Below are 471,963 nucleotides of genomic sequence, written 5' to 3'. Positions count from 1 at the left end.
GCATTATTTTCTTATCATGTTTAACAAAAGCCCCAGGAGATTCTGATGGCCATCAGAATTTGAAAACCGCAGATCTAGTCTGTCCACATTTTCACTTTCCAGACAAGGTGGGGGTTTTTTGGACAATTTTTTCTGTTTGTTTGTTTGGTTTTTTTTAAAGATTTTTATTTATTTGACAGAGAGAGACACAGCAAGAAGAGGAACACAAGCAGGGGGAGTGCGAGAGGGAGAAGCAGGCTTCCTGCTGAGCAACGCCCTTCCCTCGCCACCTTGGGATCCCAGGACCCTGGGATAATGACCATAGGCGAAGGCAGAGGCTAGTTTTAGTCAAGTTTTAATAAAATGAAATCACTTTCCTCAAAATAATTACAACACATTAAGACCATTGTAAGCACCACACAGTAATTAAACACCTGGGCTCAGGAATCAGGTTCACCAAATACCTTTGAGCAAATTACCTAAAAGTTTCTGTGCACCAGTTTCCTCACTTGTAAGATAAGAGCGATAATAAAAGTACCTACCTTATAGGTTTATTGTGAGGATTAAATGAGATAATATGTCTAGAACACTTAGCACAACAATGTCAAAGCACACAGAGGTAATAAATGTTGGACATTATTAAATGAAGATTCCTGTCATCTCTTCATCAGAACCAGGTTGATGGTATGTTCTACGAGCCTAAGAATATTGTTCAGGGGCTCTCCAAACTCTGCAATTTTATGTTAAATTTTATGTTTATGTATTCTGCTGAGAAATATATCTATAGGTAGCTCTTCCCAGATTCTCCAAGAGGGTCTGTAACTGTCCTGAGCTCTAGAACCTAGCTTCGTAAACAGCGCCCTTAACTGGCAGTGTCTGCCTTCCCTCAGGCTTCTCAGAAAGGTGGATTCAGACCACACCCCAGAAATACTAAATCAGAATCCGCGTTTCAGTAAGATCCCAAGTGATTCCCGTGCACATTAACATTTGACAGGCACTGCTCCAGAAATTTCCCAAATTTCCGTGATAATGAGAATAACCTGTTATCTTATTAAATATGCAGATTATCTGGGATCTTCTTTAGAAATTGTGACTCATTAAATCTGGGTTATTCTTTTGCGGGTGGGGTGAGTGTTATTCTTATATTTAGGGAGGAAACACTGGTCTCAAAGATGAAGTCATCTGTAAGTGAAGAATTTGTCAGAGAATCTGTTTTTTGTTGACCTAGCCTTCCTGCCATAGCTTCTTTGTCTTTGCAGGTAAGAGTGAAGAAGAGTGTATTTAGTACTGAGGCTGCTTAAAGCCCAGATGATTTCCAGTTCCTATGCATGTGAAGCCTTGCAATCAATCCCTTTGTTTTCTCTAGTAAGCTTGCTTCTCTATAGCTAGCCACAAAAAATGCCTAATGCAATGTGTTGGTATTTTATAGAATGCAATATGTAATACATATAAAGCAATATTGCTAACGTTATACTTGAGAATTTACATTCCAGCATAAGAGCTAAAAACATCATCCCGTTGAAGTCACCCTGGGTAATCCTTCCCAATCCCATACCCTCAGCCTGCTCATTTTCCACTCCCTCCAACACAGAGTTCGTGACCACCTTCTACATTTTGCCTTTATCATTCTCTTCACTTAAAAGAAAATTATGGTGGGGTGCCTGAGTGGCTTAGTCCATTGAGAATCCTACTCTTGATTTCAGCTCAGGTTATGGTCTCAGGGTAATGAGATAGAGCCCCACCTCAGGCTCTGCACTCAATAGGGAGTCTGCCTAGGATTCTCTCCCTTTCTCTCTGCCCCGCCCACCCCCCCAACTGGTGCTTAATCTCTCTCTCAAATAAATCAATCAATCTTCAAAAGAAAATGATGGCTTTGCCACATATTTGTCCATAGTCAGTGTTTAAAATGTTTTGAATTTTATAAGAACAGTGTGCTATGTACACTAGTATGGATTTGCTTTTCTACTCATCATTATTACTAGTGTTTATGCATGTTATTTCCTGATCCTACAGAGCAGTTATTCTCACTGATGGATAAATTTCCATTTGTGTAAATATGCCCTTCTACTTATTCATTCACCTGCCAATTGACATCTGGGTGATTTACTTCAGACTTTTAAAATGCATTTCAAAAAAATACATGTAAGCAGGGGTATCTCTAGAGCACTTAATAGGAGTGGAATAGCTAGGGTACTGGGGTAGGTTGGCAATGACCCCCAAAGATATGTCCACATCCTCACCCTTCAAACCTGTGGCCATACCTCATACAGAAAAAGAGTTTTAGAAAATGTGATTAAGTTAAATATCTGGGGATTTTCTTGATTCAAGATTATCTTGAATTATTCAAGTGAGCCCTAAATGCAATCCCACCCTCCTTATAAAGCAGGAGGCAGAAGGAGATTTGAATCTAGACAGAAGAGAAGAAGGCAACGCGCCTTTTCAACACCTTGATTTCAGTCCAGGGAAACTGACATTAAACTTCTGGTCTCCAGAACTATGAGGAAATAAATTACTCTCTTTTTAAGTCATCAAGTTTGTGGTCATTTGCTGCAGCAGACATCAGAAACTAATATAAGTATGCATATATACAACTTGAGAAGATAATGTCAAACTATTTTCAACTGACGATAGGTCAACGTCATGTATCAAATATTAGTTCCAGTGGTGGTTCCAGAATTCTTGTACAGGAGGATTTAGGAAACTTGTTTTGAAGTTATATTTTCCCAATATGGGGAAAAACCCATCAAGGATCCCTATCAAAGACCGTTGGTGGCAAGAGTGGGTTGCTATTCATAGACACACTCTCAAGTTACTACTTTGCAGGCTTACTAATCACAACTGAGTTCTCTGCTTAGTTGTATCATTCTCTTGTTGTTGGAAATCACAGAGAGATAATCTTGTTGGCCTCAGGCTGGGGAGGTATAACTAGTTCTTAGATGCCTGAGCAGGTTTTTAGGATCATTGGCGTGCCGTGTGTTTATTGGAATGATTTCCCTATTTATGAAGCTACTTTTGTTGTTACACCAAGAGTAGGTTTATGTAGAAGCATTGCCCTGTTTTTTACACCTTGCAGAAACAGCATGTCTTTTCAGAACAGAGCTTCCAAGAACAGCCAAGGGGGCTGAACTGCAGATAAGCCCACCTTGCCCTTTACTCTTTGCCTGTTTGTTTGATTCAACACAGCTCACAGCTCTTGATCCTGCCAAACTTCAGACACTCTAGGATCACTGTTGCTGCTGCTGCTGTCAGTTGCAGCCCATAAGGGATAAAGGAAAGAGATCTTTTTTTTTTTAAAGACTTTTAGTTATTTATTTATTTGTTATTTTTTTGAGGGAGAGGGCAAGCGTGTGCTCAAGCAAGCATGGGCAGGGGATAAGGCAAAGGGAAAGAATCTCAAGCAAACCTCCTGCTGAGCTCAGAGCCCCACTGGGGGCTCGATTTCACAACCCTCAGATCATGACCTGAGCTGAAATCAAGAGTCAGTCACTTAAATGACTGAGCTGCCCAGGCACCGCAGGGATAAAAGCATGAGATTTTTAAAAAAATTTTATTTCCAACAATCAGAGGACAATAAATAAAAAAATAAAATAGTTAATAATAAATAATAATAAATAAATAATAATAAAATAAATAAGTTTCTGTTTCTGCTTTCACAAATTACCACAAACTTAGTGGGGTAAATCAACATGAAGTTACAGTCTGTGGGTCACGAGTCCAACATGTGTCTCACTGGGCTAAAATCAAGGTGCTGTCAATTCTGTGCCTCTTTCTGGAGGATTTAGAGGAGAATCCATTTCTTTCCCTTTTGCAGTTTCTAAAGGCTGCCTACATTCCATGGCTTCAAGTCTCTCTCCTTCCTCTTCAAAGCCAGCAAGAGTACATCTCTGACCATCTTTCCATAGGCACATCTCTTTCTAACTGCAATGGGAGAAGTTCCCCAATTTTAATTTTATTTTTTTAAACATATAATGTATTATTAGCCCCAAGGGTACAAGTCTGTGGATCTCCAGCTTTACTTACTTCACAGCACTCACCATAGCATACACCCTCCCCAATGTCTATAACCCAACCACCTTCTCCCTACCCCCTGCCCCCTGGCAACCCTCAGTTTGTTTTGTGAGATTAAGAGTCTCTTATTGTTTGTCTCCCATCTTGTTTCATTTATTCCTTTCCTACCACCCAAAACCTCCACGTTGCCTTTCAACTTCCTCATATCAGGGAGATCATGATAGTTGCCTTTCTCTGATTGACTTACTTCGCTCAGCATAATACCCTCTAGTTCCATCCACATCGTTGCAAATGGCAAGATTTCATTTCTTTTGATGGCTGCATAGTATTCCATTGTGTGTGTGTGTGTGTGTATATATATATATATATATATATATATATATATATATATATCACCTCTTCTTTATCCATTCATCTGTAGATGGACATCTAGGTTCTTTCCATAGTTTGCCTATTGTAGACATTGCTGCTCTAAACATTCGGGTGCATGTGTCCCTTCGGATCACTACATTTGTATCTTTAGGGTAAATTCCCAGTAGTGCAATTGCTGGGTCGTAGGGTAGCTCTATTTTCAACCTTTTGAGGAACCTCCATGCTGTTTTCCAGAGTGGTTGCACCAGCTTGCATTCCCACCAACAATGTAGGAGGGTTCCCCTTTCTCTGCATCCTCACCAGCATCTGTCATTTCCTGACTTGTTAATTTTAGCCATTCTGACTGGTGTGAGGTGGTATCTCATTGTGGTTTTAATTTGTATTTCCCTGGTGCCCAGTGATGTGGAACACTTTTTCATGTGTCTGTTGGCCATCTGGATGTCTTCTTTGCAGATATGCCTATACATGTCCTCTGCACATTTCTAGATTAGATTATTTGTTCTTTGGGTGTTGAGTTTGATAAGTTCTTTATAGATTTTGATACCAGCCCTTTATGTGATATGCCGTTTGCAAGTATCTTCTCCCATTCTGTGGTTTGTCTTTTGGTTTTGTTAACTGTTTCCTTTGCTGTGCAAAAGCTTTTGTTCTTGATGAAGTCCTAATAGTTCATTTTTGCCGTTGCTTCCCTTGCCTTTGGTGATGCTTCTAGGAACAATCTGCTGCGGCTGAGGTCGAAGAGGTTGCTGCCCCTGTTCTCCTCAAGGATTTTGATGTCTCACATTGAGGTCCTTCATCCATTTTGAGTCTATTTTTGTGTGTGGTGTAAGAAAATGGTCCAATTTCATTTTTCTGCATTAAGTTCCCCAATTTTAAAGACACATGTGATTTTTAGGTCCCGGGTATCTCTTGTCAAGGTCCTTAATTTAATTACACCTGCAAGTCCCTCTTGCCATATAAAGTAATATTTGCAAGTTCTAATAATTAGGACATGGGTATCTTTGGGGGAGGCATTATTCTGTTTACCATAGCAGAATTCTTTAAAGAGGGAAATACAGAACAAACACTATGCTTATTTAGCTACAAGTACTATAGACATATATGCCACATAAGCAAACTGTTGTCCTGAGGGTCCATTAGAGCATTTCATTTAAAACTTTTTGGGGCACCTGGGTGGCTCAGTCAGTTAAGGAGCTGCCTTTGGCTCAGTTCATGATCTTGAGGTCCTGAAATTGAGCCCCATGTCGGACTCCCTGCTCAGTAGGGAGCCTGTTTCTCCTCCTTCTGCCTTTGCCCTCTTCCCCAACTCCTGCTCATTCTCCCTCTCTCAAATAAATAAATAAATAAATACGTCTTAAAAAAATATATATATATATCAGGGCACCTTGGTGGCTCCATCAGTTAAACGTCTGACTTCAGCTCAGATCATGATCTCAGGGTTGTGGGATCAAGTCCCACATTGGGCTCCCTGCTCAGCAGGCAGTCAGCTTGTTCCTCTGCGCCTTCCACCCCACCCCCCACCTCGTGCTTTCTCTCTCTCAAATAAATAAAAAAGCCTTTAAAAAATAAATAAGAAATGAAAAGATTATATGTCTTAGTTATTTAGTGAGACTAATTACATGGAAATTTTATTTCATGGAACTTTAATAAATAAAAATGACATGTACCAACCTACATTGAAAGCCCACAAATCTCAATACATTTTGCTTTCTCCTAATCTTAATTGTTCTCCCAGTAATACTAGACTTTCACTTTCCTAGGAATGCAACACTTTACTACAAAACCGTAGTAGAAACCTAATGTAACAAGCATCTGGTATTACTTATCTCCTACATGCTTTTTGCCAAAGTGAGATACTGAGAGAGGTGCCTTGGTGGGTCAGTCAGTTGGGCGACTAACTCTTGATTTCAGCTCAGGTCATGATCTTGGAGTCCTGGTATGGAGCACCAAATCAGGCTCCGTGCTCAGCGGGAAGTCTTCTTCTCCTTCTGCCTCTGCCCCTCCCCCACCCTGCTTGCTTGCTCGCTCTCTCTTTCTCAAATAAATAAATCTTTTTTAAAAAGTGAGATACAGATAAATATTTATTGCCAGGTAGATAAAAATAAAGTCTTAGTTTATAGGCCTGGTTTTCTAATTTTATTTATTTTTTATTATTTTTTTAAAGATTTCATTTATTTATTTGACAGAGATCACAAGGAGGCAGAGAGACAGGCAGAGAAAGAGAGGAGGAAGCAGGCTCCCTGCTGAGCAAAGAGCCCAATGTGGGGCTCGATCCCAGGACCCCGGGAAGATAACCTGAGCCAAAGGCAGAGGCTTTAACCCACTGAGCCACCCAGGTGACCCTGGTTTTCTAATTTTAAAAAACCTGACTAATTCCCATAAAAGAGTATTCAGTTCACCAAAAAAAGAAAGTTCTAGGTGCTTAAAAATAAATAAGTTTCAGAAAAACAACCTATCACATTTTCACACCAGAAATATGTGTTGGACTATATTGAAAAGAATCTCTTTCAAATTTTCTCCTCTAATTCTGATCAGATAGTTTCCCTTGCAAACTATGCACATCCAATCATCAAATATTTATTAAGCAGCTCCTATGTATTAGATACTCTAGTCATATGGCTTCCAGAAGACATTATACCCTTATGGCCTTTTTGAAGGCCACAGGAGGCAGCCTTTCGGAAGGTACCAAGATTCATCACACATTTGGAGGAACCTCAAAGATGCCTCAAGGCCCCACCTACATGAAGGGGACCTTCCTGCCTGATTCTTGCCCACCTGGCCCAGGAGCAACTGGAGGCCTGGTTCTGAACCCTTGTTAGCCCTGTGGCTGTGGCCCTGCAGCAGCCAGGATCCAACAAGGAATTTAATAAAGGGGATGGTTACCTGGGTAATGAAATAGCTGAGATGCCAGGAGGGGACATTCCAGTATCCCAGATATTAGCAGCAGCAGAAAGAACACACACTACCACCTGAAAGCAGGATAGAGGGTAGAGAATCATATGATTAGAGCCCATGGGCAAGTGTCAGCCAGTGGAAGCCAGAACCGCAGCGGGCCTGTCTGATGGAAGTGGAAACCGTGAAGGAGACACACTGGCGGCCAGAGGAGGCTAAGACAGAAAAGCCAGGAAAAGGCCCTGCTTTCTTTCTTCAGCCCTTCAGATGGATGCCAGCATCTCTCACTGACTGATCCCCTCTGAAAGTCAGGCTGTAGGGCTCTAGGAAACAGCCCACAGGAATCAGGCACCCTGCCCTGCTGAGTAGAGCAGACAAAAAGCTGAAGAATAGATCTGAGAATGCTGACCCAGGACTAATACAGGACTAGTATGAGATGTCTTGGATTCCAGATGCCTACCTGTTTCATAGTTACCTGCAGCTGAGCCCTGCACACTAGCCAGTTAGAATTTCTATGATCTCTCACTGCAACTCCCCATCACCAGCTTCCTGTCTGAGTGCACACTGGAATCACCTGGAGACCATTTGAAAAAGGACCAATTTCTGGGCTTCTCCCCAGATACTGAATAAGAGTTTTGAAAGTAAAGTATAAAAACCTGTATTTTTAGCATCTCAACTTGATTCTGATGTAGATGGCCTTTGGATAAATTTTTTAAGTGGGTCTTAAAGGTGGGACTACTCTAATTCCAAATTTCTAGATCTTCCCAGTTTTCTTTCATCCTGATAGAATGAAACCTGTCATGCTGGACTGTAGAATGCAGGTGGTCTCCAAACAAACACACAATATTTAATATATAAAAATAGATTGAACTTCATATTATTCCTAAAATCCAAATGATAGATTAATTTCAGTATCATTCTTATAACCCAACAATGTCCAATAATATCTGTGAACATACTGTTTTTCTGGTTTAAATTGAATTAAGTGTGGCATTAAAAAGAAAACTTCCTCCATAATCTGATTTTAGTTAATACAGGGATTGGCCATTTTAGACTTTAGCCATAATTGTGTATTTTTCACATATTTGAAAAGGTACTAAACATCAGAAGCCTGCATCCGTAGACGACAGGATTCATGGGCACCTGGGTGGCTTAGTTGGTTAAGCATTTGACTTCAGCTCAAACCATGATATCAGGGTTCTGGGATCGAGTCACACATTGGGCTTCCCTCTCAGTGGCAGGTGTGTGTGTGTGTGTGGGGGGGGGGTTCTGTTTGTCCCTTTCCCTCTGCCCCTAACTGCTCATGCCCTCTCTCCCTCTCTCCCTCTCAAATAAATAAATAACATCTTTGGGGAAAAAAGAAGACAGGATTCATTTCTTACAGATTTGGTCTTTCTTGTAATTTATCAGTATCTTGTCTATTATTTTGTTTTGTTTCTTACTAAAGACCAAACGGCAATCTGAGGAGGTACCTTAATGACCACACAGTACCAGGGGAAGGAGAGAGCTGAGCAACTGGGGCTCTGAGCCTGGATCTAGCTTGGACCTGAGGACATTTTTCTTTAATGTTTTACATATTAGGTTTCTACATACAATTTCATGTGGAAAAGAAAAAAAGGTTTCCTTTACTCAGTTTTGAAAATCCTGGATTCTGGACAAAGCTTCACATAAAGCAAATGAATAAAAGTTTCCATAATTGCAGAATCTTACATGTTTGATGTTTCTGGGAAGTAGGTTCCTGATAGAGGTGTGATTTAAGGCAGCTTGGAGACATAATTCTGAACAGGCTGATTAGTCTGCTTTTAACTATAGGTTTTGTTGATGGTGATAGGATGAAACTCTCTGAAAGCTGTCAGCCAGGAACAATGTATGCATAACCCAGGGGATGAGAAACCGGGTCAACAAACATCATGTAGTCAGGAAACATTGTGGTTTCTTAAGTTAACTGCTAATGCATTATTTTAGGTAGAAACCTCCTTTTGCTCTGACAGGGCTACTTTTAAAAGAGCTTTTCCCCTGAAACCTTAGGTAGCATGGAATTGTCATCAAGAAATAATTTTTCATCTTTGAAATGTTTGCTTATTTCCTTAGTGAATTTTTGCAATGTGACTCTTGTTGTATCTTTTTCCTACCTTTACAGATATAATGGAGTTTTTAAAAATTGCTCACTTTTTTTTTTTTTTGCCTCCAGTAAGATACATTTTATACTCATTTTGAGTTCCACTTAAGATGTGGTTAAAACCAGCCAGTAGTGTTTAGTAGTTAAAAATAGTGCACATGAAAAAGTGTTCATCATCATTAGCCATCAGGGAGATTCAGATCAAAACCACATTGAGATACCATCTTACACCAGTTAGAATGGCCAAAATTAATAAGGCAAGAAACAACAAAGCTGCTTTGGAAAACAGTGTGGAGATTCCTCAAAAAATTGAAATTAGAGCTACCCTATGACCCAACAATTGCACTTCTGGCTATTTACGCCGAAGATACTCTCTACCTGCCTCTCTGCCTATTTGTGATATCTGTCTGTCAAGTAAATAAATAAAATCTTAAAAAAAAAAAAAAAGAGTCTCTTATGGTTTGTCTCCCTATTTGATTTCATCTTATTTTATTTTTTCCTATCTTCTCCTATGATCCTCTGTTTTGTTTCTTAAATTCCACATATGAATGGTTTCATATGATAACTGATCTTTCTCTGAATTGACTTGGCAGAATACCTTCTATTCCACCCACATCATTGCAAATGGAAGATTTCATATTTTTGGATGGATGCACAATGTCCTTTCATCCAACAATTCCACTTCCCAAACAGGTCTGCAAAGATGGAAGAATGGTCACTGCATTGTTTATAACAGCAAAAAGTTAGAACTAACAAATCTTCATCAGTAGGGATTATAAAAAGTGTGGTTACATACATGCAGTGGAATACTATATTGTCATTTTTAAAATGTAGTAGATACACATATCTGGACTCTGAAAGATGTTTAGATATATTATTATTAGAAAATTACTGAACAGAATATACAGTAGAAACCATTTGGTAAAAATATCAAGTCATCATATGTAATAGATAACATATTAGATATTATGTATTGACATTACATAATACATATAATACATAATATTTAATGGGTATATAAGCTAGCTATATACACTAGGTAATATTATCAAACTTTTCACAGTAATTATTTCTATGACTATTGTGAGTTACAATTATAGGAGATGTTTGTTCTCCTTTATTCATTTCTGCATGTAAATTGTTTTTAGTAAGCATGACAATTTATAATACATTATAGTATAATACATACAGTTTATGATATGAAGTACATAAAATTTTGGTATTGATGAAAGACTGGAAGGAAATACACTGACACGATTATAATGCTTGTTTCGATAGAACCGTGAAAGATTGTCACAATTTTTTTGTGCTAGACGGGTGCCTGTGTGGCTCAGTTGGTTAAGCATCTGCCTTTGGCTCAGGTTTTGATCCCAGAGTCCTGGAATAGAGCCCTGCACCAGGCTCCCTGTTCAGTGGAGAGCCTGTTTCTCCTCATGTTCTCTCTCACACCTACGCCCTTTCCCTCTCTCTCAAATAAATAAATCTTAAAAAAAAGTTTTTGTGTGCTGTAATAACTCCATGTATAATTCCAATCTCATATGTTAATGCTCTGCCTTTGTAATTAAAAAATAAAAAGGTAGAAAAAGGAGGCAGGGAGTCAGACAATGAGTTGTTAAGGATTGGATTAGGTCATTAGGTCACACCTAAACATCTTCTAGCTTCAGTTCGCTCTCTTTAGTCACTGAGAATGTTACATTTTCAGAATGCCAAAAGTGCAATTTAGTGGATCAGTTTCTTCTTTAAGAAGGCCCAATTATGGGAGAAAAGGCATTAGAGATAAATATACGAATTGTTTTTGCTGGAGGGTTCCACCAAATGTGTTCTTACCTGGTGGTAATCATATTTCCTAATTTTGCCATTTGATCATATAAACTGCTGGAGCCAGAGTCCCTCATAGCAGAGGACACTCGCTCCTGAGGCATGGCTTCTCCATTTGTTTGTAAGGATCCATCAGTGCATGTGATTACAAGCTAGAGTCGATTTTACTTCATTTATTTTATTTTTTAAAAAGATTATTTATTTATTTGAGAGAGGGATAGTGCACATAAGCTCAAGTCTGGGAGGGGCAGAGGGAGAGGGGAAGCAGGCTCCCTATTGAGCAGGGAGCCAGAAGCAGGGCTAGATCCCAGGACCCCGGGATCATGACCTGAGCTGAAGGCAGACGCTTAAGGGACTGAGCCACCCAGGTGCCTCTAGAGTCAATTTTATTTACTTTATTTTATTTATTTTATTTTTTAAAGTTTTTTCAGTGTTCCCAAGATTCATTTTTTAGAGTCAATTTTAAACAAATAGTGGCTTTGGTAAATTTCTAGAGCATCGGAGTTTTGAGGCGGTAAGTCCTTCAGCCCTGTGATGTCAGCTTACTTCTCAGAAGAACTCCCAGCTCAGATTTTCCCAGAAATCTGACCATCTGAGGCAAAGATGTAGACACCAGCTCTTTACCTTGAGGATTCCTTTTGCGGTAAACTCTCTTGTGGGCAAATTTTAATACGCCAAGAAAACTTCTGCAGCAGACTTTGGTTGTCCTAGAATTTGAATTTCATAGATCACAGTTCATAAAAGGTCCCCCTCATAGGAGGCTCCTACCAGGACCCCTGTTTTCCCTGCATATACAGTTCTTGCTGATTTTCTACTTTTCTAATAAGAGAGGGAATAGAGAAGAGGGATCAATAATTGGCAGCCAGACCAAAATCCACAAGTTACCAACAAAGACCACAGCAGGTGGGATTTGCCACAAAACCAGAAAGACAACCAGAATTATGGCATTTGAGTCAGCAAATAGCAGTATCATTTAGCAAGACGCTTGTTGCTGATGGAAAACCATTTCATAGATGGAAAATCGTCAAATTGTTTCACTCTTTTGCTGCTGTGTTTTTAATTGGCGGGCCCTAAGGCTTTGTGGCATGAGTTCCGAATACATAAATAAACTCATTTCATGTCATAAAACCTTTTCAAATGGCAAAATTAGGAAAGGAGAGTTGATTCAAATGCCACAGAGACAAAAAATGTGTTTTTCCGGGACAAAGGAAAATGAGTGATTTAAGTTTGTGGCAAATTTTAGTCTCGTTGCGCACCCACACAAATAATCTTTTTTAAAAATTATATTCAGCACTTGGGTACAAGTACATAGTGTCCCCAGGAAGTTCAAATGTCTATTATCATTATTAATACCCTTGTTTTTCTCACTCGCTCATTGCCAAATACAACAAGGAATTAAACCCAAGCTACTGCGGCAAATGGGCCAGGAGCATGAGGATCCTAGATAGAAAAGGCCTGGTCAGCTTTTCCGTTTCCTATAGGGCGGGTTCCTTCTCTCGTAAGGATGGCTTCTTGGAAAAGGTTACCACAGTGTGTCATACTGACAACTGTCTGATTTCACCAGGTAAAAGAGTTTCCTACATTTCCTTGGTTATGTTGGAAACACTCTTAAGATAGTAGTTACCTGCTTAGCAGTCAAAAGAGAAAGGGATCCAGAGGGATGCCACTATCTCAGGGGCTGTGTTTTCCCTCTGGAGATGCAGCCTCCATCTGGGGTCAGGTGTGATTTTGTGTTGTTTTCTCTGGGGGTTTTGCACAGAGTTCTCCTATCTTTGTAGACTTGTCTCAGTCTGTTCTCAGAACGGAGACTAAAGCAGTCCCCGAGGTATGCAGCTTTCAGCTCAAGTGGCCAAAGGAATGTCCCAACCAGGCATTTCTACCAGTGAGGCAAGCGAAGGGATTCTTTCTACTTTTTGGAACCTCACTGAGCTGTGGAAGGAAGAAATGAGTATGGTTTCCTTTTTTCTTCTTCTTTTTTTAAAAGCTGAAACAGGAGCAGGATTGTAGCTGTCACAAGCTGACTAAATATTTTTTTACAACACCAAAGCCTTTAAAATCCTTGGAACGCTTGTGAGAACTAATGTTTATGTTGGGACCTTTACATTAATTGGGAGGGGGTCCTGTGTGTCCAACTTACATGTGCACCGTGCCAGCCATGGCCGCTGCCGGGCCTCCACATCTGAGGAAGGTAAGGCGAGAAAATCATTCAATCCACCGTCTGGAATAACTTAAGACTGCAGAGAAGTCGACTTCAGCCCAATGGTCTGAAAATGGACGAATCAGAATGAGGTTTGCAGCAAGCCCAAGAACGTCCTTGACATTCAAACCACACACCCTAGCTTCCCTGACTACCAGACTCGTAATTCTACTCTGTCTCTCTGCCTGGGGAAGTTCTGTGCAGTGTCAGAATTCAGCCAATAGGCCTCAAAACCCTGGGAGGATTCTATTTCTTAAAGATAAATCTAAGACCTAGTTGCAGAGGGTTGATTTCAATCTTCTCCCTTAATAGAAGCCACCAAATAAAAATATATAGAAAAATGGAGACGATGTGGCTTGAAAAATTCACTTTAATCTGATTTATACCGGGGTGACTTAGCATTTATCCAGTAATCGGTTTTCAAGTTGAAACATTTTTTTTAAAAATGAATCTATGGATCAGTTCACTGGAATGTTCACCAGCTACTCGTTTGCACATATTAAATATTAGCCTTTAATAGGGTTGCTGAGCCAGTTTACATGTGAATTGACCCTGAGGAAATCTGAGTGTGACTGTAAAGGTCATGACCATAATTTAGAAAAAAGACAAAAAGGTTGTCTTCCTTTGGTTACTCTGTAGGGTTAGCTTTTGTGTGGGAAATATCCCTGGCTATTATTGTCAAAGTATAATTTTTAAACATCGAAAAATGGCATTTCATATTTATTTACCTTGGTAACTGGGGCACCATCAGGATGGTCAAACTGAAAGGAGAGGAGTGGAGAGGAGAATTCAAGGACAGGATTCAAGGGATTGAGTATATGCGGTTTAGGAAAGAAAGAATCCAGGAATCAGATTGCTAAGTTAGGTGTTGTTTTGTTTTGTTTTGCTTTAAAACTGATGGGAATGCAACATGGTACAGCCACTCTGGAAGACAGTTCAGCAGTTTCTCACAGGGCTAACCATACCCTTACCATGGGATCCAGCAATCACAAATGAACTGAAAGTTCATGTTCCCACAAAAACCTGTACACCCATATTTATAGCAGCTTTAAAAAAGAAAGATTATTTATTTATTTGAGATAGAGCATGCACACAGAGGGAGACGCAGACTCCCCGCTGAGCAGAGAGCCCTATATGAGGCTCAATCCCGGGACCTTGGGATGATGACCCAAGCTCTAGGCAGATGCTTAACTGACTGAGCCACCCAGGTGTCCTGATATAGCAGCTGAATTTATAAGGGCCCCAAAGTGGAAACCATCAAGATGGTTTCACAACAGGTGAATGGAAAAATAACCGGATATATCCATACAATGAAGTATTACCACGAAAAACAAATGACACAAAAAGACATGGGGGAACTTTAAATGTATATGACTAAGAGAAAGAAGCCAGTCTGAAAAGGCTATATATTCTAGGATTCCAACCATCTGGCGTTTGGAAGAGGCAATAAAAAAATCAGTGGTTTTGGGGCGCCTGGGTGGCTCAGTCGTTAAGCGTCTGACTTCAGCTCAAGTCATGATCCCAGGGTCTTGGGTTTGAGCCCTGCATCGGGCTCTCTGCTCAGTGGGGGGCCTGCTTCTCCCTCTGCTGTTCCCCTGCTTGTGTTCCCTCTCTTGCTGTGTCCCTCTCTGTCGAATAAATAAAATCTTTAAAAATATCAAATCAGTGGTTTGCACAAGCACACACACAAACTCACATTTTGTAAAAACAGGAAGAAAACTGTAGAAGAATGCACCCCTGAGATACATGATTATCTCTGGGAAGAGGAGTAAGACAAGAAATGAGAGATAGAGGATACAGATTAACTTTTTCCTCTTATATTTTTGCATTATTTTATTCCTTGTGTATATACATATTAATTCAATAATTGAGGAGAACAACTCACTAAATGATAAACAAAAAATTTTTTCTACTTATTATCACAGGAAAAAAAAAAGATCAGTGGTTGCCAGGGATACATGGAAAGTAGAAAGGTTGAATAGGTGAAGCATAGGACACTTTTAGGGCAGGGAAACTATTCTGTATGATATGTGAATGGTGGATACGTGACACTATGCATTTGCTAAATTCCACAGACAGTACAACACAAAGAATGATCCATAGAGTAAACTATGCACTCTAGTTAAAAATAATGGATCAATACTGGCTTGTTGCTTGTAACAAATGTTCCCACACTAAGCATGATATTACTAATATGGGAAACAGTGGAAGTCCAGACAAGGAGAGCAAGGATACACTCCACTGTCTGTACTGTCTGTTCAGTTTATCTGTAAACCTAAAACTGCCAGAAAGTAAAGTCTATTAACTTCAAAAAACCTGTTGAATGTCCTATGGGTTAACAAAACCGTAATTTTTGAGATTCCTTTTTCCACCCAACAGAGATTATTTACAACTCTCCTCTACAAAAAGTCATTTGCCACTTATCAGTCTTCTATAGTTTATGTCTGGTCCTAAGCAATAACAAATAGTAAGTTAAACAAAGGTGCATTTCCCTAGAGAACTGTGAAATATGTGGGTAGGCCTGTTATACAATGCCAGGATGACACTGAAGGGAAGAGGCATATCGTCCTTGTGCCATATTTAAAAGTGTCAAGTATTTTTTTCTTAGTATTATAACATATCCTATTTGCTAAACAATTTTGTCACACTCTTGGTCAATCTTGCAAATAAGTTTCCAAATTAAGAATTAGCTCCTTGGGACACCTGGGTGGCTCAGTTGGTTGGACGACTCTATCTTCGGCTCAGGTCATGATCCTGGAATCCTAGGATCGAGTCCCACATCCGGCTCCCGGCTCCACAGGGAGTCTACTTCTCCCTCTGACCTTCTCCTCACTCATGGTCTCTCTCACTGCCTCTCTCTCAAATAAATAAATAAAATCTTAAAAAAAAAAAAAAGAAAAAAAAGAATTAGCTCCTTATATCAGCCAGAGCCCAGTCAGGAGTCAGATACCATACCAATTATTTTAATAAATAATTAATTTATCTAATAAATAACTTAAATAATACATAATCTGCCAGTTATTTAATATAAAGACAGATGAGCAAGTGCTGGAAATCAGAAACACGGAAAGAGAACATGAAGATACCATAGAAGTAGCAACTTCAGGCAGTGATTATCACAGAAGTAGTAATTTCAGGACTGTAGGAACAAAGGGTGGAACCTGGAATATTACAATTTAGAAGCTCAGGAAGCAGAGACTAAAGATCTAAGGGTGCCTTAGGAACTCGGAGGAGGGACCCAGAATTACTAGGAGCCAGATCTCTGAAGTGGGGGTGTGATTGGATGGTATGGCATCACTGAGGGATTCAATAAAGCCAGTTGTGGGTATGTGGACCACCTGCAGACTGGAATTAACTGTGGCTACTGGAAGGGACTGACACTGCCGGGATGAAGGGCTGTTTGCAGGGTGACATTGATGACGTTGATAGGAACAGGAAACAAACAGGAAGGAGCAAGTGACTTGTTCCCCTAGCGCCTCCTATTGGCAGAACCTGCAAAGCGCAAAACGGCAAAAGAGAATTGTGCTTTGGTTCACAAAGCAGTGACTAGAAGCCGGAATTTGAGGCTGAGACAAATGCTTAACAACCAGCACTCTGCTTTAATTGGGACGCTTAGAAATTAATAAATTTGCTGTTGTGGAAAAGCGTGGGCTTGGGGGCAGTCAGATCTGGTTTTTGAACGCAATTCAAATACGTGCTTGCATGTTACTCTAGGCAAATACTGTATTGTCTTTCATTTGTCTAAGCCTCAGTTTCCTTATATGAAAACAGGGACAAGAATATCTATCCATAGGGCTTTTGTGAGGATTGAATAAGGTCAGGTATATAAATTGCCTAGAGTGGTGGCAGAGCCAGGCAAACTCAGGCCGTGGGACTTAATCTATTAATCACAATATACACTGGCTTTCCAATCTATGTGGGGCATTACTTGGTTGGTCAAAAATAATACAGTTCAGGTGGGTGGAGGACAAGTGTATGTGGTTATTAAAAAGCAACATAAGGAATCTTTATGGTGATGGCACTGTGTGTATCTTGACTGTGTGGTGAGAACACTAAACTATATAGATGGCAATGTGGTGTAAACAGTAGGGAAATAGATCATCTCTGGATTGTATCGATGTCAATATCCCAATCTGAGCTACAGTTTTAGAAATTGTTACCATTGAAGGAAACTGGGCAAAGCCTACAAGGAATCTCACTGTATTATTTCTTATAACTGCTTGTGGATCTATAATAACCCCAATTAAAGTTTCATTTAAAAATAATAATATTGCTTATTATTGATGCTGAGACTGACTTCTATGATGCCCCTACATTAACTGCAAAATGAGGAAAGTATCAACTAGGGATATATTCATGTCACACTAAACATTTTAAACCATGTTTCTAGGGACAGAAAAATGAATAGTTTGAGGTTTTGATGATAATGGATTTAACTTTATAAACATAGGTAAAAGCTATATTACCCTCAAATGATATTTTGACCTATAAAACTTAGTAAAGCAGATATTCTGAAAGATTTAGGACAATATCGCCAAAGATAAACGCAAAGCTTGAAGCAATACACACTGTTTAGTCTCTGACCCCGTTACCCCATTACTGAAAGTGAAACATGGCAGAAGTGGGCTCCAGATTACCAAAAGAGTCCTTTTTGGCCCAAATCGTCCAGAGATTTTACCTAAATTCTTCCCTTCAACTTGGGTTTAGACACGACCCATAAGTGAAGCTTTAATCATCATTCCAAATGTCAAGATAAAGTGACATCTCAAAGAAGCCATCCGGTTCCGCAGATTAAAAAAACAATGACTTTTAAAAGTATATGTTGAAAAGATCTTGCCAAACAGCTGAAGTAACAAATGAAATCTAGCTGGTTTCCGGCAGAGATTTATCATCTCTATCAGTGCATTTGTTCTTAAGCAAGCTGTAAGGTTCTTGTTTGGTTTGGTGGGTATCTGCTGTGTGACTGTGTTTGAAACAATCAGTTGTTCTGAATCAGCTCCTTGTTCTCTAAGGCTATCCTGTGATTAAAGACATATCTGAATGCATTTCTGTGCTTGTATCAGGCTTACTAGCTCAAGAAGTGACTGAGTAATAAAAACACAGGGCAGGTTTTTACAACCAAACAAAAACAGAATTATCCTGAGAACACATTACACATCTCACTGTGCCAGATGGTGTTGTTGCTCCTGCCTTTCCTTTAAGCTTGGAACATCTCTCTTGCCACTAAAACTGTCAGAAGCCGGAGGGCGGGGGGGAGAATGGACATAAATTCTTTTCTTGTTGGTTCCAGATCACCTCCCCATTTCATTTCATAGTAAACTGAAAATTTATGATAAATCATGCTATATTCTACCACATAATTCTACCATGAAATACAGTCAATCCCTCAGATAAAAAGGGCCACCACAAAGGGAAAAAAAAAACCCACTTCTTTTATTGAAGCAGTTGAATTAGCAACTTGTTTTGAACTCTAAACAATGGCATGCTATTATATTGCTCTGAACAGAGTGGGTGTTCCACATATTCTTGTTAATTATCCATGATAAGAAGTAAGAAGAAAAAAATCCACACAGGAGACTATCCCTGTTGGAATCTGATGAAGATGTGTAGCTTAAAAAAAATTCAACCCTTCTTTGAAAATGTTTCTATTATTGCTTTCATTTTAATTAAAAATCTTCTGTCTGTACAGCAAGAGCTATGAATTATAGCTCAGAATTTTCCAAGATACCTTACAATTGTCATAAGAGGTCAAACCACCAAAAAAGACAATGGAGTGAATTGAACAGGGGAGGAAATTGCATGCATGTCTGGGCTTCTTCCTCTCAGGCTCCCACAAGCTCTACGGAGCAGAAGCTGCCAATGGAGTACAAAGGTCTGCCCTTTGCTGCAAATAACTGTGCTATTCTGAGGGCATCAAGGCCTCTATAAGGCAATGAAGTCAGTGCATTTGTGAACTGAACTCAGTTATAAAGAATTTCAGATTCCAGCAAGGGAGTTTCTAGTGGACCATGCTAAATCAGGATGAATTCAGAATTAGATTAATGTCTTTATATAGCGGTTATGTCCTGAGAGGGGGCAGAAAGCAGGAATTCATAGTGGCCCTCCTTCTGATTTGGAACCCCAGAGACCAGTTAGTTTGGTCCTGATCCAAGCACATGAATATCCTTCTACTCCTAGTCAACTGTGTTAACAGGAACAGTTGTTAGGATGGGTAGAAAAGAGGCAAAAATTCATGCATACCCATCACTCCTGGAAAACCAAGTATAAGCCCTTTTCTGTAACAGAATTTTAACTAATAATCATACAATTCAGGGCAAAACTATCCAAAAATAACCTTTCTTCTGCCACTGTGATCATAGCATTCTGATGTTAAAGTTGGTGGGACCAATGTCGTTGTAGTTATTTACGTAGGCTGCTTATCCCCCAACATTCCTATTTTTGCCGATGGTACTATCACTTTCCTATCATCCAGCTTTGAAACCTTGAAGATTCACGTTAAAGTCTTCCATCCCTTGTCATATGTAACTAACCAATACAGTCAACATATTCTGTTTTATAATGTTCCAGTCACTGCCCTCTGAAAATTTATATTCTAACACTTTTTCATGTTATTCGTTTGCTCAAAAGCGTTCAGTGGCAAACACCTCTGGATTATTCAGTAAAAGTCTAAATTCAACCAAGTATCCACAGGCAATAAAAATCTGGCCTGGGGTTGTTCTTCCAAACTTATCTCCCAACATGAATTATACATTCCTCCCAAATGAGTCTATTCATTGTCCCTAAAACATGTGACCCATTCCTATTTCCTTTGCTTTTCCAAGGCTGCGTCCCATGCCCAGAATGCCCACCCTTGCGAGTATTAATCACGCGCCCTGGGGTTCTTAATTTCTCGTGTGGATAGCTTTTGCCTTCCTGGTGAATGTCCTGCTCAGTATCGGACTGCTCCTGCAACCCATGTACTTGGTTTCAAAGAGCTTCTTTATTAGGCTTAGCTTCTTTTTAAAGCTTTATTATTTGAAATGAGCAGAAAATGAGGGAATCCAGGCTGCAGTCTGTTATCGATTCTCACCCACTGATCTATGCATTGTGGAACCTGGTGAATTCTATATGATTACATGGCTTCTATATATGATAACATTTTATCCTAGGTGAAAAATACTCAAATATGGAATATTTTTGTCAGAAGGAGTGTAAGAGACTCTGTTAAACCTTCCTATTCAAAGTGAGGTCCACAAACCAGCAGCACTGTGTCATTGGAAGCCTGTTACAAATGTACAAGCTTGGATGCTGCCCATATGCATTTTAACAAGGTTCCTCAGGGAATTTGTGATTCGTGTGCACAGTGAAATCTGGGAAGCACGGGGACCTTGAGAGCCTACCTTGAGATCCAAAATGTTTGCATGACAAGATGAGAAGAAAGAGGCAGTGTGAGATAATGGAAATTATTCTGAAATAGGAACCAGAAGTTGTACATTTCGTGTCATTTACCAGTCGTAACCCTGGAAAAACCACTTAACCATTTTGGGCCTTGCTTTCTGATCTTTCCAATGGGAATAATCTCTCCCTGTTGTTTCATGGGGGTGGTTGCAAAGTTAGGGGGGAAAATGTGAAAGCGATTTAAAAAACATTTTGGGGCACCTGGCTGGCTCAGTGGGAAGAACAGGTGACTATTGATCTCAGGGTTGTGAGTTCCAGCCCCACATTGTGTGTAGAGATTACATAAAAATAAAATCTTCAAAAACCCCAAAGCATGTAAGGTTTACACACATTTAAAAAAAATTTTTTTTTTTTTTTTAAATATCCTTTCTCAGGATCACACAGCTGGTTTGTGGCAGAGTAGGGACCACAATCCAGCTCTTCTGACTTCTGTTCCAGTTCACTGTGAGAGAGGCTCCTGTCCCCACAAACTCAGGAAGGCTCTTGGCAATGATAAGAGGCAGCTGGAACAATCTTTTGAGAAAGGAATTTGATAATATGTCTCAAGAGTGTTTCAGTGTGTTAATACCCCCCAACCTAGTATTTTCTTTACTAGAAATCTAGCTTAAGGAAATAACTAAAGAATTTTAAGTAATTACATTCACTGCAGATTTACTTATAATAGAAACAAAACAAAACAAAACAAACAATGGCAAACAACTGGAAGGTCCAGTAGGGAATTGTTAAATTACAAATTATCATAGGATAGCACATGATGCATCTAGGAAAATTGGTTCTCTTCTTCCCATAGTTACTAGAGTCCAGAAGATACCAGTGAACCTATGGGAAGCCGTAAATGTCAACCAAAACAGATCTAGGTCCAAGCTGTCCCTGAGGTTAGAAAGCACCATCTACACCGTTCTGTAGATCCCTGCATATGACCTCTGGTGTTCCTCACATGACAAACTGGTCTACTTAGTTTTGTTCTCTGCCTCCAGGCCTGTCCCTAACATTTGTGAAACCCATGACAAGAATACAAATTAAAGCCCACATACCATATGTCTAAATAATTAAATCAAACCAACATACTGTAAATAACTTATTTTATCCTCCTATCCTTACAAACCTACTTTCATAGTGATCACTGGCTTATTTTCTCAGCATTACACTATCTAGCTCCAACCATGTCACTGCAAATGGCAAGATTTCATTCCTTTTCATGAATGAATAATATTTCACTGTGTATGTATGTACGTATGTGTGTGCATATGTACATATACACACCACATCTTCTTTATTTAGTCATTTATGGATGAAAATAGTTGGGCTGCTTCTATAATTTGGCTGTTATAAATAATGCTGCATTAACACAGGGGTGCATCTATCTTTTTGAATTAATGTTTTCATATTCTTTGGGTAAACACCTGGTAGCGAAATCGCTGGATCATATGGTAATTTTATTTTTAATTTTTTGAGGAGACCCCGTACTGTTTTCCACAGTGTCTGCACCAGTTTGCATTCTCACCAACAGTGTAAAGGGTTCCACTTTCTCCACATCCTCACCAACACTTGTTGTTTCTTGTGTTTTTTACTTTAGCCACTCTGACAAGTGTGAGGTGGTATCTCATTGTGGTATTTGATTGAGCATTTTGATTTGCATTTTCCTGCTGATGAGTGATACTTAGCATCTTTTCAAGTGTCTTTTGGCCATCTGGATGTCTACTTTGGAGAAATGTCTGTTCCTGTCTTCTGCCCATTTTTATTTGGGTTATTTATTTTTCAGGTGTTGAGTTGTATAAGCTCTTTATATATTTTGGATACTTAACCCTTTATCAGAGATGTCATTTGTAAATATCTTCTCCCATTCACTGGGTTTTGTTAGTTTTGTTGATTGTTTCCTTTGCTGTGCAGAAGCCTTTTATTTTGGAGTGGTCCCAATTGCTCATTTTTGCTTTTATTTCCTTTGCCTCAGGAAGACGTGTCTAGAAAAATGTTGCTACAGCCATTGTCAGAGAGAAATTACTACACATGTTCTCTTCTAGGATTTTTATGGTTTCAGGTCTCACATTTAGGTCCTTAATCCATTTTGAGAGTATTTCTACTTATGGTATAAAAAAGTGGTTCCATTTCATTCTTTTGCATGTAGCTGTCCAGTTTTCCCAGCACCATTTGTTGAAGAGACTGGCTTTTCCCCCATTGCATAATCTTGACTCCTTTGTCAAAGGTTAATTGACCATATAATTGTGAGTTTATTTTTGGGCTCTTTATTTTGTTCCATTGATCTATGTGTTTATTCTTGTGCTAGCAACCCCACTGTTTTGATTTCTATACCTCTGTAGTATATCTTGATATTTGGGATTGTGATGCCTCCAGTTTTGTTCTTTCTCAAAATTGCTTTAGGTATTTGGGGTCTTTTGTGGTTCCATACAAATATTGGGATAATTTGTTCTAGTTCTGTGAAAAATGTTCTTGGTATTGGTATTTTGATAGGGATTTCATTAAATCTGTAGACTCACAGGGACTGCATTAAGTGTATAGTTTATTTGGGATAGTATGGACATTTTAACAATATTTATTCTTCCAATCCATGAGCATGGCAAGTCTTTCCATTTATTTGTGTCAATCTTCAATTTCTTTTATCAGTATTTCATAGTTTTCAGAGAATAGGACATCCAACTCCTTGGTTAAGTTTATTCTTAGATATTTTATTATTTTTGGTGCAATTATAAATGGGATTGTTTTCTTAATTTCCCTTTCTGCTACTTCATCTTTAGTGTATAGAAATACAAGGATTTCTGCATATTGATTTTGTACCCTGTGAACTTACTGAATTCATTTATCAGTTCTAGTAGTTTTTTTTTTTTTGTGTGGCGCCTTTAGGGAGTTTCTATATATAGTATCATGCTATTGGCAAATAGTGAAGATTTTACCTCTTCCTTGCCAATATAAGTGCCTTCTATTTCTTTTTGTTGTTTGATTTCTGTGGCTAAGACTTCCAGTACTATGTTGGGTAAAAGTGGTGACAGTGGACACCCTTGCCTTATTCCCTTTTTTAAAAAAGATTTTATTTGTTTGAGAGAGAGAGAGAGAGAGAGAGAGCATGAGCAGGGCGGGGGGCAGAGGGAGAGGGAGAAGTAGATCCCTTGCAGGGAGCCAATGTATGACTCCATTCCAGGACCCTGGAATCATGACTTGAGCCAAAAGGAGACACTTAACTGACTGAAACACCCAGATTCCTCTCCTTGTTTTATTCCTGATCTTAGGGGAAGATTCTCAGCTTTTCACCATCGAGGATGATGTTAGTCATGGGTTTTTCATATATGGACTTTATTGTGTTAAGGTATATTCCATCTAAACCTACTTTGTTGAGCATTTTTATCATGAACGGAATTTGTACTTTGTCAAATGCTTTTTCTGCATCTATTGAAATGATCATATGGTTTTTATCCTTTCTCTTGTTGATATGCCTTTCCTTTTAATAATAGCTCATGGACAATTTTCTGTTTCAATGAAAGTAAATATGTATCATTTTTTTAAAAAAGATTTTATTTATTTATTTGACAGACAGAGATCACAAGTAGGCAGAGAGGCAGGCAGAGAGAGAGAGGAGGAAGCAGGTTCCCCGCTGAGCAGAGAGCCCGATGCGGGGCTCGATCCCAGGACCCTGGGATCATGACCTGAGCCGAAGGCAGAGGCTTTAACCCTCTGAGCCACCCAGGTGTCCCTGTATCATTATTCTTCATATCTGTAGAATATCCAATATATTTCTTTGTTCATTTATTCAATAAATATCCATATATGGACCTGGCACTGGAGATGCCAGGAGATGCTAGATTCTGGAGATGCAATCATAGGTAAGCAAGTCTTTGCAAAAACAAACTTACCATAATTAATTAAATTAGTTGGACAGTAAAGTTGTTTCTTCTATATAAACAAGTTATGGGGGGCCACCTGGGTGGCTCAGAGGGTTAAATTTCTGCCTTTAGCTTGGGTCATGGTCTTGGGGTCCTGGGATCAAGCCCCGCGTCAGGCTCTCTGCTTGGCTGGGAGTCTGTTTCCCCCTCTCTCTCTGCTTACTTGTGATTTCTCTCTCTGTGTCAAATAAATAAATAAAGTCTTTAAAAAAATAAAAATAAAGAGTTATGGGAGCACCTGGCTGGCTCAGTTAGTAAAACATGCAACTCTTAATCTCAGGGTCTTGAGTTTGAGCCCTGTTGGGTGTAGAGATTGCTTAAAAATAAAATCTTTTAGAAAAAGGGTTATGATAAACCCCCTGTACATAAATTCTTATGCTGCTGCTTGAATATTTTCTTAAAATAAATTCCCTGAAGCATTAATCAACCAAAAGTAAATATTTTAAAAATACTGAAACAAATGTGGATTAACTTCCAGAAATGTTCCAATGATGTTCCCATCAACAGCACTTATTGCTCCATATTCTTGCCAACACTGGGGACTAGTAAGTTTCCAAATCTTTGCCAATCTGATAGGCAAAAATTAAAATAAATGTTATCTCCCTTTCAACTGACAGCTCATATCTTTTGCCTTGGGATGGTCATCTTTTTCTTAGAGATTTGTAAAAATAATTATCTACATTAAAGAAATTGTCATGTATTTTACAAATATTTCCCAATTTTTTGTTTGTCTTTGGACATGGTTTGTATTTTGTCATAGTTTTGGTATTTTTAACCATATTGAAGTTAATTCTTTTCCCACATAAAACAATTTCTGGTGACTACTCATAACTTCTAATAGTGATGGCTAATTCATAGGCCTGTTGATTGGAAACACTTGGAAATCTCAAGATCGAGGTTTTTGTGTGGTGAAACACTAATACCAACTTGTAGATCTCTGTTGAATTCCTGGCAGGGCAAATGGGAAACCCTCAGGAGCATGCAAGAGGAAGAGTAGGTGATCTGAAAGTCTGTTCCTTCACGAGGGGAAGGAGTGGTTTCTGCTGGGTGGAAAATGCGAGCCAACTGATTTAAAGAAAAGGAGTGGAAAAGAGGTAACAACCAGTTTGGCTAAGAGAGGTCTGGAGAGGAAGATTGGGTGGAAAGAGGGAAAGAGATGTGGTGGCAGTGGTAAGGAGTGGAAATTTGGGGAAAGAGAAAGAGGTTTAAAGATAATTTTTAGGAAGTTTGTCAGTATGATAGCCAGTTTTCACAAAACCTGTGGCAACAAAAACCACATTACTCATCATACTTTGAAGCTGGACTTGGACATATTCTTGGTTCAAGGCAGGGGCTGGTAAATGCAGTGCCAGCCCAAGGCACCCACCTATATTTAAGCTCCCCATTGTGGTCACACTAAGGGTGATGCCCCAGCATTCAAACCATTGAAAACAATTAATCCAAGGCACTCATGGCGGCTACTCCCTTACCAGTGCTCTATTCAGGAATTGTGCCAATGAGATGCCAGGAAAGACTTCACTGGAGAAAAGCAAAGAAGAGTCTCTCCTGATCAAAGAGGACATGGAAGCCCGTTACCTCAGGTTGTGTGGCCTTGAGGGGAACTTGCCGTAAGAAGCTGAATGGGTGGGTAGTAGAGAGAAAGACAGAAAGAAGCTGGGTCCTTAAAAACATCAACAAACCACCGAATGCACCTTTCCTGAAAGTCTGCCCTACTTCTGCCCCATCTTAACTCTTTATTCCTGTGGAAGTCAGACTTTCTCTTACTTGCAACTAAAAACATTCTAAGTGACACATAGAGTGGAGTTTGAACAAGTTGGAACCCTGGCAAATGTACTGAATTCCTAAACATAGCAGCTGGACTTGCTCAGTCCGAATGTTTAGACTGTATCTTTTTTCAAGAGCCATTCTGAGTGGTTCCTGGAATATGCTGTGTTTTCTCCCACCTCAGGGTCTTTGCACATGCTGTTCCGTCTTTCTGGAACATTTCCTCCCTCTGCTCTTGTGACCCTGAGTCTGGCTCGACTTTAGTTCTCTATTAGACATTGAGGGCTCCAGAAAGATTTCCCTGGCCCCACAGGCCTGAGTGGGTGTTCCTCCGTGTGCCCCCACAGAGCTGTGTGCTTTCCTGGGTACAGCTTCTGTCAACTTGTAGTGACTTTTCTATAGCTCCCTGTGCAGCCAGGGACATATCTGCTTTGGTCACCATTATCTCTGCAGGGCCTGGCATATTGCCATATCATGTTTTCAACATTTGCCAGATGAATGAATCAAAGACACATTCATTCTTTCTACTTGGGCTTTAGAAAGATTTTGCCTTTCGCAAGAAAGCTGCAATTTGCTACAAACATAGATCCATATTTAACTTTTTCTTTAAAATGCAGGTTCTTCTTGAACAGAAAAAGAATGTTAGGTAGGAAATAAAGAAATCTGAAAAAAGACTGGACAGGATTTCAGTGAATAAAAAAAAAGGGCAGGCTCTTTCTGTGGTCTGTGCTTACTGTGCAGATATAATTGAGATATAATTAACATATCATAAAATTCACCCTTTTAAAGTATGTATGTAATTCAGTGCTTTCTAGTATTCACAAGGTTGTGCAGCCACTGCCACTATTCATTAGTTGATAAACATCTAGGGCGTTTTTACTTTGGGTTATGACGAATGATGTTGCTATGCATGTCAGTATGTCAGTTTTTGTGCGCACCTGTGTTTTCAATCGTCAGAGCTCGGTACCTCAGAGTGAAATTGCTGGGTCACAGGGTGACTCTTTGTATAACTATTTGAGGAGCTGCCAAACTGATTTCCTAAGTGGCTGCACCATTTTACCTTCCCACCAGCAGTGTACCAGGGTTCCAATTTCTCCTCATCCTAGTGAAGATCCATTTGAATAAGTTTATTTTAGCCAAACAGAATGTGGACTTGGAGAAAAAGGAATGATATACTTTCTACCCATGTGGCTGATGTGTATGAATCAAATGGTGGGTAATAACCTCACCAATCTGCTGTTTCACGTATAAGAGCTCATGAAGACAAAGCAAAAGAAAAGAAAATGATCCACTTAGGAATGAATGATTGATGTAACCAAAGTTGTCTGTTAAAAAAAAAAAAAGCAAAAACAAAAAAGCATACATTTTGAGTAAAGAGTCTGAAGTAAATTTGAACTTGAAAGCTATGCAGCAGTGGCCTTCGCTTAAGCCTATACATCCCCTGCTGGGGTTTAGATGTATCTGGGCCTGTTTGGTCGACTGAGCTGCCAGAAACTGATCTGCAAGAGGGACCAAGAAACTCAGGAGAGAGAATTCATGTAACAGAAAAGCTTATTAAGTCTTCTTGTGGGAGGCACGGCTCTAAACACATAGGACTCCCCAAACTCTAGTCTTCCCTCCATGTACCCAGAAAGGAGTCCTAGGTGAGAAAGTCGTGTGCATAAAATCTGAAAGCACTGTTTCTGTGCTTTGCCTGTTTTATCCACCCCCCCACCCCTACCCCCAAATTCCTCTGCTGAAATCATAATGCCTCATGTGATGGTATTAGGAGGTAGGGCCTTTGGGATGTGCTTACTGTTGTCAGGGTAGAGCCCCCTTAAATGGGATTAGTGCTATTATAAAAGAAACCCCACAGAGTCCCCTAGCCCCTTTTTCCCCCAGCTCACAGTGGGAAGGCAGCAGCCTACAACCTAGAAGAGGGCCTTTACTAGAACCCAACCATGATATGTTCTTGGACTTCCAGCCTATGGTATTTCTGTTATAACAGCCCAAAGAGACCAAGACAATTGTTCTTGATAAAAGCTCTAAGGCAAGGAATGAAAGGTAATACTGTCTCAGTAATCTGCTCACATAGGTAGGTTACACAAAAGGGAGAGAGACTTCATGACCTCCAGAATATTCACCTCTGTATTGATACACTGCAGCCCCCTATGTCCCAGGGGTGGTGAGGGTGGAAATGGGCTTGTAGGGGGGTGGTTGGCTGGTGACATTGGAGGCTGCTGTGAGACAACTTCACACAATTGTATGGGTACTGAAGATGGGAGGAGTCGACATCACTGAAGAGCAGGGCAGGAGAAGAGAGTGGTGGTAGCTCGTGAACTTTCTGGTGGGCTCATAGGCTCTCCGGAGATTCCCAGAAGGGGCAAGATGGGGACTAGAGCTGAGGAAAGATCATGACCTCTGCGGATCATCACTATCTGTATGTTGAGAGCGTAGAGCATTTTGTCTAGGAAAACAGAGTCTAAGTACTAACGAAATAAAATTAAAAAATAACCAGTAGCTCAGAAATGAGCCAAATGATTTAGAAACGAATGACTAAAAAACACATTGTTCTTTTGGGATGACTGGTAGTCGTATAAATTTTTTTCCACTTCAAAAGTCTTTGCTATTGTGATAGCTGATGTAATAACCCCGTGTAATGGCCTTTCCTGTTAGAGGTTACTGTGTTGTTTTCACATTTGGGAACTTTCCATTGCTTCAGAGGTGAACTTTCCCACAGTTTTCTATCCCATGACATTTGAGGTTATAGATGAAAAGGTAATTAGTCGTCGATGGCAGGAAAAGTAAGCAGCCAATACAATGTGTAATGATAAAAAAAAATGAAGCAAGCTCAGTGGATCCAAGATGTTGATTTAACATAAAGCCAACACAACAGAACCTGTGAGGACGGCCATGCCGTGGGGTTCTTGCATCTCATGAGGGAGCTGAAGGATGGGTCCACACACGCTACATTTTCAGCCTCATGGAAACGGAACCATGTGATCACACCTCTGTTTTTCTAGTAGGATGAAACACATTAAGTTCAGGCCAATGCCTGCTTTTGTAGATATCGTGAGTTATCATTAGACTCTTTTTCTGTCAAAGAATACTTTCCAGACTTCCAAGAAAGAAATACAACAGATCCCATCCATTCTTGGTATGTGTCGAAGCATTAAGACAGCTCAGGGAATGGTGGGGAGGTGTTTGTAAAACATGTTACAAATCTAATCCTTCATTTCAGCTCAGGTTATGATTTCTGGGTGGTGAGATCTAGCCCCGAGTTAGACTCCCCGCTCAGTGTGGAGTGTGTTTAAGATTCTCTCTCTCCCTCTCCTGCTGCTCCTCCCCCAGGTCACACTTGCTCTCTCTCTCGAAATAAATAAACAAAATCTTAAAAAAATATAAACACCTTAGAAGGTATGGTCAAAGAAGACACCATCTTCCCTCTGTGTATGGAAAAGATGGATCAAAGCAATGGTTTTAAACCATGGATTCAGTGGGGGCATTAACCACCCTGAAATTATCCTGGGGTGACTGGGGAAGGGCCACATAAATCCACAGCTCTCACAAAAATCAGGTTGCCTGAGTTTTTATCTCTTTTGTTTGTTGGCTCTTGCCAGATATTTATATTTGAACATAGGGATTTGTTGCTCAAAGGAGGAGGGGAGAGAGAGAGAGCATGAGAGAGCGAAAGAGAAAGAGATTGAGAGTGAAAACCACTGGGGTTTGCTTAACTTCACTTGTGCAAATGTTATGATTTCTCAGGAGGAGCCTTCTTCTGGCTGAATCCTGCGTGTTAATCACAGTTGTAGCAAACTCTGTTGCTGTTTTCCTTGCTCACACCGGGGAATCATCTACTCCTGGCTCCCAACAGATGGTCTTGGCAGAGCTTGTCATGCTGCTTTGTTACTGAGCTGCACGGTGGAAACGCAGAGCCCTTGGCTGGGTCTGTCCCACCAGCCCCTGGCTGACCTCTCGTGCTGTACACCTCCACATAGGGGAAGAAAACTCACGAGCCTCGGACAGGCGATGGCTGAACTGCTGGTCCTGTCCAGAACTTGCTCAGGACAGCTGAGATTAAAAGAGAATCAAGGAGAAGTCAGCCATTCCTTGAAGGGCCATAAAACTTATGGAAATATCAGAAGATGACACAGTCAGGGGGAAGGCTTGGATGCTTGGCCACTTTAGCACTTAGCTCCTGGCCCTTTGGAAACAGCATGTCAAACAAAGTGGACACTGCTGAGTCCCAAACCAGCTTTGATATTTGCTGAGGTTTTTGGATTGTTTGTTTGTTTGTTTGACATCTTTATACACAGGCACTTTAAGACACTGTAGAGAGTCTTCCAGTGTTTTCCATACATCATAATGGCATAAAACCAGGGGAGGAACAGAGACAGTCAGAAAGAATTACAAACAGAGAATAGAAGAAAAATATGCAAAAAAAGCTAGGGTGATATCTGTGAGCATAATCAGTAAGTGAATCTGGCAATGTAAAATTGACCCAGTTAAGAGCAAAGAGAACCAGTTAGGTCTCTGCCTCCTATGAGTCTCCCCGCAACCCCCACCACCACCTCAGGCAGGCTTTGGGCTCCTCAGGCCACAGGCAGACGTGTCAGTTCCTGCTGGCTTCAATCCTGTCTGGCCTCTGGAACAACGGCCAAGCACTTGATCATTCAGCATTTCCCAATTCTGCACCTCCAAAGGCCACACGTGGCACTATTGGGAGTTCTTCGCCTGTTAGCAGGCCTGGAATTTGCCTGCTGCACCCACATCTGGTCCCCAGATGGTGGGGCTGACCCAAGGCTTCCAGGTGTTCACCAAGTTGCAGGTTCCTTGCATTTGTGGCCAGTTTGCCCGCTGAGTATTTTGCCTGTTTTTTCACAGGGACTAGAATCTGGTGGAGAAGCAGTCTGGAGCTGCTGTGCCTCTCCTGGCTCCTGCCAGCCTGCTCATCTGTCTTTTCCCCTCTATGGCCCATTCACCCCACACCAGGCTACACTCAAGTTCTATGCTGGTTATTTTGAAAAATTTCCACCCTACAGCAAAGCTGAGAAAAGAGTGCAATGGATAGCTGTATAGTCCTCGCTTAGATTTACTAATTGTTAGCAGGTTACCACATTTGCTTTTCTTTCTAGCTCTTTCTACACACACACCCACACACACTACCATCATTGTCCCAATAATGTTCTTTGTGGCTATATATTCTTTAAAATTCAGAATCCAATCAAGGATCATGCATCTTTAGTTTTCTTTGATCTAAAACAGCTCCCCTGCCTTTCAAATCATCTCTTTTGACGTCAGTATTTTTGAAGAGTCCAGGATGACTGTTTTGAGGAATGTCCAGTTTGAATGTCTCATTATCTCCTCCAGCTTAGATGCAGTGGGGCTACAAGGATTTTTTTTCCTGCCTTTGCCTTGCTGCACACACGGTGTTTTTGGCAGGAATACCCTATGGGTATGACTGCCTCTTAGTTATGGGCTGTGACTTCCCTTACCTTCCCCTGCATATCACTGCACAGGGACTGTCTCCCCCTGCCCCAAACAGAAGGCAGAGCAGAAAGGGTGGCCAAGCAAGGGTGGCTAAGAAATTTGTGCTGGGCTCCCGACGTTGTTGCCATCAGATACTTCTCTGACAGTTCAGTCAGACTGGCGTGGTTCAGAATGGAAAAAGCTAGATGTTCCCTTTTGGATCCCATTTTCAGTAGTCACAGATGAGCTCTCAGATATGCTGGGGTCTTAGAACTCTGTCATAGTCTAATTGTGGCCAGACTGAGAGTGGACCCAAGAGGAAACAAAAGGGGAAGAAATTCCACAGAAGCTGAGAATCTGAGAGGCCTTGTAGGCCTAAAGGCTCTGGTGTATAACCTTCGGTATGTGGACAGAGCTTCTGGACTCAAGCAGAATCAGCAGGCAAAGGGACTGTTGTGCTGAGCTTCAGACAGAGACAGGAAAGCCCAGGAGGAGTCAAGACTGGATGTCTGGTTGAGCACAGGGACTTGGCAGGTATCCATGCTCTGCGTTAGCAAGGAAGCCAAGTTCCTCCTTGGAAAGGCAGCATGGGTACTGTAAGTTCAAAAAGTCAAAGTCCCAACCCAGAACCCAAAAAACCCCAAATCCTGAACCCTCATCGGTTGGAGGGGGAGCCTTTCTGTTTTGATCAAGCACTATGCTTGGTGGACAAGAGGCACCCATTCCTTGCTGTTGAATAAATATTATTTCTAAAGAAACAGGGTCAGATTTAGTATTCAAGAATTCAATTTAAATGGGAGGATCCAAGAGGATCTATAGCATCTGAAGGTATAGATGGGGAGATGGCAGAACATAGCATTTTGGGATACCTAAGTCAAGGAAAATCCAGTTGGGAAATGGGGTTGAAGCATTAAATGTATTATAATTTAAATGTATTAAATGTATTATAATTTGTCCTCAATCCACCTAACTCTGGACTTTGCTCTTATGATAAGCTCATTGGTGTCCTAGTCTTCCACATGCAGAGATCCCTTATCCAGCCCCTGCATAGTCAGAAACGTGCCTGCCCCTTCAGGGACACATTCTGCTTCCACGAAGCTGGGAACGGGGCCATGAGGATGATGATTTTTCCTTCCCTACCCTGCTGCATGTGGCGGAAACAGAGGGTAGGATGTGGACACACTCATATAATATCCAGCCATAAAGTGGCATCCAAAGCTCACTCTCTAACATGGTAAAAGCTGGGAGGAAAGTCCAGAAGTAGGAATGAAGGAATGCTGTGGAACGAAAGCTCAGGAAGCTCCTAATAAAACAGCAAAAACATAAAGTTTTGGCACTTTAAGGCAAGCAGGGTAGCGAGGGGTCAGTGATAGAGCATTCAGCATCTGGAGTGCTAGAAGCTTCCAGCAAGATCTGCTAGACTGATAAAAGTGGCTCTGGAAGATCTTTTCATGGATACAGGCACTGCACAGGGGTAAAAAAAGCCTTGTCAGGTGATTCGCAAGAAAAGTATTTTTAAGTTGAGAGGAGTGCAATTGTATTACCATCCCCACATTTAGAGATGAATAAAAAAGGCACAAAGAAAGGAAGTGGGCTGTTCCGGGGCCTCCCATAACTACAGTCCAGCTCAGCTTCCTTATATAGGTTTCTTTTTACACACATGCTCTTAGTTTAGGTTTCTAAAACTGATGGGTTTTATTTGCAGGTTAAGCAAAACCTAATTTTTCTAAATACTCACTGAAGACAATGCTGGCACGATCCTAATTTGTGTTATGACCGCGCCGAGTCCACCCTCCATCCTATCTTCCTGTCTGAGTCCCTTAAGGAAGGTGGGTGACCTCTTCATCTCTGCAAACTTCCCCAAATTTCTTCCTTTCTCTCCTTTCTCCCCTCCTTTCCTCCTTTCTTTCTCTGTCTTGTCCTTCCTCTCTCTCTTTCTCTCTCTTCCTTCTTTCCTTTCTCTCTCTCCCTCTCACTCTCCCTCCCTCTCTTTTTTTCTTTCTCTCTCTCTCTCTCTCTCTCTCTCACTCCCTCTCTCTTTCTTTCTCTTCTTCTTCTTCTTTTTTTTTTTTTTTTTTTTTCCAGCGTGTCAGTACAGCTGAGCCCTCCTGATCCCTTTTGGCTGCACAGACCCAGTTCCAGTTGTGTCCTCCTTTTACTGGGGAACTGATGTCAGCCTGGCTGGATTATAGCCCAGCAACCGTTCTGTTGCTAATGAATTGGCAGGGAGAACAAAACACTGCAGCTCTCCTGGAACTATTTTGTCATCTATGGTTGGAGCACAGAAGACCTTGGAATTTGTAAAAGAACAAATGCCATTGAGTCTGCTTGTTTGCCTTAGGATGTCAGGACCCCCAGTTCACCACACCCTGAGTGTTGATATGATTACAGAATTCATGCAACTGACAAAGGTTAAAGAAAACTCCACCCTTGCAGCACTTCCCCACTCATTTCCCGCCCTCCTGGCAGTCTTAGGTCAGGAAAGTTCTTATATTTATAGTCCTGTGAATGAGGGGCTGGGCGTGGCATGGGGGGTGTGGTGGCGTAGAGGGTGCAGTCTTGGCAGCATCATAAGGGCTGAGTGACTTGGAAAGCTGGGATTGAAAGAGCCGGTAAGAGTATTGAGAACAACATTCTCCTGCAGAGAAACAAGCCAGAGAGGCTGCCTGGTGCTATGGGTTGAATTGTATCTTCCCAAAATTCAGACCCAGGACCTTGGAATGTTACCTTATTTGGAGATAGGGTCTTTACAGAGGTATAAGTTAAAATGAGGTCATTGGGGTGGGTCCAAATCCAATATGATTGGTGTCCTCATAAGAAGAAGACACTTAGACCCACAGTCATGTGTTCAGGGAGAAGGGCATGTGAACAGGAATACGGTCATCTATAAGCCAAGGGGAGAGGTCATGAATAGATCCTTCCCTCATGGCCTCAGAAGGAAATAATCCTGCTGACACTTTGATTTCAGGCTTCTAGCTTCCAGAACTATGAGACAATAAATTTCTGTTGTTTAACCCAACCAGTTTATGTTGTTTTGTTACAGCAGCCCTGGCAAACTATCACACCTGGAATCTTTGTTCTAGAATGGTCATGCCAGTTGGGTTTCCTGATTCTCCTGCCCAAAGTTCCTTGGGTCACATTTCTCCCTAGACTGGAGATACACTATGAAATTACCATTTATAGAAAACAAGAGTACTCGAGAAAGATAGTTTGTCTAAGAATTTCAAGAGCAACATCTCTGATCTTTCATGCTGGGATCTGTGTGTTTTAATAGAGGCAAGAAGATGCTCCCTACTACTCCCATCCTATTCAGTTTTAAAAGCTGCCCCCATTTAATTCATTTCTCCAGAGTCCCTGGAAATGGTCATTTCCTTTCATACAATTGTCTCAATTTTCAGTACTTGTCTCAATCTCTTTGAAAAATTACCCACCTTTTTTTGGTAAGAACATCCTTAGTTTAGCCACTCTCCTCTTATCTCCAAAGTTGTGTTCCTTACTTTTCATTAATGGTACCTTTGGTTTCTATCAATTTAAAATTAATAATGGGCTTGAATATAATTTTTATGCAGATAACACATGGCGCTTTGTTACTGGAGGAACTTTTTTTGAAGGATGGAGTGATACAGATAATTTGTAATAACTTCTCCCAATAGGGTGAAATTCTGACCTCAAAGAGTTAAAACAGTATCATCAACAACAAATGTAGCCTTTACTACTGAGGCAGGTTCTTTTCTAAAGTGATGTCCCTCTAAAGGGGGTATTAGGAGACTGGGGATTGACTCAGAACATGGGAAGGCTCTGTTCTCTCTTACATCTAGGCGCTGAGAGAGAGGCAGTGATAGTGAAGCATTTGGACTATCTGGGGAAAGCTTAGGGACATCCCAGAGAAATCCTGGCAGACAGGTGAAAAGCGCAAGGAAAACCATTGGGCATGAGGGATTAGCCAGTTGGCTCCAGAAAAATGTTCTGTGAGAAATCTGTACCTCTGCTACCACCCCAAAATTCATTAGTTGGACTAGCCTGTGATGTCAGGGACTAGTCATTACACTGGTTTCGCAATATGGCTAGTTTGTATAAACCCCTGCATCACAGAAAAGGTATATCCATTTGGGTTTGTGATCAGTAGCTCTCAGAGTTTAGGTTTTCCTGAACCATCCCCCTCCCTGCACTAAAAGAGGGGCACTGGAAAATGGTTGGTGCTTTTAATTCTGCCAAAGGAAAATATTATACAAAAAATAGTATCTTCCATCAAAATCAGTTTCATATAAATATGAATATTTTAACAATTTTTTAACTTGAGAAGACAAAACCTAAGAACAATGACAGTCCTTCCCTTAAACAACATTTGGCAATCCTGAGTGACATTTTAAAAAAATGATATATTTATATATATTTTTTCAAATGGAGAAATCACAACATAATATTTTATTTACCACTGCTGCTTCTGGTAATGTTGCTGGTGCTTGAGCCCTGGGGAGTTCTCTGAGCAAGCCCAGTGTCCTCCCACTTCAGGCTTGATGGTAGGTTTGACAGGGATTACCTGCCCTGAAATTCACCCCTTCCACTTTGTAGCTCCCTGCTTTGTGTAAAAACAGATATCCTTCCCAGAAGTCTTTGCATCTCCAGAGTGAAGAACTAAAAGTTGTTATTACTTAATAGCAGCTCCTAAAAATGCTTTGTTAGCTAGTATCAGTTTTCAAAAGTATATGTCATACCCCTCTACAAAGGTGATGTCCCCTCCTGTCTCAGGTTGGTCATCCCAGAAGCAGGTTCTGAGATAAGGATTGGAGTTCAACTAGGTTACCTAGAAGGGGATCTTGCTAGGGGGAATGGGTTGTGAGACAGGGAAGAACAGGCCTCTCATAAAGAGGAAGCATGCATGAGCCCACTATCACTGGAGCAGCTGGGAGACATCCAAGGAAACTACAAAGAGTACCCCCTTAGAGTCTTGTACCACAATTCCCAGGTTGAGTTCTGCTCCTAAAGGCATTGCCCAGCACTTGGCTCCAGCCCTGTGCATAAGCCCCATGAGCTCTATCAGCTACAGTAAGTCTTCAGGCAGAGTCACAGAAACCACCTGTTTTTGTAATAACAAGGAGGGCTAGAGGATGTGGGTGGGCACCAAAGGCATCTGCTGTACCCCCCTCAAGTCTTGATATGAAATCGTATCACTGACCCTGCCTGTCAATATAGAAATTAGGAAGACCTATGACATACCTCAGCCACTGAAGGAAAGAGGAAGGGTCTTCTTCCCTCAAAGAGCCACATCTTCTTTTTCCATGGGCAGCCAATAGTCTTCATCTCTCACTTGCGGGCAAGGCTGCTGATAGATGTGATGGCATGAAAATTTTTATACTTAAGACTCAAATCTCCCACTACTACCATGGGACTTAAACTAATAGTGACCCAGAGACAGTAAATTGACTCCAACAGTGTATCAGATGGTAGTGGCTTCCCAGAGCACTCTACTGAGAATTCTGAAGCTTGGGAGAAGCAGCATATTGAATATGGATTAGGACAGCTAGGTTCCAATTCCTAATTGGGGGGGGGGGGGGGAATCACTGGAAAACTTCAAAACTCCAAACCTAACAAAGTGGAGAAAAATGTTTTCAAGATCCTTTCAGGAACGTACTTTATGTGTATATATGTGATTGTAAGGAATATTTTTGTAAGAGCCTCGGAGGCTGTGTGTGAGGGACAATTTTGCATGCTCTCTACACATTTTGGGTGTATCTGTTGGGTGGTGCTGGGGGTGTGGGCAGGCTAGGTTCTTTTGTTGACATGGAAGGGGAAAAAAATCACTGAAGGCAAAATTGTACTTATAGTTCTCTTAAATGGCTGAAGTTCCTAGTATGTGGGCCCTCAGAAAGTAATAAGCCTGTGTAGTTAAATCCCAAATGCATATGTGATGCAACTCTGCTGTAACAACACATGGCCCCTAACTAGCCTTCAGAAATGGCCCCAAGGGGCAGGTCCGGTAGGCCACAGGACTTTCATTTGGCTGGGTGAACTGTATAGGATGGCAGTTACCTTCAGCTGCTGTCCTTACTCTTCACATGACTAGTGCTCTGCTCCTCTTCTCACATTATTGACAAAATAAATAAGTTAGTCCTCAACCTCACATAGTATGTGAGAGCACATTTCACATAAATTAATGAGCTAAATGTAAAAGACCAAAATTATTTTAAAAACTGAAATTAAAAATTTGGTAACATCCCGTGCTGGCAAAGATGTGCATGCAGGGGTACAATTTCATAGCTATTTCTATTAAAATTTTGATGGGGTGCCTGGGCGGCTCAGGCAATTGAGTGACAGACTCTTGATTTTGCCTCTGCTCATGATCTCCTGGTCATGAGATCCAGCCCTTCGTGGAGTCCTATGTGGGCTCTGCACTGTTACAGAATCTGCTTGTCCTTCTCCTTCTGCCCCTTCCTCCACTTGTGCCTGTTCATGCATGCACAGGTGGTCTCTCTCTCTCTCTCAAATAAATAAATAAATAAATAAGATTTAAAAAAAATTTTACTTCATTTCTTGCTATCTATCTTATAAAAATACTCATTCATTGAGCTAAGATACCTATACAAGAGTATTCATTGCACCATTTTTAGTAGAGAAAAATTGGAAATAAAATATTCTTCAGAGAAAAAATATTCCTCAAAGAAAAATTGCTAGAAATTAAGGTACATCCTAATAAACAGTTACACAGTTTTTAAAAAGAATAAGTTGGATCAGGAGAGTGACAAATCATAAGTGACTCTTAATCTCACAAAACAAACTGAGGGTTGCTGGAGGGAGTAGGGTCGGGAGAGGGGAGTGGGGTTATGGACATTGGGGAGGGTATGTGCTATGGTGAGTGCTGTGAAGTGTGTAAACCGGGCAATTCACAGACCTGTACCCCTGGGGATAAAAATACATTTTACGTTTATAAAAAAAATTTTTAAAATTAAAAAAAAAAGAATAAGTTTATACATATTGACGTGGAAATAGCTCTAAGATTTACTACAACTCATTTGAATTTAATTTCTTCATCTGTAAGATAGGAAGATTGAACTAAAAATCTCTAAGATTCCTGGGCACCTGGAGGCTTAGTGGGTTAAGCCTCTGCATTTGCCCCAGGTCGTGATTTCAGGGTCTTGGGATCCAGCTCACTGGGCTCTCTGCTCAGCAGGAAGCCTGCTTCCCCGTCTCTCTCTGCCTGCCTCTCTGCCTACTTGTGACCTTTTTCTCTGTCAAATAAATACAATCTTTAAAAAAAAAAAAAAATCTCTAAGATTCCTTCAAATTTCATTCTAAAAAAAGGAAGTATGTCATATAGTTCAAGAATTTTGTGGTCTTAAAAAAATAGAATTATCCCTTTTTCATTTTTGTCCCTTGGGAAAATCTGAAATTCACAAAACCGATAACTCCCTCTCTACATTTTCTCCTTTTTCAAGGTTAAATCTACTTTATTTCTTAATCCAGAGGATCAAAAGATCTTGGAACCTAAAAGTAAATAAGGAAACTCTGAAGATAAATTCTTAGTTTTACTAAGAAAAACAAAACAAAACAAAAAAACCCAGAATGCGTGGGTTATATAGGTTTCAAAGACAATAGACTGCAGAATTAAACGAATCTCTCTCTAAGCCCTCCGTACAATATGGGTGAACACTATCAGCAATGATCTGCTCAGCCAGAAAAGGGCTGTATTTGTATCGGGGAGAAGAGACTTAAGAGTTCTTCATAATGAAGGACTGAGATGTCCTGGTTCTAATTAGAGAGGATTCCAAATTACATGAGTCAAAAAAGCAATCTCCTAGGAACTGATAAAATGTAAAGGATTTCGTTTTAAACAAATAGGAAAGATAACCTAAGGAAGCAGAAGTCTCATCTCCATTTTGACTCTATTTCCATAACCACGTGAGAACCCAGAGTTCCTTTGTTGCACAAGTAAAAAATTTGCTTAACTTTTCTGGGCCTTCAGCTTCCCCATATGGAAAACAGGTATGGAACTTTTGACTCATCTTTCAGGGTCACTTTTGAAGAAGGGTGAATATTAGAAAAAACTTCTGGAAACAGAAGAGAACACATCAATCACTGAGGGAAAACCAGGACATAGAGCATAACAATAATTTATCCACTGGCTAAGAAACTCCTGGATCCAATACAGACTATCATTTTGGTTCTTATTTACAGCCGGAGAGGCTTCTGAAGCTCATTAGAGTCTGGAATTACTTCATACGCTGGGCTGGAAATTTCAAAGGAAAATTTCAAGAAATTTTAAAGGAAACTTCCAGATACACTAGCTGGTTTGCTCTTCACTGAATGTTAACTGCAGCATTTCCTCTTTAAAATCAGGCTGAATTTTGCGCTGGCAGAGCCAAATTCTGCCTCTCTCTGGGCAACTCTTGTTGTTGTCAATGCAGCTCTGTGTGTAGACAGGAGAGGAGAATATGGCCCATTGTCCTACCAGATGCAAATTATGGTCCTGATTCAACAAAAAACATCTGTCTTCCATGCAGGGAAAATAAGAAGAGTCTCTGAAGCCAGACTGATCTTTTGTGACATGGCATCCTGGCTCCCGCAGAAATTCACGTTGTGGTTTGTGATTAGCAAGGAAAAAAGAGAAAGAGAAAAGAAAAAAAAAAGTATTCCGAAATTGAATGATTTATAATTATTCTGTTTTGAGGCCATGTTAATATTTACTCAGAGAGAATAAACTGATAGTTTTCTGAAGGACAAAAGATTTTAAAGAAGAAATTTTTATTTATATATTGCTATACATGAAAGTTGATGCTTCATTCTATCATTCTCTCTGGACCTCCAATAAAAAGGAGTATTCATAATACATCTGATCTCTTTTTTTAAAAAAATATTCTATTTATTTATTTGAGAGAGAGACAGTGAGAGAGAGCATGAGCGAGGAGAAGGTCAAAGGGAGAAGCAGACTCCCTGAGGAGCTGGGAGCCCAATGCGGGACTTGATCCCGGGACTCCAGGACCACGGCGCGAGCAGAAGGCAGTCGCTCAACCAACTGAGCCACCCAAGTGCTCCCATCTGATCTTATTATTATCTGTAGTCAATGATGACTGTTTTGTTGAAGGTATGGATGACTGAAATAAAGGGTTAGGGGGGATTACATGTGGATCATACCCTTCAAATCATAAAATATATTTGCTCTCTACTAATGTAAAATAGAATCTTTTTAAAAATTTAAATTTTTTTTAGATTTTTATTTATTTATTTATTTGACAGACAGAGATCACAAGTAGGCAGAGTGGCAGCCAGAGAGAGAGGAAGGGAAGCAGGCTTCCTGGTGAGCAGAGAGCCAGATGGCAGCCAGAGGCAGAGGCTTTAACCCACTGAGCCACCCAGGCACCCCTAGAATCTTCTTTTTAAAAGATTTCTTCTTTTTTTTTTTTTTTTTACGATTTTATTTATTTGTATATTTGAGAGAGAGAGGAGAGCAAGCAAGCACAAGCAAGGAGGAGGCACAGAGAGAGAGGGACAAGCAGACTCTCTCACTGGTGCCCAATATAGGGCTCGCTTCCAGCACTCTGGGATCAGGGCCTGTGCTGAAGGCAGACACTCAACTGACTCAGCCACCCAGGGGCCCCAGATTTATTTGTTTATCTTGGAGAGGAAGAGAGATTGAGAGAGAAAGGAGGCCTAAAGCGAGGCTCCGGGAGGGTCTCAATCCCAGGACCCTGAGATCACAACCTGAGCTGAAACCTAGAGTCCAATGTTAACCAACTGAGCCACCCAGGGGCCTCTAATAGAATATCTTAATATTAATCTATTAGAGAGCTGTCTGACTGACTTGGTCAGTGGAGCATGCAATTCTTGATCTTGGGATTCTGAGTTGAAGCCCCACGTTGAGGGTAGACATTACTTTAAAAAAGATCTTTAAAAAATCTTTAAAAAATATTAATCTATTAGAGTTTTCAACTTTTTGTGCTCCTGCCCCCCTCTCTTCAGTTGAAGAGAGCTGTGAGTAACGACAGGCAATTTCCACACAGTTGAGGAGTGCTGGGGAACGTAGTTTGGCTGTTCTGGGTGCAGTACTGAGCCGAGTAAAGTAGGTCAGGGTTGAGAACCACTGGAACCCCTCCAAAACTTAACTTGTTCTCTGAGAGAATCCTCTAGAGTTAACTTGATAAACTAAAATGATTCCTGCAGCAGACTAAATCTGATTAACCACAGAGCATTAATCATATTCTAGCTATCAGGCAAAAAGTCACAGGAAACAAAGGAACCAAGAGAGCTATATAAAAAGGACCTAGAAAAACAACAAAATATACCTTTGCCAAGATTTCAAATCAGGATTCAGAGTAGCAGGATATCTGAGATGATTTAGACTTGCATAATAAACAATTAAAGGAAACCTCAAAATGACTAGTAAACGTGAAGAGAACAATCACTTGTAATCAGAGAGGCTCTGAGTGTCCCATGAGAGAGAGGCCACCTAAACTTGACCTAACACTGCCTTTTAGGCTCATCTAAGGTCAAGGAGGTGCTGAGCCCCATGGACAGGGGTTAGAATTGCTTTGTGAGGGCTCTGTTTCCTGCTGTGCCTTGAGCAATGGCCTGACCAGAGGATCCATTCATGTACCTCAGTCTAGGTCTCAGGACTGCCTGGTCTGTGTAAGCTGTCCCAGTTGGGTCTCATGCCTAAGGGTTCCAGAGATGCTATCCGCTGATTCTGCCATTATATGATATGCTGTTTCTCTAATATGGCACATCCAATCAAGCAGCACCCTTGGATAGTCATAGTTTTAGGGAATTCCCAAAGAAGTCAGAGAAGAAGGAGAGAAAATGATTTGCTACTTGCTGCTGTGATTTGTAAGGTGGTGAGTGACATGGTTAACTGTGTCAACTTGTTTAGGACACAGTATCCAGATATTTGGTCAAACATATCTGGACATTGTTGTGAAGGTTTTTTTTGTTTTGTTTTTGTTTTTGTTTTTTGATGACATTAACACCTTTGAGTAAAGCAGATCACCCTCCATAATGTGGATGGGCCTCACCCAATACTTGAAGACCTCAAGAAAAAGAATGACACTCCCTGAGGAAGAGGGAATTCTGCCAGCACATTGCCTTTAGACCCTGAAACTGCAACATCCAGCCTGCTAGCCTCCCCTGCAGACTGTGGTCTTGTTAGTCTCTATAATCATGAGTCGATTCTTAAAATAAATACTATGCACCCCTCCACACCCCATTCTCTTCTATTGGTTCTATTTCTCTGGAGAACCCTGACTGCTATAATGAGTAAAGAGCTCAAGTTAACCCTACTTTGGGCTTAGACTGAGGCAAGAACTGGGAAGTAGGGTATCTCCATTACTTTGTATTTGCATTCAGGTATAATCACACTTTTGCCAAAAAAATAAAAAATAAAAAATAAAAAATTAATAGTGCCAATTGATTTGTTTGACATAATTAAATACACCAAAATTTTGTGCTTCTATGATACCCAGATGTTTTACCACCCACACTTACTTGAAAACCACTGATCTGATTACATAAGGAAGACAAGGTTGCTTTTGCCAACCCACTGCCATGCTTCTCTTGCCAAGCTATCAAGCCTCTCAGTAGAAGGGGTCCGGCCCAATCCACGAAGTATTTTCAGAAATGTAATCATAGAGTCCTAAAACTAAGCATTTATGTATCACCGTTTAATAAAGTGATTTCAAATACAGTGTTTAAATTCTTCTAAACAACTACGTGAGTTAGGTAACAGAGGTACTATGATAACCTTCCTATTTTGGAAAAGAGAGAACTGAGGATGACTTTAACTTCTGTATGTCATACAGCTAGTCTGTTCAGTGAGTCCAGGGCAAAGTCAGGATTAGAAACCAGTTCTTTTGTGCCTTGCCTAGTACTTTTTCTTACCACCCAAACATATATTTGGCCAGGTAAGCAAACTCTTTGTCAAATTAAAATGCCAATTTAGTTAGCATCCTAACAAGGAAATTTATTGTCCATGCTGTCAGTGGTTTTTGACAAGGAGATGAGATGAAAGTGGGGTTAGGACACTGGGAAGCAAGTCCGACTAGTGCTAGGGATAGCCGGAGACCTGGAAGTTCAGGGAGCAACTGGTGAGATATCTCCATTTTTCTACAGAATGAATTCCAAGTCTATCAAGGGGCCCAAGTCTTTTTTTTTTTCTTTTTTTTTTTTTAATTCCTCCTTTTTCCTTTCTCAACTTGGCAAAATAAGTCTAATTCAAATAGACCCTACTCTGGGAAGCAATTCCTAATCACTCAGTCAAAATTAATCACTTTCTCCTGTAAACTCAGTCATACCCTTTATTATAGGACTACTTATATATTAAGCATGGCTGTCTCTCTAACCAAGTGCTATAGAAGTTAGGGTAGCTTTCTGCCATTATTTTTATCAATCGATAAACACGGAAAGTACTATTGTGTGAAGGTCCAAGGGGTTTTTATTACTATCAAAAGAGATCCTTAAAGTTCGTTTTAAGTGATGAGAAGTTGGTGAAAGATTTTATTTTAAGAAAACACTTTCAGGGGCGCCCAGGTGGCTCAGTGGGTTAAAGCCTCTGCCTTCAGCTCAGGTCAGGATCCCAGGGTCCTGGGATGGAGCCCCGCATCGGGCTCTCTGCTCAGCAGGGAACCTGCTTCTTCCTCTCTCTGTGCCTGCCTCTCTGCCTACTTGTGATCTGTCTGTCAAATAAATAAATATTTAAAAAAAAAACCACACACTTTCATTGCTGTTTTCATAAAACATGAATACATTTTAACACTTTAGAAAATACAGATAAACAAGACAATAAAAAAATACCCAGTAGTCCTAGCACCTAATGTTCATTTTTTTAAAAAGATTTTATTTATTTTGAAACAACATGGGATCGGGAGGGAGACAAACCATAAGAGACTCTTAATCTCACAAAACAAACTGAGGGTTGCTGGGGGGAGGGGGGTAGGGAGAGGGTGGTGGGGTTATGGACATTGGGGAAGTTATGTGCTATGAAGAAGTGTGTAAACCTGGCGATTCATAGACCTGTACCCCTGGGGCTAATAATACATTATATGTTAAGAAAAAAATAAAAAATTTAAAAAAATTTTATTTATTTAACAGAGAGAGAGATCACAAGTAGGCAGAGAGGCAGGCAGAGAGAGAAGAGGAAGCAGGCTCTCTCCCGAGCAGAGAGCCGGATGCGGGGCTCGATCCCAAGACCCTGAGACCATGACCTGAGCTGAAGGCCAAGGCTTAACCCACTGAGCCACCCTGGTGTCCCTAATAGTAATATTTTTATATAAACTCCTAGCCCCTTATATATGTATAAATGGATATTTATATATGTATAAATGTTTTTAATTCTATAGCTAACTGTAATCTCTCTTCACTAATATTTAGAAACCTCTTTTGATGTGACATTTATACATCTGCATCATCATTTGAATAGCTACACAGTATTCTGTTAGATGGCTATTCCATGACTTATCTCCTGCTGTTGGACATTAAGGTTGTTTCTAACTTTTCTAATATAAAGAATAAAGAGATGAACATTTCTGTGTGTGTATGTCAACATTTGTCCAATCATTTCATTAGCATATTCCTCTGGAAATGAGTCAAAGGCCCACTTTGAAGCTTTGGTGCCTATTGCCAAATAACTCACAGGAAATCTGCACCCACGCATATGCATGTGTCTGAGTGTCCATTTTCCACATCTTTGTCAGAGTACTATAATTATTATTGTTGTTGTTGTTATTTTAGTATTTGTCAAGTAGAAAAGCATTTAAAGTTACTTTTTTTTTTTTTTTGGCTAGTAAGATTGAACCTTTTTCTTTAACAGCTTTGAGGGATAATTCATATGCTATAAAATTCAGCCAGTGTACGTATACAACCCAATGATTTTAGAAATTATGTAGTTGTATAACCATTACCACAATCCGCTTTTAGAATATTTCTGTTGAGTAAGGGATAGGAGAGGCTAGGTAGGGAGAGACATACAGGGAGTGAGGCTAGGGTCATGCAGGGGGCTACCTAAGCAGGCTCACAGAAATCCCAGATGTGGAGAAACTTTACAGACAAGATACTAACCACAGAGAAGGGAACATAACTAATCTATGTTGGGGGCGCTTGGATGGCTCAGTGGGTTAAGCCGCTGCCTTCGGCTCAGGTCATGATCTCAGGGTCCTCGGATCGGATCGAGCCCTGCATCAGACTCTCTGCTCAGCAGGGAGCCTGCTTCCTCCTCTCTCTCTCTGCCTGTCTCTCTGCCTGCTTGTGATCTCTGTCAAATAAATAAATAAAATCTTTAAAAAACAAAACAAAACAAAACAAAAAAACTAATCTACCTTGTTTGTTCTATATAGATGGGATACGTTCATATTTACAAATCCACCTTGTCTTAAATGTTATAGACAAGATATTTACCAAGTTCCCTGGTCAGTTTTCTATAAAAGACTAACCATAAAAGCCATCAGTGGCAACCCATTCAGGACCCCTTTTTCTCTAGAGAGCTTTCCTTTCTGTTCTCACCTTGCCTTAATAAACTTTCACTTGCACTTCACCCTTTTGTCCATGAGATTAATTCTTCAACTCTGTGAGACAAGAACCCTGCCAACACTGTCATCCTACAACGTTCCCCCCCAATACCTGTTAATGATTAATCCCTGCTCCTGTGCCCAGGTCCAGACAGCTATCAGTTTGCTTTCTGTTCCTATAAATTTGTCTTTCTAGACATTTCATATACATGGAACCATACAGATGTTGCATTTTGCTTCTGGCTTCTTTCACTCACATTATGTTTCTGAGGTTATCCATTAGCATGGATCACTAGTTTGACCCTGAACTTTTTTTCCTCTTCATGTTTATTCGCAGTTTTTCCTCTGAGAATTGTCTGCTGCAAAGGTCCTTGACCTTTTCTATTGGGGCACTGAACGATTTTACAGACGATGAATATAAACAGTGTCATTAAATACTGGATTCTGGCAGCACTGGGAAGAATGACTCTATGTGCCTTTCCAAAATCTGGGACAATCAGTAAAAGTTTACTGCACTGAAATAGGTTTAATCTTCATACAATAAAGGACTATGAGATGGCATTAAGGAGTAATTTATTTGAATCATTTCAGTTTCCTCTACTTAAGGAGTGTCATAAATTTTTTTTTTTTTTTTGACAGAGACACAGTGAGAGAGGGAATGCAAGCAGGGGGAGTGGGAGAGGGATAACAGGCCTCCCACAGAGCAGGGAGCCGGATTCGGGGCTCGATCTCAGAACCCTGGGATCATGACCTGAGCTGAAGGCAGACACTTAACAACTGAGCCAACCAGGCACCCCCAGAGTGTCAAAGATTTCTAATTTATTTTCTAGAAAATGTTCAAGTTAATCCTTAAGAGCTGATTTTACTTTAGTGTGGTAGAAACAGATCCTTTTTGGGACACAGCACTGTAAATAAATAAATGTTGCTCTTGGTAGTGTGTTCTTACATCAAGAGCCCTTAAAACGTTCCTCAGCTATTCTGAAATTCATTAAATAGCTATTGGACAATGAGACAGTATTCTTTATACTCTTCATCTCTGTAAAAATTAAAAGAAACAATAACAACAATAACAAAACCTACTGCAAGACCCACCTAAAAACTCTAATCTAAAAAATAAAAATATCCGATTTTGACCCCAAGTTAACCATTAATGAATTTGTACCCCATGCTACTTTGCTAAATCCTGTTTGACTCTTCCAGAAATAGAAGCTCAGATTTGGTAAAAGTTAGAGTTCTTAAAGGTAGCAGAGGAATGTAGTTTGACATATGTGAGGGCAGAAAACTTTTCATTTTATCTCCTTCAACCTCCTAAATGCCCCCACCCTCTCTAGCATTAAAGCTAGAGAGACGCTTAAGTCATGGGCTCCTCATTTGCATGGCTGCTTTCCTAATTTTGCATGTATTTCCTTAAAGGGGAACTCCAAATTATATAAGCGTCCAGCCCCACAATCCTGGGTCTGCCCTATAACAAAAGATCTCTCTCACCTGTTCCAAAGGTTGTTTGTAGGTTGCTCTTTAACTTCATGGGTTGAATATAGATTTATTTCTGCAAAACTTCTTTTCCATGATTTTTTCTAGACATCCTTTTAAGAAATATGTTATGTAAATAATTAAGTGACAATAGAAATGATATTCCTAGAATCCCATCACCTCATCAGGTCACCCATGTTTATTCACCCATGTTTATTCTCTCCCTTCCAGTTTTTGTCCACATGTCTATATTGTTTTATGTGATTACCCTAGAATTTTGAGAAATTTTCTTTAAAAAAGTGTTATCTTGATAAACGTGCAACATAAATTTGCATTTATTGCACCTGTCCCGTACTCACCTCTTCAAAAGGTGTATGATATGCCTACATCCCAGCATTCAATGGAGACAGACCAGCAGGAAAAGCTCAATGCCTGGCATTTCAGTCACAACTAGTGAAAATGACCAGCTGTTGGTACAGAGGGCAAAGGAAGCTAAACTGGGGCTCCTGGGTGGCTTCGTTGGTTAAGTGTCTGCCTTTGGCTCAGGTCATGATCCCAGGGTCCTGGAATGGAACCCCACATCGGGCTTCCTGCTCAGTGGGGACTCTGCTTCTCCCTCTCCCTCTTCCCCTGCTGGTGCTCTCAAATAAATAAATAAAATCTTAAAAAAAAAAAATGCTAAGCGTCAAGGCTACATCCACTTTGTTCATTACTATACACTCTGTGTTTAGCACAGGGTCTGGCATTCAGTAAGAACATTGATTTAAGGTCTAATTCTGAATCTGATTGAACCAGTTCTATTTTTTTGGGGGGGGGGAGGAGGGCTGATGGAATAAAATTTTAGAAAATAGCAATTAACTGATTGCTTTCCATTAAAGTCAAAATCTGTCTCATTAATTTAAGTGTGCATTAAGTGTCTGCTATGACCCAACAAAACTACATCACTTGGGATCAAGTGAGGGCGAAAGGAGGAAAAATCTAGAGTATGCTCTTTCTAGTCCCAATCCCAACTGCAATCCTTACTTTATGGCCCATGATGAATAAGGAGAATGGCGAACATTTTAATTTTTAAAAAGACAGAAGAGTAAGAAAATATGCAAAAAAATGACATTGAGGGAAAAGAAGGAAATTTTACTAAGGGAGGGCAGAAAAGTAAAGCTTTTTATTGCCCTTAAATAGCTCTAGAAGATTATGACACTTAGCTCTTTGCCAGAAACTAGGGTACACTTACCTGAAATGCCACCTTCATTTTGTAAGGTTCTTGCAGGGCGAGATCACAACAGTTTATTGTCCAAAAGGTGTGATCATTTTAGATCTTGGTGAACATAACCCAGCACATACCTTTCTCCAGGATGGAATACTAAAGGAGGGCTCCTTGTGGCCTAAGGTAATAGATGCTCCAGTCACTTGATTAACTTGATGTGACACACGTGAAGTCACTAGAGAAGTCTGACCCTCCAAAATACGTGACTTCAGCTTCTCTCTGCCCCAAGGTCAGTGCTACTAGGCAATAGCATTTCCTGGTAAAATTCAATTGAACAAAATCCTGGAGTTGTTTTTCTTCAAAATAATTCTGATTTAATTTTTCCTTTTATATAAAAAGACAAGTTACATTTCAGAGAATGCTGTTTAGGTTATGAGGTTCCCGTCAGAGCTGTTTTGCAATACATGTTTATGTAATCTGAAGTGAAGTCAGCAGTCAACTGTGAAACTGGGGCCAGCCAGGCTGCCTGTGCACATTTCACTTTGGAACACAAACTAATGTAACATTCTATTGTTTAAGTGTCAACTAGGTCTGGCTTTTGTTTTGGACATTCAAATTGGGATAAGAAAACAAACAGCCACCACCAGATTCTAAAAAGCAGGAAGATCAGTGCTTTGTAAAGAGAACATGCAACATCAATATTTTCTGCTTTTATCAATGAGCTCAAACATTTGACATTTTGTATCCTGGTATTTAAGTAAGTCAAGTCTTTGGAGAGAAAGTTTTATGGAATCTATTTGTATGGCCCAATATGTTATTACTTATTTCCCATATTAAGCAATTGTGCTTTGCTATCCAAGGTTCATAGAAATGAATAATGTAGTGTTAAAAATACAAAGAGAATAATAAATAATATCCAGAGGCAGTTAAATACTTCCCATAAAATTTCTTAGAAAAAAAAAATATTTATAATACTTACAATAATATATAATTGCCAAAATAAAAGCAATTATACTTTAAATGATCCCATATGACAGTGAAACTATCAAATATCTAAAAATTAGGACAGTTCTTAGGAGGAGCCTGTAAATGGGTCCTTGCTGCTTTACCCCACATTTCCTTTACCAGCCCTCCCTGGGGACCCCAGCTAGAAAGGGTTTTGTTTTCTCTAATGATCCCTTGCAATATAGTTGACTACATACATAGTTCATTACTATATTAAGGTTCTTTTATAATATGAATGAAATCTTACACATCTTTGACTCCTCCAAAACACTGATGTGGTAGTTTACTCAATCATTTATGGAAACAAATGCCAAAATAGATATTGTAAAACATAAATGAGTATTTCCCTTTAATACAGTCCCTTTTTGTGGGTGAATTTATTCTTTATTGCAATACATTTTTTGGATGTGATGACAACTCATTCTGGACAATTATCCACAGGTATCAAATGTCAGAGGACATTTCTTTGTTCTTTTTGGCCTAGTATGAGCATACCGTATTTTCATCCAGAACCTTTCTAGGGAACACTTCTCTAAACAAGCCATTTTAAATTTTATAATGTCCTCAGTTGTGTGTTAAATAAGCTAAATTCAAAGAAACTGAGGTTAACCACATCAGAGCAAAAAGTAAAATAAATTTAATTAGAAAATTCAAAAGGACAGTAGAGAAAGCCTGCAATTAATTATAATGTGATCCAAATGAATTCATATCTCATCATTCCAGTGTGTGAGCCAGGATATACACACTCACATGAAGAGCATCTGGCCAAGCTAAACAACAAGTCGAAGGTATCAGTTTCATGAAAAGAAACTTAAGAAGGCAAAATTATTCAGCATAAGCCTAATGTAGGATTTTGGAAGTTCTAAATTATCAAGACTTTTAAAGAAAACAAAAACCAAATATCCACATTGCTTTTTAATTTAGTAAATAATGCATTCATTGTCATATTCACTTTGATCATTACATGGACAAAAATATTACCAAGTCATTTTCCATGTGTTAAAACATTCAAGTATATTACTGAAAAGAGGCAATGAAAATTCTGTCTCTCGGGGTGCCTGGGTGGCTCATTTGTTAAGTGTCTGTCTTCAGCTCAGGTCATGGTCCCAGGGTCCTGGGATGGAGCCTGCTTCTCCCTCTGCTCATGCTCTCTCTCTCTCTGTCAAATAAATAAATAAAATATTAAAAAAAAAAAAAAAAAGAAAATTCTGTCTCTCAAGTTTTCCAAGATGAGGGAGGAGACTAAGGATAAACGGGGATTAAACATGGGTCTCAAGGAGCTATGTAGCTTTTGATTCCTTTGTCTCTAACTGAACAAGACTGAAGTCACAAAGATGTAGTAGATCCCAAGCACAGAGACATCTCCTCCATGCATATACTTTATTTAAGAGGTTAACATAGGGTTACAGATACTTAATGCAAAATCTTCTAATCAACCTGACTTCTACCAGCAGTTTCTGCTAACAAAAACTTTTGAGAATGGCTCCAATTACTATTAAGATGAAGTAACATAATGCCCGAGATTGGCTTTAAAGTATTACAGTGGAAAAGGAAAAAAGGATAGATGAAGCAAATACAGCTAAGTTTTATAATTATTAAATATAGGGGATAGGGATGTGGGAGGATTATCCTATTATTTTCTCTACTTTTGTGGTATGCTTTCAAATTTTCACGAGACTTTTGCAGGGAGAACTTGAAGAAATACCTATTATAAGAAATACTATGATTTTTCCATACACCTGTCTATAGAATGGATAGAAAGCTTTCCTGAAAGAAATTGTGGCTGGTCTCAAACCTTGGGCTCTTTAGCAGGCTTAAAAAAAACCACTTCACCTGTCTTTCAAAAACCATTTTTGTCTTTCTCAAAAGAAGGAAGTAACAGAAACCTAAACATTATCCTAGGATGTGGACTAACAAAATAGACCTTTAATGTAAGCCTAAAGTTAGAGAAATCTAACTTTTCAAGCTGAACATGAAGGCTGTATTACATGGTAGATACGGATTTGAATTCTGGTTCAGATTTTAGTTTCAGTGAAAAAGAGGAGAGTTAATTTCAAGAATTTAGATTCCCTAATCCTTTTCTCAGATCCAAAGAGATTTTCTTATGGGGATTTAACTTCTACCATGCCAAGAAGTAAGGCTGTGGCCAGGGGGGTGGGGCGTGGGGGGCATCCCCTTCTTGGAAGTCTAACCTCAAAAATGATTAGTCCTTTCTTGTGGTAAAGAGATACTTCAACCCCTCACATATGCTGGGAAGGAAGCCTCACTCTTCTGCCCCCTTCTCCATTTTCTTTCTTCTCTGTAGGGACTCATGTACCCAATATTCTCTTCCATGCTTCCTACATGCTTCCCCATTGGTCCTGTCATGACATCTTATGCAATGCTCAGGGATTCAAAAAGCAAAAGAGCTCTTGGGCCTATGGGGATAATTATACTGGTTCCTACACAAAATATGGCTGGGGGAGCTAGAATTTTGACCTAAGTTACTAGTACTGGCTTAGAAAAAAGAAGTCGGACGCAAAAAACTCTCCCAGTTCATTTATTTTGTGTAAGGTTCATTACCAAAGAGCCTGTACCGACATTCTTTCTTTCTCTCCTTTATATAGAGATTAAGGATGCAGTTAAGAGTTCACTCTATTAACACTGATGCCATGATGCCATGGAGATTTCTTTTTACAAATGAGGTACTCGGTTTACTGACCCAAACAGTACATGTATGGATAAACTGCAGAAATTGTCTAGCAAGTAATAAAATGAAAGTGAATACATCGAAACATAAAACAGAAATAGCATCTGGCAATAGTTGCTGTGATACCCTGAGAATCTTTACTCTAGTCAAAATAAACCCACCCACCTTATATCTGTAAAAAGCAAAAACCAGCATGATTTTTCCTAAGGGCATACACTTCTGCTCAGAAAAGACAATGAGAATGAAGGGGTGGTGCATATGAAGAGAGACAAAGATCATTCTTCTTGCCCCTTTCTCCTCTCTAGTCAAAATTACTTATCCATGGACCACTATTCCCTCCCCTCCGCTTTTTTCCAAATTATCTTAGGAAAAACACTTAGAATTACAGCAACAACAGCATTTACAAGTCAATTTATGTGGAACTGTTGTCAAAGTTCAAAATGCCATGAAAGATCTTGAGAAGACATTGAGTATTTCACATAAAAAACTGAACAATCAGGTTAGCCAGGCCCAAAATGATGATGAAAATGTGAAAGATTAACTTCGGCCATGTCAGACGGTCTTCTTGGCGGAGGGAAATCATATAGATGAGAGATGGATATATGAATACAAAGGCCAGGCCGCATGCTGCTCCTGAATACCTGCAAAATACAAACTTTTGGGGTTAATTATTCATCTTGCATTTTGCTTTTTCTGATTTACAGTTAAGGTTAATACACTACAATTTAAAACCTCTTCAGTCTGCTATTGCAACAAAGTTATTTGTGATTCAACTGTTGTTGCATAAAGCGTTTGAGTTGAAAACCTTTTACTTCCTAAGTTAATATAAAATATTATTTCCTGTTCGTATTTATAGCATCTGCCTGACAGTTTTTGATTCATCTTTCCAATCTCCATAGTTCTTCTGTGTCTCCATGTTTGTGGCTGCTTCCTCAAAAACATCTGGAGATAGGCTTCCTATCTTTGATCTTTTATAAACTAATTATGCATTCTGAGTTTCTGAAGGACTGCTAGCATCTGCTTAAGAATGAGAACAGATGAGTACCTCTGTGGTGTGCAGCATAATTATCAAAGACAGTAACAAAAATAACTCAACATAAGACTGACAGAGGAACCTGAACTTTCTTGTACCTTAATCTATCTCCAGCTTCACAGAAATTTGTAAGTCCGATTATATTCAGTAAGCATCAGGCTAATACTCTTTCCTTTTGTTTCGTGCTACATTTTAGGTAAGGGTCTTCAGAAAAGTGACTTAAGCCCTGCTTTCTAGAGGTCAAGGAAGAGAAATTAGATTACTGGAAACCCATCTTCCTTGAGAATCTGAGTTCACAATTTTATTCCCCATCTACTCCACCTACCACAATATTTTTAAAGAGAGTATATTAAGTAAAGAGCTACCTGGGATCTAAACCCCTACCTAAACTCTTACTCTTTGACTGCAACTCACAGTGAAATTATGTTCTTAAGTAGAAATGGGTTAAAAAAGTTAGAATACAGTCACACTGAGATGATCCTTACTGAAAAGAAGCAGACTGCTCCTAAACCAGAAGAAGTTGCACAGGAGAAAAAGATATCCCAGAAGAAACCGAAGAAACAAAAACTTATGGCCCATGAGTAAATTCTGCATAAAATAAATGCAAATAAAAGTAAAAACAGCACAGTGGTTGTCTTTATTATTAAACATATTTCAGGTATCCTCAAAAAAAAGTTATAATGCAGTCTTAATAAATGAGAGACCTCTAAGTACTCAGGAAATTATATACTATATATTAAAAAATTTTCTATTATGGATAAACAGAAGAAGGTACAAAGGAAAAAAGAAAAAGAGAAAGGGACAGATGTCTAAGGGTTAATGGGGCTTCTAGAATCAAGAAGAAGCAGTGTGATGTAAGAAAATAAGCATCTTAACTGATACCAGGGAACTACATTTGAATGTTAGCAGTTTTAAACACAAGAATTTCATACAATTAAATTAACAACACAATGACAGTATTGGCAGGAAAACCATACAAATAAAGAACAATACATGAAGGGGCACAGTTCCCTTATAGGGTGTACCTTATGATTCCTCCTATGTTTGGGTAGAAGCAGGCCATGATCACTCCAGCTCCCACAATAATTAGATTAAGAGTCAGCACGTGAAAAATGCTAGAAGTTGAGGAGAAAATTTGGAGGAAAAATAAAAAAAGATAAATTATAATTATTAATATGAGAATAACATTCATTATTAACATCCTTCAAAAGAGAATGTTCTTAAACTTGACAATAAAGTCACAGCAAAAATATAAGACAACAATAATACTCAATGCTGGTGATGGCACGGTGACCCTCGACCTTTTGTGCAAATATATGAATAGGTTAAGATTCACAGATCAAACTGGTAGTATGTATCAGACTTCACGCTCTTTATTCTATAATTCCATTTGGAATACCTTAAGACAATAAACAAAAATAAGAAAAGAGCTATTAACATAAAGATATTTGTGGCAAAACAGAAGTATCCTATATATACAGCAAGGTAACAACTTCCTTGATGGAATATATTAAAGATTACTCAAAATAACTTATCATTGTTACCTAGATGGTAAAAATTCATCTGGGCAACCTGGAAAAAAGCTAGCTAGATTTTTACTACAAGAAAATCTGAAAACATTAGAAAAATTATCACAAAGAAAGAAATACACTGAAAAGGCAGTAGTGACTATGTTATGATTTGGAATTTGGAGCAATTTTTCCTCTTTTCTGTATTGAATAAACTTTCTATATCTTATAATATTTTTTGTATTTATTTTTATAATTAGGAAAATAAATTATACTAAAGGAAATGGGTAGGTTTTCATTTTTCAGATTCAGCCACTTAAAGATACTCAGTGTTTATCATGAATAGAAAAATAACGTAGATAAAATTTGATGCTCAAGAAACAACTCCATTTCCCAAAAAGATGATTCTTAAAAGTCAAATTTATGCATCAAAGCAACTTTGTGAGCCCATGTTATCAGAGGGTAATTAATCCCAGATAAAGATTACAGAGAGAATTAAAATGAGGAAAATTATTTACACAAATAGTTAGTCATACATCTTGATGAATTACAAAGATACTCAGGCTTTCAGATCTTGCTATTTAGCCATAAACTCCAACTTTAAAATTGTTCCAGAGCTTTGAGACAATGGCTGGGCCTCTGTTATTTCTGTATTGTAAAAGGAAATAATTCTGTGTATTTTCCAAAGAAGTGGTTCTCATAGTATAACCACGAACCCCAGGGAAGTTCCCATTACCCTTTCAGGAAGTCACTGAGATAAATACTAATTTCAAATCATAAAAGACATTTGCAAAAGCAATTGTGGGTAAAACTGCTGGCCTCTTAGCACAGTTATACACAGTTATACACAGTTGCACCAATGTGTATTTTATACTGTGTGCCTTACTGCCAAATGCTGCCAAAAAACAGATCTTCATAAAAAAGTAAAAATTATTAGTTTTATTAAATCTCATGCTTTGAACATGCATCATTTTTATTATTCTGTGTGATCAATTAGGAAGTACATAATACAGAGTATCTGCTACACAGTGAAGTACAATGGTTGTCTTGAGGAAAAGTGCTTGGGCAACTGAGCTGGTGAGCAACCTAGCCCTTTTTTCCAAGGAATGCTATTTTTACTTGAAAGGCAGACAAAAACTGTGGTTCTTCAGACTTGGGTGTTTGACAGACCTTTTTTTTTTTTTTTTTTTAAATGAATGATTATGAGATTGTCACCTCAAGTAAAACAATTAGTGGTATGTGTGGCCAATGATAAAATTTCAGCTTTCGAGTAAAAATTAGAATTTTGGACAGCTTGTATTTGCCACCCTAGCTTGACAGTTTTCCAGTACTTAAGGACTTTAGAATGAAACTGGGGGCAATGTTATATATGTGGGTTTTAATATTATATAATGAAGTGTGGAAGATCTGCAGAACTCAGTGAAATGATATTTTCTAAATGATTAAACATGGTACCAAAACATGCATAGGTGAAAGGATCCAAAGTGTACAACAGACCAATGGGTTTTAATATTACTGAATTTCTGATTCAATTAACTTATTAGAAGCTACCACTTGTTAAGGTTTGGCATAGTATCAAAGAAGAATATCCACAATAATCTGAAAAGGCTATTAAAAATACTCCTTTTTCTAACATGTCTATATGAGAGTAGATTTTCTTCACATATTTAAAGGAAAACAACAGGGGCGCCTGGTTGCTCAGTCGGTTAAGGCCTCTGCTTTCGGCTTGGGTCATGATCCTAGAGTTCTGGGATCGAGCCCCGCACCAGGCTCTCTGCTCAGCGGGGAGCCTGCTTCCTCCTCTGTCTCTGCCTGCCTCTCTGCCTACTTGTGATCTTGGTCTGTCAAATAAATGAATAAATAAATCTTAAAAAAAAAAAAAAGGAAAACAACATATTGCAACAGATTGAATGCAGAAGATAAGGGAATCCAATTACCTACTAGCAAAGCAGGTCACTTAGCTGGCTTAGTTGGAAGGGCACACAACTCTTGATCTCAGAGTTGTGAGTTTGAGCCCCACATGGAGTACAGAAATTACTTAAATAAATGTAACTTAAAAAAAAAAAAGTTTTGAAAATATGAAACAAAAATTTTTTTGAAGACAATTTTTTTTTTTAAGATTTTATTTATTTGACAGACAGAAATCAAAAGTAGGCAGAGAGGTCGGCAGAGAGAGGGGGGGAGGCAGACTCCCTGCCCAGCAGAGAGCCTGATGCGGCGCTCGATCCCAGGACCCTGAGATCGTGACCTGGGCCGAAGGCAGAGGCTTTAACCCACTGAGCCACCCAGGTGCCCCTGGAGACAATTATTTTTTAAAAGTATGTTATTTTTAAACAATTAATGGCTTTATTATTGCATTTAAAATAATTCATATTTTAAAATTCTCAGTTTTGATTGATTTGATTGTTAAATATTAATAAACATAACCCAGATAAGCTAAAGTGCAGGGGGTCTTCAATAAACTTTAAGAATGTAAAGCAGGTGCCAAGCCCAAAAGAAGTATGCTCCAAAATATGCAGTCTGTAGAAGACTTGTAACTGTAGGATAAATCATAGTGTGTTGTTGGTGGTAGAGAAAGAAATGTAATGTGAACACGAAAGGGAACTTCCAGATCATTTCCAAGAAGAAAAAGCATCCTAATAGCCACCACTATGCAAAATAATGGCAGAAAACATAAATAATGCATTTACCTAGTATTTTTTTAATCTATGACTTCACTGTATTTATTTTACTTTGGTGAATGTAAATACAACACATGGCATAATATACACAACAGGAGTCTTGTATGTACTAAAATCCAAGCTTCCAGATGAGCAATGTTACAACTGTAACTGTTGCTACTGTCAATGTTAGAGAGGCAGTACCTCTTGACTTTTGCTTTTACAAGTTTTTTGTTTTTAAGCCAACATATTTATACTAATTATTTACTTAATGAGGGAACAGAGTGCATCAATTCTCTTCAAAGAAGAACTGATGAAGACGTCTTGTCTTGTTTAATTGGTTACCATAAATGTAATTTAAAAAGTTTTTATCTGAAAGCTTTCTTCATTTAAGACCATTTATTTCAGGGCGCCTGGGTGGATCAGTGGGTTAAGCCTCTGCCTTCGGTTCAGGTCATGGTCTCGGGGTTCTGGGACTGAGTCCCGCGTCGGGCTCTCTGCTCAGCAGGGTGCCTGCATCCCCTCTCTCTCTGTCTGTCTCTGCCTACTTGTGATCTCTCTTTCTCTGACAAATAAATAAATAAAATCTTTTAAAAAAATCATTTATTTCAAGTAAAATAGGTTAGGACTGGGTATTTTTTACTAGGGTGAATCTCTATTAAAACTTCATGTTAGAGCAGGAATTAACCAGGAATCCAAAATGAAGTTCCAGGGAAACCCTGAAGCAGTATATGGAAATTTCTCCTGGATGAGAGTGAGCAGCTTTGAGCAGATTTTCAGAAGGACTCAAAACTGGTCCATCACCAGTAAGAGATTAAAAATTATAGCAGTAATTAATTATTGAAGCAAATAGGAATTTAACCTTGTTGTATATGTTACCTTCAATTCTAAACAACTACAACTTTGGAAAAAATGCAAGAATGTTAATAAATATACAAGAACATATCAATAACCAATAATTAAAAGCCTTGCTTCTCATTAGCCATACATTGCTAATATAGGTACTAGGTACTCTTAACGTCTTGGCAATGTGTAGATTACTGGCAAATAAATCATAAGATAAATATAGTTGATATCAGAGCTGACATAACTATGCTAGAAGAAACAAACTTAAAATCATTCTGGACAAGGAAGTGGCTTCTAATTTTATAGCTCTTCAGGGAAAAGAACACCTGTGATCTATTCTTAGTAACCATTTTGATTAGGCAAATTTTTATAGCAAAAGGATCGGTCTCATTTTAAACTGACCTGTTTGCACAGTCATTTGTTGTTTGGCACATCTTGCTGGTCAAGAGAAGAGCCCTTACCTAGGATAAACGTCACCGAAGACATGGCCCAATAGTTGAACACGAGCCAAATAGCCTAGGAGTGGGTATACAGTCATCATCTGGAACAGCAGGAATATCCTTGCAATGAAGGACAGGATGTCACTGCTAGGGAAGTTGTCTAAAAAATTCTAATCCAAGAAAGATAATGAAGTGATGTTAAAAATCAACTTAGTACATATAAATTTATAAAACTGAATGTCTTTTGCTTACTTAGAACACAGGTGCCACTCAAGTTTTGGTTTGTGGACCAGCGCTCATCCACAAACTCTATGTGAACTATTATTTTTCAGTAAACTAAGTACAAAAATTGAAGTGTTTAGAAATTTTTATAGAAATTTGACATTGCCACATTATTATTTTATTTTACAAAAGTATCAGTCTGCAATTGATCTGACATTAAAACAACAAAGAAAACCTTGCCCTTCACAAAGCCACAGAAGCAATGTTCTGTAAGGTACAAGCATAAATCTGTTTTAGTAGATTTAAATGTCTATTTATTAATATTAATTATGAATTGTATTAATTCATATAAATATGAATTGCATATTAATTATGAATTAATTCAATGCTATTTGATCCTCACTAGTTCTCTTGCTTTTCCTTCCCTGAAACATCATAGCACTTCCAAAGTAAAGTTTATAGAATGTGAGAGTATACATATCACCTACTATCATTATCTATAGCCTATAACTAAAAAGAAAGGATTTATTTCTATTTCCTTTCATGATTTTCTCCATCTTAGTTTGGCATCTAAAAAGAAAGTTTATTACTCAGAACTTTTTGTTTCCTTTCACATACGAATACCATAGATATTCGTATTCCCAAGAGAGTGGGCTTTATACAGGATTGTTCACATCAGGGGAATTTTCAGCGAACATTTGGCTGCCAAAGAACTTCTGGAATCATGGAAATCAAGAGAAGAACATTTCAAGCTATCATAACAGTAATAATTCAAACATTTCTCTTATAAAGATGAGAACATTATTAACACTACTATGCGGAAATAACTCTTAACTCATCCATAATAAATCACACTGTATATTCCATTATACTCTTATTAGAAGAATTTCTTCTGGCTAGAAAGAAATTCATCTGTAAAATGCTATTTTTGTGAGAAATTTGTCAGTCACATTAAATTAGAAACTACACTGTTCCTAAGTTTATAATGGGTCAAATCAAAGAAAGTATTACTTATGGCAACTTTTTTGATAAAATCTTTTCTTCTAGTCTTTCCATCTCTTCCTTTCTTTTTAACAGCCAAACCTTTGTTTTACTGCCCACCATGCTGTACAAAAATGAGTGTCAGACCTATCATTGGGGACTGATAAGTGAAGACACCAGATTACCCAGGACATTTCCAGATCTGGGCTTTGGAAAATAAGGAGGTTGCATGTATTCCCAGCAGAGGTTTTATAAATCATGAATAGCATCAGTAACTGTTTTCCAAACAAAGAGAAATACTATGTATATCATAATAGTAATTACCTATTCCGAGTACCACAAGGGTCCAGCATGCAGTATACCGTCTTAAGAATCTCTTTAAAAAAAATCTATGGTGTGTGTATTATACTACTTAACGGAATAGGAAACTGAAGTTTAGAAAGGATGCGGAAGGTGCCTAAAATCTCATATGCAGATTAGGTATTCATATGCAGAGAAGGTATTCAAACCCTGGTCTGTCTGGTATTGAAACTTGCTACTGTATCACCCCGCCTGCTCTGCAGATAGGAAAGTATAAAAATCACAAAGAGGGTACACCTAGGGCCTTACCTGCTCTATGCAATCCTTGGTTAATGGCGGTGAAGGAAATGAAGCAAAAACCAGGACCCCAATATAGAGGTAAGTTAATGTCACCAGCATATAAGCAATGGACAAGTCCCTCACCTGTAAAAAGAGAACAAAATTCCCATAACATGGAATAAACCTGCAGTTAAGTCTGCAGGAAAAAGAAAACTGACCAAAATTCAAGATTTATCTTTTGGCTGTGTGTTTTTATGTATATGCCTTCGAGGTATCCAATCTGTTCACAGAAATTAGATAAAACAAAATCCACATACTTCACAATTAGTCTGAAAAAAATTTTTTTTGTACTGTTTTGGAGCATATAGATTAAGCTACCCTATCTATTGATAGATTTTAGTAAATTAACATAAATGGTGGCTTAACCAAAAATTATGACTAATTTCTAAGGTAATTTATTTTTTATTTTAAAATAAAGATTTTATTTATTTATTTGACAGAGATCACAAGTAGGCAGAGAGGCAGGCAGAGAAAGAGGGGGAAGCAGGCTCCCCGCCGAGCAGAGAGCCAGATGTGGGGCTCGATCCCAGGACCCTAAGACTATGACCTGAGCTGAAGGCAGAGGCATTAACCCACTGTGCCACCCAGGCGCCCCTCTAAGGTAATTTATTTGCCACATTACAAAACATTTGATTACAAATAATAAAGCTAAGGGACAAGAAAGCAAAAACAAGCCACCTTCAGTATGACCTACACAATTAAAAAAGTTTTTCTTGTAGTAAATTGACTTTGTTAAACCATCAAAGCATGCCTGGGCTGAAAGAAACTGGTACAGTATTAAAACATTTAATAAAGAAGAAAAGCTAGTTGAAGGGCAGATAGTAAGCAGGTATCACAAACAAGCTTAATAAACCTAAACAGTAAACAAAAGGAAATCAAAAGGCAACTGTTACAACAGCTGTACAATGTTATTCTTAGAATCAGTAAACAAATGCAGCACATTAAATAAAGTGGGTTGCTTTCTTCCACTGTTGTTCCCACCCTCCTGACCTCCTACCCCCATGCAAAGGAAAAAGCTCCAAGATACTTAATATGCAGCCAGCTGTCAGATCCAAACAACATATCCCAGGGCTCACAAATCTGGTCTCCATCATCGCTTAAGTTACAGCCAAACAATCAGCACAACTAAATTATGGCAATAAGCCTATTCATTTTTCATTTTAAACACAAATTATTTTGAAAGTTAAGAAAACAGATAAGAAAGAAATTATATACAATTTTACTTTAGTTTGATAACACAATTAGGAAAGTGGACATTTGGCATTAGGGAGCATTTGTGATTTTCTGGATAACTCTTCTTAAATGGGCTAAGCAAGAATAGAAAGTTATAAACGTGAATGTTGATAAATTCACTTAAAATGCAAGTAACAAGCTATGAGAGATCCTAAGGTTAGGTTTAAATAGACAATCAGCTTGAAAACAAACCAGGGATTCCAGACCCTGAATTAGATGCTGGATATATCTATGAAGAAGCCACAGGAATTTGGGATTATGCAGGTTGGTTCTAGCATTCTCAGAGAGCTTCTAATTGTTTAGGGTTGAGGAAGAAAGCTTCAGGGGCTTTCCAAGTCTTTACTCTTTTTTTTTTTTTAAGATTTTTATTTATTTATTTGACAGGGAGTGGAGACAGAGAAGCAGGCTCCCCACTGAGCAGGGAGCCTGATGTGGGGTTCAATCCCAGTACCCTGGGATCATAGCCTAAGCTGAAAGCAGCCACTTAACCAGCTGAGCCATCCAGGTGCCCCAAGTCTTTCCTCTTCAGTTCTTGAAGCCCAGGGCCCATTTCAGGCTAGACTTCAGTCACTCCTAAGGTTGTTTCACAGTCTTGTAGAGAATGAACAGAAATGAACAAGGCAACTCTACCTTTCATATCAAAGGGTAATAGTCTCTCATTATGATGTTTAAAAGTCATTCTACTTTCAACCTACTCAATGTAACTCAAGAACAGGTAGTCTCATAAAATGCAAAATCGTGAGAGTCCAAAACAGCTGTGTCAGAGACAGCTATACATAAAGTGGGACAGCTACCATTTCACGGACAGTTTTTAGCCTCTCTAGCACCTGATCACCCATTATTCTGGTCAGGCTTTCCGTAAAGACGTGTATCTTAGTAGCCTTTGGGAGAAAGTCTGATGAAGATGAGAAGGCTAAGGTGGAAGGGCTTCCTGATAATAAGTCAGTTTTCCCTTCTGCTTTCCTGTTCTGATAGCACTTTACTCATACCTGAAATACAACATCTACTAGAGTGTACTGTGGCTATTGTTAGTTTTTATTATTAATCTATGTTCATGAATGAAAGCTCACAAGCGGAAAAAAAACTGTCCCTCAACACCCAAAAAGTAGCCAAGGTTAATAGCTTTTGTATCATGTTGGTATTTTAATTTTTCTATGTCTAAGCTCGTTCATACGACTAGACTATGAGATCCTTGAGAGCAAGGGCTGTGTCTTTTTCATCTTTGTATCCTCAATACCAATAATACCTGGAACAGAGGTGGAAACTGGTAAATAAATGCATAGAAAAAATAATAACCATGCTGGTTATAGTTAGTAGCCGGTTATTAAACTGGGTAGGTGCTAGGCTATGCACTAAGCACTTTACACGTATAATCTCATTAAATGCAGGTGCATTTATTTTCTTCATTTTATAAATGAATAAACTAGTACAGCAAGGTCATAAAACTTGTTCATGGTTATAAGTAGCTGGTGAAGTCAGTGTTCAAAATAAAGATGTTAGGGCTCCAAATTGCATGCCCTTTAGCTATTACAGTGGAGAAATGATCAGTCTCGAATGCATCTTGTCACAGTTAATAAACAATAATAAAGAAAACAAAGATGGGGCACCTGGGTGGCTCAGTCAGTTAAGTGTGTGCCTTCAGCTCATGTCATGATCTCAGGGTCCTGGGATGGAGTCTCACATTGGGCTCCCTGTTCAGCAGAGAGCCTGCCTCTCCCTCTCCAACTCCCCCTGCTTGTGTGTACATGCTCTCTTTTCAAATGAATAAATAAAATCTTAAAAAATAAAACAAAGATAAAGAGGTAACAAGTTACAAGTAACAGAGGATACAGCAGAGTGCACACACAGATGCAAGAGAAATACTAAATTCAGAAAAGTTCTGGGGCGCCTGGGTGGCTCAGTGGGTTAAGCCGCTGCCTTCGGCTCAGGTCATGATCTCGGGGTCCTGGGATCGAGTCCCGCATCAGGCTCTCTGCTCAGCAGGGAGCCTGCTTCCCTCTCTCACTCTCTGCCTGCCTCTCTGCCTACTTGTGATCTCTGTCTGTCAAATAAATAAATAAAATCTTTAAAAAAAAAAAAAAGAAAAAAGAAAAGTTCTGTTTTGTAGTAGTCTAAATGTACATTCAATGCAACTAGGTCAAGAGTTGCATATCTGTTTTCATCTGAAACTACTCTAATGAACAGAAAAGATGTTTTAATATGAAAGCAGCTGAGGTTTAGCATGTTCCTGGGAAACGTGCCACCTACGAATACCATGAACACATGTGGGTTTTGCTATTCTCTGGCTTGAGCACAAGCTATCACTGTACTATGCCTGGAGATTTAGCCTCTTAATAGTCCACTTAATGGAAAAGGGAGAAAAAAAGCCATCTTTTAGATGAGTCTCAAAGTAAAAATATACTTAAAAAGAGGCACAAGTGACAATATGAATCCTATATATTAGGTTAGGTAATCTACTCTGCCTTATGAATAAGCAACCGCGAGCAGGGTGATGGGAAAAATGCCACCTCAGAATGAGGACTAGCTTTACCAGGGGGCACAAGTGGTGCTGAAAGCACATTCTGCTTCTCGAATATGGTTTATAATTTGTTCCACATACCATTCATAGTGAAAATACTATGCAGTAGAGCATTTACTAACAAAAATGACAGAAACTGATCACACAGACCTACCTTAGACATTTACATAAAACTTCTAATGATGTATAGTTAAATAAACTACACAGATTCATATGAAGAAGCAAAAAGTAAGTAACAAATTGAGATATAAGGAACTGCAAATAGTTTTTAAAGAACTAGCACGGTGTGAAACTAGATAAAGACAGGCGAAACAAAACAAAAAAAGCACTGTATAGGTTCTAATTCAAACATGATGAGAAAATTCCAAGAGGTTAGTCCACATATCAAGGATCATTTCCAACATGGTTATAGAGACTATATATCTGATGATAAAGAATGAGTTGGATGATCTTCAACTCTACAACATTTTTTTTCTTTTGGTAAGGTATGCCTTACTAAGGAATAGAAATTATATCCCATTTTGTGACACATGAAAAAAACTGTTTAGTGAAAAAAAAAACCACCATGAAATTAAGCTGAACTTAACAAAGCTAAAAAATCTGATCATTATACCTGTTTAGAAGCCACATTATTTTCCTCCTTCACAAATGTCTTTAGATCCAAGTCCTACCGTCGTTTATACAGAAGCAAATGAGGCCTTTTTATTCTTTTGTCTTCTGCACTTTTAAGCCTTTGTTTACTGGCTCTGAATGACTAACACAACATTAACAATTCAGAGTCCCTGACAAGTTTCACATTTAAAAAAAATTTTTTTTAACTTATATATTTGTCAGAGAGAGAGAGAGAGAGCTAGTGGCAGGCAAAAGGAGAAGCACTCTCCCAGGTGAGCAAGGAATCCAACATGGAACTAGATCTCAGGACCTGCCGATCATGATCTGAGCTAAAGGCAGACATTTAACCAACTGAGCCGCCCAAGCATTCCAGCTTCATATTTTCTGACTTAAATCTCAAGAAAATATATATTAACAGAACTTCTATGAGTAAAATTATTTACTGAAACCGGCTGAAAAGTATAATCATTAAATAAACCAAATGACAATTTTTTTTCTCAGAATATTTTTTTCTCAGAATTTTTTTCTCAGCTCCCCACTTAGCTTAATTTATGCAAATATCTAGCCAATTTCAGTGCAATCATAAAGAGTATGTATTTGCGTGTATTTAAAGTGTTTAGAATTTTGTTGGCACAAAGTGTTAGCTTTACATTACAGAATGTTAGCTTTATCATTAGTAGTTACTAATATTTTAAGAAGTTAACATAATTTTTTTTCTAAGATTTTATTTATTTATTTGACAGAAAGAGACCACAAGTAGGCAGAGAGGCAGGTGCAGGGGTGGGGGGGAGGGGACGGTGGGGGGTAGAAGCAGGCTCCCTGTCGAGCAGAGAGCCCTATGGCGGGGTTCCATCCCAGATCCCAGGACCCTGGGACCATGACCCAAACCGAAGGCAGAGGCTTTAACCCACTGAGCCACTCAGGTGCCCCAAAGTCTGATTGTTTTGAAAGCTAGACTATACCTCATACCCTAGTATCAATTAAGACAATAAGAAACCATCATCCATTTAAACTTTTAAGCTTCTTTTAAAAAAATATCCCACAAAAGACAAAAGTTGAGTCAAATTTTATCAGCTGAAGCTAACATACTAATTCTACAAAGTGCTAGTTCTAAAAGGGAGTAGAAACAGGAACCCATTTTACACTATTTCCATATAAAAAACAGATTTCAAGGCCCATTGAGTGTTCTAGTAAGAAAGGCAGAGAATCTTCCTGCAATCCTCGGGAGACCATGAACTTAAATGTCTCTATTTCCATGCAGTCCTGAGCCTCTCCCATGGAGGAATGCATATCTCCAGATACACTGGTGTAATTTTCCAGAAAAGTGATTCTACTTTGCAGTTTTAGGAAGCACAAATAGAGGCCGTCCTCTTTTTTAATAGCAGTATGACACTAAAACTGCCTGGACACCTCTTTGAGGAAGATGTGGGGCCAGGTGTAGCACAGCTGAGGTCCACCTGCTCCTGCCTCACTGCTGTTTGCTCTCGCCCAGGAACAAGCTGGTCGGAAAGCTGTGCACTGCAGCCATGGCTTACAGATATCAGAAAGACTCCCATAAAACCTGATGTAGGGATCCACTGAATGTACATATGCCTTGGAGAATCTATGCTGACTTGATCGGAGGCAAAAAGGAAAAGAATATCAAAGTAAAAGAAAGAGTTTGGATGCCCACCAAGATTCTGAGAATCACTATGAGAAAACTCCTTGGGCTGAAGCTACTAAGATTCCTAAGATTTTCCAAAGTCAGTTCTAGACAAGGATCCACAAGCAATTCATTAATTTGTACCGTCCTTCAGAGGTTATTAAACAGATTACTTCCATCAGTAATGGTTGAAGTCACTACTGTAGATACTTATACCAACTATTTCAATATATTATCAGTTGTTAAAAAAATGTGTGATGTGATAATAATAATCCATGAGAAAAAAATCAATTGTTCCATGATTTAACAATTTTTGTTGAAACATTAAAAACCTTCACTGTATATTGGGGCGCCCGGGTGGCTCGGTGGGTTAAAGCCTCTGCTTTTGGCTTGGGTCGTGATCCCAGGGTCCTGGGATCGAGCCCTATATCAGGCTCTCTGCTCAGCAGGGAGCCTGCTTCCTCCTCCCCTCTCTCTCTGCCTGCCTCTCTGCCTACTTGTGATCTCTGTCTGTCAAATAAATAGATAAAATCTTTAAAAAATAAAATAAAAAATAAAAACCTTCACTATAGGAAATAAAAAAAAGCAAAAGGACTATTTATTTAATATATTATTTTATTTTTTTAAAAGATTTTTTATTTATTCATTTGAAAGATCAAGCAAGAGCACGAGCTAGGGGAAGGGTAAGAGGGAGAGGGAGAAATAGATCCCCCTGCTGAGCAGGGAGCCGATGTGGGACTCAGTCTCAGGACCCTGTGATCATGACTTGAGCTGAAGGCAGACACTTTAACTGACTGAGCCATCCAAGAGCCCTAATACACTATTTTAAAACATCAAAAACATCAAGAATTAAACTGGCTTGTTTTTTTTAAATATCTGTAAAAATTTACCAAGAGCACTTCGAATTGTTTCCTCCTTCTCATGGTATAATTACAATATAGAGCAAGCATCTTTTCCATGCTGTAGTGACCTGTCATATTCCTTTCTTCTAAGTTTGTATCAGCTTCCATCATTTCATCCATTGTGCCTTCAAAGTTGTGAAGTATCTCTCAGAATTCTCTCAATGTGAAGTTTTCTGACAATGCTACTTCCTGGGGGACAACTTCATTCTTCTTATCACAACCACTTTCCTCATTCATGTTGGTTAAGTTTACTTTCCCCAGGTCCCCAGGTTCCTCTGGCTACACACTGAATGTCTCTTGAACGCCTACATTTCCACAAGTGGGTTTCTTTTATGATTCCATTCATGTTTCATTCAAATTTCATTTCCAGCGTTTTCACTTTTTATTTCATTATTGCACTTTCACCTTTGTCAATTTTCTCTCTTGATTTTCCATTTTTGTAAAATATTATGTGGATTTACCATCGGGTAAGAAGGAGATGACTCAACTATGCGCTTGGCAGTCTCTGTGTAAAGTGAATGACAGATGTGTAGTGACCAATCAATAACAACTTTGAAAGAAGTGATGTGATTGGTAACAGACCATGATATAGGTCTGTTACTTATGTGGTGATTTGTGAATTGAAGGGCTGGTAGCTATTATTTCATGTCAGTACTCAAATTTCAAATCCTGTGGTAACTGGAATTTGAGCCACAGTGTTCAGGGGACTGAGGTAATTTAATTAAACCACAGTAACTGAAAGTCATGCATGTAGGAACTGTGTAAAGTGAGGTTTGCCTGTTATTTAACTCATTAAGACTTTTCTACTAAGACAAAACTAATTTAGAGTACAGTAAAAATGTGCATGCATGTTTAAGGTGAAATATGAGACTTTAATGAAACTGTGCTCTTCACCTGCAGATTCCCAGATATACGAGGCATTCTCTGTTGTTAGGAGACTTTAGTGGTAAAGTCTAAGAAGCAGAGCCTTATGGATAGAATGATCCAATACATTACTTGGTCTAAGTTGGCCTAAGAAAAGAATTGATTAGTGTGGACAGGATACTTAGATGACACCATGGAATACATTAATGAGATTTACATTATTTCCTGTGAAGATGAAACAGGTATCTCCCACATAGCTTTCTAAATTTCCTAAAACTTGGAGTAGGTAGCTTTGTTCAAGTGACAATGAGTCAGGGAATTTGCGAAGGAGGAGGAAGAGATTTTTTTTTTTAAAGATTTTATTTATTTATTTGACAGAGATCACAAGTAGGCAGAGAGGCAGGCAGAGAGAGAGAGAGAGAGAGAGGGAAGCAGGCTCCCTGCCGAGCAGAGAGCCCGATGTGGGGCTCGATCTCAGGACTCTGAGATCATGACCTGAGCCGAAGGCAGAGGCTTAAGCCAGTGAGCTACCCAGGGTCCCCGAGGAGGAAGAGATTTAAAAGTACAGAGTTTTAAAAGTGTATGTTCATTTTTCCCTTACATTGCCAAGTTCCAAATGCTTAGTTAGGATAAACAAGACTTTCTTCCTATTCCCTCAGAAGATTTTAAAACTGTTTTTTGACAAAAGTATAAGTATAATAAAACTAAATATTTCCAAGATAAAAACTAAATATAGTGGCACCTGAATGGCTCAGTCTGTTAAGCGTCTGGCTTCAGCTCAGGTCATGATCTCAAGGTCCTGAGATCAAGCCCCCTGTCTTGTCCTAGGGCTCCCTGCTCAGTGGGAGCCTGCTTCTCCACCAAGCATTTCTGCCAGCTTTTCTGTCTGCCTCTGTACCTGACCCTGCTCTTGTTCTCTCTCTCAAATAAATAAAATCTATAAAAAAAAATTGAAAAATTAAATTAAAATCTAGTACACTTATGAGAAAAAAGGTAAGAAAGAATTGACATGATTCATTATGTATTTTTCTGGGGATCTACTTTAGCATTATAGGAAGAAATCTTGGAGAAGAATTGATAACATTCTCATTATAAAACAAGTTTTAAGGCACTGGAAGAATCTGAAGGGGAAAATATTTTCTCCTGTTAGGTGACAGATCCACAGTCTAAAGGTAAGGAAAGAAGGTAAGAGGGATATAGAAACAAAAAATTTCTAGCTGTTACTATACACCACAGCATGTTAAATATTTTTCTTATTTTATAATGTTTAATTGTGATTAAAACCCTGAGAGACAGGTATAAAATAATGCTATGAAAAGGTCACCAGGTTTGGAAAACCCAGATTAACTGAATTCTAACCCCATTCACAGGTAATATGCCAGATATGTTAACATCTAAGAGTAAACATGAAAATGTTAGAATTTGATTTATATTCTTGGCCTAATTTGAGAGCTAACTTCCTACTCCTTAGAAGGATTTTTGCCTTCATAACGGCTCTACCAAACATTACTTGAAGTCTTCTCAGAACCCCCAGGCTCAGTGAACCCTTTTTCCTTTGTATTTCAGTAACAATTGTACATAGCTCTATTAGAGCTTCACCATGATTTTCATTTACATGGTTAGAAGCCATCAAACTGATTTCAAAATCTGCAGACAAGGCCACAAGTAACTGGTGACTGCTAACTTAACTTCTGACTGCTTTAGGTTCAGTTCACTTCTGACTGCTTTAGGTTCAGTTCACTCTTTTTTCTCTAGCGTCGTAAGGGAGAAGTTTAGGCTATTGATTTGAGATCTTCTTTTCTAGTGTAGTTATTTATAGCTATAAAATCTCCCTTCAAGCACTGCTTTTGCTGCATCCCATAAGTTTTGCTATGGTGTGTCTTCATTTTTAGTTATCTCAGAGTATTTTCCAATTTTTCTTGTGATTTCTTCTTTGACACATTGCTTATTATATGAGGCTGCTAATTAAATAAGGTCCATGTATTTGTCAATTTTCCCAGTTTCTTTGTTAGTGATTTTTAAATTCACTTCACTGTGGTCAAAGAACATACTTGGCATGATTTTAATCCTTTTAAATTTATTGAGATTTATTCAATTTCCTAGCATATGGTTATCTTGGTATATGTTTCAAGATAGTGCATTTAAAGAATGTTCATTCTTTAAAAAAAAACCCAAAAAACCATTTTGTTCAAGGGTTAACTGTAGTCAGGTTTTTTTTTTTTTAATCAGTCTGATATCTTTTAATGAGCATTTAGACCATTTATACTTAAAGTTATTATCAACATGATTGGGTTTAAATCTATTATCTTGCTATTTGTTTTCAGTTTTCCCATCTATTCTTTGTTTCTTTTCTTCTTCTTTTTTTAATCTTTTAGATAACCTGGATATTTTAAGAAGACTGTATGACCACTGTTGGCTATTAGCAATGCCTCTTCATTTTTTTAGTGATTATTCTACAGCAGGGGTTGACAAGCTACAGTCTATGATGAAATCTGGCCCACTGTCTGTCTTTGTAAATCAAGTTTTCTTGAAACATAGCCACGCTCCAGTTGTTCAAGTATGATATACAGTTACTTAGGACACAGAGGCAGAGTTAGGCAGTTACAACAAAGACCATAAGGCCCACAGGCCTAAAATATTTACTATCTAAATCTTTACAGAAGAAGTTTGCTGACTACTGTTCCATGGTTTAAATTTAAGAATTAAGATCCAATAACAAAATTTAATTCCTCTGACAATTACTCACATTGTTTTCTTGATTCTTGTTGTTCTTCAAGAGTGTAATAATACAATTATGAATAAAGAAAGCAAGGGTAAGCACTCCAGTCAGCTGTGGAAACTGAAATCTTATCTCTAGGAGAAAAAGAGAGTGAAAAAAAAAAAAACACAAAACATTAAACTGACAGCTAGAAAAAGAATGTTAGTAGCCAAAAGTTGAGTGCCAAAAATTAGTTGTCCCTGCTTTATCCAGGGAATAAGAATATTAAAATGTCTTCACAAAGTTCCTCAAGGCTAGTATTATACTTGAGCAAAATACTTGAAAAGGGAAAGAAAAGCAATCAAGAAATGACTACTCTGTGAGGGTACTTCACATCGGTTATTGCTGTTTGAGGTCACACAACTAGTGTGTGGCAGGCACAGCAGGATTGAAACTTAGAACTCTGAAGGTCTCCCTCTTCTAATACTTGAATTTGCCAGAAAAACACCTTTAGAAAAGGAATCAGAAAAGGGAGAATTGGTCATTTAACATTTTTCAAAGGCTAATCTAAGAAGCACTGCTTACTGGGCTCTCTGCTCAGCAGGAAGCCTGCTTCTCCCTCTCCCATTCCCCCTGTTTGTGTTTCCTCTCTGGTTGCATCTCTCTCTGTAAATAAATAAGTAAGATCTTAAAAAAGAAAAGAAAAGAAAAGAAAAAAAGCACTGCTTAAAAATACTCAAAATAACAAACATCTACACAGAGGGGAATGGTTAAACTATGATATAGTTGCTCTGTGGTATACAGTACATTAAGAATTAAGTTCTAGAGAAAGATTTTATGCTATGGCAAATGTTTATGACTCAAATAGCATGTAGAGTATGATTTTTACATTTATTTTAAAAAGTTTGGGGGTATATATATGTATGAATGCTAAGAAAAAAGACTGGAGGGATAACCACAAAAAGTTTAAATAGTGGTTATCTGGCTAGTGGGATTTATTTTAAGTTAATCACTTATCTATATTCTCTAAATTTTCTAGAGTAAATTCAAAGTTAATATGAAATAAGAATAAAATAATAAATATTTCAAAAGTACTGGCAATTTCTGTCTTTGAGGTTTGCTAACACAAAAATGAAAAACTGTTTTTATGTAGAATAAGACCAAGAGTTTACATGAAAACAGTGCTGTATCTAGGCAAAGTGGGTGGCAAAAGTGAAGAACAACCTGTCTCCGGGGATTCCTTAGTATAAAAAATACAAACAAGAAAACAAAGTCCACTGACTTTTTGCCATAGATTTAGGAAAGGAAATAAGAATAACTAAGAATCAAGCACTGGCTCTGAAAGAAATCAGGATGTAAGAATTTTAAAATCAATACTATAGTTTTCCATAAATTTTGTTGTTCTGTTAGCTTTTATCTAAATTTTTATTTGCAAAAGCAATTCAGAGTCTATTTTTCTGGAGTGCCTGGGTGGCTCAGTAAATTAGATGTCTGACTCCTGGTTTCGGCTCAGCTCATGATCTCAGAGTTGTGAGACTTAGCCCTGGGGTGGGCTCTGCACTAGGCATGGGACCTGCTTAAGATTCTGTCGGTATTCCCCCTCCCACTGCACCCACCTCCCTACCCGTGCACACACACTGTTTCTAAATAAATAAATAAATTTTTCTCTGGGAAATTCTCCCCTTTTCTGTCTGTAATTTTTTAACTTTTTAACATCTGAGCAGTAAAATAAAATGTGGGGGCAACTCCCACTTCTGTTTAAAAAAAAATTTTTTTATTTCATTTTTTAAAAGATTTTATTTATTTATTTGACAGAGAGATAGTGAGAGAGGGAACACAAGCACAGGGGAGCTCGAGAAGGAGAAGCAGGATTCCTGCTGAGTAGGAAGCCCAATGTGGGGCTCGATCCCAGGACACTGGGATCATAATCTGGACTGAAGGCAGCTGCTTAACCAACCGGTGGGAGAAATAGACAGCAATATAATAATAGTAGAAGGCTTCAATATACCACTTTTAACAATTATAGATCACTCAGACAGAAGTACACCAGATGTACCTGATAGACATTTACAGAACATTCCATCCAGTAACAGAATACACATATTTCTCAAGTGCACATGGAACATCTCCAGGATACGTCACATGTTAGCCCACAAAATACGTCTCAACAAATTTAAGAGAACTGAAATCATACCAAGCATCTTTTCCAACCATGATGGTATGAAACTAGAAATCAATTACCAAAAAAAAACCCAAAAAACAAAAACCAAAAAACTGGAAAAATTCACAAATATGTGGAGATTAAGTAACACGTTACTGAACAACCAATGAGCCAAAGATGGAATCAAAAGATAAATCAGGATGTTGAGATAAATGAAAATGGAAATACAACTTACCAAAACTTAAAGGATGAAGCAAAAATAGTTCTAAGAGGTCATTTTACAGTGATAAACATTCACATTAACAAACAATAAAGATCTCAGATAAACAACCTAACTAAATGCCTGGGTGACTGAGGTGGTTGAGCATCCAAACATCAATTTTGGTTCAGGTCATGATTTCATGGTTCTGGTATTGAGCCCAGGTCAGGCTCTGCACTCAGTGAGTCTGCTTGAGGATTCTCCCTCTTCCTCTGTCCCTTCCCTAGCTTGAGCACATGCTCGCTCACTTGCTCTCTCTAAAATACATAAATAAATCTTAAAAAAAAAATCCAAACAACATTAAACCTCAAGTAATAATGAGAAAAATAAAGAACAAATTAACCTAAAGTAGAAGAAAGGAAACAAAGATGAGAGCAGAAATAGAGACTAGAAAGATAATAGAAAAGATTAATAAAACTAAGTTGGCTTTTTGAAAAGATAAACAAAATAGATAAATCAGTAGCTAGATTAAATAAGAAAAGAGAGAGGACTCAGATAAAAAAATTATAAATGAAAGAGGAGACATCACAACTGATACCATTATAAGAGATTACTGTAAACACTTATACACTAATAAAGTGGACAACCTAGAAGAAACAGATACATTGCTAGAAACATACAAACTACCAAGACTGAATCATAAATGGAAAATATAAACAGACCAATTTCTAGTGAAGAAATTCAATCAGTAATAAAAATCTCCCAATAGGGGCGCCTGGGTAGCTCAGTGGGTTAAAGCCTCTGCCTTCGGCTCAGGTCAGGATCCCGGGGTCTTAGGATCGAGCCCCACATAAGGCTCTCTGCTCAGCAGGGAGCCTGCTTCCCTTCCTCTCTCTCTGCCTGCCTCTCTGCCTACTTGTGATCTCTGTCTGTCAAATAAATAATAAATAAAAAAAAAAATCTCCCAATAAAGAAAAGTCCAGGCAGGACTAGATGTTTTCATTGGTGATTTCTAGCAAACATTTGAAGGTGAATTAATAATAATCCTTTTAAAACTCTTCCAAAAAATAAAAGAGGAGGGAACACTTCCAAACTCACTTTATGAGACCAATATTACCTTGATCTTAAATTCAGACAAGGACACTATAAAAAAAAGTATTAAATTCAGAGAAGGACACTACAAAAAAAGAAATATATAGGCCAATATCCCTAATGAGCATAAACGCAAAAATCCTCAACGAAACATTAGCAAACTTAATTCTAGACCATGATTAAGTAGGATTTATTTCAGGGATGCAAGGATAGTCCAACATCCACAAATCAATCAATGTGATACACCACATTAATAAAGCAAGGGAATGGATGTAGAAAAAGCATTTCACAAACTTCAACATCCATTTTTGATAAAAACTCTCAACAAACTGGGTATGGAGGGAATGTATATCAACATAATAAACCTCAAACTCAACAGTGAAAAGCTGAAAGCTTTTCCTCCAAGATCCGAAATGAGACAGGATGCCCACTCACCAGTGTTGTTTCTAACTTGTCAAATTAGAATGAGTAAATATCCAGCTTTTTCCAATTAACCAATAAAAACTCTTTTTGAGTAACTTTCTTAAAAACCTGAGATTCTTTTCAACAGTTTCAGTGAGATATAATTCATATGCACTTCATCCATTTAACGTATAAGACCATTTTGGAATTTGGAAATATCAACCAAAGCAGAATATACACATACCCTTTGACCTTGCAAATCCATTCTGAGGTTTATATTCAAGAGAAAGGTGTCATATTTTTACCTTAAGATATGTGTAAGAATAGAGTACAACAATAAACATAATACTAAACGACTGGAGACAAATGCCCCTGGACAGTAAAAGAAACAAATTATGGGTATAGTTACACAATGAAATACCAATGAGAATGAACTATAAACAGACACAACTACATGGATCAATGTCACAATTTAATGTTGATTGGAAGAAACCAAATACTAAAGAATGCATGTTCTATATTTCTCTTACATGACTTAAAAACAAAACAAAACACAGACAAAACCAACCTTTGGGGTTAGAAGTTAGAACAGTGGTTAACTTTGCAGGAAGATAGCAGCTGGTAGGCATAATGACAGGGACTTCTGGAGTGCTAGTTTTTGGTCTGTTCTGGGTATCTGGTACATTGTTTGTGAAAAATAATCAAACTATATACTTAAGAGTTGTGCACTTTTATATAGGTATGCTATGTCTCAATAAAAAGTTCAAAAGCGAAAACGAAAAATGGTAGAGGCTACATGTAAAAAAATATGAAAACAGAAATTTCATTATAATTGCAGGCATTTTAAGTATCAGTGAGTGCATGGTAGAACGTAGTCTGCTCCTAATGGAAAGTTAATAAAACTACGAAAGCATATATGGTTAAAAATTATTTTTTCTGGTTGTAGATGAACACAATGCTGCTAACAAATGGCAAATCACAGCATAATCCTTGCAGATCAGTGTCTGAAGTCTTTCTGAAATCAGTTTCAAAACATTTAAGTTTTTCATTTTAAAAATATAGTCCTAGATGTGTACTAATTGTTAAAAGTTAAAAGTATTATAGGGCTTCCAACAAAAACCAGCATTCTCTTGCTTCATACCTCCCAACCTCTCTTGCTTCATACCTCCCAACCTGAAGCCTGTTTCCATGAGGTAATTATACCTCTTATAACTATTCAGCAGACTTCAAATTTATAATCTTATATTTAATATGCTTATATTCCTTTTCCTTTATTTTTAAAATTTTAGACATAATCCACTGATTTTCCCCCAGAAGACTTTAGTCCTACCACCACTCATATTTTCCCATCCCTTATCCCCCTAATATCTTAATTCTAACTTTGATTTTGTAAAAATCAGTATTCAGTGTTTTAGTTTTGATGATTATTCTATATTATTCACAGTTAAGCCATGATATGTATTATCATTATATTTTCTTATATAAAAATATTTTTGTTGTTCTGTTTTTATGGAGATTTACGGAGATTTGGAGGTATTTCCTTTTCCCTTGCCTGTCTACTTAACACTAATTTTTCCCCCAAACTCTACAAAAGAATGGTAGAGCTCCATTCTATACAACACATCAAATAATCTTTTCCATTTCATTTTCCTTTTGGAAAAAATGCTTAATGGGGCCCTCTGTCTGCTGCTATAATCCAAGTGGGCTGCTGCACAGCTACTTCCTAGGATTTTGTCATTCACTGCTTCTTGGTGGAACACATTTTGCGGGGTTTTTTTTGCTGTTGTGTGTATGTGTGTATATGTGTGTGTTTCTGTGTGTGTGTGTGTATGTGTGGAAAAAGAGAGCATGGAAGGTAAAGTTTTGTGAGACTTTACCTTCTGAAAATATCTATTGTACTACACTTGATTCAGAATTTTAAGTTAAAATAACTTATCCTGAGACCTTCATGACACTTCTCTCTTCTAGTTTTAGGAGTTGTTAAGAAGTCTGAGACTATTCTGACTCCAGACCTTTTGTGTAAACCTGTTCTTCATCCCTAGAAGCTTTCAGGGTCTTCTCTTTATTCTTGGTGTTCTGAAATCTTATGATATGCTTCGGTGTGGGTTTTATTCACAATGCTGGGTACTGTGGGACCTGTACTTCTAGAAACCCATGTTCTTTGATTAGCAGGAAACTTCTTAAATTATTTCTTTGACAATTTCCTCCCCCTTCATCTTCTCTCTGTTCCTTGGAACTACTTTTAGTTTTTAGGCTACCTGGATTAACGCTTTAATTTTCGTATCTTTTCTCTCCTTCCTTCCCTCCCTCCCCCGCTCCCTATTTTCTTCCATCCATCCAGGATTCCTAAACCACTTTTTGGGAAGTGGGCTTTATCTTCCAAATTTTCTTTGCATTCTTAACTTCTATTATATTTTTGGTTTCTAAGACCAACCTCCCTCCTTCCTTGGCACCCAAATACTGTTTCATGGATGTATTACTTTCTTTTGTCACCTTGAGACGGTAATTTTTTGCAAGTTTTCTTATCCTTATTCCCTCTTATTCTCTTTTCCTTTCAAGGTCACCCCCCCAACCACCCCAGCCCCCACCGACTAAGTTTTGTTTTCATGTAAGAGGCTTTCTACAAACATCTAGTCATCTTTGCCTATTTTTTTTATATTGCAAAGTGAAGCACACAAAAATGTATACTTAGTAAACACCTAAGTGGTCTGATATAAGCAAGGTACCTGCTATTTCTTTGGTAGAACCCAAATTGCTCAAGACTCTATGTCTTTCCTCTTGGACTTGTCAGTTTCTCCAGAGGAGAACCCTCTGTTATCCTATGCTGTCAGCATTCTGGGAGCCAAAGAGTAAAGAAAAGAGAATTGGAGGGGTACAGGGAGAGAGGAGAGTCTTACCACTCAATATAAACTTTCACTTAGTCCCTGTTTTCAGACTAAAGCCTTTATCCTACCCTTTGTTGTGTGTGGAGAACCTCAGTCCTGAGGCGAACCATTTCAGTTTTTTCCATCTCTTGCTAAGTTGAGGAGGAAAAGGGATTTATAATCTAACTATCTATTCCTTATGTAAACTTTCAAAGAATACTCCCCTTTTTAAGCTCTTTTCCTTACTCTTACTTTCAGAATGACCCAAATGCCTCCAAATACTGAGGGTTTCGATGTATAGCTGAAAATGGTTTCCTCTGTGATAGAGTCACTCTCTGCAGGTACTTAAATTTCAGCTCTGTCTGCTTTGCTGTCAGTCTGACCATCTACCAGTTTTCTAGTATCTAACAATCTATTGCCGTCTCTTGCCTGCTATTGTCTCTGCTATAGTTTCTTTGTGTCTTTGTTTACATTTCTTGCTTTCTTTTTTTCTTTTTTAAAGATTTATTTATTTATTTATTTGACACAGAGAGACCCAGTGAGCGAGGGAACAGGGGAGGTAGGGGTAGTGGGAGAGGGAGAAGCAGGTTTCCCACTGAGCAGGGAGCCTGATGCGGGGCTCCATTCCAGGACTCTGGGATCATGACCTGAGCCGAAGGAAGATGCTTAATGACTAAGCCACCTAGGTGCCCATTTTTACATTTATTTCTTAACTATTGTTTTAATGAGATTCAGGAGGGAGTAGGGATAAACACCTTTATTCATTCAACATTGTTTATACACTACTTGCAATGCCCTCGGAATTATTATAGGTCTTGGGGATATAACAGTAATAGAGAAGTACAGAAAACAAAAACAAAGAACATCCCTTTTCTCAGGAGCTAGCATTCTTATTAAGGACAACAGATACACAAGTTTAAAAAAATACAGGTATTCCTTACCAACTGAACTTTCATTCTCTGAATTTAAGAAACAAATAGATTAAGAAACTTTTTTAGAAAGTCCTTTGTTATCTTAACTTCTGCTACTTTCTATCTGAAACTCAGGAACCAAGTAGATTAGAATAATAGATATCCCTTAATATTTTAATTCATTATTAGAATTAGGAACTTAATACATTTAGATAACCAGGGATACCTACATATAAGATTTGGTAGTGATGAGAGCACTAAAGAAAAACAAGCCACAAGAACTGGGAGTGGGCAGGAAGCCCAGGAAGGCCTCTCTAAAGATACTAACCATGTGGCTTCCTAAAAAAAAGACAAGGTCATTTCATATGCAGGTAAAAGTTAGTGCAAGGATTCTAAGCTAGGAGTATGCTGTGAAACAGCAGGGAAACACTGTGGCTGGAGTGGACTGAAAAAGTAGAAAGGTAGTAGGGAATGACAGCAGACAGGAAGCCAGGAGTCAGATCACATAGTATTTGTGGACTATGACAGAAGCTTGCTTGCTTCTTCTTCTTCTTCTTCTTCTTTTTTTTTTTTTTTTTTAAGATTTTTATTTATTTACTTGAGAGAGAAAGAGCGAGCATGAGCAAGGGGGAGTAGCAGGCAGAAGGAGAAGCTAACTCCCGGCTCAGCAGGGAGCCCAACACTGGGCTCCATGCCAGGACTTTGAGATCAGGACCTGAGCCAAAGGCAGAGGATTAACCAACTGAGCCACCCAGGTAACCAGATGCTTGCTGTATTCTGAATGGGATGAATGAAATGGGAAACGAGGCTTTTGAAGGTTGTGTTTTAAAAACCTCACTCTGGGGTGTGCCTGGATGGCTCAGTGGGTTAAGCTCTGCCTTTGGCTCCGGTCATGATCTCAGGGTCCTGGAATCGAGTCCCACATCGGGCTCTCTGCTCAGCGGGGAGCCTGCTTCCTCCTCTCTCTCTGCCTGCCTCTCTGCCTACCTGTGATCTCTCTCTGTCAAATAAATAAATAATAATAAAAAAATCTTTAAAAACCTCACTCTGGCTGCTAGGAATAGAACAGACTACAGAAGAGGAGGCAGACTGGAAAAGGGGAGATTAGCTAAGAGGCTACTATAATCACTCAGGTGAGAGATTAGCAGCTTGACTAATTCTTTCTGGTGCAAATGGTAAAAAGAATCTGACTAGATTCTCAATTTACTTTGAAAGTACAGCTGACATGCTTTGCAGATATGGAAGGTGGGGAAAAAAACCCAATCAAGTATGATTCTAAAGTCTGGGGCCTGAGCAAGTAGAAAATTGGAGCTACCACTTTTTGAGACAGAGAAACCTGGGAGAAGAGCAGATAAAGCAGTTTGGTAGGATGGGGAAATAAATATTTGGTTTTCATAAATATAAGTTTGAAATACCTAGTGGATGTCCAAGTGGAGATGTAGAAGGGGCAAGGAGATATATAAGGGTGGATGATAGTGGAAAGATCTGGCCTAGAGATTTAAAATTGGGACTGGTAACCATACAGACAATATATAAAGCTAGGTGACTACAAGATATTACTTAGGGAATAAAGGTAGAAAAAAAAGATGTTTGAATAAAACCCTGGATAACTCCATAACTAACTGGTCAGGAATGTGAGAAAGGAGTCATGCAGAAGAATCAAGAGAAAACGGGGTTTTAGAAGTTCAGAAAATGTGTCAAGATGGAAAGAGTGACCAAATGTTATCCTGCTGCTGATAAGCTGAGCAGGAAGAGATGTGAGAACTGGACTTGGCTAAGATGGAGTTACTGGATACAGTGGAGTGACTGGGGCAAAAGCCTAGCAAACATGAGTTTAAGGCAAAATGGAAGGAGAAGTAGAGTGAGAACAGACAACTCTTTCAAAGAGTATTTCTTTAAAGGGAAGTAACAGCAAGAGGGGAATGTGAAATTATCTGAGTTTTTGTTTTTAGACTGAGAGAAAGATTTTTATCTGGTAGAAATGGAGTAAATAAAGATTTAGTCAGAACTACAAGTTTATGTGAATTTTTCATCAGGATAGTAAAGACTTACACCCTCGAAAGTTCTTGGCTTCTTAATTAGCCTTTACTGAAAAAGATTTATGACATATTTTGATTCCTAAAAAATTCTTCACTTATAATAATGTAACTAATTTCAGAACCATAAATATAAACATAAGACTCCTTAATCCTCATGATTCTCCCTTTGTATCATTTAGAAATGAAATAAAGTAAAATAAATGGCTTAATATGTATTTAAATATGTTTTCTTTTGCATCTTCTAAATATTGACACTCTCTTTTTTTTTCATATTTCTCTCATGTCCTATTACTAGCAGAAATGTTTATCACTAAGACTCTTAATATAAATCAGTATGGACCTAATTTTAGAAAAAACATCCCAGTCTATTTTTAATCAGTGAATGGAAACACTAGCCTTAAGTGGTCATTTTCATTCATATCCAATTTTAAATACAATATGGAAGAGAAGGATGCCTTTCAGTCTCTAGTATTTCCTTTATCCTGAATTTACACTGACCTTTTAGTCTTTATGGGCTTCTTACAGAAATTAAAAAAAAAAAAAGATCAAAGCTAATGCACCCAGATGATCTACGTAAACATAGTAACAACTTCCAACAAACAACTCGATATACTCAGAAAACCCAGGCATGTTGTAACAAAAGCAACAGAAGGAATGGTAGACAATTGTAATTGCTTCAGAGAGTTGACAGTTATAATTGCTCAGAATAATACCAGACACTAAATAGACTTGAATTCTAGACTGCCCGAATTAACAGGTGAAGAATGGAAAGAAAGTTGTCTATCTAAACAAATAAGAGAATTTTGTACTGCTTTCTCTTTACGAGTTTTCAGGATACTAGTATAATATTCACTTCCAATTTCTAATGTCTTCTCACTTAGCATCGTCCATTCATTGCTTCACGGTGCCTTTATCATACCCCCAATCCACTAAATTTGGGTAAAACTTAAGATAATTGCCAAGTATAACCATGAGAGAAAAAAGGAGGGAGGGAACACTTACTAACCACCATCTTAATTAAAAGCAATTTAAAAAACCATAAGGGAACAATGACGTTAATGAATAGTATTATCCACATATGTTAATCAGTGACAAGCTTCTGAAATTCTAGGGGTATGCTTCTCCAGAAAAGTCTAGGAAATGAGTCTAGGAAATGCAACCTTTAATTGCATTATAACTTCAATGAACTTCAATTCTCAAGCAGAAATGACAAAGGGCCCTAGTTACTCCTGAGAGAAAAGTGGAATAATTTCAACTGCATTCCCGTTTTTAGCTTAATAGGATTGATAAGAAGTGCTCATCCAAAAAATGCCATTATTTGTTTTATAATAACAATACTTAATAATAGTTAACTAACAGGTCACATTTTTGTAATTTATTTATTATTTGGCCAATACAGCTTACCTGGTACAAAATACTCTGTTTGCATAAACCAGTGAAATTCCAAATGAAATCCCAAGTGTATGGCCTTAAACGTGACAAGGAAAATCAAATAAAGAACGGACACTGTGCCTGTGAGACAAAATTCAGAAACCATTTATCATCTTTGTGTATTTTACAGATTATTTTAAAGTTAAGCTTTGTTTCTAAATTTCAGCGAAGTGTGGAAAATTATTGTTCTCATTGATCATTCCCACTAAAACCCAGGTGGGATCTAAAGAATAGAAAGAAGCTACATGAGTTTTCAGAAAGCAAAACACTATGTAGTAGGCCTAAGAACTAAATGAAGGTAGCTCATATACTGAAGAACGCAAAACTGTTTATTTAAGAGCTGAGTTAAGTGGAGGATACATGCAAAAAAAAAATCCATTACAAAATTGTAAGATTACACAGGAGGAAAAAAGCAACATGAAACTGACCCTTATTCTTTGTATCGCAAATATTAGAGATGGTCAAAATGCTGGAAAAGTCTGTCACAGCACTTACTATAAGATGGTAAGAAAGTAAAGAAAGAAAAATAAGAAAGAAAAGATGTGGCTCATAAGACTATTTGAGAAAGGTGATAAGCCAAATAATCCATGAATAATATGAACTAGTACCTAGAGAAGGGTTTGACTGGATAGTACTACCTGCTAGATGATAAGATTACAGATTCCATTCATAGCTACTCATACACAGGGTGAAGTGGGTATTCAGAATTTTTAGTCATCTAGAAGTTAGAGAGTTTTCCTCTTAAGGAATTAAGTCCAGTCATTATGGAGTAGAGTCAGGAGATTCTAGTGGGTTTCTTTCTATAGGAATTACATACTAATTTCTGTAAAGAGGCTATAGTTTTAAAACAGGGAAAGTACCAAAAAAAAAAAAAAAAAAAGGCAAAAGCAAAATATTCTTAAGGAGGTAGAGAATAATCAACCTGGTTACAAGTCTAGTGATTGTTTTAGCAAATACATTTCCCAGTTTATATGCTAATATTAAAAGATCTGTTCCACAGGAAAGTCGGCAAGCAAATCAGGAAACCACAAATAAGCTATATAAGCTCTACTATGGGTTTGCAGAGTAGCTGACACAGAAACAATAAAAAAAAAAGAGGCCAAAGCTTATATTCCAATTCTTGATTTTCTGTGTATGTCTGTGGCAGTCTTGCAGAGAACCCTATTGTGAGGCAGAGAGGTATAAAGAAACTTACCTCCTCCTTTGGTTTTCTGAAAACCCCAAAAGCTAACTCCTTGATGTGATGAATAATCTAATTATTTTATACTCTACACTGCCTACCAGGAGATAAGAACTATAGGGAGGAGGTGAAACCCTATGGATTATTTGGGGTTATCAATTTTTTATGACTATTATCCTTATTTTTAGTTAACCAGATCTAAGTTTTCATTGGGGATTCCTTTTGTCATTTTAAAGTTCAGTATTGCAAATGAAGATGGGATAAAAAACATTTCTTTAATGATGCAGAAATCTGTGAAATTTCTTCAGTGATTTCAGAAATTTCTGAAAAACTGGACTCATGGTAAGAAGTCTGTACTTTTAAGGAGGCAACAGTGTTCCAGTAAAGAAAAAGCAATGAGGAGGACAGTAAAAGCAAAATAAACCTCATTAGGGTGAGTTAGAGAATGATATCCCAGGTTGAAAGCCAGGTGATAATTCTGTGCTATACTCTTAAGTAGAAACTGTAGGAAAAAATATTCCAGTAAATTCTTAAGTTTCCAATCCTTAGTATTGAGATTCCCTGTATTATCCAGTTTGGATCTCTCCTCCTGAAATCTTAATCTGTTTCCTCTAGTTGTACCCACCAAGGAAATGAGGAACAGTGGTTCAGTCAGGCTAGAATAGGACAACTAATAATTCATCTTCTAAAAAAAAGAACCTGGGCTTGAAATGGTCATCTACATTTTTCTCTGCGTCAAACTCCAAAAGAAAACCACAAAGCAGGGTCACATATAAGTGAACAAATTAAACATAGGTGAATAGGCCTGGTAGGGAACTCTCCCCAGCCAGATCATACTTCCACAGAATCCAGTGTGAACTCTATTACACAGAAGCTCCATAACACAGTGTCTCAGCTTACCTAGGATATTAAATTTTGAAAAAAATGAAGGAGATTTGAAATTGAGCAGTGGCAGAAGGAGTCCTATGAGGTAAAAGGGCACTGTCTTGGACTTATTCCACCACTTTTCAAACTGTTCGAGTCCTGTGTCATTGGCATAGAAAATCATAGAGCCATTGTTGGGATGGTCGCCACTCCCAGCACTTGGACAAATCACTGCAACAGAAAAGCATCAGGTTAGAGAAGACCACAAAGAATACAAAATGGCTACCCCAGAGACTGACACTTGCTCTACCAACCTCAACTTGTATCATGAATAAGTTTCTGCTTTCTGGAATAAAAAATAGAGGTTTATATTTGAACACATTAGGAAACTTTTACTTACAAATAATTAAAGGTGGGAGAATCTTAGAAAATTCTGAGGTATATCCTTAATTTCTATGAGAAGCTACAAAATTATCCTACCAACTATCTTTTGGTTCCATTGCCAGAGAGAAAATACTGAACGGAACGGTATTTGATCTTATTTATACAATAATGTAAGAAATATTCAGGGTGACTGTTTGCTACCTTTGTGCTAATAACCCACACAAAGTCCAAAGAACAGGTCTGTTTCCTTCTTTCTTTTTAGAGGGGGGAGGGGCAAAAGGAGAGAAGGAAAAAGACAATCTCAAGCAGGTTTCATAACCAGTGCAGAGTCCAACATGGGACTCAATCTCACAACCCCGAGATTATGACCTGAGTCAAAGTCAACAGTCAGATGCACAACTGACTGAGACACCCACCCACCTCAGAACAGATTTCCTTAACAATAAACAAAATCTATGGGTTTGGAATAAAAAGTGGACATCATTGAAACAGATGACATGTTAGTGCCAAAACCTAACTTGCTTATAGCTTACGAGTCTTGAATTCCAGCAATATGGAATAACTCTCGTGTGAGTTTATCACATTTTATAACAGCCTAATAGCTTAGATGATAGCCAGAGAACTGCTGAGTAAAATACATTTTTCCTAATGCTGATCTTGAAGTGGCTGGCAATTTCTTCTGTTAGGAGAGATGATAAAAATCATTCTATGTTTCTAATTTCACAATACTACTTTCCTTAATAATCAGCACCTTAAAAACAACTCTTAATGCTGGTGAATAATACTCCTAATAAGTAACAAGCATTCTCATCATTAGCTAAAGAGAAAATGATATATTCATTTTAAGTTCTGTTTTTAATTTTATTCTCTATCCATTATATATTTGGCATGCCACAAAGGCAAACACTTACTTTTCTTGCTTAGTCTGCTTTTTAACATGTATTTTTTTTTTTTCTATGTCTGGACAGAAGTAAATAAACTTGAATTTTTTTTTGTGCTAGTAATTACAGTGGAAAACAGCACAGGCTATGGAACTAAACTGATTAAATAATGAATCTTGACTCTTTCACTTAGTAGTTGTGTAACTCTGGGTAAGTCATTAACTTCTCTGTGCTTTGGTTTTTCCATCTAGGGAATGAAGTTAACATAATCTACCTAGCAGTGCTATAAAACTAGAAGTGCTATAAAACCATAAAATACCTACAAGTGCTATAAAACATTTAGGATAATGCCTACACACAGTAAGTATCCAATAAAGGTTAACTATAATTTTACATTAACTGAAATGGATTGTTTCATAGTATTTAACACATTATTCAAAGAGAAGAACGCAAACTAAACTGACTTTGCTGATGGTACTCTCCAAATCATCAGTGTAATCAGGAAACTTATGAACATATTTTAAAGTTAAACCAAAATATGTTAGTGTTTAAGTATTCAAAAGTGTGTGTGTGTGTGTGTATCTGTCTGTCTGTCTGTCTACAGAAATGCTGGTACTGCACCCACTCATTTGCTAGTGTTAATAAAACACAGGTTAATGAGTTTAATTAAGGAACAAAGACACTGAACAGTAAACACTGAAACATTTGCTTTAAGAGAGGAGAGACTTCCATCCGTTCATTATATCCTCAGAGCCTAGAATAGTTCCTGACACATAATAAGCTTAATAAATATATGTTGAGGGGCGCCTGGGTGGCAGAGCTGGTTGAGCTGTTGACTCCTGGTTTTGGATAGATCATGTTCTCAGGGTGGTGGGATGGAGCCCCTCATCGGGCTCGTGCTCAACATAGAGTCTGCTTAAGACTCTCTGCCCTTCTCCCTGGCAGTCTGCTCTCTCTCTCTTAAATATATAATTACATTAAAAAAAATATATATATATAGAATGAATTTTCTTCTCATTGATCAATGTGTTCCTCCATTGGAATGATATCAATTTAGTATCTCTGAAATCTAAATATATAAATCTAACATAAAGATACATTAGAAATCATAACAAAGATAAATTAGCATTTCTGAAATCTAATACTCTGAAATCTAAATCATTACTACATAAAGCTTTGGGTGATGTTAAAGATTAACAGTAAAACTGTTAAGAAGGTTACATTAACTTTTACTTTTCTTTTTTTTTTTTTTTTTTTAAGGTTTTACCTATTTATTTGAGAAAGAGAGAACAGGTGAGAGGGAGAGGCAAAGGGAGAAGCAGATGCCCCACTGAGCAGGAAGCCCTACTTGGGACTCTATCACAGGACCCTCAAATCATGACCCAAGCCAAAGGCAGATGCTTAACTGACTGAGCCACCCAGGCACCCCTACATTAGCTTTTAACATTCACTTTCCTCATGACTGCCACAGTAGATAAATCCATAAGCCACAAAGATTTATTTTTAACAAATTAATTAAAGAAAACCTTTCTAAGAAATTAAGATTTTTTTTTTAAAGTAATGCTTTCAGTTTATTTGTCTGTATTTACTAACCTTTGTTCATTATTAGGAAATTATTTTCCAGGATACAGACTTGTGTATCTTAAGCATTAGTAAATAATACAGCAAATGTCTAAAAAAGTTAACAACCTGAGAACTATGCTTCTAGACTTCCAAAACAATTAGCAAAGATACAAGCTCTTAAAAATATGTATTGACTATTTATAGGCAAACATGGATTCTATAGATGTGAGCTACCATTGTGAACTGCATAATATAAACTCAATCTTGTTTAGCTCACATTAATACAACCTTTCATGGAGTTTCTTTTTTTGAAACACATTGGTTGCCATCAATTTAATAATGGCTCAGTTAATATAATGGTAATGATGTTGCACTAATTATTTACCTAAAATAAAGCAATATGTTCCACCTTAAATTCCTTCTGAAGCAAAGTGGAAAATAAAAAAACAAGCTAAACTTTAAATTTCAAACACTTACCAGGGTTGCTATCGTTGGTACTCAGTACAGCATCCGTGTCATTGATGTGATGAATAAAATCTAAAAATTACAGAAAAAACACAGTTTAATATCAAATGAAAGATGCTAAATCAATCACCCCCTAAAATCTTTGATCTACAAAAATCGTTTAGATCTACTGTGTGGTAATATTACGTAGAACACTGAACCAAGCCTGCTTCATTATTAACCAGCTTAACCACTCTCAGCTTTCTTCTCTACTTACAGGAATGATGTCATGGGCTTCAGTTCCCACTACGGAAAATTTTTACATGATTGCAGATTAAAAAAAGAAAAAAGATCTACCTACACAGCAGAATTTAGTTAAAGCCCTGGAATCAAGATAAAGTATACAATTTTTTTCTTCTACTCATACTAGTTGATATAAGTATAGTTACTTATATAAAGTTCTGAAGCCTGCAGAAGGTGAAAACCAACACTTAAAACAGCAAAACTTATTTGGAGAATCATGTAAAGCTTTCATAAAGTATTATATATGTTTTAATAGACTGAGGATTATGTAATAATTATTGCTCACATGTACCACTAAGTTATACTAAAGGAAGTAGCAAAGTATAAAGCATATGCAGAATGGGAGAAGATATGTTCAAGTGACATATCTGATAATGGGTTAGTATCCAAAATCTATAAAGAACTCATCAAACTTGGGGCACCTGGGTGGCTCAGTGGGTTAAAGCCTCTGCCTTCGGCTCAGGTCATGGTCCCAGGGTCCTGGGATCGAGCCCTGCATCAGGCTCTCTGCTCGGCAGGGAGCCTGCTTCCCTTCCTCCCTCTCTGCCTGCCTCTCTGCCTACTTGTGATCTCTGTTTGTCAAATAAATAAATAAAATCTTAAAAAAAAAAAAAAAGAACTCATCAAACTCAATACCTAAAAAACAAATAATCCAATCAAGAAATGGGCACAAGACATGAACAAACATTTTTTTCAAAGAAGACATCCAGATGGCTAATAGATACATGAAAAGATATTCCACATAACTCATCATCTGGGAAATACAAATCAAAACCACAATGGGATACCACCTTACACTGGTCAGAATGGCTAAAATTAACAACACAGGAAACAACAGATATTGGCCAGGATGTGGAGAAAGGGGAAACCTTTTATACTGTTGGTGGGAATACAAAGTGGTACAGCCATTCTTAACAGTATGGAGGTTCCTCAAAAGTTAAAAATAGGGACACCCGGGTGTCTCAGTCTGTTAAGCGGCTGCCTTCGGCTCGGGTCATGATCCCAGGGTCCTGGGATCAAGCCCCACACTGGGCTCCCTGCTCAGCAGACAGCCTGCTTCTCCCTCTCCCTCTGCCTGCTGCTCTGCCTACTTGTGCTCTCTCTCTCTCCCTCTTTGTCAAATGAATAAATAAAATCTTAAAAAAAAAAAAAAGTTAAAAATAAGACTACCCTATGACCTAGCAAATGAATTATTAGGTATTTACCCAAAGGACACAAAAATACAAATTCTAAGGGGTACATGCACCCTAATGTTTACAGTAGCATTATCAACAATAGCCAAATTATGGAATAGCCCAAATGTCCATTAACTGATTAATGGATAAAGAAGATGTGGTGAATACATATGTGTGTGTGTGTGTGTGTGTGTGTTTGTATACATATTACTGGAATATTACTCAGCCATTAGAAAGAATGAAATCTTGCCATTTGCAATGATGAGGATGGAGCCAGACTGTATTACGCTAAGCAAATTAAGTTAGTCAGAGAAAGACAAATACCATATAATCTCATTCATATGTGGAATTAAAAAACAAAACAGATGAACAAGGGGGAAGGAAAAAAAGAGGGAAGCACTGATAAGAGGCTCTTAAGAACAGAGAACAAACTGAGGGTTGATGGAGGGAGGTGGATGGGGGATGGGCTAAATGGGGAATGGGTATTAAGGAGGGCACTTGTTATGATGATCACTGGGTGTTACATGTAAGTGAGGAATCACTAAATTCTAACCTGAAATCAATATTACACTATATGTTGACTAGAATTTAAATAAAATTTTGAAAAGAAAAACAAAGTATCTGACTGCTTGACATCTCAAAAAAAACCATATGCAGATATCTAAGCATTCAAATCACTCTATAGTTAATGAGAGAATGGATTAAGAATGTGTTTTCTTGTTAGACTGAAGTTACTTTATTCTTTTTTTTTTTTTTAAAGATTTTATTTATTTATTTGACACAGAGCGAAAGAGAGATCACAAGTAGGGAGAGCGGCAGGCAGAGAGAGAGGAGGAAGCAGGCTCCCTGCTGAGCAGAGAGCCCGATGTGGGGCCCGATCCCAGGACCTTGAGACCATGACCTGAGCCGAAGGCAGAGGCCCAACCCACTGAGCCACCCAGGCGCCCTGAAGTTACTTTATTCTGTTTGATGTTAATCTTTTATGACCTTAGTAAGCCTTAAGTGTTTAATTTGAAAGTTAAATGATATGATAAAAAATGCTGGATTAGATTTTCAGGTCATAAAGTAAGTTAAGTATGTATGAATTATTCACCTCCACTGTATGCTTGTCAAGATAAAAGAGGGAAGAGTAGTGCTCTAGGCTTTTGTACTATCTTTAAGGGTTATTAGTGATAAGATTAGAGGTGATCAGTTTTTATCTATTTCTTGATGCCAAAGACTCAAATAAGGCTTGTAAAACCTTAACACCAAGTATGGTAGGGTGAATAGTCTACCCTCAAATCCACATCCATAGGAACCTTAGACTGTGACCTTATTTGGAAATAGGGTTATTAAGTTATATAATTAAGATGAGGTCATACATGTTAGGGTAGGCCCTAAATTCAATGACTGGTATCTTTAATAAGACACACTGAGGGAAGATGGCCATGTGAAGACAGGCAGAAATTGGGTGATGCAGCCACAAGCTGAGGAATGCCAAGGACTGCCAACAATCAATCACCAGAAGCTAGGAGGAGATAAGGAAGAAGTATTCTTCCCTAAAGGCTTCAGAAGGAGTGGAGCCCTAGTGACACTTCAATTTTGGATTCCAGTCACCAGGACTGCGAGAGAATAAATTTCTCTTGTTTTAAGCTGAACAGTTTATGGTAATTTGTTATAGTAGCCAAACACATCAAGGCTCAACAAGGACAGTATGAGGAAAAAAAACAAAACAACAACAACAAAAAAAACAGACTATAGGCTAATATCTCTTCTGAAAAGACACAAAAGTTCTAAATAAAATAGTAACTCTATTCCTCTTGAAAATAAACTGAATCCAGTAAAAAATGAAAAAAATACACATTATGACTGCTAAACTAAGTTTATGTAAGAATATAAGAATGATTTAAATAATACAAAATGTATTCATTTAACTTATCATAATAACAATTTTAAGGAGAAAAGATTGGGGTGTCTTGGGTGGCTCAGTTGGTTAAGTATCTGACTCTTGGTTTCACCTCAGGTCATAATCTCAGGGTTGTGAGACAGAGCCCATGCCTGGCTCTGGGCTGGGCATGAAGTCTGCTTAGCATTCCCTCTCTCTCTCCCTGTCCCTCTGCCCTGCCCCACCCTGCTCACACTCTCTCTTTCCTCTCTCTTAAAAAATAAATAAATAAATAAAAATAAAGGAGAAAAGATTTATGATCATCTCAAGGGATATAGAGTATTAAATGTCTGATAAAATCCAGTACACATTAATAGAAATTCTTAAGAGAATAATAGGCAGGAACATCTTTAAATTGCTAAAGGGTATAACCAATATCCCACAACAAACTTAATATTTAATGGGGAAAGATATCCACAGGAACAATATAAGGATGTCTACCAGAGACATTATCTATATACCTTTATACTTTAAAAAAGATAAACATGTATAAATATGTGTACATATAAACATATATGTTGTGTGTTTGTGTGTGTATATATATATATAGGATATATGTATATAAATATAAATGTATGTATATAGGTATGAATCATTTAAAGTAATAACTGGATGGGTGGTTTTCATTACTTTTGAACGACATAACTGTCTAAACATAAAATCCAGAGTGAACCTATAAAATTAGAATCAATATGAGTTTGACATATTTGCTAGATTCAAGACAAAGTTTCCAAAATTAATTAGGTTATTTTATAATAGCAACAAATAACTTGAATTTTTATAATTAACAAATATTGCACTACTTTCTGGGACGATGGAATGGTTTCATGAAGGTAGTATGGTTACATGGATTTATTCATCAAAATTGTATGGCTAGGATTTATGTGTTTCTATGAATGTAAATTCTATCTAAAAAAAGGAACTATATCTATAACAACTGAGGTGGGGAGTGGGTATACGCATAGATCTTTTTTTTTTCCAGTGGATAAGATAATGACACCAAGGGGGGAAAAAATCTGTTCGTAGGCAGTAAAAACTTCTTTTTACATATAAAGCACAAATATACAAATACACAAAGAGTTTATAAATGGATAAAAGTATGTCTATGATATTAAAAAAAACTGAATCAATTATATCTTCCAGAATTACAAATGACTTTTTACTTTATTTATCCCAAATCCAGAATTTAAGGCTGAAACTAAAACATTGCAGTAGTTACTGTATCTGAAAGTAACTACTGTTAAAGCATATGATATGGATACTTACTAAAAATAAACCTTCCAGTATTAAAAAGAAAATTAGACATAAGCACCCAATAAACTATCATTGCTCCAATGAGAGATACCAAGGAGAAAAGGAGACTTGACCACTGTCCAAAGGAGCCAAAATAGTATCTGCAGACATCTGGATATTCCCAGGTACTGGTATCCACTGATGCTAGATAAAACAAGAGAAAGAATAAAACAGATGTTACTAATATATCCATTAATCATAATCTGTGTTCCCCCAATTAACTCAAAATATTTAGCAAAATATTAAGAATAGTCCATCACCAGATATTAGAACACAGAATGATGTAACAGAAATTAAAACATTACAGAACAAATATGTAAAAAGATACATAGGTCAACAAAATAGTAGAGATAATATAAGAAACAGATTACAGTATCATAATATTTTGCAATTAATAAAAACAAATGAAAAATCATGGCTAAGCAAAATCATGAGTAAGAGTCAAGATATTATTCAATAATATTTGGCATACTTAAATGACATATGGGGGGAAGTTTTCCTGAGTCCTAATTAATTCAAAAATTAAGTAAGTTAGAAGACAATATAAAAATAGACCTTGAAGGGTTATCCTTTTCTATCAAATGAAGAAATAGAAAAACAATGGAAAAGATCAGTAGATATAAACAAACTCATATAATACAAAAGCCATTCAAATGTTGAATGGAAAAGAAAATTGACAAGAAATAATGGTTAAAGGGCTAATGTCTACATCATACAAAAAACTTAGAGCATCAAGGTATTTGAGGATAAATGGGAAAGGGGTAAGAATAAATCATAAAATTAAGAAAAAATATACACCCCCTCAAAAAAAAAGACAAAATATACATTGCTTAATAAAGCCCTCCCCCTCAAAGACAAAGCCTGGTTTCTTGATTCAAAATTGCTAAGATTCACCTAAATAATGTAGGGATATTTAGGTCCTAAACTACTTTAAAACAATCTAAAAAGGTAATTCCCTGATCCAGAATTTACAGAGATGAGCAGAGGCAATGTATTACTAAGCTTTGTGAATTCACTAAAATGGACATGTTCATATTTTCATATTTTTCTAGTTACATTTTCTACTTTAAAGAGATTCTAACATTTAGATCTCTTGGTGGGGGATAGATCAAAAGTCACCATTAACTGCTAAGAATCACAGAATTTTGTTTTTCTTTCTTTCTTTCTTTCTTTCTTTCTTTCTTTCTTTCTTTCTTTCTTTCTTTTTTTTTTTCTTAAAGATTTATTCATTTGAGAGAGAGCGCATGCAGGGGGGAGGGTTAGAGGGAGAGGGAGAGAGACCATCCTCAAGCTGACTCCCTGCTGAACCAGGAGCCTGTCGTAGGGCTGGATCCCAGGCCGATGAGACTAAGACTTGGGCCAAAATCAAGAGTCAGACACTTAACTGACAGAGCTACCCAGGCAACCCAGAATCACAGAATTTTCAACTTAGTTCTGAAAAAGACTATTTTTAAAATAAGATCTTATCATATTTTTTTTAATCAGGAAATTAGCATCAAAGTAAAGAAACTACAAACCTCTCTGAATTTCAAAGGTAGTCACTAATTCATTGACATATCAGTTCAGCTGAATGCTATGAGTTAGAGAAGTAAATCTTTAGACACAAAATAGTTAACAAACATGTGGAATGTACACATTAACGATCTCCTTCACCAGGAAATACTTAATACTTATGAATACCCAAATGGTTACTCTATTTTCACCATGGCAAACTCTTACATATCATAGATCGTGATTTCACTACTCTGTAGCAGCAATAAAGTGTTAAAATGCCCATCAGCATGATGACACACATTCCAGTAGTAAAGCCAGCCTGTTTAAAAACACAAATATAGAAAACATATATCATCATGTTAGAATAAATTCATATGCAACCACATTATGTTACCCTACACTAAACAATTATGATAAAAACCTGACAATGTAAAGTTAAATATGATTATCTATTTTCTTCAGTAACTGTCTAGATTTATTAAAACCTTGATTGTAAATCTTACAAAATAAAGAGAAAAAAATTCAGGCAAAAAGTGTGCTGAAAAATTTTATTACCTGTTTTATGCCCCAAGGAATACTTAATATAGATGTTCCCATCATGGTATTCCAAATCATAAAACTGAAAACATAGAATAATAGTAGTAAAAATATGGAGTTTGACTCTTTAAACATTTTAATTAAGACAAAAATGAAAATAACCAGGAATTTTCATTTATAAAAAATTTAAGTTATGATCCAAAAAGAAGTTTTACTCACATGGTTACTAAACTGGTGTTTTTGCCGTATCCTTCAGTGTAACTTTGAAGTTTATAAGCAGAACCCAATGGACTATATACATAGCACTCTTCTGGAGCTGGAACTACATGATCTGGGGCAATCTAGTAAAAGAAGAAATGTTATAAGAGAAATGTTACAACCAGAAAATGTGCAGGATAGGATATTTTCTAAACATCAAAGGACCTGACTCTAGATACAATTCTTAATATCACAAACGAATAGCATGTATCCCTGATTAATGAATATAAAAAACCCTTTCCAAATGTAGTAGATCTAAAGGACCAAGAGTTTGGAGAATAAGAGCAATAAAATGTTCATGTGAAATGACAATGAATTCTTAAAATATGCAACTATAAAAATATTTTTCCCTTCATTTTCATGAGAAAGAAAGAAGAGTCAGTAAAGAGTGAGATTAAGGAATTCTAGATGGAGGAGATCGGGGGCTTAAGTGAGAGGAATTTCAAAAATCAAGTGGCCATTGAACTCCTCCTGGAATAGGTTTTAGCAAAAAGGTAGGGAACTCAAACTATAAAGAAATGACACATAAGGGGCGCCTGGGTGGCTCAATGGGTTAAGCCGCTGCCTTCGGCTCAGGTCATGATTTCAGGGTCCTGGGATAGAGTCCCGCATTGGGCTCTCTGCTCAGCAGGGAGCCTGCTTCCTTCTCTCTCTCTCTCTGCCTGCCTCTCCATCTACTTGTGATTTCTCTCTGTCAAATAAATAAATAAAATCTTAAAAAAAAAAAAAAAAGAAATGACACATAAATACAAGATAAAGAAAGGAAATATATATGAAAAGCATATAAAAAGCAGAAGTGAAAAGTGAGCTAACATAGCCTAAGGAAAAGCAAAGCAAGGATTCTTAGAGATGGAATATGCAAACAAAACACAAGGAGCTAATAGAGAGGCTGAAGACACACGGAATGACTGAATAGATATATTTTCTTATACACATAGTTCTCACCTTACCTCCCATACATATCTTCTGAATTCTACCTCCTTAGAGAGGAAAAAAAATTAGTCTCCTGGTGGAATTCTGCCCATCTCCCTGAGAACAGTCCTTTGAGAACATGAAGTCCCATATAGTAGTTAAAAATACAAGAGCTGACAGGTAAAAAATCAATGATCTTTTCTCTTTTTTAAAGATTTTAATTAACTAATGAATTTATAGCACATGCAAGCTGGGGGAGAGGCAGAGAGAGGAGGAGAATGAGACTCTCAAGCAGACTCCAGGCTGAGGACACAGCCCCACTCAGGGCTCCATTTCATGACCCTGAGTTCACAACCTGAGCCAAAAGCAAGGGTTAGATGTTTAACTGACTTAGCCACCCAGGTGCCCCTCTCCCCTTTATTCTAAGTAGGCTCCACACCCAGCATGGAGCCCAACGCAGAGCTTGAACTCATGACCCTGAGATCAAGACCTGAGCTGAGATAGAGTCAGAGGCTTAACAGACTGAACCACTCAGGCATCCCTCAACAATCTTTTACATTTAGCATCCACTATATAAATCTACAACTCTATGCTAGGTTTAGTGTTCAAGATAAAAAATACAGTCCACAACTTTAAGAAGCTTAAATTCCAGTTGGAAGACTGGAAGCAATTAGATAAGGGCAGAAGAGAGAAAAAAGTAAGGGTGGGATACTGTATTGCAAGAATGACAAAAGATTAACAGGGACTAGAATAGTTAGGGAAGACGTCAAGGAAGTGATAGAACATTGGACCTTAGTAAGTAGAAAGGATATGGACTGGTACAAAAGGAAAAAGTGCAGCGACTTTACGTATATAATTGCTGGTATCTTGCGGGTAAAACATGTCTTGAATGTTACACCTCCTGTGGCTTTGGAAACAATTATTTCTGAGAAATAAAAAGGCATATATGTAAATGGCTCTGCTGTTTTCTCTTTTACCCTTAACCATCCTGGGTCTGAGTTGTATTATCTTCTTCAAGGGTGTAAAAAGAAAAAAGGGGAAGGATCATGTCTGCATCAGGCAGGTGATAAACTATGATGGCTTGCAAAGTTCATAAAAAGTGAAAATTTAAAGTTACAGGAGGCAGGATTAGAAGCTAAAGGTTAAGAAGTTATAAATTTTTAAGAGTTACAGACAAAATGGAGAATTGGATTCCATACTCCAGCAGTAATGTAGGGCAGTGCCTTCCTTCCTTCCTTTCCTTTCTTTCTTCCCTTCTTCCTTCCCTCCTTCCTTTCTTGTTCCTTTCTCCCTCTCTCTCTTCCTTCTCTCTTTCTCTCCCTCCCTTCCTTCCTCTCTTCATTTCCTTCTTCTTTCCTTTCTTTCTTCCCTTCTCCCTTTCTTCCCTTCTTCCTTCCTTCCTTTCTTCCTTTTTCTTTTTTTTTAAAGATTTCATTTATTTATTTATTTGTCAGAGAGAGAGAGAGGGAGAGAGAGCACAAGCAGAAGGAGCAGAAAACAGAGGGAGAAGCAGGCTCCCTGCTGAGCAAGAAGCCTGATGTGGGACTCAACCAGGACCCTGGGATCATGACCTGAGCTGAAGGTAGCCCAGGTGTCCCCCTTCCTTTCTTCCTCTCTCTTGCTCCCTTCTTTCTCTCTTTCCCTCCCTCCTGTCCTCCCTTCCTTCCTTCCTTCCTTTTTCTCTCTCTTAAGATTTTATCTATTTACTTGAGATAGAGAAAGCAAGAGAGAGCGAGCACAAATTGGGGGGCAGGGGGCATCCAGAGGGAAAGGGAGAAGCTAAGCAGAGAGCCTGATGTGTGGGTTCTATCCCAGGACCCCAGAATCATGACCTGAGCTGAAGGCAGACGATCAACCAACTGAGTCACCCAGCACCCAGGCATAGGACAGTGCTTTTCAAACTTAAATTTTCCTGTGACAGACACAGGGATGTTGTTAAATACAGATTATGATCCAGTAGGTCTGGAGTAAGGACTGAGATTCTGCATTTTTAATAAGTTCTCAGTGATGCCAGTACTGCTGGCTTGTGCAGGACACACTTTTACTAATCAGGATCTAGGAGATGTTGGCAGTCAAATAATTTTCTTCTCTTCCCCATTCTAGAATTAAAATAGTAAGATAAATAAGGAAAGTTTCAGAAATAAAAAGGCACAACTCCGTAGAATCCTGAGACATGTGGTTTCACACTGTTTTTCCCTTAACCATCTCTTAATAAAGTAATTTTGGAATTCTCAGGAAATGAGCCTGTATGTATACATACATTCATTAAAAATGGTCATGTCTTACTGTTAATTCTAGATCACTATTTATTACTGTTTATACACTTTGATTTACTACAGTCAGTTAACAAAAGGTATTCAACTTGGTGTACATTGTTGACTTAATTTCCAGCCAAACAATGTCTATTCAGACTAGACTGGCCCAGCCAGTATCTTTGAAGCCTGCTTCCACAAGAAGAGCTTCTAGGTCTGAATTAGACCCAGAGACATTGGATTACTTCTACTCCACAGAGGACTTAAATAATCCCGTTGGAACTAAGTCTTTATGACAAGTACTGATATAAAGGCCTAGGGGAAGAAAAATGAAAAAATTGGGTAAAAAAATGACCAGAATATTTTAGAAATCACTACTTCAGCTATGCAAAAGGAGATGTTAATACCTCACATGGCTTTACTTGAGATATCTCAAGCCTTGTCCCTCAGTAAACACCTAAAGAATACTGGTTTCGCTCTCCTTTTTTTATTATCATCTATAAAAATATCACTTTTCCTCCCAGAATGTTTCCATTTTTTTAAGCTTTTAAGTTTCTGCATATCTCATATGTGATGATTCTTATAAGCAACCAGATTACTTCACATATATATATTTAAAGATTTTATGTATTTATTTGATAGAGAGAGACAGTGAGAGCAGGAACACAGCAGGGGGAGTGGGAAAGGGAGAAGCAGGCTTCCCGCCAAGCAGGGAGCCCAATGTGGGGCTTGATACCAGAAGCCCGGGATCATGGCCTGAGCCGAAAGCAGGTGCCCAATGATTGAGCCGCCCAGGTGCCCTCCAATATATATTTTTGATCCTAAAGTAATAATACAGATTTTAGAAGACCAAAAATCAACAACTATCGCCCATGGTCAAATCCGGCCCTCAACCTATTATTTTACAGTCTCTTTGCAAAGAGTGGTTTATATATTTGTTTTTTGTTTTTTTAAAGATTTTATTTATTTGTCAGAGAGAGAGAGGGAGAGAGAGCGAGCACGGGCAGACAGAATGGCAGGCAGAGGCAGAGGAAGAAGCAGACTCCCTGCCGAGCAAGGAGCCTGATGTGGGACTCGATCCCAGGACGCTGGGATCATGACCTGAGCCGAAGGCAGCTGCTTAACCAACTGAGCCACCCAGGCGTCTCTGGTTTATATATTTGTAATGATCATAACAGATAAGTGGAGGTGCCCCTCACTTGTGCTTGCTCTCTCTCTAGTGCTCTCTCTCTCAAATAAACAAATGAAATCTTAAACAAAAACAAAACAAAACCAAAAGTGAAGAATATGCAATAATATATGGCCCACAAAGCCTAAAACGTTTAGAATCTGCTCTTTGACTCGTTTTTTATCTATACAAGGACATTGCTAAATAGTAAAACAATATATTTGTTTATATGTATTTCAGTTTCCCACTCTAGTAGAAAAATTTAAAAAATTTTTTTCCCTTGTAGCTTCAAACTTGATAACTGAATGGACTAACTAGATCTACTATTATTTATGTTATTTATCAGTGACCTAAAGTACTTTAAAAGTAGTTTATTCTCCTCAGAGCTCTTAGGATTGGAGACTAGCAGAATTTAATCTAACAAATCTCAGGCTATTGTCAACACAGAGAGATTATTTCAAATCTCTCTGTCATGCTAGATAAGGATAAACTAGTCTGGGATGTTAAGATGTGTACTAATTACTATCCTGATTTTCCATGATGCCATCTGGAATATGGCCAGCAAAAAAAAAGATCAATCACTGGGAGTTTCCCTGGCTTATGCTGTTCACTGTTCATTTCAACTTAACTTTAGACAATTAGCAATGCTTGCCCCTTACCAGTGCCTTGTCTGCAGGAGCGGTGAGCCGGCTGTAGTAATGAATCCTCTTGTTCATGGCAGAGGCATGGTCACTAACCCTCTGAATGACATCATTCACATTGACGATGTTTGTGGGCTCTATATAGAAAGGCCTAGAGAAGGGAATATACACTTGACAAAGAACATTCAGCCAGAAATTCTGGAAGTCAGCCATTGAGGAAAATAACTTCTTGTCCTCCATTAGAAATGGGATGTACCAAGGCAAGGCATTCAGTTCTCACTTTGGGTGGGAAAAGAAAATGTCACAAAAGAAGTATTATCCAATCCAAAGACTAACGCTTTTGTCTCATAATACTATTATAAATATACTTTTTTAATTTTTAGGAATTTAGCAATAGAGACATAACAGAAAGAGCTTCAGTCAGATATGAAAAAGAAGTATATAGCAGCTGTTAGTTTTCAACAATGAAATTTAAACCTATACAGCTTTTAATATTCTCTCAAAAAGTTTCTGGCACTAAATCAAAGAAATTATTGTCATAAATGTTCCTATACTAAAGAGGAACTACTCTCTTCTGCTAAGAAGTTTCCACTCCTTCTTTATGGGCCAAAGCTATTTCTTATGACAAATAAAATATCTATTGCTTGGTTCATGTACTAAAGATTAATGATCTCAACTACCTCCCTTGTGAAATTTGTCACAAGTATTATCAAATGGAATATGAAGACACTACAGATATTTTGCCTCATTTTACTTTATTTGGACTTCATTAACAAATCCTATTATGCTATTATTTATGTATATGCTTCTTTCCCATAACTATGTCCCAATCAACTGCAGATTCTAGTTTTCAATTATTTCTAGTCATTAACGCTGCCAGTTCCTTACCAAAACTCCCTCCATTTGCTTCTAAGCTTCCAGTAAGATACTCCAAAACAGAAAGACCAGGCAGAGTAGCATGACTCTCAAATCCTTCTAAGTCACAAATGATACTGTGCCCCAAACTGAATATGCTATTTTCAGATTACAAAACGATCCAAATAATGAAGGGGGGAAAAGCTCAGATTTCTCTGGTTCCATATAACTCTTCTGCACTTAACAGTTGTGAAAGAAGCTTAAAATTTATGTTAGTCATAAGCTGTGATCATCAAGACAGTATGGTATTGGCACAAAAACAGACACATAGATCAAGGGAACAGACTAGAGAACCCAGAAATGGACTTTCAACTCTATGGTCAACTAATCTTCCACAAAGCAGGAAAGAATAACCAATGGAAAAAAGTATCTTCAACAGATGGTGTGGGGAAAATTGGACAGTCACCTGTAGAAGAATGAAACTGGACAACTTCCTTTTTTTTTTTTTTTTTTTAAAGATTTTATTTATTTATTTATTTGACAGACAGAGATCACAAGTAGGCAGAGAGGCAGGCAGAGAGAGAGAGGAGGAAGCAGGCTCCCCGCTGAGCAGAGAGCCCGATGTGGGGCTTGATCCCAGGACCCCGGGATCATGACCTGAGCTGAAGGCAGAGGCTTTAACCCACTGAGCCACCCAGGCGCCCCCCCTTTTTTTTTTAAGATTTTATTTATTCATTTGACAGGGAGAGAGATCACAAGTAGGTAGAGTGGGAAGCAGAGAGAGAGAGGGAGAAGCAGGCTTCCCGCTGAGCAGAGAGCCCGACACAGAGCTCAATCCCAGGACCCTGAGATGATGACCAGAGCGGAAAGCAGAGGCTTAACCCACTGAGCCACCCAGGTGTCCCGAAACTGGACAACTTTCTTATACCATACACACACAAAAACATTCAAAATGGATGGAAGACCTAAATGTGAGACAGGAATCCATCAAAATCCTTGAGAACATAGGCAGCAACCTCTTTGACCTTGGCCATGGCAAATTCTTGCTAGACATGTCTCCAAAGGCAAGGGAAACAAAGGCAAAAGTGAACTACTGGGACCTCATCAAGATAAAAAGCTTTTGCACAGCAAAGCAATAGTCAACCAAACTAAAAAGCAACCTACAGAATGTCTTACCAGATAAAGGTCTAATGTCCAAAATCTATAAAGAACTTCCTAAACTTAACACCCAGAAAACAAAAATTCAGTCAAGAAATGGGTAGAAGACATGAACAGACATTTCTCCAAAAGAAGACATACAAATGGCCAAGAGACACACAAAAAAATGCTCAACAACCCTTGGCCTCAGGGAAATACAAATCAAAATCATAATGAGATAATACCTCACACTAGTCAAAATGGTTAAAATTAACAACTGAAGAAACAACAGATGTTGGTGAGGATGTGGAGAAAGTGAGCCCTCTTACACTGTTGATGGGAATGCAAAGTGGTGCAGCCACTCTGGAAGACAGTATGGAGGTTCCTCAAAAAATTAAAAACAGAACTACACTATGACCCAGCAATTGCACTATTAGGTACTTATCCAAAGGATACAAACATAGAGATTTGAAGGGGCACATGCACTCCAATGTTTAAAGTAGCAATGTCCATAATAGCCAAACTCTGGAAAGAGCCCAGGTATCCACTGAAAGATAAATAGATAAAGAAGATGTGGAAGGCAGCTATGCTCACCAAAAGCATGGAGGACATGGGGAGTTAGAGAGAAGGGGGTGGGGGAAATTGGAAGGGGAGGTGAATCATGAGAGACTATGGACTCTGAAAAACAATCTGAGGGGTTTGAAGTGGCGGGGGTGGTGGGAGGTCGGGGTACCACGTGGTGGGTATTATAGAGGGCACGGATTGCATGGAGCACTGGGTGTGGTGAAAAAATAATGATACTGTTATGCTGAAAATAAATAAATGAAAAAATAAAATAAAATAAAGAAGATGTGGTGCGCATATATTTATATATATATGTATATATATATATCCTCTAGTTCCATCCACTTCCTTGCAAATGGCAAGATTTCTTTCTTTTGAATGAATATATATATAATAAAATATTACTTAATCATCAAAAGAATGAAATCTTGCCATTTGCAAGGAAGTGGATGGAACTAGAGGGTATTACTAAGCAAAATAAGTCAGTCAGAGAAAGACAAATATGATTTTACTTATATGTTGAATTTAAGAAACAAGAGACGAACAGAAGGGAAGGGAAAGAAAAATAAGACAAAAACAGAGACAGAGACAAAGCACAGAGACTCTTAACCACAGGAAACAAACTGAGGGCTGCTGGATGGGAGGAGAAGAGGGAGATGGGCTAAATGAGTGATGGGCATTAAGGAGGGCACTTGATGGAATTAGCACTGGGTGTTATCTACAACTGAGGAATCACTAAATTCTACCTCTGAAACTAATAATATACTATGTATTAAGTAAACTGAATTTAAATTAAAAACTGTGTTAGTCATTTCTGGAGACAGTTAATCTAATCTTGTGGAAATAAATACTTGAAAAACAAGTGACTAAAATTTTAGTTTGTTATTTTTCCAACTATTAGATATTAGAGAAATGATAGATAGTATAGATGTTAAATTTAATCCTGTCTCTCTAGTTAGTATACAAAATCTCTGAATCTTTCTTTTTCTATTTATTCTCCATCACAGCACCTAAATAGGATGGGTACTCTCCAGTTCAATCTTAAAGTTAAGCACTTACTAGAGCAAATATGTGGATATATAGATCAACATGACAGTCTGTCTCTACTAAGCATATCATTACTAAGTGAAGTAAGGGATGTCAATAAATCTGAAGGTGATATAAAGAAAACATGAAGGCTGGAAGCTGGGTAAACTATCCCTACTTATAAATTTGGTAGCCTTAGGTAACTACTAACCCTTCCAAAGCATTACAGTATTCTGTATAATTTGTATATCTACTGTGACAGCAGTACTAAAAAGCAGTGTAAAAATATTTACATCTAGGAGACAGTTCAGTCATACCTGGGGTCACAATCTACACAGCATTCATTTCTTTTTTTGCAAGAACAATACCCCACAAAATTCAAGAAAGAATTACAGGTTTAATGCCAACAAAAAAGACATTGCAACTGATCAAAGATTATGAAAGAGAGTAACAAGCAGGTTATTAATAGAGAGGTATAGATGTTCTACTTGTAGCTTTTTACTCTGAAAATCCAAATGTATTAATATCAACCACTAAATTGGCTTGAAGGCTTGCAGAAAAGCAGTCCAAGAAGTGCTACATTTTTTTGGCTCCTGGCCTCTAACAGAAGAGTTAACTGTACCAGATTAGTTGGCTTGGATACCTTGAGAGCAGAATGACTCTGAAAGTTTTTTTTTTCCAACAATTTTCATCGAGATGCTGAGTGCCTTTTCAAACAAATATTTTGGAATGTTTTCAAAACAGATTCTCCTAAAAAATATCCAACTCAGCATATTTTAACTAAATTATTAGAAATATACGCTTAAGGCTTCATCTGAGAGGAAAAATATAAACTACATTTCTAAATTGAACTTCAGTTGGCTCTGAAAATACTTTTAAAATTAATAGTATACAGAAAACAGTATTAAGAGTAAAATACTTTTGAAACTTGGGCTTTTTCTTTTGAACATGGTTTCATGTGATTGCTCCCTATCAGGGAGCACATTTCTTCCCAAAAGAAATGTGGCTCAAATGTGCCAAAGTAAAAATAAATTATGATATTTCATGTAGAAGTTATATTTGTTTTACCTTATAAATATGTATGGTCATGCTACAGAAGAAAATGCTTTTAACATTTAGTAGAAATTTTAAGATATTTAAAATGTGACTCAAAATCCCATATTTTCATTTAATACCCTTATAAACAGAGAAACGTTATTTCTACCTAACACCTTTTCTAGTTCCACTCCTTAAATTCCTTAAAAATTTTTGGCTTTTAAATTTGTCTCCACCCTTCTACTGACCAATTATGTTTCTCTAGAGTTTAACAACAAACCCCATGACTCTTTAGGTTCATACTCAATATGAAGACCTATGACTTAAAGCTGCTCCTTTATTCACATCTCTATGAAAGCTGAAGCACTCCACACCTGCCAGATTGGGGTAGGTTGTTAAAAAATGAAAAGGGAATCAACTATTCAAAAATCTCAAGCAAAACAGACATTCAAAATAATGAATCCACTGTACGAGTTTCTTCCTGCATGGTAAAATGCTATGTCTGACAAGAAGCATTTCAATAAAGACAGAAAAGAAGTTAATCAAGCCATTGCACCTAGAAATTCCTTGCCGCTACAATTAAAAATAATGGTGACCTGGAGCTTGCTAATATGTTTCTCACTTCCTCTGATGCTTATACAACATCATTTTTCACAAAAATCCTGTTCCACACTCCAATTTCACTCACTATTATCAAAGGCTGAGCACACAAATTTTCTCTGTGATGGTTAATTAATTTGTACTGGTTCTCAAATTTATTAAATATTATCTAAGTGCCAAGCAAGTATTAAGCATAGTTCTAAACATTTAACAATGAGTAAGACACAGAACCTGAAGGTTCATAATCTGCTGGAGAAGAGAGGTAGGTAAGCAATTCCAATCCAAAGGGAAAAATACAGTCAGAGAGTGACTACTTATAAGCAACAGTGGGAGCAAGAAAGAGTGAACAGAGTTGTGTGGTACTAGATAGGTGCAGTTTACTATGCAATCAAAAAGCAGGAGAAGCTAAACCATGTCTGGCAGAACACTGAGGAAGTTACAGCTGAGGTGGATCCTGAAAGATACAGAGTTAGTCAGAAATATATACAAGCATGTAGAAAAAAACAGGACAGTATGATGTATTTTTGGGAAACTCTAAATAGCAGGAATAAAAGGGGTAAGACACAAGGTAAACCAGGGCAAGAACATGGAGGACTTCACAAGCCAACAAAAGCTATGATCCTTTATGTTAGAACACCCAGCTGATTCCTTCTCCAATCTCAACCCTCAAATAATCAGTTATTCCGAGTTTAATCCACTGACATTTTTCTTCTCTATCTAGATTCAATCTCTTGGCGGACTCATCTAGTCACGTAAATTTAAATATCATGTATATGCTGATGGCACTCAAACTATTATCTCTAGCCTGAACTCCTGATTCATATATATCAGACTGATCTTGTCCCTCTCTCCAACCCCATCTCTTGGACTTCATTACTTACCACCATCGCACTAGCCTCCTCACAATTCCTGAAACACTACAAGCATGCACCTTTGTTACCAATTTCAGGTAAAACACAAAGCCTCCGAAGGCCTTTCCACTAAGTATCTGCATGGCTTGCTTCTTTACTTCTTTCAATTCTTTCCTCACTTGAGGAATAAGGTATTTAGCTATCCTTGACAGCACAGCTAAAATTTCAACCCATCTTCTCTACACTTGTCATTTCACATATTTTCTCTGCTTTACAATATCTCCTTAGCATTTATACTATCTAACACAGTATATACTTATATATTATTGGTTGCTTCCGGTAACAGCAAGGATTTTTGTCAATTTGGTCACTCCTATATTCTGAGGGGCTAGGATAGTACTTGGCATATCATAAAAGCTCATTAGAATATGGTGAATAAAATATCATATATCACTTTAAGAAAAAGTCCACTTTGAAATAATTTAAAAAAAATAATTCCATGCCCAACGTGGGGCTCGAACTCACAGTCCAAAGATCAAGAGTTGCATGCCCTACCAACTGAGCCAGCCAGATGCCCCAATATTTTGAAATTATTTACAGTCACAAAGAAGTTAGAAAATCAGTACAAAGAGTGGAGTACACTCCACTCAGGTTCCCCAATGTTGATATCTTATATAACCATAGTACAATCATCAAAACTTGCATAACTTTTATTTATTTATTTATTTATCTTAAAAAAGATTTTATTATTTATTTTGAGAGAGTGAGCAAGTATGAGAGGCGGAAGGTCAGAGGGAGAAGCAGAACCCACCCCCCCCACCCCCGCTGAGCAGGGAGCTAGCTGCAAGACTAGATCCTGGGACTCCAAGTATGACCTGAGCTGAAGGCAGTCACTCAACCAACTAAGCCACCCAGGTGCCTGTATTACTTTAGAATCAGGAAAAATGTTAATGAAAAGTTATAGGGATAATTCTTTCAACTTTTCTGTAGGTTTAAAATGTTTAAAATAAAGTGGGGGAGAAATGATGGAGGGAGTAATCAAAGTGTTAAGTACCGTACAAAAGAAGCAGCAACTTGTACAAATATCAATTTACTGTGTTAATTTAGTGTGTTATCTTCAAACCAATTAACCATTTTTTAAGAGGATAGAATGATTAACTGTGTGAAGTGTTACTGCTAAGTCAAATGAGATGAGAACTGATCCATGAAATGACCACTGGTGACTGTGATTTGAGTGCTTTCAGTGGAGTAGTAATGGCAAAGGCCTGTCTGAATTGGGTTCAAGAGAAAAACTGGATATGGTGAGAATAAATAATCCTTGCAAAGAGTTTTTTGTAAAAAGGAGCCAAAGAAATGGAGTGGTAGCTAACAAGTTAAGTATAAATACTTCAGAAAGCATTAAAAAAGCATAACAAATATAAAAATCACCCATAACCCCACAAAGAGTAATCATTAATAACACTTTCCCAACCTCATTCTTTTGGGCAGGAAACCTGAGATTCCATTGTATGTTCACCAGAATTGCTAAGATTTTAAAATCTGACAATACCAAGCACTAGCAGGAGGTAGAGTAATGGAAACTCTTACACACTATAGTGGGAATGTAAACTGCTTTAACTCTTATGGAAAAGAGTTTGGCATTATCTAGTTAAGTTGAATATTCACATACATATATCCTAGAAAAGTTCTTACACATGTATGCTAAGACACACATACAATATTTATAAGAACATTAATTGTAAGATCTTCACATTGGAGACAACCCAAATGTCTAACTAGAGTAGAATGTAAATATATATAAACTTCAGATAGTCACAGAATAAAATAGCAGAAAGCATGGGAAAGAAATACTGTTATATACAACTTGGATGGAAATTACACTACTGAACAAAAATTCTAAAATAATATATATAGAATGATCTCATTTACATGAAGCGCACAAAAAGGTAAAACTGAATTCAGTCTTTAGGGATACAGAGACAATAAATAAATAAAAGTAGGGAAACGGTCACACAAACATCTGGAGAGTGGTGAACCTGTAGGGAGGAAGGAGGATGTGTTTGGTAAAGGACATATGAGGAACTTCTGGGGTGCTGCTCTTTCTATACCTTGGTGTTGGCTGCATAGGTGTTGGTTTTACAATTATTTAAAAAATTGTCCATATGGGGTGCCTGGGTGGCTTACTCAGTCAGCTCAGGTTATGATCTCAGGGTCCTGGGACTGAGCCCCTGGTTCTTGCTCCTTGCTCAGCAGCAAGGCTACTTCTTCCTCTATCTCTGCCCCTCCCCATGCTTGTGGTCTCTCTCAAATAAATAAAATCTTTAAAAAAAATAAAAATGTATATACATGCTATACAGTTTTTTGTACATATATCACGTGATAAAAGACTTTAAAAATATAACTTGAATTAACCCATTCTTTCAAAATTTAGTAAGGAGATGAAAAGGGACCAAAAAAAATCTTGTGTATCATACAGAAGTTTGCTGGTTATCTTTTGGCAAACTATTAATAAAGATGTGTCAAACTCAAACACAAGTTACCTACTTTTCTATGAAAAGAAAACTGTTTAAAATATGCTAACTCCTCCTGCAATGGCAAGCCGCTATCAAAAGTATGCTATATAGGTACACAGCATGCATTAAAAACCTAAAAGCCTCCACATACTTAACTAGGCTCCACACTGGGCGGGGCTTAAACTCATTATCTGAGATTGAGACCCAAAATGAAATCAAGAGTCAGACACTGAAAGACTGAGACACCCAGGTGCCCCAAGAAAGTAGCTGCTTTTTAAAAATTCACACTGAGTAGAGAATATTCTGATAATGGATGTTTAGAAATGTTTCCACTGGGGTGCCTGGGTGGCTCAATCGTTAAGCGTCTGCCTTTGGCTCAGGTCATGATCCCACAGTCCTAGGATGGAGCCCCACATTAAGCTCCACACAGAATAGAGCCCTGCATCGGGCTCTCTGCTTGGTGGGAAACCTGTTTCTCCCTCTCCCACTCTGCCTGCATGTGTTCCCTCTCCCGCTCTGTCTCTCTTTGTCAAATAAAATCTTTAAAAAAAGAGAGAAATGTTTCCATTGTACATATTATTGCTGAAAATGATGTTTGTCACCAATAAAAACTTCTATCTGCAATTTTACATACATGGATGAAACTTTCTAACATGTAAAAACTTCTGAAGTTGTAAATGGCCTTTGAATGAATCTGTTATTAAACATAAAAATAGTCAAAATAACAACTGTAATAATGAGGCAAATGACAGCACTAGTATCTTGGTATTTATTCCATGTAATACAAACATCAATCAGTATTTTCACTATCTCTAGGTTGATATAAAATAAAACCACCACCATCACTGCATCCTATCTTCCACCTAGAAAAAGCAGATCCAAACGGGACATGATGAGTGACCTCAAAAAAGGAAGATTAGGAATGTGGGAAAAATTTCCAAGATAGCATAGTTCTCCAGCAACTCTTCCTTTTAACCGCCCTATGAAAATGTCAAAATAAATCACAAATTGTCCCAATAAACTTAAGTGCAATAAGTTAAGAATATCATTAACAATATTTTGAAATAAAGGGTATGTCTTAATTATAAATAAAGGGTAGGCTTCAGCCTGCAATGTCATGCCAATTACTACCCTCCTTCTTACACAAATCCACCAAAAGAATTTCTGGAAAAGAGGGGTGCCTGGGTGGCTCAGATGGTTAAGCGTCTGCCCTCGGCTCAGGCCCTGATTGCAGGGTCCTGGGATGGAGCCCCACATCTGACTCCTTGCTGAGCAGGGAGCCTGCTTCTCCCTCTCCCACTCCCCCTGCTTGTGTTCCGTCTCTCACTGTCTCTCTCTCTGTCAAATAAATTAAAAATCTTAAAAAAAAAAAAAAAAAGAATTTCTGGAAAAGAAAGAAAATTTCCCGTTTTGTAACCCTAAATATTCTCCATTTAAAAAAAAAATGAAGAAGAAGAAGAAAAATGCCAGGTCAGCATTTTAACTAAAATTTCCTTTCCTTTTAACTTCATGCCCCTGATACAGGCCTAAAGTCCTCTGGCAAGGTCATCCAAGGATTTTAACTGCTATAAACTCTAGGGATAGAGACTGAAGCCAGAATGATATACAAGGGGAAAGTACCAGGTTTCAAGGAGAAGTAAAAAGTTTTACAGTAAAAATTGTGCTTCAGAATCACTGAAATGCCCCCCAAATATATATTGTAAGCATTTTCTCATATTAAGAATTCATTTTTTTGGCTATTATAAAAGTTTATTTAACAAAAAAGCTCAATATGAAAATGCACACGATCTGATTTTTATATCGTAGTAAAACAGGTACTATGGAGAGGGGACATGTGGAAGCAGTTGATTCTTCTGATGAACATATCCATTGTTTAAACTCGTTCTAAGGCTTCTAACATGATGATACTATTTGCTCGTATTACCACCATTCCAATATTGTTCTGTTGCCCACTAGTTGCCATCTCCACACATTCATCTATCACAAGATTCATAAATGGATTGAACCCCCGCAATATTCCTTGAATATGTCTGCCACCATTTAATTTCAATGATAATTTCTTGTCCATAAATTTTTTCAACTCGGGTGGGTGAGCTTTGCTCATGGTGTCTACTCAGCGAGCTCAAAGATGCCTCCAAACGGCAAGAATTCCTTTTTTAAAAAGATTTTATTTACTCATTTTTAGAGAGAGGGAGAGAGTGAGGGGAGGGACAGAGGGGGAGGGAAAGGGACAGGCAGACTCTGTGCTGAGCTCAGAGCCTGATGCAGGGTTTGATCTCACGATCCTGAGATCATGACCTGAGTTCAGGGGAAGGCTAGAGACTGCTTTATTGTCCAAAGGACCATTTTGATTGGAACAATTATTATGAGAACAGTTTTATTAGAAGCAGTTGTGGGAGTAGAGTGAAATTAAGGTGAGTAGGCTTTACTTTCTAGCTTTTCCAGAAACAAGGCAAAAGGTATCCCTAGGAGTCACAGAGTCACAGTGGTAGGAACCATATATCTGAGTCCCTAAAACTCATTTTTAAAGATTAAGGATGTTAGATTATGTCAGGATAGGACAAATCCAGTCTATGGCATGTTTTATTGGATCATGGCCAAGTCCATGTAATTTTGTATTCTATGGCTATTCTCACCGCAAAATGGTGAAGTTTAATTCATAGGACCACAAAGCCTAAAATATTTACTATCTGACCCTTTACAGAAAAAACTTTGCTAACTCCTGCCAGACATTGAAAGTCTCCTTAGTGACTCAGAAGTGGAGATAAGGACTTCTATTCCCCTTCCTGGTGGGCAGAGGGGATAAGCAGGAAGGAGGCTTCATGCCTTTGTCACATCTATGTCAGGGAGCATCTGAATAGGTCTTTCCTTTAGAAATGCTTGTAACCAGATGTTAGTAAACTTCACCCAGTTCAATCCTTTAGAAGATCTACCACATATTTGTAAGACTATGTATTACAAATAAAACAAAATTCAAAGGAAAGAACTTCAACTTTAGTCCAAAAAAACTACCACAACAAATATCCTTACTCAGAGCAGTGCCTGCACAGATAAGCCCCCAAAACACCTAGCCATCAGGACTACAAATGGCTAGACTGTATTTCTAGCTGGGCTCAGCCAGACCCTACAGCATAGTTACTCACAGGAAGATAATTCCACAGGATTCTTGGTAATGCTAGCTCAGGATGGGATAAACCAGTATTTTTCCTAGTGAAAAATGAGTACTGAGTTAAAAAAAATAAAATCAAAATATTTATAACTGTTCATCATAGTGCTCCCTTTTTCTCAGCGTGTGTCTATCTCCTTCCCTGGAGGTAAGGGCTGTGTTTGAGCACTTCCTGCACACTACAAATGCTTAGTGAATGTTTGCTGACAAAAGTAAAAATATAAGAAAAAAGGACAGGAGGAGGCAAGTGGAGAGGGAGTGAAAGAGGCAGAGAGAGGAGGCAGGCAGGGAGATAGCTAGGGAGTAACAGGGAGAAGTAAAGAATTACACTGAATGAGCAGTACTTTAAATTGTATCTACTATGTGACCTCATAAAAAAAATCATAGAAAAGAGGGACAAGATGAAATGTACCAAAATATTTCAACAATGTTTACCTGTATGTGATGGAATTTATTTCCTTTGCTTCTGTTGTCAGAAACTTCCTTATACCCACCTACTAAAAAGCTCCACCAAGTAGAGAAAAAAACATGATTTGTAACATTCCACAAAAGCACAGGTGATTTAAATAATGCTTTTAAGAAAATGAGTTTTCATTTTGCATATACTACTTTTACCCTAAATTATAAGACTACTATATTTTCTTTTTTGTTTTTAAGATTTTATTTATTTGAGAGAGAGAGAACGAATGCACACGAGCAAGGGAGCAGCAGAGGGAGAAGCAGAGTCCCCACAAAGTAGAAAGCCCAATGTAGGGCTCAATCCCAGGACCCTGGGACCATGACCTAAGCAGAAGGTAGATGCTTAACTGACTAAACCACCCAGGTGTTCCTGAATGCTGTATTTTCTGAATAACTTGGTTCTCATTATAAAAGTAGTAGACCGTCTATACTGAAGATAATATGTAAGTTATAGAGGAAAATGAAAATAATCCATTAGAAAAAAATCATTTCAGATTTTGATGCATTAACAAATGCACCCAAACGCACACATATGCATGTAAGCATCTAGCAAAAAAGGGTTCCACTGTGGAAAAGTAACATGGGGATGGAAACGGGGAGAAGAATGAGAAAAGTAGACAGAAGAGGGAAGAGAATAGAAGAAAAATAAGGAAGAGATGGAGGGTATAGAAGTAGCGCTGCATCAGCAAGTGGACCATCCTTGTCACTGATATATTGTCAAGACCCTTGTCCCATCTACTTAACATGGATGGCACATTCTCAAAATATAATTTATGCAGCTCTGTAAATCAGCAGCCCTGGGAAAACTACTTTTCTATCTCTTGTTATACATCTCCATAATCCCTAACTATGGAACTACCAAGCTTCAGTAACCACTTCCAATTATTACTATTGGGCCCAGATCTACCCTTACAAATTAATAAACTCCTCACTTTGCTTTGTTATGCCTTCTCTCTCCCAGGACCACAAGTATCCAAAAGAGTCAATTCACGCTGCTATTCAGGGGTAGTATTATTGCCAAACGAAACAGAAAGAGGCCATCTGACATTATGTGCAGACTAGTAGACATTCTAAAAAAACCAGGGGCCGTGACACAGTGTGTTTGAAGGTACCAGGAATGCTGCTTATTTTCAATATCTACCTCTGGCCCACTGACTTACCAGAGTTCTTGCAATGTTGTCACTTACCAAAACAAAACAAAACCCCCTAACTTTTAGGTCAGGCTTTTACATTTCTAGGATTCTCCATATTAAAATGCAAATAGCTATGGAAAGGTAATAGACTAGGTCTCTGACACCTAAGACTGTTTACCATCAAAACACCAAATAGACAACAGATCCCACAAGAATAGGACAGATAAGAACTATGCTGAGTGAAATAAGTCAAGCAGAGAGAGCCAATTATCATAAGGTTTTACTTATTTGTGGAGCATAACAAATAGCATGGAAAACATGGGGAGATGGAGAGGAGAAAGGAGTTGAGGGAAATTGGAAGGGGAGGTGAACCATAAGAGACTATGGACACTGAAAAACAACCTGAGGGTTTTGAAGGGGCGGGGGGTATGAGGTTGGGGGAACCAGGTGGTGGGTATTGGGGAGGGCATGTATTACATGGAGCACTGGGTGTGGTACAAAAACAATGAACACTGTTACGCTGAAAAGAAATTAAAAAACAAAACAAAACAAAAACAGTTGATGAGAAAAAAAAAAAGAACTAGTGAAAAAGGGGGGACAAAAAGTATGATTTACCAAGAACTGCCTAAGAGGAAACTGCTGGGTCAATTATTGCCCTGGTGGAACACTAGGATACAAAAGGAGCATGAAAGCCCTATACCCTAGGAAAAATGAAAAAGGAAATGTTGATTGAAGAAAACTGAAAAAGGGGAGCTCAAAAACAAAATAAACACTTCATAATCTGGTTTTAGACTGGCTGGAATGTCCAACTCTCAATGGGCATAATCCCAGAGCAGCATCACAGTATGAAGCAATTCTGAATACCAGCTATATCTTTGGTTACCAGAAAGTCTGGGAAAAGCAGGAAGACAATCTCTTGGACCAGTGATTGCCAATGGAATCTATCACATACAACACAGGAGATTTCTAAACCTTCCTGTCCCTCCACGCACATTCCTAACTCCACCCCAAGCCAGGTGAAAAACTGAGAGGGAGAAGAGGTGTGTAGAGAGAAGTACACACGTATACTTTGCAGAAGTTCCTCAAAAGATCCAAATGGTTATGACATGTATTCCTACTCTACAATGACAAGCTTCATCCTCCATGAGTTTAATTAGACCCCAGTTCCACCAATGTCATAAGCAGATCCAGCACATTATCAGCTCAAAGGAGTTCTTAAAATTGTTACATTTGAATTGATAGATGATTTTGATTGCCACCTAGTGGAAGAGAGAAAATTAATCACAAGCTAAACTGAGGAAAAGCAAATTAAAATATCAAATGTTGTTCTTTATTCTCTGATGGCCAAACAAGTTTCCCAAAGTGTGGTTACATGTGAGATGATTTTTAGGTAGCACAAAGACCAATGCTATTTTAACTACTTGATATTTATCATAATGCATATTAGAAAAATGATGAAACTCATCATTTCATAAACATATGAAGATGCAGCTAAAAGCCTAATTTTAAGAAGTAAACAGATTTTAAAATATATCTACATAATAATACTACACAAGTAATATTATAATGGGATATCACCAAAGCTTTTCGGTAACTCCAAAATGATCAGAGTTAGAAATAGTTGTCTAAGCTGGTTCTTCTTCTTCTTCTTCTTCTTTTTCTTTTTTAAGATTATTTATTTATTTATTTGACACACAGAGAGATCACAAGTAGGCAGAGAGCCAGGCAGAGAGAGAGAGGGAAGCAGGCTCCCTGCTGAGCAGAGAGCCGGATGCGGGACTCGATCCCAGGACCCGGAGATCATGACCTGGGCCAAAGGCAGAGGCTTAACCCACTGAGCCACCCAGGTGCCCCTAAGCTGGTTCTTCTAATGGAAAATAACTTCCCTCACTGTGTCTGAGAGTTTTTTAATGCATATAAAGTGAAGTAACCCATATTTTAATAGAACTAACAATGTTTTTAGGTACTTCTTTTTTTTTTCATCAAATAATAGTTCCTGTTTTCTTAAGCAGAAATTATTTCACAAGCAAATTAGCATTCAATACTGCAAAGTGCCTATAAATATTTGCCTTCTTTTTTCAAAAAAGATTTTATTTATTTATTTGACAGACAGAGAGAGATCACAAGCAGGCAGAGAGGCAGGGGGAAGCAGGCTCCCCGATGAGCAGAAAGCCTGATGCGGGGCTCGATCCCAGGACCCTGAGATCATGACCTGAGCCGAAGGCAGAGGCTCAACCCACTGAGCCACCCAGGCACCCCAATATTTGCCTTCCTTAAAACATGCTTACCCAGGTAGTGATCTCATGATTGTCAATAGTTGATCCCTTCTCATTTTGACGAGTTTCGTTATAGAAAATATATTTCCATTTAATCTACCTGGTTAAACAGATTCTCAGGGAACTGTCCGAACTCCTGCCAATTGGAATGCACTTTAATGACCTATATTCTATTGTCACAGTGGTCAATTATTTATCATAGAATTTAGATGTTTCAAGAAAATCCTGAGTATTCAATCAGCATTCATAAGTTTTTGTATTCACTTGATGTTGGAATACACAAGTGAAAATTTTAAGATTCATTTCATTATCTTCTGTGGTGGCCACTATGTAAATGACAACGATACATTTCTTTATGACAAATTTCACATTGCCATCTCTAGCTTCAATCCTCCTTTATCTCTTGGATTGGAACCTACTGCCTCTGTTAACAAGATTAAGACTCTGTGGCCAAGGAACTCTAGGGTAGTTGAATGGTTGGGTATTTACCCAACAGCCTCTGTATTCAAGCACTGTTTCTCTCTGAGGAGGCAACCACTCTTAAAACTTACTACTTATTCTTCCAGAATCATTTATACATATTGTAGCATACACAGTTTTAGAATTTATTTTTACCCAAATGATAGTACACTACACTGTTCTGTACTTTTTCTGATTTAACAAAACAAGTTGAAGATTTGTTTCTTTTTGATATGTAATAAAGCCACTTCCTTCGTTTTAATGGGTGAAAAATATTCTATTATATCAATGTGCCAAAATTTATTTATCTAGTCCTCTAAGAAAAGACATTCTGGTTGTTTTAAATCTTAGACTATTTAAAAAAAAATACTGCATTAAATAACCTTGTACATGTATTATTTGATATTGTGAGTTAATGCTTAGAAGTGAAACTGCTGGGCCATACAAACTTTGGAGTTGGCTGCTGGCACTTTTGGGGGTTGAGGGAGACATTAAATTTATGGACTAAAATTTAAAGAGCATTAAGACTGTATTTTAGAGTCCTTCCACTGACTGCAAAATATGCCTTTTCATTATATGTCATATTTTACCAATTCTTATACGTTTTTAAAATATGGACATATCTCATAATCCAGAACATCTCTTAATCACTATCAGCCAGGTGGTTGTCATAAATGTAATTATTCCTGGTGGTATGACAGTTAATTGTAAATGACTGGTATATTGTAAATTACAGATAAATTATAAATGACTGGTGATTTCAGTCATCAAACCATTTAAGGACCATTTGAGAAGAAATAAGAATATTATTGTCAGAAAACCTGTGACACCTTCTGGTAAGATTAGGAAAGTGCAAGCATCCAAACTAAAGAAAGTGCCAGTGATTTGAAAGAAAATTCTCTTAACAAGTACTACATTATTACATTCTTAATGATACAAAGGACAACAGGGTGTTGGAGGGGAAACAAAAAACAATTTTGATGACACCAAGTTAGAAAACTGATTGCAAAGGATCATATTCTAAATGTGAAGTATCAGTAAGTAATATCTTAACTGAAATATTTTGTTTTCGTTTTTATAATTGCATAAGAGATATACGATAAAATACCAAATAAGTTCAAGGGTTCTTTTAGTAAATTAAAAAAAAATCTCTAAGTCCTAAGACATTACTTCACAGGTATACTGGTAGCAGTTTATCTTTGTGTTAAATTACAAAAAGAAAGAACAGTTCAACTCACAGTCAGCTTCTCATATATGGAAAAACACTCTAAATCTTATTTTGAAGTTTCTCTCATGTAGATTTTGCACACTGTTAGGCTACTCTTACTTCTTCTTTTCTCCCATTACACCTTATTACTGGAATACTACTTATTTTTGTTTATTTTATGAACAGCCACTTTACTGAATTCTCTATAATTTCTTAGTGGATTCTTTCGGGTTTTCTAGGTATGCAATGAAATAAATTTTAAACTCAAATGATCTTAAACTATTTGCTGGAATTTAAGCTCTGTGAAGGTTAGGATTATGTATTAATTCTACTGTTTTATCCCCCGTACCTAGTATATTACCTTGCAGAAAGCAGGAAATCAATATATATTTGTTAAATGAATTACATAAATGCATCTTACTTTGTAAAATTTAATCCAACCCCTTCTACAACACAAATGGTGAGCTTAAATATAAAAGATTAAAGTGTATTCATATTTTTTCCCTTCCACATACAAACATATAGATGCTGTTAAGTAACTGGATATTTTATATTCAAAGCTATATGTATTTGGCTACATAGTTCTAGTCTAATAATTTAAAACTCTAGTTATGAAATAAATGTTTTATTTTAATCACTTACCTTTTGGATCTTAGATCGGATGAATCAAACTGGATATTCATAGGTCCAGGATTTATTATTTCATGATTGACCTCCGGGATGAGAAGATGCCTAGAATCACTATCCATATCTGCCACTTTTCTTAGCCTCTAAACACTGATGAAGTCAGTCCTATATAAATAAGAAAGGATAAAAACTATAAAACTTAATTAAAATTACTTTATTACTAACAAGTAATACATTTGCATGCATAAGATATTGGGAATATATAGGAGTTTGCTAATGATATTTTAATGAGGTTTTTGCCTGAAATCTTTTATCAGAAATTAGCTAGCTGAATTGGAGTTACTGTTTATTTTTCAGCTTACTAAAAAATAAGTGGGGCAATTGCCCAAATCTGTTTCTAGTAATAAAACAGATTAGACTATTGGGGCGCCTGGTGGCTCAGTGGGTTAAAGCCTCTGCCTTCGGCTCAGGTCATGATCCCAGGGTGCTGGCATCGAGCCCCGCATCAGGCTCTCTGCTCAGCCAGAAGCCTGCTTCCTCCTCTCTCTCTGCCTGCCTCTCTGCCTGCTTGTGATCTCTGTCAAATAAATAAATAAAATCTTAAAAAAAAAAACAAAACAAAAACAGATTAGGCTATTTGGACCCATTTTCCTGTAGAAAACAACTATAAAAATATTGGGTAAAATACAGAAAACATCTTTTGAAAAGCATCAAAAATAATGATGGTAATCAGGCGATTAGTAGGTACAGTTAAGGAACCTAGTGAGGTAAACAGCTCGAGAAACTGCTTCTGCCCACAGAGTATTTGTTGTACCAGGAGAAAATGGGATTGAGGTTTTCAAGGCCTTGTGAAGTACTAGGAAAATAGGAGATAAAACCTGGGATTCAGGGACGCCTGGGTGGCTCAGTGGGTTAAGCCGCTGCTTTCGCTCGGGTCATGATCTCAGGGTCCTTGGATCGAGTCCCACATCGGGTTCTCTGCTCAGCGGGGAGCCTGCTTCCTCCTCTTTCTCTGCCTGCCTCTCTGCCTACTTGTAATCTCTGTCAAATAAATAAATAAAATCTTTAAAAAACAAACAAACAAACAAACAAAAACCTGGGATTCACCCAAAGTAAGGAATGATGTAATAAGAAATCATGCCCTTTCCCTTCTCCCAGTAACAGAGTAGAGAGTACAAAGATCTTTACCATTGCACTGGGGATTAACAAGCAGTAGAAGTGCCTCACTCCCTCACAAGGGAACTACAAACAAGATTTCTTGACCATGCCCATAGGCAGCGTGTGTGTGCACACATGTGCTTGCAGGCATGCATCTGTGGAGGAGGAAGTATTCCATACCAGAAACTGTGCTTCATGTGGATTTACAGAAGGTCAAAGAATACTTAAAGCCAGGAATTTAACTTAAGGTTAATTTGCTTGGTAGGATTTCTAGGTAACTGCTAGAAACAAACAAATATAAATCTTTTCTGTGAGGACACACCTTGATTCTATGCCTCAAAGAAGACCTGCTAACAATCTTCCAAGGACACTGAATAGTACACAGTAAAAAATAATCTAGCAGGCAAAGAAATAAAATGCTTCTAGTGAGAACCAGGAGAAACATGAGCAGAAATAGATTCATAAAGACTTCAACTATAGGAATTATCAAAATAATACTAGAAAACAATTATGCTTCCCATCTTTAAATAAAAAACAAAGTGGATATATACACAATGGAATACTATTCAGCCAAAAAAATAAGAAATCTTGCCATCTGCAGACATGGTTGGATCTAGAGAGGGTAATACTAAGCAAAGTAAGCCAGTCAGAGAAAGACCAATCTATATGGTATCATTCACAGATACAATTTGGGAACAAAACAGCAAACAAAAGAGACAAACCAAACAACAAATTCTTAACTATAGAAAATAAACAGATGGTTACTAGAGGGGAGGTTTGTGGGGTGGATGGGTGAAATAGATGATGGGGATTAAGGAGTGTGTTTATCTTAATGGGCACTGAGTAATATATGGAATTGCTGAATCACTATATCGTACGTTGAAACTAATACAACACTGAATGTTAACTATACTGAAATTAAAACAAAAAAAATAAAACAAATAAAAAAAGAAAATTTTAAGCACAATGTACTTAAAGAAGCTAAATTCATAGAAGCTAAATTGAAGAGGGTTTCGGGGCTCAGTTGGTTAAGTGTCTGCCTTTGGCTCAGGTCGTGATCTGGGGTTCCTCTAGGATTGAGCCCCACATCAGGCTCCTTGCTCAGCGGGAAGCCTGCTTCTCCCTCTCCTTCTGCTTTTGCTCCCCACTTGTGCACGTTCTCTCTCTCTCTCTCTCAAATAAATAAATAAATAAAATCTTAAACAAAAAAGAGGTTTTTTTCCTTCTATTGTCAACTTGTTATTAAGAATTTTTGATTTGGGGAGGCTGGGTGGCTCAGTCAGTTGAGCATCTGCCTTCAGCTCAGGCCATGATTCTGGGATCCTGGGACTGAGCCCTACGTCAGGCTCCCTGCTCAGCAAGGAGTCTATTTGTACCTCTCCCTCTGCCCCTCCCCACTGCTCATGCTCTCTTTCTCTCTCTCTTTCTGAAATAAATAAATATTAAAATTTTTTTTTTTTTTTTTTTTTTTTTTTTTTTTTTTTACTTAGTGGTGTGTTGGGTAGTTCAGTTGATTAAGTGACCAACTCTTGATTTGGACCCAGGTCATGATCTCAGGATCCTGGGATTGAGCCCTGCATCAGGGCTCTCAGCAGGGAGTCTACTTGAGGATTCTCTCTCCCTCTGCCCCCCACCCACAGCTCACATGTTCTCTTACTCTCTCTCAAAAATAAATAAATAAATCCTTAAAAAGATTTTATAAGATTAATTACATTAATATCTCACTTTGCATATAAAAGCTCATTCTACCAGCTTAGTTTACAACCTCAAATCTAATTCCCAGTACACATTGCAATAAATGTATTCTGTAAAACAAAGTGGATTACCAAAAAGTAACTCAGCATGTTTGACAAGAACCAGAATGAATTTTAACCCCCTCCAATAATAAAACAGCCAAAATTTAAAATGTGATGGATGGGTTTTAAAGTTCAAAACTGATGAACTAGAATGTATAGTTATATTCTAAAATATATAGAATATATAAAATACATAATAAATATATATTTAGTTATATTATAAAATATATAGATACATTCTATATATAGATATATAGAATAATACTAGAAACTATCTAGAACAGCAGAGAAAGAGAAAAAAAGTAAATGTGGAAACAAAGTTAAGAGACATGGGAGATAGAAAAAGAAGGCCTAACATGCATGTAATTGGAGAACCATAGACAGGAGATAGCAGAGGTAACATCTGGAGATAGTGGCTGAGAATTTTCCACAATTCATAAAAGATAACAATCTACAAATTCAAGAAGTTTAATTAATTCCAACCAGAATTAATAATATTATCATAGAGTAGAAAAAAGGAATTAAAATTCCAGACCAAAGGGAAAAAAAGTCAAGTGAAGGTCTTGGAATTAGTGTTCTAAGGTCCTTATATTGTCCAGATTAACATTATGTTTGAAACAATGCATGTTATGATTTTAAAGGTAACTATTAACATAACAGAAAATAGTATGTAACTTAAAATTACTATAGTAGAGTAGGAAAAGGAGAAAAACATTAAAAAGGGAGGAAAAATAGAAAGCATAAAATAGTAAGATCCTTCCATTCTTTCTTAAAACCATGCTATCTTTCCCATCACTACAAAAAAAGTGCTCATTAGATTACTAATGACCAAGAGCCAATTGTTGTTATTTTTCAGTATTTAATTTACTCGCTCCATCAGAAATAAGTGTCATATATATCTTTCCTTCTTAATAAACTAGATTCACTAGGGCTCCAAGTTTTCTCTATACCTTACTGGTCTCTCCTCTTTTGTCTCATTTACTGTTTACTTCTTGTGTCCCAGAATTCTTAAAATTGTAGTCTCAAGGTTCAGTGTTGGTTGCCTTCTCTATCTACCTTCAATTTGTGGATAATATTATCTAATCTCATGGTTTTAGTAACACACCTGCATTGTATAATACAGCAGCCACCAGTCACCCATACCTATATATATATAGATAGATAGATATAGATATAGATATAGATATATATAAATTAAAATTAAATTAAAAAAAAATTCAGCACCTGGGTCACACTAACCAAATTTGAAGTGCTCAGTAGCCATACGTGCCTACTGGTTACCATATTGCACAGTGTAAAAATAAAACATTTCCATCATAACAGAAAGTTCTATTGATCTAGACAATGACAACTTCCACAGTAACATTTTTAGCCAACATTTCTCTCCTGGATTTAACATTTGCATATCCAACTGCCTACTTAACATCTTTTTTTTTTTTTTAAGATTTTGTTTATTCATTTAGAGACAGCGTGCAAGCAGGGGGAGAGGGAGAGAGAGTGAGAGAATCCTAGGCAAAGTCCCTGCTGAGTTCAGAGCTCAATGTGGAGCTTGATCTCATGACCCTGAGATCATGACCTGAGGCGAAATCAAGAGTTGGATGCTCAACCAACTAAGCTACCCAGGTGCTCCCATCCTTTTTAAATTAATATAACTGACATAAAACATTGCATTAGTTTTAGATGAACAATATAATTATTTGATATACATATATATTCTTCTTAACATTTTTATTTGGATACAACAGGCAACCAACATATCAAAACTGAGCTTTTAATTTTTTCCCAAAAAAAGTATCCTACTGATTGTTTTCCTGATTTCAGTTGCTGGCCTCACCATCCTTCTAGTTATTAAGGCCAAAATCCTCAGAGGTATTCATGACTTCTTTTTCTCAGTGTACATTCAATCCATTAGGAAAATAGTCTTGGCTTTCTCTTCAAGTATATTCTGGGTCTGGAAACCACCATTTGTTATCAAGAGTTCTACAACAGTTTTCTTTCTATTTATTTATTTATTTATTTATTTATTTATTTATTTGACAGACAGAGATCGCAAGTAGTCAGAGAGGCAGGCAGAGAGAGAGGGGGAAGCAGGCTCCCCGCTGAGCTGAGAGCCCGATGCGGGGCTTGATCCCAGGATCCTAAGACCATGACCTGAGCCGAAGGCAGAGGCTTAACCCACTGAGTCACCCAGGTGCCCCTCAACGACAGTTTTCTGATGGAGTTCCCTGCTTCTACCCTTATGCCCTTACTGTCTACTCTGTACACAGCAGGTAGAGTTGTAGAGAGGTATAGAGAAGGATTTGATCTCACCCAATTGGTTTTTATCACGGGGGGAAGTGCTATTAGACCCAGTGGGTAGACTAGGGATGTTGCTAAATATCCTACAATGAACAAAACAGCCTCCTACAACAAAGAATTATTCAGTCCAAAATGTCAATAGTTCTGAAGTTGAGAAACCCTGCTCTACGCAGGTAAAGTAAGAGGTTATGAAAGGAACAGGCAGGAGAGGATCTTAAATGGTGATGGCAATATTGCATTTTTCAACTTGATTCTGCTTATATGGCCATTTACTTTATTATTATATATTTGTTTCATGCACTTAAAAAAAAGATTTTATTTATTTATTTGACAGAGAGAGAGCGCAAGTAGAGTGGCAGACAGAGGGAGAGGGAGAAGCAGGCTCTCTGCTGAGCAGGAAGACCGATGCGGGACTTGATCCCAGAATGACCCGAGCGGAAGGCAGCCGCTTAACCAACTGACCCATCCAGGTGCCCCTTTATGTACTTTTCTAAATGGATGTTGTATTTCAGAAGTAAGCAGACACACACAAGAAAAGCAAACTCCATAAAGTGAAATAAATAGGTTTTAACATTTAAGGCAGGTGCTTTACCTTTATTCTTCAACTCTAAGTTACTATGACTATCCTCATTTTATAAATAAGTATACAAGGTACAGAGAAGTTAACTGATTACAAAGTTCGTAAGGGGGAGAGTTAGAATTCAAACCAGGCAGTCTAAGCTCAAAGCCTGTATTCTTTGCCATTATGCTGTGCTTCTTTCCTGTTCTTTGCCCTTTGTCTCTCTTATTTTTCACCTTCTGTTTCTTATTGCCAGACTACTTAAAACAAGTATAGTTATATTGGTGCTGTATTTGTTTAACGGAGTCTTAAGTCTGCTGTTGGTATTTTTCTAAAAATAGCATTTAGAACACAGTAGAAAATACTTTGAGTCAGCAATGCTTACCTGCCACTCACTACTTATGTAATTGAAGATTAACCACTTAACCTTCATGAATCTGTTTTCCCAACTGTGAAACTGAAACAATAGCATCCACCCCACTGGTGTGGTTGAAAATTAAATGAAATGATGCATGTTATACTTAGTACTTTGTAACAGGAAAACAAATGTTGAAACCCACTATTATTCCTCTCAGAAAACAAATGAAAAGATTTGTTGTTGGTTGGTTTGTTTTTTTAAACATATGCAGCCTCTTGAGATTAACCTCTTCAAGTGAAAAATTCTGCAGTAATGAGGTAGGCAAAAGTCAAAATGCCACTATTAAGTGACATAGATGTTGGTAACATATTCTATCTCCAGAATATGTACGTTTTCTTTCCTCTGTCATTCCTTTCCATTTCCCTCTTCTGTTTTCCAGCCCAGCATTTAAGCCAAAGGTCTCATTAACTTTTTAGTCTCACTAGAGACAAATAATGTTAAAGAAGTACCTTATGTAATAGTGATTTTTCAAAAAAAGTGAAATCAAAATCCTACCATCTCCAGGCCTGAAGGGCTTTATTTCTGTGTCATTCTATAGAGCACACAAGCAAAACTGATTATCTATTTTAAGATGAGACAACTAAAATACTGAGTAATGGCAAACCCTGAACAATATATTCATTCAACGACTTCTCACCAAGCCTCTACAATGTACTGAAGTACTGAGAAAAAAATATTTTTTTAACTTATGGTTCCCAATCTTAATAAACGTAAAAAACATTATTATTTAAGAAGCCTAGAAGTCAGGTAACTTGTTCTAAATCACTTAAATAATAAAACCTAGTAGGATGTTAATTACCAATTTTTATTTTCAGTTCATCATTTTACTTTTAATTAAAGTGTACACCAATGCTAGTCCTAGCTCCTAAATTAACTTTCCAATAGAGCAGTGCAAAATTTATTTTTTTATGATAAAAAGTTTACTCAACTGTTTAAAACACAGATTCACAAAATGCATTGTATGTATTTAGATTGAAGCATCAGAAATGATCCTGAATAAAAAGCATACATTATTCAAAGGTAATTGTTATTAATCTTTCATTAAGATGGAAGAAACTGAGGCAAGGTTAAGTAATTTCACAAAAATAGAGTTAGTTGAGAAGCAGAAACACAAACTTGATCTTTCAGTTCCTTCCTCCTTCTACATAATAAAACTAATTAATAATTCAGTTGACTTGTTTGGTCTTAAATTTTAAAACTGAAAAGTAGTATGTTTCAAGATTATTTGAACCACTAATTATAAAACTAGTATTGATATTCCTATTAAACTTCCTTAATTTAAAACTGTCAATGACTACTTAACCTGAAAAAATTGCTTCCTGGGTATAAAGAGTGAAAATATTCTATATAAAATACCAACAAAAAATACATTTTAAATTAAGGTGGACATAGCACAGGAATTAAAAACTTAGAAAAAAAGATATTGTAGAGAAGTTATTCTGTGTATTGGTTTGATATGATTTCAAATCTACTTGTTTACAACCTAAGTGAATCATTTTAACCTGTTTATGACAAAGCCAAAAAAAAAAAAAAAAAGTTGTTTTAGAAGTAAAGTTGTTTAAAAAAAAAAAAAGAAGTTGTTTTGATATAAGAACAAAGTTAAGCGTGCTAGGATGTTTTCATGGATAAGAACTCAGGAGCTTATTTGCTTATCAATAAAAACACAGGAAGAAGCAACTATGGCAAGGGGGATATCTGTACTATAAACAGTGAGTTTGGGAAGACGATCAGAGTGTTGGGTATGGGCAAGGTGACGGTTGCGATCTAAAATAGCTCTCTAAAGACCTGGGGGCAATTAGATCCTGCTGAGGCAAAGGATACTTTTATCTGCAGTGGTAAAAGCCATGCAGCAGCCCAGAAGATCATCTTGCCCATCAACAGGGACAATGACCATCCCTAGCAACATGCTCTAACAACAGGAGACTTCTACTTTTGTGTAGGAAGCTGGACATTCACTCTGGTTGACTCAGCTGTCTTTCCCAAGTATCAACTCCAAAAAGTTACACCTTAAATAAATTTGGAATTTATTCCTTTCATCTCCTCTTGTCTTGAATGAGAGTATAATTAATTTATCACCGATTTGGAGTATTTCTTTATTGGCTTATCAAGAGGCATCATTCTGTATACTACTGGCTTGTGAAATTCCCACAGTGAACCTCTGTTAAATAAACCATTGGCAAATACAATCTCAATCTCAGCATTAACTTGCCTTCTGAAAAAAACCAAGTTACTAGCTTTACAGAATTTTTAAAACATTCTCTCAGTTTTAAAAGTTAAATATTTTAGGAATTAAAAAGATGATTGTCAGCCAGTATCCTTTCATCAAAAAGAATAACATTAAGAACTGCAGGGCTATTCATTCAAGAAAATCTAATGCACATAAAAACTTCTCTAAAAGACCATAAATTCAATTTGTACAAACATTAGGAAGATGCCAGGTACTGTTAAATTCTGTATAGAAGTTTGCTATCATTTCTGTACTTAATAAAACTAAACTTAATCAAGTCACAATAGAATTGCTAAGAAATACTAGAGAAGAATTTAAATTTTGACTGGGAGATACAGCCTTATTGCTCCTCAATCTCTAAAAACTGATAAAATCATCTTCAGAAAGCACTGCCAGGATATTCCTTCATTTGAATTATACACAATGCTTAATTTGGGGCATGGCCTACACTGGTTCATCAAGTAGAGTGTGGTAGTTGAAAGCTCATGTGTCAGACTGTCTGGGTTTGAATCCTGGCTCTGCTATTTTCTATGTGATTTTGATTTAAACTCCCTAAGACTCACTGGTTCAGGGAATAATAAAAGTACTAGTCTTATAGGGTTTGAGATTTGAGATAATGTACATAATGTGCCTTCACTCACAATGAGTGTTCAACAAACACAGCTATCATTTTATTATGAGTTTGGCTCTTTAAAGTAGTTAGCAAAATTATGTGTTGGCTTAACTTAGTGGTATGAATAAAATCAGCTGATGTATCTATATGCCTTTAGTATAGAGTGAGTAAACTCGGTGAGGTAAGAAAGATAAAGAAGTTGAGCTTCACAGTATTACTGAACTGTCACAAAAAGAAAAGACCTAAAGGGAAGAAATCATTTCTGAAGAAGAAAACTGGATGTCACTTTGGAGAAAAACCCAGGGAAAAAGAAAAATCAATAAATAAGTAGTGGGAGTTGGGACTAACATTTATTTACTAAACACCTATTCCTGGCCTAAGTTTTTACATGTTATTTAATTGCAACTAATCTTAGAATTTGGAAAAAAGGTACTACTTTCAAATTATAAAAAAAGGAACTGAAACTCATAAGTAACTTGTCCTATATCATTTGGCTAATAAAGCCACAGCTGAGATGGAAACCAGGTAACTTAGGTCCCAAATGTTACTTCCAGTTTACTGTGATGTCTGCCCAGACTTCGGTTTTTAACCAATACGCTCTGCAATATTGGTTCCTATACTAAAGTGAGAATGCGACTGAGTTTAGGAAGAGAGGATTCTTTTAACTTCTGGAAATCAATACTTTTGCTGAAATTAAATACTAGAAAACCCAGAATAAGAAAAATCTAGAAAGGTCCTGGGACCTCAGTCAGCCTTCCCAAAAATGATAATCAAAGTTAGGGAAAATGTGAGGGGTGTTCAGGATTTGACAAAAAGTTTCCAGTTTAATCACATATGTGTGTTTGTTCTGAGCAAATCTGAAATGTTGTGGTGTTGCCAGATTAGCTCTTTATTCCAAATAAGCAAGAACAATGATACTATCTCAGTGATCTAAATAAGCCTTAAATGAGTCCAAACCCTATAATGCCTTTCTAGGATTTAATAATATTCAAGTAAATACAAAGAATTGTAAGAAAATTGGTAATTTTCAGTTGCCTCAATTAGTCAAATAGCTTGACTTCAAATACCCCAAAAATGCTATTTCAAAGGAAATATAATGCCTTTTGGAAGTCTTGATGAGTACAACTACAAGATATTCTCAAGTTTGATGAATTTAAGAGCAAATTAGAGGTCCAGAGCTAATGCTACATAGATAATAACACAAAATAGCACCATCTATAATTAACTAAAATGTTAAATACTCCTATACCATTAATTTGCCTCAGACAACACTGATAAGGGATCTAAACATAAAAGATGACATAAACAGATAAAATCACTTCTAATGGCTCAAACCTGAGGTTTTTAAAATTTTTTTTGTATTTTAAAGATTTTATTTATTTATTTGAGAGAGAGAGAGAGAATGAGAGAGGGAACACAAGCATGGGGAGTGGAAGAGGGAGAAGCAGGCTTCCCCTTGAGCAGGGATCCTAATGTGGGACTCGATCCCAGAACCCTGAGATCATGACCTGAGACAAAGGCAGCTGCTTAATGACCGAGCCACCCAGGCACCTCAGTCCTCTGAGTTTTAAAACAAAGTCATAGAAGCAAGACTATTAATGTCAAAGCTAAGTCATTTAATAATATATCCCACTTACTTTAAAATTGGTTCAGTATGGAGTCTCAAAAGGAAAATAACAGTTTACTGAACTGCTTGCTGATATCTGCACTGAAAAATACTTTTTTTCCATAAAAAGGACATAGAAAGCCACCAAAGAAAGTTCATTTGACATAAATTCTTAAAAGGTATTGACTGTAAATTTTACTATTAGGCAAAGAAGACATCCAGATGGCCAACAGACACATGAAAAAGTGCTCCACATCACTTGTCATCAGAGAAATAAAAATCAAAACCACAAAGAGATGCCACCTAACACCAGTCAGAATGGCTAAAATTAACAAGTCAGGAAACAACAGATGTTAGTGAGGATGCGGAGAAAAGGGAACTCTCCTACACTATTGCTGGGAATGCAAGCTCGTGCAGCCACTCTGGAAAACAGCATGGAAGTTCCTCAAAAAGTTGAAAATAAAGCTACCCTATGACTCAGAAATCGCACTACTGGATATTTACCCTAAAGATACAAATGTAGTGATCCACAGGGTATATGCACCTCAATGTTTATATCAGCAATCTCCACAATAGCCAAACTGTGTAGAGAACCTAGATGTCCATCAAGAGATGAATGGATAAAGAAGATATGGTAGGAGCGCCTGGGTGGCTCAGTGGTTTAAGCCACGCCTTTGGCTCAGGTCATGATCTCAGGGTCCTGGGATCTAGCCCCACATCGGGCTCTCTTCTCAGCAGGGAGCCTGCTTCCCCCTTTCTCTCTGCCTGACTCTCTGCCTGCTTGTGATCTCTCTGTCAAATAAATAAATAAAATCTTAAAAAAAAAAAAAGAAGATATGGTATATATATATATAATGGAATACTGGGTAGCCATTAAAAGAAATGAAATTTTGCCATTTGCAACGACGTGGATGGAACTAGAGGGTATTATGCTGAGCAAAATAAGTCAATCAGAGAAAGACAATTATCATATGATCTCTCTGATATGAGGAATTTGAGAGGCAGGGCAGGGGGGTTGTGGGGGGTAGAGGAGGAAAAAATGAAACAAGATGGGATCGGGATGGAGACAAATCATTAAGAGACTCTTAATCTCATGAAACAACCTGAGGGTTGCTGGAGGGTGGAGGGGTAGGGATAGGGTGGCTGGGTTATGGACTTTGAGGAGGGTATGTGCTATGGTGAGTGCTGTGAAATGTGTAAGCCTGATGATTCACAGACCTGTACCCCTGGGGCAAATAATAGATTATATGTTAATAAAAATAATTTTTTAAAAAGGTATTGATTGTAAATATCAGTATATTTCAAAGGATGTCAGCTCTTTTCCACACTAGGCTCAGAAGTGTCCTTTCACAATTCTTTGCAAAAGCCAGTCTACGTGTCTAGCTAAGATGCTAGCATCCATCTGCAATAGGACCCATCAATTTTAGCCCAAACAAAAGTAGAGTTGACCCCCGAACAAAGCAGAGGTTAGGGGCAGCAACCTCAAACCCCCAACCCCACAGCTGAAAATGCACATGTAACTTTTGACTCTCCCAAAACTTTAGTAATAGCCTACTTTTGACTGAAAGCCTTCCTGATAGCATATGTAGTTGATTAACACATATTGCGTATATTGTACGCATTAAACACCGTATTCTTACACTAAAAGCTAGAGAAAGCAAAATGTTATTAAGAAAATCATAAGGAAAGTACATTTACAGTACTATACTGTAAAAAATTCACATATAACTGGACCTCTGAAGTTCAAACTTGTGTTAAGGGTCAATTGTATTATGGACCCAGCATACAAGTATTTATATGTTCTTTCTCAAAGACTGAAAATTAGTATTACCTAATACCTCTGCATATGGTAGAAGTTCAAATACTGTATTTACATTCAGCTTAGCAGAGCAAGAGTTCACAAATTTTTTTCTGTAAAGGACCAAATAATAAATATTTTCCACTTTGTGAGCCTTATCATTTCTGCAGCTACTCAACTCTGTATTTTATAATTTTTTAAAAGATTTTATTTATTTATTTGACAGAGATCACAAGTAGGCAGAGGCAGGCAGAGAGAGAGGAAGAAGCAGGCTCCCTGACAAGCAGAGAGCCCGATGTGGGGCTCAATCCCAGGACCCCAGGATCATGACCTGAGCCGAAGGCAGAGGCTTTAACCCATTGAGCCACCCAGGCATCCCTCAACTCTGTATTTTAGCACAGAAGACAATATATAAATGAGTGAGCATGGCAGTGTTCCAATAAAACTTTTTAAAACTTTTTCAATTTTTAAAAATACTTTCATTTATTTGACAGAGAGCACAAGCAGGGGTTAGAAGAGTGAGAGGGAGAAGCAGGCTCCCTGCTGAGCAGGAAGCCTGAGGTGGGGCTTCCTGGGATCACGACCTCAGCAGAAGGCAGACACTTAACTGACTGCCCCCCAATAAAACTTTATAAAAAATAAATGCATCTGGGGGCAATGGTCATAGCAAATCTGGTCAGTTTGGCCACTTCTGTACTACGCCAATATAAAAGCCAATGGAACCACAGCATAAAAAAGGCAGCTTGGTTCATGAAAGAAGTTATGCTATGTATACATGTTTTCATCTATAGAAATCTGCAACTGCTATAATGTCTGGTAATGAATTTATCTCAAACTCTTCCTTCTGAATCACTTAATGGTCAGCCAATAAGAGTTGTAAAGCTCCAATTCTGAGGAGACTGGTAGAACATGCTTCCAAACTGATCAATAAATGCTTCAAAAGCTGTTAAATTTCACCGTGCTGGAGGGCAATGTAGTCTAATAAAGAAATAACCAGCCAAAACAATGCAATGGGAACACTAAATGCTCTTCAGTTTTGTTATGCAGTAAGAAAGAATGCTGATGATGGACTGAAATTTAAGTGTATTATAAAATGCAGGCCCAGTAGAAGTTTTTAATCTCCTAATTGTTTTTTTAACTTTTATGCTCATATCTCCTTCTTAAAAAATACTATAAATATTATTTTATTTTATAGTTCAGGTGGGTATTCCCAACCTCGTATGCCGTTTACCCGTTACTGTAAATATGTAGGGTACTGTAAAATCAAATTAGCATGCTATTTTTATATGACTCAGATATACAGCATTTAGGATTGAGAGAAGCAATCTAAGGCTAAGTGTTCCCAGAGGTAGGAAAGAAAAGGTCACATATTAATTTGCTACCAACCTTTTATATTACTATGAAGTTTGTAGAGATTTTTCTTTAAGTTAAGGCCGGGGTTTCCTTGATCTATTGAGAAATTTAAAAACTTGCCCTTCAGCGTCTGCCTATTATTTTGTATAGGTAAGCATAAAAAAATAAAAAAAAAAAGAGTAACAGGTTAGAGTTTGCTGCTGTACTGATCTCAGCAATAGATTACGGCAGTACTTCAGAGTAATGAAAATTAGGTTTTAGTCAAGTTGGCCATTAACTGGCTGGCTGGTCATGCACGAGGCAGTTTCTCCAACTTGGTGGACCTTAGTTTCCTCATCAGTAAAGTGAAGAGAATGTGCTTTACTAGCTATTCTCAAAGGCCTCCTCCAGCTCTAGTATTCTAAGACAGCTAAGATATAAAGTCACCTACTATCAAGACAGCCGCTCTCACATTTGAGCCGGGGAAAAGAGAGGCGAGGACTTAATTCTTTCGGCCCCCCACCCATCTGTGGTCCTAGTCCCAGACACTAATGTGTTCCCTCCCAGGATCTCCTTTTTCCAGCTCTTCCTTACTCGGGACAGAGAAGGTTCTCCCGTTCTGGCAATAATTCCAGTTCTCCTCCTTCTCACCCGGGTGTTTACCCATCATCACCCCCAGGCTGAAACACGCACCGACTCCCCATAGCCCCCTGAACTCTCTGCTCCCGCGGGAGTCACCAGAGCCGAGAGGAGCGCGCGTCGCCCCTCTGGAGTGGTCTCCTCAGTCCCCGACTTTGTCCTCACGGATCCCCTAATAAGCAACTGTTCCGACGCGTTTCACTAAAGAACTTCCCCGGCAACAGCCGGCTCCACAGCAAGCTCAGCGGTTCCCGCCGCTTCCCCTCTATCCTCTCCGCCCGTACCGAGGGGTCATTTTGTAAGACCAGGGAACATGCCCTACCTGCTTCCGCCAAGGGCTCAGTCTCCGAAAAGTCGGAGACCCTTTCCCAAATCCTCTCAACTTGCTGTAGCAGGGTTTCTCCTCTCCTGAACAGGAAGAGGCAATAGCTTAAGCCGCGGGGGCCGGCGGGGGATGGAGTTCTGAGAGCGTTAAGTCGGCAGCCGCTGTCAAACCTCCCGCCCCTGGGGACTACAACTCCCAGAGGTCTCTGCGAGAGTCACCATGCCTCTCGCCGCAGAGCCGCGTTCTCCAGCTTTGGAAAGGCGGGGTGGTTCAGGTTCGCAAATCTCATCCCTGCTCAGTGATGTTTGGCGTTGTGTGAGATGCTTGCCTGACGACCAAAGTCGCCTAGAAGAAGAAATGCCATCTCCTGCAGTCCTTACACCTCCAGAGGTTACCTAGGAAAGGGTTGACGTGACATCTCCATCTAGAGCTGACCTCCCATTATCAGTCTCTTCTCCGGCTCTTTTGCCTTGTGTTCTGTACTGTCGTCACGTGCCTGAATCCCACAGACAGCGAGAGAAACTGGTTTGAAAAACGTTGAGTTGGCATTCTCACTATTTTGGCTGGACACTAATTTTTTGTTGTTGTTCTGTTTTTCTTTTCTTTTCTTTCTTTCTTTTTTTTTTTTTTTAATTATTATTCTTTTAATGCGTTGACAAATTCGTCCTTAGGCGAAAAGAAGGGCTTTGGGAGTATTTTAACCCATTCTTCGTATCCCTCGCAATTTCAACCAAAACCCCCGAAATTAACCTATAATCTAAGTAAAATTAATGTGCTTATTGTAAAAAGTCAGCTCAATCAAAGTCCCTTGGGAAGCATATAGCAACACCTACGGGCTTCTTAATTAGGAAGCCAGTAGGTTTTTTTTTTCTTTTTTCCTTAAGAAAAACAACCAGAAGAAAACAAGAAATGCAATGGGATAAGGAAACCAAATTAACGATTCCAAATTTAACAGCTAATATTGAGTGCTAAGCACTTTACATACAATACTTTAAGTCTCTACCATGATGTAGAAGTGTATATTATTCCCATTTTACAAATAAGGAAATAGTCTTACAGAATTTAAGTAACTTCCCCAAGGCCAAACAAGAAGAAAGTGGCAGAAGAGTCAGACTTCCAACTGACGTCTTATTTCAAAGCCTGAGTTCTCAAACATTATCAAACACTCCCTGTATTACTGAGGACTTGACAACAGGCAGATGATACAATGAATATTGGCTTTATGACAGGTAAAATTTATTTTGCTAATGGTGTCCTTATTCCAAACTTTTTGCAGTTACTCTTTTACCTACCTTTAAATAAACATTCTTGGGGCACCTGAGTGGCTCAGTGGGTTAAAGCCTCTGCTTTTGGCTCAGGTCATGATCCCTGGAATCGAACCCCACATTGGGCTCTCTGCTCAGTGGGGAGCCTTCGTCCCCCCAGCCCTGCCTGCCTCTCTGTCAACTTGTGATCTCTGTCAAATAAATAAATAAAACCTTTAAAAAAATAAATAAACTAACATTCTTTTGATGACTTCAATGAAAGTAAAATTTTCTTCTTTCGCTGCATTCCAGGTTGAGAAAATAATTTTAGGCAAGACCAAAAAGCACAGAATTGAATGGTATGGAGTGACATCAGTGAAAATGGTAAAGTAGGGAACTTCTGTTGCTTCCATAAAAGCAATAAATAAATTGGCAAAACTGCTGGAATCAACTTTTTTTTTTTTTTTTAACTCTGGCATGAATAATAAGATGTAAAACAACCAGGGAACACTTAAGAATGCTGAATTTTGACAGGAGAGCACCATGATCATCTCCTACTCTCCAGGTTGGTAGCGGCCTTAAAAATAGTAGCTTATGGGGGCACCTGGGTGGCTCAGTGGGTTAAGCCACTGCCTTCGGCTCGGGTCATGATCTTAGGGTCCTGGGATTGAGTCCCGCATCAGGCTCTCTGCTCAGCAGGGAGCCTGCTTCCCTCTCTTTCTCTCTGCCTGCCTCTCCGTCTGCTTGTGATTTCTCTCTGTCAAATAAATAAATAAAATCTTAAAAAAAAGAAAATAGTAGCTTATGTTCCTGATGTAGGTTGCTGGTATCGGAGGGAGCAATATGGACCTTATTCTCAAGAAATTGTAATTAAGCATTTTCTATCTGTTGGTTCCCTGAAAGTTTGGCTCCACCGCTTGCCTTTATTTTGCCTGCCTTGGAATGTCCCCAGGGCTGAGGCAGCTTTCTAGGACTTAATGTGTTTGTAAAAAGCATTTAAAATGAATGAATTAGTCACTAAGTTTACTAAGTAGTTAGGTCCAAACAAATTAATAAGCATTTATGTCCTAACAACTTCGTAACCACTTAAAATATATTGAATTGAAGTTGAATGAAAAATATTTTATTTCATTCTTAAGTAGCCCCGGTTGTTTACTAATGGGAAGTGTACATCTATTGGGCACTTCTTAACTTCTCAAACTTGAAGTCATGTGGGATACCACTGTCCTTGTTTTGTGCTTCACACTGGATTTTGCACACTTTCTTGAGACCATAGCAACCACTGAAAACTCAACTTGGTGGATATGATGTTATCCAAGAAATTAACTTGATCTAATGTTGAAATTATTAATTATCTCAATGTAGTAGTTCACATGGTATCTGACAGATGTTGCTGTGTTTTCCTCAAAAATTTAAAATACCCTGGGGCACCTGGGTGGTTTAGTAGTCTCTGAAGGATCCAGCTCTTGGTTTCTGCTCAGGTTCTGATCTCATAGCTCTTGAGATCAAGCCCCACACCTGGGCTCCATGCTTAGCAGGAGTCTGCTTGGATATTCTCTTTGCCCCTCCTCCCCCTCATGTGCACTCTCTCTGTCTAAAATAAAGAAATAAATCTTAAAAAAATACTGTACTCTGGGGGTCCCTGGGAGTTTCCTGTGGTACTCTCACTGTTTAGGGACTTCAGGTCACTAGCCATGATTTCTACAACAAGGATTGTTAAACTTTCTATAAAGGGCCCAATAGTAAGTTTTCTAGGCTTTCTGGCCATATGGTCTCTGTCATCAATTACCTGATTATGTCTTTATGGCATAAAAGGAGTCAACATAAACAATATGTGAACAAGTGGAGTGGCTGTATTCTAATTTATTTATAGAAACAGGTACTGGGCTGGGTTTATCCCTAGGACATGGTTTTCTGACCCTCAGCTTAGAAGATGCAAAATGGAGATTTTTGTGTATTAGTTGCAGTTTTCCTAAGGAGAAGAGTATTTTCTCAATGATTTGGTTACCCCAAGTTGAAATGTGTTTGAGAAATGTAGTAGAAACACTTGCATCTGGGCACCTGCATGGCTCAGTCAGTCAAGCATCTGCCTTTGGCTCAGGTTGTTATTTCGGGGCCCTGGATTGGGTTCCCTGCTCATTGGGGAGCCTGCTTTTCCCTACCCCCTCATGCTCTTTCTCACTCTCTCTCTCTCTGTCAAATAAATAATTGCTTTAAAATAAAATAGAACAGAATAATTTCAAGTTTACAAAAGAAGTTGCAAAGGTAGTGCAAAGAAATCCAATATATCCATTACTCAGTTATCAATTGTTACCATTTTGTCGTATTCATCTATTGTCTCCCTTCTTCCCTCCTTCTGTCTCCTCACTTTTTCTCTGTCTCTCTCTCTCTCTCTGCATACATTTTTCCCCCTAAACCATTTGAGATTAAATTGCACACCATATGCCTCTGCTTCTAAATTCTTTAGTGTTTATTTCCCAAGAAAAGGGTTTTCACAGTATAATGGTCAAGACTAGACCTTTTAAAAATTGGTACAATGCTCTTATTTAATTTATAAGCCTATGGCAAATTTCACCAATTGTTTCAATAATGTCCTTTATGAGATGTTTTGTTCTGGGTCTTTTTTCCTCATCCAGAACCCAACACAGGATTGATCATGTATTGCATTTAGTCTTCAAGTCTCCTTAGGCTCCTTTATTCTGGAATAGCTCCTGAAGACTTTCTTTCTTTTTCATGACACTGACATTTTTTTGTTTGGTTTTTAAAGATTTTATTTATTTATCTGAAAGACAGAGTGAGAGAGAGAAAGCATGAAATGGTGGAGGGTCAGAGGGAGAAACAGACTCCCTGCTGAGTGGGATCCCGGTGCAGAACTCCATCCTGGTACTTGATCCTGGGACTCTGGAATCATGACCTGACCGAAGATAGACGCTTAACCAACTTAGCCACCCAGACACCCATAACATTGATGTTTTTGAAGCATATAGGCCATTTAGTGAAATGTCCCACAATTTGAATTTACCTAATATTACCTTGTGATTAGATTCATTATGCATTTTTGGTAGGATTAATACATAAGTATTATAGAGTCTTTCTTATGCATTTTATCATGAGGCACATGAAACTAAGATTCTAATATTAATTGCAACATGGGAAGAGGGTTTCCCACACCATCAAATAATTCTTGACACCAACTGGTGTTCTACAATTTAACTCAATTCTAATACTATCTATCTGGAGATAGTTCCAGATCCATAGGTTAAAGGCTCAGTCCTACATGAATTCCACCCCCTACCCACCCACTCAGACACCCCTTGAAAGTCCAGATTGTCCTTGCGCTTCTGACCAACTAGCTGTATACATCTGAAATTTCCATGAACCTCTCCTTGGGTTTGACTAATTAGCTAGAGTGGTTCCCAGTATTTGGAGAAACATTTTACTTAGTAAATTACTAGTTTACTATGAAAAGCTATAACTAAGGAATAGCCAGATGGAAAAAACGCAGAGGGCAAGGTATGGAAAAAGGTATGGAGTTTCCATGTCCTTTCCAAGTGCACCATTCTCCTCAAATTGTGAGAAGAACATTCCAGGTTGTGCTCACCAACCTTGAAGTACTCTGAACGCCATCCTTTTGGGTTTTTAAGGAGGTTTCTTATTACACAGATACTATTGATTAAATCATTGGAACCTGGTGATTAAACTCAAACTCTAGCCCCTCTCCTCTTGCCAGAGATGGAGAGTGGGGTAACTGAAAGTTCCAACCCTCTGAATACCTAGTTGGCTCCACTGGCAACCAGCTCCATCCTTAAATATGGTACAAAAGTCACTTCATTAACACAGCAAAAGAAAAAAAAAATCACAGAGCCAGTAGAGATTCAAGGAGAGGGAACTATATGAAGACATGAAAACTTAGAGACATAGTTCATTGAAGAACTTGGAAACTAGCTGTCAATGATGACCAATATGCACCTGTGGTACAATGATTTATACTGAGAAATAGATATTTAATCTTTGACCCCTTTCTGGCACAGAACTAAAACTCAGAATCTCCTAAGTGATGGGAATGATAAAGATATATAGGAAAGATGAAGATAATGATAAAGACTTCACGTCTGTGTAGTGACTTTTGTACCACTGCAAAGTACTCTGAAGAGGACCAGAATATGTCATGCTAAAATATGCTACTTTGGCATATTAATTATTTTGAACTCAAGGTACTTGAGAAGCAGCTGATGCAGGAAGGACTCTCTGAGCCGCCTTTGTGTCCTTAAAAGCATGTGACAAGTTACCCCTGTCTTCATACCAGGAGGGTAGAAAGCATCCTTATCACCAGAGATAGGGAATTTAGGGTCAAGAAAGCTGTGTAAACAGAACTTATTTCTTCATCAACTTATTGCCTTAAGTCCAAATCGTTCTGTCTTGTCAACTCTTCACAGATTATCACTTGTCTAAAAGGTATAAAAGCCTTCTGCTTTGGTCATTTCTTTGAGTCTCATATTTTTATGGGGCTTCTATACATATGAAATTAACACGGTTTTTCTCCTGTTTATCAGTCTTATGTCAATTTAATCATAAGGTCAGCCAAAGAACCTAGAAGGGAAGAAGGGAAAATTTGTTCACCCTGCAACTACATGGGTGGATGTTTCACTCTGTTAATGAGGGACTTTTGAGTTTTACAGTCTTTACCTTTTAGCTCTACAATTAATAACTTTGTGTATATACCCCTTTATATTTTCTGACAGTGTGTATTTGAGATAAATTCCAGAAATAGGATTACTGGATCAAAGGGCAAGTGCACATGAAATATTGCTAGATACTGACAAATTCCCTTCGCTCAGGACTAGGCCACAGTACATCACCAGCAGCAATGTGTAAGGGTCCCTGTTACCTTGCAACCTCTCTGATAGAGTACACTATCAAACATTTGTCATTTTTTAAAGATTTCATTTATTTATTTGACAGACAGAGATCACAAGTAGGCAGAGGTAGGCAGAGAGAGAGAGGAAGGGAAGCAGGCTCCCTGCTGAGCAGAGAGCCCGATGCTGATCCCAGGACCCCGGGATCATGACCTGAACTGAAGGCAGAGGCTTTAATCCACTGAGCCACCAAGGCGCCCCAAACATTTGTCATTTTAATAGGTGAAAAATTGTATTTTAGTGTAGTTTTAATTTGCATTGTTCTTGAAAAAATCAAGCATCTCTATATATTTAAGCCATTTTGTTGGTTTTTTTTTTTTTTAAGATTTTATTTGTTTATTTGACAGAGAGAGAACACAAGCAGGTGGAGCAACAGGCAAAGGAAGAGGGAAAAGTAGACTTCCTGGTGAGCCTGGAGCCATATATTGGGCGGATGCTTAACGGACTAAGCTACCCAGGTGCCCCACCATCTCTTTGTGTTATACATATTAATCCTTTCTCTGGATTATGTTGGAAATAATTCTTCCCAGTTTGTCATGTGTCTTTTGCCTTTGCTATTTATTTTTTTGTTATATGAAATTTTATTTTTAATATTTATTTAGTCCTACTATATAAAATTATTGCTTCTGGATTTTGAATTATAGGTAGAATGTTTTTCCAAGTATAGAGGAATTCACTAATGTTTTCTTCTAGTATCCGCAAGGTTTTATTGCTTTTACATTTGAATTTCTTTTTTTAATTTACATTTGAATTTCTTATCCTGTTATGTGGCGTAAAGAGCAGATCTACTTTTATCTGTTTCCATATAGTTGTCCAGTTTTATAGAGAGTATTTTTGTAAAGAAGAAGTAGTCAATAGTGTCATCAATAAAAAATCTTTTACATTAAGAATTGAAAACTGTCAGTTTATTTTATTTTATTTATTTTTTTAAAAAGATTTCATTTATTTATTTGACAGAGATTACAAGTAGGCAGAGAGGCAGGCAGAGAGAGAGGGGGAAGCAAGCTCCCTGCTGAGCAGAGAAGCCTATGTGGGGTTTGATCCCAGGACCTTGAGATCTTGACCTGAGCTGAAGGCAGAGGCTTTAACCCACTGAGCCACCCAGGTGCCCCTGTCAGTTGATTTTAGAAACAAGGAGGTCATTGTTGCTATTGACCTTGTCAATATTGATGGAACAATGAGATAAAAGCCAGATTGCAGTGGGTTCAGGAATGAAAGATGGGAAAGTGGAAAAAACAAGTATAGGTAACTCCTTGCGAGTTTGTAAATACATAGTCTTTTTACTAACCACCACATAACAATTTTACAGTACTAGAACATAGATTTCAGAGTATTTTTCAGTAAAATCCCTTTGTTGGTCAGGGACCAAGTAGGAAAATAGAAACCACTATAGGGAATTTAACCTTTGTGAGATTAGAACATGGTAACTGATATGGACACATGCTGCTCTGCAGGTGCATGGCTTGGTAGGTGGTGTGTAGGCTGAGTTTAGGTCTTCTTGTCTCTTGGCTTGGTGCCTTTTTGCATAACTCTATCCGGTGGCCCTGGTTATCCCCATTTTAGAGACAGACAGAGTGATTAAATAACTTGCCAAGTTCATACAGTTAATAAATGGACAGCTAGAGATTATCAGTACTGACTTCTCAGTCAAATGCTAGTAGTTTCTTTCTCTCTGAAAGCTGCAACTCTTTAGTTTTAGTAAGCATAGGGAGAAAGAGGTTTGTCCCAGGTTGAGGTTCATTGATGGGACCTGCTCACTACTTCTCTTGAGGTGAAAGACTTCCGTCTTTTATACCCAGGAAGATTGACTATAATGACTTTCACAAATCACAATGCTTTTGCCATTTGGGACACAAAAAAGTCAGCTTTTTTGTTAGGTAGAGCTAACATCTAGTGGGAATGGAAAGAGCTAGATTTTGGTATACTGTGCTTTCCTTTTTACTATTTACCGTACTCTATACGTAATTCACTGATGAAACACTGTTTTACAGCAAAGGGTCAACAAGACCCCTTAGTCTTAGGAGGGATTGTTCAATGTACCCTGACACAGTATTTGACATGTATCTTTCACTTATTTTTGGCTCGCATTAAATACATTTGTAAAAGTACTTAGGGAGTACTGAATGTATTATGTCCTCTAGGAGATCTGTTTGGTTATAATCAGGATCTTTCAGGAACACTAAACAAACTGATATCTTTTTTTTTTTTTTTTTTTAGTATTCATCTGAATTTCTTTTTTTTTTCTGCTCTTTTTTTTTTTTTAATTTCATTTCAGCGTAACAGAATTCATTGTTTATGCACCACACCCAGTGCTCCATGCAATACGTGCCCTCCATAATACCGCCACCTGGCTCCCCCAACCTCCCACCCCTCACCCTTTCAAAACCCTCAGGCCGTTTTTCAGAGTCCATAGTCTCTCATGGTTCACCTCCCTTTCCAGTTTCCCTCAACTCCCTTCTCTCCATCTCCCTATGTCCTCCATGTTATTTGTTATGCTCCACAAATAAGTGAAACCATATTGACTCTCTCTGCTTGATTTATTTCACTCAGCATAATCTCTTCCAGTCCCGTCCATGTTGCTACCAAAGTTGGGTATTCATCCTTTCTGATGGAGGCATAATACTCCATAGTGTATATGGACCACATCTTCCTTATCCATTTGTCCATTGAAGGGCATCTTGGTTCTTTCCACAGTTTGGCAACCATGGCCATTGCTGCTATAAACATTGGGGTACTGATGGCCCTTCTTTTCACTACATCTGTGTCTTTGGGGTAAATACCCAGTAGTGCAATTGCAGGGTCATAGGGAAGCTCTATTTTTAATATCATAAGGAATCTCCACACTGTTCTCCAAAGTGGCTGCACCAACTTGCATTCCCACCAACAGTGTAGGAGGGTTCCCCTTTGTCCACATCCTCTCCAACACACGTTGTTTCCTGTCTTGCTAATTTTGGCCATTCTAACTGGTGTAAGGTGGTATCTCAATGTGGTTTTAATTTGAATCTCCCTGATTGCTAGTGATGATGAACATTTTTTCATGTGTCTGTTAGGCATTTGTATGTCTTCAATGGAGAAGTGTCTGTTCATATCTTCTGCCCATTTTTTGACATGATTATCTGTTTTGTGTGTGTTGAATTTGAGAAGTTTTTTATAGATCCTGGATATCAACCTTTTGTCTGTACTGTCATTTGCAAATATCTTCTCCCATTCCATGGGTTGCCTCTTTGTTTTGTTGACTGTTCCCTTTGCTGTGCAGAAGATTTTGATCTTGGTGAAGTCCCAAAAGTTCATTTTCACTTTTGTTTCCTTTGCCTTTGGGGACATATCTTGAAAGAAGTTGCTGTGGCTGATATTGAAGAGGTTACTGCCTATGTTCTCCTCTAGGATTCTGATGGATTCCTGTCTCACATTGAGGACTTTTATCCATTTTGAGTTTATCTTTGTGTATGGTGTAAGAGAATGGTCGAGTTCCATTCTTCTACATATAGCTGTCCAATTTTCCCAGCACCATTTATTGAAGAGACTGTCTTTTTTCCACTGTATATTTTTTCCTGCTTTGTCGAAGATTATTTGACCATAGAGTTGAGGGTCCATATCTGGGCTTTCTACTCTGTTCCACTGGTCTATGTGTCTGTTTTTATGCCAGTACCATGCTGTCTTGGTGATCACAGCTTTGTAGTAAAGCTTGAAATCAGGCAACGTGGTGCCCCAGTTTTGTTTTTCTTTTTCAACATTTCCTTAGCAATTCGGGATCTCTTCTGATTCCATACAAATTTTAGGATTATTTGCTCCAGCTCTTTGAAAAATACCAGTGGAATTTTGATCGGAATGGCATTAAAAGTATAGATTGCTCGGGGCACCTGGGTGGCTCAGTGGGTTAAAGCCTCTGCCTTCGGCTCAGGTCATGATCCCAGGGTCCTGGGATCGATCCCTGCATCAGGCTCTCTGCTCTGCAGAGAGCCTGCTTCCTCCTCTCTCTCTCTGCCTGCATCTCTGCCTACTTGTGATCTCTGTCTGTCAAATAAATAAATAAAATCTTTAAAAAAAAAGTATAGATTGCTCTAGGCAGTATAGATAGACATTTAAACAATGTTTATTCTTCCGATCCAAGGGCATGGAATGGTCTTCCATCTTTTTGTGTCTTCTTCAATTTCTTTCATGAGTGTTCTGTAGTTCCTTGAGTACAGATTCTTTACCTCTTTGGTTAGGTTTATTCCCAGGTATCTTATGGTTCTTGGTGCTATAGTAAATGGAATTGATTCTCTAATTTTCCTTTCTGTATTTTCATCGTTAGTGTATAAGAAAGCAACTGATTTCTGTACATTGACTTTGTATCCTGTCACATTACTAAATTGCTGTATGAGTTCTAGTAGTTTGGGAGTGGAGTCTTTTGGGTTTTCCACATAAAGTATCATGTCATCTGTGAAGAGAGAGAGTTTGAACAAGACTGATATCTTAAACCAGACTCTCAGTGTATTCATTCATAATGGGAAGCTAGTAAGGCTTATATGTCTTATCCACTGCACCTCCTTTCTTAGTATCAAAATATTTGGGGGAAGTTGAATTATTAATTAGGAAGTTGCTAAGTGAGCATAGAATCAAAATATGTGCTGATAAAATATCTTTACCTCATAATAGAGAAAATCTGTCTAGTGACCAGTTCCATATCCAAAGTCTTTTCCATTTGCACCAATGTTTCCCAAATGTTAGTCATTTGAATACACCTTCATGATTTTTGTCATTCCTGTATAACATTAATATTTACTTTTTCTTTAATTGAATACACTTTTTTTATTTATTTATTTTCAGCATAACAGTATCATTATTTTTTCACCACACCCAATACACTTTTAAAAATTTAACTATTTAGCATCATTCTAAGTAATTATATTTCTGATATCCTAGTTTGATATGATTGTTAGTTTTCTAAAACATTGAAATAAGTATTAAGTATGAACACTCAAATAACTATTAAAACGAAAATTATCCATAAATTGCTTAAAATCAGTGGTATGTGTATCACACTTTGGTAAATATTGCCTTAATCATAACTGGAAAAATAAAGAGTTTCATCTCTCTGAACCCTGCTTGGTATGCTGAAAACTCCTCTTTGATGACTTTCTTCTTTAGATGTGTTACTAGCACCATAGTATCTTGGACATTCTATAAACCTACTCCCTCTTCCATTTTGTGTTGATTTATAGGGCTCCAAACTGTTTTGTTTGTTTGTTTGTTTGTTTTAAAAATGTTTTTTATTTGAGAGAGAGAGAGAGCATGCACAAGCAGGGGGAGTGACAGAAGGAGAGGAAGAAGCAGGCGAGGGAGCCTGCTACAGGGCTTGATCCCAGGACCCTGGGATCATGACCTGAGCTGAAGGTAGATACTTAACTAACTGAGCCACCCAGGTGTCCCTGTAATATTTATTTTAAAAAAATCTTTTGTGGGGCGCCTGGGTGGCTCAGTGGGTTAAGCCGCTGCCTTCAGCTCAGGTCATGATCTCAGGGTCCTGGGATCGAGTCCCGCATCGGGCTCTTTGCTCAGCGGGGAGCCTGCTTCCTTCTCTCTCTCTCTCTGCCTGCCTCTCAGTGTACTTGTGATTTCTCTCTGTCAAATAAATAAATAAAATCTTTAAAAAAAAATCTTTTGTGTGGTTATATGCATAGTAAGATATTCTCAGATTTCTTAGTACCTAGGAATGAATATCTATGTTCCCCCATTTGAGGTGACCCATTTTTGGCCTACAGGTAGATTAAAAAAAAAATTTAACAACCTTGACATGATACTAGGCACAGTTTACACCAATTAAAAAGTCGTTATTTGAGGGGCGCCTGGGTGGCTCAGTGGGTTGAGCCTCTGCCTTCGGCTCGGGTCATGATCCCGGGGTTCTGGGATCGAGCCCCGCGTCGGGCTCTCTGCTCGGCGGGGAGCCTGCTTCCCTTCCCCCCTCTCTCTGCCGGCTTCTCTGCCTACTTGTGATCTCTGTCTGTCAAATAAATAAATAAAATCTTTAAAAAAAAAAAAGTCGTTATTTGAGTAATGTAGAGATAATACTGAAAATGTAAAAAGCCTAAAATACCAGTTCTTTGGAGAATTTAATGCTTCTTTCTAAAGTGAAAAGGATATTAACTGCAAACTTTGATTCCTAACTGTGAAACATCTTTGGGAAAAACCTTGTTACATGGGATATACAGAATTCGGATAAACTGTATGTAAGTGAATCTTCTGAGACAGAAATCTTAAGGTTTTATATTCCATTTGCCACTGCCATTCTTTTCTCTAGACTGTTCCCTGAGAAACTGGCTGATTTTACTTATAGCACTTAGCATAGTACCTGGCACACCCTCGGTGTTCATTTAAATCCTATATAATAACTAACTGAATAACTAATGAATTCCTGCATTTTCCCTGTGTTGCAATTTAATACCATCACCAGTTTAAGATCTTTTGGAGGGGACACAGAAAATAGAACATATTTGTGTCCCCCACTATCTGAAAGTAGAGTGTTCTTATGAAAGTTTTCACAGGTCCCAATAGTGTAAAGCGAAGAATCGAGCACCATGAATTTATATGAAAAAATTTTGACCCTTCTCAGACACAAAAATGACCTCTCTTAGACTGTTCTGATACCTTAGGTCACACCTTGCTAATGGATGCATAAAATAGAGTTAAAGCAAAGATGCTCACAAATACAGTTCAAAGCTACAGTGGCTTGATGCTAAGATGTTTAGTTCTTGGGGAAGGAGCTGCCTCTAGAAGGCATCACTACAGAAAAAACACTGAATGCTATTTTTGTTTTTGCTTTTTCATAAAAGCAGAAATCCTCTTTGAATGTTTCTGTTAGTGAAAACAGGCCCATATGTAGGTCTTTCATAGAAGCAAAGTGGCAGAATGTGAGTTTTCTAAACATGAGTGATACCCATACTGGCTTTAACTGTGTTTGTCTTTTTTCACTGTTTATGTTCTATTGTTGAATTATATTATTTTCATCCACCTCTTATTTATCCTTTCCTTAATATTGAACTTTAATTCTCTTTAGAATTTACTTTTTCTTAACCAGGGACAGCTCTTAAAAATGATATAGAATGTTTCATTGCAATGAGCAATGAATGCAAAGAGCTGTTTCATTGCAATATCTGAAAGCAGTAACAATCTTTTCTGAGACTGGATAGCTGAAAGTGTTTGCTAACTGTTTTCTTTAGCCAAAAGAAATGGAAAACACTAATTTATAAAGATATATGCACTGGGGCGCCTGGGTGGCTCAGTCATTAAGCATCTGCCTTCAGCTCAGGTCATGATCCTGGGGTCCTGGGATCGAGCTCTGCATTGGGCTCCCTGTTCACTAGGAAACCTGCTTCTCCCTCTCCCACTCCTCTGCTTGCGTTCCCTCTCTTGCTGTCTCTCTCTATCTCTCTTTCAAATAAATAAATAAAATCTTTTTTTAAAAAGGTATGTGCACCTTTGTGTTTATTGCAGCATTATTTATAATCATCAAGATATAGAAGCAACCAAAGTATCTATTGATAGACAAATAGATAAGGAAGATATGGTGTGTAAGTACACAATGGAATATTATACAGCCATGAAAAAGGATGAGCCTGGCATTTGAGACAACATGGATGGGCCTAGAGAGTATTATGGTAAGTGAAATAAGTCAGATTGAGAAAGACAAATATTATATGATTTCACTCATATGTAGAATCTGTAAGGGGGAAAAAAGATAACAAAAAGCAGAATCAGACCTATAAGTACAGAGAACAAACTGATGGTTGTCGGAAAGGAAGGGGTTGGGGGAATGAGCAAAGTGGTTAAAGGGGAGTGGGAGATACAGGTTTCCAGCTACAAGAATAAAAGGCACAGCATAAGGAATATAGTTAATATTATTATAGAGATGTATGGTGACAGATATAAGCTATACTTGTGGTGAACATAGTGTAATGTATAAACGTTGAATTACTGTGGTGTACATCTGAAACTAATTTTACAGTTTGTGTCAACTATACTCAAGTTTAAAAAGTTATTATCTTTAGCTCAATTCTTAAAAAAAGCTCATTTTAGAAAATATCTCCCAAGTTTTCTATACCTAAAAAAGAATCTACTAGGTTATCATTCTATCAAAGCAATTTCATATCTTACTCCTTTTGCTTTTTTCCTATGACATAAAAATTTTTGAAAGAATAACAATCAATTCAAAGTGAGTTAAAATATGTTAGAAAACTCCTTTTTACAAGCTCAGAGCTCCGGGAGTATTGATGGCTCTCCCATGAACACATAGTGATTTAAGGTACTAGCCTCCTCAAGAGTATGATGTGAAAATTTGGTTTAATAAGATAAATTATTAAAAATGACAGTTATGTTAAAATATATTCTGGTTTGATCTTTGTTAAATATAATCTTTTGAAAACAATTCACCTTGGAAATAGTGCTAACTAGATAAATATTGGCATTCTTGGTGGAAGAGAGAAACAATAATGGTGGTTCTTCTTTTTTTTTTTTTTTTTTAAGGATTTTATTTATTCATGAGAGAGAGAGAGAGGCAAGGGAGAAGCAGGCTCCCCAAGAAGTAGGGAGCCCAATGTGGGACTGGATCCCAGGACCCCAGGATCATGACCTGAGCTGAAGGCAGATGCTTAACCATATGAGTGAGCCACCCAGGCGCCCAATAATGGTGGTTCTAAAGATGAACACCACAAAGCTGAACCCATAAAGTGTGTTGTCCTCTATGTCTGAGTGTCACATTATGTTGGGATTTATATTACTGAATGAAATATTCAGCATTTCTTTAAAGATTCAGAGAACAGAAAATGATGAAAATTTAAAAATGGAAACTAGCTTTTAAAACAGCCCTCTTAGGCTTTTTTGGTGGAATGGAGATATACTGAGAAATTTACTTTTTGTGAGGCAAAACAAGAGTATCTGCTTCGTGAGAGGATTAAGCATGGAAATGAGCCTTGGTCCCTCTTAGGTTTGGCCAGTATCCCTAGGGATATAACCCTGTGGCCCCCAGGTTCAAGCCTGTGAACGACCTACACAATTTTTGCTTTCGTTCTGCATCGGAGGGCATCTCTTTCCCAAAGATGTGGATCCTTGACTCTACAGGACAGGCTTTCTTTACAAAGCAAGACAGATCCTCATCCCAGCCGTCACTGGGAGGAAAGAAAATCTGCTGGCTCTATGGGCCTATGCTATATGTTGAAGCAGCAGAAATCTCCAGATGGCAAGTAAGTGCCTCAGAAACGAAGAACCAGAGGGACCAACTGCCACAGACTGCCGTAGGAAAAAGGAAAAGAGAAAGCTCCGCAGGTTGAAGGGAGGGCATTACCCTACTTCCTTTTATTTCTGGTGTTAGAAAAAGGGAGGTGGACATTTTTGGCGTGCAGTACTTGCGTAGAGAAAATCTAGGGCATCTCCAGATTGAAGACCTCACTCAAGAATCTGAAGAGAAGTGGCTCATGGCCAGCCACATTGTACACACAAGCCCAACGGGCCACTGTGGAAACAAGATAGTGGGTCTGACCACAGCGACCTCAAATGCGAGCAAGTAGGGAACGCACGGCGGAGGTGGGGCGGGGTGACGCCGACGGTCTGAGCTCTGATTGGCTGGTGGCTCTCGTCGCCTGGTGCCATTTGTTGTTGAAGCTGCGCACCTGACGCAGTCGACGGCGTCCTGCACGTGCAGCCGTTTAAGCGGCGTCAGCGCCTGCGAGGACCCTGGGAGAGCAAGCCGCGGAGAGGTGAGTGCTCTGGCGCCTCTCTTCTCTGTGTGGGCCTCTGCCTGTCGCCTTGGACTTCCCGGTAGTGGGAGTTTGGGGTAGACAAAGAATAGATGGGACGGGTGGGGCTTGGGGCCGTCCTATGGGGCTTTTCCTTTTCCTGCCTGTGTTAGGTCTTAAAGCCCAGGGAACGCCGGAAGGGCTCAAGGCCTACAGAGGAGGCACAGGTTTTTGTGGGGCTTTTTTGTTTGTTTGTTTGTTTTTTGTTTTTGTTTTGTTTTGTTTTTGCCTAGTGCCTGTGTGGCTTTTCTCTTAACGAGAATGTCAGTGGTAACTTCTGTGTACACACGCTCCTCAGAGTACTGGTTGACCACTGTTGGAAGGATAACCCATGTCTCCTACCCCGCCAGACTTAAAGGCGTTGGCCCCAGCTCCTTCTCTTCCATTAAACTATCAAAGATTTCAAACCTTACAAAGATGTGTGAAGAGGGAATCTTTGAGGAGTAGTTGAAATTTTTCCCTTGCCCTTAATACCAATAAGCTGTTGGGGGAAGGCGAAGGTGAACAGGTTTGGGGGAAAACCCTAAGCTAGATTGCTAGAATGATTAAGTTCAACTCATTTTTAAAGGTAAAAAAATGGGTATAAGGTAAGAAACAAAACTTCCTTCTTTTTGGAAACACTTTGGAGGAAGATCAGCAGCTAGTTAAGTAGTTTCAGGAGGTGTATGTGAAATTATGGTAGTTTATGGTTTTAGATATATGATTCTGATCTAACAGGCCAAATATGCATGTGGTGTTGGTTTGTTTTTTGTTTTTGTTTTTGTTTTTAAAGATAAAAATAGAACTGGAGGCCACCATGGGAGATGAAGATTGGGAAGCAGAAATAATCAAACCTCATATGTCTTCCTATGTTCCTGTTTTCGAGAAGGTAGTAACATTGAAAGTTTGTGATTATTAAATGCTATAGATTTTATCGAAGTTGAAAAATCACTGTGGTGGGAAAGTTATAAATCACAGTCTGTTTCAGTGATGGTTATTAACTGCCTTAGGGACAGTGAGGAAGAGGCACTCTAACCCTCAAATGAAGTAAAATATGTAATTTGATAATTAAAATAAATGTAATATTATTTACAATTTAAATGTCAATGATTTAGGATGTACTGTGGGTGGAAGCAGGCTTGTACAACTGTGGTTGAGTATGTCTGAGAGACACTTGAATTGAAAATTGAAAAATAGAATTTGGTGTTGGGTGATACTTTGAATTTTGAAAACTGGTTCCATACGTTATCTCTCAAGATGAGTATGTTAGGCTGATTGAGATGGCATCAGCTCCTTGCTCTTCAAATGTGCTAATCTTCAGATCTTTTTCCTTAGTGGCATTTGGAGAGTTACATTGTAATTCACAAGAAGAGGCCTTGGAGTAGGTTTTTGGGTTTCAGTTCTGACTTGAAAATTGACTTAAAAAAATTCTATTTTAGAAGTTAATATATATGTATGTATTATATATTATGTATATATTTAGAAGTTAAAATATTTTAAGGGATTGTTTTTGCCTAAGTGTAATCTACTTGAAATGTCTCCAAAAACTGATTTTCTTTTCTTTCTTTTCGAGTTTCTAGTTTATGTTTATGCATTATGTTGATCAATTTTGACAAACACTGTATTTCAAGTGATGTCTTAGTGGAAGTTCTTATATCACACAAAAATATAAAATACATATTTTATTTGTTTTACCTGGATTTGATCTGTGTGTAAAATATATTTCAAAATACTCAAGATAATAATATGATTTTTAACATTTTTCATTTTTTGGAACTTATTTAGAAATGACATATTTTATGTGTGTTTTTTTTTTTTAATGGTCCGCTGCCTATCATAAAAATTCTATTACAGTATTGGGAAAAGAAGAAAAAAAATCACTTAACAGTCTTAGCACAGACACTTATAAATTTTTAGTAAAGTTAATTCTTTTTTCCCCCAGTGATAGTACATAGTAGTATTTTTTTTAGATTATATTCCTTTTTTCTTTTAAAGATTTTATTTATTTATTTGACAGAGATCACAAGTAGGCAGAGAGGCAGACAGAGAGAGAGGAAAGGAATCAGGCTCCCCACTGAACAGGGTGCAGATATGGGGCTTAATCCCAGGACCCTGGGATCATGACCTGAGCCGAAGGCAGAGGCTTTAACCCACTGAGCCACGCAGGCGCCCACATAGTAGTAGTTTTGATTCCAGCTTTTTCACTCTTTGGCACTAACTATTCCATATTACTACTAATTTCCTAGAAATAATTTCTTATGGTTGCATAATATTATTTCATGGAATGGCTCTACCATAATATAATTGATTTTCTGTTGGTGGGAGTTTAAGATGTTAGCTTTCCACTGTAATGTTGTCATGAATATCTACATTTTAATTTAGGAGTATTATTTTTTGTTTTAATTCAGGAGTACTTTTTTTCAGAAATGGAATTACTTGGTCAAAATGTATTTTATGGTTCTTTTTACCCCTGGTTCTCAGTAGGTTTGTTATATTACAAAGTTTAATTCACAGATACAGACTTTTTCACTTGAACTTTAATAATCACCTAATATTTATTTCTTCTTAGTCTGAGATTTTTGTCTTCATTATGTATTCTTCAAATAGTACACTAGACTGTAACATGTTGTGCATGTTTATTGCGTGGGATGTCTGAAATTGGGGATGGTTGGCTGTCAGAGCTGTCAGTTTACCTTTTTGAAGTATTTTTGCTATTTAGTAACCGACCTTGTTTCTTAATGTTAAGAATACTAAATTGAGTGTTAATGCTAATTTTACCTTATGGTTCTTAATACATTTGTGTGGGGCTAATTTGTAAATTTTTTGCATTGTCTGCAAACTTAAATCCTGGTGCTGGTTGTACAGTTAGTTATCTGGCCTAGTTGACTTGAAACAACATGATGCAGTCAGTGGCTTTGTCTGTCTGCCTTGGTTGAAAAAAAAAAAGTGCAGAAAGTGAGGATGAATACGTGGTATGTATGTGTGGGAGAGATCTGAGGTCTTCTATTCAACCTGGTTTCATTTAAAGGTACCATTTTGATTGGCTGTTCTGAATATCTATTTTAAGAGACAGCTGAGATTTTGTTTTTTTAAAAAATTTGTCTTGGCTCCTCAACTGTCTTGGATTGATATCTTAGAGAATATCTGATCAGCCTTTCCTGACTACTTTTCAGTATTTTTTTTTTTTTGAGACTTAATAGTTACCTATGCTTATGTAATTTTGAACTAATAGGCCACTGTTCTGATAGCTGTTGGAACTTCCTAAATGCAGATTTTGAAGATGGTATACCACCTGGGTGTGGAACAGTGCAAAATGTGAGATTAAAAAATATTTGCTAATCTAGTAATGATGTAGTCCATACATCTCAGTTGTTAGGCAGTTGCACACTGCAAGCAAGTTTGTTGGGATGAGTGTTGAAATGGATGAATATGGTGAATAATAGTATACTGTATTTGCTTACTAGCTGTGTAATGAATTCTTCTTGATAGATGACCATGAGAGAAAGTCTCTACAGTGATTTCTTCTGTCTCATTATCTGCCTTTTTGGTGGCACACTTCAGAAGGCAAATACTCTTGTGATTAAAGCAAACATAGCTTGAGATAACTGGTCCACCCACAATTAAAAAAAAATTTTTTTAAGTAGGCTCCATGCCCAGCGTGGAGCTCAGTGCAGAGCTTGAACTCACGACCCTGAGATCAAGACCTCAGCTGATATCAAGAATCAGACACTTAACTGACTGAGACACTCAGGTGCCCCCACAATTATAATTTTATTAAGCAGTACTAGCAACGTTTATAATAATTGTCTAGATAAGAAAAAGTTCAAGGCTTCTTTGTTCCCATTCACACTATGGTTCTGAAGTAGCAGGAAAAAATGTGGCTCTTGGACATCACTGAATTGGCAGAACTGAGGAAGCTGAAATGCTAGAGCCTGAGAGACTGTAAATGTTTCTGCTTATAATCATCACTGAGATCTGGGAGGATATTGTGTGTCCTATTAGAAAACAGGGAAATTCTTGTTTGTTGCTAAATACATGTAACTTGTGGACACCAGTCAAAGTGGTCATCCAAATAAAAGTCCAGGTGTCAAGCTTGAAGGAAAGATCTCTGACTCATCTTTAAAATCTAAATAATGGAGGGCGCTTGGGTGGCTCAGTCATCAAGCGTCTGCCTTTGGCTCAGGTCATGATCCCAGGAACCTGGAATTGAGACCCACACTGGGCTCCCTGCTCAGCAGGAAGCCTGCTTCTCCCTCTCCCACTTCTGCTGCTTGTGTCCCCCCTCTCGGTGTTTCTCTTTCTGTCAAATAAACAAAATCTTTAAAAAAATTAAATAGTGGACCTGTGGACCTGAGAATATAGTGATAGAAAGGTATGAGAAGGCTGAGGAGAATGGCAGAGATGTTGGTAAAGTAGGTCTGGAAGATAGAGGAAACTGAATCCTTTTGAAGAAGTTCAGCAGCTTACAGCCATTGGTTTCTAGTCAGCTGATCAAGATTGCCTGATTCCAGAGAGAAGGTGAAACTAGAGAGCCTTTTGTTTTCTGTGTTTCTCTGACTATACTCTGTCCTCATTTGGTCTAGGTTTCTCTCATAGTATGGGGTAGATGATTTCACTCTGCGTTTTGATTGTTAAAAGTTTTTGTTTGGGGAAATAACTTTTATTTGGAAAATGTTATCACATACAGAAATTAGGGCCTAGATTGTGAGCTCTTAGAGCAGTCACATTTGTTCCTAGCTTTGGTAGTTACCTCTAAATTTTGAGGTTCCTTGCTCTTTCTTGTGTGACGTGCTAGTTCTCTTGAACTTTGGGTATGTGTGTGATATCTGAGACTCAGGAGTTGGAGTTCTTCAGCCCTGGAAGTGCTGAAGTAGCTGCTGTAATTTTAGAAGTTGTCATATGCCAATTGCTGAAGAAAGGGAAAAAGGACCAGACTTCAGCTGGGGTTGGGTACGGGGCTGACCTAGCTAGGACTGATCAGTCAGAAGAAGGGATATAGAATAATATTTTCTGTATTTTGGGACTTTAATTTATGTGTCAGACCAAAGAAGGAGACATGCTTTGTCTGAAATTAAAATTTTTTCCCCAAGATTTCATTCATCTATTTGACAGAGAGATCACAAGTTGGCAGAGAAGCAGGCAGAATGAGAGGGAGAAGCAGGCTCCCCGCCAAGCAGAGAGCCCGATGTGGGGCTTGATCCCAGGGCCCTGAGATCATGACCTGAGCCGAAGGCAGAGTATTAACCCACTGAGCCATCCAGATGCCCCTGAAATTTAAATTTTAAAATTTTTGTGAAGCACACTATTTGACATAACCCTGTCTGATCTGTTTATTTGGACAACCTATGTCAGCTTTATTTGACATGGAACCTAGAATAGGAAATGAAATCTTGGTATTATATATAAATTGATACAATTACTCTGTTGCATTTGAGGGGATTCTGGCTATAAAATGAAAGAAATATTTGCTAAGGACTTTAGGGGTCTGGGGGAAGAAAACATGGAGCTATCTGCATTGGACCCCACATTGGAAAGGGAAGAGGCATCTTCAGGGTTCACAAACTGTCCAGCTGTGAACTTATTGATTTGGGTATTTGAACTTATTCATTTGGGTATCAGAACTGACAAGTTTTTGAGATCAAAACCTTATTGCATTAAAAAAACAAAATAAAAGCTTACCATGTTGATGGAAGTATTCATTGGCTTAAAAACATAAAAGACCTAAAAAATGTGATATTTTAGAAGTGAAAATACTGAATACATACAAAGTTAAAAGAAATGTGTTCACCAAAATGCAAATGGATTATTTGCAGCTGCATATGAGAACCCTATGTGTAAAACATTTTGAAAATTCTAAATTGGCTTATTTGAATCATCCAGTGAAATTTTATTGAGCCCTATTAGGTGTTGGGGATAGTGGTGCACCTGATAGATAAATTGCATAACAAGGTATTAGTTTCCCAAGGTCAGAAGTTAGAAATCTAGGTATCATCAGGGCTGTCTTCCTTCTGTAGGTTCTAGGAGAGAATCCATAGCCTCCTCCAGCATTCTGGTAGTAATAGGCATTTTCTGGTTTGTGGCTACATCTCTTTCTGCTCCATCTTCCATGGCTGCCTGTGTGTGTGTGTCTCTTAACTGTTTTTGTCTCTCATAAGGACATTTGTGGTGACATTTAGAGCCTACACAGACGATCCAGAGCAATCTCATTTCAAAGTCTAATGTTTAATTACATTTTAATTATGTTTAATTACCTTTACAACAGCTCTTTTTCCAAATAAAGTAACATTTACAGGTTTCAGGGTTTATTACTTAGTGTCTTTAGGTAGCCATTTTTCAGCCCACTACAGATAGTATGGCTAAAGTACAGTGAGATAAGACAAGAGTGGTAGAAAATGAACTCACAGAGGGAAAGGAGACCTAAGGTAATTGTGGACTTAAGAGTTAATAGGATTTGCTTGACTGGGTATGGGGAGTGAAAGAGCGTAATCAAGGATGATGGCTAGGTTTTTAAATTTTATTTATTTTATGGAAGTATAGTTGAAACAATGTTACATTAGCTTCAGGTGTACAATAGTGATTTGACAAATCTGTATGTTAGGATGTGCTCATACTAGAGAAGCTACCATCTGTAACCATATAATAGCATTACAAGACCATTGAGTACCATAGGTTTTAAAATTTAAGCAACTAGATGGATGATGGTGCCATTAGCCGAAATGGAGAATCTATGAAAGGTGCACAGTTTTCTTTTTTTTTTTTTGTGCCCCAGCATCTTTTATTTATTTATTTATTTATTTATTTATATTATGTTCATTTAGCCAACTGATGTACAAGCTTTGGAGGGGTCAAAACAAAGAATGTTGTGATTGTTGTGTTGACTATGAAAGTATAAGTAAAGATACCAGTCAGTAGGTTATATGAATTTGTTGCCTAGAAGAGGGATCAGAGCTATATATATAAATTTGGTAATTATCTGCATAATAGTGGGATTTAAAGCTTTGAGATTGGGTAGAGTTGCATAGTGTAAAACAGACTTAAAGGGATTTACCCTGGGTACTCCCAACTTGAGTGGCTCCAAGGAAAAATGGGATATAAGAAAGTGGACAGAGCAGCTGTAGACATTTTACTTTAAGAGAGGCAGAGAAATGGTACAGTAGCTAAAGGGAATATGAAATTAATTTATTTTTAAGGTTATGAGAAAGGTTAGGAATTTTTTTATGATGTTTTATTTCAAAATTTGCCTTGGTGGTGCCTGGGTGGCTCAGTGGGTTAAAGCCTCTGCCTTCGGCTCAGGTCATGATCCCAGGGTCCTGGGATCGAGCCCCGTATCAGGCTCTCTGTTCCTCAGAGAGCCTGCTTTCTCCTCTCTCTCTGCCTGCCTCTGCCTACTTGTGATCTCTGTCTGTTGAATAAATAAATAAATAACCCTTTAAGAAAAAAAATTTTTGCCTTGGAATTTCTGAATTCTGTGTATGTGGAATACTAAATTCCACAGCTTGAAGATCATCTAATCCTAATAGTTTTTAAGTTCTTGAATGCAGAAGTGTCTCATTACCCTTATTAGCTTTATCACACTTAAACCAGCCCTTGTTTGGATTTTCTTCATCCAATAATACTTTGACCACTAAAAAATTTTTAAAAAGTCTTCAGAATATCACTTTAAAGAGGGAAAAGTGGATCACTCTTCTTAATGTTTTATTTATTTAAAAACATTTTTTTAAAACATGCTGTGTCTTGTGTTCTGACTTTCCAGTTCATCACAGTCAGGTTCTTAAAAGCCTAATTATCTCATGGGATATTTGTTTTAATGTCTATGGTAATTATAAATTGCAACTTTTTACTGTAGTAATTACCAAAAGCCCAAGGCATTTTAACTATGGTGTATTGCCTTTCTGTTCTTAATAACTCAGAAAATAATTGGATGACTCTTGAGCTTTATAATAGTAGTTTTTAAAGTTATTCAGTGTCTTCTGTAGAGGAAATTTTAGAAAATAAGTATGACTAGCGCACTACCTCTAGCTTTTGGTTTATTTAAAGGAACTCATTTGAAGAAATGTGACTATTCTAATATAATCAGTTATTAATTAAGATATCACCTGTAAGTTTTAGGTCAACTTTCATTTTTAAATTATTGAGTTCTGCATTTCATTTGCAAGAATTTGAGAATTGCGTTCTGTAAGTTTTGTTGTAAGTAGAGAAAGCTTATGTGAGGTTAACGTAAGGAGTCAGTTAATGATGATAAGGACAGCCTAGGCGTTACAAGTGAGAAGAAAGTTACACAAGGTGTTGTTAACACAAAGATACACTGAAAATGTTGGAACATTCCCACATTAATTTGACATTTAGGTATTGAATTAATAACAGAAGTTGAATTTTCTGAGCCCAACAGAAATGCAAATATACCACTACAAATGTAATATATATGCATTAATAGCGAATACATTTTTTGGAGACTAAAGTAGGGAAAATGGGATAGCCAGTATTTGAGAGCATCAACAAAAGTCTTCAACTGTTACTGTGACAAGTTTGATTGAAATTAACTTGAATATTCTGAAGCTGACATGAACCACTTCTTTGTATTTACACTGTACTTGCAATGTATATATACAGGTGTATTGTCTTTAGTGCCTCAGTGATGTGATGTTTTCTTTATTTTAGAGTGAACTCCTTTTAAAAAACCATGAACACATAAATTTATTTCCCTTTATATAAACACAATGGAAGTTTAAAAAAAAAGATTTTATTGATTTATGTGAGACGGCGTGTGCACTCGAGGACAAGTGCAGGGAAGTGTCAGAAGGAGAGGGAGCAGCAGACTCTGCCAAGTGGGGAGCACAATGTGGGACTCAGTCGCAGGACCTTGAGACTTTGAGATGGTCTGAGCTGAAGGCAGACATTTAACTGAGCCACCTAGGTGTCCCAACACAATTGAAATGTTTTCTGTTTTTGTTTTTAAAGATTTTATTTTTACTTATTTATTTGAGAGAGAGAGACACATAGTGACAGAGATAATGAGAGAGAGCACAAGCTGAGAAGAGAGGGAGAAGCAGGTTTCTGCTGAGCGCAATATGGAGCTTGATTCCAGGACCCTAGGATCATGACCTGAGCCAAAGGTAGACACTTAACTGACTGAGCCACCCAGGTGCCCCACAGCTGAGGTTTTAGCAATAAAATCCTGTAGTACTGTGCTGTTACCTATTGCTCTCCTTCTCCACTATACTTTATTCTGTGAGGTGTTGTTGAGTAAAATGTAAAATACTGAAGCTTAAAAAATATATTGGCAGGCATTAATTTATTCATGTGTTACTTTGGTCAGATTTTATTTATATAATAATAATGATTATTATACTTTCCAAGTATATGGGTGGATAAACTTTTAAGTCAGATGTTGGCAGACTCTTCCCATAAAGGGCTAGATGGTAAATATTTTAAACTTTGCAGGCTTAATGATCTCTGTTGCAACTTGGTTATTGTGGTGGGAAAGCAGCCATAGAGATATCTAGATGAACAAGGGTGACTATGTTCCAATAAAATTTCACGAAAACTGGTGGGTGACCAGATTTGCCTCATGACTGTAGTTTGCTAATCGCTGTTTTAAGTGATAATATGCTATGCATTCAGGGCACCTGGGTGACTCAGTCATTAATCATCTGCCTTCTGCTCAGGTCAAGATCCCAGGGTCCTGGGATGGGGCAGCATTGGGCTCCCTGCTCAGCAGAAAGCCTGTTTCTCCATTTGCCACTCCCTCTGCCACTCCCCCTGCTTGTGTTCCTTTTCTCCGTGTCTTTCTCTGTCAAATAAATAAATAAATAAGTTATTCAAAAAAATATGCTATACATTCAGTGTTAAAGTGAAGTCTTGGAATAATTAATAAAGTAACAAATGACCCGGAAATCTGATACTCTGCTTTGTTTTGTTTGGAACAATGCCTGGTTATTAAAGTTTTCTAGTATTTATGGTGGTGCATTTTTATTTTCAAAATAGAAAATGAGTCTTTTCTTCCTTATTACAGGATAGGTATTCTTCTGGAGCAAATGGAGACACTTTTAACAGGACTCCAGCTTCATCATCAGGTATGTGTTAAGGCAAAAAGATGGGACCCTTTTGAAGTTAAGGGCTTCATCTAGTGAATAAAGAGCAGATTAGTAGACATCTTGTAAAGAGTGTTAAATTTCTGTGAGAATTTATTGTTTGGATGTTTTAGGATGAGGGCCACTTTTAACTGGAGGAAGGGAGAAAAGAGACCGTGTAGTGCTATGGATCATTATTTGATTTTGTGGGTGTCCTATAGAACATTGCCCAAACTGGAAGTTGCATATTTGGCTTTCAGACTGCTAGAGAATCATCAGGATTCCTGAAATAAGGGAGTAGGAGGTGGAACTACTAGGGTTTGTTTGTTTGTTCGTTCTTTCTTTCTCCAGTGTAAATATTAAACAACACACTACTGTACAAGCAATGGGCTGAATAAAAAATCCACCAGCAAATCAAAGTGTGGCTCAAAACAAAATAAAATGAAAATACAGCATTCCAAAATCCACGGGATGCAGCAAAAGCTGATGTTAGAGTGAAATTTCCACTATAAATGCTCTATTAAGAAAAAAAGTTTGGGACACCTGGATGGCTCAGTCATTTAAGTGTCTGAGGCTTGGTTTTGGCTCGGGTCATGATCTCAGGGTCATGAGATTGAGCCCTGCTGAGCATGAAGCCTGGTTGAGACCACCCCCTGTCCCCTGCCCCCAGCTCTCATGAATGTGTTCTTTAGCTGAAAAAACTACATCAAAAACTAATGATGTACTATATGTTGGCTAGTTGAATTTAAATTAAAAATAAATAAAAGGGATCATATTCATAATCATGATAAACCCTCAAAAAATAAGTAAATGAATAAAATCTAAAAATAAAAAATTCAAATAAACAACTTAACATTACACTACAAAGAACTAGAAAAAGAAGAAAGAAGAAACTAAACTGAAATTTAGTAGAAGAGGGAAATAACAAAGAAAAATTATAATAAAAAAGAGACCAGAATAAACAATAACATAACACTGAAAGTAATGACCGATTAAAAAGAAAAAAGCCCTGAAATTGGCAACGTTTTAGCTACATTAACTAAGAAAACAAAGAAGACTCAAAACCAAAATGAGGAATGAAAGAGAATACAATATAACAGATAACCACAGAAATACATAGTATGATAACAGATTACTATAAACAGTTAACTACTAACAAATCAGATAATTTAGGAAAACAAAACAGATAATTCCTAAAAAACACACAAGTTACCAGGATTGAATCATGAATCTTAAATCCAAGAAATAGGATATTTTCTTACACCAATAAGAAGAATGAAAGTTCACCGGCCCAGAAAAGCCCAAGACCAAATGGTTTCATTGGTGAATTCTAGCAAACATTGAAAAAAAATGAAGGACACTCTTTATTGAAATTTTACAAATAATATAAAGACAGTACTGCTGTACATGAAGCCAGCACTGCTCTGATGCAAAAGCAGGATGAAAATAATACAAGAACAAAAAAGTCTAGTTTGTCTGATAGAAGTTTTGCTACTCTTTCTTTTGACATCCATTTGTGTGATAAATATTCTCCATCCCTTCACTTTCAATCTGTAAGTATCTTTAGGTCTGAAATCGGTATCATGTAGGCTCTAAGGTTGTTGAAGCAAATTGCGATAGAGGGAGGTTGTTAGGATTATACCTATTTCTGCTAGTCCTGTGATAACGTCAGGGTATCGTGAATTTCTTTGGGATCTGAAAACTAATTTTAAAAATGTTGGAAAATAATAAGAGGAACAAGTTGAGATAATGGAGCCACCACTTATTTCTAGCTGGGTTGCCTAAATGTTTTATAGATTTGTTGGGGATGGGAAGGGCACAAGTGGTAGGACTTAGGTTAAGAAGTTAAACTCACAGCAGTAGTCTTCATTTTGTTGAAATCCAAAGTTGGCTGAAGTGCTATTTCTTTCTTTCTTTCTTTTTTTTTTTTAAGATTTTATTTATTTACTTAACAGACAAAAATCACAAGTAGGCCGAGAGACAGGCAGAGAGAGAGGGGGAGACAGGTTCCCTGCTGAGCAGAGAGCCTGATGCTCTCAATCCCAGGACCCTGAGATCATGACCTGAGCCGAAGGCAGAGGCTTAACCCACTGAGCCACCCAGGCGCCCCTGAAGTGTTATTTCTACTGTATCTTTTCCGGTTTTACTGTGGTAAAATATATGTAACATAAGGTTTACCACTTTCACCATTTTTAAGTGTACATTTCAGTGGCATTGCTGTGCAACCATCACCATCATCCACTTCTAGAACTTTTTCATCTTCCTAAACTGAAACTTCATTCCCATTAAACAGTAACTCCCCAGTCCCTCCTCTCCTCAGTTCCTGGCAACCACTATTCTACTTTCTGTTGCATCTCAATTACTGTGAATTTACTGAGTCTCTGGATTTGTGTAACTACCACTTTTAATTTTACTGTAGTGCAAGAGAGAGAGCCCAGTGGCACCAGGTAGTTATATCGTTTCTTTTATCAAAACTTAGTGGAAGAGGTAAAACGTTTTAGAGTCAAGGTAGCTACCAGGTCACTGAAGCCTGTCTTAAAGTGAAAAACCCTGTGAAAAGATAGATTATAAAATGTGAAAGAGAATTTGAGAGCAAGAGTTCATCAGGTTAAAGCAAATTTAATTCCCCTGTTCACCTTCAGTTCAAAATAATTATCTTGATAGCAGTTAAGTTTAGAAGAGATGATTTTGCTATTGTCAAGAAGCTTTTATCTTTCATAAACATTTAAATGTACTGGTTTAATATAGAATTCAGATTATGGAAAGTTGATGAAATTGCTGCCTGCTGAAACCCCAGCAAAAGTCTAACTTTGCATGTAGTGAAAAGAATTGCCATGAGTACCCCAATGTTCATAACAGAAGTGGCCACAATCGTCAAAATGTGGCAAGAGCCAAGATGCCCTTCAACAGGTGAATGGATAAAAAAGATATGGTCCATATATACAATGGAATATTACACCTCCTTCAGAAAGGATGAATACCCAACATCGTGTCCACATGGATGGGAGTGGGGGAGATTATGCAGAGTGAAATAAGTCAAGCAGAGAAAATCAATTATCATATGGTTTCACTTACTTGTGGAGCATAAGGTATAACATGGAGGACATTAGGAGAAAGAAAGGAAAAACGAATTGGGGGAAATCGGAGATGGAGTTGAAGCATGAGAGGCTGTGGCCTCTGAGAAGCAAACTGAGGGACTTGGAAGGGAAGTGGGTGAGATGATGGGTAAGCTTAGTGGTGCATATTAAGGAGGGCTCATATTGTATGGAGCACTGTGTGTGGTATATAAACAATGAATCTTGGAACACTGAAAAATAAAATTTTTTAAAAAGGCTAACTTTGTTTCAGTTCTCTGAACCACATGCATGCATGTGTACTTGGAATAGCCACAAAAGACAAATAGGTAAAAGTAATTGTCTATTTGCATAGATTATTGTATAATCAGGAGAAACCTTGTTCTTTGAGGTATTGAAAGCCAGTTTTTGTAAAGGAAATAAAGTTTAGGTCTATAGTATATCAAAGCACACAACATTGTTTTGTGGTGAAATCTTCAAGCAACTAGATTGAAATAGCCACCAACCGAAAGCCAGGACTTGTTTTAGCATTGGATCTCTGAATGTTTAGGCAAATGAAATTAAATTAGGTAATGAAAAATGTCCAGAAGAAGCTAATCAGGCAATTTGCAGGTTCTTTTGTAGCTCTTTTTAAATTAAAAAATTTTTTTTCATAGAAAATCCTTTGTTTTTTAAATTAGAGAAATGCATATCAGGCTAATGAATGTATCTAAGCCAATCCCTAAGTATGCATTTGGAAGAAAAAAACAACTTAAATTGCAGACTTCAAAAGAGAGAAAATGATGTGAGGTTTTGGCCCCCAGATTAAGGCGTTATTGGGAGTTTGTTGATTCTGATGTTTTAGATTTTTGCATATGTTCCTACATTAATAATTGTATTCCAGTGGCTATCATATACATGTTCTTAAAAGTTTTTTATTGAAATATAGCTGACATTCAGTGTTACATTAGTTTCATGGGTACAATATAGTGATGCCACAAGTTTATACATGATGCTGTGTTCACAAGTATAGCTACCATCTGTCACCATACAATGCTATTGCAGTACCATTGACTATATTCTCTAAGCTTCTTTTCCTGTGATTTATTCATTCTATAACTGGAAGCCTGTACACATTCCTTTGTATCGGAAGAACCTGTCTTGCTTTTCCTTTTGCTTACCTACCCTTCAACACCCTTTTCATAATCTTAAATGGAATCTTGTTATACTGCGTCTTGCTTTTACTTAATGATAGTCGTAAAACCCCTCCTAAGTCAACTGGGTACAATCTCATTCTTGCAAAATTCAGTGGAAAAAATTCATGTTACCTGGTTTTAAAATGTCACATCATAAGTTCACAGCTTACAGTTGAAAATGTTTAGTTCCCTTTCTCATTCATCATTTGACTTAGTATAGGAGTATTTAGCCTCTTCCCTTCCCCCAGCAACCTCCCTCATACTTCTTCCCTTCCTATTCTCATAGCTACACTTTTTGCTTAAAGATCCGAATTCGTATTCTATATCAGCATGGCTGTATATGTATCATTCACATTTGAGCCATGCAATATATTATGATTACATTTCTTTTATTATTCACTCTTCTGTTTTGGTTTTATTACACTTACTACCTCATTTTGTTTACTTGTTACTTGGTTTTGTGTATTGCTAATTCACTCATAGAACTCCCTGCCAGAAGCACAGATACCCAGTCATCTAGTTTCTAAAAACTATATTGATCCTTCAGCTTTATTTTTTTAAAAGCCTCATCTTTAATTCCTCTATCCATCCTTCCAGTATAGACTTGCTGCTCTTTAGGCTGTCATCCTAAAAATTAATAACTTTACCTCTTTTCTGTATCATGTTCCATTTTGCATGGATCCCATGTTTTGTTTATTTATTTATTTTTTCATCTCCTCACTTGAGTTGAGTCTGTTTTCCTTCATCTTCAGAAAGGCCAGTTAGGTAATAAATATGAGATATTACAAATGTCTTTACCGTCATGCTTAATTAATTAAGAGTAAAGTTTTAAGTTGGAAATAATTTCCCCTAAAAACTTCATACTGCTTTATTATACATGAAATTCTAATGAAGCTTGAGAAGTTTGATAATCTGAGTTCTGGTCCCTAGTATATGATTCTTTTTCTAAACTCTTCCAAAGTTCTAGGATCTTCATTTTCTGAATACTGAAAATTTAATGATTATGAACCTGGATGTGGACTTTCTAATTATCGAGCAAGATGCTTAGTGGGCCTGTTAGGTCTGAAATTCATGTTCTCTACTCCTAAGAAATTTCCTTGTTTTATTTTATTCTCTGAGGATTATTAAAATTTCATTTGAAGGTGTTTTTCTGTTGCCTTTATTGTTCCTTAGGGATTTTTCTTTGCTGTATTTGTCTTAGCCTCTTTGATTTTTTTCATTGTTTATTGCTTTAATTTTCGGAAGTTGAAGGTAGAGGAAAATTGGAGAACATGATAGCAAGTATCCTAGTATTTGCCACCATAACATTTTCTTCAGATTTCCTTTTAATGAAATATGACAGATGAAACTCAAGTGCTATGGTTTCTCTTCAATATTGTTCTTATACTCAGTCCTATTCTCTCTTCCAAGAAGCAAACATTATGACACACATAGTAACTTTTTAGTTCATGCTTTTAATTCTTAAATACACATAAGTATCTATAAGTAAGTATTTCTTTGTCTTTTATGCACAATGCTTTATTATACTATAGCTTGCATTTTTCATTCAACACTATGAGATCTTTCCATGTTGAAATACACAGAAATGATTTATTTTAATTTTGTGTCATATCCCATTTTCTAAATATGTCATTTAGTCATTCTTTTATCCATTAACCATTTGTTTTCAGTCCTCTGAACTGTCCAGATTCTTTGCTTGTATTTTTACTGGATCACTTATCTTTCATCTCTGGGATTTCTTTACAGAAAAAATTGATTAATTGATTGATCAATTGATTAATTGAAAATTGATTAATTGTTGACTATATTAGGTTACAGATACCTCCTTCTTGTGTATGTTTTGTCTATTTATGCTCATATTTTACATAAATTTTCAGTTTTAATGCAAATATATCAGTATGTCTTTTTTCCATTTTCTAATGTTTATTGCTTTTTTAAAGGTATCATATACAAAATGCATTTGGAGAAAAACTGCAAGTTCAAGAGTATAAAGAAAAAAATAAAACTTCCCTACAATCTTCCATACAATCTCAGCCCCAAATAGTGGCTGAGAGCCACTATTTTTTTAAATTAACATATAATGTATTATTTGCTTAAGGGGTACAGGTGTGTGAATCATCAGTCTTACACAATTCACAGCACTCACCATAGCATATACCTTTCCCAATGCCCGTATTCCTTGTCATTTTGCTTACTGTGTTTCAAGAAAGTTTTCTAAATCTAGGTTGCAAAAATACTCTAAATTTTCTTCAAAAGGCTTATGTTTTACTTGTCATGTTTAGATTTTAAATTTATCTGGAATGTAGTTTTGTGGTATATAGTGGTGATCTTCCTTAATGTTTTCTTCCAAATCAAAAAGTCAGTTGTCCCAACACTGCTTTTGAAGGTCTCTGTATTAGTTTATTAATGCCGCTGTAACTGGGTGATACTTATTTATTTTATTTATTTAAAGATTTTATTTATTTGTTTGACAGAGAGCAGGAGCAGGAACATAAGCAGGGGGAGTGGGAGAGGGAAAAGTAGTCTTTTCAGAGAGCAGGGAGCCTGATGTGAGGCTGGATCCCAGGACCCTGGGACCATGACCTGAGAGGAAAGCTGATGGTTAACAACTGAGACACCCAGGCACCCCCACAACTGGGTGATTTAAAACAATAAAAATTTATTCCCTTAAGTCTGAATTCAAGGTGTCAGCAGAGCCATGCTATCTCTGAAGCCTCTAGGAGAGAATCTGTTCCATGCCTTTCTCTTAGCTTTGGCAATGGCTGTTGATCCCTGGCATTTCTTGACTTAAAACTGCATAACTCCAGCATTTGTCTTCACTGTAAAAGGTGTTCACCCTTTTGTATGTCTGGGTCTCAGTGTCTCTTCTTAAAAGATACCAGTCATATTAAGATTACCCTATTCCAATGATGTCATCTTAACCAATTACATCTGCAGTAACCTTTATTTAAATAAAGTCTCATTCTGAAGTTGCAGAAAGGACATGAATTTTGAGGAGACACTATTCAACCCAGTACACTCGGCATCTGGGTTCTCGTTCAGTTTCCAGTGCTCTTTGTGTCTAACCGTGCACAAAATAGTACTGCATTAATTCTGTGGGCTTCTAATAAGTTTCATTATCTGCTAGTACAAGTCTCCTTTCATTCTTTTTGCAGAATTGTATTTTTGACCTTTATTTTTCCAAATGGAATTGAGAATCTGTTTACTTAAATTCACAAAAATCTTACTCCCATTTTCATAAAACTGCAGTAGATTTGTACATTAACGTGGATGTCTTTATAGTATCCTTACTACATTTTGTCTTTATATCTATAAGCCCAGTTATCTCCCGGGCCTATATCTCATTTATTTATAGTTTCTTCATAAAGCTGTTGAATATCTTTAGACTTTTTAATCCTAGGAATTACGTTTTCTTGGTTGAGGCTATTAATGCTATTTCAAAATTACCAACCTCATCATTTTGTTTAGTAATGAGGAAAAATGCTCAATATGAAAGTTTATAACATATGAAAAAACATAATAAATGGCCATTCCCTCTAAACCTCGATCACAACAAAACATTGGATAATTAAAGAATGTGTACTCTGCTTAGGTTTTCATATCCTATTCTATTCTTTCCAACGTGTCTTCCATCCTTCTTAAACTCAACCCAAACTATAATACTTTAGTGGCTCAATTGTCGTACTTAAGCCTCTGCCATACGTTATTTACTCAGCATCTTAAATCTTTTAAAATGCTTTTTCTGGACTCAGTAACTGTGATGTAAAATTGGCTGAGCTATAACACCCATTGTAGGCACCAGACCAGTTTCTTGCCTTTCCCTTCTCCACCCCTGCCATGCCTGGGCACCCCGGTCCAGGCTGGGCCCCCAGTGAATCAACGTGGTTCACATTTGGTTTGCTCAAGAGTGCTGTCTGTGGCTCCATCCAGGGTCCATATCTTACTCTTGGGGCCTAGCGTGACCTGTAGACATAGCTCCACCCATTCTCTGCCCCCAACAAGGGCCCTGGATGGGTGTCTGCCAGAGTGGAGTCCCAAAGATCCTGAATCTGGGCTTCTGCATGGGAAGCCTTACTTACTGGAGCCAGTTCAGGCATGGCCCTTTGCTGTCCCACCTGGCCTTGGCCTAGTCTGTGTCTTTTATATGGGTGGTTTTTTCCAAAAGTCTGGTGATACTTGTGTGTCTTTTTGTATTTAGAGTGGAACATTAAAAATGCCAATGAGAAATCAACTTTATGTGCATGGACACATCTTGTTGGCTGATTGGCTCTATTATGGAGTGTTTGGTCCAGGAAGTTTTCTTGGGCACAGAAGTTTCCGTAGAGAGGAATCAGCTAGTGTTTGTTTAGAGGATTTAAGTTTTTAAAACTGTTTTCTGTGTCATTGTGCTGTTATGTTCTTCCCTCTTCCTTAATTCATTGTATTGCACAGACCTTATGCTACCTTTGCTGATTTTTTCATTATACATTTTTGAATGATTTGAATTATTCCTAGACCCAGCTATTTATGTGAGGGAGTGTCAGGGATTTCTTATTCTGTTTTTTCCCCAGAGGAACTATTCTTTTTTATGTGTGTGTTTTAAAATGTTTTGTGTGCCTGTTTTTTCTATGCATCTATTTTTGACTTAGAAAAATGTAATAGAGCTAAGGATCTCATTCTTTTCCACCCCTGCTGCATTTAAAATCTCTTTGTAATTGATAATTGATGTCATTATTTCTTAATACTGCAAGGTATTTCATACACGTTATCATCAAGTTTTATTTACCTCCCTATTCCCGTGATGGACACTGAGAAGACCTCCTATTACCCTCCGGCACCACAGGATGAACATTTCTACACTATTCACTTATTAGGCTATAGTGAGAATGTCTTTAGGTAATGGACTCAGGAAAGGAATTACAAGGTCATGGGTGTATGTGTACTTAATTTGACTAAGTATTTAATACTTGCTTTCTGGAGTAACTATACCAGTCTATACTCCCCATCAGTTGGACATGAAGGTTTTTATGTCTCCATTGATATTTGGTATTTTAATTTTAGCCATTCTGTTGGCTATAAAGTAAAATCTCTCTTTTTTTTTTTTTTAAGATTTTGTTTATTTATTTATTTGACAGACAGAGATCACAAGTAGGCAGAGAGGCAGGCAGAGAGAGAAGAGGAAGCAGGCTCCCCGCTGAGCAGAGAGCCCGATGTGGGGCTTGATCCCAGGACTCTGGGACCATGACCTGAGCCGAAGGCAGAGGCCCCAACCCACTGAGCCACCCAGGCGCCCCTAAAATCTCATTTTTAAAATATATTTATCTTATTATTATTTATTATTAAGAGCTTAACTCTCCTTTATGTGCTTGTTCCTGTTTTAGGTTTCCATTTCTGTAAGTTGCCTCTTCATATTTTTAGTCTATTTTTGTATTTTGCATGTTCTGTTTCTCTTGTTGATTGACAGGCAGTCCTCCTATATTTTAGATATTATGCTTCTGATAGTGAATATCTCCTTCCATTCTGTATCTGTCTTTCTCCATGATGTCCCTTACTGATCAAAAATTTTATTATGAAGTACTTGAAAGAATATTTTTTTCTTTGCTTTCTGATTTGCTTTTGTAGTTTTATTTAAACTCTTCCTTACCCCTATGTCAGAAGTAACCATCTATGTTATATTTAGAGTTTTACCTTTCACATTTAGCTTTTAATCATCTAAATCTGTTTGTTTTTTTAAAAAAAAAACACATGGTATCCATAATTATTTGAGTGCCAAATCAGAACGTAGTGTACGCAATATGAGTGTACATCCAGGGCTCACAAAAAAGAATCTTTGACATTTGGGTTTTTCTGGTCACCCCAGGCCATGAGTCTTTAGCAATAACAGTGAAGTGTTCTTTTTTTTTTTTAAATTGTGGTAAAAGAATATAAAATTTACCAATTTAACCATTTTTTAAATTAAAAAATTTTTTTAAAGATTTTATTTATTTATTTGACAGACAGAGGTCACAGGTAGGCCGAGAGGCAGGCAGAGAGAGAGGAGGAAGCAGGTCCCCCACTGAGCAGAGAAGCTGATGCTGGGCTCAATCCCAGGACCCTGGAGTCATGACCTGAGCTGAAGGCAGAGGCTTTAACCCACTGAGCCACCCAGGTGCCCCTAAATCAAAAATTTTTTTAATAAGACTTCATTTTTGTAGAGCAGTTTTAGGCTCATAGCAAAATTGAGAAGACATAGAGATTTCCCATATGTCCTTATTCCATGCCTACATAGCCTCCCCCATTATCAACATTCCCAGCCAGAGTGGTACATTTGTTGGAATTGATGAATCTACAGTGACACATTATAATCACCCAAAGTCCATTGTTAGGGCTCACTCTTAACAGGTTTGGATGAGTGTATCCATCATTATGGTACCAAAAATGAATTTTCACTGCCCTAAAAATCCTCTGTGTTCTGCCTGTTCATCTCTCCTCCTCTTCTTTCCCCTAGCAACCAATAATGTTTTTATTGTCTACATTGTTTTACCTTTTCTAGAATGTCATATAGTTGGAATCTTGTAGTATGCAGGCTTTTCAAATTGGGTTCTTTCACTTAGTAATGTGCATTTAAGTTTCCTTTGTGTCTTTCCATGGCTTGATAGCTCAATTTTTTTTTTTTTTTTTAAGATGTTATTTATCCATTTGAGAGAGAGAGAGTGAGAGAAAGTATGAGAGGGGAGAAGGTCAGGGGGAGAAGCAGACTGTCCATGGAGCTGGGAGCCGAATGCAGAACTCGATCCCAGGACTCCGGGATCATGACCTGAGCTGGAGGCAGTTGTTTAACCAACTGAGCCACAGGTGCCCAGTTTTTCTTTTTCTTTTTCTTTTTCTTTTTCTTTTTTTTTAAAGCAGTGAATAATATGCTGTTGTCTGGATATAACACAGTTTTTAATTCATTTACCTATTGAAAGACATCTTGGCTGCCTCCAAGTTTTGGTGATTAGAAATAAAACTGCTAGAAACACATCTGTGTGCAGGTTTTTGTGTGAATATAAGTTTTCATCTCCTTTGGGTAAATACCAAGGAACATGCTTGCTGGATGATATGATAGGAGTAGGTTTACTTTTGTAAATGTACATGTAAATGTACATTCCCATCAGAAATAAGTAAGGATTTCTGTTGCTATACATTCTTGCTAGTATTCTGTATTGTCAAGTGTTATGAATTTTGGCCATTCAGAAAGGTGTGTAGTGGTACCTTATTGTTTTAATTTGCATTTCTCTGTTGTGTCTTTTAAAGCTTTGGACCCATTTTTAAATTAGGTTTGTTTTCTTATTGTTGAGTTTTAAGAGTTCCTTGTATGTTCAGGTTAATAGTCCTTTATAGGATGTGTCTTATGCAAATATTTTCTCCTGGGGTGTGGCTTGTTTTCTCATTCTTTTGACATTGCCTTTTGCAGAGCAGAAGCTTTTTGTTTTGTTTTGTTTTTTAAGATTCTATTTATTTACTTATTTGAGAGAGAGAGCATGCAAGAGCAATGGGAGGAGCAGAGGAAGAAGGACAGGCAGACTCCATGCTGAAAGTGGAACTTGATACTGGGCTGGATAAAACTGCCCTGAAATAATGACCTGAGCTGAAATAAAAAATCAGTTGCCTAACTGACTGAGCCACCAGGTGCTCCCCCCAACCCCGGTTTTTTTTATTATTATTTTTTAAGATTTTAGCAGAGCAGAAGTTTTTAACCAGTGAAGTTTAGCTAATCAATTATTTATTTAATAGATCATGCATTTGGTGTTCATCTAAAAAGTTATCTCCATAAGCAAAGTCACCTAGGTTTTCTACTTTGTTATCTTCTGGGAGTTTTGTAGTTTTCATGTACATTTAGATTTGTGATCCATTTTGAGCTAATTTTTGTGAAGGGTGTAAGGTTGGTTTTAGGCTCTTTAATCCCCCCTCGTGTGGATGTTTAGTTCTAACACCATTTTTTGAAAAGACTGTGTTTGCTCTGTTGTATTGCCTTTGCTACTTTGTCGAAGATCAGTTGACCATATTTATATGGGTATTTCTTGGTTCTTCAGTCTGTTTTATTGATTATTCTTTTGTTAATACTACACTGTCTTGATCACTATAGCTTTGTAATATTATTGAAGTTGCATAGTGTCAGTCATCCAACTTTGTTCTTCTCCTTCAATATTGGCTATTCTAGGTATAGAATGTAAACTCTCCACATAAACTTTAGAATCAGTTGGTCACTATCTACAGAATAACTTGCTAGGATTTTGATTGGGTTAGCATTGAATCTAGACATCAATTGGGAAAGAATTGACATCTTGACAATAGTTTTCCTGTCTATGAATGTGAAATATCTTTCCATTTATTTAATTCTTGGATTTGTTCCTGAGAGTTTTATAGTATCCTCATATAGATCGTCTATATATTTTATATATTTATATCCGCCTGTTTCATTTTTTTGAGTGTTAATATAAATGGTAATGTGTTTTTATTTTCAAAGTCAATTTATGTTACTGATATACAAGAAAGCAGTTGATTTTATATATTAATTTGGTATCCTGGATCTTTGTTATAACTGCGTATTAGTTCCAGGAGTTTTTTGTCATTATTTTGGATTTTCTACATAGACGATCAAGTCATTTATGAAACAAGACAGTTTTATTTCTTCTCTCCCAATATGTGTTCCCTTCATTTTCTTTTCTGGCCTTATTACTTTAGCTACACTTGTAGTATGATATTGAAAAGGGTGATGAAAGGGCACATCTTTGACTTGTACTTGATTTTAGTTGAAAAACTTTGAGTTTCTCACTATTAAATATGATATTAGCTGTGGGTTTTTTGTAGATTGTCTTTATCAAGTTGAATACATTTTCCCTGTTTAACCATTTTTAAAAAAGATTTATTTATTTTTAGAGCAGACTTGCATGCAAGCAGTGGGGAGGGGCAGAGGGAGAGGGAGAAAAAGAATCTGAAGCAGACTCCCAGTGGAGCTGGATACAGGGCTCGATTTTATGATCCAGTTTTCCCAGCACCATCTGTTAAATATTCTCTTTTCTTTATTGATATGTGATGAAAATTTCACCTCACAAAATTTTGTTCTCTTTTTTTTTTTTTGTCTTAAAGCAATGGGAAGTTTCTTTCCATTTCTGCTCAAATACTAGTTTTGTTTAGAAAAGGCACTTGAGGGGTGCCTGGGTGGCTCAATTGGTTAAGTGTCCCACTCTTGGTTTGGGCTAAGGTCATGATCTCAGGGTCATGAGACTGAGCCCCATGTCAGGCTTTGTGCTCAGTGGAGAGCCTGCTTGAGAGTCTCTCTCTCTCTCCCCCTGACTTCTCCCTTTGCCGCTCCTCCCCTTTGTCTCAATTAAAAAAGAAAAAAAAGGACAGTTGAATGTTAACAAATGCCTTTTTTTTTTTTTTGAAATACTGACTTTTCTTGTCTCCTTTAAATCTTTTAGTGTAGTGATATAAGTAGAATTCTTTAAACTTGAACTAACTTTGTGTTCCTAGGATAAACCCTGAATAGCTGTTTTATTGCAATATTCAATGAAATGAAATGCTTTGTTTAGCCCCCTTTTTTTAAAGGAGACAGATCTTTTTTTCTCCCTGTCTCTTTTTGTTTTTTAGAAAGGACGTGTACAAGCAGGGGTGGGATGATGAGGTGCAGAGGGAGAGGGTGAGAGAAAATCTCAAGCAGGCTTCTCACTCAGTGCTGAGCCCAGTCTCACGACCCTGAGATCATGATCTGAGCTGAAATCAAGAGTGAGATGCTTAATTGGCAGAGCCAACCAGACTCCCCTATTTAGCACTTTTATTTATTTTTTTATTTTTAAAAAAAAATTAAAAAAATTTTTTTTTTTTTAATTTGAGTATAGTTGACACACAGTGTGACAGTGTACAATGTAGTGATTCAACAACTCTACATTATGCTCTGCCCAGCACGGGTGTTATTTAGCACTTTTAAACTAAGAAAGATTGCCCTCTTTTTTTTTTTTCCTTGTGTTGTCCTAATTCAATTTTGGTTTTATGCCTTTCATCTTTTTTTAAAAAATAAGCTCTAGAACATGGAAATTACCTGCTTATTACAAGTTTAGTTGCCTTTGTCCTTATATGTGTCTAGGCCAGATTCTTCTTTTTTTAAAAAGAAAAAACTTTTTTTGCACCATAGTGTACACACACACATTCAGTATTTTTAAGTAAGATATAAATCATAAATGTATAGCTCACTGAATTTGAACAAGCTGAATACACCAAATCAGGAAACAAAACATTAGTGGAACTCTAAAAACCCCTGTATGTCTTCCTTTAAGGCACTATCACTCTGACTAGGAGTAACTGCTCTTCTAATTTCTAGAAATCTAGATTAATTTTTCCTATAAATAGGAATCATACAAAATGAAACTATACATTATATTCCCTTGTATTCAAGCTTCTCTCCATGTTATTAGAAGTAGTTATAGGTTATTTATAGATATATAGTATTCCAGCTGTACCATAAGTTGTATTAATGGGCATGTGGGTAGTTTTCCTATTTTGAACATTTCTGTTATGCATATTTTTCTGGTATGTCTTTTGGTGGATGTAAGAATCTTGTTACTTGGAATGTGGTTGACAGACAAGTAGCATCAATGTCACCTGTGAATTTCTTAGAAATGCAGAGTCTAGGGGTGCCTGGGTGGCTCATTTGGTTGAGCATGAGTTTGGCTAAGGTCATGATCTTAGAATCATGGGATAGAGCCCTTTGCCCGCCTTCCTTGATCAGTGGGGAGTCTGCTTCTCCCTCTCCCTCTGCCCTGCCCCCGGCCCACTTGTGTGGGCTTTCCCACTCTCAAATGAGGAAAAAAAAAAAAAGAACTGCAGACTCTAATGGTCTACCCAGAACTCTGCTGGATTACAGTCTACATTTTAATAAGATTCCCAGGCAATTTTTTTGCACATTACTTTCATAATTACATTATCTGTTTGGAAGACTGAACACTGATGATTTATAAATGTTTAGTCTTTGAGTTACTTGGGATAATGAAGGGGATTAGACATTAGGAAACGGGGAGCCCTAAATACTGAGAAGTAGTTTCAGAACTTTTTGCCACCAAGTCTTTATCATTCCTTACCCTTTTTACCTTGGGTTAAGCAGATCACTTTGGAGGCAAGTTGTAAGATTACAGGAGGACTAGAGCTCATAGTGAAGTCCCATAGTCCTTTGTTCTTTTGCTTGGTGATTAAATATGTGGGTTTCTTTTAAGTTATTCAAAATTTGCTCCTCCTTCCTGGATCTGGTCCAAATGTGATTATATGTGGGATGTATTCTTTGGTCATTTAGTGGGAATTGCTTTCATTAATTTCATTTTAAATGGAGTTTCATTTTATTTCTTTTGATAGGCTTCAGAGCACTAAAGAACAATATCTGTATTTTATCATTTATTAGTATCATGGACTTCTTTACCAATATTTTTCTTACTGTGTATTTATTATAATGGGGATTGAACTGATAAAACTCAGTGATGGCATATCATTAAATTCATGAAAGTGAGAGCAGCAAGCCCTATAATGAATTAAAAAAATTAAAGAAAGTAATTGCCTATTTCCTCTTAACTATATGCTAATAGCAAAGAAGAAAGGATAGGTTAATTCTTTATTAGACCCTTCTATTTTTGGACCATCATATTTAGATTCTACCTTGAGCTTTTCAAAATTTTTACATGCTATTTTCTGTAAGCCCTAAAGATATTTGTATCTGTCCTCTGTTTTACTTTTCAAATTTGAATGACTAATAGGGTGTTTTCCAAAATTATTTTCAACTTGTCCTCTAATTTACCATCTGGAGATGGCAAGGTGCCTCTCACAGTTTTACTGTACAGAATGTGTACAGGTCTTCAATACGTAGGTCTTTAAGTCTGATAATTGAGTTCAAATTGAAGTCCAGTCTTCATGCTGGCTGGATGACCTTGGTGAAGTTGGCTAGGTTCTCTAAACTATTTGTTTTCTCATTTTTAAAATGAGGATAATACTTTTTATGTTTAAGTGTTAAATAAGCTAGTTAATACATATAAAGGTCTAACATAGCATAGTGCCTGGTATTTATGGTCCTCAAGTGATAATTTTCTTGTGCACATCTGATAACAATTACCTGTCTTGAATTTGACTACTTGTTTCAGTTGTCAACTAATTTTACTTTGACAGTAATAAACTACGTGAATCTTAAGTTTTTCTTTTTGGGTGTTAGCATACTCTCTCTGTTTCTCTTTTTTTCTGTCTGCTTTTAGTTCCAGTAATTTAAATTATTTTTGGAATGGGTATAGTTGAGGACAGTTTTGAGATGGAAATCCTGCCTTCTAGACGTAGCACCTGCAGATTGTGTTATTTTGTGATTTTTACTTCATTTCATTTTTTTCTAAAAGCAATTGGCAACATCTATCCTGATTCCCAACAGGGTTGTTATAAGGATAAAGATCAAATGAGGTGATACATATAAAGTCATTTTGTAAAGAATTTGTAAAGAATGCTTTTGCAGAAGGAGACAGTACTTTGTATTGTTTGATTAGATCTGTTGCACTTTATTTTATTTTGCCAAACAAGTCCTGTAACTGTTGGGGAAAGAAAATATATATAATGAGAACTTGCTTTTCTTTCCAGACATGGTTGGAAATTTATTAAAATAGGCGAAGCCATATAGGAATATAACCATATCAGGTTTTCATTCTCAATACCAAGTGTGGTTAAGGCTTGTGTGATACAGCATCATAGGCATTTTAGTTAAGCAGTCACAGTGCTTACAAAGCTTTCATACTTTGTGACCCTTTCTTTACCAATAGGCATAATACAGTATAGCTTGTACATATTTAATTATGTTTGCTTGACTTGAGTGAGGTTTCAGAACACAAGATTCCATGTTCTTACTAGGAAATCATTTTTTTTAAGATTTAAAAAAAAATTTATTTGACAGAAAGAGATCACAAGTAGGTATAGAGGCAGGCAGAGGGAGAGGGAGAAGCAGGCTCTTCACCAAGCAGAGAGCCCAATGCAGGCTCAATCCCAGGACCCTGAGATATTGACTCGAGCTGAAGGCAGAGGCCCAACACACTGAGCCACCCAGGCTCCCCATTATTAGGAAATCATCTATCCTTTTGCCTCCCCCACACTTATTTCTACGGTAATTTAAATTTTTGGCCTTCTGTCTTAGTAATTGGGTTTTTGTCATAGAATTTGGGAGAAGTATGGATCTAGATACTATAGTAACCAAATGGACATGTATCATGTGGATGTTAAGTACAACATGGGTTAGATGAAGAGTTACTTGAAATTATAGCAGTTGAAGAGAGAGAGAAAAAAATCAGTAGTGGTGAAATAATATAAATGTTAAAAGAGAAGAAATCCTGGGAAGCATATATAGGGATTTCAATTAATTGAGTAAAGGGTATTTTAGTTTGTTACTTGAGGGTAAAACAATTCCTGTTGACTCTTAAGAGCTTGCAGTGTCTTAAATATGTTACTTTCTTATGTATTTGAGTACCACTGTACTGAAGTTGGCTTTATAAGTTGACTCAAGATGGAAGCATACTCCTTTTCCATTGATGTCTTTGTGCCACAGGTTGGGAACTACCAGTCTAAGACCAGTGCTTTCATTAGAACTCTCTGCAATGATGGAAATATTTTTTAATTGCACTGGCTAATATAGCCACAGGGTACACTTGAAATGTGACTAATGAGTACAACTGAGGAAATGAAGTTTTGATTTTGCTTATTTTAATTAACTTAATTTTGATTTTAAATGGCCACATATGAAAAAAAAAATGGCCACATATGGGTAGTATGGATGGTAGTATTATACAGCATAGCTTTAAAATTTGAGCCAGCTGAAGCATGGCTGTTCTCATCTTATATATTTGGGGAGAGCCTGGCAAACATTAGAAGTTAGTATTTAGAGAATTGCTAATTTTTCTGGCCATGTCCTTGTCCTTTTAATATCACCTTTGCTTTTCTGTTTACTGTGTGCCAAAAGCTAGCAACTTTTTAGTGCTACTGTAACTGGTACTTCCATGTGGAATCCCTCTAATGTTGAAGCAGTTAGAATTTGAGTAAATCTTTCTTGTCTTTGAACTTTGTGTGATCTGAGAGCATTTGAACTTAACTTGGTTACTACTGCCTGAAATTCAGCAACCTTTTGGTTACCTGATGAAATGTATAACCTCAGCAAGAAAGGCTACACATGTGAACTGTGAAACACATGTGAACTGTGATGCCAGAATCAGGAAAGAAGGGGAACATACAGAAGAGGGATTGTTGGTTAAATATTTTTTTGCACTTTTCTTTACTTAGTAAGTCTTCTTTTACTGTGTTAACTATGTGGGCAACTAGTTAGAGTTAAAAATTCAAAGAATACTTGTTACCTTGTGACTTTGTTGAATCTTTATTGAAGACATTTTCATAAAAATACTGTATTTAAAATGGCATATGCAAATTATAAATCTTAATAAATATTTTGAATGATCACCTGTTTAAAAACATTACTATTACTGTTATATAACTTATATACGCTTTTCCAGTTCTCTCCTGTCGAATTCCTATCCTACATTGTTTTCCTTTCTTTGTTAACGTATTACATATGTATATCTCCCCAAACACTGCGTTTAAGTTTGCTTCTTTGAGTTTTATAAAACTGGTATCTTACTATTTATAGTCTTTGCGATTTAAATTTTTCATCCAGTGTTGTTTTTAAAGTTTATCCATGTTGCCAGCCAGTTGTTTTGGTCTATTTATAATTGTACTCTCTTGTATGAATATACTACACATATGCAATATATATAATACTACATAATAAAGTATAGAGCACAATATATGTGATACTCTCTTGTGCAACTATGCCACATATTTTTATTCACTTCTTGATGTATGTTTGAGTTGTTTCCCTTTTGCTAGTATTAGCAGAGCTGCATGAATGTCACTTTGTTTGCTAAGTATATGTTTTTTTCTTTTTTTTTTTTTAAAGATTTTATTTATTTATTTGACAGAGGGAGAGCACAAATGGGCAAGTGGCAGGCAGAGGGAGAGGGAGAAGCAGGCTTCCTGCTGAGCACGGAGCCTCATGCTAAGTCCTAGAACCCTGGGATCATAACCTGAGCTAAAGGCAGACACTTAACCTACTGAGCCACCCAGGCACCCCTAAGTGTATGTTTTTAAGTCATAAATCGTGTTGGGTTATTTCATGTACTTTTTATCTATGGAGATAGTTTTTTTTTCTTTTTGATATGTTAATGTTATAAATTACCTTTTTAAGATGTTGTGATGTTAAAATACCCTTGCATTCTGGACTTAACCTCATTGGTCATAATGTTTTATCTATTTAATTTTTGATTGGGTTTGTTTTGCTAATAACTGTTATGGAGATTTTATATCCACTTTTGATTAAGAGATATTTTCTTCAATCCTCGACATGTTGAAGTCAGGTTGACTTGGTGGAATGAATTGGGTAATAATTCCTCTTTTTGTTTCCTGGGAGGATTATATGTCATCGAAATGATTCGTTCTTTGAGAGTTTGATAGAACTCATGTGTAAAACTATATCTAGGCTTGATGCAGAGATATAAGTACTGATTTAGTTTCTCTATGACAATTAATGTACTTTCAAATATATTCTTTCAAAGCTAGGATCAAGATCTAGTTTGTAGCTTCATTATAGTATATGATTTGGGCTTGTTTCCCGATGTTCTTAGCTGTTTTTGGTATTAGCAAACTTAAAACTGTTTTGCAGTTAGTCATATGGTTGAAAAAACTATCTCCTTCCTTTGATTCACATTTTGTTTTATTGAGTAAGGTTTAGTCACCCTTTATTTTTCTCTTGGAGAACTTCCTTAGGTAGGCTACTAGGCTATTTGTCTTTCTTACCAATTTATAGAATTCTTCCTTTGTCATGGGAGGTGGTATATTGAAAAGGTTAAAAGTTTGTGTACCAGCAAGGTACTTATTTTGACTTGCTTCAAATTGTTACTTGATTTAGAAATGGATGATGGACCTTCTCGAAGAGATCATTTCATGAGAAGCGGATTTGCCTCTGGGAGGAGTATGGGAAACAGAGGTAAATATCTTTGTCTTTCCTTAATCTTATCAATTTGAATGGTGGAAAGAATAGAGACTGTTATGACTGTTTAGTGCAAAGCTATATTTGTTATATTGCACTGCACAGTAGACTTTGAAATAATGAGTATCATTTTTTTCAATTAGCAATTCTCTTTTTGCTTTTTCCTTTCCTGGGATAGTAGTTTCAAATAGTTAAATTGATAAAATAGATGGGTTAAATAGATTGGTTAAAAATAGTTGCTTTACAGATTTACTTCTTAATATTGATTATTGATATTCAGTAATTGGCATAGAAGGAATGTTTGTAAAAGCTTCAGAGATCTGGGTGAGAAGGATCTCTTTTTGAAGTTTTTAGTTCTCAAGAAAAGGAAGTATGGAAGCATTTCTGTTAGTTTATTAGTATTACCAGGTTTTTTCCCCAAACTTGGAACTTCTTATTTTTAGAACAACCAGTACTTGATTTGACAGATAATGATATAGTGAAATACCTTCCTATAGTCCATTTTTTAATTTAATAATAAAATACTGAAAGTATTTTGCTTTATGTTTTACTATAGTGCCATAAAATATTAGAACCACCAGTTTATTTAAAAATACATATAGTCATTTCTTTCTTTCTTTTTTTTTTTTAAACTTTTTTTTAAAGATTTTATTTATTTATTTGACAGAGAGAGAGATCACAAATAGGCAGAGAGACAGACAGAGAGAGAGATGAGGAGAAGCAGGCTCCCTGCTGAGCAGAGAGCCCAATGCGGGACTCGATCCCAGGCCCCTGGGATCATGACCTGAGCCAAAGGCAGAGGCTTAACCCACTGAGCCACCCAGGCGCCCCAGTCATTTATTTCTTTAATAGGAAGTATAAGTTAAGGCTAATTGGTAGTTTTAAGTACATGTAACACTTAATCTTGAATTCATTAGATGTTAATTGGAAGATTTTACTTCTAGGTATTTTTATTCATTGGAGACAATAAAGGTTGATGTGTAGTATTTCCTTTGATACTTGGAAAACTTAATTTCTTGTTTAGATTCAGTTAACACAGACGTGGATCTATAGATGCATGTGTTTTTTAAGATTTTATTTATTTGAGAGAGAAGGAGCAAGAGCAAGTGGGTTCACAGGAGCAGGGCGAGTGGCAGAGACGGGGAGAAACAGACTCCCTGCTGAGCAAGGAATCTCACATGGGGCTCCATCTCAAAACCCTGAGATCATGACCTGAGCTGAAGTCAAGAGTGGGATATTTAACCTAGTGAGCCACCCAGGCCCTGAGAAATGTTTTAAATTAATTAGCAATATTTTAATTTTCAAATTCAGAGCATATATTCGTAAATCTTGTTAAAGTTTTACATGAATTGAAGATGCTTTTTTCTTCTTTTTTTTTTAAATGAAGTGTAGTTGACACACAATGTTACATTAGTTTCAGCTATATGGCATAGCTATTTCACAACTCTATAGATTATGTTGTGCTCACCACAAATGTAGCTACCATCTGTCACCATACCACATTATTAACAACACTAATGACTATATTTTCTTTACTGTATCTTTTATCTGTGTGATTTATTCATTCTGTAACTGGAAGCCTGTATCTCCGAATAAAGGGTTTTTAAAATGAAAAAATCATCACTGAAACAGATTTTACGACACATTGTTAATCCCATATGTGTTATGTTGAAAAACACATTAAATTTCTGATCAAAACTCTTGGTTGAATGTTGATACTTTAAAAAGTTATCATTGTACTATATATAATCTTGGAAATTCATAGACCCATGAATGTAACTCCCTTCCATTATTGTTAATGTAATTTTTAGTTTCAATCTGATATTTTTTCTCAGAGCTTTCATAGCTAGTAGTTTATTTTTGAAATTGACTCTTAATTCTTAAAATGTAATATTAATCACTTTTCATGTTCTGTGAACTATGATCTAAATAGTTTTAACTTCTTGAATCTCACACACATCTTTAGAATTTGATGAAAATATGAGATAATTGCTGATATACAGTTTTGCACATGGTTTTAGGAGCTTTGCAGATCATTTTACTGCCTTATACTAGGATATTATTCAGTTAGATAAGACACAATTTATGAAGACCACAAGATAATGCTTTAATTTTTTCTAGTGATAGTTTAAAGTGGCAGTTTATGTCATTTTGACTGTCTTTTGTTCCATTTTTTTGTTTTAAATAGCCATGCTTCTTGCCATACCAACTCTGCTCTCAAAATTCTTAACTCTAGTGGTAGAGAAACACATGGAAAGAAATAGAGTGTGCTGTGGGAATGTGGAAGAAGGATTGATTGTGATTGGAGGTCTGAAAGACTTCATAGAGGAGATAGCCTTTGAACTGGGGTTTTGAAGAGTGAAAAGAATTTTGATAGGAAAGTAGGGAATGCCATGCTTAAGGAACAGTGTGTAGGAATGTAGAAAATATTAGAAGTTCACAATGTGGAATATGGGAAGTTGTTTGGTGTGAATTAAAGTGTTAGGTGCTCAGTGTTGTGTAGTTGGAGGTAAAGCTCACAAGGATAACATGAGGAAAGACCCTGGAGGGGTGGAGATGTGACTAAGGGAGTGGTAATTGCAGCTTTTATTTTTTTATTATGTAGTTCCATCCTAAACTGAGTTTTAAAAGTGGAAAGATTGAGAGAACTTTAAATGCTAACAAAATGAGTAAGTAATAAGTAATTAAAAAACAGGACAAGAGTATGAAATTTTCAATAGCAGGACTTTGATACTGGCGCATTAATAGCTGGCTCTATTCAGGGTGAGGTTTCAATATACAGAACATCACAGAGTTGAATTTCCTGATAACAGGTCACTAGTAAAATAAAAACTAGTAGAAAGCTGTATTTCACCAATAGTATGTTTATGTTTTTATGTTGGTATTATAATTCAAGAATTTTTATTTTTAAAATTCAAGAATGTTTAAATAGAAGTTGCAGGAGATTTTATCTTTTTAAGTTCCTGTCCTTCTTTATCCCCCATCCTTGATGTCTCTTTATGTCAGAGATTCATTCTTTCATTTAAAATTTTTATTTTTGGGTGCCTGGGTGGCTCAGTGGGTTAAGCCGCTGCCTTCGGCTCAGGTCATGATCTCAGGGGCCTGGGATCGAGTCCCGCATCGGGCTCTCTGCTCAGCAGGGAGCCTGCTTCCTCCTCTCTCTCTCTCTCTGCCTGCCTCTCTGCCTGCTTGTGATCTCTCTCTGTCAAATAAATAAATAAAATCATTAAAAAATAAATAAATAAATAAAATTTTTATTTTTAAGTAATCTCTACACTGAGCACAGGGCTTGAATTTACCACCCTGAGATCAAGAATTGCATGCTCTGGGGCGCCTGGGTGGCTCAGTGGGTTAAGCCTCTGCCTTCGGCTCAGGTCATAGTCTCAGGGTCCTGGGATAGAGCCCTGCATCAGGCTCTCTGCTCAGCAGGAAGCCTGCTTCCTCCTCTCTCTCTGTCTGCCTCTCTGCCTACTTGTGATCTCTGTCTGTCAAATAAATAAATAAATCTTTAAAAAAAAAAAAAAGAATCGTGTGCTTTACCAGCTGAGCCAGTCAGGTGCCCTCCCCCCGACTTTTTATTTATTTATTTATTTTTAAATATTTTATTTATTTATTTGTCAGAGAGAGATCACAAGTAGGCAGAGAGGCAGACAGAGAGAGAGAGAGGAGGAGGCAGGCTCCCCACCAGGCAGGGAGCCCAGTGCGGGGCTCAATCCCAGGACCCTGGGATCACGACCTGAGCTGAAGGCAGACGCTTAACCCACCGAGCCACCAGATGCCCCATCTCCCCCGACTTTTTAAAAGATTTTATTTTTAAGTAATCCCAAAGATTTGTTTAATACCTAGATTTTGATGACACAATCAATTTTATGTTTTAAAGAGTTTTAACTCTATCTGAACATTTTCAGATGCTGGCGAATCTAATAAAAGAGAGAATACATCCACAATGGGTGGTTTTGGAGTTGGAAAGAGTTTTGGAAACAGAGGTAAACTGCTTATGGTATCTTAGAATCATAGTTTGAGTGAACCCTAGTTTATTTCTGTACTCAAGGTTCCCTTGCCCTGGGCTCTCCAACAAGAGATCCATCTTCTATACTTCCAAAGGTAAATTTGAATCTCCACCTTGTTGAGCAAAGAACCAGTAGAAGCTTTGAAGTTCTTTTTTTCTTTAAAAACTGTGTATCAGAACTGGAACAGAATTTAAGATCAAGACCAGTAATGTGTAGGTTGAAGACTTCCAAAGCATTTTGGAAACCCAGCAGTCAAGAAGGTTAGAATGGAGGGAAGGAGCAGTCGTGGAGGACAGTGGAGAGAATATAATCCTTTTCTGAACCAACTTGAAAGATTGCAAATTCTGAAATGAACTAAATAACTCAAAACTTAAGTTTCATGGTATAAAACTCTTTCTGTACAGATTGTGTTTATTTTGAAATGATATATCTTTTCAAGGAAAATCCTTTTTATCATCTAATCATATATTGAGGCTACTGGGCACTTACTTTTGTTTCATAATTGTGTATTAAATTTCTCTGCTAAAAAGGGATGTTATATTTTTTGAACCTGAGATACTAAGTGACTTTATGTATACATTCTGCATATAAATTTAACATTTCAGATACTAATTGATTAGTCTGTATTGCCAGGATTTAATATATTTAATATTTTATAATTTAGCTTAAATACTGATCGACAGCCATATTACAGTGACCTTTAATTTTAATGGATATTAATCCCTGAATATCTTTGCACTAAAGACAATTTTATTAAGATTCACTATTTTAAAATTTTGTGAATTATGATTGATGAATGCTTTTAAAATTAATTTTAGTGATGTATCTGTATGCTCTAGAGACACACAAATCTAGATATGGGTTTTTATTATATGAGAAATTTGAAAGCAAAGCTAAATGAAAAATATAAAAAATTTTATAAACAAAAAATGTTGGAATAATTTCCTTATTACTGAAATGGGAAAAATTATTGGATATTGGATTATAATTTAGTTGCATTGTCCTCTGGCAGTTGAAGAGATTGAGTTAATATATAAGGTTTTAAAAACTTGGATCTTGGGACGCCTGGGTGGCTCAGTTGGTTGGACGACTGCCTTCGGCTCAGGTCATGATCCTGGAGTTCCCGGATCGAGTCCTGCATTGGGCTCCCAGCTCAAGGGGAGTCTGCTTCTCCCTCTGACCCTCTCCTTGCTCATGCTCTCTCTCACTGTCTCTTTCTCAAATAAATAAATAAAATCTTTTTAAAAAATAAAAAAAATAAATAAAAACTTGGATCTTTTGAATAGGAAGTATATAGTGCTTATGTTGATATATACTGCTTTTCTGACCATCTATATATATGTGATATCTGAGGTAGTATAACATTGATTGGACCTTTTACCTTAGTTAATTGACACAAGGCAGAAGTCAGAATGCAACTTGTGTGAGTTTTCATTCAGTATATGTATATATAGCTCTGTGTGGTTTATTTTATTTTAAGGGGGTATCAGAGCTGGTAATCCCTTTGGTTTTTGTTTGATTTACCACAGAGGTACAGGTAATTGTTTTCATGAATTTGCAAGTTTAATTTTCTATTTCGTATAGGTTTTTCAAATAACAAGTTTGAAGAAGGTGATAGCTCTGATTTCTGGAGAGGTAAGTTCAGTGTTTTTTGTAGAGGCCTTTTAAAATTTAATGTTCGGTGTACATGCTAAAGAGAAACTAAGATTAAGTGTCATAGTCTTTTTCAGTTCTAATTTATTTGAACCCAGTTTGATAAAGCACCTGTTTCCAGAGTTGTAACCAAGAACTCAGACATCCTAGTTTGACCTTGATCTATGAGGTACAACTTTTGAATGTTTGCTACCTTGAGAAAAAATGGATAAAGGAAAGAACATGCCAAGAATCAAAACTCCCATGTCCATATATACATGCAGTTTGAGACATGCAGGTCCCTATTCAGACAAATATAATTCTTGACAGTGGAAAAAGATTCATGAGAATGTGGATGAGTGCCAAAATCAAGATATTTCTGTCCGGGTACTGACAAACTGGTTTGGAGGAATACAGAGGATGATGAGAATAGAGTAATGTTACCAGAATATAGATTACAATAATTAATAATGCTTTCCTAGAAGAAACTGATGAAGCAGATTTGGGTGAGGCCTTGGAACCTGTATTTAAAAAGCATTCCTGGTGACTCTGATGGTTTTTGTTTGATAATCACTTATTGGTGGAGTCTTTTTTATGAGAGTTAGAGGGTAGGGGCAGAGGGAAAGAGAGAGAGAGAATCTTAGGCAGGCTCCATGCCCAGTGCAGAGCCCACTCAGGGCTACGTCTCAGAACCCTGAGATCATGACCTAAGCTGAAATCAAGAATTGGATGCTTAACAAACAAAGCCACCGGGGTGCCCTTATCTGTGGAATCTTTGGAGTTGCAGACTTTGTTTCCTGTCCTTGCTCTGTGACCCCCTAGTTGAATGACTTGGAGCTAGTTGCTTAGTTTCTCATAGCCACAGTTTGCTATTCTGCAGAATGGAGGACATCCCTATTATAGGTGGTTAGGCAGACTTAATGAAAATATGCATGAAATTAAGAAATTTAATATCGGACACATTCATGGTAAACAGTAAATGCCATCTATCTTCATTAAATATTTGAGTCTTAGTTTCATTGCACTCTTAACAATGATTCTAAAAATCAAAACCAAGCCTAGACTGATCACCTTAAAACCCTTTGGAATTGTGGGTACAGGTCTCTGAATTAGATGGAGTTTTAATATATCTAATAAAACTGTTCCCTAAGTTATTTTCAGTCTCTTTCTTCCTGATTTTCTATGCTTTTTTTCATTTCATTCAAATGAAAATGTATGTAACATAGGACAAATACTTAACAGAAGAAAAAAAGACCATTTGTATTCTTTTCCATTTCTATTTTACCTAATCTCCCTTTTTAAAACCAGTTAAGGGATGCCTGTGTGGCTTAGTCAGTTGGGCCACTGCCCTCGGCTCAGGTCATGATCCCAGCGTCCTGGGATTGAGTCCTCGGGCTTCTTGCTCAGCAGGGAGCCTGCTTCTCTCTCTGCCTCTACCTGACACTCTACCTGCTTGTGTGTGCTCTCTCTGACAAATAAACAAATAAAATCTTAAAAAAAAAAAAAAAAGAATATTCAAGATCGTTTTCGCTTAGCCAAGACCTGCTTTCCCAGTTGACTCTTATCAGTGGTAGATGAGAGCACTTTTGAGCACAAGTTCTAGTTTCCATGGCACTTGCGAGAACTTCCCTCCAAAATGGTTTGCTTTATTGGCAAGCCCAGGAACAGATTTTGATACCATGATAGAAGATTTTATTCTGTACACAAATTGCATCTTTTGTGGTTGTTATTTTCCCTGCAGTCTAGTTTCCTCCATCTGGTATAGTTAGTGATAAGGACCATTCATTTTGGATTTGGACACCCTAGATTTGAGACCCAGAGTCTCCTCTTCTCAGTTGTATTACCTTGAAAAAGCATATTTAACATCTGTATTTCATTTTTTCTATTTATAAAAGAGGATAATGCCCTCTTCACAAGGTTTTTGTGAAAATTTAAAAAGTCAGTACATATTACTCCTTTAGAACAGTGCTAGACCATGCTGAATTCTATGTGTGTTACCACTATTCATTATTAATAATTTCATGTAATATATTTATATGAATATATATTATATATCTAATATATTTATTACTATATGTTTAACATATTCAATTAATATATCATATTTATGTTTTTAAATATTTATACTTCATACATGTTATATATATTTTACATACTTTCTGTAATTAATTTTTATGTAATAATATAATATGGTTGTAGCTGATCTTTGGATAATATCTCTTTTTTGTTGGTGCTTGGCTTTATTTCCTAACTCTACAGATTTTTTTCAATAACTATATTTTGAAATAAGACTCATTACAAGTTAAAAAATAGAAAAATAGTACAGAGGGTTTCCATTGCCCCTCTCCAAATGTAGCTGTCCTTATCACCCAACTTCTCCCAATATCATTAGGCCATTTTAATTCCCAGTGTGGTCAAAATATAGGTTTGTTTTAGGGGAATAACTGGACAAAGTTAATGGGAGACCTCTTTGTCCTTATCAGGTCTCAAATTAATTTATAGCTTTTTCTTACATAAGGCAGTAAATGTTAGTTGTCCTCATTATTCCAGGGCTGGCCAACTTTCTTTTCAAAATTCTTTCCTTCCTATTAAGCTCACCTGTAGTATTAAATCCTGCTTCCCGAAAAGTTGTCTTGATATTAAATGAATTGGAATATTTGGTAGTTATTGACTTCATTTCAGTAGGAGCCTGCAATAAGAGCTCTGGGTTAGTTGCTAAATAGATTAGTACTTTTGTACAGGAACTTAACTCAAAGCTTTTAAGCAGTCTAGCCCTTGATATCATTACTATGACTTAAAGTTCTCAAATTTTAAACATTTAATGACATGTACAAAGGTCTCTTGAAATCATTTCTGTATTTCCCAAATGTGGCTTTATTGGAATCTTCTAGAAAGCTTGAAGTTATTACTTCAAGTCATATTAGTAACATTTTTAAATTTTGAAAAATTATTCATTTGTTGCTCTCACTCTTTACTTTCAAGATAAAAATCTCTGGAAGTAGATTCTAGGGCTGGATTGATTGATTGATTGGTTGATGTAATTTTTTTCTAGGAATTTATTTTTAACAAACCTTCCAGCTAATTCTTAGGCAGCCTTCAGTGTAGTGATTTGCATTCCACTGTTGAGAAACTGATGATGTTACTTGATAACATCCTTAAAAATCGCTTCTCGGCCTTTTGGCTAAGATCAAGTGTAAAAACAGAAAAGCCAAGATATACCCCAATTGTTTCATTAGGATGATTGGGGGGAAATTTGCATATGTTTAAAAAACTCACTAATGTTTGAGATACAGTAAGAAAGGCAAATTACAGAAATATTGACAGTATTATAAAAAGAATAGTCATGTATTTCTAGTGGCTGATAGCCTACATTTATTTCTACTTGACTACTTTAATAGTTTAGATATTTCTGAGACCATTTTTATTCATACCAATATTGATGAAATTCTTATTGTTTGGCCTGTATGTAGCACTTGAGAAATAAGTGAATTCTCAATTATACACTTAACATTGGACATTTAGGTATGTTAAATGATTTGTATAGGGATTTGACTGAATAATGTCTTTATATTTCTGTTGCTAAAATTATTTGAAGACTTAAAATGTCCATATTTTAACTTAAAAATACTCATTTTTCTCACTACTTTATCCTGCGATAGTGCTATTCTTTAGATATTAAAACTTTAAAGTTAATTATTTAGATGCTATTCACATGTTAAATTTTTATTCAAGAATCTAATAATGACTGTGAAGATAATCAAACACGGAGCAGAGGGTTTTCCAAGAGAGGCGGTAAGGACCACATTTTAGAATGATTTGTACTTAGGCTTTCTAATGTCACTGGATTTTTTTCCCCCTGAAGATCTCCAGAATGTGTTATAAAGTACAGAATAGGGACTGTGAGTTCTGGTCAGTCACAACATCTATGAACTGGGATGTCTTTGTCTCTGAATAGAATATTTGGATATGTCAGAGAGTGAAAAAAATGTGGATGACTTTTTGTTAAGGTCTGGCAGTGCTCTAACCATACTGTGCTAATCCCGCCTCTAATAAAGTTGAGATTAGGTGGTATAAATATTACCTTACTTAATTCTTGGTAACCTGTGGGTAGACATGTTAAAATAGCAACAGTAAAACCCACAAAAAACATAGTGAACTTATAAAATTGTTAACAATGTGCAAATCTGTTTATAAGAGTTTATTCTTAGGAACTATATGATAATCAGATACATCAGTGTTTTTACTGTGATTTGGGAACATAATTTTCTTTTACCCATTAGAAAGTTAGCCCATTGAATGCCAGGCCCTTCCTAGTGCAATTAGGACTTGTGGGGACTTCACTATAGCAATGTTAAGGCTGCGAGGTGGGGAGGAATTTGGTGGTGAAGGAGGTTTTGCTATTTGTCTCATAAATTGAAGTTTTTGGTTTTTTTAACGATAATTGCAGGGGGACATGTAATGATGGGGAGGAAATTTAGCTATAAGAAAAAGCCAGACTCATCCTCTAGAATTGCTCCCCCCGCTTAATAAGCAATTTTTAACACTAATGTTCTTAAAACATTGCTCTTAGTTTTAAATTTTTGGTTGTTTTCTGCAGAACAGTGAATATCTTTCTCAGTATTTTCTTTAAATTAATCTAATTCATACTTAATTGAGGCAGTCAAAAGCCAGTTGCTGCTCTATGTGCTTGATCCTGTCTTATTTGCTATACGACTAGCAGGGAAACAGTCATTTTTGCATATCCCTGATTGCTATTCTCTTTAGTTGTATACATTTGAAGATAGGAAATTTGCACATGGTGGTCAGTAACAGACATGCATGCATAAATATAAGCATATTTAAGTTTATATTAAAATGTAACTTGATACAGCACCAGACATGTGCATATGTTGTACCTGTATAGCTCAGTGATTTTTCACTAACGGAACACACCTGGGTTTACTGTGTTCACAAGCATCCAGATCAAGAAATAGAAATTATTGGCACCTCTAGAAGTCCCTTTTATGCTCATTTTCTTTTGCTGACAGCCCTCCCATCCCATGGTTAACTTCTAATTTGATTTTTAGCAGCATCGGTTAATTTTCTTTTTGTACTTGGAAGCATGCAATATACTCTTTTGTGTCCATCTTCTGCTTAATATGTTTGTGAGATGCATTCATAATGTTGGTTGCAGTTGTAGATTATTACCTTTGCTTGTATAGACTCTTTGGTTCTACTCTTAAGCTAATGATGTTCTTTGGATGTCTTCCAGCTTTAGGCTATTTTGAAGCTGTTGCTGTGGACATTCTTTGGTGTTATCGATATATATTCTGAAGTAGAATTGATGCCTCATAGATTTTGTATATTTTTTGCTTTAATAGCTCTTGTGAAATGTTTTCAAGATAGATATACTAAGGTATAACTCCTACATCCTCACCAACATCTTGTACTTTCTTTTTATTTGAGTTTAAACATTCTGCTGAGTGTGTGGTGGTCTATCTTACTGTGGTTTTAATATGTCTTTCCTTGATGGACTAATGACATGTCCAGTGCTTCATAAGTTTACTGGATATTTGTACATCATCTTTTGTATAGTGCTGATTCCATTCTTTTGCCATCTTTTCTCTTGGGTGTCTATTTTTACCTTTTCATTGGTGAATGATTTAAAACTTATAGAAAATTTGCAAAAATAGTAAAAGTAACTCCTGGATAACATTTATATTGGGAGTCTCTTTGCTTACTTTAAAGTCATGAAGATAAACTCTTATATTTTTCCTTTAAATTTTTATCTTTTTAGTGTGCACTTTCATATTGTAATTCATCTGGGCTTTTTTTTTTTTTTTTTTTTTTTGGTATATGATGTAATGTAGGGATCATGGTACATTTTTTCCCCATAAGGGTATCCAGTTGATCCCTTATCAATTACTAAAAGACTTTTCCAGTCCTACCAGGCCTTCTTTGTCCTAAACAGATGACAATGTGTGTATGGAACTGTCCCTGGACATGGTTCCTTTCCATTGGTCAGTTTCTATATTTTTGCACCTTTGCTGTATAGCCGAATTACTGCAATTTCATAATAGATCCTAATGTCTGGTAGTGTAAGTCTTCCAAGTTTATTGTTCTTTAGTATTACCTCAGTTGTTTTTAGTTCTTTGCATTTGCATGTGATTTTTAGAATTGGTTGATCAATTTTTTGGAAAAAACCTAATGGCATATTTTGGGGATTCCATTTATTTTAAGGAGAATGATCATTTTTACAATATTGAGCCTTTCAGTCATGAATATCCCTGTTTAAGTAGGTCTTTAGTTTTTCCTAGCTATGTTTTGCAGTTTTCACTGGAGAGTCATTACACATCTTTATTTATATTAACATTTGATACTTTGGGTTTTTTGTATTTGATATTTTGTGATGCATTTTTTTAAATTTTTTGTTTTTTATAAACATGTATTTTTATCCCCAGGGGTACAGGTCTGTGAATCTCCAGGTTTACACACTTCACAGCACTCACCAAAGCACATACCCTCCCCAATGTCCATAACCCCACCCCCCTTCTCCCAACCCCCTCCCCCCAGCAACCCTCAGTTTGTTTTGTGAGATTAAGAGTCACTTATGGTTTGTCTCCCTCCCAAAACATCTTGTTTCATTGATTCTTCTCCTACCCACTTAAGCCCCCATGTTGCATCACCACTTCCTCATATCAGGGAGATCATATGATAGTTGTCTTTCTCCGCTTGACTTACTTCGCTAAGCATGATACGCTCTTAGTTCCATCCATGTTGTCGCAAATGGCAAGATTTCCTTTCTTTTGATGGCTGCATAGTATTCCATTGTGTATATATACCACATCTTCTTGATCCATTCATCTGTTGATGGACATCTAGGTTCTTTCCATAGTTTGGCTATTGTGGACATTGCTGCTATAAACATTCGGGTGCACGTGCCCCTTTGGATCACTACGTTTGTATCTTTAGGGTAAATACCCAGTAGTGCAATTGCTGGGACATAGGGCAGTTCTATTTTCAACATTTTGAGGAACCTCCATGCTGTTTTCCAGAGTGGTTGCACGAGCTTGCATTCCCACCAACAGTGTAGGAGGGTTCCCCTTTCTCCGCATCCTCGCCAGCATCTGTCATTTCCTGACTTGTTGATTTTAGCCATTCTGACTGGTGTGAGGTGATATCTCATTGTGGTTTTGATTTGTATTTCCCTGATGCCAAGTGATATGGAGCACTTTTTCATGTGTCTGTTGGCCATCTGGATGTCTTCTTTGCAGAAATGTCTGTTCATGTCCTCTGCCCATTTCTTGATTGGATTATTTGTTCTTTGGGTGTTGAGTTTGTAAAGTTCTTTATAGATTTTGGACACTAGCCCTTTATCTGATATGTCGTTTGCAAATATCTTCTCCCATTCTGTCAGTTGTCTTTTGATTTTGTTAACTGTTTCCTTTGCTGTGCAAAAGCTTTTGATCTTGATGAAATCCCAATAGTTCATTTTTGCCCTTGCTTCCCTTGCCTTTGGCGATGTTCCTAGGAAGATGTTGCTGCGGTTGAGGTCGAAGAGGTTGCTGCCTGTGTTCTCCTCAAGGATTTTGATGGATACCTTTCTCACATTGAGGTCCTTCATCCATTTTGAGTCTATTTTTGTGTGTGGTGTAAGGAAATGGTCCAATTTAATTTTTCTGCATGTGGCTGTCCAATTTTCCCAACACCATTTATTGAAGAGGCTGTCTTTTTTCCATTGGACATTCTTTCCTGCTTTGTCGAAGATTAGTTGACCATAGAGTTGAGGGTCTATTTCTGGGCTCTCTCTTCTGTTCCATTGATCTATGTGTCTGTTTTTGTGCTAGTACCATGCTGTCTTGATGATGACAGCTTTGTAATAGAGCTTGAAGTCTGGAATTGTGATGCCACCAACTTTGGCTTTCTTTTTCAATATCCCTTTGGCTATTCGAGGTCTTTTCTGGTTTCATATAAATTTTAATTATTTGTTCCATTTCTGTGATGCATTTTTAAAAGATTTTATTTACTTATTTGACACAGATCACAAATAGGCAGAGATGCAGGAAGAGGGAATGGGAGAAGCAGGCTTCCCACTGAGCAGAGAGAGCCCAATGTGGGTCTCGATCCCAGGACCCTGGGATCATGACCTGAGCTGAAGGCAGACACTTAACGACTGAGCCACCCAGGCACCCTTGCATATGTTTTTTATTTATCGAATGCTTCATACAACATAGATTTCACCATTTTTGAGTATGTACTTGAGTAGTTTTAAATATATTCACTGTATTGTATGCCCATCATCACTATTTAATTCCTGAATATTTTCTTTGTCTCTTCCCTGCCAAACCCATTTCTTTCTCATCTCCATCCTTTGGCAACCATTAATCGACCTTCTGTAGCTATGGATTTGCTGATTCTGGACACTTCATATAAATGGAATTATGTAATATGTGGTCTTTTGTGTGGTCTTTCACTTAGAATGATCTTGCAGTTTGAGCATGTTGTAGCATGTGATGGTACTTAATTATTTGTAATGGCTGAGTAATATTTCCCTGTGTAACTATATCACATTCTGTTTGTTCATCAGTTGATTGATTATTGGGTTGTTTCTACTTTGGGGATATTATGACTAATACTGCTATCAACCTTTGTGTATAAGTTTTATGTGAACATATGTTTTAATTTTTCTGGTGCATATACCTATGAGTAAAACTGCCAAATTGTTTTCCACAGCAATTGCACCAATTTATCTTCCTTCCAGCAATGAATGAGTGTCCTGGTTTCTCTGTATCTTTACCAATCTTCGTTATTGTGTGTCTTCTTGGTGGTTGTGATCCTTGAGGGTGGAAAATGGTATCTCATTGTTGTTTTGGGTTTCCTGATGGCTGTTATGTTGAACAGCTTTTCCTATGTGTGTTGGCTATTTGTGTATCTTTTTTTGGAGAAAGATCTATATAAATCATTGGCTTATTTAAAAAACTGCAGGTTTTTTTTTATTGTTTAAAGAATTCTTCATGTCTTGGTACATGGGCCATTGGATAGACAATTTGCAGATATATTTTCTTTGTATTGCCTTTTAATTTTCTTGATGGAGTCCTCTGAAGCACAGAATTTTAAAAATTTTGTTGCTGTCTGATTTATCTGTTTTTAAATTTCTTGTTTGTGCTTTTGGTGTCATATCTAGAAAATTTTTGCCTATTAAAGGCCATTCAGATGTTCACCTGTTTCCTTCTAATAATTTTATTCTGCTTTTTGATCCATTCTGAGTTCATTTTTATATATGGTGTGAGGGAAGGCCCCAATATAATTCTTTTGCATGTGAATATCTAGTCTTTGCACCATTTGTTCTTGTTTTATTATTGATAGGGTAGAGGTGTAAATCTCTTTAAATTTGTCCTGCTGGGAGTTGGTTAAGATTCTTGGATGTGCGAATTTATATTTTTCATCAAATTTGAGAAAATTTCTACTCTTTTTTTGTGACAAAATAACTATGACATAAAATTTGCCATTTTAATTACATTTAACTGTAAAATTAAGTGACATTAAGTACATTTACCGTATTATGCAATTGTCACCACTTTCCATTTCCAAAATTGAAAGCAGAAATCTATATCCATTATATAGTACTTCTCCTTATCTTCTCCCCCTGAATTCCTGGTAAACCCTATTCTATATTCTCTTTGAATTTGCCTCTATTTTAGATATTTCAATCAAGTGGAATCATACAACATTGACACTTTTGTGTCTGCCTTAATTCACTTACCATAATGGTTTCAGTGTTCATTCATGTTGTAACGTGATCTGAACAAAGTACATTTCTTTTATAGCTGAATCCATTGTATGTATAATACCACATTTTATCCATTCATCTGTTGATGAACATTTGGGTTTTTACTTACTTTGGTTATTGTGAATAATGCTTCTGTGAACATTCATATGTATTTATCTGTTTGAGTCCTTACATCTTTTGAATATATGCCTAGAAGTGGAATTGCCAGGAGATGGGACTGAAGTAAGTTGAAATATGCCACAGAGTTCACTGTTCTCTGGGTTAAAAAAAAAATTCTCTGGGTTACCACAAGTTTGATTAATTTTCATTTTAGAAAATGTTAATTCTGACAATTTTTGTGCATTTTTTTGGGAGGAGCAGAATTTGGAGTTTCTTGCTTTGCCATTTTCGCTGATGTCAGTGATCCATATCATTTAAAAATTTTCATTTTGTTTGCTAGTATATAGAAATACAATTGAATTTTATATATTGAAGGTTGAGTGACCTCGCTAAATTTATGGTAAGTACTTTTTTAAATGAAGAAAAGATGTTCGTGTTTCTTTTACACAAAGTTTAAGTGATTTATAAACTTACTCCTTTCTGAAGATCGTTAGCAGACATCTTTAAAAGGCTGCAAGAGATTGTCAGCTGTCCCTTATGAAATGCAGAATTCATGGAAGGACAAATGTCACCTTTAAAAATATATTAATGTTATTTTATGAAAAGTGACATTTAAAGTGGTAAATTCTGAAATATTTCAAGAACACAGAAAAGCACAGAATATTCTATTACAAACACTTGTATACCACTACCTGAATTTAACAGGAGCATTTTTTCATGTATACTTCAAATATAAAAAAAAAATTACATAGTTGTTAAGAGGACCCATCTTTCCTTTGTGTTTTATATATCCTTTTTCCCCAGAGGTAACTTTTTTAGACATTGGTGTGTAGCGTATACTTCTTATTCATACTTTTATAAAAGTTTATTATACCTATCTTTTTGTGATTTTTTAAAAAAATTTTATTTTTAAGTAATCTCTACACCCATTGGGGGGCTTAGACTTAAAACTCTGAGGTCAAGAGTTGCATGCTCTACTGACTCAACCAGCCAGGCACACCCATCTCCCTCCCCTTTTTTGTGACTTTTTTTTCTCCTATGTTTTTAAGATTTAGATATTGAAAGTACAGTTCTAGTTCATTCATTTTAACTTTCATAGTGTTTTACTTAGCCTTTTAACCTATTTATTTAAAAACAAATTATTTTTAACACCATGTAGGATATGTAGAGTTTCTGTAGAAAATCATTCAGACTTTTATTTCTGTATAACTTCCATGATCTTTTTACCTCCAGTTATTATGCTCCTTATATAACTAGAAATTGGCATGAGCTATGGGAAAAAAAAGAGCATGTTCATTTAAATGTTTGTGTTTCTCCTCTGTATGGAATTATTAAGCTGTAGATACTGGAGGTACTGAGTCATTTTGTAGTCATTTGCTCACTAGAGAAGCTAGTTTTGAAAAGGAACCAAACAATTTACAGAAAGCAGTAGTGATTAAAAGCATAATGAATCGATTAAACAGATTAAACAAAGATGAGTGGAATTAGTGAATCCAAAGATAGTTCTGAGGAAATTCTCTAAATTTGGGAATGGAAAACATGAAACAGTTTGATAGTTATGGAAGATAGAATTAGAAGCTCTGTTATTCCAACATATGTCTAATATCTCCTGAGTTGAGAACAGAGAAAATGGGAGGAGGAGAGGGAGGGAAAACTATTCAGAGAATAGTTGAGAAACTTTTCCAGAGTTGAGAGAGCACAAGAATCTTGAGCAGATTTAAAAAATTCAGTCTTATATGTGTACTGACATTTGCAGAATTATGAAGATTAAAAATATTTAGAGCTAAAAGAGGAAAATCTATAAAAGAACAAAAGATTGACTGCAGAACTTTTTTATTTTTCAATAAAGGTAGAGAACATAATAGAGTAGAATGTAGAATCCTGATGGAGAATAATTCTTAATCAAAACTACTATAGGATAATTTAAGTGTCATAGAGAAATAACACCATTCAGATAAAGATGGTGTTGAGTACTGTCAGGCCACTGAGGAAAGAACTACTGAATTATGTATATTAAGAAGAAGGAAACTGAATGCAACAAGAAAGATGTAGGAAGCAATGATGAGCATAACTAAATAAATACACATTTTAAAATTGGTAAACATATTGGTAAACCTAAATAAGTATTTTAGAAGATAGTAATAATATCATTAATTTAGGGGTTTTAGAAATAAGAAAGAGCTAAAATACTAGCAAATGAAAAGACTTAAGTTCTTTGTCAGCTCAGTGGGAAAGAGAACAGATTGAACCTAATTTCAGAATTTCTTAAAAATGGTAAAATTGAAGCATAAAAAGAAAAAAGCTATAGTGTATAACTTAACCAATGGAGGAAATCCAATAGGATAGAAGGCTGGGACTTGGAGGAAGGAGACAAGGTTGAAGATAAATATTTTATTTATTTATTTATTTATTTATTTATTTATTAATAAATTTTTAAATTTATTTTCAGCATAACAGTATTCGAAGATAAATATTTCCTAAATATTCATGCTGAAATTGAAGAATATCAGTAAAAGTACAAAACACAGTGTTTAGGAAATCAATAGAAGGACAGAAAGGAAAACAACAAAACATTGAAACAAATTCAGGGAAGGTAAAACACAAAATAGGATGACAGAAGTAGGAATTGATACATTAGTAATCATAATATATATTGACAGTAAACTTGTGTCAATGTGTAGTTGAAAACAAAGAGAAAAAATGTCAGTCCAATACTAACCTCAGTAGAAGTTTAAGAGACAATACAGACCCTAAAGCAGATATATTATGAATAAAAAAATAATTAATGATAAAAGTCATGTTCACTGAGAAGATATTACAGTTTGGAACATGGTTTGAAAATCTAACAATATTCTTAACTATGTAAAACAAGAGTAGATACAATTATATGGAAAAATTTACAAGTTCTAGTTAAACCATTAATCATAAGATTTTTTTTTTCAAGATTTTATTTGAGACAGAGCATGAGCAGGGGGTGGTGCAGAGGGAGAGAGAGAAGCAGGCTCTATGCTGAGCCGGGAGCCCCACATGGGGTGCTATCTATTCGGGACCCTGAGGTCCTGACCTGAGCTGAAGGCAGAAGCTTAACCACTAAGCCACTTAGATGCGCCCCCCACACAATTTCCCCTTAGAACTGATAGAATGAACAGACCAGGGGAGCCCGGGTGGCTCAGTGGGTTAGGCCTCTGCCTTTGGCTCAGGTCATGATCTCAGAGTCCTGGGATTGAGCCCTGCATTGGGCTCTCTGCTCAGCAGGGAGCCTGCTCCCCACCCACCCCCCTCCCCCTGCCTACTTGTGATCTTTCTCTGTTAAATAAATAAATAAAATCTTTAAAAAAAAATGATCAGACCAGAAATGATTAAGAATATGGTAACTATAGAAGTTTTGAATACCAGTTTCTAAGCTTGATTTGAAATTTGTTGGGAATAATATGGCCCATATTATAAATTACCCATTCTTTTACAACATATAAAAAATACAATTTTACCATCTATTAAGGCCAAAAGGAAGTCCCAAAATATACCATAGAATTTATTACAAACTCTGTCCTCTTGTTAAAGTTTCATGAAAGTAGAAATCTGTAATGAAAAGCCTAACCCTTGTGATTTGGGAACTGTGAATTTATCAATTTATGAACTAAAATTTATATGGCAATAATAAAGTATTTAGAATTGAATGGACAATAAAAACATGAAGACTTAAGGGATACAGCTAAAGCAGCCAACTTTTTGAGGAAAGTTTACAGTCTTAAATGTATAGAGTAGAAAAGAAATTAGTGAGCTCAGTGTTCAACTTAATTAAAAACTCAGTAGAAGGGAGTTAAATAATAGACATAAATGAAACATACGATGGAATATTACTCATCAGTAAAAGTGAAGTACATTTTCACACATCAACAGAAACAAAGGTGGATTAAAGAAGCAAGACAAAGAATACATTCTATATGATTGTTACATAAAGCTCAAGGACAAAACTAAATATATTGCAGAAAGTTATGTACATAGTTGGTAAAATTAAAATAAGAGCAAGGAAATGAAAAACAATCAGGATATTGGTTGGGAAAGGTGGGGGTGGAATTTACATGGCAAAAGACTGTCTAGGGGCTGGGGCTCCAGAGGTTTTGGGAACATTCCTAGTTTTAAGTTGGATATTGTGGGTCCATATGTTTTCATTTTATTGTATTTTAAACTTGTATATATGTTTTATATATTTTATTTATTCATGTGCATACATCAAAGTAACATACCTTAAAAAGAAACATACCAAAAAGATAAACCGTTTCTTGAAAAGTGAGAAACCCCAACAAGGCTTATTCCAAGATAAAGGGGAACAAATAAATAATTTGTAATTGAAATATAAGTGTGGTTATTGGTAGATTATTGCCAGATTGAGGATCTGTAAGTTTTAGATAGTAGATGTATAACTCTGAATCTACCTTGAATTAAGTCTGTCCTATTTTATAAATAGGTTTTGAAAACACATATATTCAATATCAAGAAACATACAGAGAATTTTTACCTTTATTGGTCAGTTTCTTTTGTTGTAAATAGTGGCAAGTTCATAAAGTAAATATCACTTTATTTTCTGCCCAGTTGACATTTTGGTTTTAAACTGATCTCATTCTGCTCTAGGGGGGGGTCAAATTTTACTAGTACTGTTAATACCAATTTTTGGTATTCAGTTGAATTAATATGTTATTTATAGCAGGAAATCAGACTTTATATATGCCTGTATGTCTGTGCTTTGAGTAAGATGTTCTACTGTTTTCTCTAAGGAACGAATATAACCCTAGATTTATCTAATCCTTCTCTGCATTGTAGAAATCTTGCCATTGATGCAGTTGTGGCAACTTTCATTGTTTTACAAGTGACACTTTTTTCTTTTAGTCATTTTTAGTTTTGTTTTTTTTTTTAAATAAACTGTGTTGCCAACATGGTCTTGAGCTCAAGACCCTGAAACCAAGAGTCATGTATTCTACAAGCTAAGCCAGCCAGCACCTGAAGAGTTTTGATTCTCAAAGCAAGCTATGTTTATTTTTTTAATTATAGCTGTGTTTGTTTATGTTAGTAAAGTTGAACATTTATAGGTCAAATATGGCATTTCTTTTTACTAACTGTTAATGCCTTAAAATATTTAAAGTCATTGAATTATGCAAGGCTTAAATTAAATTTGGCCACCATTTCTCCAAGATTTTTTTGTTGTTGTTTTGTATTGTTCTTGTGTGTCTGTTTTAATATTATAGGCTATCAAGATGGAAATGATTCAGAAGCTTCGGGGTCATCCAGAAGAGGTGGAAGAGGTAGTTTCCGAGGTTGCCGTGGAGGATTTGGTCTAGGAAGTCCAAGTTAGTAGTTAATTGCAAATGCTGTGCTTTATCTGTTAGGTTTTTTTTTTCATCATTTTCTTCATATATAACATATAAGGTTGTTGAGAGGATTATATGAGAATAGCTTAGCAGAGTGACTGGTACATAATCATCTACATTGTATATAACATTATTTTTGAGACACTTATCTAATTGCATACTTGTTAGTTAGAATATATGATCTTTCCAGAAATTTGTGTGACTTAGCTTTTTAATCTTATTTACTATTTCTAAGTGTTTTAGGGCCTGGCCTTGATAATGACAGCCAGCCTTAAAAAGAGGTGGCCTTCTCTAAGGTTCTACCACCCCACCCCACCCCCACCCAATATACCTTCTTTCACTAATGTGGCTTTCTACTTTAAATTACTCCAGCCATCATTTCTCGAGCTAGGGTTATTGACTTCAGAAGTCACTGTTGGATTGCATTTGCCTCTTAATGGAGGAGGATAGACTAGTGGTTTTGGAAGTTAAAATTAAATTTGTAATAATGATTTAATAAATGTGTAGGAGATCAGTGAATTGTCACATTTTAAAAAGTGTAGGGGCCTAGAGGTTTTTGTTCAGGACTTAGATGGTTTGATCTGGTAAAAGTGGGAGCAAGGGGGTGTCCTATTCTGGAGAATAATTAATGAGATTATGCGATGTGCATTTTCTGGAGCAGCAACAGTTTAGTTTTTGGAGGTTATTTAAAATACTTTTGCTTATATGATATTTTAACATAGCATTGGCCCTAACTGCTTTAATGAAATAATTTTAATAAAATAAAAACTTTGAGGAAGTAATTATAATTGAAGGAAATAATTTGTGGAGAAATCTTTTGTATGGTACTTTGAAAAAAGCTCATTGTGATTCCTTTAAAATTTAAACTATTTTGTCTCATATCTTTAACTTCTGGCACTGTGACTTTATTTTCTTCTCTATACTGTATGGTTTTAAAACTTCTTCAAAGTAACAGAATCTCATTTTATTATGTATAAATATAGATAGTGAATATGAACAAGATGAAGGAACACAGCGCACTGGTGGCCTTTTTGGTTCCAGAAGACCAGCATTAAGTGGCACAGGTGAGAAATAGAACTAATTTCTTTTTTTTTTTTTAAGATTTTATTTATTTATTTGACAGAGACCACAAGTAGACAGAGAGAGAGGAAGGGAAATAGGCTCCCCGCTGAGCAGAGAGCCCAGTGTGGGGCTCCATCCCAGAACCCTGGGATCATGACCTGAGCTGAAGGCAGAGGCTTTAACCCACTGAGCCACCCAGATGCCCCTAGAATTAATTTAATTCCTTCCTTCCTTTCTCTTTCTTTCTTTTCCTCTTCCCCACTCCGTTTCTCTTTCTTTCCCTCCCTCCCTCCCTTCCCTCTTTCCTTCCAAAGATTTATTTATGTCAGAGAGCAAGAGAGACAGTGTGAGCATGAGCTGTGGGGGGTTGTGGGGGCGGGGGCCACAGGGAGAAGCATACTCCCTACTGAGCCAAGAGCCTGTTGTGGGGCTGGATCCCAGAACCCTAGGATCATGACCTAAGAGGAAGGCAGACACTTAACCAACTAAGCCATCCAGGTGCCCCAGAAATAGAATTTCTTATTGAATGTTAACAATTCATATATGCTTTTAGCTCTACAGTTAGTAACCTAATAGATACATTTGAGTATAGTAGGTTAGCTCATGATTTTGTCTGCTTTGTAGATCTGCAGACAAAAATACATGTGCAGCTTTGCCTTCCTTAGAAAATTTGTACACTGTGAATTAATTTTTCTCTCATGTACCAGTTAATTTGAGGTGTAAATTATACCTTTAATTGGAGGAAGGAAAATGAAGTTTTAGTGGTTTCAAAGGGAACCTGAGTTAGGAGATTTGAAGAGAGAATTTTTTAAAAAGTCCAGTTGTTGCTAAAAATGTGCAAGTGTGGATAAACTGGTACATCCAGACAATAGAATATTATTGAATAACAAAAAGAAATGAGCTATCCATCTATGAAAAGATGAGGAACCCTAAATGCATATTACTAAATGAAAGAAGCCAATCTGAATAGGCTACACACTGTATAATTTCCAACTGTATGACATTCTGGAAAAGAAACAACTCTGGAAAAGGGTAAAAAGATCAGTGGTTGCCTGTGGTTGGGGGAGGAGGGATGAATAGCATGGAGCATTTTTTTTTTTTTAGGACAGTGAAAAGACTTTGTGTGATACATTAATGGTGGATACATGTCATTTTATATCTGTTCAAACACATAGAATGTACAGCACCAAGGGCATAGAATGTACATAGAATACATAGGCTGTACATAGAATGTACAGCCCTCATGTAAACTTCGATTATGCCATATCAGCTTAGGTTCATCAGTTGTAAGAAGTGTACTACACTGGTGGGGCGTATTGATAATGGGGGAGGCTGTTCAAATGTGGGGCAGGAGTTGGTATATGGGAAGTTTCTGTTCCTTCAATTTTTCTGTAAATCTAAAATTCTCTTATAGAAAGGAAAACTCTTTAAACAAAATGTTCAAATAAGGAAAAGATTTAAATTAAATGTAGAATTAAGAGATGGTTGGATGCAGGGACCAGAAATCTGTAACACTCAATATTTGAATAGAAATAGCTATTTGGTTTATGTGTTCAAAGAGGAGAGCTGTGTTTAAAAAAAAGGTGAACTATGTTTTCTCTAAATAATCTGTTAAAAAAAAAAATTCATTACAGGTAATGGTGACACTTACCAAAGCAGAAGTGGCAGTGGAAGTGGACGAGGTGAGTTCTCACTTGGTTTACCTATAAATGGGTAACGTTATAGTAATCCTAATTTTATTTTTGATGTTAAAGGTTTGGTGACTGTTACTGCTTTAACAGATTTGGAAGAGTAGACATATGCTTAGCCTGTTTTGGAGTATTATTTAATACTCCTCTGTGTAACAGTTCCATTATAGGGATTATATACCATAGATGTATTTGCTCAATGTATGCACAAGAGTGTTCACTGAAGCTTCATTTATAATAAATAAAAACTGAAAAGCAACCAAAATTCATCAATAAATAATGGTTTAATAAATCATATCACCCTAAAAGAGGATCCTGTGCAGATGTTGAAGATTGAAGTATGTTTGTATGTATGTGTTCTTATATTAAAACAATGTTTTTTTCTTATGAGATAGTTAATTTGATTTGGTATAAGGCATAAAGAAAGTTTGGTATACATGATTTTGTACTATGAAAATTTTTTTCAGAGTTATAATATTTAAATATTGTAATATAAAAGTTAAAATGCTTTCTGGACTAGGAAAATAATAAAATTTATTTGATGTCTCTGAAAAATCCAAAGTGATCATTAGTAGTCTGAGAGCATTCAAAGAGACAACTCCCTTGAACTACCTCTGTTTCCCACCTTGATTCTTAGATTCTTCATGAAGAAGTTATTAATAGTTAGTTAAACCATATCTACAAATGCTCAAATCTTGTTGGGTAAAGGATTTAAAGATCTGTGGGTGTTCAGGACAAGAAAGAGAGTTTACATGTGATAATGTATCTAGTTAGATTTTCAAATCTAATGCAGTCCTTATTCTTTTTTGTGATAATACTGGAAAGTGGCACAATAGAGGACTAGTTATTTAAAACCATGAAGGTAGTATATGGGAAATAGTTAACATGACAGGCCTGACTTCTACTCTTTGAATGTCCTTACAAGATTGTTTTTTTCCTGGCATCTGGAAAATTGGATTTGAGGAGGGTTCTCACAACCCTAACTAGTTTAAGAATGGCTTAGTGTGCCTGGAGTATTTTTTGTTGTTTTATTTATTTTCAGCATAACAGTATTCATTATTTTTGCACCACACCAAGTGCTCCATGCAATCCGTGCCCTCTCCAATACCCACCACCTGGTTCCCCCAACCTCACACCGCTTCAAACCCCTTAGATTGTTTTTCAGAGTCCATAGTCTCTCATGGCTCACCTCCCCTTCCAATTTCCCCCAACTCCCTTCTCCTCTGCCTGGAGTATTTTTACAACAATGTAGTTTTAATACCAGCTTTTCTTTCTGGAGTCTGGAATATTGGTATGTGCCAGACAGAAAGTGGTGGCTCCATTTTCAGCCTCTAATAAAAACCATGGGTACTGAGTCCCTAAAGAACTTCTCTGGTAGGCAACATTTCCAACATGTTTTCACAACTTGTTGCTAGGTAATTAAGTGTATTCTTTGTGACACCAGTGGGAGAGGACTCTTGAAAGCTCTTATCTGGTTATCTTTGGACTTTGCCCCATGCACCTTTTCCCTTTGCAGATGCTTCCTGTCCTTTCACTGTAATAAATCCTAGCTGTGAGTATGACTATATTCTGAGTCCTGCTCAATCATACAACCTGGGAATTGTAGTAGTGATTCCCCCATACGGATGGACTTTTAGTTCATTTTAGAAACTACATTCCTAAAAAAAAAAAAAGAAAAGAAAAGAAAAGAAAATACATTCCTTTGCTCAGAAATATAGGAACTATGAAAGGGACTGAGTAGCTTAAAAACTGATAACATAAATCAGTATCATCTGCATAAAATGAGCATTTTTAATATTAAACCTAAAGTTGTTAAGGATTCTATTTATCTTAATTGTCTTATTTGTTTGAAGGACTTTAAAGATGTCTGTCCACTTTTAGACCTTGTTCTCTTTGAAGACAAGCAGTGAAAATAAAGATGTGCATAACCTTGTATCTTGACTAATTATCAGTATGAATTTCTTTAATTAGGTGGTTACAAAGGTTTAAATGAAGAAGTAGTAACAGGCTCTGGAAAAAGTAAGTTTTACTTTAGATAAGGTGTTTGATTTTTACAGTGAAAGCTCTTTCACCTCTAAATTTAAAAAAAAATTATCTCTTTTTTGGGTTTGATTCCCTTTAAGATTCTTGGAAGTCAGAAGCTGAAGGAGGAGAAAGTGGTGATACTCAAGGTATAATAATTTTTATGTGAGCCATATGAACATCTGTTGGATTTTAATAAAAATGAAAAGTAAGAGCAGAGTTACATTTTTTTTAATTTGAAGTGAATTTTAATGGTAAACAGTAGGAAGTTCTTCAGTATTTAAAATTTGATTTTCAGTTTTTGTTTTCCCTCTTACTTTTCTTTTGGTCCTTGTAATGTAAGCTCTATGTTTTATTTGAATTCTAAGGACCAAAGGTGACCTACATACCACCTCCTCCACCTGAGGATGAGGACTCCATCTTTGCACATTATCAGACAGGCATAAACTTTGACAAATATGATACTATTCTTGTAGAAGTATCTGGACATGATGCACCACCAGCAATTCTGGTTAGTATAATAATTATTTCTGTATTGACTATATAACATACTTTGTTTGTAACATATATGGTACATTTCTGCAGAATACAGAAGTTTCATTTTTAGCATATAATGTTTTAGGTCAGAAATTGAGAACCTTATCTACTTTATACTACTTGTAGAATTAATGGCTATGTTGAAAGAGTATTAAATTTCATCCCCACATTCCCAAACTAGGATGAGAACTTCATTTAAACTTACTAAAAAGTATATTTTTCCTAGGGATTGAAGTTTTCTGCTGCTTAAGTATATGAGAAATCTATCTTAGGAGAATGATATTCTAAGTAGTAGGGAGGTGCCTGTAATCCCCTGTGGTTAATGAGCCATTGTTACTGATCAAGATATTTATATTTTACAGGTTTTAAGGGACCAGAAAAAAATGTCCTTAGAACCAGTGTCTATAGAGAGTAACTCTTTAATTCCATCAAGTAATAATATACAGGCTGTAGATAGTATTCTTGAGTGGGGGCATATTGGTAAAGTAACTTTAGTATATAAAGTGGAGTTAAAAGCTTGAGACTACTCAAATGAAATATGTTTATGGAATGATCTGCATATGATATATGGAATTTAATCATACCCTTTCCCCTTTCTTTTAGAATTTTGAGGAAGCTAATCTCTGTCAGACACTGAATAACAACATTGCTAAAGCTGGTTATACTAAACTTACTCCTGTGCAAAAATACAGTATTCCTATTATATTAGCAGGACGAGATTTGATGGCTTGTGCTCAGACAGGGTCTGGAAAGACTGTAAGTCCTTTTCCCCACACATAGTCTGCCCCATAATCAAATTAATAATAGTTTTTGAACTTTAGTTCTTCTCAAGTAGTTTGCCTTTTTTGTTGGATGGAAGGTTGATGATTTCAGTGAACTGTTAAAAGTACTCATTGTTTTGCTTCTGAATTCTGGTTTTATTGAGGTTCGTATACTTCTTTTGGGGGGGCAAGATTTTATTTATTTATTTATTTGACAGAGAGTGAGAGTGAGAGAACACAAGGAGGGGAAGAGCAGAAGAGAGGGAGAGAGAGAAGGAGACTCCCCACTGAGCAGGGAGCCCAATGCCAGGCTTGGACCTGAGCCAAAGGCACAGAGGCTCAACTATCTGAGCCCCAAGGGGGGTTTGTATACTTCTGAAGAAAGAATTTAGAACTATTTCTAGAGTAGTGTTGTAGTTCATAGATGTTTAATCCATTTTAAGACTGTTCAATTCCTGGAAGATGGTGGTGTCTAAAACAAAATGATTGAGGGGCACTTGTGTAGCTCAGTTGGTTAAATGTCCAGCTCAGGTCATAATCTCATGGTTGTGAGGTCGAGCCCTTCATCGAGCTCTGTGCTGGGCATGAGGCCTGCTTGGGTTTCTCTCTCCCTCTGTCTTTGCCCTACCCTCTTAAGAAATATATAACAAAATGATTGATTGTCAAAGCACCAGAGGTTATAAAACGCAGAGAAAGAGAGAAAATAAGTTGTGTAATAAACAAACAAGTTGTATAATAAATGTAATAAAAATAAGTTGTAGAATAAAGTTGTATAATAAAGATCATCAAAATGATTGATGGTCAAAGCACCAGAGGTTATAAAATGCAGAGAAAGGGAGAAAATAAGTTGTATAAATAAAGTTTTGGAGTCAAAAGAATAAGAAATAGCAATATGCATTGCGCCTGGTCTTTAATATAGAGTAACTTCAGGTTACACTATTTAAAAGAACTCTGATGAGATCAGGTTGGTCTTAGAACTTACCTTTGAGATCTGTCTGTTAAATGGAGTTCCTTGAGATTAGTCTAAAAGCCTATCCTTTCTGAATCAAAGAATTATGGTTCATGCTATTTCAACTTTTATTAGCCTCTGTAGTAGAATTGAAAGGATAATAAAGGAGTTGTATACTATAGCAGCTGATGGATGACCCACACATAGTTTTGGAAGTAGATTTTACTGTCTGATTTGCTTAATGAGAAAACTGTAGCACAAAATTTCACTTGCCACATCAATTTTACTAAGGGTGAGTAATCCAAATGAATGATTTCCCAATTTTTGTTGTTTGTGTACCACTTTTGTCATGTATTCAGTGGTAATTTTAGCTCTACTCCAAAAGGAATTCATTTAGAGTAATTGCTAAATGCACTGATTTACATCAGGTTATGTGTACATTACCCTCAATAAGCTTATGTTAATTATTTAGAATTCATGGGTATACTTTTTAAATAACTGAAATGTATCTATCAAAAACTCACTGAAATAATTGTTCTCCTCTCTCATATTAAATTTACCAGCAAGGTGGAAGAAGAATCTAGAAGCTGTAAGGGATTAAGGAATAGATTTTTTTCTACAGGGAGAAGGATGGTGTATTATAAATTTGTAAATTATGTAATTCAACTTCTAGGCAGCTTTTCTCTTGCCAATTTTGGCACATATGATGCGTGATGGAATAACAGCCAGTCGTTTTAAAGAGCTGCAGGAACCAGAGTGCATCATTGTAGCACCAACTCGAGAACTGATCAATCAGATCTATCTGGAAGCCAGAAAGTTTTCTTTTGGGTATGTACATCTGGAATGCCACTCAAAACAAGTTTTTCTTCAGAGATTTTTCTCAATTACTTTGGGAATAAGTTAGTGCAGTCACATAATTAGTGTTACTTGGTTGAAGTGTACTTTTTCATCATCTTCTTTATGGAATCCTTGTTAAATTTCTATTTTTAAAAGAAACACATTTATTTTTAAAAAAGAAACATGCATATTAAAATCAGATGATAATAGAAGTAGAAAAATAAAATAGTGAACATAATGGTGGTATATTTCCTGGTAGTTTTAAATGAATGCTTAATGCACTTAGGGTGTTCCTAATAATAATATGTTCACATGTAACTTTATAATGTAGAAAATGCTTATATCATAATCACCCCAATTTTTAATCATTTTTAAATTGTTTAATCAGTTTTAATCCCCAATTTTTAATCATTTTTAAATTGTTTAATCAGTTTTAAATTGTTTATGTGTATGGATTTTATGTCTATTTTGCGGCACTTAGGTTGTTTCTAGTTTGGGGCTAACATAAATTATAGTGAACAGCTTGCTTAAATAAAGATTTTCTATTTTTATGTTTTAAGCATTTCCTCAAAGTAGGTTTTTATAAGTTTAATGTTAAAGTTTAATGTTAAGGTATATACTTAAAGCTTTCACCAATATACACTTCTATCAGCAGTATATGAGAATGCCAGTTTCACTATACGTTTTGCTGACATTTAGTATGGATTGCTGCCTAACAAATTACCTAAAACCTAGTTACTCAAAATGTAACTATTACCTAATAGTTACTGGGGATAAGGAACTGGTGAACAGTTTAGGTGAGTGCTTCTGGCTTGAGGTCTATTATAAGACTGCAGGCAAGATACCAGCCAACAATTGTAGTCATCTGAAGACTTGACTGTACTGTTTCCATAAGGATCCTTGGTTGTTCTTAGGAAGTGACATCTGGCTTGCTTAGAGTGATGAACAAGAAAGAGCAAGGAGGCTCTTTTAAAACCTTCTCAGTCACTTCTGCCATATTGTGTTTATCACTCAGCGCTCAGTATGCCCTATACTCAGGACTAGCTATGTCATTTGCTGGAACCAGTGCAAAATGAAGACGCAGGGACCTTTGTTCAAAAATTATTGTGAATTTTAAGACTGTATATAGCATAGCATTAAATCAAGCTAAGGGCTCTTTTTACCTTAGGACCCTGTGTGACTGCACAGGTTGTACACATATGAAGGCAGCCTTATACACATTTAAGGGGAAAGAGATTTAGGATCTATATTTCAAAAAAGGGAAGGAAAATGGAAAAATTTTTATATATTGTAAAAGCACTACAGGTATCTTCATTTTTAAAAAATTTATTAAGATGTTGAACTACTTTTGGAACACTTAATAATTTTTCCTTTGTTAAACATTGTTATTTACCACTTTATCTGATAGGATCTCAGTGTTCTTTTTTGCAGGTTTTTTAAAAGAGCTTTCTATGTAGAAATTATTAACATTTTATTTTCTGTGAATTATTTTATTTTATTTTTTTGAAGTAGGCTCCATGCTGGGCATAGAGCCCAGAGTGGAGCTGAACTCATGACCTTGAGATCAAGACCTGAGCTGAGATCAAGAGTCACATGTTCAACCAATTGAGTCACCCAGGCCCCACTGAATCAGTTTATTTTAAAATGAGAAGAAAAAAACCAAAGTTATTAAAAAAATCTAATGTCAAGCTTAACAGATTTTTTAAAAAGTGGGTATATATATTGCTGAGGCCAGAGTTTTTTTTTTTAATAGTATCCATGTACTATGTTGCTTTTAGACTTTCAAGTCAAGTAAAAAATAACACATTTTCTTTGTTAAAAACAAAAACATGTGCATGGTAAATTCAGATAATGTGTGTGCACAAAATGAATATTTGTACATGGAAATTTGTTGTAACATTGTGACAGAAAACTAAATATCTAAACGTCATTCAAGGACTGGTTAAATTATGGTACACTTAGAAGAATAATGGTAATAACTAAGTTACTGAATCCTTAGCATTTGGTAAGTTATAAACAATTTTTTAATGTATTAGCTTATTTAGGTCTAGCAATGGGAGAAAACAAAGAATCTGTTTAAAGTAATGAGTTTAATTAACAAGTTTTTAAGTTCATTCAGTAGAACATGCAACCCCCCCTTTTTTTTTTAAGATTTATTTATTTACTTTAGAAAGAGAGAGAATCTCAAGGAGGTGTCATGCTCAGTATGAGCCTAATGCAGAGCTTGATTCCAAGACCCATGAGATCATGACCTGAGCCAACGTTATGAGCCACCCAGGAGACCTGAGCATGTGACTTTTGATCTCAGAGTCATGAATTTGAGCCCCATGTTGGGGGTAGAGATTAGATAAATAAATAAACTTTAAAAAGAAAACACATAAAATTGTCCTGTTGTCTTAACCTCCCCCAGTTATTTAATTCTCTTTAGAGTTACCCACTCTTAACAGTTTTGTATGAATTAGAGGAGAAATAGCTGGTGCACATATATGCACTTTAATCCTCTTCTCAGCAAATGGTAGCACACTAATCTGTTGTCACTCTATTTTTTTAATGGCAAGGTTTGGAGATAATGCCTAATCTGAAACTGTACCCCTTTCCTTTTTAAGAATGTACAGTATCCCTTTGGATGACTAGACTATAAGTTTTCAGCCTTTTGATACTAAAAATAAAGCTGGCAGTGAATATTACTATAGAGTCTTCTTTCCCCATTTGTGGGGACATATCTGAAGGGTAAATTAATACATGTGAATTTATTGGGACAAGAGAGAAGTTTTTAAATTTTAAGAGAGAGTTAAAATTGTGAAAGAGATTAAAATTGTGAAATGGTTAACATGGTATTATTAAACTTCAGGAAAAATGTGTTTGTCTTCATTTTTACAGTAATGTTGGTCTTAAAAAATGTTTAAAAGCCATTTGTAATTTTTATGAACCACTTATTCATGTTTTTAGCCATTTTTTAAAAAAGATTTTATTTGACAGATCACAGGTAGGCAGAGAGGCAGGCGGGTTGTGTGTGGGGGGAAGTAGGTGCACCACTGAGCAGACAGCCCAATGTGGGGCTTGATCCCAGGACTCTGAGATCGTGACCTGAGCCGAAGGCAGAGGCTTAACCCACTGAGCCACCCAGGCACCCAGTTTTGGGCTAATTTTTATGAGGTGGTATTGGTGTTTACTAATGTTTTTGAAGAGCCCTTTTTTTTTTTTCAAAGATTTTATTTATTTATTTGACAGACAGAGAGATCACAAGTAGGCAGGCAGAGAGAGATGGGGGAAGCAGGCTCCCTGCTGAGCAGAGAGCCTGATATGGAGCTTGATCCCAGGACCCTGAGATCATGACCTGAGCTGAAGGTAGAGGCTTAACCCATTTTGCCACCCAGGCACCCCGAAGAGCCCTTTATTGGATATATTCCAGGGTTGGTTTTTTTTTTCCCCATCATTCATCATTTGCTTTTCAATTCTTCCTAGAAAGAGTTTAATATTTTTCAGGTAGTTGAATGTATTAGGTTTTCTCTTTATGGGATTTTTAAAATATCTTATTAGAAACAAGTATATAATTTTTACATAACTAGAAAATAACATCCATTTTTCTTGTTAATAGGACCTGTGTAAGAGCTGTTGTTATATATGGGGGAACCCAGTTGGGGCATTCAATTCGACAAATAGTACAAGGTTGTAATATATTATGTGCTACTCCTGGGAGACTGATGGATATCATAGGTAAAGAAAAGGTAGGCCCTAGACCAATTGTGGATTGATATAATTTCTTTTGAATGGGAAAAGGAAAGATGATGCAAAGAGATAAGGGTTTATTAGAGTACTGTTTATGTTAGGCGCCCATCAGATTCTCTGAAGGCATTTTTTTTTTAAGATGTATATTATTTACTTTAGAGAGACAGTGAGCACGGGGTGGGAGGGTTAGAGGGAGAGGGAAAGACAGTATTTTTTTTTTTAAAGATTTTATTTATTTATTTGATAGAGATTACAAGTAGGCAGAGAGGCAGGCAGAGAGAGAGGAGGAAGCAGGCTCCCTGCTGAGCAGAGAACCCGATGCAGCGCTCGGTCCCAGGACTCTGGGATCATGACCTGAGCTGAAGGCAGAGGCTTAACCCACTGAGCCACCCAGGTGCCCCCTGAGGGAAAGACAGTCTTAAGCAGAATCTGTGCTGAGCCCGGGGCTCCATCATGACCTGAGCCAAAACCAAGAGTTGGACACTTAACTATGCCACCCAGGAGCCACTCTTTGAATGCATTCTTACACAATTATTAAAATAACTCCCAACAGTAGATAAGTAGTACTTCCTATTTTGTATTTGAGAAGACAGTGAATGAGATTATGTAATTTGTTTAAAATTCCTCACTTAGCTCTAGTGATAGGCTAGGGCTAGAAGCTGGATCTGAATCAAGTCTATATCCCATATTCCGCTACACTGGGAGGAATGGAGTAAATTCTTTTATCTAGTTTCATGTAAGTCATGATGACATCTTTTCTTCATAAAAGAAAGCCTGGTTATTAGCATTTGTCTCTTTTTAAGCATAGGATGATGTTAGCCAGGATTGTTAGAATTTCTGAGCCTTTAAAAACATATTTAGGTTTATGTACTTACTTTAGGTATTCATGTAACACTTTATCACATCTGTAAATCAGTGCTTTAAGCTCACTTTGATGAAACTCCTTTGCTTTTTTTAAGGCTCTTCTCTAAAGGGATTACTCAAAACATGTTCTTTCCTTATAAAGGTAGTTTTCTTTGGATACTTATTTAGACTATCCAGAGAAATCCACCTTGATTTCTCACTAAACAACCTACGTGGTTATGCCAAATTCATTTGTTTTCCTTGAAAATGTCTCCTCCTCCTTATAGTATAAGTATTCATGTGAAGGTGACAGAAGTTTCTCAGTTGTTCCCAAGTGATTAGAGAATGGAGAATTTATTAAGAGTTTAAAGTATTAGAGCTAAATTTACCCCTTATAAGACATTTGAATACATCATGCTGTTAGGAAATTTTTCCTTACGTTAAAGACTGATTTTATCAGATAATAAGCTGTACATCTCTACAGTAGTCCAGTCTAGTAGTCAGCAGCCACATGTGGGTTATACAAATTTAAAAATGATATAAAATAAAAAATTCTGTTCTTTACACACAGTAGCCATGGTTTAAGTACTTAATAGCTGTAGGTTAAAGTACTTAATAGCTAGTGGCTAACATGTTAGTGAAGATCAGGAATTGTTCATCAGTATTTAAACAATACTAGTGTTATCTAAGCATAACAATTCTCATTATTTTATGCATTGATTTCTGATCTTCATGCTTAACAATAAATTAGTAGTCAGAATTGTGAGGAACGTTTTAGTTTAATATGTTGATTTGTATGCATTTTCTGCTCTCTTAAAAATATTCTTAAAGATTGGTCTCAGACAAGTCAAATATTTAGTTCTGGATGAAGCTGATCGCATGCTGGATATGGGTTTTGGACCAGAAATGAAGAAGTTAATTTCTTGCCCTGGAATGCCATCAAAAGAACAGCGGCAAACCCTTATGTTTAGTGCAACTTTTCCGGAAGAAATTCAAAGGTAACATTTTTTTTCTTTTTAAAAATAGTTGTTTTGTGCATAAATGCTTTTATGAAAGGAAAAGCAATGCAAATATATTATTTTTGAGGGTTTTTTTTTAAATGTTAAGATTTTAACATAGAAATGGATGTGTTCCTAAAAAGTTTACTATATTTTTCATTGTTTCTTGCCTTTATTACCTGGCTTTGCATTAATGTCACATTTTGTTAAAATGTGTATATGTGTGTGATTACACAGCAGCTAGCTAGGATTTAATAAATGTTTACTGAATGAAGTTACTTTTATGTTTGTGTCTTCTTTTCAAATCAAAATTATATAGCTTGGGAAAATTGGGCCTTTCTTAGAAAATTCATGTACCAATTATTGACACATATTGAATATCTTACTCTATACACTATATGGCTTGGTGAATTCTGAGATTAGGATGACACATCCTTTCTAGAATTGTGACTCTTCTTTTTGCTTGCTGCTGCCTTGGCCACAAGGCACCTGAAATGACCAGAAAGCAACTTTAGCTTGTAATTCATTAAAGACTCCTCCTGTTGACTCTGACAGAACCTCTTGGTTTTGGGGAACCAAGACCTCCATATCTGCAGAATCTATAGCTTGAGGGGGAGTGGGAAGCACAGATTTCCTATGTGGGTCACTGGGAGTGATGGTAAGGGGGCCACTCTTGCTTGTACCCTTTGGCTCTCAGACTGAATGCACTATATAAAGATTTCTGATTGAAAGTTACTGGGCCGTGTTGAATGATGTGCTGTCTTTGTAAGGAAACACTTCCAAGCTGGCCCGTGAGCTATTCTTTAAGAGGATGTTCCACTTTCTGTCAGGGTGACAGATTCTGAGTGTTGTAGTGAAGCAAGAGAGTCAGGTTCTTGTCTGACAGAGTTGAAGAATGACTCTCCTGGACAAAGGAGAGTGAGTAAAACAGAGTTTTATTAAGTAAGGATACAGAGAAAGCTCTCTAGAGTGGGAGGAGTCCCAAACAGGTTGCCACTGATGGCTTTTAATGGCAGTCTTTCATTGAGAACTGACTGGGAAACTTGTGTCCTTCAGATTCTTTGGTCATCTTGGTTTGAGCAAGGACCATAGTTAATGCCCTTAATAACTTAATTCTTTGAGGCTTGGCCATTTTCTGTGATACTTGGTAGCCACCAAAGAAAAATACTCCCTAACATCCAGGGCCAGGTGGTCTGTTTCCTTATACCTTGTTCGCTCTGTCTTAGTGCTTCTGCCTACCTGGAATAGTCTCAGAGCCTAGCCAGGGGCCCCCTTTCTTTCCCTGCCTATATCTTAACCCTTTCCTTACTCAGGGGTATGATATGACATGTAGACCTAATCATAACCTTATGGTTATGGGCCTGCTCCATTACTTCTTTTGCTGTAAAGTAGGTCTCCTTGTCTGATAGAGTGTTACATGGGATCAAACACTTCAAAGTCATCAGATAGTAGGACTGGCTATTGATTTGGTTTACTTAAGAGATGATTTTGAAAGTCTCTGTGTAAGGTTAAAAAGAGCTCTTTATGGGAGAAAATGTCTAAATAAGAAAGCATTTGATCAGGATTTTTTTTCTTAGTAGTATATAAAATAATAGTTTCTTATATTAAATGGTGTCTTAAGTTTGAAAAGTGATATCTGCATTTCCATCTTCATTTTTGGCAATTAATAGTGGATAGGAAACTACCTACTTAAATACTTAAATATTCTGTTGCTTTTATTTTTTTAAGATTTTATTTATTAATTTGAGAGAGGAAGTAAGAGAGACAGCATGAGAGGGGAGAAGGTCAGAGGGAGAAGCAGACTCCCTGTGGAGCTGGAAGTACAAGGTAGGACTCAGTCCTAGGACTCCAGGATCATGACCCGAGCCAAAGGCAGTCGCTTAACAGTCTGAGCCACCCAGCTACCCTGTTGCCCATTTTTTGATTCACCCTGAAATAGGAAGGTATTTGGATATTGGTCAGTCAAAATGACTAATGCGTACTCTCATAACTAACAGTTATGATTATAAGTCCTGGGGATATATGGTAAACAAAATAGAGGCCCTGACCTTGAGTTGCTTACAGTCTTAAGTTACTGAAGTCTCCTCACTTGCTTCACTCTCTGCTTTCAAATGTTATTAGCTGCTCATTACTGTCTTGAAAATACACGTTTATCACTGCACGTCACTAAACCATTGCAGCATCCATTTCTGTGGCTTATGTTTTCTTCTGTAACTGTCCCAAATTTATTACCTGTATCCCTAATCTCTTTCCTGAGTGCCAGACTTGAGGTTTTAACTTTTTAGAATATCTTCTTTAGGGCACCTGGGTGACTCAGTCAGTTAAGTGTCTGCCTTTAGACTAGGTCATGATCTCAGGGTCCTGGGATCCAGTCCCACATCGGGCTCCCTGCTCAGCAAGGTATCTGCTTCTCCCTCTCATGCTTCACTCTCTCACCTCCAGCTCATGCTCTCTCAAATAAATAAATAAAATCTTTGAAAAAAAAAAAAAGAGTACTTCTTTTTAAAATATTTACTAGTAACCAATGTTCATTATGTCCAAAATGGAAGCTATTCTTCAGTACCCTCCTTCCTATCCAGTTTTCCTTATTGGCAGCATAGTATTTCTAAACCAAAATCCTTTGAATCCTATTGATTCTTCCCTCATACAATTTTAACTTTCTCCCTTCAAAAATACTCATTTTGGTAGTTATCTCTAGAATATTTCAAATCTGTTAGTTTCTTCTCTGTTTCCCACTGTAAGTCCTTTTCAGTTTCCTTCTTGTTGGTAGTGGCTTTCTAACATTTCTCCCGACTCTAATCTCAATTTTATGTTAGTAATTATTTCAAAATAAAGTCTGGGTTTTTTTAGACATTTATTCAAAATAAACCCTCCCAATCAGAGAGGGAGATGAACCTTGAGAGACTATGGACTTCAAGAAACAAACTGAGGGTTTTAGAGTGGAGGGGAGTGGGGGGATATGTTAACCAAGTGATGAGTATTAAGGAGGGCACATATTGCATAGAGCACTGGGTGTTATATATAAACAGTGAATCATGGAACACTGCATCAAAAACTAATGATGTGTACTGTATAGTGACTAACATAACATAATAAAAGAAAAAAAAGAAAACAAAACAAAAGTATAAATAAACCCTCTCATGTCTTCCCATCTCCACAGACTGACTAACCATCTTCCAGACTCTGCACATGATGTAATCTTTGCTTCACCTGCTACTTATTGCTTGAAATCATGTATTTCTTGTCTACTAAAACTATTTCCTATTGGCTTCAACTTGAAAGCTCTTCCAAAAACACATCATTTCATCTATTTCCTGCCATTGTACTTGTGAAACTGTTTTAGATACTTTAGACACTTTAATGCAAATATTAAAATATTAACTACCTAAAAATATAGTAATTATTTTTTATATGTTTATCTTACTGATGTGAACATCTCAGTGGCAGAGAACATTATATCCATCTTTGTACTCCCAGTACCTTGTACCATGTGTGCCTAACACTCACTAAATGTTTTAGCAAATGAAAAGGATGATGGATAATAAAGAATTTGAGGTGGTTTTGAAATTTGTGGTTGAGAGGGGCTTGATTCTGGCAGGAGGGATTCAAAATGAAGCTTTTCTTTTTCTTTTATTGTAAGGGCAGGTGAGGAGAAAGAAACAGCAATGATTTATTAAAATTCTGGAAATGCTAAGTTTGAACTATTTTCATGGTATTTTAGGAGGCAGGTAGAAAGTAAGGGACTGCTAAATGGGAGAGAGGAGGACTGATGATAGATTTGGACCTCTTCCTTAATCCCCAAAAACTCAGCTCTTTGATTGGCAGTTCCCTTTCTCTGCTCCCTATGTTTCTGGATGATCTAAAGCAGACCTTAATTGTGCCCTGTCAGTGAGTTATGTGTGTGTCAACATGCTGATACCCTCAACCTTTGGGGTGAGCATCAGCCCCTAGACCCTTCACCTCTTGTCTGATTTTTTTTTACTCAGTTGTTCTCTATAAGTGTTAACCATTTTTGGTATGTGTTTTGACATGAAAAACACTGACCTAAGATCTGGTTTGCTCATAATTTGATGAAAATATAGTAATTTAACAAATAATATTATCAGAAAATAACTCCTAGCAATAATATACAAAAAAGTATTTGTGAAGAACAGAGTTTTTGCCCTAGGCATGTATTTCAGCTTTTAACAAAAATTCCTGCTTATTGTAGTCTGATATTTAAGCATAATTTTTATTATATAACATACACATTTTACATAATTTTACATGACCTCCACATCACTTGAACTTCCTGTATCCATAATTTGACACAAACTTTTTCACTAACAGTTGTTAATAAAATCTTAACATTTTATACTGATCTTTGGAATTAGTACTTGGATGACATGGTTACTTACCTTATTAGAGTTGTTACAGTCTAATATTGAAGTAACACTTGCAGAAATTCAGTGCATATAATGAGTATTAATGAAAGAGGATAAGTTAAGGGATAATCTTTTGTCTTTGAAGGTTGGCTGGGGAGTTTTTAAAGTCGAATTATTTGTTTGTTGCTGTTGGACAAGTGGGTGGAGCATGTAGAGATGTTCAGCAGACCATTCTCCAAGTTGGCCAGTACTCCAAAAGAGAAAAACTTGTTGAAATTCTACGAAACATAGGTACCTTAAATTGATATAATTTTTTTTCATGATTTTGATTTTTTTAAATGACTAATTTTTAAAAATTACTTTAAAAATTGGTGTTAAATTTTTAAAATCTTTGTTTTTACTGCTTTGTCTTTAAAGCTTTCTTTTACAAAAGGTTTTATGATTCAATTTCCTGTGTAAATTATGTAGCAGTATAGTCCTTTTTTCATAAAGATTAAAAATAGGAAGGATTTGAGATTTAAACAGTATTTGACAAAAAACTATTCTGGTTGAAATATATATTTTTTGTTTTAAGAAGTATAAAGTCCTAATAACATATCTTTACATCAAACTGTGTTTACTCCACCAAAAATGAATTCTTTGTTTTTAGTTTTAAAAATGACTAAGGTTTAACTGACTTATTACTGTGGGAATCAGTTGCCATTTTGATTTTTCTGCTTGGTTAGTAGACCTGAGACTTAATGAAATACTTCCTCTGAGCCTTTTTTTCTTGCAGGTCTCTTAGTTAATGTTCCATTTTTCCAGTTGTTCAGATACAAAGTCTTGGAGTCATTCTTCATTTCTTTCTCTAACTGCGTATTTCTTGTCTGTTGCAAAATAATTTTGCTTCTACCATCAAAATATATTCTGCATCTTTTAGCTCCTCAGATAAAAAACAAAGATTAGATCTTGTTACTTCTTTGTTCAAAACCAGGGGCTTCCCTTCTCACAAGAATTTCTTTCAGTGTCCTTCCCGTGACTTGACCACCATTACCTCTCTGTCTTCATGTTCTGCTGCTCTCATGCTCACCCTACTCCACCCAGACGTTCATTACTGTTCCTTACATGCACAGGCATACTTCTGTTTCAAGGCCTTTGTACCTCTTTTCTGATTGTTTTTTTTCTTTTTAGCACACCAGGAACACCCATAACTCAGGAGTGTTTGAACACCCATAACTCAGGAGTGTTTGTATTTGTCCTTCCCTTTGCCTTGTACTATGCTTTCCCAGTTATCTGAGAAGTTCACTATATTGTTTTATTCTTATTTCTACTCAGATGTCATCTAATTAGGGTACATCTGAAGTAACCTTCTTGAGACTATCCTTGTGTTTTTCTTTTTTCCTTTTTAGGACTTATTGCATAATATTTGCTTATTATTTGCCTCACCACAGTGAAAGCAGGGACTTCATTTTATTGCAGTATTTCCAGCACCTAGAATAGTGACTGGCGTCTCTTAGGCACTAAATATTTGTTGAATAAATGAAGCCAACTAATAGGGAAATGGAGGAGAGGAATTATGGACAGTCATACAATCTTCTTTCCATTACTATAAATTATCCTCTTTATAATAGGTAAAAAAATCTCTGGGTTATGATTGAGTTTCTGCCACTTAAGTACTTTCAGCTAACCAATAAATATTTTTGATTCATAAGACCCTAGGATAAAGTTTATTAATTTTCTTGATATATGAAATTTTGGGAATAAAGGGGTTTGAATTAAGAGAGAATGTTGGAACATGGAATATTGTAGTATTTGTCAATATTGTGTTGGATGCCTTATAAATCCTTAGGGCAATCAAAGCAGAATGAATGATTGAATTACCTTGGGAGGTAGGGAACAAAGGCATTTATTTAACTAGAAAGGGAAATGAAGATCCTGAAATGAATTGCTAAGAGTTGGCAGGTAGATATCATTTGTCTTGCTCTAAGTGTCTACCTTGGTGTTGGCCTGGGAGGACAGTGGGTAAGCTATTTTTTTTTTTTTTTTGGTCTCTAAAATAGAAAAAATAGTCCTTAATTCTTTAACTTTGATATTAATTCATTCAGGAAATATTTGAGTTTCTATTACCTGCCAGGCCTGGTCTTGGTCTTGGGGAATACAGTGGTGGATGAGACTATTTCCTACTAATAACTCTGCCTTTTTTTCCTTGCCCTAATTTTGTAGTTTGAATGTTAATCACTGTTTCATTGTCTTATAGGTGATGAAAGAACTATGGTTTTTGTTGAGACAAAGAAAAAAGCAGATTTTATTGCTACTTTTCTTTGTCAAGAAAAAATATCAACAACAAGTATTCATGGGTGAGTAGATTAATATGATTTCATAGTAGGGAGGTGACACTTGTATTTGTCATTTGTTAAGAAACATTAATGTTTATAACTAACATCATACAATCCTAAGATTAGGATTCAGAATTCTCAAGATCTAAACTGTTATTTTTGGGTGCCTGGGTGGCTCAGTGGGTTAAGGCCTCTGCCTTTGGCTCGGGTCATGGTCTCGGGGTCCTGGGATCGAGGCCCGCGTCGGGCTCTCGGCTCAGCAGGGAGCCTGCTTCCTCTTCTCTCTCTCTGCGTGCCTCTCTGCCTACTTATGATCTCTGTCTGTCAAATAAATAAATAAAAATCTTTTAAAAAATAATAAAAAAATACAATAAACAGTTATTTTCATTTTAAGTTTTTATAACAACTGGGTGATGAGGTGGACATTAAAGGTCTTAGACTCCTCATCATGAGGAATGCTAACTCTTCAAGAGAGCTTCCTTCAGGCTCTCTGATCCTTAGATCTAAGTTTTTCTTCAGAATCCACTCTTACTCATGTTAGACGTCTTTTTATTGACTTGCATAAAAATGTCATATTAATACAACTTTATTGGTGCTTTACTAGTGTATCTTTAGATACTAATCAGTGAATATACAGAAATCTGAGATTATAATTAAAAAACTTCTTTGAGTGCTGTGAAGTGTGTAAACCTGGTGATTCATAGATCTGTACCCCTGGGGATAAAAATATATGTTTATAAAAAATAAAAAATTATAATTAAAAAAAACTTCTTTGATATTCTGAAATAGTTATATATTATTTGTCAAGACTAGAAAGAGATTGTTAATAGCTGAGATTCGATGTTCGTCATACTTAAGTTTGTGTTTTAACTCCATGTACATATTACCCATTACCTTCCGTGTGCAAATGAAGATAACTGTTCCACTTCAAAGTATTACTGTGAGAATTAAATGAAATGATGGCTTGAACAGAATTAGTGTGATACCTGGTATGTAAGAAGTAGAGAGTAATATTAAATGCTGCTATTCTTACTAGTATTAAAAATAAATATATATGTTGAACTTTAATCATTCACTGTAATAATTTTCTTAAAAACTGTCCTAACACATGTTTGCTTTTATTTTTAGTGACCGAGAACAGAGAGAGAGAGAGCAAGCTCTTGGAGATTTTCGCTGTGGAAAGTGTCCAGTTCTTGTTGCTACTTCAGTAGCTGCCAGGGGGCTGGATATTGAAAATGTTCAACATGTTATCAATTTTGATCTTCCTTCTACCATTGATGAATATGTACACCGAATTGGACGTACTGGTCGTTGTGGAAATACTGGCCAAGCTATTTCCTTTTTTGATCCTGATTCAGATAACCATTTGGCACAGCCTTTAGTGAAAGTACTGTCAGATGTAAGTTTTGAATGTGTAAACTGAATGGATAGTAATCATACCTTATCACTGAAAGTAGACATTAGATATATATGTATATTCAGGATAAGTGAACTGTTCCAATATTTAAGACTTGATGCATGTTGTATATGAAATTAATGTCTTTTTTAAAGGCCCAACAGGATGTTCCTGCATGGTTGGAAGAAATTGCCTTTAGTACATATGTTCCTGGCTTCAGTGGTAGTAGTGCAAGAGGAAATGTGTTTGCATCAGTTGACACTAGAAAGGTTGGTTGAGGGGAAAAATTCCAAACCTGGGTTCCAGTTACTCTTGTGAATGTTGTGGTTAATGATGTGAAGTAACTAACATTCAATAATTATCTAAACCATTTTTTTCATATCTAGATTAATATTTCTTGAGATTTTATGTATGTATGTATTTTTGATCCTAAAAGTGTGGAATTAACAATATTTATGCTCAAACATCCTCCTTTCCCAAATTTGCTAGCATTTAAAATTCTGATTTGGATTCTTCTAAACCTTCTATAAGAATTCTTTGTTTTTAGAATTCTGATGGTATTATTAAGTAAGACAAAATACTAGAGATAATGAATTCATGTCCTTTTTTGACGTGTCATTTTAAAGGCAGCACCACTTTTAGTCAGATGCATTGAGCATACTAATCTTTAAATATTTATGCTTTTTAAGCTTTCAGTTTTTCTACTTGCCAAATACTGGTTTAAGAAAGCTTTTTCTTGAAATATTTTGTGCAATTTAGACTTCCTAAGTTGATATGGGCCTTTTTTCCCCAAATGGATTAAATTTAGTTAAAATCAAGTCTTTTATTATATATTTGGGGAATAGATGGTGGGAGGCTTGAGTCCCCTTTCGCAGTCTGGGCAATGTAACTTTAGAAATGATAAAAAATTAAATGTTTTTTTCTTTCTTTCTTTTTAAAGAATTACCAGGGCAAGAGCACTTTGAACACAGCAGGGTTTTCTTCTTCACAAGCTCCCAACCCAGTAGACGATGAGTCATGGGATTAAAGCTAAAACATCCGTCAAGTTTGTGGTATAGTTTTGATGCAGAGAAGAAAATAGTTTTCATTTTTGAGTTTTTAACAGAAGTGTGAAACCTGACACTCTCGTATCTTCTGTCCTTCTGTTCTTACTCCCACCCTTAAAAAAAAAATTCTTACTGACTAGTTATGTGAAATGCTAAAAATTACAACGTTGCAGTTACTGATACAAATGGTGTTAACTGGAAAGATTAAAGCATTCTAAATGTCTTGCTTATTTCTAGTGTATTCTTCAGGGGTTTTAGACATGTTTCATGTCTAAATGCTTAATCTGAGTGTGGTGTTTGTTGATCCCATAATAGGCAGTAGGATTTATGATAAGCTTTTGTTTAGAAATTATTGAGTCTCATTTTTTACTTAAAAGGAGACTTTAAAGCAATAGTATGTCACTGAAACATGGTAACATGATTTTCATGTAGCAGACAGTGAAAGACATAAGCCTTTTAAGGTGATTTTGATTTCAGATCATTAGGTATGTGATGAAAATGGTTAAATGCAATGTGAGCTCTGTACTCAATGACATAACAAATGTTTGTTTTTATTCTATACAGACTTTCCTTGAAAATAAAGGATAAAACACATTTCCCCCTTAGTTTTCCAAGAGCACTTTTAATTTTTCTTTGTTGGCATATCATAGTTCTCCCATATTTTGAAATTTTGAGTCTTGTAAAACCAATGAAGTGAACAAGGTCTTACATAATTTAAATATTTATATAAAATAGACATTAATACACAGATGTAATGGTGAAAATCACTCTTCAGCTCAAACTGTCAACAAAACACAATACTGTTCACTCTTGCCATAATTAATATATATATATTTTGAGATTTTATTTTTTACTTGACAAAGATCACAAGTAGGCAGAGAGGCAGAGAGAGAGAGAGAGAGAGAGAGAGAGGGAAGTAGGCTCGCCGCTGAGCAGAGAGCTCGATGCGGGGCTCATCCCAGGACCCTCAGATCATGACCTGAGCCCAAGGCAGAGGTTTAACCCACTGAGCCACCCAGGTGCCCCCATAATTAATATTTTGATATTTTAAGACTAATGAGAGAATCCTTTTTTCATTTACCAGTATATATCTTAACATTCTAGACATACTAAGTTTAAGTAATTCTTAATAAATCATTAAATAAATGAACCAAAATATTAAGACATGAAACAAGTGAGTTGTAAATATTAGATAAAAAATGATCAATTATGAATGTTTGTTATTGTTAACCTAAGAAATGCAAAGCAGCGTGTCCCCAACATAAATCTTGTTATGTGAATTTGGTTAATAAATGAGACATCACTTAGGAAAAGAGAAGGTCTGTTCAACATATGTTGTTAGGACTAGATGTGCACCCCATGCCATATTCACAATCTATTCCACCTATATTAAAAGCTACAAAAAATACAGTTAAATATGAAACCTTTGAATTGGGGATCATAGTTGACTTATAACTCAGAGGTCAGAAATCATGAAACAATAGATTTGAGCACAAAAGGATTAGTTGCTTATATAAAGAGTAAACAACAGACAAGGAAAAATATTACTGTGACTACAATGGATTATCAATGTATAGTTCTTTATATGTGGTTATGTAGGAATACCAGTAGAAGAATGGACAAAGAACAGACAGCTGAAAAAAGGGAAGTTCAAGTAATGAAAATAGGGAAATATTTAACTTATATTCTGTAATGTCATTTCTGGGGAAGGGTAAATGAAGGAAAGTGTTTGGGTCATTACTTGCAAAATACCTGCGTGTCTTAATTTTCTCCTCCATTTTGTTTTGTTTACAAAGAGCATTTACAGACCATTTGTTCCCTCCACTCCCCAACATTCCCATTTCTTTAAAGAGTTTTTCGGTCATAGCTGGCCTAATTGCCTTTAAAAGTTTTTTGAATTTGCATGATTTGTAAAATTACCATAACAGTATTACTGACTCAAATATAAAAAGGAAAGAATATTGTACCTAATTCCACTATCATTACAAATCAAACTGTTCCTATGTTCACTTACTTTCTGCATTTCTAGGTATACATTTGAATGATTTCTTTAAAAAATATCAAAGTAACAAGTACACGTATGATTAGAAAATGCCACAGAAGAGTTTATAATAGGAAGCAGTATTCTCCTGCGTCTCCCTTTCTTAATTGCTATTTCACATCCCATATTGAACAGCCTTTCACCATTTCTAGTAATTGGTATTGTGTATTTTATTTTTGTCTCACCAAATTTAGCTTTCTCTTGGTTTTCCCTATAATAGGTAAAGATTTAACTTACGTCACTCTCACTTTCTTGGTAACTTTGAGAGACTAAGCACATACTTTATGAAGTAATGATAAAGGCTCTCTTTCTCTTCTCTTTTACGGCTTTTTACATTGTATTATCTGTAAACTATACATTTACATTTCCGGATGTAAAACATCCACTCTATTCTATAACCATAAAGTCTCTATCTTCTTTTATTTATAGGTTGATTCTGAAATTGGACATCAGTCAGGGTTTACATTACATAAATATTGTTTCCTGAATGGACCAATTAACACAGTCTGATTTCCTTTTTTTAAACTTATTTTTCCAATTATCTGTTTTTCCAGGGAAGATTATTAATGTTCCAGTGAAATGAAAATTGATCAAAATCATTCCACATGGGGCACCTGGGTGGTTCAGTGGGTTAAGCCGCTGCCTTCAGCTCAGGTCATGATCTCAGGGTCCTGAGATCGAGTCCCGCATCGGGTTCTCTGCTCAGCAGGGAGCCTGCTTCCCTCTCTCTTTCTCTGCCTGCCTCTCTGCCTACTTGTGATCTCTCTGCCAAGTAAATAAATAAAATCTTAAAAAAAAAAAAACCATTCCACATACCTGTTTGTTTTAAACTTGCATCATACTCTTTTTGAACAATTTGTTTACCCTGTAGTTTGTATTTTTTGGCCCCAGGAGAGGAAGCATGCTCTTGCCACCTTATTATTACCTTTCTAGGTTCAGTATTATTGTATCAATCCCAAAAGATGTTGGTGCTTTTAAATTTTGAGTGGGCTTTTAAATTCTGACTGGTACTTGGTATTTTAGCAGATAGTTCTTTTCTGGTCCTGGAAGTGTTTCTTTGATTAATTTTCCTAAGTTTTCTTCATTCTTTCTACATCTCATAGCTTTTTTTTTTTTCTTTTTCATCTGTTATGTTCTGGTAGAATTTTTGCTTTTTTCTTAATTCTGTGATTTTTTTTTTTTTTTTAGCAATTATTTCCAAGGGCTATCTTTATTTCTTCGGTTATTCAAAATGTTGCTTAATAGTGAATTTTTTGCTTCACTTAGGAATTTAACCTAAAAATAATTTTTCTTACATTGAGCATTTGTTTTTCTGTTGCTTGGCATCAGAAATCTTGGGTCCTTATCAATTTATAAGTTGCATTTTTTTAAGATTTTATTTGACAGAGATCACAAGTAGGCAGAGAGGCAGGCAGAGAGAGAGAGGGAAGCAGGCCCCCCACTGAGCAGAGACCCTGATGCGGGGCTCGATCCCAGGACGCTGGGATCATGACTTGAGCTGAAGGCAGAGGCTTAACCACCTTAACTAAGCCACCCAGGTGCTCCAGTTGCATGTCTTTTGAATGCTAGCTTTACTCACTTAGCATTCTGTGCCTGCACCCTGGAGCCTGGAGTCTTAAGTGCTCTTTAGTCTCTAACTGGAGGTCTGCTCTCAAGAGAAGGCATAGGTTGAAATGTGAGTAATAAAGCTTAGCTTTCCTTTCCTAGAGGCTTATGCATTTTTAATGAGCCAGAGTTTCTGGCCTAAGCCAAAGTAGGAAGCTCAAAATGTGGAATATACAGGGTCGTGTGAAGGTTTGGGAATAATGATGATGTAGTAGTAAATAAGGGTGAGGAGAGGTCCTGATTTCACTTAGGAATTCCACTAGGTACTCCATCTGTCCCTAGGTTCTTGGAGTAGAGGAGGTATGGTTTTTCTGATTTTTTTTTTTTTTTTTTTTAAAGCATGGATAACATTTTTGTGTAGAGCAGCAGCACTGGTCAGAAGTTTTCCCTTACTGCCCTTCCCATGACACTACACTTACCCAGTTTGCACAGTTGTGTTTTTGTCATTTTGTTTGGTTTCTAAGTGTGTTGAAATAGAGTACCTCTCTAGTCTTTAATTTCTGAGAGCCCTTTCTTAGTCACTTGCCAGCGTGCAGCTGCTATCTATGGTTGGCAGACGCTACTTATGCTCAGGGTCAGCTTGATTCCCCGGTCACGCGCCCCATGCCGAACTGCATGCTTACTACCTCTTTGGTAAAAATTAGTCCAGCATGGAATCGTATTGTGTCCCGAGGCCCTGGCGGTGAGGAAAGGCTCTCTTAACGAAGATCCAGCCAGGAGAAAGCCTCAGCAGTCAGGCGGCTCTGGGATGGCTGTGGCCGCTGTGAAGCCGCCAGCGCTGAAAAGCAGCTTCCGCCTGCGTGCCCCCTTGCTGAGGCTGCTCCCAGAGGCGGCTCCAATCGGTGGTCCTTCCACTCTCCTGCTTACTCCGAGGAGAAGCCGGGAAATGAAAGCGAGCAAGGGCGTGGGACGGCTGGAGCCTGCGGGGTGGAGCGGGAGTTTGGGCTGAGGCGACCCAGGCGGCTGAACAGTCGTGGAGGGGTGGGTGCCTGGGCGACGGGTGTGCTGGTGGGGCGGTGGGCTGGCCCTCCGAGGTTTCCTTGGACTCTTCATTAGCGTTCTGAAACCTTTCGATCACATAAATTACAAACCCCATTTATATATTAGATCTCAGCGATTTTACCAACCTCTCTCAAATCCATAACAGACCCAGGCAAAGGGTCCGGAACAGCAGATTAACACTCCCACGATATGGTAGTGCCATGAGGATTTCATGTCAGGAGAGGACGGGGACGACAGGGTGGTGTGCTAGGACACTACAGACGCTGGAAATTGAAGTGAGTAAATTATTTGTCCCCAAGTTTGGGGGCTGGTGATTCAATTAAATCTGTTAATCCTTTAAATGATTCATTAATTGTTTTCCTGTAATTTAGGGGATGATTGTCAAATTGTCAAAGTAGAGTATTGGAATTTGCTTTTTCTGTGGGGGAATTTTTGGTAAAAATCCCCCAAAGGATTTTTTCTTTTTTTGGTCTCCAGTAGTTAGTATTTTCTGGATTTGGAGTCTAATGTGTTTATGGGATTCTTTTTCACTATTCAGGAACAAAAAACAATTTTCTTGTTCTGAATGTATGAACTTATTAATTATCCCAAAATATTGGGTATGTCTATTTTAATTTGATTTTGTCTATTTAATTTGATTTTTGTTTTAGGAGGGGGGTTAATAATTTACCTTTAGGAGGGGGTTAGCATCAAAGAGATAAAAATATTCTCAACAGAAATCCAAACACTTTATTAAAAAATTTTTATGTATAGGAGAGGTTCCTATATAAGAAAGTTAGCATGACGCTTTATAATAAATAACTAGTTGGTTAAACATTGGCTTTATTTGTTGACTTGTCTAGCATAGATCTACTTTAGGCCTTGGTTGGCTTATATATAAAAAGAAGACAGTAACTGCATTTTTCTCTGTATTCATCTCCAGTCAATGAAGAAGTCACCTTTATGTGACTTTATGTGAAGAAGTCACATAATGCATGCAATTACAAAAAAAAATATTTTTTAAGAGAGGCAGCCTTGTATAAGAATGCAGAGTATCATAGGTAAATGTTGGTGTACTTGTATTTTAATGTTCAAGTTTTATTCTAGTATTGCATTAGTTGCCTTATCAATGTTAAATGGATAGTTGAGAAACAAGTCAAATCACATCTACAACTATATAGTTTTTCAATCTCTATTACAAATACTGCATGGGCATGAGTGATGCTTGTTAATTGACCATTTTGGCATCTTACTCTGTACCTCATCTGTTAATTTTTTCAATCATTCTTAAGATGTTCACCACTGGAGATTTATTCGTGGTCATTTGCACATGGCAATCAGCCAGTGTGTTCTTGCCAGGTAAATGCAATGCAGGTTCTGATAGTTTGTTTCATCTTAATATGTTTGTTCTGAATTATCTTACTGTGTTACCAGTCATCCGGGGTTGTAGAAAACATAGCAGAAATAATTTATTTCAATTCTGTAAACAGGAATGTTGATACAGTGCCGCAAAGTTAATACCAGCATTTGACCTAGAATGCAGTGCCAAAATAAGTATAGTTTATCATAGTGTGGATGTTAAGAGATATTATCGAGAGTGATGCTAATCACTTACTGAAACTAAGTGGTAACAGAGGCTTATAGTTTTCTCCTCTATGTATAATGTGGTAGGAAAATGAACACTACTGTAGTCAAAGACTCAAGTTGACCTAAGTTTGAATCCCAGCTCAACTTCTTACTAATAATTGTGTGCTCTGGAACAAGCTCTTTCTTTCTTTCTTTCTTTCTTTCTTTCTTTCTTTCTTTCTTTCTTTCTTTCTTTCTTTCTTTTTTTTAACAACATTTCCCTCAAAGTTAATTTTTCTAAGCTCTTCATATATTCCCCACAATTTGTTTTAAAGACTTTATTTATTTACTTGACACAGAGAGAGATCACAAGTAGGCAGAGCAGCAGGCAGAGAGAGAAGGGGAAGCAGGCTCCCGGCTGAGCAGAGAGCCCAATGCGGGGCTCGATCCTAGGACCCCGAGATCATGACCCAAGCCGAAGGCAGAGGCTCAACCTACTGAGCCACCCAGGCGCCCCAAGCTGTTTCTTTATTTGAAATAAAATATAATAATAAAATGCACAAATCTTAAGTGTATGGCTTAAATTTTTACCTGCGTATACTTCTATCACCCAAATCAAGATATGTAACACCTGTATTACCTTCTTGCCCCTTTCCAGTCAAATGCCTACCTAAAGGTAATTACTATTCTGATTTTAATTACCACAGTTCTTGAACTCTATATAAATGGAATCATAGAATATGTTCTCTTTTGTGTCTGGTTTTTGGCCTACATAAAATCTGTGAAATTTATCCATGTTGTGTTTTGTGTATCAGTAGTTTATCTTTTTATTGTGTAGTATTCTGTCATACAAATATATTACAAATAATTTTTCCAATTTCTTGTTGATGGGCACTTAGGTTTCCAGTTTTTTATGACTAAAGCTCCTTTATTCTTGTACAAGTCTTTTGGTGAACATAGCATTCAATTCTCCTAGGGGTGGAATTGCTGGGTCAAAAGTTAGGTTTAGCATAAGTGACTCTTAATCTCACAAAACAAACTGAGGGTTGCTGGGGGGAGGGGGGAGGGAGAGAGGGGTGGGGTTATGGACATTGGGGGGGTATGTGCTATGGTGAGTGCTGTGAAGTGTGTAAACCTGGCGATTCACATATATAAAAATACATTATATGTTTATAAAAAATTTTAATAAATTATTTAGAAAAAATTAGGTTAGGTTTAACTTTATTAGAAATAGCCAAAGAGTTTTCCAAAGTGGTTGAACCATTTAACTTAGCCACCAGTGTTTTGCGAATATTAAATTTGCTCAACATCCGACCTGTTACTTGGTACTTCCAGTATTATTAATTCTAGTCATTTCCTGTGGTTGTAATTTTTATTTATTTGGTGATTAGTGATGTTGAATGCCTTTATATATGCCTCTTGAGCATTTTTGTCTTTCTACACCTGTTTATGTATTTACCTAGTCAGGTTGTGCAAACTGTACACCTTTAGTGGTAAAAAAAGAAAGAAAAAATGCAACCAAAAGATGTGGTGCTATCTTGCTGCTCACGGATGACACCAAGAGCTGTGAAAATGGTTTGTCTTAAGCTAAATTACAGTCCTTCGGGTTACTGATTATGTCTGTTAGGGTAACGCTAGGTGCTGTTAAATCCCTAAGACTTCAGTGACTTAAGGTAGAATTACTTTTTTTATTTTCCCCACCTTGACTGTCCAAGGAGGGAATTCAAATTCCTGGTAGGTAGGTGGTCTTTCAAATATCTATTTAGGACTCTAGGCTTCTTCCATCATTTAGCTTTGTAATCTTTGATACATGGCTTCCAAGGTCCTTATGCTTCTCTTCATCAAGCCAAAGAAAGGAAGAGTTGGGGCAGGAGAGGGAGGACATATGCCCATATATAGAAGATTTTGATGGGTTGGCAAGGAAATGGCATATACATCTCTTTTCTTCATATTCCAGTGTTGAGAACTCAGATGACTCTAACTGTAAGGGAGGCTGCAAAAAGTAGCTTGTGTTTTGTGTGCCCAAGAATTGCCCAATTGGGAACTGGCCAGCAGTCTCTGCCAATAATGATGAAATCATATGTTCTCAGGAATAGTCAATGGATTTCTGTATTAAACTGAATCAGGACAAAGACTAACTTCTTTGTTAGCTTTAAATATCAATGAATCTATATGAACTGTTAAGCAAGACACTTCCCATTCTCTTTGTGTAGCCTGACAATGTTGTTGGAGTTGGAGAGTGACTATTAGAAGTACAGATAATGGTAACTTAATGAGTCCATTCTGTGATGGCTAAAATGCTTTGCTGAAAGCTCTTCTCCATTATAATTTTATTTATTTAATGTCTGATATTTATAAAATTAAAATAAGGTAACTACTTTGTCTTTTATTAATTTTTCAGGACTTTGTGACTTTAAAACTTAAAGTGCATAAGAAGTTTTTAGTGGCTTATTAGAAAATTACTTCTGATACTGTCCATGGGGAAATGCAAAGCTGTTTCTTTGACACCTTACCCTAAAGTTTCTAAGATACTCCTAATATGTTAGGCTTGCTAAGTCCTTCAAATTTTTTTTTAATTGTTATATTCTGAACCAGTAAGAGATGGATTGCCTTGAATTTTCTAAAACCTGGATCAGCAATTAAGAGTCCAGTGCACATCATTGTTAGAGGAAGGATGGAGAAGAAAACAAGGGAAGAAAGAAGGGACAGAAAGAAAATGAACATGAGCTGAGGTACCTGCAGTAGAGCTTCCTAAGTAGCCATGTGTTTAAGCTTTCTATGGGCAAAGCACTGCTCTAGAATAGTGCTCTACTTTAGAAATGCAATGTGAGCCATATATGAGGTCAATAATCCCAAATATTACAGCATATAATCAATATAAAAATTAAAGAGGTATTTTACTTTTTTGGGTACTAAATCTTTGAGATTGACTGTACATTTTGTAATTACCTCACATCTCATTTTGGATGTGGTTTTCATTGGAAATACTTCAACAGTATTTAGTCTTTATAAAATATGCATAATACATATTGATTCACATATTCAATATAGATTCACATACCCAAGTTGTTCCAAACCTACTTAAAAGTTTTCCAATAGCTGAAGCAACTCTCAGTTTTAAAATTTAAATTTAGGTTAATAAAATTAAAAAATTATATTCTTAGTTGCACTAGCCGTGTTTAAAGTGTTCCACAGCCACTGGCTTCTGTATCCACAGTGCAGCTCTAGAGTCTAGACTGAGTTTGAACTCTTAAGCTCTAGGAAAGCATGTGCTTCTCTCTGGCATTGAGAAAGTACTCAATATTTGTGGTTTGAAAAATATTATCAGCATATTGTCAAGAAAATAGAGTTGAAAGTGAAGCATAATAAATAAGTTAATTTAATTGAACAGCTGGAGGGAAGCCAGGTTTCTTTTCCAAAACTTAATTATTCGGAATTAGCTTTCAGAGTGCCGCTATTTAGACCAGAGTGGTTACACCTTATTGGAGGATGCTGCTTTCCAACCTAATGGCTGGTAACTGGCCAAATTGCCTATTAATTGGCACATAGTGGATTAGCTAAACAATTGTGGAGGAATATATTCAAGATGCCCTCTGTTTAGTCCACTAGTTTGGATTGGGGGTATACAAATACAATAATAATGAATGTAGTTAAAACAAGTTTGAAAATATGAAAAATGATCATATATCCCATTCCATGTCACTCTGCAGTGGAAAATACTTTGTTGTTAGAGGGGTATACACCTTTAATTTACCAAAAAAAAAAAAAATAATAATAATAATAAATGAAAAAGAAAAAGAAAATCTAACCAGGAAAATGTTCCACAGTGTTAGAACTCTTTATATTCTTTAAAAATGGGGTATTATACTCTAATATGGATTTGCTTTGTCCACTAATTACCCAAATTGTACTAGTTCGGTGTTAGCAAAGAGGAATTATAAAGCCTTCCTTGACTACCATAAGTTTAGGTGCTACCTTCTTTCCTTGAATTCCCTTCTCATGAGAATCAAATATTTTTTCATCCAAATACATAACTACAATGTTGTGAATTGTTTCCAGTTGATTAATAAATTTTGTCATGTACTTTAGTAGCAGTTGCTCAACATTTGCTTGAGTCCCCAGAAAAAGAAAAACCTGGAAATTCTAGCTAGCAAACTTCTTAGGAACCTCTGACTGTTCCCATGCTTTGTGTTACTACTTTACTGCATTCTACTCAACTTGACTAATGGCACAAACTCAGCTGAGCCACTATGTGCTGGAGTATTGGATTAAATAAGCCAAAATGAAAGTGGCAGTCAAGTTTCTAATCACTTATTGTAATTGTATAAACAGGCGTCTAAACCAGAGAAAGACTCCCCTGTTCCACTTCTTCCTGTGAAATCGCCCATTGGGTGAAGGTCAGTTGCATTAACATGAATATGGGGTTTTGTCTCACTGTAGAGTGAGCAGCAAACAAAAGCCTTCTGCAGATTTATGGACTAAGGGGGAGGGAAGAGGACAAAGGGAGGGCTAGGAGTGAAAAAGCATTAAGTCCAAATGAAGGAAATGGTCTTCCAGTTTTCCTCCATAAGGAGACCTCCATATGGAGTCACCAAGGCCTGAGTCCTTCACTGCAGCAACCTTCAGAGATTGCAATGTTCTGGCTTTACACCAAATCTGATATGGGGAGGGCAGCTTTCTCCTATAAGGCCTGCCAGGTAAAGCCTTTGTAATTGCTTGTGTCCAGTCCTGGAATTTCATAGAGGGTTTTATTTTTTTGGTGAGAAGTTGGACTCCCGAAGTATGAAATCACTTCTCTTCTAAAGACTTAAAACTAATTTCATCTGTTGCAGGGTGTACATTTTTCCTGTGTGTGAGTATATTTGATATCAGGTTATGTTGTCCAGTTGATGTCAGCCAAGTAACAGTTGTGATCTAATTGTGTGAAACCTTCCACTGACACCTTTGGGTAGAATCAAAAGCACCAGATCAAAAAGTCTTTGGTTTCAGTGTCTTTTCCCCAGTGTATATTCTTGCCTCCTATATTGGAGAGTAATTAATTATGTAATCCTGGATTTATTTCTGGGTTTTCTGTTCCATTCCATTGATCTATATGTCTGTGTGTGTGTGTGTGTGTGTGTTTGTGCGCACGCACGCACTAGTACCATCCTGTTTTGATTACCACACCCTTGCAGTATATATTGAAATGTGGGATTGTGATACCTTCAGCTTAGTTCTTCCTTCTCGTGTTTCCTTGGGCTATTCAGGGCCTTTTGTGCTTCCTTATGAATTTTAGTATTACTTGTGTGTGTGTGTGTGTGTGTGTTTGTGCGTGCGCATGCATGCACTAGTACCATCCTGTTTTGATTACCACACCCTTGCAGTATATATTGAAATGTGGGATTGTGATACCTTCAGCTTAGTTCTTCCTTCTCGTGTGTTCTTAGGCTATTCAGGGCCTTTTGTGCTTCCTTATGAATTTTAGTATTACTTGTCGTAGTTCCATGTTGGTGTTTTGATAGGGATTGCATTGAATCTGTAGATTGCTTTGGGTAATGTGGGCATTTTAACAATAGTAATCCTTCTAATCCATGAGTGTGAAGTATCTTTCCGTTTGTTCATGTCATCTTCAATTTCTTTGATCAGTGTTTTTTATGTCTCAGAATACAGGTCTTTCACCCCCTTGGTTAAGTTTATTCCTAGGCATTTTACTCTTTTTGGTATAGTTATAAATGGAATTGTTTGATGAGATGTAGTATCCTTTTGTATTATCTTCATAAACTACCTATATCACATCTTCAACATGGCATTTTATGTCTTTGGCATCTCTGTTTTAGACCTTCTTAACATATTATGATGAGCTAGATTGAAATAATAGGGTATAGAAGAAGAAGGGAATATCATAGGACATTCTTAAGCAGAGAGGTTAATGTCTAATTGATCATTCTATAATGGTTGTTACCACATTTAATTATGAGCACTTTCCATAATTAAATTATTTTAAGCCACCTGAGAAGAGTAAGTTTTCTGTTATTTTTTTCTGATGATAGGCCCTTAACCTATAAAGGTCACCATAGTTTAAAAACACCTATCAAATCTTTGTTGGTTTTTCCCCTCCTCACTAATATTTAATTACCTTATGTAGGGATTGTTTTGAACCTCTAACTATGCCAACCTTTTCTGGAAATGACATAAAATCTTGGTTAGTAACATGGTTAGTGACATGGTTGGTGACATGGCTGGAAATGAAACTTGCCCCATTTGGCTAGCCAGTGATCCTGAGGGAGTTGTAAAGACACTATACACATGAAAGGATGTTTTACTGTACTCTGTGTCAGGAATGCCATGAGCTGTTGCATAAGCTTTGCCAGAGCAGAACAAATGAATTAAACCATGGAATGTTTAATGAGCTTTTGTAGGATCACCTGGAGCCATTTCCTAAAATTTGATTGCTGAAACTGTCCTGGAATAAATTCTGGGGATAAGTTTTGTTTGTTTGTTTGTTTTTGTTTTTGTTTTTTGGCAGAGTTCAGGGGGTGGATAAGATTCTGATGATACCACATTACTGTTCCCCTTCAGTCTCATTTGTCTTCTGTGCAGTTTGGAAACCAAATCCAAATGGTAGATAAGAGCAGGAAACCAAAGAATTCTGAGAGACCACATAAGAATTCTGAGTGGTGAGCCAGGGCTCTTCTGTAACAAGGAGATCAAATCCTGGGACAGTGGCCCTGACAGCCTCACCTGCTATGGACTGAACCAGAGCTCAGGCATTGGAATCCAATTGGAACAAAATAGACTTTGCCTTCTGTCATTTTTATTACCCCTGTATATTTCCTGTATATTACTTTTCCTGTATATTTCTCTGTTCTAATACTTCCCTTAGCCCTGGCTTATTCTGATATACACCCTTTATTAAGAACTACTGGCTAGACCTACTTAGAAAGAAATATTACATATAGATAGATGTACATTAATAACTTTCTCCTCTCTCTCTTGAAATCTGTTTTAGTTACAGCTGCATAATCATTCTCAAACTGAATGGCATAAAGCCGCATTATTTCACCATTTCTGTGGGTTAGGAGTAGGTGTGTGGTTTAACAAAACTGTAGTCAAGGTCTTGGCTGGGATATAGTCATATTAGGGTTTGACTGGGCAAAAATCTGCTACAAAGTTTGCTCAAATTATTGTTCACAGGATTTAGTTCCTCTCAGGCTGTTGGACTGAAGGCCTGTTTCTCACAACCTATTGATCAAAGACTTCCCTGTGAGTTCTTTGCCATGTGTGCATCTCTGTAGCACAGTCCACAGCATGGCTGCTGGCTTCATCAGGGTAAGTGAGAGGAAAGAGAGTGTAAGAAAGAAGTTAGAATTTAAAAACCTGATCTCAAAAGTGATATCACATCACTTGTGCTGTATTCTGTTAATTAGAAGGAGTTACCAGTTCAAATCGAACTCAAGAGAGCATTACAGAGAGTGTGAATAACAAAAGGCAAGATCAGTGGGAGATCTTTTAGAAGCTGTGAACCACAGAATATACATTATTATATAATGATATAAAGTTGAAAACAAGGGTATGGATGTGAACCCTGTTCTGTATTCTTGAATATAATATCACAAATGAAAAATTCATCTTGAATCTTCCATCTGTCCAATTGGAATAGTAGGAACTTTATCTCAAATCATTATTGGGGATCACTCTCACCCAACACATAAACTTAGAGTTGGCTGAGATTCTAGGTCATGAGCACCACCAAAGTCCTGGGCAGGCCCTTAGCATCAAACTCACGGAGCCTACAAATTCTTAATCTCTCCCCATTCTGAGGTTGGGTGGGAGCTTTCTTACTCTTACTTTCTGCTGCCCTTCTCGGCACTCCCTCCCCCTACCCTGAGATAAGTTTTCCATTAATCTGGGCTCTCCTTAAAGACTGGAAGAGTCATGGACTTCATGTGGACATTTCTAGTTCATTCAGATTTCTAATAACTGTTGTCCTGGTTTCTTGCTTATAATGAAGAAGAAAGGAAAAATAGGAGTGGAATATTAACATCCCAAACTATCCTGTTGGACAATATATAAAGAGAAAAACTATTTAGACACCATTTAAATATTTTTCACCAAGTGGTTCATACAGTTATTATCTTAAAATTTCTGTTTGATAGCTCTAATATCTGAGTCATGTCTTAGTTTGGTTCTGCTGACTATATCATGACAAATATTGCTCAAATTCCGGTCATGTGTAGAGACTCAGGTAAATAGTTTTTATACCTGGAAATAGATGTATTGTTCTGGCAGGCCATCAGTGTGTGTGGGAGTGATCCAACTTAGCCAAATTTTGAGCTAGGTTTGGGCTTCAGTGTACCATAGGCTGAAAACTCCTTTAATTGTGTGCTACCATTACCTTGTGCTTCAAGTGAGGTCTGGGTTGCTCTGCACAGGTCCTCCACAGAGGGTTCTCTTTCTCTCTCTCTCTCTCTCTCCATGCTCTCCTCTCTCTCCTAGCAGAAGACCATGGTTGCTGGTTACTTGGTGCTAGGCTTGTGGCCATCTTAGCATAACCTGAGTTGTCCTATGCAAGGCTTGTACTCCTAGGCCTTGGATGTAAAGCTTTCTCAGCATTTCTGCCTTTTCTACCCTTTGTAGACACACTCGGCCTTGGATCTGCAGTTGGTCTTGGGCAAGAGATGATTTCCTACTTATTCCAGTGGTAGCAGATTTCTGGAACTTGGTGCCAGGTCCTGGGCCTGAGCTTCTTTCTTGCTCTTCCCCGATAAGTAGAGAGGTTTTGCTTTTACCTCTTTCCCCTTCTATTAGAAGGCTAATAGATCTTCTCCCGTGTCCTGGGGGAGAGGATTTCCTGCCCTCTTCCAGAGGGAATGGGTTTGTTTTTATTCCTCCTCCAGAGGCAGTGGAGTTTTGTTTGTGCCCCGGTAGTGAGAGAATTCTTTGTCCTATGATACAGGTGAGTGATTATATCTTGCCTTTTGCTTCACTGAGGAGAGGGTGAGGGTGGGTGAGATCAGTCTCCTGACCCATCTCCAGTCTTTCTTGTGAACACTCAGTGGCACCCTCTCTGATAGAGAGCTTATTTGTGACTGGCTTCTCCTAACTATTTGGAAAAGACATGCTAGCCCATACTTGGCATTAAGGATTTGTTAAAAAAAAAGTCTTGCTCACCCCTTACCTGTTGTAGGGCAACCACTTCTTTCTCCTGTTCTTGTTTAAGGTGAAACAATTTGTGTATTCTATCTCTCCTTGCAGGAACTTGTCCCTCTTTAGAATTCCTTTTGTTGGTTGCCTTAGGACCTCATTTCTTTGATGGGCTCAAGAAACATTTTTGTGTAATAAGAGCTGGTTTTGTTGTTGTTAAGGTGGAAGTTACATTTTCTTGCAGTTTTCTACATTTTAAGCAGAAGGCTAAATTCAGTTTTCTGTACATTGAATCGGCAATGATACTTTCCACAAACACAAATATAAGTAATCTCAGAGACAAAGGTTAAATTACAAAAACAGAATACTAAAGTCCCCACTTTAATGTAGAATCTCATAGAGTGCTTGTTGCAAAAACAAAAGAAGCAGCAGCAACACACAACCTGTAATAAGATGAGGAGTATACATAAATCTGCCAGGAAAGGAACTTTTATTCCAACATGGTTAGTATTTGTTTTTAGTGTCTTCAAGATACCTATTATTTGCAAAAATATTTTTCAGTTTTTTAGTTTATCCATCATACAAAATGCTATCTGTGTCAACTATTTTTCCATTTTTTTATAATTCTGTAGTAAATTGTAGTTTGAATCCTGTGCTCTCTGGCTTCAGCTCTAACTTGCTGCAAACTGATTTGCTGACATCATCAAATAAAATAGGCACACCAGTAATAATACAGGCTGTTTGGATCCTATGCTTCTCTAGTACCTAGACCTTTGTTTATTTTTATCTGCTTCTCTGGGCCCTTAAAATAAATGCATAGTGTGTGCGTATTGAAAATCAGTTTTCATTCCACATTATAACAGGCTCTTTGGGCAAAAAATTTATTCTTTCTTCCCTTTCCCCTCACATATACTACAGACTTTCAGAACATACATTCCTAGAATTGGAAGAAAAAAAATTCAGAAATTAATCTAACTTATGATAAGAATGATACTTTGATTCAGGAAATGACAGGTGTTGGCGAGGATACAGAGAAAGGAGAACCATCCTACATTGTTGGTGGGAATGCAAGCCACTCTGGAGAACAGTATGGAAGTTCCTCAGAGAGTTGAAAATAGAGCTATCCTATGACCCAGCAATCACATTATTGGTAATTTACCCTAAAAATACAAATACATGATACAAATACTAGTGATCCAAAGGGGCACGTGCACCTGAATGTTTATAGCAGCAGTGTCCACAATAGCCAAACTATGGAAAGAGCCTGGATGTCCATCAACAGATGAATGGATAAAGATGTAGTTATATATATCCAAAGGAATACTATGCAGTCATAAAGCTCCTGAAATCTTGCCATTTGCAATGACATAGATAGAACTAGAGGGTATCATGCTAAGCAAAATAAGTCAATCAGAGAAAGACAATGATCATATGATCTCTCTGATATGAGGAATTTGAGAGTCAGGGTAGGGGGTTGTGGGGGAGAAGAGAGATAAAAATGAAACAAGGTGGGACCAGGGAGGGAGACAAACCATAAGACTTTTAATCTCAAGAAACAGGGTTGCTGGAGGGCAGGGGGGGAGGATTAGGGTGGCGGGGTGATGGACACTGGGGAGGGTATGTGCTACAGTGAGCACTGTGAATGGTGCAAGACTGATGATTCACAGACCTATACCCTTGAAACAAATAATACATTATATGTTAATTTAAAAAAAGCATGGGTGAATGCAAAGCAAATTCCATACAGAGTAGGTATATAAATATATAAAGATTTAAGTGTGTAATGAATATAACCTCAAAACTGCTCAATCGATACTGTAAATAAAAAGCTATAAAAGAAAATTTGAAGAGTGAAGGGAATTAAGAGTACACTTATGATATAAACTTAGTAATGTATAGAATTGGTGAATCATTATTTTGTATACCTGAAACAAATATAACACTATGTTAATTATACTGTAATTTTAAAAAAAGAAAAATTGAAATATTTAGTAAAGGTTTCAAGTAGAAAAATCAAAATGACTTATATGATAAAATAAATATATTGTTATAAATAGCTAATATCCATAGATGGTGATTGAGGCCTCTAAGGAATAGGATTAGAGAGAGAAGAGAAGACCCAAGGTAAAACTCCCAAAGGAGTCAATATTTAATGGATGGGCGGAAGGGAGGTCTCCCAAGACTGGGAAACAATTAGAGCTTGGAGTGTTCAATTCCAAATACTATTAGAGACCAAGTAATGCCTCTCACACTTAAAAGCCATTAAGCGGTTTCTTTTATTATTCAAGTAGAACTTATTTAAGGCAATGTGAGTAGTTACGAGGTAGAATTCTTAATTCTACCTGTTTTCTAATTCTACCTTAATTCTTTTCTGTTTCTTAATATGTGTGTTTTAAAAAATTATACATGTACAAACCCTACCCCATACCTCTTGAATCAGAATTTCAGAAGGTGGGGCCCTGGCACATGTATTTGGGGAAGAATATCTTTTACTAATGATTTTTGATTACCATCCCTCATTAAGAATCAGATTTGCAGATGGGATTGGCTACATAATTTGTAGGGCTTTGTGCAAAATGAAAATGTGGGGCCCCTTGTTGAAAAATAAACCAGAATTTGAAGACAGCAGTAGTAAGCTAATAACCCAAATGAAGGGACATTTAAGTACAGGGCCCTCCGTGATGCAATTATGTAAGTGGCATGCCTTGTCTATAGAAAATGAACAAGAGATGGAAGTTTGCAAAGTGACTGACTGAAGAAAAAGATTCACTTATTTAAAACTAAAATCAGGGCACCTGGGTGGCTCAGTGGGTTAAGCCTCTGCCTTCGGCTCAGGTCATGATCTCAGGGTCCTGGGATCGAGTCCCACGTCAGGCTCTCTGCTTGGCAAGGAGCCTGCTTCCTCATCTCTCTCTGCCTGCCCATCTTCCTAGTTGTTATCTCTCTCTATCAAATAAATAAAAGCCTTAAAAAATAAAATATAAATAAAATCAAAAGAAGTCTATCACTTTTTGATACTGATTACAGAAAATAAATTTAGACCAAAGCTTCTTGGCCTTCTGGGATATACAGAGGACGGATCCTCTTCAATACGTGACATTTTTCAACTAGAGGGGTCACTGTGTGCTGTCTCTGAGAGTGAGAGTGAATAGAATTTTTGTGTTAAAAAGTGAGGGTGGATTTGTAAAGTTGGGAAACATCACTATAGAAAATACATAAGTGGATATGGAAGATAGCTGTGAGATTTCCAAGACGGCTGTATGCATTTGTTGAACTAATATCTATGCCGTACCTAATATACTGCCAAGTGCCAGTACTCCCAATATACTTTCCAAGTAAACATGGAAAACTTCATCTTTATTAGAGGAATTTATGTGGTTGCTCTACTTTGGGGCATAGCACGTTTATTGATGTCTCTGAAAGGGAGGGGTAGGAAGCAGGATTAGGCAGGGGGATAACTGGAACTGAGATGATGTAGGCTCAACAAATTCCAAGAATTTGCATTTCTTTTTTTTTTTTTTAAGATTTTATTTATTTGACAGAAATCACAAGTAGGCAGAGAGACATGCAGAGAGAGTGGAGGAAGCAGGCTTCCCACTGAGCAGAGAGCCCGATGCAGGGCTGGATCCCAGGACGCTGAGATCATGACCTGAGCTGAAGGCAGAGGCTTAACCCACTGAGCCACCCAGGCGCCCCAAGAATTTGCATTTCTAAACAAGCTCCTAGTTAGTACTCACATGGCTAATTCCTAGACTCTACTTTGAAAAGCCAAATTCTGGCACACATTGATTAGTTCTCAGCTGGTAGTAGCACAATGAGAGAAGAAAGCATGACTGTTACCTGTATACATCTTTTTTAATATTTATAATGGTTTAGATGTAATGATGTGGAAAAAACCATTTGGTATTTGTGAGACATGCTTAGTTATATGAAAATGCAAAACATGCTTTGGTCTTAAACATTTTTGAAGATTAATTAATGAGGTAAATTCTTGAAAGGCTTGTAGTATTTCCCAGAAAGTACAATACTGCATTAGCTCTTGGCATGATAATGTAATGGATCCATTTGTAAGAGTTTCCTTGGAAAGTTATGTGATTCTATTATAGATCAGAAAAATTTAAAAAAAACCACTTTATTTTTAATTTTATTTTTATTAAGTTTGCTGTTTTAATTTCTGCATAGTTAACATACAGTGTTATATTAGTTTCAGGTGTACAATGTAGTGATTTAACAATTCTGTACATTACTCAGTGCTCATATAATATGTGTTCTTAATCCCATTCACCTGTTTTACCTATCCCCCCCCCTCCCCTTTGGTATCTGTCGGTTTATTTTCTAAAGTAAGAGTCTGTTTCTTGGTTTGTCTCGGTCTCTTTCCCCCACGCCCCCCTCCTTTGCTCATTTGTTTTGTTTCTTAAATTCCACATTTGAGTGAGATCATATGGTGTTTGTCTTTCTCTGACTGGCTTATTTCACTTAGCATAATACTCTCTAGCTCCATCCATGTTGTTGCAAATGGCCAGATTTCATTTTTTTGTGGCTGAATAGTATTCCTGTGTGTGTTTGTGTGTGTGTGTGTATACCATATCTTCTTTATCCATTCATCTGTCAGTGGTTACTTAGGCTGCTTCCATAGTTTGGCTATTGTAAATAATGCTGCAATACCTACAGAAGTGTATGTATCCTTTTGAATTCATGTTTTTGTATTTTGGGGGGTAAATACCCAGTAGTATGATTACTGGATCATAGGGTAGTTCTGTTTTTAACTTTCTGAGGAACCTCCATACTCTTTTCCACAGTGGCTGCACAAGTTGCATTCCCACCAATAGTATATGAGGCTTCCTATTTCTCCACATCCACTCCAAAACTTGTTGTTTCTTGAGTTTTTTATTTTAGCTATTCTGACAGATGTGATATAATATCTAACTGTAGTTTTGATTTACATTTCCTGATGATTGATAATGTGCATCCTTTCATGTGTCTGCTGCCGTGTGGATGTATTTTTTGGAGAAGTATCTTTCATTTCTTCTTTTTTTTTTTTTTTAAAGATTTTATTTGAGAGGGAGAGAAGGAGAGAAAGCATGAGTAGGGGGAGGGGTAGAGGGCAGAGGGAGAAGCAGACTTTCCCCTGAGCAAGGAGCCCCACATGGGTCTTGATCCCACGACCCTGGGATCAGGACCTGAGCTGAAAGCAGATGCTTACTAGACTGAGCCACCATTGCTGTCCATTTTTTAATTGGATTATATTATTTTAAGGTATTGAGTTTTATAAGTTCTTTATATATTTTGGATGATAACCTTTTATCGAGTTGTCATTTGCAAGTATCTTCTCCCATTCAGTGGGTTGTCTGAGTTTTGTTGATTGTTCCTTTTGCTGTGCAGAAGCATTTTATTTTGATTAATTCCCAATAATTTATTTTTCCTTTGTTTTCCTTGCCTTAGGAGACACATGTAGTAGTAAGTTGATACAACCAATGTCAGAGAAATTACTGCCTGTGTTCTCTTCTAGGATTTTTATGGTTTCACATTTAGGTCCTTAATCCATTTTAATTTCTTTTTGTATATGGTTTAAGAAAGTGGTTCAGTTTCATTGTTTTGCATGTAGTTGTCCAGTTCTCCCAACACCATTTTTTAAAGAGGCTTTTTCCTGTTGCGAATTCTTGCCTCCTTTGTCGAAGATTAATTGACCATGTGAACATGGGTTTATTTCTGAGCTCTCTATTCTTTTTTTTTTTTTTTAAAGATTTTATTTATTTATTTGACAGACAGAGATCACAAGCAAGCAGAGAGGCAGGCAGAGAGAGAGGAGGAAGCAGGCTCCCTGCTGAGCAGAGAGCCCGATGCGGGGCCCGATCCCAGGACCCTGGGATCATGACCTGAGCCGAAGGCAGAGGCTTTAACCCACTGAGCCACCCAGGCGCCCCAACTGAGCTCTCTATTCTATTCCATTGATCTGTACACATACTTCTGTGGCAGTACCCAAATATTTTGATAACTATAGCTTTGTAGTATAACTTGAAATCTGGAATTGCAATGCCTCCAGCTTTGTTTTTCTTTTCAAGGTTGTTTTGACTATTTAGGATCTTTTGTGGTTCTACACAAATTTTATGATTGTTTGTTCTAGTTCTATGAGCAATGTGGTTGGTATTTTGATGGAGATTACATTAAGTGTGAAGATTGTTCTGGATACTATAGACTTTTTAAAAAAAGATTTTATTTATTTTTTGAGAGAGAGAAAAAGCACTAGTGGGTGCTGGGGGGAGGGAGAAGCAGGCTTCCCATTGAGCAGGGAGCCCCATGTGGGGCTCAATCCTAGGACCCCAAGATCACAGCCTGAGCTGAAGGCAGATGCTTAACTGACTGAGCCACCCAGGCACCTCTAGTATGGACATTTTAACTATTTTTTCTTCCATCATGATCATGGAATATCTTTGCACCTATTTGTGTTGTCTTCAATATCTTTCACTAATGTTTTATAGTTCTCCCAAGTACAGGTCTTTCACCTCCTTGGTTAAGCCTATTCCTAGATATTTTTTTAAAATACTAGGTAATTAAAAAAAATTTTTTTTAAATCTTTGGTGCACGTATAAGTGGGATTTCTTTCTTAGTTTCTTTTTTCATTATTAGTATATATATTAGTATATATTATTAGTATACATATTAGTATATAAAAATGTTGTGGATTTCCATGCATTGATTTGTATCCCACAACCTTACTAAATTCACTTATCAGACCTAGTAGCTTTTTGGAGGAGTCTTTAGGGTTTTCTGTATATAGTAACATATCTGCAAATGGCGAATGTTTTACTTCTTTCCAATTTGGATGCCTCTTATTTCTTTTTATTGTCTGATTGCTCTGGCTAGGACTTCCAGTACTAAGTTAAATAATGTGAAAGTGGACATCCTGGGATTGTTCTTAACCTTAGGGGAAAAGCTGTCAATTTTCCCCCATTGAATATGATATCACCTGTGGGTTTTTCATGTATGGCTTTTATTATGTTGAAGAATGTTCATTATCTATCTATCTATCCCTATTTTGTTGAGGGTTTAATCATGAATGGATGTTGTACTTTGTCAAAGACTTTTTCTGCATCTATTGAAATGATCATATGGTTTTTATCATTTCTCTTATAGGTGTCATGGATCACATTGATTTGCAGATATTGAACCACCCTTTAACCTTGGAATACATCGTTGTAAAATATTTCATTTATTTATCTGAGAGAGAACAAGAGAGAGCACAAGCAGTGGGGATGGGCAGAGGGAGAGAGAGAAGCAGATTACCTGCTGAGAACTCTGGGATCACAACCTGAGCCAAAGGCAGACACTTAACTGAGCCACCCTGGCATAAGAATTTGTCTATTTCTATTTATTTATTAATTATTGCTATATAGTTTTTCATAATATTCTCTTATAATTTTTTGCATTTTCTGTTATTTTTGCATTTCTGTTAGTTCTCCTCTTTCATTTCTGGTTTTATTTATTTGATTCCTCTTTTTTTTTTTTATAAGTCTGGCTAAAGGTTTATTGGTTTTGTTGATCTTTTCAAAGAACTAGTTCCTGGTTTCATTGATAAATTCTACTGTAATTTTAGTTTTTATTTGGTTTCTTTCTGCTCTAATCTTTATTATTTCTTTCTTTCTACTGACTGAGTTTTGTTGTTCTTTTTCTAATTCCTTTAGATGTAAGTGAAGTTGTTAACTTGGGATTTTTCTTGATTCTTGAAGTAAGCTTCTATTGCTGTAAACTTCCCTCTTAGATCTCCTTCACCATGTCCCAGAGATTTTGGACCATTGTGTTTTCATTTTCATTTGTCTCCATGAAATTTTTTATTTCTTGGTTGACCCATGCATGTGTGCTCTGTGGATTTTTTTCTTGGGGTGGTTTTGTTTCATAGTATCGTGATCCAAAAAGATGTATAGTATGACTTGAGCCTTTTTGAATTTGTTGAGACTTGGCTTGTGGCCTAATATGGGATCTCATCTAGAGAGTGTTTCATGAGCCCTTGAAAAGAAGGTGTATACTGCTGTTTTAGGATGGAATGTTCTGAATATATCTCTTAGATTCATCAGGTGCAGTATATCATTCAAAACCACTGTTTCCTTGTCAGTTTTCTGTTTGGATGATCTGTCCATTGATGTAAGTGGGGTGTGAAAGTCCCCTTCTATTATTGTGTTACTATTATTTCCTTTATGTTTGTTATTGTTTTATGTATTTGGGTGCTCCCATGTTTGGTGCATAAATATTTATGGTTGTTACATCCTGTTGGATTGTACCGTTTATGATTACATAGTGTCCTTTTTGGCCCCTTGTTACAGCCTTTGCTTTAAAGTCTGCTTTGTCCAATATAAGAATTGCTGCTAAGGGCTCTCCTTTAACATCCATTTGCATGATAAATCTTTCTCCATCCTTTCACTTTCAGTGTGCATGTTTCCTTAGGTGAAAGAGTCTCTTGTTGGCAGTATATAGTTGGGTCTTTTTTTTTTTTTTCCCCTATTATTCATTCTGTCACCCTTTGTCTTTTGATTGGAGCTTTTAGTCCATCTACATTCAAAGTAATTATTGATATATATGTATTTATACTTGTGTCATGGTATTTTTTTTTTTTGTACTTTGTTTTTTTTTCCCTGCTGTCTTCTCATGAATAGTTGATGTCCTTTAGTGAAATACTTGGATTCTTTATTCCCTACTTTTTGCATATCTATTACTTTTATGGTTACCATTTGGTTTATATATAACATCTTCTGCATAAAGCAGTCTATATTAAGCAGTTGGTCGCTTAATCTTTAACTTAATCTTTAATCTAAACTTAATCTTTAATCTTTATTCCTCTCCTCTCCACATTTCAGATATTTGATATCATATTTTATGACCTTTTGTTTTGTGTTTCTCTCGACTGGTTTTTACAGACAGACTTAATTTTTGCTTTTGTGTTTCCTATATTTATTACTTTTATGTGGTTTTTGTTTTCAGCTCACAGACTCTCCCTTAACATATGTTGTAGGGCTGGTTTAGTGTCAAAAACCCCCTTGAAAGTGTCTCAGTCACATCATTGTTCCTATAGAGGTGTGATTATATGCAATGGTTCTGGAGTTTTACTGTAGCTTTCCTTTGTTAAATCAGTGAAGTTACATCCCATTCCTTCATTAACCTATTCAAATCCCAGGCTTTGGAAGTGGGAACATTGTTTTTGCAGGTATAGAGTTAGAGTTAATAACTATAGAGTAGGGGCACCTGGGTATACAGTGTTTAAGCACCCATCTCTTGGTTTCAGCTCACATTATGATCTCAGGGTTGAAAGATCGAGTCCCATTTCAGGCTCTGTGCTCAGTGTGGCAATTACTTGATGTTCTCTCTTCCTCTCCCTCTACCTCTCCCAATTATGCTCTCTCTCTCTCTAAAACAAAGAAGTAAACTTTTTAAAAAACAACTATAAGGGACATAATTATGCAGTTTAGAAATTTATGTTTTTGGAAATCAGAATTTATTAGTCTAAAGGGGTGTTAATTCCTCAAGAGTGTCAGTTTACAAGATCACCAATATATTTTGATAATACTGTAATTGCTCAAAATTCTGTAGTAATTCTGGCTACTTTTTTGGATATCCACCTCAGTTGGCCTTTCTCAGCTGGAGTTCTGTGAGAAAATTAAGCTTAATGCCCTAAGGCGTCCACTGTATGTAATACTATATTGTGCATCTTGTAAATGAACTTCTCTTCTGTGCATCTGGATTGGTACTAATTACGTTCCATTCTTTGTGAAATAGAATAGTCATTTAAATTCTGATTTGTAGTTCAGATGAGGAGCTTAGATGAGAAAGGCTGCCAGAGATCTTACAGTTTTAATAGAGTTAATTTGCAGATTGCTGTGTAATTATCTCCTGTTATAATTATTAAAACAGGAAAAAGGAGGGAGTCAAGAGTTTAGTTAAGGAAATAATAATGAAAACAGAAATCTCCCTTTGATCTGTGCCAGGAACATATTCCTTGATTTTTATAGTATAGTCATTTTCTCTTGAAATAGTAAAGAACAGAAGTCTTCAGATGAATGTCACAGAAATCTGAGGATGTTTTTCACCAGTGCTTTCTTCAACTGTCTAGGATCCTGGGTGTCACTCAGTTATCCTTATCCTCAGCAGGATCTGGTCCCTATTGTGCTCCTATCATGAGAGAAATGAGTCCTTAGATCCTTTTCTTAGCAGATGGTTGTTTCTCCTATTTTAGATGGTGAGATTGAGGCTGTCAGGTGGAGAGGACTCCAGTCTTCAAGCCCATTCTTAATTCTGGGATCACACATAGACACACTCTCTTCTACCTTGCATCCTTCCAGTGTGTCCTTTTGTCACAGTGTTCATTTCAGAATTAAGCTTCTTTCAGGAGACTTGCTGCTTCCTCCTTCCTATGCACCCCTCCTGTTGCATCTACTTCCTGCTGCCAAAACCTCATTGTAGCTGGCTCAAAGAAGATGCTTCGGAAAGAAAATGGATTTATTTTAACAAAATGTATGATGAAGAATTTGGATGATTTTAGTATTAGATGAAGGTCTAGGCTCTTCATATCAACAAGAAAATAGAAGACAAAAACTTCAGGAAAAATGAAAAGCTCTAGTAGAAAGTCATTGTCCAAGTAGGAGGAATAAATATGGCATAATTTTGAGGGGGCGCTGGGTGGCACAGTTGGTTGGGCAACTGCCTTTGGCTCAGGTCATGATCCTGGAGTCCTGGGATGAAGTCCTGCGTTGGGGTCCCTGCTCCATGGGGAATCTGCTTCTCCCTCTGACCTTCGCCCCTCTCATGCTTTTTCACTCTCTCTCTCTCTTAAATAAATAAAATCTTTTAAAAAATGGCATAATTTTGAGGATGAGAGTTTAGGAAAGATAATCCAGTTGACTTTGATTCTTGAAGTATTCTCAATCTAACAGACAATTTGAGGGGTATAGGATTACATTTCTCTTTCTGTCTGTGCAAAACACTACTTGATGCTGCTGTAATTATCAATTATATAATCATAATATTGGAAATGCTCTTTAGTAGTGATTAAGTTTTAGAATCAAAGTATAGGAAAAGCATGCATGACCTAAGGATAATTTACAAACTTTAAGAGTATAAAAGTATAGCTGAAGATTTTCAGAAGAGGAATAAGGGTGGAGAGAGTTAGTAGAGGCAAGGCAGGTCTTGATCTCAGTGTTTTGAGTTCAAGCCCTGCGCTGGGCTCCATGCTGCAGATGGAGCCTACTGGAAAAAAAAAAAAAAAAAAAAAAAGTAAAATCGTTATATATTTAACCCAATGTATTTTAAAAGTTATTTCAACATGTAATCAATAGAAAAATTATTAAGAATATTTTTTGTATTAATCCTTCAAATCTGGTGTAGATAGTAATTACATTACTCCCCACTTCTCATTTTTCAAAAACTTACTGATGTCTTTCATTTTATGTGTTACTGTCTCTGCTCCCATTTGTTTTGTTTTGTGGCTCTATACCTTTCCTGTAATTTTTGTGGAGTTTGCTGAGAGACTATAGATAAATGTCTATGTTTCATCAACAAATAACCAGAATTTTATTTCATACCCAACAACTTCAGTCAGGTGTGACGCATATAGTAGGTGTTTACTAAGAACTGGTTGAACAGATTAAAGAGGTGCTATCTTTATACATAAGTTTAGCTCTGCTAGATGATAACTTACTATGGGGTTTTTAATATCTTATAATCTACTATTTAAGAGATACCTCTCTTTCTCCTTATTTCTGCAAAACTTTTTACTTAGTAGAACATTGCCTGAGGAAGTTTGGGAGATGGTTTAAAATGAAACATGAGTTTGGAAAACATATCTTGTTTTAAAACTTAGGTTTCTGAGGTGCTTGGGTGGCTGAGTTGGCTGGGCATCCAACTCATGGTTTCATGGTCTCAGGGTCTGGGATTCAAGTCCTGGGTTGAGCTCAGAGCTCAGAACTGACTCTCGTCCCTCTTCCTGCCCTTCTACCACTTTCCCCCACTCGCACACATTCTCTCTCAAATAAAATCTTTTAAAAAGCCAAAAAACCCTTATGTTTCTTTCCCTTTGCATCATAATCTTTTCCTTTGTCTTTATGTCCTTTATGATTTTGTTCATTGCAAAAGAATGTAGAATGATAGTGCTCACAGGAATCCTAGAAATTATGTAATTTAAACTTTTGATTTTTAGGAAACTGAGGGTCAGGCTGCCTTGGCTTCTTTCTTGGTTCCACCACTAACTTGGGACAAGTTTCTCAATCGTTTTGGCCTGAGTTTCCTCCTCTGTAAAATGGGAATAAAAATACTGTCAGTGGGAGGGTATATGCTATGGTAAGTGCCATGAATTGTGTAAGACTGATGAATCACAGACCTGTACCCCTAAAACAAATAATATATTATATATTAATAAAAAAATACTATTAGTGTTTTAGGATTGTTGTGAAGATCCAAGGAGGTAATTAAAGTTCTTAGTACTGTGCCTGACATACCATAAGAGCTCCACATGTTATTAATCATCATTATCATAATAAACTGCTAAATAAGAAGCTTAGGGAAATAAATGGCTTAGTTTGGGCTTTACACATAATTATTATAAACGTCTTTTCTGAGTTAGCTACTATTATTTTCTTCCCTTCCTCCCTTCTTCATTTAAAGCTAATCACATGATTACATATTTCTCTTTTCCAGTTAAAGATATTCTCAGCATTTCACCCATTACCACATTTGTAAGGACTTCCTGAATATAAAATTTAAAATTTAGTTTTTCCTTTAATTGTTTATGACACTTTCAGATGGCATTTTTCCTGTAAAGTTGAATAGTCTCACAGAAGCAGATTTTTTTTCCAGTTACTGTAATGCACCTCACTTCCCAGTATAAATGCGTTAAGTGCCACTCTGGCTTGGGTTTTGCTTAAAAGCAAAGAGAAAGCTCCAAGACAACCAGAGAGGAAATATTCACACATCTTTATGTAGATGAACTCCAAATTCCCCTTTCTGAGCTGACTAGTGCTGTAGGGGACAGAGCAATTTTGATGGGGAGCTTTTGAACCAGCAGGACATTTGGACACCACAGGAAGGTGAGTGCCTCATTCCTTTAGAGGATTTGGATAAAACTCAAACCCTTGCAAATAGGCTTCTTTTTCTATTATGTGAAGTTCTTTTTCTGCTTTCTTCAGTGAAATTATGGGTCGGAGCCCACCACATGAATTATTCCTTAGTAGACTGGTCTTCGCTAATTTGGGGCAAATCTAATCTTTTGGCAGTTAATACTTTAAATTGCTGCGGTAGGGGTAGGAAATGATAGGGATCAAAGTTCAGGGGCTGGTGAAAATATGTGAATATATATATAATGGATATCTTTCTGTGAATCTTCTAGGGCCCAGAGTCTTGCTACACCCCAGAATTGCTCAGGTTTAGGGAGGCTGAATTACCTCATTTGGACCTCAAGAGACTGATGATTTTTTTTGTTTTGTTTTGTTTTTTTGAACAAGGCTTTTCAAAAGATTATTATTGTGCCTAAATTCAGATAATTGTTGAAAAGGTAGTCTTAAAAAAAAAAAAAGAAATACATGAATATGTCTTCACTTAAATACATGCTCTTTAAAAGAAAAGTGGAATTAGGGTCTCCAGAGCTTTAGAGGTCCATCCTCACTATCTTTCTGGCTGGAGAAAATTAGACCTAGGAGCTTCAAAAGAAGATCCTTTTTGTGTACTGGTATTTTGTGGCAGAAGGGCTGAGGGACAGTAAATCACTGTCAAACTACTGCAAACTACTGTTTGATTTTGGTGGAAAGAGTCTGGGCTTTGGAATAAGATAGTCACGAGTTTGAATCCCAGCTACGCCAAAAATGATTTTTGGACTGGTTACATAATATTACTAAGCCTCAACTTCCATATCTGTAAGGAGGAGATAATATCAAGTCCACAGTGTTTTTTAATTTTTAATTTATTTTTTAAAAAGATTTTATTTATTTATTTGACAGAGATCCCAAGTAGGCAGAGAGGCAGGGAGAGAGAGGAGGAAGCGGGCTCCCCACCGGGCAGAGAGCCCGATGCGGGGCCCAATCCCAGGACCCCAGGACCATGACCTGAGCCGAAGGCAGAGGCTTTAACCCACTGAGCCACCCAGGTGCCCCCACAGTGATTTTTTAAAAGGGTAAGATTTGGGGCATCTGGGTGGCTCAGATGGTTAAGCACCTGCCTGCAGCTCAGGTCAGGATCCCAAGGTCCTGGGTTTGAGCCTGGGGCCCCACATTGGGCTCTCTGCTCAGTGGAGAGCCTGTTTCTCCCTCTCCCTCTGTACCCCCCGTTACTTGGGCATGTATGCATGTGCTCTCTCTTTCTCTCTCTCAAATAAATAAAAATCTATTTTAAAAAGAGGGCAAGATACACTTTTTGTAATGTAATCAGCATTTGGTAGACTCTCACTATCACATCACGGTTATGTTTTTGTCAGTCTTGCTCCTGACATCTCAGAAAGTTCTTTGTGTGAAGGCATCCTGCACCTCAAGTGGGTTTATAGCTTTAAAGCTCATTGTGGTTCTTTGCCAGTTTTTAAAATTTATATATAATTACATGTAACATTATTAATGTTTTAGGTGTACCACTTAATGGTTTGATATTTGTATATATTGTGAAATAATCACAGTAAGTCTAGTTAACTTTCATTACCCTACATACTTAAGGAATATAGAAGGAATATAGAAGGAATGAGGCTGAGCAACTTGCTGCTTGCTTCCTTCCTCCCATCCGTGGAGTTTACAGGTTCTTAATTAAATTCATGGCCAGAATGCTGTACCTATAATTTATTCCTTTTTGCCCATCCTTTAAAAACCAGATTCCATGCTGTGCACGGTTCCTGGCACAAAATGAGTACCAACATATATTTGTTAGGTGAATGTATGAATAACTGAATGACTGACTGAAAGTAGGACCAGCCCTGGGAAAAATCACATAGTGATACATTTTCATACAAGTATAGTCAGATGAAACTTTGCATCCAGGATGCAGCCTTGAGTGGGAATTGTTGTACTGCCAGAGGACAACTTGTTTGTGTTGGGGGTGGGTGGGGGTATAATGGGGGACTGCTACAGAGTAGAACACCCACACTATTATTTTTGCTTTGGTCATATGAGATAGGATGCAGGAAGGCAGGGATATTTTAACATGCTAACATTTTTTTCTTTTTTTTAATATAATTTTTTATTTTTTAATTAACATATAATGTATTATTAGTCCCAGGGGTACAGATCTGTGAATCACTAGGTTTACACACGTCATAGCACTCACCATAACACATACCTTCCCCACTGTCCCATAATCCCACCTCCCTCTCCCTACACGCCCCCCCCAGCAACCCTGTTTATTTTGTGAGATTAAGAGTCTCTTATTGTTTGTCTTCCTCCCGATCCCATCTTGTTATCTCTTTATTCTTTTCCTACCCCCCAAGCCCCCAAGTTGCCTCTCAACTTCCTCAAATCAGGGAGATCATATGATAGTTCTCTTTCTCCGATTGGCTTATTTTGCTAAGCATAATACCCTCTAGTTCCACCCACGTCGTGGCAAATGGCAACATATCATTTCTTTTGATGGCTGCATAGTATTCCATTGTATATATATACCACCTCTATTGATCCATTCATCTGCTGATGGACATCTAGGTGCTTTCCATAGTTTGGCTATTGTGGGCATTGCTGCTATAAACATTCAGGTGTATGTGCCCTTTTGGATCACTGAATTTGTATCTTTAGGGTAAATATCCAGTAGTGCAATTGCTGGGTCATAGGGTAGCTCTATTTTCAACTTTTTGAGAAACCTCCATGCTGTTTTCCAGAGTGGTTGCACCAGCTTGCATTCCCATAAACAGTGTAGGAGGATTCCCCTTTTTCCACATCCTCACCAGCATCTGTCATTTCCCGACTTGTTAATTTTAGCCATTCTGATTGGTGTGAGGTGGTATCTCATTGTGGTTTTGATTTGTATTTCCCTGATGCTGAGTGATGTGGAGCATTTTTTCATGTGTCTGTGGGCCATCAGGATGTCTTCTTTGCAGAAATGTCTGTTCATGTCCACTGCCCATTTCTTGATTGGATTATTTGTTCTTTGGGTATTAAGCTTGATAAGTTCTTTATGGATTTTGGACACTAGCCCTTTATCTGATATGTCGTTTGCAAATATCTTCTCCCATTCCCTGGATTGTCTTTTGGTTTTGTTGACTGTTTCCTTTGTTGTGCAAAAGCTTTTGCTCCTGATGAAGTCCCAATAGTTCATTTTGGCCTTGCTTCCCTTGCCTTTGGCGACGTTCCTAGGAAGAAGTTGCTGCAGCTGAGGTCGAAGAGGTTGCTGCCTGTGTTCTCCTCAAGGATTTTGATGTGTTCCTTTTTCACATTGAGGTCCTTCATCCATTTTGAGTCTATTTTCATGTGTGGTGTAAGGAAATGGTCCAGTTTCATTTTTCTGCATGTGGCTGTCCAATTTTCCAAACACCATTTGTTGAAGAGACTGTTTTTTTTCCATTGGACATTCTTTCCTGCTTTGTCAAAGATTAGTTGACCATAGAGTTGAGGGTCTATTTCTGGGCTCTCTGTTCTGTTCCATTGATCTATGTATCTGTTTTTTGCCATTGATCTATGTGTCTGTTTTTTGATGATGACAGCTTTGTAATAGAACTTGAAGTCTGGAATTGTGATGCCACCAACTTTGGCTTTCTTTTTCAACATTCCTCTGGCTATTCGAAGTCTTCTCTGGTTCCATATAAATTTTAGGATTATTTGTACCGTTTCTTTGAAAAAAATGGATGGGGTTTTGATAGGGATTGCATTAAATGTGTAGATTGCTTTAGGTAGCATATACATTTTCACAATATTTGTTCTTCCAATCCCTGAGCATGAAACATTTTTCCATGTCTTTGTGTCTTCCTCAATTTCTTTTATGAGTACTTTATAGTTTACTGAGTATAAATTCTTTGCCTCTTTGGTTAGGTTTATTCCTAGGTATCTTATGGTTTTGGGTGCAATTGTTAATGGAATTGAGTCCTTAATTTCTCTTTCTTCTGTCTTGTTGTTGGTGTAAAGAAATGCAACTGATTTCTGTGCATTGATTTTTATATCCTGACACTTTACTGAATTCCTGTACACGTTCTAGCAGATTTGGATTGAAGTCTTTTGGGTTTTCCTCATAAAGTATCATATCATCTGCAAAGAGTGATAGTTCGATGAGTTCTTTGTCAACTTGGATGCCTTTAATTTCTTATTGTTGTCTGATTGCTGAGGCTGGGACTTCTAGTACTATGTTGAATGGCAGTGGTGATAATGGATATCCCTGCCATGTTCCTGCCCTCAGTGGAAAAGCTTTCAGTTTTTCTCCACTGAGAATGATATTCACAGTGGGTTTTTCATAGATGGCTTTGATGATACTGAGGCATGTACCCTCTATCCCTACACTTTGAAGAGTTTTGATCAGGAAAGGATGCTGTACTTTGCCAAATGTTTTTTCAGCATCTATTGAGAGTATCATATAGTTCTTGTTCTTTCTTTTATTAATGTATTATATCACACTGATTTACAGATGTTGAACCAACCTTGCAGCTCTGGAATAAATCCCACTTGGTCGTGGTGAATAATCCTTTTAATGTACTGTTGGATCCTATTGGCTGGTATTTTGGTGAGAATTTTCACATCTGTGTTCATCAAGAATATTGGTCTGTAATTCTCTTTTTTATGGGATCCTTGTCTTGTTTTGGAATCAAGGTAATGCTGGACTCATAAAATGAGTTTGGAAGTTTTCCTTCCATTTCTATTTTTTGGAACAGTTTCAGGAGACTAGGAATTAGTTCTTTAAATGTTTGGTAGAACTCCCCTGGGAAGCCATCTGGCCCTGGGCTCTTGTTTGTTTGAAGATTTCTTTCTTTCTTTCTTTCTTTCTTTCTTTCTTTCTTTCTTTCTTTCTTTCTTTTTTAATGATTATCTGTTTTGTGTGTGTTGAATTTGAGGAGTTCTTAAAGATTTTATTTATTTATTTGACAGAGAGACAGAGATCACAGGGAGGCAGGGTAGCAGGCAGAGAGAGAGAGAGAGAAGGGGAAGCAGGCTTCCTGGTGAGCAGGGAGCCCGATGCGGGCCTCAGTCCCAGGACCCTGAGATCATGACCTGAGCCAAAGGCAGAGGTTTAACCCACTGAGCCACCCAGTGCCCCTGTTTGGAGATTTCTGATGACTGCTTCAATCTCCTTACTGGTTATGGGTTTGTTCAGGTTTTCTCTTTTTTCCTGGTTCAGTTGTGGTAGTTTATATGTCTCTAGGAATGCACCCATTTCTTCAAGATTGTCAAATTTGCTGGCGTATAGCTGCTCATAATTTGTTCTTATAATTGTTTGTATTTCTTTGGTTTTGGTTGTGATCTCTCCTCTTTCATTGATGATTTTATTTATTTGGGTCCTTTCTCTTTTGGAAAGTCTGGCCAGGGTTTTATCAATCTTATTAATTCTTTCAAAGAACCAGCTCCTACTTTCATTGATTTGTTCTACTGTTTTTTTTGTTGTTGTTGTTTGTTTTTTTGGTTTCTATTTCATTGATTTCTGCTCTGATCTTTATTATTTCTCTTCTCCTGCTGGGTTTAGGCTTTCTTTGTTGTTCTTTCTCCAGCTCCTTTAGGTGTAGGGTTAGGTTATGTATTTGAGACCTTTCTTATTTCTTGAGAAAGGCTTGTATTGCTATATATTTTCCTCTCGGGACTGCCTTTGCTGTGTCCCACAGATTTTGAACTGTTGTGTTTTCATTATCATTTGTTTCCATGATTTTTTTCAATACTTCTTTAATTTCCTCATTGACCCATTCATTCTTTAGAAGGATGTTCTTTAGCCTTCATGTATTTAGGTTCTTTCCAAATTTCCTCTGTGATTTAGTTCTAGTTTCAGAGCATTGTGGTCTGAAAATACTAGATTGGCAACAGACTTGGAATGTCAACAGCAGGGAATGATCCCAATCTTTTGATACTAGTTGAGATCTGATTTGTGACCCAGGATGTGATCTATTCTAAAGAATGTTCCATGTGCACTAGAGAAAAATGCGTATTCTGTTCCTTTGGGATGGAATGTTCTGAATATATCTGTGATGTCCATCTGGTCCAGTGTGTCATTTAAGGCCTTTATTTCCTTGTTGATCTTTTGCTTGGATGATCTGTCCATTTCAATAAGGGGAGTGTTAAAGTCCCCTACTAATATTGTATTATTGTTGATGTGTTTCTTTGATTTTGTTCTTAATTAGTTTATATAGTTGGCTGCTCCCACATTAGGGGCATAGATATTTAAAATTGTTAGATCTTCTTGTTGGGCAGATCCTTTGAGTATGATATAGTATCCTTCCTCATCTCTTATTATAGTCTTTGACTTAAAATCTAATTGATCTGATATAAGGATTGCCACCCCTGCTTTCTTCTGACGTCCATTAGCATGGTAAATTCTTTTCCACGCCCTCACTTTAAATCTGGAGGTGTCTTTGGGTCAAAAGTGAGTTTCTTATAGACAGTTTATTGATGGGTTTTGTTTTTTAATCCATCCTGATACCCTGTGTCTTTTGATTGGGGCATTTAGCCCATTAACATTCAGGGTATCTATTGAGAGATAGGAATTTAGTGTCATTGTATTGCCTGTAAGGTGACTATTACTGTATATTGCCTATATTCCTTTCTGGTCTACTACTTTTAGGCTCTCTCTTTGCTTAGAGGACTGCTTTCAATATTTCCTGTAGAGCTGGTTTGATGTTTACAAATTCTTTCTATTTTTGTTTGTCCTGGAAGCTTTTAATCTCTCCTTCTATTTTCAGTGATAGCCTAGCTGGATATAGTATTCTTGGCTGCATGTTTTTCTCATTTAGTGCTCTGAATATATTATGCCCGTTCTTTCTGGCCTGCCAGGTCTCTGTGGATAAGTCTGTTGCCAATCTAGTATTTTTACCATTGTACATTACAGACTTCTTGTCCCAGGCTGCTTTGAGGATATTTCTCTTTGTCACTAAGACTTGTATATTTTACTATTAGATGATGGGATGTGGACCTATTCCTGTTGATTTTGAGGGGGGTTCTCTGCACTTCCTGGATTTTGAAGCTTGTTTCCTTTGCCATATTCGGGAAATTCTCTCCAATAATTCTCTCCAGTATACCTTCTGCTCCCTTCTCTCTTTCTTCTTCTTCTGGAATCCCAATTATTCTAACGTTGTTTTGTCTTATGGTATCACTTATCTCTTGAATTCTCTCCTCGTGGCCCAGTATTTGTTTGTTTCTCTTTTGCTCAGCTTCCTTGTTCTCTGTCATTTGATCTTCTATATCACTAATTCTCTCTTCTGCCTTATTTATCCTAGCAGTAAGAGCCTCCATTTTTGATTGCACCTCATTAATAGCTTTTTTTTATTTCAACTTGGTTAGATTTTAGTTCTTTTATTTCTCCAGAAAGGGCTTTTATTTCTCCAGACAGTGTTTCTCTAATATCTTCCTTTTTCAAGCCCAGCTAGCACCTTCAGAATCGTCATTCTGAACTCTAGATCTGACATATTACTGAAGTCCGTATTGATTAGGTCTGTAGCCTTTGGTACTGCCTCTTGTTCTTTTTTTTTGTGGTGAGTTTTTCTGCCTTGTCGTTTTATCCAGATAAGAATATATGAAGGAGAGAATAAGGTACTAAAAGGATAGCAAAGGAAAATGTGCTTTAACCAAGTCAGAAGAGACCCCAAATTGTGGGGGGAAGAGAGGGAGTAAAAAGAAGTTCAGGAAAAAAAAATAATAAATATATATTAGACTGGTGAATAGAACAGAGTCACCCACTTAATTTTGAGAGTATTTTGGTCTCTTAGAAGAAACTACCTCCCCAAATTTTAAAGAATGAGGAAAAAAGAAACACACACACACACACACACACAAACACACACACACACAAAATAGGGGTAAACACGATGAAGGGATGGAATATGACTTTAAATAGAGGTAAACACGATGAAGGGATGGAATATGACTATAAAGATGAAAATATTTTTAAGAAACTTCTAAAAAAGGAGTTAATAAGATAAGTTGGGTGGTAGAATAAAGAAAAAGAAAGTGGAAAGAATTTGTTCAGGCTGGAGACTAGAACAAAGCCCTGTGCTAGATTTAGGGTATATTTTGATCTATTAGAAGAAGTTGTATCCCAAATTTTTTTTAGAAGAAAAAACCCTATGTGTATACAAAAGATAAAGTTAGATACAATGAAGGATAAAATATGACTATAATAATGAAGGTTTAAAAAGATTTTTTTAATGAAAGATATTGTTAAGATAAACTAGTTTAAAAATGCTAAAAGAGGAAAGAGTAAAAGTTAAAAAAAATTTAGCTTAAGAAAAAAATAAAATTAAAAAAAATTAATTAACTCTGTAAGACTACAGAATCATGGGGAGAAAGCCATGAATTCCATGCTTTGCTTTCTCCTCCTCTGGAATTCCGCTATTCTGCCTGGTAAGTGAACTTGGTCTTGGCTGGATTTCTTGCTGATCTTCTGGGGAAGGGGCTTGTTGTAGTGACTCTCAAGTGTTTTTGCCCAAGGCGGAATTGCACCACCCTTACTAGGGGCCTGGCTAAGTAATCCGCTAGGGTTCAATTTCCAGAGCTTTTGTTCCCTCAACACTTTCCATAGAGTTCTGGGAGACAGGAATGACAATGGTGGCCTCCCAATCTCTGGCCTAGAGGTGCTGAGAGCTTGGGACCCACTCCTCAGTGTGCCCTCAGAGAAAAGCGCTCAATCACTCCTGTCTCCCTGGCTTCTGGCCATGCTCCAAGCTCACCTAGCCTGTGACCAAGCATCTCTGTCTCTGGCATACAGCTCCGCCTAGAGTCTCCAAATCCAGAGATCCCTGCGCTCTTCCAGGGGGTGTCCCTGGATCTTGTGGTGTCTCTGCTCACAGAGCAGTGGTCTGACTGTGCCACAGTTTACGGTAACCCCAAGCTGAGAGCTCACTCCTTGGCTCCATCTCTGTAGGCAGCTTCCCTGCTCTAATACCTGCAAGCTCTGCAACACTCAGTCACCCCTGATCCTTCTGTGACCCCGTGGAACCTGGGACAATGCTGTCCCTGCATGGGTTTCACCCTGGCTTAGACTCTGGAGCAATGTCCCTCAGTGGAGCAGACTTAAAATTTCTGATTTTGTGCTCTGTTGTTCCGCTGCTTGCTGGGAGCCGGCCCCTCCCCCCATGTTCCATCTTCCTGTCTCTTTGGATTCACTTCTCCGCAGGTCTTACTTTTCAGAAAGTGGTCAATTTTCTGCTTCTAGAATTGCTGCTCTTCTTCTCTTTGATCTCCTGTTGGATTTGTAGGTGTTTGGAATGGTTTGATAATCTAGCTGATCTCTTGCTACCTGATATCATCTCCGCCTGCTACTTCTCCACCATCTTCACATGCTAACATTTTTAAGAGAAACTGGAAGATGAAGCATCTCCTCCTTTTTTTTTTTTTCCTGCTTCTTGTCTTGTCCACAGGCACTGTGCATAATCAGCAGTAATTGCTTGGATTTGTTTTCAATCCTTCTTCTCATAACAGTAACTACTATTGAGTTTACACTTTAAAGATAAGATACCACGGGTTACTTAAGTGACATCACTATGTATTCTAAGAGTCCTTTAGTCCAATGTGAAATTTTCATAGTGATGTTTGAGAATTCCTGGCATCTCCATTAAATGCTGTATTCAAATGAGGTCCCACTAATGAGAAATTATGTTTCTAGGAAGTGACTTTTTACTGAAGACAGTTGTTCAAAACTGCTACATTTAGAAGTTAGGGCTGATGACCTGGGGAATGCAGGAAATGATCTGATTTCCTCCAGAGCATGGCATAATCTTTGTGTATTTTCTAGAGCCCAGAGTCTTTCTACACCCCAGAATTGCTCAGAGTTAGGGAGGCTAAATTACTCATTTGGACTTAAAGACACTGATGGGTTTTTGTTTTTGTTTTTTTTTCTGAACATGAATTTTCAAAAGATTATTCTTGTGCCTAAATTCAGATAATTGTTGAGAAAAGGTAGCCCCCCCCAAAAAAAGTAATACATGAATATGTCTTCACTTAAATACATGCTCTTTAAAAAAAAAAAAAAGTGGAATTAGGGTCTCCAGAGCTTTAGGAGTCCATTCTAACTATAGGTAGCAGTAGGTTTGGATGAGGGTGATGTGGGATACCAATCACAACTTTTTCATGAAAGAAAATTCTCTACAGTTTTCCAGTGACTGTGCTAACACGGTAAAGCACAAAGTCCTCCCCTACACAGTATACCGTTCACCATGGAGAGGGAGGGCGCAGCAAGCAAATTCACCACCACCTCTCTCCAAGAGCTGAAGCTCCTGACGATCTGACCCTGCAAGGTCATGGTGACCACTGTTATTTCATCTAGTGCATGCCACAAAGTACTCCAGGTTTTAGGAAGCAGCATCACACTATTGACCATGGTACCTGTCCCTATAGCGCTGCCCAGGGCTTTAAAGTTATTTGAACATTCTGTAGTCTTCATATTCCACATCTTTATAGGGCAATCAGAAGATGCACAAAGTCCATCTTATGTCAAAGTAGCTTCACTAATGAAGGGGGGATGAATGCAAAATTCCTTTGGAGTTTTCCCACATTTTAAACTATGAATTCTAATTTTCTCATCAGAAGAGGCACTAAGGATATGACTACTTTCTTGAGAACAGGTGACACCTTTACTGTGCTCAAAGGGAGTGGGGAAGATTCTTTTCTTTAAATATTTATTTTAAAAAGAGAGAGCTAGAGTGAGTATGGGAGTGAACCTGAGTAGGGTGAGCGACAGAGGGAGAGAATCCTCAAGGAGATTCCCTGCTGAGCATAGAGCCTGGCTCAGGGCTCCCTTTCACAACCCTGAGATCATTACCAGAGCCAAAACCAAGAGTCAGTTGCTAACAGACTAAGCCACCCAGGCATCCTGAAGGTAGTCTTTCTAATGACTCAAGTCTCTTGTTCACGGTATCCTCCCTTAATTATCAAAGAAGGTTTCAAAGCATCACAGCCATGAAGATTTTGGTTTTGAATCTCTTTCATCAAGACTGTGGTTAGGTCTGATGAGTTTCCCTGTTTTGGAGTATATCACTCCAGTCCCAGGAAATTTCATCATTTCCTCCAGGAGATAGTACTGGATAAATTCTGCCAACTTCTCCTTTTTTTTAACCATCAACATTTGAAAGTCTGAGGGGACCTGTCCTTTGGGTTCTCAAAGTCTCCTTCCATTTAAGATACAATCAGCCAAGTAGTTTCCTGCAACTAAGTGACGATAATTATTTTCCAGATCCACCTGTCTGAGATTATGACCAGATTTCCTTGGCCAGAGTTTAGAGTGAACTCAAACTCTACAACTGCATATTTACCCCCCCCCCCATTTACTCCCACAGATAACTAGGATGGCCTTTGTGCACTGATTTTGCTAGTTGAACTCCCATTTGAACTTATTTCTAAGTTCCTTAGAGGCACCTCAGATTAGTTCCTGTTTACTACCCACAAACAGTCACATTGTAATGGTCCTCTGGTGTATGAAGGCAAGTGGAAGAAGCACTGGAGGGCCAGGGAAGTGGTAGAATGAAGGGCATCATTATTCATCACCGCTTGTTAGCTTTCCATAGTCATTGGCTCATTTCTCAGATGTTCCGCACACTTGTTGCACTTAATGTGATATTTGCTATTAGTATCCATGCTTCTGTCTCTGCAAGTAGATCGTGGTTCTCAAATCTTTTTCCTTCTCAAACCCATTTGGAGGGATAATTTATATGGAGCCATTAGTTACAGTAGCTCACTTTGGTATCCTCTCCATCTTCTGACTCCCTTCTCCTTGTTAAAAACCACTGAACTAGAGTGAGGTTGGGGACAGGATCATCTTTTATTCTAAACACCTAATGTGTGGCTGGGACACTGATGAGTGAATAAGAGAATACTTGAGATCACCAGATGAGTCAAGGGGGTGTCAGGATTAGAGCACTTGGGCAGTGTCAATTTCTAGAATGACCCTCTCTGCAACTACTGCAATTTTTTCTAGTGTTGTCTCTGAGTGTGACTTAGTACTGATGATTTTTTGAGAAGGATTTTTAAAATTCACAAATAATAGATGAGTACTCTCATTTTAAAGGAGGCAAGCAGTAATCATTAACTGTAAAATGTTTTATTCAATGGTTAATACTGATAATTTCTTTAAATTAAAACCTCTTGTCAGAATAATAATTTTAGTTTTCACATCCATAATTACTCATTTATTGAGAATTTGAGCATCATAGTTTTTATACAGTTTTCATGGTAGAACCTCCCTCCCTTTCCAGAATGATTTTAGGACTAGTATAAAGGCATGTCTTCTAGGTAAGAAATGGAGAAAATTAAGACAATGTTCTGAATAGTTAGGCACTGACAAACGCCATTAGTGTTACAACTAATTTTGAAGAACACCTTTACTCTTCATTAAAAAATTTTAAAATTTCTCTTTGTTTTGTGCTCATTTAAATAAAAATGGTAATTTCCTGAGAGTGTAACTACTGCTACTGAGTAACAGGTGGTTAGTTTTGTTGTTATGTTACCAGTCTATTATTGTTTCCTGATAGTATTTTTACCATTACAGACCCAAGTTCTCATTCTGCTTTATTGCCCTGGGCATTTTCAGTTAGTAAGATATTTCAATTGGTTTGTATATGAGAAAATTTTAACCTGGAGTTTTTCTCCAGAAATGATGCACGTGAATTTTTCTCAAATGATTTATTTTGTTGAGAAATCTTTTTCTTTTTTTCCTATAATGATCTGTCAGATGAGATGTGGAGTCCTTTATTTCTTCCAGAAATGAGTGATTACTTTTACATTTGCCTTATCCTTAGATTATCCCACCATCTCTTTGTGGGATGAGAGATAGAGTCAGCAGCCTTTTTGTTCTAATTGATTCTGTTAACAATATTGTATGCCTATCATGTACCAGTAGGTACTCAAATACTTAGACTTTAGAAAGGACTAAGAAGAGTTTCCCTAGGCAGAAGCTCTGTGTACAGAAGCCAACAAGTAAAGTGCTAAACATCATTCTGTGTGACATGTGCTACAGTGGAAGTGGCATTTGCCAAGAATGAGGGGGAAAGGACATTGTAGGCAGAAGGAACCACATGAGCAAAGCATGGGGATGTGAAATACCATGGCACTTTCGAGAAATTAGGAGTCGTTCCATCTGGCTGCAGTGCCTAAGACCTGAGGCAGACATGATGGTCTCTGATCTATACAACTCACAGTACTTTTTTTCTTGGTGGCTAGTGTACTTTTCGTGTTACATAGTGGAATGAATTTTGGGTAAATTAAATGTTGACTGGGGCTGATGAAGAAATTGTGAAGGGATCCATGTGATGAAAGACAAAAAATATAAATTAAAAAGAAAGTCAGAAAAAAAAAAACCCAAAAAACCAAAGACTCTCCCTTAAAACCCCCAGAATCTGTTTGTCACTAAGAATGGAGTTATTTAAAAGAGATAGGAAATCCTGACTGATGACGTTTTCAGTTCTCTCCTCAGCCTGCCTGCATTAACTTGGGGATGATGGGGGTGTGGGCACTGTGGCTGCTCCTTCTACTCTGCAAATCCAGCCTGGCAGGTAAGTTGACAGGTGCCCTTTTATGCATTATATGATTCTTACTAAATTCTTTGGACAAGAACTGTGAGTTGGAGTGCAAAGGGACTCCTGGACCTTGGGCATATGTGGATGAACAACAGGGGATTTGTGAACTCCCTGAATTTCTGTGGATGGGTGCATGCATGTTGATGTATACATATGTGTGTGCAAATTTGGCAAGATGGCCTGTCATAGTTTCAGAGGGAGATATGACCCCCCAAAAGGCCAAGATCCACTGTGTTAGAGTGGTAGTAAGTTCTTATCTCAATAGTTTTTATGATAGGAACAGTCGTTTCATGAAAAACACACACATAAAAACAAAAATATATAACCACAGTATTTTCAATAATTTCCAAGGATATAAAGGGAAATGATGACATAACACATTTTACAATGTTCCAACTTAAGACTATGGGACAACTTAAGACTATGGGCCTTGCAGATTTATTATCCATTACTTTGATTGCATCTTATATTTAAAAGAATTAGGACCAGAGAGGGAAATTGGGGAGTGGGTACTGGGAATGTAGAGAAGGCATCATGTCATGTACCAGTTTTCTAGGGCTCTCATTCTTACATATTGAGTGGCTTAAACAGCAGAAATATATTTTTTCATAGTCCTGGAGGCTGGAAGTCCAAGATCAAGGTGCCCATGGAGTTGATTTCCTGACACCTCTCTCCTTGGGGCATAAATAGCATTCTTCTTGTTTCCTCTTTGTATGGTCATCCCTCTGTGTGTCTTAATCTCCTTCTCTTATAAGAACACCGGTTGGATTGGATTAGGGCCTACTTTAATGGTAGGTGGTAACTAATGGTCTCAATGGTAACTAAAACCTTATGGTCTCAATGGTAACTAAAACCTTAAAAACCTTATCTCCAAATAGAGTCACTTTCTGAGGCAGTGGGGGTTGGGGCTTCAACATATGAATTTGAGCATATATAATTGAAACTGTAACATGTAGTAATTGGGGGTGACAAGAGGTAGTCGTAACTCACAGATAACATCTTCCAGACCTCTCCTCTGGCATGGACTGCCTTGCAGCCCCCTGGGATATACCGTGGTCCTTAGGAGTTTTATAAAGACCCAAGAGTACTGGCATGTACTCTAGAGTGTTAAGGTCATGAGAACACATGAAGAGAGAAAACTACTGATAAAATGAATTCTTCTCCCAAGTCTTAGAATCCTGGATATTCGGAGCAGACAATTTTTTACATTAGTCAGGGAAAGTTGTTCATGCTGCAAGAATAAGCAAGCCCCATATCTCAGTGTTTAAAACAGCAAACTCTGTATGTCCATTAGAGGTAAGCAGGAGCCCAGGGTAATGAAGGCTCTGCCACCCTAAGATGCTATCAGCTCAGCATGGATTTGCAGGGTGTGCAGGAACAGAGGAAGGAGAGAAAGGAGAAAAATGCACCACAACTTAAATGATCCTCTCACATGGCCATGCCTGATTTCAAGGAGGCAAGAAAGTAAGACCTTGCTGCATGTCCAAGAGGGGGAGATATTGATGAGCACTAGAAATACTACTGAATGTACATTTTATTTATCACAAATGTGTTCTAGAGTAAGGGATTAAAATATTTCATTCCAAAATATGCTACTTTGACATGGGGATTATTTTGTTGTAGAGGCAGAGGAGAATCAACAGATGCAAAAATGAAGCCTGCTGTCTTAGTTTCCTACACATATTTACCTTCTTGTAGTTTCCTACCCTCGGAAAGTTAAATTCCTTTTCCTTTGTCTTGTTTGGTCTGCACAAATTTATTGTATTTTTGTTAAGATGCTATGTGAGCCCAAGATCTAACCACCTCTTCTAATTACTTTTCATTGAGGTTTCTCCTGAATGATATGCACTGCATGCATTAATAAACTAGTTTTTGTTTTGTTTTGTTTTTTGTTTGTTTGTTTGATGCGGGATTTGATGTGGGGCTCTATCCCAGGACCCTGGGGTCATGACCTGAGTCAAGGCAGATTCTTAATGACTGAGCCCCCAGGCGCCCCTGGAAAATCATTTTTAAAACCATTTTCTCTTTTCCTGATACCTGGGGAACCAGATGGTTCTGATTCTGGGAGCCAGATGTTTGTGAGAAGTGACTTATGGCTCTTCTATATGTTAATTACAGCTTCTGAAGGAGTGAAGGGAGGTATTCAGGGAAGACTGGGAAAGTAAAGTCACTGAGTTTTTACCAGGGTGTGTTTGGATCCATAAGGATCTGTTTCTACATTGGTTTTTGTGGCTGGTTCTGAATCCAGCCAATGCAAGGCAAAGTAAGAATGAAAAAGAAATAAAATATGACTGTAGGAGGCCAGAATGAGAATAACACAAGACAAAAGAATATTCTGGGGATACAAGAAAAAACTTCTTGTTTCCTCGTTCTCCAACAAAGGCTTAACTTTGAAATCCTGCTAAGAGTTGGTGTGATGGGTCTAAGTGAAATGCGTGAAGTGAAGTAAGGGGCAAGGTAATATTCAATGAATATTAAAAATAAACAAACAGACTTGTCCAAAGGACTAAAGAGCAACCAATGTGTAAATAAACACACACACATGAGCCCACTGGCATCATTTCTGAGTCATGGAGGCAGAGAGTTGCTAAGTGTGAAGGTTGTTCCTCTGGGGATATTATGGGCTGACCTTTGGTTCACCACCTTGTCGGGTTTTGCATATTCCTGCTGGCAGTGTGAAGTGTGGAATTTGTTAATCTGGAATTTTTAAAAAATTATTTTAATCTAATTCCTATGTAGTTAACATACAGTGTTATATTAGTTTCAGGGGAACAGTATAGTGATTCAACACATCAATACATCACCCAGTGTTCATCATAAGTTTCTCCTTAAACCCCATCACCTATTTCACCCATCCCCTGTCTACCTCCTCTCTAGAATCATTAGTTTATTTTCTAAGAGTTTGTTTCTTGGTTTGCCTCTCTCTTTTTTCCCTTTGCTCATTTGTTTTGTTTCTTAAATTCCACATATGAGTGAAAGCATATGGTAGTTGCCTTTCTCTGACTTACTTTGCTTAACATTATACTCTCTAGCTCCATCCATGTTGTTGCAAATGACAAGATTTCATTCTTTCTTATGGTTGAATAATATTCCTGTGTGTGTGTGTGTGTGTGTGTGTGTGTGTGTGTGTGTGTGTGTATAACATATTCCTTATCCATTCATCTATCATTGAACATTTGAGCTGCTCTCATATCTTGACTATTATAAATAATGCTGCAATAAACATAGGGGTGCATGTATACTTTTGAATTAGTGTTTTGTATTTTGGGGGGTAAATGCCTCATAGTATGATTACTGGATTGTAGGGTAGTTCTATTTTTAACTTTTTGAGGAAACTCCATACTGTTTTCCATAGTGGCATTCCCAGTTTACATTTCCACCAATAGTGCAAAAGGGTTCCTTTTTCTCCAAATTCCTTACCAAAACTTAACACTTTCTTGTGGTTTTGATTTCAACCCTTCTGACAGGTGTGATGATAAGTGAAGTTGAGCATCTCTTCATGTGTTGGTTGGCCATCTGGATGTCTTCTTTGGAGACATATCTGTATGTCTTCTGTTCATTTTTAAATTGGATTATTTGGGTTTTTTGTATGAGTTATGTCAGCTCTTTTTATATTTTGGGTAATAACCCTTTATCAGAGATGTCATTTGCAAATATCTTCTCCCATCCCCTTGGTTGTCTTTTGGTTTTGTTGCTTGTTTCCTTTGCTATGCAGAAGCATTTTATTTTGGTGAAGTCCCAATAGTTTGTTTTTGCTTTTATTTCCCTTGCTTCAGGACCTTTATTTAGAAAAATGTTGCTACGGCTGATGTTGGAGAAATTACTACCTGGCTCTCTTCTAGGATTTTTATGGTTTCAGGTCTCATATGTAGGCCTTTCATCCATTTTGAATTTATTTTTGTGTATGGTGTAAGAAAGTGGTCCAGTTTATCTTTTTGCTTATTTCTGTCTAGTTTTCCCAACACCATTTGTTGAAGAGAATATCTTTGTTTCATTGAGTATTGTTCCTGCTTTGTTGAAGAATAATTGACCACATAATTGTGGATTTATCTCTAGGTTTTCTATTCTATTCTGATTTTTGTGCTAGTACTATACTGTTTGATTACTGCAACTTTGTAGTATAACTAGAAGTATGAAATTGTGATGCTTCCAGTTTTGTTTTTCTTTTTCAAACAAAACTGCTTTGACCCTTTGGGGTCTTTGTGGTTCCATACAAATTTTAGGATTGTTTGTTCTAGTTCTGTGAAAAATACTGCTGGTATTTTGATAGGGATTGCATTAATTTTATATATTGCTTTGGGTAGTATTTTTTTCTTCCAGTCTATAAGCATAGAACGTCTTTCCATTTCTTTGTGTCATCTTCAATTTCTTCCATCAATGTCTTAGAGTTTTTAGAGTATAGGTCTTTCATCTCTTTGGTTAAATTTATTCCTAGGTACTTTATTATTTTTGGTGCAATTGTAAATGGAATTGCTTGCTTTCTTGTTCTTTCTCCAGCTCCTTTAGGTGTAGGGTTAAGTTGTGTACCTGAGACCTTTCTTGTTTCTTAAGAAAGGCTTGTACCGCTATATATTTTCCTCTCAGGACTGCCTTTGTTGTGTCCCACAGATTTTGAACCGTTGTGTTTTCATTATCATTTGTTTCCATGATTTTTTTCAATTCTTCTTTAATTTCCCGGTTGACCCATTCATTCTTTAGAAGGATGCTGTTTAGTCTCCATGTATTTGGGTTCTTTCCAAACTTCCTTTTGTGGTTGAGTTCTAGCTTTAGAGCATTGTGGTCTGAAAATATGCAGGGAATGATCCCAATCTTTTGATACCGGTTGAGATCTGATTTGTGACCCAGGATGTGATCTATTCTAAAGAATGTTCCATGTGCACTAGAGAAGAATGTGTATTCTGTTGCTTTGGGATGAAATGTTCTGAATATATCTGTGATGTCCACCTGGTCCAGTGTGTCATTTAAGGCCTTTATTTCCTTGTTGATCTTTTGCTTGGATGATCTGTCCATTTCAGTGAGGGGGGTGTTAAAGTCCCCTACTATTATTGTATTATTGTTGATGTGGTTCTTTGATTTTGTTATTAATTGGTTTATATAGTTGGCTGCGCCCACGTTGGGGGCATAGATATCTAAAATTGTTAGATCTTCTTGTTGGACAGACCCTTTGAGTATGATATAGTGTCCTTCCTCATCTCTTATTATAGTCTTTGGCTTAAAATATAATTGATCTGATATAAGGATTGCCACTCCTGCTTTCTTCTGATGTCCATTAGCATGGTAAATTCTTTCCCATCCCCTCACTTTAAATCTGAAGGTGTCTTCGGGCTTAAAATGAGTTTCTTGGAGGCAACATATAGATGGGTTTTGTTTTTTTTATCCATTCTGATACCCTGTGTCTTTTGACAGGGGCATTTAGCCCATTAACATTGAGGGTAACTATTGAGAGATATGAATTTAGTGCCATTGTATTGCCTGTAAGGTGACTGTTACTGTATATGGTCTCTGTTCCTTTCTGATCTACCACTTGTAGGCTCTCTCTTTGCTTAGAGGACCCCTTTCAATATTTCCTGTAGAGCTGGTTTGGTGTTTGCAAATTCTTTCAGTTTTTCTTTGTCCTGGAAGCTTTTAATCTCTCCTCTATTTTCAATGATAGCCTAGCTGGATATAGTATTCTTGGCTGCATGTTTTTCTTGTTTAGTGCTCTGAAAATATCATGCCAGCTCTTTCTGGCCTGCCAGGTCTCTGTGGATAAGTCAGCTGCCAATCTAATATTTTTACCATTGTATGTTACAGACTTCTTTTCCCGGGCTGCTTTCAGGATTTTCTCTTTGTCACTGAGACTTGTAAATTTTACTAATAGGTGACGGGGTGTGGGCCTATTCTTATTGATTTTGAGGGGCATTCTCTGAACCTCCTGAATTTTGATGCTTGTTCCCTTTGCCATATTGGGGAAATTCTCCTCAATAATTCTCTCCAGTATACCTTCTGCTCCCCTCTCTCTTTCTTCTTCTTCTGGAATCCCAATTATTCTAATGTTGTTTCGTCTTATGGTGTCACTTATCTCTCGAATTCTCCCCTCGTGGTCCAGTAGCTGTTTGTCCCTCTTTTGCTCAGCTTCTTTATTCTCTGTCATTTGGTCTTCTATATCGCTAATTCTTTCTTCTGCCTCATTTATCCTAGCAGTGAGAGCCTCCATTTTTGATTGCACCTCATTAATAGCTTTTTTTATTTCAACTTGGTTAGATTTTAGTTCTTTTATTTCTCCAGAAAGGGCTTTTATATCTCCTGAGAGGGTTTCTCTAATATCTTCCATGCCTTTTTCAAGCCCGGCTGGAACCTTGAGAATTGTCATTCTGCACTCTAGATCTGACATATTACCAATGTCTGTATTGATTAGGTCCCTAGCCTTTGGTACTGCCTCTTGTTCTTTTTTTTTGTGGTGAATTTTTCCGCCTTGTCATTTTGTCCAGATAAGAGTATATGAAGGAGCAAGTAAAATACTAAAAGGGTGGCAACAACCCCAGGAAAATATGCTTTAACCAAATCAAAAGAGATCCCAAATCGTGAGGGGGAGAAAGGGGATAAAAAGAGGTTCAAAAAGAAAGAAAGGAAAAAGAAAAGAAAAGAAAAGAATTTAAAAAAAAAAGAAAATGAATAAAGAAAAATATAAAAAAGAAAAAATATATATATTAGATAAACTAGTTAAAAAACCGTTAAAAAAACGGGTAAAAGTTAAAAAAAAATTTTACCAGAAGGCTAGAAAAAAAAAAACAAAAAATGAAAAAGAAAAAAATTAAATTAACCGCAAGACTAAAAAAAATCACAGGGAGAAAGCCATGAGTTTCGTGCTTTGCTTTCTCATCCTCTGGAATTCTGCTGCTCTCCTTGGTATTGAAACCGCACTCCTTGGTAGGTAAACTTGGTCTCGGCTGGATTTCTTGTTGATCTTCTGGGGGAGGGGCCTGGTGTAGTGATTCTCAAGTGTCTTTGCCCCAGGCGGAATTGCACCGCCCTTACCAGGGGCCGGGCTGAGTAATCTGCTCGGGTTTGCTTTCGGGAGCTTTTGTTCCCTGAGCGCTTTCTGTAGAGTTCCAGAAGACGGGAATACAAATGGCGGCCTCCCGGTCTCCGGCCCGGAGGAGCTGAGAGCCCGGGGCCCCACTCCTCAGTGCGCCCTCAGAGAACAGTGCCCAGTTACTCCCGTCTGCCTGACCTCCGGCCGCGCTCCGAGCTCACCGAGCCTGCGACCGGTTCAAGGTCACCCCGAGCTGTGAGCTTACTGTCGGCTCTGTCTCTGTAGCCGGCTTTCACGTTCCAATACCCGCAAGCTCTGCTACACTCAGACACCCCCGATCCTTCTGTGACCCTGCTGAACCTGAGGCCACGCTGACCCCGCGTGGTCTTCGCTCCGGTTTAGCCTCTGGAGCGATGTCCCTCAGTGCAACAGACTTTTAAAAGTCCTGATTTTGTGCTCCGTTGCTCCGCTGCTTGCCGGGAGCCGGCCCCTCCCCCCCGGGGTCTATCTTCCCGTCGCTTTGGATTCACGTCTCCACCAGTCCTACCTTTCAGAAAGTGGTTGTTTTTCTGTTTCCAGAATTGCTGTTCTTCTCTTCGATCTGCCGATGGATTTGCAGGTGTTTGCAATCTTTAGATAAGCTATCTAGCTGATCTCCTGCTAGCTGAAGTAGTCTCAGCCTGCTACTTCTCCGCCATCTTGACTCCTCCCAACCTGGAATTGCTTTCTTAATTTCTCTTTCTGCTACTTCACTATTAGTAGCATTATTAAATATATTAAATGCAACAGATTTCTGTATGTTGATTTTGTATCCTGAGGCTTTAATGAATTCATTTATCAGTTCCAGTAGTTTTCTGGTGTAGTCTTAAGCATTTTCTATATATAATACCACGTCATCTGCAAATAGTGAAAGTTCTGCTTCTTCCTTACCAATTTGGATGCCTTTTATTTCTTTTTGTTGTCTGCTTGCTGTGGCTAGGACTTCCAGTACTATGTTGAATAAAAGTGGTGAGAGTGGACATCCTTGTCTTGTTCCTGATCTTGGGGGAAATAGTTTCAGTTTTTTCCCATTACTCTGATGTTGGCTGTGGGTTTGTCTTTCTTTTTTTTTTTTTTTTTTTTTTAAGATTTTTAAAATTTATTTGAGAGAGACGGAAAGCAAGCACAAGCAGGCGGAGGGGCAGAGAGAGTGGGAAAAGGAGGCTCCCTGCTGAACAGATAGCCTGACCTGGGGCTGGATCCTAGGACCCTGGGATCATGACCTGAGCAGAAGGCAGACATTTAACCAACTGAGCCACCCAGGCACCCCAGCTGTGGGTTTTTCATATAAAGCCTTTGTTATATTGAGGTATGTTCCCTCTATCCCTATTTTGTTGAGGGTTATTTTTTTTTTTTAATGAATGGGTTATACTTTGTTAAATGGTTTTTCTGCATCTATTGAAATGATCATATGGTTTTTATCATTTGTTTTATAGGTGTGATATATCACACTGATTTATTTGAGAATATTAAACTACCCTTGCAACCCTGGAATAAATCCCACTTGACCACAGTGAACAATTTCTTTTAATGTATCATTAAAACACCAGTTTCCTAGTGTTTTGCTAAGGATTTTTGGATCTATATTCCTCAGAGATATTGGCTTGTAGTTTTCTTTTTTTGGTGGAGTCTTCATCTGGTTTTGGTATCAGGATAACGCTGGCTTCATGGAATGAATTTAGAAATTTTCCTTCCTCTTTTATTTTTTGGAATAGTTTGCAAAGAATATATATTAAATCTTCTTTATATGTTTGGTAGAATTTGCCTGTGAAGCTGTCTGGTCCTGGACTTTTGTTTGTTGGGAATTTATTGAGTACTAACTCGATTTCCTTTCTAGTAATGGATCTGTTCAGATTTTCTATTTCTTCCTTTTTCAGTTTTGGTAGCTTTATATTTCTAGGAATTTATCCATTTCTTCTAGGTTGTCCATTTTGGGTCATGTAATTTTTCACAGCATTCTCTCACATTTGTTTGTCTTTCTGGTTGTTAGTTCCCCTTTTATATTTGTGATTTTATTTAGTTGGGCCCTATCTCTCTCTTTTTAATGAGTCTGGCTAGAGGTTTATCAGTTTTTTTGATCTTTTCAAAGAACCAGCTCCTGGTCATTGATCTGTTCTATTGTTTTTTAGTTTCTACATCATTTATTTCTGTTCTAATCTTTATTATTTCTTTCCTCCTGCTGGTTTGTGGTTTTGTTTGTTCTTTTCTAGCTCTTTTGGGTATAAGGTTAGGTTGTTTATTTGAGTCTTTTTTTTTTTTTTTTTTTTTTTTGTTCTTGAAGTAAGCCTGTATTACTATAAACTTCCTCTTGAACCACTTTTGCCAAGTCTCAAAGATTCGAACCATTCTCTTTTCATTTTCGTTTGTTTCCAGGGAATCTTTTTTTTTTTTTTTTTTAAGATTTCATTTATTTATTTGACAGAGAAATCACAAGTAGGCAGAGAGGTAAGCAGAGAGAGGGAAAGTAGTCTCCCTGCTGAGCAGAGAGCCCGATGCAGGGCTCAATCCCAGGACCCTGAGATCATGACCCAAGTTGAAAGCAGTGGCTTAACCCACTGAGCCACCCAGGCGCCCCACCAGGGAATCTTTTATTTCTACTTTTGATTTCTTTTTTGACTCATTCATTGTTTAGTAGCATGTTGTTTAACCTCTGTGAATTTGTGGTCTTTCCAGATTTTTTCCTGTGGTTGACTTCTGGTTTCATAGTGTTGTGGTCAGAAAAAAATGAATGCTATCTATGATTTCAATCTTTTTGAATTTCTTGAGACTTGTCTTGTGGCCTAATATGTGAATGTTCCATGTGGGTCTCTGTGCCTCTTGGATCTGCAAAGGGCACTCTGTGTCTCTTGGAAGTTTTCAGCTCTTATTTCTTCAGATAAATGTTTTACCCCCTCTCTTTTCTTCCTCTGGACTTCCTATAATGTGAGTGTTTTCATACTTGATTGAGTCACTGAGTTCCCTCAGACTGTTCTCAATTTTCATATTTTTCCCCCTCATTTGCTCAGTTTGGTTACTGTCTATTACCCTGTCTTCTAGGTCATTATTTCTCTGTTTCATCTAGCCTGCTACTTATTCTATTAAGTGTATTTTTAATTTCATCTGTTGTGGTCTTTATCTCTGATTCGTTTTTATCTCTTTGTTAAGTGTCTTACTTATGTCCTCTATCCTTTTCTCCATTCCTGTGAGTATCTTTATGATCATTCTTTAAATTCTCTATCAGGCATATTACTTATGTCTGTTTTGCTTAGGTCTCTTGCTCTGGTTTGGTCCTATTCTTTCACTTGGATATATTTCTCTATTATCTCATTTTTTGGTAACTGTCTGTGTCTGTTTCGTATGCAAGATAAGTCAGCTATGTCTCCTGCTCTTGAAGGTAATGACTTTAGGAAGACGAGGTCCTGAAGTACCCTGCATTGCAATGTCCCCTGTTCCCCAGGACCTAGCCCTTCAGGGAGTTTCTCCTCTGGAGGTTGCATGTGTCTTATGTTCTTGTCTCTTTTTGCTTCAGTTCAGTTGTCTATAGTGACTCTCTTTGCCTGTTGTGTGTAGTAGTTTGTTCCCCGTAGTTGTGGCTTGTATTTAAACAAGGTACACTCTGGTCTGCTTGCTAATTGAGACCTGGAGCTGCTGTTGGTACTGGCCAGCCTTAGTGGATCTGTAAAGGGCATGTGGGACGGTCTTGCCCTTTTAACAAAGCCTCAGAGCTTTGCAGAGCCTACCACCACCAAGACCTAGGCTTTGCAAAAGACACAGGTCAGGAGAGGCAATGCTGGTGAGGTTTGTATTGATCTTCTGTGGGAGGGCTCTGCATTGCTGGGGCTGAGGCAAGTGTGGCTGGACAAGGCAGATACATTGAAGCATGTGGTAGGGGCTCAGGGCAAGTAAGTTAAATAGGGAATGTGGGGAAAGTGCTGGTTCCTACAGATTGCTATGTGTTATGCAGGGGTGGAAAATGGTGCATACCAACTCCTTTGATCCTGGAGGAGTCTTTCTGAGATCCCTAGCTCTCCAAGACATTCCCAGTAATAAGTAAATCACTCTCCCTCTCATTTGCCACCAGTGATTTTCTGTCTTTCTTTTTTTAATAAGATTTTATTTATTGTTTGTTTGTTTGTTTGTTTATAGAGTATGCAAGTCAGGGGAGGGGCTGAGGAAAAGGAGAGAGGGAATCTGAAGCAGACTCTGTGCTGAGTGCAGAGCCAGACACAGGGCTTGATCCTACAACTCTGGGATCATGACCTAAGCTGATATTAAGAGGCAGATACCCAACCAAATGATCCACACAGAAGCCCCTGCCACCCAGTGGTTTTCAAACTGCTGGTTCTCCACTGTATCTGCTCAGGCTTCTTGTCATGCTGTCTCTTTAAGGGTGAGGACTCTGCTTCCTAAGGCCCGCAGAGCTCTTCTAGAGCCAAACACCTTATTTTAAGAATTCCAGGCATCGAGTCCTACTGTTTGTAACTCACAACATCAGGCCCCTCTTGTTTTCAAAGTCAAATGTTATGGGGGTTTGTTTTCCCCATTTTGAGTCCCCAGTGTGATTGTCTGTTTCTTGCCTTCACTATACTCTCAGCTCCCTCCTGTTTGTGGATGGCCATGATCCCCTTAGGTCTCAAATCTCATCTCTGCCTTTTCTCTACCTTTGTTTGCAGGGTTTGTTCTTTTAGTCTTCAGTTCTTTTTCTGGAATATTCAAACTGATATGAATGTTACCTAGTAGTATCTGTGGAACGAGGTGAGGTTAGGGTCTTCCTACTCTGCCGTCTTCCCGGCAGCACAAGATAGAAAATCTGACTGCACTGATGACTAATGGGTGCTTCAAGGATGGGGGCAGCTGTAGGGGCACCTGGGTGGCTCAGTCAGTTAAGCGTCTGCTCATAAGGTTGAAGTGTGGCATAGTTGAACATTTTGCGTTTTTCTCTTTTCCACATACCATCCACTGCCCAGTTACCCAGACTGGTTCAATCATTTGATGCTTTACTTAGTATTTTACTAACACTTTATATTTGCCTGGCATTTTAAAGATTTTTGCTTCTCAAATGTTGCTTTTGATTAAGAATGTAAAAAGTGTTTTTTTAAAGGTAGAAATGTAGTTCTTCAAGGGGAATAATTGAAGAAAGGGAGTTAGATTCTTTCCTTGGCCATGAATGGGAGAATCTATTGTATGTATCAACTAACCAAAAAAGACCAGCTTTTGACCTGCCTGTTTTCATGAAATGATTGTGTTGGGGGTGTGTGTGTGTGTGTGTGTGTGTGTGTACTTATATATTTATGTATGTATGTATTTGTTTGTTTGTTTATCTAGTTCTGCCTGCTAAGCCTGAAAACATTTCGTGTGTCTTTTACTATGAGGAAAATTTTACTTGCACCTGGAGTCCAGAGAAAGAAGTCAGTTATACATGGTACAAAGTAAAGAGAACTTAGTAAGTATGGGAGCTTGTGTGCTATCAGTGGGAGTAAGGGAAGGAGGCAGAGGCTCCTGGGTCACTCATGATTCGAGTCACTTATGAAATGAAAGGTTTTCTTCATTACAGCTTCTGGTTGACCCCTATTTGTGTCCAGTGTCTAGAATGACATCTTGGCTGCTATAGCCATGTGACAGTATGGTCACAGTATGGCGGTGGGAGGGGGAAGATGTAGCTTCGTGATTACCTCCTCCGAGAGGCACTGACTTGGCTGAGAGTGGTCACCAGTTATAAGCACAGTGAAAAAAATCTGTTTATTTACTGTATTCAGCTATATTTGTCCTCTTTCCAGAATGTGCCATAAAACTGTTCATTCTTCATGAACTCAGTTATAGTAAGTGGGGTTATAAACCCATAACTGGGAGACACATTTCTCTCAGTCTGCCACTAATTTGTTGTGTGACCCCTGTCAAACAATACTACACCAGGACAGTGTTTCCCAAAATTTTCACTATCTCAAGCATCCCTTTTTATTCTAACCCTATTAGAATAAAAATTTGAAAATTTTTATTATAATCTTAGCCAAAAACTAGATGTTTTAGTGACTATAGGCAGGGAATTTTTTGAAATTTTGAAAATAGCTCATGAAACACTTTATTTTCTTCATGTTCCCTAAGAATAAGGAAACCCATGTTAGGAAATATTGAAAGATGATCTTTAAACTTTTTCCATTTCAGAAAGAGAGCCTGTAATTCCAACTTTTTGTTTTGTTTTGTTTTGTTTTTAAATAAAAGATCTCATATATGTTCTTTTTTTCCCCACTCCTTGAAAATTGGTAACTAGTGTTATCAGGGAAGTCTACTTCATGCTTTGCAGTAGAAGAAAAGGAAAAAAGCAAACACTATTCTTTGCAGTACTCATGTATCTGTGTTCTATCTTGGAGATGATTTAAAACAGAGGGCAGGAAACTTTTCCTATGAAGGGACAGACAAGTAAATATTTTAGGCCTAGAGGAGACTGGATTTCTTTGAAACTACTGAAAACTACTATTGTTGCAGGAAAGCTGCCACAGACACAGTATGTAAACCAAGGGACCAGACTGTTCAATAAAACTTTATCTGTGAACACTGAAATTTGAATTTCATATAATTTTCACGCACCACAAAGTATTTTCCCCAACCACTTAAAAATGTAAAACGTGTTCTTAGTCTCTGTGCTTTACGAGAAGAAGAGATGGGCTGTATTTGGTCAGCAAGCCTAGTTTGCTAAGCCCTGGTTCTGAAGATCAGAGTGATAAAGGCCCACTAATCCATGGTCCAAGTGTCTTACCTTCTCTCAGACTTACTTGTTCGAGGCCCAGTGTTGAATAGAAAGTACCAGTAGAATGTAAATCTGAAAACCTCAATAAGTGTACTCCTATTTTTCTCTTTTAAGGAGTCATCCCCCCTCCTTCCATCACTCCCTATGATTATCATTATTCTCACTCGTTGGTCCTGTAGAAGTAGGAAATACCTGAGTGCACTTTTTTTTTCTTTCTTCTTCAGATTTTATTTATTCATTTAAGAAAGAGACAGGGAGAACATGGGCAGGGGAAGGGCAAGGTAGAGGCAGGGGTGGGAAGGAAAGGAGCAAGCACACTCCCTGTTGAGCGGGGAGCTCAACATGGGGCTCTGTCCCAGGAGCCTGAGATCTTGACCTGAGCTGAAGTCAGATGGTGCCTCACACCAGGGTGTTCTCAGGTCTGTATACAACCCCTGTAGTTGGCCCCAGGCCTGCTGGGCTCTCCAGGACTCCCAGACCGGTTTGTAGTTTTGTAAGTTTATCACTAAGAATATCTCTTCCAGGTAGAAAGGGAGCATTTCTTGTGGATGGTCAACCCTGAGAATAGATGGTGGTGGGTCGGTGGTATGAACAAAATGTACTGATGTTCAGAAATGATAGGAATGGATTTTTCCTTGAGAAAGAATAAGGAGACTTGGGATGCCTTCAGGGAGGGAGTGACTTTTGAACTGAGGTATGAAAGAGCCCTTGAGGTGCAGAAAGGGAAGAAAGGTTATTTCTTAGAGATTACAGCATTAATAAAGGCAAATATATTCAGCTACAGTGATAGTACTCATAACAACGATAGTAACATTTCATTGTTAGACCCAGTGGCTGATATTTTAAAAGAACTTTATGCATATGAGCCCATTTCATCCTCATAACAGTGCTATGTCATAGGTACAATACTACTTTCATTTTAGAGATGAGAAAACTCAGGCACAGAGAGGTTAGGAAACTTACCCAAGGCACAGAATTCAAACCTGGTTGGCTTCCAGAGTTTGTGCTTGGAACCATGACCCAACAGTACTCTGGAGACTGTTTTTGCACTGCTCAACAATAGCAGAAAGCCTTTAAAGTCTTTTCTACTTTCAAAATTCCATGCTTCTGTACATTTAAGCTTTGCTCCATTGCGCCCAGCCCCACTGAACATTGGCATCTTGCAAAGTAGGATGTTCCCTGCCAATTCATCTCTTATATCATCATCCCCCAGCCATGGGGACTAGGGCTGTACCCACCCATTGGATTCCTACCAATCTTTGTACTTATCTTCATTAAGTTATAGCTTGGTAGGATTTAAGTTATCTTTATGCCCAGGAAAAAAAATTTAATGAGTTTTCTGAAAATAATGTATGGCAGTGATAAAAATTCTATCTGAAAAATATAAAGAGTGTAAAAAAAAATCACTTGAAATTCCACCACCAGAGGTAAAATTTTAACATTTTGATGAATACTTTTCAGACATCTCTGAGAATGGTTATATAAATATATAAGTTTATATAAATGTGATTATTATGTACATAATATACATCCTTTTTTTTTTTCCTTTCACCACCAATAGGAGTATGGGCATCTTTCCATATCAGTAACTTGTATGGGCATCTTTCCATATCAGTAACTTGATTTATTAAAAACTATTTTAATTCTATTTATGTATCTATCATAGTTTATTTAACAAATCCTCTTTGATTTTATTTTTCTTTTAAGGATAATTTCTCAAGGCTAGAATTGGGTGTTTTCAGGATCCTAGTCAGTATTCCTTACCAATAGGAAATGTATTACAAGTATAGTTTTGCTGGACTTTTGCTGGAGTTCCATAGAAGTCTCTATGGCTCATAACATCTCAGGCAAGAAACGGGTAACTTTGATCTCTCCTTGGAAGAGATGAGGAAGGAATTTGGAGAAAGAAGCATCATATTTGAGATGATATAGTCCTCAAGAGAAACCCAGAGTGAAACTAATAAACACATGCTTAATATATTAAGTATGGCTTTGTTTCCAAACTACTGTACTAAACTCATGTTGAATTGGTTTTTCCTTCAAAGCTCTTATGGATACAAAAGTGATATTTGCCCAACTGATAATTCTACAAGGGGAAATCATGCTTCTTGCTCCTTTTTTCCTCCAACAATAACAAACCCAGATAATTACACCATTCAAGTGGAAGCTCAAAATGCAGATGGTATAATTAATTCTGATATAACACATTGGAACTTAGATACCATAAGTAAGTATCATTTTTTATTCCTATATGCTCTATTATTAAAAGATAACCCCTCCCCTCTTTTTCTCAGAAGAGATGTAAACATAAAAGTAAACTCAAAGCTCAAGGAGATAGTAGGTATACCAAGGGTTATGGATATGTATGAGGGTTCCTTTCTCTCCACATCCTCACTAATGCTTGATATTTCCTGTCTTTTTGATACTAGTCATTCTCACTGGTATGAGGTGATATCTCTTTGTGGTTTTGATTTGCATTTCTCCAATTATGAGTGATGTTGTGCATCTTTGCATGTATCTTTTGGTCTTCTTTTTATCTTTGGAAAATGTCTATTCAGGTCTTCTGCCCATTTTTAAATTCAAATTGTATGTGTTTTTTTGGTTTTGAGTTGTATGAGTTCTTTATATATTTTGCATATTAGTCCGTAATTGGATATATCATTTGCAAATAAATGTCTTTACCCATTCAGTAAATTGCCTTTTCATTTTGTTGATGATTTTCTTCACTGTGCAAAAGCTTTTTATTTTGATGAAGTCCAATAGTTTGTTTGTTTTTGCTTTTATTTCCCTTGCCTGAAGAGACGTATCTAGAAAAATGTTGCTAAGGCCAATGTCCAAGAGATTGCTTTGTTTTCTTTAGGAGTTTTATGGTTTCAGGTCTCACATTTAAGTCTTTAACCCATCTTGATTTTATTTTTATACACGGTGTGAGAAAATGGTCCAGTTTCATTCTTTTGCATGTAGCTATCTACTTTTCCCAGCCATTTATTGAAGATACTGTCTTTTCCCCATTGTATATTCTTGCCTTTTTTGTTATATATTAATCGATGATATAAGTTTGTGTTTCTTTCTGGATTCTCTATTCTGTTCCACTGATCTATGTATCTGTTTTTATGCCTGTGCTATATTGTTTTGATTACTATAGCGTGAAGTCTTGGATTATGATACCTTTAGCTTTATTCTTGTTTTTTCAAGATTGATTTGGTTATTTGGGGTCTTTTATGGTTCCATACATATTTTAGTATTTTTTTCTAGTTCTGTGAAAAGTGTTGTTGTTATTTTGATAAGGATTGCATTGAATCTGTATTTTGTTTTGGGTAGTATGGGCATTTAGAACATTATAAATCGTCCAATCCATGAGCATGATATATCTTTTTAGTTGTTAGTCTTGTCTTCAATTTCTTTTATCAGTGTCTTATAGTTTTCAGAATACAGGTCTTTCATTTCTTTGTTTATATGTATTCCTAGGCATTTTATTCTTTTTGATGCAATTGCAAGAGGGATTGTTTTCTTAATTTGTCTTTCTCCTACTTCATTACTAATGTATAGAAGTGCAACAGATTTCCGTATATTAATTTTATATCCTCCAATCTTGTTAAAATCATTGTTTTTAGAATTTCTAATGCAAGAGGATATATGCTGATTGAATAGTCTTATTTAAGAAGACAACGGTTTTATTTAACATAATATTAATTTTGGTTAAAAAATACACAAATACTTATATAAAAAAAAGCCTGGAAATGCACCAGAACGTTACAGTGGCTCTGGTTTATGGCATTATGGAGGATTTAAATTATTCTTTCTTTTTTTTTTTTTTAAGGGTTTATTTATTTATTTGATAGAAAGAAACACAGCAATAGAGGGAACACAAGCAGAGGGTATGGGAGAGGGAGAAGCAGGCTTCCTGCTAAGCAGGGAGTCCATTGCAGGGCTTGTTCACAGGAACCTGGGATCATGACCTGAGCTGAAGGCAGATGTTTAACGACTAAGTCACCCAGGCACCCCTAATTTAAACTTTTTCTTTTATTTTTCCATATTAAAAAAAATTTTGGTAATTTTTTGCCATGCTACTTTTAAAACCAGAAAAATATTACGTATTTTGAAAGAGAAAGATTTTGAGTGATAATGTTTGTAACATTCAAGGAAAGTGAGAGATGCTTTCTACTGGACACTTTTGGGGGTTGAGCAAAGAGAGGTTGAAGGGAGTGGAGATAAGGGAAACAGCCCATTTTCTAGTTGTGTGATCTCTTCTTTTGACCTCCTTTCTTCTTGGCATAAGATCTGAACCAATTAGTAAAAGGTGCATTTGCAGAAAAGTCATAGAAATGTATCTTCTCCTCACTGGCCATTCTTTTTTTGGTGGTGGGAGAGGGGTGGGATAAACAGGCGTGGCACCATTCCTTTTGCCCTGCCTTCCCAACGCCATCTGCATATAGCCAGTTACGAAATATGCATTATCATTTCCTTTCTAGTTTTCTTTTTTTCAGTTTTAGATGGATGTTACTAGCATTTTCTGATCTTTTTGCATATATGAGAAAATTTATGATGATTTTTATTTTCAGTGAAAATTGAACCACCTGAGATTTTCAGTGTGCAATCAGTTTTCGGCATCAAACGAATGCTTCAAATAAAATGGATAAGGCCTGTGTTGGCTCCTCTTTCATCTACTTTAAAATATACTCTTCGATTCAGAACAGTAAATAGTGTCCGCTGGGTAAGTTATGCCATTATGATGTTTCTATTAGAGGACCCAGAGAAGAATATTATTGATAGCCTTTTTTTGACCCGGAATCATTTCTCCCCCCATTTTCTACCTTAAAAATAGAAGACAGACAATAGTGGATACTTTTCATCCCAGTTTCCCTTTTCGGCCTTTTAGAATGTATAAGTGTTTCACTGTAGGCATCTTGCATTCTGAGCACACTTTAATAAGCACCACTTATTAAAAAGTGAGAAATTTACTTTTGCATTCTGCTCTGATTTATGTCTAGATGTGTTGGTGGCCAGAGATTCTATAGCTTGGCCATTTCCTGTTTTATTTTTTCAAACTTTTATAAAATTGTGATATATGACATATTTAGAAAAGTGAACAAAACCGAACTATTACATTTAATAAATTATTATTAAGTAAGCCCTTATGTTAAAAACCAGTGAGGTCTCAAAAAGCATGCCAAGGTCCCCGGCCATCCTTTCCTGAAGATAATCGCCATATGTCCCTAGAGCTTTTATTTTGATTTTTCATGGTAAATACTTCTTCACTTTTTCTTATGGATTGGCCATTTAAACCTGCATCCCCAAACAACATAGTTTGAGACATTACATAATGGGAATCCATATATTTTGTGTTTTGTAAATATTTGGCTTCTTTCAATATTGTACTTTTAAGATTCATCCATGTTATATAATCCTGGATTTTATATATTTTCATTGTTGTGTAGTACTCCATTATATAAACACAGAAGAATCATGGCTTTAATTTGCATTTACCTGACTTTTAATGAGCTCATTTACCTTCTCAGGTGTTTATTGGCTATTTGGAGTCCTTCTTTGTGAAATGTTGATTTAAGTTTTTGTACGTTTTTTTTCTTCTAGTGGGTGGTCTGAGTTTTAAATTGACTTGTAGGAGTTTCTTATATTTTTTTTCTTTTTTTAAAAATTTTTTATTTTATAAACATATATTTTTATCTCCCAGGGTACAGGTCTGTGAATCACCAGGTTTACACACTTCACAGCACTCACCATAGCACATACCCTTCCCAATGTCCATAACCCCACCCCCCTTCTCCCAACCCCCTTCCTCCCAGCAACCCTCAGTTTGTTTTGTGAGATTAAGAGTCACTTACAGTTTGTCTCCCTCCCAATCTTCTTATATATTTTATTTATGGGTTTTTTGTTTGTTATGTGTGTTGCAAACACTTCTGGCTAATGGTTTGCCTTTTAACTCTTCTAATGGTTATTTTGAAGCAGAACTTCTTAATTTTAATATTATCAAATTTTCTCAATCTTTTCTTTTATCCATAAAGTCTTATATCTTAAATCGTTTCTAACCTCAAAGTTTAGAGGGTATTCCCGTATCTCCATCAATGAAACCTGAAATTATATCAAGTTTTTTTTTGTAACCACTAAATATTATTGACTCTTAATTATCTCCTAGCCAGTTAAATCAGTTTAATCTTCAGGACTTTCCCCCCCCACACAAGATTTTCTAGGAAAACACATGTCTACTATCTTATAACTTGTTTATTAAGGTAAGTGTAGGTGTTTTATTTATTCTTGTTGTATTTCTTCATGTTGGTTATACCCATCATTTCAGTCAATTTAGAGTCTTTATTCTATCACCCAAAACATACATTTAACTTTTTACTCTCTAACTTTGTAATATCTTTGGCTTGGATCACTCTTATTTCTATATCTTTATTTGATAGTTAAGAAAAACAGATCTGTCAATCTGTGACTATGTCAGAGCCCTGTGGCAAAACATAGGACTACTATGTTTTGCCACAGGGATAGAGACTACTCAGAGATAGCAACTGCTTTTTCTTTGAGTGTGGCCATTTATCCAGGTTTCTGTGAATATACTTAATTACCACCATAATCATTCAGCCCATCTTTTTCCAACTTGTCCATGACACTATTGCTTGATTCTCCTTTGCTGAAATTCAAAGATACTTTATCTATTGCATTGTATTTTAACCTAGAACCCTTTCAGAAAAGAAAGTTGGTTAAGTTTCACTTGTCTTGTATTTAACACAAGAGAAACAATGATGTCCACTCCTTTTCTCAGCTTCCTTTCTATGCCAGCTCTGGAATCATTCTACTAGTACTTGACTACATGTAACATAAGACTTATTAATTTGTAGTTTTGGGAAACATAGAAGGGAAATCTAGACAAGGCAATTCCTGGCAGAGCATAAACTCATCTTCCTTACATTACCATAAACTCATCTTCCTTACATTACATGTTATAGTCTAAGTAAACATGAGGACTTGCTAGGGTGGTGTGCCCTTGGGTTTATTCTCTTTGAGCCCAGAGTCCTATGGCTGCTGAGATAGAATTCAACAGGAAAAATAAACCAAGATCTCTGTTCCTCTAGAAAATTACTGAGCCATGGACAACACTAAGTGATATCAGCAGGTGTAAACTACCGGAGCATACAGCATCCTCTAGGCCCCTTCTTTGGCAAACCCACCCACATCTGCACTCTTCTTTGCTTTATCCCTTCCAGTCCCTGAGATGAGAGGTCCTCTCTCCTGCTCTTGTGAAGGAAATGAGAGGGAAAGTGGAATGTGTATTTAGTATCTTTCTCCTTTCAGTTTTCAGACAAAATCAGTTCTAAATGCAATTACACCAACCCAACTTTTCCATGGAAAAAGGTCCAAATGTTTAACCCTCCAAGACCTGCTGCTTATCAATCCCTCCAACCTCATCATTATCCTGTCCTTGATTCTCTAGTAGTTCTAAATTTCTAGCTTCCCTTATGTCATGTTGTTTCACTATTCTGTCTCATTTTTGCACCTCTCACCCTCTCCCAAACTTTGCTGAATCTGTTCATGCTTCATAACTCAGTTCTGACGTATTTCCTCCTGAGAACCTGAGATAGGTGCTCCTCCTCTGTCACTGCACTTAACCCTCAGCACAGTCATTTAAAGTTATCTCTCTGTGCATTAGACTGTGATAAAAACCCCATATGGCCATATAGCAAGATTTACATTTGTATGATGCTATATGGGTTGCAAAGCACTTTCTTATACTCCAGACTATTTAATACTTACATTTATCTTGTCAATGAGGCATCACTATTTTTCCTTTTACACATTAGGAAATTGTGATGTAGAGAGCTTAAATCACCTGTCCAAGACTACAAGTTTTGTAGGTTGCAAACCTGAGCCCAGGTTATCTGACCCTAGGTTGTCACTCATTTGACCATATTTTAGCAACCTCCAGACCATCTTCCTGTTGCCTGTTCTAAGGAGCTTCTGCCCGTGTAAGTCCCAGCCATATAAACACTCTGCCGAAGATCTCAAGACTGTTTTGAGAGTTTGATTTAGGCTTAGGCTTTGTACCAATACTTTTGACTCATCTTTTAAAACATAAACACTTTGGGCAAGCTAGGATTTGGCACAAAGTACAGATTGTTAGAAACAAACCTGATGAAGTTAATTAGTGTTTTATTAGGAGCCCGTTGTCTGTGTTGAGCTGGGAAAGTTTTAGTTAAGCCCATATAAGGAGGATCAGTTTGTTCTGGACCCTGTAAGGGCCAAATGCACTTGCCCAGACAAAAAAGCCAAACTAAAAAAAGCCTTCCAGGCAGGCACACTGAAAAACTGAGAAGAATTTCTTTCTTTCTTTCTTTTTTTTTTTTTTGCTTTAGCAGTAGGGCTGAAAAGAACATTCTTACATAGTTACATTAGACAGAGCTTTCTGAGAGTGAATGCGAGGACCCCCAACACACAAGCCAAGCATGTGCTTAAGGAGGCTAGTAAAGCAGGAAGAAAACTTCAAAAGATCATTTTAAAAGAATATTATTATTTAAAAGAGCATAAAAGGAAAACAGAACTTTATTAGACTTCCTTGTACTTACTTTGTAGATGAGTATGGTTTTCATTTTGATTCATGTATGGAAGTCACCATGTGGTTGCCTTTCTCCCAAAGATCTTAATCTGGTTTCTCCTGGGCCCTATAACTAGGCTTAAGCTGCAGAGGCTACTCTCCTGGAGAGGATGGGTTGTCCCAGTGACCCTGTTCTGCCATTGCAACATTTCCAGGGGTGACTGGAGGAGGGAGCTCACGGAACTTTGGATTCAGCATGAAACGATCGTCACCTTTGGCTCCTACATCCTTTTCCCAGAACCATCTTACTAGGCTGGGAGCTCACAAGTGTCCATTTGCAGCTGGGATGCTTAGCTTTTTGCCACATATACACTTTGTCATTTTGCCCAGTGTCCTTTAGGCCTAACACCTATCATTCTATACTTATTTCACAGCTGTTATATACATATTAATTAATTAATTCATTCATTCAATATGAGTTAATGTAATCCAACAGCTGAAAGTTCTTATTGCAGCAACAGTGATCATGCTCAAAAACAAGTCTCTGAATTTTTAGTTTCGCTTGGAAAATTGGATTCAGAAGGGACTTTAGAGACTATATAAAGCAATGTGTTCGTTTTACTAGTGAAGATACTGAGGTCTAGAAAGGAGAAGTGATTTATTTACCTCTCTCTCCATACCACAAAAGAATGTCAAAATGAATGCATGCATCCAGGCTGCTGAGATCCTTGGCAGCCCTGCTGGTCACCCAAAGACCAACAATTTGCTGTGGAAGATTTAGGTAAAAGGAAAGGGGCTAGGAGGGATGAAATCTGTGTTCTGATCCCAGTTCTGCTCATAACAAACCCTGAGGTAATCCATGGTCACTTAACTTTTGAGGCCTTGTCCATGACCTGAGTTTGAACATGGTGCCACTAAGGAAGGTCTCTGTTGCCTATTGTTATGTAAGGCCTTATATGTAGGTGTTGGAGTCATCTTCTGTTTTTAAACTGAGACTGGGTTGCCTGGGTCCTAGGACTCCACCTTGTATTTTCCAGAACAACAAGACTACTCATTCACGTCCAGTCCAGGGGCAGGGATCTCTGACTTCTAAGCACAGAGAGAGGAAATGGGGAAGGTGGTGGTTTGTGGGGTGACTCACATCTGCTCAGGCACAAATGATCCCCAGGCATGCGTGGAAGTTTATTTATGAAAATTATATTTTTTAAAACTTGAGGTACAGTGCTTCTAGTTCTGAAATGATTGGGGAATGGAGAAGAAAAATGGAAAGATAAAAGAGGTCTCCCATCTAGCTCAGGGTTATCTCTGTCTTTTAGATGGAAGTCAACTTCACCAAAGAAGATATCGATAGAGATGAGACCTACAACCTCACAGGGCTGCAGGCTTTTACGGAGTATGTTGTAGCTCTGCGATGTGCCCCAGCGGAGTCCATGTTCTGGAGTGCTTGGAGCCAAGAGAAAGTGGGAACAACTGAGGAAGAAGGCAAGCTGGTCCCTTGCAATTTCTTTTCTGCCTGGTCTGGTTTCGGGTGACCTGGGCCTAGCCTTATTGGGTTTCATCAAACTCTGTACTTGGGAATCATGGACTCTGGCAGTCTGTACATTCACTCTTCACAGGGCACTCACTGTGCCCAGTTGAGCCCACATGGTAAGTCAGCCTTCCTCAGATGGCCTTTGCCCCAAAGGCAAAAGAGCACATCTTTAATACTCTTAGAAACTTCTTATACTATATGTGAAGTGCTATAATATTATTTAAAGATATCCTATGATAAATTAAAGCTGTATATTGTAAACCTTGGAGCTAGCACTTAAAGATAAATAAAGGTATAATTAATGAGGAAAAAAAAGTTAGGTTCTTAATGACAGTGAGGGAAAGATAAAGGAACCATACAATGAGTGAATGCTTGCTGTGAGTGAGGTTTGGTGTTCAGACTAATACTTTAACTCTGTGGGGTTGGCTAAAATCCCAGCTTGGCTATGGAGTGCTTTGGGCTAGATACCTATCTCTAAGCCTTACTTTTCTCATTATTTACTCCCCCTTTCCACAATAGAATACAATTTATAAAACTAAGTTAAACGTAGTACCTACTTTTTAGTGTTATTTTAAAAATTCAATGACATATAATGTATTTAGCTTACAATAAACACTCAATAAATGCCAGGCTTCCTATTATTTTTTTTTGGCTTTCTTATTTTTATTAAACCTTTTAGGAGCCCTATAATGATGTGGAATCACCACACTTGGTGGTGAAGGAGCTGAGTTTCAGAAGTATTAGCCAATTGCTCAGGTCACTCAGCATGGGTTACTGTTCTTTGTAAATCAAGTCTTGCCCAGCACCTCCCCCTCAGCAGTAATAAATGTTTGATGAATGTATCAGTTTCCCACAGCCACTGTAACAAATTATCACAAATTTAATGACTGAAAACAACACAATTTTTTTCTCTTACAGTTCTGGAAGTCAGAAGTCCAAAACAGTTTCACTGGACTAAAGTCAAAGTGTTGGCAGGGTTGTTACCTTATAGAGACTCTGAGGGTAGAATATGTTTTTTTTACTGTTTCTAGCTTCTAGTGGTTGCCTGTGTTCCTTGGGGTTTGGCCCCTTCCCCCATCTACTAAACATATCACTCTTATCTCTGCGTCCATCATCATGTCACTTTTTTCTCCTCTTCTGTGTCAAAATCTCTTTGCCTCACTCTTATAAAGGCCTTTGTGAAAACATTTAGGGCCCACCCGGATAATCCAGGATAATCTCCAGTTTATGATCCTAACTTAATCACATCTGCAAAGTCCCTTTGGCCATACAAGGCAACATTACCAATGGCAGGGATTAGGATTTAGATCTTTGGGATACATTTTTCAGCCTAACACGATGAATGAATGAATGAATGAGTAGTTGAACACTTGGTATGTCCACACATCTTTTGTAATAAGGAGAAGAAATGTAAAATGTTCATCCTTCTAACCTTCTGAAGCTTTACTCTCCCTGAATTTCCCCCAACCACACACCTGGCCATAATTTCAGTCATATTCCTTAAATCTTATTCTATTTTACAGCCAAGTACCGTACAAGTTTCAGGTAACATTTGCAATCAATTTCTGTGCTCCCTAGTCCATTTGACAATAATTTATTCCTCAAAGTTGGTACTAATAGGTGTTCAGCACATTTGCACATATGATCAGATGTCTGGAAATAATCCAGTATCTTCTGAATTTTGTAGCTCCCACTGGAGATGTTCATGTTAGTTCAGTCTACACTACCCATTGGTGGATGTGGTTATACAACATGGGTTCATACAGCACATGGGAAATTGGACTAGATGACTTCCTTTTCTTTCTTTCTTTCTTTCTTTCTTTCTTTCTTTTTTTTTTTTTTTTTTTGAAATTCATTTATTTGAGAGGGATGTAGAAAGAATGTAAGCACAGAGAGAGAGCAAAAGGGGAAGCAGACTTCCTGCTGAGCAGAGAGCCTAATGTGGGGCTCCATCCTACAATCTTGAGATCATGACCTGAGCCAAAGGTAGAGGATTAACAAACTGAGCCACCCAGGCACCCCAGCCTAGATAATTTCTAAAGGCTCTTCTCACCCATAGATTCCATTCATCTATGCCACTCAGACATCTAGTTTTCTATGCCAGGCTCTAGAAGCCCAAGAAAAAAAAAATCACAGAAAATTCCAAATCTTTATGTCTAAGTACTCAGAACAGTACCTTACAAATGGTAAGGGCTATATAAATTTTACATAAATAGAAATGCAGACATGATAAAAGAAAACTACTCAGTTTGTGGATCTCATGTATCTTTTTATTAAAATTACATACAATATTTGGGAACACATTTACATTCTATAGACATCACCTCAAAGTGTCTAATGAACACAAATATAATCATTTACAAATACTAAACAGCACATAAATTACACAGCAAAAAATAAATAAATAAATAAAATGGCCCATTGGTTATAATCTGTAGGAGTAGAGAGTTGTTGTCTGTCTTAACTGAGCCCTCCCTTTTAAAGGATCAGAAGGCAATACATGTAGTATTGTTGAGTGATGCGTCCTCTGCCTTAGCTACACCTTCTAGCAGATGGTCTAGGAGATTAGGTTCTACTTCAGGTATAACCCTGTTTTGCACTGCCCTCCTGCCACCCTATAGCTGGTGGTCTTCTCTCCAGTAGCCTCCTGGTGCCATTGTGACTCTGGATCTTCTGTTAGCTCATGACAGCCCAGCCACTTCCTCATGTCAGTTTCTGTTTCATCCATTTGTTTTGCTGCCAGAAACAAGATTTACTGTTTCATCTGATTTGTTATTTTGGCTAGTTGGGCTAGAATTCATTAGCAGCGCCCTAGATGCTGGTGTCGTCTGTGCCTGGGGCTGATGAAATCAACCACTTATTTATCAAAGGCACCGCTGTAGAACTTTTGCTTTTGTTTCTCTTCATTTTTTTCAGGATCCCAGAGAAAACTGATGAAGAAGCACCCCCTTGGCCCCCAGCAAATCCTATTTTCTAATTCATTTTCAAAATTTCAAAATCCCATTTTCTAATTCATAAACAATTTGTTTCCCTATTTCACAATGGAACGCCAGTTATTTAATATACCCCACCTCAAACCATTTCTAATTGCTTGAAATTTTCTCTTCTAAGTAAAATATGAAACATTATTTATTTTCATTTGGATTTTAATAGATTGATTATTAGGATGATTTATCCACATTTAAGCATATAAGGACACAGATGTAATTACATTCTGATATTCTGATCCTGGCTTTATTACCTAAAATCTTGTAACACTGAAACATACATCTCTGTGTTTCAGAAATGGTGATGATATTACTACCTTGCTTAATTATAAGGGTGTGGCAATTAAATGAGGCAAATCAGGTAAAATGCTTAGTATAGTGACACTTGGCTAAAAGTTAACTGTTCTTATTAAATAGTCTTCAGCAAAGCACCAGGGCATGTCTGAGGTGTCAGACTGATGGTAGTTGTGGATATTCCCAGACTGTAATGGAAGCAACATAGCATCAAATTGTTGCTAACGTGTTCAAAGAATTGATGCCTTTGAATATGTAGATATTTTGATGGATTTGGAAAAATTTAATTTTGCTCTTACAAACACACTGAATTATTACTTTTCTAACTTTGATTATACTGCAAAGCCATTACTAGCTCATGGTTAATGGAAATTTCTGTTCATTGTAGAAGATTTACATGCAACTCGGGCGATGGTTTTACTAAAAGCTGCATCTGTGGGAAGCGGAAGCTGATAATGGGAAGATGGTTTCTCTTTGGCCTTTATGTGCAGGAAATAGGGGCCTCAGTGAAAAAAGAAAACACTTGATTAAATTCATTTACCATCACCATCTATTATAACTAGATGACTGCCTATGGGATAAATCCAAGGAGAATTTCGCTTGTATTTCTAGCCAAGTCCTTGCAATGATTGATTATCTAATAATTAGTTTATTTTATCTCTGTCCTTCAGATGAATATTTGGAGCTGGATTATAATACACACTTCACCTTTAGATTTGTTTGCTTCTTACTGTCAGTGCTATTATCCCTGAGTCTGACTGAACATAACTGGAATGGAAGTGAGAGATGCAAGTGAGAGATGGAGTGATAGTCCTTCCAATTCCATGGGTCACCTGTGAAGTCTCGTGATCTTGGGCCCTTGTGCTAGAGCTTTCTGCCCGGAGGAACTCTGTATTCATATCTCATTGGCTTGTACACAGGTTGAAACCAGCTTCTTGTTCTCTGAGAAAACTGAGTACAGGTTGTCTGTCTTCTGATTTCTTATTGAAGAGTTGATTTGAAGAAATTGATATTAAAGAATATTGATTTCTTTGGGAAATCAGATAACTTCTGACAGAGCTTGTAAGACAGTAAGACAGTTATCTCAGTGGGGCACAAATGAACTCAAGTTTTTAAAGTCTAAATAGTTTTGATTTCCTGATATGCTTCTTACATAGAATTAGATCTCATCAAGATCAGGGCCTACAAATTAGACTGTTTTACTCACTCCCAGCTTCTGCAAGTAGTTGTAGAAATGTGACTCTCCATTGATGACAAAACAGGTTATTGACTTACTTGACCTTTGGCTCATTTTTCTACATTATGAAGTTGTTTTCATTTGGAGTTCAGTAATTTCATCCTAAGACACCTAGTCACCCAAAGTGTGACTGCACATACCTGAAAACAGTCTGTTAGTACTAAAGCAGTTCAGTTCTTGGCCTGAGTGGTTGACTCGATTTTCTGCAGACCTACTTACATTATCTTCAGCCATGTGATTTCCTCAAAAAAAAATATTCAGAGTTCATTAACTGCATCTTCAATTAGAGACATTTTTTTTTTTCCAAATTACAGGACACTAGCCTTCTGGACAGTTCTTTAGAATTATCTGCTTTCTTCTCCTGGTTAACATGTGTAAGTCATTCTTAAACTAGAAACTCAGGATTTTGAAATTATCCCTGTCTGATCAGATCTTCGGAAGCTAACACACTTGAACTATATTGTCTTGGATTATGTTATTCACAGAAGAACTGTGTAAATCAGGTATAACATTATGCCCTTACATTTTATAGAACAGAAATATGAAAAAAGTACATATGTCATATTTCTCTATTTTGCGCAGCTGTGATTGCAGACATTGGCCTTTATGTTTCCCATTGTCTTTTTAAGAGGATCCTCATGATAAATTCCATTAATTAATTCATTCCCCTAGTCAGCCATTTGCTCCTTCATATGACTGCTTTTTATCAGGCTATGAGAAACAAGCAATTCAATATGAACCTTTTTTGCTTTTTCTGCCACAAAGATCAGCATCAAGCTGATCTTTAAAGCTCAGGTAATGACCTATGGCCTAGCAAAGATTATTTCTCTGCTCCTTTCTTCTTTAATTCTTTGTTATATTTTATAACATCTTAACATTTTGGGGAGTAGGTCTTATTCTGTCTTTCTTCCTCTCCCTTCCCCAACCTGAAATGGTATAGATAATATCTCTATCTATGTATCTATCTCCCTATTAGTTATCTGTATCACTCCCAGCTTTAGTGTTTATAGATATTATATCTTAGAGGACATGAGATGTTACATTTCAATCCAGATTTCAGTTATAAATTATATTATGGTACTTCCTATTGTACTTTTTAAACTTACATTAAGCCATTGGATCTAAGAGCAGTTTTAATTTTTACTTTTGGTTGATGTGAATCCTTTGGTCACAAAATGAAGACACTGTGGATTGTTGTAGTACGGCCATCCCTCCACTGACCGCTTTATTCCTCTGGGCTTCCTCCAGCAAACCCTTCCCAACTGCATTTCTAATAGTCCACCCAGCTAATTTCAGCAAATTCTGTTTCAGGTCCCTTCTGTCTTATGTTGAGCACCTCACTCTGTTTCCTTACAGCTCCCTATGGCCTGGATCTGTGGAGAGTCCTGAGACCAGCCAAGGTCAATGGAAGAAGGCCAGTGCAGTTGATGTGGAAGGTGACCACCTTACAGTTTTGTTGTTGTTGTTGTTTTGTTTCTGTTTAAAACCATTGGTTTTTTACACCTCCAGTAACTGTAATTCTTGAAATTTTACCATCTGTGTTTCCTTCCCTAGAGGCTTTATAATGCCCCAAATCTCGCTGTGGTTTCACAGTTCACAAAGCCTCATAGGTCATCATATAGTTGGCCTAAATACACCTTACAGACCCTGCCCCCTCTCTTCTTTGGTCTACATTAACATTTAAGACAGGTACAAAGTGCAAGTGCATCTTGACCTTCTGGGGAACTACCCCCACACCTCCCCCCCATCCCCCACTGACCCAGGCTGGCTGTAATATTGTATAACACCTACCCCTACATGGGAGAAAAGCACTGACTTGGGGTCAGTTCACTAATGTGGCCTTGGGTCATTGAAAACATACATTGCTCATGTGTCCCTTTGAGTACTAGTATAGTGGGATATAAAGCCAGAACATGAGTCAAATGATCCTTTCTTGGATGGAGGCCTGGGATTGAGGAACAAAGGAGAAAGTGTGGGCATCATGTGGAGAGACAGAGAAAAGAGGAGAAGAGAAGGTTAGACAAAGGACAAAAAAGGAGGGGAAGAAGGAATAAACAGGAAAAGAGAAGGGCAAATATGAGGGGGGAAAAAACCCAGCCAGGAACCAGGAGAAAAAGATGGGGGAGCTGTGGAGGGGAGAAGAAGGGGAGAAGAGCAGCAAGATGTCAGAACTCTTCAGTAGTGTCCCGAGTTCTCCAGGAACACTCATATTATTTCATGCTTGCTAAAGTCCAGGCAAGTTTAAAATCCTTCTGAAAATGGAGAAATCACTTTCTTTACCGATGATATTCTAATTCCAGTTATGCCCTCTGCTTTTCTCCACTCCCTTCATACCTTAGGACTTTGGGGCCCCCCCAAGTTGTAGAGGCAGCAGGCCAGGGAGAGCACAGCCAGGTGTACTGGCCTTTGTAAATCAAGATTCTGTGACTCCCATTTTGTGGTTTCTTTCTCACTGATTAAGTATGAACAAATCACTCAGTCAGTATATTTTGGGGGAAGGAAAGCAAACAATGGCACATATCCGCATATGGTCAGCCACAGAATGTTGGGTCAAGTAGGCCAACATGTGAATGTGAAGTTCGTGAAATGGACTTGAGTTCCCTCCTCTTTCTTTCCCTCACCTGAAGACTGGTCCTTATTTTTTTTTTTTTTTTTTTTTTTTTTTTTTGCCTCAGTAGGAGAGGTTTCTAAGAATTAAGTTTGGTTTAAAAGATTGGACTAAAACTGAATAATGCACTGAATAATAATGCACTGAATAATGCACTGATTGCACAGCTCTGTGAATATACTAAAAAAAATCCCTTAATTGTATGCCTTAAAGTAGTGAATTTTATGGTATCAGAATTACATCTCAATAAAGCTGTTGTTTATAAAAGAAAATGCATTGTCCTAAGAGGTAAAAACCTCCCAGTCATTAGGAAGTTTCTGTCAAATCCTGAAATGGAAAGGCAGTGGGACAAAGTGACTTCTAAAGTTCTGTCTGACCTTACATTCAGTCATTCTACTCCATCCATGTGTGTTGTCAGTAACACAAAGTAAACAACTGGAAAGCCCTGTAACTCCTGGGAAATACTCAGCAAGGTGATCACTAGGCAAAAACATATGGTTAGTAGGTTCAGGTTCAAGGCTGAAGAGAAGAGTCTGGCTTGGAATCTCTGGGGTCCCCTGAGGCTTCTCACCACAGGTTTAGGACTGGTAGGGCAACCCTGAATGTTTTAGGCCTCTTAGCTGGGATATCCAGTATGGCTGGTCCAGGGAAGCTAGCTCTTTCTCAAAGGAGGCGACATGCTGCTTTTTATGTTGCAGCACAGGTACTTTCCAACCCTTGGAAGCTTCCAGAGAAGAGATGACCCAAGGCCAGAACAAAATAGGGATTCTTGGAGGGACTGTCTCACATTTTTAGCTTATACTGTCCTGTCCTGTTCCTGGGGGAGGGAAAGAAAGATAAGCATCAAAATGACTTGCTTACATTGGCTTGCACTTTCTCCTAGTTAAACCTCATGGAATTACACTTCTGTTAAGGGTTGATACCAAGGGACCATTTATCAAAGCTCTTTTGGCCCTTGAAGGATTCATGTTACAGCACAGGGTGTATTATTCATCCCAGAAGGGTGATGATCTAATTGCAGTTTAGCACCTAATAATTAACATTACCCCTCACCCCTCATCCTCACCATTTATTACCATCTCAGTGTCTATCTTTTCTTGTTTCTGGCAATACATTTTGTTTCCTTTGGGTTCAGAAGGCAAGTGGAGCCCCGGTCCTGGAGAAGGCCCTTGGCTACAGGATATGGTACTTTCCAGAAAGCAACACTAATCTCACAGAAACAGTGAACACCACTAACCAGACACATGAACTGCATCTGGGAGGCAAGACCCATTGGGTGTATGTGATTTCTTATAATTCTCTTGGGGAATCTCCGGTGGCCACGCTGAGGATTCCGGCTGTTGATGAAAAGTGTAAGTAGAGTGTCAACATCTTACTTCGATGCGTGGTCCCAACTAGCTGGCCAGGAAGACCCCCTCAAGGATTGCTCTTTCTGTCAGGTCCAAATGAAAATGAAGTGGGAGCTTTATAGGTTATGGTGAGGAGATCAAAATCTTGTGGTAATTGATGAGCCCCTTGAAATACACTTCCTTTGGAACAAAGCCTGTGTTGAAAAGCAGAGACTTCATAAAGTCATATGAGACAGTCATACACCTAGAAGTTCTACAAGAAGCTTGGGTTTGTTTGGTCTGAGTGAGCCATATAAAACTGTCCAAAAACCACGTTTGTCCTCAGTGAAAGAAACTTCTTTTTTGAGTTTTCCCTTTCATGGTATTGACCATGTCCCAGCCTACACTTACTCACTCTTCCATGTTCTTCCTTTTCCCCTTTCCATGTGAATCTTCAGTTAGGAAAATTTATGATGTTTATACGTATCAATAAAGTGCTCATTATACTTTCAATTAAGTAGTTTTAAACATTTTACTGTTTCCAGGCAAACTCATCTTTTATATCGCATGTTGGAATAAAATACTTTCTGTGATTCTTAGTCAAGGAATTGCAGGCAAGGGATTTCTTCTTTCCCACTTTATTTTTCTCTACAAATCTTACTGTTTCTCATTCTATCCATTTTCTCATTCCTCATTTTCTCCCTCAGTTGGTTGCAAGTTCCTTGAGCACAGAGATTTTTGTCTGTTTTTCTTTTCCTCCTCTTCCTCTTCCTCACACCAGCCCCCTTCTGTAGCACCTAGAATAGGCATAGAACAGTTGGCATAGAAAAGGTTCTCAGGGAAAAAAAAGAAAGAAAGAAAGAAAAGGTGCTCAGTAACAACTTATTGAAACACATCATAGTTAGATAATGCACTCTCTAATTTTTCACCTCTCTTTACTTAGACCTAGACTGGTTCAGACCTTTGCACTACCAGCGCTGGACACATTTGCCTCTACTCCCCTCTTTCTCTTCCCCTTAAACTGAACCCATTTCTTTCCTTGCCTCATTTTGGAACTCCTATGTACAGCTGACTTTTGGACAACATGAGTTTGAACTGGGTGGGTCCACTTATATGCAATTTTTATATGCCATTTTTTTTACTTTACAATACTATAAATGTATTTTCTCTTATGACTTTCTAAATAACATTTTCTTTTCTCTCATGTTCTTTGTTGTAAAAATATAATACATAGGGGTGCCTGGGTGGCTCAGTGGGTTAAGCCTCTGCCTTTGGCTCAGGTCATGATTCCAGGGTCCTGAGATCGAGTCCCGCATTAGGCTCTCTGCTCAGCAGGGAGCCTGCTTCCCCCTCTCTCTCTGCCTGCCTCTCTGTCTAGTTGTGATATCTTTCCGTCAAATAAATAAATAAAATTTTTTGAAAAATAAAAAAATTATAATACATAATACATGTAACATGCAAAACATGTATTAATCTACTCTGTTACCAATAAGGCTTCCAGTCAACAGTAGGCTATTAGTAATTAAGTTTTGGGGGAGTCAAAAGTTATACATATATTTTCAACTGCACGGGGGTTGGTGGTCCTCACCCCCATGTTGTTCAATGGTCAGTTGTATACATATTCTGTGTTTTGAGCTACACTTGACATTACTGTAGTATTTAATAATATTTTTCACCATCCTTAGTTCCTGGCATCCTACTTTCTGCCTATCTGATATCCCTAGTGATAAGGTTTCTGACAAATGTGTGTCATTGAATAAACATTCTTTGTTAGTAGAGGCACTGCTGCATAGTAAAGCCAGTTTCTTGATGTGGCCCTGGAGAGGGAGGCAGTAAAGAATAGTGGATAGAAACATGGGCTTTGGAGTCCAACAGCCCTGTATTCATATCTTGGCTTTTTTACTGTGGTGTCTAGATACCACAAACCTTGGGCAACTTATATAACCTTACTAAACCTCAGCTACTTGTAAAATGGAGCTGTTATATAGTAGTGCCTCCTTCATGGAGCTGTTGTGAAATGAGATTGTATCTTTAAAATGATTTTCCTAATGCTAATTATTACTATTGTCATTCTTATTTTTTAAAAATTATTTATTTATTTATTTTTTTATTTTTTTATTTATTTGAGAGACTACAGGAGGGAGAAAGGAGAGAGAGAATCTGAAGCAGACTCTGTGTTGAGTGCAGCCCAGTGGGGGACTTGATCTCACAACTGCAAGATCATGGCCTAGGCTAATCCAGAGTTGGATGCTCAGCAGACTGAGCCACCCAGCTGCCCCAACATTGCTATTCTTAATAAAATTTCTGGTTGATTAATTTTTTATTAGGCAGGGATTATCAACTTTAAAAGTACTATAAAATAATATTTTAACTAAAATTATGCTAAATTCCCATAGGGTTTTTTGTTGTTGTTGTTGTTAATTTTTCCCAATTCTGAAGGTACTTGCCTTGTGTCAGAAGCATCAGTGTGATCATCCGTTATAATAATCCCAGACCAGATGCAGGCAAGCTACAGCTGTAGACCAAACCTGGCCTGATACCTGTTTTTGTAAATAAAGTTTTATTGAAACACAGCCACACCTATTTGTTTCCATTTCCTTATGTCTCCTCTTGTGTAATAGTGACAGAAATGAATCATTGTGACAAAGACCACATGTCTTATAAAACCTAAAATTTTTACTATTTGGCTTCTTACAGAGAAAGTTTAAAGACTCCTGGTTTAGACGTATAAGAAAGTAATGCTTTACAGAATTTTGTTTAATAAGGTAGAGTCAGCTAGAGAATAGTTATAATAATAATAATTGTTATAGCAACAACCCTTTCTGCCCATGGGTCCTGTCCCTGTGCTTTAATAAAATCACCTTTTTGCACCAAGATAATAATAATAATAATAATAATAATAATAATAATTGTTATAAGTGTTAACACTTAGTAAGTTACACTTATCATATGCTGTTCATTGGTAAATGTCAGGCATTATGCCAAGATGAGATAGGTTAATTTAATGCCTTGAAATGGTCCATGAGGTAGAGGCTATTAGAATCATTTAATAGATGATGAAGTGGAAATTCAGGAAAGCTTGGGAATCTGCCCATGGTTGCTCAGGTGAAATCAAACTCAGGTCTGCATAATCCACAGTTTTACAATATACCAGAATCTTAGACTTGATGCTGCTTGACATTGAACCAGTTATTTACCTGTGTGGGCCTCCATTTTACCATCTTTTAAAAAAGGGTTTGGAATAGATACACCTTCATGTTCCTTCTGACCTAAACATCTCTGACTTTTAAAGGACCTTAGCCAGCATGTGGCTTTGGAGTGATCTGAGGTAGGACCCCGAAGAGCACAGCAACTGTGTGGTGTGGGTGAGGAGGCTGTCAGGACTCCTGAGGCAGAGCTGAAGGTAGCCTTAGACAGCTAAGGAGAGCACCACAGTTCCTGAGGGCTGTATTTGATGGCCCACAGTGACTGCCTTCATGCAGACCATGAGAACTTAAAAGTGTTAGCAGTCAAAGCCCCTTTTCCCCTCTCCCAGGATGAATATGGATTTTCTACAGCACCTGGGGGTATGTTGTATTTGGAGAAATTGTTCAAATGTTCTTGTTGAATAATGGAGGGGTCCAGGAGAGTTTACATACAGCAGAGTGATGATTTGGAAACTTCTCCTTCAGCACCCTTGACACTGCCCAGGCTCTTTCACAGTTGCCATGGCTTAATTGAACCTTTTCCACACCTCTCGTGGCCCAGGGCCTGGGCTGTTCCATTCATCCCTATAGCATGTTTGGCTCTTTCAACCTCACCTCTGCTCCTCAGACAGCCAGTGTTGGTAAAGAAAAGGACTGTGGGCTTAGGAATCAACACTCATTCCTATCAGGATTTGTGTGCAAGTAATTATTACGAAAGTGCCTCCAGGGAGACCAGAAAAAGATGTGAAGGAAACACAGCCAGGGAAAGGGAGTTGGCCAAGCCAAAGGTGCCATGTGATTTTCCCAGGGCTGCTGTAACAATGGGCCACAGACGCAGTGGCTTCTAACAACAGAAATTTACTGTCCCATTGTTCTGGAGGCCAGAAGTCTAAAATGAAGGTGTTGGCAGGGCTGTGCTCTAGGGGAGGATCCTTCCTTACCTATTCCAGCTTTTGGAAGCCCCAGGCATTCCTTGGCTTATAACAGCATAACTTCAGTCTCTGCCTGGGTCTTGACATGGCCAGCTTCCTATGTCTCTTTGTTTCTGTGTCCAAATCCGTTCATGAGGACATCAGTCATAATGGGTTAAGGATCCACTCTCTTAACTACTAATATCCACAACAATCTGATTTCCTGATAAGGTTACATTCTGGAGTACTGAGGATTTCTTTTTTGTGGGACACAGTTCCACCCATAATGGGTACAATTTGCAACAAAAACCTAAGGAAGAATGGCTCCAGCATGGCCTGCAAGGGGACTGTGGAGTAAGTTGAGGGCACAGTTCTTCCAACAAAGCAACATACACACACACACCCCCCAAATAGTAAGAAGGGATTGAGCAGATCAGGGAGCATGAACATTACCTTCTACAAGAGGCTAGGGAGGGTTCCAGAAGCTCTAGAAATGCCTTTCAGCCTGACCAGAATGGTAACTGAGGATGCTTAGAGGCTATGGGTGGGAGTGGGAGTGGTAGGAGCTCTAGAGATCACATGTTGTTGATGTCCTGGCCGCTATCCCTACTCCACGTTTACATTTCCTTCATGCCTCAGTTGCCCTTCCTGATCCTTTTAGATCGACAAATTTCCTGGCCTTTCTCTGGGACTAGCAGCTGGAGTATCTCATAAAGGCCCAGTCTGAGAAAAGGATTCATAAACTGTGGCCTTCAAGAACAGAGGCTCGTAAAGGTGCATACAGCCTGCTGGGGCTTGTTGCCTAGAAATAGCAGGATTCAGTACTCCCAGACCTCACACCAAATTCTACACTTGGCTAGGCTTCTAGCTTCGGAAGGCTTTTTGATTTTTTTTGGAAGGACACTGCCTCCTGCCTTTATCCAGGACTGTCTTTGGTGTTCATTGAAGCATACTTTGTTAATTGTAATTTTGAAGCCTCAGGCATATTGTGGGTGATAAGGGGCAGAGGAGAGTGGCACCCCATGATCTTCTGGGCCCCACCTACTTGTGCTCCCCTTCTGTGCCACATGTCCTCCAGTAGTTCTCCTTTCTTCTTATTTAAACATTTTTAATAAGATAGCTATCTGATTCTAATTAAATCTTAGGTATTGTATTGAAACTCTTAGGTATTTTATTTATTCTATTTAAAATCTTAGGTATTGCATTGTATTTAAATTTTTTTTAAGATTTTATTTATTTGACAGATTAAGAGAGAAGACAAGCAGGCAGAGTGGCTGGCAGAGGGAGAGGGGAAAAGCAGGCTCTCTCCTAAGCAGAGAGCCTGACATGGGGCTTGATCCTTAGATCCTGGGATCATGACCTGAGCTGAAGGTAGTCACTTAACCAACTGAGGCACCCAGGTGCGCCCCACCCTTTCCACCCCCCCCCCCCCGCCAAGATTTTATTTGTAACTTTTCTATTAAAGGAATCCTTGTTGCTTGTTTCAAGACAAGAGGGTTTTGTTGTTGTTGTTGTTGTTGTTTGTTTGTTTGTTTTGTTAGGGCTGCAGAAAATGTCATTTACATATCAGTCATATCTAGGTGCTTTGAAGTGTGTGTCTACATCTTTCTGGTACATACAGTTCTCACAGCCTTGTGGATAGGAATCTATAGCCAGGTTGTGTGGGACCAGCCTAGATAGTTGAAATTTGAAGTCACCTCCCAGGTATGCCTTTAGGGGCATGATCTCCCAGCTCCCAGCCATAGAATTACTGGTACCTGAAATTCTGCTTTTAGAGATTCATTCTTTGTCTAAACTTGCTTCCTTTTATTTGCACAGGCACCTATGGAAGGTAAGTCTTATGACTCAGCAACTTTCTAATGAGATTCTTTCTTGGAAATAGGTAAATTTTGGAGACATAAGGAAAGATTAAGAAGATACTTAATCAACAAACGTAGGAGGCAAGGAAAAGTGGTACAATAAAAAAGATGGAAACAGCACCATTAAGAGGAGGCCTCAGTGGAGATCTTGAATTTTGATTTTCTTTACAGTTTGGGCAGTGGATGAAGCCAGTGTGGTTGGTGCATTTGGAGAATGAGTTGGGCAGCTTTCTCTCTTTTTTTCCCCCCTCTCTTAGCATTTCAGTGCATTGAGGCCATGCAGGCCTGCCTCACTCAGGACCAGCTGATAGTGGAGTGGCAAAGCTCTGCTCCAGATGTGGACACATGGATGGTTGAATGGTTCCCAGATTTGGACTCAGAGCCCTCCACTTTTTCCTGGGAATCTGTGTCTCAGGCCAGGAACTGGACAATCCAGAAAGGTATCCATTGTGGACCCCACAAGTTCCTTCTATATAAGATTCAGTTTCATTTCCACTAGTTTTAAGATCTTTAACTTTGACTCTAAAGCTGTAGATGGAGTTTTGGACATCTTTGGTTGTCCTTTGGACAAAGCAAGTGCAGGCCCAGTGAAGTGCCATATTTCTTGGTGGTTCCCACTTAGGCTGGGCCAGGAATCTATGGATATCAGACTTGGTATATGGTCTATTTACAGGTGGAAATCACCATATTGACCTCACCATCAGAGAGCCCTTCCTGGATATCTTTGATCATGTGGGTAATGCTAGGGTTTTTCTCCCATTAGTCTTGCCCAGGCTACCCTTTTAGTTCTGGTTCCCTGTTTAAGATCTAGGTCCCCTCTCCAAGTAAGTGATATAGGGAATAGACTTCTTTTTAAGAAAGTCCCTGCTCCTTGAAAGACAGATGAATGAGGCTTTACCCTCCCAATCCTGCCAGTCTAACCATTTAATACTTAATGGCACCATATAAAGGATTATACTCATGCAGGGATTCATGGTAGAGGAGCTAGAATTCATGGAATCTGAGTTCTCAGGATGATATGGTATTGAGAGAAGGATTAAGTTTTATTCTGTAGTGCTTCCAAATCATGTAACAAAATCCATGATAGAGGAAGGACTGGATCTCTTACTTTTCCCTTCCTGGTTGGCTCTGTCATTTCATTAGAGTGGTGTAGATTTAGTTCTAATAATTAATTTTAAAAGGTTAGAGTTGGACAATGGAGATGATCCATCCTAACCTCCTTGTTTTCCAGATGTGGAAACAGTAAAGAAATGTTCTTACATTAGAGTATATGTCCATACTTACAGTATGTCCTCTAAGATGTAGATGTAACTCGATCTAACGATTCTCCTTTGCCAGCCTCTGAGCATAAGGCTTATTTTCTGTCTCTCTCCCTCTTTTTTACAGATGAATTAAAACCCTTCCAGTGCTATAACATCTCTGTTTATCCAGTGTTGGGAGACCGAGTGGGCCAGCCATATTCCATTCAGGCTTATGCTCAAGAAGGCAGTATGTATGCAAAGGCCCCGTGGGGCAAGGAAACCCTGGGGCCTGTCCAACAACCACACGAGGCTGTGAATGTCTTTAGCCCATTCACAGTTGCCTTAGCGCTTAGCTGTGCTGCACCTTCAGCTTGGAAGCTTCATACGCTTGACACAGTTGCGGTCAGGTTGTAGGTTTATTGGATTTCAAAGCTGGGATAGAAGTTAGAGATCCTCAAGTACAAGCCCCTCATTCTACAAATGGAAAATCAAGGCTCAGAGAGGTAAAATAATTTGTCCAATCTCACAAATGAATTTAGGGCCAATAGGCTTATAAGCAGAAATAACATAGACCAAGTTGGGGACCTTACAGAGTTAATCCTAAATTGGAGATGCAAAAAATTATTTTTTTGTTGCTATTGTACGGTACAACTCATGGGTTGTACTGATGAACTGCCCAGACTTTATTCTTTATCTTTTGGAGGTTAACCTTATCCAGATTCAACATTAGAAAATCTTTCCTGTCACTCAAAAGTAACCCCGGGTGCTTGTCCTGCAGCTGTATTTGATACTAGCTATTATCGATACGAATGAAAGCTGAATGCAAAATGAGAGTGGGGGCTCTGTCAGAAAGTACTTTTTTTGCAGGCCTTTAACAGTGCTTTCCTTCTGTTCAAGATGGATAATTCCATCTTTTCCCTACTCTGCTTTTCCCTACTCTGCTCCGGCCTCCCATCTCTGGCCCCGATTTGCCTTGAGTACCACCCACAGCTCTGGGGAAAAGGATCTTCCCAGCTGTGATTCAGTGCTTATTGTTTTTCTCCCTGGCCTGTAAAGTTCCATCAGTGGGTCCTGTGACTGAGGCAGACAACATTGGTGTGAAGACAGTCACAATCATGTGGAAAGAGATTCCCAAGAGTCAGAGAAATGGCTTCATCAGAAACTACACCATATATTACCAAACTGAAGATGGAAAGGAGTTCTGTAAGTGTGCTTGTAGCCGAGCTGGAAAACCCCCGAACCCCAAAGAGTTGCTGTGGGTACACCTGCTGTAGGGGTTGGTGCCCTATAATCTCACATGAATCACTTAGCCTCTTTGACAACCTCTCTGATAATGAGGCCAAGAACACCTACCTCTTGAGTTTTTTGGAGTCAAATGAGAGTGAAATGACAGTACCTAAGAATCAAAAGGAGTGTTTGTGGTCAGGCTGTGAACAAGCTGGCCTTCTGGGAGCTTCCCAATCATTAATGCAGACTCTTTAATACTCTGCATTAAAGAGTAGAGTGGTGACACCTACCTCAGTGCAGGACCCTCTACCCTGATTCCTTTTGCCCACTGTCAAGTCATACTTTTGCTTGAATCCACAATATCTACTGACATCCTCAATTCTGGGCTAGGCTTGGATTCCTATTTAGGCTAACTTTTTTTTGTTACAGTAAAATACATAAAGCATAAAATTTATCACTCAAAACATTTGAAAGTGTACCAGTTAGTGGCACTGAGTATATCAATAATGTTGTGCCACCATCATCTCTATCTGTTTCTACCCCAAATAGAAACCCTATACCCATTAATCAGTCTCTTCTCATTGTCTTTTTCCCACAGTCCCTGGAAACCTCAAAATTGCTTTCTGTCTTTTGGATTTACATATTCTGGCTATCTCATATAAATGGAATCATACAATATGAGGCTTTTTGAATCTGGCTTCTCTTACTTAGCATTGTGATTTCAAAGTTTATCCATCTTTTAGGTTGTAATAATATCTCATTCCTTTTTATAGCTGAAGAATATTCTAATCTATGGATAGTCTGCATTTTGTTTATCCATTCACCAGTTGATGGGCATTTGGGTTGTTTCCACTTTTTGGCTACTGTAATTAATACTGTAGGCAAATACTTTTTGAGTATTTACTTGCTTTTAATTCTTTGGGGCATATACCTCAGAGTGGAATTGCTGACCCATATGATAATTCTGGTTTAATATTTTGAGAAACCACCCAGCTGTTTTCCATAGTGACTGCCCCATATTACATGCCCACTAGCAATGGATGAGAGTTACAATTTCTCCATATTCTTACCAACACTTATATTATTGTTACTATCATGGGGGTATGAAATGGTTTCTCAATTCATTTTGTATTTCCTTAATAATTAATGATGTAGAACATCTTTGCATGTGCTTATCGGCCATTTGTATATCTTATTTGAGAAAGTCTGTTCAATTTCTTTGCCCATTTTTATTTTATTTATTTATTTGACAGACAGAGATCGCAAATAGGCAGAGAGGCAGGCAGAGAGAGAAGAGTAAGAGGCTCCCTGCTAAGCAGAGAGCCCAATGTGGAGCTCCATCCTAGGACCCTGGGATCATGACCTGAGCCAAAGGCAGAGGCTTTAACCCACTGAGCCACCCAGGTGCCCCACTTTGCCCATTTTTAAATTGGGTTGTTAGTCTTTCAGTTTTTGAGTCATAAGATTATGTTAGATGTTTCTTATAAAATATATGATTTGCAAACATTTTTTTCCATTTTATGGATTGTCTTTTCACTCTCTTGATAATATCTTTTGATACACAAAAGTTTTTAATTTTGGTGAAGTCCAGATTAATCTATTTTCTTTTGTTACTTATGTATTAAGTATCATATGTAAGAAACCACTGCCAAATTCAAAGCCACTATTTACCCTATGTTGTCTTCAAAGAGATTTATAGTGTTAGCTTTTATGTTTATGTCTTTGCTATATCTTTCTAGACTAATTTTAAGCAGAACATGGATAGAGGGATTGGGGTATTTGATTGGATGACTTGGAGGTACAGGTCCCAGTGCTCTTATTTCACTCTTCCTAAGGCACAGTTTTTACTTGGGATTGGCTGTTGTGTTTGACTTCTATATTTTTCCTTTAGCCAAGACAGTCAACCCCAATATCCTGCAGTATGGCCTGGAGTCCCTGACACGAAAGACCTCTTATACTCTTCAGGTCATGGCCAGCACAAGTGCTGGGGGAACCAATGGCACCAAGATAAACTTCAAGACATTATCAATTAGTGAGTATTTCCTTTATGCCTTGCGTAAGTCTCCTTGGCATTTCCCTTATGGCGGTTGGAGATGATGTTTGCTAAAGGCAGGGGGAAGCCTAATGAAAGGGAAGTACTTAAGTAAGAAGAACCATCTGCCCTCTGGCTCATTGACCTTCCTGGAAGGCTTATAGTTGAGGAGAGAAGTAGAGAGAGCAGACACATTGAGAACTGAATTTGAAAAGACTGGTCATTTTTTCCCTTCATCATGGGTAGTCCCATGTCATCTTGAGGAGAAGGGTTCAAGTTAATTACAACTTCATTTCAGTACATACCAACCTCTGCTCCAAAGCTGCCACAGGTTCATAGTCACCAGTATCTGTGTTCCAGAGGTTGCTACAGAGTGGGGCCTTGGAGAGAAAACCTTGGTTTAACTAGCACCATTGTCCACAGGAAGGAACTTAACTTCCATCATTTGTGGAGATTTTTGAGCAAAAATGTACATAATATGTTCTACTTATCAGTTTTTACATTAAAAAATAGCAAGAAAAATTTAGTAACAAAATATAAAATGTAGTGTTGATGATGGTTATGGGAAATATTCAAGAGGAAAGGAAGCTAGAATGAGAGGAGAAATGAAGAAAGAAAGAAGGAGAATGTGAGAAACAGAAATACATTAATTTTCTCAAGTCCTTGAGGAGCAGAGATTTGATTTTAAGGATATACTAGAACTGTTTTAAGAATTATTTATATTAAAAGTGAAGAGACATTGCCAGTTTTTTCAGTAAAAGGTAAACAGAGTCTGGTATAAGTTCTCTCTCCCTCTCTCTCTCTCTCACTTTTTTTTTAGAGAGAGAGAGAGAGAGAGCATATGAGCAGAGGGTGGGGAGGAGCAGAAAGAGAGAGAGAATCTTAAGCAGGCTCCAGGCTTAGAGTGGAGCGCAATGCAGGGTTCAACCTCATGACCATGGGACTGGATCTGAAATCAAGACACCCAACCCATTGAGCCACCCAGACCCCCCTGGTTTAAGTACTCTTGAAAGCCTCTTGCTTATCACATTTTCAAAAGTATAAAACTATCTTTATGGTTCTGGAAAATGTAAATACAGCATGTGTTTCCACATAGAAAACATGTTCTGTTTTTATGGGCTAACACTGCCTTTTTTGGAGTTCTTTTTGATATTGTTCTGTAGAATCTTTTAAAATCATATAGTATTTTCACAGCACTAGGCACAGATTGCATCATCTGCTAGAATTTTTCCATGGGTCAAATTTAAGGCAAGAGCCTGCCTTGGAGCCTTGATGTTTCTTACACTTGTTTGCAGATTACAGATCTCCCTGCTTCTGTCTTCGTTCCTCTGCAGTCTATTCTCCACACGGCATTCAGAGTTTAAAACCCTAGCTCCCTGCTTGAAACCCACCATTTGCTTCTGTTGTGTGTTAAATAAAATGCAAATTCCTACCCACAGCTTTCAGGATCCTTCCTGAGCTGGGGTTTACTGACCTCCTCTCCTACCGCGTTCTGCTTCTATCTATGCTCTCTAACTTCTTCCTGCTTTTGCCTCTGCTGTTCCTTCTGCCAGGAATGCTTTCTCCTTGTTTTTGCATGAGTGTTTCTTCTCATTATTTTTTTTAATTTTTAATTTTTTATAAACATATATTTTTATCCCCAGGGGTACAGATCTGTGAATCGCCAGGTTTACACACTTCACAGCACTCACCATAACACACATACCCTCCCCAATGTCCATAACCCCACCCCCCTTCTCCCAACCCCCTCCCCCCAGCAACCCTCAGTTTGTTTCGTGAGATTAAGAATCACTTATGGTTTGTCTCCCTCCCAATCCCATCTTGTTTCATTTATTCTTCTCCTACCCCCCAACCCCCCAAGTTGCATCTCCACTTCCTCATATCAGGGAAATCATATGATAGTTGTCTTTTTCCGACTGATTTATTTCGCTAAGCATGATACCCTCTAGTTCCATCCACATTGTCGCAAATGGCAAGGTTTCATTTCTTTTGATGGCTGCATGGTATCCCATTGTGTATATATACCACATCTTCTTTATCCATTCATCTGTTGATGGAAATCTAGGTGCTTTCCATTGTTTGGCTATTGTGGACATTGCTGCTATAAACATTCAGGTGCACGCGCCCTTTCGGATCACTGCATTTGTATCTTTAGGGTAAATATCCAGTAGTGCAATTGCTGGGTCATAGGGTAGCTCTATTTTCAACTTTTTGAGGAAACTCCATGCTGTTTTCCAGAGTGGTTGCACCAGCTTGCATTCCCACCAACAGTGTAGGAGGGTTCCCCTTTCTCCGCATCCTCACCAGCATCTGTCATTTCCTGACTTGTTAATTTTAGCCATTCTGACTGGTGTGAGGTGGTATCTCATTGTGGTTTTGATCTGTATTTCCCTGATGCTGAGTGATGTGGAGCATTTTTTCATGTGTCTGTGGGCCATCTGGATGTCTTCTTTGCAGAAATGTCTGTTCATGTCCACTGCCCATTTCTTGATTGGATTATTTGTTCTTTGGGTGTTAAGCTTGATAAGTTCTTTATGGATTTTGGACACTAGCCCTTTATCTGATATGTCGTTTGCAAATATCTTCTCCCATTCCCTGGATTGTCTTTTGGTTTTGTTGACTGTTTCCTTTGTTGTGTAAAAGCTTTTGCTCTTGATGAAGTCCCAATAGTTCATTTTGGCCTTGCTTCCCTTGCCTTTGGCGATGTTCCTAGGAAGAAGTTGCTGCAGCTGAGGTCGAAGAGGTTGCTGCCTGTGTTCTCCTCAAGGATTTTGATGGATTCTTTTCTCACATTGAGGTCCTTCATCCATTTTGAGTCTATTTTCGTGTGTGGTGTAAGGAAATGGTCCAATTTCATTTTTCTGCATGTGGCTGTCCAATTTTCCCAACACCATTTATTGAAGAGGCTGTCTTTTTCCATTGGACATTCTTTCCTGCTTTGTCAAAGATTAGCTGACTGTAGAGTTGAGGGTCTATTTCTGGGCTCTCTATTCTGTTCCATTGATCTATGTGTCTGTTTTTGTGCCAGTACCATGCTGTCTTGATGATGACAGCTTTGTAATAGAGCCTGAAGTCTGGAATTGGGATGCCACCAACTTTGGCTTTCTTTTTCAATATTCCTTTGGCTATTCGAGGTCTTTTCTGGTTCTATATAAATTTTAGGATTATTTGTCCCATTTCTTTGAAAAAGATGGATAGTACTTTGATAGGAATTGCATTAAATGTGTAGATTGCTTTAGGTAGCAAAGACATTTTCACAATATTTATTCTTCCAATCCAGGAGCATGGAACATTTTTCCATTTCTTTGTGTCTTCCTCAATTTCTTTCATGAGTACTTTATAGTTTTCTGAGTTTAGATTCTTTGCCTCTTTGGCTAGGTTTATTCCTAGGTATCTTATGGTTTTGGGTGTAATTGTAAATGGGATTGACTCCTTAATTTCTCTTTCTTCTGTCTTGTTGTTGGTGTAGAGAAATGCAACTGATTTCTGTGCATTGATTTTATATCCTGACACTTTACTGAATTCCTGTACAGTTCTAGCAGTTTGGGAGTGGAGTCTTTTGGGTTTTCCACATATAGTATCATATCATCTGCGAAGAGTGATAGTTTAACTTCTTCTTTGCCGATTTGGATGCCTTTAATTTCCTTTTGTTGTCTGATTGCTGAGGCTAGGACTTCTAGACTATGTTGAATAGCAGTGGTGATAATGGATATCCCTGCTGTGTTCCTGACCTTAGCGGAAAAGCTTTCAGTTTTTTTCCATTGAGAATGATATTTGTGGTGGGTTTTTCATAGATGGCTTTGATAATATTGAGGTATGTGTGCTCCATCCCTACACTTTGAAGAGTTTTGGTCAGGAAGGGATGCTGTACTTTGTCAAATGCTTTTTCAGCATCTATTGAGAGTATCATATGGTTCTTGTTCTTTCTTTTATTAATGTGTTGTATCACATTGATTGATTTGCGGATGTTGAACCAACCTTGCAGCTCTGGAATAAATCCCACTTGGTCGTGGTAAATAATCCTTTTAATGTACTGTTGGATCCTATTGGCTGGTATTTTGGTGAGAATTTTCGCATCTGTGTTCATCAAGGATATTGGTCTGTAGTTCTCTTTTTTGATGGGATCCTTGTCTGGTTTTGGGATCAAGGTGATGCTGGCCTCATAAAATGAGTTTGGAAGTTTTCCTTCCATTTCTATTTTTTGGAACAGTTTCAGGGGAATAGGAATTAGTTCTTCTTTAAATGTTTGGTAGAATTCCCCCGGGAAGCCGTCTGGCCTTGGGCTTTTGTTTGTTTGGAGATTTTTGATGAGTGTTTCAACCTCCTTATGGATTATGAGTCTGTTCAGGCTTTCTGTTTCTTCCTGGTTCAGTTGTGGTAGTTTATATGTCTCTAGGAATGCATCCATTTCTTCCAGATTGTCAAATTTGTTGGTGTAGAGTTGCTTATAGTATGTTCTTATAATTGTCTGTATTTCTTTGGTGTTAGTTGTGATCTCTCCTCTTTCATTCATGATTTTATTTATTTGTGTCCTTTCTCTTTTCTTTTTGATAAGTCTGGCCAGGGGTTTATCAATCTTATTAATTCTTTCAAAGAACCAGCTCCTAGTTTCATTGATTTGTTCTATTGTTTTTTTTTGGTTTCTATTTCATTGATTTCTGCTCTGATCTTTATGATTTCTCTTCTCCTGCTGGGTTTAGGGTTTCTTTCTTGTTCTTTCTCTAGCTCCTTTAGGTATAGGGTTAAGTTGTGTACCTGAGACCTTTCTTGTTTCTTGAGAAAGGCTTGTACTGCTATATATTTTCCTCTCCAGACTGCCTTTGTTGTGTCCCACAGATTTTGAACCTTTGTGTTTTCATTATCATTTGTTTCCATGAATTTTTTCAATTCTTCTTTAATTTCCTCGTTGACCCATTCATTCTTTAGAAGGATGCTGTTTAGTCTCCATGTATTTGGGTTCTTTCCAAATTTCCTCTTGTGATTGAGTTCTAGCTTCAGAGCATTGTGGTCTGAAAATGTGCAGGGAATGATCCCAATCTTTTGATACAGGTTGAGGCCTGATTTAGGACCGAGGATGTGATCTATTCTGGAGAATGTTCCATGTGCACTAGAGAAGAATGTGTATTTTGTTCCTTTGGGATGAAATGTTCTGAATATATCTGTGATGTCCATCTGGTCCAGTGTGTCATTTAAGGCCTTTATTTCCTTGTTGTTGATCTTTTGCTTGGATGATCTGTCCATTTCAGTGAGGGGAGTGTTAAAGTCCCTTACTATTATTGTATTATTGTTGATGTGTTTCTTTGATTTTGTTATTAATTAGTTTATATAGTTGGCTGTTCCCACATTAGGGGCATAGATATTTAAAATTGTTAGATCTTCTTGTTGGGCAGATCCTTTGAGTATGATATAGTGTCCTTCCTCATCTCTTATTATAGTCTTTGGCTTAAAATCTAATTGATCTGATATAAGGATTGCCACTCCTGCTTTCTTCTGATGTCCATTAGCATGGTAAATTCTTTTCCACGCCCTCACTTTAAATCTGGAGGTGTCTTCGGGTTTAAAATGAGTTTCTTGTAGGCAACATATAGATGGGTTTTGTTTTTTTATACATTCTGATACCCTGTGTCTTTTGATTGGGGCATTTAGCCCATTAACATTCAGGATATCTATTGAGAGATATGAATTTAGTGCCATTGTATTGCCTGTAAGGTGACTGTTACTGTATATTGTCTCTGTTCCTTTCTGATCTACTACTTTTAGGCTCTCTCTTTGCTTAGAGGACCCCTTTCAATATTTCCCATAGAGCTGGTTTGGGGTTTGCAAATTCTCTCAGTTTTTGAGAGAATACTCAGTCCTGGAAGCTTTTAATCTCTCCTCTATTTTCAATGACAGCCTAGCTGGATATAGTATTCTTGACTGCATGTTTTTCTCGCTTAGTGCTCTGAATATATCATGCCAGCTCTTTCTGGCCTGCCAGGTCTCTGTGGATAAGTCTGCTGCCAATCTAATATTTTTACCATTGTATGTTACACACTGCTTTTCCTGGGCTGCTTTCAGGATTTTCTCTTTGTCACTAAGACTTGTAAATTTTACTATTAGGTGACAGGGTGTGGGCCTATTCTTACTGATTTTGAGGGGGGTTTTCTGTGCCTCCTGGATTTTGATGCTTGTTCCCTTTGCCATATTGGGGAAATTCTCTCCAATAATTCTCTCCAATATACCTTCTGCTCCCCTCTCTCTTTCTTCTTCTTCTGGAATCCCAATTATTCTAATGTTGTTTCGTCTTATGGTGTCACTTATCTCTCGAATTCTCCCCTCGTGGTCCAGTAGCTGTTTGTCCCTCTTTTGCTCAGCTTCTTTATTCTCTGTCATTTGGTCTTCTATATCGCTAATTCTTTCTTCTGCCTCATTTATCCTAGCAGTGAGAGCCTCCATTTTTTATTGCACCTCATTAATAGCTTTTTTTTTTTTATTTCAACTTGGTCAGATTTTAGTTCTTTTGTTTCTCAAGAAAGGGCTTTTATATTTCCTGAGAGGGTTTCTCTAATATCTTCCATGCCTTTTTCAAGCCCGGCTAGAACCTTGAGAATCATCATTCTGAACTCTAGACCTGATATATTATCAATATCTGTATTCATTAGGTCCCTAGTCTTCGGTACTGCCTCTTGTTCTTTTTTTTTTTGTGGTGAATTTTTCCACCTTGTTATTTTGTCCAGATAAGAGTATATGAAGGAGCAAGTAAAATACTAAAAGAGTGGCAACAACCCCAGGAAAATATGCTTTCAGAAAGTGGTTGATTTTCTGTTTCTAGAATTTCTGTTCTTCTTCTCTTCAATCTGCCATTGGATTTGTAGGTATTTGCGATCTTTAGGTAAGCTATCTAGCTGATCTCCTGCTACCTGAATTAGTCTCAGCCTGCTACTTCTCCGCCATCTTGACTCCTACCCCTTCTCATTATTAACATTGGCTCAGATTTCTCCTTTCAGAGAAGTCTTCCTTTGCCGATGTGTAAAGTTACTATCTTCCCATCTTACCTAAATATACTCTATCATCCTGTTATATCTGTAATCATCATCTTCTTTGTCTGAATCTTTCTACCAGAATGTAGGCTCCATGCGAGTAGGGATCTTGTATATCTTCCTTACTTTTTATTACCCAGGGTAGTGCTTGGAAAGTGGTAAGCACTCACTAAATATGTGCTAAGGAATGAAGGTGGAGAATGAGCCTGGTGAACATAGTGTTTGTCACTGTTATTCAGGCAGAAGAGAACTGGATGAGGAGCCACAAATATCACTTTTCTTTTTATTAATTAATTTTAATTGAATTGAAAGAAAAATCATAAAGAACATGTTGCTGAAACTCCTGGAAGAAAAAATTAATCTTAATTTTTGTCATCAAAGTGAGGAGCTCATCCTTTTACTGACTTTTTTTTCCTATTCCCAAAGGTGTCCTTGAGATTTTCTTTATAACTTCTTTGGTTGGAAGCGGCCTTCTCATTCTCATCATGCTGACAGTGGCATATGGTCTCAAAAAACCCAAGTGAGTTTATAGGCAACAGCATGTACCCTCAAAATCAGGGACTAAAGGGGTGGAAGGCATCATGTGTGGAGAGGGCACTGTGTTATTAAGGGGATGTTTATTCATTTATCAATTTGGTACATATTTACTGAGTTTATTTATATGCCATACCCTGCTCATCAGAATTCTGACCAAACGAGGACTTCTATTCCCCACAGCCCCATGTACCAGGCTTATGCCAGGGGATTGCCAGCTGCTCCACATGCTGTTATCTTCTGTATTTGGCATCTGACTCTAAAGTCAGGGAGAAGGTCCTTCCTCTCAGTGATCTCCCAAGTAGAGAGAGAACTTACCCATGGGATTAGAGCATTGGCCAGTAGTATGCCCAGCATAGACTTGTTCCTTGCTGGTAGTGCAGTGTTGGAGGGCTGGCCACAGAGATGTTTGTCCCATGTGCTCTGGTCACTGTGGGAAAGGAAGCTTGTCTTCAGGGTCCTGTGCTTTCTCTCCCCAGAGAATCTCATGCTACCCTGTTGGTCAAGGGCTCCCTCCCCCATAGATCTCTCTCTCCCAAACTGCACAGATGAGGACCTTCTCTGCCAAGCATCTAGGCTTAGTTATAGTTAAGTGAATGTCAGCCTCATTTCCCAACCATAGGTAGAAACCAAGTCACCAGGCAAACCCTTGTACATTTTGCTTATCTATCAGGCTCCCTTGTGAGGCGGCTGCAGCTGGTTAGGACCACGCTTTGAGAATCACTCCACTAAAATGTAGATGTTGTACAGGCTTAGAGGGTTATGCTTCCTGGAGGATAAATCTCAAAAACATGGTTCTGTCATGGTGTGGTTTCTAGCATCAGGACCAGGGGTGGAGATGCAGAGGCAGGAGAGGGTAAGAAAGGTGTCTTTCCATCACAACCCATTGATGACTTATAATTTCACTCCCCAAACTATGTGTTCCCAGTTTCTGTCAGGAAGTCGACAGCTTGCCCTTATGTAATAGAGAGCAATACAATTCTCTGTAGCAAAGTTACACCCTTCTGGCAGACCCATGCAGTGTAAGTAACATATACTTCTCAAACTCAATTCCCGTTTTAAAATCATATCTCTTATTAGCAAATTGAAGCACTTATGTTGGCCTGATGTCCCCAACCCTGCTGAAAGCAGCATAGCCACATGGCATGGAGATGATTTCAAGGTAAATACTTTTGCTTTTGTTAGAGAAATCATTGAGTAGGTTGGTTGCAGAAGACAAGGAAGGGTGATAGAGATAGGGAGGAGTCCTGCACTGAGATTTGTACAGGCTTCACATCAATAGAAATTCAGGTTAAAAAGTCCCGAGGTATGGCTGGCATGACAGGTGGAATGAGCCTTTCTGGAACAACTTTGGCCTTCATCCTCTTGGATCAGTGGAAAGGACTTCACTCTGCTCAGAGGACCCAGTGTGTGCTGGACATGGAACTGGTCCTATAATGGATGCCACCTAAGGACACTGGCCCCACCCTCAAGGACCTGACTATCTAATTAGGGAGCAAGAGAGAGACTGGCTATAAGATTCAGAGCCATTAAAAAGCAGTCAAGAACAAGTTAGTCTAGAGGTTACTGGAGACCTTGAGGGGATGTTGATATACATAGCTGTCCACAGGCTGACACGGCTGCCTCGGGTTGTTTTTCTCAGATTAGGGAAGTTACAGTCAGACTTGAACTGGGAATAGGGTTTTTTAGTGACTTATCCCTAAGTAGAAAACTTCCTTTTCATAAGTTTAAATTAAAAATTGTTTTGCAATTTTTAAGATATAATTTCTTTTAGTTAAGTAAAAACAAGCCCTATCAAATATAACCTTTAAATTTTTACTGTTGAAAGACTATTTCTAATACTTCTTGATGCAGGAATTTTTAGTACTAGCTCTTGCATGTTTCAGCTCGGAAGACTTTTTTAAATGTAGACATCTTTATTTATTTATTTTAATTTTTGTTATTTGTGTTATTTCTGTTTTCTTCTCTCCTTTATCAGCTGTGTGTTACCCTATATACTTTGCTACTTATTAAAAGTTGTCAAGAGAGTAAATGAATTTATAGGCAGTATTGTCTGATGATTGTGGTTTTTCATCTTATGTAAGAGTTCTAATTTGGATGCTTCCATCTCAATTGGGGTTTAGTGAGCTTATGATTATGTGGAAAATAGCCTTGAGCTCTCAAGAAGAAAAAAAGTTGTTTGAATACCATGTGCCATTTCTCAGGAAATGGGTCAGTCTTACCAGGCTTCTCTGGAAGGGCTTGTGGAAGAGATTGGCCATCACTTCTGGTCTCTGGAAGGAATGTGGGGGGCTGGTCAAGAGGTGAGACATTGGTTATCCTAAGCCTAATGAGCTCTTGACTGCCTCATGTGTAGCTCTTAAATGATCATTGGGGGTGTCCCTTTCTCTTTTTCAGGATAAGCTAAACCTGAAGGAGTTTGATGATCCTGTGAACACGGAAGGAGACAGGGTTCTAAAATCATACTCCAGTGATTTTATTGACAAGTTGGTGGTGAACTTTGAGAATTTTTTGGAAGAGGTTTCCACAGAGGAAATTGGAAAGGATCAGGAAAGCATTTTGAGAGAGGAAAAAAATAAGTATGTGACTTTTCCATATTGGCCTTATCGTCCTCCCACATCAACTGAGATTCCACAGAGAAAACCCCAACAGCTGCGTTCTAGAATACCAGAGGAGACCAGCTTAGAAACCAAAGAACAACTTCTCTCTTCTGTTCAGAGTTTAGGGCCAGAGAATCTCTGCGAGGAAGGAGAACCAAATCCATACTTGAAAAATTCGGTGACAACCAGAGAATTTGTCACATGCGAAAAACCTCAAGATGAAGCCAAAAGAGAAGTTTAATTGTTGCTGTGGCTTGAATCCCTCTGGGTCTCAGTGTGGGTGAATCCTGCAGAGAGCATATATCATGACTTGGCCAGAAGAGCTTTCCTGGGTGTCTCCCCCAACTTGCTTGTGTTAGAGAAACTCTCACATCCCCCTGAGGGGCCTGTTGACCTTCACTGACCCAGACGTGTAACTTGCCTGAGAAGGAGGGATGGTCATATATCTGCACCCTGCCTAGGAAAAGCAATTTATGGTTTGTTTTTTTTTTTTTTTTTTTTTCAGTTTCACACTGGGGTCTGTGACATTACTTCAAGGGACAGCAGGGCCCCCAAGGTGGATATAATTGGCCTTCTGTAGGAATTAGATCATTGTCACAGCTGTTGCTGGAGTTACTTCCTCAGGGTTCCAGTAGACTCTCCCCACTGCCAGCAGACTGGGGTCTGGTAGGAGGTGAGAGTCTCTTCCTATACCTCTATACCTTGGGTTCTGGGCTCCACCTCCAAGGCAGCCCTGAAATCTCACTTTCGAGATTTTGTTTTTCCCTCTGTACAGAGGCAGGGGAGGTAGAGTGGCCTTCCTGATGCTGTGCCTGCCCAAGACTCCTTCTTACCCTCATAAATCTCAGCAAGACCTCCACCCACAATTCTTGCCCCTGGTTCACAGCACACTGGCTGCTGGGAAATCAGGGAATGTGTGTGGGGGGGTGTCTCAGCAGGGCACTGGTGAGCAGACTCTGGGCTGGGCCAGAAGGTCCACCCCAATCTTCACATTGCCCAGCCCTGGAAACAATCCCAGAGGCCTCTGCTGCCATTTTGTCTTGCCCCCAAGCCTGGGAGTAGGAAGGCACTGAACACTGCCCTGCTTTTAGGCAGAGACCCTGGCGCCTCACGTGGCCTCAGAGCCAGGGAATGCTTCCTGAGCATGACCTTCTAAGGCTTCTTCCCAGCACAACCTGAGTAGGCTGTAGAAACATGCTGCTGTGATTTTGCTGCTCTGACCCCAGGACTCCTCTTGCCTTTGCATTGGCCACACACACAGCTTATGGCAGTCAAGGGAGTCCTATGGTCAGGATTCATTTGCGGAGACCCAGCATCGTGACCACATTGATGGCAGACGACTTCCTAGTGTGTGGTTTTGACTCCTCTAGCTATTGGGGGAGGTGGCTGAGAGCCCGGAAAGATGGAGGAAGACCAGGCTGTGAGATGGAGGAAGGCGGGGCTGTGAACCTGTCTTTCCCACCTCTCTCAGCAGCCTCTCATCTTTTTAATGCTTCCTTTTTTAAAAATTTAATTTTATTTAAATTCAATTTTTTCTTCTTTGTTTTCCTTTCATTTATTCTTCCTTTCCCACTAGACTCCTTTTATCATTTTCGCACTGACTTTTGCTGCCTTGAGGGTTAAGGAAACCAGGACTCTCTCTTCTTTCTAGATGGCCCAAGGTAGGTCCTAGGAGTCAGTGTTTCCTGCCAGGAAGGGAAGCAGGACCCCTGAAGCTCTTTCAGGGGGCCACACTCTGCCCTCCAGAGCACATTCACAGGGCACAGGCCCAGCAGCTACGAGGCCTTTCTTTCCTGGGATTGGGTCTCAAACCGTTTTCACTTGCAGTGTCCTGGGTTGCCTCTGTGGCCTGAAAAAGCTGTCTGCATTTTCTCAGTTACAGCAAACAGAACACAAACAGGAGAAGTTGCGTTTTAATAAGTTCATTAAAAATGGGTAACATTCCCAATGAAGTTTTCTGGGGCTCTAGGAATCATGTAAACAGCTATGTCAGCGCCTTATTCCTGGCCCTTCTAATAATACAAGAAAATTTGAAAAGAATGGCACAAAAGCCAATCTGTGGCTGGAGAAAAAAAAAGGGGGGAAGGGATACTCTCATTGTGGCTTCTCAGGAGGCAGCAGTATACCACACCCAGGACAAACACTATGGGGGAAGTGGGAGAGGCGGCTGGGTTTTGAAAAGAGGCAGGAGATGGGAGAGGGAGATGGGAACCCAGAGGCATCCCGTGTGGGTCCCAGGTGCCCGCTGCTATTGCTCCCTTGTGTGGGAGAAGCCAGTGCTTGGCTTCCCAGTAGCCCTGAGGGGTTCTGGCAGCCTCTCCTGGCGCAGCCCTACTTACTGCCTGCAGTCTACACACTGATCCTCAGGCTACATCTGGGCCTTGTTATTTCCAAGGCCCCTGACCCAGAAATGCTGCTGATATTTTTTAAAGGCTGGATAACAAAATCAAAGGAAGATTCATGTTTAATGACATGTGAAAACTCTATGGAATTCTAATTTCAGTGTCCGTAAGCAAAGCTTAATTAGAAAAGAGGCACGCCCATTTTTTATTATATTGTCTGTGATAGCTTTCCTCCCACAAAGACAGAACTGACTAGTTGTGAGAAAGAATTTATCCCACAAAGGCTAAAATGTTCACCACCTGGCCCTGTGCAGACAAAGCTCACTCACTCTGGGCAGCCCACAGACACAAGGCTCGGACTGCACAGCGTTGGCCCATAAAGTGTTTTAACTTTGAATTAGCTGCTAAAGAAAGAAAAAGTCACATTGTGGTAGTTCTGGATTTCTGAGTGGGGACTGCTTCTGTAGGAAGGGCACACACTGGCTCCCGGCCCCAGCCCTCACAACTGCCCATATAGCTCAGGTGGTGAGTTGATTGTTTGTTATCACTTACTCCAATGTTTTGTTGTTGGTTTTTTTTTTTTTTTAAGATTTTATTTATTTATTTGAGAGAGAACACAAGCAGGGGGAACAGCAGACAGAGGGAGAGAGAAGCAGGCTCCCTGATGAGCAGGGAGCCCAAAGTGGGGCTTAATCCCAGGACCCTGGGATCATGACCTGACCAAAGGCAGCAGCTTAAAGTCTGAGCCAACCAGATGCCCCTCCAGTGGTTCTTGGTACAGGTTACTCTGACCAACATTTGACACTGCCTGGAGGTAGTTTTCAGAGGGTGCTGCTGGTATTTAGTGGGTAGAAGTCAGCAGTGCTGGTAGTGACCCTGTAATGCACCAAACCAAGCTCACAACAAATATCTGGCCCTAAACCTCAGTAGGATTGAGATTTGGAAATTCCAGCTGAGCTACCTCTGCCCACTTGTGTGGGTCCTACTCATTGTCCCCAGGCATTCTTTTCTTCTTTTTGTAAATTTAAAATTTGTTTTGGACTCCACTGTAACAACACCACCATCAACAAACAAAATCTCTAAATACGAGTTATCTGTATCATTTTTTAGTCCCTTATATGATTTGTGTGTTCTAATATACATGTTCACCTCCTTATATGCTATATATTGATTCTACTGTATTTTAGCTTCACTGTCCCTTACTATTCCATGTTTAAAATTTCATGCATGAACATAGTTCATCGTGGTAGTGTTTAGAATAAACACTCAGAACTTCATGGTGTGCCTTCATATTATGGTTTGCTAAGGCCCCTTAGTTGACAGGATTGTTTTATATGTCTTCTTTGTATAGAGAACACCATCAGTAAATGTTGATTTTGTATAGCATTTTCTTTTCCCACCTTTGTCTTAACTCCTTAGGGGTTCTTCCTAAAGGTGGAATTGCTGGGTCAAATTTTATAGTTGCTGTCACATATTGCACAACTCTGTCCCCCCAAAAAAGGCTACAATGTCACATATTGCACAACTCTGTCCCCCCAAAAAAGGCTACAATGATTTGCAGTATCACCAGGGGTATCTGGGGCCTCCTTTGTTCTTGTTAATTATGATCAACCATTTACTGGTATAAACTGAATTTTGTCAATTTATTGGCTATAGCTAAAGACACTTCATCGTTTTTTGTGTTGCTTAAGTGAAGGCAGACTTTTCCCGTGTGTAGTTTACTACCACTTGTCCACCTGTTGACACTGCAGAATGTTCTACCTCCAAGCCACTGGGGCACTGAGAGAGCAGGTGAGCTGCTAGACATTTGATGTCCTCAGCCGAACTTTACAACTACCGGTTGACTTTGTCATTTGGTTGACTGTTTAAAATATGTGGTGTTTGTAGGGCATTTAAAAAGAAATTTCGCATTGATGTGTTTTGTGTTAGTGACAAGGTCTATTTGTAATTATCATATGTGTCATTATCTGCGTCTTGGCACTTTTTGGGGAAAGGTATCTGGACTGAGTATGACACATCATTAGCAGTTCTTGTCTCTCTGCAGCTTTTACTAGACCTTGGGGTCGGCAGGGAAAGAGTTTGCTCAGAAGTACAAACAGCCCCAGTCCACATTGGCAAAAGTCTGGAGATGCTTCCCCTTTGCTACTCAGAACAATATGGGAGGAGGGCAAAGGGAGTGATTCCACAAGAGCAACGAAGCCAACAGTCACATGCCTCAGATGGTTATTCAAGGGAATGCAGGTGTCCCTACTTCTGATTACATTCTTAGGAGTGGGATTCTCTGTCCTGCCCAACTTCACTATATGTGTGGGGTAAAATGACAGGAAAGTAGCCTGAGGCCTGGACTTTGAAATGAAAGTCAAAATGTGTAAGGCAGAATGGACATGCAGAATATTCTGAATGATTGTAGTAATGCAGAAGATGGGACCTGTGTACCAAGGGCACCACTTTTTGTAGGCTCTGCATGTTGTCTTTTCCACATATTGTTCATAAGTCAATATAGTATTGTAATACATGTGCCTGGCAGTTCTGTCCTCCTACGCAGAGTATGAAAACAGGGTTTTACTATAAAGAGAACAGCCTTTAAAATGCTTTACTGTAAATGCATTTGTATTTCAGTCTTTCAGGTAATAAAGCTATAATAACGTTTTCATGTAAAGCTATACTTATTTTAAAGTTTTACCCACTCAGGCATGTGTGTGTGTTTAAGATTTTATGGATTTGAGAGAGAGAGAGAGAGAGAGCAAGGAGGGGAAGGGTAGGGCAGGGGCCGAGGGAGAAGCAGACTCTCCCCTGAGCAAGGAGTCTGTCCCAGGCTCCTGTCCCAGGATTCCAGGATCATGACTTGAGTTGAAGGCAGACGCTCAACTGACTGAGCCACCCAGGTGCCCCCACTCAGATGCTTAAAATGGGACTTCAAATATAAATATCCAACTTTGTCAGAGATTAAGGCAGTCTCTTGGTTAGAGGACACACAGAAGAGCTACAGGAGAGCAGGAACCAGCAGGAATTACTCCTGCCAGGGATTCAGCTGGCCCTCTCACCTTGGTTCTCACTCTTTCTATTTGATTCCTCATGGCAGCATTTTCAAACTCCCAGCTCCTCACGTTGCCTCAGGGTCTTCCCTCAGGGCTTCCAGCAGATGCCATGTTTTCCAATTTCTTGGAGGATGCACTAGCCCATGTCTCTTCTCCCCTTCAGGTCAGACTTCTGGGAAGGTCTCAGAGGCGGAGGTGGCCGTGCTCACGCATAACCCTCCCTCCGGCTCTCTTGAACTTTCAACATCTCCCCCTTGAGTGATTCCTTCCCATCAGCTTCTAAACTGGAACATCAGCTGGGGTCGTAAGGATGGCCATTACTTCCCATTCCTTGGCAGCCTTGCTCCTGAGGTTCCATCAGCCTCTAGTAAGCCTTCAGTGTCCCTCCCTATTCCCATGATGCTCCTTGTGTAACCCCAGTTGGCTCCCCTCAGTACACCTGGTCGTGTCACAGAAAATCATCCCATGACACATTCATTCTTTTTTTTTTTTTTTTTTTTTTAACAACAGCAACAAAATGGGCTACACTCCATCCTCTGTCTTCCCCCTCATAGCCAGTGTCCATTTTGACCTGGTTTTGCCTTTGAGCCAGCTGGGTGTGGAACCAGCGATCTCAGGGTTTACTCTGTTGCATCTCCTAGGATGACGTAGGCTCCCTGAACATCTGCTCCTCCCAACAGACCGCAGCCTGCCAAGCCTTTGGCAAAGCCTACTGTGTGCAACCTTGTTCACACTTGGAGGCTCTGACTGGCCCCCTCAGATTAGATTCATCAAGTGTCCCATCCGCTGCAACAGGAAGAAGAATAGGTTGTTCTCTGGCTGGTCTGCCAGAATTGTGGTTCAGCATTTGAGGCGTGTTGGTTGGAGATGAGAAACATGCTAAAATCTGGGCCCCCTGAGAGCTTTCATCGACCTTAGGGAGCCCACATACTGTCAAATATATTGAAGTATCCACCTTTCACATTAATTATAATATTTTTTCCATAAAAATTTTGTAAGGGTTTTTGTTTTTGAAATTTTATATATAACTTGATTTTATGATTACATTTCTTTTTAAAAAATTTTTTTTAAAATTTATTTATTTGAGAGAAAGAAAGAGAGATCACAAGTAGGCAGAGAGGAAGGCAGAGAGAGAGGGGGAAGCAGGCTCCCTGCCGAGCAGAGAGCCCAATATGGGGCTTGATCCCAGGACCCTGAGATCATGACCTGGGCCAAAGGCAGAGGCTTTCACCCACTGAGCCACCCAGGCACCCCATTTTATGATTACATTTCTTAGCAATCATCCTGTGTCTATAGGGATTCTTACGACTTGAGCAAATCTATCTATTCTAATCGAATTTGCAAATTTTTTAACAACATAACATTTTTATAACTTCTAAAATAATGAAGTTATTTTGTTTTCTAACTACTTACTTAAATATACTTCATTTCCAATTAGCAATGCTCTTTTCTTGGTTTTGGCCAGTAATTGTTTTTCAAAGGGTGTGTATGTTTTTGTGAGTCCCTGAAAATCTCCTTGGCCTTGGATAGAGCTCCTCTAGCGCTGGAAAATAGAATATTCTGTGAGAGTGTTCCAACTGAAAATACCCAATTGGCATCCAATTAGGAACTGCTGACATCTTGATTAGGAAGGTGGGTATCTTGAAAACAGAACCTGCAACAAAACAGGGCAACACTGTTTACTCCGAGGCACGGTGATTCCCAGTGGAAGGCCTTGGGGTCAGGAGTCAGCTCGTGCTGTGGGTGGGGAAGAAGGACTGTACCTGTAGGGCTGATGGGATTTCAGTGTAGCTTCTCTTCCTTTCACATTTCTAACTGCAGCCTGGCTATTAAATGGAACAAGTAATGCTGATGGGCCCTTTTTTGAGTTTGGTAAACTGGGGGCTGCTGAATGAGTCTGAGCCTTTGTGTGAGCCTGCCTTCAACAATCACCTGGGGCCTTCGTTCGCACCTGCTCACCATCACGCCAAATAAAGGCCACACCCATGTAGTTAGAGTATTGAAGACTGCATCTGCACAGATTAGGCGTTGGGATGGTATTTCAGGTTAATTCCCCAGAAGCAAACCCTAAGACATAAATTCAGGTGCAACTAATTTACAAGGAGACCATTTCCAGGAGAAATTAGTAAAGGAGTGAAGGAAGGTTTATAGGGAAGGGGAAGAAACGAGATCAAGCAGGATTTTGAACTCCTCTGGAGGCCAGTCCTAGCCTGATCCCCTGCGAGGTGGATGCTGGAGGTAAGTGACTGGGACTCCAGAGTGTGTTACCAGCTAAGGCAAGGGACCTGGGTGTTCTCACTCCTAAACCCCTCAGTCACTGCCAAGGATTTCCCCGTCGGATGTGTAACTTTTAGGCACTTTTGACTCTGCACAGAGCGGGAGAAGGCCAGCCACCCAACAGGAGTGTCAGGGGTAGGCGACAGAAAAGAGAACTCTCAGAGATTGGATGCTGGGAGGTTGGGAGGTATCCTGGTAAGGCGACCAGACTGAGCAACTAAAGATGCAGAAAACATGAAGAGACACTTCTCTAAAGAAGACATACACATGGCTAACAGATATATGGCAAAAAAACAAAACCCTCCAAATCACTTGCCATCAGTGAAATACAAATCAAAACCACAACGAGATACCACCTCATGCCAACTAGAACAGCATAATTAACAAAACAGGTAACAACAAATGTTGGTGAGGATGTGGAGAAAGGGGAACCCTCCTATAGTGTTGGTGGGAATGCAAGCTGGTGCAGACACTCGGAAAAACAGTATGGAGGTTCCTCAGGATGTTAAGAATAGAGCTGCCCTATGACTCAGCAATTACACTAGGAGGTGTTTACCCCAAAGATACAGAGGACCACAGGGAAAGGGAGGGAAATCTGGAGGGGGGTAAATCAGAGAGGGAGAAAAACCATGAGAGACTATGGACCCGGGAAAACAAACTGCGGGTTTCAGAGAGGAGGAGGGTGGGGGAGAGGTTAACAGGGTGATGGGTGGTAAGGCGGGCACGTATTGTGATGAGCACTGGGTGTTACACCTAACCAAGGAATCATTGAACACCACATCAAAAACTAATGATGGCTGGGGCGCCTGGGTGGCTCAGTGGGTTAAGCCGCTGCCTTCGGCTCAGGTCATGATCTCAGGGTCCTGGGATTGAGTCCCGCATCAGGCTCTCTGCTCAGTGGGGGGGCCTGCTTCCTCCTTTCTCTGCCTGCCTCTCTGCCTGCTTGTGATCTCTGTCAAATAAATAAATAAAATCTTAAAAAAAAAAACAAAAACTAATGATGGCTAATTGAACATAAAAAAAGAGGCAGAGCATGGGTTTTGTTTTTAAAGAGCGAGCCTGTACGTGCTGGCGAGAGGGTGGGGCAGGGGCAGAGGGCGAGAGAGACCGTCCTAAGCAGGCTCCACTCCCAGCAAGGAGCCCGAGGGGGGCTCTATCTAAAGACCCTGGGATATTGACCTGAGCCGAAATCATGAGTTGGATTCTTCACCGACCAAGCCACCCGGATGCCTCCCAGCGTGTGTGTTTTTAACACGCAGCAGGTATTCTGTGCGTGTCTGTCAGAGATTGTGTTACTATTCCCGCGGCAGCCCTGTAAGAGCAGCCCCCTCTCGTTAAGACAGCGTTTGCGGCAGAAGCGTTTGCGTTGAATTGCTTTGAGCCCTCACTTTGCTGCGGGCTGGTCTGCGGCCTGGTGCGAACCTCCTGACCTCCGTTCCTGTATCTGTAAACTGATGGGGGGAGAGTAGTAACCCTGCGAACAGTTCCGGGGAGATCCAGCGAAGGAATGAGGGGCGCTGAACGCAGGGCGTGGCACAGAGCGCGAGCCCAGTGAATAGCACACGCGGTTATTGCTGGTGATGGTCTCGTTTCTTAGAACGGTCATAGTTTTATTGAATGTGAGGCAGGGTCGTCTCGGTAAAGCAAGGATAAGAAATCGGTCTTGCAGTGATGAGAGCTGGTCAGTCACGGCGCTGGTCTGCCCCTTTCTAGCGGCCTGGGGGAGGGGCAGGCAGCGCGGTTTCTCCCGGGAAGCACGTCACGTGCCCGTGAGTGTGACCGGGTGAGACAGGCCTTGGCGGAGCTGAGGCGAGGAGGGAAGTAGACAAAGCTGACGGAGAAAGTGGGGCGGTGTCCGTGATCAAACGGAGACACAGACGAGGGCGAGGAGGTCCTCCTGTGGTAGGCGGAGGGGGAAGTGGTCACTCGTGGTTGGGGGAGTTCAGGGTGTAATCTGGGGCTCTGGGGAAGAAGAGGAGACGAACTCTGGAGATGTTGAGGTTCGGGGACTCAGGCCAGATGGGTTCCTTGCTGCAAGCTTGTGGTCCTTGCCTCAACAGGCGTTAGTGGTTGTCCTCTCCTTTGGTAGTGTTCAGGTCTTAGAAGACGATTCCTGATGTGTTCTTGGTAGGAATATTGAAAACACTGTCCCACCTTTGCTTAGGATTCTCCAGCCTTTGCCTGTAGGCCAGCTCTCTGCTGTTCTAGACTCTTTACACGTGCTGCATGGGCATTTTTGAATCCAATGTGTATTGGGGAGGTCCCCATCTCCTCCTCTTGCCCCTTCACCTTCCTTTCCTGTACCCTGGTAAAGCAGCTGTTGTGGCCCCCTTCTGTTCCCCACTTGATCACACACGATGATCCTACCTCCTCAATACCCTTTCTTCTCCATCCCTTCCTCCTGTCCTTCTGACACATTGATCACTGTTGGAGCCTTTCCTGCCTCTCCTGGAATTAGAGCAGCAGCGTCCCCACTGCCCTCCCCTTTCCTGTTTGCACACCCTACCTCTTATCAAGCATTTCTCTCCCTGCACGATGTGGTCTTTTCACTGTTCTTTTCTTGCTTAGTGGACCTAAGGGGCACTGGCATTGCTGCTGGCCTCTCCAACCCAAGGCCTTGCCACTGCCCCCCAGGTGCCTCTAGCTGTGACTTTAAGGCATGCCAGGAGGTTTGTCCTTGTGCGGGGAGTGAGTACTTGCTTTTCCTTCTCTGTTCAACTCCTTTAACATTATGTTTGGAACAACAGTGGTGGGACTTGTTCTCCCCTCTTGATAAGTTAATACTCCCATTCATTGTGTGTTCTTTCATGTTCAGCTTCTCTGAGGGATATTAGGAAGGAAAAGGAAACTTAGAAATCCAGGTTTTATATTCTTTCTTCCTACCTTATTTATTATGTTACCAACACTGCTATTTCTTGAGCACTTACTATGGACCAGTTGCCATGCTCATATTTATGGATCCTACTTCATTTAAGCCTCTTAATAACTCCATGAGGTGAGTTCAACAATCATTTTTCATTTTATTTATTTGATAGAGAGCAAGCAGGAGCAGGGAGAAGGAGAAGCAGCCACCTCACTGAGCAGGGAGCTTGAACCCGGGACTCCAGGAATCAGGACCTGAGCCACCCAGGTGCCCCATCAGTTTCATTTTTAACATTCCCACTACTGGGATGCCTGGGTGGCTCAGTTGGTTAAGCAGCTGCCTTCGGCTCAGGTCATGATCCCAGCGTCCTGGGATCGAGTCCCACATCGGGCTCCTTGCTCCGCAGGGAGCTTGCTTCTCCCTCTGACTCTGCCTTCCACTCTGTCTGCCTGTGCTCGCTCTTGCTCGCTCTCTCTGACAAATAAATAAAATCTTTAAAAAAAAAAAACAAACATTCCCACTACTGTCAGTCCTTGTGCTTAAGATTCTTAGAACTTTCTGGGATGCCTGGGTGGCTGAGTCACTTAAATGTCTGTCTTTGGCTCAGGTCATGGTCTCAGGGTCCTGGGATGGAGCCCCTGGTCTGGCTCCCTGCTCAGCGGGAAGCCTGTTTCTCCCTCAGCCCCTCCCCTTGTTTGTGCTCTTTTGCACCCTCTCTCTGTTGAATAAATAAATAAGGTATTTAAAAGAAAAAAAAGTTTGGTTGTGGTGCAGAGTGGACTAGGAGCTTAAATGAATTCAGTTCAGGAGTTGTATGGTTTCTGGTCTTATGTTCAAGTCTTTAATCTACTTGGAGTTAATTTTTGTGTGTTGTGTAAGGCAGTATGCAGATTCATTCTTCTGCATGCTGCTGTTCAGCGTTTTCAAAACCATTGAATGAAGGGACTGTCCTCTCCCCACTGTATATTCTTGGCTTTGTTGTTATAAATTAATTGACCTTGAATGCATATGTTTATTTCTGGGCTCTTTTATGTACCATAGATGGGTGTGTCTGTCTTTATGACAATATCATACTGTTTGGATTACTGTAGCTTTATATACAGTTTGAAATCAGGAAATCACCTTTCTTTATCTAGATGGTTTTGGCTATTTTGAGGTGTTTTGCGGTTTTTTAACCATGTGAAAATTGTCCTGTTTTTGAAAAATGCCATTGGAATTTTGATAGGGATCGTATAGAATCTGACTGCTTTGGGTAGTATGAACATTTTATTATCACCAATTTAAATATTTATTTATCTATTTCAGAGAGGAGCAGAGGGAAAGAATCTTTAAGCAGACTCCCTGCTGAGGGAGAGGCCAATTGCAAGGCCCAATTCCATAATACCTTCTATGGAGAATGTCTTTTCATGTGTTCTGCTTATTTTTTAATTGGATTATTTGGTTTTGGGATGTTGAGTTGTGTCAGTTCTTTATATATTTTGGGTAATAACCCTTTATTGGATATTCATTTTGCAAATATTTTCTCCCATTCCATAGGTTGCCTTTTAGCATTATGGATTTTCTCCTTCATTGTACAGAAGCTTTTTACTTTGACAGAGTTCCACTCGTTTATTTTTGCTTTTGTTTCTCTTGCCTTAGGGGCCCTATCTAAAAAATAGTTGCTATGGCTAATATCAGAGAAATTACTGCCTGTGCTAACTTATAGGATTTTTTTTTAAAGATTTATTTATTTGAGAGAGAGTAAGAGCATGTGGATGAGAAAGAGAACATGAGTGGGAGGGACAGAGAGAGGGAAAGAGAATCTCTGACCACAGAGCCCGTTGTGGGGTTTGATCGCAGGACCCCAAGATCATAATCTAAGGTAAAACCAAGAGTTGGACGCCCAACCATATGTACCACCCAGGCACCCATCTTCTAGGATTTTTATGGTTCCAGCTCTCACATTTGGGTCTTTATCCATTTTGAATTTATTTTTGTATGGTGTAAGAAAGTGGTCTGGTTTCATTCTTCTGAATGTTGCATTCTAGAAGAAAAACTGACCATAGAATGGTGGGTTTATTTCTGAGTTTTCTGTTTTCTTCTATTGATTTATGTGTCTGTTTTTATGTTGCTGGCATATTGTTTTGATTGTGACAGCTTTGTAATACAGTTTGAAGTCTGGAATTGTGATGCCTCTAGCTTTGCTTTTTTTTTTCCCCCAAGATTGCTTTGTCTATTCAGGGTCTTTTGTGGTTGTGTATGAATTTTAGGATTGTTAGTTTTAATTCTGTGAAAGATGCCATTGGTCTTTTGATAGGGATTGAGTTAAATGTATAGATTGCTTTGGGTACTATAGATATTTTTTTAACAGAGTTCTTGCAATCCATAAGCATGGAATGTCTTTCCATTTTTTTTTTGTGTGTGTGTCACCTTCAGTTTCTTTCATCAGTGTTCTATAGTTTGCAGAGTACCTCATTGTTATGTTTTCATTTTCATTTGCTTCCATGTATTTTTATTTCTTCTTTAATTTCCTCGTTAACCCACTCATTCTTTAGTAGAATGTTTTTAAACTTCCGTGTATTTGTGGTCTTCTCAAATTTTTACTTGTGGTTGATTTCAAGTCTCATAGCATTGCAGTCTGAGAGTATTCCTGATGTGATCTTAATCTTTTTTTACTTGTCAAGACCTGATTTTAGTCCCAGTATTTGATCAATTCTGGAGAATGTTCCATGTGCCCTCAAAACCAAAACAAAACAAAAAGTGTATTCTGCTGCTTTAGGATGACATATTTTGCACTTATCTATTAAGTCCATCTGGTTCAGTGTGTCCTTCAAAGCCATTGTTTCCTTGTTGATTTTCTACTTAGATGATCTGTCCGTTGTTGTAAGTGGGGTGTTAAGTTCCCCTGCTATTATTGTGTTATTATCAGTGAGTTCTTTTATGTTGGTTATTAAGCGATTTATATATTTGGGTGCTCCAAAGTTGGGAACATACTTAAAATTGTTAAATTTTGATTGATAGATCCCTTAATTATGATATAATGCCCCTTTTCATCTCTTGCTACAGTCTTTGGTTTAAAATCTAGCTTGTCTGATACAAGTATGGCTACTCTGCCTTTCTTTCTACATCCATTAGCATGATGGATGGTTCTCCATTATCTCACTTTCAATATGCAGGTGTCTTTGGGTCTAAAATCAGCCTCTTTTTTTTTTTTATTTTTTATTTTTTATAAACATATATTTTTATCCCCAGGGGTACAGGTCTGTGAATCACCAGGTTTACACACTTCACAGCACTCACCAAAGCACATACCCTCCCCAATGTCCATAATCCCACCCCCTTCTCCCAAACCCCCTCCCCCCAGCAACCCTCAGTTTCTTTTGTGAGATTAAGAGTCACTTATGGTTTGTCTCCCTCCCAATCCCATCTTGTTTCATTTATTCTTCTCCTACCCACTTAAGCCCCCATGTTGCATCACCACTTCCTCATATCAGGGAGATCATATGATAGGTGTCTTTCTCTGCTTGACTTATTTCACTAAGCATGATACGCTCTAGTTCCATCCATGTTGTCGCAAATGGCAAGATTTCATTTCTTTTGATGGCTGCATAGTATTCCATTGTGTATATATACCACATCTTCTTGATCCATTCATCTGTTGATGGACATCTAGGTTCTTTCCATAGTTTGGCTATTGTGGACATTGCTGCTATAAACATTCGGGTGCATGTGCCCCTTTGGATCACTACGTTTGTATCTTTAGGGTAAATACCCAATAGTGCAATTGCTGGGTCATAGGGCAGTTCTATTTTCAACATTTTGAGGAACCTCCATGCTGTTTTCCAGAGTGGCTGCACCAGCTTGCATTCCCACCAACAGTGTAGGAGGGTTCCCCTTTCTCCGCATCCTCGCCAGCACCTGTCATTTCCTGACTTATTGATTTTAGCCATTCTGACTGGTGTGAGGTGATATCTCATTGTGGTTTTGATTTGTATTTCCCTGATGCCGAGTGATATGGAGCACTTTTTCATGTGTCTGTTGGCCATCTGGATGTCTTCTTTGCAGAAATGTCTGTTCATGTCCTCTGCCCATTTCTTGATTGGATTATTTGTTCTTTGGGTGTTGAGTTTGCTAAGTTCTTTATAGATTCTGGACACTAGTCCTTTATCTGATATGTCGTTTGCAAATCAAAAGACAACTGACAGAATGGGAGAAGATATTTAAAATCAGCCTCTTGTAGTCAGCATATAGATGGGTCTTGTTTTTTAACCTAGTATGATACCCTATGTCTTTGGATTGGAGCATTTAGTCCATTTACATTCAAAGTGATTATTGATAAGATTTTAGTGCCTTTGTGTTACTTATAAAGTTGGTATTTCTGGGGGTGTTCTCTGTTCCTTTGCGGTCCTTTTTGCTTTTGGTCTTTTCTTTCCCCACTCAGAGTCCCCTTTAATATTTCTCGCAGGGCTGGTTTAGTGGTAACAAACAATTTGTGAACAGTTATGCTGCAAACCTGATGTGTCTTCCATTGCAGGTTAGGATTTTTTTCCCTTGCTTTCAGGATTCTTTCCTTGTCTCTGCAAATTTTGTGATTTTGACAATAATGTATATTGGTGATGGCCTGCTTTAGTTAAATTTAATGGGAGTGTTCTGTGCTTCGTGGATTTTGGTATCTGTTTTCTTTCCCAGATTAGGGAGTTTTCAGCTATAATTTACTCAAATAAGTCTTTTGCTTCTTTTTCTCTTTTTTTTATGGGACTCCTATGATATGAATGTTACTACTTTTTAAGGAATCGCTGAGTTTCTTAGGTATACATTCATGATCCAAAGTGTTTTTTGCCCTCTTTTTTTTTTTTAGCTTTATTATTTTCCATAATTTTACCTTCTAGGTCATTGACTTGTTCTTCTGTTTCATCCGTCATCTTTGTTATTGCATCCAGTTGGCTTTGCATCCCATCTATAGCATTTTTTATCTCAGCCTGACGAGTTTTGAGTTCTTTTATCTCTGCAGTAAGGGATTCTCTATGCTTTTCTCAAGTGCAGCTAGTTTCTTTATTATTGTCATTTCAAATTCTGGTTCAGGCATTTTACTTATTGATAAAATCCCTGGCTATTACTTACTCCCTTTTTTTCTTTTGGGGTCAATTCCTCCATCTTGTTATTTTGTCTAGGTCACTGTGTTTGTGTGTGTGTGTTAGGAAAGTCTGTTATAGTTCTCCTGAGAGTAATGGCTCTATTAGGAAGAGGTCCAATGCTGTGTGGGGCCTGGTGCTTCCGGAGGTGTTTCAGGGTGTGCACTCTGCTGCTGTGTTTGCAGAGTTGCTCCTTGCCTGCTGTGGGTGGGGTGGGGGATGTGTTTGGACCTTGTCTGCTGTGTGGCAGTTTTGAATGAGATGTGTTTCAGTCTGCTTGTTAGAAGAAGCTAGATCCAAAAGGGGGAAAAAAAATGCGAGGTCCTATTTCCCCTAGAGGTGAAGCTTTGCAGCACTCTATGATCAGTAAGTGGTGTAAGTAAGGAGTTTGTGCTGATCTTCTGGGGGAGGGTCCTGCTGTGCTGATTCTCAGGCCGACTTGTCCTAGAAAAGATGGACCTGCAGGGCTCAGGGTGGCCAGACTTGGTGTAAGTGGCTCCAGCCTCCACTGGGTGGCACTTTGTTGCTCACTGAAGTTGGTCAGTGCTGATAAGTGGGGGGAAATGGCCTTGGCCTGCTCTCTCCTTCTTGGAGTAAGGAGTTCACACCTACCACTCTTCAGAGAGCCCTCACAGAAGAGCAAACAGTTACGCCTCTAGTGTCTCCAGCTTCCTTCAGATCCCTACTTTCATCCTATTTGTGTCTGAGCTATGTGCCTGGCCAGGCAGCATAGTTCTCCTGTGTTGAATGAAGCTGGTTTTCAAAACTCCCCAAGTTTGGGGGATCTGGTAGCATGGACAAGCACTGATCCTTTGTGGGAGGGTCTTGCTATGCTGTGGTGGGAGCATCTCAGAAGATGGTCACATGACCATGTAGTGGTTCATAATTTATGGTAAAGCACAGCAAAAGGCCAGCACCAAGGTGCCTAAATTCCTGTGCTATGTAATAGGTTGACACTTTGGCACCACCAGTTGTTCTGTCCCCAGAGGGGCCATTCCAGTGCTCCCAAATGCACTCCAGGAAGGGGAAATCTTTATGCCCATGTGATTCACCTGGCTGCTCACTCCTGGGTTTCTACCCATCTTCCGCACTGGAATGCCACTAAACCCACCAGGCACCACCCTGATGATGGCAGAGCTTCAGACTTTGCTCTTCACTGCTTATAAATACTTGCACGTTGGAGGCCACAATAAGGCTTGAGATGAGGACCAAACCAGGCCCTGACTTGTGTCTCCCTTTAAGTCCAAATGCCTTAATAAAGGGTTACGGACAGGAAAGGTTGAGTAGCACTGAGAAAGGGTCTGTGCTATGTGTCTTGCGCTCGCCTACGTGACTTCCCACACGCAATGTAGTCAGGGTCATAAATTCTTAGTTGGTCCTTGTTGTTCCTGTACTTCCCATCATCCACTCCCTGGTTGATTGTAACTTCTTGTATCAATAGTAGCTAATGGCATTAGCCATGACTACCCTGCATCACGAGATTTGTTTGTAGTTAATGTAAAACTTGTTACAGGAACTTGCGGTTACTCCTTCTATTGTGGTCTGCCTTATAAATGCTTGTAAGATGTGGAATAAAATCGGCACTGTTGGACATCCTCCTCAGTGTCCCTCCTGCCCCCATCTCTTTGTCTCTTAATTTCTTTTCACTATCCTCTTACCCTCATGTTCCTGGTCGATTTGTCGCGCCGGCCGCGACACTTGCAGCAGTCAGTTCCTCTCTTTTTCCCAGGCAGTAGTTTTGGGGTAGAGTTTCCCTAGTGCAATCTCCTGTACACACTTTCACACTTTCTCTATCTCTGATCAAGGCTCCCTCCCCTCTGCAGCACCCATAGCTCTTTTCTCCCGTAGGTCAACTCTCCACAGTTTCTGGCTTCGATGATGTGGCTATTGTTTCTAACTCTAGTTGTGCAGTTTGTACTGTCTTCAGAACGATTTTTTGGGTGTTCAGAATAATTTGGTATTTATCTACTGTGCTCAAGGGACAAGACGCCTGATGCTTAGGGGCTACCTGATGTTCTGCCATCTTAACTCGTCCTCTACAGTCTGTATAAAAGAGAGTTTTGGAGATGCCTAGGTGGCCCATTTTGTTAAGCATCTGTTTTTGGCTCAGGTCATAATCCCAGGGTCCTAGGTTCAAGTCCTGCGTTGGGCTCCTTGCTCAGTAGGGAACCTGCTTGTTTTTCTGCCTGCCACTTCCCTTGCCTGTGTTCTTTCTCTCCCTCTGACAAATAAGGAAATAGAATCTTTAAAAAAAAAAAAGTCGATTTTATCTAATAAAACTCTTGGTACCCCAGCTTATTTTTATTTTATTTTTTTTATTTCATTTTGAGTAAAATATCTTTATCCTTTCCTTCATTCTAGTCTGTATTTGTCTTTAGGTATAAAGTGAGTTTCTTGTAGGCAGCATATAGATGGGTCTTGTTTTTTTTTTTTAATCCATTCCATCTACCTGTGTCTTTTGACTGGAGTATTTACAACATTTACATTTGAAGTATGTTTACTTAATTATTATGTACTTACTGCCATTTTCTTAATTGTTTTTTGGTTGTTTTCATAGTTTTTCCCTCTTAATCTCCTTCTTTGTGATTAATAACTTTCTCTAGTGTTATGCTTGGCTTTATTTTTATTTTATGTATCTGTAATAGGTTTGTTGTGTGGTTACAATGTTCATATATTATGTCCTAAATACGTGGTTATTTATATTAATAGTCATTTAAATTTGAACACATTATGAAAGTAATACATTTGTAATCCTTCCCCTCCACATAATTTGCATAGAATATAAGGCTTGTTTAATGGTGATGAACTCCTTTAACTTTTGTTTGTCTGGGAAACCAACTCTCCTTCAGTTTTGAATGACTGTTTTGCCAGTTAGAGCATTTTTGATAATTGGATTTTCCTCTTCACATTTGAATGTATCTTGCTACTTCTGGTCTGCAAAATTTCTGCTGAAAAATCAGCTGATAGCCTTATGAGGCTTCCGTGTACATAACCAGTTGCTTTTCTCTTGCTGATTTTAAGATTCTCTTTTTTAAATTTGTGCCATTTTAATTACTATGTGTCTTGGTGTGGCTCTGCTTGGGTTCATATTTTTGGGGGCTCTCAGTGTTACTTGGATCTGGATATCTGTTTCCTTCCCTAGGTTAGAGAAATTTTCAACTATTAATTCTCCAATTTTTTTTTTTTTTTTTTTTTGCCCTTTAATCTTTTCTCTTCTCCTTCTGGAACCTCTATAATGTGAACATTCACATGCTTGTTATTGTCCCAGAGTTTGCTTACCCTATCATTTTTAGAAATTCTTTTTCTTTTTACCATTCAGCTTAGGTGCTTTCCACTACTCCCTATTATATAGCTGATCTCTTCTGCATCTTCTAATCTGCTTTTGATTCCCTTTGGTGTATTTTTTTGTTCCAGTTATTGTATTCTTTAACATTAACTGGTTGTCTTTTATATTTTCTCTTTTTTGAAGTTCTCACTGAGTTCATTTACTCTTCTCTCACGTTGAGTGAGCATCACTATGACCATACTTTGAACTCTTTTCAGATATATTGTTTATCTCCATTTTGTTTAGTTCTTCTTATGGAAGTTTTGTGGGTTGTTTTGTGTGTGTGTGTGTGTGTGTGTGTGTGTGTGTGACCTATTCCTCTGCCTTTTTATTCTATTTTACTTTATTTGTTCCTATGGAATAGGTGAAACCAATACCTCTGTCTTAAAGGAGTGGGCTTGTGTAGGAATTCCCTTGTGTAGACTGCATATGCCTGACAGCTTTGGCTGGTTGGTTGGATCTGGGCCTTTCCATGCTGGGGCCATCCTGCTGGGATGACTAGAGCTTCAGCAAGCATGTCCTAGGGCATTCCTCACAAGAGGGGTCATTTTGAGATGGCTGGAACTGAAGTGGATGTGGCCTTGCAGATCCGGGGCTGCTCCATGCCTGAGCCACTGTGGCAGGAAGGCTGGAACCAGGGAAGACACTGGCCAACATCCTTTTCACAGACGACATCTGGCAGAATGGATGGAGTTGTAGTGGGCAGAAGCTAAAGATTTCCCAGTGTATGCTGCACCATGGCAGCCTTGATGGGATGGCTGTAGCTCAGGTGGCCTGAGTGGGACTATTGCCTTGAGGTAATCACTGGGGCTGGTGTGGGCTAGATGACTGATGTCTACTGAGGCAGCAAGCCAGCAAAGGGTGGAGGGGGAATGCAAACAGTAGCACTCACCAGCACCGCCAACCCTGAGGAAAGTTGCAGCAGACTGTCACCATTTAGGGTGTGCTCTAGGGTTAGTGCAGGTTTCCTTCACTTACAGTCCAATAGCATTAAACAGGTGTTTTGTTTTGTTTTCTGTGTTGTTTTTTCTTGTTGCTTTGCCCCTGGTCAGGTGAATCTGTATGTGGACCCCTCAGTGATATCACTCCCTATTGGAATCTGTAGCACTGGGGTTGAGGTTCCTATTGTTATTAGTTCTCCATGTCTCCTGCTGTTCTCTTTGTGGTCCCTCTATCCTTTTTTATGCAGAAGCTTTTCAGTCAGCCACGAGTTCTACAGGAACAGTTGTTCTAAATGTAGGTAGATTTGGGGTCCATTGGAGGAGGTCAGGGTCTTGTTACATTGCCATGTTGGACCCCTCTTAGTATGGACTTGTAAGCATTCTTCTTCCAATCCATGAGCATAGAATATCTATTTATTTGTGTCTTCATTATCTTTCATCAGTGTCTTAGAGTTTTCAGAACACAGGTCTTTCACATCTTGGGTTAAATTTATTTATGACAATTGTAAATGGGATTGTTTTCTTAGTTTCTCTTCTAGTTTGTTACTGGTGTGTAGGAATTTTTTTTATACTGATTTTTGTATCCTCAAGCTTTACTAAATGTGTTCTGTTTTTTGATAGAATCTTTTGTGTTTTCTATATAGAGGACTATGTCATCTGCAAATAGTGACAGTTCTTATTCCTGTGTGATTTAGATGCCATTTCTTTCTTTTTCTTGCTTACTTGCTCTGGCTAGGACTATCAATACTTCATTGAATAAAAATGTCAAGAGTAGACATCCTTGTCTTATTCCTAAAGAAAAAAGCCTTCAGATTTTTACTGTTGAGTATAATATCTGGGGGCTTGTCATATATGGTCTTAATTATATTGAGAAGTGTGTCTTCTATTCCCACTTGGTTGAGAGTTTCTTACCAGAAGTAGATGTTGACTTTTGTCAAGATGTTGATCCTTTCTGGCATCTCTGTAATAAGTCCCACTCAATCATGGTGTATGATTTTTTAATGTGTTGTTGAATTAGATTTGGTAATATTTTATTAAGAACTTTAAAAAAATTTTTTTACTTAAATTCTAATTTCTTAATATACAGTGTAATGTTAGTTTTAAGTGTACAGTATAGTGATTCAGCACTTCTATCCAAGTACTAACTGGTCCTGCTCAGCTTCAAGATCAGACAATATTGGGCACGTTCAGGGTGGTACAGCTATAGACTTATTAAGGATTTTTGCATCTATGTTCATCAGGGTATTACCTCTAATTTTCTTGTAGTGTCATCGTCTGGTTTTGGTTTCAGGGTAATACTGGCCTTAGTGAAGTCAGTTTGGAAGTGCTCCTTCCTCTTCAATTTTTTTATGAAAGTTTCAGAAGGACTGGTATGTCTTCTTTGTATGACTGGCAGAACTTACTAGGGAAGTCATTTGGTCCTGAACTTCTCTGTTTTAGGAGGTTTGGGGTCATTGGGGTCATACAATCTTCATATTAATGATCAGTGCGTAAGATTTTTTCTATGCATGATTCAGTCTTGGTAGTTTTGTGTTCCTAGGAATTTATCCGTGTCTTAGAGGTTATCGAGTTGGTTGCTGTATGCTTTTTGTTGTTATTATAGATAAGGTAAATGAGGGTCAGTGAAGTGGTCCCAAGTTATTGTGCCTCCAAAGTCCGTGCTGATCCTAATGGGTAAATCTGTGGTGTTGGTTCATTTCTGCGGGAGTGTGTGTGTAGTTGGGGATGGCTGAACTTGGATGGGGTATGAACCTGGCTGTGACTGAAAACCTGGGGAGATGGGGCAGGAGTTCCAGTTTCCTATCCCCTTTTTTGATGCTTTCCACAAATAGAACCTCAGGTGAGGCCTGTAGTGTCAGCACAGTGTGTCAGCTCAAAGGCTAGGTGGTTGATGCTGGAACATAGGAAGGATGGGTAAAGGCAGATACTGACTGGGCAGGGATATAGACTACAATTGTGTTGAAAAAGGAAATGAGCTCTTTCTCAGCTCTTTGCCATTAGTGGTTACGCGGAGACACCCTTGTGAGATTCCTTATCTAGTCATACCCAGGATACCCTTACTTCCTGTTGGCTTCACCCTCACCAGCTAGTGGGCATAGCCAGAGACCTGGCATAAACATGAGCCCCAGAAATCAATAAAATTGCCTCCCCAAGACAGAAACCTGCCAGTACTGAGGAGGGGAGATAGGGCCTGGTGTCATAAACCTAGATCCTTAAGCTTCATTCATTATCTGCAGGGTGTATCTCCTTGGACACATTATCCCCAGCATCAAAAAGCCTTTAACCTGTCCCTTACCTCATTGGCTCATGTACCACGTATACTTCCTTTACCTCTTTCCTGATGGGTAGTGTGCTTCTGGGATGTCTGGTGAGCTGTCTTAGCCTTCTTGTTTTCCTCCAGGACTAAGCAGCCTACGTTAGTCTTCATCACCATCAATGAAACTTTTTGTAACCGTTTGTTATTTCCACTGTGCGCCGCACCCACCCCCCCCCACCCCCCCAGTTTACCCTCTCTTGTCCATTCCTCAGTCAGGAGCTAGAATAACCTTGTCATGGTTATCCCACTTGCCCATTTGAAGAGTCTGGAATACTCCGTCTCGTGTGATGACAGAAAACCCAGAGCTCTACCATCTCCAAGCAGGACAGGAACAAGGGCATCCCCAGCTTACCCCCAGAGCCATGCACATACCCCCACTATCTCCCTTACTCATGTATCCTGAGTGTCAGGATGACCGCAGGCCACAGCCTGTCCCTAAGCTCCTGTCTGTCCTGCTCACTTTATTTCTGACTACCCCATTTGTCCTATGTCCAACATCATTAAATCCCGACCCTTGGATTATCATGGATCAGCAGAGACTCTAACCTGCAGAAGTATTTGTAGAGCCTTATTGCTTTGAAATGCGGCTGGTTTGCTTTCCATGTTTCTTTTGGAGAAGAGAGAATCCCCTTCAAATGTTGACTTGAATTCAGTAAAAGGTTGCAATTGGATATTCTTTTAGCCTTCCTCAATTGAGGTCAGAGATCTAGGATTAGAAGACCTTCCTATTTTTGTTCTGGGACTAGAAAAAGTACAGGATAATCTCCCCCCTGGCATATGACTGTGGATTGCAGATCAGTCTGATGGTGGCTGGCCTGAGAGTAATGGTGTCAGGACCCCGAAGGTCCTTGCTTGCTTGAGAAAATCACACTCTTGGCTGTGAGCTGGAGGTAGGGCAGGTAATATCTGGGTGTTTCTAGACAGGTCAACAAAATTCCTTTGAAATTTTGATCTCATATTATGGTTTTGAAATTTAAATCTCATATTACAAAAAGAATTATAGTTGAATCTGACCCAGAGCAGTGAGGCAGCATTAACTTGAGAACAGTGTGCATATACTGGTCTCTCTCCTCTGACTCGTCCATATCTATCACTTCAAAGTTTTATAATAAATTTTTTTTTCTTTTTTTTCCAGGAAAGTTTTCCTGATGGACAGAATTTTGCCTGAATATCAAATGAGTATTTTCCCTACAATCATTTCCCAGAAAAGGAGGAGTCCCTTAATAATAACTTCCTTGCAAAGTTTCTCTCATTACACACTCTTTCTCAACTACTTTAACTACTTTAAATATGGGAGTGTTTGGGAAAGACCCATTCATAAAAATGACCTCAATTAGGCTTAGTTTGGGAGCTGTGGTGGACATGTCCAGAAGAATTGCCATAAAAGGAGCCAAAGGCAAAACCCAAAGATTTAGTCACGATGCCCATGGCTTGAGCCCACTGTGAAACAGACAGGATTTCATTTTAAACAAGTTTTTTAACAGCCCTTTTAAAAAGAAAAATGGATAAGCAGTTATACAGGCACTTCTGAGGTAGTTGGAGAAACTTAGTATTGACACAAGTGGGTACTCAGGACTTGGGAGACTGCAGTAGCAGCTGTGTCGCTGACGACTGCATGGCAGTGACAGGGATGAGCCCTGGAAAACGGTGCTGATGATTCAAGAGAGGAACTAGTGATGATAAGGAAAAATGCTGTCAGCCATGAGCGATGCAAAGATTTGGATAGAATTATTTCATACGTATGAGTGAAAAATCAGTATTTTGTATTTGTGTTTTGGATATTGTCTGGTTTAAAGTATCAGCGATGGGTGCTGTTTAATGATGCAACTGTTTAATCAACATTTATAAAATGTATACATTCATGTTAAAAATCTTTAGATCTTCTCACCAGAAAATTGGGAGATGACTCTGCATGGGGGGCTGCCTTATATTCAAGCCCCCAGATAACCAAGAACCTGGTTTCCCTACTCTGTACTTAACATACCTTTTCTGATGCATTCTTTTTTAAGACTGAGGCTAATCGTGTTGACTTCATCTCTTTCTAGAATAACTTTAGAGGACAGGACTATTGTCTTTTTGCTATAACCCTTCCCAAATGGACTTTTCCCCTCCTGTGGTGTTGGAACAGTCACTGGTCTGTCTTCTCACGGTCCTTGTGAAACAAGATGATCTGTAAGGATCCATCCTGGCTACTTTTTTTTTTTTTGAGTTGTTTTTTGGTTTACCGAGTGTCTGTGTTGCTTTAAAAAAGCTTTTAAGCCCTTGGTGTGTAGGGCTAAAAGCAGGAGCCTTCCTTTAGGACGTGTGGCTCCTAGGTCAGAGGGAGTCAAACACTGGCCAGCAGTGTGGTCTTGAGACACAGACCACCCTTAAGTCTGGGGAGAAAGAGAAGAAGAATAAAAGATCTCTCCCAGGATGATCACTGAAGTTTCTCTTTCATTAATAGGTCAGGATTTTCTAGCTAAACAAGGGACTAGGACAAGGACTAGGAGAATTATCTTAGAAGAAAAATTCATGTGCATAGGCTGGGAGGTAAGAGAAGATAGTATGTTCCAGCAACCAGTGAGTGTATCTCTGGAAGGAGAGGCACTGCAGGACCAGGAAGATGATGCATCCAGAAATGCAAATGTTGGCCATGGGGTCAGAGAACGTGGACAGCAGCTGGTGGTTCATGCTACCAGTGCTGCCCCCTAGTGGATCAGCAGGAGATGGGTGGGAGCAGCTGGAAGCCACCATGGAGGGAGGCCCCAGAGGTTGACAAGCGGGGACGGATGGGTGCACATGGCAGCAGATGTGGGCATTCTGTGGCAGAACAGCCTGGAATAGGATGTGTGTGATCTGAGCACTCAGGAGGTGTCTTGCCCCCAGACCCTTTGGTCAAGAGCTGCAGTAGGCCCGATTCCACCATTAGAGGACTTTTCTTGGGCCAGATGAAACTGTAGTTGTGTTAAAAGGCATTCTGCTGAGGAAGGAGGGATATATTTACCCTCTTTCCTCCCTCCTCCCTTTCTTCCTGTTTTTTTTTTTTCCTTTGTACATCTACCTCTGTTTTAGGTGTTACTATTATGTGTTTAGAGCAAATGCATGACCTGAGGGGATCCTGATGAAGAAACACTGCTCTGAGTTCACTGCTGGGGACAGAGAAGCTTAGGGGCAGTAGCTGGTGATGGGGAGGCAGTGGTGAGGAGGGGGAGAGAAACTCCTAAGAGTTGGCACGGTCTATGAGACAGGAACAAGTTACCATGCACGCTGGCCGCGGATGTGCTGATTAGCAAGGTTTTCACTAAACGCCACTGAGGACAGATGGCATACACAGCAAAGGATATGGGCTTTGCGGTCAAGTTCGAGTTGGAACCCCCATTGAGCTATTTGTCTACCATATGACCCCGAACAAGTTGTTAACCCTGAGTCTGTCAGTAGTTCTGATGCTTACGTCATAGGAATTTTTAAGGATTTATGGACCCAAATGAGTATTTCATAGGTGGTACATATGTGGTCACTTTTATACACCTGCACCAGCCTGTCACCCCCAGTAAATAATGAGAACTACCTTGGGAGTGCGGCGAACACGCAGCTCAGCAAACATGAGCAGCCAGTACTTCCCAGTCAAAATTCGCAACGTGGAGCTTTTACTCTCTCGGGGGTCCTTAGCTAGGCTCTGATGCTGGCTGGAATCCAGGTGTTCCTAAGTCTCGACTGAACAAGGGGCCAAATCGACACTTTGTCTGAGAGTGAAGAATGGCTGCCTTTCTGGTCTTTTGAGTCCTCATGCAGTTAGGTTTTCTGTTGACAGAATCTCAGTGTCTTTGAGCACCTTTTTACTTAAGTATTCTTTTAGGCCATTCATTTAAAGGCATGATCCCCCTTCTTGGAAGCTTGCAGAACCAACTCGAGAAATTTATAGTGATTCATGTAAAAGCTGTCACTAGACCACAAGCTTCTCACAGATGTAGCCAAAACTGCACGGAAAAGTTTCCTACAGGGATGAGACGGAGATGCACACTTAATGGTTGTAGCATATGGACACGTTCATTAAGACTCTTCGTCAAAGGAGGTGTGGACTGAGTCCAAAGGTGGGTCTCAGTATCTGAACGAATGCTGTGGGGGTTAAGCTAGTTATCAGTGGGCTAGTCTGGCTACTCCGTCTCTGAAGGATTGTTTTGACATGCCCCTGGATGAGGAGGCCCTTGGAATGCTACACTTCATCTGAGATGGGGTTGTTTACCCCCCCGTTACTTTCATGCTTGAGGATTCCCCTTTGTATCTCACATTTTCCTAGTAAGGATGCAGTTTCATACAAATGCATAAAGGAATCAATAAACACTGTTCAAGTAGGAGATAAGTCTTGCTTGGAAAAGCTCAAGAATGACACAGGTCGTTAGATTTTTCAATTATGTTAAGGGATATAACCATAATGACAAAGAATCTAAGTACAGTATTGAAGTTTTGGATGACCAAAGATTTCTGGAACTCAGCTTTCCAGTCTCATCTGGTTTTAATCTGTAGCCATTGGGAGAAAATAACCGTAAAAATAAGTGAACTTTGCATTTAAAGGCAGATTCTTCTCAGTGGAGATAGAACTATTTTAAGCTGTTGAAAAACCAGGCACCAATAGGGCCATGAACTGCTGACCTGGATTTGGTGGGCTGTGCTCCCCTCTGCTTCCCTGCACTCTTGTCTGCTTGGGTTCCGCTCTTCTGCTTACTCGAGGGAATGTGCTAAAGCATGGAGCTTAAATGTGTACTTAAATAAGCTCGTGTGTGTGCGTGTTTTGTATTTTGAAGCTGCAATATTTTATGTAACTTTACAGAGAAAAAAAGCTTAAACCGAAAGCTAAAGCTGCTTCTCTGCCCCTGGGTTAGGTAAACAATGCTCTGAGAGCACATGACCCTATGAGACCATATGATCTTTCTGGAAGCAGGATATATTGGGAGACTATCAATCAGGGTTAAGACCAGAGGTACCACAAAGAAGTAAAGCCAAGCTGAAGTCAGAGCCAAATGAAGAATTTTAAACATAGACCAGTGAGCCCAAAGCCAGATTATTTTTGTAGCCTGTAGTACATTATGTGAAGGGATAAGGCTAACTAACTTGGTTTGTGCATTTGACTCAGTGCGTTTAGATAAATTCCCAATGTATGTGCAAATCTAATAGTTCAGAATTTTCTTCCAAGTGGAATCGTGTACTTAGGTTCATAGACTAAGTAATCTCAGAGTAGCAGCCGATGGATGCTCAATTGGCTCCATGTCTGTTTTATTCAGCATTGTGGCTACAGACCAGCCACTAGATGGCGCAGTACCTCTGTACTTGGCGGGTGCCTTGGCAGCGGATGGGGGGGGTGTTAATCCACTGGTGGGTGGTATGGTGCTAGGATTCTCGAACTCATCTTGGAAAATTCATTAACCAGTTTTCTGATTTATACTCTCAGTCCATTCTATGTTAAGAGAATATATTGCTTTTCTTCTGAAACCGATTCCATTATGCTAAATGGACGTTTAAAAAGCCACTGAACTCTGAAAGGATCTAGTTTACACTAAGACCCAACACAGCAGTAGTGACAAATACTGTTACCTCAAACATTACATATAATGACATCACTCTAGTGATCACACACAGAAAAAAATTTAAACAAGATTTCTTAAATTTACTTCAAAGATTAGAGCTGATACATAAGAACGTTTACAGTAACATTTAGAGTTATGTCAACATAAAGACCAATAGCCATGGTAACAACTAGCACATGCAATTCACTACAGAGGTAAAAATACAATACCCACTCTACACAAGCCTTCTATGTTAAGTCGACGAGGTGGGAGTAAAACAGCAAGTGAACTTTGAAGGATTGCACTTAAAAAGATACAGAGAGGATACACACCTAATGCTAAATCACTGTATTGTAGTATTAGCAAATTGCACACTTTCAGAGTATATTCAATAAACATATTAAGACTACAGAATATTCACATATCTGCCTTTAAAATGTCCATCTGACATCACGTTTTGGCATTCATGTTACAGTATTTGAAACGTGTAGTTACCGTTCAGACAAAGCTTGTCTTTAAGGGGTCTTCAATGCATTTTCATCATAATCAATGGTTAAGCATGGGTAATGAAGTCCAACTAATCCACCTGAAGGGGCTGCTGACTGCAAAAAAGCTCCTAAAAATTTAGGAAAAAAAAACACAGAAGAGCTCACACCAAGTTCCTTTTCTTTAATGCATTGTATACTAGAATATCACACTAATGCATGCTAGTAGCACACACAAAAAGATTTATCGAAGAGATAGTACATTCGGCTCTGGAAAGCTTGTTTTTTGACTTGTATCTGAGTTCTGTTTATAAGTATTCTGAAAAGGAGTATTTTTTCTGCTGGCAGAAGACCATTAGAAAGAGGCTGTAAGTTGCTAGTTTACATCATCTTTGAAATCCGTGAGTGACCAATTTTATTTAAATTTTTTTTTTAGTACTATCTCCATGCAACATGGGGCTTGAGCCCATGGGCTCTGAGATCTCTGAGATATAGCTTATTACATTGACTATTACCCATTTCAACAAAGGTTAACATCTAGTTTGGAAATTTCTTCTTAAAACCAAACATAGGACAATGATGTAGAATGTAACAGAATGGAGGAAGAGCTCTCCCACTTCATTTATACTTGGTTGATAAACGCCAGTTAACAAATTTTAGAGAACTATAGAATTATCCTACTTCTACATTATTTCTCCTGATTTTAACTACTTAGCCCTGTGGATATAATACATTTAAAAATTTTTGATTTCTATTTATGAAACTATTTCATAAACAAATGTCTTACATTTTTACTTCATGAACCTTGGACTTCACAGTGAGCTAGAAGATTAGGCAACTTAATGTATAAGGTTGAAATTAATTCAACAGCTAGGTAAAGAACTGATGTGAACACAATGTGTGAATGGTTTTGCTTTTTTCCTTACTTCTACTTACATACTGGATTATGTTCCTGAGTGCTGACTGATCCAAGTTTATTTTTTTGTTAGTATTTTAATGCATTTTAAGTTTGGGAGTTTTCCCACAGTTGCTCACCATTATGCCTTTGTAAGGGATGAGGGTATGGGACCAAACACACCAGTTCACAGTCAAACTGCAATGGCAACACCTGTGGCACACTTGCTTGTTTTTTACTCCTTTGTGAGGCCAAGAGCATCAGAAGCAGTCCATTAGTTTTGTCCATAGAGAGGATGTGCCAGCATTACTTTAATGGAAATTTCTGGATCCTCAAGATTTAGTGGGAATCATATCCACTAACTTATATATAGACTCGTTTTCATATAAACTAGACTTCTCTCTGCCTAAGTAAAATACAACTTATGTCTCCAAACAAAACAAATTATCTAAAGGAAAAAACCCCACAATCATCCTAAGACCTGGCTTAGGAAAGTAATTTTGTAAACAAGTTTCATGAATGCATTTCTCGTTAGGCAAGCATGTACATCACATATTTGTAATCAAATATAGGGCTATTTCTTCAAGGTTTATTTGTTTAACTAAATGTCTAAAATGCTCTTGCACCTGGCAGGGGTGGGGGGCACTCAGGGTACCATGTTCTATGCATGTTTCAATAGATTTGCTTCTATAGTGTTCTTTCTGCAAGGACTTCATTCTTACTCCCTTAGATTATAAGCTTACGTTTTCTAATTGCCCCTGTGCCCCCAAATACAAACATCACACCAGAATTCTTTTTAAAACTGGCAGAGGTGACAATTTTACAAATAGGACTATTTACTTGGAGAGAATGAAAAATAAAACTGGTATAAATTTGACAGATTCTTAGCAAGATAAATGTCCTAGATGGGATCAGGCTTTGACGAGATCTAAATGGTCGTGGTGCCATTATCTTGTAGTGTGACTCTGGGGTCCCTCTGTCCCTATTCGGCCTCTCTCGGTCTTCCTCATGTATTTCTCACCCTGTCATTCTGCCAATCTCAGGTCTTTTCTCCCCCATCTCAAAAAGACCGTGTGTGTGCAAGTGCTCTGAAACACAGCTGGCAAGAATACAAAGATAACATCTAACGAACAGTAGGTCTACTATGAACAATATTCTCAGAGCATAATGAGTAGAGTTAGATTTCAACTGTCAATGTATAGCAACTTCCCTTCTTTTGAAGTTAGCCTGGTTTTGGTGACAAATACAGAAAACCAAACATACCTTCTGAAAATGTACTACACACCACTAGTCGACCACTAATGATTTATGAAAATTTCTTCATAACTTCTTGTTCCTGTCTTTAGCCCTGCCTCCTTGTCAAATGTGTGGCCAGGGTATGGCAAAAATGTGAAGTGGGGTTAAGTGCTAAAATCTGGAGCCCTAGCTTACCTTGCTCTGGGAAGAACAGAACTTGCCAGAAAGCAGGTTTAATATCTAAATCACAGTGTAGAAGAAGTCAGTCCCATCTACCTCAGAACTGGCAGATACTAAAATACTGTCCCTTCATTAAGTGCCTTTACAATAGGGTATGCTCTGTGATACTTACTAACATCAACATGTTATGTTTTTGGATGATGCTTTATTTTGTAAGTAGTGCCCATCTCCTCTTAATTTGCTTCAAACACTGAAGAAAAAAAAAACCTTCAAATCTTGGCCTACTTAAAAATAAAAACAAAGCATGTGTCTTCACCTTAAAATATGTTTTAATGTAACGTTGTATAAAGCGCTTCATCAACCAAGTTCTCTAGTATTAACAAAAAGGGTCATGTTTGCATATATATAGAAGAATGTTAAATAATGAACGTCTTTAAAAAAAACAATTAAGGTCTTAATAAATGGCAAAGAATTTTTAAAATGGCTAACATAGTTTGGCATTCATTCGTAGCTCTTACCTGGGCACTTTGCTGAATTTATGAATGATAAAAAGCAGATCTTGAAAATCTGTTAGACTGCTTAATGATAAATATTCAGACTTGTACTCCCTTTGTCTCATAATAGGCAGCATCATTACCAATGGAAGAGAATGTCTATTACTTCCTGTTGGCAATATTCTAATTAGACCCACTATTTTGACTGGTTTTGGTCAGACAAAAAATGCCGGCTTCATATAATTATGCCGCCCATAGCTCTCCCTACGCTTTCATTTGTGTCTAGATCTCACTCTTCTAATTTTTTTTTATCTTATCTCAGCCACTTTATTTGGTGCCTGTTCTCCCTAGAATCAGTATAGCCCTACTAAGTTTATCACTGCTTATTATTTAAATACCCTCTGTTTCCTAGCTACCAAAACAAAGTTTTACTTTGCAAATCTGAGACAAGCTTTCTGTTTTTCTTCAGTGCAAACATCCTGAAACAGCACAGTATCATTCAGCTATTCAGAGGATGAAGTCAGTTTATGTAGTGCTTGAAGAATCATCCCAGATATTCTGGAAGGGAAACTGCCCAGGGGGAAGGACAGTTTGTTGTTGTCCTCAAGGGCAAATGATCATCTTCAGTGAGTGAAGATTATTTTTACCTGGAATAACAGATAAAAATCAGCTTTAGTTTACAGGTACTGCTGAAGCTGTAACAGGACTAGTCTTTACTGAGGCATGTAGCCACCTCGTCGGACAGTCTGTGGTAGGTAACTTTTAGGCATTCCTTCATCAACTGCAGCCTCCATCCCCACTGTTTCAAATCTCTCTACCAGTCCATCAGTATGTGGGCCAAAAGCATCTGCTACAGAAATTTCTTGAAACATTTTCATTTGCCCAGCTTCAAAGGGCTTTGAAATATCTGACATCTGCTGTTTGAGTCTCACAAAATCTTCTTCATTGACTGATGAAACTTGCTTTGACCTTTCAAAATGTGAAATATCTGGGCTGGTGTCACGCTGACTACAGTTCTGTTTGAAATACTGTTGCCTGGGGAAACTGCCAGCACTGCTCTCTGTGTTCTCTACCAGTTGTAGATCTTCAGGCCGCTCCTCAGAATCTAACAAGGGCTGGGTGGACTCAGATCTTGAGAAGACTTGGACCGATGGAACCTGGTGTCTATAGCCACTGTGCACCACTGTGGAATACTGGACGGTGCCCGAGGTGTTTTGTGCAGACTCATTTTCATCGCTGCTAGAAATGCTTGGCCTAGAGGAGGACATGCATGAAGACCCTCCAATACCACTGCTGTGTCCTTCAGTACTGATTTTTTCCTTCTTGAACAGGTCCAGTGATTTCAGATCTTCTGGAAAAGGCTTTTTGTCATTTGCTGCTTCTATTTCCACAACACTTACATCAGTGAAATTGCCATCTGAATACAGTTGATCTTTTGAATTAAAATTATGCTAAGAAAGAAAGAAACTGTATTAGTAACTCTGGCGTACGTTTACTCAAACTCTGAACCATATGGTAAAGTCTAAAGCCACAGAGAAATGCATCTCTGAAGCTTCTCAGTTAATTCCCATGGGACACACATAATTTGGGGTCACTAGGTCCTGTCACATAGCTGAACTGCAGGTACTGTGGGAGTAATTCTGAGAAGCATCAATCAATGTATTTTACCAGAATTCCTAATCAATACAGGTGTTCAATTTTGATAAGCTACAGGTTGGTGTACAAAGATTACTTCTCTTACTAGACTATGGAGCCTAGGATTACCAGGATAGACAGACTCAAATGACTTAAATCTCATAAAATGTATTCTAGATCTTAACATAAAATTCAACAATTATTATAAGGTAGTCAAGTTAAGTCATTTCAACTTTAAGATAGTTAGAAGAATTCAGGTGTCTAGAAATCTTTTCAGCAGTTATTAAACTGGTATACTGTTCAATTTCATTTTAACAGCCTATATAAAATGCTTGCCTTACAACACAGTTACCAGAGAGCAGTATTTACACATCAGCTTTTCTATTTTCAAAGTTCCATCAAGTAAACAGAAGTAGGGAGTATCAGAATATGTTGTGTAATACTTTATTACCATTTATTTCTCAATCTGGGCTCACCATTTGGTTTAACTCTAGAAACATACCCTAACATGCCCATGTATAAACAAGTCAGAGACATTTTATCTTACCCTAGGAGGTGTGTGAGGTGACCACTGGGCAATATGACTCTTTGAAGGGTCTGGAACATTAGGCCAGATATGCTTTTTAATTCTAAAGAGGAAAGAAATACGCTGTTTGTAAAACCGTATGTTTTAAGCATATATACTAAACATGAGTTTAATCTAGCTGTAATAAAAAACTGTTAAGTGTTCAATTTAAAGAAACAAAAGTTGAGGAAAGCCACAAAGCTTTACAGTATACCCCTTCCCCAACAACAAAAGCTAATGTTCAATTTCCAACTAAAACCACTTAGTAAGTTTTTACATAGCTACCAGAAAAAACTTGATTTTTCACCATAGTATTTATTTACCTTAATACAGTTCCTAACCCTAAGTGAGAGATCCTTAAGTATATTTAAGTATACAGGAAGTGAGTCACCTTGAGAATAAGTTCAAATATAAAAATAAAGATGAGTAATGAGGTCCTGACTCTCCTGTGGAAACAACTATAATATGTGGGTATAATATAAAAAGCAATAAAGTTAAGATCCTAAACAAAAATCGTATGATCAATAGATGACAAAACCAACATCCCATGTGATCCTAAAAGACTGAACGCTTTCTCCCTTAAAACCAGTGATAATGAAAAAAAAAAAACCCCAAACCAGTGATAATGCAAAGTTTTACTTAACCAGTATAACAAGAAAAATAACTGAAAACATCAGAATAACTATCTTCACTGGTGAGCAGCAAAAATGCTAAGAAATCCAAAAAGGTCCTAGAGTAGTTGAATGTATCCAGGTCTTAGTATACAAGAACGTAAGTTCTTTAAAAAATTGCTTTCTATTTCTAGCAATGAAGAATTAGAAGATAAAAATGCCATTTACAACTGTATAAAAGATATTTACTAATGAATTTAATGTAGGATGTGTAAGGCCTATCCCACTGGAAGTAACATACTGCAAAAGAAAATTAAAACCAATACACCCCTGAAAGACATGTGATTTATGCAGATGTAAACGCCTGTTCAGATTGTAGTTTTTCCCTAGACTGACTTACAGATTCAGTAAAATCTCAGTCAACACGTACTGGGTTCCCCCCCACCCCAAGGAAATTTCCTTTTCAGATCAGTATCAGTTTACTCTAGCCAAAATAATTCTGAAAAATGGATTATTAGAAGAATTCCACTAACTGCTCTCAAAACTTACCACAGAGCAGTAACAAGATAGTATGGTACTAGGATAATTGACATATGGATCAGTGGAATAGAACGGAGTCCATAAATAAATCCAGACATACATGGATAACTGATTTTGGCAAAGATATCCAGGCAATACAATGGGGCAAAAAGTAGGTTAAGTAAATTTCACTAAGTAAGGCTGGAATCTATGGGGGGAAAAAATGAACCCTGACCCTGACCTCGGACCATGCACAAAAACAAATCATAGACGTTTGGCTACAGTGATTACAGTTCTAGAGGAAAACAAAGGAAAACACACATTCATGACACTTGACTTAGGCAAAGATTTCCTATGCAGAACATGAACTTCATCAAAATTAGAAACTTTAGTTCTAAAATCACAATGAAGAAAATGAGAAGGCAAAGCCACAAAACCAGACTTTCCAAAACACATTTGAGAATAATTCTGTAATCAGAGTATGTAAAGAACTCTTATAGTTCAGCATTCAGGCAAACAACCCAATGTAAAAACTGGAGATGATTTCAGAAGATTTACTGCACCAAAGAATATATAGCAATGGCGCATGAAAAGACCCATTACTACTATTCAATAAATAGGAAAAAGGAGTATATTCAAACTAAGTCTCAAGAACAGGTGAAATGCAAGACAATATAAAAAGACTATGTATTGTTTGATTCTATTTATATGGAATCCTAGAAAAGACAGAACTACAGTCACAGAAGGCAAATCAGTAATTACTTGGAGCCAGAGGTTGAGGGAGAGAACAAAGCATAAATCCAGCGGAAAAACTGTAAAAATAAAAACGGGTACTTACAGGTCTCGCTTATTAAAGCAGAACAGTACTCCCAAAAGGGTTGTCAATAGGAACGCTAAGCAAACAGGCACAACTATGGCTTCAATTTCTCCTTGAGCTAAAAACAAAGGGATAAGGTAGAAAATAATGGTCAATGCCTATGTTTACACAAATAATGCAACTTCCCAGCCAGAGGATTGTTGAACAGATGAAATACCATCTGGTTTTTACAGCGTTTTTAACTTAAAAGGCTGGTTTCTCCCTGCTTTTCTAGCCCTTTATACCTTACACAGTAACCTGGCCACAGGGTAAGCATGAACTGTATGTTGGTTAGGGGAATGAAATGACTTTAAGTTTAGTTTAGTGGATAGATAATCTACTCAGTAAGTTAGAACTCCCAAACCTAACCATTTATTACATTTATGATCTGCCCTCAGCACAATCTTAACAAAAGTTTATCTTTGAGATCTGTGAGTACTGGGGAGAAGTAGAGAAGTTGTAAAATGATCTTAGTAACTGAACTAAAGATGTGCTCCTCTGTAAGGAATAAAAATAAAAGGTTCAGGCAAAAATTTTAGTAGCTATTTACTATTTTCAAAAAGATGGCATCAGGGCACCTGTATGGTTTGGTTAAGTATCCAACTCTAGATTTTGGCTCAGGTCATGATCTCAGGGCACTGGGATTGAGCCATAAGTCAGGCTCTGCACTCAGCAAGGAGTCTGCTGGAGATATTTTCTCCCTCTCCTGTGCCCCTGCTCTCCTCCCCCGTTGTGCGCGCTCTCAAATAAATAAATAAATACCAAAACAAAACAAAAAAAGCCAAGGCATATCTGATAAATGGCTAAGGAATTGTACTTTTTAATTTTTTTTTTTAAAGATCTTGTTTATTTCTTTTTTTTTTTTTTTAAAGATTTTATTTATTCATTTGACACAGAGAGATCACAAGTAGGCAGAGAGGCAGGCAGAGAGAGAGAGGAGGAAGCAGGCTCCCCGCGGAGCAGAGAACCCGATGCGGGACTTGATCCCAGGACCCTGAGATCATGACCTGAGCCGAAGGCAGCGGCTCAACCCACTGAGCCACCCAGGCGCCCTTGTTTATTTATTTCTGACAGAGAGCACGAGCAATGGGGAAAGGCAGAGGGAGAGAGCAGATTCCCTCCTGAGCTAGAGCAGGCCGGACTGGACAGGGCTCTGGGATAATGATCAGAGCCAAGGGCAGACACTTAAAGAGTCACCCCGGTGCCCAGAATTTTTAAAGAATCTTAAATACAACGCAAGGAAAGTTTGTGCTTGCTTCGGCAGCACATATACTAAAAAAAGAATCTTAAATACAAGGAGTGGCAGTAGTAGGAATAGTTATCACCTCAAAATCAGTAAGCCTAAGATTTCTAATTAGCAGATCCCTAATCTGCATTTTAAAGAGGGCTTACTTAATCAAATGAATCACTAATTGGATAGTTTATATTGGAGTTACTTTTTAATGATTGACCTTACAATTGTTTCTGGTTAACTCCTCCAGTCTCCACCTTATTAGTCTTTCATGGGAAGACTTTAAAATCAGTAAGTCAGATCAATGCTCAGGAAAAAACCGTAGACTGGCAAATACTAGTTACTTGTATGCTCAGGTTTCATATATTCGTATCTATACCAAATCAAATTCAGGCAGAACCTCTTCTGTACTGCCGCTAACTTACTATGTTTTTATGTCTTGGGCCTTTGCTCATTCTGTCCTAAGATGCACTCTTCTTCCTATTTGTTCACATCCTAACCTTCAGGCTCAAGTACTGTCTCCTTTATAAAATTTTTGATGATAAAAGTCACCCTAATTACCTTTAACCTCCTCCTCTGTTTACTGTCTACATGGCCCAAATGCCTTTCCATTCAATTACTTTGCTTATGCTGCATTTCTTCAAATACACTGTAAGGTCCTTTGGGAGCAAGGCACATGTTATAGTAAGAACCCATAATAGTTCCACAATCAAAACAATAAATAGATCAGTGAAAAAAGTAGATGATAAAGTAAATCCTATGCTCTAAATTTTGGGAAAAAAATGTATGCACAGATAATACTAGAAGGATACACAATATGTTAGAAGATTTTTCTAGAGGAGAGATTAGGAGTGATTTTTCTTCTGCTCTACAGAATGTTACTTTCACAAACAGGGTAGTATTTGAAAAGTTTTTTTTTTGGAAGATCAATTTCAATTATTACTTGTTACATGTATTTTATTAACATATCACCACAAACCTTATTCCAGAAACTATGTTCATTACTGGATATCACAGCAAAGCTCAGATCTTTTATTATCTATTTTATGTAATTACTCATTCATTTTCTCATTCAGCAATCAATCAGGAATATTAAGTTTCTATTTATCAATCACTGTGGTGGTACTTGGGGGTGGACATTACAAATACAATTATAATAAGTAATTTCTATACTGATTCAAAATGTAGTAGAAAAAAGAATGAATGCAGCTTCAGTCTGCATTAGGGAAGCTAAAGAACAGCCAAAAGGTAAGAAGCTCACATAGGAAAAGCTCACATTAGGAAAAGACAGAAAAAGATGGGAGAAAATCCTGAGAAGCTCAGGGTCAAGGAAGAGATTATCAAAGGGCATGCAAAAGCAGTAATTTAGAAGGCATGATCAACAGGACTTTATACTTGGCTTATGTAAGCAAAAAAGATAGGGAAACATTTACTACAACCTTATCTAAATTTCTGGCTTTGGCAAAGACCTGGATGGTTTTGTCAGGGAAAAGAGATGTTATTTGTGAAGGAGAGAGAGGACGGCTGAAGTCACAGGAGTGTGAATAGGCAGATGATAAAATAGGGCGGAGAACCGAGCTCTGGAAAATACATACTGTTTTTAAGAGTGAAAAGGAGGCCAAGAAGGGAAGTACCAGAGCGGGAGAAGACTCAGGAGGGCGCTATTCCATAGAAGGACCAAGAGGCAGTTTCAAGGATGGAGAAGCCAACAGACTCAAATGCTGAGAAGTACAGAAAAAAGACTAAAAAGCATGCCAGGGAGATCATAACTAAGAAGACATCCCTGAGGGACGTGAGGGAGATTTCAGTGGAGTGGGGGCTGGCGGCCTGGTTTTAAGGAAGTCAAAGACTGAGCTGGAGGAACAGAAGTAGAGTCTGGAAGGGTGGACTCATCTTTCCAGCAATCTGCCTATATATAGAAAGGATTAAGAGAAGGAAGAAAGACCACACTCGATTTTTGCCAGTGAAAATATGATCCCACTTAGAAAGATACAAAAATTCTTTCAGCATTTAGGGAGTATATAGATGAAAGGAGTGAGAAGCTGTTAATGAAGTAACAGAGGTTGAGCTTTAATAGTTTAAAGAAACCATCAAAATCAGATAAAGACAAAAACCATAATTTATGAAAAATGCTTTTTCTATGAATCTAAGTCTGCTTTTAGTCTGATCAAACTTTAAAACGTAAAAGAAGGAAAGAGCCAACATTACTTACCAAACTTTGGTGTAGTGAAAGTGAATTCTGGGCCATCCTTTCCACCTTCATCTGTGTATGCTGCCATTCGTACCATGTACAAAGTGTCACTGGTCAAAGAGGACAATGTATATTCCGTGTGAGAAGAATCCACATTCACAGCTAGAAGAAATCGTAAGTATGGTTTATTCAACTGCTCAGTGTTTCTGATTTAGCTTTTGAAAAAGTATTAAAAACGCAGAAAGTATTCAGAAAATAATTTTCGTATCTCTGACACACTCTTCTCCAATAAGCACAACACAGTATTTCTTTAATAGGACCACAAAAGCAACCCTTAGACAAATTCTCAGGTGCCTCTTTTCTGACGATAATATACTCTAAGAAAGACTTAATATTTGAAAGCTTAAGAAAAAAACCAGTAATTTTTAATAACTGATAATTTTATTACCGGTTTCATTTCCAATGATGGTTCTATAAAATATAGTATAATTTCGGATAAATCCATTCTGAACATCAACAGGAAGTTGGTCCCACTCTAAGACAGCTTCATTTTTCCCCACTTTTTTTGTCCGAACAGTAGGTCCTTTGGAAGGTGCTAGAATAGAAGAAAAGTATTTGATAACTGAGAATCATTACAATTCAGTATATTACTAGAATTCACTAGAATTTCGTTATTTTATTTGAACACTGTAACACATACCCTTATTTTAAGAAGAAAAAACACCTTTGTTAATAGCAAACAACACATTTCAAAGAAAATGAGTTTGGACTTACGAGCTTGTTTAAGGTATGCTTTTATAGACTCCGGGCTTCCTGGTCCATCAGCAAATACTGGAGTAACTGTTATCAAGTAACATTTGCTCTCTGCTAGGTTCCCTAAAGAAAGAAAGGAGAGAAACATTTTTTTCACCATAATAAAAGTGTAATTCCATTATTTATTTTTACATTATAATTTCATGGTTATTAAACTTTTAGAACTATAGTTTTTAATTTTTTTTTTAAGGTTTTATTTATTTATTTGACAGACAGAGATCACAAGTAGGCAGAGAGGCAGGCAGAGAGAGAGAAGGGAGAAACAGGCTCCCTTGCTGAGCAGAGAGCCTGATGCGGGGCTCCATCCCAGGACCCTGGGATCATGACCTGAGCCGAAGGTAGAGGCTTTAACCCACTGAGCCACCCAGGCATCCCTAGAACTGCAGCTTTTAAAGCAAGCATTGATTTGTGTGTACTGGATTCAAGCTTAACAGAGTAAAAGTTAAATAAAAGCTTACTTTTATTGCCAGTATCATGGAAATAAAAAGATATACTGTCAGTTCAAGTAATTATTGTATTATTATCCAGGACTTACAATAAAACATTGATTTCAAATTATCCTTGGTCTTATAGTTTGACAGTGTTTGTATATTTTAACTAATTCTTGGAGAACTACCTGAAGACCCACTGTTAAGAGCTAGGGAAATGGCCCTGGTTTGTCAGGTCACTGGGAAAAAAAGAATTAGTACTATTTCCCCCAAAATGTTAAAAAAAAATTATTTATTATTTATAAATTCTTTTGATCTCTTCAAATTAACAAAGTAATCTATTACCGATACACAATATTAAAAATTTTTAAGTTTTTACAGAATTTGACCTGTCCACATCAGAAAATATTTATTTTACTGAAGTTTATCATTCAATAGGAACTTTTATTTCCTTAAATATTACTTGTGAAGTTGTAAAGTTATTATATGCTCCATTGCTTTCTTAAACAGAGTAACTTTACTTTTTCTTGATGACTCAGTATTAACAAGATGATGAGTGTTATATTCTGCTTTAATACAGTGATGTTATCAGAGCTATGAACTATTAGGGCTCCCTATGCAACCTGTCTCTGCAGATTATGCTATGCTATCTTAAAAACATTTCTATTGTCTAGTTATTACCAATGTAGGTCTTCCCTCTTAGCTCTACCTTGCTTTTGATAAGGCTGAGAAGAAACCACATTTATTAAAATTGTTTATTTAATAAGAGGGTAAGGAGGGCCAAATAGCCTGTTTTATAAATCAAACTCACAAACCTTACGGCAGATTATGTCCTTGTTTATAGCTTCTCTAATTAATCGTACTACTCACAGCTGAATTCTAATGGTTATCCTGCGGTACTTGCAGGGGTAGGCGTGGCACATGCAAGCTAAATGTTTTCTTTTTTTTTTTTTTTTTAAAGATTTTATTTATTTATTTGACACAGAGAGATTACAAGTAGGCAGAGAGAGAGAGGAGGAAGCAGACTCCCTGCTGAGCAGAGAGCCCGATGTGGGACTCGATCCCAGGACCCTGAGATCATGACCTGAGCCGAAGGCAGCGGCTTAACCCACTGAGCCACCCAGGCGCCCTAAATGTTTTCTCTTTAAAGCTGTTTTATCACTTCAAAGCCACACAGTTAAGTTGTACCTTAAAACACAGGGTAATCCACCATTCTGGAGCTCTACAACATCATTACTTTCTGTCCATTACAACTTCTAGTTAAAAGACATAAAGTAATCTGTTCTAATTCCGCTTTCCCTATTCAACAGCTTTAAGAGTTAAGTCATTCAGATGCTACGGAAAAATATTTTCTCATTGCAGGATGAGGGAGTTAAATCAGGTACAGAAGAATGCAACTAATTACAGGCAGAGGTCATATAATATTTCTCTTTACAGTTTAAGTGTTCCTTAATTATAAAGAGAAATACTATTAACCCCACTCTGTCCATAAAAAGACCCTGCAACTGAATGAGGTTTGATGTGACTTGGTGAGTGTCTCACATGTGGCAAACTAGATTTAACTTTTCAGGGGACCACAGCATCTGTAACGCACAAAAAATACGTAGAAGAAAAATCTGTCTGAAGAATAAGACATAAGGATATCAACTTAAATTTTTTCTAACCAGGAATACCTCTTAAATAGGTGCGGTGTACTAATCCATCTTCCTGTTGCCAGTCTGGGATACAGGGCGATTTATCTGATAATACACACCACTCAAGGATGTATTTGTTTACAGATTCATTCGGAGCAGTCCATTCCACCCAAAGCATATTATCTTTGGGAAACGCTTTAAGATCCCTTACAGGGCGAGTAGCTTTAAAACAAAGGTTGAATACCAATATGGTTAAGTGAGCATTAAAAATCTGCAATTTTGGTATTTTACGTATCAGTTTTTGTGACATCTGATAATATGGATTTCCATGAATAAAGGCACATTATAATTTACATACAATTTATGCAACTAAAATTCTTCCTTTCTCAAAATTCTAGTGTTTTCTATATGTAAATGGCCTTTTCCTTCTTTGAAAGCTATGAACAATATATTTAAGTCATATTCATATATGGATCCCATAGTCTTAAAAAGTATTTAAAAACCAAGTAATCAGAAAAAACTGAAATGAATTAAGTAGTTTACTTCAAAGTTTAAGTGAGCCACCTAAGAATAAAACAAATTACTTGGCTGTTCACGTAAGTTAACTATGTACTATGCCTCAGAGTATCTTCTACTTTAAGAACCACCTTTTCCCATCCTTAAGTCCATGCCATCTCACAGACACAAACCTTTAAAGTCATAAGCAGGGATAGTTAAAACAGCTGCATCTGATTTGCCAACGAGATTTCTCGCTGTGAGAGTTGCTATATAACGATCATTTGTGATGTTTACTGTCCATTTGGTTTCATTAACTGTGTAATTCTGTAAACGTGATTTCCATCTTGTGAGAGTCACTTCATAATCCAAAATTTTTCCATTGGCTTCAAAAGGAGGCAATGTCTATAATAAAGTATTTTAAAAATTTAATAAAAGTTAATCAGTTTTCTCTGTGTTCACAAATTCTGCTGTTATGTAAAACCTCTAAATGTTTAACTGAAAAAAAGGTACCTGCAATCTCATTTACAATTCACTACCTTAAGTAAACTACTACACAGTAAGAAAGAGTAAACCTGTAACTTTGACTAGGAAGAAAAGTAGCACGATTTCATTAGCTTTTAGTTCTGTATCTAGTACCTACACTGTGGCTATCTGGCTCTAAATTGTATTTTATTCCTGAGTATTTTTTTTTTTTTTTAGTATGGATATGCTTGCAGCCTTACAGAGTTGAGAATAATTATTATTGGCAATACATTTTGATTACTCAAAACCTTTAAAAATTGTTTTCCATGAGACACTCAGGAAAGTTCAATGACAGACAAAATCCTTCTCATAGAACTTTTCACAAATGCTTAACAGATATAACCTGCAGTTTATGTAATATATACAAAGCTTTGTGTTTCTATTTGTCAAATGTTTTCCTGATACTGACATGAATCAAAATTTAAGTTAAAAAACTACACTCATATGTCGTATAAAATGTATTTACATTAACTGACAAAAGATAAACATGCAATTTTTTTTTTTACCTTCCATATGAGTTGTACAGATCTATAGCCATGAGTATGGGATGGCTCTATCTTATACCAGAAACTTGGTGCCTTGGATGGTCCTAAAAAAATGACATGAACTTTTTAAAATAAAAGTTTTTAACAATAAAGTATTATCTTGGAAATTATTCTCTTACTTTGTTCTTAATATTCTTGCCCTTTAGTCACTGTTTAAACACTATCATTTTCCCCATTCTAGTATGCTATGCCTGGGTCTTCCTTTAGTCAGGATAATAGATCACTTGGTAATTTAGATTATACTGGATTTTTCTTCTAATCTTGAAATTATAAAACTACATACATATCCTAAGGTACAACCCAGGATGGATCACTTCTTACTGCTGAAACTCAAACTGAAAAATTATGTTTAAATACTTTAAACTCTTAAATGTGTGTGTGTTTGTGTGTATATGTATGAATATAAAAGAAATGGAATAAATGTGGGCTAAGTTTATTACCTTATGTTAGGACTGTTGACAAGATACAATAAAAATGAATTCGCAGTGTTGCCGTCATAATCACCAACATGAGAAATGAAAATCCACTTCATAAAACAAGTATCAAATGCTAATAAATTAGGTTCTAAAAATCCCTAGGCAATTAACTGATTTTTTTAGAATTTTTTAAGTGCAGTATGGTTCAAGTTTAAGCTATGGTTCAACAGAGTAAGAAAGGAAGTCTAAGCAATGATGTGATTTACTATAAAGAGGTAATTATGGAGGACAAAACAGAGAAAAGGACACAAGGCTGGGGACAAGGTTGCCAGTACAGATACACAACTCGAGTATACAAAATAAAGACCAAGAAACTATAATGAAGTGTTATAGTCCAAAAAGACTTCCTAACATAAAAAGAAGCTAGAGGAATCACTCATTAAATTGAAGAATTGCTTAATCTAATGGTTCATGATTTCCACCATCTCCCCTCCCAAAAACACACACACAGGCACTAGCCATATTATTTTGCCCACACTTGAGTTCAGGAACCACCCTCCCCTCACTTCCCCTCTGCAACTGACCCACCAGCTTGCAAGGCCCCATGGATCCCAGTTTAAGAATTCCTAGCCAAGACAAAGAAATCCAGTTGAAGACCCTCAAATCAGCAATAGCAGAACTTCTTTCATGTCACTTATGAGAGTAAGAGAAAATCTTAGAGGAAAAGGCAGTTTACTTTTCTGCCTTTGATACTCTCTCTTCACTATCTAACCTCTAGTGAAGCTGAAGTGAAGGGACAGTGGTGGTACAGGAGGTTTTAAACCCAGAGCTGTTGCCACTGACACCTGACAGAGGGAACTATGGAATAAAACTGTTCAAAAAGAAAAAATTCTGTATGCCACAGATTCTTGACTGCTACAAAAGAAATTACTAATTTTAACTGTTGTGGGCAGGAGATCTTACCTTGGATCCTATATACCCTTTTATGACTTTTGGATTCTATGTTCTATGCCCCGTATGATCGTGGGGGGTGGGGAAAGGAAAAATGAAAATAAACCAAAACTCTAGGATTCTTTTCCAGGGGTTTATTAAGTGCTGGTAGAAACGAACAAGTAATAGTACACATGTATTTCTGACAGTGAGGGACTATGGTATATTTTGTTAGTATGACTTTAATGAGTTAGGATAGGATTCTCTTTTTGGGGTATCTTTGAACTACCGTCCTTTATAAAGTGTTCTGGACTTAACTGTTAGTTCAGTGGTTTTCTCATGGTCATTCCTGGGCATCTTCTTTATGAGGAATCATGTATTAATACAATCATGCACATTTTACATCTTGATGTTGGAACAGAAGTGTAAAATACAAGTTTGAATAAAATGGTCATAAAATAAGGAGTGGTCTACATTACTAAAACCAGATACAATTCATAGCCCTAATTCCAAAACCTTTATTTCCTCATGTATCTTAATTACTCACTATCTTCATATGTGATACCACTTGCTTCTTCACTCCAGTCACTCCAGAAGCCTTTACCATCTTCCTTCATACAACGAATCCTGAATACATATTCTGTAAAAGGTTTAAGGTCCTGGACAGTGAAGGAAGATCGAGTGGATGCTGTATCTTCAGGAGGAATCTGAAATCAAAGCAGATCAACTAATTAAAAAAATCCATGTATTTATTTTAACTGTCCTAAATTCCCTAACATTTGGAAACTCATTTAATGAACTAGACTAATAAATTCAAGCTCAGGAGAGATATAAATGCAAATCAAAAAGCTGTCTGAGTTAGTGAAGTTAGTATATTTCAAAGTATGGAAACATCTATTATTAATCCTTCATTTATTTATTTTTCTTCCATTGGGCCTGTAACACTTAGGGTTTCAGCAGAAGAAAGATAGTATACTCCAATTAGAATTCAATTCAAGAAGGGTTTTAAAAGCAAGTATGGGCAGAGTATAGGGAAACCTTAGATCGTGGTCATTACTCAGGGGCTTGGAACTGTTATTACCCCCAGGCCAAAAGGGCTGGCAACAGCAACTGGGAGAAGAGGGTCAGACAGGATTTTTAGTAGAGCAGTGACCTTAGGCTGAGAGAATGGGCAGCTCCAGGAGGAAGCAGGGAAAATAAATATGCTGATCTCACTTTTCTCTCTTGCCAGATCCCCTGCTTCCTTTAACCATATTCACCAAGAAACCAGAGAGCATGTGAACCCACAGATGAAATCCATACAGGTCAGCATTCCAAGGTAAGAGTAATAAGCACAGTAGGGAAGAGCCGAGTGCAACTCTGGATAGGAAAAAGGCAGGTATCTAGCCCAATCAAGAAAAACAAAACTTGTTTTCAGGAAGAGAGAATACAGATAATAACTAATTCTATTACTATGGTATTTCATTACTATGGTATTTCAATAGTGAATACAAAGCAGGTATCATTTTTTTGTTATTATTAATGAATTAAGTTTCTGTGATATCAAAAAATACTTTTAAGTTCAGGTATGTATACTGTCTAACATGAAGCATTAATCCATTTTCATTTGTTGCTTTTTTTAATTTTATTTTGACCAGTCCTTCTGTTAGTGGAATGGAGAGCAGAAGTATTAAGATCATGAGCTCAAATCCTTATGAGCTCATTACTGCAACAAGAGAAGAAAAAGCACGGTGTTAGTGACAAATGAAGTTGTGACAAATATTACGGGGAGCACAAGCTATGGTGATTGTCTTTTTTAAAAGTTCCAAGTACTTCTTTTGGTGGCAGCATCATCTTTGGTATACTCTTCTGTTCCTTTTCAGTCTTTAAGTTCCCCAACTACTACTTCCTCTACTAAAAAGTTGACATGCTTTCTAAAACGCGCTAACTAGATAGTGAGTATTTTAGGCTGAGGGCCAGACAGTCTCCGTTCCAACTGCTCAACTTGTCCGCTGCAGCACAAAATAGCCGAAGACAATATTTAAAAACTTTATTTTTGAAGACAGATGGCTGGCTGAAATTGGCTTGCAGATTTAGTTTGCCAACCCCTGCTCTACTTAGCCAAATAATCTCTTCATGTACTCCCCCTCCCCCTTTATTTGCTCATTTTTTGTGTTCCTTTCACCTCCCATCGAAAGTACTACTCCTTACCACCTGGTATCACTCCCATACTTCAAAGCTACCGTACTAAGCAAAACTGTATTTTCTTTTCTTTTCTTTTTTTTTTGTTTTTGCAAAACTGTATTTTCAATCTGAATGTCTTCCTGTTTGGACCTACGTGAAACACAGATCAAGAAGAGGTATCAAGCAAAGTATTTCATGTAACCACAACCTTAGGATATTCAGACTTTTAAGTTAGAGGGTTGCGAGACTATTTGCATAAACAGTAACTTGCAATTTACCTGGTTCCAAACTGAGGAATCTCTGGTCCTATATTGAATGTTGTATTTCAGTCTTATAAAATCCTGGATACTTGAGTTGATCCATGTCAATTTTAAGATACTGGACAGTTCCTCTGAGTTGCTTACGGATAAATTATGTGGAGGATTGGGCTTCACTGAAGAATATAATAAATCCAAATATTTATCATGGTTCATTTTTACAACTTCTTATACAAACTCAAAATGTACTACTTATTTTTGTTTCATATTTATTCTTACCAAATGAACTATTACTTTTGAAAACAATGCAATGTCATACTATTATAATGAAAAGGTTTCTAAAGAAATTGTAGTTTTGTCAAGTTATTATGTGCCTATTATCTTTTCAGGTTCAGTTATCAAAAGACAAAGATTTATGATGTATATAAAGACAGAGACAATAAAAACAAAACATGTATACTCTAATTGCTATGTTGTAAAACGTTTGATAATTGCATAAATACTAGCAGGTAACATTCTAAGTCAAAACCACTGTAGTACAGCTGTATTATTAATATTTTTCCAGATTTTCAATGTTGTTATTAAAGCAAATTTATAAAAATCATTAAAAGAGTAAGTCCTTTTTCTATATTAATTACAATCTAAAAAACTAAATTAATAAGCCACTGTATATACCCCAGTGAATTCTCAAATTCAGGCTTCTAACTACCTTTATCTACAGGATCAAAATTTATATGATCCGATGTAACTTTCCCAAGGGCATTCTCTGCTTCTACCCAGACTTCAGTGTTGACGAAATACACAGGAGAATAATCAACAGTGCATGAGGTGGGGGTGTCACGTTTTGTTTTACAATCAGCAAACTTCTCTGTTGCCCTAAATACAAAAATGGAAGAATTGCATTAAAAAGAGATTTTAAAAAATTACTGTGAAAAAGGTTACCTGATGAGGCCCAGACTGTTACAGCTTAAAATAAAATTTCTTAAGAACTATTAGGCGTTTGAAAGACCCGCGGATCCCCTTACCCAAGAATTCAACACTGCCACAGGATGCAAACAGCAAGAGGTTCTTTATTGTAGCGCGGGTGCCTGCGGGTGGTCAGCAGCTCCTGCTAGCTGAGCACACCAGGCTGGGGTGGTGCAGGATTTTTATAGACAGGTATAAACAAGTTTTGGATGGGGCGGAGCAGATTGGCTGACAATCTGAACATTTGAAAAAGGCATACTTGGGTGTTAGCGGATTGGCTTTGGAGGACCTACATTCTGGCCAGTCACCGTTCAGATAGTGTACAGTAGAGGGTACCTGTTGAATTGCACATTTCTAACCTTTATCTATATACGTGCTGAACCGCATGTCTCCCGCCTTGGTACGGGAGACAACCCTTATCAGCGTACGTGCTGAACCGCATGTCTCCCGCCTTGGTACGGGAGACAACCCTTACCAATTTTACTTAGGAGTAGGGGAAATTCTTAACAAGGGAAGGGTATAACTTTATTTGATTACACAGTGAGCAAGGGTTTTTTTTTTTTTTTTAAAGATTTTATTTATTTGACAGAGAGAAATCACAAGTAGATGGAGAGGCAGGCAGAGAGAGAGAGAGGAGGAAGCAGGCTCCCTGCTGAGCAGAGAGCCCGATGCGGGACTCGATCCCAGGACCCTGAGATCGTGACCTGAGCCGAAGGCAGCGGCTTTACCCACTGAGCCACCCAGGCGCCCCAGTGAGCGAGGGTTTAAGCAATTTTTCATCTCTTAGCAAAGCATTAGAAGCATTATTATACAGAAGCCAGAAACAGCTGGGTTAAACACAGATTTTTTTTTGCTATTCGTTATCCTGTTATGCTGCTTGCTGACTCCCTTATCTATGGTCAGCTGGCCACAGTTTCTTAGTTAGCATAAGCTGGTTATAAAAAGAATGTTAAAACTTATAGGCTATACTATAGTTCTGACCTGGGGTCCTTCAGCGTTCCTTTAAAATGGAGTTTGAGCTGTATCTTAAAACATTTTTTTCAAAATTTTACGCCAAGAACATTGCATTTAGAATAATATGCTCTATCCCCGATGACCCATCTCTAAAAATCATCTATTTCCTGTGACCTTACTACTCTTTCTTTCCATTCCTGAAACAATCCTTACTGGACCCTCAATGTCCTTCTTCAAGCAGTTACGATTATTCTAAGCACAATATACTAGGAGGCGATAGGTGGACAAGGTCAGAATTTCTGTCAGCCCCAAAAAACTCCCTTAGTCTCTTTCCAGTCAAACCCTTTCTGATTTCTATCATGAAAAAAGTTTCAAGTGGTACTATTTACTCACTTAATTTTAAATTATGCATCAATTAAAAAGACATATACACACTTTTTTTTTTAAAGTAGGAGGTTAAGTCAAAACCACGAACAGGTTAACTTTTATGAATGACTATGATGTATACCTGAAATAAACAGGATATTGTAGATCAATTTATGTCTCAATTAAAGAATTCCTAAAAATCAAAAGCAAAATGAAACATATGAACTCTTGTACTGAGTTGGTGCTTTAACGCACGAACTATTTTAAGTGTCTTAATTTTTGTAATTTTTTTTTAAGATTTTATTTCTTTGAGAGCAAGCGAGCAAGCAGAATCAAGGGGAGTGGGAGAGGGAAAAGCGGGCTCCTTGCTGAGCAGGGAGCCTGATTCAGAGTGTGATCCCAGGCCGCTGCGATCATGCATGACCTGAGCCGACTAAGCCACCCAGGCACCCCTTTAAGTAGCTTTAAAACGTCATTTAAGAAGCACGTGGGTGGCTTAGTGGGTTAAAGCCTCTGCCTTCGGCTCAGGTCATGATCCCAGGGTCAAGCCCCGCATCGGGCTCTCTGCTCAGCGGGGAGCCTGCTTCCTTCTCTCTCTGTCTGCCTCTCTGCCTACTTGTGATCTCGTCAAATAAATAAATAAAAAATCTTAAAAAAAAAAAAAAAACCCCACACACAAAAAAACGTCATTTAACTGTATCCTTAGGGGAGAAAAACAATCTTAAAATTCATTTTAGTATTCATTGTTCATGCTGATATTGGCATTGCTATTCTGCAGGTGCTGCTTACTATGAGATAAAGCAAAGAACTATTAAATTGGTGCTGCTGGAGACTAAGGTTTTCAGCACAGAAGATGTAATGTTAGATGGATGAAATTAAGTAAAAACAGGTAGTCCAGATTTTAAACTGGAAATATCAGTATTAGTGCATGATGTATTTTACCTTAAAAACATTTCCTAGCTGTATCTACTGTAAAACCCTAGAACAACCCCATAGCAGTAAGCTCCCCTAGCTTGACTGAAGTCTAAACAGTATTTTCTATTAAATGAAACCATGGCTACCTGGGAAATGGTTGATTCTTGGCCTGGGGAAGGATATATATATATACTAAGATGAATCTGCAAAGTCATGTCATATCAAAAAGGAAGGAAGCTGTCGAAGACAGCTATCAAAGACTAGTGAGTGAAGTCAAAAGGAAAAGCCAACCTGAGCAGGATCCTAACCAAAGATGGGACAATGTAAGTATCAAGGAAAGTTAATAGTAATGGACTGAACATGTAAAATCTGTTTCAGTATGAATTCATAATGAAGGGGGGGGGAACCCTCATCTTTGGAGGATGCTAGGGACTATACATGCTGTATGATTACATCTACATGACAGTAAGAACAAACAAAAATTTACAGTGGAGAAAATCACTGTAGTTGCTTTGTGGGACAGGGTGAGATAGGGTGGTGGGTAGGACTGACTGGGAAGGAGCAGAGTGAACTCTCTGGGGTATGAGTAATGTTTTGTATCTTGGTAAGGTCTAAGTTACGTAACTAGACTAGTCAAAGGTCACTGACTGATAACGCTTCAGGTATCTAAGTTATATTTAAAGGTGCACATAAATTTTACCAAAAACCAAAAATATACCTGTAAATGTATAATTACATCTACTTAATAATGTAAATGCTGGAGTGTTTAAGGGTGAAATATACTAACTCCTGCAAGTCACTTTGAAATACATTAAAAAAAAAAAAAAGATGGGATAGGTGGAGAGAAGTATGCATAAACACCACATATGTGATAAAGCAAACACAGTAAAATGTTAATTATAGGATCTAAAGATGGATCTGTATAAGCATTCACTGCAAAGTTCTTCCAGCTTTTGATAAAAACTGCAGTCAAGAACTATTTAAGATCAATTTGTACTACGTACTACAGTGTGTGTCAATCATATCAAAGCCAAGTCCAATAAACAAAACCTGTCTTTACAAAAAAAAAAGGGAAACTTTTATAAAGAATGGATCAAGCTGACAACAGTACCTGAAACCACTTCTCCATCTTAGTATCAGAAAAACAAAAGCTCTCAACCAAAAGATGTTAGATCTAATGAGTGCATTTAGTAAAGTTGCACAATACAGAATTAAAATACAAAAATCAGTAGTGCTTCTATATACTTACAATTAATTTTCTAAAAAAAAAAAAATCAAAATGTTTGAAACTATCAAGCATCAGAAACAAGAAAATAGAATACATTTAACTAGGGAGGTAAAAGATCTCTATTCTGAAAACTCTAAGACATTGATGAAAGAAATCAAACACAATAAATGGAAAGGTACCCCATGCCCACAAATTCCAAGAATTAATCTTGCTAAAACATTAATACCACCAAGAGCCATCTATAGAATCAATGCAATCTTTATCAAGATTGTAATGGCAATTTTTTACAAAAGTAAAGAAAAACACTCAAAAATTTATGTGGAATCACAAATGACTGAACAGTCAAAAAAAAAAAAAAATCCTGAGGAAAAAAAGAATAAAGCTGGAAAACATCCCACTTCCTGATTTCAGTCTATACTATCAAGTTAAGAGTCATCAAAACATATAGTACTAGCATTAAAAGTAGACTGACCAGTGGAAAGAACTAAAAGCCTGGAAATAAACCCAAGCACAATTCAATTGATTATGCCAAATATTTGACAAGGGGCCCAGGGGAATTCCTAACAGTGTTGGGATAACTGGATATTCACCTACAAAAGAATGAAATTATCCCCTATCTTGTATGATTCACAAAAATGAACTCAATGAATTACTTTTGGAAAAACAAAAACAAAAAACCTAAATCTGTTCAAGTGTCTAGACTGAATAGAAATTTCTAAGGCCCAAAAAAAAAAAAAAAAAAAGGACAGAGGACTATGTTAAACAATGTGTTAACAGTTACTTTAATGACTGAATTGCAAAGTAAAAGAAAACCAGGCAGAATCTATGGTTTAAAAAAAAAAACAAACCAATTTGTAATGCATGGAGATTGTGATTTGATGACTTGTAAAAATATATACAAATATTTGTGTCACAGCATAGGGAATACAATGCCATTTTAAAAGTGTTATATGATGACAGAAGCTATGCTTGTGGTGAGCACTGCCTAAGATCAAGTGTTCAATCACCACACTGTATGGCTGAAACTGTTTTAACATTATGTGTCAACTAACTCAAATAAAAAAAAAATTATAAAAGTATGTATATACATATATTCATGAAACATCTGAGTAAACATGAAACTAACTGAAAATGGGACAATCTATCGAAGTTTCTTCAGTTATATAATAATGGTATGCAGTTACGTGTCTTAAAGTATCCCTATGTTTCAGAGGTATGAACTACAATATTTATGGGTAAGATGATATGATGTCTCAGATTTCCTTTAAGATAATTTGGGGTAGAGTATACAGAAGACTGGTCATGAGCTGGATGATGAACACATGGGAATTTATTATACTATTCTTTCCACTTTTTTGTTTCAGATGCTCTAAAATAAAAGCTTAGACAAAAATCTACATTTACTATTTCTACCTTAAGAAATAGAAACTCTAGCACAAATGACAAATTATTGAGTTCAACATACAAAAAACTTAAAAACTTGCCATTCAGATTTTAAAGTGAAGTTCGTTTCCAGATATGTTTCCCTTCCAGGATCCCACTGACACATCATTTTCTTTCCTTCATTCACAATGCAACTCAAATTTTTAGGTTTTTCTGGAGGCACTAAAAGGGAAAAGATGTGCAATTTTCAAAAGCTTTCTACCCACAAATAACATGTAATTTATATACTACCCAAGACATCTGCAAACTAAATTAGATGAAAAATCAACAAAACACCCCCAGACATAATGAAAGACTAGGGACTAAAAATTCATCTTTTCTATTTAAACTCGTACTTTTTATATTAATACACATTTTCTGTAACTGTAACTAGCATGTTTCAAATTAATTTTCTACACAAAATCAACTTTCATTTGTAACTAGTTAAGAGTATTGAATTCCCCATGAAGTGTATTTTATTATTACTGCATGTTAGTAAGAAGCATTTAAATGGAACCAAATGATTTACTTTTATTTCTCCTCCTGTTGTTTTCTTAAACTCTGTTGGAGGAAAAGCAAATACCAAAATTATGGTCTTGGGATCCACAAATTTTACAAGCTACTCTTAGATCAGACTAAGTTTACTCTGACACAACAGGACGTTCTCCAGTCTTTACTCACCTTCAGATAGTTGCTTTGTATGTGATCTCCTCACCAATTAAAGAGTACTGAAAATTACTATGGATATACTGACAAATTTCAATTCAAGAACTGTTTTTTGTGGGTCTCATCTAAAAACATTTTTCTAGGAAACAGATACTTGACTCTCAGGATATGTTACTCTTCAAGCTTTTTGTACAGCAGTAATGTAAATGGACTTCCACTTCAAAACTTATTTTTTTAAAAAAGCATGTTCAAAGTCAATAAATCCAACAAGTAACTGCATTTCATAAAGACCAAGAGATATTACAAATGGAATTCAACAGTCATAACAAAGTTTGAAATAAGACAGAAACAAAATGAAACTTACAGCCTGAAATTATTCTGATTCCATAAACATTCTGATCAATTTGTCCAAATGTACGAATGTTGCAAGTCAGCTGAGTATTTAATGAAGATGTATCTGTAAATGTGACACTAGATGCTGTTTTGTTTATGGTGGTGTACTGTTCTTTAGGAACAGTTAGATGGTTTGTTTTCCAGAAAATGTAACTAGCATTTACATGGAAATAATCCATACATTTTTCTTTTAGCACACAGACCGCAGTGAAATTAGAACCAAGCTGTACAACTGGAGATTCCGGTTTGATATAACCACATGGCTCTAGAAGTTCACCTGAAAGGGAACAAGGGAAAATAGAAAAATGTACTGAATTATTCTGGTATAAAATGGTATTTATCAATGCAGTCCTCAATCTTCACTAAAATATCTCTTAAAGCCAGCAAAGAAGAATTACACAGTCAAAAAAATAATATAGCCAGAATTCAGTGCCTCAATTTGTAAATATACAAGTTACAAGGCTGATGAAAAAAAGACCTCTGTAAGCCTCAGGGTTTTTTGTTTGTTTGTTTGTTTGTTTTTGCATAACATTCTGACTTTGCTTTAGGAAACACAGACTGCCTGCAGCGTGATTCACACTTACTCTACCACCAATCCCATTCTTTGACTCAGACTCAGGGTCTAAATTACACCTTCCAGCAAAGCAGCAGTGGTAGGCTCTGTTCTCTCCAGTTCCGAATGGTGTTGGGGGTATGGACGGGGTCAGGGAAGGTAGTAGACAATGTTCATTTATCAAAATTCCAAACAACAAAGGATAGAGCAACAGAACAACAAAGAACATAAAGAATACAGAACAAGATGGCCAAATAAATTAGTTTTAACAATAAATGGGATAAAATCCCGTATTAAAAACAAAACAAAATCAGCCTGCGTAGAAAGAACTATACCAGAAGTGTATGCTTCAACTATCACCTAACTCCATGCTGATGGCAACTGAATCCCTATCTCCAGCTCTAACTTCCTCCTCTTTTCAGTAACTTGCAAGACATATCCACTTGAAATCCTTCCTAAGTACTTTAAGATAAATACATCTAAAGGGCACCTGAGCAGCCCAACTCTTAAGAGTGTCTGACTCTTGGTTTTGACTCATGTTGTCATCACATGGGTTGCAGGATCGACGTCAGGCTCTGTACTCAGTGGGGAGTCTGTTTGATATTCTCTCCCTCTGCCCTTCCCCCTAGGTACCACTCTCTCAAATACATCTTAAAAAACAGAAAAAAGATGAACACATCTAAAACTTCTATGTATCACAATCCCTTTCAAACTTACTCTTTTTTCTCTACCTCTGCTAACAGCACTATTTATATCCAGTCATCGAGGCCAGGTATCTTATACTTGCCTTCAATACCTCTTCCAACTTCATAGTATTGCACCCAGTCTGGTTGGTTCTATTTCTTAAGATGTCTGTCAACCTTTCTCTCACCAGTCCCTTTTGCCTGCTGAAGCTGAGGCCATTATACCATGGTCTGACCTCCTTCCAGTTTATCTTACATGCTGCTATCAGAGTTACTATTCAAAATGATCATACTATTTCCGTATTTTAAATTATTTAATGGCTGCCTACACCATCAAGATAAAAACCTAACTACTTGGCTTGACTACAGCCTCACTGCCCAGAAACACAAGGCAACTTTCCCTAGTGAATCCTTTTGCCAATGGGTTTCTGGGTGGTAACCTATCCTGAGGTTCAGTGTTTTCACTTGGAAAATGAAGTTATTATCTTTTTAATAAAAGAGAGAGAGAGAGAGAACAATCAGGGGCAATGGCAGGTAAAAGGAGCAGACTCCCTGCTAAGCAGGGAACCTGATGTGCAATTGGATCCCCGGATCCTGAGACTATGACCTGAGCTAAAGGCAGACACTTAACAGACTGAGCCACCCAGGCACCGGTAATAAAAAAGCTATCTTGAAGAGTTGAGATTAAAATTACTTACATAAAGCACCTATTATAATGCCTGGTATTTGAAAGTCCACTAGTAGTAATGATAAGCCTATCACAATTATTACTACTCTCCAAGACAATCAAGTCACGCTGACAGGGTATGGAAGATTCTCTCAAGTCAGCAGGAAGAATTAAAAACTGTACTTTTTTTTTTTCTTTGCAGTCAAAACTTTACTCTCAAATGGAATCCTGGAACATCTCATCAAATCTATAGTGCCCAGAGTAGGAATGTGGATTTCTTTGTTTCAAAACTTTTAAGGTGGGCTGTTTATATGACCATGCTATTATTATACATGTCTAATATGTGCCCAGGGCACATACTTCTTTACACTTCCAAATATATGGAGCTTCATCTTGTGGGATTTTATTAAGTTACCCTGTGATACTGGGCCAGTCCTTCCAACTCCCTAGACTTCACTTTCTTCCTTGGTAAAATCACTCCTGTTTTACTTACTTTCTCTAAAGTAATAAAGAATAGTAAATATGAAATATATTTTAGAATATTAAATAACCTAAGATCTTAACTACAGACTCAGTATTAATTTTTAATCACACAGAATGAGAGAGATACTAGACATGAGCAGATGTTCCAGAGTGAAAACACAGACTCATTAAAAGCGTCCTATGCCAAATTAATCCCATTTTTACAGGGGTACCAGGCTATTTGAGATTAAATTGTAGAGAGAGAAATGTTTTAATTTTAAAAAGGCATTTGATAAACTTAGTTGGAACCATGTAGACAAGATGATGAAATGTGGATTAGAATATACTGTAACAGGTAACAGCTGAACATCACAGAATTGCTGGTATCTGACTGTTACTGATCTACACACACAGAAATTTCATAGGTTCAAAAAAGACATCCTTAATTGATTACTCATATATAAACTTCTACAAAAAAGAAGTCAGTGAGACAGAGGTCTTCAATGGAGTATGCCGAAGTACCTGTTTTCAGTCCTTACAGCAGACTGTTATTTTCCAAATACGGTCATACCTATGTATTTATCCCATCCCACTTTTTTTTACAATGTGATTGATACTCCTTCCACAAAGAAATGGGTTCAATATTCCCTTCCTGCCCTCAAATCTGTGTGGGAGCTTATGTCTGCCCCAGCCAATGGAATGTGCTGTTTGACTAACTAGATCATTAGAAGAATACAACTTTCAACCAGCATTCTTTTTCTCTTGGACATCTGTCCATGGAACTCAGTCACATGTTGCAGGGGAAGACAAGGCCACATGGGGAGACCACATGTGGTGTTCTGGCCAGTAAGCCTAGCAAAGCCCTTAACCTACAGACAGAATCAATACCAGACATATAAATGAGAGTGCCTTCAGATGATTCTAGTCCCCAATCTTTGAATATTCCAAGTGACTCCCCGCCCCAGACATCATAGAGCAAAAATGAAATAATCCAGCTGTGCCCAAATAATCCAGCTGTGCCCAACTTTGTTCCCAACACACACAAACTGTGAGTAGTAGTAATTATTGTCATTTAAAGCCATGAAGTTTTAGAGTAATTTGTGAGGCAGCAGTAAGGTTACTTCTGTTATTTTGAACATTTTTTTCAATAATCTGGCAGCGCGCGCACACACACACACACACACACACACCCCAAAGAGCAAAGGACAAGGTTATGAAAGATCTCTAACACTGGATGTTAATATGATTAGACCAAAAGGCCAAAACTAATATAATGAAATTTGCTAGAGAGCAAAATCTCTCTTATTCAGGCTGAGATTAAATATAGGGTAAGGGAGAAATGGCTTGAAGTAATTCATGTGAAAACCTAAGACTTTTCACTGACAAGTAACTTAACTGAAACTACAGTTTATCTTAGCTGGCCAAATACTATGCTGACTGAGTAAGAATGATGCTCAGATCAAAATAAAAATAAAATCACTCTACTCAGACCATGTCCAGTTCTGGTACATAAACTAATTTTTTTTTCATAAGTGTGTTTTCATTAAAACCTCAGTAACAATTACATAATTACTATCCTTTTTATAATGTTTACTCTGGGCCAGGCACTGTTCAGATGGCTTGTGTATAGTAACTCATTTAATTCTCACAATACCCCTAGGAGAGAGGAACAATTATTATGGTGATTTTTTAAATCATCAGGAAACTGACAAAGATCAAGTAACTGGCCTAAGTCCTATAGCTGGTAAGTATGAGAGGTGTGATGGTCTTGTATTTGGAATGTGCTATGAGCAACCAAGAGAAGAATCAGGAGGGTAATCAACATGTACAGGGTTAGAAGCCAAGTCCTATGAAGAATTATTAGGACAACTTGGTAAGTTTAGTTTGGGCAAGAGAGGCCTTAGAGACACATGAAAGCAGTCCTTCAGTATTTTCTAAAAGCTGAACAGTGGGAAGAGAAAGTGGAACTACTCCAGAACTAGGGATAATGGGAAAAAGTTACAAGGAAAATTTGGGCTCAAAAATAAGGAAAGGATTTTCTAAATAACAACAATTTTCAAAGTTAAGTCTTATGTCACTTAAAGTCTTCAAAAAGAAGTTGCATTCCTAGATTTTGAAAGGGGTTCATTTACAGCAGTGCTTCTAAAACTACCGGTGGTTAAAGATCGGTTTGGTTTTTTACCCCCAATCTTTCACAGACTTACACTTTTGCTCTATACCGTATCTTTAAGTCCAGTGATGGCATGCTTGGATGTCACAGCTACATCAAACTGTTTAAAGATTCTAAACATTTACTCTTAATTTCTGTACTTATCTCTTGTCTACTAGTAATAACCAGTTCAAGGATGAGGCTGTGGATTCCAGACCTATCACTAACACAGCACGGTTCAGTGACACCTTTGGCCATTAAAAAGTGAAGTGCTGAAGGTTAATAGATTTTCTCCTATGTATTAAAAAAATGCCCAAAAAACCAGCAATGTATTCCCCCCCACCTTAAAGTTATCATTAGTATACTTAAACAGCATTTTTACTGGGAGACTGTTTCAACTCGTACTATAATTTATCAGGAGTATTTTTACATTTCACAATCATTTTAGGTTACAGCAGCATTATTCTCCCAATAATGACCCTAGAAAGAATAGAAACATTAATATAATTACGTAATTATGAAGCATAAGCTTAATTATATAATTATACAAAAATACATAAACAAATTTATGAGGCTGGGAGGTAGTCTATTTCATGAACCTTACCTACAGATCCAGTGGTGAAGAAAATAAACAACACGTGCACTATCCAAGTTTGCAATGTCAACATCTTGCATTAATTTCTGTAAAAGACACACATAGTATTATTTTTATTATTTTTTCTCTTATTACACATAGTAAGTAAAGACACAATTCCTAAAGCTCTAGTTTTCACCGGATAGGCGTCTTCTTCTAAAAGGTAGTAAAATTTTATGAGCATGCAGAGAACAAATCTAAGTCATCAGAATGTTTTTCTTTATTCCCAACAGAGTCATGGCTACATAAAAAAGTGATGGAACACAATTTATACTTTAAGGTTAATTAAAAGGGCAATCTTGTTTATTACGTGAAGATTTACATTATTAGTAAATTATTAGTAAAGACTGTGTGAGACAGTACTTCAGAGAGACATACAGCAACACCCACCAAAAGCAATCTCAAAAGGTATTTGCCAAAATGGAAAAGAAAGTTTGTAATTCATAATACCATGACCAAAAAAAGATCCCCTACTATATGAAGAATACCTACACATCACTAAAATATTCAAACACCTAGAAGAAGCAGTAAGGTGAGCTGAATAGGTAATTTAAAAAAGAAAATACAAATTATTTAAAACATAAAAAATGGTACTTTCAACCCCACTCATAATGAGAGATACAAATTAAAACTACCCCAGAAAGGAATGCAAGATGATACAGACACTTTGGAAAATGATTTGGCAGTTCTTTACCAAGTTAAATGTACGTAATAGTAGTTAATACATATTTCACTAAGAATGTGTCCAGACAACTAAAAATACTAATACACGTCCTCATGAAGACTTATACTCAAATGTTCATATAGCAGCTTTATTCGTAACAGTCCCAAACTAAAAACCACCCAACTATCAACTTTTATTCTTTATAAATTAGACCTCAATTAAAAACCAACAAAATCTACCCAGGCAAGGTACATAGAAAAAAAAAAAAAAAAAAGTTCAGTGCTTCACTCCTCTGACACGTACAAGAATGTTCATACAAGTTTAAGTACTGAAAAGTAGAAGCAACCAAACACGAACACAGTAGAACAGAAAAATTCAAGTAACTCAATCACAATTAATTACAGGTACTCACAACAACATGACTCAATTTCCTATTAAGAGAGAAGAGAATGAGACACAAAGTATGCTTGATTCCCTTTATATAGAAGTTCGAAATCAGGCAAATGTCATCTGTGATGATAGAGAACAGTTCTTATCTTTTATGAGGGATGGGGAAAGAGAGCAGAAGGGAACTTCCGGAATGCTGGGCATGTTCTATAAACTAGATGGACATTAAAAATTTACTGAGCTATAAACTTGTGATCTGTGGACTTTACTGCATGTAAGTTATACTTAGTAAAAACAGTGAACAAAACAAAAACGAGCCCAATATCATTTCTAGTTTTGGCAAAAATATAATGAAAAGTAAAAAATTATCAACACAATATTTTGAGACCATGACATAAAGGCATTCTTATTTCCTGCACTTACAGTGTAAACGGCATAACCTTCCAAATAAACGAGGAGTTAAAAATTGCATTCTTTGTAAATCAGAGCTCAATTATAAACAAAAAAAGAACCCAGACAAGATATATGCCCAGTTTTGCATTATCGATCAAAACTTAAATATTTTATGTTTGAATCTAATAATTCTTCCAGTATTTTATCCTACAGAATTGAGCAAAGCAACACACACATAAGGTTATTCACTATAGCTTTGTTTTTAATAAAAAAGGTTAATGCACAAGTAAGGACTAGTTAAATTATGGTATATCCAAATACAGCCTACATGTAGCTCCAAAAAAAATGAGTAAGTTCTAGATCACTACCTAGAGATGTGTAATGGCATCCAAAAATAAATAAATAAAATAAAATACTGTTAAAGTAGAGAACAGTGTATTTATTTGTGGGGAGGAACAAAAAAAAAAACCACTCATCTCCTTATAGATGCATGAAATACCTCAAGAAGGATACTAATTCAAAGACTGGTTGCTACTGGATGAGATTCCACAGTAGGAAGGAGACACTACCATATACTCTCTGTACCTTTCCAATGTTGTACCATGTGACTTCAGTACTTAGTCAAAAACTAAATTTGCATTAAAAAATACTTGACGTGTAAACTCTCTCCCCCAAATAAAACCATGAACTTCTTAACAGGGCTTCACAGTACTGCATTTGGGATACAGTGTTCTTTTATTAAATCTCAGTACTAACTTGACTTTATGTACTCCCTAACAACGTTAAGTCACTCTATAATAATCTGCTCATGACCTATTTAAACAACTGTTACAGGGTAAATGATAAAAGAATGAAGTTTCAAGAACCATTTTCCTCCACTGATTTCTTACTTCCTAACTTTCATAGTCCCATATTAGAAAAATCCACATCATTCAACTGCTCATCAAAACAAAATGAAGGAAATAACTGATCATGTTGGGAGAGCAGTATGCAATTACACACTGATCACCCATACCAACCAAGTACCTTGTTCACACTGTAGAGACTGGCAATCTTTCTATGAATGCACTATATTCTTATGACAAAACTGACACAAGAGATCCCATAAAGGTATTTATAGTTACCGCAAAGTGATTAGATTTATCTAAGCAGGGCCATGAAACACAGTAGGTAACAGGCAAAGATAGGTTTCACAAGTTAGAAGTTGGAAGTTGGAAAGTAACGTTTCCTGGGACACCTCTCAGTGGCTCCGTCAGTTAAGCATCTGCCTTAGACTTGGCTCAGGTCACAATGCAGGGTCCTGGGATTGAGCCCCAAGTCAGGCTCCCTGCTCAGTGGGGTCTACTTCTCTGTCTCCTTATGCCCCTACCCGGGCTTGTGTGCTCTCTCAAATAATAATTTTTTTTTTTAAAGTAATGTCCTAATTTTTAAAGGATTGTCATTGAGATCAGATGAAGAAACATCTCTTCAGGAACTTAGTATCATAGTCCCAACCTAAGAGACAGTAGCACTACCTAAAATATTAAACGCAATATAGTCAACTTCATTTTGGGGCTTATTTGTTTTAAAATGGACAGAACTGATAGTACACTGCATCCTGTTCCTCTCATTTTGTTGACAGTACATACTAAATTTAAAATTCCATTATTAGCATTATCCTCCTACATCTCTGGTAGAACTTCCCATGCATATATTATAACCACATATGGCATACAATTTTTCTTGAATTTGCATCTTATTTTAGAAGATTCTATGAAACCATGCTCAGCAGAGAGTCTGCTCCCACGACCCCCTCAACCCCACCGCCTCTCTGCCTACTTCTGATCTGTCAAACAAAGAAGATTCTATGAAACTGCTAACCACAGATACAGGCAAGGCTATTCCAATTCCACAATGAGTGGTTCTTCTAGAGTGGCAATTCCTCAACTGTGATGGTTCAACATGTAATGTGCTGAAAAGTGCACATCAGAACTAATTCACTATTATTGTTAAATGAATAAAATTTACAAATGATTTTAAAAAATTAGAACAGATCAAGATTATCCCTATAGTTTATCATTCTTGTTCATTTTCATTCCCATGGATTTCTTCAGTGGGAGAAAATGTACAGGAGTTATAACTGATAAATATTTGATACTTCTGGCCTTTATAAATTCTTTGTTACTTATGGATTGTGATCTTTGAGTGTCTTTTTCTTTTTACTTTGACCCAAGGACAAAATGAAAAAGCGTGAGTAGGGACACATGGGTGGCTCAGTGGCTTAAGCCTCTGCCTTCTGCTCAGGTCATGATCTCAGGGTGGGTTCTGTGATGGAGCCTCACATGGGGCTCTCTGCTCATCAGGGAGCATGCTTCTCTGTCTGCCTGCCTCTCTGCCTACTTGAGATCTGTCAAGTAAAATAAAAACAAAACAAAACAAAACAAAACAAAAGAAAAGGCATGAGTAATACATTTAGGTACAGATTTCATTGGAGGGAAGAATGTCAATATAAACTTAGTTACCATAGTAACATTGCTCTTGTAATTAAAATAGTAGATGAACTACGATTGCCAAAAAGAAGGCCAAGTAATGTTTGTTGACTAAGTAAGCTGGGCAGGGATCAGGATGAAGAAAATTCCAATATGGTAGGATGTATACACATCATAGTGTTACTATATACTATATACTATACTATATACTATAGTATACTCTATATATACTGTAGTATATATATACTATATACAGAGTATATACCATACTCTGAAAAATTTTCAGAGACAGTTATACCTACATTTTATTATTATTTTAAAAATGATCCAACTCTGCTCTATTCCATTATTACTAATTGTTAATTCATAGTAACACTTGTACACTATATACTATTTTACATTACACAGATGCTTTTATATAAATTACTTCACCTGATCATCCGAATATCCTAGAAAAGGAGGTTGGTAGGGCAGGAATCATTATTTTAATAAAGAGCTTCAGGCTTAAAACAAAATTGAGAGGAAGGTATGGAGAATTCCCACACACCCTCTGCCCCCACACAGAGGCTAAACAGCCTCTCCTATTTAGCAGTGCATTATCACTCACCAGAATAGTATATTTTACCAAGGATGAACCTACACTGACACACTTTAACCTCCACTGAGTCTGTAGTTTACCTTACGGTCCACTCACTGTGTTGTACATATACACTAGGTTTCGAATGGCAAGGATTAATTACTGAAACTTCACAAAAGAATAATTCTGACAGGTTTAAAAAAAAAAAAATTCTGACAGGTGAAGTTACTTACCAAATCACAAAATTAGGAAGTGAAGAAACAGGGACTTGAAACTAAGTCTTCTGCCTCCAAAAGTCATGCTCTTTTCATTAAGTCTCACTATAGAGAGAGGAGAGCCTTGTTCAGAAAGCTGACTTTGGTAATATTTATTACATGCATTCCTCTTAAATCCTTGCCTGCTATAAGCCTTCCTGAAAGTATCTCATTCAGGTACCTTCTGACCTTCACTCTAAAACGATCCCACAAACACTGGTATAACAATATTTAAACATCCTATTGATGTTTTGAAAAATACTTAGGAACAAAATCAGCCCCTCCCATGCCTACTCCAAACTTTCCTGATGTTCATGTAATGTCACAGAAACATGAATGGGACATTTTTTGAATTTGACAAAAGGAATCAAAGCAAATTTTTAGGAGAATCATACCTTTTACCTTTCACTAGCAGTTAAGGCTACTGCTTTTCAACTGCCATACTATTTTATGCACACAGGCATTATAAAAATTGAAGTTAAATTTCAGTACTAAGTTAAATTCTAGTATAATTAATGGTGGTTCCCCTTTGAAATGTAAAGGATAACTTCAACACAGTACCAGAAGTCCTAGCCCCAGCTCCCAGAGAAGAAGAAGAATTAAAAGGCCTCCCAATCGGCAAAGAAATCTCTCTTTCTTCACAGATGACATGAAAAACCCAAAAGACTCTACCCCTAAATTACTCGAAGTCATACACATTAATTCAGTAATGTAGCAGGATACAAAATCAATGCATAGAAATCAGTTGCTCTCCTCCTATACACCAACAATGTACCTGCAGAAAGAGAAATGAGGGAAGCGATTCCATGTACAATAGCACCAAAAACCGTAAGATACCTTAGAATGAACCTAACCAAAGAGGTGAAGGAAGCCTACAGAACACTTACGTTCTGAAATTGAAGGAGAGACAGAAAAATGGAAGAACATTCCATGCTTATAGATCAGAAGAATAAACATTGTTAAAATGTCTATGCCACCCAGAGCCATGTATACTTTCAACACCATCCCACTCAAAATACCAATGGCATTTTTCAAAGTTCTGGAACAACCAATCCTAAAATTTGTATGGAACCTGAAATATCTCGAATTGCCAAGGAAATGTTGAAAAAGAAAACCAAAGCTGGAGGCATCATAATGCATGACTTCAGGTTCTATTACAAAACTGTGATCATCAAAGACAGCATGGTACAGGCATAGAAAACACACACACACTTGTCTCCAAAGGCAAGGGAAAGAAAAGCAAATATGACCTTTTGGGACTTCATCAAGAACAAAAGCTTCTGGGCGCCTGGGTGGCTCAGTGGGTTAAGCCGCTGCCTTCGGCTCAGGTCATGATCTCAGGGTCCTGGGATCGAGTCCCGCATCGGGCTCTCTGCTCAGCAGGGAGCCTGCTTCCATCTCTCTCTCTCTCTCTCTCTCTCTGCCTGCCTTTCCATCTACTTGTGATCTCTATCAAATAAATAAATAAAATCTTTAAAAAAAAAAAAAAAAAGAACAAAAGCTTCTGCAGAACCAAGGGAATAGTCAACAAAACAAAGAGGCAACCTATAGAATGGGAGAAGATATTCACAAATGACACTCCAGACAAACGGCTAATATCCAAGATCTGTAAAGAACTCCTCAAACTCAACACACACGAAACAGATAATCAAGTCAAAAAATGGACAGAAGACACAGACACTTTTCCAAATAAGACATACAAAGGGCTAACAGATACATGAAGTAGTAGTCATCATTAGCCATCTGGAAATTCAAATCAAAACCACAGTGATATACCACCTTACACCACTTAGAATGGCCAAAATGAAGGCGGCAAGAAACAACAAATGCTGGAGAGATTGTGGAGAAAGGGGAACCCTCTTACACTGTTGGTGGAAATGCAAACTGGTACAGCCTCTCTGGAAAACAGTGTGGCAGTTCCTTGAACAGTTAAAAATAGAGCAACCATATGACCAAGCAATTGCTCTACTACAAAGATACAGATGTAGTGAAAAGAAGGGCCACATGCACCCCAATGTTCACAGCAGCAATGTCACAACAGCCAAACCGTGGGAAGAGTTGAAATGACCTTCAACAGACAAATGGATAAAGATATCATCCAGATATATAATGGAGTATTACTCAGCCTTCAGAAAGGATGAATACCCAACTTTTACATCAGCATGGATGGTACTGGAGGAGATTATGCTAAGTGAAATAAGTCAAGGAGAGAAGTCAATTATCATAGGGTTTCACTTATTTCTGAAACATAAGGAATAGCATGGGGGACATTAGGAAAAGGAAGAGAAAAATGAAGGGGGGAATCAGAGGGGGAGACCTTAATAAGAGACAATGGACTCCAGGAAACAAGCTGAGGGTTTTAGAGGGGAAGGGGGTAGGGGGATGGGTTAGCCCCGTGATGGGTATTAAAGGGGGGCACGTATTGCACAGAACACTGGGTGTCATACACAAACAATGAATCAATGAATTAATCAAAAACTGATAATGTATTGTATGGTGACTACCATAATATTAAAAAAAAAAAACACAAAAAACGAAACAAAAAAACAAACAGGAAATGAGGTTCAACTCCTTTTGAATCCTCCATTACTGTTTCACACATATTAAGCCTTTGATGTAATTTAATAGTATGTAAGAAATTAAGTTTACAATGATATTAAAATGCAAAGGAAGTAATTTTTAAATTTTCAAATGAACGGAAGCTGAAAATATATCATGTAGAAGTCCCCTATAATCCCACCACAGTAACTAATGTGAACAATTTGGTAGGTAATTTTGAAAATTTTCTATTCATATATTACATTATACTGCATAAATACATACTTTCTTATTTTACAAAAACTGGATCACAAAAATGTGCTGTGACTTGCTTTTTTCACTTACTACATCTGGACGTCTTTCTAAGTTAATACGTAAAGATGAATTCCTTATAGCATCTGCTCAAATTCAACCTTCTCATACAGAAGACAAGACGTCTTCCCTGACCACCCAGTACTACTTATCTCCCCTTCCCATTTTTTCCCAATGGCACTTTACAATTTCTAAAATGACTTGGCAAACATTTCTTGTAAAGGGCCAGATAATAAATATTTTAGGTTTTGTGGCAATTAAGGTATCTGTTGTAACTAGTAGACTTTGTTAGAGACAGTATGTGAACAGATGGCGTGGCTGAATTCTAATGAAACTATTTAATAAAATAGGATGCATCCTAGATTTGGTCTGCAGACTATAGTAAAATAGTTTACTTATCTTATTGGCTGTTACGGGTTGAATTGTGTTTTCTTCCCAAAAGATATACTGATGTCCTAATCCACAGTATCTCATAATATGATGGTTTGGAAATAGGGCTGTGGCTGATGTAGTTAAGATGCCATAAAGGAGTAGGGTGGGCCCTTAATACAGTATGAAATTATGAAACACACACACATAGGCACAATGCCACGTGACAACACAGGCATGCACTAGAGACTATAGGGGTAAGGTAAGAAATGTCAAGACTAAGGGCTACCACTAGGAGCTATGAAGAGGCAAGGAACAGATTCTATCCAGAATTCCAGAAGGACTTCTGGCTTCCAGAACCTTAAAATAAACTCCTGTTATTTTAAGTCACCCAGTTTGTGGCACTTTGTTACAGCAGCCCTGAGAAACCAGTACATTGTCAATACATTATCTGTGTACCTAAAACAGAATGTTAGCAAATTAGGTAAGAAATTTTGTCTGCTTTGTTCCCTTCTCTATTCCTAGCATCAAGAATCACACCCAGCATAGTGAGCACCTCAGTATCTTTGCTAAATCAACTTTCTTGCTATAAGCAGGTGCATGATATATTAGTGAAATAAATATAGTGTAATCTAACTAGTCCCAGGTCTGCATGGAATAGAAGCTTTCACTTCTCTTGGGACAATACCTAATAGACAAGCCAGGTTTTATCTATGGTAGGTGTATATTCATGTTCTTCTTTGGTGATGTTGGTCTGTTCAAATATTTTGCTCATTTTTAAATTGGGTGTGTTGTTTTCTCATTATTATGTTTAGAAGTTTTAAAAAATAGATTTCTAGATCAAGGTCTTTATTAGAAAATCCTTTTGAAGTATTTTCTCCCAATCTGTGGCTTATCTTCCCATTCTTTAACCATGCTTTTTTAAACAGCAGAAATTTTCGTTTTAATCAAGTCCAATTTATTTACTACTCCTTTTGATACTGTATCAAAGAAATCCTTGCTGAATGCCAAGTCTCAAGGGTCTATGTTTTCTAGCCAGAAGTTAAGGTTTGATATTTAGGTCTATCAACTATGTTGGTAATTCTTATACATGGTGTAAAGGTAGGTATTCAAGTTCATTTTGTTACACAGGAATAGCCAATTGTTTCCGAACTATTTGTAGAAAAACTGTCCTTTCTCAAGTGAATTGCCTTTACAGTTTGATCAAAAATCAGTTGTCCATGTATATGTGGGTCTATTTATATACTCTCTACTCCACGCTTGGGAAAACTTTTTATGTAAAGGGCCAGAGAATAAGTATTTCAGGCTTTGCAGACCATAACGTCTCTGTTGAACTACACCGTCTGCTGTTGCAGACAGAAGCAGCCATAGATAAAACATAAACAAATGGGTGTGGCTATGTTCTAACAATACTTTACAAAATTAGGAGGCACCCTGATTTCACCTGGGAGCTCTAACTACCCAATTTCTGCTCTATTCTGTTCCACTGATCTATTTGCTTAAAAATATTATTAAAAATATTTACTTAAGAAAGTCTTGAAAATCAGTGTTCTGTGTGTAGTTAAAAACCACAGGTGGAAATCCATCTATGAAAAACCCACCGCAAATATCATTCTCAATGGAGAAAAATTGAGGGCTTTTCCACTAAGGTCAGGAACACAGCAGGGATGTCCATTATCACCACTGCTATTCAACATAGTACTAGAAGTATTTCTAGTAGAATATTTCTAGCAATACTAGAAGTATTTCTAGCAATACTAGAAATATTTCTAGCCTCAGCAATCAAACAAAAAGAAATTAAAGGCATCCAAATATCCAATCCAAACTATCACTCTTTGCAGATGATATGATACTTTATGTGGAAAACCCAAAGACTCCACTCCAAAACTGCTAGAACTTGTACAGGAGTTCAGTAAAATGTCAGGCTATAAAATCAATGCTCAGGAATCCATTGCATTTCTTTACACCAACAGTAAGACAGAAAAAAGAGAAATTAAGGACTCAGTCGCATTTACAATTGCACCCAAAACCGTAGATACCTAGGAATAAACCTAACCAAAGAGGCAAAGAATCCATACTCCAAAAACTACAAGTACTCATGAAAGAAATTGAGGAAGACACAAAGAAATGGAAAAATGTTCCATGCTCATGGATCGGAAGAATAAATATTGTGAAAATGTCTATGCTACCTAAAGCAATGTACACATTTAATGCAATTCCTATCAAAATCCCATCCCATTTTTTCAAAGAAATGGAACAAACAATCCTAAAATTTATATGGAACCAGAGAAGACCTCCAAGTTGAAAAAGAAAGCCAAAGCTGGTGGCATCCCAATTCCGGACTTCAAGCTCTATTACAAAGCTGTGATCATCAAGACAGTATGGTACTGGCACAAAAACAGACACATAGATCAATGAACAGAACTGAGAGCCCAGATATGGTCAACTAATCTTCAACAAAGCAGGAAAGAATGCCCAATGGGAAAAAGACAGCCTCTTCAACAAATGGGTGTTTGGAAAATTGGATAGCCACATGGAGAAAAATCAAACTGAACCATTTCCTTATACCACACATGAAAATAGACTCAAAATGGATGAAGGACCTCAATGTGAGAAAGGAATCCATCAAAATCCTTGAGGAGAACACAGGCAGCAACCTCTTCCACCTCAGCGGCAGCAACTTCTTCCTAGGAACATCACCAAAGGCAAGGGAAGCAAGGCCAAAATGAACTATTGGGACTTCATCAAGATCAAAAGATTCTGCACAGCAAAGGAAACAGTTAACAAAACCAAAGACAAACCACAGAATGAGAGAAGATATTTGCAAACGAACATATCAGATATAGGGCTAGTATCCAAAATCTATGAAGAGCTTAGCAAACTCAACACCCAAAGAATAAATAATCCAATCAAGAAATGGGCAGTGGACATGAACAGACATTTCTGCAAAGACGACATCCAGATGGCCAACAGACACATGAAAAAGTGCTCCACATCACTGGGCATCAGGGAAATACGGAACAAAACCACGAGATACCACCCCACACCAGCCAGAACGGCTAAAATTAACAAATCAAGAAATGACAGATGCTTGTGAGGATGTGGAGAAAGGGGAACCCTCCTACACTGTTGGTGGGAATGCAAGCTGGTGCAACCACTCTGGAAATGGCATGGAGGTTCCTCAACAAGTTGAAAATAGAGCTACTTTACCACCCAGCAATTGCACTACTGGGTATTTCCCCTAAATATACAAACAGTGATCTAAAGGGGCACGTGCACCCAAATGTTTATAGCAGCAATGTCCACAATAGCCAAACTGTGGAGAGAACCTTCATCAACAGATGAATGGATCAAGATGATGTATATATATATACAATGGAATAATACGCAGTCATCTAGAGAAATGAAATCTTGGGGCGCCTGGGTGGCTCAGTGGGTTAAGGCCTCTGCCTTCGGCTCTGGTCATCATCTCAGGGTCCTGGGATAGAGCCCCACATCAGGCTCTCTGCTCAGCAGGGAGCCTGCTTCCCTTCCTCTCTCTCTGCCTGCCTCTCTGCCTGCTTGTGATCTCTGTCAAATAAATAAATAAAATCTTTGGGGGAAAAAAAAGGAAATGAAATCTTGCCATTTGGGGCGACATGGATGAACTGGAGGGTATTATGCTTAGCAAATAAGTCAATTGGAGAAAGACAACTATCACAGGATCTCCCTGATATGAGGAAGTGGAGATGCAATGTGGGGGTTTGGGGGACAGGGAAAGAATAAATGAAACAAGATGGCATCGGGAAGGAGACAAACCATTAAGAGACTCAATGTCACAAAACAAACTGGGGGGAAAACAAACTGGGGGGGGCGGAGGGAGGGGGCTAGAAAGAGGGTGGTGGGGTTATGGACATAGAGGAGGGTATATGCTATGGTGAGTACTGTGAAGTGTGTAAACCTGGTGATTCACAGACCTGTATCCCTGAGGCTAGTAATACATTACATGTTTATTAAAAAATTTAAAAATTAAAAAAACAAAACAAAACACTACAGTTGCTCCTGGATGCAGTGTTAAGTGTCAGTCAAGTCTGGTTGATAGTGTTATTCAAATCTTCTGTTGTATCATTAGTCATTTTCTGTCTATTTCCTCTATCAAATATTGAAAGGGGGGTATTGATCCCTTTATTCTTGCAGTTCTTTCAGATTTTGCCCTATTTTGAAGCTTTATTAGGAACGTAAATGTAAGGTCTTGATGAAGTGACTCTTGTATCATTGTGCAATGATGTTCTTTACCAATGGTAATATTCTTCACTCTGAAATCTACTTTTGACATCATTATAGACCTCTCATCTTCTCTTCCATTAGTGTTATTATGGTATACTCTTTCCCTGTTCTTTTGTATACTACCTGTTTCTTTCTTCATATTTAAAGCTTTGTGGGTTTATTGTTGTTGTGTTTTGTTTTGGTAGGTAGTATATAGTTTACCTAATCTGACAATTTCTGCTTTCATTGGTAATCTAGGCCACCAACATTTGTTATTATTGATAGGTAGGTAAAGCTCACAACTTTGTATTTCTTTTCTACCTATTTATCTCTTTTCTCCCTTTTCTTCTATTTTTGTCATCTGTGTTAGGTGACATTTCTTAGGATTTCCATTTTGTCTTCTTTTTGGCTTGTAAGCTATTAATTGTTTTGTTATCCTAGTGATTAAGATTTCTAGTTTACTTCGTAAACTTACCCATCTTTGTAACAAGTGATGTTATAGCACCTCATGCACATTGAAGTTCACAAGAGTATATAAATTCTTTCTCCCCTCTTATCTTTATGCTATTTTTGGCATACAACTTACTTTTACGTATTTTATAAACTTCAGATGTACTTTATACATGTTGTAAACCCTACTGTTGTTTTTGCTTAAATCATCACTCTGAAGATTTTTTTTTTTTTTTTAATTCAACAGAGATCCCAAGTAGGCACAGAGGCAGGCAGAGAGAGACGGAGAAGCAGGCTCCCTGCTGAGCAGAGAGCCCAATGTGGGACTCAATCCCAGCACCCTGGGATCATGACCTGAGCTGAAGGCATAGGCTCTACCCACCAAGCCATCAGGCACCCCTTAAAAATCACTTTAAAAGAGAGATTATAATACAAATATCTTGTGTATATACCTATGTCTACTACCATTTCCAGAGCTTCTCATCTTTTATCTAAGGTCTACATTTCTATTTGATGTTTTCCTTCTGTCTCAAGGATTATTATTATTTGTAGCGCAGGTCTGCTGGTGATGGATTCTTTGTTTCTACATACCTAAAAATAACTTCTTTATTATTTTTCATAGGTATTTTCACTAGGTATAGATTCTCAATGGACAGATTTTTCTTTCAGTGTTTTAAAAATGTAGCTATTAAGTTCTTGCATGCACTGTTTCTCATGGGAAATCCACTATCATCCTTATCTTTCTTCTTTTGTATGAAAGGTCTCTTTTCTCCTGTGGATGCATGTCAGTTTTCTGTAACTATTTATCACCAATTTTGAGCAATCTTGATTATAAAGCACCTTGGTCAAGTTTTTATGATGTTTCTGGTGCTTAAGGGTTTGTTGAACTTCTTGCATCTGCTGGTTTAAACATTTTTCATCAGATCCATGAAGACTGAGGCCACTGTTTCTTTGAATTTATTTCTGACCCTCTTGCTCCTAACCCTTGAGAATTCTACTAACATGTATTATTAGGATGCTTGAAGTAGTTCCCCTTGCTCACTGATGTCCAGTCCTTTTTTTCTGTTTTTTCGATAATTTCTACTGCTGTATCTTTAGGCATACTGATCTTTTCATCTGCAATATCTATTCTGACATTAATCCTAACTTGTATATTTTTCATCTCACACATATTTATTATCTCTAGAAGTTCAAGGTCTTCTGCATGTATTCTGTAACTAACTTCTTGAACATATAGGACACAGTTAAAGTAACTTTTAATTTCTTTGGTAATTCTAACATCTAAGTCAGCTCTGCATTACTTTTAATTTTTCTCCTTATTATATTTTGTACTTTCATGCTTCTTATACATGCCTGATAATTCCTATTTGGATGATGGACACTGATTTTCACCTTTTTTGCTACTGGATCTGTACTGGATTTTTTTTGTATTTCTAAATCCTTTATTTTTTTTTTTGAAGGTTTATTTATCAGTGGAGTGAGCAAGAAAGAGCATGCAAGAATGAGGGCAGTGGGGAGAGGAACAGACACCTCATGAGCCTGACATAGGGCTTGATCTCAGGATTCTGAGATCAAGACCTGAGCCAAAACCCAGTAACTCAAGCGAAGGTGTCTTTGTTATGTCTGTATGTTTGAACTTTATTCTAGGACACAGTTAAATACCCAGAAACAATATGGTTCTTTTAGGTCTTCCTTTTAAGATATACTGGTTAAGTAGGTATTTATCCAAACAATACAAAATTACTAATATAAAGGAATACATGCACCTTGATGGTTTATATTAGCAGTACCTAGAATAGCCAAATCATGGAAACAGCCCACATGTCCATCAACTGATTAGTCAATAAAGATGACGGGTGTGTAAAGATACACACACACGTGTTGTGTGTATCTATGTGTACACACACACACACACACACACACACACACACTGGACTATTACTCAGCCATCAAAAAGAATGAAATCTTGCCATTTTCAATGATGTGGATGGAACTGGAGAATACGATGCTAAGTAAAATAAGTCACAGAAAGACAATGTATTCACTCATATATGGAATTTAAGAAACAAACAAGGTTAAAAAAGAAAGGATGTAAACAAAGAAACAGACTCTTAACAAAAAAAAGATCTGAGAGAAAGCGTGAGCAGCAGGAGAGGCAGCAGCAGCCCCTCTGCTGAGCAGGAAGCCTAATGCAGGGCTTTATTCCAGGATCCTGAGATCCTGACCTGAGCCAAACGCAGACGCTTAACTGACTGAGCCACCCCAACGCCCCCCCCACAGACTGTTAACTATAAAAACCAAACTGATGGTTACCAGAGGGGAGATGCATAGGGGAGGGTGGGTGAAACAGGTGATGGGGATTAAGGAGTGCACTTGTGACAAGCACCAGGTATAGTATAAAAGTACTGAATCACTATTTTGTACACCTGAAATTAAATTTCACACTGGATGTTAAAAGGAATTTAAACAAAAAAACTTAAAAAAAAAAAAAAAAGATACCCTGGGTGGAATTGGAGCAGCACTTATTTCCAGGCCAATTTATTTACTACTGAGCCAGGATCCTTCTGTGTCTCTAACCAACGTCCGACCCATGAGTCAAATGGTTCCAAACCTGGCTGGTGAGGACAGGAACCTTTCCTGATCCAATGGAAGCACCAAGCACTGCTATCTTCATCCCCTCGAGGAGGTTCTTTCCCTGGTCTGTAGTAATTTCTTTACATGCATGCACTAGTCAGTACTCAGATGAATAGGTTAGCAGGACCTCTGAAGCTTTTTAGCCCTCTAGTACTGTTTTGTGAATTCTAGCTCCTTTGGTAATCCCAGCCATCTCCACAGGTCAAAGAGAATCCATGGATCTTATCCTGGATTCCCCACCTACCTGTGCCAGGGACTGGAAACTTTCTCAAGGTAGTAGGCTAGGGCAATCACAGGGTTCATCTAACTTGTTTCCCATCTGTCAAGACCACTGCTTTTCATTATCCAGTGTCAAGTGTCTTGATTATCACTGTTTCATGTGGGGTTTTTTTTTGTTTGTTTTATGGTTGTATCAGTCAAGAGAGTAAATCTTACCTTCTTTTATCCCGTTTTTGGTCTTAAGTGCAAGTTGCAGTCATTTGGACACCAAATCAAACAGGAATTACGTAATAAAACTACTGTTAAACTATTGTGCATATAGGTATGAAAAATCCTAACCAAAGCATTTGCAAATTTTTCATGACATACATGAAAACAACAACAAAAACTCCATAAATACCAATAGTACTAAGCCTAAAATAAAGGGCACATGGGTGGCTCAGTATGTTATGCTTCTGCCTTGAGCTCAGTCATAATCCCAGGATTCTGGGATGGAGCCCCCAGTCAGGCTCAACAGAAAGTCTGCTTCTCCCTCTTCTTCTCCCCCTCCCCCCATCCTGCTCATGTTCTTGAGTAAATTAATTTTTGAATAAATTAATTTTATTCTTGAATAAATTAATTTTTAAAAATCTTTAAAAAGAATAAAAACCTAAAAATGTAAGCATGGTCCATTAAGCAAAAGATTAACAATATTACTCACTGTATTAAGATTAAGAGAAAAAACTATACAATCATTCCAAAAGATGCTTGAAAATTATCTGATAATATTCAACAACTGTTCACTTAAAATTTGAAAGTAACAAAGTGTAAGAAAGTGAAGACTGAAAGAGACCATCCTTACCTTCATGAAGTGTAACAAAGATGATGGATTCAAGCCTATGTTCAAATCCCCAATGTGTGCAAATCCGAACTCTTTTTGTAAAACATCTTAGCCAAGTTATTTACTATCCCTCCCTTTCATTCTCCTTATCTGTAAAATAAGAATACCACCACTACCTACCCCACATATTACCCAGAGCTTTTGTGAGGATTAAGTCAATAAATATAAAGCATTTATAATCTACCTGACTCACAGTATGTACTCAATAAATGGTAACCTGTTATCAGTGCAGCTCTTGTTGCTGTTGCCACTATCTTTTACCAGAAACCCACAGGAAACATAGTAAAAAATAAAAATTAGGATCAGTCCTATTGAAGTCAGAATTCAAACAAGATATTTGGCGTCATCACTTAACACTGTTCTACATGGCTTAACCAAAAAACAGAACAAATGATGATATAAAAATAGAGAAAGAAAAACTTGTAGATGATAATATCTATTAATGAACAGAATGGGAATCAAATGACAAACTACCACAACTACTTAGAATTAAAAGATCATCAAAAAACATAGTTCTCCTACATACCAGTAATAACCAGCTAGAAATTTAAAAGAAAAAATCCTAGTCACAACAGCAGCAAAAACTGTAATAAAGAAAAAAAACCAATCAGAGCTATGTAATAACCTGATACAGAAAACCATAAACCCTTACTAAAAGCTCATTAGTCAAATACCATGAAATGGAAAAGAAAATATACATGGTAGGCACTGGTTCTTCACAAAATACTGTATTAATGCAACACAACTTTTACTTAAACTACAAAGAAGTCATTTATTACAGAACTTTACAAACCAATTTAAAATGTCACACAAAATATTAGATAATGACCAAAAGCTAATTTTCAAGAGATGAAGAGAAAACTTGCTCTACTCATCTATTAAGGCATAATGCAACATTATAGTAATTAAACGGGGCATTGCATCTGAATATTTTGATCAATAGTATAAAGCAAAAAAAGTCCAGAAACAGATCCATAAATACTTAAGAATTTAATCATCCGATTAAAAAAAAAAGGCGCCTATCACTGGGGGAAAAGGACCATTTAGAACAGTCCTGGGAAAACTGGCTCCACAAGCAAAAAGATAAAGAGTTCTACTTCATTACACATACATACACTCCAGATAAGGATCTTTAAATTCTGACTATTGGAAGAAAGAGAGACCTCAGAGTTAGCCAAGTCCTCCTACAAATTATCACTGATTTGTTTCATACAAATGAAAAGGTTAAAAAATATTTTGATGACTATTTACATTCTCACTGCAGCTTAAGGAATATAACTCATACAGTTGAAGCCAAATAAACAGGTCTTGCTCTTAAGTTTAAAGTTTAGAGAGGCAGAACATGCACAGAATGCTACAGAAGCACAGAGAACAGCCCAATTCACAAAGGACCCAGGAAGGCCCAGAAATGAAACGCGAATAAAGGCCTTTCTAAACAGAGAACATAGCATACACATGAGCTATATCACCTTTGACTCTAAATGTCAAATGAAGATTATCAATGGCAAAATTCCAGCACAGGCCAGTGTACAAACCAGAGCTGCCATATCTGAAACACAGCTCTGATGAGTTTACTTTCTGTTAGGGAATGGAGGTAAGGGAATACAAACAAAGAACATCCAAACAAAAACAGACTGTGGAGACAACCAATATGAAATGCACTCTTCATAAGTAATGATGCAACAAATCCACTTCCGAGCAAAGAATGAAACTGAGTAAACGAAAAATGAAAACTTGGGAGGCAGAACATCCAAATTTTTAATAGAGCCAACAGATTTATTGTGCTGAAAGAAATAAAGCTCCTGCTCTGGGGTATGTATACAAGCAGCTTTAAAATAATAACCTATACTACAGCCACATTGCAAAACAAACAGCTATCTTAGTTAGTCATGATCAATTAGCTAACTAATTTCTCATTAATAAGATATACTAGACAAGACACAGAATCAGAGAGACTCTAGACATTGTAACATATCGTGTTTCTGAACATGGTTGACCAGGTCTGTTTTTGAATTTCTCTTTTCTCCTGTTTTCTATATAATGGTATCATGTGGCTGAATTCGTTCATCTATCTTACTTTATGTCTCCTTGACTGAATTCTCTCCTAGGGTTTACCTCCTGGCTATGGAAGTACCCAAGTATTTGTAATCTACTGCTTTTTAAAAATACCAACATATGAAGATATAGAGCTTCAACTATTACTATTTCTAACAAAATAATTTCAAGAATTCTGGCTGGGGGACGCCTGGATGGCTCAGTGGATTAAATCCTCTGCCTTTGGCTCAGGTCATGATCCCAGGGTCCTGGGATTGAGCCCTGCATCAGGCTCTCCACACAGCAGGGAGCCTGCTTTCTCCTCTCTCTCTCAGCCTGCGCCCTCTGCCTACCTGTGATCTGTCTGTCAAACAAATAAAATCTTTAACAAACAAAAAATTCTGACTGGGATCATTGATTCCAGTTATGTATCCTTGTCTTGGATATTCTGCCTCTGACTCAAATAGAAAGGTCTAAAAACAATACACAAATAACATACATGCTATACACATACAGACACAAATGCACTCACTTGGAAGAAAAAAATTATCTTTTTCCCCACCTAAGATCACCTTTTTGAACCACCTAAATCAATGGGGTCCACCACTGCCTCTTAGCTATCTATTATTCTAGCTTATCTAATCATCTTTCATGATGTCTTGCCTACTTGTCTCTTTTCTACCTTCTACCATGACGATCATCATTTCCGTACATGGGATCACCTTACTATTTAATGGCCTTCCTGCTTCCAGTCTCTTTCCATCCTCCGAATCAGTCTGAGGTTACAGGTGGATCAACCTACCTAACTTGTCACTCTTATCTTCAAAAGCTTTTAAAGGGTCAGTAATAATGCCAAATATTTAGCTATTTTAGAACTTAAAAAATTGGCTTCATGTGCCTGTCTAACCTATCTTCTCCAGTACTTAAAATCTATTCTATGTCCAATGGAAAAAAGCCTGTGTAACAAACGATTCTGGGAAAATTGGACATCTACATGCCGAAGCATGTACCATTCCTTACACCACACACAAAAACAGACTTAAAATGGATGGAAGACATCAATATGACAGGAATCTATCAAAATCCTTGAGGAGAGCACCGGCAGCAACTTCTTCCTAGAAACATTGCCAAAGGCAAGGGAAGCAAGGGCAATACTGGGACGTCATCAAGATAAAAAGCTTTTTGCAACTCAAACAATCAACAAAACCAAAAGACAACCGAAGAATGGGAAAAGGTATTTGCAAATGATGTATCAGACAAAGGGCTAGTAACCAAAATCTATAAAGAACTTATCAAACCTAACACCCAAAGAACAAATAATCCAATCAAGAAATGAGCAGGAGACAGGAACAGACATTTCTGGGAAGACAGCCAAATGGCCAAGAGACACATGAAGTGCTAATCATCACTGGCATCAAGGCAATACAAACCAAAACCACCTGGAGATACCACGTCGGACCAGTCAGAATGTCTAAAATTAATCAGTCAGGAAACGACAGGTGCAGGTGAGGATACAGAGAAAGGGGACCCCTCCTACATTGTTGGTGGGAATGCAAGCTGGTCCAGACACTCTGGAACACAGTATGGAGGTTCCTCAGAAAGTTGAAAATAGAGCTACCCTACTACCCAGCAATCGCACTACTGGGTATTTACCCTAAAAATACAAATGTAGTGATCCCAAGGGGCACGTGCACCCAAATGTTTGTAAGAGCAATGTCCGCAATAGCCAAACTATGGAAAGAACCTAGATGTCCAACAGATGGTTATTTTGTGTGTGTGTGTGTGTGTGTGTGTGTAAAAGTATATATAATGGAATACTATGCAGCCATAAAAAAGAAACATAATCTTGCCATTTATAACTAAGCAGATGGAACTAGAGTATTATGCTAAACAAAAGTCAATCACAGAAAAACAATTATCATCTGATCTCTATGATATGAGGAATTTGGGGGGGGAGAGGGAGAGAAAAATGAGACAAAATGGGACCTGGGAGGGAGACAAACCATAAGAGACTCAGGAAACAAATTGAGGGCTGCTGGGTTGGGGGGAGGGATAGGGTGAATGGATGAGAAAACACTGAGGTGGGTTATGTGTTATAGTGACTGCTGTGAATTGTCTTAAGACTGATGATCACAGACCTGTACCCCTGAAACAAGTAATACATTTTATGTTAATAAAATAAAAATTTGAAAAAGATAATCTATTCTAGAAGGGCCTAGCTGGCTCATCAGATATAGCAAGTGACCTTGACCTTGGGGTTTTGAGTTCAAGCCTCATGCTGGGTGTAGAGAGCACCTCAAACAAACCAACCAATGAACAATCAAGTCTATTCTAAAAAAACCCTCTACTCAATTATTGTTTCCTCAAGCTACCCCTCCACTGGACATCTAAATAGAATAGCAAACAATCCAGTGAAATTATTTATGCAGCTTCCCAAATGCAAAGCAAATATTTAAGCTTTTATTTGCCTTGAACTCATCATGCCATTTCACATTTTGGTATACTTTTTATCATTCCCTACACCTGTAGACTAAACTCACTCCTACAGACTAAGCTCAAGCCACAATAAACTACTGGACTTTCTGTAACATGTTTTGTTATTTCAGAGTCTGTGCTTCTACATACACTATCCCGACTCTGCTTTTTAACTGTGTAACTCCAATGAAACATCATCTCTCCTGTGGAATTTCCCAGTTCCCACAAACGCATTTGCTCCCAATGCACTTGTGTACAGTTCCGTAACAGGACTGATTAACCTTGTACTGGATTACTTGTTTCTATGTCTTGAGATTTTCAGATCTACAGATACTTTGAGGCACACAGAGCACAACTGAGAGTGTTTTAAAAGACCTCCTGGAATTGCCGTATTATTTGAGTCACCACCATTCAAGTATACTATATGAAGAAATAAACACATGCATCACATTAAGAGCTCAGATTCTGAAGCCAGGCTATTTGTGCCTGAATTCCAGATCGACCCCTTATTAACTGTGTGGCACTGGACAAATAAACCTCTTTTTGTTTTGGCTTCTTTGTAAAAGATAATAGCATTTGCCTTCTGAGAGAATTAATACGGGCAAAGTGCTCAGAACCATGACTGGCACAAATTAAGTATTACATACCTATTGGCTATTTTAATTAACATACCTTCTACATAGACCTCTATTTGGCTTGAGTTTCCTTCATTTTTCTCTATCCAAATCTCACGAAGGTTTCAAGTTTGACTTCTGCTCAATCCTTTGATTATTCCAACCTTTAAATAATCACTCCCTAATTTAATTACCTATAGCAATTTCTGTATCATTCTACATTTCTACATTCTACATTTCTGCATCACTCTAAATAAAACTGCCTTGCATAATTTTTCATATATCTGCCAGTCCAATTTCTGTAAACTCTATAAATGACCTAGGAATACCTTATTTGTCTTTGTGAATTCCTGTAGCCCGCAGTAAGTCCTTAGTATTTGTTGTGTAAGAAGAGTAGAAACTTCAATTCTGATCATACAACCTTTGCAATCAAAGAAATGGAGACTGTGAGAACATTCCACACTTCTCCAGGAGCCGGAGTGCAAATGTATAGAACTAGGGAGTCCTGATATGTTAAAATGGAAAACTCTAGCTTCTATAGGGAAAAAACCCTCTCTGAGGATCAGTTATCAAGTCCCCAAGTTCCCAAACTGTACTGGTGGATCCTTTATAAGAATTTCATCAGCATGACAAAATGATCAACTGAGATTACAGGATTTAGAATTACACAGATCTAGGTATCACAGGGACCCAGCCCCTCAGTTTCCTTCTCTATCAAGACTGCAACTTTTTACTTCACAGGTATATGTAATAATCAACACTTACCTAACATTAACTGAAGCTCAAATTCCCTTGGAAAAAAATTTTAAGTAAACTGAAAACACTGCAACTCATAAATGAAAACGTGAAAGAACACAGCATGTTTTTCATTACATAGGAGAATATATTAACTTAGCTGGCAGTATTTATAATATTCTAAATTACCTATAAGACACAAACATGTACAGCATTGCCAATTAGACTTAAGAGGGAAAAATTCTACTATAAAACTTATCCTTTTTCTCACTTCCTCCATCCTGTAATTTTCTTCTTCCACTTGTGATTAAAAACAAGTGTTCAAAATAACCCCTCAAAAGCAGCAGCTGGAAAACACGATTCAACTTAGTATCAAGTTGGTTCCATAAACGTGTAATTCCATTTATAGCTAAAAAAAAAAAAAAAATACTTCCAATTGAAAATTATCAGTAATCTAAGAAATTAAGATAATGGCAAACAGCTCAGATGATGATCTGAGCCAGGAATTTCAAATTAACAGTTGTTCCAACTTGAAGCTGGCAGTCACACAGTCTAAAGGGTTTGTTTACAGCAGTGACTTAACCAAAGACTCCAATCTTTTAGAAGTCATCCTGGCATTCTAATCACTAATTATTTCCTAGCAGCGTAACTGCTGAAAATGCCAATACTACACAAATTAAACCAAAATGGGTGTTCTTCTGAAGGGAAAAATCCCCAAAAAACCAAAGTGGCAAGTCTTAATTCTAACCTGCGATATTTTTTTCAGCTGGAGTTATGAATAAAATGCTGTTCATCTACTGAAAAACAGAAGAACCTTGCCACTTGGAATAACCTTTAAGCTAGGGGGAGGGGTAAACTTTTAAAGATAGATTTGGTGCTTCTCAAATACAGCGCTACGTGGGATACATGTAAGAGATACATGTAAAGGTATATAGAAGAGATAAAGGTAGAAAAAAACGCGTTTAGTTTAAAATATTTTAATTAAAATGAACTTTCAACCATGTTGAAACATTGTAACTTCACGATTAAAAGATGGCTTTGGTAAAGAGATACTGATTTACAGGTAGAAAAATATTAAGAGGCTAGTGCAAATTAAGGGGAGACAGAAAAGGGCAAAAAGTGGGGATTTGGGGGCGTGGGCCAAAGAAGGGTGTGTGGGTGTGTGTGAGCGCGCTTAAGTAAGGTCTGCGCTTATGATGAGGAATATAGGTAACAAACTTGTAGAAATCAAATTCAGAGGTGTGTGAACACGGAAAGGAAGGAGGAATGTGGGGGATTTCCCGGCTGGACTAACAAGTTTGGGACGTGCACATTACTGGGGTGCCCCTCTTCCGGGGAAGGGTGGCCCCCTCGAGTGCCTGGTCTCCAGGCCCCAATACCCCCGACCCGGCGGCCCTCACCCTCCCTCTACGCGGCCCTTCACTCGGCCACGGGATCTCCTCACCTCAGGCCGCGGCGCCTCGCTCCTCCGCGTCTGTAGAGCGACGACTCCCTCCGTCCCAGGCCGGACCGGGTCCGTCGGCCGCCCAGCCGCGGCCCCTGGCTCAGCTGCGCCCGGGCGTTCCCCGCGCGAAACCGCGGGCCACGCCAGTCCTCGCTTCGGCTCCGGCTCGCTCCCGGCTCCCTCCCGCAGACGCGGCACGCGGCCCTCCTTCCCCGGCGGGGCGTTGCGCCCCGACCCCGCCCCGCAGCGCCCTCGCCGCGCCCCGCCCCCGGGTTTAGGGACTGTATGCTGATTGGCTCCAGCGAGACCTGGCGCGCTAGGATATTGGCCAGGCGGTAACCCGACGGCGAAGGGGCGGGACTCCAGTCTGCTGCAATTCCCGTAACGCTGCTCCTGGCGTCCGGGATTCCGGCGGCTGCGCCCGCGTCGCTTTTCCTAGACCGGATCGAAGGGTTCCCCCCACCTCTCCTCCGCGGGCGGAAGGAGCGGAATGTTCCATTTTTCCGTGGAATAACGGGGTCGTGTACTGGAGCCTGGGTACTTTGTACGCCTGCCGCTCTCCCTTCTCGCTGCGGTCCCGCGGCCTTGGTTCGCGGCCTTCCCAGAGGGACTCAGAGCCGCGAGGGACCGCCGGGCTCCCTCGGGGACAGGGGAGGCGTGGGAGTTTCTCGGGGAAAGTGAAGGACTCGATGGTCGTGACTTCACATGAGATGCCTGCAGATCGTGGTGGCGGCGGCCTCAGTCCAAGGCATGCATAAATGAACCTTGCCAGGATATATATATATATATATATATATATATATATATATATATATATATATTTAAGTTACTAAATGAGTTTGTTTGCGATTGATCAGTGAACCCCAGAGGTGGTGTGACACGCCAAGAAACTAGTTCTTTGCGGTTTGTACCTCCCAATCTGTGATAAAAATACCTAGCAAAAACTAATTTCATTACATACCTACCCTGCCTGAGAATGGACTTTCAGGCTCGCTGTGTTTCCCCCACCCCCCCCCAAAGCAAGATGACAAACTTGTAAGGAGTTGGGGGGGGGGGGGTCGGGGGTGTGTGTGTGTGTGTGTGTGTGTGTGTGTGTGTCAGTTAACCCGAGGCCAGGGCCTTCTGTGGAAGAATGGCAGGCTGTAGGAGGGCAATAATGGCTTAATGGACTTGAACAAATTATACCCATAAATTAAACAATTACAAAATTACAAAGTTTTTCATTATATTGAGGATTCAGAAAGAGGAAAACACAACAAATTATGATCTCTTAGTTGTTGATGAAGTACTTTTGAAAAGAAACAGAAAAGCGGGTCTAGTGATAAAGGAGTCCTAACCAAACCTGGGGATGTGCTGTAAGACAGACAAAGCTACACTGTATTCAGCTTTTGGTGCTCCCTGTCATGCTACGCTATGCTAACCTACAGTGTGACTGGACTGTATTCTAGGTCGGCCATTGACAGGGATGTTTAAAACAAACGTATAAAATTTAAATTGTTTATTTAGATCTAGCAAACATTTATTTAGAGGAATGTATAGTGGTTAAGTGTACTTAACTTTCTGGTTGCAAATTCCCTGAGTTTGCATCCTGGTGCTGCCACTTCCTATGTCTGTGATGGCAGGCAGGTCATCTTGGTTTCTTTATCTGCAAAATGAGAATAATGGTTCAACCTAATGGGAATGCTGCAAAGGTTAAATGAGTTAAAATACATGAGACTCTCAGTATATAGTAGGTGCTCAATAAATATCAGTTGTTCGTGGATGACTTCTGTCAGTGTTTCCCAAACCTTTTGCATCAAAGCATATAATGAAAATGATGATATTTCACCAGTACAGGGAATAAAGATGGAGGGAATTAATATCTCACAGCACACTAGTCTGCCTTGTGCGCTGGTCAAGAGAGCAAACAACTGAGTCATTCCTTCTGTGGGTATCTATTTATTGGCCTAACCCAGCCTAACTTCTAAGAAACTCAGATTTTGTGGGGATGGCTAAAGTCGTGGGCTAAAAGGATGAATTAATATTGGAGAAAGATTTTTCAAAACAGAAAGAGCCCTTCTCCCCATGGCTGGAATTATTAGTTTGCAGGCACTTCTTTAGGTGCCCTCTTTAGGGTATTGGCCCTCAAATGACCACTTTTCAGTTAAGGATTTGTCATGAGAAAACTTGTCAAGATGCAACAGTAAGTGGGAAAAAGTGACATATCAATCAAAAACTTTCCATGTATGCCTTAGGATCATTTTGGATTTCACATATATCAAAAGCAGAGAGTAGGGAAGTGTACAGTGAGAGAGCAATATGAGGACAGTGAGGTTACTCAGAGCAGGTGAACAGAGCCAGGAAAAAAATGCTACATAACAAAGGTAATCTGTGCTGAAGACCAATTCTGCCTGCTCACTATTTGCATACAGTTGGCAGTGACCAAGACAGCCATTTACTTCCTTGCCTGTGCCCTACTGTGTTTCTGAAACTCTGTGTCAGCCTTGGAAGGACCTGCATGTCCTGCCCCAGCCTAATGATTTCAGCATCCATGATCATGACTCAGAACCCTGACCTCACGATTTCTCATCTTTCTTTTCCAATCATCTTCATCTCTGTCAGAAGCCCATAGATGTAGTCACTCCTTGAATCCAGTCCTCAAATGAAATTACTCCGCCTGCAACATTTTCAATTGTTAAGATTCTCTACCTACAACTACCTACTCTTGTATCTCTTTTACTCGTTCTCTCCCACTGAGTCTATGGTTTGTCCTCAGTGTGACCTCCAGTCTTTGTTCTGAAAATTTATCAGTTATTTCCTACCTTTGCTTATCTCCCTAAATTGTGGGAACCCTTTTATCAACTTTTTAAACTGCACTGTCACTAGTATTTTCAATTCCCTTGACTTTCAGTCATGTTTACCTTATCAATGCTATTTCCTAACTATTTTCCTTGTCCTTGAACTATCGGCCCCACCCCAAAATCTATTCTAGATGTTCTGTTTCATTATTCCGTGGAAAAACCCAGTAGCATCATTTGTGAGCAATCTTCACTTTTCTCCAACTTAGGAGGCAAGTGTATACCTTTTTCTTCTTTTCCCACTGCCTTATTCTTTTAAAAGCTTTCCACCTCTGCATTCTTGGTCCCACTCTTTACCAATTTCAGTCCCCTAGTTTTATATTTATCATTATTAGCATAAAATACCTTAGAAAATTTTTTAAATTAAATATTTAATCAATGTTGAGTTGGGGACAATGTTTTGTATGTGTTAAAATCTTTATAACCTAATAGCATCTAATTCACCAAGCAGAATGAAAAGTCATTCAAAATAAATTTCAAAATGAAGCAGTTTCAGCCATACTATAATCTACTAAGTTTGGGATGAAATATGAACTTAAATCAAGTTGTAACTAAATTTCCAAGCTCAAAAACACGGCAAACTCACTTCACAGCAACAAAACTAAACAATAATGTGACCCCACTTCAAAAATTTCACACAATCACTGTGCATACTGTAAGAACACAACTTGGAGGTTTTTCACAAACCAAACAAAGCCATATAATGAGCATCTAGATCAAGAAAAAGAACATGACCAACACCTCCCAAAGACCCCTCCTGCTTCCTTCTGGTTATTACAAAGCCGCTGGTGACCCATATTCTCATTTCTAACACAACAGTTTTGGCTATTATTTTAAAATTGAGAATTTAAGCAGAAACTTCTCAATGTTATAAGTATTTTCTTATTTTATTTCATTGTAATGGACAACTATAGTAGAGCAAGAGAGTTAGAAGTGAAATAAATACTACTCTGAATAAAGGTTAAACATAGATGCAAACTGAAGCAGAGGGCTTTTAGCTTCTTGTTACACTAGACCTCCGGGAAACCCTGTCAGATAGCCCTGGGCTTTCAGGGAGCAGGAAAGGCTGGTGCAGAAGTGTGAGCAGCAGTGAGATGCAATAGTTTTCCCAGACACATACACAGGATAAGCAAGTCAGGTACTGGGACTGTAACTTTGCAATAGCCCAGGCTAGCTTCAGAGTGTCATCCTGAGGATTTTCATCATACTTTGCTTTTGTTAACTCTCACACAACTTTTAGAGAAGCAAAGGTTCTTCCTTTGTTGACCCTCATAGGCAAGAATACTTTTCAGTTACAAAATAGATTCCTTGGCTCCAAGTCTGATACTTATACTAAAACCAGATAAACCAGATAAGAAAGTACCAACATGAACTTCTAAAAAAATATTTTATTTTATGGACTTGTATGGCCAAGAGTTCCCAGGCTTTTGCCTAGAATTTGGATAGAGATTTGGTACTAATTGTATTAAATACTGGATTAGGCAAATGTGTGTCTGTCTCCTCAAGAGGAGTTGGCAGTACCCACTGAAAAGGCAAAAATTAAATAAATATACTTCTTGAGATAGTTGAAATTTCTTGAAAATTGTCCTTCCTGTTTTTCCTTTAGAATTTTAAGGTTTGATCATTTTCCAGGATCAACAAATAATAAATGGAATTTAGTGTCAGAGTCAAATGAAACTGGGAACAAAGCTAATCTAGCTCATGTTTTAAATTATGAGAATCCTTAGTTTGCTTTAAGTGGGCATGACAGACAGACTCTTAATATAAATTCTATGGCCTCTGGCTTCTCAGTATTCTTTGTGTGATTTCTTCTCCATGAGAGAAGGGATGCACAGGACCATGTTATGTAAGATGACAGTGCCCATCTTACTAGTGTCTCCCTTTTGTAGCTTTGACAAATTAAATTGCCATGTGCTGGCCTCTATGTTGTATGAAATTATAATACTTCTCTTGGGAAGAGACTCTTTCTTCCTTGCTGGCTTTGATGACGCAGACTGCCATACTGTGAGCTGTTAGATATGTAGCAAGAAATGAAGGATGGCCTCTGGCCAACAGCTAGTACGAAACTGAAGTCTTCACAACTCAAGGAAGTGAATTTGGCCAACAAAAGCAGATCCTGCCACATCAAACCTCGGATAAGATAACATCCTCAGCCAACAAACTGGAGCCTTGTTAGACCCAAAGCAGAGAACCCAGTCAAGCTGTGCTCAGACTCTTGTCCCACAGAAACTGAAGATAATGTGTGTTGTTTTAAGATGCTAGGTTTGTAGTATCTGTTGTGCCGCAAAAGAAAACTAACATAGGAGGCAAAAGCTGAAAGCTATTTACATATGTGTTCATACTGAATGCTATCTTTATACATTCAAATCCAGCATTTCTTAAGTCAATAAGAAGATCTGGATCTGGAAAAAAAAAAAAAGAAGATCTGGATCTGGAGAAGGGGGTTATATCAAATAGGAGCTTGCTCTGGTGTTCCAAGACCCAGGAATTGAGAGGACCCCAACTGGTCCAATTTATTCAGTTCATTTATTCCATAAATAATTACTGAACATCTACTATGTGGCAGGCACTTTGATATGGATCTGAGTAAGAAACATGTGTTGGTCTTGAGAATCTCAGGGTCTAATGAGAGAAAGAGGTGAATAAGCCAGCAATTACAGCCATGTCCTAGTGCCACAAGAAAGATGTTAAGAGAACATCTGGAAGTGCTCGCACAAGAATACTTAAGGAACTGGGGATTCTAAGAACTCTTGTACTTCTCTCTACCCCAGTCTCACATCCTCTCACCCTGCGGTGGGTTAAAAAAGGCCAGATATTCTTTGATACTTCTCTGTGGATGGGGTGAAGTCTGTTTCCCTGCCTAGCAGATTTAGCTAAGCTTGAGTATGGCACGGATCAACACAGTACAGAAAAAGTGACTCTATGCCAGTTCAGGGGCTGACCTTTAAGAGAAGCTTTCACCTTGATCTCTGGAAGTTCTGAGCCACCATGAAGAAGCCCAACTTCCTTGTGAGACCATATGGCAAGGGCTGAGATGACATGGCGAGGGACAGGGGCCCAGCTGCCCAGTTACCAGGCATGAATATAAAGACATCTTGTAACACCCATACCAGATCGACCGCCAGAGGAATACTACTGTGGTGCCAATCAGTGCCACACAGAGCAGAAGGATTGCCCAGCTGAGCCCTGCCCCAACTCCCGACCTCCAAAACTGTAATACGTAATGTTATTTTAAATTATTAAGTTTTGTCAGGGAGGAATAAACAACCAGAACGAAACCCTCAAACCCATCATGCACAATGCTGAAAATCTGATCATCTCTTTCAATGCCTTTCTATCATCTAAGCCACTTTTGTGTGTCATAAAAGTCCTCCATTACCTGCCCTCTACTTACTTCTCCAAACTTATCTTTATCATAACCTCCAACTCCAGGCTGTCATATTACCAATTTGCTAATGGTTCCTGGGCTAGTTTCCAATATACTGTTTCCTGTTTCTATGCCAAGAAAAGACAGCTTTACTCTGTTCCCTTGCCCTATCATTGCCTTCTTTACTTTCATTGCCCAACTTGATTACCATATTTCAATATTCTTCTTGGGAATTATCTCCACCCCCAAAATATATCTGACTTCTTCTCCCTGCTCTGGGCCATGAGAAACTCACAGCAAAAGAATGCAAATGACTCCAGATGCTCTCCTCTACTTTCTTTTCTCCAGAGTGAGCTAACTTCTGGGGCAGTAGGAAAGGGCTTCTGTCCTCAGTCTTGACAAGGCCTGACATCTGTTGAGATTACCAACAATGACACCCACTCTGGTTTCTGGGTGTCACGGCCACCACAGTAGATTCTCTCTTTGACCCACCTGGACTCATGGTGTGCATAGTCCATGCCACTTTCTACTTTCGTGACTCAGTGTTATAAGAACCCTTGCACGCTTTGTCAGCTAAATCCTGTGCCCTTCCTGACGGTCCAGGGGCAATTCAGCTCTTCACCTGTGCCTCTCTGGGGCTGCTGGAGATTCAGAGGGGCTGCCTTAAGCTTTCCCTACTCAATAGCACTCTATGTGGCCATCTTTAACTTACTACTGTCAAAACACTGTGTGCTAGGAAACACTGCAAGGCTGTTGCTTCCCAGGATTTCATAGAGTAACAGATCCCCAATATCATCATGAGGCTCCATCATTTTCCCCCACCTGAGAACTAACCTCAAGGTAAAGGACATGGTAGAGGGTCCTTTTTTTCTTTACTCTCTCTACTTCCCTTGCTTACACTCATTTATCTACTTATGCTCTCCCCAACTAGGGAAGTCTTTATCTGGCCTGCAGGGGGATATGGGTGGGAGGCTGGTGTTTCCAGAAGGGGCAATGAACACTGGTGAGCAAACACTCTTCCCAAATCCTTCTTGTACCTGACCAAGCCTTTGGAATTTGAAAGCCAAGAGTTTGATACCTTTATTCCCTACAAATGCTGTGATCATTTTTCTGAAGCAATGGGGAAAAGTTAGTAAATGAAGAGTACAAAGAGAAAAAACATAATCTGGAATGAACTTTACTAAAATAGTTGAATACTAGAAGGAAGTTTTTTAGCTCTCCCAAATCTATGAGAGATCAACCCAATGAAAACTTGTTTTCAAGTACCCGGGCCAGAGCTTAAAACAAAGCATTTCCCCAAGGGTTCAGTGACTTGGGAACTGAGTCTCAGAGGTCATGTAGAAAATTTCCAGGGACATTCAAGGCAGCCCACACTCTTGATTGTGGTAAATAAAGGGGGAAAAAAATTTAAAAGCTGCCTGGCACTGAACTTTGTGTGTCCAGCTCTGGTTCTGCCTGCAGAGCTGTGTGACAGAGGGTCTATAGACTAAATATAGCATGCATCCTATTTTATTAAATAGTTTTATTAGAATTCAGCCATGCCATTCTCTGCATGTATGAAGGCCAAACAAGAAATGAAAGAATGGACAATTCCTCTCATGTGTCTATGTGTAATGGCAGGAGGTGGGAGAAGGGAAACCCAGTATATATTTAAACCTCTAGGGTCTCTGGCTCCCAGTGGACTGAATCATCCAACCTTATATACAGAAAATGATTCCAAATCATTTGACTGTGATTTTGATTTTAAGAAGAAGAGAAAGTGATTTTTTTTTCCAGATAGGAATAATTTACGCCATTTGCTCTAACTGATCAGAGACAAACTTTCAGTGCTTAAAGAACTACTCATAATACTGCCCTTCTTGAGTGCCAGCTGTGTGACAGGAACTCACTATCAAAGGCACTTAATATCCCAGTTAATCTTTGCAATAAACCAGTGTGGAAAGTGCTGTCATTCCCATTTTATATATGGGGAAGCAAAAGCTTTGAGAATTTCAACAGCTGCCCTAGGCCACACAGCTAGAAATTCATTTCCAGGGACTGGTACCTTTGTCTTAACTGCTTTCAAAATCATGCTCTTTCACTATGCCACACTGTCACCTCACCACCTGTTTCACAAATACCTTCTAATGACGTTTGATATTTTGAGCTTGTCAAAAATGTAATGGGATAGAGAGCACTGGAAGAAAAATCTTTTCTATCCATCATACTCGGCCATTGGGGATTACTGTGTGTGAAAATCAGAGTGATAACAAACACTAAGTGTTCACCCCGTGCTAGACAATTTTCTAAGTGTTTTATAGATTAATTAGCAATTCTCACAACAATTCTATGCAACTGAATTGCACAGCTGAAATACAAGCTCCCTTTTAAAGAGGGGATGATCGAGTCCCAGAGTGGGTAAAGCTACTATCCCAAGGTCTCATTGTTGCTACTAAAGACTCTGGGGTTTGAATCCCAAGACTGTGCTCTTAAAACACTATGGGAACAGCTATTTATAAAAACAGAGTGAAAAGTTACTTTTATAATTTAAATTACTGTCAGTATCAAAAAAATAATAAAATAAAACAGTATCAATTTCTGTATTAATTAGAGCTTCTTAAACTATAAGTGACAAAATAACCCAATACCACTTCTGAGAACTCCAGAGACTCCAGGCTAGATTTGATCCATGGGCTCAAATGATGCCACCAAAAACCTGGCTTCTCTCCATCTCCTTCCTCAGACTGGACAGTATAGCTGGAGCCTTGGGCTCTACACAGGGGTCACCAGCATTATTGCCATGCTTTCACTCTACAGTAACAGAATGACTGGTACAGTTTGAAATTCAGCATCACTTACCATTTTAATAAGAGAAGAGTGAAGTCTGCCTTTCCCCCAAATTCTAGCAAACATCTCCTCATGTCTCATTGACTCGAATTCAGCTACATGTCCGTGTGCAAACCATGGTGGGGGGAATGAGATAAGATGATTAGTTTTAGTCCATTGGATCCCACCTCTGCAGCTTACCCAAGACACTTGTCTGAGAAAGAGGGGACGCTGGTTCACTGGAGCAAATACAGGGGATTATTTCCTGGAGGGAGAATGTATCCTGGGCAGGATACAGCAGTAGCCCACAGTACTATCAGTCCAGAAGTGTTAACATTTTGGTGTGTTCTCTTCAAATCTTATTTTCTAAGAATATTGTTTACTTCTAGATCCCTTTTGTGTTGTTTCTTCATTTACCATTATGGCCTAAGCAATTTCCCACTTGTTAAAAGCTCATTTTACTGACTACACTCATAATGCTTTTATTAGCTCAATGAAATCTTCCAACAGATTCCACAGATATAGATTGTGGCAGTAGACATAGCTGGAGGGTGTGATAACTTCACATTAGCCTGGGTCTGGTCTTGGAAAGAGTCAGATACGAGACTGCTCCTCGGTACTCTTGCTTTTCCTACAGCTATGCCTCAAGCCCCTCTTTGCGTGGCTTCTGGGGTTTGGCTTGTGAGGAAGAGGAAGAGGGGACAGAAGGCTCAGACTTGCCAGAAGTATCTGGCCCACTTGGCCCTCTCTCCACATTCTCCAACAGAAAAACTTCAGACACCAACACATGTTCCCTCATGACATAAGAAACTTGCTACCTTGGGTTAAAAGACCAAACAATGGGAAAAATTAATTAGAAGTATGGCAGATCATGGATGGAAAAAGCTGCCCTTGTACAGCTTTGAAAACCCTCAGCAGGCCCTGGAATCATCTCTAAAAATGTACAGTGTTGCCTCTATGCAAAGTGTTTTTCATTTTGATTGGAATTTTCACTTGTAAGGGGGCAATTTCTGTAGCATTTGGCCAAAATATTTTAGATCCTGAATTTGTAGATCTAAACTCATTTGTGCTTCTTCTAAGTAGAACAGTCAGGTTGAACTTGTGGGCCAACAGTCGACATTGTGCCAAACAAAATATTTTCTTCTTTGAGGCAAGTAATGAGTTCCAATATTCTTGAGCCTTTCTTACATAAGGAAATGGATCACATCATTAAAGCTGCCTTAAAGGAAAATCTATGAAAGCATTTATGAAGCTAACATTCCAGAAGAAAAGGAATAACACCAATAGAGAGAATTCTTAATTACTGTTTTGTGCCTTCCGATGACTTCACGTTTTGTGTCAGTCTCTGAGGCTCCCAGTCATCACATTATGTGCAAGAGTGCACGGCACTGATCATGGGATGGGTGGCTACTGGTTCTGGTGGAAGCAACCAGTTAGGCAACTAGAGGCAGTCATGACACCTTGTACACACTGGACAATCAGTAACGATTTGTTGTTTAAGACAATGGGTTGGAGAGGAATCCCGGGATGAGGAGATAGAAGACCACAAGGTTCTGCCACTTATTCCTTCTATAACTTTAGGTGGGTTACTTGTCTCATCTAAACTGCCACCTCCTTATCTGTAATATGGGAATACAATTTATTTCAGCAAGTTATTATGAAATCTAAGTAAGATATATATGAAAAGTTGCTTTATGTGGAAAAATAATATAAATGAGAAGATATGTTATTATTGCTATATGATTATTACTATTATTAAATTCAGTCACAGAATAGCCTACATACTGATTAATAAACTATGATAGATAAGCAGGAGTCTGCAGTTTAGGGTCTCAAAATAACAATGAAAACATAAATGTCAGATCTTTACGTGCACACACACAAACACAGAGATACAGACATACACACAGCAATTTTTTTAGTAGGTGCACTTTGTAAAGATGAGGAGATTTTTTTCATCTTTCTAGTTCTTGCCACCTATTGGGCAAGTAGTCAAGGTAGGGCTCTCTTTAGATTTCAGAATCACAGCTTAAAAGAACTGGTAGAGACTGCAGTAAATTTACTGTAGAGGGTTGGGGTGACTGGGTGATGGACATTAGGGAGGGTATGTGCTATGGGGAGTGCTGTGAATTGTGTAAGACTGATGATTCACAGACCTGTACCCTTGAAACGAATAATACATTATATGTTAATAAAAAATAAAAAATACCAAAAAAAGAAAAAGAAAATTTACTGTATATCCAAACTTCTTTGCATTTGAGAAAATTAGAACTTGCCGATTAGTTCCAATTAGTCCTTGGTTCGAACAAATAGTCAATGCCAGAAGAGGGATGACAAGAGCTGATCACATCAAGTAAATGTGAGACAGAAATGAATGCCTTGGAACAGCCTAGATCTGATGTTAAATCCTGAAGTGATCTTGTCACATTAAGACGCAGAATCTTCTGTCTGCAAGTGAGTGAGGTTCTTGAGTAACTGGCTGAGCCTGATGCATCAGGCCAGAGAGGGATTATTGTTCAGGCTGAGTGTAACCAATGGATTTTTGTCATTTTTCTGATATCATTCAATTGTATTATCTGTAAGGATATGGTTTAGAAACCACTGCCATGGTATAATTCTTGTTAACTACTTACACAAAGAAGTCATCCTTACCATTTACCAATCAGCCATTATGTGCCAGGTATTCTATCTACTTAAACTGATTAACTTAATCCTCCCACCAATCTGGAAGGTTGGTACTATTCTCCTGTTTTACAGATGAAATCAAAGCTCAGGAGTGCCTAGGTGGCTCAGTTGGTTAAGCATCTGCCTTTGGCTCAGGTCATGATCCCAGGGTCTTGGGACTGAGCCCCACATCCACTTCCCTGCTCAGTAGGGAATCTACTTCTCCCTCGCCCCTTGGCCCTCTCCTCGTTTGGGCTCTTGCTCTCATTTGCTCTCTTTCTCTCTCTCAAGTAAACAAACAGAGTCCTTAAAAAAAAAAGAAAGAAAGAAATCAAAGCTCAGAAAAGCTAGGGAAGTTACTTAAGGCCACAGAACTGGTAAATTTCAGAAGCAGGATTCTAAGTCAGGTCTGTAATATCCTGAAGTCCAGGCTCTTTATGCCACTTACAGCAGTGGGTATGGATGGCTAAGAGACTAAGACTGTTCTTCCATGGGTGGCCACATTTTCAGTTCCTAGCCAGTCTGAGAACAAGACTGCTGCACAAGAATCAGCTGTCCCAAACCAGAGTTGCTTGCTTAAGGTGATTCACATACCAAGATTCTGTTTCAAACAAGTGCTCTATTAGAATCCTTCCCTGTTGCAGTGAATTCACACTGTTTTGACCCTAGATCTCTAAACCTTTCCATCTGATTTTGTCCTCTTGCAATTTTCATAAACACTTCAGGTTCCTTCCTTAAATATGAAGGGAAAGAAAAGAATCATGACAGTCAAATATGGGGACTTGGGTTTGAATTAACATAAGAAATTCATGAATTTATGAATTTATTTAAGAATTATGAATTCTTACATAAGAAATAGAGATCTGGGCAAACACTCAAGTGAAATAGGATTTGGTTCCTCCTTCAGGTTAAGGCATGACAGTAAATACTTTCTGCATAACTAAGTAACTGAAAGCAGACCTGTCCACTCTTTTTTTGGGGAACCAGATTCATATTCGAACATTATGCAAAAGATCCTGGAAAGAGAGGTGAGAAGATTTTCGGTATTTGACAATCTGGCTCAAATAATGTTACCTGCAGAACATACGAATTATGCTTTTCTTTAGAAAAGCCCATGTGCAGGGCATATGGGCAGGGGGTGGGCTGATGACTAAATTGGAGTCAGAACATCTCTGAGTCCGGGCTCTGTAACTTCCTGACTGCGCCGCCTTTGGCAAGTCACACAATCACTCTGATTCCTCATGGGTAAAATGGGCCTAAGAAGGGAGATCCCTGGCTACAGCATGAGGACCGGCTGAGGCCAAATGAGAGAAAAGATGGGAAAGAACTTTCTAAGCTGGGAAGTGCTGGGTAACGCAAGGAGTTAGTAGCAACCCCAGCACTTCCTCTCTTTGCCCTTGACTCTCTGTGCCAGTGCCTCTGGGGAAGGTGGGGTGAAAAGTGTTGTGCTGAGGATACTGGTCAGTTTTAGATTCAGATGCTAAACCACAGCCTCAGCGCTGCAGAAAGGCAGGGCAAAGCCTGCTTTCTCCGACTGCCCTTGAGATTCCAGTTTCCTCTCTTCACCTTTCACCCACTGCCCTGCCTCTGAACAGGGAAGTGTCAGGCCCTCCTCCCCCATGCTCACAGGGAGGAGGGAAGCCAGCACTGAGCGGTGAAGAGCCTGGCTCACTAAGAATTACTATGGACTGAGCACTTTCTGTATACCAGGGGGGAGGCTAAGTGTTTTAGACACACAATCCTGTGTATTTCTCATGTCAGAAAATGTATGATTAGTATCCCCATTTTACAGATGAGGAAACTGAGAGACAGAAATGTCAAATAACTTGCCCAAGATTACATGTAGACAGCAGGCTCTACAAAGAGTCAAATCTAGGTGCTCTGATTCTAAAACCCACCTCCTCACACGGTAAACTATGCTGCCTTCTTAGGAGCCAGAGATACATCCGTCCTCACTCTTAGCTTCCTGCCACCAATGCAACTCAGGTGGTGGTATCCAGTTTCTGAAGAGAGCAAATCCCGAGAACAATGCTAAGGATGGTCCAGCAACTCCATTTTCTACTCACTGCATAGACCTGACCTCAAGTCCTCTTCTGTGCAGGTAGCCAAGCATTCACCTGGTAACCTATCTCTTTTCGTTCCTGGGGTTTCTGACTCATGGATGTCATAAAGGTGTCTAACTCTAGCTTTAGCCAAGGTAGGAATCAAGTTGTAATCAAGGCAGGGTTTGATGTGGTGGTCACAATCAAGGAACACCTATGACCTGGGGATGGTAGATGCTAACAAAGGCAGAAACTGGTGCCAGTCCCTCATCTCCATTGACCAGAGGAATCACCATCTACATTGAGTATTTCCTGAGCATCCTGGAGTGTCATACCCAATGCCAGGGGCCATGTCCTTGCACATGATAAGGAGCTTTGACAGGAGACAAAGCAGTAAGAGGTAGTATATGATGAAAACAGATCAGTGTTTCGGAAAGCAAGTGAAATTGAATTCTGAAGAAGAGACAAGTTGGGGTAGAGCCTTTATGAGGGAGGCAGTGAACTGGACTTTGAAGGAGGGGTGGGATCTGACATGAGAAAAGGGGTAGGGAGAGATGGGAGAAAAGAAAGAAAGGATGGCATTGTGGGAGAAGATAATCTGCAAAGGCAGGAGAAGAATCTGCAAAGGCTAGTTCAAGACAAGTGGGAATGAGTGCTGGTGTGGAAGGATGCTTTCCCCTGGTTGAAACAGAAATGGCTTCAACCAGTGAATTCTTCCACATAGCCCAGAGGTTGGATAGACTTCTGGATAGCTTGATCCAGCAGCCAAACAGAGCCAATGTCTTTTCAAGTGTCTCCTCTACAGTTCCCAGATCGTTTGTCTTCAACCCATAAGGCAATATAATCCCTTGTTCAACAAGACATAGATTGATTTATCTTTTCCAGAAATCTCCAGCTGGCCTTTTTTTAATATTTCATTGGCTCAAACTCGCTTTAGACCTTCCTGTTTCTAAACCCTGATGAAGGAAATGAATATTATGACTGGCTTATACCAGTGGATCTCAGACTTTAACATTCCTTGGAATCAATGGGAGGAATCCTAAAAGCCACACAATGCTACCCTGTCTACTTCAGAGTTTCTGATTCCAAAGGTCTGGGGTTAGATTTCTAACAAGTTGCCATGTGATGCTAGTGCTGCTGGTCTGGGACTGTACTTTGAGGACTACTATCTTAGAGTATCGTTTGGGGTAGAATAGAGGTTGGGGTATCATCCTGTAATGTGTCCTATGATATGGTTACCAAATATTCTGGTTTGCCCACACATTTTCTTTTTACCCCTGTTAAACTAGTGTAATTATGTCCCCTTTCACTTTCAAAAGTGCCTTGGTCATTTTCACATATAAATTACATGGTTACCTTACTACTGGAGGCCATGAGATCAAGTTCAAGTCAAAGATTCTTCTTTATAAGTCAGCACAGGCTAATGAACTAGGACTCATCAATAAAATATGTGTACCAATTTGGAGATCTTTGTCCCGCATCCAAGGACCTAAAAGAGAGAGAGAGGAAAAAACCCATCACTATGAACCATGTTTTATGCTGTTGGATCCTGACTGATGTGTGTTGGAAGCATTGCTCTTAATTTGTATGGAAACTATTCTCTCCTCATGATAAATACAACTTTTGATATCCTTTTTTGGATATTTTTTGAATGTTTTGCTAAACATTCTTAAGAGTATAACTCATTTTACTAAACAGTAAGGCATCGACAGCAACAAACTCATTTGTCTTATGCTCACTGACACAATTTTTAGGAAAACACAAAACGTATTTTATATTAAGGTAAAATACCATATTTTATAAACTTTGACCATAATGCAGCTCTTGGTAAAACAGAGTTCTGAATTAATACATAGTGTTGATTGCCAAGTATTTTTGGCTCATCCAGAACTGAAAGTTTTTATTAAAAATTTACTACATGTGGCAGTCATACTAAGAGGCCATGTAATTTCTGGAAGAAAAGCAGTGAAAGAATATTATTATTTTTCTTTCTTAATCTAGTTTCTTTTTCTTGGCTTTTTCTGCCTAAAGGCTACCAATCACTAGGTATGAAATGATTTTACACATTAGACACCTCTAAGCTTATTCATGGAATCCACTAATGATCTCTTTGAGTTTCTTAAGAAACTGATAACTCTCAGTGATTGGGATGCAGTTTAAGAATTTACTTAAATCACTTCCTCCCAACCCCATACAAAATCATAAATCCACACCTAATCCAGATGAAGATCATAGATATATTGTTGCTTTCTGCAAAACCGAGAACTGTGAAACTTTACTTAATCCAAAATTGTTTGACTTTTGCTGTTTTAAGCCTTTTACTGAACTTTTCTTATTATGCCAAAATAACCACATATGGTTTCAATCCCTCAAGAGAAGGACAACTTGGGGTAAATCTAGTAGAACAGCAACATTTAAAACTTTAAATACTAGAATTTTTGAATTGTAGAGCCCCTAGCAGTCTTCTGTTCTAAACGTCCATTCACTACAGGAATCTCCCCGCCAACATCACTGCAAAAATGGTTCTTTGAACTGAATTCTGACTTCCAGTGATAGGAAGGTCACGGCTTCAGAGGGTGGGCAACTGGATTCAAGGTTGAACAGCTTTAGTTAGAAAGCTTTCTTATGGTGAGTTACGACATGCCTCCCAAAATGTTTACTTTAGAGGGCAACAGACTGTACTGTAGACTGAACTGTGTCTTCCCCAAATTTGTATGTTCAAGCCCTAACCCACAATGTAACTGAATTTGGACAAAGGGATTTTTGGAGGTAATTAAAATTAAATGAGTTTATTTGGGTGGGGTCCTAGTTTGGTAGGGCTGGTGTCTTTATCCTCTGCAAGTGCTGAGAAAAGGCCATGTGAGCACACAGTGAGCAAAGGGCCATCTGCAAGCCAGGGAGGGAACACTGCCCAGAAACTGAATAGGTTGGCACCTTGATGTTGGACTTCTGGCTTCCATAACTGTGATAAATAAATTTCTATTAAGCCATCTAGTCTATGGTATTTTGTTACAGAAGCCTGAGCTGGCCAAGACTACATGTACTTGCCTTTTCTATACCAGAGCTATCAACTATCATGCCCATTCTAACACAGTCTTTAAAATGAAAATTCACAGTGAGTTCAATTTTTCTTTAAGTGAGAACATTTCCAGTTCACTGTCTAGACTGCCCATTTTGAGATCACTCCAGCTTGTGCCTGTCTCATCAAAATAATGTTGTCTAGAACAGAACATAGAATATTCTAAGTTCATTCTGACCAATGCAGAATACACAGAAACATTTTTTTCTGTGAGCTAGATTCCATATATCCTCATGTACCATACGTAACGCAGTTTTGGTTTTGATTTTTCAGAAACACATTGTATGCCAGTTAAACTTAAGGCCACCTAAAATTTGCATTTTGTTAAGATGAGCTTCTTTCTGGGCCCTTCAGAAGGCTCTTATTATCAAGTATGAGAACATATGGGAAAATGTAGAAGATGAAAGAAAATTGATATTTCACTATACAAATGTGAGCTCTAAGGACTAGTTGGTTTATATAATATAAAATCAGTTATATACTATGTTGGCAGGCATTAAATGCTATTAAAGAAAAAACAAGAAAAAGTAGAGCAGGGAAGGGCGTGTTGGGACTACCTTCTTCCAGTCACAACACAGCAGGAATCACTGGGTCTCACCAACATAGCTGTCGCTTTTTCAGTTTCTGCGGTCTCAACTCTGGGTGTATGACCGCGACCATTTTAGTCTAGGCATGAATGGTAAACTGATTAACTTGGAAATTTATTATGTATTTTACATATTTAATATTTCTAATGTAGAGTTGTTGTAGACTGTGGTAATTAATTCAGCTGAGGAAGTATTCATTGAGTTACTCATTTAGAAAATCAGCTTGTGATTTTATTTATTAGTGGTACATCTGATTTTGAAAATGCCTTCATTTAATCAATTGATTAATCACCCACCATTTAGACAACAAATATTTATGGAGTGCTCGTTATGCAGAAATCTGAATCATATGTACATGTATTGCAAGTACAGTTACAGAATTACGAACTCTAGAATTCCTGGGTGTTTACAAAGGTGGAATTAGACATCTAGAAACATCATCAAGTTAAAAATGGCAGTATTTCTAATCCAAAGAATATGGCTGATCCAATATTCTAATCCAAAGAATATGAGCATTTTTCTTTTTTTGCTTTATGATTATGTAAGAACATGTAGGTTGATCTTACAATATCTCTCTAGTAGATAAATTAGCATGTTTCCTAACCATATACGTGGGGGGAATTCTGAGAAGACAGATGGCTTACCCTTAGTCACTTAGGGAGTGTTAATACCGGAATGGAAACCTTGGATTTTAGCATCATTGTCTAGCAACATCTGATCTCTGATCCAGTTACTATAAGAGGTCACACACCTTTGTCTCCAGGCCTCCCTGGGACCCAAGGGGGCCTTTACTATCATACCCACTCAGACCTCACCTGTTTCTGGAGTTCATGTCATTGACATCAAAAGGCCTCAGATATGAGAAGTTCTCAGGGAGCTAGAGGCTGTCTTTGCCAGTGAGTTTCTCCATCTGGTCCAGGTACCAGCAAGTACAGAAGAAGGAGGGGTAAGGGGGCAGGAGAAGAGGCCACAGAAGGAATCAACCATGTTTATTTCAACTCCTTTATCTTACTGCAGCTCCCAACTTGCAACTGGATATGTAACCTTCTCCTATACAATTATGGGCGTAGAGGGCAGGGGGAGAAAATGATAATCACAAAAGAAATCTAGATATGTGTCCCCGACCATTTCACTTTTGGGAATGCCATGGCCAGGTCTTAACTTTTGGGACATTTTCATCTGGAGATTTTCAACCTGGTTAAGAAATGGGCAGGAGTATTACCGTATAGGAATGTATCAAAAATATGTGTGGGAAGGGTGTTAAAACACGAATTTCTGCCTCCTATATTCAAACCCCCTCCCAAACCCGCCCTCACCAAAGGATCTCATGTGAGCAAAGATTCCTAACCCTGGCTACACATTAAAAATACCTACAGAGGGGCACCTGGGTGGGTCAGTTGGTTAAGTTTCTGCCTTTGGCTCAGCTCATGACCTCAGTGTCCTAGGAAGGAGACCCACTGGGCTCTCTGCTCAGCAGGGTGTCTGCTTCTCCCTCTCCCACTGCCTCTGTCCCTCCCCACTGCTAGTGCTCTCTCTCTCTCTCTCTAATAAGTAAATAAAATCTTTAAAAAAATAATCAAATAAAATTACCTGTGGAATTTTTAAAAAAATTACCCAGGTTGGGTGCGGGTGGCTCAGTAGGTTAAGTCTCTGCCTTCAGTTCGGTTCATTATCTCAGGGTCCTGGGATCGAGTCGCACATTGGGCTCTCTGCTTGGCAGGGAGCCTGCTTCCTCCTCCACCTCTCTCTCTGCCTACTTGTGATATCTCTCTCTCTCTCTGTCAAATAAATAAATAAAATCTTAAAAAAAAAAAATTACCCAGGCCTGGGTCCCACCTCCAGGTTTCTGGGTTCTTTGGTCTGAGACACAATCCTGACTAAAGTATTTCCTTAAAGTTCCATGTGCTTTTTTTTCTTTTATTTTTTTCAGTGTTCCAAAATTCATTGTTTATGCACCATACCCAGTGCTCCATGCAACATGTGCCCTCCATAATACTCACCACCAGGCTCATCCCACTCTTCACCTTCCCTCCAAAACCCTCAGTTTGTTTCTCAGAGTCCACAGTCTCTCATGGTTTGTCTCCCCCTCCAATTTCTCCCAACTCACTTCTCTTCTCAATCTCCCATTGTCTTCCATGTTATTCCTTATGCTCCATAAGTGAAACCATATGATAACTGACTCTCTCTGCTTGACTTATTTCACTCAGCATAATCTCTTCCAGTCCCATCCATGTTGATACAAAAGTTGGGTATTCATCCTTTCTGATAAAGGCATAATACTACATTGTCTATATGGACCATATCTTCTTTATCCATTTGTCTGTTGAAGGGCATCTTGATTCTTTCCAGAGTTTGGCGACTGTGGCCATTGCTGCTATGAACATTGGGGTACAGGTAGCCCTTCTTTTCACTACATCTGTATCTTTGGGATAAATATCTAGTATTTACAGGGTAAACTGCAATTGCAGGGTCATAGGGTAACTTAAGGAATCTCCACACTGCTTTCCAAAGTGGCTGCACAAACTTGCATTCCCACCAACAGTGTAAGAGGGTTCCCCTTTCTCCACATCCTCTCCAACACTTGTTGTTCACTGTCTTGTTAATTTTGGTCATTCTAACTGGTGTAAGTTGGTATCTCAATGTGGTTTTTATTTGAATGTTCCTAATGGCTAATGATGATGAACATTTTTTCATGTGTCTGTTAGCCATGTGTATGTCTTCTTTGGAGAAGTGTCCACATCTTTTGCCCATTTTTTGACATGATTATCGGTTTTGTGTGTGTTGAGTTTAAGGAGTTCTTTATAGATCCTGGATATCAGCCCTTGGTCTAGAGTGTCATTTGTGAGTATCTTCTCCCATTCCATGGGTTGCCTCTTTGTTTTGTTGGCTGTTTCCTTTGCTGTGCAGAAGCTTTTGATCTTGATGAAGTCCCAAAAGTTCATTTTTGCTTCTGTTTCCTTTACCTTTGGAGACATATCTTGAAAGAAGTTGCTGTGGTCAATGTCGAAGAGGTTACTGCCTATGTTCTCCTCTAGGATTTTGACAGATTCCTGCCTCACAATGAGGTCTTTTATCCATTTTGAGTTTATCTTTGTGTGTGGGGTAAGAGAATGGTCGAGTTTCATTCTTCTACATATAGATGTCCAATTTTCCCAGCACCATTTATTGAAAAGATTATCTTTTTTCCACTGTATATTTTATTCCTCAACTTCATAAAATCTATGAAAAACCCACAGCGAATATCATCCTCAATGGGGAAAAGCTGACAGTCTTTCCTTTGAGATCAGGAACATGACAAGGATGTCCACTCCCATCACTGTTGTTCAGTATAGTACTGGAAGTCCTAGCAACAGCAATCGACAACAAAAAGAAATAAAAGATATTCAAATTGGCAAAGAAGAAGTCAAACTATCTCTCTTTGCAGATGACATGATACTTTATATGGAAAACCCAAAAGATTCCACCCCCCAACTACTAAAACTCATACAGCAATTCAGAAATGTGGCAGGATACAAAAATCAATGTACAGAAATCAGTTGCTTTCTTATACATTAACAATAAAAAAAAATGGAAAGGGAAATTAGAGAATCGATTCCATTTGCCATAGCACCAAGGACCATAAGATACCTGGGAACAAACCTAACCAAAGAGGTAAAGGATCTGTACTCAAAGAACTACAGAACACTCATGAAAGAAATCGAAGAAGACACAAAAAGATGGAAGCGCATTCCATGATCATGGATCAGAAGAATAAACATTGTTAAAATGTCTATACTGCCTAGAGCCATCTATACTTTCAATGCCATCCTGAAAAAATTCCACCAGCATTTTTCAAAGAGCTGGAACAAACAATCTTAAAATTTGTATGGAACCAGAAGAGACCCAAAACTGCTACGGAAATGTTGAAAAAGAAAAACAAAACTGGGGGCATCACATTGCCTGATTTCAAGCTTTACTACAAAGCTGTGATCACCAAGACAGCATGGTACTGGTACAAAAACAGACACATAGACCAGTGGAACAGAGCAGAGAGCCCAGATATGGACCCTCAACTCTACAGTCAAATAATCTCCATGTGCATTTAATATGCAGCCAGAGCCACTGTCCTGGTGATCTAGGAGACAGCATCCTCCACCAGGAGTGTTAATGTGGAGAAGGAAGCATGAGAGCCATCAGTCCAGTCTTTCTTAAAGTGTTTCACACACCAGCAGCATATCAGTATCACCTAGGAACTTTAGAGATTCAAATTCCCAGGCCTAACTCTAGACATGCTCTCAAGGTTATAGTCCACGAATCGATGTTTTAAAAAGCCCTCCAGGTGATTTTGATGCACAGTAAAATTTGCAATCCTAACTTAACCTATAGCATTCTAAACTTATAACTTGAACATAACTGTTTAGATACCTGTCCTTTCTGATAAAGAAAGGTATAAGCTGAGTATAGATAGGGCTCCATTTAGCTAAAGATGTTAAGTGTGGCAATAGAAATGTCAGACATTAACCAGGAAGGACTCTGCGTGTGAGGGAAGAGGTTGTACTTTTGTTTTGTGAAATAGGCTCCTTCTCAGGAAATCACATCATACAGGCAGCCATCCTTTCACCCTGAGCTAACGCTCTTCTTGCATTGACAATAAGTTTATATTTTAACCTACTCTAGGCAGGCTCTTGCCCATAATCAAATAATGTTTTCAAAGACAATGAAGATCAACAAACAAGGCCCTACACTAGCCAAAGGGACTGGAAAACACTCAAAGCCACCTGACCCAAGATGTCTCATGGGAGTCTTGTGGGAATCCGCTGGGTTCTCAATTACAACAATAACATAAATGATGTCATGCCAGACTGCTGTGGTCATGAGAGTTGGGGCAGAACAGTGAGGTGCTGTCATCCGTTTTGACCCTCAATGACCTTTGTGGCTTTGAGAGAATCTTTAGATATGAGTCTACCGAAGAGGGATGATATGTATTTTGGAACATTCTCCATATCATCTTATTTCCAGCTTTCAATCACATCAATGAAGATGTGAGCAATGTCCCAAAGTAGGAAAACTGTGGTATCATAAGAAAAGCCTCCTGGTTGATAAACTCAAAGGCAGATTCAAAATTCTTTCTTGTGGAAGAAACCATTATATCAGAGACCCAAAAGTTAGGGTTGCTTCAGAGCCTACCTGTTTCAAATAGGTCATAAATTCCTGAGAAATAAATCACTCTTACTACGACTGAAGACATGCTTAAAGTCAGAATGTGATGGTAATGATTCACTCTGAGATTTCATATCAAAGCCACAGGAACTAAAAATGCAAGTATATTTCCCAATGTGAAACATGACCTGCAATCTTAATCCATTTAACTTCCTCAAATTGCTGTATTACTTAAAGCAGCCTATTTCTTCATTGAGCATAGATGAATTTCTTCTGTGGTAACTGTCACCATTTGACCCAATAATATGTCCAGGCTTTCCTCACTACCTGTGAGTTCTTCAAGGAAAGGTCATCAAATAAGCAGAATGGGTCTGTTTAAGAGTATGTGCTTGGGACCGGATTACCCATGTTCAAGTCTACCAACATGGCTTGTTTGGGGTGTATACCTGGAGGGATTTCTTCACCTTCCTAAAGTACTTTCTCCACTTGCAAAATGAGGAAATGACAGTACTGACCTCAGAGTATTAGCAATAGCACAGGGTTTGGTCTACATGGAGTATTCAATAAATACTAGCTCTTATTTGAGGAAGCTATAGCATAATGGTTAAGAGCAGGATTTTAAGGCCAAATTGTCTGGCTCAAATCCATAGACAAGTTTATTAATCTCTCTGTGTTTCTACATCCTTCTGTATGAAACGAAGATAGTAATGATATTATTTTACGGGTTGCTGAATCAAATGAGTTAACACACGTAAAATGCTTAGAACAGTAATTGGCACATGGCAAGCCTGGATTAACTATTAGTTAATAGTATGATGTAAGTATCATGACATAGGATTCCTGTAAGAACAAGTAGTGAGGTAAGAACCTGATCTCAAGTAGAATCAGACTAATAATACTCTCCTTAACTTCATTACCTGATTAACACTGGCTAGTTAATCAGAGCTGGAGTTGTAAAAGGAGTCCAGAAGGAAGTAGGACAACCTGCCATCAGCTCTGCCCCTCACATCTGTAGGGCACTGGGAGAAAAAAACTATGCAGCCTACCTACCATATTTTAAATACTTATAAGTTATCAGGCTAAAAACTGTTAAAAATTTTCTATCCTCCTATTGATTGTTGAGGTATATAAATATATACCTCATATACAAGGTATATAAATATACCTTCTCAACAACCTGGAAGTTCAGGTTGGAATCCAGAATTCTCAGAGCTCCATATCATTAAAACGGGTAAAATCAAGAACCTGGAGGTACAGAGAGAGCCAGTGTCCAGCCCCTGGCCCCCAGGCCCTGGCCTCTAGCCTCCTCCCCTCTTCTTCTTCTTTCTACCTCAGTGTCCAAGGTCAACCCCAGAACCCCCACTCCATACCCATCCCAATGATGGCAGTGTGCCACCTGGCTCAAGAAAATCTCAGGTAGATATTCTGCAATGTGGCCTGAGCTCTTTGGGTAGAACATTCCACTGTCTTGGGTACCAGGAACTCATTCAGGAGGCGGAGCATTACAGACTGAGTATTTGTGTCCCACGCCTCCAACTCCCAAATTCATAGATTAAATTCTAACTCCTACTATGGCTTATTTAGAAGTGGGGCCTCTAAGAAAGTACAGTAGAACAAGATAGTGGGCTGGGGCCCTGGGGGATTAGTGTCCTTCTGAGATGAGACAACAGAGCTTGTTTTCTCCCTCTCTCTGCACAGAGGAAAGACCATGTGAAGACATAGACAGAAGGCAGTCATCTGTAAGCCAGAAACAGAGTTCTCACCAGAAATTATCCATGCTGGGACACTACTTATCTCAGACTTCTCATCTCTAGAACTGTGGAAAAATAAATTTCTGTTATTTAAGAACCCCTGAGTCTGTGATATTTTGTTATGACAGTCCAAACTAATATAGGGAGCATGGAGTGGGCTCCTGGTGGGTGCACCCTCTGGCCTGCAGACTCCTTGACCTGTGTGGAGGAAGGCAGACAAAAGCTAGAGCCCCTTCAAAGAGACATCCTTAGGGCAAGGATCCCCTTGAGCTCCCAAGGATGATCACCTTTCCCTGAAAGAGCTCAGGGAAAAGTGGAGAAATTGAATTTTATTGTACTCGACTAGATAGAAACACTCAGTGTGGGAATTTGGGCCAAAAACTAAGTGGACTTTGATAGTTTTTAGAAATTACCCTAAAGGGGGGTGCCTGGGTGGTTCAGTCAGTTAAGCATGAGCCTTTGTCTCAGGTCATGATCTCGGGGTCCTGGGACCCAGTCCCACATCAGGTTCCTTGCTCAGTGGGGAGCCTGCCTTTCCCTCTCCCATTCCCCTTGCTTGTGCTCTCTCTCTCTCTCACTCCCTCTGTCAAATAAATAAATAAAATCTTAAAAAAAAAAAAAAAGAAAAAGAAAGAAAGAAATTACCCTAAGGGTCATATAGCTTTCATTTTATAGCTGGAGAAACTGAGGTCTACAGACTTAAATAACTCTTTGCCTAGACCTTGTCTCCCTAAAATCTTAGGCAATACCTTTTCATTTGTTAAGTTAAGTTTCTCAATTTGTGTATTAACTGGCAGAGGCCTCCTGAATTTGCTGGGACAACTTTGGAGAATGCCTGAAGAATCCTTGCCCACTGCAGCCTAGATCCTGCTCCATCTGGGCTTGATAGGGCAAAATCATTTGGTTAAAAAACATACACAGCTGCCTTGTAAGTAGTTTCTCTTCACACTTATTAACTAAAGAAAAAGGGCATAACAACATTTCAAGGGTGAGGCTTTGGATATTTACAAACTATTATTCACCTCAATGAGACAAACATGTGACTAACAGCAAACATAGTCCGATGAGGTTCAAACAGTATGCTTATTTGCATTAAAACTCTATTCAGGTCACATAAAGGAAGCACTTTGAAACTAGGCAGAGGTGGCCAAGCTGTATGTAGCTCAGTAACGGTGTTCACATTCTCTCACATGCCTGAGGGCCCAAGGGATTGGGAGAAGGGGTGGTGGGACTTCAGAAGATCAGTCTAAGGACATGGTGTTGGTATCTAGCATACCTGTAGTTCTCTATAGTTTCTGTGTTTCCTATGACAAGAGACCCTCTAATCCACAATGACAGTCCTTCCAGGCAGAGAGAAAGGTCTAATTATATTATAATCTCCCTTCATCTGGGTAATTTCAATTTCAAATGACTCCCCCACAGTGGAAAACATTTGAGTTGACTGGCCATGCACTTTTATTATTCCTGTTTGAGAAGTGACAATTTTAAGATTCAGAGAGCCTAATGAAATGCTTGGCCCAAAGTCATACAGCTGATAAAAGAAGGGTTGAATTCATGTCTTCTGGCTTCAATTCCTCTGAAGTTTGAGTAAAAAAGAAAACAGCTAGAGTATGAATCTATCCTATTTGGGCCTTGGCTGCGCTTAGGAAATAAATCTATTTTGTTTTGTCTCAATAGGGCTCTAAGTGTGGGCATCCCTTGTTCAAAGCTTGGGCAATCCAGTAGTTCCAGGCCCTCTCACTTTAACTTCCAGAAGTGGAGTTGTGGTCCTTTTCCTTCTGCAGCTCTGCCCTTGACAGAAATGATCAAGGGCAACAGCTGATGCTCTTAGGTTTGACCAGACAAGGTCTCAACCAGTATCCAGTTTATCTCCTGAAAGGAATAAAAGTACGCAAAATAATTTTCCAAATAATTTTGTTAAAACATCGTTTAATGTCCACTGGCTTTTTCCTGGTTATAAAAAAAAAGTTCTACAGATATCCTTGTGGAAAATTTGTAAGGTGCAGAAAAGTATAAAGAGAAAATCAAGTTTACCTGTAATTTCACCTCTCTGAGATAATCACTGTGAACATCTTGATGTGTTTCCTCAAGTCTGTCTGTCCTACATTTAGAATATTCAGACCATACTATATATACAATATTTTATACCTTACTTTTTTCATTTAACATTCTATTTTACTCCATTTTCCCATGTCATTTGGAATTTTAAAAGATTATACACACACACTTATTTATTTATCCATATTTTATGGATGTACTACCATTTACTTACTTACCTTATTTATTTACCTATTATTTTTTCTTATGTCATGTTAGTCACCATACAGGAGTACATCATTAGTTTTTGATGTAGTGTTCCACAATTCGTTGTTTGCGTATAACACCCAGGGCTCCATGCCACTTATTTAAATGATTTTCTGCTCTTGGACACTTGGGTTTGCTTCCAATTTTTCAGTTTTATAAATATTCCATAGTAAAGGGTTTGGGGGGGAAAAAAGAATTCTGTAACAAATATTCTTAACATGATTCTCTATTTCTATCTCTAATATTCCTAGAATTGAATCATGGAAGTGGAGTTACTGGACCAAAGACCACAAAACTTTTTTTTTTTTCTAAAGATTTTATTTATTTACTTGACAGAGAGAGATCACAAGGAGGCAGAGAAGCAGGCAGAGAGAGAGGAAGGGAAGCAGGCTCCCTGCTGAGCAGAAAGCCCGACGCGGGACTCGATCCCAGGACCCTGAGATCATGACCTGAGCCGAAGGCAGTGGCTTAATCCACTGAGCCACCCAGGCACCTGACCACAAAACTTTTAAAGATTTTTGATATTTGGAATCAAATCACTTTTCAAAGAGTTACCAGTTTGTTCCACCACTGGTGGTGTCAAGAGTGCCTCTTCCACACATCTACTCAAGAGTGATTTTTGCCTAATCGTTTCAAACTGGAATATAGGATCCCAAATCAAACTATTTAGAACTGAACCCCAAATGGACCACTTCCTAGCTGTGTGGACTGAGAAAACTTGCTTAGCTGCTCTGTGACTTGGTTTTTCTTCCAGTAAGTGGGGATAGCAGTAGTACTTATTTTGTAGACTTAAATGATATATTACAAGTAAACACAGGAGTGCCTGTCATATAGTAAGTACTCAATAAATGCCGGTCTATTATCATAAATAAAATTATCTTCCACTTTGGGGCACTGGGGTGGCTCAGTGGGTTAAGCCTCTGCCTTTGGCTCAGGTCATGATCTCAGGGTCCTGGGATTGAACCCCACATCAGGCTCTCTGCTCAGTGGGGAGCCTGCTTCCCCTTCTCTCTCTCTGCCTGCCTCTCTGCCTACTTGTGATCTTCCTGTCAAATAAATTTTTTAAAAATCTTTAAAAAATTATGTTCCAATTTGATATGTGAAAAACTATTTCATTGTTGCATTAAATTATATTCTTTGATTACCGATGATGATAAAGTTCTTTATGCTTATTGGCCAATTTGTATGTGTGTATGTGAATTGTCTATTCCTACTTGTTTGTGTTTTCTTGTTAGAGATTTGTTAGAGTCCTTTGTGTATTAAGGATATTAACCTCATGCATGTCATCTATACTGCAAATCTTATTCCCTGTTTGTAAGTTGCTTTTAATGTTTGTCTATGACTTTTTTTCATGATCTAAATGCTTAAACTTCCATGTGGTCAAATACGATATTTTTCTCTGACATTTCTTCTATTGCTTTTATGTTTAGAAATCCAGCCCTCCTCCCACATTGTTTTATAACACATAATTTATCATTCATAAACTGAGTTTTTACATGTTCTAAGGTCTGTTTTGAGATTCACTAAATATTCCATTTTTTGCATCAACCTGAGTGTTTTAATTATTCTAGCTTTTAATACCTGATAGCTCTTCTCTTTCCATTTTTTAGAAGTTTTTGAATGCTTATTCTTTTAGTTTAATATCATGTTATCATGTTCCCACACATAAAAACCCTTTTAATTAAATTTTTATTAAACCTATCATTTAATTTCTGTTTCAGGAACATGGAATATTTCTTCATTGATTACGATTTTATTTTAAAAATTTTACAGGTTTGCTGTTTTTGTTTTTGTGATTGTTTTCACATAGGCCTATATGTTTCTCTCCTCTGCAATGAGGAGAGAAGTTGCTAACATGCTTCTTGTTCCTGTAAGAACTTATTGGTCTTTGGTCAAAAGGTAGGATCCTGAATCATGTGCTAGGGCCCTTAGTGCATCTTCCTTGATGCAGTTCCTCCCTCCCCTCCATCTTCCCTGCTCCCGCCTTCCTTGGAGCTACCAGCAACACCCACTTTGATTTCTAAATGGCTCCCTGCCAATCTATTCTCCTCACAGGCTAATAGTTTAAAAACCAAAATCAGAATGCACTCCTTTATTAAAAACCTTTCAGTGGCTCTCCGTACCACTTAGAATAAAACATACACTCCTTAACATGGTCCCATGTGCTTGGTCCCTTCCTAACTCCAATTATCTTGTACCACCTCTCTTTCCTTTGCTTTCTGGGCTCCCATCACTCTGCCTTTTTTCTGTCCGTAGAACATACCACGAGCATTTCACTTCAAGTCCTTTGGACTTTCTACTCCTTTTGCCTAACTTTCTTGCTCCAGTCCTTGGCATGTATTCACTTCCTCATTATTCAGGCCTCATATCCAATACGTAAATCCCTACCCTGCCCTAGCCACAGCATCTTATTTGTGCTCTTCATGGCACAAAAATCTACATTAATTTTGCTTATCCTTTACTTATCTTCTGTGTGTTTGCCACCTGGAATGTAAACTCTAAGATGTCAGGACATTTTGTGCTTCTGTTTGAAGCCCTGGTATCTAGGATAGTGGCATGGAAGGGACATGAACAATGTGATTTCTTCCTAGAAAATGGAGTCTGCTCCCACGGCTTGCATGCATTTTGGGAAATGATCCCAGGGAAGGAGGAATGCCACTGATACGAATGACTGTTCTCATGTGGCCACTGTAGGGGACCATTCAAGACTAGGGATCATGGTGATGGACATCTTCTATGCAACTATGGAGAACAAATCTCAGAACTGTCCATTCAAGGGACAGAGAAAGGGGTGTCTACCCACCAGATCTGATTTGCAGCTCTAGTCAAGGGATTACTTTCCATGGGTGTACGGTGCAGGACCAGATACGTAATTTGTGAGGCCCAGGATCAAATAAAATTACAAATCCTTGTTGGAAACGTATTAAAAAATTCAAGGTAGTGATACATGAGCCTACACCAAGCCTGGGGCATTCTGAGCTCAGGCCCTGTGCCACAGCATAGGTCTCATGGCCAAGACTTCATGTCCTCAGTACCAAGCCTGGGGACTGAGCAGCCTGCTGCAGGCATTGTGCTGTGTGCACAGGTCCAGAGCAGAAGAGCTAGAGTGGTGAGGAGCAGCTGAAGCAGGTGATCTCAGGTTTCACCTGCAAACAGACTGCTCAGCAGTGGATGGGGCAAAAGGTGAGTGAAGAGGATGTCAGGCTGGGCCACCAGAGGTATCAGAACCCCAAACAAGTAAATGACTTTGGTGTTGCTTCTCACTGAGATATGCCTAAAATTCTGGAAAACCTACATGGTAATTTGGGAAGTAATCATTCTTTCATTTTTGATAGTAATGGATAGATCTCTTTTGCTTCACCATTAAGAATGGTCTTGGCATTGATTTAAATGAGATCACACTTATTAATGTGAGAAAACACCCTACTCGTAGCATTATGTACACTTAATTATTAAAATATTAACTAATAAAATAGTTTTGTTTTCTTCTGTTCTGGTTACTTATTGCTATCACAAAGGACCCCAAAATTTAGTGGCTTAACACAATTCCCTTTTACTATAGTTCATGATCTTGTGGCTAGGAATTTGGGCAGGACTTGACCAGTTGTTTTTTCTACTTTATGTGGTATCAACTGAGGTGCTTGGTGCTATTCACCTCTTGGGTAAGCTGGTCTAGAGGGCCTAGGATGCCTTTGCTTACATGTCTGGTGTCTTAACAGGGTTGACTAGAAGTCTGGGCTCAGCAGGGACTGCCAGCCAGGGAATACACATGTGTCTCTCTAGCATGGAAGGTGCAGGATGGTTGGATTTCTTACTCGGTGGCTCAGGGTTTCTAGACAGAGCATTCAAAGGAACCCAGGTGATTATTTGGCCATATAGTCAAGGGTCCATATCTGGGCTCTCTACTCTGTTCCACTGGTCTATGTGTCTGTTTTTGTGCCAGTACCCTGCTGTCTTGGTGATCACAGCTTTGTAATAAAGCTTGAAATCAGGCAAAATATCCAGTGGAAAAAAAGACAGTATTTTTAATAAATGGTGCTGGGAAAATTGGACAGCTATGTACAGAAGAAGAAACTCAACCATTCTCTCACAACATACAGAAAGATAAACTCAAAATAGATTAAAGACCTCAACGTGAGGCAGGAATCTGTCAAAATCCTAGAGGAGAACATAGGCAGTAACCTCTTTGACATTGTCCACAGCAACTTCTTTCAAGATATGTCTCCAAAGGCAAAGGAAACAAAAGCAAACTTTTGGGACTTCATCAAGATCAAAAGCTTCTGCACAGCAAAGGAAACAGCCAACAAAACAAAGAGGCAACCCATGGAATGGGAGACGATACTCACAAATGACACTCTAGACCAAGGGCTGATATCCAGGATCTATAAAGAACTCCTTAAACTCAACACACACAAAACCGATAATCATGTCAAAAAATGGGCAAAAGATGTGGACACTTCTCCAAAGAAGACATACAAATGGCTAACAGACACATGAAAAAATGTTCATCATCATTAGCCATTAGGAAGATTCAAATCAAAAACCACATTGAGATACCACCTTACACCAGTTACAATGGCCACAATCAACATGACAGTGAACAACAAGTGTTGGAGAGGATGTGGAGAAAGGGGAACCCTCTTACACTGTTGGTGGGAATGCAAGTTGGTGCAGCCACTTTGAAGAACAGTGTGGAGATTCCTCAAAAAATTAAAAATAGAGATACCCTATAACCCTGCAACTGCACTACTGGGTATTTACCCCAAAGATACAGATGTGGTGAAAAGAAGGGCCATATGTACCCCAATGTTCATAGCAGCAATGGCCACAATAGCCAAACTGTGGAAAGAATCAAGATGCCCTTCAACAGATGAATGGATAAAGAAGATATGGTCCATATATACAATGGAATATTATGCAGCCACCAGAAGGGATGAATACCCAACTTTTGTATCAACATGGTTGGGACTGGAAGGGATTCTGCTGAGGGAAATAAGTCAAGCAAAGAAAGTCAATTATCATATGGATTCACTTACTTGTGGAGCATAAGGAATAACATGGAAGACATTAGGAGATGGAGAGGAGAAGTGAATTGGGGTAAATTGGAGGGGGGAAAGAACCATAAGAGATTGTGGACTCTGAGAAACAAACTGAGGGTTTTGGAGGGGAGGTGGGTAGGGGGATGAGTGAGCCTGGTGGTGGGTACTAAGGAGGGCAAGTATTGCGTGGAGCACTGGGTGTGGTGCATAAACAATAAATCTTGGAACAGTGACCAAAAAAAAAAAAAAGGACCCAACTGGCAGCTGCAAGGCTTCTTGTGACCTAGCTTCAGAAATCACAGAATGTAACGTTTGCCACATTCTATTTGTCAAGGGAGTCGCTGAGGCCAGCATAGATTCAAAAGGAGGGGAATAAAGTGGTCTTCTCAATGGGAGGAAAAGCAAAGCATTTGTGGCCATCTTTAATTTGGCATGTTCTTGTTAAAATTTATTATAAATTACATGATAGGGTGACTCATTCCTTTAGTGTAGAATCTCCCTCTGTGTGTCTATATCTATCTGTCTATATCTATCTATCTATGTATCTTTAATTAGGGTTGCTGGAAAAAACACAAATACCGCATGAGATTTATTTATCCTAAAAAACTATTTGTTGTTTATCTGAAAGCCAAATGTGACTGGGAATCTTTTCTTCTTTCTAAGTCTGGCAACACTGTTTTCATTATTCCTACATATATTGTATATGCACCAAAGTAGACAGTCTATATGGGAGTATATTCTCAGCTTGGTCAGAGGACATGAGCCTTGGAGAAGCTCAATTGAGATAGTAAGTCTGTAACATAAAGCAATCCCAAGGAGCAAACTGCATGGAAGGAAGGGCTGGTTTACTTTTCTAATCAACTGATAATTAGCTAGAAGCATTTCTGCCTTTAAGGATAGGAAGGATAACATGCAGGAGCAGCTAAAGGACCAGGTTCCGGAGTTGAACACATCTGGGCTCAAGTGCCAACTTGCCTCTGACCAGCTGTGTGATCTCAGAAGACAAGACAATGCCTCTGAATGCTGCTGCCTTATTTATTAAAGGATAAAAATACCTTACAGGGTTGTCTCCAGGGTTAAATGGATGTGTGTAAAGTACCGACCATGGTGCACATAATGAGTACTGAACAATGTTAGGGGCTATTACTGTTATTTTAAATCTTAATGAGCAGAATAGGCTGAACACAATTTTTCTAATTATTGAAATTTGGATGAAAGTCTATTCATGCAAGACATACAGTTGCAAGTGTTTTAAAAATTTCTTAGTATCTTCATATAGCTAGGCACACAAAAAGAGCTCAACAAATACTTGCTTATCAGCCTCATTCATTTCTACGCACAGAACACTGAGAAAGGGTGGTTAATGGCTCCAGTTTGTTCACTGTGAAGTAAATATTTACTAGCGATGTTGCTCATGTAGTAGTGACTAGCTCCCAAACCCTAAATACCTACTCAGCCTCAAAAACCCTAACTAGGATGACTAGTTCTTTTTATCACTTGAAAGAAGATAAGAGTTAATCTTTTGATTTTCATCTTTCTGCACTTTATTCCCCAGCAAGTGAAACCAGCCATAGTCTTTCAACCACAAAGCTCTCTTTAAATATTCAGTGGCTAGCACAGGGACAGTTCAACACATTTTTCTTCAAGGGCTGAAAAGTGTGCACACTAAACAAAACAGAAGTGTACATACTAATTAAATATTTGTAAAATACTGATCCTGTGGGCTACATATAAGTTTATGTACTTTAAGCATTAGCACAATTTTCTAACTTACTTGTTCCTAGACAGCATCACTGTCCAGTAGAACTTTCTGAGATGATGAGAATGTTCTGGGTCTGTGCTATCCAACAGGGAAGCCAATCGCACACATGGCTACCAAGTACTTAAAATGTAAGAAATTGTATTTTAAGTTTCATTTAGTTTTTTTTTTTTAAGTTTATTTATTTATTTCTATATCCAATGTGGGGCTCAAACTCATGACTCTGACATCAAGAGAGAGTCTCATGCTCTTATGATTACCAACAAAGCACCCCAAATTTCAGTTAGTTTTAATGAATTAAAATTGCCACATGTTGCTGGCGGCTCCAGGATTGCACAGTGCCACTACTGGCAGTAAATGACATTTGGAGACTCTACCAATGTTTAAAGTCATCAAAAGTTCACTTCTGTTCAGCTTCACTGTGAACTTCACCAACTCAGTAAGATATTCTGAGCTTGCTTAAGTTTATTAGACTGTAGATCCAGAGCAAGATGTCCCATTTCTCTGACCCACAGTGATACGGATTATAGGTTACGGCATTTTTCCCCTTTGAGCTTAGAAATGTCTTTATAATCTTCCTTATTATTAGGCTCTGGAAAGTCATCAAGTTAACAAGAAGCTACTACTTACCGAGGGCTAACTGTGCTGAACATTTGATCAAGTGTCACCTCGGAATTAAATCCCAAGCATTCCAACCACAGATCTGCATCTTCTTCTTTGTGTCAGAAACTAAGATACTCTTCTTCATTGTTTTCTCCTATTCTAAAAAAACAATAATTACCCTGGGGCTTAATGTCAGAATGAAGGAATAAAGAAAATTGGTAGGTATTTGCTGAAATCTGCCCCCAAAAGCTTATAAGCAAACAAAGGAAAAGGGGTAAGTGTATATTGAACATAAACTTTCACAAAAATGATTAAAACCTTCTACAAAGGTACGAAGGTAGGAGTTTGGACATTGGAGTCCAGTGGCTGGGGGAAGGTGGGAAATGATGAGGAAAAACACAATTATGAGTTTAAGCTGTACGACTTGAGGAAGAACTGCCAGACTTATACAAAGCCATCAGGGGGAAAAAAAAAAAGGATATCACTATGCTCTTTCAGTATCTTATTCTTAAAAAACAAAAGTGATCATTCCTGGAACTCTGATAAGAAAGGTTCCAGTAGGCAGGTCAGCTGAGGTTCAGCCAGAAAGGCTATTTACTTAACAATGTGCTGCCAGGATTGAAGGGAAAGAGACATTCTAAGTTTGAAACTCAGACTAGACTATAACCATGGGAAACGGATTCACATATTTTCTAGGGAGAAGCAGATATTATCAATAATAATAACAACCTACATAGCTATCACTGTTACAAAATTCACATAAGAACTTATCATATTCATCTTTGATAAATGCCATTTTTTCTTTACATAAAGATAATAATACATTTTCACATTATCAAATAGCTAAAAAATATCTGATTTTCAACCTAAGTTAGAAGGTGAATTCTCGGAGGCTAACAGGTGCTTGTCTGAGGATCTCACAGGTACATATTTTGTTTTGTTGCAACAAATATACATGAATGTTTGCCAGGCTCTATGCCAGGTACCAGGTATATATTGGGGGACGAAAGAGACACAGTTCTTGTCCTCATGCAGCTTAGAGTCTAGCAGGGGAGACACACTGAAAAAGTTAATGCCATAATAAATACCCAATTAATGTCTTAAGGGAAAACCACAGCATACAATGCGAGACAAAAATGAGGAGTTTCTAATTTAGGCTGGACAGCCAGGGAAGTATAGATTCTGGGAGCTGTTTCACAGCCAGTTAAACAGACCCCATTCAGCTGTCTATCAGGGATTTCACTAGGTAAAATGATTCTGTAAGCATCCAAGTGATTTAAGTATTATTTCAGGATTTTGTGGTCAGAAGCATCCATCCAGTTTCCATCCATCCACCCAGTTTTTATCCTTGACATGTGATTCAAAAACTTTTTTCACTCCTAGTACCCTGTATCGCAAAAAAATAACAACATAATCCACGTTATTCCCTTCAGATCTTGGTAAATTTCCTAAAGCCTGCCTCATTCCATGCTCTGTGGAACTAAAAGCCCATTCCAGCACTTCTGCAAATTCACAGGGAGTCTATGCTTTCACGGTCACCTCTGGCCTCAAACACCTGCTTTTGCAATGGGTTTCCATTATGGAATATACTGCTTCCTGTAAATGCGGTTTCTGTTCCATGCCATGCTAACCCTCATGTGAAACTCAGCCTCCTTTATGACTGCCACAGAACTCCCACTCTCACAGGACATTTGAATGTATTTTGAAGATCTGAGGGCGTAGGGGATGAAGTCTGCACTTGTCAGGATAAGTCAACTGCTATAACAAACAAGTCTCTACTGCATAAACTTAACAATAACGAAAGGATAGTCTCTTACTCATATCATAGTCCCATGGAGATGGCAAGGGGTCTGATCCTTACAGTCCTTCACAGAGATTTCGTTCATCTGGTGGCTCTAACATCTGCTGGGGTCATGGAGCCCTCTACCCGATCTTCTGCAGCCAGCCTGCAGGAGAGGGAAGAGTGTGAAGGATAGGGTGGTAGTTGTGTAAGCCAGGCCTGGAGGTGGCGGCATCACTCCTGCCAACATTCCACTGGCTAGAACTAGTCACATGACTGTACCTAACTGCAAAAGAGGCTGGGAAATGTAGTCTAGTTTTGTGCCCAGGAAGAAAATGGTATTTTGTAGAACACCTAATTTTTCATTGTCATAGGATCTATACCACAGAAACACAAAAATTTTCAACTTTAATGTTACATCTTCTAATTTTAGGGATTCCTTGGTCTTTTCACTATAGGGGACATTTTAATGTGATGCCCAGGTTCATGCCGACATTTCTCTCTCACTTTACTCCTTTCATCCTTTTCTCTCTTCCCAAAACCCAACAGTGTTTAATTTTTTTTTCCTAAAAAGGGTTTTTAACTCTTTCTCCCACAAATTCCTGATGCTTTTGCCATCCATCAAAATGTCCCACCAGAGAACAAAGAGTGTTTCACCATAGAAATCTTTATGGGTCTTCAAATTTGAGGCCATCGGAGATACCATATGACATAAGTCTGTGCTTCTCAAACTGACGTTAATGTATTCTGGAGAATATGGAGCCTCAAGAGAAAATAATCTATTTCTGGCTCAGCACAATTCCCACAAGAGCCATGTGTGTGCTCTCCCTCTTCTTTTGGGGGAAGAGTTCCTTTGCACCCCATTGCTCCAATATGCTGTCTAAATCTTCCAAATATGATTGGAGTGTGTGTGTGTGTGTGTGTACACAAGCATGCTACATTCTTTCTTTCCTCTTTGCTGGTGAAACTGAACTGTGGGGCCCCAAATCCTGCCTTGCCCTCCACTTGAAGAGAAAAGCAGAAACAAGAGGCAGAGAGGAAAAGTGAACTGGGGGTTTCAGGCCTCTGAGTCACTCCTTTCCTCATCCTTCCTGGTTATATGAACCAATAGATGCCCTTCTCTCTCTGACCTAGTTCACATATGTCTGTCACTTACACCCAAAAGAATTCTGGCTTAAATAGCATACATGGCAATTTTCCTGAGGAGTCATTGTTTACCATCAAATTTGTTCAACTACCCAACATTATTTTTATTTTGCATCATGTATCTATGGATCATATATACATATGGATCATATATAACTGAACACCCACCTGTAGCAAGGTGCCCAGACCTGTACCTATTCCTCCCCACTTAGACGTGCTTACGTGGCAAAAATGAAGGAACACTCCCTCTTCTCAGTCTGGGGAAGGGTCAAACTCCTTCTTCATGGAGGAAGTTTTGCCTGAGGAATCCATGAAATAATGACCTTTTCATGTGCTTTCTAGCTGGATGTACTTTTGGGGTGTGGAGCAACTGAAGCCAGTATGTACAACAGAGTAGCAACATCTGAAAAGTCTGCTGAGCCATCTGGCATCAGGAAAATTGGTCCAACTTGCTTCCTGGAGGTTGTGATAAAATTTATAAATTATTTATAACACAAGGACTTCAAGAGAGGCTTATAGGAAAGAAAACTCAGTGTTATCTCAAGCTGCTGGGAGCAAGCTGCTAGTCTCAGCTACCTCCCCCACTACAAGAAAGTGCCAGTTTTAAATGGAAAGGAAACACTTGTAGCTCCATTTCCTCCCTCTCGGGCATAAGCAGCTCTAAAAAAAGAAGCAATGTGAACAGAATGCTTCAGAGAGAGCTATAGCTAGAGTTTGCAAACTGATGAGGAAGCAATAGTGTTAGAAATAGCTTGAGATTAGGGCAGACAAAGAGATTTGCAAATTAGAAAATATATTCTACGGGGATAGACATACCAGATAGGATCTACCTCACTACATGTTTTGCTTTGTGGTATTTTTCCCCCTTTGGTCTCCTAGTTGCAATTAGCATTATCTTCTAATCTAACCATTGCCTACTTCTTGCTTCTTTTCTTCCTATACCTGGGAGTTTCTATTTGTATTTTAGCCACCTTGTTTGAGTAGATGATCAGCCACAGCAGGATATGGGTTTTCTGTGTGTGTGTGTGTGTGTGTGTGTGTGTGTGTGTGTGTGTGTGTGTTTCAAGTGAAACTGAGCACAGGTTAGTCCCACAACTAATAGGGCTGGTGTCCTACATAAACATCTGCCCATGATTTTCATTTGTTTTCCATAGATTTTTTCACAAATAAAGGGATCCAGGACTCTGTGACAGTGTGCTTGTCATTGTTTTCCTTTATATGAAACAGGCATCAAATTTTAGGAAAATAACCAATGGCCTACCATGGAGTTGGTTAGGATCATGGGATTGATCATATGAAAACTTGTTTTTGGTTTTTGGTTCTGGGTTAATTTTAAAAATATATTGTTAAATGTGATGTTTTGTTAAGTATAATGTCTCAGTTGTCAAGTATGATGTTTTTGGAAAATTCATAGATTGCATTCTAATCTCCATTACTGGAAATGATTTCTATAATACTCTGATTACAACTAATCTAAGAGATAAAGTACAACTTATATTTTTAAAGAAAGTTCTAAAGTCACCACATTTGGTGTGGGAATTTTAAAGATTTTTTTTTTTTTTTTTTTTTTAAATCAGAGAGAGAGAGGGGGAGAGAGCGAGCACAGGCAGACAGAATGGCAGGCAGAGGCAGAGGGAGAAGCAGGCTCCCTGCTGAGCAAGGAGCCCAATGTGGGACTCAATCCCAGAACGTTGGGATCATGACCTGAGCCAAAGGCAGCTGCTTAACCAAGTGAGCCACCCAGGCGTCCCTGGTGTGGGGATTTTAGTTTGGCAAACCATGCAACAGAACCACTACATAGCCTATGTCCTGTGATTTGTCAATACTCAGATACATACCATACTCTTTGGCATGGCAATATACTCCTGTACTTCTAGTTGCTCGATATGTCCAAATACTGTGATGAGAACCAGAGAAATATAATGGTAAGTTGGCTGGTCCCAAGTGTCCAAAGTGCAATTTTATTGGGTTATAGAATAACTTGGTTGACCAGCATTATCTATGTACTCATTTCCCAAACAGGCTACACATCATAAATGTTACCCAATTTATTTTTTTTTAAAGAATTTATTTATTTATTTGACAGAGAGAGAGTAAAAGCAAGGGAAGTCACAGGCAGAGGGCGAAGCAGGCTCCCCAACGAGCAGGGAGCACAACACCTGGCTGGATCCCATGACCCTGAGATCATGATCAGAACTGAAGACAGACGCTTAACCAATTGATCAACACAGGCACCCCTCTAATTTATTTTTAAATTAAAGAAAGTAAGGCGTGCCTTGGTGGCTCACTTGATCAAGCATCCAACTCTTGATTTCAGCTCAGGTCATGATCTCAGGGTAATGAGATTGAGCCCCACATGGGGCTCTGTGCTCTGCCCTAGAGACTAGACTGCTTGGGATTTTCTGTCTATATGCCCCTGCCCCCACCCCTGCTCCTGTGTGTGCTCACAAGCATGCTCTCTCAAAATAAATGAATAAAAATTTAAAAATTTTTTTTAAAGATTTTATTTATTTATTTATTTGACAGAGAGAGAGAGATCACAAGTAGGCAGAGAGGCAAGCAGAGAGAGAGGGGAAAGCAGGCTCCCCGCTGAGCAGAGAGCCCAATGCAGGGCTCCATCCCAGGACCCCAAGATCATGACCTGAGCTGAAGGCAGAGGCCTTAACCCACTGAGCCACCCAGGTGCCCCTGAATAAAAATCTTTAAATAGAGTAAAATTCACTTTTTGGTGTTAAGTTCTATGCATTTGGACAAACACTTGTTATTACCATCGCAGTCAAGATACAGAACTGTTTAACTACCCCTCCCCAAATTCCCCTGTGCTCTTTATACCCAAAACCACCTGCTCTCCATTCTTAGACTCTAAAAAACCACTAATCTGTGTTTTCCAGAATGTCATATAAATGGAATATAGTTTGGCCAGTGGGTTCCTTCACTTTGTATAATGCACTAAAGATTCATCCTTGGGTTTGGTTTTTTTGTTTTGTTTTATTTGAAAGAGTGCACACATAAGTAGGGGGAGGGGCAGAGGGAGAAAGAGAATCTTAAGCAGACTCCATGCCTCCCTGAAGCCCAACGTGGGGCTTGATTTCACAACCCTGAGATCATGACCTGAGCTGAAATCAACAGCCAGAGCTACCCAGGCTGCCCTCATCCTTATTTTTGTATCAAAAATTTATTCCTTTTAATTGTTGAGAACCCTTCCACTACAGGGATTTATCACAGTTTGTTTTTATAACTCCAACTGAGAGATATTTATATTATTGCAAGTTTGAATGACTGTAAATAAAGCTGCTATGATCATTTATATGATCTCTGGTAGACATACATTTTTGTTTCTTCTGGGACGAGAATATCTAGGAATGGGATACCTGGAATCTTGTGGAAAATATTTCTATGTTCACTGAATTATAATCTCTTGGATGTGGGGTCCTGGGATATTTACTTTTAAAATGCTCCTCAGAAGTGCCCAGATAGCTCAGTCAGTAGAGCATGAGCCTCTTAAAATGCTCCCCAGGTATGAATTATTATTTTTTTATTATGTTCAGTTAGCCCACATATAGTATATCATTAGTCTTTGATGTAGTGCTCAACTCTTCATCAGCTGTATATACCCCCAGTGCACATCACAACACATCTCTCCTTAATACCTAACACCCCATTCACCTTTCCCCCACCTTCTGCAACCCTCGGTGTATTTCCTGGACTCTAGAATCTTTCATGGTTTGTCTCCCTCTCTGATTACTTCTCAGGTATGAATTCTTAATGGCTACAGAGTGTCCCTTTAGGGTGATGGAAATGTCTTAGAAGGAGATACACATTATGGATATACAAAACTGTGAATGTACAAAGTGCCACTGAACTGTATACTTTAAAGTAATTAATGGTTAATGTTATGTTATGTAAGTTTTACCTCAATTAAGAAGGATTTTCCCCAGGTGTTTCTGAGTTTGGAAGTCTTGATCTTGGGAGGCTGTATCTGGGTGGGTTTCATGCTCAAGATGTCTTACTTGTTAGAGGCTGGGTAACAGACTGAGACTTGGGCCCCATCTTCAACTCATGAATCTGTAACAGACTGAATTCTCTTTAGAAAGTCTGGGGAGTCTTAATAATTCTTGGTGGTTAGAAGGTAAACTACAGGTTTACCTTCTTGGAGACTGTTCCTGGTTTAAATGGACCTAGAATTCTAGGTCATCACAATTCTGTTCTGGTCTAACCAGAGCTCTAAGGAACTGACATCAAGCCCAGGTCAGCTTCTCCTGGAGTAGAGCAGTGTGGCTAGATTCTTCTCAAGGAGGACTACCAAGGACATGCCAACCCAAAAGTCTATTGAGACACTGTACAGAATAATTTTGGGTGCTTGGGATTGTGTGGCTATCAATTCCTACCCCTCTGGGGTTTTTACTTTTCACCAGTAGAGATAAAACTGCTTTTTGCAACATCTGAATAGATCACACCTCATTACATTGGCACAAGATGTGCCACAGATGACCTTATGTTCATAACCTTGACTCTGCCAACATATGGTTGGCCCTGCAGATATGAGCCAAACCATCCTGCCAGTGCTATGTCCAAAGCATAAGAGAGTGAAATGTGTGACCTTAGTTCTGGATTTATCTTTCACTGTAAACACTGAAGTGGGGAGACAGAGAGGATTCTCTGGGTCTCTCTGGTCCTCCATTCCCTATTCAAATCCTGCCTTAGACTGCTTCCCTCCTTGACATCCCTATATCTTTATGCTTTCTGTTTTTGTCTTTTCTGTGTCTCTTGTATTTCTAGCCAACTTGAAACCAAAGGATACTCCTACATGAACCTCTTCCAGGATTCAGGTGTTCCCAGCTGCTCTGTCAATGAAGGAACAAGCCAACAGAAGAAGGTAGTTGGGAAGTGGAGCTCAGAGTTGAGCTCAGACCCCCAGGGTTTCCCTCAACCACCACCCCAGTGGGCTGTAAGGAGTCCTTCTGAAAGGCAGGTGTCAGGGCACCTGGATGGCTCAGTCATTAAGCATCTGCCTTTGGCTCAGGTCATGATCCCAGGGTCCAGGGATCAAGCCCTGCATCAGGTTCCTTGCTCTGTGGAAAGCCTGCTTCTCCCTCTCCCACTCCCTCTGCTTGTGTTCCCTCTCTCACTGTATCTCTATCAAATAAATAAATAAGATCTTTAAAAAAAAAAAAAAAAAAAAAGGCATGTGTCATTCCAAGCTCTGAGAATCTCTGGGAGTACTGAGTCTTAGAATCTGAAAAACACATACTTCAGCTTTCTTATTGCTAGCTCCAGGGGATCCTGCCCCAGTCTGCCAGGGGAGTCTTTGCTCTACCTTTCCTTTCTCCCTGTAATGGAAACCTCTTTAGATAAATTGGTGTCAATATTGCAGAATTTCTGACACTTGTCTTCTCCACTTGCCTGGCCATCATTGCCTTTCCCCCATTGGGTTTCATGAGCTGAAACATGAAGACAAGAAAGGCAGACAAGACTGTACTTAAAATAAAGTAGAGGTGAAGGAAGGCCTGGAGGAAGTTTATTTTGTATGATGTTGGGAAGAGGAAAGGAGGGGTGTGGGAACTGGGGGTTGGACCATAAGAAGGTTACAGTTCAGACTGGAACCAGTAAGGAAGAAATCACTGACTAAACTTCCTGTCCACCTAGACTGCATCTGATCATGAGCAAAAAGGGATTTACAGCCCTCCACATACACTTTGCCTTTCCTGTCACCCCTGCTTCCTCAGGCTGAGGAGCAGGAGTGGGCCCAGGAGCAGATACTACAGACTTAGTCATGAGGAGGAGGGACAACTGGGGGGCGGGGGTGTGTATGGAGACTTTAACTTCCTTCCTGGACTTCTTCCCCCAGAGCCTGGTGCCTTTCTAGACTCTCAGGGTGTAGAGCTCTGTGGCTGTCTACCTCAGCAAGACTATGTACTTGATCATTTCTGACCACTCCTCTTTCCTCAATCTTCTTTTTCCTGTATCCTATCTTCCCTTAAGAACTGGTGTGAAATTGTGGTGAATGGCAGAATCTTAACATGTTCACCCTCTCTCTACTTGCAGGTGATATTATATCCTATCCCCACTATTACCTGAAGAAACGAGCAGGGCAAAAGTGTGAGAAAATTTGGTAGGAAGTCTTGTGGAGATATATTTTTGAATGGGGGAACATAATGTGTGTTACATAGGAAACTGACTTGACCCTATTGACTTGTATATGCAAAAGGTCAAAATTCCAGAGTATTAAATGGAGGCATAAAGCTAACACGCTTACCCATCCATCTATGCATTCAATAAATAATTATGGTGCCCTCCTGGGCACACGTTATTGCTCTATATGATTATTATACTATATGCTGGGTGGGGGGGAAGAGACAAAGAGAAAGAAGATAAATAAATGCCTTAAGGTGATTATCGCCTGGGATTTACCATGTGAGAAAGACTGAAAATCTTGGCTGGCCTATGCAGTGATGATCCCTAAGAAAAAAAATACAAGTGCTTCTTCACTGCCTGTAAGGGAGATCAAGAAAGTACATAATGACATCTTGACAAATCATACCTCAAGGCACATTTCCCACAAGATTGTGGTTATCTACGTCCACCCTCCCCTCCCCTAGCTGCAACAGTGGCAAGCAGACCATGTCCTGTCATTAGTAAAAGCTCTTTTTGTGGGAACAGTGGTGTACTTGTGGACAGAAGTTCATGCTGAATTCTATTTATAGCTTCTGATGACTCATTAATATGTTACCTTAGCAAAGGCTAGCTCCAGAGCCAGGCTTCTATTACCTCTGAGTCAAAAACATTCTCACTGGAATATTCTGATGACATAAAAAGCAAATTGTCTATAAAACACCCCAAGCAATGTGCATGTCAGCCTTTTAATTGGTATAATATTAGCCACACTTACACTCAGCATTGCAAACTAGAGTTGTCAAAGGTACCTGCATCTTAAAGTGTTTATGAACATTTAGATTTTGTGTTAAGGAAAAAAAAAAAAAAAAAAAAAAGAATTCACTGGTAGTCTTCTGAGGAGTTAAACCAGAAGATGATCTGGAAAATATGTTAACCAACCTTCAAAAGTATTTCCGTTCCCGGAAGTCTTCACACCCTTTGTGACTATACCCTTTGTGACATTTCCACACATGTGACCTTCACACTCACCACGTTGATTCCAACAGACAAGTCGTGGTCAGGGCTTTATAGAAATGTTAAGTGAAGACTTTGAAGCTGCTGTACTTCATCAATTCAGTCTGAAAAACAATCTCTGTGGTTAAGCATGTTAAATCCCCGTGTTTTCACAGCAGCTTGGTGAAAGGTTATTACAATGAAGGCTTAGGAGGGAGATAAAGCGCTCTCACTGAAATGAATTCAAAGGAGTTACTCATCCTCTATGCATTTTCGTAGAACCTCATCATCAGATATCATTCTATGCTTTGTTAAAAATATAACATATAACAGAGACTACCAATGACAAGTGCTAGCAAGGTCTTGAAGCAACTGGAGCTTTCGTACATTGCTGTCCATTTCTGGTATGGCTACTTTGGAAAACAACTGGGCACTTTCTTATAAAGTTAAACATATACTTAACATATAACGTAACAATCTCCCTCCTAGATATTTACCTAAGAGAAAAGAAAACATATACCCCTGACAAGGAGTGGTTTGTGCAGTGGAAACAGTGTTCGGGCAGACAAAATGGCACCTTCAAGAGCATGACACGTGGGAGGAGTTAAGGACACGGAACATGGAGGGCAGGGGCAGACAACAAGACAAGGTGAGAGACATACTTGGTGTCAGGCTTTGTGGCCTGTGGTAGGCAGCTTGCTCTTTACTCAGACTGTTGAGAGACTATTAAAATGTTTTATGCAGGAGAGGGACATAATCAGATAGGACTTTCAGAAAAAAATGAGTTTGGCTGCCCTGTGGAGAAGAGATTGGGGAGGGGGGGCGCATATGACTGTGGGGAGCCTGCTGGACTGCCAGGGAAAACTCCCCAGGGGCTGGGGTCTGGGTTGTAGTCTTGGAGATATTCTCTTCTATCCCCCAGACAGCCCTGAGTTAGTTTGTGTGGAGGCCTTTTATATAACAATATTTCTAATAGAAACAAGAATGATGAATTGCTCCTTTTCAGATTTGTTATTATAAAAATACTCAATATATAAAAAAGAATTCATGTAACATTAAGGTAAATTCTAGCACATAAAGAAAAGTATGTAGTAATCTCCTTATTTCAGGACTAGAACATTACCATTATAAAAACCTCGTTTAAGCAAGGCTCTGTGCTCAATTTTATTCTATTCTTTTTTTTTTTTAAGATTTTATTTATTCATTTGAGGAAGGGAGAAAAACAACACAAGAAGAGGGAGAGGGAGAAGGAGAGCTGGGAGCCCAATGTGGTACTCGATCCCGGGACCCTGAGATCATGACCTGAGTTGAAGGTAGACACTTAATTGACTGAGCCACCCAGGAATCCCACTCTGCTGAATTTTAAAAAGGGATTCAAAACTCTCCTTGGAATGCAGTGATACCAGGACTTTCTAACAATCAGAGCTTTTACACAATAGGAGAGGCTGCCTGGGGAAGCCATAGGAGACCAGGCTGCAGTCTGGATAAGGATGTGGGGTGGGGAGGAGGGATATCCTAGGAAGGGAAAAAGCTGGTAGTGACTTGTCAAAGGTGTCAACCCTAAAATTTTCAAATCCTAAAAATCCTAAAAATTTCAAGGCAAGGAATAGAACATATATATTAAGAGCAAATCTTTCAAAAGGCATTTAAAAACCTTTATCAAAAAAAAAAAAAAAAGCCAACCTTGTTGGCTTCTCAAAGTTAAATATGAAAGTGCAGCCACTTTTTTGATAATCCCTTGATATTTGGAATAAAATGGAACCATGTGCATACATGTATTATATACATAGCAATGCATGTGGCTTAAGTATTTTGAGTACTTAAGCTCCCAAAGTAGGGGTTTAGGAGCAGGATGAGGGCTTAGTTGGATGGTGTTTCTGACTTCAGAGAAACAGCGGGAATAACTCCAATGTCTACTGTATAGCATGGATTGGCACACAACTGCTTTTGGGGCAAATGCTGCTTGTTTTTGTGTGATCTGTGAGTTAAGAATGATTTGCATATTTTGTCGGATTCAACTTTTAAATTTGAGATAACTGTCACACAGTTATAAGAACACAGAAAAGAAGTTGATAAACTGGATTTATTAAAATTAAAAGTTTTGTGCATCAAAAGACTATCAGAAGTGTGAAAAGGCAACTCACAGAAATGGAAAATATTTGCAAATCATGTATGTACTTGGTAAGTAATTAATATCTAAAATATATATTCCTACTCAACAACAAAAATCCCCAAACGATCCTACTAAAAAATGGGCGAGGAATGGGGTGTCTGGGTGGCTCAGTCAGTTGAGCATTTGACTCTTGATTTCAACTCAGATTATGATTTCAGGGTTTCGAGATTGAGCACCTCCCCCTCACTGGGCTCCATGCTGTAGGTGGAGCATGCTTGGGATTCTCTCTCTCCCTCTGCCCCTCCCCAACTCTCTCTCTCTCTCTTTAAAAAAAAAAAAAAGGCAAGGACTTGAATGGACATTTTTCCAAAGAAGATATAAAAATGGCTACTAAGTACTTGAAAAGATGCCCAACATCAGTAATCAGAAATACAAATCAAAACCATAGCGAGAAAAAAGGAAAAAAAAAAACCATCAAGAGACCACCTACACTCGTTAGGATGGCTATGAAAAATCAGGGGACAATAACTCAGAAAACAGCAAGTGTTGGCAAGAACGTGGAGAAACTGGAACTCTTATGCATTGGCCATCGCAATGGAGAATAGTGTAGCTCCTATGGAAAACACTATGCGGGCTCTTCCAAAAATTAAAAACAGAGTTACTATATGATCCAACTATTGCACTTTTAGTTATATATCCAAAAGAATGAGAAGCAAGGACTTGACCGTTATTAGTACACTTAGGATCACAGCAGTATTATTCACAATAGCAAAGACAGCTCAATTATCCATCAGTGGATAAAAAGATAAATAAAATGTGGGATATACATACCACAGGACATTATTCCTCTTTAAAAAGGATTCAGAAGGCACCTGGGTGGCTTAGTTGGTTAGGCATCTGATTCCATTTCAGCTCAGGTCATGATCTCAAGGTCATGGGATCCAGCCCTGAACCCTGCATCCAGCTCCCTACTCAGCAGCAAGAGCTCTGCTTGGGATTCTCTGCCTCTGCCCCACCCCCCCACCTTGTGCTCTTTCTCATGCTCTCTCTCTCTAACAAATAAATAAATCTTTAAAAAGGAATGAAATTCTGATATAGGCTAGAACACAGGTAAACCTAGAAAAATCAGGCTAAGCAAAATAAACCAGACACTAAAAGACAAATACTGCATGGTTTCACTTATTCTAGGGTATCAAGAATAGTCAAATTCATAAAGACTAAAAATGAGCTGCAGGAAGGGAAAAATGAGGAATTTCTTTTAAGTGCATGCTATTTTGTTTTGGAATAATTATGTTGTGGAGATGGGTAGTGGTGAGAGTTGTACAACACTGTAATGCCACTAAATTATAAACTTAAAAATGGTTAAAATGATACATTTTATGTTATGAATATGTTACCATGATTTTAAAAAAGGGGGGGGGATACAGAGAGATTCCGTGGATGCTCCAGTTTCCCCCAGTGGTGACATCTTAAAAACTACACATTATATAACCAACCAGGAAGTTGTCATTGCTATAATCCACTGATTTTGTTCAGATCTCTCCAATTTTACATGTAGTAATTTATGCAGTTTTTACATTTTTTTTAAATGCCTGAAAATAATCAAAAGAATAATATTGTACGACAGGTGAAAGTACATGAAATTCAAATTTCATCTTCCATAAAAATGTCTGATTGGAACATAGTCACACTCATAATGTCTATGTCTACTCTTGTAGCCATCCTGGCAAAATTAAGAAAAAATTGCAGCAGAGACATATGGCCTACAAAGCATAAAATATTTACTACCTAGTCCCTTACAGAAAAAGTTTATTGACTCCTGTTCTAGAGTATAATTAGCTGTCCCCACCTCCAAATAAAAGCAGCAAGAATAAAATAACTTGGAGAAACTACTGAATAACATGTATAACCATAAGCAAATGAATCATAAGGAAAACGATAAATTGTCAAGGGTGATATTTATAAAAAGTTAAGTCGGTGCTATGTGGCCTTGCTGGGAATCTTAGTTGTTCCCAACACACATACTCTTAGCTGTTCTCATTAGGGTGAGTTGAGTGTTGGGGTTTTTTTTCTTTTTTTTTTGTTCTTATATTTTTGGTTATTATACTAATTAATATGCTTTTGGCTTAAGAAACAGAAAAGAGAACCGAATGTATTTTAAATAATAGGAAAATTGTATTACCTTTCATTAAAATGTGAGAAACAAGGGGACTCCAGAGTTGACTAGTTCAAAGGCTCAAAAATGTAATCAAGGAGCCAGGTTCTTTCCACTTTTCTGTTCTGCTGTCCTCAGTTTATTCTCAGGTACACCCCCTCACGTTCTCAACACAGCTGCCATAGCTCACTGCAACCTAAGGTTGGAAGAGGGGAAGAGGCATGTCCCTTCTGCCTGTGCCACTGTAAGGGTAATGTGAACTCTTGCAGAAGTTCCCTGACAGACTCCCTTCCTCAGTTGCTTCACAATGTTATGCTAGCCTTGATGAGAAGAGAATACCATGACCAGCCTACGCTAATCAGGATTCATCCTTGGAGTAGGGAAAAGCCCTGTGTTTCCGAAGCACACGGTCATCTAATATGTGAACCAAATGGGACTTTACTAGGAAGATGTAGGGGAATAAATACTGGGAGGCAACAAGTATGTCTGTCACAGTCACAGTTTGGGTGTCTGTGGGCTTTCACCAGACACCAAATCTGCCAACATCTTGATCTGGATTTCCCAGCCTCCAGAACTATGAGAAATGAAGTTCTGTTGTTTATAAGCTACCATGTCTATGGGACTTTGTTATAGAAGCCCAAATTGACTAAGACGCCATTCAGTATTGCTCTCCATCTGAGTCTTAATGTACTTTTGAATGCTTTCTTAGGTGACATAACTCAGTAGTAGTCATCTCAACTTGTGGGTGGAAATAAAACACTTACATCATCCTGATTCACATAGAATTTCAAATTTACCCAGAGTCAACATGCCCCATCTTTTTAGGAATAGGAGGAAAAGTCTGAGAAAGGTATCTTTGATTGAAATTGAGGAAAGAGGTCAGTATTATCAATGAGAAGGCTTCTAGGACAGTGAAGTCAGAGGGGTGGTATGCTATAGGAGGGCAGTCTGGGAGCTGAATACAAACATGGGAGAGGCATCTGGGGCAAAGGGCATCAGAACTAGAAATGTGGAGTAATGGTAATGCCTCTCCCTTAGACTCAGTTGTCACTCTGACCTGAATTGGAAATCCTAGGGGATTGGAATTTTTAAGATGGAATCTACTAGGGGCGCTTGGGTGACTCAACTGGTTAAGTATCCAACTCTTGATTTTAACTCAGACCATGATCTCAGGGTCATGGGTCATGAAATAGAGCCCCATGTCAGTCTCTGGACTGGATATGGAGCCTGCTTAAGACTCTCCCTCTGTCCCTCCCCACCGGCTTATACACGCGTGCTCTCTTGCTCACTTTCTCTCCAAAAGGAAAAAAAAAAAAATGAAGGCTATTAAATTCCTCAGACTAGTCCAGAAGAAGACTGTCCCAGCCAGAGTTAACCCTAGCAGAGTTAACCCCTGGGACATATCACTCTTTGCTTGCTTCTTACTAGAGGTCCATTGTCCCCGCAATAATAGCTAGAGTTTTGCAGAGCGTTGTGGGACATTGGGCCTGCCACTCCCACAGTTAGACCTCTTTTCTGTCTGAATTATCTGTGATGTTCTCCCTAGAGCCAGAAGGTCCTCACAGCCTTTTTCAGACTTTTGAGAACCTTCTCTGAAATTTCTTTTGCATCCATCTGCCCTGAGTGCATTTGATTGATAACCTGAGTACCATCTGGATCTTGATTAACTACTCTCAGAGCGCCAGGGACCTTTCACGAATGGGGGTATGGAGTGGGGGGCAGGATAAATTCTGAGTATGGCAAGGAGGAGTTAGAAAGAAGTGCCACCATTACTGCCCCCTGATGTTAAATAAATAACACTGGGATGATGATGCTCTTGATGAGCCAGTGGAAGTATGAATGCTAAGAGGGGAAGTGGGAATTAACAAGAAGGATGCTTGATAGCTCAATTACTTTCCCTTCAAAATCCTTTTAGTTTTTGGTTTGATTAGAGAAGAATTTTTGCTTCAAATCCATATACCTATAATAAAACTATACCCAGAATGCTTTTTAAAGAATGTTTTATTAATTCATATCCCTATTCTCTTGAGAAAGGAGATATAAAATCCAACTGCATAGCATGAATAATTATTAGAAATAAAGGGGAAAAAAGATAACATAAAGCAGAGCCAGGAACATGACTATAAGAGCACACCATAAGCACTAGGCATGATTCAGCTGCAAACCCAACTCTGGGCTTACCAGCAACCAACTCAAAGTGGTGAGTGCCCCTAATTATACAGTTCACTTAGCTGATAAGATAAAGACTCCAGTGGCCTAAAATAAGTAAATCATTTTTGGTACTAAGACCAGACAGATGCTTTAGAGAGTCCCCTGTAATGGGACAGTATGAAATGCTGAACAACATGGTCAACCGTAGCTTTACAGGAGATCCAATGATAAACTCTTTCTAATTGCAACTTTCATTATAGCAAATTCTACTCAGGGCAAGGGTGGGTGGGCTGTGATTTCTTTGAAATGTCAGTGCGTGTTCATAACTTTGGAAAGCCAGAAACATACTGCCAATTTAAGACATTTCAATGTTTCAGTGAGGAAAAAAAAAAAACCCTAAGGATCCATCTTCTAGAAGAAAAATGAATTCCTGTCTTTAGAAGCCCTCATATCACTGCTCCCGCCCCCCCCCCCCCCCACGCACACACACTTTTCTCTACGTTCGCATTCCATGGTTTGGCTGAATGAAGGAAAGATTATACTATAATAACTGTTTTTAAAATTAAAAAGAAGCCACCAGTTAAGGAAACCAGGCAATAAATTATAGTGAAAAATGATTCACTCTTATATAATAGTAAATAGATTTTGTGGGTTCTGGAGCTTATACAATTTTGGTCACTCTCTTTAAGGAAAATAATACAAAATTATGAATGTAAAAATTGTATAAAAATAAATATACCTAAAAAGAAAATAAGTCACAACAAATTATTGGTGCAATGGAGATTTGAGTCCTTTCCTTCTGAGATTAGGTAATTTACCAGAAATGCTTACAAAGAAAAGCTTCCTGATTACAACCTGCCCTCCCCCTCCCACCAGTGATGAGCTCCCAGCATTGGCAGGGGCCTGGGCAAGTGAGAGGCCCTGCAGCTTAACCTTCATTAATTCATGGCTTTACAAAGAAACCTTCTGAGTTCCCGTCACTAAGTCTACCAGCTTTTCCTAGAAGAGGAAGCTTCTCTCTTCCTCTGATAATGCAAACTTTGAACTATTATTGACAAGACCACGAAGAAATCAATGTCTTTATTTCTTTGAAAATGACTCCCTATCCATCTGGAAGAAATAATAGCTCCTTGTCTTGCTCTTTTTAAAGTGATAATTTGCCCTTATTCACATGTCAGGTTCTAAATACGGCTCTCATGCAAGAGAATTTCCAGAGAAGTGTCTGGGACCGATGAGGCGGAATGTGGGATCTGCTCTCCTCTGTGAGGCAAACAGCAAGAAGTTGGGAAAGTCTGATGTTTCTGAGTGTATTTTCTGTACATCTTGTCCTCTATTCAAATCAATTTTACTTGTATTTCTTGTATGAAGAGCGGTAATCAAGCTGCCACCAAAGAGCTGTGAAAATATTGACTTCAGCTTTGTTCCTGATGAATTTCAAAGTGGAAAAGCCAGATGGGAAAACAATTGCCAATCTAAAAAAGTAAAATCTACTTCTAGAAAAATATTGCCAATGACTCAGAAAAATTAGAATTTAAAAATGAAACCTCAAGGACACAGGTTTTGCTGAGATTGTTTTCTCTTTGCTTCTGGTACTTTTACTCTGGAATTTAAGCTGTGTTAGCACAGTCGCTACACAATAGACTTCCGGTGGTGAGAGGATAGAGTCATAGGTTGAGTTTAACTGAAGGGAGGCAAGGCCCTCTAATGATTAATACAAAACACAAAGTCGTCAGATTACTGGGTATTTACCCTAAAGGTACAAATGTAGTGATCCAAAGGGGCATGTGCACCCGAATGTTTATAGCAGCAATGTCCACAATAGCCAAACTATGGAAAGAACCTAGATGTCCATCAACAGATGAACGGGTAAAGAAGATGTGGTATATATATACAATGGAATACTATGCAGCCATCAAAAGAAATGAAATCTTGCCATCTGCAACAACGTGGATGGAACTAGAAGGTATTATGCTGAGCGAAATAAGTCAATCAGAGAAAGACAATTATCATATGATCTCCCTGATATGAGGAATTTGAGAGGCAATGGGAGGGCTTGGGGGGTAGGGAAGGAAAAAATGAAATAAGATGGGATTGGGAGGGAGGCAAACCATAAGAGACTCTTAATCTCACAAAACAAACTGAGGGTTTCCAGGGGAGGTGGGGGAGGGGAAGATTGGCTGGATTATGGATACTGGGGAGGGTATGTGCTATGGTGAGTGCCATTTAGTATGTAAACCTGGCAATACACAGACCTGTACCCTGGGGCTAATAATACGATATATGTTAATAAAAAATTAAAAATTAAAAAAAAATTTTAAATAAAGTGGTCAGATTTTTAAGAACTCAACAAATGGTTTAACACATGAAGATTCCTTTACGTGCCTGCAACAGTGCCTCAGAGTCACTGAGCCACTGGCAGTGGCTGAACATCAGTGATTCCCTCCAGGTCCCTGGAAAGTGGCGTGTGATGGGAAACTAGGTGAGTGTCAGTGCACAGGGGGAGGCCAGGCTCTGAGCCAGGCCTGGAAAGCAAAGCCAGGGCTTCTCAGAACTCATTATTCAACCTTCTGACCCAGGGGGCTCTGGAGAAATCAGGGAAACCTTTTAGAATTGACGCCCTTGTTTAGAAGGCTGTAGAGCTGCCAATGAGACCCTACCAAGCTGACCCATAGGATCAAAGCATGTAGGAAAGGAATGGGAGATGATGCAGAAGAAGGAAAAAAAGGCAGTAAAGGAAAGTAAATGTCAGTTCAAGCCTAAAGTATGGAGAAGAAACACTGACAGCTCTGAAGCATTTGACTATAGTGAACTCTCAGTAACTCAGAATAGTGTCAAAGGGATCTGAGGTGCATAAAAACATAAACTATGTGTTAATTTTTAAAGTAAATGTAAATTTATTATTTTAAGGCATATTCCTTAATAGTTAAAGAGCTGAGGAAGCAAGTAGAAAACCTCCTGGGGCTATTGTTTTTTTTTCTTTTTTAAATTCCCATCTTTGTCTGGGATACACCAAGGCTTCTAGTTCTCTTGTTCCACCACGTTCTACCTAATTGTTTTCTTAAAGATTCTATTTATTTATTTGACAGAGAGATCACAAGTAGGCAGAAAGGCAGGCAGAGAGAGAGGGGAGGAAGCAGGCTCCCTGCTGAGCAGAGAGCCGGATGCAGGGCTTGATCCCAGGACCCTGAGATCATGGACCTGAGCCGAAGGCAGAGGCCTTAACCCCACTTAACCCCAGGCGCCCCTCCTGGGGGTGTTTAAATGCTCGTGGATGGCGGCAGGCAGGGGTAGTATAATTGGGTCAATTAAGTGTTATAAAATAGATGCTAAAATTACTTTAAGTACTTGAACACGGTTTGTTTCCTTCAGAAGACTGAACGGAATTTCAGCATTTGTTTTGCATAATACTGCTCTGATGGAGTCTGTCTCTTGAGCTTATTCTGCACTCTCTTTTTTGCAGGTGATAAAGAATGTGGTCTCATCCTGTGCGGAACATGTTAGTATATTGCAGCAATCATCACGTAACACTGGTTCCCATTTTCTATTTACTCCATACCAGGCTCTGTACTGATCTCTTTCTGCATATGCTTTTTGGGATTTTTTGTGTGTGTATGTGTGAATTAATAATCTCCACACACTAAAACATTTAAAAGAAACTGAAGTGCACAGAGTGAGATGTTCATAGAGTAAGTCTTCCATTCTTTTTCCCTAAACATTCTGCCCAGAGTCAGTCAGCTCATGCGCCCCCACTGTTTGCCTTCCAAGAGAGTGTGCTGAGCATTTAGGATACATTACCACTTTTAGTCCTCACTACAACACTACAAGGCAACTACTATTATTAACAGATGAGGAAGCTGTGGCACAGGGCGTACTTGCCCTAGATCATAAGAAAATAGAACTGGGATCAGAACTCACATCCGCTTTATCACGGCTGCACTTCCTTCCCATTATCCTTACTCCAGATGGCCTCAAAGCCTGGGCTCTACCTTCTCCCCCATCTGCTTGTCCAAATCCCACCCATCCTCCAGGGCCCCCACTCAGAATAATCCTACTAGCAGTTCCTGAGTGCTTACTGTGAGCCAGGCTCTTGTATACTCGATCTTTAATCCTCACGAACGTTCTGTGAGGTACCTGCTATTATGGTCCTCATTAACAGAAGTGAAACTGAGACTTCAAAAGCCCCACAGATAGTAAGTGCCAGAGGCAACACTCAACCAGGACAGCCTCATCTGAGGTCCTTGCCCCGCAGCTAGGACACACTGGCACCGCAAAGTCCTCCCAGAACCCCAGCCTGCAGTGACTTCACTCCTCTGGGGACAGCCTTAGCCCTTCCTGTCACAAACCAAGATGGCATCTGCTTGCAAGTCGTCCTCTCTTGTTCTCAGGCAATTCAGCATTCTAGGTTCTTCTCTTCCAACTTTGCTGTCACTCTCAGAGTGCAAAGACTATTTTTAATGCTGGATCGTAATATTTAGGAAATGCTTGGCAAACATTAAGTGTGTAATAAGCAATTGGTTTATTATTTTAAAAAAAATGTTTTAGTGCCACATGAGCGGTTGTAGAAATCCCAGTGAGACTTTTCGAAGCAGAACAAGAAACTGGACTCATGAAAATCGAACTCTTCAAATCTCTGTCTGGAATTATGTCATCAGCATACTTAACTTCTGGAAAATCAACTCTATGTGCACTAGGGAAAAATGAGAGCAGGAAAAGGGCGGCTGACCAGTGGGTGATTTTGCCCACCACTGTTCTCCTGGTGCTCCAGCCTCAGTGTGGGCACACCCCCAGATGGCCTGACACTTTCAGTAAAGCAGGGAACCTGCACGGCTCTCCTTATAGCTCCCGGCACAGCCACATGAAGCCCCCGAGCCCATAAAATATGCTGAGGAAAGTCTTTGGTCTTGGCGCTCGGAAGCTTCATTTGGGTAGCAGCACCCACTGGCCACCATTTTTGAATGAAATTAAAACTCTCTCCTCCTAATTTCCATAAACTCAATGGCGTCTCAAATTCACCTCTGTTTCCTAAGTGATATAAAGTCCAACATACCACTCCAACCCACTTGTCCCAGGCAGATGGTCTATCTCAAGGCAGTAAAAGATTCACAGCGGCTGCTCCTGCTGGGACAGGGTGGTGGAAGGTAGGGGGCATGGAAAGAAGTACAAGAAAAAAGACATTTCCATTGGTTTGACTAAGAAATAGGAGGGATTTTGGCCATCCTCTCTGCCATAATGTCTACAGGGAATTGTCCTGGCTGAGCCACTCCAGCAAATCAGCCAGGAAGAGCAGAATCTCTTTTTCATTTCAGAGAGAAAGAGGCGGGCAGCTTGGAGCAGGGAGAGAAGGGAGTTGGTGGGAAGTTTGGGGCCAAGGGCAGTCAGAAACAGAAATGTGAAAATTGCAGGCACAGAGAGGATTCCTAAAAGTGTTGACCCCTCTCTAGGCAAAGAGAGAAGTGGAGAAGTAGTCATGAGAGCAGTGGGTGTGAGCTGGGAATCCTGAGGGTACGGTCTACTCCAGTCTGATATGAGTATCTGTTGACTTTGGCTCATCAGATTTCCGTGTGTGTGTGTGTGTGTGTGTGTGTGTGTGTGTGTGTGTGTGTTTGTTTTTCAACAAGGAGACAGCTCTCCAACAGCTACATTTCTAGTGCTGAAGTAGGTCCCATTTCATTCTTCCCAAACATAGTTGATAGGTATTAAAGGGGAGAAAAGAGACAGCTCTGTACTTTCATACAAAATTCTTCATTTAAGGGTCAGTTAAACCTTTTTTTTTTTTTTTAAAGATTTTATTTATTTATTTGACAGAGAGAGATCACAAGTAGGCAGAGAGACAGGCAGGGGGGGGGGGGAAGCAGGCTCCCTGTTGAGCAGAAAGCCTGATGCAGGACTCAATCCCAGGATGCTGAGATCATGACCCGAGCTGAAGGCAGAGGCTTAACCCACTGAGCCATCCAGGAGCCCCAGTTAAAACTTTTTTATTGTTTGGTTCTCCCTCTATATTCTGTTTCCTGTTTTCCCATTTGGCAGTGGTACTCCCCTCCTTGCCCCTCTGTGCCCCACCACCCTCCAGTCTCTTTCTCTACTTTCATTTCAGAGGTTGACAAAATCAGAACGTTATTTAGTTTTGAAATAGTCACTGCAGAAATTTATGAAATCTTTTTATCTAAAGGTTTTACCAAGGAAAGGTCTGAGTCTTTCTTCTTTTGTGACAGTTGAGGGAGCCCATGTGTCTTGGGGGAGGGCCTGGTGCTGGTGACAGAGCAGGTGGCCTCTCAAGGACCCCTCCCCCTGGTATAGAAACACCTGATCCCCAGAGTAGGGGCAGAGCGTGAAAATGGGAAAAGCTTCTCTGTTTCCTCCTCGAGATCCAGCGGGAGGCCCGGCCATTTTGGCAAATAATGGTGGCTCACTGCTGCCACTTTATTAAGTGATTGATTTGGAAAGCAGATTGCTGAGAATGTCAAAGCAAAGCAGAACCTTGAAAACTGCTTTTAGGTGAGGGCCCTCCTGATGCACACTCTGGGGTTCTGGGGTGCCTGTGCATGCAGGGGTATCTGAAGTCTTTTCTCATCAGCTGTGTGGGGTGGACAGACCCTTCCCGCATAAAGCTACACTGGGAAGTGAGGACTGGGGGGTCTGAGGCAGCTTCAGTTTTCTGAGACTATATTATGAAAGCAACTAAGTAACAAGAAATAATCACTTGGGCTATAAAGCAGGTTAGTGCTTTATTTAAGCCAGTGAAGACAGAAATAGTCTAACAAATCATAAAACAGAAACCTGAGAGAGAAGGGGGGTGGGGGGAAGACAAGTGTGCATCTTCGAGTTCTAAATACACTGCCCTGTTTGGCTGTGCTGGTCTAAGAGCAGCCTGCGCTGGCCCTTTCCGGACTTCCACCTCTAGGTTCTTTGTTCCTTCCCCTTGGCCTCTGCTTCCTGAGGTCAGCCCCACTTCTTCCATAAGCCTTTCCTCGGGCCACCAGATGCTCCCAGGCTTCAGGAAACACTCCTTCATCTGTCCTTCCCAAATGTTCCGGTGACTGGAGGCCCTCTAAGCTCACCATGACACTGATGATCTGAGGTGCCCAGAACTCATCAATAGCCATGACAGCCACCCTGCTGCTCAGGGAGCTCGGCTAAGGCCTGCCCTGGGCCTACAGTTCATGGCTGGGGGGTTAAGACCAACCTTTTAAAGGAAGGAAAGCAAATGACTGAATGACAAAGTTTGATTTGTCATGTTTTCTACTTGTAAGTGAAACCACATTCGGGAAAAATGGGTGACCATAAAGTTGACATCCATCTATCTGTATTTTTCATCAGTCTTCTGTGGGGAAATTTTTCTTCTACTTCTTAAGAGAAAATAAAAGCCACTGGAGAGAAACACCCTCAAATTCTTGCCACATACCTTTCTTCTACCCATCCTTTCATGGGCTCCCTCCATTCTAGTTGAAGAGATTGCTCATTGCCACACTCAATGCTAATGCTATTTCCCTTTCAGCCTGATGGGCTTTGCTCTGTTCTAGTCCCTTCTCCTTCCTGCTGCCTCTCTTGCTACTGCTTCATTCCATCAGCATTTAAACCAGTTCAAGTTTCTCCCAACCCAAAACAATTCCCTCCTTTGTTTCCACGTTCCTTCCTTATGGATTAACTATACTTTCATCATTCTGTATTCTTGATGCTCTGGCATCTGAGGCCTTGCTGACCAGGGAGGGTCCACCTCTCTCCAAGTTAGCTAATTTCTAGAGACAAAAAACAACTCACCTGTCCTGTGTACACTAGCCAATTCGGAACCCATACCCCAACCACCTCTTTTACGTGGCTCTCACAGGACTGCTGCACTTGGTCCACTCTCCTCCTATGCTAATTACCCCAGGCCCAGGTACCAGACAATACAGACAGGCCCTCTGCTCCAGAGCTCACCAGAATTAGTCCCGCTAGCCAATTCTAAGCCCACTCACCCTGCCTTGCCTTGCCTTCCTGTAAAATCCACAAGAAAGTCTTCTGCCTGTATTTTCCCCCATTTTCCTCTGCCTCCTGACTGACCCTGGTGCTTCCCGAGTGTGGCCCAGTGTGGCCCATCTGCCCCTCCTTTTGGGAACTGTAACAAACTATGTTTTCCATGGCAGTGGTCTTCTAATCTGCTAGCTTCCCATTACTGGAATAATAATGAAAACTAATTTTAAAACATCCACCAACTTCCTTATCTGTTTACCTTTGGCTTTAGTCAAGTATATTGAAACAGGTATCTACACTCACCATCACCACTCCCTTACTCTCCACTCTGAAGTTCTCCTATAATCTGGCCTTTCTCCCAACATTTCTCTAATACTGCTCCTGTCAAGATCACTAAAACCTTGTTGCTAAAATTTAAGGTGGCTTTTCTGGCATTATTTGATTTAAGCTCTAAGCGGCATCTGATACTGGTAACCACTGCGTTCTTGAACTGCTTTTCTTTGGCTTTAGTGATACTTATCTTTTCTACCGCAATTTCTTAGAATCCTTTGTGGGTTCCATTTGTTTATCTCTTAATTGCAGAATCCACAGAAAATTCAACAGTATGCTTGTCACCTCCACATGGCTATCCACCAGCATTTTGGAATGGGGATATCCTAAATTGCGATCGTAGCTCCCCCGAAGCCCACTCCCGCACTGTATTGCCTTTCTCATGAACAGCACCTGTCATCCCTGTTGTTGCCCTGTGGGGTCAGAGTTTCCATGGCATCCCTGGCTCCTCCCTCTGCCATATTCCCCACATCTAGTCAGTCACTGAGGCCTACTATCAGTTTTACTTTTTCAATTTTTTAAATCCATGTATTTCTCTCTTTCCTATTTGTCCCTATGTTAGTTTGAGTTCTTTTCTCTCTCACCTGGTTAATCCAACAGCCTCCTAAATAGTCTCAACTCTATTTTTGTTCCCTTCCTTCCATTCTTCCCACTGGGCCACAGCACTCTTTCTTTGCATTCCCATCGGAGCACGCAACCCCCTTCCTCCACTCTATACCCCTCTGATTGTGCCTCATTACCCTTAGGACACAGTCCAGATTTCCCCACATGCCTTCAAGGACTTTCATCTTGAGTTCTTTGCTTGCTTCTCTTATTTCCTTTCCTGTCATCCCTTCCGCTCCCCCATCATAGTGAACTGTCAGCTGTGTCCTGAATGCTTTCTCATCTCTTAACCTTTGTCTGAGCAGTACCATAGGCTCTCTTTCCTTCTCCTGTTCCTGGCCCACTCTAACTCATTATCAGATCCCTGGTTAGGGATACGAATCCCAGCCTAAAGTTTTTTCTGATTTTTAGGTGGTTCCAGAGCCAAAAGAGTAACTCCATCAAGAGTCTTACCACACTATTACCTGCCTGGTAGTGATAAGCACCTTGATGGTAAGCCCATCTCTGGCTCACTGTACCCTTTCTAACAGTTTGCACAGTGCTGACACAAATGCTTGCCGAATAAACGACTGTGATTCCAACCAACGCTTGTGGGCAAGAGTGATTCCATAAGATGGCCTGTCCTGAGAACACTACCATTATTGTCCTCATGTTCCTTTCGTCATCAAGAATAATACTTCACTGAGTGCTTTCTGTGTGTCATGCTATTTTTCCAAGGGTAGGGAAAAAAGCCAGACCACTTCCTTATTTACTCCATTGACATGGCATTTAAATAAAGTCACTTTCATTTTTCTTTATCCCTGTGGTGATTACAACTGAGATCATTCTTGTGGGGGAGGGTGTATAGAAGCCCCAAGAACTAATCACTGACCTTGAGCAACAGTGATCTCAGGGGGATAGATTTCCCCGTTATCCATGATATATTTTGACCATGTGCATCAGAAGCCTGGAAACGTTAAGGCCAAATCATCACCACTTAAAAAATACTTGTTTAGGGCTTATTTTTCAGTGGGTGGAACTGGACCACATTTCCCATCTCTAATTAGTTCTGATAATTAAAACATTAATAAGTTAAGCCATCTTTTGGGTTGCTTGTAGAAATATAATTGCTAATATGATATGCTAATATTAATTGCTAATTTGGGGGAAAGGAAGTCATTGTCAGGCACAACAAAGTCACTATTTCTGAGTTAGTTGAATTTTTGATGACTTCCTAGAGCAAACAGATGTTTCTACACGTGAGGCTTTGAGCATATCTAACAGAGGCTATAAATAATATTGTAACTTACATATCTGACACTGGCCACTGCCATCTCCAGAGTCTTTATCCACATTTGTTATAAAACAGTTTGCAAAGACCTAACAGGAAGAGACAGACAATTCCTGGATTAAATTATTCCATTTAATCTTCAGAGAGAAGAACTGATGCATTTAATGCTTCCTTACCCCACCATTCAGACTGGGAGGAAAGGTGTTGTCTCAGTCCTCTTGGGCTCCCATAGCAAGTACCATAGACTGGGTGGCTTATAATAAAAGAAATTTAGTTCTCCCAACTTCCTTATTCTAAACAGACTAAGATAAATGGATCTTGCCCTAAAGTAGAGAGGGGATCCCAAAAGAAAGGTGGGCAACTAGTTAGGATCTTGGGGTGGTGAGAAGAGATAAGCTGTTGACCAGAGGAGAGCTGTTCTCAGCAAGAGAGACCAAGGGAGATAAACCTGAAGCTACTTCCACTGGAGAGAGGCCTTGATGGCACAGCAGTCACCTGGGGCCGGGGCCGGGTGGGGCCAGGGGCAGGGGCCAGAAGGAGATTCCATCAGATTTTTGGGGATGCATTTTGGCTCCCTCCTCCCCTCTCTCCATAGGGTGATTCTGAGGGGCCCGATACAAGTGCCAGCATGTTGGAGAAGAGGTAAATAAAGGAGAGAGGAAGCTAACAACACCCAGTTCTCCACAGCAAGCCTCCAAGCCGGAAGCCAACTTGTGTTCAGATGAGAATTAGGTTGGAGTTAAGATGTTAAACTGTTCTGAATTTTGAACATCAAAAGCTGATGTTCTTGGGCCTGAAAAGCTATTGGATCTGCCTGAGATTTTATCTAGGGCCTAGAAAAATGGTCTCTGTCTACTAGGGAATGATGGGCAACATTAAAATTGCTTTCAAATTCACCGTCAATTGAGACTTACTTCCTGAAAGAAATGTATCATGTAGGCATTTTGACATGTTTGCTTTAAAAAAAAAAAAAATGCAGCTTGGGGCACCTGGGTGGCTCAGTGGGTTAAGCCGCTGCCTTCGGCTCGGGTCATGATCTCGGGGTCCTGGGATCGAGTCCCGCATCGGGCTCTCTGCTCAGCAGGGAGCCTGCTTCCCTCTCTCTCTCTCTCTGCCTGCCTCTCCATCTACTTGTGATTTTTCTCTGTCAAATAAATAAATAAAATCTTAAAAAAATAAATAAATAAAATAAAAATAAAATTAAAAAATGCAGCTTGATACTTTATGGCTTCTTTTTATGTGTCCATGGGTATGTACATACATACATATCATAGATCTATGATATACATATCATAGATCTATGATATGTATGTATGTATGACTTTAATAGTTAGAAGCATATTTATAATTGTTCTAGTCCAACAATCTCATTTCCTAAATCAGGAAAATTAAGTTTCATTAAGCTCTCTTTCAGTGTCCATGTTTTATGATTTTATAATATGGATAGCCACTCATAAAAGATACTGAAATAAACCACGCTTTTCTCTTATGGATATGTACTAGGTTATCTTCAAACAGAGTGAAGTAACCTCTGGTGTCAGAGAGGTGCTCCAGATACTAACTGCTCACTGCTTCTCACTGCCTCTGCAGTGACTGCTTATGCAGGAGACCCAAGGATGCTTGCTGCTTTTTTTTTGCTTTTGCTTTTTTTTTTTAATAGACCAGAGATCTGCCAGCCTAAGTAACTGCAATATTCGACCAAGAGCCAAGCCTGGAAGTCCAAAAACAGAGTCCAACATTGCCCTTGTTTTAGATAAGATTATTTCTATTCACCTTCAGAGAACATTTGGGTCCCCCACCTGCCCAGAGATTCAGGCTTGCAGGCTTACAAGATGTCAGTCCTTCCAGAGAACCTTGGTTCTGCATCCCTGACCTTTTTTCCCCACCCCAAGGGCACAAAGATGGGAAGATATATCAAAGATCTTAAAGCAGGAAAATGGAAGTAGACAATGACCATACTCCATTAATCTCATTCCTTCTGAGTTCTCCATTTAACATCACCAAATTCTCTCTGTTATAGCTCATGAACCACTTACCATGCCTATTATGGTGATTGGTGGGTGTGGGAAAAGATGGCTCTCTTCTTTTGCAGCTTGGCAAGCATTCTGCGGTTGACAGAGCACCAAAAATCTGAATCCCCCTTCCCTTCTCTTCTCAGGCCCCTAAAGTCTAGAAATAGATGCAGTGACTGAGTGGTTAAAATGTCAGAGGAAAGCGGCAGTTATCTGTAGCTCTGTGTCAGGACCTTGGATATTTGAAAAAATACTGAGTACAGTGAGGAATGTGTGGAACTTACCTGAGAAATCCCTTAGGTGATGCACAGATAGAACCCAGGGGTGTCTCAATGGCCTGACAGACAGAAAGAGCAGGAGTCCTGAACACCAAGACCTCTCTTGTGGCCTGAGGTGTCCTAGTTCAGCTTGACCTACAAGAAGATGCAGCTTGTACCAGCTCTGGGCTCACCAGCCTCCTTAGCCTTCCAGAGTATACAGGTCCCCAGAGTGACCCTGCCCAGCTTGCTCGTCACCAAGAATTCTGAAGCATAGGCTCTATAGGCAAAGCCAAGAACCACTCCATTGGTTTGCTGAGATACCCTATACAAGATGACAAAGAGCTTTTCCAGGAAAAAAGTGGAAGTCTTAACAGCAAAAAGCTACTACTAGAGTAACTCCTAAATCTCAGTGATTTAAGACGAGACAAGTTATTTCTTGAAAACACTGAAGTCCATCTTTGGCAATTGGACTCAGGCCATGTCAGGGAGTGGTTTCGCCATCTTCTATGGCCTCAGAGTTCTCCCCTGGGGCCTCTGTGTCTTACTCTTGGTGATGGAACCAAGAGAGCATGAAAGGTCCTCTGAGAGGTTTTAGAGAGTTTGGACACATCATGGCCACTCACATCCAGAATCAGCCCATGCCTCACCCTGCTGCAAGGGCTCGGGACAAGTGGTTTTGCCATATTCCCAGGAAGAAGAGGTCACCATGGTATTGGTGGCGCCGGCAGTCTCAGCAGAACCAGGTGAGCTTCCGGGGGTGGGGGGGGCACAGGAAGCAGGATGTGCAGGGACTACAAGCCACACAACTTGGGCAAGGAGGCTGGTCCTGCCATTTACAGCTGTAAGGCAGGGTAATGGTTCTGATCTCATGGGACGGTTATGAGGGTTCCATAAGAGGACTCCCATGAGTACGGGACTTAGAACCACAACTGCACTGTAGTAAGTGACTGAGGGATAGTAGCTGTTTATGAATGGGAAACACCTATACCAGGCCCAAGAGAAGAACATGAGCTGCTTTTGTTTCTCCTCTCTCGTTTATTATTTCAACTAAAAATGTTCTTTCCTTTTTTTTTTTTTTTTTTTTTTAAGTAGGATCCATGCCCACTGTGGAGCCCAACACCAGGCTTCAACTCATGACCCTGATATCAAGACCTGAGCTAAGATGAAGAGTCAAGTGCTTAGCCGACTAAGCTAGCTGGGCACCCCTAAAATGTTCTTTTCTAATGTCTGAGGTCCTTCCTGGACCTCCATCTGCTTCTCCTTTTCTTTCCCATTTTTCTTCTTTGCAGCAGCTTTGGATGGCTATTTCTGTTCTGGATTTTAATTTTCTCCATTACACACCCTCTGGTTGTAAAAATCTTCTTTGCTTATGCTCTATCCTCTGGCCTCCAGTTCCCTCCCCACCATCAAATACCTTCTGAAAACCTCCTCTTAATGAGACTTTGTCTTTATTGCCCATTTAAAGAATCTTTCTAAAGTAAGTGGCATGGTCCCCTTTGGTTTTCTACTTTTCTCTCCGTGTACTTTATCAATTCTCACAGGAAATAGACCCCAGGCAAACAGGGCTATTAGAGGCAGCAATGCCAGTAACTGGCAATCAATCAGATTTCATGGAGTTCCTTGGACACTGATGGGACAAAGTCAGAAAATAGAACCGGAGGTAATCAACAGTCTTTGTCATACCTTACCTATGTAAATGCAATCTAGAGAATTTTGGCTGGCTTCCTCATCACATTTTGTTTTATTCACAACTGTCGCTTCCTCACCCTGGACCAACGCACATAACAGGTATTCATAACTTTTTTGCTAAAATAATCAATCTTTGTCTGAAGAAGGGAGAGTTAGCAGCAGAAGATAGGTAGTAAATGAAAACAAGGTAACATTTAAGAAAGACTGCTTAGTTTCTTCTGGTAGTCTCTGCCATAACTTTTTACAGAATTTTTAATTATAAGATTAAAGTCATTATTAAGAAGTATTGTTCCTCACATCAAAAAGAGTATTAGTCAGGGTGCCTGGGTGGCTCAGTCAGTTAAGCAGCTACCTACAGCTCAGATCATCATTCCAGGGTCCTGGGATGGAGCCCCACGCCTGGCTTCCTCCTTGGCGGGAAGCCTGCTTCTCCCTCTGCCCCTTCCCCCACTTGCATTCCTGCTTTCTCTCTAAGAAATAAATAAAATCTTTTTTTTTTTTTAAGTATATTAGTAGTGTTAGAAGGGCTAGCACATTTTATAAAAATATATGTCTTTAGGAACTAAATGGCCATTCTTCTTCATTATTCATTTTCTCTTAAAAACTGTCAAAAAGACACCTCCTCCACATTCACTTTAATTGAAAAAAGGTAATTACCCATATATTCTTGCCAGGGAAATTTTAAGCTAATAAAAAAAATTCAGAGTTCTGTTGAGTTAATCCTGATTTTAAAATGATTTGTATAGTTACCTTTCAAATGTTGAAGATAAAACACACTAGAGAAGCTTCCCGACATTTTGTTCTGCTTCCCTTCTCATAACAACCAGCGTTACATTGAAAACACAGAAAAGACAGATGATTTTTAACTTTATGCTTGATGTCTGCATGTGCACATACTTAGGTCTATGAGACTTAAAGCCAATTCTCTATCATTGGGGGGCTGCTTTCAAAGCTGACAGATCTTTCAGGCCTCTTTCCTTCCTCCTCCCTCTTCCAGAGTTCATGTGCACACCCACAGAATCTTTAAGAGGTTAAGAGAAATTGGATCACAGATGTCAGTTTATTTTGCCTCTTGTGAGACACTGTTAAAAAAGTTTGCACCAAGAGAGATAAGGTAATGGATACTCCATTAAAAAAGCTGTGAACTGGAGGGTATTATGCTGTGCAAAATAAATCAATCAGTGAAAAACAATTATCATATGGTTTCACTCCTCTGTGGAATATAAGAAAGTGCAGAGGATCATAGGGGACGGGAGGGAAAACTGAATGGGAAGTCATCAGACAGGAAGAAAAACCATGAGAGACTCTTAACTATAGGGAACAAAGGGAGGTGGGTGGGAAGATGGGGTAACTGGGTGATGGGCATTAAGGGAGGCATGTGATGATGAGCACTGGGTGTTATATGCAACTGATAAATTACTGAACACTATATCTGAAACTAACAATGTACTATATGTTGGCTAACTGAAATTAAAAAAAAAAAAAAAAAAAAAAAAAAAAAAAAAAGCTGTGCCTCAGGAGTACCAGAAACACCTCTCTCCTCTTTGCAGGGGTAACTACCATTGCTTCTTCTGTTGCTCCACCCAGAGAAACTCTCTCCTTGGCCCCTGGGATGGACTGGGAATGGCAGGGACTAGGGCTGGTGAAAGCATGAGCTTCCATGTCCACCCCTCCTCCCTCTACGCTCCCCCCCCACCACTTCCTATAGTGTCTCAGCAGTTGGCTATCCTTTCCTGAACAGATCTACTGATAAGGAAATGAGGTCAAATTAGCACGAAGTATCATTTTGAGAAAGAAATACTCAGCAATGTCAACATTTTGGAGAGTGGCACAGCTTTGCCAAATATGTCAAGTTTCTGGTTTTTGGGTAGCAGTTACCACTTTATAAGAACTAGTCTAGATTTCCTTATACTCTGACCCTGTACCTCTGGCTTTCATCTTCAGGATCTTGAGTGTTAATTCAAGTTACAATGTTAATACTCTGGGTTATTATTTCACTAAATTGTTACATTCCCACTGTGGGAATTTCTACCATGAAAATTTATTCTAGGAAAATAGAAGGGTTTTTCTTCTTCTTCTTCTTCTTTTTTTCTAAAATAAAATGCTATAGAGGTGCCCAGCTGGCTCAGCTGGTGAAGTGTGAGACTCTTTATCTTGGGGCTGTGAGTTTGAGCCCCACGTTCAGTGTAGAAATTATTTAAAAATAAATAAATAAATAGCCATATAATAATAATTAAAAACCAATAAAAGTAGAGAAACAATTTAAGAGTTAACATTTGGTTTTACTTGGGAAAATGAATACAGGAAACCTCATTTAAAGGGGAGTTGGGAAACCCTGAAGGGGGAGCCTTCTTGCCCCTGTTTGCAGATCCCACTAGGAATAAGCATAGTCCAAACCTCCCAGGAGACTGAAGCTTACTTTACCATTACACAAAAGGAAGGAAGTTTTCTCCTTGCCCAGTAACCGTCCAGCCAGTGACAACTATAGCCAACTCAGCAAATGAGAAGCTGCCACAACCCCAAACTCTTGTCCTCTTCCAATGGACTTTTGCTTCCAACAGCCCCCCCCCCCACAAGAGCCTATGTGTCCCTATAAAAGAACACTCCTCTCCTAAGTGATCTGGACTTTCCAATGGTTGCTATAGTTTGCATGTCCAGTATTGCTATTCCCCTGTTCCCAAATAAACTTCTTTTACTGATAAACTGGCTAGTTTATTTTTTAAGGTTCACATGTTATAAGCTAATTTATTGGCTTCAAATTTTAAAAAGGACCAAAAGAGAGAGTACACAGTTTAAATGACTTTTTTCTTCTAATAAATACAGGAAAATCCTCATAACATAACCTCATATAAATTTGTTTTATCCTTTATACTTTGTAAGTTACTTTGTAAGTTACTTTGTAAGTTACAGCACCTACCACAGGGCGAACAGTCAATAAATGCTTGCTGAGAGAAGGAATGACAGCATAAATACTGTACAATCATCCACTTCTGATCCAGAACAAGTTAACGCAAGAACAGAGAAAAGATGCTGGAAATGGGGATAATTTCCAGATGTTGACGTTAGAGCTGAATCTGTAAGAGGCCTCCCTGCCTCTCTGAGTGATGTCTGAGTTCTTGGGTCACAGATTTAAATTAACCTTTCTCTTTACAACAAACAGTGACTGGTTATGCAACCGGCCAAGCAATTCAAATTCAGAGATGGCCATGGTTTGCCTGGCTTATACATATAAGGAGAACCCTGCTTATTTCCTTGATTCTCGGACAACTGGCCTGAAGAAAGGCACTGTCACATTCATTTCCTACCTGCCTTCCACTCCTTCCCAAGGGCTGGTAGTGATCTCTTAACTAGGTGGGCAGTTATGGCGGAAACTCGGGCATTTTCCTGAGTTTTATGGGTGGGGGTAACTACAAGATCAGACGTGAAGTTACAGAGCCTACCTTACCACCAGGCTACCTATCTTGAACAGAAAAAGGGCCTAAACTGAGCTGTGAGCTGTTAAAAGACTCACAGGGTAACACGGAGAAACTGTTCATCCAGGAGTACTCATTGCGGCGTGATGTGGCTCCTGATGAGCTCTAAGGGCAAACCGCATTCTGAGCGCAATGTTGAGTCACGCATTCATTTATCATATGGGTTTCCCCGACACTTGGATTATATTCTAAACCACAAAATACAGTAAATACAGTTAATACAGTAAAACCTACACATGATTCCTGTGCCTCAGCAGTGTTTGAAAAAGGATCTATTTTTAAAATATCGCAATCTCCTACACAGTTCTAGGTATCGGTCTCTTCCACAGTGTTTGGAAGAACAGACGCCGGGACGCCCCTTCCTCCGGCCTCCCACACCCGGCAACCTCTCTTCCGGTCGCAGCCTTCGGAACCACGGTCTGCCTCCCGGGATAGCCAGTAACACAGGGCAAATGTAGCCCCTGCAGTGCCCCCCGCTCCCCGGCGCCCCAGCAGGGGCTCCCACCGTCGCCTGATCCCACCCAGGGGGAGGCCGTGTGGACGCCCGGCCCTCTGGGCCTCCTGCACTGACCTCTCTCTGGGCGGCGGCTCGGCGGGGAGCACGTGGCTCCGTCGGCGCCGCTCCTGCGAGCGGGCGGAGAAGATCCCGGTCCTCGGCGTCGCCTGAAGACGCCAACCAGGCAGCTGGCGGCGCCCCTTCCGGGACGTGCGTGCGGAGGCCGCGCTGACGTGAGCAGTCAAACCCTAGACGCCGACTTAGCACGCAGGTGCCGCCGGGGGTCAGCGGGCCGCCCGCTGGAGCTTGGCCTCGTGGCGCAGGCGCCGCCGACTGAGAAGATGGCCGCCGCCTGTCCGACTCCGCGGGTGGCCCCCAGACGTCTCCTCACGTGGCTCCCCTTCGGGCGTCACCGGGAGTCTTGCTCCGTGGGGCCCCGTGGTGCCGGCCTGAAGTCAGGGCTTCTGCCCGAGTCTCTTCCTGCGGCCACCGGGCCTCTGTTCAGCCACCCTGAACACTACAGACCAAGCCGTAGGCCAAACGGAAACAAAGCTTTTGCAGAAAATAACATTAAAGTGTTCTTATATCTAAAAGATTACTCCCCAAAATGTTATACCTAGTGGTATCTGGTAAACCAGATCTCAAATATAAGAAAGTCCTGATTTTTAGTGTTTTCCAGAGTCCATGGGGCCAAGGTCAAGCCATCAGTGGTTCAGACTTCTTGCATACTGGATTTAACAACCAACTCTTACAAGCTGGTAAGAGCTGGCCCGAGCATATCTGAGGAAGCAAAATCTTATTTATTATATAAGCCTTTGTTAGAATAGGAGAAAGGGCTTTATGGAAGTTTGACTCTTCATCCTGAGCTAGTAGAAGGTGGCAAAGGGGAGAGGATGCGCCCTAAACGCTCCACTAATAGAGACTGAAAGGGCTAGCTCTCCAGAACTCAGGAGTTAGACATTCAACGGAAGGGAGACTCTTTAAGTCTTTTCCTTTTTCCTTTGCCTTTCTATTTTTTCCCTCCTCAAAGTCACTTATTCAGAGAACACTGGGGTAGGTGTCTTAGAGCGAGCTATTTCAACACATGAGAACATTCCTTTGGTTTTTAGCTTTTCTGGAATTCAAATGCTTACTTAGCTTTGTCATAGAGATTTGAGAAAAGTCCTCTGGCAGCCTCCTTCTAGCCGTAAACCGCAGTGCTGATTGGCCTCACTGGCGGTTTGTTATTCTCCTACATACTTTCAGAAACTTCTCATCTAGCTCTGCAGCTTGAATAAGTTCTACTTTTTCAAATATGGTTAGTGTTTGGCTCCATAGTGGTGCTCCCGAAGTCCATTTTTAGGGTTTTAAGTTTCTTTTTTTAACCTGATTGAGCATAATGCCTGTCTTCTCTGTATCTCATCAGTAGGTAGGATTGAACCCTGACGAAGTAGAGAAATTATAGTTGGTATCTCCTGGGACATCTTGGAACAATGTCTTCAGTATTAGTCAAGGGAAATGGGTGTCATCTTCTGCAGGTGAGACCTGTTCTTATTTTGTTTATCGCAGAGAACTATTCTTTGGGCTCTAATATGTGGCTTTGCTTCCTCATAAGCTGGTCTTTTTATTATCAGCATCTAAATAGTTGGTAAATATAATTGGTTTCTCTTTAAAAGCTTCTTTGGGAGTACTTTTATACACCACGTGAAATGGAAATAATGGAGAGAATTTCCTTTCCTCGTCCCTTTATGTCACTTACTGCTATGTCTCTAGTGGTGATTCACCTTCTGGGCACCAAAGATACTGTTCATGATCATCTGTATCTGGGCTCAGTTCTTGCATTCACTTACCATGTGCGGCCAACTACTCTCCACCTTCCCACCTTATAGCTGGCCTCTCATCTCCAAATCTCCAAACTCCATCTTCCATCAGTAAACACAACATGTTAGAGTCTACCTAAGGGAAACAACAGTGTTTCTTTTGTTCTCATTTTTCCCAGTTGTGGACCACTAGAAATTGTGAAGTGACTTACCATTCACCATTAATAAAATTTTTACTAGGTATTTAATAATTAACAAGTTATTTCCCACTTTTCACATGTTAGTGTAAAAATTACCTTTGTCCTTCTGATGACAGCTGTGCTAATATACCATGCTGATTCATTGACTTTTCATGTTGGTCTTTGGGGATTTCTTGAAGCTTAAAGCTCAGTTGCCTAAAAGACCAAGGTTGGATGGACTAAAATAGAGGTCAGAATGGGAAGGCATTTTCTTTGAAAACAATAGTTTTGATAGAAACATAAAGTTTGGTGACAATCTTCATCTGTCAGTATTAATATTTCTATGCCAATGTCTAGGAAATATGTGACTCTGATGGAATTCCTGATTTGATTTTTTAAAAAAAGATTTTATTTATTTATTAGAAAGAGAGAGAGTGCATGAGAGGAGAAGCAGAGGGAAAGAGACAAGCAGACTGTGCTGATTGTGGAGCTGGAATGCAGGTCTTGATCCCACAACACTGAGGTCATGACCTGAGCTGAAATCAAGAGTTGGTAGCTTAACCTGCCTGAGCCACCCCAGCACCTCTAAGGAGAAAGATAATTTTCCCTGAAGGCAATAAGAGAAGCTAACTACCACACTTGAGAGTTGCTATCATGTGTTCTTTTTATTATTATTAACTTAGTTTTTCACTTGAGTGTTATGTTTTATGCTAAGTTCAGATATGTTTCTTCTTAATTACCCCATTTAAGCCCTACAGTAGATTCTGAAGTTTGTTTTCAAGACTGCCTTTAAAACACCAAGATGCTTAGAGACATGCATTGGTAAACTTCAAAGAGTAGGGGCAAAAGCAAAATCAATTATTATGTTTGTCTTTCTGGAAGGCACAATTTTCTAATTAGTCACTTGGTGACATTTTCTAAAATTGCGTTATCAAGCTGTGATTATTAAGAGTTGGAAAGGATAATAAACTGGAGTCACAGAAGCTTTTTATATTGGCTGAGTCCTATGAAAACGAGAGCGTTAGAGTTTAGTGCTTATGGGGAGAAAGAACACCTGTGTTACCCCAGGTGATTACCGAAGGAAAATAAGAAAAATGGGGGGGAACCCTACCTTTCCAACAACCCTAACTGGTTAGCACAAATTACTGAATTGGTGGACTCTTTCCACAAATATTAACTTTAGCTCTACTCTGCCTATACAGCTTTTAGGCTGAATGAATAAATTCAGAAAGGGATGCTTTGCCGAAGGTGTATCGCACCAATGATATTTCTGGAACAGGAAAACAATGATTTGGGAATTATGTATGTGGACTATGGGACTAGGAAGACTCTGCCATCAGCTGTGTGACCATGGGCGAACTAGTCAACTTCTTTCTTTGCCTTGGATTCCTTGTCTGTACTTGGATAATACAGGTTGATGTAATGATCCCAGTGAAATAATGTATGAACAGTTATGATTTTTATTGTGTAAATAAATGACATGTCCTTAGCAAGGAAGGGAAATATAAGAGGTAAAATAATAGTCATTTTAGAAGAAAAACTTACTTGACATTTTTTAAGTTGGGCACAAACCAGCAAATACTTAATATCTGATTTCATCAGTAAAAGGATAAATCTACGCCAAACAAGCCTCTTTACTTGGTGACAAAAGGTTAACTAGTCTATTTAAAAAGTT

General features: G+C 38.3%; 5 protein-coding genes and 3 long non-coding RNA genes across 22 annotated transcripts; 2 read left to right on the top strand and 6 right to left on the bottom strand.

Annotated features, from left to right (window-relative positions):
- Positions 1-9,900: 9,900 nt before the first annotated feature.
- LOC116586364 lies at positions 9,901-50,001 on the bottom strand. 2 transcript variants are annotated; one of them, XR_004284007.1, is made up of 5 exons: positions 49,112-50,001; positions 37,142-37,247; positions 13,323-13,449; positions 11,810-11,892; positions 9,901-10,062 (listed from the first exon to the last, which is right to left on the bottom strand). It is a non-coding gene; the product is annotated as an uncharacterized LOC116586364 (long non-coding RNA). The 2 variants fall into 2 exon arrangements; XR_004284006.1 differs by having other exon boundaries at positions 37,142-37,244.
- Positions 50,002-52,612: 2,611 nt separating this feature from the next.
- Positions 52,613-132,801, bottom strand: SLC38A9 (solute carrier family 38 member 9). 8 transcript variants are annotated; one of them, XM_032336218.1, is made up of 16 exons: positions 132,623-132,789; positions 131,716-131,816; positions 117,872-118,021; positions 99,967-100,099; positions 94,937-95,058; positions 94,736-94,799; positions 94,406-94,499; positions 92,660-92,830; positions 88,025-88,084; positions 84,756-84,950; positions 82,649-82,756; positions 71,625-71,731; positions 61,078-61,191; positions 59,287-59,435; positions 54,837-54,926; positions 52,613-53,419 (listed from the first exon to the last, which is right to left on the bottom strand). In XM_032336218.1, exons 3-16 carry the CDS (start codon positions 117,976-117,978, stop codon positions 53,254-53,256), a joined length of 1,680 nt encoding a protein of 559 aa, XP_032192109.1. In that variant the 5' UTR covers positions 117,979-118,021; positions 131,716-131,816; positions 132,623-132,789; the 3' UTR covers positions 52,613-53,253. The 8 variants fall into 8 exon arrangements, 7 of the variants coding, with proteins under 7 accessions (XP_032192109.1, XP_032192108.1, XP_032192111.1 ...); XM_032336217.1 differs by lacking the exon at positions 131,716-131,816; XM_032336220.1 differs by lacking the exons at positions 117,872-118,021; positions 131,716-131,816 and having other exon boundaries at positions 132,623-132,790.
- Positions 110,015-110,721, bottom strand: LOC116586363 (small nuclear ribonucleoprotein G-like). Its single transcript, XM_032336224.1, has one exon. The coding sequence runs from the start codon at positions 110,631-110,633 to the stop codon at positions 110,403-110,405; it is 231 nt and encodes a 76-aa protein (XP_032192115.1). The 5' UTR covers positions 110,634-110,721; the 3' UTR covers positions 110,015-110,402.
- A 15,587-nt stretch (positions 132,802-148,388) lies between the features above and the next one.
- Positions 148,389-222,912, top strand: DDX4 (DEAD-box helicase 4). 2 transcript variants are annotated; one of them, XM_032336215.1, is made up of 22 exons: positions 148,389-148,516; positions 149,328-149,423; positions 158,547-158,607; positions 178,815-178,892; positions 182,804-182,881; positions 184,490-184,540; positions 188,270-188,329; positions 199,649-199,750; positions 200,755-200,835; positions 202,468-202,515; positions 204,493-204,540; positions 204,645-204,692; positions 204,912-205,054; positions 205,684-205,836; positions 207,464-207,618; positions 211,226-211,355; positions 213,031-213,197; positions 217,707-217,852; positions 219,798-219,897; positions 221,005-221,275; positions 221,428-221,541; positions 222,213-222,912. In XM_032336215.1, exons 2-22 carry the CDS (start codon positions 149,352-149,354, stop codon positions 222,297-222,299), a joined length of 2,193 nt encoding a protein of 730 aa, XP_032192106.1. In that variant the 5' UTR covers positions 148,389-148,516; positions 149,328-149,351; the 3' UTR covers positions 222,300-222,912. The 2 variants fall into 2 exon arrangements, with proteins under 2 accessions (XP_032192106.1, XP_032192107.1); XM_032336216.1 differs by lacking the exon at positions 182,804-182,881.
- Positions 222,913-227,038: 4,126 nt separating this feature from the next.
- On the top strand, positions 227,039-318,641 carry IL31RA (interleukin 31 receptor A). Its single transcript, XM_032334951.1, has 16 exons — positions 227,039-227,241; positions 264,152-264,242; positions 276,625-276,742; positions 280,090-280,271; positions 282,607-282,758; positions 287,912-288,077; positions 294,001-294,080; positions 296,388-296,604; positions 302,793-302,975; positions 303,922-304,023; positions 304,833-304,979; positions 306,895-307,035; positions 314,481-314,574; positions 315,669-315,750; positions 316,793-316,891; positions 316,986-318,641. The coding sequence occupies exons 1-16, from the start codon at positions 227,167-227,169 to the stop codon at positions 317,427-317,429; spliced, it is 2,373 nt and encodes a 790-aa protein (XP_032190842.1). The 5' UTR covers positions 227,039-227,166; the 3' UTR covers positions 317,430-318,641.
- Positions 318,642-345,021: 26,380 nt separating this feature from the next.
- IL6ST (interleukin 6 signal transducer) lies at positions 345,022-400,043 on the bottom strand. Of its 5 annotated transcripts, XM_032336211.1 has the most exons (18): positions 399,800-400,043; positions 397,950-398,041; positions 380,830-380,916; positions 376,078-376,154; positions 370,931-371,236; positions 369,963-370,083; positions 364,759-364,925; positions 364,071-364,225; positions 362,177-362,336; positions 360,245-360,327; positions 359,408-359,618; positions 358,758-358,940; positions 356,618-356,719; positions 356,292-356,438; positions 355,865-356,005; positions 352,404-352,500; positions 350,418-350,499; positions 345,022-349,686 (listed from the first exon to the last, which is right to left on the bottom strand). In XM_032336211.1, exons 4-18 carry the CDS (start codon positions 376,139-376,141, stop codon positions 348,949-348,951), a joined length of 2,757 nt encoding a protein of 918 aa, XP_032192102.1. In that variant the 5' UTR covers positions 376,142-376,154; positions 380,830-380,916; positions 397,950-398,041; positions 399,800-400,043; the 3' UTR covers positions 345,022-348,948. The 5 variants fall into 5 exon arrangements, with proteins under 5 accessions (XP_032192102.1, XP_032192101.1, XP_032192103.1 ...); XM_032336210.1 differs by lacking the exon at positions 397,950-398,041; XM_032336212.1 differs by lacking the exons at positions 380,830-380,916; positions 397,950-398,041.
- Positions 400,044-420,485: 20,442 nt separating this feature from the next.
- Positions 420,486-441,714, bottom strand: LOC116586357. Of its 2 annotated transcripts, none has more exons than XR_004284000.1 (6): positions 440,615-441,714; positions 438,540-438,598; positions 436,924-437,157; positions 435,593-435,721; positions 433,803-433,934; positions 420,486-420,523 (listed from the first exon to the last, which is right to left on the bottom strand). It is a non-coding gene; the product is annotated as an uncharacterized LOC116586357 (long non-coding RNA). The 2 variants fall into 2 exon arrangements; XR_004284001.1 differs by having other exon boundaries at positions 433,803-433,929.
- A 6,330-nt stretch (positions 441,715-448,044) lies between these two features.
- On the bottom strand, positions 448,045-468,457 carry LOC116586358. Its single transcript, XR_004284002.1, has 5 exons — positions 468,386-468,457; positions 462,677-462,805; positions 462,417-462,549; positions 460,400-460,469; positions 448,045-448,272 (listed from the first exon to the last, which is right to left on the bottom strand). It is a non-coding gene; the product is annotated as an uncharacterized LOC116586358 (long non-coding RNA).
- Between the last annotated feature and the right edge of the window lie 3,506 nt (positions 468,458-471,963).

Source organism: Mustela erminea, chromosome 3 (assembly GCF_009829155.1).
Source record: "Mustela erminea isolate mMusErm1 chromosome 3, mMusErm1.Pri, whole genome shotgun sequence".
Taxonomy (NCBI): domain Eukaryota; kingdom Metazoa; phylum Chordata; class Mammalia; order Carnivora; family Mustelidae; genus Mustela; species Mustela erminea.
The sequence above is the reverse complement of the archived record's forward strand: the minus strand, read 5'-3'. Positions and strand labels throughout refer to the sequence as shown.

Coding starts and splice junctions, on each gene's coding strand:
- LOC116586363 (XM_032336224.1), bottom strand. CDS start 110,633: ATGAGCAAAGCTCACCCACCCGAGTTGAAAAAATTTATGGACAAGAAA.
- SLC38A9 (XM_032336218.1), bottom strand. CDS start 117,978: ATGGATAGTGATTCTAGGCATCTTCTCATCCCGGAGGTCAATCATGAA. Junction 94,500..94,735: donor TTCCTTGGGGCATAAAACAG/GTAATAAAATTT, acceptor GTTTTTAAACAG/GCTGGCTTTACTACTGGAAT. Junction 59,436..61,077: donor CCAAGGATTGCATAGAGCAG/GTAAGGCCCTAG, acceptor TTCTTGGATTAG/AATTTTTTAGACAACTTCCC.
- DDX4 (XM_032336215.1), top strand. CDS start 149,352: ATGGGAGATGAAGATTGGGAAGCAGAAATAATCAAACCTCATATGTCT. Junction 199,751..200,754: donor ATTTGGTCTAGGAAGTCCAA/GTTAGTAGTTAA, acceptor GTATAAATATAG/ATAGTGAATATGAACAAGAT. Junction 205,837..207,463: donor AGACAGGGTCTGGAAAGACT/GTAAGTCCTTTT, acceptor TTCAACTTCTAG/GCAGCTTTTCTCTTGCCAAT.
- IL31RA (XM_032334951.1), top strand. CDS start 227,167: ATGAGGATTTCATGTCAGGAGAGGACGGGGACGACAGGGTGGTGTGCT. Junction 280,272..282,606: donor TTGGAACTTAGATACCATAA/GTAAGTATCATT, acceptor TTTTATTTTCAG/TGAAAATTGAACCACCTGAG. Junction 288,078..294,000: donor GGGAACAACTGAGGAAGAAG/GCAAGCTGGTCC, acceptor GTTTCCTTACAG/CTCCCTATGGCCTGGATCTG.
- IL6ST (XM_032336211.1), bottom strand. CDS start 376,141: ATGTTGACATTGCAAACTTGGATAGTGCACGTGTTGTTTATTTTCTTC. Junction 370,084..370,930: donor AATCAGAATAATTTCAGGCT/GTAAGTTTCATT, acceptor TTTCCCTTTTAG/TGCCTCCAGAAAAACCTAAA. Junction 358,941..359,407: donor CCCTGCTTATGACTTTAAAG/GTTTGTGTCTGT, acceptor TTTGTTTTAAAG/CTACTCGCCCTGTAAGGGAT.